This window comes from Ceratotherium simum, chromosome 1 (assembly GCF_057802395.1).
Source record: "Ceratotherium simum simum isolate JZ-2026a chromosome 1, ASM5780239v1, whole genome shotgun sequence".
Taxonomy (NCBI): domain Eukaryota; kingdom Metazoa; phylum Chordata; class Mammalia; order Perissodactyla; family Rhinocerotidae; genus Ceratotherium; species Ceratotherium simum.
Window position 1 is genome coordinate 104,939,215 of NC_141900.1, and position 560,375 is coordinate 105,499,589.

Sequence of the window (560,375 nt, forward strand, 5' to 3'; positions counted from 1 at the left end):
CAGTGAGAATTTGCTCCCAGCTTAAAATTTCTGAGGTCCTGCCGACTCTTAATTTTAAGCTGGGAGAAAATTTTCCCTTGTTTTATTTGATCGTTAAGCTTGCACTATAAAAACATCTCACAGGATAAGATTTCCTCAGGTGAATCAGGGCTTTTCCAAGAGGTGGATTTGGTAAATATTGAACAATAAAGTGTTTGTAGAAACTAGAGGTGCAAGTGACAGATGTGTGTGTCTTGGCAAAGGGAGACCTCAGTCACAATTTCACTCCCTTGTCTCCTTCTGGTGACTCTGTCCTTTGTTTCTTTCCATTGTAATCTTAGACTTTCCTTGATCAAGAACTTAGCTTAACTTTTTTTTTTTTTTTTCATTTTTCCCCTTTTCTACCTCTATGCAATTGCCTAACAAATTCTCAGGTAATAATGGCTACTGAGAATGGAGAGAGAGTAATGCCTACAGGGTTGCAAGGATTAGAAACACTGGGTAAAACCCCATAAGAACCCTAGCATCCCCATTTTGCAAAGAGGGAACTGAGGCAGAGAGATATTAAGTGACTTGCTCTTAAAACCTGGGAAGTATGTGAGCCATGAGTCAAATCCAAGTCTGACGATTCTCAAAGCCCAGCCCCTTTCCTGAGTAGCTGGCTGCCTCCTCACCAAGCTGGGGTGGCATATGTGGGCACATTCATCAGCACCCCTGGCGTTCATTAGAGACAAGAGGAATTCATAACACTGTGTTAGTATCCAGCCTTCGCTTAGCTGGCTAGTCACTCATTCATTTTTTTCTCCAGGAAATACTTGTTGAAGGCTCCTCTGTGCGACGAGCTGGGGCTTCAGAGATGAAGGAACTCAAGGATGTCATGGTCTAGGAGGGAGGTGGACAGACAGCAAACCATTACACTGCAGAGTGAGAACGGCTGTGAGAAAAGTACAGTGTGGTGTTCTGAGCAGACCCATTACCGAACCTAAGGGCTCAGGATGAAACACCAGAAACAACCCGAATGCTAAATAAGAGAATGGCGCATTGTCACAGCCAGATAATGGTATGTTAATCCGTCATTTGAAATAGTGTTTCTGGAGGCATGGAAAAAATGTTCACACTATGACGCTCCCTGAAAAAGGCAGGCTGTGAAACTAAATCTAAGGTCTGCTACCAATGATGTCTTTTATAAACCAAATTCTATCGCAGGTTATCTAATGTGCTGAATATCTTCTGTTCGCCCCTCCAGATCCACTCTCCACCTTTCTCCACCTGTTCTGTGCCCTGGAGGCTGACCTATGTGGGCCTCTTGACCTCTGGCTTCTGGTTGGCTTCCACCAATGGCAGGCGCATGGATGGAGGGAAGAGAGTAAAGTCGGGAATGTGCTCCCCATGTCTCTCCCTGCAAGGCGGTCTCAGCTGGGTGGGTCCCCCCACCACAGCTCTCAGCTTCTGCAGGTTCTAACTGCTGCCCTGCACCTCTCCTGGCCTAGTGAGTAAAGGGGCCTTGCTGTTATCAACTCCAGGGGTCTGCACCATCTTTGGGGCTCCTCACATCCTGCCCACACCGTTGTAAATGGCCCGTGATTAATCTCTCCTCAGATGACTTGAGTTGTGCCAACTGGTTGGTGGGATTCTGGGTCATTTTTGTTGTTCTTTCATGTGTTTTGCTAGTTTCCTATAATAGTCACCTTTTGGGGCATCTGGCCAACTTGTGACTCCTCATTTTCTTTGAGAACCATCTCCCAAATCACAAGGGTGGACCATAGCTGATTGGGCTGGAGTGGAGACCAGAGACCACTGGGCCAGCCAGATGCTCTTTCTCAGAATGCCCAATTCGGACATTGAAAAGAAGATGGTGGATAGACATCCTGGGGACAAAGAAAGAGGGATTAAAGAGAGCAAAAGGACAAGAGATGGCCCTGGACCCTAAAGTCCTTGCAGATCCTGTTTTAGCCCTTTCCTACGACCTGGCATCAAGGCTGTCTTTGAGGTCCTATAGCCTTGTAATAACCCCCCTTGTTAGCATAAATCAGCTTAAATTAGTTTCTGTTGCTTGGAGGCAAATAACCCCTAAAGATTACAATCATGAATTATTTTCACAATTAGAAAATAACTACAAAAGATCTATGTTTATTTTTGATAACTTTTTACTTTGAAGTAATTATAGACTCACAGGAAGTAGCTAATATAGTACAAAGAGTCTCCTGTACTCTTCACCCAGCACCCCCTGGGGTGAATCCTGTGTAGCTGTAGGACCAGAGCAAAACCAGGAAATTTATGTGGCTGTATGATTGTCAACTAGACTACAGACGCTCACTCACCATTTTTATACCTGCATTCATTTGTGTGTGTGTGTGTGTGTGTGTGTGCGCAGTACTACGAAATTTTATCCCAAGAATAGATTCTTGTATCCACCACCATGATCAAGGTACAGAACTGTCCTATCATCAAAAAAGAGCCCCTTAAGCTGCCTTTTTCTATTTGCACCTACCCCCCACTCCATCCCCTAGAAACCACTAATCTCTTCTCTGTGTCAGTATTTTTATTTTGAGAATGTTGTATAATGGAATTATATAATAGGTAACATTTTGAGACTGACTTTTTTACTCAGCATAATGCCCTTGAAGTCCTTCCAACCTGTTGTGTGTACCTTCTTATTGTGGAGTAATATTCCTCTGTGTGAATGTACCAGAGTTTGTTCAGCCATTCACCCATAAGAAGACATCTGGTTGTTTCCAGGATTTTGCTATTATCAATTAAGCTACTAGGAACTTTCACGTACAGGTTTCAGTGTGAACCTAAATTTTATATCTCAGAGATAAATGCCTAAGACTGATTGCTGGGTCATATGGTAAATGCATGTTTAGTTTCATAAGAAACTGCCAAACTATTTTCCAGATCGGCCATTGTGCATTGGCAATTGTTGCAAGCATTTTGTATTCCCACCAGCAATGTGTGAGAGATCCAGATTCTCATTCCTCTGTTTCTCTTTTTTGGCCTTCGTGTGGGTTACTTGAACTTTTTTAGAATTCTGTTTTAATTTATCTCTGGCGTTTTTGAGGACTGAAAGACAGTCAGGCAGTTGGGTGTCAGTCTGGAAAGCAGAAAAGAACATGGATGTCGACATGCACCTTGGAGACCTCGACATCTGGATGGTGTTTAAAATCACGGGAAAGATGAGGCCACCTAAGGAGAGAGAGGAAGGCTCAAAATGGGCCCTGAGTGAACAGAGCGCTCATGTCAGGGAGCCAAGGAGCAGGGAGCCAGCAAAGGAGCCCCAGGGCATAGGAGGAAAACCCCCTCAGTGCTTCTTCTGAGACACACTTAGAACTTTTTCAACCAAATTAAGGTAAAAGCATATACATTCTGTTCTGCCATCAGTTTTATAACTTGTGTATTGAGAATATTCTTCCTTGTCATCAAATATGGTTTTTCAACATAATTTTTAATGATTGTATAGTTTTTCATTGTATGGACATATCATGATTTACGTCTTTTAAAAGCTTCTCCTCGGGGCCGGCCCCGTGGTGTAGCGGTTAAGTGCGCGAGCTCTGCTGCTAGCGGCCCGGGATGTGCACCAATGAACCGCTTGTCAGGCCACATTTTGGCCACGTCCCATATAAAGTGGAGGAAGATGGGCACAGATGTTAGCCCAGGGCCAGTCTTCCTCAGCAAAAAGAGGAGAATTGGCATGGATGTTAGCTCAGGGCTGGTCTTCCTCACAAAAAAAAAAAAAAAAAAAAAAAGCTTCTCCTAGAACCTTGTCCAGGATCAAAATCAAATATTCTGGTCTATATTTTGTGGCAATACCTTCTGCTTTTTGGAACTCATGACTACACTTGCTTCTCCTTCATCCTCTTGCACTTTTGCTGTTTCCCACATTCTTTAAAGCACACCATACATTCCTCAGTGGCTTCTGTGCACTTTCCTCGTCCTGTGCAATATAATTTGTTCAAATCCGACGGTCATGTGGTCTCCTCAAGAAAAGTTAACGTTGGTTGAGCCTAGCCCCGTACTAGATCCATGTTACGTCGTTAATCCTCACAACATCCTCTTGTTTAACCTCGAGAACAACCCATGTGCTTGTTTTCGTCATCTCCCCTTAGAGAGGAGGACACAGTCTCAGAGGGAGGGTGCTCCCGTTACAGCAGCTGGCCAGGGTAAACCCCAGGTCTTCTGACTCACAGTCTAGCATGACGCAGCCTCCCTCCGGCTGGCGTTTGCTCTGCCCTTCATGGTTTGGAGACCATGATCCCTGATAGAATAGAAGCCAAATACAAGTTCAGCAGGTCTGTGTTTTCATCTGTTCTATTTCACCATCTGTCCCACGCAGAGGCCCTCTTTCTTGTTGCTGTTGCTCTGAGCATAACGAAAATCCAGCACCATTTGTGAGCCTTAGTGCAGGGCAGCCGTTATTTATCGTCCCTCTTTATTGTGTCCTACCACCAGTCTAAGAGTCGTTGAGAATGTGAGTTTGAAGTGAGGCTGACCTGAGTTTGAATCTTGAATCTTGGCAAGGTACCAGCTCTTACTAGCTGTGTGAACTTGAGCGACTCCGTCTCTCTGTGCCTCAGTTTCCTCAGGTGACACTACTCCTCCCATTTTCCATGCTGTGTGTAGTCCCTTGCACTCCACATCTGGGCTGGTCCTGTGACTCGCTCTAGGAGTAGAAAGCGGCAGAAGTGATGCTGTCATTCCAGCTCTCGGCCATAAGGAGACCTGGTGGCCTCCTCTTTTGTGCTTTGGGGAGCTCTGAGCCATTGTGGAAGAAGTCTGGCTGCCCGCTAGCAAATCCATGTGGAAAAGCGATGTGGAGAACCATGGAGAAGAGGGAGAGGCCCAGTCACCCCAGAATCCCAGCTTGGCCCAGCCCTCCAGCTGTCCCTGCCAGCAGCTGGAGGCTCCAGGGCAGGCCAGCCCCCAGGGGGAACAGAACGCCCAACTGAGTCTAGTCAACCCATAGAATTACGACAGCGAATTGCACGGCTGTTGTTTTAAGCCACTGGGAGTTGAGATGGTTTGTACATAGCAATAGATCCTCAAAACATTTGTTAAATGTGGGGTGAATGGGGGGGTGAACTAATATAAGTCTAGTGTCCTGGAGCCAGGAGCTTCTTGTAGGCTCTGAGCCACTGCGAAGGTGACCCTCTCTTGTGAGACATGCAGTCTTCTCCGCAGGACCCTGGGGAGATGCGGCCTGCCTGCCTGTGCAGGGGCGCTGAGGGGGAGGGTCTTCGCTGTTCAACCTGTCCCTGTGCTTCACAAAGCATTTCTGTCTCCATCAGCGAGGTTAATTGTTCCTTGTCCTGCAGGTCTGGGCAAGGGAAAGGGTGGACCTGGGACTCCTGATCCAGCTCAGCCAGAGCCACTCAAGGAGAAGTGACAGGAAAAGACTCACTTTGTCTTAGTCCACTTGGGCTGCTGTAACCGAATACCATAGGCTGGGTGGCTTATAAACAACAGATATTTATCTCTCACAGTTCTGTTATAAATAATGGCCATAATAAACTCTTTTAAAACATAATCTTTGTTTAAATTTTAATATTTACTTAGGATAGATTTCTAGAAGTGGTCAAAATATGAAAAGATTTTAAGACTCTAAATATAGTAAAATGCATTTCAGAAACATTTTACTAATTGGCACTCCCACCAGCAGAATATAAAATTATTTAAATGACTGCACAATTTTTAACTATCCTGTTGTTGTTTTTTCTAAACTGATGCAAATCCATCTGGAAACCAGATTACAGTATTATAATATGATATATGATATGATGTAATATATAAATGTATGTGTGTACATAGCTACTCATAAATTTGTATATATACATATGTATATACCCACATATACATATAAATATCTTTCTCCAAATAATCTTAATGATCTGGGCACCAATGTAAATGCAAAAGACTTTTATCATCCCTTCTAAGGATAGTGAAAATGAAACGAATTACTTTTTCCCTTGCTTAGGGAAAGAGAAAAAGAAACTAACATTTGTGAAGCAAATTGTTGACCTGGTAGCCTGTGAGTTCTTAAAAATGCATCAATAAATGGTTCATTACCACCAGTACTTATTTCAATCCTAGAGCAACTGGCACATGATGTAAGTAATATTATCCCAAATTTACAAAGGAAGGAAACTGAGGCTTAATGAGATTAATTAACTTTTCTAAGACCATGTAATTAGTAGGTGGTGGAACCAGAATTCACACCCACTAGGTGCCTGTCTTAGTTGAAAGTCTGTGCTTTCTTTACTGTGAACTATACTGCAGTGAGACAGAGAGAGAGAGAGAGAGAGAGAGAGAGAGAGAGAGAGAGAGACACGCCAGCCTTGGATGGCCAGGTCGTCTTGGTTCTTTCAAAGGACGACTTAGAGAGGGCTGGAGCCTGCTGTTTCCCAAGACTCACTCCTGGTTTCTGACTGCTTCTGTCTTGGGTGGAGACCCCTGACCCCCAGTAGGAAGCCCAACCTCCAAAGGCAGCCAGACACTGTCCCTCATCTCTGTCTGAACGTGTTTTAGAAAACCTCAGTCTTCCTCTTCTGTTTCTCCTTTACTCTCACACGGCTACCACACTCACAACACTTTTGACACCAGATATGGGGGGGGGGGGGTCCCACACCAAGCAATTCTCTGCGACATCAGCTGGGTGTCCTACAAGTTAACTCAATTCCAACACTATCTACCTGGAGATATCATCAGATCCACGGGCTAAGGACTTAGTCCCACAAGACTGCCCTCCACCCCCACTTCAGATGTCAATTGCAAGTCCAGGTTGTCACCTGTGCTTCTGACCAACGGGCTATACATCAGAGATTTCCAGAGCCTGCTCCTTGGGTTTGATTAATTTGCTAGAGCGACTTACAGAACTCAGAGAAAGGTTTTACTTACTAGATTACCAGTTTATTATAAAAGAACATAACTATGGAACAGCTCGATGGAAGAGATGCATATGGCAAGGTAGGTGGGAAGGGGTGAGGAGCTTCCGTCCCTCTCTGGGCTTGCGCCACTCTCTCAGCACCTCCACATATCCACCATCCCAGAAGCTCTCCAAACACCATACTTTTGGGATTTTTATGGAGGCTTCATCGTATAGGCGTGGTTGATCATTAACTCCACTTCTAGCCCCTCTCCCCTCTCTGGAGAACGGGGAATGGGGCTGAAAATGCTAAGCTTCTTATCACTGCTATTGCCCAGGGAATTCCAAGGAATTTAGGAGCCCTGTGTCAGAACTGGAGTCAAAGACCAAATGTTAGGACAAAAGATGCTCCTGGTTCTCTTATCACTTAGGAAATTACAAGGGTTTGAGGAGCTCTGTGCCAGGAACCGGGGGCAGAGACCAATATATGTATTTTCTATTATCTCACAGGGCGTCAGCCTGACATGTGTGGGATAAAAGCCAGCTCTCAGGTCATTGTTATTATATGACTGTGTAATAAAAACCCTTTACTAGTAAATTGGGTGGTTGGCAGCCTTCTGAGAATTCTGGAGGACTATGATTTTTCCCTGTGATACACTTTCCTTTGAGGAGGCCCTTTGTTCTGTGTCCTAGAATCTAGGACCTTGCCTGGAATCAGCATCTGAGTCACTAACGTATGGGTTGCAGGATCTGCCTTCTTCTCTTTCTGAAAATTAAGATATGCTAGGCCTGTAGTTTTTCTCTTTTTCTTTTCTTTTTTTTTCCTCTCTCTCCTCTCTTTTACTCATTCTTCCTCAGGTGTGGCAGGTGATCGTGTGCCCCTGGGAACCTGTGCCTTGGCAGGTCTGGGTGGCAGGAAGGAAGCTGTGACACGTGGCCTCGGCATAGAGACCTTTCTGTTCTTCCCTCACTATCCTCGGGCTGCTTGGTGGTTTCCGTGACCCCCCTTACCTGTGACACTTCAGCTCACCAGGCGGTTTCTTCCTTGGTTTCTGTTGGTCCCAGCTTCTCTTGCTGTTCAGCATGACTATGACTCGTGAGGGGCTGTGTTCAGGGAGGGCAGAACCGACGTGATTGACTCTGAGCCAAACCCTGATCTGAAATTGGGGGAGGGCAAGCTTCAGAGCGCCTCCTCCCCGCTATGGAAGGGCCCATTAAGGAAACTGCACCACAGACCCCACATTACTTTGTAATTCCCATCATGTGGGCCAGGATGACCCACTTATCTAGTTTAGAACCATCCAGAGCCTTTCTACCCTGAACAGAGGCAATTTGACTCTCTGGTATTCTCTGTCTATAGTATTAATTTTTTTCCTCATCTATTTTTTAAATTGTGGTAAAATATATATAACATGAAATTTACCATTTTAATCATTTTTAATTGTACAGTTCAGTAGTGTTAAGTACATTCACATTGTTATGGGAACCATCACTACCAGCCATCTCCAGAACTTTTCATCCTCCCAAACTGAAACTCTGTACTCCTTAAATACAAACTCTCCAGTCTCCCTCCCCCTAGCCCCTGGCACCCACCTTTCTACTTTCTATCTCTGAATTTGATGACTCTAGGTACCTCACATGAGTGGAATCATAGAGTATTTGTCTTTTCGTGAATGGTTTATTTTGTGTAGCATGTCAAGGTTCATCCATGTTGTAGCAGGTGTCAGGATTACCTTCCTTTTGAAGGCTGAATAATATTCCATTTATGTATAGACCACATTTTGCATATCCAGTCATCTGTCAACGGACACTTAACAAACATTTTTTGAGTGCCAATGATTTGGCCGGCACAGTGTTTGCTACTGAAGATAAGATTGCTATTGAGGTAGAATAGGTGGGTCCCTGCCCTCCCAGAGGTGAAGAGGCACTAAATAGTAACGGCCAAAAGTAATGGCAGTTTCTTCCCAGTTCAAGAAGACACCAAAGAATAGACTATTTTTTGTGTGTGTGAGGAAGATCGGCCCTGAGCTAACATCTGCCAATCCTCTTTTTTTTTTTTTTTTTTTTTGCTGAGGAAGACTGGCCCTGTGCTAACATCCATGCCCATCTTCCTCCACTTTATATGGCACGCCCCCACAGCATGGCTGGCCAAGCTGTGCGTGGGTGCATGCCCGGGATCAAACCTGGGAACCCCAGGCAGCCACAGCAGAGCCACGCACTTAACCGCTTGCACCACTGGGCTGGGCCCCTAGACTATTCTTAATTTATGTATCCTCCACAATTTTTAATAAAACCATTGGCACCTGATTAAAAAATGAATAAAATAAGCAGCAGAAATATTAATGGAAAAGCTTGCAAATCACCATTCACAGTTTAAATCTTTGAGGGGGTGCTCCTAATGGCAAATTTAAGTGACAGCTTTAAGACAGCTGTGCTGTTCTACTGTTACATTGTTTCCAACCGCAGTGATAGGAATAGCTATCTCAGTATTTCTGTGTTCCACGGATACCCAGCGAGAGTCCCTGGTTTCCTGTGCTGCTCCAGGGAGCGGACACCAGCGTTCCAGAGGGCGCCATGCGTCCCCCTCGTTTGCCTGCCCTCTGTTGATCTCTTTTCCTCTGGCTGCGGTTTGCTCTTCACTCTGCAAACATCTCATTAAATTGCATTTTTTAAACACTTCAGTTTATCACTGCATCCTGTGATGCGTCTTGACCATGAGTGGTTGCTACGCGTCGAAAGCGCCCCGCCTTAGACGGAGGGCAGACAGGAGCCTCCGACCATCCCTGGTCCAATGGCGCTCCGGCAAAGCTTCCCAAGATGCTGTTCGTCTTTATATACGTTTATATATTTATACATCTGGTTGCTGACCTGTTCTAGATCTCCCTCTTGTGGGCCATCTAGGAAATAAAACACACCAATTATTTTTAACAGATATGATGAAGAATCTTATAGATTATAAGGAATCGATTTCTGTGAATCTTGATCTGAACAGAATCTTTAATTGTTTTTATTACAAAATATTACAAACATAACAAGTATACAGAAAATAATAAAATACCCATGCACCCACACACTAGCTTTAACAAATCTTAACATTTTGCCCCGTATTTACTTCAGATCTTTTAAAAAATAAAATACCTACAGTTGAGAGCCCCTGTGTACCCTCTCTTTCTGCGCACGCCCCCTCCCCAAGATAACCATTATTCTGAATTTGTATTTATCACTCCGTACATATTTTATACTTCTCTACATATATGCAGATCAGTACAATACAAATTCTTGTTTTACATTTTTTAAACTTTATGCGGATGTATCACACTGGATGGATTCTTTTGCAATCCGCTTTTCTCCCTTATTTTTATGCTGTGGACTTTTATCCTTGTGGCTCCGACTCATTCATTTTCCTCTTCTGTATCCTGTTGATTGTACGAATACCACAATCTATTTACCAATTCTCTTATGCTGGGATGCTTAGGTTATTTCGAATTTTCCTCTCGACAAACTACGCTGCACGGGACATTCTTGTGCTTGCCTCCCTGTAGCTGTGTGCGCGTTTCCCCAGCGTATACCCCACCGGCAGATTGCTGAGTCATTGTGTTTGGTTTCCTCCGCTTTTCTGCATATCCCGAATTGCTCACGAAAGGATTCTATTACTTCACATCCCAGCAGCAGCCAGCGCTCTTTATTTTCCTCTCTCTCGTCTGCCTGCCCGTGGGCAGCCGGGTGGAGCGAGCAGTCCCGCCATTAGCTGGGCACCGTGTGATGAGCCTTGGCGTGGATGTCCTCGTTTAATAATGACAGCATCCTTATGAGGAGGCATTAGCATTTCTGTTTCACAGGGAATCAGAGAAGTGCAGGAGTCTGCCCGAGGCCGCAAAGATAACAGGCAGCAGCGCAGCCCTGAACCTGACACAGCGTCGCTGTCTGCCCCCGGAGCCGCGCTGCGAAGGTCCTTAAAGACTCCCACTGCAGGACACCCAGAGGTGGAGGGAAGACACCCCTTCCGCTGAAGCCTTTTAGCCTGGTTGCTGAGAGCTGAGAGAGAAAAGAACAAGAAAGGATATGCCGTTTAATTTTTTAAACTATGAAAATCATCATACGTGCAAAATATATATTTAATGTTAATGTCTAATTAAGGAAAAACTAAAATTAACAGGTGGTAAGAAAGGAGTGAGAAAAACGGAAATTAAAGGCATCTAAGAAGAAAAGACTTCACTGTTAGAAAATAGCATTAGAAAACTTTATTTTTAAAATCAACTATTAGTTTTCCTTTTAATGACTAGGAATCGGCGATCATTTTATGACAGTGCAGGAACCTAAACGTGCTTCACCCTGTGCTCGGAACAGCTGACCTAAATACAGTGCGGTGGGAGAGAAGAGATAGAAACGAGAGAAGGTGGGGTGTGTATCTGACTAGAAACACAAGAAAAACAGAAATAGAGCAGGGCGGGAGAACAGAGGAAAAAGGAAGCGGCTTCTATAGCTGCTCTCTCCTCAGCCCCCAAAGGAGCGACAAATGGCTTCTGCACCCCCAGGGAGCTGTGTGTTGTGCGCGCGGTAGGTTTGACCAAGTCCTCCGGGGCACGTGGCTCTGCACGTTTTCTAAAGAAGCTTCCCTTCTTTATTTTTAAGAGGAGTTAAGTAATCCGCACATCAGCAGAGCCTGACCTATCATCTAATGCTGACATCTACTTGGATTAAAGGAGAAAAACGCTAGGGTGCTTCTGGCTTTTGTTTTTACTAACACAAAAGCACGTAGGCTATATATTAGAGTTGTTAATGTTTGCTTTACTTAAAAAGAAAATGACATCCACAATAGAGCAGTCAAAGCAAACCAGAAGTGAAAGTTGACAAGCGGTACAGGAAGTCGACAGGAAGCAAGTGTGGGTATGGAAGTGAAACCTCTTTTTAAAAAGCTGTGGAGAACACAGTGGGTGAGGGAGGAGGTTTTCCCAGCATGAGTCAAAGGATGTAAATCACCTTATGTACATTTTTTCCCAATTTTTTTTTGTGGTAAAATACACATAACATAAAATTTATCATCTTAACCACATTAAACGTACAGTTCAGGGGTATAAAATACATTCATAATGTTGTGCAACCATCACCATCATCCATCTCCATGACGCTTGTCATCCTGTAAAACTAAACAAGAACTTATTCCACCCCCACCACCCCCCAGCCCCCGGCAACCACCATTCTACTTTCTCTCTCTATGATTTTGACTACTGTAAATATCTCATATAAGTGGAATCATACAGTATTTGTCGTTTTGTGACTGGCTTATTTCACTTAATATGATGTCCTGAGGTTTCATCCATGTTGTAGCATATGTCAGAATGTTCTTCCCTTTTACGGTTGAATAATATTCCATTGTATGGATAGACCACATTTCACTTATCCACTCATCCATCAATGGACACTTGGGTTACTTCCACATTTTAGCTATTATGAATAATGCTGCCTGAAAAGATTATTATTTGGCATGGAAACCAAGCTACCAACATCAAAAGCTCCAAATAAACAGTTTCTCATGAAATCATTAATATTTTGAATAACTAGCTTAGGGCCCTAGAGTGTACGTAATTCTCGTCTTTAAAGCATCTTTGTCTGACAGATGTTCTTGGTATCCCAAAACCCAAGTTTTCTGGGTTTTTCATTAATTGAAGACAAAACTGATCTTTCACGCAAGAGGCCACTGATTAACATCTACCAAAAACAATTTTGGTATTATCCGGGGGAATTGGCCTCATTTGGCCAAATCCGTTCATGGAATTTGAGCCAATGTCTTGAACAATGTCTTTCTGCCTGTTGAAGACATGAGCCACTCTAGGATAGGGACTATAGATTCTTTTTCTTCGTCCCTGATGTAGCCTAGCACAGGTCTCAGTACACAGTGCCTTTAGCTACCAGAAGGCACCTAAAGATGAAAAACAACATCTTCCCCCAGCCCCCAAATATTTACATTTGGCCATTGCTTACAAACTCTTCAGTCTTGTACTAAGTGTTATAACCTGAGTCAAATAAACAAAACACTGGTTTAGAATGGAAGCAGTCAGCAAAAGGTCTATCAAATAAGGTGGTCCATTTACTACCAGATTCTTCCTCCTCCCCAACCCCACACCCCAGCCCTGGGCCCACAATAATTCCCTCCCCCCTACCCCCAACTCTAAGACAATAAGTCATTGATTTCTAATGGGAACCTCTTGAATTACAACCCTCCTTGTGAGTTTCCTAAGACAACTGCCCGATTCCATGGGAAAAGCTTACTACATGGTTATTGGGAGAAATGCTGCTTGTACCCTGAGATAATCAGATCCAAAATGATGGTAGCAATGGATTGTTTGAATGGTTGGGAACCAGAGTGGATGGGGACTGGATTCTTAGGAAGGATTTTTAAGACAAGGAAGAGCATAGGTTGGCAGGTTTGACCAATAGCATCTTGAGGATCTCGAGGTAAGAGCACTGTGTTGGGAAGGTATGTAGGCCTTTCTCAGTGGAGCAAAGAATCAGACAGAATGGAGTTTTTGGATAAATGAGGCCAACCGGGCTGGTTGGAGGGAGCCAGGCAGGACTGAGACTAAGGTCACTTCGTTAACTTCTAATTCCTTTTTTCCCTCCTCCATCCTTTTGTTTCCTTTTTCCCCCAAAAGATAATCACATTTGGCATTACCATTTCCTTTGTCTTAAGTGTTATAATTATTTAAGAATTCATTTCGTGAATGTCTGCTAGCACCTATCACATGTCAGGTACAGTGTCATGGAACACAGAAATGGATGAGATGGGCCCTGCGCTCCGAGAGCTTAGCACTCCCCAAAACACTTGGGATTGTTTGCAATAATTGGCAAATTTTATACTCAAGTGTTTTTGCTTGTTTTCTTTTAACTTGCATTCCCTATTTCTGCATCTCTGCACTTTGTTTTAAGCATTGCTTTTTCCCCTCAGGAGACACAGGACCAGAGAGAAGATGGTATTCCTGGCTCTCAGTTTGAAGTTTTACTGTCTTAACAAAACAATGCCTTCCCATCGTGTCCTTTCCTTTTCCTTCTCCATCTGAGAATAAAGCTCAGGGCTGCTTTGTTTCTCCTTGTAATTGTTTAATGAAAATCGACCAGGATGAAACATGCCTACTAATTTGAGAGAAAATATGTACTGTTTCAGCCTCCTAATTTCCTTTTATCCACAGGGAAAGCTCCAGGCGTTCTGCTCACTCCCAAGGAGTTGACCTTCATTGTTGCACACGCACCTTGCTCTCTCCCCCGTGTCCCTGCCCTCCGTAAGTTTTACCTTCCTCCCTTCAGCTCCTGCCAGCCACGTGCCTGCATCATGACTTTGTTCTATGCCTGTTGTTTTGTTTTGTACATTATCCTTTCCCCTTGTGAATTCATTCTGGAAACTGTACCCCTGACTCTTGGTCCAGTGTTCTTTCCTCAACACCAGGCTGTAGCAACTGAATGCACTTGTTATCTTGTGTCTTCCTCTAATTTCTCATGTGATTATTCTACCTCCCCGGTAACCCTTAAGCAACTCCTGGCTAGCATCCATGTCTTCTATGTCCTTTATATCTACAGAAAAATATGGAACATCTAGCATGTTCTCAGTTTGTACCTGTTTATTGTAACACTATTCACATCTTCTTTATCTTTATCCTTTTCTTTCATGTCTCTTATATTTGGGGTAGGCCAACCCCTGTTCAAGAATATCCAAAATACAATAAAACAACAAAATAAGAGTCTGTTTCTTGCTCACTTAACTACCCAGGGTAAATATTCCAGGTTGCTTGCATGGTCATTCAGGAACCAGGTTGATGGGGCTCTGCCATCTTGAACATGTGGCTTCCAAGGCTGCATTGATTGCCGTCACCCCAGGCAGAGCATTGAGAGATGCTCCTGGGAAGCTTCTGGATCAGGCCTGGAAATGGGGCATATCATTTCTGCCCACATTCCTTTGGAGAGATCATAGTCATGGCCACATCCAACTGCACCAGACTGTGGACGAGGTGCCCAGCTATTACAGGAGAAGAGGAGAATAGATTAGGAGAGACAATAGCATTCTCTTTCACACTCCTCATACTTTTCATTCCATCACTTTATTCCTTGCATTCTACAAAAGTATTATTCTTGAACTCAGTTCTGTTGAGCAGAAGCATCTGAGATGTGTCTGCAATAGAGATGTGTATTAGTTTGCTAGGGCTGCTGTAACAAAGTGGTACAGACTGGGCAGCTTAAACAAAAGAGAGTGATTGTCTCATAGTTCTAGAGGCTGAAGTCTGAGATCAAGGTGTCGGCAGGATTGGTTTCTCCTGAGGCCTGCCTCCTTGGCTTGTAGATGGCCCTCTCTTCCCTGTGTCTTTACATGATCATCCCTCTGTATGTGTTTGTGTCCTAATCTCTTCTTATAATGAAACCAGTCATATTGGATTAGGACCCACCCATAGACCTCATTTTAATTTAATCACCTGTTTAAAGACCACATCTCCAAATATAGTCACATCTGAGGTACTGGGGGTTAGGACTCTGACATATGGATTTTGGGGAGACACAATTCAGCGCCTAAAAAGATGATATCTAGAAGAATGAAATACAACTAGCATCAACAGGAAAAATGCTATTGACTTCTCCTCTTTCTCTCCTCCCTCTAGTCCTTTTACCTACTGACTACCTTGCTGATATTCTCCTCAAAGTTCTCTTTATGATGATAAGGCCCATTTAAATCAGCTTTGAAGGGAGGGCTGAGAAAAGAGCACACAGTCTAATTTACCCTGACCATTCCTCAGAAGGGGTGGCAACTGGTCCTACCCCCAGGGAAGGCGAGGGGCCACACTACACCTTGGATTCTTTAGTGCCCATTCCCAGCGGGTGTAGAAGGGGATGACCTCGACTTCCATTACTCTGCTATTTTCAGGATTCAGGTCAGGATTCCTAGCTGTGTGCCAGAGTTCCAAGAATACAAAGATGAACAAGAGACAGCCTCTTCCCTCCTGGTGCTCACAGGCTGCTAGGAAAGAAAGATCAGCAATTACTATTGGTTTTGCAGTAAATTGGCAGCAATCACTCAAATCCTAATGGCTCAACAAACATTATGTTGGACCTTTTCCAAGTGTCCCCTGAAAAGACTGTCTTTCAGTGTTATTACACAGCCCTCTGTGATTATTCACCAGTTCCCCTTTTGTGGATTTTCTATGAATTATAATGTACCTGAAGACTTCTCCAAATGCTTCACCTACACAGCCACCTAGAGTCAACACTACCCTCCACCCGCAGAGATGAGCCAGCTGAGGCTCAGAGGGGATTACGTCACTCTTTTTCAAATGGAACGGAATCATATAGTGGTTCACTGGCTCTGCAGATGGCTTCTTAGATGAGGAATTTTTTCCTCAAATAAAGTCTTAAGTGGAAGCTGAATATGTAATCAGATAAAGGCAGAAGTGTTCTGGTTGAAGGAGGAATACTTTCTACTCTATGATCCACACCCACTCCCAGGACCCAGAGGCACCCAGGAAAAGTCCCAAGCGACCCAAGGAAGGTTGGAATGTAGCCTCTAGCTGGGTGGCCATGGGCTAAGCAAAAACTATCACATTTTAGAGGTTTCATTTTAATTGGATTTGTTAAGTTTTGAGATGCTTCTTAGACAGTTGGATAAATTAGTTTGGAACCCAGAGGAAAGGTGGGACTTAGAGATATGAATTTGGGTGTCAGTGGCACACAAATGGTATCTTACTGTCTAGGGATCACTGAGGTCATCTGGGAGGAAGTGTAGATAAAACATAATAGAGGATCCAGGACTGAACCCCACAGCACTCTGATCTTAGAGGTTGAGAAAACGAGGAAGATCCAGCAAAGAAGACTCAAAGGAGGGTCTGCTTCAGGCAAGCCAAGTGAAGAGAACGTTCCAAAAAGGAGGAGGTGACCGACTGTGCCAAATCTGCTGAAAGGCCAACAGATGAGGACATAATGGTGACTGTTGGATTTACAGCTGTTCATTGGTCACTGTGATGAAAGCAGACTAGTGAAGTGGTTGGGATGGTGACTGATTAGATTGATTTGAGGAGGGTATAGTCAGAGTATTGCTAGATTGTGCTGGGGTAACAAATCACCCTTGAAATCTCAGGGGCTTAACACAATGAATGTTTATTTGTTGCTTAAATTAAGCCTGCTGTGGGTCTGGTGTCTTGTAATTATGCCTTGTAGTATCTACATTCTCTATCTTGTAGCTACGCCATCTAGCATATTTCAAAGGTCACTCTGCAGGAAAAAAAAAAAGAGAGAAAGAGAGAGAGATCTCTTACTTACTCTTAAATCCCCTACACCAGAACTAGGCCTTTGACCAGAACTAGTGGCACGGCCCTGCTTAACTGCAAAGGGCTGTAAATCTTCCTGTGTGCCCAGGAATGAGAGGAGAACCAGCCCAGGAGACCTCATGTAACTTTTACCACAGGGAGTAATGTATGTGAGAGATGGAGAGCGTGACCATAGAGGCTTCTTCCAAGATTTCCCATGAGGAGGACAGTGGCTGGAAGGGGACAAAGAGTCAAGAAAGGGTATTTTAAAGATGTTCATGGAAAAGATTCAGTAGAGAGGGAGAAACTGATGGTGCAGGAAAAGATTCAGTAGAGAGGGAGAAACTGATGGTGCAGGAAGACGAGATAAATGTAGATCTGAAGTCAGCCCTTGAGAAGGCAAGAGGATAGGATTCTGAGCTTAAGAGGAGGTTTGCCTTCAGTAAGAACAGGGACCTTCCTTCTTTTTATTTTTTTATTTTTATTTTATTTTATTTTGTGAGGAAGATCAGCCCTGTGCTAACATCTGCCAATCCTCCTCTTTTTTTGCTGAGGAAGACTGGCCCTGGGCTAACATCCGTGCCCATCTTCCTCCATTTTATATGGGAGGCCGCCACAGCATGGCTCGCCAAGCAGTGCATCGGTGCACGCCCGGGATCGAACCGACGAACCCCCGGCCTCCGCAGCGGAGCGCGCGCACTTAACCACTTTAGCCACCGGGCCAGCCCCCCTTTCTTCTTTTTAAAAAGAGAAGGCAGGGCCGGCCCCATGGCTTGGCGGTTGGGTGCTCGTGCTCGGCTGCTGGCGGCCCAGGTTCAGATCCTGGGCGCACACCAACGTACCGCTTCTCTGGCCATGCTGAGGCCGCGTCCCACATACAGCAACTGGAAGGATGTGCAGCTATGACATGCAACTATCTACTGGGAAAAAAATAAATAAATAAAATTATTTAAAAAAATAAAATAAAAAGAGAAGGCAGAGAGTGTGCATACAAATGTTGGTGGTTGGTGGAATAGATGGGGGGGAAAGATCAGGTAGTTCTCATCTGAGTGCTTCCATGTTCTCAGCCATCACCAGAAGAGAATGAGGGTGGGAGAGAGGGGAGGTTGGAGATTTGAGAAGACGGGTGAAGGTTGGCTGGCTAATTTCTACCTACTCCTGGCTTGGATGTCATGATTTGAAACAGCCTTCTGTATAGGAGCCCTCTTCTGCCTCACTTTAGACACTCTTGGCCTTGCACAGTCTTGTCTTCGCTGCCGTGGAGTGATCGGTTCTCTGATGGGGTCTGACTGAGTTCATGCTAATGCACACGACAGAGCGCGTCTCTGATCACCTCTCATCCCTCTTGTCTCCTGCCCTGAGGACTCCTCTTAGTGCTATGAATACCCAACTCAGAAGCATGGGGGAGATACAAAGATTCACCTAGTAGAAAACAAGAGCTGGTAGCTAAATACTTTCCCTTTTTCTACTCCTTGGACGAGCCTGACACGTAGTTTATGAGGGTTTATATATTTTCTCCCATTCTGTAGGTTGCCTTTTCACTCTGTTGACTGTGTCCTTTGATGCACAGAAGTTTTTGATTTTGCTGTAGTCTAGTGTATCTGTTTTTTCTTTTGTTACCTGTACTTTGGTGTCATAATCATGAACTCATTGCCAAATCCAATGTTATGAAGCTTTCTCCCTGTTTTCTTCTAAGAGTTTTTATGGTTTTATCTCCTAACATTTAAGTCTTTGATTCCTTCTGAGTGGAAACAGCCCAAATGTTCATCAACTGGTGAATGGATAAACAAAATGTGGTGTTTTCCCACAATAGATTATTATTCGAGTATAAAAAGGAAAGAAGTACTGATACATGCTACCCTATGGGTGAACTTTGAAAACGTTATGCTAAGTGAAAGAAGCCAAAAACAAAAACCACATATTGTATGATCTATTTATGTGAAATGTCCAGCATAGGTAAATCCATAGAGATAGAAAGTAGATTAGTAGTTGATGGAGGCAGGAGAGGAGGGTAAATGGGAATGACTGTTAGGTGTTATGGGTTTCTTTTTAAGCTGATGAAAATATTCTGAAATTAGATAGTGGCGATGGTCGCACAACTTTGTGAATATACTAAAAAACACTGAAGTGTATACTTGAAAAGGGTGAATTTTATGGTATGTGAATTATTTCTTAATAAAAATTAAATAAAAATAGAATAAAATTCTACCTTGTCCATTGTCCTTGAATAAAGTCTATGTACACCTTTCTCAGAAAGATTTGACTATTATAACAAACCAACCACATAATGCTTGCAAAACTCCCATGATAAATCTGTCCAAATATTGCACTAACTTTTTTCTCCTTAATTTTTTGAGTATATAACATACATACAATGAAGTGCACAACCTTTATTGAACAGCCCAATGAATGTTTGTATATGTAGGCTCCCTTCACCCAGATTGAGAGGATATAGAACGTTCTGGCACTGTGAAAGGCTCATCTTGGCCTCTCTCGGTAACAAGCACTCCCATCTCCACCCCCCCGCCCCGAAAGGTAACCACTGCTCTGTAACTCTAGACTAGTTTTGCCTCTTCTTGAGCTTCATAGAAATAGAATTATAAACTCTGGTATCTGGCTTCTATCGCTCAATATTATGTCTGTGAGATTCATCCGTGTTGTTGCGTGTGGCTTTAGCTCAGTCATTTCATTGCCTTTTTGCATTCTATTATATGAATAACCACATTTTATCCATTTTACTATTGATGACATTTGGGTTGTTTCCAGTTGGGGGCCATTATGAATAAATCTTGCTTTTTGGTATTAATATTGTTATAAAAGGACAAAGAAGAATCTTCCCTTCGAGCCTGTCCAAAGGAGATTTGAACCTATGCTTGGAGGTCATTATTGCCCATCGTATCTGCCCCAGGAGAGGTATCAAAAGGCCCCAACCCACCCCTTCCCTCTCACATAATTTGAAGCAGGTGTCTGGTCCTAGCAAAACACTGTCAGCCTCTTCAACACGGGGAGGGACGAATCTGCTCACACATGTTAAGAAAGAAGAAATTTCACAAGCATTTGGCTGAACTCATGTACTAATATCTAAATGCTGAGTAACGTAGAGTAAAAAAATTAAAAGGCAGCCAAATAACCCTTTGGCTCATTTTTAAGTCTCTTGAGGTGTTCTGAAAGCTCCTTCTTTTTCTTAAGTTTATTTCAAACAAGGTGAAATTGAGACCTAGCAAGAAGGCTAGGATTTTGACTTGCCCAATACAAGGCTTTTCCTACTTATTCAGCTGAGGAGGGAGGATTCTAAGACTTTCTCTAAGGACCCTTTGAACTCTGGAAGTCCTAGCTTCCACCTGTTGATTGGAGCATCCAGGAGGGGCGTCTGGGAGCTGGCGACGCCCTGTTTGATGTCACAGGCCTTTGTGAGGCAGCCTGATGCTGCATTTTGATCTCTACCACACGGGCAGGGAAGCCAGGCACAATCAAGTATTTGCTCAGCATCCAGGCACCACAAAGTCAGCCATTCAGGAAAAAATCCACTTTTCAGATCATTTCGCATAGACTCCTGCCTTATTTTGCCTATGACTCAGCTTGGAAAATACGTCAACAACAAAGCAGCCAGCGCAGTTGTCTCAGTGGTAGGGGGGTGAACTCGGTGGGCTGAAAAAGTGGGACAAAGATGTCAGGGGGGCTCTTTCCACTTAGAATCAGTGGAAGCAGCGCATCAAATCACTGAATCTTGAATGGGAGGCTGGCTCTGGGGATCAGGATTAAGAAGATCTGATTTTCTGAAAGGGATTATGGCTATTGGGCTGGGTTATGCCACCCTAGAGGTGGACCGGGCATCATAATGGCTTTAGTTCTTGAAAATCGGGACCAATTTTCATTATAATCACGTTTGTGCTTCTTAAGATTTATACCAAATGAATGTATTCCTTATTCAAAAACACTAAATAGAAAAAAGCCCTTCGTGGCATCAGAAAGTCATAGATCTTACATGGAGATCAGTATCAAGATCGCCCCAGGAAACCAAGAGGTTACAAATACTGATTTTCTCCAGAAAAATCAGTTATGACATTATCTAATGCATGGCCATGTTATCCTGACTCTAAAAACTCACATGTTAAAACAACCTGGATTACCACAAATCCAGATTTAGTTCAGGGTTTGGGATTTCAGTGTGTGCATGTATGCGTGTGTGCGCATGTGTTAGTAATTACTGGCAGCATTCTTCTCTTCTTTCCTGGATTCTTTTAATTAACTCTCAGGGTTTTTTAATGCATTTAAATTTTCATTTGTACATGAAAGTAAATCATCATTGAAATGTGTTTTACAAATTAATTCTAGCATGTGAATTCAACATATTTTAGTGAAGAAAGTAATTGAACATGATCTCCTTCTGAGAATACAGAGTTGAAAGTTGCACCCCTCCTAGATCTATCTCCTCAAGATCTGTCTCTTGGTAAGAGATGTTTTCTGCATTTTGTGGGAGTGTGGGGGTGGGTATGGGGACTGCGGGAAAGATGAGGTGCATATTCCAGAGACCTAGGGGTCCTCTGCTTTAAGAAAATGTAATATAAGAAAACTTATATGGGGCTGGCCCTGTGGCATAGCGGTTAAGTTCGGGCACTCCACTTCGGTGGCCCGGGGTTCACAGGTTCCGATCCCCGGCACGCACTGACACACCACTTGTCAAGCCATGCTGTGGCAGCGTCCCATATAAAGTGGAGGAAGATGGGCACGGATGTTAGCCCAGGGCAAATCTTCCTCAGCAAAAAGAGGAGGATTGGCATCGGATGTTAGCTCAGGGCTAGTCTTCCTCACACACACACAGAAAAAAATAGAAAGAAAACTTATATTAGTGAAATAAGAAAATTGGGGGGAGGGGTATTTTCATAAGTGTTTACACATAAAGAGAATTTTCCCCTAAATTTTCTTTTTTTTAGGAAGATCAGCCCTGAGCTAACATTCATGCTAATCCTCCTCTTTTTGCTGAGGAAGACCGGCTCTGAGCTAACATCTATTACCAATCCTCCTCCTCTTTTTTTTCCCCCCAAAGCCCCAGCAGATAGTTATATGTCATAGTTGCACATTCTTCTAGTTGCTGTATGTGGGACGCGGCCTCAGCATGGCTGGATCCGAACCCGGGCCGCCAGTAGCAGAGCACGCGCACTTAACCGCTAAGCCACGGGGCTGGCCTACCCCTAAACTTTCTTAGTATAGTAGAAACCTTCTAAAGAATATGGATTTATTTTATTTTTCAGTAATAATCTTATCATACAAAGTCATGTGTATATTTTGTGCATTAAATTTGGTTGCCTCCCCTCACCTATTTTCTCCTTTAACTAGCTTCTAATTGCTTCTAGTTTTTGGAGAAAGTTAAAACAGAAGTCTCTCAAAATGTAGACATTTAATAGGAAGATGTGGTGGTGATATAAGTTAAAACAGCTTCATTCTCTTTTCAGCTGCTTTAATCCACCCATTTCCCCTAGTTAGAAGTTATCTTCCTCTTTTATACATTTGACACTTTTTCTTTGCATAATCAAAGATTTCATTTTTAAAGTGTTATTCATTCAATCAGTGAGCCTTTACTGTGCAATCAAGATCTTGGTCAGGGTGTTAAATGCTGTGTCCTGGGAGAATGCCCCATATTCATAAACTCCACCTAATCCAACTTTCTATCCCATCCCCTCCTTGGATCCAGAATCCTCAGGACTCAGCCCATGCCCAGGCCCCCGACTCCCCCTGCGTCGTGAGGCCTGGGTTCTACAGTCCCTTGGGGAACACTTTCTTTCCTCCCTGAGCAGGCTGTGCTGTAATCTGACCCTAGTCATTGATCTGGTGGCCAGGCAGGGACTTGAGGGTGATCCTGAGGGAAGATATGTGTTGCCTTGCAAATGCAGAGGCCTCTGTATCATCCTCAAGCAGAGAAGGAGAGCTAGCCTTTAACAGGGAGGAGTGGGCCATTTCTGTGGGCCCAGAGGGTCCCCATGGATCTCAAGTTTCAGGTGTGCCTCCACCCACACATCTCCATCCCAAGTCTCAGTGTCTCCCTCCTCCCCAGGCTGGAAGACTGGCCAGGGTTGAGAAGTCAACCTTCCCTGGAGCTCATCCACCCTCATGTCAAGCCCTGCACATGATTCCCAGCCTTCTCCACCGTTTGGTTGTAGATGAGAGTCTCTATAGGCTGCCCACTTACTATGATTTTTTGCCTTAAATTGGTGACTCATCACCCTCAGCCTTTCATTGCCTTTCTTAGCATCTAACAAGAGCCATCTGATTCCACGGTACTTATAATGACTCCTCCCTGCCCCCATCTCTCAAAGGCGCCAACCAGAACCTTCCTTTCCACCAGTATTCCCTCCCAGTTCACCACCAGTGAAGTTTTAACAAGTATACTGTCTCAGCATGCCGGGGCTATCAGAATGCTGCCTTTCCACCAGCAATGCGGGCCTCAGGGCCGGCTGCTGAGGGGTGACCCAGCAGCCCCCAAATCCCATTTTAGAGTCTGTTTCTCAGGACCACCCCCACTACCAAGAGTTGTAGGTCGAGTTCCCCAGGAAGCAGACTCTGAGACTGAGATTTGCAGGCAGGCACTTTACTGGCGTGGATTTGGGGACAACCTGCAAGTGAGGGAAACTGGATCAAGCAGAGGAAGAGGGTGGACTGCGAGTGGTTGCAAGAGGGGCCTCTGCCAATCCCATGGGCCGCCCTGGGCCTGATGGGTCTTCAGAGTCGTCCCACATTGAGACAAGGGGGTTGGGCCTATCAACCACTCTGAGTGGGAGTTCCCTCAGGGAAGGAGAACCTTGGGCAAAGCAGCTTGCCTGCACCAAAGGAAATTCTGGAGAAGAGACTCAGCTGTGAGCCTTCAGCAGCCCATACTCCTAGCAGTAGGGGGAAAGGGGGCCCAGTCCTGAGGGGCGACCTGGTGGCACTGCACAGCACCACGCCTTAGACATTGTATCCAGGTGTGTTCAGGTCTCTTTGAGGGGCGAGGAGCTGTTCTGGTGGTTTGATGCCACGGAATTGTTCTGGGTACTGGGTTTTGTCGAGTGGTGCCAGTTTCCTGTGCGAGCAGGAACAGTGAGAGCTAGAACTCGTGTACAAGCTTGTTCCTAGGGAAGGACTAAGGTCAAAACCGTAGAAGGCAGATTCTTTCCCCAGGTCAGAGAAAGGATGAAAACGGGAGACAACACTAAGTGTTCAAATGCCAGGAAGACTCTTGAAAGAATCAGGGCGTGAGGAGGAGGAGGACCCAGGCCAGGAGGGCCTAGACGGAGGATGGAGCTAGACAGCTTGAGGCGCATTTCATTGATTACCTTTTCCATGCGCTGGGGATGTCATGTGATCTAAAGGGACAGGGATGGGAGAGACAAACAGCTGCTCTAGTCCTGTGTTTACCAGTATTGATGCTATTGGATAGGCACAGCTTGTTTTCACTTTTAATCTTTGTTTTAAAAATGTTTATCATAGTAATGCATACATGTAAAAAAAATAAAATCTTCAAAAGAAAGTCAGCAGGCTCCTGCCCAATTCCAGCCCTAACCCCCATTCTAGGAGGTATAACATTCAAGTAGTAAAAAGAGTTCCAAAAAATAATCAGAGAAAAAATCCCTAAAAGCAATGACTTTGACTCTTTAATCTGTTTCTTATGACAATTACCTTCACATTGTAAATCATATTCCTTTTTTTTTTTGCTGAGGAAGATTCACCCTGAGCTAACATCCATTGCCAATCTTCCTCTTTTTGTATGTGAGCTGCCGGCATAGCATGGCCAGTGACAGACGAGTGGTGTAGGTCCGTGCCCCGGAACCAAACCTGGGCCACCAAAGCAGAGAACGCCGAACTTAACCACTAGGCTGCTGGGACTGGCCCTTAAATCTTATTCTTAGACTTCTATTTCTTGTTTTGTTTATTTTATACATCAACTTCATTTTTCTTACATGACTTCCATGTTTTTTTAGCTTTTTTTCCCAATAAATCTACGTGATTTTTTGGTGAATACAGCAATCAGTGTTTAGATCTTTATCACTCTACTCCTTAATTTTTACCATCAGATGTGTCATCTACCTACACTTCTCCATCCCAAATAATCCACCAAATCTGATACTCTTTTGACCCATCTCTTTTTTGGGGTGGAGTTGGAGCCCCCACAGCTCACCAGCCTCTGTTCCAATCTCTCCGTTGCTCTCTAGGCCACTGCACAGCCGTCCTCAGAGACTTCTCTGCTTCTCTCTCGGGTGGGATCCACCATCCAGGGTCCTCGTCTTCTTTATTTACTCTTTGTTTCATTGGCATTTACAATCCACATGTAGTTTCCCAAAAAAGAACACAGGGAGTGTAATTTTTCTGAGTCCTTTACAGATCTGAAAATATCTTTATTCCACTCTCAAGCTTGATTAAATTTTGACTAGGTATAGAATTCTAGATGGAATATCATTTAGCTTAGAATTTTGAAGCCATTTCTCCATAGTCTTTCAGAATCCAGTGTTCCTGTTGAGAAGTTTGATATCATTCTGATTCTTTTCATATATGTCAGCTGTTTTTCCTGTCTCTGGAAGCTTTTAGGATCTTTTTACATTCATTGTGTTGGGCATTCTGTGGGCCCTTTTAGTTCTGGGAAAACGTTTGTATTATTTATTTGATAATTTCCTCTCCTCCCTTTTTCTCTCATTTTTTGGAACTCTTTTTACTAGTTGAATGTTATACCTCCTAGAATGAAATAATCTTTCATTTTTTCTTGTTTTCCCTCTCTCTGTCATTTTGTTGTGCTTCCTAGAATATTCCTTTCACACTATTTTCCAACCTTCTAATGATTTTTAATTTTAACGATCATGTTTTAAGTTTCAACAGCCTCTTTTGTTCTTTAATTGTTCCTTTTTCATAGCCCTCTCTGGTTTTCTGAACGTAGTATCTTCCTAGCACTCTCTGAGCAATCAAAATCAGTGTTTTGATTTTTTGAAAGCTCTCATTTACTTGTTCCCCTTTTCTGGTTCTATTTATATTTTCTTTCTTTCTGGAGGCTTTCCTCAAATGCCTTGGTCAATCCTTGGTGTTTGTATTAGTTAACTGGGGCAGCCATAATAAAATACCATAGACTGGGTGGCTTCAACAACAGAAATTTATTTTCTCACAGGTCTGGAGCCTGGGACTCCAAGATCAAGGTGTTGGCAGGGTTGGTTTCTTCTGAGACCTCGTAGATGGCCCTCTTCTCTCTGTGTCTTCACACGGTCTTCTTTGTGTGTCTGTGTCCTAATCTTCTCTTCTTATAAGGACACCAGTCAGACTGGATTAGGCTCCCACCCATATGACCTCATTTTAACTTAATCACCTCTTTAAAGACACTTTCTCCAAATATAGTCACATTGGGAGTTAGTACTTCAACATATGATTTTGGGGGACACAATTCAGTCCATAACAGCATTCCATTCCAATTGAAAAAAGTGAGACACTAACCCACTGATTGGAATCTGCTGTTTGTCTACCCCAGCCGCAGGTGTGCTGCCTTCAAGGTGCCACTTGGGGAGTCGGCTGCTTCATCGGGCACTCCCACATTTAAGTATGTGGCAGTCTTTTCTCTGGGGCTATCTTCTCGTCATAAAATAATTCTTCCATCTCCTCCCTCAGGGATAGCAACCTGGCTGCCGGGATCCCGTGTGTGAGGCAGGAAAGAGGATTGAGTGAGCCAAACGTTCCACATCCAGGTGACCCTCTGGACTTCAGCCCCAAGCTTCCCTCTCTAGAGGCTGGGCCTCTGCAGTCCCATTTCTCCAGAGAAGAAATTGCCAGGTTCCCATCTTGACTTTTCTGTGCAGGGAGGGGTGAAGAGAGCCGAGTGTTCTGTGTAGCCACTTGTCCTTTCCCAAAGCTCCCTGTGCGTCACCTGACACGCCTGTGCCTCCAAGCCCTGAGCTGCCCCACACTCTGCTAGGTTTCTTTCCATCTCAGAGCCCTCTCACTGCACACTTGGAGTCGTGATGTCCTCTGTCCTTCCAAAGCATTATCACACGTCCCATAGCTGCCAGTCTTCCAAACCTGTGTTGAAATCTCACATGCGTTGATGTTCCCTCTACCACTGTTTCCCCAGGAGGGTTTTTAGTTTTATTTTTATTTACAGTTGAGTCAAGAGGGAAAGGAGACAGACACACGTATTCAATCTACCGTCTTTGAAGGAAGCCTCTCAAGTCTTTCTTTTTCTTCTTTTTTGATAAATTATGAAATATTTCAAACATAAGGGAAATATAGAGAAAAATATCATGAACACTCTGTACACATCATCGAGCTTTATCAAACCTCATTATGTTGCTTCAAAGCTTTTTAAAAAATAAGTGTTGAGGACACAGTAGGAGCTCTTTACTCTCCTCCCCAAAGCCCTTCGCCATGGAGGTCATCACTTTATTATAAAACAGACTTTGTGTGAGATGATTTTGCCCAACTGTAGGCCAAGCATGTTTAAGTCAGGCTAGACTAAGCTAAGATGTTCAGTAGGTTAGGTGTATTAAATGCATTTTCAACTTAGGATATGTTCAATTTATGATGGGTTTATCCAGATGTAACCCCATCATAAGTCAAGGAAGATCTGTATACCATATGTATAAATTCCACTTAACTAGATATTGACAAAATGGTTGTACCATTTCACAGTCCCATTCATGGTGGACCACAGTTCTCATTGCCACTTTCTTTCCAGCATGTGATAGTCTATGTTTTTACATTTTTAACAGGCTGATTGGTGTTAAATCAGATTTTTGAACTAGAGACCTATACCTCACTCCAAGATGGATTGGGCATGTATAAAGGATGAATAAGTCTTCTTTCCCATTATTTCCTTTAGCCGTTTGCTCAGGAGTAGGGGCCAATGACTTTAAATGATATTGTATGTTTTATAAGCATGTTATACATTTTGATGTTAAGTAATCTTATGAATATCAGTTTTGTTTTTGCTGATAGAAAAAAGATACACTTTATCTTATCAAAGTATATGATAAGAAGTGATATCAAAATGATTGTTCTCAAAGCACTGAAAATTGAATTTAAGCCAAATAGATGATCTACAAACCATTAAAATATCTAATATAGCTTCTCTTAAATCCTTCTGATTTAGGAAATTGAAAATGGACCTTCGAAAATCCTAGGTTTACAATGAGAAATGTCATAATTCAATGTTTATTCTATGGATCCTTGACATTTGGGATCTGGACAGCTCTGTTATCTATATATTTTCACCGTAATCATGTGAGCAAACAGCAGAAGAAAATACAAAAGCCTTCACCAATTTGGTCTCTTGAAAAAAAATTGCAACAAGAAATTAACCATGGCCCAAAGCCAATACCAAGACCGCCTGTAAGAGTTGAAAGGCCTACCAAAGAGGAAATTAAAGAACAGAGGCCATTTTTAAAATTAGGTGAGTATTTTGATTTTCTCTGTTAGCCATTTTAAGGGGAAAATATATCATAAATTTAGTATTTAGAAGAATAAGAGGACGTCCTTTTTAGAGCAATTCAATTTTTAAATTATGAAATAATTCGTATATATACAGGCATACCTCAGAGATATTGGGGGTTTGGTTCCAGACTATTGCAATAAAGCACATATTGCAATAAACAGAGTCACCTGAATTTTTGGTTTCCCAGCCATTATTTTCAGCCATTATTTCTTAGAGTACTTTTTCAGTCTCACTCTCTCTCCTGTCGTCTGGGACTCCAACAATATCAATATTAGCTCTTTTGTTGTTAGTGCACAGGTCCCTGCGACTCTCCTCATTTTTTTTCAGTCTATTTTCTCTGTTGTTCAGATTAGGTGGATTCTATTGCTCTGTCATTGCCACTCTACCATTAAGCCCATTCAGCAAGTTTTTTATTTAGACTATGGTATTTTTTAGTTCTATAATTTCCATTTGGCTCTTTTTCTTTCTTTTTTTTCTTTCTTTTTTTTATAACTTCTATTTCTTGGCTGAGATTTTTTTCATTTGTTTCCAAGCATTTTTCTGATGGCTTTTTTAACATCCTAGTCAGATCATTCTGACCTCTGATTCATCTTGGTCTGGGCATCTATTGTCTTTTTTCACTCAATTTGAGATCTCCCTGGTTCTTAGTATGACAAGTGATTTTTTATTGTATTCTGGGCATTTTTGATATTATGAAACTCTGGTCCTATTTAAACTTCTTTTTTAGTAGGCCTTGCCCTGTTAAGATGCAGCACAAGGGCTGGGTAGGTGAGTATGTTTGGCTTCCTGCTGGCCTGCCAACACCACCCCAGCAACCATGGAGCACTGCCTCACTGTGGATGGTGGAGTGAAAGTTCAGCCCCTGACTTTGGTGAAATGGAGCACCAATTTGCATGACATTGTCGCCTATGAGTTTAGCTACCTGATGAGCCTCACTGACACCAGGGTTATGTTACGGGGAAAGCCGAGTGTCAACTATCCTGCCTTGCACAACCTGCTTCTCTCTTGTTGCCACGATGTAGGGGTGGAGGTTCAGCTCTCCACTGGGCCCCATGGATGTGAGGGGCAGGATGGTCATGGAGTAGTAACTAGCCCCACTTTGCACCACCTTGTTAACCCTTGTTGCTGCCAGGTGGGGTTGGAGGCTCAGCATGCCACTGACACGACCCTACCTTGGTGAGAATCTGAGCATCACCTGCTTCCATAGAGTGAGCTTATGGAGGACCAGCTCCCTGCTCAGTTGGCCCACAATGTTGGGTAATCAGAGCACTGCCCTCTTCTACCAGGAAGGAGGATGGAAGGGTAGGCTCTGCTCAGCACCACCAACACCACTGGGTGGGGAGAGGAGCACTGCCCTCTGCTCCCTTCAGGTGTGGTGGAAGACCTGCTCCCTGCCTGCCCCACTGAAGCTGCAGGGGGCAGTGTGGTTATCCCATTGGTGCTTGCCTAGAGTAGGCGCTGCCAAAGGTTTTCTGTGGTTGAGCCTCCCTTTTCCTGGCTCTGTGGTGAGCAGGAACAGGCTTGTCTTGGAGCTTTTTTGTCCATGCCTGTTGATGGTCCCACTGGGAGGCTTCTACAGCACCCTGTCTGGGATTTCTGGGAGGCAACAGGGAAATTGAGAGCTCCTTCCTCAAGTCCTCAGGCTCTGAGGTGATCTGCCTCCTTATTTCCACCTTTCAGAGCCCTCCTATGCTTATCTGTGCATTATGTTCAGGATTTTTTAGGTGTAAGAGAAAGGTCCTAGGGGAAATGAGACTACTGCTTCTTGATGGGAATCTCCTTTATATACAATATAGCCTTTTACATCAATTTTGGAAAACACTCCTTAGGCATTGGAAAAGAAAGTCTATTCTCTCAAAAAGAAAGCACAATATAAATCCACTAGGGAAACTTAACTAATCACATTATTCAAGCTCATTCTAACTTTTTCTCTGATTCAGAGTTGTTCTTAAAATAGTCCATTGCTGTTGATTTGTGGCAGTATATACTGATATTTCTAACCATTTTTCTTTAAGTATTTTGTCGCAGCATTATTTGATGTCTACAATCTCATAACTATTAAATCTTTATTGTGACTTATTCTTTTTTAAAATTAACTAATTAATTTTTTTCAGCACCAGTAGTCTAGTTTTTTTTTTTTTCTTTTTTTTTTTTTTGTGAGGAAGATCAGCCCTGAGCTAACATCCATGCTAATCTTCCTCTTTTTTGCTGAGGAAGACCAGCTCTGAGCTAACGTCCATTGCCAATCCTCCTCCTTTTTTTCCCCCAAAGCCCCAGTAGATAGTTGTATGTCATAGTTGCACATCCTTCTAGTTGCTGTATGTGGGATACGGCCTCAGCATGGCCGGAGAAGCGGTGCGTTGGTGCGCACCGGGGATCCGAACCCCGGCCGCCAGTAGCGGAGCACGCACACTTAACCACGAAGCCACGGGGCCGGCCCAATAGTCTAGTTTTTATCTGTCACCATACACATGTGCCCCTTCCCCCCCAACCTCCTTCTCCTCTGGTGACCACTAACCTATTCTCCTTATCTCTGTGTATGTTTGTTTATCTTCCACATGTGACTGAAATCATATTTGTATTTGTATTGTGACTTATTCTTAATGTGAGTATAAAATGACTCTCTGGATGCTCTTTCCAATGAATTCTATATTTTTTAAAATGATATTTTGACTCCCGTATTCTTTGACCATTCTTTCACTTTTATCCATTTTAATTCGTTCTGTTTATCTTTTATGATTACGTTTTGTTTTCTATTGCCGTCTGAGTTTTTATCTCTTATTATGAAATCTCCCCCAACTTCATTTATTGTTATGACTGATATGTTTGAGTTACCCTCTGTCATCTTGTTTTATTCCCTCTTATGGAATTTTGGAAGAGGGATTTCATCCTCTCACCTTCCCTAAATCCCTCAGTTACAATCATTTCACATGACAGTTGTGACTCATGATGGGACCAAGGAGGCTGAGCACTTCCTTCCCCGGAGAGACTCAGTGACTGAAGACTAGCTCGTTGTTCATACTTTGCTAAGTAATCTGCTTTGATTTGTGTTAATACTTTGATTTTAAGCTTGTCATCTGGGTTCCAAGAAAGTGACTCAGACTCATTATAAAAGGAGTGAATTCAGGATATAGTTGTTCTTACTGTTCTTTATCAAAGTCATGGTAGTAGTCTATATTTATGTAACTCTAATTACCTTTTCTTGTAGGTAAGGATTTTAACTTTTCAGACCCAGAAGTTTTTCATGGATTTTCAAAATATGGATTTAATACCATTATCAGTAAAATCTTGGGCAACGAGAGAGATGTGCCAGATACTAGGAATAAAATGTATGTTCCTTTTAATTATTTTATATTGAGGTATAATTGACATATAACATTATATTAGTTTCAAGTGTACAACAAAGTAATTTTATATTTGTATATATTGTAAAATGATCACCACCGTAAGTCTAGTTAACATTGATCACCATATAGAGTTACAAAAAAGTTTTTTTCTTGTGATGAGAACTTTTAATATCTACTTTCTTAGCAACTTTCAAATATGCAATAGAGTATTACTAACTACAGTCACCACGGTATACATTACATCCCCATGATTTATTTATTTTATCATGGGAAGTTTGTACCTTTTGACCCTGTTCACCCATTTCGCCCACCCCCTACCTCTGGCAAACACCAATCTGTTCTCTGTATCTGTGAGCTTGGTTTAGTTGTTGTTTTTTTTTCAGATTCCACCTGTAGGTGAGATCATACAGTATTTGTCTTTCTCTGTCTGGCTTATTTCACTTAACATAATGCCCTCAAGGTCCATCCATGTTGTTGCAAACGACAAGATTTCCTTCTTTTTTATGACTAAACAATATTTCACTGTATGTATATATATATAACACATTTTCTTTACCCACTCATCCACTGATGGACACTTAGGTTGTTTCCATATCTTGGCTATTGTAAATAATGCTGCAATGAACATGGGGGTGCAGATATCTTTTCAAGTTAGTGTTTTTATTTTCTTCAGATAAATACCCAGGAGTGGAATTGCTGGATCATATGGTAGTTCTATTTTTAATTTTTTGAGGAACTTCCATATTGTTTTCCATAATGGCTGTACCAATTTACATTCCCACCAACGGTGTACAAGGGTTCCCTTTTCTCCACATCCTCACCAACACTTATTTTCTGTCTTTTTGGTGATAGCCATTCTGACTGGTGTGAGGTGATATCTCATTTTGGTTTTGATTTGCATTTCCTTGATGATTAGTGACGTTGAGCATCTTTTCGTGTACCTGTTGACCATCTGTATATCTTCTTTGGAAAAATGTCTCTTCAGATCTTCTGCCCATTTTTTGATTGGATTGTTTGGGGGTTTTTGTTTGTTTGTTTGTTTTGGTATTGAGTTGTATGAGTTCTTTGTATGTTTTAGATATTAACCCCTTATCAGATAGGTGATTTGCAAATATTTTCTCCCATTCAGTAAGTTGCCTTTTAATTTTGTTGATGGTTTCTTTTGCTCTGCAGAACTTTTTAGTTTGATGTAGTCCCACTTATTTATTTTTGCTTTGTTACCTTTGCTTTTGGTGTCAGATCCAAAAAACCATCATCATTTTAACTGCTAGGAATAACTACCACTATCTGGAGTCCAAGCAGATTTTCAGCCATTATTGTAATAATTGTATTATTCCATTACATGGAATTTCCACTTCAGCTTTGCCTTACTTTGAAGTTCACATGATTATTTTCACTAGCTATAGAAATATTTTTTTTTTTTTTTTAAAGATTTTATTTATTTATTTTTCCCCCCAAAGCCCCAGCAGATAGTTGTGTGTCATAGCTGCACATCCTTCTAGTTGCTGTATGTGGGACGCGGCCTCAGCATGGCCAGAGAAGCAGCGCGTCGGCGCGAGCCCGGGATCCGAACCCAGGTCGCCAGCAGCGGAGCGCGCTCACTTAACCACCAAGCCACGGGGCCGGCCCCAGAAATATTTGATACAGATCTTTGAAGAGTAGATTTTTTGTGTTGCTTGGTCTTCTAATTTAATTTTTTATTTCTTAACTTTTCGATTTTGAAATAATTTCAGACATAAAATTGTTGTGAAAATATTTCAAAGAATTTTCATACAGACTTTTTTTAAATTCCCTAAACGTTAATATCTTCCATACCTTCAGAACAAGAACAATGAACAAAATCAGGAAATTAACATTTATACAATACATTAGCCAATCTACCAACATTATTCAAATGTTTATATTGCCCAACTAGGGTCCTTTTTCTGGAAGGATCCAACCCAGGACCACAGGTTGCATGCAGTGTTCCCGTCCCCTTAGTTTCCTTTCATCTGAAACTGTTCCTAAGTCTTTATCTTTCATGACTGTGACACAGTTGAAGAGATCTAACCAGTTATTTTCTAGAATGTTCCTCAATTTGAGTTTGATGTTTCCTCATGACCAAATGCATGTCATGCTTTTTTGGTAGGAATACCACAGAAGTGATGTTGTGTCCTTCTCAGAGCATCATGTTAAGAGGCACATGATGTCCACTCGTCTCATTACTGGTGAAGTTACTGGTGGTGAAGTTGCTTTTGATCACTTAATGAAAACAGCAGCTGTCAGATTTCTGCACTGTAAAATTACTATTTATCCTTTTGTAATTAATAAATGTGCAGATTTCTTTTAAATGTTAGTTACAAAAAACCTGAAAAATATTTAAAAAGCACAAAAGGGGAAAGTAAAAATACCCACAGTCTTACCACCGTTTCTTGTGTCATAATGCATAAAATATAACCTATCTTCCCCTGACCCAATACAGAGACCATCGTTCTCGATATTTTAGTGTATAGCCTTCCAGAATTTGTAGACACATGCACGTATTTATAAACAAACAGTAAACATACAGTATAATCATATACATTTTCTGATTTTTATATTTACTTTTTATCTTGTTCTGCAATATGTGTTTCTTTCACTTAACATATCATGGAGAACTTTTTCACAGCATTTCACATAAAATTTGCCTCATTAATTTTAACAATTGAGAGCAGTTATCCATTGTATAAATGTACAATTTCCCTATAAGAGAAATCCTATTATTTCAAATTTTTCAACTTTTCAAAAATGATGTAATAAACATCCTTGTACACATGTTTTTATGCATTCATGTCAATATTTATGGAGGAAAGATTTCTGGAATGAGATTTCTTAGTCATAGGGTTTGTTACATAGATTTGTTTTTCTTTTCCAGGATTTTTTATAAATGAAATTTGCTTAACATAATTATTTTGAAATTCAGTCATATCGTTGCAAGGAGTTCATTCCATTTTATTGCTGAGTAGTACTCCATTGTATGGATATACTACAATTTGTTTATCCATTCACTGTTGATAGATTGTTTCCAGTTTTTGTTACAAATAAAACTGGTATGAATATTCTTGTAAAGGTTTGTATGGACGGATGCGGGGCCGGCCCCGTGGCTTAGTGGTTAAGTGCGCGCGCTCTGCTGCTGGCGGCCCGGGTTCGGATCCCGGGCGTGCACGGACGCACCGCTTGTCCGGCCATGCTGAGGCCGCGTCCCACATACAGCAACTAGAAGGATCTGCAGCTATGACATACAACTATCTACTGGGGCTTTGGGGGAAAAAATAAATAAATAAACATGTATGGACGGATGCGTTTTTCTTCTTGTGTAGATATTTAAAAGTGGAATGGCTAGATCTTAGGGTGTATGTTTGACTTTTTAAGAAACCCACTTTTCCAAAGAAGTTGTATCATCTTACACTCCCACCAGCAAGGTATGAGATTTCCAGTTGCTCCTCATCTCCGCCAACATGTGGTATGGCCAGTCTTTTTAATTTTAGCCATTCTAATAGGTGTGTAGTGATATCTCATTGTGGTTTAATTTGCATTTTCCTGATGGCTAATGCTGTTGCAGATCTTTTCATGTGTGTATTATCTTCTTTATTGAAGTTCAAATATTTTGCCCATTTTTAAATTGGATTGTTTTCTTATTATTGAGTGTTGAGAATTCTTTATATGTTCCAAATATAAGATCTTTGTCAGATATATGATTGCAAGTATTTTCTCTTAGTCCGTGGCTTGTTTTTTCATTCTCCTAACAGTGGCTTTTGAAAAGCAAAAGTTTTTAATTTTGACAGAGTCCAATTGATTAATTTTACTTTAAAAAATTTTTTATTTTGCTTTCACCTAACCCAAGATCACAAAGATTTCTCCACTGGATTTTCTATATAGATGGCTATGTCATCTGCAAATAAAGGTACTTTTACTTCTTCCTTTCCAATCTGGATGCTTTTCTTTTTCTTAACTTATTGCACTGGCTAAAACCTCCAATTCAGTGTTGAATAGTAGGAGTGGTAAGAATGGACAACCTTGTTGTGTTCTTGATTCTAACATTCAATCTTTCACCAGTATGATGTTATCTATACATTTTTTCATAGATGTTCTTTTTTAGGCTGAGGAAATTCCCTTCTGTTCCTAGTTTGTTGAGAGTTTTTTCATCAGAAATGGATGTTGGATTTTGGCACATCCTTTTCTGTATATATTAGATGATAGTATGGGTTTTCTTCTTTAGTGTGTAAAGATTGTAAATTACATTGCTTGATTTTCTAATGTTAAACCAAACCTCTATTTTGGGGATATCCCCCACTTGGTCATGATGTATTATCCTTTTTAATACTGTTGAATTTGGGGCCAGCCTGGTGGCATAGCAGTTAGGTTTGTATGTTCCCCTTCGGCGGCCTGGGGTTCACTGGTTCAGATCTTGGGCACGGACCTACTCACTGCACATCAAGCCGTGCTGAGGCGGCATCCCACATAGAAGAGCTACAACTCTACAACTATGATACACAACTATGTACTGGGGCTTTGGAGAGAAAAAGAAAAAAAAAGAGGAAGAATGGCAACAGATGTTAGTGCAGGGCCAATCTTCCTCAAAAAAAAATTACATTGCTGAATTTGGTTTGCTGAAATTTTTTTGGAATTCTATATTATTGTTCATGAGGGCTATCAATCTGTATTTTTCTTTAATGTCCTTGTCTGGTTTTGTTATCAGAGTAATGTTGGCCTTGTAGAATGAGTTGGGAATTATTCCTTTAATACTTAATTTTTTGATGTTTGTGGTTGACTTCTGATACATACTTTTGATTGCACTGAGGACATTTCTTTCTATTCTTTCACTTGAACTTTGCTCCCTTATTTTATTAACATTCATGTTCCTTTTCTTTCTTTAAAAACAATTCTTCTCGTGGGTGTGTCACATGAATGCCAGAGGATTCTGGCAGAGCAACAGAAGTGCTCTATTGGTGGGAAAGTCCACTTTTGGCATGTGCACTGACTGGCCAAAGCTGCATCAATTGGGAGTGGGTTAATTTTGTTTTGGGATTTTATTTTAATCAGAAATGATTGCTAAGTTTTATCAAATGATTTCTCAGGACTGAATCAACATGATCATATGGCTTTCCTCCTTCCAATTATTGATAGCTTATGTTGAGCCATCCTTAACGTTCCTGAAATAAACTGACCTTAGTTATCCTATTCTCTTAAAATGCTGCTTTGTTTGATTTGCTAATATTTTAACTGTTTTGATCTGTATAAATGAGATTAGTCTGTATCAATGTTTCTCAAATTGAGATCCATGTATATATTCTCAGAGGTCTACAAATTCTCCAGGAGAATTTTAAAATTTTAAATATTACATAAAATTTTCCCATTTTTATGTAATATTTAAAAATTAATACATGTAGGGCTGGCCCAGTGGCATAGTGGTTAAGTTCGCTCACTCCGCTTTGGCAGCCCGGGGTTCACAGGTTTGGATCCCAGGCATGGACATACACACCGCTTATCAAACCATGCTGTGACAGGTGTCCCAAGTATAAGGTAGAGGATGATGGGCACAGATGTTAGCCCAGGGCCAATCTTCCTCAGCAAAAAGAGGAGGATTGGCAACAGATGTTAGTTCGAGGCTAATCTTCCTCACACACACACACAAAATTAATATATGTATATACAGGATGACAACCTTACTATAGGCACTCAGATTCAGTAGGTAATGAAAAAGAGTAGTGGTAGACTTAATAGATAAAGGATGTCAGACAGAGGCAGACTTAATACATAAATTATGTAAGTTATGCCAAATTACTTTACAGCGTGTTGTACCAATAAAGTTTTTTTTGCAATATTTCAAACACAAAAAAAGTGCTGGGAGAGTTGAGCAGTCACATAATACACAGTAGTACAGTCTGATCAAGTTTAAAGAAACTTTCCTGTAACAGGCAGTACAAAGGTTGTAAGTGGCGATTCATTTCAGCAAAATACAACCTGAAATTAAAATTAGTTTATTAATTGGAATTTAACTGTTTTTAGCTGTATTTCACTATTTTAACTGTTTTATTTATAGCTGTGTAAGAGCTTATAAACACAAAGAGATTCTACCTAATTTTGTTTGTTTGTTTAAGCATATTTAGGAAACATTAAAGTAATTTAAATCAACTCTGGAAGTTGAGATCTTACTTTCTCTTTAAAAGAAGTCTATGCATGACTCAAGTTTAGGAAACCCTGGCTCATGTTTTTCTTTTTTGTGCCTCTGTATCAGATTTTGACATCAATTTATACCAGCTTCACAAAATGAATTTGGATGTTTTCCATTATCTCTATGCTCTAAAATAGTTGAAATAATATAATTATCTATTCTCTATGTTGAAATAGAACTTGTCTGGTAATTATGTCACTGGTCCATTTTCTAGTGGCAGACGTTGAAAAACTTTTAGTTTCTTCTAAGGTTATTTATCGTTCTGCTCCGGCTTGCTACTTCTAGGGTCTATTTAGGACATTGTATTTCAATAAAAATCCATTTCACCTATTTTTCGATTTTATTGGCATAAAGTTACACATCCTAATTTCATAATTCTTTTTATCTTCGCTGGTACCATAGTTTCTTTCTCATTCTTATTGTTGTACATTTTCCCTCTCTTTCTTAAGCTTATTAGGGGTTGGTCTATATTAGTCATCTTTCAAAATATCAACTTTTGGTTATATTTATCAATTTTACTTTTTTGTCTTCTAATTCATCAATTTCTAGCTACCTTTATTGGATCTTTGTTCTTTCTTTTGGTTCTTTTTGTAGTCTTTTTTACCAGTTTTTAAGGTTAAGTAGTTTGATTGTTTTATCTCTTTCTTATATAATAATAATACATTTATAAGTATTCATTTTAATCTGATTAGGATTTTAGCCATATACCTTAGGTTTTAACATGGTGTGTTTTCATCTTTATTAATCTTTAAATAGTTTTCAATTTTTAATTTCCTCTTTGATCCAAGAATTATTTAGAAAAATGGGTTAAGATCAAATTTAAACAAATGAATAATACTTACAAATTTGTTTGTCATCTAGGACCATGTTTTTCTAAAATGCTTGAAAGATTGTCATTTTGTCATTTTAAGTAGTGCCCCTGCCCACTAGACCCTTCCAACTCAAAGTGTGGTCTGAGGGCCAGCAGCACTGGCAGCCCTTGGGAGCTGGTTAGCCACGCTGAATCCCAGGCCCTACCCCAGATATACTGAATCAGAATCCGCATCTAGCAAGAAGCCCAGGGGATATGTATGCACGTTAAAATTTAACATCCTTCTCTTGGTTTAGTAGGGCTGTTGTAACAAAGTACCGTAAACTGGGCGGCTTAAATGACAGAAATGTCAGAAATCAAGGTGTTGGCAGGGTTGGTTCTTCTGAGGGCTATAAGGGAATATCTGTTCTAGGCCTCTTTCCTTGGCTTGTAGATGGCCATCTTCTCCCTGTGAGCATCACCTTCCCTCTGTGAGCATCTGTCCTGGGTCCTAATTTTCATTTTTATAAAGATACCAGTCTTATTGGATTAGGGACACCCTAATGACATCATTACATCTGCAACAACCCCATTTCCAAATAAGGTCACATTCTGAGGCACTGGGGGTTAGGACTTCATCATATGAATTGGGGGGGGCATAATTCAACCCATAATAGTCCTGTTTTATACTATATGGTTGGTAATCTATACAATCAGCAAAGAATAGATCAGCTAACCAACGACAGTCAAACTCAGGCCTTGTCCAAATTATTTTTACCCTGAAAAACGTGCTTATTTAGGTCAGAAAAGTTTTTCTATATAGAAAGACCACAGCAACATTTGTCAATTAATTTTAGAAAAACCCATTCACACCGGGTTTCTCTTAGGGGTCTATAGAGTCCTCACGTGACATGGTTTCAGGCTACTTCACCATCACTGTCTCATTCCTCCAAAGAGGCTTAGGTTATCTATAGTCTTCTTAAAATGATATACCCGGGACTGAATATAATATTAGAGATGTGATCTGAGTAGCACAAGTTCACCCTGGACCAGCATGTCTCTCATTCTTGGTGTTATCCTTCCATTCTCTTTCTCTCTCTCTCCCTCTCTCTCTCTGTCTTTCTCATTGATTTCCTCTTTGATAACTCAGTGATCTTACTGGAATTGAAGGCTTTTAATCATTTTCCTACATGTTTCTATGAAGCCTCATTTTCCCACTTGATGTTTTAGCCCCATGTACAGGATGTGGCACCCACCCCCTTTCCCGTGTCTCAGGTCTTTTCTTGGTTTTCTCATCTCTCGTATTCTCATTCCTTCTAGCAGGATGTCAGCTTCTACTTGGTAGGCACGCCTTCTATATTGTCATCTCGTCTTGCATAAAAACGCTGACCAGGACAAGGCCCTCTTCTTCCTTGGTGACATCAAGCCATGAATACGCTGAAGGGCTGTCCAGGACCCCATTGGACTGCCTACCAGCACCTCCCTTCCCGTGCTTCCTGCCCCATTCCCCTTTCCACGTGGACGCAGTGGGAATAGTGACTTTCTATTTTGACCCCACTCTCTGGCCACAGTTGATTAGCCCAGGGATGGGCACCTGAGCCAGGTTGGGCTAATGAATTCTTTCCTGTGAATTTTTGGGAAAGAGAAAATCTTACCAGTTTCTCCTTGGGTGCTGGACTCTAAGATATGCTGATGTCAGCCACATTTCCCACACTGGGGTAAAGAAGCGGAAAAAAGCCAAGTTGCAGAGAGAGAATAAGAATCATATAATGAGCCTTATACAATACTTACTACCTGCCAGGCAGTGTTCTGAGCATTTTACATGTATTAATTCATTGAATTCTCACAACCTATGAGAGGTTGATGTTATTGTTATCATTATCATTATCCCCAGACATAAAGACAGAGCAGAAATGGAGAAAGTGTCCAGGTGGCTGTCAAGCCTCTAGTTCCAATCGCTCTCAGAGGCTCCGCCGCATGCCTGTCACTAGGTCCTGTGAGACATTTGGGTCCCCTTACAATATACCTCTTTTTCTTATGCTTAAGCTAGTTCCAGTGGATTTGTCATTTACAACCAAAATATTTCAAAATACAACAAAAAATGTAGCAATCCAAACAATACTTAACAGCTAATAACTAATCTTATTAGAATTCAGCTTCTATTTTTCTCTCAATTCTACATACACAAAAAAACATTTTTATCATATCCTTGGAAGAAATCCAATTACACCATATCCACTGCATTTCTTTGTTGCAACAGACTCACAAAATAAGAAAAAGCACACATTTTCTTTGAAGACAGTGCAATCAAGTTAATTTGAACCTTCTAATATGTATAAGTTTGTTAATTCGTTTTTATAATAGAAACCAAAATACAGGTATAATTTGTGTTTATACTACGTTCAAAATAGAACTAATATCAAAACAGAGTCTTAAGAAGAGCAATTATCACTGACATTAAGAAGGAGGGAATGATTTAGAAAATATTAGAACAGCATAAGAAGTTAAAGAAATTTTTGTATCTTAATTTTTGTGTTTTTAAATATACTGTCACATTATTATCATAACCATCAATTAAAGAAATAAAGAAGAAAAACCTGCAAATAAAGATGTTTGAATGAGACCCCAAAACATCGAAGGCTTTTAGATGAATCGTTTTCTTCCTCTTATTTATGCCTGCAGGTGTCTTCAAAAATATTACCCAACCAGTCTGCCTACTGCCAGCATTGTCATTTGCTTCCACAATGAAGAATTTAATGCCTTGTTTCGGACAGTGTCCAGTATCATGAACCTCACTCCACACCATCTCCTTGAAGAAATTATTTTGGTAGATGACATGAGCGAATTTGGTAAGACAGAGCGCTAGTAATCCATCTAATCTACTTCGAAGGCAGTGCTGTCTCTGATGGTGCTCCAGTTATTTTATACAAAGGACGTTTTTCGCTGGGTTTTGAGGCAGGTGCTGTGCTGGGTGCCGTTGGTACGTTGGTGGATGGAAGAACTGGTCCCCGTCCTTATGGTATTGGGCTAATGGGGTGGTTAGTGCTTCCATGAGGTAGATGTAGGGCCACCAACCTGGTCTCTAGACATCATCGATGACGTTCAGGAAGAAGTTACATCTAAACTGAGGTCTGAAGGGTGAGTTGGAGTTATCTAGATGGAGAGGAAGGAAAGGATGTTTTAGGCAGAAGAAGTAACATTGTAAAGGCTCAGAGGCAAGAGAAAACATGATGAGTTTGGAATAGTTCTATATTTTATGTAGTTTATCTATGAGGGGGTGGGGGTGGGCATAAAACCAGAGATATCAAAGGGCAACCACTCATGAAGGGCATTGTTTGAATTTTATCTGGAGAAAATGGGGAACTATTACAGGGCTTAATGCAGGTAAATGACACGATCCAGGTACTTTATGTGAAAGAATTCTAATCAGACCATCCATAGTTAAGTGCTTGTTCCTCCATGCTCACTGGCTTTAAAGAGTCATGAAACTAGTATAAAATCTGATTAACGACACAGCATTTGAAATTAGTTTTCTATTTTACATTTACAAGCCTGTGGCAAGCCAAGAGGACCCAGATTAGTGAAAAGATCTGTGGAGTCTGCAGGTCCCTGTGGGGTCCATTTCCCATGGAAGCAATGGATCAGTATTGCATAGGTTTCCTGCCTAAAAGTTTAACTAATCCACTGTGAATCTGACCCACTGTGGACTGGGAAAGAAAAAGAAGAGAGAAACAGTAGGAAGAGGAATAGGCAAGGGAAGAAAAGAAGACATCCCAGGAGGTTCACCCGTTGGGAAGTGACCCTAGGTGCATCAATTCAAAGGTGGACTGTAACTCAGCTAATGTCAGCTATATTTAGGAATTTCACATGTTAGCCAGGCACTATCATATACGACATTATTTCAACAGGCGCCACCCATATTGGAGGGGTACAGTACTGTTTATTTCTAGTCCTGTGCATGGGAGGAGATGTGGAGAGATGATCAGAGTCCTTGTCTGATCAGTAGCACTGAGCAACACATTGGGCACATGCTGGGCGAGAAGTCCCCAGTGAAGCCATGAGCAGGGAACAGGGTAGGATCTTGTAAGAACAAGGGTCCTGCCATGGAGATGCAGTTCCAGGATGACCATAGGACACCTCCCCTAGCCTTTCAGAACCATGCCATGAGTTCAGAGACATACCTGCTGATCTGCTCATACTTTCTTTAGTCATCAGGGAAATCACTGCTGATGGCCAAGATATGGGTGTGCTGCCAGATCAGACACCTCTGCTTCTTGATCCATGGTCACCTGGTTTGTGGTGATTTTACCCACCCCACCAAGGAACTTTGTCTTGGGCCCACATGGAAGCTCAAATACAGGAAATGCAGGAAGGGGGGTGTTCTGTGTTCTGATGGAACTCAGGATCAACACACTCCAGCTTATAATTCACAATGGTTTCATGTGGGCTCTAGGAGAACATTTTTGATCTGCAGCTAGTCTTTCCCAGCTGACACCAGTAGGCACTGCTGATGGACTCCCTCAGCCTAGGGAGCAGGGGATGGGGGCCCAAGGATCTGGCCCCATTGAGGGACACAAGAGGCATGCTCAGAGCTGACCTGCTGCCATCCACCTTTCTCATAGTCCTGGTCCCTCTTGACTACAAGCCAAATATGACCATCTTCTGAAAAACCCAAGCCCTCCACTTCATGTCAGCGATTGCTGCTGCCAGAACTGCCTTTATTTCCTCCCAGATCTGGCTCACAGAGTTCCCCTGTGTCCTGGATGTTAGAGAGGTGTTTGCAGACATCTGAGCTGAGATCCTGCCCCCACCTTGCAAGTGAAGGTGGGCAGCCTGCAGTCTGCCTCTGAGCAGGACCCTGGTACTCTTTTTAAAGACAAAGAAGGAGATCCCTCCTTCTGCCAAGATTACAATGAACCTGCTTCTGTTGATCCCCAACTTCCTGATCCAGAATCCTAGGACTTAGGAATTTATACTTCTGAGGCATCTGTATCCATCTCACCTGAGCCCAGCCTTCTTTATCATCATCACATTAACCTCCAAATATTGAGTGACTATTAGGTACCAAGCTCAGTGCTGAGTGGGGTATTTCTTCCTCTCACTACAGCACTGCAAGGAGTGTGGTGGATATCCCTTCTCACCAACGAGGAAACTGAGACTCGAGTGGTCTGGTAACTTGCCTAAGAGTTACTGCCAAGTTAGAAGCACAGTTGTTAGTAATAAAGTCAGATTGCTCCAAGGCACCATAACTCATGTTTTTTCTATTAAAATTTTAATAGTGATTTATTAAAATAGAAGTATTTCGCTAGAAACATAGAAGAATATTTACAGTTCATTTCAATGCTGAATCACTTTTCTTTCTCTTTCTTACATAGGATAGAATTTTCTTTCTAAAGTTAGAACATTTGGAGAATAGCATGACTTTTAGGAATCAATCAAAACTGTGATAAATTGTTTTAATTTCTGTAGTTATTGTCCGTAAATAGTCGTGTTGGATTTTTTTCCAGATGATCTGAAAGAAAAACTAGACTATCACCTGGAATTTTTTCGGGGGAAGATTAAATTAATAAGAAACAAAAAGCAAGAGGGACTGATTCGAGCAAGGCTGATTGGAGCATCTCGTGCTTCAGGTATGAACTCAGGACAACGACCCAGTGTCTATGTCACAGAGATCTTCCTGCCCATGCAGAAATAATCGTCATGGAGGCCCTGTATGTCTCCAGAGACAAAAACAGAAGAGTAGAAATATATTTCCGCCATGTGAGTCTTTAATCTTCTTTTGACTCTGAAAGTGTTCTACTTCAAAATGTCAATTTATTATTTCAAATAGAAGATATTCTTTTGCAGGGGCCGTAATGTCAGCCCCTGTCACAAGATGAGTTCCCCCAGATACAAACTCTGAGATGGAGTTGTACATGCAGGGAACCCACTGGGGTGCTCTTGGGAATCATGTCTGTAATGGAGTGAGGAAAGCAGGACGTTACGGGGAGAGTGGAGCTGTGGTGCAGCTGCCTATCCCACAGGAAACTCTGCCGCTAGGATGGGTGGCAGCTCAGGGCCTCCGGGAAACAGAGGCCAAGATGAAATGAGAAGAGAACAAGTTTACTAGGAGAAATGTTTGTGCAAGATAAAGGGGAGAAGGAGAAGTGTGGGCCAGAAGCTTATGACCTGACACCTGTCCAAGGACAGAGAGAAGGAAGGAGATTTGGGTTGAAAGAGCTTCAGTCTACTCTTTGGCTCTCAGAAAGGCTCCCTTGGGCTAGTGGGGAGCCCCAGATCACCCGTTAGAGAAGTCCTGCATTGGGCCCAAATGGTGCAGCTCTAGTCCTCTCCCCTCCCATCTCCCTCTCCCCCTTTTGCCCCGCCCCCCCCAACACACACACTGCTTAGTCATTGGCTGGGAGCCTCTGGGGAGACTGTGGCCTTGGTGTGAATACTGCAGTAGATCCCAAAGGTTTGGAAGCTGTCAGACCCACTCCTCACAGCAAGTTCTCTTAAAGGGAAATCTGAGCTCCCTGAGCCACCAAGAGCAGTGCAGAGAGGTCCCACATCCAGGTAAGAGGACCAGGCATGGATGAGGACACCCCCTGCCCCCTGGGGAAGGGGCATCACCTCCACCCAGGGCAGTTCCTGGGGAGGGACTCAGCTGTGAGCCACCAGCAGTCAGCACTGCTGGGAGATGAGTCCTGAGGGGGATCTGAGCCTTCCAACTATGAAGCTTCCTGGAAACTTGAATGGTCAGAGGGTTGTTTGCAGAATATTAAACTACAACCAAAGGAGATGGGTAATGTTCAAGGGTATTTCATCAGACCACGTTGCAATCTGATAAAACCTCTCTGTTTCTTAGCAGAGGCACCTCCTTACTTAGTAGAAAGCCAAGTAAAAGCAAAATTCAGTTCTCTTTTTCTATGTTGGCCTGATCAATTGAGACATTCTCTTAACTACACAGATAATACATATTCATTGTGCAAAACACAATACAAACCACTAACACAGCATAGTGTGTGTCTTTTCAGACTTTTGTTTTTATGTATTTATATACATGTGTATATGTATGTATATACACACATGTACACACATACATACACATATACATATCTTTAAAGATTTTTAAATGTATGGAATCATACTATCTTATTGTCCTGAGACTTACTCTTTTAATTTAATTTTAATGGTTTGGAACGGAATTTTTTCCATGACGGTACTTAAGACTTACCTCAGGTTTTTTTTTTTAATTTTATTTATTTATTTTTTCCCCCAAAGCCCCAGTAGATAGCTGTATGGCATAGTTGCACGTCCTTCTAGTTGCTGTATGCGGGACGCGGCCTCAGCATGGCCGGAGAAGCAGTGCGTCGGTGCGCGCCCGGGATCCGAACCCGGGCCGCCAGCAGCGGAGCGCACGCACTTAACCGCTAAGCCACGGGCCGGCCCGATAACCTCAGTTTTTAATTGCTGCATAGTATGACATTGCATATGGATTCCATAATGGATTGTGGTAATTTGTTTAGCCATTTTTCAATTGGTGATTTTTATTTTATACTGTTACTCAAAAAAAAAAAAAAAAACCATGCTGCACTGGCAATTTTTGTAATTCTTGGCAAATGTGTGCTTGTCCCTATGGGATAAATTGCTATAAATGGAATTGCTGAGCAAAAGGGAATTCTTATTTTAGATTTTGATGGATACTGCCAAATTGTCCCAAAAACGACTGTACCAATTAACAGTCCCATCACAGGGTGCAAGAAGGCCTTTTCCCTGGAGCCTAGCCAGCACTGGATATTACCAATTATTCTAATGTTTGCCAAAATGGTCAAAAAATTATATCCTTTATTTTCTTGGCATTTCCTTGATTACTAGCATTGTAGAGTATTTTTAAAATATTTTTGTAGGTTGTTGATAGATTTTTCTGTGAATTTTGTCTGTTCACATCCTTTGTCAATTTTTTGATTGGGTTGTTTGTATTGTTGTTATTGATTTCAAAGTGTCCTTTATGATACAAATCCTGTATTATATACACTGAGGATATCATTCCCCACTCTATGGCTTATCTTTCCATCCTCGTTGATGGTATCTTACGTTGAACAAAAGTCTTTAAGTCTTTCAGTTCACCAAAAAATCCATTTTCTCTTGCTGGGCACAGAGCTAGACTGAACTTTCTAGCCTCTCTTTCAGTAGGAATGGCCTTGTGACTACCTTTTAACTGCGGGATTTAAGTGCAAGTAATACATGCCATTTCTCCACCAAGGCTTTTAGGAGGTTGATTTGTCCCCCTCCACACTTTACATCCCCTTCTGGCTGACAAGGGTGGAGATGACTAAGTGACTTTGGAGGCCATGAGGTTGAAGATGGAAGAGCCTCCATCAGCCTGAATGGTTCCGTGGAGAAGAGCTCCCCTCAATCAGAAACACCTGCCTTGGACTACTAAATGAGGAGAAATAAGCTTCTATTGTGTTTGAGCCGTCATACATTTTGGAGTCTTAGTATTATAATAGCAACTAGCTTTAACTTAAATAGTAAGATAATCAGATTTATCAATATTTTTCTTTATGATTTTTGTGTCTTGTTTAAGAAATCCTTCCTTACTCTGAGATCATGATGATAGTCTACCTTTTAAAAAATTTTGCTTTTTACATCTTTAATCAACCTAGAATTGATTGTTTTGGGAATGCTGTAAGGTAAGAATCTAATGTAATTTATGGATAACCAGTTGTCCCCACACCATTCATTGAATAGTCCACTCTGTCTCCATGGATTGCAATGCTACTTCCATCACTTGTATCTATATATTCCTGGGTTTATTTCTGGCATCTCTCTTCTGCTCTATTATTGTATTTGTATATTTCTAGGCTAGTCACACCCTCTCTTGATTAGTATAGCTTGATAAGAAGTTTTTATATCTGGTAGGACAAATATTTCCACTTCATTCTGCAAAATTGTCTTAACTAGGATCATCTTATTAAGTTCCATGAAAAATCTATTGAAATTTTCATTGCAATTGCATTGAGTTTATAGTAAAATGTGGGAGAATTTACATCTTTCTGATGATGTCTTCCCACCCATGGACATTTATTCAGATCTGCTTTCATGTTCTTTCAATAATGTTTTATCATTTTCTCCATAGATGTCATATGAAAAGATTTATTCCTGTTTATCATGATTTTTTTTAAATTGTGATCTTCCTGTTGTATTTTCTAATTATCATTGGTATATAGGAATGAGATACTTTTGTTTATTTGATTTTATAACCAGAAGCCTCCATAAACTCTCTTAATTGTTAATGGTTAGTTGGTAGAGTCTCTTGCATTTTCTATCAACTGAAAATAGACAATTTTTTCCTTCCTCCTCTCTAACGTTGACTAGAAGTGGCGATAGTAGGCATCCTTTCCTTATTCCTAACTTTAATGGGAACAACTATACATTGTCACTTAAATATTATGTTTACCAGTATTAGTTTGCTAGGGCTGCCCCATAACAAAGTACTACAAACTGGGTGGCTTAAAACAAAAGAAATTTATTGTCTCACAGTTCTGGAGGCTAGAAGTTCAAAATCCAGGTGTCAGCAGGGCGGTGCTCTCCCTGGAAGCTATAGGAGAGAATCCTTCCTTGTTTCTTCCTAGCTTCTCATGGTGGCTGTCAATCATCACCTTGCTGCTGCATTACTCCAGTCCCTGTCTCTGTGGTCACATGGCTTTCTCCCTGTGTGTCTGTCTGTGTCCAGAGCAACCTCTCCTTCTAAGGACACCAGTCGTATTGGATTAAGAGCCCACCCTGCACCAGTAAGACCTCATCCTAATTAATTACATCTGCAATGACCCTATTTCCAAATAAAGTCACGTTCTGAGGTACTAGGGCGTAGAACTTGAATATATCTTTTTGAAGGACAAAATTCAACCCTTAATACTACCATAAAGTTTGTGTTTTTTTAAGGAGAAGGAGTAAAGAGTCTTATTAATTTTTTATTTTGAAAATTACCAAACACACAGAACAGTTATATAAACCCTCCCCTAGATTCACTAGATGTTAATATCTTACAATACCTACTCCGTACACACCCATACTCTCTCTCCCTCTCCCCCACCATCCTTACACACACACAGACACACACACACACACACACACACACATTGCATTTAGGTTTATAATTTTCTTTTTTTTCTACTGTTTTCTTATACTTTGTTTTACTAGACACATAGAATGAATTGTATGGTTTTCCTCTTTTCTGAATATCTACATAAAATAGATTATCAGTGTTTGGAAAGTTACATAAAATTGGCCTATAAACTGTCTAGGCACTGGTACCTTTTTGGTTTTCTCTTTAATCCAGGTATTTTTTAAGAAGTCAATTTTAAAGTTTCCAAACATAAGAAATTTTTTAAATTGTCTTTTAATTGTTGACTACTAGCTTAATTGTATTGTGGTTAGAATCTGTGGTCTGTTTTGTTGAGATTTCCTTGTGTCTTAAAGTTGGGCCGATTTTTCAAAACTTCTATGTGTATTTAAAAAGAATGTAAATTTTTTCTGTTTGGTTGTAGGTTCTATATGTATATCATTTTGTTGTTCAAAGATTCTGTATTTTTATTCATCTAATTTGACTTTAATAAATTTCTGATAGAGTTATATTAAAATCTTCAACTAAGATTATAGATTTGTCCATTCATTTCTTCTTGTAATTTTGTCAGTACCCGCTACCTATCAATCTATCTATACTTGCCTGCTGCCCACCTCCACGCCGTGATGCCGGCTCCCTGGGCCAGGCATTGCTCCCAGCTTAGAAGCTGTGGGATCCTGTGGTGCAGGCAGGTGAGGCAGCAGCTGGTGACCCATCATTAACTCATTCATGTATTCACTCATCCAAACAAGGATTTATGTAGTGCCTTCTATGGGCTGGCGGTGCACATTTATTCTTTTTTCATTTTTATCAACTCTGTTGAGATACAATTTACATAAAATAAAGTGTACCCATTGAACACGGACATGGGTTTTCATACAATGTTAATGTGTGCATGCACATTTAGAGTTGTGTTGCGCTCCGAGGAGTTGACATTTGCACTATCATGAAGGGACTCTCTTTATCTCTAGGAGAGCCTTCTGGATCTGTTCCCTCGCTATCACCTCTGACCTCCCCTTCACTCCACCAGAGATGCAGTGACCTTCTCGCTGCTGCTCAAACACACCACGTATACTCCTATCTCAGAGCCTTTGCACATGATGTCTTCCCTCTGGAATGTTCTTCTTCCAGGTATCATGACCTGCACCTCACTTTCTTCAGTTCTCTGTTCGAATGTCAATTTATCAGAGAGGCCTTTCGAAACCACACTATGTAAGAGAGCAAGCCCCTATCCCTCTTGATCATCCTTACTCTCACTGATATTTCATTGTGGTATTTATTGCTGCCCGTCAACTTGTCTATGTTAGTGGTGCTGCCGGGGTGACTACTGAGGTTGCCCAGAAATTGCAGGAGCTGAGACAGAACATTGTGCTGAACTCTGTGCTGTGCCGAGGGAAGGAAGGAAAGTGACTGAGATGGGGAGATAACTCCATTAGGGAGAATTAGAAGGTGGGGGGGTTTGCAAAATGGAGAACAGGTGAGAAAGATAAAGCTATAAGCAGATGGCATGAATCTAAAGGAACGGGGATTTTTTTGCATGGAGCAGACATGTTATGGTTCAGAGGTAGCCATGAGTTAGGAGGAAACACTGATGTTGCCCAGGACCCAAGGACTCATGCAGTTTGAGGAGGAAGAGGAACTTTCTATCAGTAACGATGCTGGGGAAGCAGCATGTTCTAGGGAGAGTCAGGGTTCACATAAGGCAAGAAGGCTGTAGGAGAATTTTGTGGAAAAAAATAGTGTAGGGAAATATACTTCAAATGAGGGCCCTGTGGAAAGGGTAAGAGGGGGGTCCACGGTGGAAGACAATGTTTGGGGGAATAAATACAGTGCAATCTGGGAGGTGAGAACGCAGAAGAGGATCTTTCACTGAATTAGCTCGGATGGTCAGCAAGCGGCCAAGAAGGCAGAGCTAAGGGGCCAATTTTAATTGATGTCCTAAAAGAAAAAGTTTAACGAAATCTAACATGGCATTGAGGACTTGCATTGTTGCTTGACATTCACATGGAATGAGAGACTGTTCTATTGTCTGGTGTGGTAGACAGAATAACGCCCTCTCCCAAGGAGGTAGTCCTACTCCCTGCAACTGTTACTATGTTACCTACGTGGCACCTGCGGTTAAAGTTAAGGGCCTGGAGATGGGAGATTAGCCTGGATTACACAGGTGGCCCACTCTAATCACGTGAGCCCTTAAGACTGGAGGACCTTCCAGGCTGTGGTCAGAGAGGCAGAGAGATGTGTGTGAGGACTCCATCCACTGAGGCTGGCTTTGAAGACAGAGGAAGGGAATCAAGGAATGTGGGCAGCTTCTAGAAACTGGAAGAGGCACAGAAACAAATTCTCCCCTAGAGCCCCCAGAAAGGAATTTAGCCCCGCCGACACCTTGATTTTAGGAAGGAAGACCTGTGTTGGACACCTGACCTACAGAACTGTAAGAGAATACATTTGTGTTGTTTGAAACCACTAAGTTGTGGTAAAGAACACTCACATGTCTAGAAAGAGACCTCTCTGTGGGTGGTTGACCTCGAGTTGGAGGGTGGTAATTATCTGACTTCCTGGCAGTTCACCTGCTTCTGGAACTGCAGCTGCTCAGGCTGACCAGGAAGTTTTGCAGGTGGGAGCAGAGAGGCCGTGGTTTTGGGGAGAGGAGCCCTTGAGCAGAGCTCTCCAAAGGCAGCTGTGCAAAGGGCAGTGGCTGACTCTCCACCACAAACATCAAAGGGAGGAGACACAGGACAGATAGTGCAAGGAGCACTGGATTCTGAGCCAGAGCCTTGGTGTCAGGTTCTGTATGTGCCAATTACTAGCTATGGGATCTTGGGCAAGTCACTTCTCTGAGCCTCGGCTTCCTAATCCATGATATGGGAACAATGATATCTAACTAACGTGGTTGTTGCAATGATTAAATGAGGTAATTACAAATATTCTTTTTTTTAGCAGTAGGAAACAAATGCTTATTACAGAGTGATTAGTACAAGTAAATAAATAATTAAAATATAAACGTTGAATGCATATGCTTCAAAATGATAACAAAATACATAAAATAAAACTAGGAGAAATACAGGGCAAAAAAAATTTTAAATATAGAACATTTTTATTTGGAAAATGTGGAAAGGCTCTTAGCGATTTTAGAACTCATCAGCCTCTTTTCCCAGTTAAAGAAGCTAAACTCCGGAAAGAGCAGGGACTTGTTACAGGTCACATGACTCAGGACTCAGACCCACGATTCTGATTTCCATTGCAGTAGACAGCGTCATCGCACCACCAGGTTATGGGAACGCAGCTAATGAACAAAAACGAGAAAGTCAAATAGTATACTCACTTGACTGCTTTTTACAAAATCCAAATGGCTGTTTAACATTTATAGTGTGAATTAAATGGAAATACTTAGATATTTCACAGAAGTTGATCATACACTTAAGCACAAAAAGATTCTCTGTAAATTCCCCCCAAATAGATTTTGCACACCACATTCTTAAACATCAACACAAAAAAATTAAAAGATATAGCCATAACATAAGGTGTAGGTTAATAAAAATGAAAACATTTTAAGACCTTAAAAATGATTGTTTTAGAAACCAAATCAAGGGTATTTTAATGTTATTTAGAATAAATTAAATATAATGTGTAATGTTTAAATGTAAAAATATATAAACTAACCAAAGAAAAGCAGAAAATAAAATAAGAAGAGAAAGAGACTGAAAATGTTAAGAGTGCAATGATACAGCATTTGTTGTTTTTCAAAAACAGGGCAACAAAACTTGCAAACCACAATCTCCAGAGAAATTGTGCATAGATTGCTACAGAAACGCAGAGAGTAAGTTTCTACACAGGGAAAGACACTTAGAGCACCCAACTTTTCACTTCAGTGAGCGATTGAGTTCTTTTGAACATTCCACAGATATTCTTTGGGAGGGAGTATGGAAAAGATCCTTTATCAGGCAGATTTGACCTCACGGGCCTCCACTCATTTTAGGCCTTAAAGCGAAGTTGGCTTATTCTGGGAAGACCCAGGGTTTTTGGGTAGGACACAGACGAATGTGTAACAGATTATCTCCATAAACAACAAATAGCACAATCCTTTCTATAACTACTGAGGCCCACAGAAGTAGCACAACTGCTCCATTTCCTGGCAATAAACTTGAGATTCCTACAAAATACTCTTGTGAGTGTGGGAATCAGCCAAGAGGGACCTCAGTACCCCTTTGTTCTCATTATAGAATATAAATTTCCCCCATATAATGCTTTAAGATGAGTGAAAAACAATCAAGTTTTATTGAAATGCAGGTGCTAGGTGGCTTGTTCCCACAGGCTTTAGTTAGTTAATTCAGCTAGTTAATTTCAACTAATGCTCAGAAAAACTTGATATTATTTTGCATGTAGTATAATTTTAAATTATTTTGTGATTTATAATATTACATTTGTGATTGTGGGGGAAGAGGGAGAATCCTCTTCTGCCCTTTCCCTTAAGGTTCTTATGGCTGGCCAAATAATTAACGACAGGTTAGCAGGAGAAACTAATACCAAGTTTAATAACATGTATACATGGGAGAAACCAGGGACACTGCGTTTCTCAACACAATAGCAGAAATTTTCGTCCTAAATACCATGTTCAGCTAAAGACAAAGGAGGATCTTGGGGGTAGGAGGTGTCAGTTACAGGAGATTACCACCAAAGCACTGTAAACAAGGGTAAGGTCATTATACAGATTTAAGGCCTCACTTTCCACATTGATATGTTTCTAGAAATGAGGTCATCCCCCCTCTTCCCAATACAGAGAGGGAGATACCTTTACAAATGGAGATTTCCCTTATAAATGTAAATGTTTGTCTGGCAACTCCTCGCAGGGCCATCCAGAGAACGTGGCCAGAGACACAGAACTTCCGATAAGATAGGCTTGTTGGTGCCTTTTCTATTGTAACATTTTACATTATATTACAGATCTTCTATGTCAAATTCTTTAGGCAGTTAGTGGGGGAGGTCAAATGTCCGTCAGAGAAAACAATCAAGGTAAAGAGAGATATTTCAGGGTGGCCAGATCTTGATCTCCCATATGGTCTTTCTGGGTCATTCAAATTGTCAGAGTTTAAAATATTTAAATCTTTAAATGCCATGTCAATGCAAAATAACCAATAACCATTCTATAGATGAGAGAAATAAGGTGAGTTTACTTGAGTCAAGACTGAGGATTATAACCCGAGAAGGCCTTAGAAAGTGTTCCAGAGAAGCATGGTTTTCAGTACAGTCTTATATCTTTTTGGAACAAAAAACATACATTAAACACACCAAGGATACATTTTTATCCAAGTTTCAAAGAGGTATTTAGTTGCAAATTAGCAGGTCAGCATGACCCTGATGTCAGGAAGGGAGCCAATCCAGGTGTTACCAAGAGGGTGTAGGAGGGGAAGTATGCATTCTTATCTTAATGGAGTGCATTCTTTACTTTAAAGCAGATGTACAATGCATGTGTGATAGGCCATAAATCAGGCTTTTCAGTTCAAGCCAAATCAATTTTAAATCCGGATAGTTCAAATAGTTTTGAACCCATATACCTCAATATGTGAAAATCTCTTATCACAAGGGTACATCATATGTGAGAGAGAAGGCACCATCAATCAGCATGGGAGGAAAGATAGTCTTTGTTTTTGTTGTGGTGGTGGTTTAATGGTGCTCAATTAGTTATCTGGGAAAAAATTTAATCTTCATCTCATACCACAACCCAAATAAATTCTAGCTGAATTAATAATTTTATTTTTTTAAATCAAACCATTAAATTATTATAAGAAAATTTTAAAAATAGAAAAAAAACCCCAAAAGATTAATACTTACCTGTTCTATGAATAAAGAAGAAATTTCAAGTCTTAAAACCCATAGATTTAAAAGTTCTCGTCACAAGAAAAAAAATTCTGCAACTATGTGTGGTGATGGACGTTAACTAGACTTATTTTTGTGATCATTTTGCAATATATACAAATATTGAATCATTATGTTGTACACCTGAAACTAATATGTTTTATGTCAATTATACCTCAATAAAGAAAAAAACCCAACAGGAAAGACAGAGCTGACTACAAAGAATGAAAAACTACTGTAAATAAAAAATGATAAAATTAAATAACAACAGACTAGGGAAAATAGTACAACTAAGATAGAAAAAAAATTAATATTCTTAGTATGTATAATATATATACAAAGCCTTTAAAAAACCCCCATGACTCCAATACCTAAATGGGCAAAGGGTATGAACATTTCATTTACAAATGGCTAATCACCTGAAAAAAGTTCAACCTCACCAGTAGTTAAAAAAAAAATGTAACCAGATTAGTTATTTTTTTATTGAGGTGAGAGGTACATAACATGAGATTATAGTAAACAATTCAGAGGCATTTAGTATAGTCACAATGCTGTGCAATCACCACCTCTATCTGGTTCCAGAACATTTTCATCACCCCAAAAGAAAACCCCATGCCCATTAAGCAGTTTCTCCCCATTTCCCCTTCTCCAGCCCCTGGCAACCACTAATCTACATTCTGTCTCTAGATTTACTTATTCTGGATATTTCATGTTAATGGAATCATACCTTTTGCTTCTGCCTCTTTCATTTTTCATGATGTTTTTGAGATTCATCTGCCTTTAGCATGTATCAGCACTTCATTCCTTTTTAGGGCTGAATAATATTCCATTGTATGGATATTGGCAATTTGTTTCTCCATTCATCTGCTGATGGATGTTTGGGCTGTTTCCACCTATTGGCTATTGTAAAGAGTACTGCTAAGAGCATGTGCATACATGTGTTTGTTTGAGCTCTTTTGAATATGTACCTATGAGTGGAATTGCTGGGTCATATAGTAATTCTGTTTAACTTTTTGAGGAGATGCCAAATGGTTTTTCGTAGCAGCTTCACCGTTTACATTCCCACCAGCAATGTACAAGAGTTACAATTTTTCCACATCCTCACCCACACTCGTTATTTTCCGTCTTTTAAATTTGGGTTTTTTTTTTTAATTCTAGCCATCCTAGTAGATATGAAGCAGTACCTCCCTGTAGTTTTAATTTGCATTTCCTTAATGACTAATGATGTTGAGCATCTTTTTATGTGCTTGTTTGGCCATTTGTATATCTTCTTTGGAGAACCAGATGTTATTTTTCACCTATCAAATTAGCAGACATAATTTTTAAATGTTAATGTTATATAACATTATAGCAGCTATTTTAAGTGAAATATGCAAAGTGTTGAACAGTGTGTGTGCTGCCAAGAGTATGAAAAATTATGTAAGTTCAAAATGGGACTCTTGTTAGCTCAGTTTTGATTGAGGCATGAAGACAACAGATGTATATTCCTGAGTAAGTTGTCAGACACACCACCACAAAGAAATTTCAAAATACATATCTGAGAATCAATGAGATAACTCAGCCTCGTTGAGTCAGATTATTAGACTTAGAGAGGATTTTTGGAGAAAGCTGCTCACTGAAGCCTGGTGAGAGGGACTTGATATGAGTTTCCTATATTGGGGATTAGGCATATTCTCAGACACCAATACAACAAAATTAGAAACACCTTGGGGGTGAGGAGAAGTGAACTGATGTTGGCTTCTGCATGGGAATCAAAAGGACAAAAGAAGAGCTGTAGCTAGCTGCAGAACTGAGGACACTTGTTTCTGTGTTAGTAGTCTTGGGGCCTGCTCTGGTTTGTAACCAAGGGCAGGGAAAAGACCATTCCTCCCTTTTTTTTTAAAGGAACAAAATAAAGTTGTTTTTCCTGTCATTCAAGGAACCGGTAGAACAAATACACGTGCACATTCGCTTATCCGTGTAGACACTGTTTTGGATGGATAGATAAGAAACCAGTGATATGAGCTGAGGGATAAAGGTTATATAGTTTTTCATGATTTCAAATTCTGTTATGAATTATATACGAGAATAAGTGTATTTTATAGTAAGATTTGGAGGGTGTATTCTTTCTTTCCAACGTGACGCTTTCTTTTTTTCTTTTTCCCCCGAAAGCCCCAGTAGATCATTGTATGTCATAGATGCACATCCTTCTAGTTGCTTTACGTGGGACGCGGCCATGAGGCCGGAGAAGCGGTGCGTCGGTGGGCGCCTGGGATCCGAACCCGCGCCGCCAGCAGCGGAGCGCGCAAACTTAACCGCTAAGCCACGGGGCCGGCCCAACATGACTCTTTCTTTCCTAAGGATTTTAACAGTTTTGTTGAGATATAATTCACATATCATACAATTCACCCATTTAAAGCATACAATGCAATGTTTTTTTGTATATTCCCAGGGTTGTGCAACCATCGCCACCACCTAATTTTAGAACATTTTTGTCCCACTACAAAGAAACCCCATACCCATTGGCAGTCACTCGCCATTCCCCCTCATCCCATTCCCCCTCCCCTCCATCACTAATTTAATTTCTATATACATAGATTTACCTATTCTTGACATTTCATTTAATGGAATTATACAATATGGGGTCTCTTGTGACTGGTTCCTTTCACCTAACATAATGTTTTCAAGGTTCATCCATGTCGTAGCACGTATCAGTACTTCATTCCTTTTTTACTGCCAAATAACATTCTATTGTGTGCATAGACCAAGTTTTGTTTATTCATCCCTTGATAGATTTGAGTTATTATCACTTTTTTACTATTAGGAATAATGTTGCTATGAACATTCATGTACCAGATTTTGTGTGATACTGAGTTTTATTTCTCTTGGGTGTATGTATACTACCTAGGAGCGGAATTGTTGGGCTATGTGGTAACTCTATATTTAACTTTTGGGGAACTGCCAAATAACTTTTGAAAGTGGCTGCAACGTTTTACATTCCCATCAGCAATGGACAAGGGTTCCAATTTCTCCATAATCTCTTCAACACTTGCTATTGTCTGCCTTTTTGATTATAGCCATCCTAGTGGATGTGAAGTGATATCTCATTGTAATTTTGATTAGCATTTCCCTAATGAGTAACCGTGTTGAGCACATGCTTATCAGCCATTTGTATAAGTTCTTTAAAGAAATATCTATTCAAATCCTTTGCCTATTTTTAAATTATTTGTCTTTTTATTATTGAGACGTAAGAGTTCTTTATATATTCTGGATACAAGTCCTTTATCAGATACGTGATTTGCAAATAATTTTCACCCATTTTGTGGTGTTTTTTTCACTTTCTTGATGGTGTCTGTTTAAGCACAAAAGTTTTTCTTTTTGATGAAGCCCAATTTATCTATTTTTTCTTTTGTCGTTTGTATTGTTGGTGTCATATCTAAGAAACCATCTAAGCCAGGGTCATGAAGTGTATGCCTATGTTTTCTTCCAAGAATTGCATAGTTTTAGCTCTTACCTTTTTAGGTCTAAGATCCATTTTGACTCAATTTTTGTGTTTGGCATGAGGTAGGGGTTCCAACTTCATTCTTTTTCATGTGGATATTCAGCTGTCTCAGGACCATTTATTTATTTATTTGTATTTTTTTGAGGAAGATTAGCCCTGAGCTAACATCCGATGCCAATTCTCCTCTTTTTGCTGAGGAGGATTGGCCCTGGGCTAACATCCGTGCCCATCTTCCTCTACTTTATGTGGGATGCCACCACAGCATAGCTTGACAAGCAGTACATCGGTCCACGCCCGGGATCCAAACCTGCGAACCCTGGGCCACCAACGCGGAGCGTGTGCACTTAACCACTATGCCACTGGGCCAGCCCTTTAGGACCATTTATTGAAAAGACTCTTCTTTTCCCATTGAATTGTCTTGGCACCTTTGTCAAAAATTAATTGACTATAGATGTTTGATTTATTTCTGCACTCTTAATTCTATTCCTTTTGTCTATATGTCTATCCTTATGACCATATCATATTGTTTTGATTATTATAGCTTTGTGGTAAGTTTTGAAATCAGGAAGTCCTTCAACTTCGTTCTTCTTTTTCAAGATTGCTTTAGCTAACTCAGGTCCCTTGCATTTCCATATGAATTTTAGGATCAATTTCTGCAAAAAGAGCCAGCTGGGATTTTGATAAAGATTGCATCGAATCTGTAGATCAATTTGGGGATTATTGCCATTTTAACAATATTAAATTTCTGATCTAAATATGGGATGTTTTTCATACTTTCATATGATTTTATGTTGGCTACAAGAAAAAAAAGCCTAAATTCTGTACCTGAATTTTGAGGTCCCTTCCAATTTGAGCCCATCTAATATACTTTAACAACACATGATCTTTATTTTGGCCTTGCATTTTCCTGTGTTCTCTAAGCAGAGTAGACCTTCATTAAATCTTGAACTCAAGAGCAAAAATAATTTTGCATCTCTGCATCCCAAGCACCAAACTAAATACCTAAGAAGGTATCCTCACAGTAAACATTTGGCCTTAGATCAAGGCCAAGCTAAAATTATATATATAATTTATAATAATATATAAATATATATATATTTTTTTTGGTGAGGAAGATTGTCCCTGAGCTAACATCTGTGCCAACCTTCCTCCATTTTGTATGGGACGCCGCCACAGCACGGCTTGATGAGCAGTGTGTAGGTGCGTGCCCGGGATCCGAACCTGCAAACCCCAGGCCACTGAAGCGAAGCGTGTGAACTTAACCCTTACGCCACTGGGCCGACCCCTAAAATGATATTTTTTAGTTGAAGGCCAGCTCAGTTCCCCTCCTTCTTCAGAATCTTCCCCAAGCCGCTCTCTAACCCACAGTTCACAGCTTCTTCTGAACATCTATGGCACATGAGCGCCTACATTTTTGGTACAAAACAAAGTATGTGTTTCTTGTCTCCCCAATGAAACCGAAACCACCTTAAGAGCCAAACACGTACTCAATGCTCGACAAATACTTGTGTTGAACTTCGCTGTGTGTTGTTGGACGTTTCATCCGTGTGCTCTAACGCTAGTCTGTTCCTGCCTCAGGGGATGTTCTGGTGTTCCTGGATAGCCACTGCGAGGTGAATAAAGTATGGCTGGAGCCCTTGCTGTACGCCATCGCCAAGGACCCCAAAATGGCAGTGTGTCCTCTGATAGATGTCATTGATTACATGACCCTGGAGTACCAGCCCTCTCCTGTAGTAAGGGGAGCTTTCAACTGGCATCTACAATTTAAATGGGATAATGTTTTCTCTTATGAGATGGATGGACCAGAAGGACCCACTAGACCCATCCGGTAAGATTTCTTCTGATTATGGAGATATAGCGTATGTGTGTTGGGAACTGTGAAGAAAAAAAAAAGGAAGCTTTCAGAGATTATTCCTTCGATTTCTTAGGCTTAATGAAGAGAATTTTGTTATCTATCTTGTTTCTAAAAATCTGTAATAATAGAATTTGGTAGGTTTTGAGTTTCTTCAATTGAAAATGAGCATCTCACCCCAGCTCAGAACACCACCATGGTTAGTATCTCTCTGATTCCAGATGTCCATTTTAGAACGTGGTTTTGGTTCTCAGGAGCAAGTTGTATGTTGATCAATGAACAAAATAGCAGCTCTGTGGATAGCCCAGAAAAAGTAGGTATCTTGGCCAAATTCATTTATAAGATACTTATCCAAGTGCTTCCATCTGTAATTTTATGGTTGAGATGAACATGATTTTCCTAGATTATTTAGTCTTGGAAAATGTATTTCTAAATGTGAGAACAGTTTGAATGTTGTGACTCTTAACTGCATTTATGAGGCTATTTCTGAAGAGACTTCCTCCAGGTCAGTCCTCACATTGACTGATAACTTTGACACCAAGCTCACTTCTCTTCTTTTACTGTTACCCTCTTTGTTTCACAAACCAAATGAGTAAACTTTCCAACACTATAGCCTAGCAAGTCCTGGATCTTCGCCTCTATTCTAATTTAGCTAGAGCTGTATGATCTTGTGCAAGTTACTTAAACTCTCTGTGCCTTATTTCCTTATCCGTAGAGTCTGGAGAATAATAATACTTCACAGAGCTGTTATGAGAATTAAATGACTTAATATATATCAAAGCTTAGAACAGTATCTGTCCATAGTAAGTGCTATATAAATGTTAGCTATTTTATCATTGTTAGCTATTATTATTCCTACAGCCATATCCTGCACCTTCATCTTCTAAATTACCAGATATCCGTCTCTTGGGCCACAACGTAGGAGCCTCCTGGCTTTTTCCTGCTCTGCCCCAGCTACACCTACCCTTGGACAGCATCAAGATCTCCAGTTCTTTGATTTCTCCTTTTACACCTCATGGTTTTCTTTCTTCTTCTGTTGTTTAGACTTTCTGATCTATAAATTCCCTTTTCTGCTTTCCAATATCTTCAGCTGCGGCATCCCACTGTACTTCTGCGCCCTACAGCGCAATAGCACCCCGCAAATCTCCACCTCTGGACCAGTTCCACCATCTGCTTTCTTTGTTCCTTTGTTCTACACATTGATGGTCTCCAACCTCATGCTGCTCTGCAATCCCTTTATCTACGCATTCCCTGAAGTGAGTATCCCAAACCTTTATTACTTCCCTTAGTCCTGATACCTGCCCCTGCGCCGACCCCCTACTCTTAGTAAGCAACTTGGCCTCCTAATTCAAGAATGAAATAAAGGCTAGCTAAGAATTGGGAGGAATAACTGGGAAATATTTACTACTTTATGCTAGAACTATAATGTGATATTATGCAGCCATTAAGAACGACCACATATGAACGCTGTATCGCCGTATCCAAATCTCCACTGCCTACTCTAATCCAGTGATTACCCAGCTCCCGGAGAACCATCCTTATGATGACTCACATCACCTCTGTCTATCTGTCTCCCTGGACCAGGTCCTCATTGCCCCAGGCTTAGACTCTACACCATAAGGGACAGTCTGGCCTACAGGCCCCCCTCCCTCATTCCAGTTTCTCTGTTGCTACATTAATTTTCTTAAAATCCTATTTTTCACATGTCACCAATCTTGCTTATTGTCTTTCCATTGCCTTTAGGATAACATGCAGATTCCTTCACGCATCTTCCACTGTGTATGACCCTGATCTTTCCTCTGCTCCAGCCATTACTTGTTAGCTGTTTAGGACTGCCATGTACAGCTGCACAGGCTGTGCACTGCACATTTGCAGGAAGCACTGTTCACAGAGGCTATAGGTGATTAGCATCCCTGGGGTTGTGCATTAAGGCAACCCTCAGCTGGGCCAGTTACCTCTCTCATGGTGATGATAATAATAATATCTACCTCTCTAGATTATTGAGGGGATTAAATGCGCCAATACTTGTAAAGCATATAGCTTAAGGCCTGACAAAGAGGAAGTCATCAGTATAACGGTAGCTGTTGTTAATGTTACAGACTTCAGAATGAAAAAGAACAAAGATATACTTCATTTAAATAAAATGTAATATGTAAAAATCTTCATTTACTCAAAAATAACAAAAAATAAAGCATCAGTATTTTGAGTTCATTTCAAAATAATTTAAAATAAAGTTCCTTTTAATAAGAAGTAGCTGTCGGGGCCGGCCCGGTGGCTTGGCGGTTAAGTGCGCGCGCTCTGCTGCTGGCGGCCCGGGGTTCGGATCCCGGGCACGCACCGACATACCGCTTCTCCGGACACGCTGAGGCGGCGTCCCACGTGCAGCAGCTAGAAGGATGTGCAACTATGACATACAACTATCTGCTGGGGCTTTGGGGGAAAAAATAAATAAATAAATTATTAAAAAAAAAAAAAAAGAAGTAGCTGTCATATTCCATTTACAAAAAAATTAACTAATTTTTGTAATATTTCCATATGTCACATATCAAGTATTTTCTAGGCTCTAACAACAGGGAAATTGCATTCTTAATATTTAAATGCTGAAAAGTAAAAGTTTGGAATTCTAATACACTGTTAGTGTATATACATTTGTACGTGATTTTGCAAACCATTTGGCAATATAAATTAAAAATCTTATAAATGTTCTTATTCTTTAATGCAATAATTTCACTTCTTGGAATTTATCCTTAAGAAGTTAATGAGAAATACGTACAGTCATGTATATTGTATCAATATTTATATCAGGAAGAAAATCAAAACAACAAAAATGTTCAGTATTGAAATGGTTAACAAGGTGTATTTATGTTTTGTGGAATATCATATAGTTAAAGTTTTTGAAGGCTAATTAACTAAAAAGGAAAATTCTCACAATATGTTAAATAAAAACTCAGGCCATAAAAAACTTATGTCAGTATGATACGAAATTGTGTGATTATACATGTGTGTGTATGTGTATATATATATATAGAATATATATTATACATATTATATGTGTTATAATATAATTTTAATATATCAATTATAATGTATAACAATCTATGTAAGAAAAATAGGTTGTTTTAAAGAGTTAAAAGAAAAAATAAATTTTAGATATTAGCCATGGTATTAATTAGCATTCGTATCTGAAAGTACATTTTTTTCCCCACTTTCAATAGTTCTAATGACAAAAAAAAAAAAAAACGTAGGTGTAATGAGTTTTGGAAAACTTAGAACAAGCAAGGAAAATTGTGGCATTGCACGCACCCCATGGTGACTTGCGCTCCCGAAGAGAGGACAAGCAGGGTCACCACTACCAAGGGACATGCTGCTTCCGCTCCACCCAGGGCCTTGTCCAAGGACATATCACAGCCCTTTTCACTTTCTCCCTGCTGTCTCAGAGCTTTGCCCGAGTTACCACCACTACCCAACACTTCTGCCACTGAGAGACACATACACTTCCCAGGGATTTCAAGATTCTTAGGATAAAAGCTTTCTCTCTTGAGAAGAAGGTGTAACTTGAAATCTTTGAGCTGCATATATTTTTGCCCTATTTTCAATGGCACCTATGGCATAACTTTAAGAACTGTTTTGTGAAATTACTTAATGTCTATATTTAACAAGTATTTGTTGAGTACCTATTATGTGCCAGGCAGTGTATTGACGATAGAAGACATGATCTCTGCCTTCAAATGTGTGTATTCTAGTGGGAAGGAAAGCAGGTAAAAATATCATTCCAATATAATGCAATGACAGGGGAGTAAGCATTTTCTACAAGGCTTTCTGGCCTGCCTGTAATCATAGTCTTCTAGTGTACCAGACAGGACGCACACCCTCCAGTGTACCAGACAGGACGCACACCCTCCAGTGTACCAGACAGGACGCACACCCACCAGTGTACCAGACAGGACGCACACCCTCCAGTGTACCAGACAGGACGCACGTCATCCAGTGTACCAGACAGGACGCACACCCTCCAGTGTACCAGACAGGATGCACAACATCCAGTGTACCAGACAGGACGTACATCATCCGGTGTACCAGACAAGATCACTTCTATCAGAATACAGACATGCTGTTATTTCTCGCAATTAAAAAAAGAAAATAACCTTATTTTATCAGCTACCTCTCTTTTCGTTTTCTCTAGACAGCCCTTAGAAAGAGCTGTCTGTGTCACTGTCTCCAGTTCTCTTAAACTCTTAGTTCTTGTCTCGTAAACTCATTGTAATCAGGCTTTGCCCTTTCCTCTCCACCTCCCCACCCCCCGAAACTTGTTAATGGCCTTCACATTGTTAAATCCAATATTCTCCATCCTCATCTCACTTGGTCTATCAGCAGTGTTCCATGCTGCTGACCTCTCCCTTCTCCTTGACATGAGTTCTTCCCTTGGCCTGCAGACCACCACAGTCTCCTGGTCTTCCTCTTACCTCTCTGGTTGCTCCTTCTGATCTCCTTTGCTCATTCCTCCTCTTCTCTCTGACCTCTTACTGTTGAAGTGCCCAAGCCTCAGTCCTTTGTCCCCTCCTCCACTTACCTCACTCCCAGAGTGATTTTCATCTATCTTATATTGATGACTCCCATATTTATGTCTCCAGCCCTGACCTCTCTCAAAGTGCCAGACTCATCTCTCCACCTGCCTTCTGGTATCTCCACTTGCATGCTGAATAGACACCTCAAACATGTCTAGAACTGAATCTTCCCACCAAAAACCTGTTCCGCCCACAGCATTCCCCATCTCAGTGCATAGCAACTCCATACTCCAGGTACTCAGGCCAAAAACGTTGAAGGCAGCCTTGACTCTTCTCTTCTTCCAACATCACACATCTCACCCATAAGCAAATCCGCTGGCTCCGTCTTCAAAATATATCAAGAATTCGACCACATCTCACCACCACCTTCATTGCTATACCATTATCCAAGATTCCATTGTTTTTCTCTGAGACCACTGCAGTAACCTCTGACTGGTGTCCCTACTTCCACCTTTGCCTGTTGATTCACTGATTTATCCTTAACACATCATAGATGCTTAATATATGCTTTTTGGAACAAATGAATGAACAAGTATTATTTTCAAACTACGTAGTTTGGTATTATTGGGCCCTGCTATTGGTGGACAAAAATGCTGTTTTGTAACATTACAGTTTTCCCAGAAGTCAATATTACGATTCACTTAATGCCCTTAGAAAGAAAAATCTCTAAACTCCTCTGCCCAATTCAATTGTCATCTCCATGAAACTCACATTCTAAAGATAATTTTCCCTCTCACCAAGACAACATTTAGAATATATTGCTTACATAACTTGGTGAGCACTAAGTAAAAGTTATTGCCTACTTTTAGGTAGTTATAACTATATTATATTATATCATACCTATATTAAGATAATTTTGGTATTAGTTAATATGATTTTTTAGTTTTTAACTGTTATCGCTAATATTCAATATAATTTTGGCAAAAATCCATAATGACTAAATCTGCGCAATCAATTTAATATCTATGTGTCCTTTTTAGGTCCCCTGCAATGGCTGGCGGAATTTTTGCTATAAATAGGCATTATTTTAATGAGATTGGACAGTACGACAAGGGCATGAATCTCTGGGGAGGAGAAAATTTGGAACTTTCACTGAGGGTAATTCAGACTTTGCTTTTTAAATAATTACCCTTGTACGTAGAGAGTGAAACCTAACTTTAAGTCACATAGTATGCTGTGGCAATTATGCCCTGTTTTCCTACATGAGCATCTGGTACCATTCTGGTGTCACATGCCATAAATGATTTATGGGACTCCTTACAAAAATTGAAAATATTTAATAAAATATTTTATTTTAAGAAAATAGATTTTCTTACCATGTTATTTCTAATGTACATATCAAATTAATGTAATATTTTTAATCTATTTGTGGAATGTCTTTTTTTATTATACTGATTGACTTGGTAGTCATGATGTGGTGGAGATAATATGAAATTTGGGGGTAGAAGACTTGGATGCCACTAAATATATGGGCTGTCTTAGGTCTCAGTTCTCCATCTATAAAGTGAGAGGATTTTGTAGAAGATGTGTAAGTTGTGTCCTAACTCTTAAATCCTGAGATACTTGCTTCACCATGGACGAAACTTGAAAATGTTACAGTGAGTAAAAGAAGCCAGACACAAAAGGCCATATATTTATATGAGTCCATTCATATGAAATGCCCAGACTGAGCAAATCCATAGAAACAGAAAGTAGATTAGTGGTTGCCAGGGGCTAGGGGAAGGAGGGTGACTGCTAATGGGTACCAGGTTTCTTTTGGGGTCATGAAAATGTTCCAGAATTAGATAGTGGTGATGGCTGCACAACCTTGTGGAAATACTGAAAATCACTGAATTGTATGTTTTAAAAGAGTGAATTTCTTGTGGTATGTGAATTATATCTCAATGAAAAAAAATAGATGTAAGGGGCCGGCCTGATGGCCTAGTGGTTAAGTTCGCGTGCTCTGCTCCGGCAGCCCAGGGTTCGCAGGTTCAGATCCCCGGTGCTGACTTATGCATCGCTTATCAAGCCATGCTGTGGTGGCGTCCCACACATAAAGTAGAGGAAGATGGGCACGGGTGTTAGCCTAGGTCCAATATTCCTCAGCAAAAAGTGGAGGATTGGCAACAGATGTTAGTTCAGGTCTAATCTTCCTCACCAAAAAAAAAAAAAAATAGATTTAACTTTAAAGAAATCGTGTGGTATAAGAACACTAGATATCAGCATTAGAATGAGTCCCAGCTCTACCATCGACTTGCTCTATGATCCTCAACAAGTCATTAATTTTTCTAGTCCTCACTTTCTTCACCTGTTAAATAGGAATAAATATAAATACCATTCTCAGAACTTTTTGAAGACTTAATGAAATAATTGGGGTAAAAAACAAAGTATGAAATAGATATTCCTGGAGAAAGTCCAAAGAAAACACTAAGATACTATTCAAGTGTTTATTGTATGTTTATCATAGATAATTATTTGTTTTTGACTAAATTCTAATAGGTTTTTATAATGATCACTTTGAACTGTGCATAAAAATCTGGGCCGTGAGCTCATTATTTTTACCCTTCACATTTTTTCCTTACTTTTCTCTGCCTTGTTTGTCTCTTTTCCAAACAGAGACAACCTGGTGTAGAGAAAGCAGCTTTATCGATGACTAAGTTCATATTCTCTCTGAGCTTTAGTTTCCTTACAAGTAAAATGAAGAAAAACATGATGTCTATTCCAAGGTTGTTGTGAAGATCAGAGGTGATTTATAGGAGCTGACTGATAAGTGACAGCCACTACTCCTCTACTTGAACTGTTGCCGTCTGCTCCTTATGCTCTGTGAAGTCATCTGCAGAGACTGTACTTTTATTTGCATATATTATCTTAGCATGTATTAAAACGTTTACTATATTTGCTTTTTGTGTTTTCTTTTTCCAATTTTTTTTCTGTTTTGGATTTCCTCTCCCTCTTCCTTCCTTTTTTTGGCTGGTCACTTTCTGCATGTTTTAAAAGGTTATGTTAAGCACAGACTTCTTTCATAATGCTTCCGATACTTTATTATGAATGCAGTAATATCTAGAGCCGTATCTTTTTCCTCCAAGCCTCTATTTGGCAGTATCCTGTAAGTTTGCTATTTTCATTGCTTATTTTTTTGTACTCATGTGTTCCCTTCTGATGCAGGAGTTATTACATTGCTCTCTGACATAGGGTATATGAGATTTCCCCCTTTCAGGACCTCATAACTTAATTAGCACATTCTCGTGTCTCAGAATAGGATCAATTTTGTGAATGATACATGCATACTTGAAAGTATATGACTGTATTCCTTTTCCTGGGTTTACATTCTCCGAGGTAGCAAATAACAGCTATCTTATTATTCAAATCTATTAATTATCCTTACTTCAATATTTTCAGCTACTCCATTCCTAATGGCCCTTTCATATCTTTTGAGTACACTTGGGTCTCTCTCTTCATAAACAAACACGTAAATGAATAAACAGCTAGGCAGTCTCTTGACACTGGCAGCCGTCTCTAACCAAGATAAATAGCCCCATCTTTCCTGAGAGAAGATCATCTACACCTGCAGATACTTCTTCGTTTCCCACTTACTCTCCATCCCACTAACTCAGCATCCTGGGGGCCCTCCGCATCCTGTGACATCATTCAGGAACCTGTCACCAGTTTAACACCGATGTCCCTAATGACAGCTTTTGTTGTTCCATATACTTGCGGTTACTGCAGCATTTGACACTGTAGACCAGTCTTTTCCAGAAGTTTTCTTGAATTTTAGGACAGAATCCAAGAAAATCCCGTTCCATTGCTCAATCATGTCCAATTTCCTTCGCAGGAATTTTTCTTCTTCTGCGCTCTCTTAAACACTGTATTCCCAGGATCCAGAACCTTTTGCCAAACCTCTTCTCACCTCACGTTCTCTTCAGGGCTCAGGGCTGACACTCAGCCATTTTGTACCTGTGAAGCCACCCTGGTTGTTAATATAGTGCAATATTTCCTTATCTGGTGGGAAAGAACCTCTACTCTGAGCCAACCAAATAGCTCCCACGTGCAGCCCAAGCACCCCACCCTTCTCCAGGATCTCTGAGCCTTCGCTTGATCCATAAACTAAAGGGAGAGCACCTGGCGGGGCAGGGCCACCAGGACCTGCTGTAGTGCCTCTCTTCTGATCTGCTCAGTCTCTGCCATACCCTTGTTAATATTTTTCATAGCATACCTGCATCAGCTGCCACGGCCTGGTGACAAGACCCAAATCTATAGTTTCCATTTAGGACTCTCTCTGGAGTTCCAGTTAAGTTCAAAGTAGCCATCATTTAAGCAGCACCTCCTGCGTCAGGCTGTGCCACATGCTGGGCATTCAGAAGACGACACAATCCTCATTCGTTCATTCATTCAACAATATTTATTGAGAATTTGTTGTGTGCCAAGCACTGTGCTGGGTTCTAAAATACAGCAGCACGCGACGCAAAAGTAGTTTCTAATGTCACGAAGCTTCCATTCTTTTGAGGTAGAGGTGGGATTATTAGTTATTTAATTTTATTTCTGATTAATGCAATGAAGGAGGAATACAGAGTACTATAAGATCATCTAAAAGGGGAATCTAGCCTTGTCTTGGGGGTGGTTTGTGTCTTAGATGGCTTCCCTGCAGAAGTGGCATTTAAGTTAAGATGTAAAGGATAAAAATGTATTTCATTTATTTAACAAATTCTTATTATGTGTGACATGCACTGCTCTGAAATCTTACAGCTATTAAGTCACTTAATCCTCACAAAAAACCTGTGAGGTAGGTGCCACCGTTACTCCTATTTATAACGGGGAAACTAAGGCATAGAGAGGTTGAGTAACTTGCCCAAATGCACAGAATTCGTAAGTAGTATGCGCCAAACCTATTGCTTCTTGCCTTGTACTATCTACTCAACTTCAAGTCTTGAGACCCCCACCAGCTCAGTTCTACCCTGTTTCTAAGTCACTTCTCTCCGGGGCTGGCAATGTATTGGAAACCTCCAATGCTCTGGATTTGTTTTAGCTGCCCTGTGCTCAGTGGCTTCCATTGCTTGTGGAAAGTGGTGACTTGCTGGGTGCCCACGGAGCTGCAGTTTCACTCCCAACCTCAGAATGGTTCTCATAACCAGGCTTCAGACTGGCACTTCAGTTTCCCTGGCAGAGCAGAAGCTGGCCTTGAACAGTCCGTGACAACCTGCATCGTGGCTAGCCCCATCGCCCCAGGACCTGTGTTCCATCCTGGTGTCCCTGGATATGGGCAAGGTGCACTGCTCCAGGAACCGGGGCCCTGCCATACACTTCCAGGATCACCTGCCTCAAGAAGTCCATTTCTCTGCCTCACCTTCCAGCCTGAATCTCTTAGATATTGATGCCAGCTTGGATTCAGCCCAAGGTTGCTAAACCCCTTTGGATGCTATGATTTGAAAACAAACCACATGCTGGCAATAGAGAAAGGGTAAAGCAAACTCTCCTATGTCTACATAATGGAGGATTAGGCAAGTTCCTCAGGACCCCGCATTCCTGCTTGTGCCTCACTGGGTTACTTTCCTCGGCCCATCTGCTCAGAATTTCTGCTCCTTAGGGTTTTCCCCAAGTCTCTCTTTCTCTTCTCCCTCAACTTTATCAATAACTTTGTCCACTTTATGCTCCCGTGACTAACTTCATGCTGATAACACCAGTTCTAGCTCTTTCCCACCTCCTTCTGAGTCACAAGCTTGTATGTCCAATTGCCTATAGGTTACCTTCATTTGGATGTCCCGTGGGTATGCTAAAACCAACATTTCAAAAACAGAATTATTTTCTACTCTCTCGAACCCATTCTTCCTCCTATGTTCCCTCTATGGGTGGATGACATGCTACCCCCCCAACATACCTACACGCCTCACTCCCCGGCCCCGAGTACCTTCTTGGACTCCACTCTCCCTCTTATGCCCCATGTCACCTCACCATATCTGGTCAGTTCTACCTCTAAAACATCACTTGTCTCTGTCCACCTCCCTCTTTCCCCACCACCGTAGTCCATAGTTACAGCTTAGATGTAATTTCTTTTTTTTTGTTTTTTTTTTTTTGTTTGTTTTTGTTTGTTTTTTTTTTTTTTTTAAAGATTTTATTTATTTTTTGCCCCCAAAGCCCCAGTAGATAGTTGTATGTCACAGCTGCACACCCTTCTAGTTGCTGTATGTGGGACTCGGCCTCAGGATGGACAGAGAAGTGGTGCCTCGATGCGCACCCGGGATCCGAACCCGGGCCGCCAGCATCGCAGCGCGCGCACTTAACCACCAAGCCACAGGGCCGGCCCTAGATGTAATTTCTTAAGGACCACTTTCTTGACCTTGTCCTCCCTCCCCCTACACACACACACACACACCCAAGTCCAGGATCAGTTCTCCTCCTGTGCATGCTTCGCCTATTATAGCACTTATTGTGCTATATTGAGTTGTCTATTGACTGTGTGTGCAGGGCAGGTATGTGGTCACATGATCTGTGTGGTTGCACATAGTACTATGTTTATAAGGACGCTACACTTGGTTTAATGCTCTGCTATTGCCATCTTGAAATTTTTAATAATTTTTGAACCAGAGACTCCATTTTTATTTTGCTCTGGTCCCTGCCAATTGTGTGTTTCCACCTGGCTGTAAGCTCCATGAGGGCAGGGACAAGGTCTGACTTGTTCAAAACTGTCCTCAGCACCTGGTACACTGACCACGTAAAAAGTGGTCAAGCAATATTTGTTGAATGGTTGAACCACTCAGAGTCTGAGGCCTCATGTGTAAATGATCAGAATAATACACACCTTACAGTGTTACTGTGTGTGTGCACTGAGGCGACGTGCGTGAAGCCTCTGATACAGGGTCTGCCACCTCATGCACCCTCGGCCAATGTTTGTTCCCTTCTCTTTATGCTACAGCTGTGCAGAGTTCTAATTTAAAAAGGTGTCTTGCCAGCAGCTTCTCCTAGCTTTCTGCTAAAATGTTTATTGAGACAGGAAAAGATGAGATCCCACTAGAAATTAAAACTAATGGGCGGCCTGAATGGGAGGCACCCCCATAACTGTGAGGCCAATGGAAGGACTGAGAAAATCCTACCCCGGCTTTGTCACATGATGTATCCCTACTTCACCTCACAAATACAGATGACAGAAAAAGAGTAAGACAGTACTTAGTAATGCCCCGATTTCTGCCCACTGACTCAGAAAGTGGACAGCCTTCCAACTCCTATGTGTCAAGGGAGAAGGCCAGTGAGGATAGAACGCCAAGATAAGGCTGAAGAGAGAGGCAGGGGCAGGACTCTGCAGGACCTTGTAAGGATTTAGATTGTATCTTACATGCAATGGAACCACGGATATGTTTTAAGTAGGGCAGTGACAGTGGCTGTGGAGACTAACATAGTGGAGGAAAAGCAGGGAGACCAGGAGTTTCCTGCAATAATCTGGTGACAGTGGATGGAACTAGAGCCATGGCAATGGAGGTGGAAAGAACTCGACAGATTCCAAGCATATTTATAAGTAGAAGGGACAGAACTCGGAGGCTGATAGGATGGATGTTGAGAAAAAGGGGTGTCATGGACTACCCAATTGTCAGTCAGTTAATGCCACGATGATGCTATGTTACAAAGTAGCTCAAAACTGAGTGGCTTAAAACAATAAGCATTTACTTTTTTCTTTCATATGTCTGTGGGTTGGCCAGGATGGCTCTGCCACAGAATTTAGATTGGCTGGGCTGGGCTCTAGTCTCTGAGTTTGGTTCAGGTCTGCTTATCACTCTAAGAGTAGCAGCAACTCAGGGCATATTCTTCTCATGTTGATGGGCAGAAATACAAAAGTCAGGCCAAATCACACAGCATATTTAAAGCTCTGCATGCGTTATGTCTGCTCACATTCCGTTGGTCAAAGCATATCAAATGGACAAGCCCAAAGTCAGTGCATCGGAGAAATATACTCTGCCCCGCGGTGAGGGATGGGGAGTGAGATAATATTTGCTGAACCATATTTCAGTCTATCACACCAAGTTTCTGGAATGAGCAACTAAATGGATGGAGTTCTTAATTACTTAATGAGTAAACTTGCAGTTAAGAGAAAAATTTTCCCTCATGTATCAGTTAGCTTTTGCTGTATGACAAACTACCCCAAAACACAGTGGCTTAAAACAACAAACAATTGTTATTCCTCATAATTCATTGTGTTGCTAAAGTGGTTCTTCTGGTCATAACCAGTGTGGCTGATTTCTACTGGTGTTGCTTATATGTCTGTGTTCATCTGGAGGCTCAGCTGGTGCTGGCTAGCCTAGGATGGCCTCATTTATGTGGACACTGGCCCAGTGATAGCTGGGGCAGTGGGGATGATTTGGCCGTTTGTCTCTCATCATTAGGCAGGCTAGCCCACTTCACTCATGCTGAAGTGGTCACAAGGTTCCCAAGAGTAGCAAGAGAAGGCGAGTTGCCAGCATGCTGCAAACACTTTTCAAGCATCTGTTTGCATCACATTTGTTAATGTCCCATCGGCCAAAGCAAATCATGAGGCCAAGACCAGATGCAAGAGATGGAGAAATAAACTTCACCTCTTGATGAAATGGAGTGCAAAGTTACATTGCAAAGAAGTGTGCATACAGGAAGGAAAAGAATCTGTGGCCACTCTTGCAATCTACCATACTTCACTACAGCACAGATACAGTCTCATTGTACAAAGACACCCTTGAAGCACTTTACAAGTATCAAATTATCTAATGCTCATAACAATCCCACGAGGTGGATTATTCTCACTTTACAGATGAGGAAACTGAGGCACAAATAGGTTGAGTAACTTCAGTTACTTGCCCCAGATCACACAGCTCAGGGAGGATTTGAACCATGCTGACTGGCCCCAGAGTCTGTGTTCTTTACTGCATTATATTCACTCTCAGTGGGATGCTACTGCTAGTACTACTCTACTACTACTACTACTACTACTACTACTACTGCGACTGCTACTGCTGCTACTACTACTGCTACTACTACTAATAATACTAATAGAAACGGAGGGCTGGACAGACTACTTCCAACAGTATGTCTGAGGAAGAAAGCTGACTGTCACCTACCTGGACAATGAGCAGAGTAGAAGCCATGGCCAGATGGATCATATCCCTTTTGAGAACGAATCAGAGGAAAAGAGCGGCCACGAGGGCTCTACAAACACTGGGTTAAATTGCTATAGTTTCCCTCAGTTGGATTTTTGAGAAAGTTTTTTAATAAAATTTTTATCTTTATTCTTCCTTTATCACTTTGCTTACTTGACTTTTGTTTTCTATTCTTTACTCATAACTAGATTTCTTTGTTAATCAAGAAACATTTCAAACATATAAGAATGTACCAAAAATAATAAACACTTCTGTATCTGTTCTAATTATTAAACAGATACTAATAATTTTCCAAATTTCCTTAAGTTCTCACTTTTAAGAAAGAGAACAAGACATTATAGATAGCTAGTATCAGTTAGTGTTTGCTGCATAACAAAGCACCCCCAAACAGTAGCTTAAATGAACAACTATTTAGTTCTCAATTCCAGATGAAAATGAGATCAGGAAAGGATATGTCTGATCGGAAGCATGTGGCAGAGCTGATAAAGGCACCTAATTCTTTGGACTTCTGGTCTAAAAGTTTTTCTACTGTGCCACCCATTTTAGAGAAAGAATTCAATGGATATTTTTCTAGACGTTCTGTGGGGATATTTCCGAGTATTTCTAAAGAACTCTAAAGGTTAGTTGCACCAGTCATTAGGTCTCATGTTATGTCAGATGTTCTGCTTTTCCATTTTCTTTAACATAATCCCTCTGACTGTCTGAGTGATGTATTTCACCATAATACTTCTGAGTATTGTTTTCAGTGAGTCTCAATTTCCTATTATTGTTCCTTAAATGATTAGGTGGATTTCCTAAGAAAATATCTATAAAACTGGGATATATGATCTTGATCAATTAGAACAGTGGTTCTCAAACTTTAGCGTGCATCAGAATCACCTAAAGAGCTGGTTAAAATACAGATTACTGGGCCCCAGCCCCAGAGTTCCTGGTTCAGTAGGTCCAGGTGGGCCCAAGGATTTGCATTTCTAAGTTCTCAAGTGATGCTGATACTGCTGGACTGGAGGCCATGCAAGAATCGCTGAATTAGAGTAAACAAAAAGAGTCATGGCAAGTACACTGTAAGATGTATAAATTGTGTGCATAAGATTTATATTATAAGCACATATATTATATGTGGTATTATTTATAATAATAAAAATTGGAAAATACCAAAGTGTACAAACAATATAAGGCTTTTAAAATAACTTCACATAACATCAAATGAAAAAAAGAAAGTTATCTTAATGTTGTGTATATATGTGTATATATGTACGTACCTGGATTAATATTGACTAACAAAGTGTTAAGAAGTGATTTTTATTTTCTTCTGTGTGCTTTTCTACATTTGCCAGTTTTTCAGTGGTCATATTTTACTTTTGAGTAATAAAAAAGTTATTAAAAGTAAGTGTTATAAAGTGTGTTAAGTACAAAAAAGATGAATAATTGAATTCAGCCATGATCAGCATTTCTCATTACTTACTTACATCCAGCGAGACTTAATCATTTCAGAAAACATTACTCTCAGAATATTGTTTGAGAATATTTTAAGACAAAATATCTTGCCACTCTTCATACACAATCAGCATCAGACATCAGAATTGGTTATGTGTGAGAGAGGCAGAATCACTTCAGAGCATTGAATCACTTCAGAGTATATTCAGAGTGCTGGCTATGGGGTCTGATTTCCTGGGTTTGAACACTGTGCCCTGCCGCTTACCAGCTCTGTGTCACTGGGCAAGCTTCTTAACCAATCTATGTATTAGTTTCTTCATCTATAAGATGGAGATAATCACAATATCTATATGATAGGGTTATTGTGAGGATTAAATGAAATAAGAAACTTAATAAACGTTAGGTCTTGTTATGTTTGTTAAAAAAATTCAGCAGTTGCTGGTTCCTAGCAAACATACATTAATATGTTTTCTGTTTTTCTTACATCTAGATCTGGATGTGTGGAGGCCAGCTCTTTATACTTCCCTGCTCTCGAGTGGGACATATTGATAAGCAACGTGTTGCAAAACAACCTGAAGTTACAAAAGCCATGATATATAACAGTCTCAGAATGGTGCACGTTTGGCTGGATGAATACAAGGTAAAGGATATATCTCTGATTTGGAAAGACGAGTGAGAGTACAGAGCAGGCTTACTCTAAAGCAGCCTTCTACTGCCTTTCCAGATATTAATCTTTGTTCTTTTCTCTGTTTTCCTTAAATTAGCAACACCCCTTCAACCACTCACCAACCCATCCCCAGACCCTATTCTCAATTAGTTAATTCTAAGCTGCTACATTTGCATCTTATTTTTTATTTCAATTTCTAGGAAAATCCACGTTTCTCGGAAGCAAATCAACCAACACAAGAAGTCCTTTTTTCGTTTGTTTTCCCATCCTCACAGGCAACTCTTTAGATTCTCTTCTTCCACTACCAAGCTCCCAAGTGATGTGGCTGCTGCTGGTCTGGGGACCATGCAAGAACCTCCACTACCTCTTTTCTATGCACAGCCAAAGATTTCTATATCAGAGCCATTCGTGCACCTCCCTAAGGTTAAAGCCCCTTGCCAGGACTTAAAAGGCTGCACATGCAGAGAACATGTAGTTGCAGCTCCATTTTAATTTGAAAGTCATTCATCCAGAATCCATGCACAAACTAATAGGGACAGTAACCCCAACAAGACCTCATTTCAGATACATGGGTAGAAATATGTAAGAATCTCTCTGTGATATTATATGTCCTGGTCTTGATTTAATATTTCTTTTATTATTTTAAATTATAAAAGTAATAACACTCAATTTCTTTAGTAATAGAGGCAATGTGAATTAAAACCTTAATGAGATATTTCTACATAGCCACCTAGGTTCACAAAAAAATTTAAAGTCTGATAGGACCAAGGGTTGGCAAGCACGGGAATTCTCACACACTGCTGGTGGGAGTGTTAATTATTGCAGATTCACTTTGTAAAACAGTTTGGCAACATTAAGTAAAATAAAAAATATGAATATCCGCCGATCCAGCAATTCCATTCTAATTATACATTATAGAAATGCATGCTTTTATGCACTAGAACACATGAACAAGAATGTTTATAAACAGCACTGTTTGTGTTAGCCAAAACTGAATACAACCCAAATGCCCATCAAGATTAGAATAGATAAATGTGATATATTTAATCAATATAATTATATACAGTAACAAAAATTAACCAACTGTAGATATACATACAACAGTATAGGTAAATCTTAAAGACATAATGGTGAACAAAAGCAGCCAAACACTATAGAATATATACCGTATTATTCCATTTCTACCAAGTTAAAAATGGGTAAAATTAGACTATATAATCTTTGTATAATTAGATATTAAAGAAAGAAAAGCAAAGAAATGAATACATCATCAGGATAGCATTTAAAACTAAGGGCAAGGGTTTTGATCAGGAAGGGAAGGGCAGGGGGCTTCTGGGATGCTGGTAAGCCTCTATTTCTTGACCTAGTCAGAGTTACTGAGGTAGATTTTTCAACAATTTTTTAACTTGCACATTTAAGTTTTATGTATTTTTTGTATGTTTACTATATTTCCTGATTTTAAAAATATTATTTTAAAAAAGGTAAAACATACTCATTTAAAAAAGTCATACAATACTGAAGAGTATGAAGTCAAAAGTAAGCTTTCTAAGCCCATAATTCCTCAGAAGTAATCATTAAACTAGTGTTTATAGTTTCTTATTAACACACACATACACACAAGTCTATACCCTTTTCTTTTACATAACTAGATTCTCACAATATTTTATTCTGCAATTTTTTTTTGTTAGTATATTTTAAAAACATACTTTCAAAGTCTTTCAAAATCAGAACATATAAATATATCATTCCTTTAAATATTTCCTTTGAGTGGGTCTACTAAAATTGATCCCATAAATAAATAGTCCTCCATTGATAAACATTCTGATCATCTTGGCTTTTAGTGATTCCCTAACACTGCTGAAATGAATATCTTTTACACATACCTTTTTGCGCATTTGTGCAGATATATCTCTGGAATAAATCTCAAGACATGGACTTGCTGGGCCACGAGTTAGTGCATTTTAAATCCTGACGAATAATGTCCAAACTGTTCTTCACTATCATCAAATGTCCATGAAAGTGCCTGTCTCCTCACAGCTTTTCCAACCCTGGCCTTAAACTTTATATTTCTTCTAATCTAATAGGTTAAAAATGGTATCTCATTGTTTAAAATTGCACTTATTAAATTATGAGAGATCTTGAGCTTATTTTTATGTTTGTTGATTTTGTTTTCTGTGAACTCTGGTCACAGTTTAAATGTTGACTTGAACACAGCCAAGACTGAGTAGTTTACTGAATTTCACAGAGGATATAGTGACAGAAAGTTTCATCTAACTTAAAAAGCAAATAACGTTTGGCATTAAATCATGGATTGTATGACACAGCACATTGGGAAATCTAGTGAGTGAGGCTGGACAAGAGAGGGCTTTGGGCCGGGAGATGTTGCCTAAGGTCTTCTCTGCCTTCACTCCAAAATGACAACACCCCTCCCCCAGCTCAGGCCCATCCCCTACACCAATCTGCCCTGGGGAACTAGGAGTTGCAAGACATGATGGCAAAGACCTATAGTGGTCAAGGATCCTTGGGGAGAATCCAACATGGCATGCCATGTTGGATAAGCAAGCTTATCGAACAATTTGGATAAGCAAGCTCCTTCTCTCATTCAACAATATTACTATACTATATGCCGGGCACTGGGAATACACAGATGAAAATACAAGGGTTCTGCTTTCAAGGAGGCTTCCGTCTACCGTCTCTTCTAATGTGAGGCAGACTGATGTCCTTTAGACGCTCATACTTGGTGCTTCCTTAAATCAGAGGGCATAAAAGACTAACCAGGTGTGGTGATAATGACCAAGGCCGACCTGACACTTACTATGTGCCAGCCTTCGTCTCCCAAGGGCTTTGCATGTATTAAAGCGTTCAGTCCTCACAACAACCTCATGAGGGTAGGGACCAAGGTCACATTGTTAATAAGTAGCGGAGCCAGAGGCAGAATTTGAACCCAGGCTGTCTTCCTCCAGAGTCAATTTGCCTTCAGCCACCACACCATCCCCATTTCTCAAACCATGGAAGTTTTGATTGGGACTGGGGTTTTGTTCTTGAGTATCACTGAGAGAACAGGAGAAAGGGGATATACTACAATAGGTGGCTGTGATTCTCGAGCTCCCGAGAAGCAGGGCCCAGCCTTCTTAGATCCCTCTACGACAGCCACCTCTGTTGTGGTCAGTCACAGCACATACTGTGAATATGTGTGGGGAAAATGCCAGGTCCTGTGTGTGTCTCTGCCCTCCCTACAGAGAGGATATCAGAGGTTTTTTTTTTTTTAGTTCCCAATAATGAAAATTATATACTGCTATGTCAGATATCGTGATTTGATTACTAAAATTCATTTGGTTTAATAAAATGACTTTTTATTTCCATTTAGGAGCAGGTTTTTTTACGAAGACCTGGTCTGAAATCTGTTGCCTATGGAAACATTACTGAGCGTGTTGAATTAAGGAAACGATTGGGTTGCAAGTCATTTCAGTGGTATTTGGATAATATCTTCCCGGAATTGGAGACATCTAAGGGCAGCTAATGAAAGGAAAACAAACCATTTTCACTAATAAAGGGTTAAAAAGTCCCTTAGTCCTTCAACATAGAGAAGAATGCAAGTTTGGAACTTCGTGAAATGCAATAAGAAATACAACCAAAGTGGTCTACAACAGGAGTGCCTTTTCTTTCCTCCTTTAATAATAGCTCTTAATACTTTGTTACTTGTCTGCCAGTAAATTTCTGGGGTGGCAAGACCTTGAACATTAGAAATATACGCTGTCACACAGTTAAGACTCTATCATACAGTTGATTGAGGTAAAGTGTATTATCTCCAGTTATTTGCCAAACTCACTTGGTTCTGGTAGACCATAGGCACTGCTCCACTCTTGGGGCCTTTGCCAACTCCATGCCTACTCCAGTCAAATGACATGGCCTGGTCGCCTTTCTCAGAAAGACCTTCACAGAGAGCATTGGTTGGTACATAATAACTTTGACTCAACTGTGTCGAGCTCCTTTCTTGCTGCCAGTGTAGATGCTGGTGCTAACACCTTGCTTGGTTGGGTTCCTGAGTTTCTGATGTCCAGTCCACTTGCCTAGGTGTCCTGGTCCAGCTCTCCAGGCCAGTCTCTTTGTTTGTTCCTATTGGCTCTTCTGTCACTGGGAGACACTCCCTCTTCCCTGCTTCTGATTTTGCCTTTTTCATATTTGTCCCCTCCTATGGCTCTGGCCTACAGCTCTCCTGACACTTCTTGGGCTATGTGCCTTGCTGATAATCTGACTCGAGAACTGTTTAGCTGGGATAGGGGAAGAAGTGGCTGGGTTCTATGTCTATCCCGTGTAAACACACTCCCAGATGTCTCAAGTACTTCTTTCAAGTTAGAGGGATGGCTGTTGCATTTACCCTGGTGAAGATGGCTAAGAAAGTGAAATATGTTTAATTCACAACAAAGAGAATGACAAAATGAGGGAAGGAACACATTGAAAGGAATAAAAAGGAGTGGGGAGACTTAGGATAGGATCACTAAACATAGCCTATGCTGGAGAAAATATAAGCTGGTTTTTACAGCAGGAAACAACGTGACTCATCTATTATGCTCATTCAATCAATAATTGAGTGGTCATCCTGGGCCAGGTATTCTTCTAGGTGCTGGGATGCAGCAGACAATGGAGCAGACAAACATCCCTCCCTTCATGGATCTTGTGTTCTTTGAGAGAATATATACAATGTAAATAAAAAAGAATGAGTTTATAATCTCTTTATACCTATGTATTTAACAAAATACTCTAAAATCTATTACTAGAAAGACATGGGAAAAACCTGTGCTCATATATTACAGATGGCCAGGATAACTTGATTGAGCCTTTAAAAGGTCAACTGGACAGCAGAAAATAAGCGTCACATTATGATTATACTCTTGGCCCATATTTATACCTTACCTGCTTCTAGAAAGTAATAAAAAAAATTATAATAAACCCATGAATCTATTAAAATCAGAGTGAAATACAAAATAGAAATTATGTAGCCAAAAGAAAAAAGAGAATTATAGTAGTACAAATATGGAGCATCTTCTTGAAGTAAACACTTTTTCTAGTTTTGAAATTTGAGTGTATATATATATATATATTTTTTTTTTTTGGTAAGCATAAAGAGGATGTTGTAAACAGCAGTTTTGTCAAAAGAAAAAGACAGAAATGTTCTTTTTCTTAGAGCCATGGGCCTAATATTGTCTTAGTTTTGTAATGTGGTTTAGTTCAGGTACTAGATAACATGGGTAAGTCGTAGAAATTATGTACCATGTTGATTAAACATCTCCTATTGAATATTGTGTCAGTTGACTCTGGAACAGAAAACAAATCAGAATCAACACCCAAGTATTTGGTATGATTGAAAAGAAGTCGATACTTGCCTGTAGGTGGCAATTTTTTGTTTTTGTATGGAAATTTAAAAATCTGATTTGTATTCTGGAGCTAGTTGAGAAGTATCTGCTAACCTGCCCAAAGCTTTTCACAAAACACAGTGTGGGTATGAACAAATGCTCAGATAAGTCTCAAATTAAGCCTGGGAGTTCTGTAACTAAAGCATACTTTTAGAAATTTATCCTAAGACATAATAATAATAGCTAACACTTATTGAGCTCTCATTATCCTTCATATCCTGTGGTAAGTACTCTGCATGGATTATCCCATTTCACCCACACAAGAGATAGGTCCTATTATTACCCCATTTCATAGAGGAGAAAACTAAAGTTAGAATTTGTCTGGAGTTAGGGTTGCCAGATTTAGCAAATAAAAGCACAGGATGCCCCATTAAATTTGAATTTTGGATAAACAATAATATTTTAGTATAAGTATATTCCACATATTCTACAGGATATACTTATACTACACAATTATTCTTTGTTTATCTGAAATTCAAATTTTAGGCCTATATTTCATCTGGCAACTACATCTAAGGGTCAAACTAACATAGTCTACACTATCCTAATCAGTCCAGCCTCAAAGACCCTGGGTTTAACCACAAGGCTACACTGCAAAGAGCATAATATTGTCATTCTTTATAATAGTGAAAAACTGGAGCTAAATCAAAACCTCAACTGCTAGAATTATACCATCGTACATTAATTTGGTGACATGGTATGAACTCACTTAAAATAACAGCTAGAAACAAAGAGATCCATTCCATACCCATCAAAATGGCAAATATTTAAATATCTGACACTATCAAGGGTCAGGAGAAGGTGTATTACTGAACCAGGTTTGTTTTTGCCTGTCACCCGGAAAGCCAAACACCAGAAATGACGAAATTGCAGCAGAGAGAGAGTTTTAATCACAAGGCAGCCAAGTGAGGAACTGGGAGAATGAGTATCAAATTCGCCTCCTCGAAAATGGGAACTCAGGGGTACTTATGGGGTAGGGGGCAAGGTGGTCTGAAGTGTGGACATAGAAGACTGGAGGCGAGGAGAGGTCAAACTTGATGGCTCTTCATAGGATACATGTTCACAAAACTGTGGTATTAGTATGACCTGAGGGTGGAGTTTTTAGCCTCTCGATGTCAAAAGGTCACTTATCAGACATCTGCATGGGCCCAGTTGATGGGTTGGTGGTCTCAACCGGCCTGAACTGGACAAGGGTTTCTAATTCCTGAAATACAGCTCAAACACTCATTACCTTTGTGAGCCAGGCCCCGGGGGAACATTATCTATAGGAACCTATGGGGAGTCAGATAGTATATTGCCTAAACAGCACAGTTAACAATGCACGCGGGCACAACTAAAAGCTATAATCAGTAATTGCAAAAAAGAAAAAAAACTTCAGTTACTAGCTACCTACTTACCAAGGGCTAACTGTTTACCTATTTCAGGTGAAGCAATGGAAGCTCTCACGCACTGACTGTACCCCAAGACACTGATTTCAAACCTTAATTTGTATACTGACAAGAGAGTTTCACATATTGAGATATATGGGGTACCTATTCACGTTCAAAACTGATTCGGCTTGAATTAAAAAGCCTGATTTATGCCCCGTTGCGCATGCATTATACATCTGCTTTGACCATTAAAGAATACACCCTGTTAAGATAAGAATGTATACTTCCTCTCCCATGCCCCATTGGTAACGCCTATGTTAGTCGCTTTCCCAACATCAGGGTCATGTTCACCTGCTAATTTGCAACTAAATACCTCTTGGAAACTCTGAAAATGTGTCCTGGGTATGTTTAACTTATGCTCTTTGTTCTAAAAAGATATGACTGTATTGAAAACCGTGCTTCTCCAGAATGCTTTCTAAGGCCTTCCCAGGTTATAATCCTCACTCTGGCTTAAGTAAAACTCACCTAATTTCTCTTATCTATAGAATGGTTATTGGTTATCTTGCATGGACAATACAAATTGCCTGGAGATGTCAGTAACATGCAGGTTTCCGTTACTAAGCAGGTCTGCCTCGGGGCCTAAGCTTCTGCGTTTCTAACAAGCCCCAGGGACGCTGGTGTGGCTTCCCGTGGCTGTGGCTCCACAGGACTGCTGTACATCTGCACTGTCACCACCCACGTATGCGGTTTCCCACAGCTTCTCTGAAGAGCATATTGCCAAACCTTCACATTTTAACCTACATTTCTTTTATCACAAGTCAGGCTGAACATCTTGTAACATGTTTAAGCGCATTTGCCTTTCAAGAACTTCTTACATGAAGAAAAGACCCGAAGGCTACTCCTGACAAACCCCACGAGCAGACGCCACGCACAGAGCCTCGAGAACTTTAGCCGCGCCAGCAGCGGACTGTGACGTCACCCACGACGGCGGGGGCGGGGCCTGCCGTCACGTGACGCCGGCGGGCACGCGTGCTCGAGCCGAAGCTGTGGTGCGCGCACTGGGCGAGCCTGCGGCCGCCGCCGCCGCCGCCGCCGTGCCCCCTGCTGCGTTTACTCTAATGCGGCTAGGACACGGGCTGTGGCGGGAGGGAAGATGCCACAGCCTGAGTCCCGGAAAGCCGGGATCCTGCGCTGCCGGCGTCGGGGTGAGTAGCGCGCGGCCCGGCGGCGTCTGAGCCCACTCGGCCTCCGTCGTTCCCTCAGCGCCTCAGGCGAGCGGCTCCGGCGCGCGGCCCCGCGAGGGCCCCGAGGGCTAGAGGCTGCGCCCGGGGCCGGCCGCCCTCCGCGGTGTCTGACCGGCAGGCGCGGCGTGCGCCCCGTGGGCGGCGGGGTGCGGAGCGAGCAGTCGCGGCAGACCGCGGCCCCGCCCCGAGGAACCGCCCGAGGGCCGGGGTCAGCCCTGGGGCCGGGGTGCGGGCTGCGCGCGGTGCGTGCGAGTGGCGGAGGCCGCCGTCGTGTCCGGCCCCGCCGCGCTGTCCGCGGGGGAGCCCAGCGCCGTGCGGCTCAGCCTGGAGACGAGAGCAAAGGGTAGTGGCCCGGAAATGATTGCGGAAAATTTCAGACCTGTGAAAAGCTGAGCGAATTGAGTAGTGCGCCTCCGGGACTCAACTCTCAGTGTCCGTCATGTTCAGGCTGTGTTCACGTTTCCCTGAAAGTCGCAATTTTTCTTTTTTATGATTGGATTGTGCGGGGTCAGGAGTTTGGCCGGGTCCGCACGTGGCTTTGGTCGTTGAGCCTTTTAAATTTCCCTTTTCTTTTTCTTTGCAGTATGCTTGTTGAAGGAATCAGGCCGTCTTGCACAGTTTCCCACGTTGTTAAAATACATGCCGTTTGGACAAATTAAAAATATCGAGTCTCCTCCCTCCAGTTCTGGTAGACGCACCCTTGCGGGAGTGTTGAAGTGCTCAGGACGGACTAGCTTTGCTTATTTTCATCTTCAGAGGAGATTTGGTCCATCGTGCCTTTTTACTTTGTGTGATGAAAATGGTTGTTTGGTTTTCCAAATATAAAATGAAATTGTAACTTGGAATGTGCTTTTCGAACGACTGCTACGTACCAGCAAAACTCGGTGCTGCTACTCCTCCCCCAAAGCACAGTGTTCGGCCAGACTTTTCAGACTTTTTTTTTTTTTCTGCACTCAGTTCTTTGCTTTTGCCTAGAAATTCCACATGTTGAGCTCTGCTCTGCCTTCGGAAAAATTGAAAGCAGAAAACTTCGCTCTACCCTCAAGATGTATCAGTTGAGCTTTTCAAGTTAAACGGTGGAAGTTTTCACGGCTTCTGTTGATAATTTCTGTGCTGTTCCTTGCATTTTGGGTTTTATCTTCTAAACTTAAACAAAATTATTGTGATAAAAAAAAGTGTACAATTCAGAGGCGTGAAGTACATTCACAATATTGTGGCACCATCACCACTATTTCCCAAGAATTTCCCAACGTTTCTCATCAGCCCGCACAGAAACTCTGTAACCGTTAAGCAGTAAGTGCCCCTTCCTCCTCCCCCCAGCCCTTTCTGTCTTGTGAATTTGCCTATTCTAGATAACTCGTAGAAGTGGAATTAGACAATACCTGTCCTTTTGTGTCTGGCTTATTTCACTGAATGTTTTCAAGGTTCATCAATGTTGTAGCATGTATCAGACACTATTCCTGTTTGTGGTTGAATAATATTCCGTTGTGTGGCCATATCCCAATTTGTTTATCCGTTCATCTGTGATGGATAGTAGGCAGTTTCCAGCTTTTGGCTACTGTGAATAATGCTGCTATGAACACGCGTTACATGTATCTGTTCAAGTCTCTGTTTTGGATTGTTTGGGGTATATACCTGTTAGCGCCCGAGAAGGGTGGGGGGTCATCTGCCGGCCACAAGATGTGCCAATAGTCAAGAGGCAAGGAGGTAGGAAAGAAAGGACCTGACTACAGCTTGCAGTAAGGGGGAAGATGGCCAGCTAATGTCAGAAAGAACCATCTTACAGAACAAAGGCTACAGGCCAGTTGTATAGGTGCAGGTCTCCGTGTGGGGCAGACATCTGCTCTTAGTTCCTGATAGTCTTCTGTGTTACTGGATATGCATCAGAGACCTGAGCGATGCACTACACCCTGATCTTTCAGTTGTCATTGATGGCTATCAGCATAGACTCTGCCCTGGGGTCACCACATTCTTAAGGAATGCAAAAGAACAAAGTTATCAACTTATAGCAGCTGGGAGGGGCTGTAAAATCCACAGAGCATGTCTGGGTTAGTTAATCAGAGGTCATTCAAAGTTACAATATGGTTTCTGTTGTACAGTACGGCTTCTCTTGCGTCGACCTTGTGTTGAGCCGTGACATGTCTAGGAGTGGAATTGCCGATTCATGTCGTAAGTCTATGTTTAACTTTTTGAGGAACTAACAAACTCTTCTTCACATTTGAAAAACTGCTTTCTTAAAGACTCTCGTGCCTTACTAATTGCTAAATCTTAGGGCCCCCCCTTGACTCCAGCTGGCTTGATCTCTGTGTAAATCTTTGTGACACCTCACGTTGCTGGTCAGTGCACCCTCTTGAGGTTCTCCGGCTTTGTGATCCTTCTCATGTCCTTTATGGGCTCTTCCTTCTCCACACGGTCCTTAAATATGCATGTCCCTAGAGGTTCAGTGCCTGCTCCCTAATCTATTTTGAGCTCTTTGTTACTTAAACCCTCCTCTGCTATTATTTCCATGTAATTTAAACTATAATTTTGATGTCTATTTTTAACTCTGAGGCTTAGATTTGAATTTCAAGTAGTGGGCACCACCGTATCAGTATTCTCTGAATGCACCCTGTCCAAAAGAAAATTCATCTTCTATTAATCCTCCCAAACCTGTTCTCTCCCTGCTCCCAGCCCCTAAGACTTGAAAGCTGGGTGTTGTTTTTATTCCGCCTTTCTCCCTTAGCGTCCTGTGTCCAGCCAAGTTGCCGAGTACAGACAGTCCTGCCTCTGATCCTCCTTTCCACTGACGTCCACAGCTCTACATCAAGCTCTGATTGCCTCTTGGATGTCTTTGATTTCTTTTAATGTTTTCAATGTCTTTGTCTTATGTTTGTCTGTATAAAAGCTTGAATAATAGACTCGTTCTTAGTGAAGCAATTAATAAATTTTATATCAATAGGAACAGCCACCAGCTACTTAATTAACAGAGGTTGGCATTGGGGAATCACTAAGCTAAGATGGAACACTAGCAGAAAGGGAAGAGCTGAGAAAAGAAAACGAAGAACACTAAAAAAAACAACGGTAGGCAGGAATATCTTAAGAGCAAGAGAAAACTGAACAACAGAGGGGAAAAAAGTAACACAAAGGAGTTGAAACCATTTAATGACATATATTAACAGAAGTAAGAACCTATAAATCGGGCCAAGACAGCCTTGACATTCTCCTCAGCTTGACTAAGCTTTAGATAGGTTTCTTCCCGACTACAGGCCCCTGACCTCCCTTTTCTTCGAGAATTTAAACTTGCAATTATAAATACTTTCTCTGTTCCTTTGAGATGTAAATCTTCTCCTAGCTTGTTGCCAGCTTTACAACCCAGCAACGTCTTTCTCAAGGATCTGGGAGCCATGTCTTTGAAATGCGATCATCAAGAAAAATAGTGCCTCTATTGCCCAGCCTCTGTCGGGGGGTAGGAACATAACTTCTGTGTGCGCCAATTAGCAAATATAGTTGTCCTAATCACAATGCCCAACCTCTCCCCTAATGTCCTCCAGTACTTTTTTACTGTTTCACCTCAGTGCTTAAAAACTCTCCCACCTTCTGTTTTAGTGGAGTTGAGTTCAATCTCTCTACCTTATTGCAATAGTCTTGACTCTATCACAATGTCGGATTGCCTCTTAGGCAATCAGTTTTCCTTAGGAAAACTTAAGTTTTCCTAACTGGACTCCCTGGTTCTAGATTTTTTTTTCTCTGTACCAAACCATTTTACACACTGCTCCTAGAGTTTTCTTCTTAAGACATGTTTGCTTAAAGACACTAGTTTTTGCGTGCAGAACAAGTTAATTCTCTTCCTCCGGGTCAGAGCCCCAGCCTGTCCACAAGAAATTAATCCCCTTCCACTAGCCTTATCCAGCCAGCGTGTGTTCATTATAGCCATCCATTCCACTTGCTATTCTATTTGGAAAACTAAAAACAAATACATGTTGCAGTTTCCCAAGGCCTGAGCTTTCTGTTTGAAATATTTCAGTATTTGGCCATTGAAGTCTTAATCTTTAAAGTCAAACTTAAATCTCAGCTTCTATGAGAAATTTTCTTCAAGTTTTTCATACAAAAGTAATTTCTCCTCCATACTTGTTTCTATATAGTTTGTTTATATCTTTATTATAGCACTTTTAGAGTTTGCTTTAGGATATGCCCAAATTTTCACCCGATTTATTATTTCTTTTCTTTTTTTTTGAGGAAGATCAGCCCTGAGCTAACATCCATGCTAATCCCCCTCTTTTTGCTGAGGAAGACTGGCCCTGGGCTAACATCTGTGCCCATCTTCCTCTACTTTATGTGGGACGCCGCCACAGCATGGCCTGACAAGCAGTGCCTCAGTGCGCACCTGAGATCCAAACCCAGGCCGCCAGCAGCGGAGCGTGTGCGCTTAACTGCTACACCACGGGGCTGGCCCCCGATTTATTATTTCTTTAGGGTTTTTGTTCTTAGAGAAAGTGAGATTACTGACTAAAGGGTATAAAGGTTTTTAAGGCTCCTCTGCCATTGTCAAACTGCTTTTTATTTTTATTTATTTATTTTTTTGGTGAGGAAGATCGGCCCTGAGCTAACATCCATGCCCATCTTCTTCTATTTTGTATATGGGATGCTGCCACACCATGGCTTGATGAGCAGTGCGTAGGTCCGTGGCCAGGATTTGAACCTGCGAGTCCCGGGCCATCCAAGTGGAGTGTGCAAACTTAACCACTTTGCCTCCGAGCTGGCCCCTCAAACTGCTTTTTTAAAAGACCCTGCAATTTATAATTTCATCACTGAAAAATATATCATTTAACTACCAGTACTTCAGTGAGTATTAAAAACATTGCTAGAGCCAGCCCCTGTGGCCTAGTGGTTCAAGTTCAGTGCTGACTGCTTTGGCAGCCCCCGGTTCACTTCCCAGTAGAGGAACCACACCACCCATCTGTCAGTCTGTCAGTTGCCGTGTGTGGCGGCAGCTCACATAGAAGAACCAGAATGACGTACAACTACGATATACAACCATGCAGTGGGGGGCTTTGGGGAGGGGGAAAAAAAAGGAAGACTGGCAACAGATGTTAGCTCAGGGCATATCTTTTCCTGCAAAAAAAAAAGTTGCTACTTTGAGAGTTAGAAAACAGTATCTTATTTTCATTTGCAAGTCTTTACCAATTTTTGAAACTGAAGACTTTTCCATATGTATTTCCAGTATTCATCCATGTTTTTCATTTATCAGTAGTTCGAAAAATGCTCTTTATAGGTAGAGTCCCAGCCCTGGCATGACAGAATAGAGCAGGGTTTCTCAAACTTGGCATTGTTGACATTTTGGGTCAGATAATTCTTTGTTGCCAGGGACTGTCCTGTGCATTGTAGGATGTTTAATAGCATCCCTGACCTCTACCCACCAGATGCTAGTAGGATTCCCCCCAGTTATGACAACGAAAAACATTTCCAAACATTGCCAAAAGACCCCAGGGGTTGCCAGATTTTCCCAGACATTGCCAAATATCTCGGCCCCTGGCTAAGAACCACTGGAGTAAAGTATAGAGAGTGAACTTAGAGCTCCAACACTGTAACGTCACTGGCACAATCTACCCTTCTGACTACTTTGCATCTCTACACGCCTTTCAACACACATTTCCATGTGAACATTCTGTTATCTAGACTAAATTGTAAAGTTAACTCCAATGAAACGTGTATTAAATAATGAAGAGGAAGCAGGAGTGAGGAGAAAATAGTGCCTTTGACTCCATGGACAAGAATTAGTTGAGGACTAAATCGTATAAGGACATTATAACCCCTAGAAGCCAACATATATACAGAGCTCAATACTTAATATAAGAGTCGGAGCATTTTTTTGTTGGGTGATATATATGTATCTATACATCGTGTGTGTGTATATTTAAAAGTTTTATTATGGAGAATTTCAGACTCTTAAAAAAACTATTAGTAGTCAATCTTTTTTCATCTATAACCCCACCTATCTTACCTCCTATTGGTTAATTAGAAGCAAATCTCAGATATCATAGGATTAGGTGACATTAGCAGGATAAAACAAGTTCCATTCTGACCTCCAATCTTTTTTTAATAAGCTTTTTATTTTAGACTTACAGAAAATTGCAAAGATAGTACTGAGAGTTCTTACAAATCCCATACTGAGTTTCCCCTGTTATTTCCAACTTACATTAATGTGGTACAGTTATCACAATTAATGAGCTAATATTGATACATTATTATTAAGTAATATCCATACTTACTCAGATTTTCTTAGTTTTTACCTAATGTCCTTTTTCTGTTCTAAGGACAATAGGTAAGAACCAAGGGTCCCATCCAGGATACCACATTGCATGTAGTCATTGTGTCTCCTTAGACTCTTCTTGGCTGTGACCGTTTGTGAGACTTTCCTTGTTTTTGATGACCTTGACAGTTTTGAGGAATATTGGTCAGGTGTTTTGTAGAATGTCTGTCAACTGGGATTTGTCTGATGTTTTTCTCACAATTGGGAATATGGATTTGGAGGAGGAAGACCACAGAGCTGCAGTGTCATTTTCATCACACCATATAAGGGTGTATACTATCATCATGTTGTTAATCTTTTTTTTTTTTTTGAGGAAGACTGGCCCTGAGCTAACATCTGTTGCCAATCTTTCTGTTTTTTTATTTTTTCTCCCCAAAGCACCCAATACATAGTTGTATATCCTAGTTGTAGGTCCTTCTAGTTCTTCTATGTGGGATGCTGCCTCAGCATGGCTTAATGAGCGGTAAGTAGGTCTGCGCCCAGGATCCAAACTGGCGAACCTCGCCAAAGTGAAGCGCTTGAACTTAACCGCTGTGCCACCGGGCCAGCCCCATCATGTTGTTAATCTTGATCACTTGGCTCAGGTAGTGTTTTTCAGGTTTCTCCACTGTGAAGTTACTCTTTTTCTGCTGTACTCTTTGAAAGGAAGTCTCTCTGCACGGCCCACACTTAAGGAGTGGAGGTTATGCTCCACTTTCTTGAGGACAAAGTATCTAAATAAATTATTTGGAACTCTATAGGGAGACATATTTTATTCTACCCTACTTATTATTTATTCAGTGATTTATGTTAGTATGAACTCACGGATATTTATCTTGTACTTTTGGTTGTAGTGCAATACCACTTTATTTTTGTTGCTCAGATTATTCTAGCTATGGCCATTGTGAGCTCTTTCAGTTGGTTCCATCTGTTCCTTTGGCATACCCCCATCATTGTGGGTTTGTATTTCTTTTTCTTTTTTTTTTTTTTTTTGGCACTTCCTTTCTGGCAATACAGGGTGCTCCAGGTTTGTATTGTATATTTCCTGCCCCAGTCCTAGAATCAGTCATTTCTCCAAGGAGCCTTGGTTCCTTTTACTGGAGAATGCTATTAGAAACCAAGATTCGGGGGCTGGCCCGGTGGTGTAGCGGTTAAGTTTGTGTGCTCCAGTTCAGCGGCCCAGGGTTCCCAGGTTCGGATCCTGGGCATGGACCTACGCCCGGCTCATCAAGCCATGCTGAGGCAGTGTCCCACATAGAGCAACTAGAAGGATGTACAACTATTACATACACCTATCTACTGGGGCTTTGGGGAGAAAAAAGGAAAAAAGGAGCAAGATTGGCAACAGATGTTAGCTCAGGGCCAATCTTCCTCAAAAAAAGAGAAAAAACTTAAAAAAACAAACAAACCCACCCAGATTTGGGCACTCGGTGTGCTTGTTGTTACAGGGGTATCATTATTCCAGGACCTCTCAGCTGACAAACAAGGAAATATATGTGTATGTACTAATCCTTGTATATACATATATGTAAATATTTATATGTGTAACCATCTATATCTAAAGCTAACATATTAAGCTAAACGTGTTCATACTGATGTCTTGAACTCTAATTCATTACCACATGGATTATTCTAGCCTTCTGCCCTTGCTTATCTGTAACTTTCTACTCTATGGTGGTCCCATAAGATTAGTGCCACATAGCCTGGGTGGGTAGTAGGCTACACCATCTAGGTTTGTGGAAGTAGACTCCGTGATGTTCGCATGACGAGGAAATCGCCTGAGGATGCGTTTCTCAGAACATATCCCTTTTGTTAAGTGACGCATGACTGTATATATATATAGTGTTTTCAGAATTGTTAACCTGTATTTTTTGGGGAAACAACTTTATTAACCTAGAGTACAGTGCATATGTACAGTTCTATTTGCCTTTAGTCTTACAGACTCCAATCATTTCCAAAGTTGTCAGTGCCTTTTCTGCCTACTCCCTTCAGTGAGGTTGTTTCATACATTTGTAATACAGTTAGTTTTTCTTTATCACATTTTGCATTGCATTCTAGGATCCCTTGAGCTCAGAAGTAATCTTTTCTTAATTTGCATATATTAAGGTTCACTCTTTGTTAGGTAAAGTTTTATGGGTTTTGACAAATGCACAGTGTCATGTATCCTCCTCTGGGATATCATACAGAATAGTTTAACTATCCTAAAAAAAAAATCTCCTGTGCTTCTCCTATTCAACCCTCACCCTCCCCAGCCTTTGAGCCTCTGGCAACCACCAGTCTGTTCATCATCTCTGTAGTTTTGTCACAGCTAGATCTTAGGTTAGCATGAGGGAAGCCATCTCAGGGAAAGGAAGCAGTGTTGTAACTGATCCTGACTCACTAGTCTCTGAGAATGCACTCTAGCTTGCACGTAGCCTGGATGATTAAACACCTCTCACTTTTGCAAAATACATGATCTGCTAGTTCTATGACTCTTGCTTACGTATATCTCCCAGCTGTGATAAGGATAACTGTTCTGTGAGTTCCCCAGGAATATGATGACCTCCAGAGAGAAAAACTCTGTGGTGGTACCTGTCACGAATGACAGAAGAAAGAGATAATAAGGTGGCTTAAAGTTTGTCACACTGGATGATGGACATCCCAAAACCCCCTCCTTCCCTGCCCATTTCCCCTATATAACTGCCTCAAGATTCTGTATGACTTTAAGATGGTTCTTTAGGACACTAGTCTACCATCTTCCGATTGTGCTAGCTAATCGTATAAATTTTCCCTTTTCAACCACTGACTCGTTTGCAGTTGATTGGCACTGGAATGCAGCAGGCAGAAGGGGGCCCTTTTTGCTTGGTTACAGTTTCACCTTTTCCAGAATGTCATATAATTGGAGTCATACAGTATGTAGCCTCTTCAAGCTGACTTTTTAATAAAATGCACTTAAGATTCTTCCGTATCTTTGTGTGGCTTAATAGTTTCTTTCTTTCTTTTTTTTTTTTTTTTGTAGAATAATATTCCCTTGTACAGATGTACCACTGTTGGTTTATCCATTCACCTTTTGAGGGACATCTCGGTTGCTTCTAAGTTTTGGCAATTATGAATAAAGTTGTTATAAATGTGTGCAGGTTTTTGTGGGTGAGTTTTGGTAGTTTCTAGGAATTTGTTTATTTCATTTTAACTTATCATATTTGTAGGTATAGAGTAGTTTGTAGTATTTCTTTATTATCCTTTTAATGTCTATGGGATCAGTAGTGATGTTCCCGCCTTCATTTCTGATATTGGTGGTCTGCCCAGAGGTTTATCAGTTTCATTGATCTTTTTAAAGAACCAGCTTTTGGTTTCATTGATTTTTCTCTTATTTTTCTGTTTTCCATTTCATTGGTTTCTGCTCTAATTTTTAGTATGTATTTTGTTCTGATAGCCTTGGGCTTAAATTGCTCTTTTTTCTCTGGTTTTCTAAAGTAAAAGGTTAGGTTATTGATTTCAGATCTTTCTTCTTTTTTAATATAGGCATTTAATGCTATAAATTTCCCTCTAAGCACTGCTTTTGCTGAATCTCACAAATTTTGATAAGTTGTATTTTTATTTCATTTAGTTAAAAAAAAATGTTTTTTTCTTTTTTGTGAGGAAGATCAGCCCTGAGCTAACATCCATGCCAATCCTCCTCTTTTTGCTGAGGAAGACTGGCCCTGGGCTAACATCTGTGCCCATCTTCCTCCACTTTATTTTATTTTATTATTATTATTTTTTGTGAGGAATATTGGCCCTCAGCTAACATCTGCCAATCCTCCTCTTTTTGCTGAGGAAGACTGGCCCTGGGCTAACATCCATGCCCATCTTCCTCTACTTTATATGGGACGCCGCCACAGCACGGCTCCATGAGCAGTGTGTTGGTGCATGCCCGGGATCCGAACCGGTGAACCCCAGGCCACCACACTGGAGGGCATGCACTTAACCGCTTGTGCCACTGGGCCGGCCCCTCTTCCTCCACTTTATATGGGACACTGCCACAGCATGGCCTGACAAGCGGTGTGTCAGTGTGCACCCGGGATCCGAACCCGGGCTGACAGCAGCAAAGCGCGTGCACTAACCGCTACACCACGGAGCTGGTCCCAGTTCAAAAATATTTTTAAATTTCTCTTAAGACTGTTTAATTTCCACACATCGGGGGATTTTTTAGCTTTCTGTTACTGATTTCTAGTTTAATTCCATTGTGTTTAAGAACATACTTTGTATTTCTATTTGTTTAAATCTGTTAAAGTGTGTTTTATGGCCTAGAATGCGGTCTACATTGGTGAATGTGGGCTAGAAAAGAATGTGTATTCAGGTGTTGGATGGAGTTTTCTGTAAATGTCGATTAGATCAAGTTGATTGATAGCGCTATTCAGGTCATCTCTTTCCATATTGATTTTCTTTTGGCTTGATCCATCAATTACTGACAGTGTTGTTGAAGTCTCTGTAATAGTGGATTTGTCTCTTTCTCTTCATTTTTCTCAGTTTTTGCTTCATGTGTTTCGATACCTTCTTGTTAGGTATCAGAGATAACGTTCAAGATTATGTCTTCTTGGGGGAATTGTCTTTATTGTTATATAATGACCCTCGTTATTCCTGATTATCAAAGTCTGCTTTGTCTCAATATAATTACTCCAGCTTTCTTTTGGTTAGTGTTAGAATGGTATATCTTCCCATCCCTTTACTTTTTTTTTGGTTTCTTTTTTTTTTTTGAGGAAGATTGGCTCTGAGTTAACATCTGTTGCCAATCTTCCTCTTTTTTTTCCTCCCCAAAGCCACCATACATACTTGTGTATCATAGTTGTAGAGTTATAGCTCTTCTATATGAGACACCACCTCAGCATGGCTTGATGAGTGGTGAATAGGTCTGCGCCCAGGATCCGAAGCGGAATGCGTGAACTTCACTGCTACGCCACCAGGCCGGCCCCATGTCTTTCCATCCCTTTACTTTTAACATATCTAAGTCTTTATATTTAAAGTTAGTTGCTTGTAGACAACATACAGTTGGATCATTTTTTGTTTTGTCCACTGTCACAATCTCTCTCTTTTGATTGGTGTATTTAGACCATTCACATTTGAAGTGATTATTGATATAGTTGGATTAATATCTTCCGTGTTTGTAAGTGTTTTGTATTCATTGGTTATCCTTTTGTTTCTTTTTAATCAGGCATTTTATATTTTATAAAATTATAACTTTAATCTCCTCTCTTAGCTTGTATTAGTTTCCTATTGCTACTGTAACAAAATAACACAAACTTAGTGGTGTAAAACAACACAATTTAGTATCTTACAGTTCTGGAGGTCAGAGGTTTGAAATGGGTCTCAGTGGGCTAAACTCAAGGTGTTAGCAGGGCTGCATTACTTTCTGGAGGCTCAAGGGGAGAATCCATTTCCTTACCCCTTTAAGTTTCTAGAAGCCACCCACAATCCTTGACTCATGTCCCTCTTCCTCTGTCTTCAAAGCTAGCAATAGTGGGTCGAGTTCCTCTTACATTGCATCATTCTAATCTCCTCTTTTGCCTCTCTCTTCCACATTTAAAGACCCTGTGATTACATTAGGCCCACCCAGATAATCTCTGTATTTTAAGGTCATATAATTAGCAACGTTAATTCCATCTGCTACCTTAATTCTGGGGGTTGGGACATGGATATTTCTGGGGGAACATTATTCTGCATACCCCATAGCATATCAATTTTTATACCTCTCTTAAAAAACTTTTTCGTGATTGCCCTCGAGTTTACAATATACATTTTAAACTAATCTGAATCTGCCTTAAAGTAACACTGTGTTGCTTGACATATTGTACAGGTACCTTATTTTATTTTATTTTTTTTGTGTGAGGAAGATCAGCCCCGAGCTAACATCCATGCTAATCCTCCTCTTTTTGCTGAGGAAGACTGGCTCACAGCTAACATCTATTGCCAGTCCTCTTCCCCTTTTTCCCCAAAGCCCCAGTAGATAGCCGTTATGTCATAGTTGCACATCCTTCTAGTTGTTGTATGTGGGACGCGGCCTCAGCATGGCCGGAGAAGCGGTGCGTTGGTGCGCGCCTGGAATTCGAACCTGGGCCGCCAGCAGTGGAGTGCATGCACTTAACCGCCATGCCACGGGGCCGGCCCCTGCAGATACCTTATTAATTGAGTAGTCCCAGTTTCTCCCTCCCATCCCTGTGACATTGCTGTCATTCATTCATTCACTTATCAGTATGCTGTGATCACCCAATACATTGTTAGTATTATTACTTTCAACAGATAGTTGTCTTTTAGATCAATTAAGAATAAAAAAAATAAAAGATATTATTTTCATTTAATTTATTTCTTCTGTGATGTTCTTTCATTTATGTAGATCTAGGTTTCTAACCTATATCATTTTCCTTTTGCTTGAATTTCTTTTACTGTTTCTTGCAGGGCAGGTCTGCTGGTGATGAATTCCTCAGTTTTTGTTTGGCTGAGAGAGTCTTGATTTCTCCTTCACATTTGAAGGATAATATCCGTGGATATAGAATTTTAAGGTGGTGGGTTTTTTTCTTTCATACTTTAAATATTTCATTCTGTTCTCTTCTTGCTTGCATGATTTCTGATGAGAAGTCCGTTATAATTCTTACTCGTTTTCCTCTGTAGATAAGGTGTTTTTCCCTCTCTGTGGCTTCTTTTCAAGATTTTCTGTTTGTCTTTGAGTTTCTGACTGTGGTATACCCAGATGAGGGTTTTGGGAGTATTTAATCTGCTTGGTGTTCTCTCATCTCCTAGAGTCTGTCATTAATTTTGGAAAATTCTTGGCCATTATTACTTCAAATATTTCTTCTGCTTCCTTTTTTCTTTCTTTTCCTTCTGATATTCCAATAATGTGTATGTAATACTTTCCGAGATTGTCCCACAATTCTTGGATGTGCTGTTTTTTTCATTCTTTTTCCTCTTTGTATTTCAGTTTGGGAAGTGTCTATTGACTTATATTCAAGCTCACTGATTCTTTCTTCAGCTGTGTGGAGTCTACTGATGAGCCCAAGGCAGGCATTCTTCATTGCTGTTACAAGTGTTCTTGATTTTTAGCATTTCCTTTTGATTCTTAAAGTTTCCATCTCTCTGTTTACAATATCCGTCTATTCTTGCATATTTTCTTTTTTTTTTTCCATTAGAGCTCTTAATATATTATACAGATATTTTAAATTCCTTGTCTGATAATCCCAAAATTTGTGTCATCTGAGTCTGGTTCTAATGATTGCTTTGTTTCTTCAGACTGTCTTTTCTCTTGCCTTTTGGTATGCCTTGTATTTTTATTGTTGTTTTTTGTTTTTTTGTTTTTTTTTTTTAAAGATTTTTTATTTATTTATTTTCCCCCAAAGCCCCAGCAGATAGTTGTCTGTCATAGCTGCACATCCTTCTAGTTGCCGTATGTGGGACGCGGCCCCAGCATGGCCAGAGGAGCGGTGCGTCGGTGCGCACCCGGGATCCGAACCCGGGCCGCCGGCAGCACAGTGCGCGCACTTAACCCCCAAGCCACGGGGCCGGCCCTTTATTGTTGTTTTTGAAAGCCGGACATGTTCTATCAGGTGATAGGAACTAATAGGGATTTGGCTGTGCTGAATGTTTGCTGTAGCTGTAGGTGTCAGAGCCTTCAGATTCTCCTGGTGTCCTTGTTTTTATCTGCCCTCTTGACTTTGGGGTTTTCCAAGTACTCTTCCCCAGAGAGAGTCTGTGTCTTGCAGCTCTTTCAGCTGTAACCCACCTTTATTATATTTGGAGCCCTGTTGGTGTGGTGCTAAAGTGTGGGGAAGTAAGAGTTCTATAATCTGATCAGATCTCAGCCTGTGTCTCAGGGCTATAACCTTCACAAGTGTTCTCCAGTGGTGTAGCTTGTTTTCCCCTGCAACCTACTCCCTTCCCTAGCTGCAGAGTTTCCAATCTATTTCCTGGAAGCCTTGACCTTTGTTGATTATCTTTTCCCCCTTAGGTTTGGCTGGAAGGCTAGAAGGGGCTGGAGTGGGAGGAATGCCTTTTCCCAACCAGGAGAAAGCTCTGACAATATCTTTTCCCCTGGAGCATATGCCTTGGTTATGGAGAAGGCTGTGGGTGTGTTTCACAATGTTTACTTTTCCCCTTCCCTAACAGTCAGGAGGAGCTCTTTCTGCGATCTTCACCTTCACTGTGAGGACCTGGTGGGGTTAGTTTAGGTAAAGCGCACAGAACTGTGCCCCCCACCCCCATCCCTGGCGTTCCTCTCTCTCACACCAGTTCCCACCCAGCCTCCAGCACCGGTTTATGGCTCCACCAGCTTCTGCTCCAGGTAGGCAGATCTCAGCGTGTCTCCAGATTTTCCGTGGCATTTTGCCCTATAACCTCAGTTCTCTAAGGGGTCCAAAGTGTCATTGATTGTCAGTTTGTCCAGCTTTTTCTTGCTGTAAGGATGGGAGTCACGGCTTCTAAGCTCTTTTCATGTTGGAGGTGAAAGCAGAAGTCACCCCCATTCTTTTTAACTTAGATTTTATGACTTATCATCTTGAGTGAACTAGATGCAGAGGTCCAGGACTGCGGTGTTGTATCTAGCTTTGATTATGTAGGCTAAATTTGCTATTTTATGTTTATCAGCTGATTAATAATGATTTCAAGCTACATTGCCTGATAGGTTTTGCTTTCCTCAGAAAAGATTATCACTTTGAAATGTTCTTTTCTTGCAGGTATAAAAATATCTTGCAACTCTTCAGAAAAACTTTTTGTATGCATGCATTATTTTGTACTTTATAGGCAACAAAAACTATAAAAGCTCCATCTTTATTAAATTTTCTGTTTACAAATAAAAAATTAGTACGTGTAAGAATTTGTCGAGTTGTCCTTTTTCTGCTGAAACCTGATTTTATGAGTTTGAGTTCCTCCAGAAGCAAATCTTGAGATAGAAATTCAAATCCAAGTTTATGTGTGAGGCAATCCCAGGACACACCAGTAGGGGAAGGAGTAAGTGAGAGAGGTAGGAAAGTCAGCCAGTAAAGGGTACGTTTCAAGCCAGTTTCCATTGTGGGCAACTAAAACTTAATCATGCTGGGGAACTCTGGGAGCCAGTGTAGAATACAGGTGCCAGAGTTATCCGAAGGGGAAGGGTATGGGGGAGCTGGGTGTTTTTACCAGTCCATTGTTGAGGGCTGCCTCCAGGGAGGTACATTCTCCCACACTTGTGGGCCTGCCCTGAGCGTGGGCAGATGGGCTCTACAGGCCAGAGATACAGGGGCTGGCAGTTGGAAGCCAGACCTGTGCAGGATGGTAAGGCTCAGGAGGATGTGCAAATGACAGTGTCTGCCATACTGATTTCCTGCAGCTTGATTGAACAGAATGAGCTAGGATAGAAATTGACCGTTTGCCAGATGGATTAGGTTTGTCAATTTTCTAAACCTCTTGAGGTGGTAGACTGCATTCAGAAATGAGTTTACTAAAAAAGGCCCAAGATTCTGTCACATTATGATTGGCTGATGGTCTCTTTTTGGCAATAACTAGCCTGTTCACTTTGTAATGCAAAATCAACAGTTTAGAACATAGCCCTGGCCTTGTGCTTCTGGTAATGGCAGGCTGGATAACCTAGTTCAAGCCTGTTGATGCTTCTGAAAAGCATGAGAATTTTCAAGATAGTAAAGAATTACTGGGCTAAGATTTAGGAGATGATAGAAATCTAGAGAGCTGAACATCTTGCTTGGGGCCACTCTTGCCATTCGTATTTGCTATTCTGGAAAAGCAGTTGAGAGGCTGAGCAGTGTAGTTGACAGACTTACAGGGTAGGAGAACAGAAGCTAGAGTCTAGGACTTGCCATAGGTGAGAATCCTGGTGAACCAACCATGGTTAATGTTGAAATCTTGAAAGGCTGCAGCCTGGAATACAAGTGGAGTGGGAGTACACTAGCCTTTGCCTGAACTGGAGCCCTGCTAAGTCATTTAGGGGAGTTTAGCAAATTTCAAATGCTGAATTGCATTAACGTGATCTCACATTGCTGGTGACCCCATGTACCTAACAGAAGCAAATGAAAATCCTCTCTAGAGGAAAATAACATCATCTTAGGCCTCAAGTTATTTCTGAAATGATTTTTCAAATACAGTGTCCAGCACACAATCAAATCAGTGTAACTAGGCATGCCAGAAGACAACCTGAACAAGAACCAACACAGATAACAGACGGTAGAAACAGGCATTTTAGACAGTGGGAAAAGCACAGACCATAAAACATGTTTACTATGTTCATGGAGATAAAAGCTGAACTTAAATATTTCAGCAAGGAACTGGAAATTATATAAAGGGACAGAGCAGATTTGAAAAAGAATCAACTAAATACTAGATCTAAAAAATACAACTGAAATTAAGAATTCAGTGGATTAATAGCAGATTAGAAAAGTAATGAACTGAAAGATCAGAAGACTTCCCTGAATGAAGTATGAGAGAAAAGGGATGGAAAACACTGAAGAGTGTGTAAGAAATATGGAGGATATAGTGAGAAAGTGTAATGTATATTTGATTGGAATCCTAGAAGGAGAGGAAGGAGAATGGAATAGAAGGAATATTTGAAGAAATAATGGCTGAGTATTTTGAAAACTGATGAAAGATAAGAATCCACAAAATAAGAGATCCTAAGCAGGATAAAGTGTTTTTTTTTTTTTTTTTAAGTTTTCTATTTCTAAATAATAGTCTATGGCTCATTTTCTTTAGAGTGAGTTGCTTGCGTCCTGCCTGCCTGCCTGCTTTCCATCCTTCTTCCCACCCTCCCCTCCTTCCTTCCCTTTCTTTCTTTTTTTTTTTGTAAGGAAGATCAGCCCTGAGCTAACATCTGCCAATCCTCCTCTTTTGCTGAGGAAGACTAGCCCTGGGCTAACATCTGGCTGATCTTCCACTTTATTTGGGACGCCACCACAGCATGGCCTGACACGCGGGTGCCGGTGCACGCCCAGATCCAAACCCCAGCCGCAAGCAGCGGAGCGCGCGCACTTAATTGCTATGCCACTGGGCTGGCCCCTCTCCTTCTCTTTCTTTCTGATTTTAGCAGTGGTTTTCAGTATTCTGCTGAGGATGTGTTTTTCTAACATGAAGAATTACACAGTCTTTTATCACATTTCTATAATTTATATATTGGACTTCCAAAGATTTTGATTGGAAAAAATGATGTAACTGCTATTTGAATTGAAATTCATTGAGATAGAAAAATATTAAAGACAAGATAGGCTTTCCAGACCTAATGATTCTATAATACAGGAATTTCGGGCAGAATATTTAGGGGACAAAGCCCCTCACTAGCACCCCTCAGTCATGGTCACAGGTCGTCCCAATTCCGTCTGCCCTGGACAGCTAGGCAGAAAGCCTCTCACAAGTGAGGGGCATACTTAGGAATGGCAGAATGCTTAGGTTGCAAATGAGGACCTTTTAGAGTACAAGGGGGAACTATTAATAATTATGAGCAATAATTATCGAGACCTGGACATGTGGTCATTCTAGGTAACCTCAAGGGGTGGTTACCCATATCATTAACCTTGTGGGAAACAAATTAATGTTAAAAAAAAAATCACTGGATGACTTATATTTTTTAAAGAATGGCAAACAGGAAATCATTGGACTCTTCCTATCCAGGTGGTATAACGAAGTGATTAAGGACGTAGGTTTCACGTCAGATGGCCAGGATTCAAATCTCAGTTTCTCTCCTTCTGGCTGTGTGTCCTTAAAGCAAGTTACTTAATTTCTCTAAGATAAGAGGATAAAAAGATAAGAAGACTTGTTCTTTCTATTTTATACCCTGGACTAGTATTTTGTTCTTTTTTGGTTAGTTTTAATTTGCATATTTGATGTAAGCCACTTTGTCAGCACTCTGTACCCCAAGAGACTCATGACATGTTAGCAGAACACTCAACAGCCATTATTTAAGGGTAATCAACTCCACCAGTATTTCTTTGGGCCCTAGGACCAAGCTGGCTGTAAAAGGCCTTGTTGACCATGGATATATATTTGCTTGTTTATGTTAGCTGTCCTTAAAGCCATTTTAGTTGCTCAGTTCTTTGGATATCTCAGAACACTTATTTCTAGCAACCATTTTTTTTCTTGTTCATTTATTTCATCTTCATCTTATGTACTTTGGGTTTAATCCTTTTTATGGCCAGAAAGGGAACAAGAGATAATAGTTTCATAGTTTTTTGGGTTATAAGTGATTAGTACTGTTCATTTTATGCACCTCTCTCGGGAGTTGCAATCTGGAGGCTGATCAACAGAGCTTTCGCAGTTTTTAAATTTGAATTTCTTTAGGTGGGGGACATGCCCTGCCATTTCCCACCACTCTTATGTTTCCTCTCTCTCTCCTCATTTGTCTACTTGTCTTCTGACTGCATTTGATTTTATGACTCTGTGTTAACATGATATGGGCTGTTCTTGTTGGAACTGAGAAAAAGACAGTTGCAGTCAGGGCTCTTCCTGAGAATGCTTGACAATCTCGAGTGGACACATGGGGACAGAAATTAATGAATTAAAATATGACCGATCATAATAAAGAAGGTTTAATATATATAGTAGAATATATAGCTAGAAAGATCTTGATTGGAATGATCCCATGAAATGAATGTTTGTTGCGCAGGCCCTTATGAGGCTATGGTCACTTTCTCCTTATTGTATTCCGCAGGTCTTAACCAGGGAGAGCTGCTACTTTCTACTTGGGCACTTGATCAGAGAGGATATTAAACAATAATGGTCAGCCTCTACCAGCCCATATTCACTGGTCAACCAGGTGTCCCAAGTTTGGTTATTTTAGGTGCTTTGTCATTTGTCATGTTGTCTGTCCTTTTAGTTTCCTTTAGTGTTTAATTAAATTTGCTTCTTTCTCCCATCAACATTACCAGGTGGTTTTCATCTGCATTTGAGACATAAGATGTAGACACTACGTGTGTTTATGTTCTTCTTGATTTTCTTGTAGAGAGGACATTCATAAATATCTGAGGGATGTCAAAAGATTATTCGCAGGGAGCATATGATGTCTGGAATTTGTTCTGAACCTTTCCTAATTCAATAATCTCCTTATTTGTAATTATGAAATATGTTGGTGACAATGTTTTCTTCTAGTCTTCCGGTAAATAAGGAATGAGAAAGAATAACGTGTATTTTTGTGTTGTCATCACCTGGTAATTTCACAGGGGTATGTAGGAAGGGCACTGTTGTAAATCAGTATTTGTACTCACATGACTGTAGCTGAGTGTGTCTCTTTTATGGAAAAAGCTAATGAAAAAGCTAAAAAAGTTTGCTGTTTGACAGTTTGGAATATAGAGTATACTGATGAGAAAATAGCTGGAAACTACTGAAAGGTAAATACTTAACATTTAAAGAAGGACATTTTAAACTTCATTAAATATTATGAAAATTATTTTGTACTGAAGAAAAATGAAAGCTGTTCTGTTTAGTTAAATAGAATTGTCTTACTAGTCTTTTAGTAAAAAAAGATGGACCTTAAAAGAGGCATATGAGTTGCAGACTAGATAATTGTTCATAGAGGAAAAAGTTTTTTAATTGTGCTTTTAGAATATTTGTTCAGTGTTCAAATTTTGTTCTCAAATTTTTGACAAATTAATAGAATTAAAATATTTCTTCCTTTTGGTATGCTAAAATCCCATTTGCTTCTGAGATTAAAAGTAAAGGCCATCATATTTCTTCATTCAAAGCTTTAAAATATTTAATCATCTCCAAATTTGTTCCTATATTTTTAAATTAGGAAATTTTTTACCTTGATTATTAAAGAAATACATATTCTTTGTAAAAAAATGTTTTAAATAAAAGTAAATAGAAAATTATCCATAATGCCAGTAACCTGAGTCTGTTAAATTTATTTTTTGGTAATTGTCATTAGCATTTATAACATTTTATAGATAGTGTAGAAAGATTAAAAATAAGTAGCAGGATTTACAGCAAAACATTAATAGTGGTGAGATTTCAAGTAGTTTTTAATTTTTAACTTTTTGCTCATCTGTATTTTCTGATTTTTTAGTGTAATAGCAGAGTTTAAAATACTAATCTCTAGCATCTTGCATGGTATCTAGCATATAGCTCCTACTGTGTTCCCAGTATTAGCCTTTTGTTTAGGGCTATTTAATGATTTTCAGAAGAAAAATGTTGGGTTGTTTAGTACATTTAATAAGCTGTGAGTGGAAGACGTATGGAATGATTTATGATTTAAAATATCTATAGAGTGACATTGCATAACAGGTATTGTCTTAGTGAACTTTACATAATTCACTTATGGAGCATAATTTAGTAGCTAGTGTGTACTTTGTTCTTTGTTATTAGGAGATTACCATGAAAAGCATCTCAAAATGGGTCGTCTTAGCACAAACTATTGTGCTCTTGAGAAATACCCCTCAATGTAATCTGGTAATGATGATGGAATTTAAATTGGGTGAGGTTTTGTGAGATTTTAGACCTCTGGGACCTAAGTAATTTGCCACAAAGCATTTTTGATGTAACAACAGTAGATACTAACAGTAGCAATAGTAAGTTTGGTTTTTGAGTCCACTAAAGCTATGTGCTTAAATTGTTATTTGCATATTTTTGTATACACATTTTTCTAGTTTCCTGTGATTGCATAGTAGTACAGAGCTACTTGTTGCCTATAAAGATGAAGTCTAGCTTTTAATCCTGCCCCTCTATTCTATTTTCTCCCTCTCCTAATGGGTATCAACTTTTTTATTTTTTATGGTTTATGGGAGAATGCTAGAAACCAACTCAATATTACGCTTTGTCCTTCCTTTGCTTTATCCTTCCTTTGTTTTATAATACGAGCAGTTGTGTGCGTGTATGTAGATGTATTTATATGGAGCATTCTGTATATACTCTTCTCCATCTAACTTTTTTCACCTGACAACATATCTTAGAGATTAAGCCACAGTAATATATAGAAATATTTCTATAGTGAGTAGCCTGGTGCATACATTGTTTCCTATTTTTACCCTTTGTGGGATAGACTCTGAGGAGTGATATTGCTAGGTCAAATGGTAAATGCATATGTGATTTTACTAGATGTTGCCAGATTGCCCTGCATAGAAGCTATACCACATATAAGAGTTTCTCTATAGCCCCACTATCAGAATATGTTGTCACACTTTTAGATTTTTATAAATCTAACAAGTGGGAAATGGTATCTCAGTGTCATTTTAATTTGCATTTCCCTTATTATGAGCAAGATTGAGCATTTTTTCATATGGTTAAGAACCATTTGTATTTCTCTTTCTGTGAATGGTCTATAGGGCTGTTGGTACTTTTCTTTTCTGTTAGAATCTCTTTATTCGAGACTGGTGAGACCCTGAGGTGATCCCCAATAATTTCCTGTCACCTGATTCCCTTACTTTGTGTTATTCCTTCCCTGTGAGTGGGGGTGGGACCTAGGGCTTGGCTATTTAAAAACTTTTTTAATATATATATATTTTTTTATTGATGTCATAATAGTTTATAACATTGTGAAATTTCAGTTGTACATTGTACATTATTATTTGTCAGTCACCATATATGTGTGCCCCTTTACCCCCACCCCCCAGCCCCCTTCCCCTCTGGTAACCACTAGTCTGTTCTCCCTGTATTTCTTTATCTTCCACATATGAGCGAAATCATAATAGTGTTTGTCTTTCTCTGTCTGGCTTATCTTGCTTAACATAATACCCTCAAGTTCCATCCATGTTGTGGAAAATGGGATGATTTTGTCTTTTTTTATGGCTGAGTAGTATTCCATTGTATATATATACCACATTTTCTTTATCCATTCATCATTCGATGGGCACTTGGGTTGCTTCCACATCTTGGCTATTGTGAATAATGCTGCAGTGAACATAGGGGTGCATAAAAGTCTCTTTGAATTGTTGATTTCAAGTTCTTTGGATAAATACCCAGTAGTGGAATAGCTGGGTCGTATGGTATTTTGATTTTTAATTTTTTGAGAAATCTCCATACTGTTCTTAATAGTGGCTGCACCAGTTTGCATTCCCACCAGCAGTGTATGAAGGTTCCTTTTTCTCCACATCCTCTCCAACATTTGTTGTTTTTTGTCTTGGTACTTATAGCCATTCTAAGAGGTGTAAGGTGATATCTCATTGTAGTTTTGATTTGCAGTTCCCTGATGATTAGTGATGTTGAACATCTTTTCATGTGCCTGTTGGCCATCCGTATATCTTCTTTGGAAAAATTTCTGTTTATATCCTCTGCCCACTTTTTGATCGGGTTGTTTGTTTTTTTGTTGTTGGGTTGTATGAGTTCTTTATGTATTTTGGAGATTAACCCCTTGTCGGATATATGATTTTACAAATATTTTGTCCCAGTCAGTGGGTTGTCTTTTCATTTTGTTCATGGTTTCTTTTGCCTTGCAGAAGCTCTTTAGTCTAAGTCCAATTTGTTTATTTTTTCTTTTGTTTCCCTTGTCTGAGTAGATATGGTATTTGAAAAGATCCTTCTAAGACTGATGTCCAAGAGTGCCTATATTTTCTTCTAAGAGTTTTATGGTTTCACATCTTATCTTCAAGACTTTAATCCGTTTTGAGTTAATTTTTGTGTATGGTGAAAGATAATGGTCTGTTCTTTTGCATGTGGTGTAGGACTTGCTTTTAACTAGTAGAACATGGCAAAGGTGACAGAATGTCAGTTTCTTGATAAGTTTAGATTATATGGCAGAGATGATAGGATGTCACTCCTATGATCATATTACATTATATAAGACTCCATCGTAAGCAGACTGGAGTAGGGGACTCCTCATTGCCGGCTTGAAGAAGTTAGGGGCCATACTGGTGAAGCCCACTTGGCAAGGAACTGCAGGTAACCTCTAGGGTCTGAGGGTGGCCTCCAGAAGACAGCCATTAAAAAGCCAGGTGCCCCCCACCGCCCCATATGGCTATAAGGAAATGAATTCCGCCAACAAATCTAGGTGAGTTTGGAAGCAGTTCTTCCCCAGTCAGGCCTCCAGATGAAAATGCAGCTTGACTGACACTTAGCTTGAAGCCTTGTGAGACCCTGAGCAGAGGCTCCCTTTAAGCTATGCTCAGACTCTTGATTCTCAGAAATTGTGAGATAATGAATGTGTGTTGTTTTAAGCCACTAAGTTTGTGGTAATCTGTAGTACAACAATAGATAACTGATACCAAGATACTACCTTTTTGTCTGTGAGACAAGTTGCAAGTATTTTTTCTATTTTCTCATTTTTTCTATTCTCTCATTTTCTATTTTCTCGTTTCTTTTAGTGTTTTTTGCTATCAAATTTGTTTTGTTTTTATATAATCTAGTTTATCTGTTTTCCGGTATTGCTTCTGAATTTTCAGTCATAGCTAGAAAAGTTGGCCCACTTCCGTATAATAGAGGAATTTACCCTTATTTTCTTCTAGTAATTGTGTGGTTTCACCTTTTATATTTGAATACCGAATTCACATCAGATATATCTAGGTGAGTGGTGTGAGGGATGGACTCTAGTGTATCCTTTTCCATATGGCTAAGCAGTTGTCCCAACACCATTTAGCAGAAAGTCATTCATTTCCTCACTGGCTTGTGATATTATATTTATTTATACAATAGTCCCCCCTTATCTGCAGTTTCACTTTCTGCAGTTTCAGTTATCCTGGGTCAACCGTGGTCCAACAATAACACTACCTTACAATGCCTACGTCATTCCCCTCGCTTCATCTCATCACATAGGCATTGTATCATCTCACATCATCACAAGAAGAAGGGTGAGTACAGTATAATAAGATATTTTGAGAGAGAGAGAAAGACCACATTCACATAACTTTTATTTTATTTTATTTTTATTTTTTTTGTGAGGGAGATCAGCCCTGAGCTAACATCCGTGCTAATCCTCCTCTTTTTGCTGAAGAAGACCGGCTCTGAGCTAACATCTATTGCCAGTCCTCCTCCTTTGTTTTTTCTTTCCCAAAGCCCCAGTAGATAGTTGTATGTCATAGTTGCACATCCTTCTAGTTGCTGTCTGTGGGACGCGGCCTCAGCATGGCCGGAGGAGTGGTGTGTCGGTGCGCGCCCGGGATCTGAACCCTGGCTGCCAGTAGCGGAGCGTGCGCACTTAACCTCTAAGCCACCGGGCCGGCCCTCACATAACTTTTATTACAGTATATTGTTATAATCGTTCTATTTTATTATTAGGTATTGTTGTTAATCTCTTACTCTGCCCAATTTATAAGTTAAACTTTATCATAGGTTTGTAGGTATAGGAAAAAAACATAGTTTATATAGAGTTTGGTACTCTCTGGGGTTTCAAGCATCCACTGGGAGTCTTAGAACATATCCCCCAAGGATAAGGGGGGACTACTGTACTAGATTTCTAAATGTAATTGGGTCTTTCTCTCAAATTTTCTCATCCCATCCCATCAGTTTGTCAGTCTATGCATGTTGTCATGCTGTGCTATTTAGATATAAAAGCCCTGGAGTTTATAAGTTTGTTATCCAGTAGGGCTCACCCCCTCCTTGTTCTTTTTCAGGGTTTGCCTAGCTATTCCCTGCTTGTTCATTCTTTTCCAAGTGAACTTTATGATCAGCTTGTCTAGCTCCAGAAAAAAAAAAATCTGCTAGTATTTTTAACATGATTGTGTAACATTTATAAGTTAACTTAGGGAAAGCTGACATATTTATGATTTGAGGTCTTTCTATTTAAGAGTATAGTACATCTTTCCATTTGTTCAAGTCTTCTTTTGGGGCTTTCAGGAGTGACTCGTGGCTTTCCTTACACGTGTTTAGACATTTCTTGTTAAATTTGTGCTTAGTATTTTAAGATTTTTGCACTGATCTTCATAATGAGTTCTGTTTGGGGGGGGAGGGGAGGTTCAATCTTCATCAGGTTTTGCGATCAATATCATACTCATTTCATAAAACAAATTTGGAAAGTTTTTTTTTATGCTCTGAAATGCGTTAAGTAGCATTAGGATTACTAGATCTTTAAATGACTGGTAGAATTCCTCTGTGAAACTCCCTCTGTGCCTGGTGGTTTGTTTTTGTTGATTTTGGGTTTTTTTGAGGAACTTTTGTGACATTATTTCTTCTGAATATTAGTGATTGGTCTATTTGGATTTCTATTGGGACTGGGATCAGTTGGAGTAAATTGTATTTGCCTTAAAAGTTATTCTTTTCTTCTAGGTTTTCAAATTGATTTGTAGAGAATTGTATGAAGCCATCTCTTAATTTATAAAATTTCCTCTTGCAGTGTTTTCAAATTTATCAGTAAGAAATCATAGACTGAGAAAGGAAGACTTGGGACTTTTGCTACATGCTGAATATTTTGCTTAGTACTGACAACATGTAATGAAACCATCTGTTTAAACCAGTTAGCCATCTTCTCCTTCTTCCTCTCCTCCTTCTTAACAATAAACATTTCTTTCCCAGAATGTGCTCTGCTCACATATTATATTCTTTTGTAGGATTTCACATTGCCCAGAATCTAAACAATGTCCTGTAACTTTTTCTGGAACAGAAATATACTTTTAAAAATTATACAAACAGGGGCCGGCCTGGTGGCGCAGGCGGTTGGGTGCGCGCGCTCCACTGTGGCGGCCCGGGGTTCGCTGGTTCGGATCCCGGGCGCGCACCGACGCACTGCTTTGGCGAGCCATGCTGTGGCGGCGACCCATATAAAGTGGAGGAAGATGGGCACGGATGTTAGCCCATGGCCGTCTTCCTCGGCAAAAAAAGAGGAGGATTGGCAGATGTTAGCACAGGGCTGATCTCCCCACAAAAAAAAAAAAAAAAAATTAAAAGAAAGATTATACAAACAATTATTTGTTAATTGTTAGTACTAGACACTGTGCTAAACATAATGAGTTTGAAAAGATGGAAAGGACCCCTGTCCTCAGGGGATTTGCTTATAGTAAGTATAGCAATGCTTATACTATAGGCAGATTGTTTATTGGGATATTTCCAGTTCTTGGATCTGGAAAGGATTCTTTTTTTTTTCTTTTTTAAAGATTTTATTTATTTATTTTTTCCCCAAAGCCCCAGTAGATAGTTGTATGTCATAGCTGCACATCCTTCTAGTTGCTGTACGTGGAACGTGGCCTCAGCATGGCCGGAGAAGCGGTGCGTCGGTGCGCGCCCGGGATCCGAACCCGGGCCACCAGCAGCGGAGCGTGAGCACTTAACTGCTAAGCCACGGGGCCGGCCCTGGAAAGGATTCTTTTACTGTCACTAACTGTACCTCTCCAAAATATGAGTATTGGCATTTCATTTTCCAATCACAGCATTCAATCTTTCCATGTAACTCTCTTTGGCAACATAACTCCAACAATTATTCAGCCACGCCAGGACCTCTAATCCATTGGCCCATCCACATTTTTTCATCCTGTCTCATTCTTCCACATCCTCACATTTCTCCTTGCCTGGCTTAAATCTACGGTCTGTCATTCTAATCATCACATTGCATATACCTCTCCCTGTTCTTCTCTACCTCCCTGGCAAAACCCTGACCTCAGCTTACAAGGCACCTGTCCCTGAGCAGTTAGCAGACCATGACTAGAGAAAAACATAAAACCATACTGCCTTGTCTCAGTGAAAATTCATGTACACAACTGGTTAGCCTTTTATTCATTTAACTTTTGAAAAATATATTACGTTGAAATCTAACTGCTGACGTTTTGGTTTTATTAACTATTGAAGTTTATGATTGAAAGAATTTGTTCACTAGTTGTTTTGTATTAACTAACCTTAAATATTTCCTTTGACCCTCCTTTTAAAGGCTTTTAGAGGATATTGAAGCCATGGGTAATTGCTTATAGAAGGAATAGCAAGCAGTAAAAACAAAAAGACTTTATTGTGTAGTTGCTGGATTTATTATTTGTTAGCATAGATTAGATTAAAATTTCAGCTTTTGATTTTTGTTTGGATGTTTTAATTTCTTAAGCAATTAAGAAACTGTTATTTTATTAAATTGCTTTGCACTTCATATTTGGGTGTTAACTTCTTGACGTTGTCTAAAAACTGATAGCATCTTTGTTGCTTCTGAGGACTATTGTGGTTAATTATATAAAAGAAATGACCTGATTTTATAAATTTCTTTCATTTTTTGGTACTATAATTTAGTATAATGATTCACTACATAAAAAATGTTCTCTAAAGAATTATCATAATATGGCTTGAGGAAAATAGTCATATTTACTTGATAGGGTTGTTGAGAATTAATTACAGTTCAGGAAACAAGGACTCTTGATGTTGAACTGTTACAGAGAGGTTGAGCCAGGGGTATTCTGTGAAGAATCTGAACAGAGTTGGCCATATCCCATGGGTAAGGTCTTGAGGAGAAAACTTTCATTTTCCCCTTAGGTGCTGGCAGCCAAGAGGGAACCTAAGATTGTGCAATGACAAAATGGAAAGTAGCCTTCTGTTTCTATCACAAAGACCTTTATTTAATTTGTGAAGTTGGACAATGAGAGCCTGTTGTTTTTTGTACAGTGCAGATCGTGTTTGTGTATTAATCATCTCATATAATTCTAAGTATTTCATTTAAATCTAAGTATCCAATAAGCTAGACAGTATTCTTAATTTGGGATACAGTTGATGAAAATAAGGCTAAGAAAATTTGGTAATTTTTCCAAAGTTGCATAGCCAGTTTGTGCAGAATGGGATTAGAACTTAATCTTGTCTTTTCATTATACCATTGGTTCCCAAATCTGGCTGTTTATCAGAGTTAACTAGGAAGCTTATTAAAGCTACAGACTCCTTAACTTTACCTCTGCAAATTCAGGTTTAGCATATTTGGCACAGAGCTCCAGGAATCTGTATTTTTAATAAATACTCCAGGGATTCCTATATTTTGGAACTCTTGCGTCCAATATTATATTTCTGGTAGTGTAATACAGGTAGTGATATGGGCATCCTTATCTTGTTCCTGTTTTTAAAGAAAATAATTTTATCATTTCGCCATTGAGTATCATTTTTGCTGTAAGATTTTCGGAGATTCTCGTTGTCAGGTTCAAGATTTCCACATTCCTAGTTTGCTGAGAATTGAGTGTTGAATTGTGATAAACTCTTTATCTCCACTGATCAATTCATATGTTTTTTTCCTTTAATTTTTTAAGATAGTGGATAATAATAGTAATAGGTTTTCAAATATTGAACCAGCCTTGTATTCCTGAGGTAAAGACAACTTGTTCGTGATGTATTCATTTTTAAAAACATTGTTGGTTTCAGTTTTAATGTTTTCGTTAAGATTTTTGTAATCTCTCTGAGATTGTCTTTAATATTGCTTCCTTATACTGTCCTTGTTTTGGTATCAGGGTGATAATAGCCTCAGAAAATGAGGTGGAGAACGTTTTCTCTTTTTCTGTTCTTTGCAGGTAGTCATACAAGACTAGAATCATTTGTTCCTCAAATGTTTGGTAGAACTCACTTGTAAAACTGTCTAGAAATGTTTTTGCAATGGTTTAATATTCAAAAGGACTATAAAGCCTTCCAAGTTTCCTGATTTTCCAGTCAGTGTTGTGCATTTATATTTTTCTAGGAGTTTATCCATTTTACCTAAATTTATGAACAACACTTTTATTTTTAAGCTACATCTATATTTATGCCCTCTTTTTCATTTTCAGTTTATTTCTGCTTTCTCTCTTTTTTCTCGATTAGTCTTGCCAGTGCTTAGTTAACTTTACTGATCTTTTAAAGAACCAACTTTTTGCTTATGAACAATACTTTTTATTTTTAATCTGCATCTATATTTATGTCCTCTTTTTCATTTTCGGTATTGTGTATTTCTACTTTCTCTCTTTTTTCTTGATTAGTCTTGCCAGTACTTTCTTAATTTTATTGATCTTTTAAAGAATCAGCTTTTGCCTTTTATCATCTTATTTCATCTTTATTTTCTATTACTTCCTGACATCGTTGTTATTGTTTTTGTCTTTCATTTTTGTTGGGTTTATTCAATTATATTTTTCTAAATTCATAGTTTGTGGGCTGTATTTTCTAATATTAGCATCCCAGGCTATAAATTTGGCTTTTGCTGTATCTCACAGGTTTTGAAAAGTAGTATTTTCACTATTTAGTTCTAAATAGTTTCTAATTTCCACTTAGACGTTTTCTAATTTTTCTAGTTATCTTTTTGTCATTGATTGTTTTTTAACTTAGTTGTCTTGTGAGCAGAGCACATGGTCTATATGATGCAAACTCTTTGACCCCACTGCACACACACTGCTTCTTGAGGGCCTTTGCTTTTGCTCTGCCCTCTCGTGGATGGCTCTTCCCCAGATATTTGCAGTGCTCGCTACTTTATTTTGTTCAGGCCTTGACTCGATTATCACTTTCTCAGTGAGGACTTCCCTAGCCATCTACCAAAAATTTCACACACCCTCTTCTACTTCATATCACTCTTCCCTGCTTTGTTTTTTCTCCTTACCACTTATCACTTTCTAATATTATCCAACATCACGTTCCAAACTGGATCCGGAAGGAAGTACAGTCATGTGCCATCTAAAAACCTTTTGGTCAACAACGGACCACATATACAATGGTGGTCCCGTAAGATTAGTGCCATATAGCCTAAGTGTATAGTTAGCTATACCATCTAGGTTTGTGTAAATACTGTAGGGGAGGAAGAAATTTTCCTCTACCCCTCCAGGTTCTTCTGGCTGGTCAACGGATTAAATGGACATGAGACAGATTAACAGGAGAAAAATGAACAAAAGTGTAACAACATGTGTACATGGGAGAAACCCAGGAAAACTGAGTAACTTGATAAAATGGCCAGAGCCCTCACCTTAAATCCTCAGCTAAAGACAAAAGATGTTGGAGTGGGGAGGGTCAGGGACTTCAAGGGGAAGGAAAGCACTTCACAGGTAGGTGAAAAGGAGCAAATGTTTGGAAAACAGGTGACTGACGACACAAAAAAACAGAAGAACAGAGGGGAGCCCAACAAACAGGCTTTTCTAGGTTCCTCCCTGTGTACCACCTAGTTCATGTTAGGCTAACTAAGGTGATAGCTTGCTTCCTGAGATGGGTTTTTTTATCTGAATTCTTTTAGGCAGTTAAAGGGGAGGTAATAAGAAAAACTTTTGAGTCTTTTGTTTCTTAAAAATAATCAGCCTAAAATAATCTTCATGTTAAATAAGACACATTTTGAGGTGGCAAGTTTTGTTCCCCTTCATTGCACTCTGCTGTTCACACAAGGATGCAATCACCCAAAGCATATCTCAGAACATTTTCCCCTTGTAAGCAATGCATGACTGTAAAGCCACTAAGGGATTTGTGGCTGGGCACAGAGACGAAATGTAAGCTGTAAGAGAAGGGAAAGTTGAGTGTCCGGGCTTTGCCTGCAGTGAGATTGAAAAGTAGTGGTAGTGTGGGTAAGAATGACACAGCTGGGAAGTCAGGGTTGTGGTCAGATAGTGAGGTTTTAATTTAAGACTTAAGAGGTCATTAAATCATTTCTGGGTGATGATGAAGTCCAGGGTAGGGGCAGGGTTACTTAAGTAGAATATGGGTGAAAGTTACAGGAGGAACATGAATAAGATTTTGAAGCTAGGGTTTTGAAGGGTTCTGGACATTGCCCAACATGCTGGTGGGATTTAGAATAAAGAAAAAGATGTGAACCTAATGTCCGAGTGTCCACCTGTTGTTCAGAGCTGCTTGATGGAATAGCCCCTGATTAGCATCCTCTGGCTTCCCAGTAATTGGAGAGGGAATTGGCTGGCTTTCTCTCTTGGTCCCTCTTGCATGGTTCCTTTCTGTGTTCAGGGTTAAGGAGGCCAAGATGGAAGTGGGAAGGTCTGGAGTTGTTTGAGGAAAACAATCTAAATAGAAATCTCGTTGTATATATGTTGAAGAGGGGATGGCTCCTTAGATGCTCAGTTCTTTATGGAATTGAGCAGCCTCTACAGTTAGTCTTGAACTTCAGGATTTCATGGCCTTTTGAGAAAGTAGTACTTTTATTTTTGATGTTGTTCGTTTGCTTGGTTTTTGCCTACCCCCAAGGCAAATATTTTAGGAAGTTGTAATGTCTGTTTTAGTTGAAATCTAATGTTTTACCTAAATGTCTCTACTCTGTATTCTTTGCAACATTTTTATTGCAAGTTGCAAATTTGCAACTTTTTTTGTCTGTTCATTTGCTATCGTGGCTCCATTCATTTTGCTTAGAGAACATTTTCTTCCACTTCTGCAGTTTTTTTTGCGTGTGCATGTCTTTAAAAAGTGCTAACAGCTGACATGACAGCACTTTCATTGGTGCCTGACTTTCCCTTTGTGCTGTGGTCATTTCCAGCTGCCCCTCTGGTATTATTGTAGTGGGAGTTTTTGTTTGTTTGGGTGCTGGTGGTGGTTTCTTTTGTTTTTGAAGCTTTTGAATTGATATGCAGTGAAATCAATAATAGGGTTTCTTTCTTTTTTTTTTTTTTAGGAAGATTGGCCCTGAGCTAACGTCTGTTGCCAGTCTTCCTCTTTTTTTTTTTCTTTTTTCTCCCCAAAGTCCCAGTACATAGTTGTGTATCATAGTTGTAGAGTTGTAGCTCTTCAATATGGGACGCTGCCAAAGCATGGCTTGATGAGCGGTGAGTAGGTCTGTGCCTAGGATCCGAACTGCGGAAACCCTGGCCGCCAAAGCGGACCATGAGAACTTAACTGCTACGCCACCGGGCCAGCCCCTAAATAATAGTTCTTGGTTGTCAGACAGTTAAGAAATTGAGCTGTTTACTGTCTTCTAGGCTTATGGCATAACATTGTACAAAACAGCTTAATTTTTGAAGTGGAGTTTACTGATGCTGATTTGCTTTGTCTTAACTTTGAGGGGGTGATAATATTATTTTTTAAATTATTTCACAGTGTAGAAATAAGAAATAATGTAGAAGTATCGCTTTGTACATTTCTTCTGTGTGTACATTACTTATATACGGTTTCTCTGCCTTAATGTTCAGTGAGACTATTTTATATGTGCATTGGGCTCTTTACAAAGATTCTGCAGGAAGTTCTGTGAGGCGTCTGTGAAGACCAAATATTATCAGAAAACATCGGAAAAAATTGCTGTTCAGTGCCACATTGTTTACAGGGCATCATAAGGAGAGGGAAAATAGAATTGTTTGAAGTCTTTCAGTTATAAATTTGAAATGTAACTCTAGATTTGTTGAATCGAGAGTAGGCATCAGGGCAGGTTTAATGTTTGATTGGAAAGTAGAACTATTTTTTCAAGTTACTTATTTTTAATGACAGATTTTAAGATCCTTGAGTTAAAAGAGTTGTAATTTTACAGTTGGAAGGGACCTTACATGTACTGTCACGACACATATATACTTACATTTTCCTCATGAAAAGTTAGAACCTGAAAAAAATTACTAAACTTTCTGAAAGCAATCCAGAACAAAGGTGAAGAATTATCCATTAACATGAGCAAATGAATAAGTCAGCTGTTTTGCAGCTATTGGTTTTCTGAGCATTAACACATTGGCCTGTGGTTTTAATTGTTGAATCCTTTTTTTTTTTTTTTTTGTGAGGAGATCAGCCCTGAGCTAACATCTGATGCCAATCCTCCTCTTTTTTTCTGAGGAAGACTGGCCCTGAGCTAACATCTGTGCCCGTCTTCCTCTACTTTATATGGGACGCCGCCACAGCATGGCTTGACAAGCGGTGCCTCGGTGCGCGCCCAGGATCCGAACTGGCGAACCCCGGGCCGCTGCAGCGGAGCGTGCGCACTTAACTGCTTGCGCCACCCGGCCGGCCCTTATTTTTTTGTTCAATGCTATCCGTATGTCTTCTTACATTTGAATCTTTATTAACGGTATGTATGCATAGGGGTCCTAAGTAAATAGTTCAGAAGTGCTACTTGGTGGTTTGGAAAACAGTAAATATGAACTTGGTGGGTGATTTACAAGTGTCCTAAAGTGTCTAACATATCTCTCCTTCTCTTTTAGGAAATTGAAAATGGCCCTTCAGCTATGCTAAGTCTATAATGGGAAGTGTCACAGTTCGATATTTCTGTTATGGATGCCTTTTTACATCTGCTACCTGGACGGTTTTGCTTTTTGTTTATTTCAACTTCAGTGAAGTGACTCAGCCACTTAGGAATGTGCCCATCAAGGGGTCTGGGCCCCATGGACCATTCCCCAAAAAATTCTATCCCCGTTTCACTCGAGGCCCAAGTCGAGTATTAGAATCACAGTTCAAAGTAAACAAAATTGATGATGTGATAGATAATAAACATATTGAAGATTCAGAAAAAGGCAATGTGAAATTGTCTTCTGAATTGGGTAAGTGTATTTGATTTTTACTAGTAGTATGTCAAAGTATTTAATCATTAGAAGTTTAATTATTCTTTAAATCATGTGTTGCTCAGGGGATTAGAAATGTATCATTTTTTTCCCCGCTGATTTATTTCATTCATGAACTAGCTGAAGTCTTATGATTTTTGCCCTCAGTGGGGAGTTATATTCTAATTTGTCTCATTCTGACTTCAATATTTTATGACCACTTGGGAGAAACTAATAAGGTCCAGAATAGAAAAAAAAAAATGAAAAATTAAGTGGCTGGAAAGAAAATGGAACCTATGGGGGAAGATTTTAATAGCTAGCATTATTTCATAAGGGAAAGAAATGGTTGAAAGGTTACTTGACTATATTTAACATATTTTGAAAGGCAGAGTTAATTAAAACAGAACATAAACCAGGTTTAGAAATAAGCTGAGATTACTTATATTTGATAAGATTTCTACTCATAAGAATTATTAAGGTGCTGGAATATATTAAATATAGGAGTTTGTAAAATTTTAGTATAAAACAAACTTTTTTTTCTTCAAAAATATATTCTGTTCAATTTGGAAGCAAGAATCTACTGTATATGTCTTTGATTACTATAATACTAGAGTCCTGGTTTTAACAAATTTTAAGAGATAAATGAGCCATTTTGGTTCTTTAAAACTTAAAAAAAAGAACTTTGATCTTGTCATAAAAGCATCAAATAATAAGTAATTTAGGAGCAAAAGCGTATAGTAAGAGATTTTGAGGTCAAAAGATCCATAGAATATAAAGAAAGTGTTAAAACAGATTTTTAAAATTTGATCATAGTTTCAAAGAAATAAAATCAGTTTCTAGGACTTAATGATTTTCTAATCCATGCAGTCGAAAGTATTTAAAATTATATGAGGAAATGGAAGCTAATACTTCAATTTTCATAAAATACACCTTCCAATCTTTTTCAAACAGCCATTTAGACATTTAAAAAGCATTAATGGGAAAATTTCTAGTTTTTTAATTTATTCATAATGATTTTGCTAAAACTTTTATAAAGAAATAACATTGAGTTTACCGTTTTGAATGGACTTTGTATTTCCCTTTGAAAGTAGTAATGAGAGAATTATAAATATTTGAAGTGACAAACCCAAATTGCCTAACTGAAAAACTAAATTCTTTATAAAAGATCCTAAAGAATACACAAAAAAATCGATTACAGCTAATAAATGAATTCAGCAAAGTTGCAGGGTACAAGATCAACACTCAAAAAGCCAGTTGCCTGTATACTAGCAGTACTTACCCAGAGCAATCCACAGATTGAATGCAAACCTTATCAAGATCCCAACAGCCTTTGTTGAAAAGATTCTAAAATTAATATGTAATTGCAAGAACAGCCAAAACAATCTTGAAAAAGAACCCAGTTAGGGGACTCACACTTCCCGATTTCAAAACTTCCTACAAATCTACAGTAATCAAAACAATGTGATACTGGCGTAAGGACAGACGTATAGATCAGTGGATAGACCAAGAGTCCACAAATAAACCCTATGACATCTATGGTCAAGTGACATCTGTGGTCAATTGATTTTCAAAAAGGATGTAAGACCATTTAATGGAGAAAGAATAGTCTTTTCAACAAGTGATGCGGGACAACTAGATACCTACATGCAAAAAAATGAAGTTGGACCCTTATATCATTCAAAAAAAATTAACTCAAAATGGTTCAAAGACCTAAATATAAGAGCTAAAATCATGATCATAGGGATAAATCTTCATGTCCTTCGATTTGGCAATGAGTTCTTAGATATGACACTGAAAGTACAAGCAACAAAAGAAAAAATAGATAAACTGGACTTCATTGAAATTAAAAATTTTTGAACATCAAAGAACACTATCAAGAAAGTGAAAAAAGACAACCCACAGAATTGAAAAAAGTGTTTGCAAACCATATCTCTGATGGGTCCATTATCCAGAATATATAAAGAACTCTTACAACTCAACAATAAAGACAAATAGCCCAATTTAAAAATGGACAAAGGATGTGATAGACATTTTTCCAAAGAAGATATGCAAATGGCCAACAATCACTTGAAAAGATGTTCAACATAATTAGTTATTACAGAAATGCAAACGAAACCACAATGAGATACCATTTCGCATTTGCTAGGATGGTTGTGGTTTTTAAAAAATGGAAAGTAACAAGTGTTTGGTGAGGGTGTGGATAAATTGGAACCCTCATACATTGCTGGTGTGATTGTAAAATGGTGCAGCCACTGTGGAAAACAGTTTGGTGGTTCCTCAGTAAGTTAAACATGGAATTACCATATGACCCAGCAATTCCACCCCTGAATATATACGCAAAAGAATTGCAAACAGGTGTTCAAAACAAAAATTTGTACACAGCTGTTCATAGCGCTATTCTCAATAGACAAAGGTGGAGACAACACAAGATGTCCATCAGCTGATGAAAGGACAAACAAAATGTGGGTGTATCTGTACAGTGGAATATTTCAGGCATAGAAAAGAATGAAGTTATGATATATGCTACAACATAAATGAACCTTGAAAACATTGTGATAAGTGAAAGAAGCAGGACACAAAGGTCAAATATTGTGTAATTACATTTATGTGAAATGTCTAGAATAGGGAAGTTCATAGAGACAGAAAGCAGATTAGTGATTACCAGGGCCTTCGGGAGGGAGGAATGGGCAGTGACTGCTTTAATGGGTACAGAGTTTTTTGAGGGGTGGTGAAAATGTTCTGCAACAAGATAGTTTTGATGGTTGTACAACATCGTAAGTGTACTAAAGGTCACTAATGGTAGATTTTATGTTATGTACATTTTACCAAAATCCAAAAAGTGAAAAAAAAAAACCCATTAAATTTCTTAGAAAACTTAATTTAGAAGGAATTAATATAAATCAATGTAGTAATAGTTAAAAGTATGCTCATTTCTGAATAGGGCATTATCCTTAAACAGGGAAAAGAACCTGTTAAAAAGTACATTTTAGAAAGATTATCAACAACAAATTTAAAATTAAAAATAGATTCTCTTGATTTAATCTACAGTTATAAAATTAATTGAAATAGCTCCTCTGGCATGCTAATTAATTGAAATTTGTCTGTAATTTTATTTGAGCAGGGGAGGGAGAAAAAGTAAGCTAAAGTGATCTTTTTTCCCCAGTTTTATTGAGATACAATTGACTTATATAACATTCTATTAGTTTAAGGTGTACAACATAATGATTTCGTATTTGTATATATTGTAAAGTGATTACCACAATAGATTTAGTTAACGTCCATCACCTCACATAGTTACGAATGTTTTTTTCTTGTGATGAGAACTTTTAAGATCTATTCTCTTAGCAACTTTCAGATATACAGTACAGTATTGTTAGCTATAGTCACCATGTTGTACATCACATACCCAGAATTTATTTATTTTTTAACTGGAAGTTTGTACGTTTTGACAAACTTCACCCAATCTGCTGCTTGCTGCCCCTCGTGCTGGCCTCTGGCAACCACAGATCTGCTCTGTTTCTATGAGTTTGCTTTTTTTAGATTCTACATATAAGTGAGATCATACAGTATTATAGTATTTGTTTTTCTCTGTCTGACTTATTTCACTTAGCATAATGCCCTCAAGGTCCATCCATGTTGTGGTTAATGGCAAGATTTCCTTCATTTTTATGGCTGAATAATATTTCACTGTATATGTACCCCACATTTTCTTATTCATCTATCAAATGGACATAAACTAATCTTTATGGAATAATTTTTCAAGAGGTCTATATTAGAAAATAATTCTTTCATTATTCAGTATGAGACAGTCCTCTTTGATATTCGTTGAATCAAGGAATATTTATTGAGAATCTAATTCGTACAAGGCACCGTCCTAGGTTCTGGGTATTAAGCAATTTTTGTTTTATTTCTTTTATGTTTTGAACATAACCAAAGTCTCTGCTCTCATGGATTTTCCATTCTCATGTAAAATGCTAATAGAGCTTTGTTCTTTTGTATTTAAAAAAGGATGTCCACCAGCTTTAAAAGTTCCAGAGAGAAAGCATATTAAGAGGTGGGTTTCCCAAAGTGCAACTGGGGGCTCTAGTCGTCTGTGGTCAAATAAATTGGGGAAACACTTCATTCTGTATTCCATCCCCTTACACCTGGATATCCATAAAACATTATTAAAGGGTCAGAGTTGTCCTGCCATAAAAAAAATACCTTTTCGACTTTTAAAATCCGGTGTTTCCCTGCATTATTTGATTGTGAAATCCTTTTTCTTTTTTTTTTTTTTTTTCTTTTAAAGATTTTATTTATTTATTTTTTCCCCCCAAAGCCCCAGTAGATAGTTCTATGTCATAGCTGCACATCCTTCTAGTTGCTGTATGTGGGATTCGGCCTCAGGATGGACGGAGAAGTGGTGCCTCGGTGCGCGCCCGGGATCCGAACCCGGGCCACCAGCATCGGAGCGCGCGCACTTAACCACCAAGCCACGGGGCCGGCCCAATCCTTTTTCTTTTTAACTTCTATTAATGTCTGGTGGAATTAGTTTTCCATGACCAGACTTTGAGAAATGCAGCTACAAGGGAGTCATTCTGTGAGGAGAGGCTAAAGATTTGATACAGGAAAGAGAAAGCAAAAGGAGACTTTATTGTTCTATGTAAAGGTAAGATTTCTGACAGAATATTAGAGCAAGAATGTTAAGTTATGGTGATTTTGATTACATCTGTGGAGAACTTTCTTGACTGTGAAGCTGATTAAATTCTAGAGCCAGAGATTTTTTATAGAAAGATTTATCAATAGTCTTTTTTAGGGGAGAGGTTCATATAAAAGGTTGCCTATAATTGGGGCCTGTTGAGGTCTTTGTGGATTCTATAATCTATTGCTTTTATGGGAAGAATCGTCATTAAGTCTCTCTGTTCTTAGTCCTAGGTAAGCTTTATCTTGAAAATATTCTTAAGATTATGGCTAGTGAGCAGATGTCATTTATGGTTAAGGTACACTTGCTTACTTGCTTTTTGAGCTAGACTGATAAAAATATGACTTTAAGCTCAATTTACTTTTTGAAACTAGAGACAATCTAGATTTGAGAAACATGGCTATTATCTGGTTATAAGAGATTAAAGTCAGGATTTTCTTAAGATCATAATATCGTAATAGTAATTGTAGTAATCCTTTCCCGGTTTAACGCACTGACTGTAACTTCGCTCTTTTGCAGGTATGATTTTCAATGAACACGATCAGGAGTTGCGAGACTTGGGCTATCAGAAACATGCCTTCAACATGCTTATTAGTAACCGCTTGGGCTACCACAGAGATGTGCCCGATACAAGGAATGCAGCGTATGCTCCTTATTAGTTTCTGCTAATCCTTTTATAACACAGTGCTTTTAGTGCCAGTATAACAGGTCATGAGGATGGTGTTGATATTTTGCAGTTAGGCTTCATTATTCTGGATACTAGAAAACTTGAGACAGATTTCCATTCTTATAATTTTATTTATTTATTTGTTTATTTTTCCCCCAAAGCCCCAGTAGATAGTTGTATGTCATAGTTGCACATCCTTCTAGTTGCTGTATGTGGGACGCGGCCTCAGCATGGCCGGAGAAGTGGTGCGTCGGTGTGCGCCCGGGATCCGAACCTGGGCCGCCAGTAGCGGAGCGCACGCACTTAACCACTAAGCCACGGGGCCGGCCCCAGATTTCCATTCTTACTACCTGAAGCCACATGTTCTGAGACTGTACTGACAAAGTTCTAGAGCTTGCTGCGTCTCTTTTGAAATTTAAAATTGTAGGAAAAAGGAGGGAGGTGCTAACTGCACATAATTAAATAACCTTCTGAGCATAAGTTTGTTTTAAATGTTTATTTATTGGATTCAGGGCAAAAAGGCATTAAAATCAGTGAAGAATTTATTCATCATCTCGCTTTTCTGTTTTCATTATTTTTGTTTATTCAAAGGCTTTTCATTCGTATGCTTGCTCAATCAGTCACTCCCAGACAGATCTTTTTGAGTACCTTCTGTTTGCTAGACACTGTATTAAGCCCTTAAAATAAACAGAATAAGACATAGTCCCTGGGTTCGCAGGGCTTCGAGTCTAGCAGGGGAGGTAGATAAGGAAATGAGTAATTGCAGTAACACAAGAATGAGGGCTGTGATAGGAATTAGTGAAATGGGGCCTCCAAATCAGAGTGGTCAGGAAAGGCTTCACAGAGGATGGTGACTGAGCTGTAATGCAGGGGAAGGTTTTTCCATGTACAGGAGTTCCCCATCTGCGGGGATATGTTCCAAGACCACTAGTGGATGCCTGAAACCGCAGAAAGTACGGAACCCTCTGTATTCTTACGTGTGTTCCTATACGTGCATATTTGAGGAATGACAGCAAAACTAGCATGAATTTCTTTTTCTTTCTTCCCAGTTTCATGGGTAGAAGATTTGTTCTTACTGTAGATCTTAGCAACCTCAGCATACAATTCTTTTTCTTTACTTATTAAGTCAAGAACTTTCACCTTTTCACTTAAAGGAAGCACTTTATGGCTTCTCTTTGGTGTATCTGAATTGCCAGCATCACTACTCTTGCGCTTTACTTTTACTAAGTAAAATAAGGGTTACTCGAACAGAAGCATGATACCACAACAATCGATCTGATAACTGAGACAGTTACTAAGTAACTAATGGTTGGGTGGTAAATACAGTGTGGATACACTGGACAAAGGGATGAGTGGATACGCTGGATGTCCGAGGCGGAGAGCGATTTCATCATGCCACTCAGAATGGTGCTCAATTTAAAACTTAAGAATTGTTTATTTCTGGAATTTTCCATTTAATATTTTCCTACCATGGTTGACCATGTATAACTGAAACTGTAGAAAGTGAAACTGTGGATAAGGGAGAGACTACTGTATAGGGAACAGATTCAGGCATAAAACTACAGTCATGTATTGCTTAATGATGGGTATAGTCTGAGAAATGGGTCAAACGCATTGTCAGGTGATTTCGTTGTCCTGTGAACATCATAGAGTGTACTTACACAAACCTAGATGGTCTAGCCTCCTGTACACCTAGGCCGTATGGTACTAATCTTATGGGACCACTGTCGTGTATACAGTCCATCGTTGACTGAACCGTTGTTAGGTGGCGCCTGACTGTGTATGGTTTGTCAGAGGGACTGAAACAGATCACTTTGGCTGTAGTGGAAGAATGGCAAGAGGCTGGAGGTAGGCAGGACCCAGACATTGGAAGAGTGTATGCCATGCAAGAGAATGTGGAATTCCAGATTTTAGTCTTTAGGTTAGTGTTTTTTTATTGTTGCTTGAAGTCACCTAACCCTTTTTATCAAACAGTGCTTACGTGGAAGCTCTTCCATTATCTTGATATATATCGTAGTTTACTCAAATCTTTTTCTGTTATTGGGCAAAAAATACAATTTTCAAAGAAAGTTTTATATTTCTGTTATTTCCTTTTGAAACCTCATTGAAGAGAAGCTGAACATCAGCTTATGAGTGCTGCATTATAAACTTGCAGTGATTTCAGTAAAAAATAACACGTTTTTATGTAACTTACGTACCGAAAAAAGAAAAAAAATTCAAAAATTTTAAATGTTGACCTAAAAAGAAGCAGAGTAGCAGGTATTGGTGGGGGAAATTATTGACAAATGTAAAACTCTTGAGTGAAAAACCACATTGTTTTCTTAAATCCTTTTTAAACAATTGTTGTTGCCGTAATGTAAAGAAGAGGCTGAACAAGGGGGCAGTTAATGTTTGGTGAACGCTAACACTTGAGCCTTTGAAAATGTTGGAATTTTCTCATATGTGTTTTTACAGATGTAAAGACAAGTCTTACCCGACAGATCTGCCAGTCGCTAGTGTTGTTATCTGTTTCTACAACGAAGCCTTGTCTGCCTTGCTCCGGACCGTACACAGTGTCCTAGACCGCACGCCAGCCCGGCTTCTTCATGAAATCATCCTTGTGGACGATGACAGTGACTTCGGTAAGGAACGTTGTAACTGGTAACGTCAGATCGAGGCTGTTGTTCACTGTAGCATTGACAACATCAGCAGAGCTGACCATTCAATACATAGTGGATAGGAGGACCATAATTATGGGTGCAGTTGTAGTGGAGCCACCCACAAATAAATGCCTGTCCATTGATTATAGGATGATTTTGAAGAAACTGCAATACCTTTGTAACCTGTTTACAAACTGTGCTACCCAAATTTAGTCCTTGAAATTTTTTCCTTGGCTTTTTTAAAAAAAACTTTCTATTGCTAAATAACTGTAGATTCACAGTAAGTTACAAAGAGGTCCTGTGTACCCCTTCACCCAGTTTCCTCCATTGGTTACATCTTACATAATTAATAGTACAATATCAAAACCAGGAATTTGACTTTGGTACGATGTGTGTGTACAGTGCTCTGTCATTTTATTCCTTGAATAGATTCCTGTAGCCACCACTGCAATCAAGATACAGACTACGCCATCATCCCAAAGATCTCCCTAGTGCTACCCCTTTATATTCACACCCACCTCCCTCCCCCAACCACCCCTAATTCCTGCTAGCCCTAATCTCTATGCATTTTGTCGTTTCAAGAATATTATATAAATGGAATCATTCAGTATGTGACCTTTTGAGATTGGCTTTTTTCACTTGGCATAATGCCTTGGCTTATGTTTATCTAGTAAGTCTGTTACACTGACTGTCCTCAGATAAAAGTGGATTGCATTCTGAGAGCTCTTAGATCTCTGAATGCTGCCAGTATTTTATGATTCAGTACATATTTTATATACCTTTCTTTAATTCAACATAGACTCTTCCTAAGAGTGGTTTCATGTACACACAGAAGGATGGAGGAGGGCTTTTTATTTAGGCTCTTCTCAACCTTATGAGATAGGTTGTATCGCCGTTTTATAGAGAAGGAGATATTAAATAATTTCTTCAAGATCCCATAGCTGTTAAGTGGTAGAGTTCAAATTACACCCCTTGTCCACATTGCCCCAAACCTTCTGCTCTTTTCATTACAGCAAGCTGCAGAGATACACTGATAAATTGTATGCCAATCACATATTTTTTCATAACCCTAGTTTTTATTAGGCACTTATTATATCAACAACAGAATTGGTATGCCAGTATACTTAAATATACAAAGTGAGGAAATGTACACTGAGACCATTGGGAGTAAAAATCTCAAACCTTGGTAAATATTGAAACCTCACAAGAGAAAATTTAGAAAGGTTAATATAAAACAAAACTTGGGGCTGGCCCTGTGGCCTAGTGGGTAAGTTCAGCATGTTCCACTTTGGCAGCTGGGTTTTGTTCCCAGGCATGGACCTACACCATTCGTCGGTGGCCATGCTATGGTGGCGACCCACATATAAACTAGGGGAAGACTGGCACAGATGTTAGCTCAGGGTGAATCTCCCTCAGCAAAAAACAAAAACAATAACAAAACTTAATTTCAAAAACGAATGATTAAGAAAACCAAGAACCTGAGTCTTGACCAAGTAGAAGGTTGGTTCAATATTAAATTCTAGAATTTGGGCCGGCCCTGTGGCTTGGTGGTTAAGTGTGCGCGCTGCGATGCTGGTGGCCCGGGTTCGGATCCCGGGTGCGCATCGAGGCACCACTTCTCCGTTCATCCTGAGGCCGAGTCCCACATAAAGCAACAAGAAGGATGTGCAGCTACGACATACAACTACCGACTGGGGCTTTGGGGGGAAAAAATAAAATAAATAAAATCTTTAAATTCTAGAATTTATGGTGTTGAATTTTTTTTTTTTATGTCAACTTGTATTTTGTTTTTCATTTAGTGGATATTTTATCTAAAAGAGAAAATTCCTGATAATTTACAATGGTGTATATACTAACTATGGAAAGAATTACTTCTTATTATCTTATATGATCTTTGCAGTTGTTATGAAATTTAAAGGTAAATGATCTAGAATTATAAAAAATATTTAGTGCCCTTGGAAGGTGCTAAATTAATAAAAGGACATGTTTACTGCTGCTAGTATGTAATTCTTGGTAGGGGCAGTAGAAGTTCTCTCTCAACTATTCTGAAATGGAGTAAGTTAATAAATTACTTTGAAGCAAAAGACATTTACATCTCATTTTCTTTATTTTAAATCTGATTTATATGCAGTCAGTTGAACATTCATTCACTCAAGATATCAATTTCAAATATTCTTTATGCGAAGTGTTGTGTTAGTTGCTATGGAAATGCAAATAAGTCTATAACTAAGGTAACTATTCCTCTTGGCTAGTAGTCCAACTCTTATCCTTCATCTCTTTCCTTTTTCTTCCTTACAGGATAAGCTGCCATCTTTTAAAAGAAAGCAGAAGAAGATTCTATAATTTACTTGATAATTTCTTGTTGCAAGGACCAGATACAACTTTAGAGTAGCTATAAAATGTCTTTTGTACATGTCTCATGTGGTTTGAATAATTATGGGACTCTTTATTTTCAGATGATTTGAAAGGAGAACTAGATGAATATGTCCGAAAATACCTCCCTGGAAACATTAAAGTAATAAGAAATACAAAGCGTGAGGGATTGATTCGAGGGAGAATGATCGGAGCAGCTCATGCAACAGGTATAACTTCCCGTTGGTTTTTCTCGCTGAGTGTTATGTGATGAGGGCTGTGTCCTTGGAGCCTTTCCTGAATCTGCAGAGGTCTGTGAAAAGTGGTGTCTTTTGTTGTTGTTGTTGTTGTTGTGAGGAAGATCAGCCCTGGGCTAACATCTGCCAATCCTCCTCTTTTTGCTGAGGAAGACTGGCCCTGGGCTAACATCCATGCCCATCTTCCTCTACTTTATATGGGACGCTGCCACAGCATGGCCTGACAAGCAGTGCGTAGGTGTGCGCCCGGGATCCGAACCTGGGCCGTCAGTAGTGGAGCACGCGCACTTAACCACTATGCCACGAGGCCGGCCCAAAAGTGGTGTCTTAAATGGGCATTGCCAGTAGGAGAGATTTGGCTTGTCCTGTTTGGGAAAGGCCTTTTCATAACTTTAACCCTGCTCTCCCAAAGTACAGACTCCAAGGAGGTGAAGTCTAAATTTAGTCCTCATTGGTGTATTTTCATAGTGGCCCTTATTGTCACTTATGGCCCCTCAAATGGGCTTATATCTTATTCACTTATATAAGCAGAAGAGTCCAAAATATAACTGAACTTTTGTAATTTTTTTAATACAAAATGTAAAATGTATGTACCCAAATTGAATTATGCCAATAATTCTTAAAGTGCGAATGCATCTACCACTGGTGATATGAATCATGATTTTAGTTGGGTAAATGGACATAAGGTTAAAAATTGACTTACATAACTATAAAGGTATTTTCTTTAAAATTTCCTCAAACCTTCTGATTCCATCAAGGAGAAAGTCTCCATTATTGCTAATATATCTTTAAAACCTTTCCAACATACACTAATCTCCCCCTTTAAAAAGAAAGAATGAGTATCAAATTCAGAGTCTTCTGCTGAAAACTATATCTGGTTAGTCTTCAGTTTTTCCTGGTCAGGGAACCACACCACCTGTTTGTCAGTTGTCACCATCTGTGGAGGCTGCATGTTGCTATGATACTGAAAGCTGTGCCACCGATATTTCAAATACCAAAAGGGTCACCTGTGATGGACAGGTTTCAGCAGAGCTTCCAGACTAAGACAGACTGGGAAGAAGGACTTGGCCACCCCCTTACAAAAAAATTGGCGGTGAAAACCCTATAAAGAGCAGCAGAGCATTGTCTAATATAGCACCAGAAGGATGGTGCAAAAAGACTGGGCAAGGTCCCGTTCTGGGTCCCGTTCTGCTGTGCACAGGGTTGCTAGGAGTCGGAATTGACTCCTTGGCCCTAACAATAGTAGTTTTCAGTTACATTATATCGATTCCATTGTATTTCTTTTTGTGGTTACCTCTATGTAAGGTTGGTGATTGTGATTTTCATTTATGATCTTGTTTTTTTCAATTTTTTTAAAATTTATTTTTCCCCCAAAACCCCAATAGATAGCTGTAGGTCATAGCTGCACATCCCTCCAGCCGCTGCACGTGGGATGCAGCCCCAGCATGGCCGGAGAAGCAGCGCATCGGTGCGCCCGGGACCCGAACCCGGGCCGCCAGTAGCGGAGCGTGCGCACCCAACCGCCAAGCCACGGGGCCGGCCCTCATTTATGATCTTGATAAAAAATTTTCCTTTTAAAATAAATTTAGAACAACAAAATGGACAGTATTGAAATTTCTGGAATGCTTTTGTAAAATGGGATTATTTAGGAATTTCTGATAAATGTGTTCTTATGTTTAAGCCTTTTCCTATTTTAAATATCCATTGCTCCATGTGAAAGAAACATTTAAAATTTCAAATTAATAAAAAAATGTTCTTCAGTAAACTATGAGCAAAGATGGATTGACATATCTCACTATACTGTCTACTGAACATGAATATGCAAAGAAGATCTATTTTAACAATGTGACAAATTTGCAGAAGCCTTGAAAACATATGGAAATTGTAATGCTATTATTCATTACTATGACATATAAGTTTTTCTTTTTTCACAAAACATGTTAATGCAATCAATATGTTTTTTTGTTTTTGTGAGGAAGATCATCCCTGAGCTAACATCCATGCTAATGATCCTTTTTGCTGAGGAAGACCGGCTCTGAGCTAACATCTATTGCCAATCCTCCTCCTTTTTTTTTTTTCTCCCAAAGCCCCAGTAGATAGTTGTATGTCATAGTTGCACATCCTTCTAGTTGCTATATGTGGGACGCGGCCTCAGCATGGCCAGAGAAGCGGTGTGTCGGTGCACACCCGGGATCCAAACGCGGGCCGCCAGTAGCAGAGTGCTCGCACTTAACCGCTAAGCCATGGGCCCGGCCCCAATCAATATGTTTTATCTATAGTTTTTTCTCCTTTTGTACTATAATACTTAATTCATTCTTTAAATTTTCAATTTTATGTTTTTGCTGGCATGATTATATACCAAGTTCAATTTAAAAAAAAATAAAATTAAGTTAAAACAAGTGAATTTGTTTAAAAATATTAGGTATATCATACTACACGTAATCCATGGATATGGCAAAATAAAAATCATGAAGGTAAATTGAGAATTCTAGAACTTTAGGGGGGCATTCTCTAGTAGTGACAACATCTCCTACCTTCCTGTACCCTGCTTTTCTCAAGATAACCAGTCACTGATGTTTAAGGTGGTTGGCACTGCTCGCTACCACCACCTGTCCTATACACCCACTATCCCATTTACTGGATTTAGCTGGGACTTCATTTTAGAATCTTTCTTCTTCCCTCCTTTCTCTTAAACCTACAGTGACCTGAAGCAATTAACAAAAAATGAGAAGGAGCTCCTCTCCATCTAGTCTGCAGTCATATGCAGTCTGAATTCAGGCTTATGATTTTTCTTCTTTAGAATTCTAGTCAAATAAAGACTGACTGACTTGGCTCTATTGACTTACTGAAAGCAACGAGATAAAGAGAAAATTGTGGGGAATGGCAAGATTATGCCATTTGAAACATTGTACTGTTATAATATATTATTACTGAGAGTTTACTTTTTTCAGATAACAATAGCCATTTAGCTTTTTTTTTTTTTTTTTTTGGTAATCTGCCGGTCCTCGTTCAAATATAGTTTAGGATCTTTCAGAAACAAGCCAGTTTTGGGGAAGTCAGTCTCAGGTTCAATGTGACCATGTATAATCTTACTTCATGTAGTTAAACTGGCTTTAATTGGAAAAAGTAACAGTTTTAGAATTAAGAAAAGCTAGAAATTTATTTTCTCTTTAAAGGAACCTTGATTTAATTGACTTTTCTTCACATTGAATAGTGTACAGGTTGAACACTTTGCCCTTCTGCATTAAATGACATCTGGTGAGCTGTCTGCTGTTTACATCCTCATAATGTAGTTTACAGACATTGAATAACATGACTAACTCACTGTCATCATAAAGAGCTTTCTTGTGTGAGGTATTTCTGCTATCATTAATTGAAAAATAGGATGCATCTGGTGCTTTAAGTAATTCAGGTAAAGTCTATATCGATACATTTCATGGATAAACCTTTTTGAATAATAATAATGCTATCTGATGATGAGATTCTGTTTCTCAGCTGCTCAGAATAACCATGAAGTTATCAAAGAAATTTGGAATTATCAAAGAAACCCTTATTCTTGCTACCATTTATCAAGAGGAGTTAAAAATGCAAGATAAAACCTTTATGATTTTTATTTTACTAACTGGAAGAAAAGTGTCTCCCATTGGCTGAGAGCCACTACAGCCAAGCAGGTTAGGGGAATTGGAAAGGAAAGGTGGAAGATGGAAGGAAAGACAGTGAGCGCGTGGCAGTCCAGTGGTAAATCCAGGGGGGAGGGGAGCCGCCTCACTGACGTGACAAGAGGGGTACCTGCTTCTCTCACTCTTGAGAGAATTGCTGTGTTGTAGCAATAATCGATAATTGCAGTCATGTTTCTGAGTCACCAGTGAAAATGGAGTTATGCTCTCTATCCTCTGTTTACTAAGGCAGGGAAATGTATACTAAATTTAGAAATTGTGTGTGTGTGTGAGGAAGATCAGCCCTGAGCTAACATCTGTTGCCAATCCTCCTCTTTTTGCTGAGGAAAATTGGCCCTGGGCTAACATCTGTGCCCATCTTCCTCTACTTTATATGTGGGACGCTGCCACAGCATGGCTTGATAAGCAGTACATAGGTCCGTGCCTGGGATCCGAACCTGAGAACCCCACGCTGCCGAAGCGGAGCATACGAACTTAACCACTGTGCCACCGGGCACAATTTAGAAATATTTTGATTACAATAATTGTAATAAAAATATTAACACACAACTAGCCACTGTCATTGCATCACACTCTGTACTTGGCTATCCAAAGAACTGAATTGTTCCTGTGAGACTTGGAATCTTTTTTTTTTTTTTGTGAGGAAGATCAGCCCTGAGCTAACATCCGTGCCAATCTTCCTCTTTTTTTTTTTTTTTTTTGCTGAGGAAGACTGGCCCTGGGCTAACATCCGTGCCCGTCTTCCTCCACTTTATATGGGACGCTGCCACAGCGTGGCCTGGCAAGCAGTGCATCAGTGGGCGCCCAGGATCCAAACCTGGGCCTTCAGCAGCGGAGCTCGCACACTTAACTGCCACACCATGGGGCCGGCCCCTGGAATCTTTTCACTGAAGAGAATCTGAATTGTCTGTAGATTTTTTCAAGAGTTGTGCAGATTAATTCCTCAATCATAGCAGTACACTTCAGGCTGAATTCATGGCTAAAAGACTTCCCCTGTTTCTGATTGGCAATAAAGTAATGGTTTAATTATTTGGACTAGAAGGGTGGCACTTATATTTCATGCCATGTAAATGCATCATCCAATTACTGGCAGCTGTACCTAAATTGAGTGCTGTTGACACTCTTGGGGCCTATGTTGTTTGCCTCCTCAGGAGAAGTCCTGGTGTTCCTGGACAGCCACTGTGAAGTGAACGTGATGTGGCTGCAGCCCTTGCTGGCTGTCATCCAGGAGGACCGGCAGACGGTAGTGTGCCCGGTGATCGACATCATCAGTGCTGACACGCTTGCCTACAGCTCGTCCCCTGTGGTGCGGGGAGGATTCAACTGGGGGCTACACTTCAAATGGGATCTTGTTCCCCTTTCTGAACTCGGAGGACCAGAAGGAGCTACTGCACCAATCAAGTAAGATTTCTCCTGTGTATTTGAAAAATTCCCACCAGTACTTCTTCAGAAGAGAAAAAAATATTTTAAAGATAGTTTCTTCTTTGCAAGAATCAAAAGCGTTGGCTTAATTTGTTTGTCCATTAAAAATTCTCAAGTGCTTACCGAATTTTATGCACCCTGCCGAGTCCTAAGGAAGGATATATGAATGAGAAACTCCACACCCTCAAAGATTTATAGCTTAGTGAGAAAGGCAGACAAAGTCAGCAGTATCCTGGGATAATCATTGCATGGGATACCATGGGAGTACCCCATGTGCTGTTATTCATGTCAAATACCATGGTTTATTGCATTGGTTATTAACTTATCCTCAGTTGTTTGCTGGTATAAATTTAATATTTTATTTATTTATTTATTTATTGTGAGGAAGATGAGCCCGAGCTAACATCTAATATACATCTGCTCTTATATGTTTTCTCCTTTCTTTTCTTTTAAATTTCTCGTGTAGATTTCAGAGAGGTTTGTTTGTATTTCTACTTTTTAAAGTTCTTGGACCTACTCTTTTTTTTTTTTTTTAACTTTTTTACTGTGAAAAATAGCATACATAAAAAGTACTCATATACATGTATATATGCACACAATTTAATAAATGGTCATAATGTGAACACCTGTGTAACCACCACCCAGGTCAAGAAACAGCACCCAGATGCCCCCTGTACACCCCTTCCTGGTCACAGCCCCTGCCCTTGTCCCTAGAGGTGTCATTACCTTGACCTAGTAATCATTTACTTGCTTTCCTGTAGAGTTTTACCACCTATGTATGCGTCTCTCGACAATATAGTTTAGTTTTGCCTGCTTTTGGACTTCATATAAATGAAGCCATGGGACTCATTATTTTGTTTTGCTTCTTTTACTCAATATTGCTTTAAAAATTCATCTATTTTACAGTATATAGCTATAGTTGATTCATTTTCATTGCTGTATAATATTCTGCTATATTAATATATCATAACTTATCCAGTTTACTGTTGGTGGGCAATTGGGTTGCTTTAAGTTTTTTGGGGAGATTGCTTTAAGTTTTTTGTTTTGTTTTATATTACAGACAGTGCTGTAACCAACATTCTTGTTCATGACTTCTAGTTTACAGGAGTGAAACTGCTGGGTCACAGGGTATGCCTCTCTTTCCCTTTAGTAGATAATGTTTTCCCAACACTTCAGGTGACTAGAATGCGATTGGCTCCTCAGCTGGCCTGTGGGTCCTTTCCAGCTTCCCTTCATCTGAACCAGACATGGAGGGGAGGCTAATAGAGACCTTGGCCAGTTCCAGGTGCCTGATGTGATCTACTGGCAGGGCGGGGTCGTCGTCTGCTCTCTCAGGCTTTGTGTGGGCATCTGTTGCAGTTCTTTTTGAAGTCCATTAAAAAAGCACACCCAGCTCGCAGTTGTCTTCTTGTCTTCACATGCTTGCAGCTCTTCTTCTCACGTCACCTACCAGGGGATTCAGCGTGGGTCAGTACCCACCCTCCCCTCCCCAGCTCTGCAGATGGGAGTTAGGTGCTGAGGCACGTCTCTCAGGAGAGCAGGGCTGCCTCTGGGGACTGTCCATCTGTGTTTCTGGTCTCTATGACCTCACATCCTACAATTGAAAGCAGACAGTAGAGGTGACTCCATTTTTTCCTATCTCCTTTAGGACTGCCCATGTTGTTCTTTTTCAGAAGGTGAGATATGTGTAGTCCAGTAAAGTATTTTTTGTTTTCCTTTGCTAGTGTGAGAAGAACGTACCCCAGACTGTGAGATATATTCTCATTCTTAGCTTCAGTGCAGTTGCCAGTTTTTGCCTATTTCATCATCTTCATGGGTACTTGTTTTTCTTTGTTTATTTTGTTTTATTTCTTTGGTGAGGAAGATTGGCCCAGAGCTAACATCTGTTGCCAATCTTCCTCAGCAAAAAGAGGAAGATTGGCTCTGAGCCAGTGTCTGTGCCTATCCTCCTCCATTTTGTATGCGGGATGCCGCCACAGCGTGGCTTAATGAATGGTGCATTGGTCCATGCCCAAGATTCCAGTCTGCGAACCCCAGGCCATTGAAGCAGAGCACTCAGCACGTGAACCCAACCACTATGCCACCTGGCCCATCCCTCATTGTTTAATTTTTAGCAAATCAAATAGTATGGAAGAACTGAGGTTGAAAAGTAGCTGATTCCACCCCTTTCCTCCCTATTCTCAGTCCTCCCCGGAGGCAGATTCTTTTAATCATTTTTATTTTTGGTCCTCCATTTCTTACTTCTTCCTTAACTCTAGATGATACGCGTAGAGCTCTTTTCAGTTTCAAACCAACTTTAGGCCCTCTCTATGGGAGAAATGAAGAGTTAGCTCATTTACATCACTCCCTTGTACTCTATCGCCTGGTGTTGTGGTATGGTTTGTTTTAGTTATTGTATTGGTTCCTTTTGATACTTGAAGTCTGTTTCCTGTTCTACTGACTTTTGAGAACATTTGACACCCCTCCTTGTACAGTGAGGACATTAGCACCCCTTTCTCCTTCCACTTTTTTCCTACTTTTTCTGCTCTTCTGTGAGCTGTTTCACTTTTACAGTATGGCTGCTAACTCCTTGAGTTGAATGTTTAGATTTTTAAAATTTTCAGCCTTTTTTCTTTTCTAATACTTGTATTTAAGATGATAAATTTTCTTCTAACCACAGCTTTAGCTGCATCCCACAAATTATGATATTTTATATCATCATTTATTTCAAAATGTTTTCATTATGATGTCTTCTCTGATGCGTAGGTTATTTAGCAGTGCATTTATTATTTTCCAGACATGGAGATTTTATAGTTGTTGTTTATTCCTAGGTTAAGTACACTGTGGTCAGAAAACATTCTGTGTGATTTTAATTCTGTGGGAATTGGTGAGATTTGCTTTATGGGCTAGCATATGATGGATTTTTATAAATATTCTTTGTGTGCCTAGAAAATTTGTATTTTCTGCTGTTGTCGAAGATGAGGTTCTGTATCTGTTTGGTCAAGTTTATTGCAGTATTTGAGTACTCCATATTTTATTAATTTTTAATTCACATGTTCTATCAGTTTTTGAAAATGGTATATTAGTTTCCCACTACAATTGTGTATTTGTCTGTTTGTCCTTATAGTTCTTTTTTTTTTTTTTTTTTTTGGTGAGGAGATCAGCCCTGTGCTAACATCTGCCAATCCTCCTCTTTTTTTTTTTTTTTCCTGGGGAAGACTGGCCCTGGGCTAACATCCATGCCCATCTTCCTCCACTTTATATGGGACGCCACCATAGCATGGCCTGACAAACGGTGCGTCGGTGCACGCCTGGGATCCAAACTGGCGAACCCCGGGCCGCTGCAGCGGAGCGCGTGCACTTAACCGCTTGCACCACCGGGCTGGCCCCACCTTGTAGTTCTTTATATGTTTTCTTCATCTGTTTTGAGGCTGTGGTAATAGATGCATGAAAGGTTAGAATTATTAAATCTTCTGGTGAATGAAACCATTTATCTTTATGAATTGTCTCTCTTTTATTCTATACGTTTAGAATTGTGAGACTTGCTTTATAGTCTGACATTAATATGGCTGTTCCGGCTCTGTTTTGATTAGTATTTGCATTGTGTAACTTCTCTTCCCTTTTGCCGTCAATCTTTCTAGGGTCTTATATTTAGACATGTCCCTTGTAAGTAGCATGGAGTTGGCTTTTGTTTTATTATGTTTTGTTTTTAAACCAGTGTGAAAAACATTGTCTTAATTAGGGCATTTAGTTGATTACATTCAATAATATTACTTATATTTTGTGTTTATGATTACTGTAGTACTATTTGCTTTTATCTGTTTTATATTCTTTTTTCTCTTCTCTTGCCTTCTTTTGGTTTGAGTTCCAATTTATTATTATTCTGTTCCCAATTGCCGCCCCATCACTAGATGTTAAACATTCTTACATACCGTTCTTTCAGTGGTTACCCTAGAGAACACAGCATTCATCCTTGACTTATCAAAGGGTAATATAAATTGGTACTTTCTCCAAAATGCAAGGATCTCAGAATGTTCCTACTCCAGTTATCCCCCCATAAGTTGTATTGTTGAACTATATATGTGTGTGTGTGTGCATGTATTTTTTAACCCTACAAGACATTTTTCATTGATGTCATAATAGTTTATAACATTGTGAAATTTCAGTTGTACGTCATTATTTGTCAGTCACCGTATATGTTTACCCCTTATGCCCACCCCCCAACCCCCTTCCCCTCTGGTAACCACTAATCTGTTCTCTTTGTCCCTGTATTTGTTTATCTTCCACATATGAGTGAAATCATAATGGTGTTTGTCCTTCTCTGTTTGGTTTATCTCACTTAACATAATACCCTCAAGTTCCATCCATGTTGTGGAAAATGGGATGATTTTGTCTTTTTTTATGGCTGAGTAGTATTCCATTGTGTATATATATATATATATACACTGCATCTTCTTTATCCATCATTCAATGGGCACTTGGGTTGCTTCCATATCTTGGGTATTGTGAATAATGCTGCAGTGAACATAGGGGTGCATAAAAGTCTCTTTGAATTGTTGATTTCAAGTTCTTTGGATAAATACCCAGTAGTGGAATAGCTGGGTCGTATGGTATTTTGATTTTTAATTTTTTGAGAAATCTCCATACTAGTGGCTGCACCGTTTGCATTCCCACCAGCAGTGTATGAGGGTTCCCTTTTCTCCACATCCTCTCCAACATTTGTTGTTTCTTGTCTTATTACTTATAGCCATTCTAAGAGGTGTAAGGTGATATCTCATTGTAGTTTTGATTTGCAGTTCCCTGATGATTAGTGATGTTGAACATCTTTTCATGTGCCTGTTGGCCATCCGTATATCTTCTTTGGAAAAATGTCTGTTCACATCCTCTGCCCACTTTTTGATCGGGTTGTTTGTTTTTTTGTTGTTGAGTTGTATGAGTTCTTTATGTATTTTGGAGATTAACCCCTTGTTGGATATATGATTTGCAAATATTTTGTCCCAGTCAGTGGGTTGTCTTTTCATTTTGTTCATGGTTTCCTTTGCCTTGCAGAAGCTCTTTAGTCTGATGAAGTCCCATTTGTTTATTTTTTCTTTTGTTTCCCTTGTCTGAGTAGATGTGGTATTCGAAAAGATCCTTCTAAGACGGATGTCAAAGAGTGTACTGCCTATATTTTCTTCTAGGAGTCCATACAAGACATTTTTTATGTAACGAGTATTCGTTTAGGTTTACCCACTTATTTCCCCTTTTACATTACTCTTTATTCTTTCTGCATCTACAAACTTCCATCTGGGGTTATTTTCATTCTGACTAAAAAACACATTTAGTATTTCTTTTGGTTGGACTTTCTGGTGATTTCTCTTGCCTTTTTCTGAAAATGTTTTTATTTCACCATTATTGTGAAGGATAATTTTACTCGATGTCCAGTTCTAGAGTGGCAGATACATTTTTCAGGACTTTGAAGGTATCATTCAAGAATGCTCTGGATTCCACTTTCTCTGGTGAGAAGTCAGCAAGTTTTATTTTTGTTTCGTTTCAAGGGAATCTCTTTCATTGGCTGCTTAAAATTTTTTTCTGTTTTTATTTGTCAGAAGTGTTTTTCAGATATGCATGAATTTGGTTTCTTTTTCTTTCTTTCTTTTTCTTTTTTTTTTTTTTTGCTGAGGAAGATTCGCCCTGAGCTAACGTCTGTTGCCAATCTTCCTCTTTTTGCTTGAGGAAGATTAGCCCTGAGCTAACACCCATGCCATTCTTCCTCTGTTTTGTATGTGGGTCGCTGCCACAGCATGGCCGCTGACGAGTGGTATAGGTCCGCGCCCAGGAACTGAACCCGGGCCACCGAAGTGGAGCACGCTGAGCTTAACCACTAGGCCATGGGACCAGCCCCATGGTTTCTTTTTTGATAGTATCTAATTATCTGCCAAATTGTCAATTTTATCTTTAATGCTTGAACATATTGAACAGTTATTTTAAAGTCTCTGCCTACTCACTTCATTATTTGAAACCCCTGTACATCTGTTTCTGTTGTAGATTGTTTCTCTTGTTTTTCTTTCATGTGATTTATCTTCCTGATTGCCTGGTTATTTATTTGTTTGTTTGCTTATTTATTTTTGTTTAGCACCAGACATTGTATATGAAAAATTATAGAAATACATTCCTACCTGGCGTGATGTTTTCTCCCTGCAGAGAGACTTTTGCTTCACTTTTGGCAGGCAGCTTGGGACGCTGGAATTCATGATCACCTAATCCAGTTACAGGAAGTGAGATGACTGGAAGCTGGGCTTGAGTCTCTGAGGGCCAGTCTACTTCAGACTCGCTCACCAACACAGGGTTCCTCAACCTTCTCAGTATTGACATTTGGGGCCAGATAATTCTTTGTTGTGGGGGCTCTCTTGTGCATTTTAGGATATTTAGCAGTATACCTGGCCTCGACCCATAAGAAGCCAGTAGCACCCCCCCCACCCAGTTGTGACAGCTGAAAATATGTTCAGACATTAATGAAATGTTTGCTTAAAGACAAAATCATCCTATTTGAGAGCCACTGGTCTAACACATTTGAGTCCAATTTAAAGTGTGAAGTTTGTCTGGTCTCCCATTGGCAGGCCCTGGAGTCCATTTTTTATCCCAGTGGCTCTGTGATACTGTCAAAAGGAATTAAATAATTCATTTCAGGTAAATTTCTGTCAACAATGGTTATAATAAATAAGTACTTTGGATACTTAGAAAAAGTAGCCTTCATTTGCCAGGTATCTAGCATATCATTACCCATCTAGAAAATTCAGTTATGTGGCCCACTTCATCCCCTGATATTAGATAAAATATATTTCATAATAGTTAATCTAGTTTTTATTAGTAATGTTGCAGAGCATCACTGAATTGTTTAAAACAAAAACAGTAGATAAGATAATTAACTCTATAGATTCAGTGCAGTAATTATTTTCCTTTTCTAGGTCACCTACAATGGCTGGAGGATTGTTTGCTATGAACAGACACTATTTCAGTGAACTTGGGCAGTATGACAGTGGCATGGATATCTGGGGAGGAGAAAATTTAGAAATATCATTTCGGGTAATTTTATTTTTTTGCATGCTTAATTATTAACTGTGTGTAGTGGAATATAATTTTCATCCATGATCCCATATTTTTTGCAAATTCTCTTTGATTATATTTATTAACAAATTGTCCTTAATGCTACTTTACCATAATTTATGATATGGATAATATCCATTCAAAATGTCAAAAGCATATAAGAAGCTTTATCTTCATTTTATAAGAATTTAAAAGGGATAGTTATAATGAATGGTTGGGTATAAATTTAGAATTCTTAATGTGCATTTAACGTAGAGTTTTATTCTTTCTCTGTCAGTTTATTAACCTTATTTGATAACCCTGGATATATGTAGTTGGGGTGATCACATTTCCCTGATTGCCCAAGAGCATCCTGGTTCACACCTGTTCTCCTGGAGAAATTATTAATAGCTCCCCATTTCACTTTCAGAAGTAGCCCAGTTATATGATAAATTATATCATCACCCCATGTAGAGCTTGCTGAATCCTTTATATATACAGGCACCTCCAACCTGAGGAAGAAATTTGCCTTTCATAATCTCTCCTCTTTTCCAATTGCTAAGATTGGAAAGATGACAGAATGGGTGGGGTCTGTGGCTCAGGGAGCTGTGGTGGTGGTAAGACAGTCTTTGGGAAAGGCAGAAAGAGGGCGAGGGAAAGAACTCAGACTGCTCCTTCCTAGCAGAGGTCCCCATTCCCTGCCTCCCATTTCCTGGTCTAGACAGCAGAATCCCCATTCAGATAATACCACAATACCTTGTTACGTATGTTATTTTGTATTTTTGCAAATATATTAACCACAGTGTTTTTAAAAGGTAGTTTTTCCTACATAATCTTTATAACTTTAACATTGAAAGGAATAATAGATATCATTAGTTCAGTCTTATTTTGTAGGTAAGGTAAGTGAATCCCATGGTAATTGGAATAACTGTATAACGTAACTCAGATAGTCAAGGGCAAAATTTAGACCAGAACAAAGATCTTTTGAATCTTCATCTAGAGTTATTCTGTATGTTTTATAAAAAACTTTTTTCTTAAAAAAAAAGTATGTATACATTTTATAAGAAAGTACCCATAAAACTGAAATTAGAGGACCAGTTAGTAAGCGTTCCTTGTCCCTAAGTCTTGAAGATCAAGTTCCTTGATCTGTTAAAACAACAATGTATGGTAAGTGATTTTAGACACATGGTAGTAAAAGAATATTACATTGTTTTAGAATTTAGTTTCTTTTTAATCATAAAGATAATTTTTTAAATGTACCCTTTGACTCTCTTCTATTGAATAGTTATATCTAATAGGATAAAACATCTTGTGAAGTTTCACGAACACCTGCTTAATGAAGATAAGTTGCATGAAAATTCATACATTGATTTCACAGTACTGTGAGGCAACTATTAATACATATTTTGCTTCTGGCCAGATTTGGATGTGTGGAGGTAAACTGTTCATCATCCCTTGCTCTAGAGTTGGACATATTTTCCGAAAAAGGCGACCATATGGTTCTCCTGAAGGCCAAGACACCATGACACACAACTCCTTGAGGCTGGCATATGTCTGGCTGGATGAATACAAGGTGAAATTCAATTTCTTACTGAGAAGGGTGAACAATAGGCTGGTCAGTCCTTTGGGGATGGGGCTTTGGTTGCTTTTCACTCTTGCATATCTCTGTTTGGGTGACCTTCACTTTAGGGCCATCTCTTCCTAGGTTTCTTTTCTCTCTCTTCACCCAGTATTTCACTCATTTTTTGTTCTGACTCTTTCATTTTATTATTATCATTATTTTTTTTGAGGAAGATTGGCCCTGAGCTAACATCTGTTGCCAATGTTCTTCTTTTTCTTGTTTCTCCCCAAAGCACCAGTACACAGTTATATGTCCTAGTTGTAGGTCCTTCTAGTTCTTCTACGTGGGTCGCCGCCTCAGCATGGCTTGATGAGTGGTGAGTAGGTACATGCCGAGGATCCAAACCAGCGAACCCCGGGCTGCCACAACGGAATGCATGAACTTACCCACCGTGCCACTGTGCCAGCTCCCTTTTCTGACTCTCTTAATTTTCCAAATGACCACTCTGTAAGAGCTGATACAGCCAACATCAGAAGAAATTGTTTCTCTCTAGTTTTTTTACTCCTTCACGTCCCTCTCCTCTGACTCCCACAGAACCTGGCTCCCTTGCTCACTGGGCTTCGCTGTGACCCAAGCCCACTGCTTCCCCTGTTAGACTCTGCACATGTCATATTCCTTCCTGCCTTCTCTTCTGTCATACACGACTTTCAGTGATGTTTTCTTTGTAACAGCTTTGAGATACAATTCACAAATCATTTTTAGAACATTCTGTCACCCTAAAAAGAAACTGTGTATTCTTCAGCCGTCACTCCCCCAATCTTCCCCAGCCCAAGACAACCACTAATCTACCTCCTGACTTTATAGAGTTGCCTATTCTGGACATTTCATACAAATGGAACCATATAATATGTGGTCTTTTGTGACCGTCTTCTTTCTAAATTTAGCATGATGTTTTCAGGTTCACCCATATTATACCATGTATCAGTACTTCTTTCTTTTTTATTGCCAAATAACATTCCATTGTGTGACTATACCATATTTTATCCATTCATGAGTTGATGGACATTTGGGTTGTTTCCACTTTTTAATAGTTACAAAAAATGCTGCTGTGGACATTTGTGTACAATTAGTTTTTTTAAACAAGCCTTTATCGAGCACCTATTATATACCAGGCTCTGTGTTAGGTTTAGGGGGATACAAAGATGAATGAGGGAGCGCACAGTAATTTTTAACACTATAAGGTAAATGTAAGTGGAGGTACGTACCGTGTGCTCTGGGATAATGAGCACTAACTGTGCTTGGGGAGTTAAGTGGGGACTCTATCACACTTCTTCTACAACATTGTTTATGTCCTCCCTTCTCCCTGTACTGGACTGTGAGCTCCTTGAGGAGCTAATCCTGTGAGATTAGCTCCTTCAACTCCATGCTTATCATCTTTGAATCATCACTGTCTAACAGCAGATCTCAAAATGTGGTCCACAAACCCATGGAAGTCCTGGCTAGCCTTTCAGGAGGTCTGCCAGGTCAAAGCTGTTTTCACAGTCAGATCAGCACTGTATTTGCCGTTTTCACTGTGTTGACATTGCACCGAGGGTGCAAAAGCAATAGAGTAAAATGACTGGTGCCTTAGCATAAATCACAGCATTGACACTAAATGGCATTCTTCACTGCCAGTCCATTCAGAAAAAAAAGAAAAAGCCAGTTTCATCTAAGAATGTCATTGATGAAGTAGTAAAAATGATTGTATTAAATCTCAACATCTCTTAGTATTCTGTGTGAGTGTGCATATCAAGTGTACACAGAAAGCACTTTTGCTGTATCCTGAAGTACAGAGAGTGTTTGAAGGAAAAACATCTGTGCAGTTGTTTGAGTTGAGAGTTGAAGTAATCACTTTTCTCTGTGGAACACTCTTCATGTAAAAGAATGTCTCACAAACCATGGTTATTTGTATTTGGGTGTTAGGCAGACATTTTCTCAAAAATGAACCAACTGAGCCTCTCACTTCAAGGAGAACAACTGATTGTACTTGTTGCAAATTCAAACTTTCAAGTGAAAATTAGAATTTTGGAAAGCTTGTATCCACCACCATAAGCTTGATAGCTTCCTAGTACATAAAAACTTTTCTGATGAGCTCAGTAGTGTTATTTATGAATATGATTTTTTGGATATTGTATAGTGAAATTTGTCGGTATTTGAAAGAACTTCACAGCCCAGTGGACCAGTATTTTCCAAATGACTAATGCATGATGTTGTAAAAATCTTGCATAGGTAAAAGATCCATTCAAAGAGCAAGGTAGACCAGAAGTTTTTTTTGTTTGTTTGTTTTTGTTTTTTTTTTTTTTGTGAGGAAGATCAGCCCTGAGCTAACATCCATGCCAATCCTCCTCTTTTTTGCTGAGGAAAACCGGCTCTGAGCTAATGTCTATTGCCAATCCTCCTCCTCTTTTTTTTTTTCCCCTTTTTCTCCCCTAAGCCCTAGTAGATAGTTGTATGTCACAGTTGCACATCCTTCTAGTTGCTGTATGTGGGACACGGCCTCAGCATGGCTGGAGAAGCGGTGTGTCGGTGCGCGCCCAGGATCCGAACCCAGGCCGCCAGTAGCAGAGCGTGCACACTTAACCACTAAGCCATGGAGCTGGCCCAAGACCAGAAGATTTTAATACAACAATTCAGAAAGCTCAGTGATATGATTTCATATTCCACATTGGAACTAACCTTTAAAAGCTACTGAGTTTGGTGCAGTATCAAAAAAGAAGAGCCGTAATTTTCTGAAACAGCTATTAAAATAGTCCTTCCATTTTAAACTACATATTCTCATGAAGTTGTATTTTTTAAAATGTATTTAACCAAACAACACATAGTAACAGATTGAATGCAGAGACGACATTCAAGGTGACTTCCTTTCAGCCAGCATTGAAAAGATTTGCGAATGTGAAAGCTGTGTCACTATTCTCACTAGATTTTTTGTTTTTGTTCAAAACATGTTCTTTATATTAATAGGTAATAAGTTTATTGTTTTTAATGAATTAACAAATGTTCAGTTTTAACGTCTACATGGTAAATGTCAGTAGATACAGCTCACACAAACAGAACCTCCTTGGAGTCTTCAATAATTTTTAAGAATATAGAGTCCTGACACCAAAGAGTTTGAGAACTGCTAATCTCATATGTAGCCTGTTTGATTCTAAGATGTACATTTTCACATGTTTTGCCATTTCGGAAATTGGGGTGTATCTTACAATTTAAGATGTCTTATTGTTAATGATGTATTAGGTAATTGTGTGAAACTTTACATTGACATTTTCTGGCAACATCAAGAAAACACTGGTGTAAAAAATATTTTTGCTCATGATCCATTTTTTCAGTTGTTCTTTAAACCTCAGATATAATTGATAATCTTTATTTTAAACAAAAAATCCATTCTCTTGTTTTTCATTTTTCTTTTTTAAATTTAGGAGCAGTATTTTTCCTTAAGACCTGATCTGAGGACCAAAAGCTATGGAAATATCAGTGAGCGTGTTGAATTGAGGAAAAAGTTGGGTTGTAAATCATTTAAATGGTATTTGGATAATATTTACCCAGAGATGCAGATTTCTGGGCCCAATGCCAAACCCCAGCAGCCTATTTTTATCAATAGAGGGCCAAAACGTCCCAAAGTCCTTCAACGTGGAAGGGTAAGAAAGTAATCTTACTAAAGTGTGTCATTAAGAGTTGTGTGGTACAATAAGTGACACTGTAGACTTAAAATATTTAATGATAGACTTTAACTTGTTTTCCATTATATTCATTTTATGGGAATTTACTCAGGTGTAACGCCTTAGAAATTTTAACATCTTTATCTTCACTATTAATATTAAGATCCTTTACCTGCCAGTGTTAAAGAGAGCATGACTTCTCTAAGTTATATGCTAGATTCCAAGAGGATAGATGTAAATGTGAATATACAAATAAAGGCAATATAAGTGAGTGTAAAATTCACTGGGCAGAGACCAGTCCAAAAAAGAAAACAGAAGGAGAAGTGGGGCAGCTGTGTGCTGTTTGGCTACAGCTCTGGGAACTGACTCCAGACAGGAAGTGAAAGATGGTTAGGGTCTAAGTGGTGGCATGAAGTGAGATTTCACACTCGATGTTCCGAGCAATCATCTGAGCTTAGCAGAAAAGCCATTGATCAACCACATTCTTTAGATGTTCCTTTTTGTTTCTTATAGAATTTCTTCAGTTTTGTAATCACACTTAAATTTTAGGGGTCTAGTCATAAAGTCATAACTTTTTCCTGAATTGTTTCTTAGAATTTGCTTTCCGAAAGTGTAGATGTTATAATTGTTGCCCAGTTTTCCCTTCTTTTGTGTTACAAAGAAGGCACTCCTTTCAAAGTTCTTTCCCAATGCCAACGATTCTTCAGTGGTTAGAATGGAGCCTAGAGCTTTCCCCTTCTTGTTCTCTCTACTTTATAAGGTATAAAAAAATCATTAATATATTTATTATTGTTTTCTCTTTAAGTGAAAATAGGCACCAGTCTAGGTGCACATAGTTGAAATCCTTTACCATTAGTATTCTTGCCTTGCTCATCTAATCTCATTTAATACTTAAACTAATCCTTTTACCCAGACTAGACACCCTTTGCTTCTTTTATGTATCTGACCTTTGGAATTCCTATGGCATTTATCATCTGTATTTCTCTCCAGTTTAGGATGTATATTACATTTAATTATGTACTGTCTGGTTTATACCTTTTGTTCTTATTTCCTCAGTTTCATTTTAAGGTTCTTTAGTGCAGAGGTGATATTTTAATTTCCTTCTTCCCCTATAGTAGATTAGTAAACTTGTAGGTAGTATTAAGTAGAATTTCTACTTGACACTGCTTGCATATATTGTTAAAATTGCCTATAACCTTGAAATCCCTATTGTGATGCTCCTGTGTACTGAAGCTAGAGTTTAAGAATAAAAAAATGCTTATCTTTTTGTGACCTTGGAATTCATACCTCTGGAATAATATTTTCATATTTTATCCAAAACCTTTTCTGGCATTCTAAGGCATCTTCTGACATTGGTCTCTCTTTGCTTGCTGGGTTGTCAAGAGCAATTTCTTCTTTTACAGCTCTATCACCTCCAGACCAACAAGTGTCTGGTGGCCCAGAGCCGCCCAAGTCAGAAGGGAGGCCTAGTAGTGCTTAAGGCGTGTGACTATGGTGACCCAAATCAGGTGAGTGATGCCTCTGGGCACAGCCAGTCCTTGGAACGTGTCCTTCAGTGAAGGGGAGCTGCCAGCAGTCGCTCCTGAGGAGGGAGGAGTAAACATCAAGATTTTAATGTGACTTTTCTTTATTATATGGTTTAAGTTGGGAATGATTTTAGAGATCATCTAATACAACTGTTTTTGTCTCCTTTGTATATTATTCCTACCTCTGCTTATTATGTTTGTCATAGTAGCAATTATATAGAATGAATTTGAATTATATGGAATGAATTTGAATTATATAGAATGAATTGAAAGCTATATGAATTTGTTAGAAATGGCAAAGAAAGTGTACCTTCTTTGTGGATAAGAACGTAAATCTGCATTAGATGAATCAGAATATCTTTGGTAGAGTTTTCTCTGAAATCGTATTTTCCTAACTGACTTTTAGGAGTTCATCAGAGGAAACCACAACAAAATTTAAGTTCATTTCATTCACATAATTTAATCTGTTTGTACGTGTCTTTTCAATGATATTAAATGGACTTAAAAATAAGCGAAACTTACTTTGGTTTGGAACTGTAATTCAAACTGATTTATATCTGATAAAACAGCATAACCTAACAGCAATCTAATCTCCTAGCTGTAGTGCCTCAAGACTGCAGTGCTCAAAACAGGTCCTAAGTAAGTAATTTTCATTTCCACTTGAGTGGTGGGATGCTGTCATCCAAGAATGAAAAGAACACTTGGGCTTTTGGGATAGAGTCTCTCCTTTGAAATTTCATAGAACACATTTCTAGGAAAGTTTATGCACACTTTCTAAGATGTTATACCTACTGGAAAACATGATTTTTTTGTGCCATGTCTGGGGATGAGAGGCGTTAGTGTTGTAGACACTGAAGTGTTAAATTGTAGTGACGTTTCGGTGGTTTAGATCACAGTGGCATGAGATTGTTGAAGTTCGTTCCAGAAAATGTAAGAAGTTTGAGGAGATGGAGTTAAACTCTCGTATCTGTATTATGTTGTGACTAAACAGAGTCCCAGTGGCTAATACCGTAGCTACTAGCCACATGTGGCTATTCAAATTTTAATTAATTAAATGAAATAAAATTAACAGTTAATTTCCTCAGTCATGCTAGCCACATTTCCAGTGCTTGATAGCTACATGTGGACTGTGGCTCCCATGTTGGACAACATAGATTATAAAACATTAGCATCATCGCAGAAAGTTCTATTATAGCACCAGTGGAGAGTCTCGTCATGTTAATGGAGACAGCACACACACATTTTGGGCCTGTAGGTAGAAGTAGCAGTGAGTAAAATAATTCACAGAATAGAAGAAAATGTATTCCTTTTGGATTTGGTGATGGTACATGTTGGAGAATAAGTTCTTCATTGCATTTGACCACTTCAGCCGACTTCAGCTCTTTGTTCCTGAAAATAATCTGAGAGACCGTAAAGAAGACTATGCTGTAAGATCATTTGCACATCTAACGAAAGTCCTGCTTCTGGGCTGTCAAGATGAAATCATAATCTCTGTCCAAATGTTGTTATGATCTGGGGTTAGAGTCTAATATTCCACAGGATAATGTGATGTGACAGCCCCCGCACGCCATCACTGCCCAACATGAGGGAAATATGAACGTGAGAGCCTCGTGTGTTCTGTCGACAGAAGGCAAACTGGCAGGTTCATTGGGCTCCTCCAGTTCTTATGCAGTCTAGGGATTAAGAGCATTGTATAATTGTGAAATCCGAGAATTGGAAATGATCTGCAATCATGTGCTCAATTAAATTCAGTCAGTTACGTTAAATTCAATTAACAAAATTCAGCCACTGCTTAGGTTTCTTCCTGGAATTGTACCTTGCCTTTTCCTGCCTTCATTCCACTTTCAGATAACTAAGCTGATACTGCCTCCCTGTAACTCTAGTACGTGAGTCTGTTCCCACTTTATGAGACCATACAGAATAAATCCATTCTTCTTCCACAAATACATGAAGTGGTGTGCAGTCTGAATTTCAAAAATCTAAAGCAAAATTTGGGGTTTTGATCTTTTATTTTCTTCCTTAGATCTGGATTTATAATGAAGAGCATGAATTGGTTTTAAATAATCTCCTTTGCCTGGATATGTCAGAAACTCGCTCATCAGACCCACCACGTCTCATGAAGTGCCATGGGTCCGGAGGATCCCAGCAGTGGACCTTTGGGGTGAGGAACTTACATAGTGATGATGGGAGGATGTGAAGACACCAGCAAGGCTGAGTGAGGGAACGTGGCAGATGGACTCATTCTGCCTTGTAGAAGGGAGTTCTGAGTTGGTAGTATCCCTTAAGTAAGTAATCTTAAATGTGCCAAATCTCTTCTGGATTTCTGTGTCTTCTTTACCATATTCTGGCAGTAAGTTTTTTAAGTTAAAGCAAATAACTGGTGGAATTTTTTTCTTGCTACCTCTTTGTTTCAGAAGAATAATCGGCTATACCAGGTGTCAGTTGGACAGTGCCTGAGAGCGGTTGATCCACTGAGTCACAAAGGCTATGTTGCTATGGCAATCTGTGATGGCTCTTCCTCACAACAATGGCATTTGGAAGGTTAAAGTGGACGCCATGGCTGGAATGGTGACTCATCACACTTGTCCTCCTGTGGAGATGCCTGGGAAGATTAGCAGAGGTGAGATATCAGACAGCTCAAGATTGGAGCACCGAGTAACGATTAGGAGGTGAAGAAGTATGTTTCACCAAGGGATTAAGGTCATTTCTGAGCTGCTGTTAAGGAATTTCTTGCTTATGGTAGGAAACCAGAATTCAATTTTAACTCTTTATATAGAGTCAGGTTTGTACAGAAGGATGAAACCCAGGAAATTGAAATGTCTAATAATGTCAAATTTATTTATGCATCTTTTTAATCTCCTTTAATAATGGAATGGCATTTATCTGATCAGGAACTTGTCATGATTTCCTTTCTTAGAAGACTACATAGGAGACAGTTAATTTTTTTTTACTTCTATTATCATGTTCTAAATAGATAATTTTAAACAAACTGGTTGAATCCACGTTACTTTTAACTTCAGAAGGCATCATTTATAAGATTATATTTAAGAGGCAGTTAACTATTATAAATTATTTTGATGAATTATGGTACGATCTACATTTAAAATAAAAGATCCTTTTGATTGTTTACCTAGGATTTTTTTGTCTGCTCTTTTATCTTGTATTCGGTCCTCTGGTCTGAGTTGTCCTATGTATGTGATACATGGTAAGACATATACTTGGATTTGGCTGATGAACCAATAAGCTAGGTAGCAGCCCTAAACTTAAGGAAGTTTCACAGTTTCTTAGCTTAAACTATGTGAGTTTGAAGCTGAAGGTATGTGAATTTGGATACTTTACATTAAACTTGCCTGTGGACCATCCAAGTAGAGTTGTTAATTAGGCAGTTGGATATAGAGATCAGGATCTCAGAAGATATATTTCAGCTAGAGATATAAATTTAGGAATCGTCTGTATTTATTGTAAATGCCCAAATATAATGTGAGTTTTTCACCAAAATTACATCTCAGAGGAGACACAATCTCATGATATAGGGTACTTTCTCAGTTATTTTACCTTGAACCACAAAGCAGTTTAAGCATCATATAAAAAACATGTTGAAGAATAATATATCCTATATCCTAAGCATTTCATCTATCATTCAACTTTGGGGCCGGCCCCGTGGCGCAGCGGTTAAGTGTGCGCACTCCGCTGCTGGTGGCCTGGGTTCAGATCCCAGGCGTGCACCAACACACCACTTGTCAGGCCATGCTGTGGCGGTGTGCCACATAAACTGGAGGAAGATAGGCACGGATGTTAGCTCAGGGCCAGTCTTCCTTGGCAAAAAAAGAGGAGGATTGGCGTGGATGTTAGCTCAGGGCTGATCTTCCTCACATACATACATAAATAAATACATACATACATACATACACACATACATACTCATTCAACTTCAAAGACCAGATGGTACATATAGAAAACAAAAAGCAGCAATATGGTAGATTTAATCCCAACAAAATCAATAATCACATTAAATGTAATTTGATTAAATGTAAATGGATCTAAATGCTCTAGTTAGAAGGCAGAGATTGTTAGACTGGATAAAAATGCAAGACCCAACTGTATCCTGCCTACAAGAAATTTGCTTTAAATATGAAGACACAAATAAGTTAAAAATAAAAAGATGGGAAAATATATGCATGTTGAATACTAATTTAAACACATCTAGAGTAGTTATATTAATATTAGACAAAGGAGATTTCAGAGCAAAGAATATTACTGGGGATAAAGAGAGTTGTTTCATAATGATAAAGGGGACAATTCATTAAGAGGAAATAATCCCAAACATTTATATACCTAGTAACAGAACTTCAAAGTACATGCCATCAAAATTGTTCTGTCAGAACTGCCAAGAGACATTATCTACAATTATAAGTAGGGATTTTAACATACCTCTCAATAATTGATAAAACAAGTACAGTCATGCGTCACTTAATGATGGGGATACGTTCTGAGAAATGCATTGTTAGGCGACTTTGTCATTGTGCGAACATCATAGAGTGTACTTACACAAACCTAGGTGGTATAGCGTACTACACACCTAGGCTCTGTGGTACTAATCTTATGGGACCACTGTCATATATGCAGTCTGTTGTTGACTGACATGTTGTTCTGTGGCACATGACTGTAGACAGAAAATCAAAATCAGTAGGTTATGGAAAACTTGAACAATACTGTCAACCAACTGGATATAATTAATATTTATGGAACACTCCCCCCAACAAGAACAGAATACACATTCTTTTCAGGTACACATGAAATGTACCAGGATAGATCATATTCCAAGATATTAAACAAGTCTCTAAATTTTTTTTTTTTTAAAGATTTATTTATTTATTTTCCCCCCAAAGCCCCAGTAGATAGTTGTATGTCATAGTTGCACAGCCTTCTAGTTGCCGTATGTGGGATGCAGCCTCAGCATGGCCGGAGAAGCGGTGCGCCGGTGTGCGCCCGGGATCCGAACCCGGGCCGCCAGCATCAGAGAGCACGCACTTAACCGCTAAGCCACAGGGCCGGCCCAACAAGTCTCTAAATTTATACAAATTTAGCTTATGCAAATTATATTAGAAATCAGTAGCAATGATAACAGTGGTAGAAATCAATAATAAAAATATACCTGGAAAATCTTCAGATATTTGAAAATTTACCAATAACACACTTCGCAATACCCTGTGGGTTGGGTCAAAGAACAAATCAAAGCCTATTTTGAACTGACTGAAAATGAAAACACAACATATCAGAGATTGTAGGATACAGCTAACTCAGTACTTGGAAATTTTATAGCACTAAGCACCTATATTAGAAAAAAATAAAAGTTTAAAATCAGTGACTTAAGCTTCCACCTTAAGAAAATATAAAAAGAAGAACAAGTTAGAAGGGCAAAGAAGCAGAAGAAATATTAAATATCAGAACAAATGAATGAAATAGAAAACAAAAATAGAGAAAATTGATGAAACCAAAAGCTGGATTAAGAATATCAATAAAACTGATAAACCTCTAGTCAAAAACAAAAAAAGACAGAAATTATTAACATCAAGAATGAAAATGGCAAGTTCACTAGAGATTCTACAGGTATTAAAAAGGATAAGAAGGGGGCCAGCCCCGTGGCTTAGCGGTTAGGTGCACGCACTCCGCTGCTGGCGGCCCGGGTTCAGATCTCGGGCGCGCACCGACGCACTGCTTGTCTGGCCATGCTGAGGCCACGTCCCACATACAGCAACTAGAAGGATGTGCAACTATGACATACAACTATCTACTGGGGCTTTGGGGAGAAAAAAGGAGGAGGATTGGCAATAGATGTTAGCTCAGAGCCGGTCTTAGGAAAAAGAGGAGGATTAGCATGGATGTTAGCTCAGGGCTGATCTTCCTCACAAAAAAAAAAAAATTGAAAATAATGGTATTGTAACTGCAGTTAACAATAGCATCAAACATATGAAAAGTATAAGACTTGTACAATGAAAAGTACAATACACTGCTAAGAGAAATTAAAGAAAACCTAAATAAGTGGAGAACTATCCTATATTCATGACTAGAAAACTCAATATAGGGGCCAGCCCAGTGGCTCAAGCAGTTAAGTGCGCGCACGCTCTGCTTCGGCACCCGGGTTCGGATCCTGGGTGTGCACCAATGCACCGCTTGTGACACCATGCTGTGGCGGCGTCCCATATAAAGTAGAGGAAGATGGGCACGGATGTTAGCCCAGGGCCAGTCTTCCTCAGCAAAAAGAGGAGGATCAGCATCAGATGTTAGCTCAGGGCTGATCTTCCTCACAAAAAAAAAAAAAACCTCAATATTGTTAGGATGTTGATTCTTCAGAGTTTGATCTACAGGTGTAATGGTATCCTCCATCAAAATCCCAGTAGGCTTTTTGTAGAAGTTGACAATCTAATTTTCAAATTTACATGGAAGTGCGTAGGACTAAGAGTGGCCAAAATAATTTTGAAAAGAATGAAGTGGGAGGACTTGCGCCAATTCAAGACTGACTGTGGTATTGGCTTATGGGTAATGAATTGATCGGTGGAACAAAAATAGACCCACATGTGTATGGGCAATTGATTTTCAGCCAAGGAACCAGTACAATTCACCAGGGAAAGAGAAATATAACAAATGAGTGGTGGAAGAAGTTTATATCCCTGTGGACAAAAATGCAATCTGACCACTGCCTTATCCATACACAGAAAGTATTTCAAGATGGGTCAGATCTAGACAGAAAAACAAACTATAAAGATTTAGAGGAAAATGAAAGAGAATATCTTCATGACTTTAGGATAGGCAAAGATTTCTTAACTCATTAAAAGAACTAGTCATAAAAGTTTAATGAATTGGACTTAATCAAAGTTAAAGGCTTCTGCTCAAGACACCATTGAGAAAATGAAAAAGTAAGCCACAGACTTGCATCCAGAGTGTATAAACACTGCTTAAAGTTTAATAATAATAAGACAACGCAATTTTCAAAATGGACAAAATACTCAAATAGACCTTTCACCAAAGATGTATAAATGGGTCAGCATTATGAAAAGAGGTGTTCAGTGTCACAGTCATCAGGGAAGTGCAGATTAAAGCGACAGTCAGGTACCACTTTATACTCATTAAAATGGCTAAGATCAAAAAGATGGACATGAGGGACTGGGAGGAAACAGCAGAGAAGGTTGTTGCAGCATCACTTCTGGATCTCCCCAGTCAATACCCATTACAGTGAGAGCAGCCAGACAGCCAAACCCAAGGGGAGCATTTTCAAAGTAGGTGACAAGGTAGCCTCACACTCTCCAAATTCAGTGGGCAGGGGAAACTCATAGTCTTAAGACCTGTGGGTTACTGACACGCGTGTGGCAGAAAGCAAAAGGAAGCACAACAGAGCATCTGTGATCCAAGAATAAGAGAACCCAAAATGGCAACAGGTATTAACTGGAAATGAGGTGGGTGAGTCTGAGACCAGCAACTGAGCCTGGGAGGATTTCCCCACCTGGGAGGAGTGGATGGGCGTGAGGGGCCGAAGCATCAGTTCCTCTGAACTCTTGAAACTTACTGCCAGGGCTTCTTTCTAGCTCAGGGCCCCAGGCTGAGGAGAAACTTCTGGGAATGGAGTACAACTTGAGTAGGACAGGGATCCTAGAGAAAAAGGACAGATGAAACTTGGCCAGTGGAGGAGGGAAGCAAAGCCAGGCAGTCTCCGCAGCAGGCTACCGTGTTGAAGATCACACGAACCGGAGAGGAGGGAGCTCTGCGGGTTAGAAAGGCTGGATACGCCTCCTTCGAGTTCAGGAAAACTAACTTCTCATCACATGGGCAGTGGAAGAGGATCAAGGTCGAATCCCATACAGTTACTATGAAAAACCCAGTTGGGTCCATCTCCCGTGTAAGGAACAACCCAGTTCCTCCCTGCTGTGTCTGTCCCTCCTGTGTGTCTCCTTGACTACTCTCGCAGAACACTTCACTTCCGACACTTCTGGTCCCCAAGTGTGGGGGCGGTTTTCCCCACACCGAGCAATTCTCTGTGACACCAGCTGGGTGTCCTACAGCTCAATTCAATTCTGACACTGTCTCCCGGGAGATAGCATCAGATTGCACAGGTTAAGGGCTCAGCCCCACAAGACTGCTACCACCCCACATTAGATGCCAGTCGCAAGTCCAGGTTGCCACCTGTGCTTCGGACCAACCAGCTATAAATTGGAGGTTCCCAGGACCCCCTCCTCGGGTTCGATTAGTTTGCTAGAGCGGCTCATGGGACTCAGACAAACAGTTCCCTTATGCTTACTGGTTTATTATAAAAGGATATGACAGAGGATACAGATGCACATCCAGACGGAAGAGATGAGTAGACCAAGGTATGTGGAAAGTGGCCTGGAGCCTCCATGCCCTGCTGGGCATGACACTCTCCCAGCACCTCCACGTGTCCGCCAAGCCGGGCCTAGTCCTGTCGGGTTTTCATGGAGGCTTCATGACGTAGGCCTGACTGATTAAATCACTGGCATTGGCAAGTGATTCAACCTCCAGCCCCTTTCCCCTCCCTGGAGGTCAGGGGGTGGGACTGAGAGTTCCAACCCTCTAATCACAAGGTTGGCTCTCCTGGCAACCAGCCCCCATCCTTAGATGGGGTCTAAGTCACTACATGAACATAACAAAAGATACCTTTATGGCTCTCTTCACTTAGGAAATTCCAAGCGTTTAGGAGCTCCGTGCCAGAAATGGGGACAAGACCAAATATATATTACTTATTACAGGACGAAGACCAAACGTATATTTCTTATTATAAATCACAATATCACTTTACCCCCTGGTCCTCAAACATGGATCCGTAATAGCAAAACAACCATAAAAGTCAAAAGATGCTTGCACATTACTAGAATCTGATTCAGTCATTAATAACTATCTGGTCCATCATCGTATCGTATATAATGTCTCCCAGGGCGAGGCCACTCAGGTTTGCAGGCTTCTGTTCCATCTGATCAGGTTCCAAAAGCAGGAGTGGCCCCAGCAATATACGGCTTCCGTCCCTTCAGGCATCTGGTATAATCGAGCTAAGAGACAGTATCATCTCTTGCTCTGAGCCTCTTTTGAGGTGTTAATGTAATATTGGATTTCCCTCATTATATAACCATTATTCATTCCTTTACCCTCAGCTACTATTTTTCCTTCTTTCCATTTATAACCAAACTTTTTCACCTTTGGAAGGGTCATTAGCTCGGTCACTGTGCTGGTCTGCACTGCACGCAGCAATACTAGTCTAGTAAGTCCATCCCCCTCTGCATTCCCATTCACACAGGGTAAGGTTACACAGGTGCAGAGCTAGTGGGCTATCTTTAGCACCAGGCAATATAGCCGCATTCACTGTTAGCCCCACTTTTGCTAGATGGGGTTGAAGGTACATCCTGCCTTGGCAGGCCCTTAGAAATTCTGACGTAAAAGTTAAAAAGATAGTTTCTTGTTTAGAAATCATCCCTGTTTACAGCCCTTGTACTTGCAGCCCTGGTCCTGTGACCACTGCATCAAATAGGGGAAAAAAAAATTGAGGTGATGTGAGGAAGAAAGAATGAAAGTACCCCAGAAAGATATGCTCACAGAACTGATCAAAACCATAACATGCTTGTTCAAAACAAACCAAAAGACAGTAAGTAACATGAAATGATAATATAAAGCAGAATTTGAAAACAGAAATGTGACAGAACTCGAACTGAAGCAAAAATGTGAAATTTAAAAAGTAATTTTAGAAATGAAGAATAAAGAGGAACACAGGAGGGCCGGCCCCGTGGCTTAGCGGTTAAGTGCGTGCGCTCCGAGGCTGGCAGCCCGGGTTCGGATCCCGGGCGCACACCGACGCACTGCTTCTCCGGCCATGCTGGGGCCGTGTCCCACATGCAGCAACTGGAAGGATGTGCAGCTATGACAGACAACTATCTACTGGGGCTTTGGGGGAAAAATAAATAAATAAAAATTATTGAAAAAAAAAGAGGAACACAGGGGCAAAGAAACATGATGAATAATGCTTTTAAAGAAAATAGACAAGAGGGAAAAATGTTTAAGTCAAAAAGAAAAGAGGAAAATTCTGCTTCTGGCCAAAAGGGAGTAAGAGGATCTGGGCTTGTCCTCCTGGGGTAAACTAGGAAAGTAGAAAAAAATACATGAAACAACTCTTTTCAGACATGGGATATGGGATCACAGGGACTGCAGGACGGTATCCTGAGAAACAAGGTGGCCCAGACTCATCCCAGCTCTCTGCCCCGAGACAGTTTCCAGACTACTGTGCAGGGAGGGGACCCAACAAGAGCCTGGTGGTCTTGCTGAGTTGAGATGGAGGACAGAGGTAGAATGTGCAGCACAGAATGTGGGGCGGAGGGGGCTACACAGAGTAAGGGCCCAGAAATGTGCATGGGGCCTCCATTTGAGTCTGGCTGTGTACCAGTCTGTCCACAGGTAAAGTTGTGACTCCGTGAGACTGGGCCGAGAACAAGTTCCAAGGACAGAACAAGTACTGGGAAGCTATAAACTGAGCAACTCCCAGAGATCACACAGGCAAGGAATCATTTAAGCTACCACTAGCCAAGTGAAGGCTCCTCACTGAAAACCCAGGGCATCCAGTGTGTTCCCCCAAAGGGCCATAACCTCAGAGGTGGGGCTAAATTAGACTCATCCTAAAAATGCTCTGAGAACAAGCTTCAAAAGGAGGAAACTGATTTTCAGGTAACTTAACTGCTGCCAGAATAAAGTCTAACACTCTAAAAGAATACAGCACAATCCACCACTCAACATAAAAGCACAAATTCTGGAATCCAATAAAAATTACTAGACATGGAAAAGGCAGGAAATGTGACCTGTTACCAGGAGAAAAAGATCAATCAATTAATTAATTAAACAGGCACAGAGATGAAAAAGATGATAGAATTAGGAGACAACAGTATTAAAAAGAGCTGTTATAACTATGTTCGATGTGCTAAAAATTTTAAAGGAAAACGAGCATAATGAGGAATGAAACTGTCAAATCAAAACTGTCAAGTCACAGCAAACAAGGCAAACCTGAGTCACTGTCACATATCAGGAGACTAAGGAGACATGACGACCAAATGCAATGTGGTATTCTGGAATCAATCCTGGAACAGAAAAGGGACGTTATCAAAAGATTGATAAGCCACGGGTGAGGGCCAGCCCCGTGGCTTAGCGGTTAAGTGTGTGCGCTCTGCTGCTGGCGGCCCGGGTTCGGATCCCGGGTGCGCACCGACGCAGCGCTTCTCCGGCCATGCTGAGGCCGCGTCCCACATACAGCAACTAGAAGGATGTGTAGCTATGACATACAACTATCTACTGGGGCTTTGGGGGAAAAAATAAATAAATAAAAAAAAAAATTATAAAAAAAAAAAAAAGAACGGGTGAATCGGAACAACATCTACTTGAGTTAGTAGTGATGTAACAATGTCAATTTCTTAGTGTTGACAAATGTCCTGTAGTTATGCAAGATGTTAACGTTAGGGCAGATGGGGTGAGGGGTATTTGGGAACTCTGTATTATCATCTTTGCAACTTTTCTATAAATCTAAAATTATCCCCAAATAAGTCTATTTTCAAGTCCAGTAAATTTCTCTAATGCAGTTTACTTAATGTACATATCTGAAAGTGTTCATCACAGCATTATTCATGAGAAAAAAATTGTAAACTACCTAAACATCTTTTAGAGTTGTTTTTCTTTGTTCTCTCGACCTCTTTTGTTTTTAAGGATAAATATGTATATTTTAATCACAAAACATTAATCAAGTATTTTTACACAGTACTGTATTAATTTACACCGTGAAAGGTAATCTATTAATTTGCTTCAAGAATTGAGAGTCTTTCCTTCCTCTGTCCGTTGGGGTCCCATCAGGAAACAGAAGGCACGCTTCTCTGGGATTTTGAAGGGACTTCCTGAGGGATGAGCGATGGTGGGGGCAGTCACCACTCAGCCTGAGGGCAAGAGGAAGAAACCTCCCCTGAGCCTGGGGGGAGATGGCGCCATGGGAGGCGCTGTAGTCCTGACAGGAGGCGCTCTCTCTCACACCAGCCAGCAGCCCTCCTGCCTCCTGCAGTGCTGCCCACTGGCTGAGCCCAAGCAGAAGCCAAGAGCCCGAAGCCCGGAGCCTCAGCCTCTGGACACGGCAGGGCGGGGAGGACTGCAGGGAGGGAAAGGTGACTGACTAACGGGCACACCTCCTTTTCTTTCTCTTTCTGTGCTGGAGAGACAGCTGGAAGATACAGTCCCTGCCCTCAAAGAGGAATTTTAGTGGGTGAGATTGTCAAGTAAAACGAAAGTTAAAAATGTACTTGTTGCTCACTCAGTGGGGCAAGAGGGCGGGAAGGACTTCCTGGGCAGTCAAGGAAGTCCGTGAGGGGAGGATTCCGGGCAGAAGGCACAGCCCACCGAGAGGCACCAGGCCTGCTCGTGCACGTCCAGTCAGGGAACAGCACATAGTTTTGTGCCAAAGGTGAAGGGTGTTCCCGGACCAGGACGGCAAGATGAGGCTGGGGCAGGAGTTTTAGAGCATGTCGGGTCTCTGGCTGGGCACCTGGGTGGAGGAACTGCCCCTGGGAGTTAGGAAATATTGGGGGAGCAGCTTTGTGGAAGAAGATAAAGATTGCGTCTTGGAAGTGTAGCTTTATGGTAATATGAGCAAGCTGTTGTAGTAATAACGAGTAGGCTGCTGTTTGTACCTGGGTTTGGAGCTAAGAGGGAAAGTTGTCACCATATTGGCTAAGTTGTAGGTTTGGATGAGGTCAGCTTAGAGAGCACAGAGGGTAAGAGCTGAGGATGGAAGCTTGCAGAGCGCTGACGTTTAAAAGGCAAAAGGAGATGAAGCTCTGGCTGGCAGCAATGGGAATGTTGTGAGCTGGGCGGGTGGATGTTTGGGGTGGTAGGAAATCGTGTATAAATGGCTCTGGGGCAAGAGGGTGAGTCTGTGCCGTGTGTGCATGACTCTGCTTTATGAAGCAGAGTAAGGAACACTGCCATCAAAGAACAGGAAGTGAAGTACTTTTTACACTGCAGTGGTTGGAATAAGAACTGGGTTAAAAGACTTTCTGGGGCCCCAGAAAGCAGTCTTCAAATACGAAAACCCTACTCTGCAGGAATAGCGAGAACTTGAGAAACCAGACTGGGAGCAATCTGTAAGGGGGCCCGCGAGAGGCCTGCTGGGAAAGGAGGGGTCCGGCCCGCAGCAGAGAAACGATGAAGGGTCCTTTTCAGAACAGCTGAATCTGACTTTGGAGATCTCTGCAATAGCAGCGTGGGGAATGAAACAGAACCCTGGGAAACGGGGGTGGAGCTGGCCAGTGAGACCTCACCCACCCCTGAAAGGCTTGAGTGGAACCCGCCACGGGAACTGAAGATTCCTGAAGAACTAACGAATGGCTCTTGATGACGGGGACTTGATTATGGGGAGGAGCAGCTATTCTGTCTTCCTACCAAGTAGACTGTGGGTTCCATTTTAGATTATGAAAAGTTTTAAGACACCTTCCGGAACTACAGATGAGGAGTGCGCTGTTCATGAGCTCAGGGCAGGAATGAGACAGTGCTTCCTGTGATGCTGGGCGTCCTGGCCAGCAGGAGGCTGAAGCCTGGCGCAGTGCTCCAGTCTGCGGAGCGCATCTGCCAGCGGGAGCGACGCTGGTCTACTCACGTCTCCACGAGAACCACCTTGCCTCGTTGCTTATTAGTCACCCGGTTTCCTTAGGTATTTGGCAAAGAGTTCTTCAGCTTTGCTAGAAAACGATGCGGTGGCTCCCCTCGCGCACTGTTAGAAGCCTGTGGGAGAGGCTGACAGCCGCCAGTCACCTTGGGAGCACGTTTGTTAAGAAATGCTCACCTCCTTCTTTGTAATAATGTACTTACAGAGTGCTAGGGCGTAACGGAAATGAAGTTGTTTCTTTTCTATTTATTTGAACAGAAAATAAAAGAAATGTAGCACTTCTCATTTCAGAGTTGTTGCCGGTGTTTGTGATGATGGACGGGGAGGAAACAGACCATGGGAGAAACTGCCTGCTTACGAGGCTGCTTGAACGTGGGTGACCGTTTTCGACACCGTACTTTTATAACACAATATGACAAGATGCTCGTGTTCTTAGTGCAGAGGGATTAGTTCAGTCTCTGTAACTTGGCTCTTTTCTTCTCATAGTGTTTGAAGTAAACAGGCCACTCTTCGGAATGTCTGTCTATATTGCTTTTGGGCATTTAAAAAGTTGAACTTGGGTGTTTTTTTTAGGGTGTTGGTATCTGAGCCTAATACATGTTTTCACATCGTAGAAGCCAAGGACTACCGCATAGCGGGGGCTTCCTGAAGAGTGATCCCTTAGAAGTTGTTTTTCAGAGTGATAATACGTACCTTTCTAAATTTAAAACAAGGTCGAGTCCTTTTAGGGAAAAGATTAAGCCCGAGAGATGGGAAGAAAACCAGCAAAGAGTGGACGTCCACAAAACAAGGGTTAGAGCGAGTTTCAAAGTGACAGATAATGGTCAACAGTCACCTGTGACAAGAAAACTCTACTGGCCAGAAAAACACCTGCTGCATCAGGAACCCCACGCCCAGGCGAAGGGTGTTTCTACTTGGGGACTGAAAGGGGAGGGAGCGCACAGCCAGATGACAGTAGGCTACCGAGGATGGACAGGAGAGGCCAGGGACGACGGGGACCGTCAGGAAGCAGGAGGGGGCTGGAGGGCGGGGGCAGGGGGCACGCGGGGAGATTGTATTTCAAACAGCTGAGCGAGTCTATCTGCAGGACATGGGCCCATCGTCATGGCCATTGCCTCAGTCAGGCCACCACCAGCTCTTTGGACTAGTGCACGGCCTGCTCAGCCTTCCTCCCGCCCCGCAGCCCCACCATCGACCCTCCTCAGCAGCAGCACAAGTGTCTCTCGTTGGGTCAGGTCACAGCACAGGTCCTCCAGTGGCTTCCCACTGCACTCAGGTCATCCGAACCCAAGATGTGCTCCAGCCACGCGCGCCTTAGTGTTTCCCACACATCAGCCCCTCTCAAACCTCAGGACTCTTGCAAGTGCTAGGAAGGCCTTGCCTTCGTCCCTCCGTGGCTGTCTCCTCTTCATTCCTCAGGGCTTAGCTTAAACGTCACCTCCCCAGGGATGCCTCTCCTGACTCCCAGCCCACCTCATTAGATTTCCATCTAAAAAATTGCCTGCTTGTCTGTCTCACCTCCAGAATACAAGTCAGCGATGCCAGAGGGCCACAGCTGTCTCGTTTGTCATGTCTCGGTAACTTGCAAAGGGAACCCCCTGCCACTGATTTTTGGTGTCACAGGTACCTCGCCCTATGCTGGTTCCCCCTCCAGATTCATGACCTCCCACAGTTCCTCTGCCCATGCCCCTCTCCCCGTGAGACCACGCGCAGACCAGGAGATCTGACGGCTGGGACGGCCGTTCTTGCCTCTCCTGGCCTTGCTGTGGGATGAGGAGTTGGCACCCGCTCCAGCAGAGAGCAGGTCCCAGGCTCTATGATGACTCGAAGACGTTTCCTTCCTTGTGTGTCTGATCCTTGGAGATCAAGTACAAGGTCAAAGAAAAGGCTGCACTGAGCAACAGCTTTGAACCCGGCACAGACCGTGAACATGCTCCAGCCTCAGCCAGACAAACCATTCCCCAAACAGGAAATGTTTTAGAATAGTATTTAAAATTCTTTTGGTCAGATGGCAGGTGCTCTGAGAATTTCTGTATTATTTTAGGGTGTTGATGAAGCACAAACTAAAAATCTAATTAAAAGCACAAATTAGAAATTGACGGGGATTTTGAGCAATTTTAATTCTTAGCAACCCCCTTAAATATGTTAAAACATTGAATATGATACAAATAATCTCTCTTTCACACAGAATAAGTCTAGGAGAGCTGCCTCAAAAAAAAAAAATCAGGAGACTAAATTTAACAATTAAACAAAAATAGACTTGAAACAAGGGAATAAGGCACTGTGAATATTTTTTAATTTGGACTTGTTAAACACCCTAAAAAGAAACCCAAGTTCCCTTCTTCATTCAACTGCAGGGAAGAGAGAGTCTCTATTTGGAATGAGTTATAAACTTACATCTAAATTTCTTACTTGAAAGAGAACCAAGTTGATTACATCAACAGGCCAGTCACTCTGAAAGGCGGGCCCGACCCTGGGACTCACTGGCGACCGCTGGTTCCAGGGCTCCCATCGGAGCACGAGAGGGGCTCACAGAGACGCAGGCAGCTTTTATAGATGTAAAATATTTTATTTGTAAATGGTGATCTTCTAAATCTGTGTCCACAAATTCCAAAACCCATAACACTCTGTATACTTCAAAAAATTCAATTTTTGCCAACATTAGATACTATTATACAGAACAGAAAACAAAACAAAAACCCGGTAGGACAAATACTGGTAGGATGTCAGAATATCATACAAGAGAAGAAAAATATTCAAGAAACAAATTTCATACAGCTATTTATCAAGAGAAAAATATATACAATTGATTTATTCTGTAAGATAAAAATACATCATGCCATATACATTACAAGTTCAGAACTGCGTCACTGAATATACCGACAGTTTACAGCCCACTGGAATTGTGCACACGAGAACTTCATTTTATACTCAGCCTGTGAAGAGTCAGTACCAGAATTTTAAGTACAAAATAAAGAGCTAACCTGGTTCAAAATGCCGATTAAGTTTCTACAAGCAAACACAAAACAGTGTGTTTTTTTAATTAAAGAAATGTAAACAAACAGTTCATACAAACACATTTTAAAATTACATCTTCCAAAACCCTATTGCCACAGTCCTGCAGCTGCATAATCACATCTCTCTTTTTGTTAATTTTTAAAATTTCTGTGTTAAATAGAAGGCTAGAGAGTTAGATTTGAGTTCCTGCTACATGATCCTAGTATGTTTACATGATTCTTTGTGGTCTGAAACAAAGCTCTAATCAAAACTACTTTTGCTGAAGAAAAATTCAGCCTCCATTTGGGTATGTTTTTAAGCAGTTATTCACAGTTATCACAAATTGTAAGCACAAAAAACCTGACTGAAGAAGTAGGGATGCAACAATATAATATGAAAAAATTAGTTTAAATTACCAAAACAGCTATAAAAGTTGTAGTCAGCCTACACTGTTCTATCAGAAGTAAGGTGTATAAAACAATTAGGTACTAATAGACCATAGTTTCCAAAAAAGCCCAAACACTCTAGGTTGACGTTTTGGTTATTCCATAATTATAATGGCATATTTAATACACGGAGTCATACTGTCACATCCCTAAGAACGTTTTATCAGCACCAAGCTGCTGCAGCGCCGGGAGCATTTGGTCAATAACTATTTTCATACTGTATTTTCTTCTCAAAATATTTACATATTTGTACAAAGTGACAGGGTTTGTTAGTTCTGCAGGTAACAGCAGCAGCTTGGCTTTCTTCTAACTTTTATTTAAAAATAGCTTCATTCACTTATTCAATAATAAATACAAAAAGTTTCTCTTATTTTACAGAAATCAAAAACTACAATAAACTGACTCATGGAATCAAGTATTTAAATGTATTTTAGTGCAAGTTATTATCCCTTAGCTCTATCCCTAAGGAAGTCATCTCAGTACATTCCTTGTTCAGTGGTGTCTACTTTTATTTTAAAAAACTTTTAAATAGAGGGCCTGCCCCTTTTTCAGATAAGGCCGTGGCCAGCACTTTGGACATCTCCCTTTCGCTGGTGATTTCAGTCTTACATTCATAGGAAGGCCCCTGCCCTGGGGCAGGGCAGCCATCGGCTCTTTGCCCCAGTAAAAGTTTCTCCTTAGTGAGACTAAACAAAACAAAACAAAACAAAACCCACCCACAAAAAGAAAAAAAAAAAGAAAGAAAAAGAACACAAAAGTGCTGGACCATTCTGTAATTCTGGTCAACCTCAGCAAGTCCAGGAAAGCCGCTCTAGCCAGCTTTCTCCTGGTGCTTCTTTAACCTAAAGGACTGAGGAAATCAGAAATCCCAGAAGCTAGTTTTCAAAGTCATAAAACAGAAAACAAAAATATCTTTCTGTCTGCAAAATTCAAATGGTGTGTTGAATCGCTTCTTCCTAGGGACAAGCCGCCCGCTGAGACAGCAAGGAATGCATTTCAGTTCATCCACTTCCGGCAGTTCACAGCTCCACAGTGACACGGGATCTTGTGCTGGTCGTCTTCAAAGTCAAACTTATAGTCATAGCAAAGCTGCCCACAGCAAAGACACAGTGTAAGAAAGGCCGGAAGGGGAAAGAAAGGAAGGGGTCTCCTGCCTCCGTCTGCCTAGTATTCAAAAGCCCAGCAAACAAAAGAGATGCAAATTAAAGGAAGACCTGATTTGTTGAGGTTCTGTAGGACCCTAGCGGGAGATGGGGAAACCTCGCAAAGGAGTGGAGAGACTAGCACGGCTGTGCTTCACCCGGGGATCGCAGAGGGACAGATGAAATGGGGAGGCAGTGTTTTTAGGCTGAGCCAGATCTAAGAAAGGTGCATTTCTCCAACTTCTCCCAGTGCGGCCCCGCAGATGGATAGGGCGTCGGCAGGCCCGCTGCTCTGGGTGGGTGAGGGCCCCCTGCAAGGCCTCCTCCCCACTACTTGCTGAATGGGGCATGCAAGTCTGACAGAGACGAACTGCCCTTCTTTTTCCTCCTCCATCTTTCCTCACTTCAAGGAATATTTACAAGATGTCTCTCTATTTAGGGGTTACCCAATTATTATCAATATCTCAGACCAACCCTGCTGTCAAGAGGGTGGGAGTCTGCACGATTTCCATGGGACCAGCCTCACCTCAACCCCAAGAAATCTGACCCTGCCAAATGAGGGGAGGACCAGTCCTCTGCAAGGTCCTTCCAATTCAAATATCCTAGGACACGATTCGGAAAGACTTCCTTTCTACACTCATGTGGAATACACCAATACTTATTGAGTAGCTGCTTCTCTTAGTAATGATACTACTACCTTTTATTAGATAGTCACTGAATTCTTAGAGGTGCTTTGTGAGGAAATTATGTTCTCCACTTTACATAAAATGAAGCAGAGGTTTGCAGAGGTTAAGCGACCTATTCCACAACACTCAAGCAGGTAGCAGGCAGAAGGGCCTGGAACTCAGCGGGGTCTCCATCTGTCCCGGGGCCAGGATACCCCGCCGTGATCACTGGCATCATGCTGGGGTCCTCACATCTTTCTCTTATGTACTCATCAGGTTACTTCGAGATGTGCAAAATGGGCCTTGGGTCAATTCTTGATGCAAAAAAAGGAATTCCAGAAAGACCAAAAAATACAGGTATAATCCCACTCGTCTGTTCATGAAGAGGTGGGGGCTCCAACAAAGTGCCGACACCCAGGCTCCAGCCCCTACCAGGGGAGTGTGCTACAGAAACCCACCCGGCCGCCCGCAGGGTGTGCAGTGAATGCCAGCTCCACGTTTGGGCACCTGCACCCCTCGGATTGTGTGCCGACCACATCACAAAAAACAAAGTCGAGAATCAAAAATGAGGCAACCAAGACTAATGCTAATCCTAACAGGCATCATCTGTGAGACCAAAGAAACAAATGTCACGTTCAGCGTTTGAAAAAAAAAAAAAAAAATAGCCAAACTGAAAATCTGTTGATGTGAAAAACATGTAAGCTTGTACTGACCGTAGGCGAGCGTGCAAGCAATCTGCCACACGGCATGGCCAGGTTTGCTGCCCAGGCCTTACGGTGACCTCACGTGAGCCCCGGTGTTCCTGGAGACCACAGGGCACAACCCCATGATCCTCTTCCACATTAGTTCAGTGACAGGCCTACTCTTCAAAGAGAGGGATCCTGCCCAACTGTGACCAGGATGAGCGGGGGGAAAGGAGGAGCCTAAGACAGGAAATGACGCCACAGGAGGGACGCAGGGACGCGGACTCTGTAACAGAGGAGGGCTGGGGAGACCTGGTATGTAACACTTTTGATGCTGTCACGAGGAAGAAGAGTGTCAGAAGGAGAAATACGACAGGATGGCAGAATCTGACCAACCATGGGAGTTTTTCTGGCAATGAACTGGAAAACAACTGAGCAAGTCATGGGTACAAAGGAGTGAACTACACACAGGGATACAAACACCACAGACACGATCCCACATTCTCACCTCTTCTCCTTTCTGGATTCTCCGATTGGAGCTGATGATAATTTTGTGTCCTCTCTCAAAAGTCACCACTTCAGCCACACAATTAGGTGCACATGAATGGTTGATGTATCTGCAAGCCGTCATTTCAGAAAACTGTTTATTGTAAAACTGGAAGAAGCTTTAAAAACCTTTAGTTCATAAGGAATACTTTTTCCTAATTACATTTCTATTTGTCCATTAATAGAACAATAACAAATATACAGTTTTAACTAAAAATTCTCTTCAAAACTTATGTGCCCTGAATTTTTAATCACTAAAAGACTATCGAGCACACTGCCCAATTGAGCGAAAAAGATCCTCCCTGACCAGATTCCTTGTGTCTCACCTTGCAGGCCCTCCTGTGAGCGTGGCGTCAATCACGTGGTCGTTATCCATGCGGAACATGTACACGCCGCGGTTCTGGAAGAGAAACAACGCCTCTCCTCATCCACATGCACACCAGGAAGGCTGAGTTGGAAGTGACCCGAGGGAAACACACCCTGACCACACAAGCCGTGGACGTTACATTAACCAGTCATGACCTTTACATGGTCTGAAGGGAAATCAATGAATTGGTGGGTAGAGCCAGGCTCATTAATCTACAGTTATATCTACATAAATAATAACACTGATTGAAAAAGGTAAGACTGATGGAAAAAACCAGAGGAAAATACAAGACCATCCAGATATGGCTTTTGTTCAAAAGTGAACCTAGCAGGACAGTCAGCTTTGGCCCTGCCTTTCAGGGCATCTGGATGACACAGGGACAGAGAGAGGACGGCTGTGGCACTTACCTGAGACTCATAAAGTTTCTCTTTTCTGTTTGCTACCTCATTTCGAATGATAGTCCCAATATATTCAATGACCATGGTGTGCTTCTCGATGTCTCTAGCAGCATACAGCCCCAGTCCCTGCAAAAAAAATGTGTCTATATACCACAAAAAGCACTTCAATTCCTTGGACCACAAATCTGCCTTCTCTTTCATACAAAGATAGTACCCTTGGGTCATATCAAAAGCCACAATGAAGATTTCACCTGAACGCAAATGATCTTTTTTTCTGCTGAGGAAGATTCACCCTGAGCTAACCTCTGCTGCCAATCTTCCTCTTTTTTAGCCCTGAGCTAATATCTGTGCCAATGTTCCACCACTTTGTACATGGGTCGCCCCCTCGGCATGGATGACGAGTGGTGTAGGTCCGCGCCCAGGATCTGAACCCCCAAACCCAGGCCGCAGAAGCAGAACACGCAGAACTCAACGACTATGCCATGGGGCTGGCCCTCAAGTGATCTTTTTAATTGAATATGCTATCCTCTGAAACTTGAAGACTAGACAATCTTACTACTGAAAGCTGTGCCATCACTACCTTGTTTTTGTGTTTTTTTTTACACTAAATTCTTAGGGCATATTTACAAAGTAATACTGTTGACTGGCTGGCCACATTTTCTATCAGGATACCTTCCATGTAATATCATGCTGAGATCCCACCAACTAAGCAGGGTAATGACTTCTGGTATTTATTTTATCCATTATTTCTAAAAGGACTGGACATTAATAAGCCAGAAGTAAGGCTTACTATAAGGGATTATTAATAATACTACACACAGGTTACAGATTTGGCTATGAGTTCCTGTAAGCCAGGGCAAAAAGAAAAAACAGGGAAAGTCACTTTGCTCTAATTATCAGGTAAGTTGGAAAGAAATGAAGTTCTTGGGAAAGGCAATATTTTTCCCTAATTCTTTTTTTTTTTTTTTTTTTATAATTTTATTTATTTATTTTTTCCCCCAAAGCCCCAGTAGATAGTTGTATGTCACAGCTGCACATCCTTCTAGTTGCTGTATGTGGGACGCGGCCTCAGCATGGCCGGAGAAGCAGTGCGTCGGTGAGCGCCCAGGATCCAAACCCGGGCCGCCAGCAGCGGAGCACACGCACTTAACCGCTAAGCCACGGGGCCGGCCCCCTAACATAAAATTCTGAGGTTGCTAAATAAATGTATAGGAATCTGAGTCGGCTAAAACACTGAAGCATCTCTCATTCGGCAGCTTGTACCGTCTATGCTAGTAGCCTAATAGATCACACACTATACGTACCAAACTTTTTTGCATTATGAATTCTGGAAAGGGCCGGCCGCATAGCTTGGCGGTTAAGTGCGCGCGCTCCGCTGCTGGCAGCCCGGGTTCAGATCCTGGGCGCGCACCGACGCACCGCTTCTCCGGCCATGCTGAGGCCACGTCCCACATACAGCAACTAGAAGGATGTGCAGCTATGACATACAACTATCTACTGGGGCTTTGGGGAAAAAATAAATAAATAAAATTAAAAAATAAAAATAAATAAATAAATAAAATTCTGGAAAAATAACGTACTGAAAAAAATATGGATAATTTCCATGAATATTTGAGTTTCTGCATTCTCAACCAAAACTGACAAGAAGGCAGCAGTGGAGAAGGAAGGAAGAAGATCATGTGCTGCCTGGGGAATCCCCCCAGGTCCACTCCTCCTCAACCACCAACCTGGAGCACACAGTACAGAGGGCCTACCGATGTTAGAGATTTTGCATGTGGACTGAATTGTCTTCTGACGAATAACATTTATGCAGTTTATCTGTTCAATTCCAGATATGACTCAGAGGTGAACCAGAACCCCAAAACAGAATATGTATGGAGCTGAGTATAATTGGTATAAGAGATAAGAAGACCAGTGGTAACCAACAGAGAACCCAAAGAAATCATGCACACGTGGAAATTCAATGTACAGTCATAGGGTGGTGTTAAAATTCAGTTTAATGTGGATGGGTTATTTACTAAATGGTGCTTCAACAACTGGTTATTCAATGGAAGAAAAAATTGTCTTTAACAGAAAAAATAAAATCTCTGAAAGAAAAAAAAAAATCTAAGAGACTACATATACAATCTAGTCTTAACCAAGACAAGAAGCTATAGAAAATTAGATATGTTTGACTATATAAAAATTAAAACTTTTGTAAGAAAAAAGATACCATACTTCCTGGTAGGCAAAGGATGTTTTGTAGGGGAAAATATCAAATAGTGCAAGTTCTTACAAAATGAAAAATGGGCAAAGGATATGAATATGCAATTCACAGAAGAGCAAATCCAAATGGCAAACGTGAAAAGTTGTTCATTCATCGGTAGTTAGAAATTGCAGTTAAGATAGTATCAGTCTACAATTACCAGGCTGGTGAAAAGACAAAAGGGTGGTAACACTTACTACAGATGGGAACCAAGGAAACAAGAGATGTGCATCGCAGCCTTTTTAGAAAACTGACAATGTCTACTCAAATGAAAAGTGCAAATACTTTTGTACAGAAATCTTACTTTTGGAAATATACCCCAGAGGAGTGAAGCTATCAATACATGGGGATATTTGTACAAGATATTGATGGCAACACTGTTTGTTTTGGGAAAAATTATAAACAAAATAAATGCTCATCAGTGGTGTAATGGTTTAATTAATTATAAGTTATCAACATCATAGAACATCACACAGCCATTAGAGAATGAAATAGAGCCACCTTAGTTGATGTAGTGGACTCTGAGTACTAGCAGAGAAGTGTATGTGACATGATTCCACTTTTATCCATATACACAGATGTGTATGTATTGTTAAGACAGTAGCACAGAAAAAATATAGGATACAGACTAGATGGTCAGCATGGTTAGCTGGGAGGTGGGTGAAAGGGAGGCGGACAGAATGAAGGAAGAAAAAGATGCTCAAACAACGAAAACTCACAAAAATGCTTCAGGTTAAAGATGACAGACTGAACACAGGTAGTGAAGAAACTATGAAAATGATAGTAAGGGAATAAAACCAACACTGGAGAATAGGAACGGTAAAGAGTCAAGGAGCTCTTTGGAAACCCTTAACATGGAAAAGTAACAGATGTAGCAAAGAAGACAGACACACCGCCAGGAGCAGAGAGCACTCATTTCCCCAGGAACCTGAGAGAGGCCCCAGTCTCAAGGCAACAGCAGAAAGAAAAGAAAAGATATTGTATTCGTACTGTGAAAACAAGATATCAAATTAAAGGATCAAGACCAGAAAGGGCTCTTAGCTGATTTTTTTTAAACACAAAAGAGAGATCAGCAGATAAAGTAGAAGTGTCAGAACGAGGAAGAAGAAACCAAAAACAGGCGGAGGAAAGAGGGAGGACTGCTGGGAGACAGAAATCTTCTCTGGCCGTGTGTTAGAACCATCTGGGCTCCCCTCAGGGGAAGGAGTCAGTGAGGTTTGCCCCCAGGCCTGTCTCAGCAAGTCCCCAGGAGGTGCTGATGCTGCTAGTCTGGGGTCCACACTGAGAGATCCTGGCTCGCAGGGGGGCACCCAGAGAGAAAGAGAGAATTCATACATTCACGAATTGCCAAAGAATTCATACAAAAGCCACGTCGCTCCAGGTTGAAATGGCTCAAGTGAGGAAGGTAATAAACAAAAATGACCCTAACCCAGGCACATTTTTGTAAAATGCCCAAATATAAAAAATAAAGAGAAGACCCTAAAATCTTGCAGAGAGCAGGGAAAAGGTTCCAAGGAAGGAACAAGAATCTGAATGAGTACAATGGAATGTAGATGGATGTATATTTTGAAGGGATGGCACTGGCTCTGAGTGAGATTGGATGGAAGGAGACAGGCAGGTCTGCAATGGTGTAGACAAGTGAGATGATAGATTAAATCAGGAGTGGCAGAGCCTGAGAGTGGATCTCAGACAACTTTTCAAAGGAGAGGGGGTAAAACAAAGGCAACAGAACGTGAAGACGCCTTGGATCTGGGCGTATTGAGGCCAGGGTGCACTAGTAGGTGGTGAGAGCACTCTGTAACCTGAGGAGCCTGAAGAATCATCAGGCTGAGGGACTGAAGTGTAGCCAAGTGAGAGCTTTATAAGTCCATTCTGGGACATCCAAGGGGAGACGCTGAACAGGCATTTGGTTCTGCGGGTCTGAGCTCAGGAAGACTGGACTCTGGATGTAAATTTAAATGCCTAGCCTATAGATGGCTTTATCTATAAGGTATTCCACTGTCTATCCACCAGAAAATATATATGGATTTCATGAAAAGAAGGCTTCCAAAAGGTACCTTTCAAAATTGAAGCACCTTTTGAAAATATTTTCATCTGTATTTTTCACTTCATAAGTGCTTGAAATAGCTCTAGTGAGCTCTCCACAAATCCAGTGTGTGCAAAATACAGTGCCATCTGCTTCCACAAGCTCTCATCAAGATGCAGAGACTGGACTCCAAGGGTGGTCTCTCCAGTCGTGGAAGTAAAGCACCCATGCTCTAGGACTACACATTGAATTGCTAGTGTTATAAGCAAACACGATCTGATATGATTTTGAAAATGTGATTCTATTCCTGCGGCCATGTGAAATCTTTTTTCACATACTGGATGTCAGTATCTTCTGCTTGTTCGATCCCATCTTGTCTCTCCTCTTCCTGAAAGGAAAGGATTTCCTCACCTGAATCCGAGACCGGGCTAGATACACATTGGATTTCCATTCAGTCTTCATTTTCCGGTACTGTGACGACTTGGAGTGGACGAACTGCTTACTGTAAGGTGCGTTCAGTTCTCCAGTGACTGTGCTCTGAAAGGACTTTGAGGTGCTGGTGCTATTCAAGGTGTGAGGCCTGCAGACAATGGCATATCAACAGAAAAATATAAAAGGAAAACTGAAGATATCTCTGAATAATGCCCAAAGCCAGGCTGATTCAAATTCTTACTGACAGGAACATACATGGAAAGCTGCCTAGCAGAGCCACACGGCAAATTCTCTGATGTGGTCAGGCACAGACAAGACCAGAGACAACAGGGTTTGTAAGCAGCAGACAAATCAAGCACAGAAACCACGAATACGCCTAGAAACCCTGGGCTGTACTATGTGAAGTTAAAACAAAATACCTTAACACAAACCTCTTGACATGGGCACTCATTTTAGGTTCAGAACGGGCACAACCTGTGGGGTTAACGGCAAGAGGAAGTTCCATGAGAGGATTTCGGCCATATCGAAAGGTGTAGTTTTCACACGCCTCAACCCCAGGTAGCTGGAAAGAAGCGAAATGGACAAAACGTTAACTCATTTGCTCAAGACCACAGGCAACCTGAGCTGGCCAAGGGTGGTCCAACTGGAATTATATGGAGATAACTTGTCAACATTCTCAAAATGTTGGTAACAAAATGGTCTTCACATAACCAGCCTGCACTCAGATCTATCTAAGTATGAATATAGAAATTCAGTTTCAAAACAGAACTCAGTCAACTCTGGCAAATGCTCCTTGAAGAAAAAGATAAACCCACAGAACTCCATACCAACCAATGTACATGCCTGTGGGATCTTAAAATCAGATTCTTCCAACATTCCCAAACACGAAGAGTGTAGTAATTCACAACTTAGTTCTTTCATCTAGGTTAACACCAACTTTTATATCTTTGTTTGGAATTTTAAAATTAAGTATAGTTAAAAATCATTAAATCATTTATATGGTTTATTCTCTTGATCATTTCTCACTTGCTTCCATTTGACTATGATGTGATGATGTTATCACTCTCCAAGTCCTGGGAGTACAGGTGGTAACTTAAGGTTTACTTGTAAAATTATCTGTATGCTAAAAGTCTTTTCTAGAATATGTTTCTTGTGAACATATTTTTCTATAGACATAAAAGATACATATCATTTAGGCAGGGCTCTACCAAAGGAAGCAACTGGGCATATTACTCAGTGGCTTTTGGGGTGTCCTCTGCGTCTCCAAAGAGAACGCATCAATGATTTTTCATTCTTGAAAATAATGTCTTTGGGCCGGCCCCGTGGCTTAGCGGTTAAGTGCGCGCGCTCCGCTACTGGCGGCCCGGGTTCGGATCCTGGGCGCGCACTGATGCACCGCTTTTCTGGCCATGCTGAGGCCGTGTCCCACATACAGCAACTAGAAGGATGTGCAACTATGACATACGACTATCTACTGGGGCTTTGGGGGAAAAAAATAAATAAATAAAATTATAAAAAAAAAGAAAATAATGTCTTATAATCATGCAATTTTCTAAAAGTATTGTGTGTAGACTCCCTGGCAAATGTGCTTGTAATCATGTAAGATCACAAAGAGATGTCGAGAAGACATGAGTCTACTGTAACCCAAGTGCCCTCTGGTGACTAGCCCCAGGATGAGGGCAGGAGAGCAGCCAGAAACGCCCCACGTCAGGGAATGGCACGCTGACGTTTGGGAGTGCAGGATGGCTTGTGGGAGCACAGGTGAGAGGAGGACCCTCACCCACCCAGCACAACCAGAAGACAAAACGGTGTGGGGTCTTCACCCTTTAAGAGAACCTGAAGTTTGCGGACCACCTCCCTGAGTAAACATTAACATTTACTGAGTCCCCCAATGAATCACAAGCGCCTCGTTTTCTTTAAGAGAGAGAGAAGTTAATCCACAGGCCAAGTCACTACCCCAAAGTATCATGACTGGTATGGTACAAGTTGACGTGTGTTACAGCGGTCACACTGAGAAACACCACGTGCAACAGGAAAGCAGCCCACGTTGAATCCCGCTCTGGCACTCACTGATTCAGCTATCCGTGCCACCGCAGAGACAGTTAAGCCAAACAGGTCTTCTCCTTTCAAATAAGCTGGAAAAAGCTGGAGCATTTCAGATTTTTTTCTCACACATGCCACAGGTTCCAAAATTTTATCCCAAACACCTGCACACGAGCAAAAAAAATATTTTTTTATGACAAACTTGCTCTTAGCTTAATAGAGAGGAAAACAGGATGCAGTATAAAAACAGGAGCAAAATGAAGACACCACTCACAGAGACTTACCCGTTTCCAATAAAGCCTTGTGGGCCATGACCTGACAGGCCTGGCACTACCTGCCTATCAGACGGCAGCAGTTTACTTTAAAGACTTTATGAAATTTTGGGGAAAAGAATATGTTACACTAAGGAAATTAAACAGTAAAAGTGAAAAAGAAAGTTTAATATAACTGAAATTAATGCAAGCAGTTACTTCGTTTTCATATTGGCCATATAAAATATTAGATTTTCAAATGATTAGTCCAATTAGTAATTTCTGTAGACATATTCCTTTACTCTCAGATTTATATTAAAATATGAAATTGATTTTTCCATTCGAATTACCTTTAGAGCATTTTCATATATTTTTTAAGAAACTGCTAAGCTTTGAAAAAGCAGTCCCCCGGTATTTTCTGCATCAATAAAAATGACAATCTAGGCTTAGCTCTAGAGGTCAAAATTAAGTGTCTAATTTCTCCTCTAAATTTGTTTAATATCTGATGCTCCTGAGAGAAGACAATGTATACAATATGCTCCAAAGATGGTTCCTGCCTTCTAACTGACATCAAGAGGAGGGTCCCCAGTGCAAACAACAGGCAACCTTTATCTACAAGTTGTTTTAGTTATTTTAACAACTCTATGTTCGAATACATATTCTGATTTAGAGTAAGTCTACCAAGTGTTTGGAAAACTGAACAGCAAAGAGAGCAAGGTACAATAATACATGAAGATATGCATTTGTAAATGAAAAATCCACATCTGTTGTTATAAAATATGAAACAAACATGAGAAAAAACATGGAAATACTGACATAACACATTCATTAGCCTCACATTAGAGTAACTAGCTCTGCAGAGCATGCCAACGGTGCATCTTACCTTTAGGTGAGGTGTCACTTAAGACCAGATCTTCATGGCCTTGCTCCACAACTCTGATCACGAACACCGGGCGCCCGTCCTTCTCCTCAATGGAGCACAGGTAGCGACAGCGCCTGTTGGCATAGCGTGTGCTCCAGTACAGTCGGCTGGCTTCATAGCCAACAGGAAAGAGCGCTTTAGGAGAGTGGAACGCTTGCATCTGTTGTGGCAGCAGCTGGCCAATCGTGTGGAAGATGAGGCTTCCAACACGAAAGGTGTGGTCACGCTCTCCTCGCTGCACGATGCTAGCGATCTGTCGCACCTCATCCCGCTGAACGTAAACCCGCCTGAAGACTGCAAAGTAACTTAATTCCTGCTCATGAATGCCCTTGGGTTTGTGCAGGGGACAAAGCATAGTTTTATCCTTAAAAAACATGCATTGTGCTTTAATGGCGCAAGTAAAGTGATAAATGTTGGTGCACCGAAATCTGTGACATCCACTGGTGGCACCCATTTTATGACAGAAGACACATTTCATCTGCAGGCCTCTCCTTAGTGCCAGTTCCACATTTATTAAGGCACCAGCCTGGGTCTCATAGACTTCCGTGGACCACAGAGCACAATTCAAGTGGACCCACAGATCTAAGTCAAGGTTGAGCAGCCTTGCTGGTCCATCTGTCAATCCATCACCTTCCTCATGACAAAAGCAACACTTGCGATAGTCTTTGGGCACGGGATCAGGTTTAAGGGAAGTGCCTAACTTCTTCAGAAATTCATCTATTTCATCCTCACAGGGTGGTTTGAATGTCCCTTTGGGGATTACAATGTGAATGCTCCATTTCTTCCATTTCATTCCTCTCCACTTTTTATTTATCGGCCTACAATCTTCAAACCCACCATGGACAGTTCTTAGCCGAGGCTTTAACTTGACTGTCACCTTAAGCTCATCTGGCTTTGCCTCTACCTGGGCTGCTTCAAAAGCAGGAGGGAAAGTGATGGGAGGTGATGCTGGGGGAGAAGCTTTCTCCTGGAGCTGCGGGAGACAATGCACATCTAAAGTGGAGATGTTGTTACTGTACTGATGAAATGCTTTGGAAGGTGTCTCTTTTATAGGTGACTGGGGCAATGAAGGAACAGATTCCTGTGCAACAAAAAGAAACATAAAAGTAATTCATAAGCCCTAAAAGCAATTCTTATTAAAACAAGAAGCCAAGCAATAGGGTTTCAACAGGGTATGTGACTCTGAGGGGTAGGAAAAGGGTCTCTAAGTAAGTGGTGAGGATTCACACACAGCAGAAGTCCATGCTGAATGGCCAAGTTGTTTAAGTATCGATAGAGGGCTGATGAAAGCAGGACACTGTGGGTGGATCCTTCCCAGGCCTTTTCTGCAAAGCCATAATTCCAGAGAATATTCTGCTCTTAAACCTTCTTGGACACCCCTCTTTGTAACCCTAATGAAGCCAGAAAAATCAATGCTGCACAGGAGCTGGCTTATTTAATTTGTACAATGGAACAGTGTTTTTTGTTAAACCAAATAAGAACTTTGGAACATAATCTTCTATGAGTTTATCCCCACTCTCTGAAATTTGTCTGTTAATCTTAGGCTCAATTAATCGGCATAAACGTGAAAGAAGGGGAAGAAGTCTCCTGACAACAAGCAGATCATATTCCATTTTCTCTGAGACTGCCCCTCCTGACCCAGCTGCCCAAAGAGCTGCGCTGAGGGAGAAGCTCCAGTAGTTTCTATTTAGGTACCGAGTATCGTGAACTAGTCAACACCAAACCCACAGGTTCCCCTCTTCTCATGCACCCCCATCCTACAAGGTACCTGAAAAAAAACCACGCCTCATATAAAACCCGGAAGCAGGCAGGAACTGAACACCGACTTACACTCTCTGGTGAAAGAACAGTTCCTCCTCTCACATAGGTTGACATACTCTAATTCGCAGTCTAAACTTATCTGGCATATAGCTTGGATTTCATTATTCTGGGGACCACTGCCTGTTAAAAAATAAGACTCTCCAGAACATTCTTCCAAGAAAGACCCAGGAGAGCAATGATCTGGAGGGAGGAATGACTGGCAGTATCTCTGAGAGGAAAAAACTTCCTTCAATGCAAACAATTAAAAATATATCATCCACATCAACTAATACTTAGACACATTTAAGTCACATAAAATCAGGTAAACTAGAGCTTTTCCACCAGAGCATGAGCAAAATACTTTCTCCCCAAAATACATTTATAGACTTAAATTGTGTTTGTGAACAGCTTTTCCCATTGGATTAAGATCAATGAAAGCAATATTTTATGGTTGTGCTAAACTAAGATATTTGTACTTAAATAAGTAAAATTAAAGATTTTACTATTAGTGTTTTATTCAATCCTGAACTTTTAAGATATAATTCAAGTCTACCTGCTCTTGTCAAATAAGTTGAACTTATTTGAAATGGCAACGTGGATGGAAGATTTTTATAACTGCTCTTACTCAACCTGAGTAGCATCTGCTTAGATTCCCCATACAGAGAGCTCTGTGAAGGCAAGGGACACACCTGTTTGCTTCACTAATGTATCCCTAGAACACAGAAGTCACTCATTATATATGGTTGATTAACTAAGATTGTCCTAATTTTACCTTGCTTTCTGAGTTTTTTGCTTGTGCAGTTGATGAATAAAGAATAAAGCAGTTATTACTACAGAAGACAATGTCCCTCTCCATTCTATTGGAGCTTTCTCGAGAATCCTGAAAAGCAAAGAAAAATGCGTGGGGATCTCCACAAGTCAAAATTTAATAAAAACAAGATCTATACATTGTTGGTTTTTATGTTATGTTAAAAGTGAAAGTAGCTCTCTATCTTAAAAGTAAAAAGGTAACTATGTGCCAATATTTACCATATAATAATTTAGCCACACAGAAATAAATTTACAAAAATTAACTTTACTACCCATATTTCACTCTATTTAAAAAACAGCGGTTCTCATAATATTCAATTTAGCAGTCTGCTGTAGCTCTTTGGTTTTATGCTCAAGCACATCAAGTATATGCTGATGTTACTCTCAGGAATGTGTCCCATGGAGCCGCCCTGAACGGACTCTCTTCCTGATGTCGGAGCAGAGCACTGCCCAGGGGAGGCAGGCGGTGCGCTCAGAGAAGGATATTAAAGTACCTTGTTCACAAAGGTGAGATCTCTGAAAGATTTCCGCACACCACTTCCAAGAATAACCACTTTGCAGTGACAACACCACTGTGGTCTGAGTGCAGCGCTGTCTGCGACCCCGTGACTAGGATCCCTATATCCAGACAGACCTAAAGGCAAAAGACCTTTGTTAGTGATTAAAACTGACTAAGAACACAAGGTGGCACATGGTGTAAAACTGTGCTGTATCAACTTATTATAACGTGGTTCATTTAACTTACCTTGTATTATTCTTTATTAATTAATAAAAACTTTATCTGCTAAGCAATGGTTATGGGGCATCGATTACACGTACGGCAGTGGGGTACAAATTACACGCCTATTCTCAAACAGCCGGGAGAACAATGTCAGTATATAAGGAGTACAGAAGAAAACCAAAGCACCGCCATATGTTAACATTCACACTAAGTGCAAAGTGAGATGGGGGGAAAGAGATATTACTTTTGCTTGAAGGTTAAGACAACACAAAAATGTTTTGTGAAAGATGAAAAGGTATGGGTTCAAGAGTCTTAAATAAGTATGATTTCGAAAGTCAAAGAGGGATGAGGAGAGTTCCAGAGCCAAGATAAAAAACGTAAGCCAGGACTCAGGATTAGAAAGTCTGAGGCATAGTCAGGGAGCATCACTCATGTAGGGTGTGAAGGCAGAAAGGGAGAAGCAGGAAAAAAACGAGTGTTTCAGAAGCAGCTAGAGGCTAAGAGTTCAAAATCCAACACAGGCAACTCTCAAGAAGCATTCAAAGCTGAGAACTGAGAAGCTGCTAGGGTCTAAGAACAGGGTAAGGACAGAAACAAGTGCGAGAGAGAGAGATGGGAGGAAGTGGGACAAGGATGAGACAGACCAGTGAGACAGGAGGGAAGCCACATGAGTAGGTCTGAGCAACCGGCCCTCTCTCTGAGCCGGGAAGGCCCGACCACATCCAGGGGAGGAGAACGGCCCTGCGGAGTTGGGGCAAAGGCAAAACAAGGGGAAAGTAAAGATGGAAGGCAGAGAAGAAAAGGAAAGGAGAACAAGTAAAGATGCTGGCCTCATGTGCACACTGTGAAGCAGGCAGTAAGCAGGAGGGGAGGTCTAGGGGATGCAGAAGAACAAAAGCTGCCCAAGGGTAAGAAGTCCCAGGCTGCTTCTAGCAGCCTGCGCAGAGAGTGGGCACTCAAATACTTCCTGGTTGACAACATGATATAACACACATCCCAAAGCAGAGAAATCACACCACAGAAGACAGAGCACTCACAGAAGGTTAATTTACCAAGGGCTACACACCAACGTGTGACCTGTTATCTGTTAAAAATTAAAGTTAGATTTTAAACAGAGCAAGCTTAACTTTTGAATCAAGAATAAATTTGCGGTTAACAAAACGTAAACTAGCTCACCATTGCTTGTTGGAGGAAATGGTACATTAGGCTGCTTCAGCCGGTAAGAGCTTGCTAATCTGGGAGGGTTTGCAGATCCTGGTGGAGGCCCACGAAGAAATAAATGCTGTCGATACTCCACACCTGGGTTTACTCGGTGGCTATTGACCAAACCCATGGATGGAACATCTGGAGCATTACTAACCTCATAGCTGTTAGGAATTCGGACATGTAGAAGGTCGGAAAATGCAGCCACAACACTGCTAATGTTCTAAAACAGAAGTGCAAACACTGTTACCCACCCAGAAGGCAACAGGGAACCACTGAAGAAAACTTCACACTTAGGGCAGACATCATTTGCATGATACGTACATTGCATGCAAATCCAACAACTTTTACTTAGACTTCAGAGAGCCTCTGGGAAAGAACTTGTTTTAATGGACCAATATCCAAATAAAGCTTTCATAAACAGATATCTTCATAAAAGGATTCTAATTAACATTAAATATTTGAGAGAGCATTAAAATATTTTAGATATCTTAATATCTGACAGGTGTAGAGGACACAACCACAAGGAATGAGCTAAACCTTATCAGTTTTTACAGCTGGTCAGAAAGCTTGCTTCCAGTGGATTCTATGTGGCTCTGGGCAGAAGTCTGAAATCGTCCACGAAAACACACAAGTGTCACACTCCTGCTATGTTCTGTTCATGACCAAAATGTCACCACTGGACTATTAGTTTGGTTGCCAATGAAATGTCTTCACAGAATTAAGAATTAAAAAAAAGAAAAACCTCAGACTCGTGTTTGATGTCAGCAGCTGCCACCTGAACATTGACATTGCTTCTGTAAAACTTCTATTGTTGATAAAGTTCTTTTTCACTGCTTAATTTTCTACGTGCAAACAGTTACCAAAAAGTTTCTCTCTGAAGAGTTCTCTGAAGTACACAGCCTTTAATACAAAAATGAGAACTCTAACTTCCCTTTGCCCTTTTTGCCTTGAGGTAGGCCGAGATAACTTAATGCTTATTTATGGTACTCAAAAGCAGCCTACATGTCTGAAATGACTATTAACCCTACCCCTAACTTCAGTCTTTTACCCTCAATGACCCTGCACGTTTCATCGTTAGGCCACCTGATACAACTTTAAACTGGGGACGTGTTCTATCACATAAAAAAGCCATTTCCTGTTTACCTCAGCAGCGGTAGGATGCAGGGTGATGGCTACAGATATAAGACCCGATCTGGGACCATTTGGGGATGAACCAAAGGGTGATGTGAAAAATAAAGTGCCTGGCTCGGTTTTGATGTCATTCCTTCTAGATTCTGAACCTTAAAAAGGAAGACAATAAAAAAGAGGAGGAGGAAGGATTAAGTGAGTGTTAATGGCTTTTCAAAATCAAAATATTAACATGAGCAAATCGGCATATGTGAAGAGAAACAACGTGGCCATCTTCTCTACCTTTCCCAGTACTGCTGGGAAGAATTGGAATGATGGGAGACGGCACAGGCTCTGGAGGCTCCTCTTTGACCAATGACAAATCTGGATATCTTCTCACTTCCATCCCAACCACACTCTCAGGAGATGATGAGGGAACAAAACTGTCAGGAGTATCCCGATCAGCACCGTGATCCTGTATCCTGAGAGAAGAACAGACACAGCCCATCAACATGTGCAAATCCACCACTGGGGTCTCCTGCACCAACCCAGCCCTATCCACGAGTGTGACTGGAAGGCACCTTTGGACAATGGCAATAACATAAGCCAATGAATCAGTTCAGAGCCAAACAGGAAATTTCTTGGGAAAAAAATAATATATTTAACTATAAAGTCATTTAAATGGTATGTTTCCTTCTGACTAAAGCTTCAGCAAAAATGTTTTAAGACCTGCCAAAGAAGGAAGATGTTCAGATTACAACCTAGCATAGAAAGGATGAATACCCACACCTTTGCAAAGTTCCAGATCACTGAGATGACGGGAACACTCCTGTGGCTGGAAAAGGAAGGAGCAGTCCACGCACAGACCCAAGTCACACCTGCAAGAACTCACTGTGTCGCTGACGGCACAGGCTCCTGTGGCTGCTGTTTACAGTGGCAGGACGCAAGAAAACCTGGTCACTGTGGCTTCATAGGCCTTTATTTTTCTTAACTGATACAGCAAGGGGAAAAAAATAAGAGACTGGTCTAGTCCAAGAAGCTAGAGATTACCAAGGAGACTGGGGTTGGAGGGCAAGTGTGGTCTCAGCCTAACCAGGGTAGAAGGCCCTGTGAACCTGGTGTCTCCCACTCCCCTGCTGAGAGGAGATGCTGTCATGCTGAAGGAGAACGTGAGAAGCAGCATCATTACGAGACCCAAGAAAGGCTTCCAGACAGTCGCTGTGAAATCCAGGAGTGGAGCAGATCCCTGCCCTAGGGCACCAAACACACATACCTAGGAGGCTGCCTCCCACACCTGCCCCTGATTCACAAATTTGGCAATTTTAGCAGAAAGGTACAGGAGAAAAAAAGAAGACCTAGATTCTAAGTCTGGACAAGTGACTTCTCCTCTTTGGTCCATAGTTTTCTTATTTTTTTTTTTGTGAGGAGGATCAGGCCTGAGCTAACATCTGTGCTAATCCTCCTCCTTTTGCTGAGGAAGACTGGTCCTGAGCTAACATCTATTGCCAATCCTCCTCCTTCCCCCCCCCCCCAAAGCCCCAGTAGATAGTTGTATGTCATAGTTGCACATCCTTCTAGTTGCTGCATGTGGGACACGGCCTCAGCATGGCAGGAGAAGCGGTGCGTCGGTGCGCACCCGGGATCCGAACCCAGGCCACCAGTAGTGGAGCGCGCGCACTTAACCACTGAGCCACGGGGCCGGCCCGCATAGTTTTCTTATTAATAAAGTAAGCAACTTAGTCTAAATGATGTCTCATCAGGACCGGCCCCGTGGCTTAGCGGTTAAGTGCACGCACTCCGCTGCTGGTGGCCTGGGTTCAGATCCCGGGTGCGCACCGACGCACTGCTTCTCTAGCCATGCTGAGGCCGTGTCCCACATACGGGAACTAGAAGGATGTGCAGCTATGACATACAACTATCTACTGGGGCTTTGGGGGGAAAATAAATAAATAAATAAAATCTTAAAAAAAAATAAAATAAAATAAATGATGTCTCATCAAATACAGGATAGTTATCAGATTTTCCAAGGAAGAGAGAGTATTTGAGGAAGTCCGTTAAGAACCGCTGCTGGATCTGACTACTTGATTATTTACGAAAGGAACTGATTCTCCCCAATCAGAATCTTGGGGCTAAAGATCTGATACAAAGAAGTTACAAAACTCTGGACAAGACAGTCCTTAAATTGTCTTCTACAAAAGCCTTCTCTGATACCTGTGACTACTGCACTTTCATGTCAGGCATCTGCAAACGTCAATAAACCCAATAAATCACATGAATTAGCTTACAAAGGACAATGATCTTTGAAATGTTTTGCATGGAGACTCCCAGGCAAATGTCCATTCAATTATTATCACGGCTTGAACTTCCTATACCATTTAAGATTTTAAAAATGCACAAATTAATTATATTTAATAGTAAGAATGTTTTACAGGGGCTGGCCCGTGGTGCAAGCGGTTAAGTGCGCGCGCTCCGCTGCGGCAGCCCGGGGTTTGCCGGTTCAGATCCCGGGCGCGCACCAACACATCGCTTGTCAAGCCGTGCTGTGGCAGCGTCCCATATAAAGTGGAGGAAGATGGGCATGGATGTTAGCCCAGGGCCAGTCTTCCTCAGCAAAAAGAGGAGAATTGGCAGATGTTAGCTCAGGGCTGATCTTCCTCACACACACGCAAAAAAGAATGTTTTATAAACTTTAAATTCTGAAGAAAATTATTCACCCAATTTTACCCCTTAAATATTTTTACATGCTATTCCTACAGACATTATGCTAAATACATATGTATATACATACTTAAAAAAATGAGATAACTAAAAAATATTTGAGAAAAAAGGAACATCTACCTTAATTCTTCCTGATTATTATGAGGTGGTGTTGGAAGTGAAGCTGGAACATCGACTGTCTTTGGGCCTTGAGCAATAGCTCTGGCTAACAAGTCATCCTGTGGTCTGAAGGGCAACTGAAATGGTTTAGGTCCTAGACTTTTGGTAACTGGAAAAGCAAAAATACAAAACCATAAATACATGTAGTCAAAACAGATAAATAGGCAGAACTTTACAATGTGACTGCCACGTCACCACACACAGCTGGCAAAGGCATGTTCCTCAAAGGTGTCAAATCTGGAGGCGTAACATCATACCTTCATGGCTCACTAATACTCCAGCTTTTCCAGCAAGTTCTTCAGTTGTCGCAAAGCCATTTGCCATCTTCTGACAAGCCATAGGAGGTGGTGTAGGAGGAAGAGAGGCAGGGGGTGTTGGAGGATTACTTAAATTATTCTGCTGCAGGAGACCAAAAAATTTTAAATTATATGCTACTGAACAAACATGCCATGACCTTGCTACAACTTAGTTCTGTGAATTTTTAACACACAGAAGCAAGGCTACAGAAACATAATCAAGATGCATCTTCATTCCTAAACGCACACCAAGAAGAAAAATAACGTACGAGGCCAGGAGGCTTTTTAGTGTAGCAAATACTCATGATTATATGGACATATTATCCACTTGCTTATTTTGCCCAGTTTGAGTACTCAGCTTTGAAATTAAGAAGCAAATTTACATTATGCCTGACTCTATTCTACACAACTCTTCAAGTTTCATTGTTATAGCTGTGAAGGCTAGCTTTAAGATTCAACCAATAAACTGTATAAAGCTCTCAAAAATTCCTTTACTAAATTCTCATTAAGATATGCCCCAGTTCTATAAAAAACTTGAGAATTTGTGGTTCTAATCCTATAATTGCAACTCACATCCTAGACATTAGAATTTGGATGGTCCAAAATCTCTACAAGAAGCAAAAGTTACACCAATACTACTAAAATAACTGAATCATTAACAAATGTAGTTCCCTTCCAAACATTTCTCCCTGCTTAACATTTGTCATCAATTTGTCATTTACTGACTAATTAGTCTCTCAGGGATCATTGGAATCTACCAGTACCACCATGCAAATCAAGTGCAAAGTAAAATTACACATGTTGCAAAGATCTAGGATTTCATGAAGATGATGAAGTTGTGTTGGAGAACAGCTTGCAGCAGAAGAGAAGGCATTTACAAGACTTGGGACAGGTTCTAACTAAAGAGAAAAGCCAACAACGATAGTCAACGGAGCATCACAAGAGAATGATCTCAATATTAAAGTCAGAAGAGAAGCCCTCAGGAAAACTGACGATCCTCTCAAATATTTTTGTAAAAAAGATCATTTTACCTAAGTCAGATGTGAAGTAAAGAATGTTAAAAAAAAAATACCAAAAAACATCAAACTAAATCAAGTTTATCATTTTAGAAGCCTAGGAATTAATGCATAGTCGCAATTAGTACCTAAATTATTAGACAGAATACATTTTTAAATTTTTTCATTTCATTTCTGGGTATATTCCTAACTACATTTTTTATTCTCACAATTTACTATGAATTTGGATTCATTTTAAGAGTTAATAAAGGTTACAGGGAAATAAATATTTTCTCTACCATGGAAATAGACAATGAATGTTTTTCATAATTTGTCTTCTTATCTATAGAAAAATTTCAAATGCTCATGTTAGAAACACTTCACCTGGTAAAATTTTAACCTTTTCATTGAACTAAAGTTTAAATGAAACTTGGAGGATTAGATGGAAAAACAAGACAAGCTCTACCAATTTCGATATGGTATCCAAAGAGGAAGCAAGGTAATACCTTGGCAAAGAAACATACCTTGTAGATCAACTGAGAATAGTAATCCGAAACCCCTTCAAGGGTAGCACTGCCAAAAGTTCCTAGAAGTCGATTCCCACTATTAAATTGGCCACTGCCATAAGGAAGAAAGTGCGCAAAGTTCACTCCAATGATTGGTTCCATTAGAGGGAGCAGAGAGAGCTGCTATTAAAAAACACATTTGAGAGTAATGTACATGATAAACAAAACAGAGAGTTTCTCAACTTTTCTAAGACCCAGGGCAACTTAGTCAAATAAGGCTTGAAAAAAGTAAGACTTAAAAATCAGGTATCAAAATGCTGGAATAAGTGAGAGAGACTACAGAATCTTTGAGATATACTTAAAAATGAGCTTTATTCTTATCTGTCTTAAAGGGATGCTGCCAGGCATCTAAGAAGAAAAACACACTCCTTATCTCTGCTCAGCAAGAATCAGGGCGCGAATTGAGGCTAGGTACCACGGATGGCACTTGGTGGCTGTCCCCTCCCTTCCGTAGCAACCATGAAGGTGTGAAGGTCACTATGCAGAGGGACCAGCAGCTGCACTGCTTTGCATCCAGACTCAAGCAACGCAGAGTTTTTCTTGGTGCTGAGGCTGCTCCTTTTGAACATAAGTAAATCTTGATCATCACCTACCAATCCATCTATTTTACTGTAATTTTTGGATGCCAATAGGATAAGGTGCAATTTTGCTTGCACATGGGAAATCTATTAGGTTCCTTGTTGAGATGTCTTTTATCCCTGTAACTCTCTACTTTAATTAGGAAATGATCGCAATAAAGAGAAAGCTTCAGTTTAACAGGGCTGAAAAGGCACCTGATGTCTCGCTTCCTGGTATTTGTAAAGGGGCTGCTGTGAAGGACTCACCTGTTTCAGGTGTGTGAAGGTGTCCGTGGTAGAGTACATAGCTTGCTTCTCTTCTTCATCCTTTTTCCTTTTCTTTGAGCGAGGCGCTGCCTTCTCCCCAGTCCTCTGAGTCCGCTTGTTTCGCTGTTTCTTGGTTTCACTTCCTCCATCTGTTTTTGGCAAGTGGTTGTTGCCACATCCAAAACCACCTTGCATTTGAGCCCCCAAAGCTTGCTAATGTAATTAGAAAGGTTAAGAAATAAGTGAACTATTCACATGTTTGATTTTCAGTTCATGCAAATCCAGTTCCATCCTATGACACATTCCTAACATGGGTACTAAAAGTTAAGGAGAAAAGATGGCAGCATCAAAAGGTCTGCTTTCTGAAAATATCTTTTTCAAAAATTATTCTCAACTATGGAAATCAGTAACCTGCAAAGCCTGAGCAAAGAGCAGAGCTCTTAAGTGTGACTATTTTCCTTTTCAGAGGAAGCACTGCTCCTCAGGCCTGAGCACACTGGTGCCGGCGGCAGCCCAGATCCCTTACTCCTGCTTGTTGGGAGCTGTGGAGGAAGGGGTTGCTCTTAGCCAGGTGGCTGTGGGGGCCTCTGCATAGTGGTCTGGGTGAGTAATTTCGGGTCCCCGTTAGGAGTGGGTGAAATTCAGGTCTGCAGAAATGACGGACAGGCACCTGAAAAGCTTCACAGCTGATGCGTTTTAGTTGAGAGGACCAGCTAGCCTCAGAAATCAATAAAAAAACAATTTTGGTCTTTCAAATTAGCTTACAATCAGACATTTACCTGAATAATAACTGCTTATATACTCGAAGTCAATGAAAGAGGACCTACATGATAGCAAGTAAACCTTTACTTTTGTCTTTCTTTACTTTATGGTTAAGAAGTAAGAATATACCAGTCCTTGAAGAGGTTTTTAAGGGTAGTGCTATCAATACCTAAAAATATGGGAATATTGTTTAGGGGCCATTAGTTCTAAACTTGATAGCTCCACTTTGCTATGGGCAACTTTAGCTGAACTTATTTTAATGTATTCTGCATTGAATCTTGGAGAGTTTGAAGATTATAGTTTCCAGATATATTCTAAATGGCTTAGAGCATGGACAACAAAATTTTTCTGTAAAGGGCCAAACAGTAAATATTATAGCTTTGTAGGCCATATAGTGCCTGTCGTAACTACTCAACTCTTTGCTCTGGTACTCCAAAAGCAGCCATGGACAATTTGTAAATGAATGAGCTTGGCTGTGTTCCCATAAAACTTTCTAAATTCATGGACACTGAACCTTGAATTTTGTTAATTTTCACATATTGTAAAATATTAGTTTTCTTTAGATTTTTTTTTCAACCATTTAAAAATTAAGAACCATTCTTAGCTGATACAAAGAAGGGAAGAGGTGGAAGCAGGCTCAAACTGCCCATCCTGGAGCTACATCAGTGGTTCTCAAAGGGCAATAAGTCCCCAAAGCAGCATAAGGAGTAACACCTGGGACTGGTCAGAAATGCAAATTCTCTGGTCCCACTCCAGACCTACTGAATCAGAAACTCTGGGAGTGAGGCCCAGCACTCTGTGTCTTCACAAGCCCTCCTGGTGATTCTGAGAACTGCAGGCTGAGAGCTCCGCTTCTCCATATGCACATGTATACGAATCACCTGGGACCTTGTTAAAACACACACTCTGACTGGTAGGGCTGTGCTGGGGCATGTGATTCTGCACGCCTTAAAAAGCTCCCAGGTGAGGTCCATGCTGCTGATCCCCAAGGACTGCCCTTTGAGTAGCAAGGGCCTGAGAATCTCTTATTGGCATATAAGAGACTTACAATGCAATCGCTCATTAAGTATGTATGGGCCAGGCACTGTAGGTGCTCTACAGACATTATCTCTAATCCTCGCCATCACCCTAAAAGGCAGATATTACTACACTTCAAAGAATACTTTTAATTACAGAAGAGCACAAAAGATTAAAAATCATCTGGAAAGTCTGCCTGAGATAAAAAGTCAACATTTTAAAGTATCTGTTTTTAATCTTTTATCTATGCCTACATATATTTTGTTAAAAACACAATGGACCATACCTTGTACTCTTTTATTTTGGTGGCTGCTTTTTAAACTTGACTTATGGTTGTTCCCCATGACATTAAACATTCTTATATAGCATAAATTTTAAATGCTGGAAAAACATCTGTGTATCATTCAGACATAGATCTACAGAAATAATAATTTAATCAACAACTGCTGTAGTAGATTTACGTTGTTTTCTTTCTCTCATTTTTTCTCTCAGGACACTAGCTATTCAGGCAGTTACATCTTTGCACACATTAGAATTTCACATTCCTATGCCAGGTTCCTAAATATGTCATTTCTAGGTCAAAGGTATGCACCTTTTATAAAAATACTTTTTTATAAAAATATTACAAGCACAATGTGTATTTTAACTCCTTTAATCCTTGTGGCAACCCTACATGATAGGAAATATTATTAATCCTGTTTTACAGATGAGGAAACCGAGGCACAGAAAGGCTGACCTGCCCAGGCCACACTGTTGGTCAGTGAGGCAACACGGATTTAACTCAGGCTGAGTGGTTCGACCTCTCACAGTTTCCAAGAAGGCTTTACCACTGCACTACAACTAGGAGGGTGTTCTCCTAATTGCAATTTATCTATGAGAAAACAGACTCAGCATGGAGAAAAAGTGGGTCAATCCAACTATTGCCACAATTATTTTGCCTTGAGTATGACTAGAAAGTAAATAAACTTCATCATTTGTAAAACAGGGATAATAAATGTACCTGCCATATGATTAAACGGTATCTTAGGGGCAAATGCTCAGCACAGCATAACACCTGGAATGTGGTAAGGAGACATTACCCCTAGTTATCAAGTGCCTCTACCCTATGTTGTCATCCCAAACGGATATGAGAACATGTGCCGGAGTCCAAACTTATATATATATACACATACACAAGTGATTTCATCCCTTTTTCTATCGTAACACCCTCTCTCCATTTTTTTAACTATATAATCACCAGTATTAGGACTTCAATTCAATACACTGAGTACTTACCATGTGCTAAGTACGGCATTAGGTACTCAGGATACAAAAGTGCTCCAGATGCAGCCTCTGCCCTTTAAGGAGCTATTTATGGTAAGTGGCACTACAGTAACTGCTATATGAACACATGGGTACCAACACATATTTGAGATTAGTTGAGCTGAGAAAGGTATCTGGAGATGATTCCAGAACCGAGTTTTAAAAGATAAGATATTGACCAGATGTAAAAAAGAAGGGAGAGCAGAGCAGGCTGAAACAGCAGCACATGGCTATATATGGAAGGGTGAAATCAGAAAGACACTCGGGGGATTGCAAGTAGTTCTGTATTCCTAGGGGCATAGAATGCAATGGAGAAAGTGACTAGAGATGGGGCATATTCGCTGGTGACAAATATGACTAAGTATTACCACTAAAATTTTTAAAAATGACATAACTCTACTGGGTAAACACTCAACCTCTACTGAATGGTCATACAGACAAGAGAAAACAAAGAGTAAGCCAACACTTGCAAAAAGAACGGCTTCATTAACAATCTTATATATGCAAATTTGGACAACTAAATATACTACCTCGCCCCCATTCAATTAAAAAATGAAGATTATAAAATCCAATGTGAGAAGCACTGTAGGGAAAGCTTTATGAATATACTAGTAATGACACCGCAGCTTTTGAAAGATAAAGAAGCAAGAGTAATGAAGCAGACCAACTCCTATGATCCAGGAACCCCAATCTGGGAAATATCGCAAGGAAGTTCACTGAAATGCAGAGGAGGAAATCTTGTAAAGGTATATTTAAAAGGAAACTCTTTTTTATTTTTTTTGGTGCAGAAGATCAGCCCTGAGCTAACATCTGCCAATCCTCCTCTTTTTGCTAAGGAAGACTGGCCCTAGGCTAACATCCGTGCCCATCTTCCTCTACTTTATATGGGACGCCGCCACAGCATGGCCTAACAAGCAGTGCGTCGGTGTGCGCCCAGGATCCGAACCCGGGCCGCCAGCAGCAGAGCGCGAGCACTTAACCGCTACACCACGGGGCCGGCCCCAAAAGGAAACTCTTCATACAAAGGAAAAGACAAAATCATACCCAATGTTTTATAACTTAAAAAGGGCAGAATATTGATACATGGAAAACTACAAAGATAGAAGAGTATCTACATGTAACATTGAGTTTGTATAAGTATTAATACATTGCAACACAATGGATTCCCAATATGGGTTGTCCCTGAGGGTCCCCAAGCATATTAACAGGGGTGCAGGAGCTATTTTCTGTATTTCAAAGAGGTTAATGGAAACTGCACACTTATTTGCAATAAAGATACATAGACATTTACTTCTTTGCTTTGGTTAGATTGACTCAATGTGGCAATAATCAGCTGACAGGCACATGTTACATACGAAATGCATTACTACGTCTTTGATTTTGGGAAAATATAGTAAATGATTATGTAATATAATGTATGGGTATAAGTCAAAACACGGGGTACATGGAGGTAGAAACAACAAAATAAAAAATGGTCCTTTAGAGTAAAAAGGCACAAAATAGTGTTGAAATTAATACAGTGGTTGGTACTAATCTGCTATAACTGTAATTTAAAACAAAAGGAAAAGCAAGTTGTAGGTTTCATGAGTCACACTTACCAATCCTTCAGCTGGGTTCTGCCTCTCAACTAGTTTGTTATCCTTTATACAGTCATCTTCTGAACAAAAACCACCTTCAGGTTTTTGATTCAAAAGGGAAGATGACTTTTTATTTTTCAGCAGATGCTTCAGAAGTTCATTGCCTGAATCTCCTTTGGTAGCAGGGGCCCCAGCAGAACGGGGAGGACTCTGCCCTGAGGAGACAGGACCAGCCACGGCTTTCTCGGCAGCCTTCCCGGTTTGTTCCTCCCATTTAGGCGCTTCTTGGCCTGGGCACTGCTCCAGCTCAGCTGTCTCCAGTTTTATCTCTTCAGTTGTGGCAGGCGTTTCCATGGAGAGCTTATCCACCTCCAAATGTGCACAAGTCTGTTGATTTGGAGTTCCTTGTGAGAAATCACTATTGGGCACTTTGTTTTCTAATTCTGTACACAGCTGGCCTGCTGCCATGTTAGCTGTTGATGAGTCAACTGGTCCCACTGACTTGGGTTCTGCTTGGTGAGGAAGCTCGCTGGGTGTGTTCACTGTAGGAGTGGAGGTAGTTTCTGAGATACTCGGAGTCAGTGGAGCAGTTGTATCTGAATGGGGAGTTGATGGTGCCTTGGTGGATTCTGCATCATCATCTTTCTTCTTCTTTCTTGTTCTTTTCTTTTTCCCTTTTTCTTCTGGGATTATATCAGAATACAACTGAATGAGAGACTGGGTTGATCCTGGATAACTTTGTCCATGGGTTACAGCAGGGTCCTGGCCACATGGGAGACTGCTATTAGCTACTGGAGGTGCTGCAGGTAAAGCAGGTGTAAAAGGAGGCCTCACTGGGGACTGCTGGAAGCTGGTCCCAGAAAGACCTCCATGTACCTGCTTAACAGAATGGAAATTTGGACTTCCACCAGGAATTGATGGTGAATCAGGAACAAATGAAGGAGGTCCTATCTGCCTTCGCTCATTGGTTTGCATGAAAGTTTGGGTGGGGGGTGAATTAACAGATCCTTGTTGTATATTCTGTTGCTGTAAAACCTGCCCCATTTGCTGTTGGTGTTGTGGAGACTGCTGAAGGGGTCTTGGAGGTTGCATAAAATCACAAGGCAGGTCAGAACTGTAGAATGGAACCTGGGACACAGACGTCCTACTGCTTAGCTCTGAGCCCATCATGCCATGTTGCTCCATTTCCATCCTCTGCTGCAAAGCTCTTTGTCTGTCTACTTCTTGCATGAGTTGGATTCGTTGTCTTTCCTGCTGTTCTCGTAAACGTTCCTTACGTTCCCGTTCTTGAAAACTTTCACTAAAAGGATTATTGTCATCAAATTCCACCCGTGGTGGTGGTCCACTCGGTGGATTTGCATTTGACACTGTCCCTGGGGTGGACGTGCAAGTTTTTATTGGTAACTGGGCAACTGGAGGCTGAATCCTAGGAGGATTGAGGGAGACATGAGCAGGAGCCCTGGAAGGTTGCCATCCAGGTAAACTGGGCATTCTAGCAGGGCTGGCGTGGCCGGCAATGACCGCTGTGTGCTGCTGGTGCTGTAGCTGCTGTGGCACCATGGGGAAGCTGGGCTGGCTCATGGCGGGTGGGGTGGCACCTGGAACTAGGGGCTGTTGTGGCTGGACACCCGGCATGACAGAAGGCGGGGCCAGTGCACACTGCTGCTGCTGCTGCTGCTGCTTGATCCGATAATCTTCAATCAGCTCTGCATGCTCTTTCTGTTGTTTACGGATCTGGAATAACGAAATTAAATCTTACTCGTCTATATATATACTACAAGTATCAAACTAAAACACTTACTGATGATTATGGTGGGGGTTAGAGAAGGCAGTTAGATCTTGTAGAGGCAAAAATATTTTGCTAAGGCAATAGCAAAAATTACAAAAAATTAGATTGATAAACATTAACTAAAGACTGCCAATCTTTTTAACAACAGAATTTTTCTGAAGTCATCTGTAAAACTTCTTCACATACGAAATACCAAAAACAAATTCAAAATACATTTTTCTGAAATAAATTTTAAGAAAAATCTTACTGTGAACATCAAACTACACATCAAAAAATAAGATAAAAGAATAACCAAAGGCTACACAGGATGCCTTAGAAGTTACATTAATATATAAGGTTAGAATGTGAGATTTAACTCGAACTTTAACCATTTAAACACGTTAAGATTTCATTTCTTAAATATACAAAATTGACAACATGTTAAAACAAGATGAACTACTAGCATATATACCACACCCTCCCCTCCAGGTTAAACAGATTAGACTCTTTGAATTTCATGGGTAACATACCAAATTATAATTTCTGAAATATATACAAGCTCTAAGGTAATATTTTAAATAGTTCCTAATAAGCTCCTAATATAATGACTGACTTATGTCAGTTAATTCATTCCAAAAACCTTTGTGCCCCAATGTGCCAGATGCTACAAACCAATCTCAGTAAAAATGCAACCCTTGTCTTGAGGATGTACCACCTCACGTGGGGATCTGCGGAGGAAGGGATGCATTATAATGTACATATCCTTCAAAATCGTTCTATTTTTGGATATATATTATACTAGTATACTGAACCCAGTAGTTCTAATAGTTTTTCAGTTTATCTTCTTCAGTTTCCTAGGCAGACTAGCATATTCTCTGCACATAATGGTTTTGGCCTGTTCTCCAGTAGCTGTATAACTGCTATCTTATTTTCTTGTCTTTCCTGACCAGTTGACTGGTTAGCACTGAGGAATTACCATTGGAGTGATGAAGCAGAATGAATATACATAAAGCACCTAGAACAGTTATCTGGAATATAGAAGGTGGTCATCCATACCTTTCCTATGACATTTTAAAATACTTTAAAAAATGTTATCATCAATTGCTTAATGAGATTACAATGGATTGTTGGCAACCATATAGTAACAGATAATGTGTCCAATTTTCCAAGTACAGCATTAGCTTTTAAATAGGATCTGATCCACAGATATGCAAAAACTAGGCCCTCATCATAAAGAATTTATAGAAATACACCAGAAGGCAATAACAGTGCTAAAAATACTTTACAAGAAATACCTATTCTTAAAAGAATATTTACTTGCAATAAACATGGATCCAGAGAGTAAATTTAAAGAGAAAAGAAACCTCATTCTGGAATAGTCCTAGTTTTAAACAATAGGAATTATAATCACTTTATTGTTGGTACATTATTGTGGAAGCTTCAGCTTGGAGATAAGACATGAGTCCAGATCCCTAATCAAACAATCAGCTATGAGCAAACATGTTACCCACCTCTACACTGACTCACCAGATTCGTCATGTGTAAAATGGTGATAATACTGACTTCTTCAGAAGGTTGTAGAGAAGGTTACATCAGACAATGTACGTGAATGTGTTTTCCAGCGTGTTCATTATACAGACAGCACTCTGATTTTTAGTGAGTTGATCTACTCTGAACTCCTCCCTTTCTACTATCAACATTTGGATTACTTTTCAATTTTATTTTAAATATTAAAATTGACAATTAAAAGCAAAATTGACTTTTGTTGGTGTACAATTCTCTGATCTTTAACACAGAGATTAGCGTAGCCATCACCACAATCAAGATACAGCAAAGTTTTATCACCCCAGAAAATGCCCTCATGCTACCCCTTTGTAGTCAAACCCTCCTCCCTCCACCCCTAAGCCCTGGCAACCACTAAACCTATTGTGCATCTTTATAATTTTGCCCTTTCAAGAATGTTACATAAATGAAATCAGTATATAACCTTTTGGGATTAGCTTCTTTTACTCAGCATAACGCTTTTGAGATCCATCCAATTTGCCGTGTGTATCAACGATTCATTCTTTTTTATTGCTGTGTAGTACTCCATTGTATGGATGAACAGGCATATTTCGTTTTATCGTGCTTCGGTTTACTGTGCTTCGCAGATACTGCATTTTTTACAAACTGAAAGTTTCTGGCAACCCTGCGTCGAGCAAGTCTATTGGCGCCATTCTTCCAACATATGCTCACTTCGTGTCTCTGTCACATTTTGGTAAGGTGTGCACATTGTGTTTTTAGACATAATGCTATTGCACACTTAACAGACTACAGTATAGTGTAAACATAACTTTTATATGCACTGGGAAACCAAAAAAATTCGTGTGGCTCACTTTATTGCAATATTTGCTTTATTGTGGCGGTCTGGAACCAAACCTGCAACATCTCGGAGGTGTGTCTGTACCACACTTTGTCCAACCACTCACCACTGAAGGATACTGGCGTGTTTCCAGTTTTTGTGACTAGGAATAGAGCTGCTATACATATTGGTGTATAGGTTTTAATTCACTTGGGTAAATACCTAGGAGTGTGCTGTTAACCCATTTTGAACACTATTATTTATTTATTTTCCTCCCCAAAGCTCCAGTGCATGGTTGTGTATCTTAGTTAGTGTCCTTCTAGTTCTTCTATGTGAGTGGCCACCACAGCATGGTAACTGACAGACAGGTGGTGTGGTTCCGTGACTGGGAAACGAACCCGGGCGGCTGAAGCGGTGAAAGTGCTGAACTCTAACAACTAGGCCATCAGGGCTGGCTCAAAATAGCTCCAACTACTATTGTTTTATTTTAAATAAAAATTTAAAATTTTACTTCTTTTTAAGTATAATTGTTATTTCAGTATGAGCATTTTGAGAAACACCTGGTTTATAAGGAAGATAACAGCAAAATGATTTACTTTTTCAGGAATGAGTCCTTTACATAAGATATACCAATTTTTTTTTTTAATATTTTAATTATTTTTGTGTGTGTGTGAGAAAAGACCAGCCCTGAGCTAACTAACAATCCCCCACTTTTTGCTAAGGAAGACTGGCCCTGGGCTAACAGCCGTGCCCATCTTCCTCTACTTTATATGGGACACCACCACAACATGGCTTGACAAGTGGTGCATCGGTGCCCACCCTGGATCCAAACCTGCAAACCCCGGGCTGCCGCAGCAGAGCATGCGCACTTAACTGCTACGCCACCGGGCCGGCCCCTTTACCAATGTATTTTAAGACCAAAATACTGAGAAGAAATAATAATAAACACATACCATGAAAAAGAACCACCAGAATGACTCAAATGCTATTTCTGAAATTCCACTAGAAAACAGGGAACCAAAGGATACAGTAAAGAAAAGGTCAATTTCAAGTTAAAAACTACTTCTCGGGCCCTGGCTCTTGTTCCCACCTCAACCCAGGATCTGCCGGGAGCTCTGTCCTCAGGAAAGCTGAAGACTCCGCAGACTGATTTCTCAGTGCAGCGAAAGTTACTGAATTTCCCCAAGCTATATCAGCTACACCAGAGTTTCACACCCGAGTGTAAAAACAGTTCTTCTAAGTCAGGATTATGAGAATTAATCTATCCAGCAGCACTTACGGAGTACGTGCTGTGCGACTATCACTCTAGGGAAGGGACTGGGGCTGTTATGTCTTCAGTTAGTAAGAGGTCTCAGGACTGTCACTTTTGTCTGCCATTTAACACCAATCAAAATAGTCTATCATTAATGAATGACAGACCAAAACATTGTACTCATAACAACTACTTCTGGTTTGCAAACCTATGTGTTACCTGCTCTAGCTGTTTCTGAACCATGCTTTGCTGCTCAGTAACGTGCTTGAGCTGTTCCGCATCCTCCTCCGGAAACTCACGCCCAGCTTTCTTCGCAGTACGCTGTTTAGCTGAAAGGGCCTTCTTAGATTTTCTGTGTGCGCCAATTTGTTCTTCAAGGTATTTCTGTTGCATCTGAAGAAGCTGCTGGGTGTCCTGAAGCCATTCTTCATACTGCTTACGTTGTGCATCATCTGAGGAAAAAATTAAAAATTCATCTGTGTTAATTTTCTAAAGAGTCTAACAATATAAAAGTTACACAAATCCACTTTATAAGGAAACACAGTTTCACAAGACCTTGTAATAAATATTTTGAAAACACAATACTAACTATTAGACCAGAATGTAACTATAAAATAGGAGACTTTGGGAAAATATTTATTTAAGAAAACCAAAGAATGCATGTTCTTAGGACATGGGTTAACTTCATAGTTAAAAATACTATATATCCAATCTTTGAAAAGCAGAAGACTGTTATCTAATGGAATGCTTTTATCTACTGAACTATCAAATTCTCTAAAACACAAGCCAAACTACATATTAAATTATATGTGTGTTTTATTAATTCAACTTTACAGATTTTGAAGAGACAAAGTAAGACATCCTTATTCAAAGTCCAGAGCATGGATTAGGTATCATTTCCCATGCTAATTTTCCTAAGTTTATAAGGTTTTCCCTATTTCTTAATAGTAAAAAAGAATGTCCTAAACTGAGAAGGAAGGAACATAGAATGTTTTAGAAAGAACCAACATGAAGTCTATGTTTTATAAAGGAAATCCGCAAGTTAAAAACACTGGTAATTTTTGTAAATTTTGTAATTTATCCTTATATAAATAATCAAAGGCAGGGAATAATTAACCAAGTAAAATCTTTTCTACTTTTATGACTGTCATTAATATCTCCCCAAATAGTTATATCTCTTCATCTTGTACCAATATTCCTTCTTTATTCTTTAAGGGCACTTTACTTCACTGATGCCAAGCCCCCCAAAAAAAAGTCATCTTATGGTAGTGAAATTCAGAATATACCTTTTTGACTCACTATAAGACAAAGAAATGAATAAATACAATTCCAAGGATATTAGCTGAAAAATTACATCAATGATAACAGAATATTGTCATACAATAAGAATCCAACCAAAGCCAATGGGCACAATAAAGCCAGAAAAAGCCCGTTGGTTATAGTCGTTCACTTGTTTTTAATGCAAATAGGTATTCAAATTATAATAATAATTAATACAGGGGTAATTTCAAAAGGTCAGACTTTGGGTTTGTTCTTAAACCCAGAAGTTCCAGTACATGTATGAACTTGAAATCTAGTCTACTAAATTTGAAGGGCATTTTTCAAGAACAGGCTTTTTCACAAGATTTCAGAAGTTCTGCTTCTGGTAGAATGAGACCTACCGCAAGGAAAGCCTTTCTGGTTTCTGGAACCAGGAGAGCAGAGGTGAGCAAAATGAAAAATAATGGTGAAAAAAAAGTTAGCTAAACAGTCTGAAGATTTCAGAAAGGTTCAGTTTGGGGAGAACTTTAAATACTATCCTGAACCACCTTGGGACCCCTGAAGATAGCTAGAAAGGATTCAGTGGCGTCCTGCATCCTCGACCTTCACACCATGCTGCTAACCCAACTTATTTCTAAGCATATTCCCTTTGTTGTTCCCATTTAGTGTCCTTGTCATTTAGGTAGACAGTCAAAAGAGCAAGAAGCGGTTTAATTCTACAGATTGTAAAGTGCCCGATCTGTATACAAAAACAGCAACAACAATATTGAAGAGACTGGAGAAGATGATTTTTCTGTATTAAAATATTTATTTCTAACTATAATTCTTCATGCACAGAGAAAAAAGCAACGAAAATACATGCCTTGAGGAAAAGACGCCTAGCAGGGCAGTGATGTTTCATAAAAGATGAGGGCACTTAAGACTTAAAATAACACACCTAAACTAACTCCAAGTTTTTAGAAGAAGACAAATATACTGCAAACAAGCAATCCCCAGAGAATATGTAACTTATTAGATTTATACTTACTGACAAAGCCTGGACCAAAATTTGGAGGATTAGGCCTAGAAATCTGATGTGTTATACTGCCATCCTAAAATAAGTAAAATTTACAAATAGGTTTATTCCACATTTCAGTTAACGGGGAAAAAACTTAAAAAAGAAAAAGAAATGGAAGGGAAAAAAAAATCCTTAAATTTCTTAAGACATCTTTAAAGCTTTGCTTTTTATTTAAAGTAGACTAAATTTAGTGGTGACAACCTAATTTCTGAAAATTTACAAGTATCTCTGAACTGTTATATTTTCTAGATTTCAGTTGAAAAGCAATTATGTTTGAGGTAAGGGATTATTCATCAGAAATATAATAGTAGGGCAAATCAAATACTGTTAGTATTTAGCTACAGATGCACATAAAATCCCACTTTTTGATGAAATCTACCTGGTTTCTTCTGCAATTAAAGATATAAATATGGGTGCCAGATTTACTAAATTCCACCTCACAATATAGTTATAGATAAACAAGAACCAATGTGTTTAACATGCATAAACACTAAAACAAATATACACTAATTAAAAATATTAGTCTTATTTTCTAATTAAATGTCTTGTTTCTTCCCAGGTGACTGAATAAATAGTTGTTAATCTCATAATTCCGGGGTAACAATCTGATCAATAAAATTAACTTTGAAAAAAACATTTACTCAGTTGTTACAAGTTCTGTTAGACATAAGATATATACAAGGCAACAACTGCAGGTGATACTGGCAGCCAGAATGTACTACATGTCGTCCTTACAATATAGGTGGGGCGACATCTGACAGATGAGAACACAGAGGTTACAGAACTTGCCCGAAGTTGCACAGCAAATTCCTATTGGAGCTGAGCTCTCTTTACTCAGCCATGAAGCCTATGCTCTTTCCACGTATCAGATGATGCCTCTCTTCTTTTAATAATGAAAAATAATCAGCACAATAAATCTAAGGCACAACTGGCAGGGCAAAAAAGAAAACTCTAAAAGGACATATAGTAGGGAGCTTTCTCTCTCTATTTTTTTAGGCAGATATTTGAGAAAAAAATCATTGAAGAAACCCCTACACGAAATGAGCAGTTCTACTTTCCTGGACATTGCTTGACATCAAATATTTAAATATTTACACTTAAAGCTGATTACTACGATGGCAAATATTCAAAAAACTAAATTATTCCAAGGAATAAATAGTAGAACCTGACTATATCTAAAAAGAACGATTATAATCATTATTTTCTACTCTTTATAGCAGTCTTACATTTAAAATGTAATAGATTAATTCCAAAATGCAGGAGAAAATGTCTTTGCAGAGTTAAAAGTAAATAAAAGCAAAACCAAACCCTAAGCATTTGGTTTCCCTCCAAGTGACTGTCTACCCTTAAATATATAGGGCCTATCCAGAAGTTACCGTCAATTCTTTAACCTTAATTTGTCTTTCCCTTAAAAAGTAATAAAATGTCTTTATTTCTGCTGAGCTGATAATATATTCTGGCAGTGTCCTAAGGCTTGTACTACTTTCTAGAAGTGGTCTCATTATAGAGACTAAGGCTGGTGAGAAACATAGGAAAACGTGCATTCTAGAGTGACTAATTACAAGCAGCAATACCTGAGTAATTGCCTGTGGTAGGAGATTCTGGCCTTCACCAGTTTGTGTTCCAGTCACCGACTGGCCCATAAAAGGGAACCTGTAAAAAGGAAGTACTAAGTATCAAATGATGAGCATTTAGAAACTAAAACTATTTTAAGTGGTTAACAATTTTCTCTTCCAAGGAAGAAAGAATAATTAACAGCAATGTCTTCCTCATCAAAAACGTTTACTAAAGTTCTATTTTTTGTGTACCAACCACGTTTAATCCTCACTACAACTGTACGAAGCCAGCCCCGGTGATCTAGTGGTTAAGATTCAGCACTCTCACCACCATGGCCCGGGTTCGTTTCTCCGTCAGGGAACCACACCACCGAGCTGCCAGGTGTCATACTATGGTGGCTGCATGTTACTGTGGTGCTGAAAGCTATGCCACTGGTATTTTAAATACCAGCAGGGTCACCATGGACAAGTTTCAGTGGAGCTTGCAGACTAAGACAGATTAGGAAGAAGAACCTGGCCACCCACTTGCAAAAAACCTAGCCATGAAACCCTATGAATGGCAGCTGAGCATTGTCTAATATAGTGCTGGAAGGTGAGAGGATGGCACACAAGACTGGGCATGGATCTGCTCTGCTGTGCACAGGGTCGCTAAGAGCCAGAATCGACTCGACAGCACTAACAACTATATGAGGTGTGGACTCTTACTACTCTCATGTTACTTATGATGAAAGGAAGATTCAGAGAGATAAGTAACCTTTCCTTACAATGACTACTGAGACTGCGACAAGCAGCCAGCTAGGCTACTCCAGACGTTTTACCCTCTGCTAAATGCCTGAGTACACCTTAAAATAAATTCAAGTCTTTTGGATTAAAAAATATAGTGAAGACACAGTTTTACTAAATAAATTCTAAGAAAATTATTTCTTGTTCCAATCTTTACTTAAAAATAATTGGCAGATGGGCTGGCCCGGTGGCGCAGTGGTTAAGTTCGTGCACTCTGCTTCATCGGCCTGGGGTTTGTGGGTTTGGATCCCAGGTGCAGACCTACACATCGCTCATCAACCCATGCTGTGGCAGCATCCCACATACAAAATAGAGGAAGACTGGCACAGATGTTAGCTCAGGGACAATCTTCCTCACCAAAAAAATAAATAAACAAAAAATTGGTAGCCTAGATATTTTGTGTTCTAAAACAAAAGATGTATCTCAATTAAGAAGTTTCATACATTTTTGTACATTTCTATATCTAATGTTAAAGCAAATCAAAATTGGTCTCTGACCAAGAAAAAGTCTATATGGTTAAAAATATTTAGCAAAATGTTCCTTATTCTAATTAAAGCTATAAAAACTTCACAGAAACATTACTTCTTTAATGAAAACACTTCCTCTAGAGTTACCAAATGCTTCAACATAATAAGATATACACACAGCACAACTTCCAAATTATATATCAAATATTGTATACTAGTATTTACATACTATTAGAATTTAGAACATATGCCTTTTAATTTTTTTACTCAGGTTTTTGATTCATCTATCCCCCCGCCCTCATACAGCCCTGGTCTGGAATGAGCTCTTAATCTGAATATCATTCACATCTATCATCCCCATTGAACATAACACACTACTTTAAGGAGGGACCATCACTTCCACTTCTGCAAAGCGCTCAGTAAAACAGCAAACAATGAGCTTAGGTGACTAAGATATCACTGTTCTCTAACTGGTAGAGGTACGGTGCTGAAAGAGCAGGGTTTCTAATTCTGAGGCCCATATTTTAAACTAAGTGCTAAAAGAAATTCAGCATTTCCTTCTATTTTGACTATAGGCAACAAACTTCAATATTATTGGCAGTGCCATGACTTTGTCACTGATAGACTCACATTATTTTCATAACAAAAGTTGTAGCACATACCAATAGGTCACTTCATCATTACTTTCAAATTTAAACCTACTGCTAAATTTGTTAAATGCATTAAGAAGCACATAGACCACAATTTTAAAATTTAAATAATTATATTTCAAATATAATTGATTTGCTTTGTAATACTATAGTTTTGGTTTTGCACACAAAATGTTGTGAGAAGGAATTCAAAGGCTTCACTGGAATGTCAAAAAGGTTCATAACATAAAAAAAGTTAAGAACCCTTATGATAGAGAAATAGTGTTAACAGATGCTGTTCAAAAATGAAAATCGTTAGAAACTACTGTTCTCTCCTTTGATCGCAACAATGCTCCTTAACCATTTCCAAAGTATCTAAACAACTGAAAAGAGCTATACCTTTATGGATTCCCAATTTAGCTGAAGTATCATGTTTATCTTTTTTTTTAAATAATTTTATTTATTTATTTATTTTCCCCCCAAAGCTCCAGTAGATAGTTGTATGTCATAGTTGCACATCCTTCTAGTTGCTGTGTGTGGGACGCAGCCTCAGTACGGCCGGAGAAGCGGTGCGTCGGTGCACGCCCGGGATCCGAACCCAGGCCGCCAGCAGCGGTGCGCGCGCACTTAACCGCTAAGCCACGGGGCCTGCCCTCATGTTTATCTTAAATTCATGTAGATTTTATATTCAATTCTATAATCACTCACATTCCTTCTTATAAAAAAAGTTTTTCAACAAGATAATTAGGCTAAATTGAGGCTTTATGCCTACCCTATTGACAAGAGGTTCTCAAACAGCAGTACACATAAGAAGCATTCATGGTACTCGCCAAAAATACAGACACACAAGCACCATCTCCAGATATTCTGATTCAGTAGGTATGCGATTGAGTAAATGAACCTGTGTTTTTCTTTTGAAACTACCACATAATTCTGAATGACCATAATCCTGTGGTTATTTAATACGCTTTACAGGGCATAAATACTCTAATTTCAGAAGTTCAGATAGTCAAACACAACTCTTATAGTCTTCTTTCATGCATAATTTCCATTTTTCTGCTAACAGTGAAAAAGCTTACGAATTCTCTAACTGCTAACTTTCAAATGTCCTCTTATCTACTCCAAACGACTTTTTTCTGATTCAAATTCAGTTTGGGGACATTTTATTTTAGAGCTGAATTCACAGTTGCCTTAATACTCAGTATCTTCACTGAAATGTCCCACTTTTTTCTCTGCATTGTTCCTTTGATGGAAAAAGATGATTCACAAGCTTAAATAAACCATCTTCTTTTCTTGATACAGAACAGTTTAATTTTTATTTTCCTGCTTATCTTCTCATCTTCGTCTATTGAGGATGAAAGATCTCCGTCCTAAGCAGCTTTTAGTTAGCATTAACTATTCTAAAGGTATTTAAACGAACGTACACTTAAATACTCTGGATTCCTGATTTAATCAAGTCAATCTTCCAAACCTTCTAATGTTTTATTATGTTTACCCTGAAACTAATGGAAATTAAATCCTTACATTGGTATATATTTTACATTTGATTCTATCCAGCTGACATCACAACCAATTTAAGTATTTATTGTTCATTCCTAGAATATAGGTTTTTGAGTTACTAAATGCCCTTTCTAGGAACTAGCAATAATTTCGTGCACTTCTTGATGTACAGTAAGAATGAGAAACATCTTCACCTACCTGTTCATAACCATTGGTGGCATGCCCATATTGTTTTGTGCCATTACTTTATTTATGCCTTTAAGGGCCACCATTTTGGCTTTCATTATAGGATCTGTAATTGCATCAAAATCTAAAGAAAAAATATATTTTAAAGTTACTTATTTCATAGTACTTGGTTCAAGTTACAGTAAAAGGAAATGTAACTATCACAAACATTATATAATTCATAGACTCTTAATTCCTTATTAATTAATAATCACTATTATAGGTTTCTATCCTAGGTAAGGAACTATGAGATGGTAAGAACCTTATCCTGAATTTAATCCTATCGCAGTGATCCATAATTGAAGTATGCTTTAACACCTTAGTCCTGCAAGAATCAAAACAAGAAGCTTGTCAAATTTAAGAGAGATTATAGCAATCTAAAGCAATGCCATTCCTTTTCATCCAAACGTTTACAATGCTAATCAGAATTGCTTCTTTAGTAATGTAAAACCATGAATGAGAATTTGCAATTATTTCCAAAACTAAGGAATGCCACTAAATTAGTTATCACTCTTTAAGAGAAAAATATATCACTTTCTCGAGGGTATATTCTTGCAATAAGGATAGGCTACCGAGAAAAGGCATCTTGGCATATAAATGAAAAAGAAATGGGCCAATATGATGAAATTGGTAACGTATATGGAACAGAATGTCAACTTTATTGTTCAGACGAAAGCATTCCTTAGACATGTGTCCTCTGATTGCTAATTCTTGCTCTTAGGGGCGCTCAGGTATTTTTACCACATTGCTGTTTGGTGGTTTTTGTTTTTCCAAATTAGTAAGCTATTGGAAATAAGTTAAAGAGCTTTATATGACAAAAAACTGCCAAGCATTTATCATACACAAAAGGACAGTAAAAAGTTTACTTCTAACAGAATTTCTTTAAATTCACCATTCAATGACTCTGAAAATACATAGTAGTAATGGTTAAAAGGAAGGAATTAAAAAGAAGACTCTTGTTTCTATTAAATGATACCAGAAGTAACAGAATTCAGAAAGTCTGAAACTTGAGCTTTGAACCTCTTGATTTGCCTGGAAGGAATCTAAAACTCTGTTTTTCATTTTAAAGCCGAAGGAGGAACAGAAATATGACCCTCAGTGCTCTAGTCCACTGGTAATTTTAATACTGAAATCTTATAACCCTACCGCATACCACCCTAATGCCCACAGTAATTATTATTGAAACTCAAGGGAATTCCTACCGATATTGGGAAAGAACGGCTCTGACCGCTGACGAATCATGGCTTGCATCTGTCTCTGCTGCTGTTGTTCTTGCCTCTCTTGATCCAAAAGATCCTGCAGAAGTAGAGGCTGTTCTTCTAGAAGGAGGGGCCTCTCTCTGTTCTGATGGGCTAATGTTTGAGGAATCATTAGCTGCTGGGGTCCAGACATGGTGCCAGACTGACTGGTTAGAGGCACAGTTTGATTTGTAGGTTTTCCTGTCCCAAAACTGTGATTAACCGTTGACTGACCCTGAATGAATCCAGGATTTACCTGCACACCCTGAGGAAAAGTATGATTTACCCTAGAGACTGCTGTCATGTTAGAATTCATGGTATTATCCAAAACATGACCAGGTGGTGTCATTAAAGGAGGAGGCAAATTTGACACACGACTGGATGGTGAGGCTGGCAAAGATGGTGGTGGAGACCCCAATGGCCTAATGTCTGAATTATCAGGTTTTTCATTAGCAAGTAAACTTGAGAGAACTGGAGTTGATCCACTGATGCCACAAGAATTTATTACATCTTCAGCAGGCAGTTCAGTGGGTCCACAAACACCATTTGTGTCAGAGCCAGCAGTTTCTCGATTAGTTCTTGTCTCAAGTAGATCTGTATCACAAGACTGCAATGAAGGCTTTTCTCCATCATTTACATCTGTGTGAGCAGACGCCTGTGAGCAGGGGGTGTCAACATTATCCTTACCCTCATCACTTTTCTCACTTTCACATTTGGTTTCCCCTTTAGAATTTGGAGACAGTACTTCTGTTTTTATCTCACTGGTACCAGCGGATTTTTTCCAAGGAGAGTGTTTATCAGAAGGAACCACAGCTTTGTCTTCTTGCTCCTTTTTTTTTGGTTCAGTAGATACACACTGATTATCTAACTTATCATCAAGTGGAACATTAAGATCTAGTTCCTCATTAAACATACTTTTCTTATCCCCTAGGTCAAGTTCTGGATCTGTATATGCAATGATATCAAATTCTCCTGACCTTAAAAGGTCATCCAGATTGGGATCATTAGTTTCCAAGTTACCTAAAGTATCCAATTCATCTCCCTTGCCATCCTCTGTATCTAGATTTAAATTTTCAAGATCTTCGTCATCCAAGTCTTTGACTTCAACTCCTTCAAGGTCTTTAACATCTAGTTCTTTTACAGATGGGTCATCAGAATCAAGTTTTTCTTCGAGACCATCAGAAGACTGGGTGGTTATCTGTAAATTATCAGATGTTGTTTCAGCTGGTGTGGATGTTGACAAAGTGGCCTCTGAAAATTCACCACCTAAGGGATGACTCAAAGACCTCATGACCATAGAAGATGAACGGACAGGATGACCTTGCTCTTGCTGAGATGGTGGCACTTGTTCCAAATTTGGATGCACAGGTAGCGGATTAGGTAGACCTTGGGAAGGGCGTCTCATGGGGTCTGTGTGTCTAGGGCCTGGAAAGTCTGGCCGAGGAACGAAGTTTCCATGTCTTGGATGAGAAGGTGCCTCCATAACGTTGCCAGGAGAAGCACTGAAGGGCAGCCGTGGCCTTCCATCAGGGGCCCTATGCCTCAACTCTATAAATGCTTGGCCCAGTATGTTATGCTGCTGAACTGGCAGACTCTGTGGTGAAAAATGCTGAGGGAGTCCAACTGGATTACTCATTTGTGAGTTATTTAAAGGCGTGGGCATATCTACAGATATTGATCTTCTCAGCTGTGGAGGAACTCCAGATCCTTGTATTTGTTGAGGAGGCACAAGGAAGCGTTCTTGACCTGACAGAGTACCATGACTACCTCCTGGAAATCCAAATCTAAAAGAAAAAAAAAGCAAATAGTTAATATTATTTTGTTGAATTTAGAGTTAGGTTGAAAAAAAGGAAAAGTTTGAGATTAAACATATAAAAAATTAATTTTGCCAAATACAATGACTTAGCAAAAACAAAATTATCACCATTAGAAAGCATTTATAAAGTATCAATATGCAACTAAATTTTTGCTAAGTACCCTATAGTGAACACCATGTCTGAGCTCTAAAGACATATGATCTAACAGATAACATACACAGAGACAAAGGAAGAGCCACCAAGCAGATGGAAGCAATTATTTAGAAATAAGCATAATACTATTGGAGTTGAATAACAGTCCATTTCTTTCTTCTATATTTAGCAGGGCTTTATGGAGGAAGCTGATTTGGGGGGATGCTTGAATTAAGGTAGGAGGTCTAACTGTCCCAGAGAGACTGACAGGCCTCTGCAGTACACGAGAAGACAAAGACACAGGCATGACGACTGGGTGGACCAACCTATTTGCTTGAAAGTAATGAGGACAGGAGGTAGTAAGAGGTAAAAAATGATAGGCATCATCTGTTAAGATTTAGTAAAGGAATAAATTATAGGACTATTTTATTATTTATATTGTACCTTATTTTAAAAAGAATTAATTTACAAATAAATATAAAACAACAACAGGCATAAATAACTAAGGAGGAAGATAAGAGGAAAACAAGGGTAAGACTGTAAAATGGAGGTAGGTATTAGACTAAAAAAATATATCTGAGAAAACTAAAAACATCATAGAGAACTATTTCCTTATTACAATAACTAAGCATACATTTGGCCTTGACCTTTCTATAGCCACTTCAAAAACGGAAACCACTAACTTTACAAACCTACCACATCACCAAAAGTTCCTAAAAGAAAACCACCTTTCCATTTGGAAACCTCCACAAATATTTACAACGTAAATTAAAATCGAAAATTTGGGGAGAGGACAATTCTCACTCATCACGTCACAGGAGGCTTTGACTGAATGTGGTAGTTACATGTCAGAGATGTGGCTGGTATGACAAACGACATCATTGTGGCTGTAATGTAATGCTAATACAGTCAATACTTACTAACAAAGGGAATATTTTTAGAGTTCTTAGAGGAAAAAACAAATCCATGACCTCTCATTAGCGGAAAATAACACTGATTATGTCTCAAAGGGAACAATAAGTAAAAAGCAGTAACAACTTCTTGATTAAGAGTAGCTTCATTTGCCTATTCCCTTCTTCTAACAACAATTTAAATCTGGCTTGAAATTAAAAGCATTACCTAAATCCATGAGGTCTCATCCCCATACCAGTAACATCAGGAGGATAGGGTCCACGTGGATCTTTTGGGAAAACAGCATATCTAGGTCCTAGAGGAGGGACAACAGGCGACCTGATACTCCCAGGATAGGGGGGTGGAGGCCTAGTAAAAGCCTGGCTGATACTCTCCGGCTGCCAGTGTTGCAGGGGCCCTGGATGAGGCACTGCAGCTGGATCCTGTGATCCTTTCTCCTGCCGACCTGCCATCTTTTTCTGCTGTTGCTGCTGGAGAATGATTTCACGTAACTTCTGCCGCTGAACGGAAAGAAACAAAAATCACTGGGATTCCTGAAAACTAATGGCTTTCTGAATCCTAATGCTTCCAGTATGTGCCTATGGTAATGTTTAAAATATCCTGATGTTTCAGGGGCCAGCCCCAGTGGCCTAGTGGTTAAGTTTGGCACACCCTGCTTTGGTGGCCCGGGTTTGGTTCCCAGGAACAGACCTACACCACTCATCAGTGGCCATGCTGTGGCAGCGGCCCACATACAAAATAGAGGAAGAGTGACAACAGATGTTAGCTCAGGATGAATCTTCCTCAAACAAAAAGAGGAAGATTGGCGAGAGATGTTAGCTCAGGACCAATCTTCCTCAAGAAAAAAAAAACAAATCTTAATGTTTCAAAGTTTGATAAAACACTAGTTGCACTTAACTATTCAATAGGTTATAAAAAATAAATTGAAGATATAAAGAATAGATATAAAGAAAGATATATAAAAAAATACAAAAGAATATAAAGAAAGACATAAAAGAATAAATTGCCAGATGATAATCACAAAACTGAAAGCTTTCATATTTAAGAATTCCCCTACAAACTCATGAAGATTGAAATTAGGTACAGAATAAATTCATTTCAATTGGTGTTAATTTTTTTTTAATTTATATTTTATTTTTTTTTGTGAGGAAGATCAGCCCTGAGCTAACATCCATGCCAATCTTCCTCTTTTTGCTGAGGAAGACTGGCCCTGAGCTAACATCCGTGCCCATCTTCCTCCACTTTATGTGGGACACTGCCACAGCATGGCCGGAGAAGCGGTGCATTGGTGCGCGCCTGGGATCCGAACCCGGGCCGCCAGCAGCGGAGCGCGCGCACTCAACTGTTACGCCACGGGGCCAGCCCCTCAATTGGTGTTAATTTTATCAATTTCATTTTCCTTCTTTATAGTATGACAAATTCTACAGAATAAAAAGATAAACTTTAACATGGATGTAGAAAGTACTCAGTTTCATGAAATAAATAGCTTTCTCAAATAATACATTTAAAATATCTGAGAACATACAACGTGTTTACCTGTCTCAATTTCTCTGTATCTGCTTGAGATATATTTACAGTATTCTGTGTATCAGTGACCCCTGAAGTTGGTACAGGTCCAGGATGTTGGGCGACACTAGAAAACTGTTGGCTTTGAGAATTCATTGGAGAGTCTGAAGGTGCGCTAAAGTTCCCCTCTGATCCGGGCCTTGGCTGATCAGCAACATCATGAGCGACTTGACTTGTTCCAAAAGAGTCAGACTGAGATCTTGGAATCATTGGAGGCTGATCATAAGCATCACAAGTAGCAGACGGGGAAACGCGGCTAAATGTGTCTGAAAGACCAGGTCCAGGTGGCCTAGGTGTTTGGGAACATGCATCAGGTGGTCTTATCAATGAGCCAGGTAAAGCTGCTCCTCGATTTTGTGCTGCCTGCAGGAAAGGATCTTGATGTGGCATGAGGACTGGTCTTGTCACTGAGGACCTAGTAAAACTCTCTGAAATCCCTGGCCTGGGTGTTGCTGGTGGCTGAGAGTAAGGAACAGAAATTCCAGGTCTTGGTGTTCCAGGAGGATGAGCATACGGATCAGAATGTTTCTGATTAGTTGCAGATGTAATGAACAAGTCTGCTTGTGTAGATGGCCTTGGGGTTGGTGGCTGCTGACTATAAGGATCAATCGTGGTGGGCCGGGGAGTTCCAGGAGGTTGAGAATAAGGGTCTGGATTGGAGCGAGATGTTCCCGAGGGTTGGGAATAAGAATCTACAACAGGTCGTGGAGTTCCTGGGGGCTGGGAATACGGGTCCTGAGATGCTGGCCTTGATATGGTTCCAGGCTGGGAAAAAGCCCTTGAAGGATGGGCAAAAGATTCATTCATTGCTGGATGTGGGGTTAGGGGAGGCTGACTGTATGCATCACTTGACTGGTTATGAGAAAAGTTATCTACAGGTCTTGGAGTCAAAGCAGGCCTTTCATAAGGGTCAACAGACAATCGCCTTGGTGCCTGTGACACTGATCCATAAGGATCCTGGGAGGATGGAGGGGGCTGCATTGGAGTCTTAAAAGGTCCAGGACCACTATCAAGAGGTGCAGGTGTCAACAAGGGTCGTGCATATGGGTCAGGTATCCGTTGTCTTTGAAACATATCTGCCCTAGGAGATGGTTTTGTAAAGTGATCACTGGTTCCAGCTGCTAGAGGACCTTTTGCAGTTTGTTCCGAAACTACAGGAGACCGGGGTAGGCCCAAGGGTTTGGGAAATTGTTCTGGCATCACAGGCCTAGGTGTGTCTGGAGGCTTTGCATAGGGGTCACTATTTGTTGTGGAGGAAGAACATAAATCTCTGACTGGGGATGGCCTATTTGCTGTTGTCTCACTCACTTGAGTGGGCCTAGATACTGATGATAAAGGTGCACAGTTTTCCACTAGTGCAGCAGAATTTCTTCTGGAAAAACTATGCCCCGCAGGAGGTGGTCTTGGGGTACCAACCATTTTCGCATACGGATCCACTGGAGATGGTGGGCGGGAGTTAGAAGACCCAGGTGAAAACATCTGTGGTGAAGGCGGCTGAGAAGTCTGAGACTGCGACAGACTCTCCTGAATGGAAATCCGGGATGGGGCTGGAGGAGGGGGTGGAGCCTGTGGTTTTACAAACACATCATCTGAAGATGCAGAAGTAGGGGTGCTGGGTAGTTGCTTTGTAAACAGATCTTTATGGAATGACTGTGCAGGAGACATATTTCCATTGCCAGGCTGAGGGGTCAAGGGGCTCTGTATCCCGCTACTTGGTGTATCTGAGCCAGACTGTGCCAGGAGAGGTTGAGAAGCAAATTGCTGCTGCTGCTGCTGCTGCTGCTCATTCTTAACCTGTTCAAGTTTCTGTGTGGCTTCAATTTTAGCTTGCTGCTTACTTTTCTGACGCATTTGCTGTTGAAATAGGAAAGAAAAAGCAATCATACAGTTAAGCAAAAATAGAACTGTCATGGGGGTAAAAAAGCAACAGAAAATTAATTTGTTTGATGTTATCAGCTACCAAGGTGCTCCCATATTAGATTACAAATCCCTGAAGAGGAGAGATTATTATTCATCATAGTATACCCCATTTATGCCTCAGGCAGTATATTGTTTACAATATTTCAATAAACTTCCCAAATCAACTTAAATATATTTTACTGAGAAAAAAAGTCTCTTTTTAATCAAATTTTTATATTCTAATAAGAACTATATTCTGAAATGACAAATAGCCCTCTTCTCAAAAAGCAAAAACGCAATTTAAAAAAGCAGATTATTAAAAAAAAAAATACCTGTCTAAATTTCCATTCCTGTTCATGTTCCGATTCTCTTTGCTTTAATGGATCTTTAAAAAGATCTGAATCAATACGAGAGCTGGGATCGATGCTGTCTTGTTGTTGCTGCCTTTTCATGGAATCATTTGACATCTGTACTTTATTAATACGTAAAGCAGCTCTGTTATCTCTGGCTTTTTGCTTTGAAAAAAGGAGAAGAAAATTATTTCCCAGTATATTTTAACATGTTTTAAGAAATAAAACTATGGTGAACTTTACAATATAAAAGTAAGAAAAAGTCAGGTTCAATAGTTGAAAATACTTGAACTACTATCCTTTAGAACTTACAGCCTCGTGTGTGAAAACATGTGGACACTACCTCATCTTCTCCCCCCCCCCCTTTTTTTTTGTGAGGAAGATCAGCCCTGAGCTAACATCCATGCCAATCCTCCTCTTTTTGCTGAGGAAGACCGGCTCTGAGCTAACATCTATTGCCAATCCTCCTCCTTTTTCTCCCCAAAGCCCCAATAGATATTTGTATGTCATAGTTGCACATGCTTTTGTTGCTGTATGTGGGACACCGCCTCAGCATGGCCAGAGAAGGGGTGCGTCGGTGCACACCCGGGATCCAAAACCCGGCCGCCAGTAGCGGAGTGTGCGTACTTAACCGCTAAGCCACGGGGCCGGCCCTTAACTTCTCCCTTTTATAATGCATGTTACCTCAGTTGAGGACATGCTTCCACCTCTCTATTTGAATCAGGCTAGAGAACCCAGTATAATCTAGTATTGTCAATCCTAATTTTCTTAAGACCCTTCAAAAATGAAAAATTATCTCAATTTACAGAAAAGGAAAATATCAAATCAATCCTCCAAATCTAAAATCTGGAATTTGAAGCTTAACATCTAAGGAAATCATTGAGAAATACTAAAAATATCCTGCCATTACCTTATTATAGTCAGGGTAAAACAAAACAAGCCATTATCAACACATCAAAAAAACCCTTTTGTTTTATCCAAGCAATCATTATCACCGACAATATGTGTTGACAATCAAATTGGAAAAGAACTGTATATATTGTTTCAAAACAATAATGTAGATTTACTATGCTTTAAAATGAAAGCAAGTATTTGGATCCAGCTGACAATTTTGGCTCTTTGGGAGAAAACAATTCACCATCTCAACTATGAATCTTATAAAATACTCTAATAATTCCTCATAAAGTTCACGTTTCAAAAGCTCCTTACAGGTGTTTAGATACGTCTCTTTCAAGATATACGAAGATTATCTAACTAAACCTAATACAAAAAGAGCTTAACGTGGAACAAAGGCTTAACGTGAGGCACACTAATGCAGCCTCAAAATTTAGTACTCTTTCAAAGAGATAAAACAATTTTAAAGTGAAATGAATTAAACATACTCCTAAAATAACTGATTTCAATCTTCAGTATCCTGGTTCTCTTACTAGTTTATAAAAATGTCACATGCTATATGAAGACATTATGAGGTAGGAAATCACTATATAAACAAAGCTGTTTATTAGTTGTACAAGTATTAACATAGTTCTCTGCAACAGAAAATCTTTTTATTAACCTAAGATAATAGAAATAAGGTTCAGGTTTTGTGTTTAAGACAGAAGACGCAGGAGTTTTTTTAAAATACCACATATGGTGCTCTTTCCTGTGAGCTTGCTTTTCTCCACAACTTAGCAATTTGCTTCACTCTAGTAGTCCAGTCTGCAACAAAAGAACATAGTATACACATTGACAGAGCCATGGCAGTGACGTGTCCTAATAAAAAGGCTGATGAACTGCTGACTATTAAACTTATTCTGGTCATGTTTTCGTAAATGAGTAGTCTTGTATTAAGCTTTTGTACAGTACAAAGTTCCTGGCACACAGTATGCCAAACAAATATTTGCTGAATGAAGTGCAGCCTTATCAACAATCTCACTTGCAGAGTTGGGAAGTTTTTACATCAAATGGGCTAAGGAGCCAAGACAAATTTAAGCCCAAATAACAAATTCCCTCGACCATGTAAGATGCTATCAGAAGCAAAGCTACAAGTTTTGTAAAACATCTATACTCGAGAGAAGTCTATCAATTTGACCAAAAGAAAGTAATCATAATTATAAATAAGTATCTCACCAGCATTGTGCACAACAAAGACACGGAAAAGTAATGATTTTAAGCCATTTCTATGAAATTCACAATGTCAGGACAGTATACAAAACGAAGCTTGAGTAAGATCAACAGCTAGTGATAAATGCAGAAACAATTTAGTCCATATTAAAAAAGCTAGCTAGCTTCAAAAAAGCCATTGAAAATGGAAATCAATTGACAGACCAACAGCCTTAACATGGTATCTTATGAGGTTCTAGAATCATATAGTAAAATTATTAAACAAAATTAATTTTAAAAAAACCCACAGTTCTCCAAGCACGATTTATAGTGACACTAAGTGACTTAATATACCAGATACACTCATCTATAAACAGTAAATAAAAGTGAGGTAAAAAGTACTTGAAGAACGTGTATACTGCTTTAACAGACATCCCTGCACTAAGCCACTAAAGGCACTAAGCCATCCCTGCACTGAGGATAAGCCAACATGGCTTATCCTTATATGTTGGATACCTTATGTTGGATAAGGTAGCATTTATTTCTATACATAATGAAAAAAGTTCTATAATGAGGCTGACCCCAAAAAGGTACTATAAGATAGGGTTCATCCATGAGAAAATCAACTTTTAGGTTCCCCTCTAGTAATTTAAAAGAGCTATGTGTTGAGAGCTGAGAAACTATTACAAGACAGAATTTGAATGACCTTTTCAATCCTGGTTTGTCTTGCAACGTGAACTCAAGATAATAAACCAGCACTTGCTTACAAATATTTTACAAATGACATTTCATTAATCCAAATGTTTCATCCTCTGGTTAATCAAAATTTTCAAAAATGGTACCATTGTACCATCTGCTTTTTCACATAAGCTGGACAGTTGGGGACAGAGGGAAATAATATCGAGTTAGTTTCGATGGGAACGATATTTAGAATTGAGTCTGATATAGCCTAACTTAATACTTCTGAGTAAATGATAAGTTTCTGTTCTAGGAACTTTTTTGTAGAATTACACACATAACATAACACTGACTTCCATATATTTATTGACTGCTAGGAGGTGGAAAACAGGTCATTTCATTAACTAAAATTAATTTTGGGAAATATGCAAATGAGTAGAGGGCCTAGGACTAAGAAAATGCAAGATGTTTCTACATATCTAGGGAGTTTTCAAATTATGCATAGTCATACTAGATGAAAATTAGTGATGATACACAAGCTCCTATCTTGTAGTAAAAAAACAGTCATGACACATGCAAGAAAGTTGGTAACATAATAGGAGGAGCAATAATATACCCATGACTTACCAGGGAATTCTTCCTTTAGGTTGGGGAAATTGATATTTGTGTAGAGAACTGGTGCTACAGTTGCCATTTCACCCAGAGCCTCCTCTTTCTCCCACTTCAGTGTACTTCTCTGGGCATTTGACATTGTATCATTTTCTCCTTCCACAGTGGGAGCTGATGATGTCCAAGAGCTGTTAGGATCACTTGCCATTGGATTAAAAGCTGGATTTTTTTCCCTGGCAAATAATAAACAACTTTACTTCGTAAACATAAATTAATTTTCTAAATACTATGGTCAAATACAATTTCATTAAAACCTATTACTACAAACTAGCTAAAATGTTTGGTGATTTTTAGCAAAGATCATAATACATGCAACATAGCACTAATATCATACACAATGACTTAGACAAATTAACATTTATATAACAAAAATTAGTGTAATTTAAGTTTCCATAGAAAGTGAAGGCTTTTAAATACCTGGCATCAGCGTAAGGGGATTGTGGTACAGCCGAGAAAGTTCCCAACCCACTTCCAGGAGGCAAAGAATTATGTGGGAGATGAGAACTGGGGCCAATAAGCCCATTCATGAGGGGCATCCGTGAAAACACATCTTAAAAGAAGAAAACAACAATTCAGGTTGCATATTTTCATAAATAACAAAAAAGCAGCTAAAATATTTCTAAATAAAAATTTATAATGCCTAAGTATGATTATTTTTTCAATATTATATTGTAAAACATTGCTTAAAGAATAACTTTTGGTTCCAGAATTTTGAAATATGGTCTTTATAATTCTGTTTACTTCATCATGGCGTACTGGAAACAGCATGTGTTTTGGAGTCTGACAGGCCTGAGCTTCAATCTTAATTCTGCTACTTGTTAGAAGCAGGACCAATTACTATTTTACAAAATGAAGGTATTCTGTAATGTGACTGACATACTCTATGTACAGTTATCAGCATAGTGTCTGGGATGCAGTAACAATTCATTACATATTAGCTTTACGAAAAGAATCTCAGTAAATGCTAGTAAGTTTTATCAAATATTTTCTCTTTTTCATTCAAAATTTACAAATAGGTGTTCCGTATATTTTACTCTTATTCCTGGTAATACAAAAAACCACCTATGATTCTTAAGTTGGCACCTTCTATAAAACAGTTCAGAACGAACAAGCAATATTTCATCTACCATTATCAATTAGATGATTACTGTTAAAAATATATACATTCTGTTTTTGGCCTAATTTTCACTACTTGCAGTTTTAGCCCCAAATACATTTTAGCTCTCATTCCAGCTTATTCACAAGCTTCAAATACCTGATCATCTTCTTTCTACAGAGTGACTAGGCAAACCATAATCAGACTACCCTGTGTTTCCCCACAACTCTCCTCAAGCATAACTCCAATTCCTATTGTGATCTTCTACTCTTCTAAACCATGTGGACAAAAGCCAACTGTCCTTAGCTGAGCAGCTTCCCAGCAAATAAACTTTTTTGTGTACCTTCAAAAACCCCTCCCAATTTAGAGACATACTCTAAAGTAATAAATACATGGCCTCTGTTACTTGTTTTAACACTCAGAACACCACTACGAAATCCACATCGTCAATGAATTATGCAAAAGGAAACACAGTATGCAGTTGGCTAATACTTGGCACACTTGGTATAAGTGTAGAGAACTCCAAACCTGATCCCTCTGCCAAACTGCTAGGAAAAAGAATCCCTAGGAGCAGTGTCTCGCCCACACAATGTTTTACGTTGCATAATGTCCTCTCACCTAAACCAGATCCTCTGACTGGTACAACTCTGAAGTGCACAGAGCTCCAATTCCTACGTGAGGACATGGAGATTGATGGCTGGTAGGTTTTCAGGATTTTGTCTCAAGGACTTCCTAGAGCCATCTGACTCCAGGTTAGGGCTTATCCTACTAAATGGCAGAGCAGGGTCCACTGGATCAGGATTCCACAACAACAAGTGTCTCAGGACATTAAGTTCACTTCAAGGATTAGAATGAGGAGCAAGATTTCTGCTTTTACTCCAAGTAGAAAGCTACTTCTATTGTCGACTTCAGCGACAGTAGGTTCCATTAAGGAATATGAGATTTTATTGAAAAATATCAAACGTCTTTCATGTAACTAGAATAAACAAAAGCTTCTTTACTGGTAATGAGAATGTGATCCATCCCGTAGCCGTCAGCAGAGTACTGTAACCATAATATGACCATACTAAAACCTTTCATAATAATAATAGCTATTTACTTATTAAGCACTTTACCACATGCCAAGCACTGTTCTAAAAGCTTTACATGTATGAACTCTGATGCTCACAACAACCCCATGAAATGGGTTACTACACGTAGCTCCATTTAAGTAAAAAGACCCAGGGAAGTTCAATAGCTTGTTCAAAGCATTTTTTCCTTTAATTAAGAGTTGGGGGGCTGGCCCCGTGGCATAGTGGTTAAGTGCATGCGCTCCGCTGCTGGCGGCCCGGGTTCGGATCCTGGTGCGCCCCAACGCACGGCCTGTCAGGCCACGCTGTGGCGGCAATCCCACATGAAGTGGAGGAAGATGGACACAGATGTTAGCCCAGGGCCAGTCTTCCTCCGCAAAAAGAGGAGGACTGGCATGGATGTTAGCCCAGGGCGAATCTTCCTCAGCAAAAAAAAGAGGAGGATTGGCATGGATGTTAGCTCAGGGCTGATCTTCCTCACCAAAAAAAAAAAAAAAAAAAAGTGTTGGTCTTTTCTTTTTCTCCCTCTCTTACAAGTCTACTATACCTACTCAACTTGGTCATGCTGGTTTATAAAATAATCTTTTTCAAGGCATGAATCATGGTAAGAATTGAAAAGTTACTTCACTTAACTTTCATGTAAAGTGATTTCAAGTTACTCTATCTCAATCTTCTTGAAATTTCCCTTCTCTGCCTTCTGACCTTCTGTGTTATTATCAACACATTACACTCTGCCACCTTTCCTTACCACTCCTATTGAAGTTACTCTATTGAGGATTACCAATAATCTTATAGTGCAACGAAACAACATCTTTCAAGTACTCATCCTCCTTAACTTTATGACCCATCTCCAATGATCATCGTGTCTAAGAGCCTATACTTCTCGCTCAGTGTCTCACTGGATTTTTCACTTTCACCTAACCCTTAAAAATGAGAAAGAAAAGGAACATATAATTACACACCTAATATAAATCAGATGAGTTAAGCATATAACTCACTACACTTAATTAAAGAGCTCTGTGAGATTCTGTACCCTACGGGCAGTATACTCTCTTAAGCAATCTCACCTTCCCACAACTTCAATTAGTACACTACACTCCTAATTCCTAAATTTTCATCTATAGCCTTGAACAACTGCAACTGCCTGTAAGTCAGAACAACGCATATGTCTCATTCTAAAAAACTAAAAATGGTCTAAAACTAAATTCATTATGCCTCCATCATGCTCTATCACACAAACAGAGTCTCCTTTGCTCCATGTTTTTTGTTTACAGTATGATGAGTTATCCTCTAGGCAAGCATGGCTGATATACAGTCTAATTCAGTTTATTTCCCTCTTTTTCCTCACACCTTACATCCATTCAGTAGCACAATCCTACTTATTCTAACATCATTGTCTTTCATATCCATTAGCATTGCAGATATATTTACATGGAACACAAATTTTCACTTAGTCCCAACCAGAGTAAATTTATTAATACAACTCTTCTTGTCTCAAATTCATTTCCAATACAGTCATGCCACTGCATAACGATGTTTCCGTCAATGATGGACCACATATACGACAGCGGTCCCAAAAGATGAGTACCGTATAGCCTAAGTGTGTAGTAGGCTATAACATCTAGGTTTGTGTAAGTACACTCTATAATGTTCGCACAACAACGAAATCACCTAACAACACACTTCCCAAAATGTATCCTCATCATCAAGCGACTCATGACTGTATTGACACCAGAGCTACCTTGGCAACACATGTAACTCATCAGGTCATTTCACCAGTGTGAGGTCTTCAATGACTCTCAGAAGCTGGGAGAAAAAAAGGCCAAGTGTCACTCCCTATTTCCATAGCCATCTAATACAATCTATGTGCTCCAACGTGCATTTTCTAGTGGTACCTTCTTAAACACTGCCCATTTACTTCTCCTGTGCCCCAAAAAACGTTAAAGTTGCCATTCTTGAATATCTATGTCATTCTATATGTGACATGATCATGATTCATCCTTAAATTAGAATTATTCTTCTAAACATGAATGTTGAAATCTTAGTGACTGTTAAGGCTCTACTTAAATTATGCTCTACTATAATATAAATGAGCTGTAAACCTGGAAGTCTACAATACTAGGATTATAAACTCCTGTGGATAGGCAGCCTTACTCATCTACATGTAAGCATCTGGCCAAAAAAAAAAGCCATCCCCTCAAAAAACTAAAAAATGAGGCTGTAACATGCAAAAGAATGAAAGTAGACCACTATCTTACACCATATACAAAAATTAACTCAAAATGGATTAAGGACTTGAATGTAAGACTTTAAACCAAAAAACTCCTAGAAGAAAATATAGTCAATACACTCTGACATTGGTCTTCGCAGCATCTTTTCAAACACCATGTCTAGTTAGGCAAAGGAAACAAAAGAAAAAAAAACAAATAGGACTACACCAGACTAAAAAGCTTCTGCGTGGCAAAGGAAACCATGAACAAAACGAAAAGACAACTCACCAACTAGGAGAAAATATTTGCAAATTATATATCTGACAAGGGGTTAATTCCCAAAATATATAAAGCACTCATACAATCCAACAGCAAAAAAAAAACCAACCCGTTCAAAAAATGGGCAGAGGATATGTACATACATTTTTCTAAAGAAGACGTATAGATGGCCAACAGGCACATGAAAAGATGTTCAACATCACTAATTATTAGGGAAATGCAAATCAAAACTATGGTGAGATATCACCTCACGCCTGTTAGAATGGCTATAATTAACAAGACAAGAAATAACAAAGTGCTGGAGAAGATGTGGAAAAAAGGAAACCCTCATACACTGCTGGTGGGAATGCAAACTGGTACAGCCACTATGGAAAACAGTATGGAGATTTCTCTAAAAATTAAAAATCAAAATACCATACGATCCAGCTATTCCACTACTGAGTATTTATCCAAAGAACCTGAAATCAACAATTCAAAGAGATTTATGCATCCCTATGTTCATTACAGCATTATTCACAACAGTCAAGATGTGGAAGCAACACAAGGGCCAGTCAACTGATGAATGGATAAAGAAGATGAGGTATATGTATACAATGGACTACTACTCAGCCATATAAAAAGACAAAATCGTGCCATTTGCAACAACATGGGTGGACCTTGTTACGTTAAGCGAAATAAGCTAGACAGAGAAAGGCAAACACTGTATGATTTCACTTATGTGGAAGATAAACATGGATAAGGAGAACAAATTTGTGGTTACGAGGGGAAGGGGGTGGGAGGAGGGCGAAAGGGGTAAAGGGGCCCATATGTACGGTGACAGGTGAAAATTAGACTATGGGGGGCCAGTCTGTTGGCACAGTGGTTAAGTTTATACACTCTGCTTTGGCGGCCCAGGGTTCGTGGGTTCAGATCCTGGGCGCAGACCTACATACGGCTCATCAACCCATGCTGTGGCGGCATCCCACATACAAAATAGAGGTGCTAACAGATGTTAGCTCAGTGACAATCTTCCTCAAGCAAAAAGAGGAGGGTTGGCAAAAGATGTTTGCTCAGGGCCAATATTCCCCCCCACACACAAAAAATTAGACTACAGGTAGTGAGCACAATGCGGTCTATACAGAAATTGGTAAAGAATAATGCACACCTGAAATACACAATGTTGTAAACCATTATGATCTCAATAATTGAAAGAAAAATAAAATTAAATTAAAAAATAAATTAAAAAATGAGGTTGCAGGGGCCGGTCCCGTGGCTTAGCGGTTAAGTGCACGCGCTCCGCTACTGGTGGCCCGGGTTCGGATCCCGGGCGCGCGCTGACGCACCACTTCTCCAGCCATGCTGAGGCCACGTTCCACATACAGCAACTAGAAGGATGTGCAACTATGACATACAACTATCTATTGGGGCTTTGGGGGGGAAAAAAAAAGGAGAAGGATTGGCAATAGATGTTAGCTCAGAGCCAGTCTTCCTCAGCAAAAAGACGAGGATTAGCACGGATGTTAGCTCAGGGCTGATCTTCCTCACAAAAAATAAATAAATTAATTAATTTTTTAAAAAATGAGGCTGCAGAGTGAAATGATTTAAATGATTGTGAAACCTTTTATAAAGGAATACATCTTTAACTGATTTGATTTCTAAAATACATACTTTCAGTTTCAGAAAACATGGAGATAGATCTTTTTTTATATGTTGAGAAGAGAAATATTGAAGAATTCTTAAGCATTAAGAAAGCATATGGTAATAATTAAGGCAAGAAGTACTGATGACGTGTCTGTTTTATCCAAATGTAAATCACACATTTAGTCTAGCAAAAATCAAGGTAAATTTATGTTTAGAGGCTAAACCAGTAGAAACTAAAATATTTTAATTATGTGCCTTATGGAATTTTTGATGTATACACAAAATTGGTAGTAAAGATAACATTAAATGACTGTGCATTTCAGCACTTATACAAAAACAGTGTAAGAGTTTATAAAGTATCATTAAATTATTCAATTCAGTATATAATCATGAAGCAGAGATAATAGAATATAGAGAAATGACCCCACGTTCAAATTATCAAAAATACACAACACCACAGGCCTCCAAACTCCTTTCTATAGGAGATTTCCCTACCTGCAGCACTATCTCCTTATCAACTCCCACAAATTTTAATTCTAGGCTATCCAATTTCAGCTCTCCAGAAAGAGGGAGAAATTAAAGCCTTAAACTTACTTTATCCAGCAACTAGTTACAAGTAGGTAGAAGAAAACTGATTAAACAAAATAGGCAAATTTCCATAAAATTAGAAATTTCATAGCTGATAGTGGTAGAAAGGTCACTGATTTACTCTGAAAGTACATACTAAGCACATATTCTGTGGCAGGGTACAGGGTGATGAAGACAGATATCACCCAGCCTTCAAGGAGCTCACTATCTAAAGGGAAAACCATAATTACCCAAACAGGTATTTATACATAAGTGCACCACATGCCACATATGAAAAGCATGGGGTAGGTGTGAGATGGTGATTTGCTAACCACTGAGGAAATGCCAGCGAACCTGAGACCAGATCAATGAGTCCAGGCAGCCAGGAGAGGGGAGGAGTTCTCCAAACATGTGTGCAGGAGGGACTGGGTACAAGTGACTGGACTGACTGGGAAGGGAGCAAGGGCAGGCACTGTTACGTTCTCCCCACTGCCAATACAGTGAGCAAAACAATTCTGGTCACAAAGTGGATCACCGATTTCCAGAGAATTTCAGGGAAGTAGGTGTCTGACTGAGATAAATTCAGAGATTAGTATTTTTCCATTGTCATAAAAGAGGATTTTCTCCTATCAGTTTGTATACGTTGTTACTAAGGCACAGGGCTGAATTCGCTTTAGTGAACACTCACTCACTCACATACACAGACCCACACAGTGCAGAACCATACTCATGAAACTGTTCTAGAGGTGACATACCCTGATTGTGTATGGGCAACAGCTGTGGTGCAGGAGGAGGGGGAGGCTGTGGTAATGGAGTTGGCTGAGTGGTCGCAGGACTGAGCACAGCAGTAAACAAGTCTTCAACGTCCTTTCCTCCAAGCTCTGAGATAAAATTATTACGATAAGATTAAAAGTCTATTAGAGCCATAGTATAGGGAATGCCATTTTCATAAACTAAAAAATCAGAACACAAATACCTGGAATTTTATATAACTTTCCAAGAATTGCTCCTAGAATAAAATAAAGAAATACAAATATTAACTACTTCCATTTCAATCTACTGATACAAAATAGCATTTGACACAGAAATTATCAGAACAGAACAGAAGTTAAATTATAAATAAGCATGCAGAAATCTTTAAAATCATATTTACTCAGGTCTTTTAGAAAGCCTAGATGTAGGGCAAATATTTTACCATCTGTGACCATTTTGTCTAGTTCTGGACTGAGGATTCCGTCTAGTTGCTCTTCACTTAATGGTCGTGAACTCTGATTGACACTTGGCTGAGGCAAAGAGGAAGGATCATCAGCGACAGGACCAATATCTATTCCAGCTAGAGGAGCAAGGTAAATACATTAAAAAGTGAATTCTGAAATACTCATGCAAAATGCACAACACTATTTACCTGCATTAATATATAACCATATCATTAAAATAGAGCAATACAGCACAAGTCTGTAATTCTGAATTAATCAGGATTCTTATAACAATCTGGATAGTCAATCAGTAAAAACTAGGCACAATGTATTTGTAAATTTAGGTGCCACTTAAAGTTATATTCCGATTAATAAATACATTTCCTGAGGAACAAAAGACCACATCTGGTTCTAATTCCCACAAAAAATAAGCATCATATTACTAAGATAGGAATCTATGAGAAGATTCAATATACAATATTCAATATATGAATAATTGCTTTAACTTGGAAAACTGGTTTCAAATGTGTAGTTCAACTATCATATGCAGTATGTGAAACAGGAGGGATAAGTTTCACATAAATTAATAAAAGGCTCTAAAATTCTCAATGTTTAGCAAACATTATCCTTTTGTGACTAATTTCTACTACAGATCATATTTTTAAAATATTCTGTAGCCAGAAAACAAGATAGAGATTATAACATAACATGCTTCATTTCATAAAAATTGGTTTTTAAGCAAGAGTCACATTTAAAAGCGCTCTATCATCTACTTTCTTTATCATGCTTTTTCAATATTACTACTATTAAAAAGTAAAATTTAGTCTGCTCTTATTTGATTTTATATTAGGAACTAACTCTATAACATTTGGGTAATATTATAAATTACATAGTAACAAGAATAAAACCAGTCATTAAAAAAAAAAGCACTACTGAGAAAGTCATCCAAAGCACAGTACAGCTGTACCACGCTTTAGCTGCACACACAAACGGAAGAACGAAGTACGGGTTAGGGACAAATTAGCACTAGAACAAATATGCATGCACCTACAGGCTGTTTCAGCTGAAATCACTATAAAAAAGAAGACTACTTCTAGCCAGCCATCATCCATGGCTCAGTTTCTTACCAAATGGAAAAGGTGAGCTCTCAACCTGGAAAGTGCATAAATCAAGACCTACAAGACCCAAACCAAATAAAATGGATGATCACCACAGGGCGGGAAGTGGGGGCAAGGCACACAGAAGAAGAGACAAGATACAGCAAGGCCGTAAGGCAACAAGCCTTAAATCTGATGCATTAGAAAGACAACAGAAATTAACTCATTTGCTATTTCCCGTCCTAAAACAGGAAAGCTGAGATAGATCAAATAAAATGATGAGTTCTTTGACAACGCCAAAAAAATATTTTTTTCACTTTCAGAGAAAAGACTAAACTTGTTCCACACACATACACCTCTCACTCATATCATAAAACATAGACACTGGGCAAATAGTATATATTGTGTATACCAGTATATACCTGAATTATCAACTGATTTTGCAAGGTCATCTGAAATTATTCCAAGAATGTCATCATCTGTGTTTAAGACTTCGGAGATATCAGCTAAAGGGTCATCAGCAGTACCTAAATACAGTAAGTATATTTTTTAAGTCTCAGTATTTTCCTAGACATCAAATTCTAAAACATTCTCACTCATTCAACCATTTACTAAATATATAGAGGATAGCAGATGCTGAGATAAGTGCTAGAATCATAAAAAGTTAAGATTATTACTTCTGAAGTAAGGGATTTTTCATAGAAAAGGCACTCCAATGTTTTGAGTAACAAAACATTAAAAATTAAGACTATTTTTGTTCTGTGATTAATGTATATTAACAATTAAAATTTAAAATTAAGATCTACAGGTAATAAAAATGAAATAGAATGCTTTAAGAAACAAAGCAAAAAAAATTCATTAAGAAAGTAGCATCTCTAAAAATTACATCTAGAAAATAAAACACAGAAGATAAATAAAATATAAAAGAAATCCATTATTTAGAAATTCGTTGTAAAGTATAAACCAGATACCATCTAGTTAGATGCCTACTTCCAGCTTTGCTCTTAATGCTGATTACTTATTCACTTATTTATTCAAAAAACACTTGAGTATCCACAGAACCATGTCTCTGGATCACGTTAACAGGCATTATTCCAGCCCCTGGGAATACAGAAGTGACTGAAACAAAGTGTATGCCCTCACAGAGCTTCCTTTCTCAGAGGGAGTTAGACAGTAAATAAACGACATCAGTATAAGTGCTATAAAGATAGAAAATAAGGAAAAAGGACTAAGATGTGGGGATGATGTATTTGATAAAGTGGTCAGGGAAGACCTTCTAAAGGATATGACGAGCATAATCTAAATGAACTAAGGGAGTAATATTCACAAAGATGAGAACACTCCAGGAAAGGGAAAAGCAGAAGCAGAGACTGGAGCAGGAAGGGTTCTGCCAACACGAAGGCCAGTGTGGCTATAGTAATAAGGGAAAGAATGGTCGGAAATAAAAAAGGCAGCTAAGCAAGAGTATGTATGGTCTTATGACTCACAGTGAAGACTGAGCTTTATTCTCAAGTATAAAGTAGAACGGGAAGTTGTTGGAAGGTTGATGGCTATGAGGATATGATTGATATTTTAAAGGAAACACATGGGCTGCCATGTGTAGACCAGACTGGGGGTGTCAATGGGAGTAGGGAGTGTTGGCAAGACTGGAAGCCTGGAGATCAGTCCGCAGGCTACTGCTGCAGTCCAAGTGAGAGCTGACGACAGCTTGCACTAGAGCGGTAGGGAGCACTGAGATAAGAAATGGTTGGCTTTGGGATATATTTTGAAGGGAGAGACAAATTTGGGAATGTATTTAGAGGTGGAATGTGAGATAATGAAAAGTCAAGGAGGACTCTAAGGGTTTGTGGCCTTGTAATCAAGCAGAAAAATATTTAGGCTAGCTTTAATAATTATATTAGTCATTTAAGTTAAGGAACATCTGAATTTTTTAATCCATTTAAACTGTATTTTTACTTAAAAAAAAAGGGAGGGGGGAAATAAAATTTATAATTCAGATCTTAGATCAAAAACCTCTGTGAAACACAAATAGTCTTGTCCCATTAAATGTATACTTCTCAAATAGAATTCATACATACTTAAGAATATTATAATATTTCAAATTGAAAGGTAAATTTTATATGCCCAAATATTCATAAGATTTTTGAGAAATAAAATTATTTCAATTAATGTATTCTCTAGACAACAGTACACTTGAAAGAAAAAAATTCTGAATAGTTCTCAGCAGTCATCTAGTGTGTGTGTGTTTTAAATGAATGGAATTCTACTACATGAATTATAAATAACATTTTTTTAAAAGACCATGTTTAAAAAGTTCACCTCTACCTGAAGAAAGAGATTTTATATCTTATCAACAAATCACTAAAATTGATGCAATGGACTATACTGAATGAAACGTAAAAAAACAAAAGCCATTACTTGTAAATTTCCCACTATAAAGGCAAAAGAGAGGTTCAACTGCAAAGAACATTACATTTAATCTAGGTTTTGAAACAGGTGTTATTCTAGTCTTCCACCTCTTCGCTTTATCATTTTCCCCCCACAAAGCCCCCCAGTAGATAGTTGTACACCATAGCTGTACATCCTTCTAGTTGCTGCATGTGGGACACGGCCCCAGCATGGCCGGAGAAGCGGTGCATTGGTGCACACCTGGGATCCGAACCCAGCCGCCAGCAGCGGAGCGCACTCACCCAACCGCCAAGCCACGGGGCCGGCCCTTGGCTTTATCATTAAACCATTCTCTCTTCAGCAGTTTTATGGAAAAAACAACTTCAAATAAAGGAAACAGGAAGAAAAATAATGTAATCAATGTCTTCCCTGTCACAGTATGTTTTCTCTCCAACTTCTCTTTCTTATAAAAACTCAAGTGCAAATAACTTCTATTTAAGGCTTTAAACAGCTAGTCAAAAGTTTTATAATAAGATATCCTTCACAGTAAGATATCCTTTGAAAGACCCTCAGGTCTTTCACTATACATTATTTTAGTAACATATTGACATGGTAAGAGCAGGTAAATACTTGAAACAGCAGAATTAAAGTAAAAGTAAAATGATCTGCTAAGATTAAACAAACAAAAAGCATGGCCTTCAGTACACTGCTTTAATTTCCTCACTGCCAACAGGAAGACTGGACATGTACACGTACAAGAAGGGGATAAGATTGCTTCTAATTATTTCAAGAAGTTAAAATCAAAAACAAATGCCTGGGGGCCAGTTCGCTGGTTCGGATCCCGGGCGCGCACCGACGCACTGCTTGGCAAGCCATGCTGTGGCGGCGTCCCATATAAAGTGGAGGAAGATGGGCACAGATGTTAGCCCAGGGCCAGTCTTCCTCAGCAAAAAAAAAAAAAAAAAAAAAAAAAAAAAAAAGGAGGATTGGCGGATGTTAGCACAGGGCTGATCTCCTCACAAAAAAAAAAAACCAAAAAAACAAATGCCTGTATTTCAATCCAGGATAATGCCAAGTTAATGAGGCTGTAACTATTTAATATATCAAGTCAACTTTCAGTGGAAGGTTGTCTTAAGATTTTTCTAAATTGAGTGTTCAAAATCAAGTGAGCAACAAATGTAACTGATGGCAAAAAGGAAGCTTGTCAGAAGAACAATAATTTATAATTGACAGTAAGATAAAAATCTAGAAGTGGGGGAAAAACTCTGATCACAACTCTTACATATTGAACGAGTTCAACTCCTGGAATCTTGCTGATGTTAATATTACTTCATAAACATGTTAAGTTCTCTTACCTTTCTCTGACTCTAAGTAGTCCCCATATTCACTGCATCTAGGGCAGTGGTTCTCAATCAGGGGCAGTTTTGCAGGGGACATTTGGCAATATCTGGAGACATTTTTGATCATCATGACGTCATGAGGACAAGAGATGCTGCTAAATATCCTACAGTGCACTAGATGGCCTCCCTCCTCCAACAAAGATTTATCTGGCCCCCATCGTCAGTAGTGAGAAACCCGAATCTAAGGCAATATATTTCACTTTATTAACATTGTCAGCCAGTTCTCAACTACAGCAATCTTTTTTTCCTCCTTTGAATTTCTTTGGGCTATGCAACTAACAAAAATCTATCTTACTTAAGCTGAAGATTACTACGGCCAAACTACACTCCTTTACATTACCCTCAGCAAATTGTAAACTGAACATTTTCCTTCGCAACTCTTGATTTTGGCGGTAGTTACACAGATAAATTCATTTGCCAAATCTTATAGACCTGTCGACTTAAAATAGTTGCATTTACTGAATGCAAGTTAGGCTTCAATAAAGTTGATTTTAAAAACGTATATAAGGCCAAACTAAAGCATTTCAAAGGTTTAATTAAAACGAAGATGAAAGTCATACGATAAAGCATTTGTGAATTATTCTACATACCGTGAGTTCCAGGTTTTGCTGGAGTTGAGGATGAACTAAGTAACGGATCTAAGGAGGGATCCAAGAAATTTGTGTTCATGTTCGTTTTATATGAAAGCTGAGCTGTATCTTCTGATAGATTATCTAAACTTAGCCTGTTTTGTCTGCTTGTATCTAGAAGATCTTTTCCAAAGAAAGCTTCCTGAAGAGATAAAGATAAGCACAAAAGAAAAAGACTGACTTAGTTATAAAACTCTAAAATGACAACAGATAATTTTGTCATTGTTTCTAACAAGAAGGCAGAAATAACAGAAAAGCTTGGTATTTAACAATATAGAAAAGGAATATAGAAATACATAACACAGAAATAGCCTGTCAATTATTTGATTCCCCTTATTTTAAAAGACTTTTTTGTAGTTTTACTAGAGATAAATAAACTATGCAAATAAAAACCATACAATTCTGTCAAATGTGTTTCCAGCAACTGCAGTATAATAATTTAATAATTTCAGGGGATTAGGCTACAATTAAATTTAAAAATGATAAATTTACAATATTATTGGCACCTTAATTCATATTAAAAGAAAAACTGAAGCTTCATGAGTATTACTAATATTTATAGATTACTTGCAGATGATAGCACAAGGATTTGATCCACAGCCTTAATATGTACATACCTCAGGTAGATTTAGTAATCTCATATCAATTCACATAACCACATTAAAGACTTAACACACTATAAATCTGAAAGAGGGTTTTTATAGTCATTTTAACTATATTGTGTGTACAAAATTTATTGCTGTTAAAGGCTTTTGGCATTTTATTCATTTACCCATATTAACATTTCTCCATTTCAATATAGTTTCTCTACTCTAGAGACCAATGTTTCAAGCTGGGTTCCTTACAATGTGAGGATTTCTCCAAACCTTCTCTAGGATCAATAAAGGGGACAAAAGGAAGCTCTTGGGACCCCCTTCACTTACTTGAACCCAACAACTCTGCTTTAGTGTATTTTCTATAATGTGGTCTCCCTGGAAAAGGGATCCTTTGTAGAGGACAATTTTGCAATAACTATCAACATTTAACACACTCTTGCCAAAGATACATACACAAAAAAGGCTCACTGCCACATTTTTTATAATACCAACAAGTAAAAATAGCCTCGATGTCTGTCAAAAGGCATATGACTAAATAAATGATAGATACCCATACTATGAAATACAATACAGCAATTTTTAAAAAAGATATAGAGCTATGCTGTCAAAGAAAAGCTCTGAAATACAGTATTAAAAGAAAGCAAGTTCGGGGCCGGCCCAGTGGCGCAAGCGGTTAAGTGTCCATGCTCCGCTGCGGCGGCCCGGGGTTCGCAGGTTCAGATGTTGGGCGCGCACCAATGCACCATACATCAAGCCATGCTGTGGCGGCGTCCCATATAAAGTGGAGGAAGATGGGCACGGATGTTAGCCCAGGGCCAATCTTTCTTAGCAAAAAGAGGAAGATTGGCATTGGATGTTAGCTCAGGGCTGGTCTTCCTCACAAAAAAAAAAAAAAGCAAGCAAGTTGATTGATATGTCAACAAATAAAATACAAACCAAGACTATTATGACTATGCAAAAATAAATTATAAAAAATGCTCTGAAAGCATAAACACCAAACTGTTAACAATGCAACTTCTGAAAAGGGATATGGAGGAGGTATGTGAAGTCTGGTAGAGGTGATGATATATTTGCTTTGAAATTTTCACAGTTTTCAAATGAACAAGTTGATTCACTATGAAAAAGAAATTTGAAAACCCACAAAGCTGGTTTTTATGCCAGAAATCCTTTCATCAAGAAAAATGTTGAATAGCAAAAGATCTTAGAAGTTGAGAGATCATTTATTTAACGCCAAAGGCATTTTTACTTTTTAGTAAAGACTTCTTACTTTACAAAGACTTTTACTTTACAAAGACTTTTTACTCAAAATTAGCATTAGCAAAAATTTTTTCATTAAATGACTCATGATGACTTGAGTGGCATTTATCAAAAACTATAAAGTTCTTACTAATTTGGTGGCTTTTCATTTCCTATAGTTAACATAAAGGAGTGGCTCCACATGGTTTCTAACTTGATAATCTTGTCAGTGATTCCAAGGACCAACTGGAGACTTTGGATCTACTCCAGGGATTCCTAAGGTCACAAAGCACCACTAGCTCTTAGTAGACTGCATAAAATATTTTGACTGGGTAGATTATACAATTATTTATAGGTTATCTTGAGACTGCTGTGATGAATAAAGAATAACTGGAAAAAATTGTTATTTAATTCCTAGTGGGTTTTCATCACTACGTATTTTCCCCAGTCAATGGGGGAAAAATACAACTGCTCTCACAAGATGTCCAAGGCGTACCACTACCAAGGCTTCCTTCACACCCAAAAAGAAAAGTTAGGTATTACTAATGTATACCAGAGGAATTACACCTGTACACCAGAGGAAACAATCTAGCCCAACAGATTAAGATCATAGCAGTAATAAGGAAATCAATCAGATCCACTACTTTCAAAGGCTCTTGTGCCAAAGTATGAAATGGTCAGTTTTCATACTCTTATAAACTGCTAAAGAAAGCTTCCTAAATATAGATTACATTTTACAGAAGGATCGATGCAAGGAGGAGGAGGAAGGGCACCTCACCCACTCAATAATCCCAGGAAAAGGACTATTAAGAAGGAAGGTGAAGGGAACAGGAAACAACAAAAAGGATGCAATTAAAGGTAATAATCCAAACAATAAATGGGTCTATTTTCCGATCAATACAATTACTGTTATATATTTAAAAAAGCTACAAAACCAGAATGAATGGGAAGGGAGTAAGGGGAAAATAAAACATTTCTTAAAGATAGATAACATGTAAGGCAGAGTTAAACACTTCACGTACATAATGCTTGTTTCATCTCTCAACATTTCTGTGGAGTAGGTATTATCACAATTTTACAGGTAAGAGACCTGGGTGTTTAACATAAAGATGTTAAACAGCACAAGATCACATAGCTAAGCGCTAGCAGAGCAGTATTTAAACCCAGGACTCTGACTTCAAAGGCAGAACTCTCTAAAATGGACACTGTCCTTAAGATGTTAGCTGTCTAAAAAAATTTACACTCATAAATATTACTATATTCTTAAGTTACTATATTTAAAAGTCTTATTAAATACAAAAGACTTTTTACTGAAATTAGCATTTGATTTTTATAGTTCTAATTACTAAAAAAGAAAACTGAGGAAGCTGTATGTTAATTAAAAGGAAATGTATTTTAAAACCAATTAAACTTGTAATAGCTAACTGGAAAATTTAGGTACAAAAATAAGTACAATTCAAGGAACGAAGAGGTATTCATGTAGGACACAGTTCTGTGGGAGGGACAGATGAGAAAAACACTCACAGAAACTGAAATTAGGATGAAGACTCAATGATAGTCCTAGTCCAATTCAGTTTTTACATATAAAGATATAGAAGTCCAGGAAGGATGAATACCATGCTCAAGAACCTAGAATCAGCTAGTGGCAGAGCCAGATGTGTAATCTCAGTCCTATTCTAATACAGGGCTCTCTCCAATGTATCACATGGCCTTGAACTCTTCTGTGACAATGTCTACAAGATGAATTAGAAGGATTTCTATTTTCACATAGTCTACATCTATCAAACATAATTTCTTCATATTGAGGGATATCTATCTAATGTATATTTTAGAAAACAAAAAATTCTGCTTATATCTTTGGTTCACTAGGCCTCTAAAAGCGGTAAATGATTATTAAAGCTATAACTTTGGCTGCTAAAAGCTCGTTTTTATTCAATGAACAGAATTACTGTAACTTGTGCTGGCAAAGGGACCCGCCCACAGGACTTGGGTTTCAGGAGTACTGGTTTGTAAGAACGAGCTTTTCCCAGCCTAAAGTGTCCTTGTATGTCTTATAGATTATTTAGAAGTGAAAAACTAGAATAAAAAACAACTTTGTGAACTGTATCAAAGCACAAAAAGGGTAAATGTTAATTTTTATGGGGGCCCTGGAAGGTAAAAATGCCATTTATGATGACTAATTAAAAACAAAACAAAAAATTTAAAAAAACAACAAATCTATTTTTCAAAACTCAATATGTTACACTTCTTTCATTAACAAACTACATGATATGATGTAAAGCAAAACGTTACTTGTAAATAGGCAGGGAAAGTTTCTTCAAGCTTATTTTTCCTTTTTCGGTATCTCTTCTTTATTTTTTCAGTGTTTTCAGTAACAGAAACAGATTCATCAACTAGAGTATCTGGTAACTGCTCACTCCAGCCTGAAACAATAGTCACATTTATAAATATGTGGCATTTAAAATTTTCAGACAAATCCACCCAAAGTAATTTTATTGCTTACCAACATATAGACAGTTCCATATACATAAGCTTTTTCTTTTTTCTTCCAGTTTTGAGATATAATTGACATACAACACTATATATGTTTAAGGTGTACAGCATGAGTTGACAAACAAGCTTTTTCACAAAAAGATCTCTAAGTAAGTTTATTTGTAAATTTTTAAGTATCATAAAAATTTCATTTCATGTATATTTACTATCAGCATATGTTTCTTATTGACTCCTAATGAGTATTTCCTACTCACAAAGCAGAAACTTGTTTTTTTTAACAACATTTTGTTATAGATTAAAAAAATGAAAATACCCAACACTCTTACTTATGGGTAAATAGCTACTTACACGCTACATTAAAGGGAATTTAGCAGGTACAACCTTTTCGTAGAGTTTATTAAGACTACTCAACAAGTCTTTTTAAAAATGTGTGTCCTTAGGGGCCGGCCCGTGGCGTAGTGGTTAAGTGTGCGCGTTCCGCTGCTGGCGGCCTGGGTTCGGATCCCGGGCGCGCACCAACGCACCGCTTGTCAGGCCATGCTATGGTGGTGTCCCATATAAAGTAGAGGAAGATGGGCACAGATGTTAGCCCAGGGCCAGTCTTCCTCAGCAAAAAGAGGAGGATTGGCATGGGTGTTAGCTCAGAGCTGATTTTCCCCACCAAAAAAAAAAAAAAAAAAAAAGTGTGTCCTTCAATCCAGCAATTCCAAGTTTGGGGATTTATTGCAGATTAGGTATTTGTAGTACATACATATGGTGATAATAATATGACTATCCTCGAATATGCTCATAAATATGAGATGAACGCTCAACCTTAAAATCAATCAGAGAAACGGAAATAAAACAAAATTCTGGACTATGAAATTAGCAAAGAAACAAGTACACTACCTAAAGCAGGTAAGTGAGCAATCAAATGATACTCTCTAATACTTCTGAGAGCAAATGGCACATCCCTTCTGAAAATCAAGGTGGGCACTTCTGTTACCAGACTACACAGGTGGACTCACTCTTCTGAGAACAACTAATAGCGGATAAACATTTTTTAACAATCTTTTTATTTATTTATTTTATTTTATTATTATTTTTTTAAGATTTTATTTATTCATTTTTCCCCCCAAAGCCCCAGTAGATAGTTGTATGTCGTAGGTTCACATCCTTCTAGTTGCTGTACGTGGGACTCGGCCTCGGGTTGGACGGAGAAGTGGTGCCTTGGGGCGTGCCCGGGATCCGAACCCGGGCCGCCAGCATCAGAGCGCGCGCACCTAACCGCTAAGCCACGGAGCCGGCCCTTAACAATCTTTTTAAATGGACCAGTAATCTAGCCAGAAAATAAAGAACGCTCAAAGACCAAAAACTAAGGCAAAACAGAAATAAGCAAAGAAATAAATAAAGCTCTCTGAAATTTTGCTAAAATCCAGTGCCCTTGAAGTCCAGTTTTCAGAGCTTTATGAGCGATGGGGAATAGAAGACAAAGCTTAGGCCTCTCCCCTAGAGGGAGAGGTTAACCAGCGCCACTGTGTATAAAGGTGGAACCCTGAAGGACTCCACGCTGACGGCTGGTTTAACAAGAAAGACACCTGCCATTCCCCTCCATACATCCACACATCACTCGCCTATCCCTCCCCCTTTCCACCACCAACAGCAAAGAAAACTGCAGGGCAGAAATGCAAAACGTGAAAATCGTCACTGAGAGTTCATAAACTCAATACAGCCCTAATGAGTAAGAAATCTGAATTTATATAACATAGGTGGACCAAAAAACTTCAAGCTAAGAATTCAGCTTAAAGAAGTCCTGGGGTAGTAGCACCTCATTTTCCTGGCAGTAACAAATGCAAATATTCTCTGGAAGAACACACCTTCAATTCAGTCCTCAAAAAGTTGAGAGAACATTCTAAAGAATATGAGCTCACAATAAAAAAAATTTTTTTAAATATATATGTATCTATCTCATACAATAGGAGACAGGGCCAGGAGATAGAGTAAAATCAGAAGTGCAAAGGGTTTAGATAGTCTATATTCTAAATCAATTTAGATACATGAAAAATTAAAGATGACTGAAACTAGGAGTAAGCTGTCAAAAGAAACTACAATGTGTTAAAATATCAAAAAGGCAGTTTACAAAAGGAAAAAATGTATAATAAATTAAAAACTCAACAGATGACTTTGGATGATATAGATGAAGGAACAAAATACTGAACTAGAAGACAGAACTAAAATTATTTAGAGGACAGAATAGACAGAAAAGGAATACAAAAAATAGTTTCATTAAACATATCACATTTCTTAATTAAGGCTTATTATAGCCACATTAAGTCACGTTAGAAACTTCTTTAAAACCATTATGGTGCTTCTTTTTAAAAATGTGCCACCACTTCTAATTTTTATTAATTCACAGATCAAAATTCCATCCCACAGTAAAAGAGGAACTGTATTTAGAGCTGAAAACATCTCATTTTTCTTCACATCCTATATACAGCATTTAAAATACATAAAGCATACAGATCTTGACTATACTGACCACAAAGTCTTCATTAGAACCAATTCTTAAGCAATGGCTTATGCAATGATTTTACTTTCTTTGAAGCTCTGAGGAGGACAGAATATTAATTGAAATATGTATTTCTACATCTTTCTACAATCAAAATACAATTTTGTCAAAAACTGTTGGAGAACCCTGTCACTTTCAACTAAATAGTCTCAAAGTTTCCAATTTTATGCAAAGTAGCTAAGGCAGGCAAACAAAGGCCTTTTGTGACCAGAAAGAACCAGAAAAAACCTAAGTGATTCAGTCCCTAAACTGTTTAAAATATATTTAACACAGGAAAAAAAGTAACTTGTTAAAAAAAAAAATCAAAGGAATATAATCTATTGGATTTACATTATTTCCTTATCAAACTTAATTTCCATATTACAGGTATGAACTCTATAGGCACTCAAATCCTTTGACCAATAAGAAGCAAAAAGGTTGTAACTGTAGCATTACTCAGGATAGTTCTTTTCAAAGGAGATAACAAGATAAACGGGTTAAATCCAATAGTCAGTACATACCATCATCTCTGCTGGGTAACTGCTCAGAAACAGAGCCTGAGGAATCTTTTCTGATCACAGATCTTTTGGTTTTTCCTTGCCCAGTTCGACTTCTTTGCCGTACCATAAATCCACCAATACCTATCCAAAAAAAAACTGGGTAACCTCGTAAAAAACTAATTTACCCTATATTTCCACAGTAAGTAGGGCGAGATTGCTTAAATAGTGAGGCATTTCCCAAATTCAATATGGGCTAATTTAAACCAATAACCTCATTTTCATGCAAAATATACGAGTTTGGAAATAAACAAATTTATTACCAATTCAACAATTCTTTTTCAATAAGGCAAATAAAATTTGACAAGCAAGACACTTTTTCTCTCCACTCCTGAGGCAGAGAGAAAATAAAAGAATGTTGAATCAGTCATAGTATTAACTGGACTACAAATTTTAGGAGACACAAGAATCCTGTCATGTCACTTTCATGTTGTACATTCAATGGCACTCCCGTGTAAACAGTGAAATAAGTTTTAAAAAACATAAAAATATTAGAAAGTGAACGCTGAAAATTAAAAGAATTACAGAACTACACATCATGGGAAAACATATAAATGGCTTTGAAAGTCCAAGTACAAATAAACGGCAATCTAGTAAAGCATTTAATAAAATGGACAACATGTTGGAAAAGGTATTAAATAATGATTTCCTGGGAAATATTCAAATATTCAACCTAAGGAATCTGTCACCTAAAAAGCATATTCAGATAGTTCAGTTAATTTATTCATATAAGTTTTAGAGAATTGTTAAGAAGCTATATTCCATTCTGAGTATTTATTTATAATTGAAGTCCTTGACATTATATTTTTCTTAAATTAACTGAGTTTTGATTATATCAAAACGTTAGCTCAGGCACTATACCTGGTCTGTATGGTTTCCTTTTTCTCTTTTTGACACCCTCTGCTCCTTCTACTACTTTAGTTTCATCATCCACAGCTTCCCGTTCAGGACTAGATTCTGATTTTCCATCACAATCCATAAGTTCTCCTTCTGGAAAAAAGTAAATGTACAGATAAAACCAGAAAAACTTATCAAATACATAATTCCTATGTAATAGGAAATACAAAGCCAAGTGGCTGCTGAGCCATTCTAATCATGCATCCCAGTTGGTAGGGAAAGTATAGAAAGAGATGGAAAAGGCCCCAGAATGGTTATAGATCTCACGCTACTTAACGGATTGTTTTCAGTGAATGGAAGATAAGAATCAGGAAAGGGGAACATGAGAGAGGAAAGGGGAAAAGAGAGAGAGAGAGAGAGAGAGAGAGAAGGAGAGAGAGAAGGAGAGAGAGAAGGAGAGGGAGGGAGAGGGAGGGAGAGAGGGAGGGAGAGAGAGAGGGAGGGAGAGATAATCCATTATAGATTAGATAGATGACATAATCCATTATGTCATCAGGTCCAGGCTCCTAAAGCTGTCTCTCTAGCCTAGAACTCTCTTCTGAGCGCCAACTATAGCTGTAATTGGATATTACCTAGTTACTGAAAACTCTATACCTAAAATTGAACTAATTTAAGATAAACCTTGGGGCCGGCCCCACGGCACAGGCAGTTAAGTGCACGCGCTCCGCTGTGGGGGCCCGGGATTCGCCGGTTTGGATCCCGGGCGCACACCGATGCACCACTTGGCAAGCCATGCTGTGACGGCATCCCATATAAAGTGGAGGAAGATGGGTATGGATGTTAGCCCAGGGCTAGTCTTCCTCAGCAAAAAGAGGAGGATTGGCAGATGTTAGCTCAGGGCCAATCTTCCTCACACACAAAAAAAGATAAACCTTCTCCCTTTCCAGGTGTTACCTATCATCATTAAAAGACATGGAAATTACCCTGGAAAAGCCAGAATCCTGGGGGACAGCCTTGACAATTCCTAATCTCTTTTCTCCCACAATCACGACTCTTCACTATCTCTCAAAAGCATTTTATTTCTGTCTACTACCATCTTTTTTTTTTTTCTTTTTTTTCCCCAAAGCCCCAGTAGATAGTTGTACATCATAGTTGCACATCCTTCTAGTTGCTGTATGTGGGACGTCGCCTCAGCATGGCGGGAGAAGCGGTGCGTTGGTGTGCGACCGGGATCCGAACCCGGGCCACCAGTAGCGGAACGCGCGCACTTAACCGCCAAGCCACGGGGCCGGCCCTGTCTACTACCATCTTGTTCCAATCTTGACTTACTGCAATCCCCTCCTCCTATCTAGCTTCCCTGCTGCTAAGCCTGCCCTCCTCTCAAATCAGTTCTTTAAATTGCAGCCTAAATGATCTTTCTATAATATGTATCAATTTTCTGCCTAAAATCCTTTAATGTCTTCCCAGTGGCCTCAAAATGAAGTTCAAATTTTAAGCCCAATTATAACAACCTCTTGTAAACTCTCTGGCTTCATCTCACTCCACCCACCACGAGCCATATTCAGTGCCTTGAACACATCAAGTTCCTTCTTCCACTACCTCCCCAACCTCTGCCTGCCATCTACTCATCTTTCAGGATTTATTCTAACCATCACTTTCTCAGAGAATTCCTGATATTTAGACAAGGTTACATTCCACAGTTATTTGCTCCTGTACATTAGTATTATGCTTCATTTTAATTGGTTCGTTTAAAGTCTGTTTCCTTGATAGACTATATTTTCCTTGAAAACAGGTATTAAGACTCTGATTAACAGGTGCATCCTTAGCATGCTACCTAACAGGTATTCAATAAATATTTCACTGAATGAAGTAAACAATGAAATTAACCAATGTATACAAAAGCTCAGTTCTTAGAGAAAAACGCAATTTTAACACTATGGTAATCAAACCTTTCTAAGTTGTACATGCTTTACACTGTGCTATAGGAAAAAAAAGTTATCAAATACATTTATTTGTTAAGTCTTTTCTTCACTATTCTAAGTATTATATACAACATATTTCTGTAATACCACAGTCTATTTGTTTTTGATGATATTAGGTCAATGTTTGAGACCAATTCCATAACAATCTGATAACTACTCTCTATAGCTAAGACTAAGCCACAAAAACAAATATTTACTGAAACTTAGCAAGCACCAAAGATGATCAAATACCACTGTTTAGCTTAAAACAAACTCAGTGAAAAATAAATGAGAGGGAATTTTGGGTTAAGATGGTAGACTAAATTCATGTATCTAATTTCACTCTCCCAAAATTCTATTAAAAACACAGTGAAGCAATCTAGTTTTAAAAGATAAACCAACAAAGACAGAGAAAACAGGAAAGGAGGAAAGCCACAATTTTGGAAGGAGAAAGTAGAAAGATGAATAGCTGACTTGGCAAATGAAAATTCTCAGTTGAGAGCGGAAGGACCAAGAAAAAAAAATCCAGTTTATAACACAATCCTCAAAAGGCCGAGGAACTGGCAGAACTAGGTCCCTTTGGAAATAGGTTGAGGAAGCTAAAACAAAGAGAGACCTTCACTTCTATTAACCACAGAAGTCACACTCCCTAGGGTCTTCGTCCCGACTTCCCACACGGGGGGCTGCTGCTCTAACTCAGAGGACTCAGGACTCGTGGACGACCTCACACATGGGGGCTGCTGCTCTAACTCGGAGGACTCAGGACTCCTGGACAACCTCACACACTGGGGGCTGCTGCTCTAACTTGGAGGACTCAAGACTCCTCGACAACCTTGAACTGAACACTGGGGAAATGGACTGAAAACAGGATCACGTGACCACAGGCAGCCTAAATGCTGACCCTCTCACTCCCCTAGGGCCTTTCCACCCTGAGCTTCCAGAAAGCCAGCAGCTAAGTCTCTACTCTTGAAGCAGGAGACTTGAAAAGATTCTTCTGGTAAACCTGACCAGTCCAGGGGAAATGTCTAAAGATACTGACACTAGAGGATCCCCCAAATAGTGAACAGAGATCACAAAACCTTAGTCAACAAAGACCACCCACATACTTGAAGCTTTCCATCAAGTTTTTAGTCCTTCATTCTTCATTTTAAGAAAAAACGATTACTGCGCCGGCCCCGTGGCTTAGTGGTTAAGTGTGCGCGCTCCGCTACTGGCGGCCCGGGTCCGGATCCCGGGCGCGCACCAATGCACCGCTTCTCCGGCCATGCTGAGGCCGCGTCCCACGTACAGCAACTAGAAGGATATGCAGCTATGACATACAACTATCTACTGGGGCTTTGGGGGAAAAATAAATAAATAAAATTATTAAAAAAAAAATACAATCATCAATTTATTTATCCAATCATCACTGTTAGTTCCTCACTTTTAACCATGCATGGACAATCAAGTATTATCTGATGAAAAGTCTATAATATGAAAAATAGAGATCTGAAACCCCAAAAAGCAACTTGGCGTTAACAGACTATGTAGGAAGAGAAAACTCAAAAAATTAAAATCCTCTGAGAGGTAAGATAAAACACTCTTGAGGCAAGAACATGCTCAAGGATGCTACAAAAAGGAAAATTCAAAGGGAGGAAAGAAAGTTCTTGGAAATTAATATATAATATTTGAAAAGCAAAACAAAACTGAAAAGCAGTAGAGGGGTAGGAAGACAAAATAAGGAAATTTACTTTAGAGTAAAGCAAAAAGACATGAGCTAGAAAGGAGAGAAAAGACAGGGAGAACCAACTGAGTAGGTTTCATATCTGAACAGCAGGAGTCTAGAAAAAGAAGAGGGGAAACTGAGGGGAAGAATCATCAATGATGGATTTAAAGAACATTTGCTGGCACTGAAGGATTGCTGGCACTGAAGGAAATGAGAGGGCAGACTGAAAGGGACCACACAGCGCCTGACAAAATAAAGAAAAAATATCCAAAATAGATTAAAATAGACATATCTCCATAAAATTTCAGAACACTGAGGACAAAAAATTTCCTAAAATCCTAACAGCTTCCAGACAAAACATATGTCACATACAAAGAATCAAGTTCTCTGTATACTACAAACTAAAAGATAATGGATCAACGACTTCAAAATGCTGAAGGAAAATTTAATTCCAACCCGGAAAAGATCAATCAGGTAGGAGGATAAAATAAAAACATTTTCAGAAGTATACAAGCCCTAAAATTTACCTTCCATACGTGCTCTCTCAGGAAACAACAGAAGATATGTTCCACCACAATGAGGGAGAAACAAGAAAGAGAAATATATGAAATCATAGGAAACACATGCCAACACAAGAGAGAAGAGATGTTGATCTTCAGAATGATGGTGAAGAAGGAATTCCAAAATTAATCACCTTGAATGATTTGTGGCCTAAGACAGCACTAGATCTGGTACATAAGACCCCCTTTCCCTCCAAACACAGCACACAGGGGCAGTGAAAGCCAATGGAGCCACATTTATTGATGAGACTGGTAGTGATACCAGTGAGCCTACATGTGGAGATAAATAGTATAAAGTGGCTCAAACATGACTAGTGTCACTGAAATCTAAGGTCTCTTTTAACCAATATCTTAACAATGGCATTCTGATTCCCACAGACTGCAATGAAGGAAAACACTCCATATTTCCCAAATGTGAGAAATTCTCCCATAAATACATACTGGTCTATAGATAACCTCTGGAAGGTCATAAGAAAAGAGTGACTCTTGCTGGGAAGGGGAACTAGATGGCTGGGAGTGATACTAACTTCACTGTTTACACTTTGAACCCTTTGCATTTTTTATATCATGCACAAACATTACCTACTGAAAAACCTCCCCTACCTACCAAAAATAGTTACAAATGCACACACCCTTTGATTTAGCAAGGAATGCATCTTGCAGGGCCACCATTATAAATACCAGGTTATTCACTGTAGATAGTAAAAGACTGAAAAAAAATCGAAGGTCTATCAATAGGGGAACTGTACAAAGGAATATGAAAAATGAGGCCGTGAAAAGTGAAAAACAGTATAAAGGCAAAGAAAAGAACAGTAAGACAAAAGCAATGAAAAAATATACCCATTTGCTTGTATCTGAATAAAACACCTCTGGAAAGATATACAAGAATGGATGCCTCTCAAGAAGTGAACCGGCATGAGGACAGGGGAGAGGGGAACACTTTTCACTGTTTACCCTTATTCCTTTCCAATTTTAAATGATGTGAATGTATTACTTGTCCAAAAATCAAATTTAAAAAGTTGAGGGAATTAGCACTAACATTACAGGAGGTAATAACCTATCCACCTGGCTGCTTCCACGTGGCTTACCTTCCCCCCATCCCTATTGTAAGTAATACCGTTCTGGCTCCACTCTATCTGCCCAGCCCCTCTGCCTGCCAGAGACTAAGTGTTCTCCTACGCCACACCTCCTGTGCTGGGGCGGCAACAGAGAGGGAAAGGACTGTGCTCCCACTCGGGAGACACACAGAGTGTTTCTGTTTTCTTCAGGTTTGGGATTTTTTGTACTAACAGGATATATCCAGATCCCAGTAGGTGAATTAGAAGAAGTCTGATTTTATTGCACAAAGAATCTGTTTCTGATATGCTAAGGTGATTGTTTATGACTTATTTTCCTAAAGAAATATTTATCAGAAGAGTTAAAAATCAACAAAAAAAACATGGGTATTGTTGCAATATTTCAGGAGTCTCACAAGTTCATTTGGACTTTGTAGACTCCTGTGGAATCTAACATTGTGTATGTATTATGTGTATAACATAATATATAATATTACTTCTATGGGGATTTACCTTCTGACAGCCTCAATTGGGAAACAGCACAGCTGAAAAAATATCTACCATTTCTCATACTGCTGTTCTAAAGAACAACAGTCACAAGGAAAACCTCAGGTCTTTTTGTTGTTTTATTTTGTATTAAAGGGTTCTATAATCTTATACTAGGGGAATTAATGTGTACTATCAAGAAACTTTTCCAATTTTGTGAAACGCAGCATTTCCCAGATTTAAGTGACTATGGAACCATTTTTCAGACATTTTCTAATCTCTTCAGAAACTAGAATTCTTCACTGTACTCTGGCTGATGCTAATCTGATCAATTCCTCCTAGATATACAGACTACTTCTTCACAAGCCCCACACAAAACTTCAAAATCAGATTTTCTGTTCAACAGTATTTAAACATCAGTTATGCATGAGCATCAGAAAGCTTTTCTTCCAACCACACAGACCCAAAACCACACTACTACAAAAGAAACGTGAGATAAATTGATAAAATTTCAGGAATACACAAAAGATGGATCCATTCTAAGCCATGATTATCTCTCACTTGGACTACTGCAATAGCCTCCTAACTGATCTACCTGCCACAACTCTTGGGCCTAACAGTCTATTCACATCACAGCAGAGTGTTCCTTTTAAAATATAAATAAGACTATGCCATTCGTCTCTTCAGAAACCTCCAATGACTTCCCATTCCAGTCACAGTAAATGCAAATTCCTTAAGCATCACATTATGGTCCTGCGTGATCTATCAAGTCACCCCTCCTCTCCTTACATCTCTCGTCTCATCTCCTTCCATTATCCCCTTGCTCACTCTGCTGGACATGTTGTCTTCACAACATTCCTCAAACATGCAAGGCACACTCCCACCTAGGGCCTCTGGATTTCTCACTGTCTGAGATGCTCTTCCCTCAGATATCAAGTGGCTCTCTCACTGAACTCTAAATTGAAAGTCTGCTCAGATGCTACTCTCAGTTCATCTGATCCCTCACAGCAGTATGCACTCCCAACTCCTCTTACTCTAGCTCTATTTTTTCCATAGCACTTGCCCAACACATTATAATTAACCTACTATGTTTTAATTATATTTTATTATTTTCATGTTATTTTTATTATATTTTACTATAATATTCTATTTTAATAGTCTATTCTTCTAACATTAAAATGTAAGTTCCATGAGCAGAGAATTTTATCTGCTTTGTTCACTGAAATGACTTCCAACGTCTGGCACACACTAGGCATTCAATAAATACTGCTGAATGACAAGATGTGATGGAACAAAAATAATTATTACCTTATTTCTGAATCAGCTGAAAAGAAATAACTGCCTTAAAAATAAAAAAGCCTATGGTGATCTTCTTCAGAGATAAGCAAAAATATAACACATCAAATTGAATACTACTAAAACTATTTTGTCATCTCAAGAGTTCAGCTACAAAACCCTTGATATTTATTCTGATCAAGAAAATGTCTACAAATGGTTTATGATGAACATTTGTGAATATAAATTTATACTTAAAGATTAATGATGGTTTTTCCATTTCTAAAATGCATGATCTGAGTTCTATTTTAACTTAACCATGGCAGCCAAGCTTACAGCATCTGAGAAGATTTATTATGCTATCTAGCAAACTAGAGTTAAGCCCTCTGAATTTTCCCATCTGTGATCCTCAAAGATATGGGGCTCCTGGAGATTTCTGTAACACAAGCCTGTTCTAAAAGGATATATGAAAGGAAGACAACCTGAAAAGATAAGGTCCAAGAAGACCACTCGCTTAGAAAGGACAAGTGTCACATCAAGGGTTATCTCTACGTCAATAGAATTTACCTCAGATAAATCACACATTATTTAAAAGCTATTTGAAATGCTTTAATTCTTGCAAACATTTTCTATGGAAAATAAATTAGTATTACCTCGACTATCATCCATTTCACCATCCCTTGAATGCTCTGATTGGATGTCTGGAGGGGTCTGAAGGACAGCCACACTATTCTGATTTATAATCTTCAATTTCAACTTTGGTTTTGACCGTTTTCTTCTTGGAACTGTAACTGTGAGGCTCTGTAACTGAGTCATCCCTGATTCGGTCAAACACACACCATCCTGGGTGTAGGTCTTGGGTGGATCTAAAATTACAATATCCCAAGGATACAAATTACAACTCTCACTTTAAATTTGATTGATAAGTTGATTATTGTTCCAAAATACCCATGTTATGGGAATGTAACTTCTATAAAGCAATTATCTCTGAAATGCACAAATAATTAACTTAACAGTACTCAGTCAAAACTAAGAATAACTGGCCAAACTTCCTTGGCAGAAAGGTGGCAAGTTTTGAAAAAATGGTCTTCCTGGCATTTATATTTTCACCTAGTGATACGAAGATTTAGAAAGAAAGCGCCGAAGCTAAAAGCAATGCTTCAATTACTCGACTACGAGCCTTTTCCTGGAGTATCCTTTCAGAATAAAAGGTGAGGATCAACTTATATGATAAACAAGAATACTCCAGAGGCCCATCTGGAAATTAAATATCAACATAATCACTTACAGGGAGAGGTAGTAAATAAATAGAAATCCTGCAAATTTTTAAATGTACAAAATTGCTGTTCATTAGAACAATTTCTGTACTATCCTAACGTTTCTGTATCAGAGGATAACAAATAGAAGCAGGCAAAAGAATGATAGTTAATCTAATTAATATGATTAATAAGAGTATCACTGGGGCTGGCCCAGTGGCATAGTGGTTAAGTTCACACGCTCCACTTCGGTAGCCTTGGGTTCAAGGATTCAGATCCCAGGTGTGGACCTACACACTACTCATCAAGCCATGCTGTGGCGGCAGCCCACATACAAAACAGAGGAAGACAGGGACAGATGTTAGCTCAGGGCCAATCTTCCTCACCAAAATAAATAAATAAGACTATCATTATTAATCACCATTCCAGGCTTATGTGTTACAGAAAAAATAGGAAGAGACTGAATTAATTCTAAAGGAATGTTTGCTAACTAGGCCTTCTTTCCTGCTAACTGATAATTAAGCACAGTAATATATCAACGAAACCAAAGCAAGTATGGAGTTAATGGTTATTTTAAGAGCGGTTATTTTCATTGCCAATTTGCTGAGATTCATAGGAATACTGTCTCACTAAAACTGCATAAGGTGAACATTTTATATATCAATTATAGAAATGATTACCAACATTAGGGAATTTAGACTGAACACCTATATGATTAAGGCAGGTTTCATGTAACATGTGGCAAGTCAGTTATATAAAAAATTAAGCATTTACATGCTTTTTCTAAAGAACAGTCAAATAAAGCATTTTCAATTTTACCTAGCTCTTTCACTTTTGTGACAATCTGTGCTACAAGTGAAGATTCACAGCAGTCTGAGGAAGGCACTAAAATGAAAAAAAAAATTCATGTAATTTTTTGAGAAAAGGTAAAGTGTATTTAAAAACTTACATACGATTAAAATTTCTATTTATGTACCCATTTTACTGAAATAAATGCTTAAACACTAGAGTTGAAACAACAAGGAGAAGTGGTGAAGGAAATACACATAAGGGAGGAAAAACTGGTCAAGATAAAGAACTGGATTTCTACATATTGCTAATAACTAAGATTATGAGTCTTGAAAGCAAAATTACATTATATATAAAATATATGCTTAATTTACTTTCTTTATGTAGGTAAATTGCTTTAGTATATTAAGTTGGGATAATAAGAGTTAATTTCTAAAAATAACTTATTTTTCAGAAAATATTTGTCCAAATAATAGTTTCACTAAAAGAAAAAAACATCAGAGTTAAGCCCACTCACTGGTTACGGTCAGCAAGGCCCCGTGAGTGTAGAAGACAGACTCTGTTTAAATTGTTTTCTTACCATTTGACGTAGGCATATAGGGTCTGCACATGCTACAATCAAAACCAATGTCTGCTACATTTTCCACTTCCTCTTCAGTATTTAAGTTTTGACAAACTGCATGCATCCATCTAAAAAGACCATATTTGTACATTTAAAAAAAAAAAAAGAAAGAAATATCCTGAGTATGGTTTCCTTTTACAGACTACAACAGAGCTGACAGTCTCCCAATCAGAGCCCTAATCCTCGCATGCTCCTCCTATCTGGGCCCTTTCACCCTTTCTCCTAGCCAGTCCTGTTCACCCACACAAGGTTTTACAGCTGAGAAGGAAAGGAAAAGGAATGAGAACAAGTACTAGGAAGGAAGCAAAAGCACATTACATGAGGAAGATGGGATAATCATGTTACGATCACATACTGAATATTTCAGAGACAGCAAGGAAGCCAGTCAAGGCAAGCAGAAAGGAATTCAGAAGAGTGCAAACAGTGTGGGAGGGACGTGCTCCATGTAATGCGTCTACTGTGGAGCAGACACAGCTCATGTGAGGGATGGCGAATGGTAAGTGGGAAATAAAAGGAGTTATCCTGCCTTAGAACAAAGAACTGGTAGGCAGAGTCCTGAGAATCCGGTACTACTGATGAAATACTACTACCCTACTAATATTACATGTGTACTGTGCTGAACTGTGACAAGAGCACAATAATATACCACTGAAATGAAAGAAAACAGTCTTGATTTTGAAGCTGCACATATACTACTTGGGGAGAGCAGGAGCTGGCATCTGATACCTGGATATTCAGTATCTAGAGCTTGAAGAAAAAGTGGTTGAAGGAACACAGAATGTGTGAGATCCTTTGTAGAATCTAATTAAAAGATTCAGAAATTTTCCATAGAAAAACACATATACACAGGCAATAATTCTGCATCTAATTTCAAGGGATTCATAAAACCTCAAAAAGCCCCAAGTTAAAAATCTTTAGTCTGGAATTGAGAATTCAAAACAGAAAATTTCCATAAATTTCTAGCTGACTAAAAATCTGGAAAGCAAAAAGTCTTGTTTCTTAAATTTAAGATGGAAGAAAGCCATTTTCCAATTTCCTTTTGCTACATTTAAGAGAGAAAAGTTTGCAAAAGATGAAAAAAACAGCACAATACCTATCACATTGTCTACATTGCAGAATAAGATCTTCTTCTCTATAGTTTCGATAGCAGACCGGGCAGGAAGATAAGCTTGCACAGGGAGCACACTGTGTGTAATTGTTTTGCCATTCACATCTTAGACCTGCAGATGTTGCTCCACAGTGTCTGCACCAAACACACCTGAAATCCAATACCCCCCACAAGTCTCAATTTTATTTACTTAGTTATTTAGTTACTGTAATTCAAGAAGCTACACATGAACAGAACAGGGGAAAATTATTTAACGCATACTTGAAAATTTTTCTGATTAGTGATATCCATCATAGTAAACATGTATTATGCAATTAAGCAGATGTGGCTAATTTTTAAAAACTAAAATAATGTGGGGAAGTTCTGAACTTGAAAGACTAACAAGGGAAACGTAAATCCTAGAGTACCATTTGCACTTCCAGCCTCCTTTGGGAACTGTCTGCAATGGAGGGTCTAGGCAGTAGGTGTGATAACTTATGTCACAATCATCACACAGCAGGAGTCTTCCTGGGTCAGTCGCCTTCCCACAGGCCTCACACACAGTGCACTCAAGACACCTCCAACCTTTGCTAAGAACCACTTTAGTGATCTGTAAAAGAAACAACCAATCCATGTGATTTATACATTAACCTACACCTCATTTTGCATGATCAAATATACCATATAAATGAATATGGCGTTTTTGTACCTAGTAGCAGAAGAGAGGCAAGCAACCAACACTTACTGAGCACCAACAGTGGCCCAATACTGGAGTGGGCACATCCATATACTTTTAGGAGTCCACTTATTAGACAGAATAATGGAAAGTGGTACATATTTTAATGCCTTTTTTAAGTCCACATAACTACCCTGTGCTATAAATTTTATGTGCACTTTACAGACGTAGTGACTGGATTTTAAAGAAATCAAGTAAACTGCCCCATTATTGTTAACATAGGATTTGAAAATGTACTGACATAGTTTCCACCTACGACATTTTATGAATCATGCTTCTGAAACTTGTGCACACTGCATAGGGACTTGTTTATTAAAATTAATATAAAAATGCAAAAAAATTAAAGTAAAATAGGAGTTCCCAAGGATATTTTATGGTCTTGGAGGATTTTAGGCTACGAAACTAGAACTTTTGAAGTTCACATTTACTCCCTGTTTATTCTCCTCTGCCTCAAGAGTCTAAGTTAGTAGGAAAGTTTAAGAATCGCTATACTTCTGATTAAATTCCTCAAAGCAGACACAAAATGTAATATTAAGAATTTGGAACCAACTTAAAGATCTCAAAAGACTAGGGACTACAGATAGAAAGGACCACAAAGTGTCTGTGTTAGAATGAAACAGTAAGCAATCATGATACAGAACAAAAATTCAGACCATGAGGAATAAGAAAGTCTAAAAGTCTAAAAGAGAGGAAAATAAAAGAGTTAAGTCAAGGAACAACTATCAAAATGGCTTCAAACCTTCAACTCTGCATGCTCAAGTAGAGTAACAGTTTCCAGTTCTACAGGAAAATATTTGTCAAGGTACCATTCTTAGCCTAGCTAAGCAAGCAGTTAAATGTGAAAGTAGAACACCTTTTAGACATAGAAGGACTCAAAATTCAGCTCCCAAATACCCCTTTCTAATGAAGTTACCTGGAGATATGAGGAACAAAATGAGGGTGTATACCAAGAAAAAGGAAGACATGGGATCCAGGAAACAATGAACCCAACAAAAGACATCAGCCCAGACAAGTTTAAGGATGAGAGCTGAGCAACAGACCTAGAAGCTACTGGCACAGACTAGAAGAGGGAAAGGAGAGTGCAGGAAGGGGTAGGATGCTTCCCAGAAACCAGGTACTTGCCAAAATAATCTGACATGATCGTGCTTCTACAATAGGTAAAAACAAATAACAACAAAACCTAATGGAGAATCATGAATCACTGTTTCCTTCTTGCTATTAAAAACTCCATGAAAAACAAAAACAAGTCGTAGTACACTATTCAGACCTCCAGTGAACATTTACTGAGTCATAACCACTACTACTTATTAACTAAATGTAGTAAAACAAATGTATTGGGAGGATGCTGGGAGAAGGCAGGGGGCATTATTTTGAGAGCTAACTCAGCATTTATTTATTCACAGCAGAAAGTCAACAAAATCTAACATAGATAAAGCAGTAGCACTAGCACATTATTTAGAGCTATAGAGTTAACTACAAGAAGCAGGACCTAAAAGGATCAAAAGTGGCTGGCTGTAGGGAAGAGGACTCAGATATAGAGGCAGAGTAAGACAAGACAGGGGTCAGTCAGTCATATAAAGCTTTTATAGCCATTTGATTTTTAAGCATGTACATATATTACTTTGATTAGCCTACTGATTCTTTTAAATTAGCCTTAGATTATCAAGTTATATTATTCACCCAAATGGAAGAGAGCCTAGGGTAGGAAGAGCAGGGTGGCTTAGAGCAATAGCCAGCAAACTTCTTCTGTAAAGGGTCAGATAGTAAATATTCTAGACTTTGCAGGGCATTTGGTCTGTTGAATTACACAACTGTGCCATTGTAGTATTACACTCACTGTAGATATGTAAACAAAAGAGCATGGCAGCGTTCCAACAAGAGTTCATTTACAAAAACAGGCAATAGGCTAGACAGATTTGGCCTGTGTGCTGTAGTTTACCAATCCTTGGCTTAGAAGAAAAGTAAAATGAAGATAAAGTGGGAGACAGATCCAAGGTGTTTAGTGATAGAAATTTTTTTTAATATATCTCCACTCCTACTAAGTTTTCCTATTTCACAGATACCTATCCTGTGGTTCTTTACAGCCCAAATCTCAAGTTACTCAGTTTATATACACTCTTAAACACACTACACTCTGGTCACTATGCCTGTCACCATTGAAACTGCTCAAGTCAGTCAGTCGAGACCCCCTTACCCCCAAATCTAATTGACATGTTAGTGTTTGTGTTACGTGACTTCTCTGCAGTACTTCAACATTTGAACAATTTTTCCCTCTTTGAAATTCCCTCTTAGTATATATTTCAGGGCTCTACTATCAACTCTTTTTTCTCTACTAAACTGCTTTAGTCTTTATTTTCAAGAGCTCTTTCAAGTAAGGTATTACTCAGGGTTCTATCCACGGTACCAAGTCTAAAGTTCTAATAAAATCTATAATGAAAATCTGCTTCAACCATGATGGAGTAACTGGGATGAGATCTTTTCCCATCATAAAATACTAGAAAACTGAGCAAAATGTATGAAACACTTGTTTTCAGATATTGTACAACAGGCAGCACAGGACTGTGGTTTCTGAGAGGAGGGAAACAAGTGAGGTGAGTCCTGTGATATTCGGCCTGCAGATATTTTCCAGAATGCTGCCCAGGGAGGGAGAACCCCAGCAGAGCACAGTGGTCTCCCTGAGGTCAGGACACGTGGTGGAGTTCAGGGAGGCTGAGGTAGCTGGAATCTGCAGGACAGAGGACTAGAAAGGGTGCGGCAGTAAAGACTAAGAGCTCCAGAAATCTACAAAGGACTTCCCTGAAGTCTTTGGCTGAACACCAAGTGGCACATCTAGGAGGCCAAACAAAGACCCACAACCCGGGCAAAGAAGAGCTACTGGGAATTCGTAAATTGAACACTTATCAGAGCTCACACAATGCTGGAAGACATTTGAATCTCAACCAGTCAGGCTGAAAAGGCACTGGTGAAGGAGGGCGGGGCCGGGGGGATTCAGTAGAGATCTCATAAAGGCCGGGCCTCAAGTATAGGATTAAACTAGTGCTACAACAATGTGGTCTGGGGAGCCCCAGCAGGTTTTCGAGGTTAAAACTATTTTCATAATAATACTAAGATGTTATTGGTCTTTTTCACTTAAATTCACTCACAGTGATGTTTTGCAAAGGCTACCTGATATATAAAACATCATTACATTGACATCATACAAGCTGTGTTTACATATTTCTGTTTTAAAATATCCTCAGTTTTAATTTCTAAAATGGTAAATATTTAATAATTATTATCCTCATAAACAAAAACTCTACGGGATCCTCAATAATGTTTCAGAGTGTTTAGGTTTAAGAATAAAAAGTCAGAGAATAGCCACCTCAGAGTGAAGCCTCCAGAAAGCTTAAAAAGAAGCTTCAAAAGGTTCAAATTATCCACAAATAACTATCTGCCAAACAAAAACTCAATACTTTCTAAAGGAACAACATCTAGACTCCCAAGAATATACTATCACAATGCACAACGTCCACACTCAAAAATTAGCAGATTAAAAAAAAAAAGAAATGGCAGGAAAACCTATTCTAATGAGGAGAAAGACTGATTAGTATGAGAAATGTCAGAGACGATAGACTTAGCAGACAATTATAAATATACATAAGGACTTGAAAGGAAAAAACATAATGAAGAAAAAATTTAAAACTAAATTTAAATTTAAAGTTAAAACAAGACAACTATAAACAATAAAATGAAACTGAGACTAAAAAAGACAACTATCTGAATTAAAAATCCACTGGGTAGGCTTAAAAATAGCTTAGATACTTCATAATAATAGCGAGTTGGGGAATGTAATGGAAACTATACAAACTGAAGCCCAGAGAGAAAAACAACTGAAAAAAAAAAAAAAATCAACGCAGTGATCAGGGGACAACATCATGTAATTTTGCTCACACACGACCGAGATGGGGTGGGGGGTGGGGGCAGAAAAACATTTCAATAATGGCTAAAACTGCTCCAAAATTGATTAAAAGTATCAACCCACAGATGCAAAAAGCCGAACAGAAAATGTCCTTTTTTATAGGGTCAAGGTTGAGAAGAGTGAATGTGGGGAGAGACCAGGGTGGGCTAATGAATTTTTTCCTAAGTACTCTAGTTGTTCTCAACTTTTATAATCAATAGAAAGAATGCATCAACTAAACCTTGTGCCTTAGCAAATAATAGTATAAAGTATCCTTTAAATTAAATGCATACATTTTTATGTTTTACTTTCTCAAGACAGAAGCAGGATAATTACTCCAATTTAAGACGACAGATTCATAGGAGTTAATTTCTTGAGGTAACACACAAAAGGCAATATTTAAAGTCCTTAAATATGGTCATATATGTATAATAATCCTCACAAACAATACTTGATTAATTATAAGAACTGGAAGCAGCATGTACTACTCAAATCAAATCAAAATTCAATACATTCTTGCTAACTCATTTAAACAAATGTATTTACCTTAATACTGACACAGTATGGATGGTAACACTGACCACACTGAGAACAGGCAAGTAATCTTCCCTCTGCTCCTTGGCCAAAACTGCCACAAACTACACACATATCCTGAAATTAAGAATACATGAATATATTTTAAATTGGAGACTAAGATAAGAATATACTCATTTTATAATTCTTAAAAAATACCTTCTTGGCTAATAAAGCTCTAGAGCTAACTATTAGATGACTTCTGTGCATACGGGATAAAGTAGAAATGAACAAGGAATTCAAAAGTGGAAGATAATAATTTAGTTCAAACCTGATGCAAAGTGAACTTGTCACTGCTAGAAAACAACACAACGGTATTGTGCATAGAGTTTTCTTCTTCATCCTTATTTGATGAAAGATCTGCAGCAGACACCTATAAAAAGGAAAATACACAAAATGTGAAGTTATATTTTTCACTTGTATTATACGTCCTAACTGGAAAGCTTGAGAAGATTCATATTCCAAATACAACTTTTGCCAGGGTCTAAGACTAACGATTCCAAATTAGATTATTATTGCCAAGATACTCCCATAAAAATGTATAAGTCATGACATTTTTTATTCACCTAACTGTTTCTTCATAGCTACAAGTCCCACAGGTCAGGAAGCAATGAGAAAATATAAACCTGCCTTTAGTAAAACTTGATTACCCAGAAATTCTAGTCAAGAAACTGTGTGTGTGTGTGGGTATATATGCGTAGATATGCATACATATACATACATTTACACGTATCAATCACTCTATTTAGTGACTCTTAAAACTTGCTAGGGCAAATTGAGATATGCTATAAGTATAAAATACACACCAGATTTCAAAGACTTAGTACCAAACAAAAAAGAATGTGAATACAGCTCATAAATAACCATGTATCTTTTATACATTACACGTTAAAATGGTAATATTTTGGATATATTGAATCAAAAGACATACTACATTAAAATTAAATTTCACCTGTTCCTCTTTCCCTTTTTTAATGTAGCTACCAGGAAGTTTTAGATTGGATATGTGATTCACATTTTATTTCTTTTAGACAGCACTGCTTTAGAATATTATTATTTTGAATAACTTATCAAAATTTCAGTATTAGCCAAAGGATTATCAACCATAGATGTTCATTTCTGGACGTGGTTAAATCTGACCAAATCACCTAAGTACGCACTGGTTTATTAATAATTATTTCCAGAGTGCTTATCATGAAAAAAGCTCTGAATTAGATGCTAAAAAAGAAAACAAGGAGGCCAACGCCAAAATTATAAAATACGATCCTCTTCCCTTAAAAAGCTTACAATCTAGCCTGGAAGAACAAAGACGAAACATAACAGGTTACGGTCAAAATATAAAGTAAAATAATTATTGTTTTTGAGGAATGACTGAAATGATAACTAAACAGAAGCAATATATTAAAGGAATAATATTTTTCAATATAAATAAGTTCAATGCAGTTTTAGTGGACAGTACTACTGTTTCATGATAAGTCAACAATGAGAATAATTTACAGTAATAAAAAGCCTAAAGACTACAAGAGAAAACTGTAAGCAACCTAAATAGTCATCACTAGGGAACAACTAAAACTACGGCAAATCCAAACTTTGGAAAATTATGCAGCATGTAGAAAATAGCAAGGTAGAAATTTCTATGAATTTCCATGCAAAATATCACCAAGCTACATTGTTGAGAGGAAAAATAAGCTGGGGAATAATGTCTGAGGTAGAGCAGTATGGTATAAAAACATACAAAGCAACTATATGTAGTCTACTGACATATTTATAATAAGTTGAATCATAAGAAATTGCTGTTTTGCAGGTTAAAAATGGTTGAATGTTGGCAATTTCATATGGATCAACCTAATATGTAAAGACACCAAACTGTTAAAAGGGAGAAAATCAGGACTGAAGGGGTAGTGGTGGTAGAGAAAATTTTGATCCACCTATGTTTTAATTTTTTTATTAGAAGAAATGTATTCATATATTATATGTGTATCTCAAAATTAGCTTTTTAAGATTTTAGAAAGTCAAACAAGATGATTCATAAAAGCAAAATGGTCATTCCATCAGGAATAATTAAGTACCTGATATCAAAACCAAAGACATTGTAAGAAAATAAGACTATAGCCCAATGTCCCTCATAAATACAGACATAAAAAGTCTAAAATTTTTAGCAAATTGAATCCAACAATATGTAAAAAAGATAAAACATCATCACCAAGTAGAGTTTATCCCAGGAATGCAAGAATCCTTTTGCATACAAAAAAGCTCATCAATCTAAAAATTCACCATATCAACGAACAAGCCATATGATCACCTCTATAAATACAGAAAAAGCATTTGACAAAATCCAGTGTCTACTCCTGATTAAAAGAAAAAAAATCTCAGCAAATTATGAATAGAAAGGAGCTTCCTCAAACTGATTTAGGATGTCTATTAAAAAAACAAAACTCAACTAAGTTAACACCATACTTAATGACGAAAGACTAAATGCTTTCTCTCCAAGATCAAAACAAGTTATTTGACCTCATCACTTCCAGCCAACACTGTACTGAAGGTTACAGCAATGCAATACAGAATAAAAGTGAAAGCCTCCAGATTGAAAAGAAAGCATAAAACTTTATTTGCAGACAAGATGATCATATACGTAGAAAATCCAATGGATTCTACAAATAAGAAACTAGAAGTAATAAGGGAGTTTAGTAAGGTTGTAGGATACAAAATCAATACACAAAAATGAATAGTATTTTATTTATTTATTTATTTATTTATTTATTTATTTATTTATTTATTTATTTATTTATTTATTTTTCTGTGAGGAAGATCAGCCCTGAGCTAACATCCATGCTAATCCTCCTCTTTTTTTTTGCTGAGGAAGACCGGCTCTGAGCTAATACCTATTGCCAGTCCTCCTCCTTTTTTTTTTTTTCCCCAAAGCCCCAGTAGATAGTTGTATGTCATAGTTGCACATCCTTCTAGTTGCTGTATGTGGGACGCGGCCTCAGCATGGCCGGAGAAGCGGTGTGTCAGTACACGCCCGGGATCCGAACCAGGGCCGCCAGTAGCGGAGTGCTCACACTTAACCACTAAGCCACGGGGCCAGGCGAGTAGTATTTTAGATACTAGCAACCAACAACCACAATCTGAAATTAAGACAACACTACCATTTACAATAGCAAAAAAATATAGAAGACTTAGAGATAAATCTGAGAAACTGCGTGAAAGACCTGTATGTTGAAAATTAAAGAACATCACTGAGAGAAATTAAAGACCTAAGGAATGGAGAGATACACAATGTTCACTGGTTGAAAGATTCAGTATGGTTAAAATGTCAATTTTCCCCAAATTAATCTATAGTTTGAATGCAAACCCAATTAAGATCCTAGCAGGCTTATTTGTAGAAACTGACAAGCTAATTCTAAAATTCATATAGAAATATGAAGGATTTAGAATAGCCAAATTAACTTTGAAAAAGTAGAAAATTAGAAGACTAATAGTGTCTGATTTCAAGGGTAGTTATAAAGTAGAAGTAATCAAGATAGTGCAGTATTGGCCTAGATGGAAAAATAGATCAATGGTATAGCACAGACATTCCAAAATTAGATCCACAAATATACAGATAACTAATTTTCAAGAATGATTCAAGGGCAATTCAGAGAAATGGTGCTAAAGCAACTGGATATTCAGTATGGAAAAAACTAAACTTCGATCCATATTCATACCATACATAAAAATTAACTCAAACTGGATCACAGATCTAAATGTAAAACCTAAAACCATATAACTTCCAGAAGAAAAGACAGAATATATTTGTGACCCTGGGTTACAGAAATATTTCTCAGACACCAAAAGTACAATAAACCAGACTTCATCAAAATTAAAATACCTGCTCTTTGAAAGACATAGTTAAGAAAATAAAAAGAAAAACCAAAAAAATCCAAGAAAATATTTGCAAATTATATAAATGATAAATAACTTGTGTCCAGAATACATAAAGAAATGTTAAAACTCAGTAAGTTAAAAAACTACTCAATTTTTTAAAATGTACTAAATGAGCAACTTTATCAAAGAAGATATACAGAGAGTAAATAAGCACCTGAGAAGCTGATCAACATCATCAGTCATCAGAGAAATGCAAATGAGACACTGTTAATGTACCTGTTACAACGGCTGAAATTAAGAAGACTGACCATACCAAGCGTAGGTGAGTGCGTGGGGGAAACAAGAACCTCACATACTCTTGCAAACATAAAACGTCACATCCAACTTGAAAAAGTCTTTTCTTAAAAAGCTAAGCATATACCTACCATATATCCAGCCACTCCACTCCTAGATATTTACCCATGAGAAAAGAAAGCATATATCCATATACAGACTTAAACATAAAAGTTCACAGCATCTTTGTTTCTAATAGCCACAAAATGGAAGTAACCATAATGTCCTTGAACAGGTGAAGAGATATACAAAGTGTGGCACATCCATAATACGGAATACTCTTCAGCAACAAAAAGGAATGAACTATTAACATATGCAATAGCATGGATTAATCTCTAAATAATTATGTTGAATGAAATCAGACCAAAAAGAGTACCTTCTGTATGATTCCACTTATATAAACTCTAGAAAATGCAAACTAATCAACAGTGATAGAAATCAGATTAGTCAGTGCCTGGGGCTGAGGACTGGTGGCAAGGAGGAAAGCAGAGGGATTTCAGAGAGCCATGAAGAAACTTTGTGGGATGGTGCAAAGGCTTGCAGAGCAGAAGCCCAGTCTGAGGGAGAGCCCACTGTGCTGTAGCAGCCGGCCCTCAAGGACGCAGAGCAGCGAACCGGCACAACTACAAGCATGACGGGGTGGCAACAGAAACTTTGGGGGATGAATATGTTCACTGTCTTATTGTGGTGTGGTTCTCAAGGGTGCGTATGTCAAAACCTACAAAACTGTACACTTCAGATATTCGTACCTTGTATCAATGATACCTCAATGTCAATTCTGTGGGGGGGATTGGTTTTTTTAAAAAAGGACCAGAATCCAAGTTTCTTTACTCTTTTAGTATTAAAATTGAACAAACCCACCTGTCTCCTGAACTTTAAATGACAACTAGAACTTGAAAAGCAGGATTTTGGTAAAATAGTAAAGTTACTCCATAAAATATCTGCCATTATTTGCCAAATACAGCTTTTTCAATACACATTCAAATAAAGCCTCTTAACATGCCAATGAGCAAATATTTATCAATCTTAAATTAAAATATGTCAAAGATAATCATAAAACCTTCAATGTTTTTAGAGTCCACACTAATGTGCAACCTTTCTAGTTTCTTCTTTAGCCATTACAACACAGAGAGCAACCACAATCAAAAACTTAAGGGGTCGGCCTGGTGGAGTAGCTGTTAAGTTCACGCACTTCACGGAGTTCACAGGTTCACATCCTGGGCATGGACTGACGCACCGCTTGTCAGGCCACGCTGTGGCAGCATCCCATATAAAGTAGAGGAAGATGGGCATGGATGTTAGCCCAGGGCCAGTCTTCCTCAGCAAAAAAGAGGAGGATTGGCAACGGATGTTAGCTCAGGGCTGGTCCTCCTCACAAAAAACAAAACAAAACAAAACCTTAAAATGCCAACATAATTAAAATTTTTAAATAAACTCAAGAATATACCAGGAGTTTATTTGCTTTTTTCCCTTTTAATAAAAAAGCAAATATATTACATATTGAATTTTGGTGAAAGATTGGAATAGAAAGATCAAGGTCAAAGAGGAAGGCAAGAAAAGAGGATGAGAAAGTAGAAAATATAAAAGAAAATCTGATCAAAGGTTTAAAACAAATGCAAAGTAGAGATAGGATAAAACAAAAATTTTAGCCTATTTATGTGACTCTTAGGATCTAACTAATTTGCTAGAAATGAGATATCTCCATCAGTCGACACACGAAGGATTATAGCAGAGGGAAAGGAAGTGAGCCTTACCCCAGGTAAGACAACTGCCCCAATTCCACTTTTCAGTTTTGACCTGCCTCTGCCGCCTCGTCCTGACAGTCCTGCACCACGAGGTCTCCGCTTTCCTGGAAATCCCGATCCACGGCCCTACACAACAGATAGGGAAAAGTCAGCATTCTGAAAACATCCAAAAGAGTTTTAAAATCCAAATGTGAGATAAAACATCTTATTAAATGTTACACAAATACTTGTTTCTCTCTTTTATTCTGATCAGATTATAAATATTAAGAGACCAGGCTTATTATTTGTATATTTCAATATGTATTCTGCGACTTAAAAATATAAATAGAAAATGCCTCTAAGCTCAGAATCAAACTGCACGTCTGTCACTGTGAATGCCTTGCATCAGCAAACCTTGGTATTATTTTCCCATTTCCTAATCCTACATTCTGACGGCTACAACAGCCACAGCCCCATCCAGGTATCTCCATGTGCAACAACAGAGCAAGTGTAAGGAAGGACTCTTGCTAACTGGTCTCTCAATAATTACAGTAATAGCTAGCATGCACTGAGCACTTACTATGTACTGCTCTCAGCACTTTTTACTCTCAACAATCTCATAAGGTCAGTACTATTTTATTATCCCCATTTTAGAGATAAGTGCTCAAAAGGGATAAGAAAGAGTTAAGTAACTTGTTCAAAATCATAGAGCTAGCAAGTCTGGTTCCAGTGTCCATATGCTTAACCATTACTCTGAATGGCTACATTGCATGAAAGCTAACTTGAGGGAGTGTACAACAGTATTTTTCCTGTCACTAAAATTGTCAGTTTCCTTTACTATTCAATAGCTATCTATATGAACTGAACATGTGTACCTCGTTCTACCATAATATTTAGAGGACAATTTATTTAAAGATTATAGGAAAGCTGATGTGGTTTAAATCATTCAGATAATAATTACTTGAAATGGGAATAATTTATCTGAATCTTTACCTAACACAAGAAAAAATTCCATGGGAAAACATGTTAACTTCCCTGATATTTTAACAAATAAGTACTAAGGTTATTTGTTGTTGTTTTTCTCTTGTTTATAATCAGACTAATGTATGTATTACTACCTGAAAAAACCTGGCATCTACACATACTTACATTATGTATATTTAAAACTATTAAAATAGGAAAAAAATTTCCTAACAAGTTAAATGTATGTTGTATCTTCAGTTGACGTCACTTATCATAGTTTGAAATGCTGAGCTCATTACCTATGGTTATGGTAGCAGAACGGTTTCCCAGTCAATAATTTATGATTATATTGTGCGCATGAAATAGATACACATGAACAAAAGGGAGGGGGGACCTTTTTTTCCCTTCGGTTTTAATAAATAACAGCCAACTTCCAGTTTTCAAATGACCCTCCTTGTCCTCTTAAACTGCTCTCCTTTAGATCTCTTCAGCTTCTTTGAACAAGGGAAAAGGTAGGGTTGAACTGGATAGTTTCTGTTGTTTTTTTAATAGGTAGAAAAGACTTTTTAAAAGTTAAGTCAATGACTAAATCAAGACTATAACGATCTCTCAATTTATTTTCCCCCAACATCCAATGACACAGATATGAATAAGTAAAAATCAATGGTATTTGCTTCAAAATTGTCAAACAAGCCATCTTTCATACTCTTAAAACAAATGTTTATACTTTTAACACCTTGCATGATACATCAGAGTGAGTTGAAAATAGTTCTTCCAATGGTGATAGAAAATAAGAAAGTGGAGGGGCTGGGTCAGTGGCGTAGTGGTTAAGCTCGCGCACTCAGCTTCGGCGGCGCGGGGTTCGCAGGTTCGGATCCCGGGCGCAGACCTATGCACCACTTATCAAGCCATGCTATGGCAGGCGTCCCACATATAAAGTGGAGGAAGATGGGCAAGGATGTTAGCCCAGGGCCAATCTTCCTCAGGAAAAAGAGGATTGGCAACAGATGTTAGCTGAGGGCCAGTCTTCCTCACACAAAAAAAAAAAAGAAGAAAAAAGAAAAAGAAAAGAAAATAAGAAAGTGGAATCTAGAACTCCTTTGAAATCCTTGATTAGTCTAAACAGCCTTACTCCAGAATTATATTAAATATAGAAGGTGAAGAAAAACTGTTTTCTCTAGTCAGTAAAATATTTTAACTTTTCAGATGATTAACACTTTTTCGAATTAATTTTTTTACCCTTCAAAATGCAACAGACTACTTAACTTCAAAGACTAGCTGAGACATCCACCAACGACATGGAAAACAGGCCCTAATGCTTTGAAGTTATTAACAGACAGTGAAATCTGCTGCAATTCTGGTATTTCTTCTCCATCAGTACATAACAGATTAGTGTAGTTTTCTTTTATTCTTTTCTAAGCAACAAAATTTTATGATATCATAAATGAGCAAGTCCTTAATTACTTCACAGTCTGTGTGACAAGGATTCCCCCCATAGTAATACTGGTAATTACAACATAAAAGGAAGCAATTATAAAAAAGGTATCAAAAAAATTTATACTTGAAGTCAGTCATGTAAAATTGCAATTAAATTTCCTCCTAATCCAGATTTTTAAGTGCAAGCATGCTGCTTATTAAAAATTTTTAGATTAAAAAAGTGGCTGTGGAAGCTGAACTATTTATCTAGAAAAGAAAGGTTTAATTCTTAATTTCTACTCGGACAAAACCAACCAGAAATAAATGATATATGAATGTAAATGCAATTTTATTTACCACTTTGATGCTCCAAATGGCACTGCCAGGAAGCTGCCTGGGTTTAAAAATTTCCCGACCTTCTGAAATGTCTGGGGACCAGGAAGGTGGGCTCACTGTATTATGGGTACTCCAAGCCCCCTAGGATATGGCAGGTGAGAAAATAGATGTATAAAACTCAGCAACGTAAAAGGTCCAAGCCAGCAACCAAGGAATTTTAGAACAGCAAAAACAAATGTAGACGTATGGAAATTTAGGACAAATTGCTTCAAGGTATGGAAAATAAGTTTATCACTTACGGTGACTTTATACTCAAACGTTCACAGCTACAATTTACATTAAATATTTTATTCTGGTTGAAACATTGGTACAATGAAACATATTAAAAATTAAGGTTTATATGACATCAACATTGGCTCAAAAACTGCAATTATAGCACCAAGATATAAATAAAAGTCAATCAAACTCTAAGAATTAACACTATAAGAAACTATTTGGGAATTATTTTCTTCTAACAATTATCACTTTATTGGAAAGCAGAAGCGGTTAACTTTAAAAAATGTTATGCTATAAACAACCATACATACCAGTAGCCCAAAAATGCAATCAGAAACATGAGCAATCAATAGATGTGTTCACTTTAAATTGTGGAAAGTTAGTTTGTAACCTTAAGATGTAAAACCATTATAATCCTAGCATTTAATTACTCTTCCTTCAGTGACCATCAGTTGTTGAGTTTTGGGTTTCATTTTTATTTAGGAGACTATTATACTAAATCTCTCCCTTAACCAGATTACATCCCAGGGACTAATTTGAAAAGTGAAAAAATGTTAAAGCAAATTGTCCTAAATTTGCAAATCAAAACGCCTAAAGTACCTGTTTATTTACACAAGAAATAGTATTTATTAAAATAGTTAAAATAAAACGAAGACATTTCACTTCCAAATAACCACATTCAGCAATAACGTGAACTAGTCTGATGAAGATGCTAAGCAGCATAAAGAAAAATGTTTACTCCACAAAGATAACATTTTAAAGAAAAACACAAAACAAATGTCAAACAATAACGAACCTATTTTGAATTAGGTAATTCAACAATGCATGCTATAATTTTACCAATTAAATGACCAAAACTTAAGACAAGAAACACAGTACTTACCAGGTTTTGAGAATATTATCAAACTAACAAGTAACAGCCTATTAATCACATAAAAATGCCACTGGGAATTTAAATAATCAGCCAGAAATAAGAGCTTGACTACCCTTTGGGGAGGACATAGTTAATGGAATAACAGTATTTTAAGAAACACTACACCAAGGTGAGACTGGTATCACTTCTAATTAACCTACCCTCAAATTCAGCTAATGGCTGTGGTGATTTCACTGACAACAGCGTTACCACACTTTCCCACTATCAGATCAACCTGCATCTACACCTATGTCTTTCCTACTGCGTCCAGGGTCTTTGGGAACCTCAGGGTCTTTGATCTCAGCTTGGATCTAAAAGAACCTACACAGATCATTCAGAAGACGTTAGCTCCCCCTGTCTAGTGCTACATGGTTTACATCACGGTTACACTTGAATTTACACTTACTACACTTGTACTTATTTGTTGCCATTGGACTATAAGCCTGATGAGAAATGACCAGAAGTCATTTCTCTACTCTCATTTTACTCTAACTCTCAACATCTACATACAGCTCTGCTGGATTCGGTGCAGCACACCTGTGAATGTTTCTCTGCCCTCCCTTGCTGACCTTGCCCAGCCTCCCACACAAGTTCTTCCTCCAGCTGACCTCTAAAGCCCCAGTGTTTCCCAGGGCTAAAGCCTGGACAACTCTGCTCCTCTGTGTCGTCTCATCCTAAATGGTATTATCTATAATGATGCTGTAAACACCATTTTGGATGGTGTTGTCTCCCAAATTCACATTTCTGGTTCTAAGGTATTCTGAGAGCTCCAAGTTAGCATGATTTTCAACTTCCTTCTTAGCATTTCCATTCTGTCACACAAAACCTCTCAAGTTTACCAGGTCTAAAATCTCTCCCTTAACCCAGTTCCATCTCATAATCTTCCCCATCTTTAGAAACAGATTCCAGTCCTTGCGTCAGAAAACTGGGAGTCATTGGATCTGTTCTTTTCCCTCATCACTCTCCTCTGCCCCTTCAGTCCTCTCCCCCACCATTCCTTCAATCCAAACCATCAGAAAATTCAGTACATTTTATCTTCAAGTTTTGTCCCTGATCGTTCTACTTCTCTGCACTCCCACGCCAGTGGACCAGCCTTGGCTACTACCGTCACCTCTCACCTAGCCTGTTCTAACAGTCTACTGCTCTTTACGCTTCTTCCTCGCCTGCATCTCCTCGAGCATTTTTCCACATAGCAGCCAGAGGGACTCTTCAAAAATGTAAATCTGATCAAGCAAGTCACTACCCTGTTCTAAACCCCTCAACAGCTCCTCAGTGCACTAAACATACAAACCTGTCCCACCACCTCTCTCCAGCTTCATCGTCTCACTCTCTCACTGCCGGTGTGCCCTAGCCACCCTGCCTTCCTTGCTATCCTTCAAATATGTCAAGCTTTTCACCAATGGGGCCCCACAGACTCAGAACGGCTCTAACTCTCCCATGGCTGGCTTCTTCCAATTCTTCAGGTACGGTCTTAAATATTTCCCCATCAGAAAGGCCTTTCCTCAGTCCTCTAAGTAAACCATCATCTCCCTTAACACACTTTTAGCAACTTCTCATTGATCACAATTTGGAGTCTTACGTTTCATTGTTTATAATTATTTAGTGGTAGAGAGTGGGGGCAAGAGATCTCTAAATGTAGTTCTCTCAATATTTCCACTGGTTTTTCTCTGAGGATATTTGGCTAGTGTACATCTTAAATTCCTTTTGGTAGGTCATTTTAATGTTGTCAGTAGACAGTTCTTAAAACATACCATAAAAAGTCATACTCTAAATAAAATGTTACTTATTGTAATTTAAAAGTTGGCTTTGTTGCCAAAATTATATCGCATTTCAAAAAGCATTCACACTTCATATAGCATGGGTGAACAAAATGAACGGCTCTATAGATTAAGAATGTTTGGATGCCATTTCTGGAATAACTAGAAAACTACTATGAAGAACTTATATACTAAAAGCTTGGGTAATTACATTATGAATTTCAATAAGTCTATCATCATAAGACATTGGAAGATGGTGTGCAATTTTATAGGAACTCAAGAAAAATTGATTATACTTAGATATTTTGACAAAGAAGAAATTACTTAATATATTCTTTACACCTTAAAACTAAAATACAGCTATAATTATCAACTTTAGTTATAAATTATCCTTCAGATCTCAGCTTGGATCAAAAAGAACCCACACATCACTGAGAAGACGTTAGCTCGCCCTGTCTAGTGCTACATGGTTTACATCGTTACACTTGAATTTACACTTACTACACTTGTACTTATTTGTTGCCATTGGACTATAAGCCTGATGAGAAGAGACCATGCTCTTTTTACTCACTGCTATGTTAAGCATTCTGTTCAGCACATATTGAACATCTATTTTTTTCTACTGAGCATTTATTATCTTTTCTGCATGCACGTATGCATAAATGCACCAATAAACACTGTTCTAAGATATGAAAATACACTAATTCCCCCACCAGTTGTGGCCTAGAATCTTGGACTTCCTCACCTATAAAAAAAACTTACCAAGCTATCCAATACACTGTTACTCTTAAACTATCTAAAAACTGAATTAAAAGCAAAAGGCTGCAAAATGTAGGCACCAGGAGACTTGAAATTGTAAAGAGAGCTAAAGAGAACCAACTTGCTATCAAATCCTATATGTAGGAACTTTTAAAAAACACTACTTGGCAGAGATTGAATTAGGTTCCAACAATAATTACTGAACCCAAAAACTATTTAAAGATAGTATTAAGCTTCTTTCTGCTTTGAGGCCAATTTCTCACATAAATTTGTCAACCTAGTAAATTATACAGCTGTTACAAGGACTGTAGGATAGGCAAATGGAAACAATCACGGCAGGTGGAGGACAGGCTATTGTGGGCAACCTTCTATTAGAAGTCAAATCCTGTTGCTGGCTGTTAAATACGATAATTGTCACAATTAGAGCCCAAGAGTATCCTAATCTACTGAACCAGTTTTAAGAGTGGCCAGAGAAGGTTTGATGTCTCCTGGGCAAACGTCACACCTCCAAGTCCTAAGTCAACCTCAGGTCCACCCTCTCCCAACACACTGTGCAAAACCAGGATGCTATTAAAAGATGAGTCTGATTTAGAGAAAGTGAAAACAATGAAGAGAGAGCAGAAAGGAGGACAACTAGTGAGAGAAACAGAAAACACAAGAGTTTATAATTTGTCTTTTTGGTACATATATTAACTCATGTACGTTACAGCTACTGCAGGAAACAACTCACTTTTAGGACTTACGGAATTCTTTTCACATAAATAAGTCTCCTATACAAAACTGAGTTCAACATCAAATAGAACAAGAAATTCAGTCCTGATAGTGACTTGATAAGATACTATAGAAGTACAGAAATAGCTGTTACCAGATTTAGCCTTCAGTAATTTAAGATCATGAATTTGGCTGATGCTGTAATGGTTTTGGTAATGGCTTCAGAAATATAATGAGAGGCACAAGGAAACTAAGAGGAAAGTCTGAGGCCTCTAATCTGATGTATTTGTAGCTTGACACCCAAAGGGCTAGACATTTTTTAGGTTTAAAACTAGTTTCTCAATGGTTTAGAGCAATGTTTCTTAGACTTTAGCCTGCATGGGGATCTTCTTAAAATATACATTTTCACTCAAGTTAAGTGGAGCCTGAGATTCTACCTAACAAACTCGCAGGTGATGCTGGTATTCCTGCAGGTCTGCAGGTCATACTTTGAGTAGCAAGGGTTTAGTCTTCATTTCTCCTAGAAAACACGCCTAGGCCTGCAAGGCTGAGGTGAGCTTTCCCTCTTGCCTCCTCTGCTTTCCCGCAGTACCTGTGGTGTCTTTTACTGCAGTACATACCACACGTAGTATTAGTAAGAGGCTGCTTAGATCTAAAAATCTGTGCAACCATTATGTGGCTTTGAACGTAAGAAACCTACTATAGATGGTATTTACTGTGACCAGTGTTTGACTTGCTCAAGGCCTGCAGTTATTTTTATCGGCCCATTTTAGCACAAATACTTATTAGTCAATCTGTTTGGTTTTAGGACCACCACTCCAGAGCTACATTTAATACACGATACTTATGTCCTTCTCAAGTCTCTGTTTTCACAGAATAGTATCTGCATTATTCTGCAATTCAAGAAAGAAAACAAGGCAGCACTACCATTTGCTATGTGTCAGGCGCTTTACAGGCGTTATTGTTAAATTCTTACAACAACCATATGATATAATTTGATAGAGGAAGAAATCAAGACAGTTCACAAGGTAACTTGCTTAGTGTCACACAGACAATAAAGGAAGAACAAGGGTTTGAATCCAAGCAATTGCACTATGGAAATGTTCATGCTGAATTTATATTAATCAGTCTTTTCTAGTATCAATTCACTAGAGTATAAATAGATATAAATAATACAAAATACTTCTTAAAAGTCATTTTTTTAAAAGGCAGCATAGTATTTAGACTAGAATGCATGTGGAAAAATCACTGTTGGCGTCTACATTGCATCTTTTATTCCTCATAAAGAATAGAGAATATGTATCTATTTACTAATGAAACCTTCTTCAATAGGTTCTAAGATAAAGCTTCAGATATGTAGGTTTTACCTTGTAGGTATCCAAGAATGGACAATGACAACTACCTGCATGATTTCTTTCCCTTCAATGAATATCACTGTGTATACACTACATAAAGCAACATTTCAAAATTCAAACTTATTTCAATTAAAAGCTGGATGTGAAATAATTTATCAAGAACTGAATCTCCTTAAACAATATGATTTACTGATCTGCCTTTTTTATCCTAAAAACAAAAACCAAAAAACGTCAACAGTGCTTCTTGCTTAACAGATTTGCATTTATAAGCCAGAAATGGTGTCTACTATTTAAAAAAGAAAAAAGAAAGAGATTGCTTATTTATAACTAATTGTTAACAAAACTACAATCCTCTACAGCTCACCACTCTGGAGGCTTGTTTTTCTCTCACAGGAATAGATTATGAAATTAATAGGTTAATTTGAAACACTTCATTTAAAATGCTATTGCAGAGCTGGCCCCGGGGCTTAGCGGTTAAGCGCGCGCACTCCGCTGCTGGAGGCCCGGATTCGGATCCCGGGCGTGCACCGACGCACCACTTCTCCAGCCATGCTGAGGCCGTGTCCCACATACAGCAACTAGAAGGATGTGCAGCTATGACATACAACTATCTACTGGGGCTTTGGGGGTATAAATAAATAAATAAAATTATAAAAAATAATAAAATAAAATGCTATTGCAGTACACAAATGTTATAAAATTCTATGGTTCATAATAAAATTACTTAAATTGATGAAAAATAAGAAATTTAGTTCACAATGTAATGGGAAAGTAGTTATGATCTAATGAAGTACTACCTTTGGAAACCTACTATATTGAAGAAATTTCACCTTCTCTATGAGAACCTCTCAATGGCTATCAGTCTTAGAATTTACAGTGAGTCCTAAGCTTTCTAAATAAAGACATGTGCCCCATAACAACGTTTCAGTCAATGATGGACTGCATATATGATGGTGGTCCCATAAGTTTAGTATCATATAGCCTAGGTGTGTAGTAGGTTATACTATCTAGGTTTGCGTAAGTACATTCTATGATGTTCACATAACAATGAAATCACCTGATGACACATTTCTCAGACTACATCCCCTTCATTAAGCAACGCATGACTGTATACGATGTTAGCAACAAAAAATGGTGTAAAGGTAAAATCAAAAATGAAGAAAAAATCCTTAGAATTTGAAAGTTATCAAAATACTGTTAAGAGTACTTGTTTACTTTATGAAATTTTCTTGAAATATTTAATAATATTTCATGAAAACATTTCTAAGAAAACATATTTCACAGAAAGTTTAATAAAAACTCTTCCAATAATATCATGAAAGCATTTAGTACATGAGCGTCTCAAGTAGATCATAGTTGGGTGATTACATTACATCTTTTCCCATAAAATGAGATGACACCAATAGGGTAAATAATAGAAGATGAGCTAAGATTACTATTATCTCAGAATTTCCAAATTAAAATGGATAAATAGAACTGTGGATGAGAGAAATGGAATAGAAACCAAAAAACACATATGATTTGATATGATAAAAAAATTTTCCATCCTATTTTCCACTGTTTTTTAAGAGCATTTCTTATAGTAGTATATTTAATGCACAAAAATAACAAAACAATGAGTAACACATTTCTCTAACCCTGGACTCTACTTCCAGGGTTAAGGTAAAAGAAGACTGTCAGAGGCTGTGTTTTAATTGGTGTAGGGTGGGGTCATTGCATTGTAAGTTTTAAAACCTCTCAAGGTGATTATATTATGTTGTAAGGTCAATAACCACTTTTCTAAACCCAACGTCCAACGTGGGCATATCTATAAAAATAATGAAAAATAAAACACTAAAATATATATAAATGCATAACTTCAATAAAGGATGAGAGAAAAAACAACGGGTCTCATTGGGACAATTTGTATGAAACCATGTCCAATTTGCTGCCTGTCACTGCTCCCACCAATTTCCTTCTCCTACTACCAATCATGTCTATATTTTTCCTCCTTATCTTTGTGAAATCCTGTGTCTGAAATGAGCAAGAAAACAAAAAAGAATCTTTTTCCATCCAAAACCATCAGAAAAAAACTAACATTCTATTCCTGGAGTTAGCAACGTTTTGAAGCATACATTAGAGATATATTTGAAACATTTCATAAGAAAACAGCATATTTCTTGCTAAATAACACCTAAAATCTTCCATATAAAAGGCACAATATAAAACACCAAACTTCAATTAGTGACCTCTTCTAAAAGGAAAATAATCCTATACAAATTGCCATTTGATGACGGACTTCCAATACTTGAGATACAGATTCCACTTTGTGTCCTGATGTCACAGATGCAGGATAGTGATATATATTTACATAAATCTATATCCATCCATACCCCAATATCACTACACACAAAACTCATGTATGTACATATCTGCATGTGTACATGTACTCATATATGTGTGCATATATGCACATATGTGCATATATGCATACATATGAGTGTGTGTGTATATATATGTACGGATTGTATATTGATTAATATACACTGAAAATACACGGTGTGATTTGTTACTGCAACAAATGGTTTCATTATCATCTGTTTTAAAGCGTCCTATGAGCAACTGGAGGAGGTAGAATATTTCTACTTCAGTCTTTAAAAACAGTAAAAGCACAGCAACATTCTTAGTTTATCAATTTCAAATTCATTTGATATTTCTTTTAATTTCATGAATAACTCTGGAACTGAAGTTTTCCTATTTTCAAAAATGCTTTGCCTTGCACTGTCCAATAAGGTTAGCCACTAGTCATATGAGGCTACTGACCACCTCTAACGTAGTTAGCCTGAAACCAGATTTTGAACACTTAGCGTGAAGTGAATGTCAAATGTCATTAATAATTCTTATGAATATTAAAGACTAAAATATTTTGAATATATTGGGTTAAATAAAACATTAAAATTTATTTCACCTCTTTCTTATTTTTTAAGTGGGACTACTAGAAAATTTAAAATTAGATATATGAGGGCTTACATTATATTCTGTTGGAGAGCACCAGCCTACCCTTGGACTGGCTAATTCACATCTCCAGATAATACTCAATAATCCAATCACTAATTGTCATAAACTTTAAAGCTTTCAGATTTTCTCTGTTTCTAATTAAAGTATTCATTTAATTTTTATGGGAATTCTTAGGAAAGCTCATGTAATATTAGAAAATGGTTAGGATAAACACAAAGATTTGACCACTATGAATCAGAATTTAACCAGTGAAATGCACAGTTCCTTGGTTAGGAAGGTATTCACTACACTGGTAAAGACTACAGAACTGATGACATTCAACAAAATATGGAAATGCCAGTGATGTTAATCAAAAAACAGCTGGAAATCAAAGAATCTTGCTTACATCACAGTCACTGCCATGAAAATCCATTTCATTTTATAGTCAGTCCCTACTGCCAAGAATATGCAAAATAAACACTAAAGGAAAACAAAAATATAACACAGAAATGCCTGAAATCAAAGAAACTACTATAATAGAATAATGAACTTCAGGATTTCAAATATCAGTATATACACACTCTTGTTTATGTACAAACTATTCCTTGGAGTTATGATCCCAGTACCTCAGCAATGATAAAAAAAATGCAAGAGCTACCTTGTTCTATCCAATTCATACTCTCCACAAAAAAATGGGAGTATATTAGCAAGCTATGAATCACCAAGTGAAGGCTGTTTGCTACACAACACCCAGCTAATGGGGAGGAAAAACATGGCCTACAAACTGCTTATGAGATTAGCAGCAAATTATGAAATAGTAATGAAATGGTGGCAGCTAAACAGAAAACAGAATACTACTAGAATTGGGAACTGAAGGGATCACAGCAGAAGCAATAGCAAATGTTAGGACATGACTCACATAAAATGCATGAACCTGGAAGAAAAAAAATACACACTTTCATACACATACACAAACACACACACTCAGACACACACACACTATTCTGGAACATAAGTCAACAGAAAAATAATCCTAAATGTTGCCAGTTGGAACAGAAGTCTCTAAATTAGGGGAGAAGCAGTATAATTTAAAAGGAACATTTATGATGCAATATCCTTAAAGAAGATAAATATCTGAAACAAAATTAAATTTGAAATTCAAATTTCCATTGCTAAAGGAAGAAAAATCCTTCTAGTAGAATAGAAAATAAATATCAAGGGAAATACTTAGAGAAAGGCATAAGGTGTTTTAGTTTACTGCAAATGTCTTTGCCATAGAGAAACAGTTAAGTCCCATGTGGCAACTATTCTGCCTTTGGTGTGACTTGCCGCCTTTAGAGAATAAAATATATCTGGATTATATTTAGAGGGGACTAATTTTCACATTAAAATAAAATTCAATTTTATTTTTCTACTGATCTTATAATTCCAAAATTAGACGATCAAGATATTCCTTGATCCTTATTCCTATAAAAAGTCAAACCTTAATCACTGAGAGCAATTTAAATTATGAGACTTAAAATTCCAAATTACTATTGTGACTAAACACTTCTGCACGGTTTGATATCTTATCATTTTATAAAAACTTCAGAAAGTAGGAATTTTGTAGGAAAAAATAATTCTGAGGTACTGTGTCTTCACTTTGCCTTATAGTTTCACTTAAATCTCACTTAAAAAGAACTGGAACTTACCCTTAAAGGGTAGAATCCACACTACTTGAAACAATCATAGAAAGAGCTCCCTTCACTTCCTGAAGACCAACAATACAATTCTAAGATTTTGCCATGAAATCACTGAAATAAGTCCTAACTTGCAAAAAAAAACCCCACACAAAAGTTAGTGATTAGTAGAAAAATTAAAATGAGAAATCCCCTAGCATGAAAAACTCTTAGTAAATTTTAATGCTTAAGCAGTTAAAAATATATACAATGAATAATATCAATAAACAAATATATTAGAGGGGAAAAATAAATGTTAGTGTATACTCAAAACTTTAATTTTTTTTTTAGAGGCTCTACTGTTATTGTGGCACAGAACTAAAAACTTTTTTAAGTGTTTTCTATTAGAAACTATAATCAAACTACAAAATGCAACTACAGGTTGCATTTGTACGTCCCAACTAGGCTAACATTCCAAATAAGATCACTTTGAGTTTAATAAATTAGTCTTCATTAACAGCTTTTCTTTTAAAAAAATGGCCAAAACTCATAAGTCAACATTACATCTAAGTTCTACCTGAAGATAGATTAAAATTATCCTCCAAACCAAAGCTACACATACACTTTCTTACTTTATATAATTGCTCCAACATCTTTTCTGTCAACATCATTAAAATCACCCTACCTGTTTGGATCGAGGTCTACCAGGAGAAAATTTTCTTTTGGTAATAGCTGGTTTACCCATGCCAATTTTTGGAGTGACTGAGATGTAAGTTGTGGGCATGATGCTTCCAAGAGAAGCATGGAGAGTTGAAGGGTAACTTGGCAGCATGTCATGGGAAGGCAACTCTGAAGAAAGTGGAGAGGAAGACACATTTGCCTTGCTTAAGTCTGCTGATGATGAAAATGATGACTCTGTCTCAGATGATAATTTTATAGATTTCTCTTCTTGGCATAAACTATCTTTCACACAACTCTCAATTGCAGGAGTCATTTCAAAGTCCATAAATGCAGCGGAAGATTCCAAGTTTTCTTTCTGTTCCATTTTTTCTTGTACCCTTTCTATAGCCAACTGTTCCCTGGAACATAAAGAAGTACTTTCCTCACATGGGGACACTAAGGTTTCCGGTGGAACAGTGATGGATTCAGTGATTAATTTTGGTGGCCTTGATTCTTCTGTGGATGCCATCATTTTAGGTTCACCCAACAACTGCAGCTCCTCTTGCTGCACAACAATCTGGTGTGCAAGGACTTCAACATTTTCTGTCACTTCCATTTTGTTTTTATTTTGATCTTCATCACAAATATGCATCACTTTAGAAGACATTTCCATTTTTTCACTATCAACTTCATGAGAAATCTTATTTTCCAATTCAGGATTCGTTTTATCTTGGGATGAGTCTACAAAATTTGGAATATTTGTTATGTTAATCTACATATGAATTTTAAAATCTCTAACTATGAGTAGGTATAAGACACTAATGTCTTATATGTGTATAACTTTGTGGCTTAAAAATAATAGGCTTGGGCAAAAAAAGGAGAAGGGTAGTGGTTCCCAAAATAAACTTTTAGTTAAACCGTTACTTAAACCAGAAGGTATTCATCAAGAAAAGCAATTATTAAGTTAATAAACACCAAAATACACCAGGGTTTATGGATTAGACCAGATCAGACCAGAAAAACCTACAAAAACATCACCTTAATAGATCCCCAGAGTTTAAGGTAATTTCTGGTAAGAATATTAAATCAGAATTAATTTCTAATATAATTCTATTATACATATATGATATTTTACAATTTGAGCACTTACACAAGGATTTAAAATTTTGTAGGTGAAGTTATACTCATTTCATAGCTAGGAAAATGAGGCTCAGTGATGTTAAGCGAGGAGTCCAAGTTAAAAAGCGAAGACTAGTCTAGAATATAAAGATATTTTGCAATATCTTTGCAAGACACCCCAGATGTAAACAAACCTTCTGTAGACTCAAATGAGTAATGACCACAGACAGAAAAGACTTATTTTGCTTAGCTGTACCTACTAACATACTCAATACGTTTTTTGGATACAATCTTTTTTTCTTCCTCATCATCTATAAGCCAAGAGACTAATCTTAGCAAGTCAATAAACATTATTAAATATCAGAAATATATATAATCATTGACTAGTAAATTTCAAATCAAGGATAAAGTTAACCTTTAACCCAGTCTTACTTACGACTAAGTTAGAGGTCCAACTGACATGAGCCCTAACTGGCTCTATAAAGTAAGACCACAGAAGATAATCTATAAATTAAGACCACAGAAGATAAAAGCACTTATTTCAAATACCACCAACATAATTTCTAAGTTACATTAATAGAGACACTAATTTCCTCATTTGCTATTTACCATAGTGACTGAAATTTATTTACATTCAGATATCAAAATGAAATCTCACTTCTCATTCCTGCTTTATTGAAAGAACACAGTTGGATAAAAGAAAAAAAGTCAAATAACAGATCTGTGTCACAAATGTGAATTTGATCACACTAAATATTTTTAAACACAAAAATGCTTCAAAAATACTTAATATAAAAAAGGGACAAAACCAGATTTTTATAACAGAAAATTAAATACACGTTAAGTGAAGAGTGAACACTTAACGGTTTAAAACCGAAAGTACCATCATTTGAGTGACTCAAGTGAAACAAACATATCCTAATACTCTATGAAGCCTAAATGTGCTAAAAGAAGACCAATTACCTCAAGTCTCACTGGCAAGTAGGAACATGTGTAATACACCTATAGACCACAAGTCTATTGTGTCTATTCTATGCTGGGCAAGAAGTATTAAGATAAAAATGTAAACATACTTTACATCCCAAGCAGTTCAATTATGCTCAGCTACTATGTAGTCTTATACAATGATTTTTAACTTGCCTAATAATGAACATTTGACTTAGCAACTCTTTATAGAGACTGTAACCTCCCTTAGAAATCCATTGCCAATTCTTTTCAAGAAAAAGATGACTTTAAAAGATTTCACTACTGTAATGTAAATAGCAATAGCAAACAATTCTTTGGGATAATTTGAAAAGTTAACAGACAGTGACTCAAATTTTGCATAGCAATTATAAGAGCATAATGTTGTAACTCAAATTAAGACAATATGAACACACTGCTTACCAGAAATGAGAAGACCACGTGTGTCAAGACTCTCCGGTGGATTACTCTTCTGCTGCTTTCCAGTGTGTATCTGAACTGCTGTGAATAACACATTCATGGAATCGCTAGCAAGGAATCAAAATTTCTCTAACACTGCTCTCTCAACAGTAATTTGAGTAAGTAAGATCTTTATCCTACTGCCAAATGCCAATTTCCAATAAAAGCACAAAACATACTGTTGCTATTTATTAGTAAGTAGGATATGAAGATTAAATTAGGAATCGGATTATGCACTATGATAAGATTATTATAGATAGCTTTGTCTTATTTTTCTTCACATTACACCTTTATGAAGTATACTGCTTTTTTCTTTTTTTTTTTTTGCTGAGGAAGATTGGCCCTGAGCTAACGTCTGTTGCCAATCTTCCTCTTTTTTATTTTTTTCCAAAGATTTTATTTATTTTATTTTTTCCCCCCAAAGCCCCAGTAGATAGTTGTATGTCATAGCTGCACATCCTTCTAGTTGCTGTATGTGGGACTCGGCCTCAGGATGGACGGAGAAGTGGTGCCTCGATGCGCACCCGGGATCCGAACCCGGGCCACCAGCATTGCAGCACGCGCACTTAACCACCAAGCCACAGGGCCGGCCCTGCCAATCTTCCTCTTTTTGCTGAGGAAAATTGGCCCTGAGCTATCATCTGCACCCATCCTCCTCCACTTTGCATGTGGGACGTCACCACAGCATGGCTTGACAAGCAGCGTGTAGGTCTGCGCCCAGGATCCAAACCCACCAACCCCGGGCTGCGGAGAGCGTGAACCCAACCACTACGCCACTGGGCCAGCCTCTGAAGTATACTTTTTAATGAGAGTTGTTAAATATAAACAATCTCAAAAAAACTCAGGTCTGTTCTATATATACTCAATCTATATAACACAATTTCACATAAAATCCCAGAGACTGTCAGATGAGCCCAAGAATAAATTTAATAAGTAGTTTTTCCCCAACTTATTCTCTCATTAATTCCAGATTCTCAAATACAGTAAGAGCTATTATCAATACTGCAAAAAGCTTAGTTGAAATATCACTGAAATAACTAAAATAACCCTCAAGAGGACTGCAGAGATGGTTAAAACAAATTTTTCATTATCTCGCGCAACATCTCACAATCAGCAACAGCTCTACTTGGTAATTACAAGTATAACAAAAGAGAAAATAATCAATTGCTTTTTAATGAAAATGTGATCCCTAACGAAGTATATATTTATGATTAAGTCTAGATTACAGTGGAACTGCAAATATACACATGCCCTTCCCCTATTAATTTTTGCCTAAGTGTATTTTACCAAAATGTTCCTCTCTAAACAATTTCCTAAGTGACTATATCTTGGCTAATTTTTATTTAGGGGTACTAAAGTTTTTGTAGATGTTCACCTATTCACTGTATATACACATTTTCTTCAGAAAATAGACTATATCCATTATCAAAAACATTCTTACCATCTGGAACAATTCCAGGAGTGGACTCCTGACGATCGACATCTTTATTAGCTGCTTGCTCCAGAAATACTACATGGTCTTCAAGTCCTTCAACTTCCATTTCATTGTTATAATCTTAACAGAAAATTATTTATTCTTTAGCTCAGAATGAGTATTTCTGTTTTTGTTAACCAAGTCAACAATTATTATTTTGCTATAGTGAGGGTAAATTGTCATCAAAAATGCCATAAATTCTTCACATTTTTCTATTTTGAACCAAATATACATTTACATTTTAAAAAACATGAAAAGTATAATGAATTAAAAGGTAACTGGCATTTTTATTATTTTAAAAGGATACTCCACTACTGTATACTGATGGTATCTTAGAAAGAAAAATATTAGTAATTAAGATGTGTCTACTTAAACTCCTTGCAGATGATAAAATAAGATTTGTATAGAAGTTGTCATTCATACTGATGAAAATAAAAAACAATCTGGTAAGTAGGTCTGTTTTCTTTACCATCTAAGAATCTTGTTGTTATGTTTATAACCAACAGTACACTACTAAAAATACCTAAACAAAACTTTGGGCTCAAGAGGTGAGAATTAACATTTAAGAAAGATATTATAAAACTAAAACTTGTTTGGAGTGACATAACTGAGATTATTAAGTGCAAACTATTAAATGCATGTGCCCAAACACTGAGTAACTTCCACTGTGGCTCAAAGAACGCAACTGGAGTAAAGCACACTAGTCCTGGAATTCAAATATCAGGAGAATGGTTGTAAAGAAGCTAAATGAGATGTTAGCCATCAGATTCAGAGATGACAAGATCACATGTATATTTAAAAGTCAAGAAATTAAGAATAAGATGGGATCTGATCCACAGGATTTCCTCATTATTGCTAAAGTAATATATCGGTGACTGGTTGGCACAACATCATAAAAAAAAATCTCAGGTTACCTGTAGTGACGTCAGCCATCTCCACTTCTTCACCTGGCTGTAATGGATCCATTCCAGCTGCCAAGTGTTTACAATACATGCAGATATACTCTTCTTTGAACTGAGAATCCAGTTCATGATCTGTTGGTTTGTCACATTCTAAGTGAACCCATCTGCAGTGATAAATATATTTAAACAAAATTTTCTAACTTAAAGTCAAGTTAATATCTAGGGAAAAGAGAGGTAATTGCTGAAAAACTGGATATAGGAATGGTTAAGAGTTATATATATATATATATAGAAGAGACGTTAAGGGTTGGCAATTGGTGGAGGTTCTAGAAAAGGAATCGGCATTTTCTGATGTCATTAGAGGTGTTGACATATTTTTACACTATTTCCTTTTTAGTATTCCCTCTTACTGCTCATTTCTGGTCTTATTATCTTTTGCCCACTCACTTTCTTATGCCTTTCAGATTAATAAAAATGTAATTTAATTCCATCTATAAAAGTACTCAGTACTAAAAGGATTACAGGAGTGATGAAAGGTTAGAGCTCAAAGATAAATGGTAGAGCAAATGACCACATGGATAGAAGAAGTGATGAAACACTTAAATGGAATAAGTGTATCTTCTTACCTTTTGCACATATTACAATGAAGCATGTCTTTCTGCAATTCTGGATGGTAGCACTTCCCACAGAAAGGACATAAGTTATCCTGCTGTTGGTAACAACTGTCACATACCAGGCAATTGTGGTGCCACTGAGAACTAGACCGTGTGCCACACTCTACACATATTCTGCAATTCTAAACACCAGGAAAAATGAAACAAAAACAGTTTGGTATGCATTTGTATAGCAATTTCGGTGTAAACCTCTTTGAAATCAATGAAACATTCGCAGATCATACATTAGGCTTTAATTTTCATGACACTAATTTAGGGTATATGTTTTTGAAAAAGCAGTTTGTTTTAACATCTGATGAGACATCACTCAATTTGCACTAAAATCTGCAAGAAAATGTAAATAGGGGACAGCGACATCCAAGAAAACAGAAATAAGGAAGGAAGAAAACTGAGAACATAGCAACCTAAACTTCAAAAAAGAAACCTATTCCAAAATCAGGAAGTAGCTTGTGTGGAACAAGTCTACTCAACCCCTACTGCAGGAAGCAAAATGGTGCTAGTAGGGTATTCAATTTGCTTATGGGTAGCTTAGGAATTAAAAACAAGAATTTGCACTGAAGAAATATCATGACCCTCTCCCAATGACTTGGTGTCTGAAACTGTGAAAATAATCACTCCACGTCAACATCCAATTATAGCTTGTCATATTTTCAGAACAGAGAATGGCACTATCCACGTCAAAAATATCCACTATCCACATATGTTTATGAAGTGCAAGACCTGCCAGAGGCCAGCCAAAACCCTCTTCTATGCCTGTGAGCTAGCCTGCCCTAAAATCCTGAGCACAAGGCCAATCAACTGTGGGGCCCTCATTATCCAGCCCAACTTTCCAAACTAATATACCAACAAAAAGGACTGTATCTTTTTCAGCTGCTGAGTTGATATGAAAGATCTGCTCATAGAAAAAGAGAAACTAGCATGAACCGTAGATCTGCTGAAGTTTTACAGATTTAAAACAGATGCACTCATAAATACTGATGAAAAAATCCTGAATAAAATATTATTAGCCAATAGACTCCAACAGCAAATTAAGAAAATAATAAATCATGTCCAAGTGGCAATTATACAAGAAATGCAAGGGTGGTTAAATATTAGAAAATCTATTAATAAAATTTAACATATTACTAGGTTTGAGGAGAAAAAATATTATTTCAATAGCTGCTCTAAATGCCTTTGGGAAAAATCAAAACCCATTCCTAATCAAAATCCTTGAGAAAATAAAAATGGATGGGTATTTCCATAATGTGATATATATACACACACATCTCATTTCTAAAGCCAGCATATTATTTAACTGAGGAACCCTAGAGGCATTCCCACTAAGGTCAGGAACAAAGCAAGGAGGCCTGCTATCTCCACTACTATTTAAAACGGTTCTGAAGCCAATGTAAACACTGAAATAAATGAAAACAGAGGCAGAAGTATAGGAAAAGAAGAAACAAAACTCTATTTGTAGATGACAAGACAGTATACTTGGAAAATCCTGAAGAATCATAAATTCAATAAAAGAATTTAACAAAGTAGCAGGATATGAATTTAGCAATGAAAAGTCAATAGAATTCACATATATAAATAATAACCAGTTAGAAGATACAATGAATGCAAAAATCCAATTTATAACAGCAACAAAATAGATAAAATATTTAAGAATAAACTTAAGAAATGTCCAAAATCTATACAAAGAAAATTACAAAACACTCCTAGCAGACAAATTATAAAACACTCCTAGAAGACATTAAACTAGAAATGAACAAATGCAAAGCATATCTTGTTCTTATTTAGGATATCTTATCATCATTAAGATGTCATTTCTCCCTAAATCAATTAATAAATTTAAAGCAATCCCAATAAAAATCCCAATGAGGTTTTACATGGAGCTAGATAAGTTGACCCTAGAGTTCATAGGGAAAAATAAACACGCAAGAACAGCTAAAAAAAATGTGAAATGGAAAAGCTCTGAAGGGGGATCAACACTATCAGCTACTGCAACACCTCTGTAATTAAAACAGTATGGTATTGGTTCATGAATAGAAAGACAGATAAATGGAACAGACAAGAAATTCCAGAAATAAACCCAACCAAATCTCAAATTCTAGTCTGGAATCTCAAGTCATTGGGGCAAAGACAGTCTTTTTAGCGAATGGTTTTTGGACAACTAGGTAGCCAATCGGAAAAAAACACTTCACACCATACACAAGCATTAACTCCAAATGGATTATAGAGCTAAATGTAAAAAATAAAACGATGTAAAACCTATAAGAAAATATGAAGTCCTCTATAACTCAGCGTAGGGAAAGGCTTTCTATTTTTAACTCAAAAATCCAGCAGCAATAGAAGATTGATAGATCTGACTACATAAAAATAAACTTTTGCGTGGCAAAAAATAACACAGGCTAAGTCAAAATGCAAATGACAAACTGGAAGAAAATATTTACACCATATAACAGAGATAGAGGGGTTATATCCCCAATATATAAACACTTAAATTGGGGAATAAGGGCCGGCCCCGTGGCTTGGCGGTTAAGTGCGCGCGCTCTGCTGCTGGCGGCCCGGGGTTCGGATCCCGGGCGCGCACCGACGCACCGCTTCTCCGGCCATGCTGAGGCCGCGTCCCACATACATCAACTAGAAGGATGTGCAGCTATGACATACAACTATCTACTGGGGCTTTGGGGGGGAAATAAATAAATAAATAAAATCTTAAAAAAAAAAAAAGAATTTAAAAAAAAAACTGGGGAATAAAAAGTCAAAATCTTCAAGAATAAGAGGCAAAACGTATGAATAGACAACTCACAAAAAGAAGTAAAAATGATCCTTCAACATTTGAAAAAATCAACTTCACTTAGAAATGAAAATTAAACTACACTGAAACACCACTTTTCACCCATAAGACAGGCAAAAATTCAAAAGCTGAACATGACCCTCTGTCGTCAAGGATGCAGGAAAAGAAGTTCTCTCATACATTACTGGTGGCAATGAGAACTGCCACAAGCCCCAAGAAAGGGAACCGGACAATATCTAGAAAACTACATATGCATTTGCCCCTGAGCCAGTAATCCCACTTCTAGGAATTTATCCCAGAGACTCACTCTCAACAATTCAAAAACCCATATGCACAAAGTTACTGACTACAGAATCATGTGTAATGTAAAATATTGGAAGTACCTAAATATCCAAGAATATGACATTGGTTGAATCAACTATGGTACAGATACACAATGGAGCAGCTGTTTAAGAAAAAGAAAAAGGAATGAGGAAGATCTCTATGAAGTGATGTTCAGATTTTATTAAGTGAAAAAAGCAACATGCAAAACAAAAAGAACATATATAATATGCTACTCAGTGTAGGAAAGGGAAAAATAACATAAATACATCTGCTTATCATTACAAAAAAATTCAAGAAGGATAAACCAGAAAATAAGTTAGTTACCTACTAGAGGAGAGGGGGTAGAAGTCATATAGGAGGAAATGATAATTCTCTTGAGTAGGAGTTTTTATATAACTTTGACTTTTAAAAGCATGTTAACGTCCTATATATTTTTAAAATTAAATCAATAAAATCTGTTACTGAGAACAAATTGAAGTAGGTTTGTTTCATTGGATTGAGCAAATGAGTAAATGTGTTGGTGTTGTTGGACCCAAGATTCTTACTATAGAAGAATGGATATGCAAGAATGGGAGAAGGAAAAGAACTCAGAGAAATTGGAATTGGAGGTATCGGTGTAAATTCATATTTATAAATTAGGTATATGTGTGAATATACGTATATTTATATGTGTATGTATGTGTGTATTTCTACATATGTATATGCAAGTGTAAATATACGCATACATTTCCTGCTTCATCTGCCAAAAGGGTAAAGAAGCGAACACTCCCACGGCAATGAACACACCTAGTGCCCATTCTCCGCTAAAGGAACTTGACCCATATTTACAGAAAAGAAGACTGATTCCAGGGCTGGGGCAGGGGAGATACAAGATGAGCTTGGAACATCTTATGATGCCAAAATGTAATGAAGTGCTCAAATAAACGATGAGGTGATGTCAAGGGCACAGAAGTCAGCTTGAAGAGGCTACCAAAGGCAAATATGGGACCATTTGAGCACAAAATGAATTAGGTACAGTAATGAATTATAAGTTATTGAAAATAATAGGATTTCATGAGTCAATACTGCAATAGATAGATAAATAATTTTACCATGTGAAAGAAGGGAGTGTTCTTGCTTACAACAGAACGTGAAGGGCTGACTGGTAAATGTGAAGGGAGTGCCAGAGTTAGAAAAACATCATTTTACAACCAACAGGTAAAAACTGCATCAGGCAATGATTCCTAAAATCTTGGAGGCAATTTTGAAGAGGAGCAAGATATTCGCGTGGTCTTAAAGTGTCTCCTCACATACTGCCTTACTAGATACAAGGGAGAAAAAGAAAAGAGTGGAGAAATTTGACGGCAGCTTGACCAGATTATCAGAATCACGTCACCCATGAGGGAGAGATGAACATCAGCTGTGACACCCTGAGAAAGGCACATCATCACCTATTCAGTATTCTGGCCAAAAACACATAACTCTATACAATCATGAGGAAATATCAAAGACAAAATTAAGAAAGTTCTATTTGGGGGAAAAAACCCAGAAATGTGGGGAAGAACTCTATTCTCTATTCTTGAAAAATGTCAATATCAAAAAGACAAAGAAACACTTAGAAAATTTTCCAGATTACAGGAGTCAAAAGAGACATGACAACTAAATGGAACACCTAACACTAGATCTTGGAATCTACATGGAGGAGGATGCTATATGGGACATCAGATCAAGTGACAAAATTGAAATATGGATGGTAGATGAGACGAAAATATTACATTGATGTAAACGTATGAAGTTGATAACAGTGTTGTGATTATGTAACAATATCCCAATTATTAGGAAATACACAGTGAAGCATTTAGGAGTAAGGGGGGCACAGTGCATGTAACTTACGCTCGAATGGTTCAGGGCAAGAAAAAAGAAATATATTGGAGTGGAGGGGAGGAAGGAGAAAGGGAATGCACAATGATACCGAAATCTTAACAACAGGTGAATCTAGGTAAAAGGCATATGGGTGTTATTTTTACTTTTCCAATTTTTAAAGTTTGAAATTATTTCTAAATAAAGTTTTTAAAAGTATACCAACAGACAAGCATTCTTGAGAGAGAAACAAGGAAAAAAACCTAGCTGACAATGACTGTTCCTGAACAGGTACCCTTACTTCAGTGTGAGCAGCCTCACTAGACTGACATCCCCCCAAGGGCACACCTATTTGCCCCTGCATCTCCAGCCTCCACCACAGTGTTTGACACATAGTAGGCCTTCAAATGTTAAACAAATGAAAGAACTAAGACTAAAGACTACAGAGATCTATGAAACAATTGAATAGTCAAGAAAGAAGATCATTCTTCAAACTGCTCAGAGGATAAGCCTTCCTATGGAAAACTCCACGATATTTGGGTACTTATTTCAGGCATCACACTGGGCACTTTATAGGCATCATCTCACTAATCCAAAACCCCAGTGAAGTAGGAACTATTAACATTCTCTACATAAGGAAAATTGGCTTAGGGAAGTTAATAATTTGCCAAAGATCCTGTATTTAGTAACTGAAAAAGCTGAGATTTTACTCCGCAGCCTAATCTTAACCGCATTCTAATACTGCCATAGAACAGAATTATTTAAACAACAACACTATTCAATCATATTCTCACCAATATTATAAATGACATGGTCACTGTGAAAGAGAACAGCAGATTCTATAGAGAGTAAATTCATAAGAGAGCAGGACAAAGGGATGTCAGAGAACAACCTGGAGAAATAAACCCGGAATTCTGAAGATGTTTTCCAAGACAATGAAAAACATAACAAAGAAGACAATGAATTAAGAGTAAGACACAAAATTATCTAGATGTTATTAAAGAGAATGTAAAGAAGGTAATTATTTACATTTAAAAAAAGGTAAAGTTACACCAACACTTCTCTGGACCTTTCCATGAGCCCAAATGGAGACTGAGGGCAATTACCGTGTTCTAGACAACACTAATCAGTGAATGTAGAAGCACGATCAGATACACCCTGGAAGCAAATCCAAAGAACTGACAAAAATGAAGATCCCAAAGTTTTCAAGCAGAAAAAGTGATTATAAATAAGTAAACTTTAAAAAAAAGAAAAAAAAAAACATTTTTTTCTTCTGTGGTACCACAAGCTGGGAAAACTCTGAAAAAAAAAAAAGTTTCCAGAGCATGAAAAAGTCGGAACGCAAAACTATACCAAACCAAGTCCTTGTGGTAGTCTGAAGGCAACAGTCTCTTTCAGATATGTAGAATTTCAGATAATTTACAAGAGTCTCAAAGATTGGGGGTGAAATGAGATTGGAATTTACAGAGGAAATATATTTTTTGCAAAGAATAAGTGACAAGGTTTATGGTCTGGGTTAACTTAATCAAGACAGAGAGGAGAGAGGAAGGAAAAGGAAAATTTCTCATTTATTTACTTGCAATGGGAAGTGGGAGAAGAAAAATTTATATTTTCAATACTTAAAACATTCGTAAGACTCTGCATTGCAAATCATTGCAGATAATAAAAGGAACAGAAAAACAAAAAGGAAATCAAAAGAACAAGTTTCTCTTAAAACAGCCAAGCATTTCAATTACAACCATTAATTTAAATAGTTAACTCTATTAAGCCTTTCAAAAGGCTTAAATTTAAAATGACACAGAAAGACCCCAAATAAAAACACGTGAAAAGATCACTTTCAATTGGTAAACTAAAACCCCTTGTAGCCACATTGTCAGGCAAAGCAAAATATCTGGCTAAAAAAAAGCATTACACAGGACAAAGAGAGTAGTTTGACATTGATAAAAGGCACAATATATCAACACTAGCCTGACCTACTCCCTACACTGTAGTGGTCAATTTTTATCTACCTTCTAATACACTGTGGAATGAACTTGTCAAAATATAAGGAAAAAGGACTTTATCTAACTAAATAAACACAAATACTACACCTTAAAAAGTCACTATTTCAGGTATCAAAATATTTTTTAAAAAGAAATCTACAGTGATTAAGTTATCTGAGTAAATGCAATTAAAGTAGAAATTGCCCTGCTTAAGCACGACCTAAAAAAGAAAGATAAAGTTACTAGGTCAGACGTATATAAAGTTACAAATACAGCAAATTTGGGTGCAGCCAAACCTATAATCAAAGGTAAATTTATAGTCTTTAAGATATCCTTGGGCCGGCCCCGTGGCTTAGCGGTTGAGTGCGTGCGCTCTGATGCAGGCAGCCCGGGTTCGGATCCCACGCGCGCACAGACGCACTGCTTCTCCGGCCATGCTGAGGCCGCGTCCCACATACAGCAACTAGAAGAATGTGCAACTATGACATACAACTATCTACTGGGGCTTTGGGGGAAAAATAAATAAATAAAATTATAAAAAAAAAAAAAAAAAAGATATCCTTTTTTCCCTAGGAAAATAAAGAAAACGAATTACAAATTCAACTTCCTACTTTAAAAAAGTAAAAAGGCAAGTAAGGGGCACAGTAGTGGAGATAAAAGTAGTATAAACATACAAATCTGTCCGACAGCAGGCTTTTCCCTTGCCAGTAATCAAGCCCAGAGAGAACACGCGAAACCACCTCGTCCCGCAGACTGGAAGGAACCGGAACCGGGGAGAGGCCGGCCGCAGCGCCGACCCTCCTCAGCCCCAGGCCCCTCCTTCCGGGCGGCCACACCTGAGGGCAGTTACGCGGAGGCTCTCCGGCCGGGGGAGAAGGCCCCTCCCCTCGCGGCCCGACCCTCGGAACTCACCGCCCACTGCCCTAGAACCGGGTGCGGAGCCTCACCGGGGGCGGGGGCGGGGGCGGGAGTGGGGCGCAGGTGCGCGGCCCCCTCTGCGTCTCCTCCCATCCCCTTACCCGCACTCCATCCCTGGGGACCTGCCGGCGCGATCGCACCCCTTTCCAAGACCTTCCCTAGAAGGCAAACGACCCCCCGCCCCGCCCCCGGCCAGCGCCTGCCTCCCGCAGGCCGCCACGCCTCTCCAGCTCCGGGAAGACGCCTCGGGCTGGAGCTTCCTTGCCGCGTGGGAACCCCCCAGGCCGGGATGCCTCCGCCAGGAGGCAGTTCCGCGCCTCGGATTCCAGAGACCATCTCTGGCACCCCACACCACCCACCCCTCCGGAGGGCCGACCCAGAAGAAGCCGAGAACACGACACACCGGGCAGCAAACAGAAGGGCCAGGGCAGAGGTACCAGCGGCGCGTTTCTGTGCCAATGGGAATGTGAGGATGCAGATGGGTTCTTGGAGGGTTATGTGTTTTCTGAGAACTTGAAATTTTTCATAGAAATGCTAACCTAAAAACATTAACATAAAATTTAACTAGCCTTCAAAGGTACCCAATGCAGATTGTTAATACCTGCATTTCGCGTTTGTGTTTATTATTATGTTAGTCCCAAGTGCTGTCAAAGACGTGGGAAAGATGCAAGATTTTACACAGTAACACCATGGTAAGGAGGAGGAGATGACACAGGGGTATGCACCAGTCAGCAGCTGCACCCGCAGAGCAGCACAGGACTCATCTCCACACACATCAGCTGACAACGGTTCAACTGCAGACAGCACACCAGACACCTAGTCAGGAGTTCCTATTTTAGAAATAATTGGATTGATACCCCATTTATTACAGATTTCAGTTGTGCCACAATGGTGCACCTGTGTACAAAAAGCCTTCTAGAGTTAGAGTGACACTTCATTACATCCAATGGTCGAGGACTGCTTGTTGACACTCTGAGGTCTGATTACTTGGAACTAGTAAACATGGTCGTGGCATTATCAATACTATTTTTATAGGAATACTTATACAAAAGGCATTCTCTGTATCAACTTTATTAAAGCCAACAAAAAGCTTACACACTGAACTGGACCTGAGAAAATATCTATTAAACCCAGTCTTGGCAATTTAGTTTCAAAGGAAAATTATTTGTTAGATTAAATTAATATTTATACATTCTATTTAGTTTTATTTTTTAAAAGCCAGTGTAATTACTGTAGATAAAAGAAGTTTATGCCTAGCTTCATGTCTGTTCTATAAAATTAAGATTATAATAAAAAAATAACCTAGGGGGTGTGTAGAGATGGCTTATGGATCTAGCGTCTTCAGTTTCTTAGGATCTACATCCTAATATGAAATGAAAATTAGATCAATAAATATTTCTTAGTCTAGGGAGAAAAGCCCTGTTACTCAAGTAAGTATAGCATGATACCATAATATATTGGATAAAACATTACATTATAAGACAGGAAATCTGGGTTTTAGTCTCTATTCTGCATCTACAAATAATTAAATATGGACAATTTACTTAACCACTAGGCCCTCACCAGCTCTCAATCTAGAATTTATTAGTTTACCTATGTAGATTTCAAAAGAATCGAACTATTTTTATGATTGATTCATTCTAGAGAACATTCAAAGAAAGGTCATAGTAAATATTGTTTGTAAATATCTTCCAAATGGGAAAAAAAATTAGTTTTATTCAGTCATTTGAGAATTAAAGATAAACTTGAATTATTCTTACCTTCTACTTTCATTTTAAGATTTAAGTATTTTGTGCTTCCATGGACAAATAATTCTAAAATTTGTTCTTGTTTACCTGGTACTTACTATACTGACTCTGGCCAGTAGGTAGAGTTGCCAGCCAACCTACAGGGTTTAGAGACACAGACAACAGAGCCTCAAGAATCTTAAAGATGCCAGCATGGAACACCGCAGGGTCATCAAGATGCAAATACCAAAATAAATGGAAGAAGGGAGAATCACTGACTAAAAGAATATCCAGAAAAAATTTAAAATAACTGCAAATACATCTTAAAAGTGTCCCAAACAAAAAGACTAATATCTTAAGCAATGAAAAAGAAGTGGAAAAATGTCTATAGATCACATCTAACTCTCAAAACCAAGAGAAACTTTAAACAGTATCTAAAAATTAAATATCGAAGTCAATAATCACTTACCAAAACTACCACAAGGGAGGTACAATATACATAATACATATGCACATACAATATGAATACAAATATTTAATACAAATGTAAACATAAGTACATACACACATTAGTATATGTACATATAAAATCACTATAAAATCACCTAAAAGCCAGTCAATCAAAATGTAATGTATTTTGTCTCTGGATTTTAAATTAATGGATTTAAAAATATATCTCTGTGTTTCAGTATCCTCATATGGGAATACTACCTAGTTCAGAGAGTTTCTGGGAAGATTAAAGGTAAATCATTTAAAACAATTTCTAAGCCATAAAGCACTATACACATACTAGTTAACAGTTTCACAGCAGCATTTTTTATAACAGCTTAAAACTGTGAACAACCCAAAAGTTCACCAACAAGTGATTCAATAAGCAAACTGTGGTATCTCCACTACTTGGCAATAAAAAGGTATGCACAACGATATGGATGAATCTCAAAATAATTATGTTGAGTTTAAAAAGCCAGACCAAAAAAAAAATAGTATATACTATATGACATCATTTATATAAAATTCTAGAAAATGCAAACTAATCTATGGTGAGAGAAAGCAGACTGTCTGGAAGACAGGAGGGGAGGGGCAGTGAACAGTTGGAAAGGAGAGATTCCCAAGGGGCACCAGGCAACTTTTAGGGGCAATGAATATCTTCATTATTTTGAAAGTGATGAATGGTTTCATGAGTGTATACATGTGTCAAATTAAATTATAGACTTTAAATATGTGCAGTTTATTGTATATCAATTACACATCAATAAAGCTGGTTTTTAAAAAGTTGATGGTAATGTGTAGATTTGAATAGGTATCCGATTTGTCTGCTCTATATAAAAAACATACAGATGATGATATTTTTCTTAAAAAAACAAACAACTTACTTTGCATTTCCAGCCATTGGTTGGTACTGATTTCATAACTGGTTGAAGACAAAAAGTATGATACCCTTTGTCACACGTATCACACACTAGCATCTTGCTATCTTCTCCCGATTGTCTAAAAAATAAGATAGCATTAATGATGCCTTATCTTTAAACTTATGTTTGTAACATAAGTAATCATGAAAAGAATCAGTTCTGGGAACTGCCCAGTTCATAAATACCTCAGTGTCTGTTTTGTCTATGCACCGATAATGATAGAGGTAATCCCCTAGAGGATGAGACAGACATCAAAAGGTCCCTAAAGGATTATCCTTACTGAATGCTCACCTATGGTGAACCTGCTTTAGTCATTTTAGGATTCCTGCAAAGACGGAGGGGTTAAGGCAAGATGAATGACTCTGATCTTTACTTTTTAAACATCTCATAACCCATCCTTTCTTGGGGAAGGTGCTATCACTGATAGGTGAAGCTACATGAAAAGGAACAAATCTTGGCACAGTGAACTGGAAAGACGTCGTCATATAATAAAAAGAGGATCAAATTTGGCATCAGACCTATATTTGTATTCTGACTGCTGTTTTTCTAGCTATGTGACTCCAGACTAACTTAGACTTGAGTCCTCTTAGTTTCAGGTATAAAATGTGAATTATAATCAAAGCTTACTGTGAGAATTAAATATAATTCTAGTTGAAGAGCTTAGCATATCCATTAAGCAATAAGTGCTAAATAAATAGGTATAAGAATAATAATCTTGTCAATTATTAAAAATTGTAGTCAAAAACCTAAAATCTTTCCCTGAACGCTCTTCTGTCTGAATGATTGGGCCCCTGCCCTACAGCATGCTCTCTGCCTTGACTGTTGGCTATTAATCACGCTCAGATACTAAGAATTTAATTCAAGAGGAGGGGAAAAGAAACACTGGGGAATGCAAGAAGAGCTAAGAGAGGAACTGCTGAATAAAACCTGGGGATAAACAGAAGTAAAAAGGAAGATAGGTTAGTTGGCCTCCAGTTATTTCTTACTCAGTTTAACAAATTTTACATGTAAAATTGTATATTTTATCTCTTTAGCTACATGGAAAGATCTTGGAGGAAAAACACTCTTCAAGTTCTCTTATTCCTTCCCAAGAAACTAGGCACAGATACAGGGTATCAAATAAATGTTTACTGGTATTTTCTTTAATTACCAAAATATAAGAGCATGTGGTCCTACTTATTCCACATAATTCTAAGATAGTGATGATGATTGTTATCAAATTAAATTACAAATAAAACAGACTGATCATGGCTGTGCTGGGCATAATTTCTCCTGGTTACAAAAGTCCTCGGCTTGTAAACAATTTGAAGACTGCTGTAGATGCAGGTAATATCCCCAAATTATCATGCTAATTAATAACATGAGAAAAAAAAAAAAATCACAGAAAAGACTGGAGAAATGACCAAAGGATGGAATACACAAATAGGAAAAGATCACCCCATTACAAATGTTTAAATGCCATACAGTACTTCGTTTCAGTATTATGGTGACAAGGATCTACCAAAGGTCACTGTTTTTCAGACAGACATAAAGGTTTTTTTTAAAACAGTATTCTTAGGATTAATTGTTCTTCCTGGAATGGAAATTCAAACATATCACCAATTCTTTGGCTCACTATAATAATTACTTTCCATAGTTAGAGGTTTATTTTCCTATTAAATCTCCTCCCCGGTCTCCCTCAAAAAAAGCTGCTTTATTTTTCTGTTTGTTTATTTTAAATTGTTAATATCATTCATTTAAAAATTGTTGGCAGGGCCGGCCCTGTGGCTTAGCGGTTGAGTGCGTGCGCTCCGCTGCTGGCGGCCTGGGTTCGGGTCCCCGGCGTGCACCGACGCACCGCTTCTCCGGCCATGCTGAGGCCGCGTCCCACATACAGCAACTAGAAGGATGTGCAGCTATGACATACAACTATCTACTGGGGCTTTGGGGGGAACATAAATAAATAAAATTATAAAAAAAAAATTATTAAAAATTGTTGGCAAATTTAAATTAGCTTTTTAGGCAACCAGAGGAATTTAAATTATTAAAATTAATTTTTGTTTAGACTTGTTTCAAAGTAATATAAATGTTAATAAATATCTAGCAATTTTTTTTAATTGAAGTCAGTGTGAATGAATATAGCTGCATTATGAACCTTTATCATATTACACAAACCTTTAGCACCTAATAACAGGGTCTCTCAAACTGAATACACACCTTTGAGTTGAAATTAAAACTTACTTGCAGTTCTGGCACACTTTGCACTCAGGACATTGCCAACCTGCACGTTTTAATGGAGTAACCGCTATATCCAGGCACATTCCATGATAGTGCTGACCACAAGTAGTACAAAAGAACTGATCTAAGAGGTCTCCCGGGCTGTCGCACACTGCACAGTTTGCATCTTCCTTTGCTATAATTAACAGTAAAACAATGAAATTGTTGTATAAGAATTTAATATTTTTCTGACTTTACAGTTTAAAAATCACTTGAAGGGAATTTGCATGATAAATCTTTCAGACACTTGAAGTTATCCACATTGAATTGATATCCAATCAGAATAAGGTCTCAATAAAAACACTGTAATATATTTAATCTAAATTTAATCACATTAAATGTAATCATATAGTTTTGCAATTATTTATGCCTACATCTACTTGAGACCATAAGCAGTTCTTATTTAATTTTGTATCTCTAATACCAATGATAATTCTGGGCACCTAGTTAATGCTCAGTATATGGTTGCTGAAAAGAACCAAACAGGAAAATAACAACTGAGAGACGCTTTGCAGTGCAAAAATAAACATTTTATGTGGATGTTAAATATGTTTTGAAATTAACAAAATCAGGTAATTCAAGAGACAAAATTAAGAAATGTTAATATCAATTAGATTAAGATGCTTCTTTAGCATAAACAGACTAATTTTTATCCATATCAAATAAGAGTTTTTTAATACTGGAAAATACTGCATGAGAGAGAATGTTAAAGATGGAAGCTACATATTCATAGACAAATACAATACTTCATATACTAATTCTATATTCATCTATATTAATTGCCAGTCCTAAAAAAGCATTAAAATCTATATAATTATGGACATCATCTATCCCTAAATGTGGATCAAGAGAAATGGCACTTCTTTTACCATCTAAAAATTAAATAAATAAGAATAAACTGCCTTGCCAAGTACACAAATTCAAGCATATTACAATATAACAAGGAAAATAACGTATTCTAAAGTCATACCAATTTGATGATATAAATAAATATGCCTATATCTGACACTTATGTTCTCAACTAAATGGTTTGATTAGCTGATTATCTTAGGACTGTTTTAAATTGTATATATGAATTTTTCTTCTGTTGTTTTTTGAAGCTTTCGTCAGTCCTCTCTGGCTATAAGCCCTTTCTACCTTCTTACTTTCCCAGTCAAGCATCTTGAAACAAGAGTAATAATCTATTCCTTTTCCTTATACCAGGAAGCAAACCTGTTTTGTGGGCCATAAAAGTCTCTGGCATACAGACTTTTTGTTTTTATTTTAGAGTGCTTTTAAAATGGTAAAAACCATTCAGAGCTCGAGGGCAGTACACAGACAGGCCCTGGGATATATTTGTATACTGTAAACTGGACCCCTGGTGGCTCCACAGCCACCATTCATCTGAAGCTACTTTAAGGAGGCTATCAATAACCTATGAAATCCAGTGGTTACTTTTTAGGTCTTACCTTATTTGCACTTTACAGCATTTACATTACTATCCACTCCCACATTAAAATTTCCCTTCCCTTGGCTTCTATGATGACAGCTTTCTCCTGATTTCTCCTCAGGTTCCCCATGCCTCCATCTCATCCTCCTGTGTTAGCTTTTGTACCTCCACAATCCCTCTAAATGCTGGAGTCTCTTGGGATTTCATTCTGTTCCTTTATTCTAATTCCCCATGGTCTCTCTTTGTGATCCCATGTCATAATATACCACCATGATTCCCAAATCTGTATCACCAGCCCCAAACTTCCATCCTAACCCCAAAACATTACTTTCAAGTCTTAGTGGACCTCAATACCCAGATGTCCTAAAAGTACTCAAACTAAACACCTCTAAAATAGAACTTTTTTTGTAATCTATGCAGAAATAGAAGTATAATGATATACACCTGAAATTTATACAATGTTATAAACCAATGTTACTGCAATAAACAAAAAATTTTAATAAATAAATAAATAAAATAGAACTTTTTAAAAAACTAAACCTCTCCCTTTTTTCTCAACCGCTGGGTAAAGGCAGAAACTTCAGTATCACTGCTGACTCTTAACTCTTCCCTGAGCCAACCGGACACGAATTGTTATTGAGTAAATTTGCTTTACATCCTTCATCCTTCCATTTGTGCAGTTCAGTCCATCACACTTTGTCTTGGTAACTGCAGTATCTTCTGAATGGAATCCCTGCTTATGGTTCTGACCTCCTCCCTAAATCATCTTCTACATATCCAGAGCAATTTTTCAAAATGCCTGTGTGCATGGATACATTCTGTTCCCTCTGCTTGAAATTTTGTTCCTTTGTTGTGCCTCTAGCCCATTCCAAAGAAGTCTTCAAAACTGCTCAAACATATTCCCTGAATATCTAATGTTGCCACACCTAAATACCCATTTAGTTGTTGAATATTCCTTTCTCCATATGTTATATAATCAATTAATTATAACACAATACAGTAAACCCTTGAAGGATAGGGACCTTGTCTTTTTCAACTTTGTATCTTCAATTGCCTAGCACAAATCAAGTCTTATTAAACATACTTTAAATAAAGGACTTACTTCTAAAATCACTTTAAAATGGCTCCTTAACTGATAGGCATTTTAAATAAATCACTAATTGAAAAATAGATATGTCATATATTAGTTCATTTTTGACAGTAACAACATAATAGGGGGAATTATTTTTCTTAATACTAAAAGAGTACGAATATTTACTCATTCAAGCTATGTAAATTTAAAAACTAATCTTGGTTTTTCGAAACTTATAGAAATTGAGGCAAATACTGAACTCTGATTATGAGATACTCCATTCATCTTTCTACTGTAACTTGCCAGAACACCATCTAAAATGCTTCTGTGAAATTTTCTAGAGTTTGCTACTCTGACACTTCAACTTAACATGGAAGCTACCAGCCACATGTGGCTTTTGAACAATGGAAACATTAGTCCAAATTGAGATGTGCTGTATGTATAAAATGCAGCCCAAATTCCAAAGGCTTACTAGGCAAAAAATAATGTCAAATATCCCCAAATTTTTTATTGACTACATGTTGAAATATTAATATTTTGGATATATTGGGTTAAATATTTTTTAAATTAATTTCAAAATTTTTTACCATGACTACTAGAAAAATTAAAATTCCTTATATTGCTCACATCATATTTCTATTGCATAGCACTGTTTTATAAAATACAGCAAAGGCCATTCTACAACAAGATAACTGTGTGTATCACTAGGGGAGAGATCACTTTTTATTCTATGACAGTTTCCAGCAATTCCTTAATGACAATACTGTCACATTGTTTGATTATTATGGATCACTAGTAATAAATTAGGCAAAGAAAAACATCCACATGATACATTTGGTCCAAAAACATTTAGCATGCATTATGTAAAAATAATAATAGAAAAAAGTACTACATAAAGAAACGAGGTTGGTTCCAACCATTTCCCCAATCAGGGAGAAGATACATGTAGAAATACAAAAAGCCTTTTGCAGGTCACGCATAAGATGATGCTATTACTGGACAGCTTAAGTGTCATGTCAGATATAAGTATATGTACATATACATACATATACGTCTGCAAGCCATAGACATTCAGTTTGAAGCAATAATCAAACAATCAAGTGAAGTTTTTCTTTAAGCAGTTGGAAAAGCAAGAGAGATTGAGTGAAAGACTAAAGCCAAAGGTAATCTAAGAGGACAGGAGTAAAATCTAGGTCAATCGGGCTCCAAATTCATGGTCTTTACTAGTAATCAATATTGACTCCCACTGGAAGGGCGAAGAAGGTGAAGAATGTCTGAGTATGTACAAAAGGAGAAAGGAAAGTGCCAGCAGTGGCATAGAATAAAGAAACTAAATGATGTAGGGGGAGCAAGAAAAGAGTGGGAGAAACAGAAAAATAAGCTTTGGACAAGGTCACTTCCTAAGTGACAGCTGTGACAGAAGAGACGGAGGAAAAGACAAAAACAGTGAGCTTAAATTAGAAGGGAGCTTATCATAGATCCTTACACTTGGTCAAGTTGGAAGGTGAGACTACTGCTTAAGAAAGTCTAGACAGCACATAAGAATAAAAGCGCTGGTGAAGAGCAACCAAAGTCAGGTTGCTGCCAGACAACATCAATTTAAGAAGGACTAAACCAGCACAGCTTTGTAACTTCCATCAACATCACAGCACCTATCATCTGTGTTTTCATCAATGGCAGGACACTGTGCTGGGTGATTTGCCTATCAAATGGAATCTCTAGAAAGAAAAAGAAAGCCATGGATGTTGTCCAGAGAGGCTGGCCCATATAGTAGGCAAGTAGGTAAGAAAGGCCAGGGGGCCGACAGAATTTAGGGTAACAGAAAAGTGGCAGGACCTGGCGTCAAGAGATACAAAGACAACCAAGAAAATGGGGTTGAAGTTAAAAGCTTAAATGAAGTAAAAGGAGTCAAAGTTGAGTGATGAAAGTAAATACATTGGGGGAGGGGGAGTGGATTAAGAGATATAGCATTCCCATGTTAAACCCTGCAAAGGCTTCTCACTGCAGGCAGAATAAAATCCAAACCCCTTCCCTCGCTTACAAGGCCTACACAACCTAGTCTTGGTTCACCTTGATACTGTCTCTACTATCCACCTACTAGACATTATGTTCCAGGCACAATGACTGGCTATCTGTCCCATAATCATGCCAAGCTCATTCCTCAAGGCCTGTGCAGTAGTTGTTCACTCTGCCTGGAATGTTCTTTCCTCTGATCTTGCACGGCTGACACCTTGCCATGCAGCTTCCCCTGAGAGGCAAAATACTACTTAGAAACTATATCTGGCTATGTCTCCTAGATGGACATTTAGTGTAAAATTTCCAGACAAGGTTAGTGTATACTTGCATCAACATGAAAATGATGTTGGAGCCATGACCACCAACTATCTATGACAGAACACCCTAAAACTGTTTTCTAACAAAAATCTTGGCCCATGGGGCCGGCCCAGTGGCGCAAGCAGTTAAGTGCGTGTGCTCCACTGCGGTGCCCAGGGTTTGCCGGTTCAGATCCCGGGCGTGCAACGATCCACCAATTGGCAAGCCATGCTGTGGCGGTGCCCCATATAAAGTAGAGAAAGATGGACATGGATGTTAGCCCAGGGCCAGTCTTCCTCAGCAAAAAGAGGAGGATTGGCAGACGTTAGCTCAGGGCCGGTATTCCTCACAAAAAAAAAAAAAACTCTTGGCCTTGCTCACAGACACTCTCTTTGCTGGGATTTCTTTCTAATGAGGTCCGTGTTTTTGTTATATTTTTCAACTTTCATAAAAAGATGTCAATCTTACTCTAACTCAGCTAGCTATCACAGCATATTGCTCTACACTTAGCCAGCAGCATAAAGTATTATATTCAATATATACATATAACTTGAGACTTAGGTAAGAGCTAAAACAACTACCTTTTTATAAAGAAATTAATATACAGTCATGCACTGCACAATGACGTTTTAGTCAATGACGGACCACATGTATGATGGTGGTCTCGTAAGATTAGTACCATAGAGCCCAGGCGTGTAGTAGGCTGTACCATCTAAGTTTGTGTAAGTACACTCTATGATGTTCGCACAACGACAAAATCGCCTAACGACGCATTGCTCAGAACATATCCCAGTTGTTAAGCGACACATGACTGTATACAAGGTACAATGCTACCTGATTTTCAGTGTCATTTAAGCTTCATAATAACAGTCATTTAAGATATCCCTATTTTTAAAACATATAAAGTTACGTGCCTTGTGCTATGACTCACAATAGGACAGATAGAAATATTTATGAAAGATTTTATGAAGACCATTGCATAGTCTTGTATATTGTTATAATATATTCTATCTGCAATATTCTCTATATCCTTGGATTAAGACAGATGGTCAGAAAGCTGTGTATTTAGACTGCATTGTTTAAGATCCCCAAGGAATAGAATTTACTCAATTGGGCTTTGGTTTTATACCACTGGCTCATTTTGAGGGCTGTTATAAGAGACTGCACTGTGGGATTTGTTTTTTATACTGCAAGGCAGCTACTTTAAGACAATTTTTCACTGCAGTATATAGTGTATTTTATAGTCTCAGTATCAAGTGAATTCTTGTTATATTACTACAAATCAGGCAACTGTTCATATTTCCTTCTTTGTGTTGACTGCTGGAAAGCTCTGGAGCCAAATTTGTGGCTTAGGTCTAGGAAGTATGCATTTATTTTGGGTATCAGTCTCACGATTACCTTCACTTTATTCTATCTTTATTTTCCCAAGGCCAAATTTTCTTGCTTATTTTTGGTTTTATTTTACCCTGTTCATGTATTTTTATGAGTCTCCATAAGTCTATTTTGAAACAAGGCACAGTACCAATAATTTCAGTGTATCTGTTAGCTTTATGTGGCCAGCATGAACCTTTCACTATATGCATGATAAATGATATCAAATCATGTCACCTCAGTTCCTATACTTCATTATTTCACAAAATGACTCATGATCTCTAACATATAAATGAAGTATACACTATTAGAACATAGTCTGAAGTAGCAAGTAGCACTGCAACTAAGTAAAAACATTTCTAACATTAGAAACACAGTCATAGAAAAGTCGGCATGTTGTTTACTGAGGTCTAAAGCACAACTAAGTACAAAAGGCTGCATAAAATTTAGATTCTTAAACACATATACACTTGTTTTATTTGACTGGCAAAGTATATCATACCACCCAGAATATAACCACTCTCATGACTGACACGGTAGTTTGTGGACTTGGTGCAATAACTTACTAAACGAGGTCTTAAAATAACACCCATAACAGTTGCTATGCATGAATGTTCTTTTCTTCCCAGATTTAATAGTGTGTAATCCAAAACATTTTTAAAATTTTAAATCCCTTATTAGCCTAAATACAATTTGACATGCAGTTTGCCTTACCTATAATTTGCATCTGTATGATAATTAAGGGCAATATGATTATATATGTAAACACAAAATAATGTTAACTGAAGATGAAATTATGGTACTGAACAAAGATAAAATAATGATTATGAAATCCAACTGTATTTGAGATTACTTTAGTTTATGCCTGAGGTAGCTACACTTATGCTTCACAGAGCTGGAAAAGATAGAAAAAAGCCTTTATCAACATTGGTAAGAAAGAGGTAAAAGCTAACAATTAGGTAACTAAGAGGTGACTGAATAAAGCATCACTGAGATTTCACAATGAGATTGGAAACTCAATTTAATAGAGAAAAAGATCCCAAAGTATACATGCTCACTGGAAATCCATATACAGAAATGCGTCACTTAAAGATGGGGATATGTTCTGAGAAAAGATGGGGATACGTTCTGAGAAATGTGTCGTTAGGCGATGTCATCTTGTGGGGACATCACAAAGTGTAGTTACACACACCTAGATGGTCTAGCCTACCACACACCCAGGCTGTGTGATACCCATCTTAGGGGACCACCGTCGTATACGTGGTCCGTTGCTGACTGAAACAATGTGGCACATGACTGCAGTAAGAAAAAGGTAAGATCTCTATTTAACGATAAACATAGGAAAGAGTTATAATTTTCTGTATAACATAAATTTCAACATTTAAACGTTTTCACCTAATTTTAAAATACTGTTTGGAAAAGAAAGAAAAAAAGCACAACTGAGGATTATAGATAACCAAGATAGGTGAATCCAGAAGAAGCACTAACAGATTTCTATTATGACTACCAGGGCTATACAATCTCCAAGAATTTCAAAAGCATATGGTAATCCTATTAATGTACATCCTGAAATAAATCTGAGTGAATCTCTTCTAATTCTCCAACTGGGTGTTTTTTTAGTGTAAAAGATACTGAATATTAACTTTTTAAATGACCTACTTTATAGTACATATTAAAATATTATATACTCAATATTTCTATATTTCTACAGTAGTTTAAAATTTTTTAAATTAGAATAAAAAACATGCAAACTATCCTTGAACTTTTGAGGAAATAACTTTTTGGATTTAACTTCAATGATATTGTTGATAACAGATTCCCATCAAGGAACTCTGGCAAAGATCACAGAGATTACCAAGATTATGTAATATTACCTTTTAAGTAGAATAACATTTACGGAATTTATAACATTTGTAATTTTAGGTAAATTCGCTGATAAATATTTAAAAACACATCTGTATAAACTTACATCTCTCAGGAGCTTGGTCAATGTGTTCTGGACAAAGAAGGAAGCAGTGACTGGAATCCTGGAAGGTGCCGGCTCCAGCAGCACAAGGATAATGGTACATCTGGGTACATTTCTCTTCACAGCATTTGATAGTGGCTCCAAGGTGCTTACAAAATGCACATCGCTGAAAGGGGCAAAGGGGAAAGAAATCTCTTTATAAAACCCGGAAAAGGAACATTCACATGCGGGGCTAGGCAGCTATAAAAAAGTCTTTACACATTACTAGTACAACAATTTGAACCTGCAGAATACCAGATAAAGGATCGGTTAAAAATAATAAAACCGGGCCGGCCGTGGCTTAGTGGTTAAGTGCACGCGCTCTGCTGCTGGCGGCCTGGGTTCGGATCCCGGGCGCACACCGACGCACCGCTTCTCCGGCCATGCTGAGGCCGCGTCCCACATACAGCAACTAGAAGGATGTGCAGCTATGACATACAACTATCTACTGGGGCTTTGGGGGGAAAAATAAATAAATAAAATTATTTAAACAAATAAATAAATAAATAAAAAATAGTAATAATAAAAGGTAAGGTACCCAGTTCAGTGCTTGGTGTAATACAGATTACTCCTTCCATTCAAGTTTAGCAAGTTAGCATTTCACTTTTTTTCTATTAACTTTGTCAAAAACATACAATTAATTTTTTTAAATTAGTAATATTGTTTAAAAAGCAGGTTTCTAGTTGAGGGTTAACAGTGTTTAAATCCCACCAATAAACAGCTAATATGAATATATATTATTTACAAAATCTCTTACTATTTATCACCCTGCCTAAAATCAATATGAAGTAAACTAGTCAATCATAGCATAAATTAATGAGGGACACCTATATGGTTAAAGGAACACACACAAATCTACACATTTCACCGTAGCAAACAGTTTCAACTTTCTCTTTTTTTTTCTTTGCAGGGGAAGATTTGCCCTGAGCTAATATCTGTTGCCAATCTTCCTCCTTTTTCTTCCTTTTTTCATCCCCAAAGCCCCAGTACATAGCTATGTACAGTTTTAAACTCTTCTGGTTCTCTGTCCTCTGGTTCACCACTGACAGATGAGTGGTGTGGTTCCACAGCCGGGAAACAAACCCGGGCTGACAAAGCGGTGAGAGCACCGAACTTTAACCACTAGGCCATCAGGGCTGGCTCTCAAGTTTCTTAATAAAAGCTGGGAATGTGTAGAAAAATGAAGTCATCCAGGTATCTCCTTTTTCCCCCCATTTCAATCTGCCTCTGCTACTCTCTTAACAAGTGGTACAAGCAAAGAAATAGCTCCAAACGAACCACAGGGGAAGTCAAGGACAACTGAATGTATGAGATGTCAGTACGAATTCTCTACAATGCTGCATTTACTTACCCAGCTTTCCCTAAGGATGATTAATGAACTCATCCTTATCCTCCGAAGCCCATTTTGGGTATCATTTTCTTTGTGGAGCCTTTCTGGGTGGCCTGCATCACACAGGATAAAATCTGTCTCTCTATAGAAGATGCCTAGCTGTCTACCTTGCATATACTTCTATTTTAGCATTTATGCCATTGCATGGTAATTATTTATTTCTTTTTTTCATTCTAGTCCAAGATCCTTGAGTAGGCACCAGACTGAACTATCTTTGTATCCAGAGCACCAAGAATGCTGCTTGACATAGAAAGACCCTAATAAACAGGTGTTCGTATTTATATTTACTAAATGGACTTTACCTTTGGCAATCTCATTTGAACGTGTGGCTCAGGAATAGCATAGCTGAAACAACTGAAGCCAAATGGGACAATCTGTGGTCAATGGAGCCTCATGTAACAGGAAGAGTTGCTAACGTTGCTGTGAATATCTTCACGTGCTAATATACTGATTCTATATTCTACTAGTCAATCACAGAATACAACAGTTTTTAAATTATAATTGATTTCAACATTTCACGTATAAATTTACAAAATATGTCACATGCCATCAAACTCTTCCTCATAACCACCAGTCCATTATACTGAACCAATATCAGGAAGCCTAGTGTCTCTTGGCGTGTCTTCTACACATTTTGAGTGCAGTAAGCAGACCACTATAGCTTCTAAGTAACTTGTAAACACTAGTTATATTTGTGGCATTTTAATTTTATATGACGTCCACAAAACCACAGACTAACACACATTTCAGTTCTCCTTTTGTACTCAAGGGTGTTACTGCATTAAAAAGACAGAAAAAAAGAAATAAAGCCTTATTTCTCTTCATTGATAAGTGTAATAACCATCTTTTTCCAAACTGGATACATTTTTATGTTATAAACTCCCAAGTATCTAAATATGTTTTGTATGTTAACAGAACCCAGAATTTACACATGTGTAACATGTAGGTACTCTTGAGTATCCTTTTGTCATACTGGAAAGGCCAAGAAAATGTTGAGGGAAGAAAGTACATTTATATGTCCAATCAATCACTAAAAAGTTTTTATATTAACTCGTTAGCATAACAAAATAATTTCTGCTAAACTGTTAAAATATAGAATCTTTTATTTTTACAGCATATGGCAAGTTGTACAGAAGCACTAAAAATAATTTTGGCAAATAAAATATAACGACTTTTATTTAAGTGCATAATAAGGAAACAAAATAATTTAAATTGATCCTTTTCCCAATGTCTCTATCATTTTAGAAACCTCAACACGTTCTCTTAATCACATTTGCAATGGAAAATATTACATGACATTAGCTCAATTACTATGAGAAGTCCAGGAATGTATCCAATGGACCAATTTACAATAAAATACAGATATATCAGGGAATGAAAGAAGGAAAATAAAATACTAACTGCATTTATTCCATCAGACCAATTTACAATAAAATACAGATATATCAGGGAATAAACAAAGGAAAATAAAATACTAACTGCATTTAAGTGAATGCTTCACACCCATCTGTTATAATTACTTAGCTAATGAAAGACATTTGGCATTGAAAGAAAATGTATATTTTATATATAAGCTGGAATACATCTTTTTGAACCAAATAAAAAGCATTTGTAAAACTGTAGAAAATATCAAAGAATAAATTTCCACAGGGAACTTCTGTAACATCAGCACTCTCATACACCACACATTAGAAATCGGGGCGAGAAAGGTAAGATAAATAGCACTTAAAATGGTTTACCAACTAAACAATTTATTTGAATCAATATTTAAAACTCCTAAATAGCATTTTTTCTACTTTTTTTAATCATTAAAGAAAGAGAAGGAAAGGAAGAAAAAAAGTGCTTTAATATCTTTTGACATTAGTCCAAGAACACATTAAAAAAAAAAAACTCTCAATGAGAATTCATATTGTCAACTGTAAGAATGGGTCTGAGGGCCGGCCCCAAGGCTTAGCGGGTAAGTGCGCGCTCTCCGCTACTGGCGGCCTGGGTTCAGATCCCAGGCACGCACTGACGCACTGCTTCTCTGGCTATGCTGAGGCCGTGTCCCACATACAGCAACTAGAAGGATGTGCAACTATGACATACAACTATCTACTGGGGCTTTGGGGAAGGAAAAAAAAAAGGAGGAGGATTGGCAATAGATGTTATTAGCTCAGAGCCGGTCTTCCTCAGCAAAAAGAGGAGGATTAGCATGGATGTTAGCTCAGGGCTGATCTTCCTCACAAAACAAAACAAAAAAAGAATGAGTCTGAGGGAACTTCTAAAATTTTATTTCATTAGACTGAAATAAGAAAGGATCTCTCAAAATGAATCTATATCACAAAGCAAAACAGAATCAACAAAATTTCAGAGACTGAGGTAACAGATGAGTTATGAAATAGTAACAAGAAATCTGAGGATATTCCAAACCTCATTCAATTAATTATCAAGTATTTATTCTGTATTAACTATGGCAATGGGCTAAGTGCTCTAAGAAATATCAAATATTATTAAATTTTCCACACACCAAACTATTTTGAATCTTTACCAAAAATTTCTTCTTACTAGTCAACTGGGATTCTCCCAGAATGTAGTAATAAAGAATGAAGACAGAAAGTAAAAGAAAAAAGTAAAATGACATAGGAAATTGATCTAGAAGGTCCAATGTCTGTTTAACAAAAGTACCAGGAGAGAAAATAGAAGAAAGATTACAATCAGAGAAATTATTCTAGAAGAAAATTTATGAAAATATTTAGTAATAAGAGCTACCATCTATTCAGCATAATCTCCACTTAGATGAAGAAGCTGAAAGAGTCTTTATCTCTCTTCCTTTATCTCTGTATAACAACAAAAGCACCTACTCTTAATGTGTGTCACATTGCCTCCCTACACAGAAAATACCGGCTTCAGATTAAGATGTCTTACAGCTAGAAACATTGGCAAGATAACAAGGCAAGAAACATTTTTAAGATAAGGATAAAGGAAAAATTCTAGGAGCCTCACAAAAAAGAAAGCAGGTCATTTGCAAAGAAAGGAGAATTACTTCTCATTAGCAATATCAAACTCAAAAACAAAAAAGAGCAGTATCAGGTATTTCCTAGGCCATCTTCAAAAAAGCAGGTATGTCCTCAACCTAACACATTAATAATTATAAATTCACAATATAAGGATAAACTCCCAAATCTATCCACTAGAAGCATTTAAAAATCCTTTTAACAGATTTTTTAAAAACGAAAGAAAAAAACGTATTATTTTTTGAAATGATTAAATAAGAAACATGTCAAAATCTTTGAAATGTAGGCAAATTTGGTTCAAAAGAAAAAAATATAGCATGAAAAATGCAAACCTCAAGACCAAACAATAAAAATAAATGAAGCTAGATTTAAAAGCTGAAGCCAGTAACAAACAGCAAATAATGTGTGAGAGTAGCCATCTAAGGAAGTAAACCCAACCTAACATAAGTGTTCAGGAAGATGTTATTAATGAGACTCAGGTGTTTAAGTCTCTATCAAAAGAACTAGTGTACACTTTAGACAGACATGCCTAAAATAGAATTGATTGAAATAAAAATCAATCTATCAAACTATTTTGTATATGAATTGGCCTGAAGTAACGAATATCTTGATCAGTGATTGGTTGTTGTTGGTCTGGCCCAGTTAATTATTCTGGCTTGTATACTATTTTTGTGTGTGTGAGGAAGATCAGCCCTGAGCTAACATCCATGCTAATCCTCCTCTTTTTGCTGAGGTAGACCAGCTCTGCGCTAACATCTATTGCCAATCCTCCTGTTTTTTTTTTTTTTTTTTTTTTACCCCCCAAAGCCCCATAGATAGTTGTATGTCATAGTTACACATCCTTCTAGTTGCTGTATGTGGGACGCAGCCTCAGCATGGCCAGAAGTGGTGCGTCGGTGCGCGCCCGGGATCCGAACCCAGGCCGCCAGTAGCAGAGCGCGCACACGTTTAACCACTATAGCTTGTGTACTATTAAACATACATTTCTGACTGAAACCTCTGCTAAAAAAATAACATTACAAAATCAAAATGGACATTGCTAAGATGTTTCTCCTGCCAGTATCTCTCCTTTCTGACCCAGTCTCCTCACTGCTGTCACAGTCATCGTTCTAAGGGAATCCCCGACACCTGTGGATCAGGTCCAAACTCCTCAAGACGGCATTTGTGGTAGGCAGACTTCTGAAATGCCTGCCCCTAACCAAAATGTCTCATCATAATAATCCAGAGACTGTGAATATGATGAAATATCATGCCAGAGACTATGCCACATAACATGGCAAAGGGATTCTGCAGATGCGATTAAGGCTGCTGATCAACTAATTTTGAATTACTCAAAGGGAGATTAGTCTAATCTAATCACACAATTCCTTTAAAAGCAGAGAGTTTTCTCCAGCTGGTAGAAAAAAGGAAAATCAGAGAAATTCAAAGCAAGTGAAGGATTCAATACATCATTGCTGTCTTTGAAGATAAAAGGAGCCACATACGAGGACCAGGGGGTGGCCTCTAGGGGCTGAGAAAGGACAGCAGCCAATAAAGAAACGGGGACCTCAGTCTAACCACTGCACAGAACTGAATTCTGCCCTCACCTAGTAAGCTTAGAAGAGGGTGCTTCCTCAGGGCCTCTAGATAAGCACTGAGCTTAGCAGACATCTTAATCTGAGCCTTGTGAGACCCTAAACAAAAAGCACAGTTGAGCCTGTCCAAACTTCTCACCTACAGAAGTATGATCTAATAAATGGGTGCTGTTTTAGGCCAATAAATTTACGGGAATTTGTTATACAGCAATAGCTAACAAATAGAGCATGTCAAGGCCCTCTGTGGTTTGGTCTCTGCCAAATCACTATTATATTTTTAAGAATTTTTTTACATTATACTTACATTACACAACGTCTTCCTTACTCAACACTATGAAGTAAACAGGGTAAATATTTTAAACTCAATCTTAGAAAGGAAGGAGCAAAATTTCAGAGAGACTTTCCTAAGACAAGCATTCCTGAGCCAAGCTTTCTAAGCCCACAAATGTGCCCTCTACCTATTCAGTCAAATTGTAAATGCTCCAGTTGATAGTAACATACATAACTCAGAAGCTCTAAACAACCAGCCACCTAACAGCCACATAACTATAAATAAAAACATGAATAAATCTAACCACATAAAACTTTTAAACTTTTATATGGTGAAAACACACACACATCTCAGAAAAATCAAATGCCAAAAAAAATTTTTTTTAGGGGCCAGCCCCGTGGCTTAGCGGTTAAGAGTGCGCGCTCCACTACTGGCAGTCTGGGTTCGGATCCCGGGCGCGCACTGATGCACTGCTTGTCCGGCCATGCTGGGGCCGCGTCCCACATACAGCAACTAGGAGGATGTGCAACTATGACATACAACTATCTACTGGAGCCTTGGGGAGAAAAGGGGAAAAAAGGAGGAGGATTGGCATGGATGTTAGCTCAGGGCTGATCTTCCTCACAAAAAAAAAAAAAAAAAAATTTAAATAACCTGCAATTTGAATTACAAATGTCTAGTATCCTGGATATATAAAAGTAAAGCTTATAAATTATAAAAATGAGTATGACAAAAATAGACAATGACACTTTATAGAAGCATATAATTTAGGGAAGACATAAAGGCCAATTATACTTAATATATAGGATTTAGTGAGCACTTTTATTTTCCAGCAACTAGGCCAAGTACTTTACAAGAACTACCTTATTCACGTCTAACCACCACCACTTTCGGTAGCTACCATTACTTCTCATTTTATAAATGAAGCACAGAGAAGTTAAACTCCTTGCCCACATTCACAAAACAAGGAAGTGAAAGGGGAATTGAACTCGAGGAGTTCATAACTAGTTAGATACAGGTAACTTATGCAAATTCCATTAATTGACTATAAGAACATACTGAGTATTCTGTCTTGTTTAACATAATCACTCTCACTTAGGTTATAAGAAGACAGCCACTTTTGGATTAGAATTTCGTAATATATTAATCCTCAGTGCCTACCAAAAGAAATATACTGAAATATTCATAAAATACAATAATAGTCCCAAATTGAAAAGCCCCCAAATGTCCAACGATAAAATGGATAAATTATGGTACTCTCACGACAAAATACTATACAAAAATGAGAACAAATGAATGACAATTACAAGTAATGACAACTACAAGCAACAGTTGGGATGAATCTCACAAACATAATGGTGTGTGAAAAAAGACAGACAGAAAACAGTACTTACTGTATGAGTCCAATTATATAGAGTACAAAAACAGGCAAAACCAATCACGGTGTTAGCAGTGATAACAGTGCTTGCCTCTGGGGAGACAGAAGTCACCAAAAGGAGGCAGGAAAGGGATTTCTGGGGTGCTATTATTTGTTTCCTGATCTGACTTCAGTGTTCTTAGAAATGTACACCTATAATAAGTGCATTTTGCTGTATATGCATTATACTTCAGCAAGAAGTTTTTTAGAAAATTAAGAGAATTTTAGGTAAAGACCAAACTTTTAGAGGAAAATATTTGCCCTTTTCTTTCTCACAGGAAATTCTATATAAATACTAGTACTCTACATGATGTGTTGCTACAGGTGGATTAAGATTTCTTATTCTTCTCAAGTAACTTGTAGTATATTATACTAAGATATTAACTAGGAGAATCATACAGATGAATGCACTGTAAATCTAATTCCAAGATATTTGTCCCCAGCCAAAAAAAAGAAAAAGGATACACGCAACTACCACATGAACTACCCATTATTTGGTTATTCCTAAAAGCACAAAATGAAGTAGTAAACATTATGAATCACGCGTTATAACAAGAAGACTGTTTGAAAATTAGGGTTTTTAAAAATGAAACATTTTAATTTAAACATGTTTGTTTAACACGATACTAAAGTTAGTAAGATAACATTGCATATTAGAGAAAAGAGTTAAAACTTCAAAAAGAGAGAAGGAATTTAAAAGCTTTCATATGAGGACAAGTAAACACAGACATAGTAAGATCAAATTTCATTAGATGCATTTAAATCACGTCCTTTAAGAACATAAGAACAGATACATTTGCATGGTTTTTGATCCAAAACCTTGATGTCAATTGGCAGTGTTAGGCTACACTTAAAACTAAAAGAAGGGTGCCCATCTTCTTAAAAGATTCCAACAATAATACAAGAACTTCTATTCTTACGAACAGTACACTGATAGAATGAGGTTATCCAAACAGAAGTTATATATATGAAAAGCTAATAAATATATCCACACATGGAGTCAATACAGATAAACCAGATTCTGGATGAATGAAACTCTTGTATATGACTCTGAAAATCAAACTGTGGTTTCCATCTGTCTCATAGAGAGAAATGACAGAGCAGACTTCCATTACTCTCCACAGACAAAATGTTACTTACCAAGTCAGAACAATTAGTAAAAATGATTATCACAGAGGTACAATCAGTAAAAATAATTAATATTAATACCATAAATTAAAATACTTGTAGCAGCTGAATTATGTATCAAGAGTATTTACATAATCACAGCAAATAACTTAAATAACTCAAAGTATCATGTACACCACTAGTGGGCTCAAAAAATGATGACAAAATACAATGAAAATATTAAATCTCATTATTGATCTACTAGCTTTGAATGTTTAACACTAGTATAGTTATTTTCTATTTCTTTTAAATTAATGCATAAACAATTTTTCTTCTTTTAATAACTTTTTCAGTTAGAGGAAAAATTAATTAAAATTAAAAGATACAATTATAGATTGGGTAGGGGAATAAAAAAATATGTTATAAAGAGCTATTGACTTATATTGAAAAATAACAATACAAACTCATGATTTTGAAAAAAGTATCTTGGGCTGGCCCCGTGGCTTAGCGGTTAAGTGTACGCGCTCCGCTACTGGCGGCCCGGGTTCGGATCCCGGGGTCACACCAACGCATTGCTTCTCCAGCCATGCTGAGGCCATGTCCCACATACAGCAACTAGAAGGATGTGCAACTATGACATACAACTATCTACTGGGGCTTTGGGGAAGGAAAAAAAAAAAAAAGGAGGAGGATTGGCAATAGAGGTTAGCTCAGGGCTGATCTTCCTCACAAAAAAAAGAAAGAAAAAAGTATCTTTTCTATGTGTGGTTTATTTTTGACCATGAGTCAAAATAATTCAAGAGAATGATAGTCTTTTAGGATAATGCTGGAACAACTTAATATCAACATGGAAAACAAAGAAACTTGAACCTTATCTCATATTCTCATATCATACATGTAACTTAACTATAAAATGGATAATCTAAAAGTAACATTGGAATATGCAAAGATTTTTTTATATAAGGTATAAGGAGCATAACCCATAAAAGAAAAAATTTACAAAATGACAAACTTTATCAAAATTAAACCCTCTGCTCTTCAAAAAACACTAAGCAAATGAAAACAAGACACGGACTAGGCAAAAATATTTACAAATCACATCTCTAATAAATGACTTCTATGAAGAATATACAAAAAAACTCTCACAACTCAATAGTAAGGAGAAGACAAACAAATCAATCGGAAAAAAGGGGTCGGTAGCGGCAAAGGATTTGAACAGACACTTCACTGAAGATACGCAATGGCAAATAAGTACACGAAGATGTTCCATTTCACTACTCATCAGGAAACACAAAGCAAGTCCACAATGAAATACCACTAAATACCAACCAGAAAGGCTGAAATTTAGAAACACTGACAATATCCAGTGCTAGCAACTATGCAGAACAATTGGAACTCTCACACCTTACTGGGGGAAACGGAAAAGTACACAGGCACTTGTGAAGAAACTGTGAAACTCTTTTCTGAAGTTAAACATATACTTTCCAACAAATCAGCAATTCCAGTCCTCATTATTTACACAAGAAAAATGAAGAGATACATCACGCTGCATAAACATTCATAGCAGCTTTACAAATAATAGCCAAAAACCAGAGGAAATATCTCAGCTGGTGAATGGATGAATATCAAAACCATTATGATAAGTACAGACAGAAAAGATGACATACTGTATGATTCCACTTATATATCACTCAAAAGGCAAAACTACAGGGAGAGGAACAGATCAGTGATTGCCAGGAGCCAGAGCGGCGGGAGGGGACAGACCTCAAAGGGTCATGAGAGAACTTTTTGGGGTGAAGGAAATATTCTCTATCTTGACCATGATGATAGTTACACACGTGACTACGTATTTCTGAAAACACGTTTAACTGTACCCTTAAAAGTGGTGAATCATATTGTATGTAAAATATACCTTAATAAAAGAATAACTCACACAGAAAAAAACAAATTTATTTATTTATTGGGTAATGGCAGACAGGCTAGTATCAGAATAACTCTCTTGAAAATAAAATTTGTAAAATCTGAATAAAATATAAAACCTACTACTTGAAGTCACTTATGAATAACGAAAAGCAGGCTGGAATGGAAGGACATTGAACCCTTGAAAGAAAAGATCACTTGCTTAGATTGGTGTTTAAACAGATTTCAACTAAGGACATTTCCTAGTGTGCACGGCATGGGGAGAGTGGTACTTCTAGACCTCAGACAAAAAGCTTCAGCCTGGGGCTGCCCCGGTGGCACAGCGGTTAAGTTCCCATACTCTGCTTCTGCAGCCCAGGGTTCACTGGTTTGGATCCTGGGCAGGGACCTACGCACCGCTCATCAAGCCATGCTGAGGGGGCGTCCCACATAGAGCAACTAGAAGGATGCACAATTATGACATACAACTATCTACTGGGGCTTTGGGGAGGAAAAAAAGGAAAAAAGGAGGAAGACTGGCAACAGATGCTAGCTCAGGGCCAATCTTCCTCAAAAAATAAATAAATAAATAAATAAAATAAAATAAAATAAAAAGCTTCAGCCTTACTGGTGTGAGAAGACAGATTAAGTTCAACAATACTAGAAAGGATGGAATCTGAGGGGAAAGCCACCGAGAAGGGAGCTCCTAAACCTGAATCAACTCTCAAATCTTTGTTACACCCCCAATACGTACATTCCCAGACTCTAAGCAGCTCAGGGAAAGCAACAGCTGAACTGCTAAAAGAACTGAGCAGAGATTTCTGATGTTGCCAACAGCTGGAATGATGTACTCTGGAGTGTAAGTCCAGCCATAATAAAAGCTCCCAGAAAAAAGAAACTTGACATTGAACAAAACAAGATAATAGAATCTAGTATCTAAAGCCTGTCATCTAAAATTTTCAGTATTCAATAAAAATTCCTAGACATGTGGAAAAAAGTAGGAAAATGGGACTCACAATGAAGAAAAATAATATTCAATAGAAAATGACAAGATAAAGTCTTTAAGCAGGAGGAGAGTAATAGAAGAGACATGAAAATTACAAAGTAAAACCCAATGGAAATTCTACAAGTAGGAATTATAGAAATTTAAACTAAAAATTTCAGCGGATGGGCTTACCAAGAGCTTAGACGTGACAGAAGAAATGGACAGTGACCCTGAAAATAAATGAATTGTTTATCCATTCTGAGGAACTAAAATTATTGAAAAATAAATTAACAGAGCCTCAGAAACCTATGTGACAATAACAAATACACTAACATGTATGTAATCGGCATTGCAGAGGAAGAAGAGAGAGAAAATGGGACATAAAAAGAATAAGAAATAAAGGTCAAACTTTTCACAAATTTGGTGAAAAAAATCAACTTAGAGTTTTTTTTTTTTTATAATTTTTTAAATTATTATTTATTCATTTTTTCCCCCAAAGCCCCAGTAGATAGTTATATGTCATAGCTGCACATCCTTCTAGTTGCTGTATGTGGGACGCGGCCTCAGCGTGGCTGGACAAGCGGTGCGTTGGTGCGCGCCCGGGATCCGAACCCGGCCGCCAGCAGCGGAGCGCACGCACTTAACCGCTAAGCCACGGGGCCGGCCCTCAACTTAGAGTTTTAAGAAGTTCAGCAAACTCCAAGCAGAAAGAATATCACACCTAGGCACATCACAGTCAGACTGCTGAAAACCAAAGATAAAGAGAAAATCCTGAAAGCACCCAGAGAATATCAAAACATTATATACACAGGAATAATGATACTATTGACACCTGACTTCCCATCAGGAACAACGGAAGACAGGAAACAATGCAAGAACATCCTTTAAGTGCTGAAAGAAGAAAAATACGTCAACCCAGAATTTTAAACTCAGAAAAGAAAAATAGTCTTCAAAAATAAATGCAGACTTCCACTTCCAGACAAAGTAAAGGAGATTCACTTTTCCCTGTATTTTACACTAAGTACAGCTAAAACCCACACAAGACAAACACAAGAAGACACTAAAAGGTAGAGAGAAGGCAGCAGACCAACATGGGCCTCAGGTGCTAAAGAATGAAAAAAAGCACCAATTCCCTAGCTTTGCTTTCTAATTCATATAGATAAGAAGAGGTGCTGAAGAAGCCAACAACCCAGAAACACTAACAGGTACACACATCAAAAGAAGCCTAAGAAATGCCTGCCGTCTCTAACCAAAAGAGCAGGAAAGTGGCAGGCTAGCAAGACAGAAAACTGTTAGACGATAACCAACATATGCAAGCCAAACACCACAGAAGAAGTCCAAGCCACACACTCATCAGCAAAGGCCAAAGGGAGAACCTAGATATCCCCTGCCCCTCACACACAGGGCAGCATCACAGAGGCCAGGACATTCATACCCACTGGACAGGACGAAGGCCTCCTCCCTCCACAGTGTCACTGGAGAAAAAGTGGGGAGCCTGAATTCAACATCCACCCAATGATAATGAGGTGTCCCTACGCCTATCCCTCCCCATGGGGTGGTGGCAGGGGATGCCTACTAAACAATCAGAACTTAAGCCACTGCCCAGAGGTAACACGCCACCCCCACTCCCACCGCAGGGTCAGTGGGGCCAAGTGAAGAGCAGGAACCTTCTGAGCCAGGGTAACACCTGCGAGGCATAGAGGAGAGTCTGCATTTCACCAGCAGCATTCACCAGAGGCTCCTCCTCAACAATGTCAATGGAAGCCGATTATGGAAGTGGAGCCTATACACACATCTGGGAGTAACAAAGAGGTACCATCCCTTTTGTTTTTTACCCCAAAAGCGCAGCTTCAGACAAGACCTGATAAAAAAGGGGGGAGGGTAAATAAAATACAGACTTTCATAACATAATAATCAAAATGTAAAGGATTCAATCAAAAAATAACTTATACTATAACAAGAACCAGGAAAATCTCAATGGGAACGAGAGAAGACAATACACATGAACACTCAGAAGACAGATGTAAGAATTATCTACCAAATATTTTCAAGTATACATTATAAAATGGCTTCAACAATAAATTATGAACAAGCTTGAAGCAAATGAAAAAAATAATACAGAGTTTCAGCAAAGAAACAAAGTCTTGGCAAAGAAATAAAAGATATCATGAAGAAACAAATGGAAAGTTTAGAAGTGACAAATACACTAACTAAAGCACTAACTGAAAAGGCTTAACAATGGAATGAAGAAATTACTCAGCCTGAACAAGTGAGAAAATAGACTGATAATGATTTGAAATGACATCTTCATCACAAAGTAACCTTTTATTATGTATTTGGTCTACATCTGGACTTAGTGTTCTGTTCCAGCAATCTGATTATTCAGGAACCTAATGCCACAGTTCTAATTGTAGTTTTCCTGATATGTTTTTAACATCCGTAAGGGCTACTCTCTCTTCATTTTTCTTTAAGGATAGTTCCAGCTGTTTTTATTCTTTTTTTCCTATTGAAATTTAAATCTTACAAAAATTGCATTAAGTTTATACATTAAGTTAGGCGATATTAGCATCTTCCTATACAAGGACATGGCATGCTTTTATTCTTTTTGCTTCTTTATTGTGAAACATATCACACACATATAAGAGTGTATTTTTACAATTTAAAGAATTCTCAAGAGAACATCTATGTACCAACACAAAGGATAAGACAAGAATCCTGCCAGTGAAACCATTCTTATGATTATTCCTGTCCTCTCTCCATAGGTAACTACTATCATGGGTTTTGTGGTAATTAATCTTTTGCTTGTCTTCAGATTTCTTACTAGCTACATATATATCTCTAAACAATATAATTTAGTTTTGTTTGAGGTTCATTTAAATAGAAACATACTACAGGAATTCTTTTGTGACTTAGCTTCAATTCAACATACATTCATGGGAATCAACCATTTGATTTCTGTAGCTGTAGTCCATGCATTTTCATTGCTATACAGTATTCCTTTTGATGAATACATCACAATCTAGTTACCTAAAAATTTGCATTGCTTCCAGTTTGTAGCTATCATTTAAAAAAAAAAAAAAAAAAAAGCTACCCCATACATTCTTCTACATGTATCCTGACACACATGTGCAAGTATTTTTCTAAGAAGTTCTCAGAGTGATCCACAGGCCTCTGAGGCGTGTTGGTCCCTGAGACCTTTTCAAGGGGTCCATGAGGCCAAAGGTTTGTTCATAATAAGACATTATTTACCATTTTCACTGTGTTGATATTTGCACATGCTGCAAAAGAAATAGTGGGTAAAATTGCTGGTGCCTTTGCAGTAATCAAGGCAGTGGCAGCAAGCTGTACTAGCAGTTATTACGTTCTCAACTAGCTCTACAACTGCAGTAAAAATAACGCTAGTTTCATTTAAAAATATCACTGATAAAGCAGTAAAATTATTGATTTTTAAAATCTCAATCCCTGAATACACCTTTTAAAGATCTGTGCAACAAAAGAAGCATGAAGTAACTCTGCTGCACCAAAGTATGAAGGTTTTCTTGAGGAAAGGCACTTCTGTGACCATTTGATTTGTAAACTGAAATAAATGCTTTTTCAGAGAATCCCATTTTTACACGGCAGAAAAAGGGACAAACAACGATTATTCAGGCTTGATTATCTGACAGACATTTCTTCAAAAATTAACAGTGAGCCCGTCACCTCAAGGAAAACAACTGATAGCATTTGTGGCCAATGACAAAATTTAGAAAACTTATATCTACCACATTGAGTTTGATTGCTTCCCAAAACTTCAAGACTTTTCTGATGAGATCAGGGTCATAAAACCAAATGCGACTTTTGTTATTAAAATGTGTCAATATTTAGAATATCTAGAATATTTAATGAACCAATATTTCCCAAAAGATCAATTAATAACGTTATAAAATCACACATGGGTAAAAGATCCATTGAAACTGTAAGATAATGGATTATAATATTAAAGAGTAAAGAAAAGTTCATTGATAAGGTTTCAGATTCCACATTGGACCAAACCTTTAAGAAACTACTACTTATCAAGTTTTGGTGTAGTATCAAACAGGAATATTCATAATTATATGAAATGGCAATTAAAATTTTCCCTTTTCCTAATATGTATGTTTTTATAGCTGGATTTTCTTTTCTTTTTTTTTTGTGAGGGAGATCAGCCCTGAGCTAACATCCGTGCTAATCCTCCTCTTTTTTTGCTGAGGAAGACCGGCTCTGAGCTAACATCTATTGCCAATCCTCCTCCTTTTTTTCCCCAAAGCCCCCCAGTAGATAGCTGTTTGTCATAGTTGCACATCCTTCTAGTTGTTGTATGTGGGACGCGGCCTCAGCATGGCCGGAGAAGCAGTGCGTCGGTGCACGCGCGGCATCTGAACCCGGGCCGCCAGTAGCGGAGCACGTGCACTTAACCCCTAAGCCACCGGGCTGGCCCCTGGATTTTCTTTATATGCTTCAAGCAAAAGAGCATACTTCAACACAATGCAGAAGCAGATATGAGAATTCAGCTGTCTTCTATTAAGCTAGACATTAATCTTTCAAAGTAAGAGTGTAAAGGCGTCCTAAGACTAAAAAGTTTGAAAACATTATGTCATAAAGGTACATAAATAGGAGTGAAACTGTTGGGTCAAAGAATAGATGTCTCTTCAACTTTACTAGATAATTACAATCTGTTTTCCCAAATGACTGTTCCAATTTTCACTCTCTCTCACCAGCAGAGTGTATGAGTTTCCAGTGATCCAAATCCACACCAACACTTAACTACATTCAGGCGTAATTTTTGCTGATCTGATAGGTATGTAATGCTATCTCTGTGCAGTTTCAATTTGCATTTCCTGATTACTAACGGCACTGTGTACCTTTTCATATGCTTGGATTATTGCTTTTGTAAATTGCCTGTTTAAGACCTCTGCTCATTTCTCTATTGGGTTGTCTTTGCTTTTCTTATTGTAGTTATTTTATATACTCTAGAAATGATTCCTTTCTTGGCCATATTTGTTGCTATTATCTTCTTCCTCTCTAGGGCTTGTGTTTTCACTCTTACGGTATCTTTTATTAACAGAAGTTATCTTTCTAATGTAGTTGAATTCTTCAATATTTTCCTTTATAGTCAGTGTTTTCTGTGTCTTAAGAATTCCTTTACAAATATATTCTCCTATATTATCTTTTCAAAATTCTATAATCTTATGTGGAAATAAATGCAAAGGGCCAATAAGGACTCGATGACATTTTCCTATTATTGTTCTTTCTCTTGATTTTCAGTGATTTGCTCTTATCTTCTAGTAGGTCTGGTAATTTCGGACTTATTGCTGAAATTTGTTTTTGAAAGACTGCAGAGATATTTTGAGGCACCAGATGATGTTATTTTCCACCAGAGAAGATTTATTTTTTTCTTCAGACAGGCACTTAGGCTAGAGAAGATAACTTTAATTCAATCTGTACATGAACTGATTTAAAGCTGGGTTTCAAGTCTTTGTGAAGACAGATTTTTTTTTTTTTCAGTTTTCCCTTATTCTGAGGGTGTAGCCCAGCAATCAGCAAACTTTTAACGAAAAGGGCCAGATAGTAAATATGTTAGGCTTTCTGGGACGTGAGGCGAATTCAAGGATATTATGTAAGTACTTATGTACCAAGAGAAAAAACAAATTTCCACAAATTTTTAATAACTACTGTTGCTATTCAAGATATAATAATCAAGTATGATTTTTCTGTAACACAGGCTACTAACAAAAAGAATGGAATTTGGAGGGAGGATATTATTTCACTTAACCAGAGTTCAAAGCTACTCTTCCCTACCATCAACATAGATTGTAAATGTTCATCTGTTCATTCTGACATACAATGAAATTTTACATATCCATCTTTGAAAAAAATCTTTTCACACAGAGGTACTGCCAAATACTGATATCAATTCACAAGCATATAATTTTATCTGCACATATTCATCTTTGAAAGGCATTTATAAATTAGAGTCTTCTCTTGATCTTTGCTTTTAGCATGTCATTATATTGCAGAACAATCACTTTCAATGAAAGATAGGCTAAAGCTCCTCAGTTACACAGTTAAATGGATTTGAAATATGGAAATTTCCTTTGTACTTGCCTTGAGGTCCAAAAACTGCAACTGTAACTATAGTATGAGCCTGGGTAATACTTCTGTACCAAATTTATGTGGGAATGGAGATCTTGCTTTTCATTTAAAATTTTGATAACATGAAAAGAGTATATAAACAGCCTGACATTACTTGTGATTCAAACAACACTAGTTGTAGAAAAGACTTTACCACAGTGTAAGTTTCACACAAAAGCAGTGCTTCGCCTTGTAATTTTAGGTTGAATTCACTAGGAAATATTATCAAGTCTGCAGTAAAAGTTAACTTCCTAGTCCATTAAGTATTTGATTTAGAGGTTGAGGGTAATCTTCTTATTCAGAAAAATTTTAATCTCAGCCCTAAATTTGAAAAATTACAATAAAACTTTACCACTGCTAAGTCATCAAACTGCTGCATGATGGGGCAATTCGGTATATTCAGCTTCGACTTCTAACCAAAATTCTTAGAATTGAGATGGTGACATCCATAACAGTGAATGAAACTCACCATTACACTATTAGTTTAATAACCCATGGCAGATTTAAATATCTTCTGCAAAATACCTGCTGATAAAGGAATACAATGAATAAGCACAGGCTTTTAAACACCATCATATTTTAACAAGTTTTGTAAATTTGTCCAACTAAAGCCTTTTTCTGCTCCATACTTATTTTTACCACTATAAGTTGTAACATATCTTAGCAGATCTCACTTCAGGTTGTACTGAATTAGTGTTTTCGACTTCTTTGATAATATGTTCTCTGTAGTTGTTTCATGCAGACTATTCAGAAAAACTAATTCTTCAGTAACTTCATACTCAGCACTAACACCTAGAGTAAACAACGGAGCAGTAACATCTATTGACTCATCAAGAGCCTAGGAAAACCACTAGAAATCATTCGTAAACAACGGAGCAGTAACATCTATTGACTCATCAAGAGCCTAGGAAAACCACTAGAAATCATTCGCTTTGTTTTTAAAATGACTATTGATATTGCTCACAATGTCCTCAACTTTTAAAACAACTATTCTTGCTGAAAGGCTAATAATCTTCGACAAGTTTATTTCCTGTGCACACACTTCTTCAACTGTTGTAGCCAAACATGATTTAATTAACTCACCACTGATAAATGGTTTTCCTTGCTTCATTAATAAATCAGCCACTCACAAATTTACTTTAGTTGTAACCTCATTTTCATTTTTCACTTTCATATATAATTTTTGCTGTGAAGAGACAGTCCATTTTAATTTACTATTTTTTCTGATCATTACTTTCCTGTGAGTTGGGAATAGTGCGATGAGTACTCAGTCTGGTAATGTTGACACGCATTGTTTTCTTTTAGCATAGCTATATTGTCCCAGCATAATAAATATAATGCTTTGCCAACTAATGTGGTAACAATGGAATCCACTCCACCATGCCTTAAAAGCACTACAGATGAAGTCCACTTTCCTCTTCTTTTCTTGTCTTAACATGATAGGTGTGCACCAGTAATAAAAGGAATAAATAAGATGCCAGGACAATATATGTGGCAATCAAACACCGATGAATTATAATGTGTCACTGTGATTTGTAGCATGCCCACAGCAATGCAAAGCATATGTGGTCTCTGCAGCAACAACTTAACTCTGTCACGTTGGTGTAGTAGAAGCCATAGATAATATGCAAATGAGCGGGCGTGGCTTTGTTCCAATAAAACTTTATTTATGGACACTAAAATTTAAATTTCATATGATTTTCATGTGTTATGACATATATTCTTTTAATTTTTTTAACCAATTACAACTGTAAAAACCATCCTGGCTTGTTGGGCCATATAAACACAGGTGGTGGACTGGATTTGACCCACAGGCCATAATTTGCTAACCTCTGATGTAGCCTTTAGGGGTCCCAAATGAAAGTCTCTAGTACTAATGGCCCCTAAATCCTGTTTTTGTCTTCCCACCTCTATAGGCTACCAGAAACTCTTCTCAGCTTTCCAGCCTCTCAGCTGGTCTTTTATCAGTTGGACAAATGCCTCAAGGGGAAAAGGATTTAAGTTAAGGTCAGGCTGATCTCTCACATAACCCTTCCTTCTGGACTCTCACTCCCTGAAGTCCTCACCTCTCTGACCATTCTCTAATACCTGTAAGAATTTCTTGGAAAAAATATTTTATCCAGCTTTTCTAGTTCTTCTCAGAGGAGAGCTAATCTAACACAAGTTTCTCTGCTATGGGTGGAAGGAGAAGTAATACCTGCCCTACCAGATATTGAGTTATATTTTATCATAAAACTATAGCACTGGGTGTGCTATTGTCACTGGGATATATAAATATACAAATGAACTAAAATAAAGAGCTTAGAAACAATCCACACATATATTGAACATTTGTTAGATGACAGAATAATATTTCAAATGAGTGGACAAAAGAAAAGAGGTTTCAATAAAGGATATAGTAACAAATGGCTCTCCATATGTGAGAAGATGAAACTGGACTCCTATATCACACAATACATAAAAATCAAAACTATTTAAATTTTAGGGCAAAACTATAGAAATGAACTTTCGTTCATTCGTCCCACGTGAACAAGGATACATTAGAAACTACTAAAAGTGTTTTAGCTTTTTAAATAAATACATTATCATGATTCAAAATTCAAAACTTTCTAAAGGGTATACAATGAAAAGTTACCTTATATAGAGCAACACAGGACAAATTACCCAGAGGCAAAGAATTTTACCAGTTTCCTATGTGCCTTCAAAAGGTATTTTATGCATATGTAAGTTCATGTTATTCTCCGCCCCCACCCCCATGCTTTACATCAAAGGGATTCTTCACAATATCAAAGAATACCACTCAACTCATCACAAAGGTAAGTTTATTTCTTTAAATCAAACTTAATTAAAACTAAAATGAAAGATTAAAAACAAATTATGACTTTTACTGAGAAAAACACTAAGGCCAAAGACATCTTCACTGAATAGGCCTTCCAAATTTAACCGTATTTTACCAAATAGGCATATCAAACTCTTAATTTTCCAAAACAGAAATTTCCATTTTCCTCTTAGCTTCTACCCAACTTAATCTCTAATAAAAATTTAAGAACCAAATTGGCAGGGTGAAAGAAAACAAACATCAATTTTTGGGTATCAGTGTACCTAACAGCATTCCAAGGTCAAATCTTGGATTTTCTTGCTGTATCCAGACTTTGTATTTAGCATTCTGATGGAATAATCCATAATAGATCTCTGATGCCTTCCTTATAGCCTTGCATTTTAGAGTGAAGTGATAATATAATTTCTGACTACACAAAATGAAGAAACTGAGTATAGACAGGTAGCAGGACTTGGTGAATATGTCACAACATTAGCTAACGATGTCAGACACAGAATAAATCAAAACTCCTAATTCTCCCCCATTAAATATGTAATTATGTTTTACTTAGAAAATCTTACAGTACAAAAACACATCCGAAGTCATTGGCCATACCTTCTTAAATTTATTAATCCAGACTCAGTAATTCCTAGTACACTTCCTATAACTTTTATTCTATGTCGCATTCATCTCTTTACTGGACTTCTTCCTCTGAACATTGACTACAGGGTCAATCTTGCATCTTCTTTTCTCCTCTTGTTTAATGTTCTCCATTGGCAGTATGATTTGCTGTCATTGCTGGTTAGGAAATTGTCTATGATTCCAACCCTAACACTAGTCCCATAGACATTTCATGGGGTTTAAGGCTCACTACAGCCAAAACAAAACTCCTAATCCTCCCACATACTCAGGCTTGAAACTACAGACGTCTGCAACTCCATCTAATTCATAGAGTCCAATACTACTCATTCTATCCCAGCAACATTCTATCTTTATATATCCCACATAATACCTAAACTCAGAAACTTACATTCATTGACCTTTAATTGTAGCAGTAATCCTAAACATTTTTGTCTTTAAGTAAACCTCTTCCAATTTAACTACAAAAGGCTAGACGAGTTCACATCTGTTAACGCTGCTCTTCTTATTGAGAAACTTCACTAATGAAATTCCTCAGCTTAGCATACAAAGCTAAGGACCTTTTCCATTCCTATTTCCGCTCTTCCCCACCCTCCTCATTCTCCAGTCATTCCCATATATGTGCCATTTTTCCAAAATCCACATACTCTCATACTTTAAAACTTTATTCAAGATAACACTTTGTCTAGACTTTCTACGTCAACCTATGGAAACTTACCCATCCTCCAAGCACCATCTTAAATCTTTCCTACTTTTTAAATATTTTCAGGTTCCTGTAGTCAAAATGTGTTTGCAATAATAGACATCATTAGTTAACTATAAAACATCCAACCCATCTGCTTCCTTCCTCAGGATCTCAGTTTTGTTCAGATATCCACCCCTCCTCTAAGCAGCAATGTGCTTCAGAAGGGGTAGGTACCGTCCCTGGCCCCAGAGGAGAATCATAGTCTAATCAAATGGTGGCTGTCTCAACACTTTTATTGGTTATTGGTTTAAGGCATGAACATAGGAAGTAATTCTACTTAATGAGATGCTGGGAGAAATCTGCTAGGGTAGAGGAAAGCATATAGAAAGAATTTTCCTTAACTAAAAGAATAATAAAGAAAAGTTTCTTTTTTCTTCTATTTCTGAACGTTATCATGAGGGTATGACGCTTAGGGCTCCTGCCCACCATCTTTTGACTATGCGAAGAACTGGACCAAGGAAGAGACCAGTATACTGTGGATGTACAATAAAGAAAGTAAGAACCTGGCAATTTGGCATCATGAAGCCACTTAACTACCCATCATTCTAATTCCTGATTTCCTACTGTAAAAAATATCCAGCACCCAACAAGGTAAAATTCACAATGTCTGGCCTCCAAATAAAGATGACCAGGCATACAAAGAAGCAGGAAACCACAATCCAAATTGAAAATAATCAATCAACCAAAACTGACCCAGAACTGACACAGATATTAAAATTAGCAGATAAGGACATTAAAACAGTTATTATAAGTATATTCAATATGTTCAAAAAGCTAAGTAGAGACATGCAAGAGACCCAAATCACACTTCATAAAATAAAAACAATATCTGAGATGAAAATTACACTGGATATGATTAATAGCAGATTAGAAATTGCAGAAGAAAAGATTAGTGAGGGCCGGCCCCGTGGCTTAGCGGTTAAGTGCGTGCGCTCCGCTGCTGGCGGCCCGGGTTCGGATCCCGGGCGCGCACCGACACACTGCTTCTCCCGCCATGCTGAGGCCGCGTCCCACATACAGCAACTAGAAGGATGTGCAACTACGACATACAACTATCTGCTGGGGCTTTGGGGGAAAAAATAAATGAAATAAAATTATAAAAAAAAAAAAAAAAGAAAAGATTAGTGAACTTGAAGACATAAAAACAGAAACTAAAACTAAGCACAGAGGAAAAAAAATCTAAAAAAATGAAAAAAAGCATTAGTGAGGAGTGAGACAACTTCAAATGGCCTAATATTTAGGTAAGTAGAGTCCCCAAAAGAAACGAAAGAGAGGAGGAACAGAAAAAATATTTGAAGAAACAACTGCCAAAAACTTTCTAACCATAATGAGAACTATAAACTCACAGATCCAAGAAACTCAAGAAACCCCAAGCATGAGAAACATACAAAAAATTACACCAAAGCATAACATAATCAAATTGTCCCAAATCAGTGATACAATATTAAAAGTATCCAGATAAAAAGACATGTTATGCACAGAGGAACAAAGATAAGGACGACACCAGATTGTTCATCAGAAACAATGCAAACAAGAAGATTGCAGCACAACATCTTTAAAGAACGGGAGGGAAAAAAGCCAACTAGTATTCTATACCTGGCAAAAATATGTTTCAAAAATGAAGGCGAAATAAGGGTACTTAAGAAATACAAATGCTGGAAGAATTCATCACCTGCAGACCAGCACTGCAAAAAATGTTAAAGGACGTCCTTCAGGCAGAAACAAAATGATACCAGGTGAAAATACGGATCTACACAAAGGAATAAAGAGCACCAGAAGTGGTAACTACATGGATAAATATATTTAATTTTTTTTCTTATTACTTAAGTCTCCCTAAAAGATATCTGACCTCTTAATCAAAAATAACAATAATATCTTACAGACTTTATAACATATGAAAAAGTCAGATGCATGACAGCAATAAAACAAAGTCCAGGAGGATAAAAATGGAAGGAAACGGAAGTATACTTTTATTACACAAGAAACTATATAATATCACTTGAAGGTAGACTATGATAAGTGAAAGATGTATACTATAAATCCTAAAGCAACTAATAAAATAACAAAACAAAAAGTTATAGGTAATAATCCAAAAAAGGAGATGAAAAGACATCATAAAAAATGCTCAATCCAAAAGAATGCAGGAAAAAAGAAACAAATAAAGAGACAAATGGAAAAAAACAGGAAGACAATCACATTCAATGTCCATGGACTAAACACCCCAAGTAAAAAGCAGAGATTGTCAGATTAGATTTAAAAAACCAAAACCAGTGCCTGAAAGAAATGCACATTAAATATAAAGACATAAATAGGTTAAAATATAAGGATGAAATAATATATACCATGCTTATACTAGTCAAAAAACAGCTGGACTGGATATATTAATATCAGACAAAGTAGTCTTCAGAATTAAATGCAGGATTTTTCTGTTACACACAGTCAAAAGTATCCTAATCAATACCTTTCCTCTGATCAAAGTTACAAAGTTCTTTTACATAACCACTACGGCACTTACCACAGCCTCTCTATGATGGGGAATAATTCAACACTGTATACTAAAAAGCACCTACTATAGTCCTGTAGACAGAAATATGTTGAAATTGAAACACAATCCAATTTTAGTACTGTGCAAAAAGGGGTTAATATAGCAGGTCTGCTACTATCCTTAGAGAGGCCTGCTTATACAGCTGGCATCTGGGAACTTGGATTTCTGGAGGGTTCCCACAGTTCCCTAAGTGATAAAAGTAGTTTCCTGTACCTAGACTATCTGCAAACAATGTGGCTTTCCTTCTGGCATGTGCTAGGCAGAGGGTGCCTATGTGACAGCCCCCAGTAAAGACCTTGAGCTTCTCAGGGCAGGAGCATCGCACACACGTTGCTGCATTTCCATTGCTGGGGGAGGAGGGTGCTCTGTGTGACCCCTCGTGGGATGGAAAGTGCCAGGAAGCCTGCACATGGATTCTTCCAGACCTTGTCAGTGTCTTTTTCCATTGAGTCCTATGAGTCCCTCTAGTAAGTCTCCATGTGGAGTTAGTCTTGTGAACCCCCAGCACAAATATAGAATTCAGACCTGTGAATGTTTGCTCCTTCCTCTTAAAAAACTAAAGAGGAAAATGAACAAAATATACTTTGATAATTTTTTAAAATTTACATTGCAAAGCACTAGGATGGTATAAAAAAATAAAACAGTACCAGACAACATTATCGATAAAATAGGTACCTGCAAATCACACCTTACATAGAGATGCAGACCAAAATATTTTAAATTATCTTATATAAATCTACTTTCAACTGGTTAGAGGAGGGGTGTGGAGAGAGACTTTTACTGTATACTGATTTTAACTTTTTTTTACCAAAATTACATTTACATTACATTGCTTACCTACATTCTTAACGTGTACTACAATTTTATTACAGAAAAGCTATTTATGTTGTTCTCTTTTGCAGTCTACAAAAAGAACCCAAAATACAAAAAACTTACAATCTTCCCACAGAATTCAGTTGGTTTTACATAGACACCTGGCACAAAATCAGTACAATACAATGGAATTTCAATATGGAGTTGTGGCAGGAGATGAGGGTGGAGAGAGCATAAGAAATTATCAATTCTGAGTAGGGAGACAATATGAGTAATATTTTAATGTTCTACTTATAGAGTAAGGCACTGAACATTTGATTCAGAACTAGTTAAAAGAACAGAAATACAAGTTGGAGGTTTACAGGTTCTTTCTTTTGGGGGGCAATGAGCGGAGAGCAGGAAAGAGGGGCTTTAGGGAAATAAATGATCAAACATCTGTAGCATGCAGAATTAAACTATTCCCTTGGTAATATTCAAATTATCCAGACTTCCAAGATGTTGATGGCACCCCCAGGGCTCCAAAGAGGAAATTAAAAGAAAAACACCGTTACCTTGCCTGAAACACAGGTTCATGGGTTAGCACACTCTTCCACCTAGCAAAAGATCAAGCTCCCCCTGGAAAAACTGAAAAACAATCTGAAGGAAATTCCAGAAAAACTAAATTGCTCAATAAAGAATGCCATTTAACAATTAACGAAATTACAGTAAACATATTAATTTTATAATAGGAATAATACTATTAATTAAACTAGGATTTCTCAATCTCAGCATCATTGACATTTTGAGCTGGGTAATTCCTTGTTGTGGGAGGCCGTCCTGTGCATTGTAGGGTGTTTAGCGGCAGCCACTAGGTGCCAGTAGCACATTTGTCTCCATTCAAGCTAATGCACTTCACATTCTCCTTCACTGGCAAATTCCATTCATGCACACATTTATCCCATAAATGACTTTCTTATGTTCCAGATACTTTGTTAAGCAATAGAGATAAAATAATAAACCAAAACAGATATTATCCATGCCCTCATGGTGCTTACAGCCCTAGTTGGGGGGACCAAAATTAATAAAAGACTCACACAGTGTAAACTTACAAATGTTGCTAAGTGACATAAAGGAGGGATACATATTCAAATGAGAATGTATAATACAGATGCATGCTCCAATATTTCTTATTGAAAGATGTGCACAATCAAAAAGTTTAGAGAATACTACAACCCCTCCATAAGAGCCTTGTACTTTGTTCTCTTCCTCCTCAGACTGAAAGGCCTGATTCTTACTTCACTTTATTTCAATATCTGCCACAGGTTTTGGGTTCTTTTTTTAAGGATTCTCACAAAAATAAGGAGATCTAAACAGAAGTACTACATTATTTCCACAACCATTTTTCAATCCCAACCAAAATTATCAAAATTTAGCTAGTAAATTTTCACCTTCCGTAATCAAAAAGTACTCATTTTTGAACAAATGAGTTTAAAACATACCAAAACTCTTTAGAATATTTTAAACAGATCAGGAAATTCTGTATCCACAATTTTTTGGCAAAAAATGTGAGAATATTTTGTTGTTTGTTTGTTACCAACTTTCATTGTTTCTGGCAATAAAACATCAATAGAAATAGTTCCAACCAGCTGTTTTCAAAATGCTCAGCCCCCTGCACAGGTTTCTTTGAAAAGTCATTACGTTCCCATTATTGAAACGTCACCTTTATCTTAAAGAGGCAGATGAAATGTTTATTTTCTTTAAAAACAAAGGTAGATATCATGATACATTCAGCAACATGTCATCAAAATAAAGGTCAACAAATTTCGAACATCTCTCTTTTGGTAAAATACAAATGTATTCTAAGTTCAACAGCACTTTTACACACTTTGCCCCTAGGGACCTTTTGAGGTATCACAGATTTTCATTGTCACTGTCTGTCTCCCCCACACCCGTTCGCTTATGTAGAATTGTGAAGATTAACTCTTAAGATTTTTTTAGGCAATTACGAATTTATAAACTTGTATAAAATTAACCACATTGGTGACCTCCTTTAACACTTCAGCACTTCAGACTTCCTTCTTGTAACTAGGCATGATTCCATGAATGAGCTTTGGTTCTATTCATTTAGGCTACAAATATTTATTGAGGAATGACCAAAACAGAAAAAGATCCTTGTAGGAATGGCACTATTATTCTAGTGAGGGGAGATAAACAAGGTTATTAAGTAAATATACACTATGCTAGATGGTGATAAGTGCAAAGGAAGAAACAATACAGCAGGGATATTATGGGAGGAGGAGGCACTTGACATTTTCAATAGGGAGCCCAGCAAAGCCCTCACTGATAAGCTAACTCTTGAACAAATACCTAAAGGAAATGAGGGAGCACGCCATGCATATATCTAAGAAGAGTATTCACCAGAGAGGGAGCAGGAACTGCAAAGGCCCTGAGGTGGACATACGTCTAGTGTACTTGAGGAAGACCAAGGAGGTCAGTGTGGCTGAAGGAAGCAAATGAGGGGAAGAGTTATAGCGGGTGATATCTTAGAAGTACTCGTGCTGGGTGGTGAAGATCATGGAGAGCCTTACAGGTTAGTAAGAACTGGTTTCTCTTCTCTGAAAGAAATGGGAAGTCACTGAAGAGTGTTAGGTAGAGGAGTGGTGTGACTCGACATACGCCACTTATTTATATCAATACAGACTCGTGTACTTATTTTATTCTACGGATTAAAACCCAATACCATCATTATTTTTTATGGTTGCTCAAATTGGTGCAGCTCTTAGGAACTCCTTCAGGTTGGCTCCTGTGCCTTTAATAAGTCCACATCTTTTGGAGCACTTCCTTACTTTCTGGCACCTCATCTCATATTTTCCATGCACCATGAACTACTCTCAAGGAGCCCTGGTTCCTTTTATTGGAGAACAGTGGTTAGAAACCAAGATCTGGGCACTAGGTATGCACACTGCTACTGGCGGTCATCGCTTCCAGGCCTTCACAGCAGACAGAGCTAGGAAATATATGTACTCATACTAACTCGTGCATATACACATCTGTATTTCTGTATCTGTCTCTATAAATATTAAAAACGATAAGTTTATACTGCTATCTCTGATTCCATTCCAACACCACAAAACTCATTTTAGCCTTTTTTTTATTGGTAGCTCCTTTCTCCAATGTGAAAAACCTAGTTCTCATTAACTACCATATATTTATTTGTTCACTTATAGTATAAACATAAAGTAGTTTCAGAATTGCTAACCCGTACCCCTGTGAGAAACACATGTACTCACTAGATTACACATGCATGTGCAGTTCTTTTGTCTTTAGCTTCATGGGTACCCAGTCAAGATACTATCTTCCTGTTACTTAGGTTAGCTCTCTTCTTCCCTATCCCCTTCAGTGTGAAATTTTGCTATTCCTTTTTGGGTTCCTCCATATTCTAGATGGTTGTAATTGCTTATTTAGAGGGTATGTGAAACATTCTTATGGTTCTAAGAGTCAGAGCTATACAAAAAGACATATATGAGAAGTGTCTGTCACTCTTCATCCCCGCTATACCAATCCCATTCCTGTCTTCATCCGACCACTTTCCCACTCACTCTCCATAGGTAACCGATCTCTTTAGTTTCTAGTTTATCCTTCCTGTATTTCTCTTCTACAAATTAGCATGTGCATGTATATTTTCTTCTATCTCATTCTTTCTTACACAAAGGGTTGAACACCATAAATGGTCTTTTGCACTTTTTTTTTCACTTACAAGTATATATTGAAACCACTTCACATCAGGTTGTAGAGACATTCCTTGATGTATTTTACAGCTGCACAGGATTCCACTGTATGAACCATACCATAGTTTATTCAACCATTCTACTATGTGTAGTCATTTAGGTTGTTTCCAGTATTTTGCAAATTAAACAATGCTGCAATTATTAACTTGGAATAGCACAAGTATTTTGTATTATAGGAGGCATATTTTCAGGATAGATTCCCAGGAAGGTCAAAAGATAAGTGCATATGTAGTTTGTTAGGTATCGCCAAATTTCCCCCCAGAAGATTTATACCAATTTGCATTCCCACTAGCAAAGTATAAGAGTACCTATTTCCCCACAGCCTTATCAACAAATGTGTTGTTATATGTTTGAATTTTTGTCAGTGAAACAAACTCTTCTTTTCTTAGGGGCAAACAAACAAAAATAGTTCTAGTTAACTGATCTGTCCTGTGCCTATTTGATAACGGAGAAAAACAAAAAACAGTAGAAGTCGCAATAAAACACTGACACTACTGTAAGTTTTGATTGATTGAATCTAGTGGAGAAGTAAAGGTTTGATAACACTGCCATTAGTTTCCTTCTAATCTCATCTCTCCATCTACTCCAACAGTTGTGCGTCACTTAATGACAGGGCTATGTTCTGAGAGATGCGTCATCAGATGATTCTGTCCTTGTGCGAACATCATAGAGTGCACTGAAGGGAAACAAAATCTGCTACCCCAAAATGCGTCTCTTTAACATGAGGATTATTTTAGGCTGATTATTTGTAAAAACAAAAGACTCAGAAAGTTTTTCTTATTACCTCCCCCTTAACTGCCTAAAATAATTCAGATAAAAAAACCTGTCTCAGGAAGCGAGCTATCACCTTAGCATAATACGATCTACCTGGTAGACAGGGAGGAACCTAGAAGAGCCTGTTTGTTGGCTCCCCTCTGTGTTCTTCTGTTTCTACTCGGCCAAACACTTGTTTTTCAAATGTCTGATCCTTTTCATCTATCTGTGAATTGCCTTCCTTTCCTTTGAAGTCTCTGACCCTCCCCACCCCAACATTTTCTTATGTCTTTACCTGAGGATGGTATTTAAGTGAGAGCTTTAGTCATTTTGGCAAGTTACTCAGTTTTCCTCGGTTTCTCCCATGAATACACGCTATTAAACTTTTGTTTGTTTTTCTCCTGTTAATCTGTCTCATGTCCATTTAATTCTTAGACCAGCCAGAAGAACCTAGAAGGACAGAGGAAAATATCTTCCTCCCTTACAGTACTTACACAAACCTAGATGGTATAGCCTACTACACACTTAGGCTATATGGTACTAATCTTACGGGACCACCATCGTGTATGTGGTCCGTTGCTGACTGAAACGTCACTATGCAGTGCATGACTGTACTCCATCTGCGTTCCATCTGCTTGGGCCCACTCACTACTAACCCCTAGATAAAGTAAAGGAATGCATGTCTCCCATGGCCCTTGACTCCTCTGTCAGGGGTAGGGTATAGCCTTAATCTCTAAATTCCATTTCAATATTAATCAATAAGTATTCAAAGAAAAAAAATGATATCTTCTGTCCAAAAAGGATAGGATGAGGCAAGCTTTCTTTTAAGTAACCTCTTAGCGAACAAAGCTAGGAAATATATGTATACATACTAACTCACGCATATACATACATCAAGTTTTCTGAATTTGTATAAATATTAAAAACCATGAGTTTATATTGAGTCCTCTGATTCCAATCCAACACCACGAAGTTTATTTTAGCCTTTGTTCATTTCCTTTCCTATAATACTTTTCACTGCCACAAAATAATCCAAAGCTACTCCGGAATTAGTTCATGAAGAAATAGCTCTCATTGATCTACCACAGTCTTGATCTGGCCACCTAAGTATATTCAGACTGTAGAATTTACTATTATGCATCATATTGCTCAAAATTTGGTAACATAATCATTTAAATGTAATGCTGCATTTCCAAAACAAGCAGTCTAACTTGACTAATCTTGAGGTGAGAGTTACTCATTCATGTAAATTAGATCATTTTGATAATTTGAGTAAAGCTAATGTTATAATAATTGAATAATTACTTGAATCTAAGTCCTTGTCCCAACTATATTTTTGAAAGTTTTACCTATATTCGATCTATTAAAGCCCACAGTTTCTACGGTCAAAAATTCCATTTTTAATATTCCTTTGGAAGGGCTGTTTCATTTCTCCTGAATACACCTGTCAAAAACCAAAGTGGGGGTGGGCAGCCCCATGGCTTAGTGGTTAAGTGCAAGCACTCCGCTACTGGCAGCCCGGGTTCGGATCCCAGGCGCGCACCGAGGTACCGCTTGTCCGGCCATGCTGAGGCAGCGTCCCATATTCAGCAACTAAGAAGGATGTGCAACTATGACATATAACAACTATCTACTGGGGCTTTGGGGAGAAAAAGGGAAAAAAAAGGGAAAAAAAAGGAGGAGGATTGGCAATAGATGTTAGCTCAGGACCGGTCTTCCTCAGCAAAAAGAGGAGGATTGGCATGGATGTTAGCTCAGGGCTGATCTTCCTCACACACATACATACATACATAAATAAAAAACCAAAGGGAATTTGTAAGCAGCAAAGCAATTTCACTTCAGAGAGTTTGTTGCCTTTATAGATGGAAGGTAAATGTTGCATTTATTTCTGTGCTCGTTTCAAAATTACATGAAAATCACAGTAAAAGCTTTGAAAGACAGGAGACTGTGTACATGATATTACTTTGGGATAGTGCCAAAAAGACAAACTGAACTGCCAACTTGATTGAAAAGAAATATTTTAATCAATTTTTAAAACATCAAACAAAGCTAGTCTACATTGTGGACTAAAGATCTCGTCAAATCTGTCTCTCATTTTAAACCTTCATCAAATAGTTTCGTCTTAAAGAATAACAACATGGACATAAGTATAATTAGTAATTTTCATTCCTAAAAATTTTAATTTCTGATTTAAATGTAAAATATTTTTAAAGATTTACATTTACTGCACAACTTAACATTATATTCTAGTGGTCTGTACAAACTATTCTTGGATATAAATTAGTAATTTCCTATTTGAAGAGTTTTTACTTTATAGTAATCATTTAATAAATAATTCTTGCAAGTGAACCTTTATGTTAACTAGAGTAAATTTATAAAGCTGTGGTTTAATCTTTCTTCTACTTACTTCTGTGCTCCCTGAGACAACAGCTTTGTCCACGTTCACTAATAATGGTTCTTCCATCTGGCATACTCCCAGTGACCACTCCACACAACGGTGATGAGCCCAACAAGTGCCTAAAATGGTTCAAGTGAAAAGGAGCAAATGAATAAACATTAAATACATTAACACTAATAAGTAAAGACATAAAACCCCCAAATCAACTCTAATGTGTAAATACACAATGGTATCCCATATCTGTGGCACCACTACAGCAGCCCTTCTCAAAAGGTGGTCCAGTCTCTGGACCACAGCATCGGTATTATCTGGGAACTTGTTAGAAATGCAAAACCTCAGATCACAACCAAGACATACTGAATCAAAAACTCTTGCAGTGGTGTCCAGAAATCTATGTTTTAACAAGCCCTCCAGGTGATTCTGATGCAGATAAAAGTTTGAATTAGTGATTATTTCTTCAACAAAAAAAATTAGTTTTTAGTCATTTTATTTAAATATTACTATAAGATATTTTATTTGGTATCTTTACATAAAATAGAAAGAACATTATTTAATACTTTGTTCATAAGCAAGAGAATGTATGGCAAATAAGGTACATATACACCCTCTATTCTGCTCCATCCCACACCAAAAGCCCACATCAATCGTTAATAACAGCTCAGTCCTTAAATTCTCTATCACATAGCACTGAACCACTATCAATCAACATGCAGTTCAACTGCAGAATGAAATTTACTCAAAATCCCAACAGCACCGTATCAGGAGTATGGGTTACTAAACTGTTACAACAGAATACCCACATGGCTAAGATCTATTGCCCTTTACCCCTACATTAAACAGACCCAGACTGCCATGTTCCCCAAATTCTCAGAGATTCCTTTAAAATTTTCTTTCCTCAATTGTCAGATCTCCATGGCATTGCTATCTACGCAAGAGTAAATGCAAATATTTATAAAAGCATCCAGCCCAGTATTGGCCCTGTGCAGCTAGTAAATAAATTAGGTAAACATAATTAGACAATTTATTTAACCTAAGCAGGCATACCTAACAATGACATCTTTTACAGTGTGATTGTAATTATTTCTAAATGAAAAGTATTTATTCTAAATGAAAAGTATTTACTATTTACTTCAGAATTCACTAAAATTAAAATGCTTACAGAATCAAGAGGTAGTTATCACCGAAGACCAATTCATACCTGTAGGATCAAATAAGGCCTGGACATCAATGGCATCTGGAAGGCCTACCAGACTGAGTTCATCCCATAATTTACCAGCCTGATCATCTGAAGCAGTCTGAGTGCTGACGCTTACACAAGATACTATATTCTGCTGAAGAGATCGTTCTCTGGAAAAATAAAATAAAATAAAATAGATATGAGAGTGATAACAAGTAGAAAATGGTTTTGTTTTATCACAACTCAAATATAATGAATTGTCAAATCAATTTTAATTTATTAGGCATAAATGTCTTAAAACAACTTTTAGAATACATCTGTTATCATTCATAGTACAATATAACAGTGGATTGCTATATTTTATCATGTAAAACTTTAAAAAGTCTTCAAATCCATAAGGAAGTGTTAAAAATTACAGTTGCAAATTTATTTTGCCATTCTATATATTTTTTAAAAAACTGACACTCTAATATTCTAACAGGAACCATATTTTAATCACAAAAAATGAATATTCCCTTTAGCCTTAGTTAAATGCTTACAAAACATAAATCAATCAAATCAGAAATTTTCATTTGCTTTATTGTGAGGACTACCACAATAGATCTGGCCATTAATTTTACGTAAAGAAAGGTTATTTCCCAGGGGAAATGAAAACCCACTACAAAGCGTGAAGAGGGAGGGAGTGGGAGTGGGAGTGGGACGTGTCAGCTGGAGCTTTCTTATGGTCCTCTCGACAAATCTCGACAGCTGGTCTGTGGCATGACGATGCAAGAATTCTCTACCAAGACTTTACCTCACAAATCAGAAGCAAAAAGCAAAAACAAAATAGCTACTAGTGGCTTGGGGAATAAGGAAGATAGTGTAACAGCAAAATCTACAATTTAAAAATGAACACTGAATAAGGTATACAACGTACGGAAGATTTCAGACTTTCAAGGCCCTCTACTTCAGATATTAATTGAGATCATTAAGTAACCAATGACTACTATTGTGTTTAAACATTCAATATGGGAAATCAGATGACTGGCACTTAAACTTTAATCTTCTCCTGATATCATAGTATTTAACCTGATCATAATTCTGGATTAAATCACTATTGAATATAGATCATAACTCACTGCACTTCTGTATGCTGGATATTTATCATGATTCCTATTAAGAGAAAATCAGCACAATGACCAGGGTACTAAACTTTTTTATACCTGGAATCATTGAAAGAAAAAAAGTATTAACATATTTCAATAAGTACATTTAAATATCAAACCATATAAAAATAACCAGTATTTTTAAAGTTCAGCATTAGAAATGCATAGACTCACTTTTTCAAAAAGTTTGGCATGCTATGCTAACTTTAAATTCGCATTTTTATAAATGCCCACAGTAAAATGAGAACAAACTCCTTCCTATAAATATAATCTCCATTCCTATGAATATATTCTTCATTACTAATCATTGTCATTTTATTGGGAGGGAAAAAAAGACTAAGAGTTCATCTATAAAGACTAATGTATTGTTTTAACATATTTTCTTTACACCAGTATTTGATGGGGGGAATGGGTATAAAAACCAATGGAGGGGCTGGCCCAGTGGTGTAGCGGTTGGGTTCGCATGCTCTGCTTCAGCGGCCAGGGATTTGTGGGTTCAGATCCCAGGTGCGGACCTGCACACTACTCATCAGGCCATGCTGTGGCAGTGTCCCACATACAAAATAGAGGAAGACAGGCACAGATGTTAGCTCAGCGACAATCTTCCTCAAGCAAAAAGAGGAAGATTAGCAACAGATGTTAGCTGAGGGCCAATCTTCCCCACCAAAATAAAAAAAAACCAATGGAATGATTAACCAGTTTTTTACTAACCAGTTCCTAACCAGCAGCTTAATCAAATATCACCTTCAAGTTTTACAACCAGTTTTTATGTATATGCCATATCAGTAAGATGCTGGTGTCAACTCTTAGGATGACAGTAGCCCAGCTTAGGAAAGAACATCAGGAGAAGTCAGCAGAAATATATCCCCCCAAAATTTTAAGTCTAAAACAAAAGGAAAGAGAAAAAGAATCCTTGATTATATATTCTTATATTTAGTGCACCAAGAGAGGAAAACTATTTTAAAAATCTCCTTTTCAAATTAAAAAAATTTTTAACTGGTTTAATTTAAACCAGCTGTTTATCTGGTTTATAATTCATTAGTAACATACTTTATAAATATTTAAAATCATTACCAAGCTAAATTAATTGTCTACCCCTAAATGATTTCCAAATTTTATAAATGTGCTTTATTCCTAAGGTCCACCAACTGGCTTGTTATCATTACTTAGTAACTTGGTAAACAATAAGTGTATATAAAGACTTCCATTAAACCAAGCCTAGTTTTACATAATTATCTTAGCTTATAAAAGTTTTCACTAAAAATTCACTTAATTTATAAAGTAAGTAAATAAATGAAGCTCAACTGTATTTCCCAGAACAAGTGTTCATATAATTGCCTTTATTCAAGGCAGCACATGAGGATATAAGATCTAACCCCGTGTAGGCCATTAAATTTGCTAATTACTGATAGACATTATAAGTTTGCTGGACTTTTGATATATTTTATTAGGATGTGAGCACTCAATCGATCACAAAAGGTAAAGCTCTTATATTTAATCTGGCTATGGCCTTTAAAACATTACCACTCTCTAAACACAGTACTTCTAAACTTCCTTAAGCTGTTCCACCTTAAATTCTTTCAAAAGATTCTCTTTCTTATTATTGTTTCATTTCCTACTTCAGGTCTTCAAGGCACTGGCAGCAGCCCAAAAGAAGGAGCCAATCAAATAAGTACAACACAACAATGCCTTAGTACTTAAATTTGGATAAAAGCCACATAAGCACTTGGATGATTACATCATCATCCTCAAGGAGCAGAGCTGGTTAGCTTTCCAAGCTACATTTTTTACACTTCTCTCATCGACTACAGAAACTACTCCCTCAACTACCAGAGCCGGTCCACATATCAGGATGGCCTTTAAACAAAACTCTACAACATATAAAAAAAATTTAACTCCAAAAGAAAACATATTAGATAAGAGTTTTGGGTAATAATAATGTCCATGAATATAGACACACGTATATAGTTATACAAATATCTTAGTAAATTCTTATTTCATTAAAAAAAGAGCATCTTCTTTAATCTTAGAAAAGGCATTCTCAGAATACAATTACTTAGAAAGAAAGTTAACATTGTATTATAATAAGAGTTTACAGCACAGCTCAACATTTTCTGAACCACAAAAATAAATAAATAAATGACACATAAAGAATACGAGTAGTGAAAACCACTTTGCTATTGCTATTCTGTTATGTTATACTCTTACAAACAATTAAAAACTTAGAGGAAGAAAAGAAAGACTTCATTAATCGTTTTATCTTCTTTCCATTAATAGTAAATTGCATGAACTCCGTCTAGGTTTATGTTATGTTGTTTAAAGTTTTCTTCTAAAAGTTAACTTTTGTGATTTTGTTTATACACTTATACGATAAACTTTTTCTAAAATAAGAAATCTTGAGAAAAAGTGTGTTTGTTGGGTTAATGGTGAGTCATACAGCATCCATACGAACCTATGAATGTTGAAAACATGAGAAAATCTTCATTAACAACTCCTTATATATTCATGAACATTGTGGTGAAAATAAATTATATCAAGTCTTATTCCATTCCAACCATTTAATTTCAAAATTGCTTACTTTCTCTGTCCTCTTTGTTTTCGTGGTGCTGAGTTTGGTATCTTCTCACAGGTTCCGTCGCTGTGGTCATCAATGTCCTTCCTGTTAGAAGGTTGGTTTTTCCATGGCAAGATAAATCCAGGCGTTACTCTAAATTGTTTCAAGTCTCCTTGTCCTAAGGAACTTTTTTCACCACAGTAACAAAAAGCACAGAGCTGTTCACTGGTAGAAATGAAACGTAAGGAAGACAGAAAAGGAGAAAGCAGTTTTATTTAACTATTTTAAGTGACAGACAACTACAGATATTTCTGCTTTAAAATTAAATACTATGTCTTTAGTGCAAGCTAAGCTTTTATATATGTCTATACCATAAGAATAACTAAGTTTAATAACAATTATACATTTGAAACTCTACTTTTCCACAGTATGATTTGTAAAGTAGTAAACATACCAAACTAAAAAGATTCTAGTTTGTACTTAGAAAAACAATTTTCTTTTAAATCTGATTCAAGGGGCTGGCCCGGTGGCGTAATGGTTAAGTTCGTGCGCTCTGCTTCAGCAGTCCAGGGTTCACAGGTTTGGATCCCAGGCACGGACCTACACACCACTCATCAAGCCATGCTGTGGTGGCATCCCACATACAAAATAGAATAAGACCGGCACAGATGTTAGCTCAGTGACAATCTTCCTCAAACAAAAAGAGGAAGACTGGCAACAGGTATTAGTTTAGGGCCGACCTTGCTCACCAAAAAAAAAAAAAAAATCTGATTCAAAAAACTGAAGTATTAAAAAAGAATAAAGAAAGTAAAGCTAAGGCTGGGGAAGAAGGCAGAGTTTAATGAACACTCAATTACATACCAGCTCTGTAAAACAAGTGGTGACAAAGTTCTATTTAACCAGTGGATGGAATGTTCTTTATGCATGATATATATACCAAACACACACATACACACATGGAAAGATATAAAAATATAAATTTAAGTGGTTACTGGGTTAAGCAGTTAGTGACTAACGGAGTTAGTGAAAGGGTTTAATAGGGGTAGGAAAAGGATGAATGGGTGGAGCATAGGGGATTTTTAGAGCAGTGAAACTATTTCGTATGATACACCGTAATGGCAGATACATGACATCATGTATTTATCAAAACTCATAGCAGTATATAACACAAATAATGAACCATAATATAAACTACGGACTTCAGTTAATAATAATGTATCAATACTGGTTTATCAGATGTCACAAATGTACCACACTAATGCACAACGCTAGTAATAGGGGAAATTGAGGGGTGGGGGGGATGGAAACTCTCTGTACCATCTACTCAATTTTTCTATAAACCTAAAATTGTTCTAAACAGTAAAATCTATTAATTAAAAAAAAAACATTTAAAAAATTAAAGGACAAAAAACAATATACACTTATAGAATATATGCCTAATAAGGAACCCTTATAAAGTACAGAATTTAAAGAACTACTCCTCTTGGATATATTTTCTCTTCATAATACATTCATGGCTGCTATACCCAAATCTTTCTTCTCAGGCATTAAAGTTTCCACCATTACCTCTGTAGTATCTACTCCATGAACTTTCATAATGTCTTACATTAACAGGTGATAGAAATAATCTATAATCTTTTTAGGTGATTTTTTTTAACTTAAATTCATGTTGAGCCTCTCAACTAATGCCCTATTGTTTATGAAAGTTACCTATTTAAGTTTTTCCGATATTACCTATTTCAATTTCATAATAAACTGTTGCCCACTGATACTGAGACATACACAAACACACAATTAAATGTGGTCTACTTCAAGAAAAATAAGGCCAAACAGGAAAAAATTTTTTTTTCTTGCCTAAAAGATACTACCACCAGTATCCTTTGCCAGTATCTTATTAATTTTATAATTTTCTTATTTATAATTTTCTCTAAGCTATTAAGTTTACATTTCTTTCAGCATATCCCATTTCTGGTTTGTTTCCCCTAGAAACATTATCTTTGAGGAGCAACAATCAGACTAACATCACGATCAGAAAATGAAGCAATACTTTTAAAGTATTGACAGAAAATATCTTACCTTCAATTTCATATCCAAAACCATCACTCAAATGTGAAGGTGTAGTAAAATTATTCCAGGCTTATAAGACCTCAGAATTTTTGCCACACAACAGACCCACAGTGAAAATATTTTTAGACAAGTACTCAAACTATTAAAGAATTAGGAAAGGCTGCAAGAGATACAGGAAGTAAGGATAGTCAAACATCTCAGAGTAAATTATATTGTTAACTTTAAAAGGGGGAGGGAAGAGAAATTTCTGGCTTCTGCTTTGGATGTAGAGAGCTACAAAGAGCAGTGTTCCCACCTTCACAACAGAAACTTGCCAATCTACAAATTCACTCTTCTTGAACCCATCAAATTGCAGAAGTTGCAGGGCAATCAATTCACCTGCAACTGAATGAAAGGCACTTCCAAAAGAGACGAGACACAAGCACTTGCTTAACCTGGAAAAGAGGCCACTGGACGTCATACAAGCAGGACAAGAAGAATTCAGGGAAAATTGTTAACAAATTGCTAAAGGCCAAGCGTGAGACAGTGTGAGAATACAGACCATCCGTGACCCACTGACACAAAGGGAATCCTAACCCACTCACAGGCTTCTCTCCGTGTACCTCCCCGGGTGCTCGTGCACCACACACGGGGCATAATAAAGAGCCCTGAGGATGTGCCAGTCACGGTACCAGCCTGGAGAGGGAACAGCAGTGATATGGGGAAGACACAAAGACTCATCCTGATCTTTCTCCCTCATTTTCCATGGGGAACAAAAGCCTTAGGCAAGTAGGAGAAAGACAGCAAAACACCACCCTGCAATGGTAAAGACCAACTATGGATGAGGACTAGAATGGAGGGGGGGGGGGGGGGTGGAGTGACCTTTAACCCTGGAGGAGGAACAAGACTATGCCCTAGACCCAGATCATTACAGGTCTCCCATAGCTGGGGCAATGGTGGGATCACTGAGAACACCAACCCCAAGACCCAGGGACACAGTGCCTACTAAGAGAAAAGCTGAATCAGAGCAAGAAATGTCCTGCCCGTCCACTCTCCCTCAGGAACTCTCATACACGGCTATGGGAACGTAAAACAGTACAGCCACACTGGAACACACTCTGGCATTTTCCTTTAAAATTCTCTCTCTCCTAGGTATTTACTCAAGTGAAATAAAAACCCTATGCTTACAGCAAAACTTGTGAGTGAATTTTCATACCAATTTTATTCATAATTGTTAAAAACTGGAAACTACTCTAAAATCCCTTAACTAGGAAATGAATAAACAAACTGTGGTAGGTACCTCCATAATGTAGAATCCTAATCAGCAATAAAAAGGAAACAACTACTGATATATGCAATAACATAGACGAATCTCAAATGCATTATGCTAAGTAAAGAAGGCCAGAATCACAAGGATACGAACTTTATGATTCCATTTATACGATGCTATTGCAAAGGTAAAACTTTGCAACAGGGACAGAAAATAGGTAAGTGGTTGCCAAAGGCAGAAGTTGGGGTCAGAGGTGACAACAAACAGGCATCAGGAATTTCTTTAGTATGATGGAACTGTTCTTTATCTTGTGGTGGGAGTGGTTAAATGACTATGTACAATTGTCAAAACTCACTAAATGGGTGAATTTTACTGTATGTAGATTAAACCTCAATTTTTTTAAATGTGAAAAAAAAAGGGGGCCAAGACAAAGAAAACAGAAATAAGAAGGATATATTTAAAACTACTAGAAAATGAAATGCTAGACGACAGATGCAAAGAGATAAGAAAGGATGACAAAGCGCTAAGACTAAGAAATCGATCAGACCTATAAGTTTGAAATTCTTTCAAAATTAAATTCAACAGGGTAAAGAAACACGAGGTCTGAATCTTAAGTTAGGTAAACAATCTTAGAAACAAAATATAATGTATAATCAATAGAAAAAAATATCAATCCAATAGAAAGCAGAAAAACGTACTGCCTTCACAGAGCTCACAAGATAGCAAGGGAGACAATAATCAAATGAGCTGTTGGGAAATAATAAGTGCTACAAAGAAAAATAAAGCAGGATGAGGGGGTAAAATGTGGTAGGGACTGCTGTTTTACTTCTTTTTCATCCTACTCTTTTATTTTGAAAAATTTCAAACCTTCCCTCACATAGGAGGGGAGGGGTAGAGAACAGTATAAGAATACATGTATACCCTAACCCAGATTCAAATCATGTGCTCCCTTCCTAAACTGACTGAAACTAAGTTGAGACAACATGACACTTTGTTATAAGCAGGGTCCTTAGGGAAGGTGTCTCTGGGGGAGGTAAGCCACATGAGAGAGAGTCCAGCAAGCTCTAAGGCCCTCAGACAGAAACACAATCAGTGTGTGTCATCAGAGGCAAGGAGCAGGCAAATGTGATGGCAGCACAGGAAGTAACAAGAGAAGGCAGAGAGGCAGCCCGGGTCAGATCACAACCTGTAAAACATGGTGTGGATGTGAAATTTCAAATATCATTTAAATATTTAATTTAAATATAATAGACAGTCATTAAAGAGAGTTGGGGGGAAACCTGATTTACATTTTAGAATGATCATTTTTGCAACTGTGCTAAGAACAATCTGGACTGAGGAAGTAAAGAGAAGAAATAGAGAGAGCAGTTAAAAGGTGACTAAGGTTAACAAGGGCTTGAACCAAGATGGTAGGCAAGTTAAGAGGTAAGTACTTGTTTACAGTATTTTCTAAAGTTGATCTGTGGACTTTAGGATATAAGATATGAGAAAAGATAGAAATCAAGGATTAACTCAAAAGTTTTTGGCCTAAGCAACTGCGTGAATATTGGTATTATGTACTGAAATGGAGAAATCCTGGGGAGTTTTGGGGCAGGGGTGGGTCAGAATCAAGAGTGGTTTTGGATGTGTTACAGAGGTGAGGTGTCTAGTACACTTCCAAATGGAGATGTCAAGCAGAGAGTCTGGAGTTCAGAGAAAGGTCAGCCCTGGAACTATAAATGTGGGGTTCATGAGCACACAGACAGGATTTAGCTATCTGATTGAATGAGAGTTCCCAGGGAGTGAGTAGAGATAAAAGCACACAGGCTGAGGACTTTGACCTGAGGACTCCAACATTATAAACGTGGGGAGTCTCGCAGAAGCCAGCAAAAGATAAAATGAGGAGGGGAGGTGTGCCAAAGCAAAAGAAAGAAAACATTTCAAGAAGATGCGAATATTCAACTGATGGATGATTTCATAGTTTTATTCATGTCTTTCAAATAAGGTCTAAAAAAATACAAGAATTCAAAGCTGAATTATACACGGATTATAAGGTCCTGTATTTCTTTTTTTAAAAGAATGAAGAGAGGGTAAGAGGCAAGTGTATAAACTTAAATTTACAGGTAAATATCAAAAATCAATCCGTATGCTAAAAGTTCAGAGTTATTTCTCCTACTAGGAATAGCATACTGGGAATGTTCTGTGCTGGTCTGAGGAGAGTAGAGGAACATGCTAGGCTATCGCTCTGTTCTATATCACCTAAGCCCACACACATACTCTACCCCAACTACACACAGAGGTATCAGCCTCAAATTTAAAGCTACAAAATAATAAAATTCCATCCAGATTGACATCCTAAGCTCGTACTCTGGATTTTCTCTATGGTCAACTCACTACCCTTCCTCCTGAGGCTAATCTCCAATCCAGCTGTGTTCACTCTCTAACCTGATTTTGGCTTCTACACCAACAGAGACCAGGGAGCTTGCAGATTCCTCAGACACAGAACGCTGAAGGACTGGGATTGGCTGTTTGCTGTTGTCCACTTCTCCTTCAGCATCCTCTTCTGCAGATTGTTCTTTGATTTCTGCTTAATAATAAACAAGAGAATATAAAAAGTCATTTTTATGTTTATATCAATCTTTGGTGAATTTATCTACAAAGCATATATCATAAAGGAAAAAGAAACAACAAATGACAATACTTCACCAATACAGGACAAGTACGTACATAATTAATGGCACTGTTTATATTTATTCTGTATTGTAAAATGACAATCAAAATAGTGTAAAATGTGGCATACTTTTCCCCAAATTACAACTGACTCAGAAAAGTTTCATCTTAGTAATAACTGTTAAGAACCTTATCTTCAGGATTATAGCAGTTAGTCTACAGAACAAATGTATTTCAATGTGACTCATTAAAAAAAAGTTTCCTCATAATTTATCAATTGAAATTTTCATTAATTTAAAACAATCATTACACCCTCTAATTATCAGCCATTCTAAAAGCTAAATAATTGAAAAGAACACACCTTGACTCCCTTGCCTTTTTCAATTGTCCTCAAGACTCCAACCCCAAACGTCTCACACATACTTTCTTAGGAGGCAACCTCACTGCTGAGAGGATTTTCAAACACCATCACCCCTAATATTATTCTTCTCTTTAAATAAAAATGACATAGTCACTCTGTCTCTCATACTGTATTACTAGACATTAATGGACATTATCCTTCCACCATGCTCCTGATGCAATCCCATGCTCTTGACTTGATTCTTTTTTTCTAACTCGAAATTTACTCAGACCTTTCTGCACCACCCCCAAACCAAAAACAAAATAAAAAAAACAGTTTATAGTCCTTCAAGCTCCTCCTCTCTGTCTTTCTTTCCTTTTACCACCAAACTTCATGAAATAGGACTTTGGAGTGACTGCACTCCATGACCTTCCCCCTCAACTAACCCTTCCTAATGCACATCATCCTCCCACCACAGCACTGTTCTCTCCACCACCGCTGACAGCAACAGAACTAACAATCCAGGGGCCACCTGCAGGCCTTCAAACATTCTAGAAATTCATCTAGCACCAAAAACTACGTACTCGTTAGTGAAATGCTCTTCTCCCTTTTGTAAGCTGGGAGATATAACAGATTACTATAGGCTTTGAAGTCATCAAGACCGGTCTCAAGTACCCGTTCTACCAACTACTAACTATACAACTTTATGTAAAAGTCATCTCTCTCAGCCTCGATTTACTCGCCTGTAAAATTAGAAAACTAGCATATATCTCATGAGGTTGTTAACAAAGATTAAATGGTCTAATATCTGTGTCTTCAGCTGTGCCTTTTAGACTTCTAAAGGTGGGTACAGCCCTCTCTCTGTCCTTCTGTGCTCTTATTTGAAGAACTTAATTATTATCGAGGTTTCAACAATCTTCTGGACTTAATGATTTTCAAATCAACATCTCTAGCCCTAACTCCTCTCTTGAGTTCTAGACCATATTTTAACCGCATACTAGACATATCTAACGGCTTGAACACCGACTTTCACACCAAATTTGATCTCATCTCTCAGATTAGCACTTCAATCTGACTTCTCTATTTTCGTGACTATCAAAAGTCTGCTAGATTCAAAATGAACTCTAGAGAACTATTTTGACAAATGAATAATTCTGAGAACTATTAATCATTTAATTAGAAAAACTACAAATAATTATAAATCCTGTCAAATCATAAAATTAATGATAAGATGAGGCAAACCGATGGTCTTGGTTTTCCTATTTAAAATAAGATATTTCTTTTTTAAGAAAAAGTTGAAATAGAAAAGTTGACCATAAATTAAGTGCTTGTGGAGCCTATCAATCATGGTGTCTGTCCTGTCTACTCCTAGCCATAAAAAACTGATATAGAGTACCTAGAATCAAATCTACAAATATAAAATACATTTGTATCAAAGAAGGATTATAAAAAGATTTACAAATTTTACTATATAAAAATATTAAATTTCTATATATATGACAAAAGATCCCATGAACAAAATGAAAAAATATGTCACAGACTGAAAGAAAACATTTGTCTTCCCAAAAAGGTATTCAAATCCAGAATACACAAAGAACTCCATAAACAAGGCACAGAACCCTGTAGAAAAACGGACAAAAGACAAAATCCACACTTTCTTTTATATTATTCAAGTTTTAGTAGGAAACATAACTGCTCAGCTATAGATTTTATTTGCCAACCTTCTTTGCAGCTAAGCATGGCAAGTTCTCACCAATAGAATATGACCAAAGCAACTTCTACATCACCTAAAAGGAAGAATTTGCTCTGGACTAAATTATGTTCCCTCTTCCAATGGACTGGAACACTGACACATTAGCAACCCAGCTGCAATGCTGCAGGTAAGAACAACACTCTAGGGGAGGCCAGAGAAACAACATGGAAGGAACTCGGGTCCATAAACAACCATAAGGAACAAAGACGCCCCATCAGCCTGGACCTCTCATTCTCAGAAATAATATATGAAAGAAAAATAAATTTGTTTTATTTAAGTCACTGCTGTATTTTGGGGTCTCTGTTACAGTAGTTTAACCCGTGCCCTAAATAATACAGAAACTAGTACCAAGAGTGAGGAACTACCATGACAAAAAACTTAAAACAGGTGGATTGGTGATCAGGCAACGAGAACAGTGATACTGGAGTTTAGAAATCAACTGACCCTTTTTATGCTGTATAGAAATGTTTGGTAGAACTGTGACCTGCAATAACTTGGAAAGCAGACCAGGTACCTACAGAGAGCCTCTAGCTCTAGGGAAAGCATCCGGAAAGAACCAGAGTTATTTTGTGTTGCCTGCCCTCTAAGTGCTTTTACAACCAAAGATAGACAGCAATACAGTTCGGCTAGAGAGATTCCCTCTGCCTACTGTATTCAAAGTACTATAAAATGACCATATACAAAAACACCTTTAAGGAAGCATTTCATTTCTACCCAGAGATGTCCAGAGCACAGGTGGGATATGTTCTTTTTGTACCATTCTTATTACTAGGTAACAAGAAAGGGTAAGAGTCAAGAGAAGAGATGACAAGAACTTTAAAGGAAGAATAAGAGTGCCTCAGAAGCTTACAAACAATGAGCCAAATGGACCAAGGTCACAGGCCATTACATGCCCCTGGGAACATTCTCCTTCTAAGAGCCAGCTCCGTTTAGCCTCCACCCCAAACTGTGTTCCCTCCAGAGGGAACAACCTGTCTGCTCCCTCTTATTATGTTGCCATGCCCACTTAGGGCCACTTCTCTTCTTCTGGCAAATTGTAGCACAATCCCAACCACTCCCTTATCTTTGTCCCCTCAAAAAGAAAATAGATAACACTTTCAACAGTTTTAGGGGCTTTTTAATTGCTTATAACTAAGGGGAAATAAATAGGAAGGCAGTCTGTCTCTGTCTCTCTCTCAAATTAAACCTAGAAGGAAATGGGAAGGTTAAACATGAATGCTAACAGTAAGTTTTCAGGTGTACAACCTTTCGAAATTACGTTCCCTGCATTTCAGAGGGGAAAAAATAGATTCAGACTACAGGAAATTTTTTTTTAAGAAATGGAATCAGGAAAATGCCATATCCACAAAGAGGAGAATAGTAAGGCAGGCTTACTGGAAGGTGAGGGGATGGAGCACAAAGACCAGGCAGGGTTCTGCTCTGTTATACACAGGGTCACTAGGAGTCGTTCGTTATCAACTCCACGGCACTAAGAACAAAGGCTTTAAGAGTTCATCCTGTTCTCTCCTTTCTCCTCTAGCTATTATTACTACTGGCTCTGCCCATGATCCTAACCTGGATCTGCTAAAGAAACAGTAGGGATTGGTGGGTTTTGGTTTTATTTTTGGCTTCGATTTTGTTGTTTTGGTCATTTGCTCTTTAAGGAATAAGGAGGAATCTTATGACTGCTTCCCAGGGAACAGTTCCACAAAATAGGTATACCTAAATATGTGAAACTATATATAATAACAGAACCTATCTTTTTTAACTGTCATTCTTCATTTAGCAGAATAAGTTAGATATTACTATCCATCAAAGTCAAGGAAGGACAATTAAGCCAGTGTTTATGACTCTCTCTTCTCCTAGCCCAAGTCTTCAAAAGATTGCCAAGTTTGGCAGCAGAATGTGAAATGGACTGCTCTGGTTGAAAACAACATCCAAATACCCAAACCAGAGATGTCAACCAGAGAGGCTCTGAATGAAACGACTGAACCCAGTGACAACTGCAGGAATAGTTCTAATGCCAGTACTTGGTTATCTGCAGTTTACTTCTAAGAATACACTCTTGAACACCATCCTGTGCTTGTACCTAAAGCAAGAAAGCTAGCCATTCAACAACAAAAAAGTCCAGGCTCAGCTACTCTGCCATTTAGCAGAGTTTTGGCCTTTTATTAGGTTCTAGTCATTCAAATGCCTACAGTCCAAAACTGTGGAAATTGGAGCAGGCAGACTTTTTACATTTTAAAAATTTCAGTGTTATATTTTTCTTTGATATAAAATCCCCAGTGTATCTTTCCCCTTACTTTGAACCTGACCTAAAATACAGGCAATGCTGCTTGGTCACTAAATGCTCTAAAGCCAGAAAGGCGGAGTCCGCTCCAACCCTGGGGATGATTGGGGCGTGGGGTGGGGGGTGGGGGTGCTGGAGAGAGATTTCATCTGTATCACCTACCTGTGTTTAATCTCGAACCACTAGGTGGCACAGGTGCGGTATTAACTATACTAAAGAACCTCATCATGTGTAAGGAAGTTCCTAAGAGAACTTGGATAGCCTATGCACTTCATTCAATGGTACCGCCTATGTGCTAGGCAAATCTTCAGGGATACAAAGGTAAATGGGATATGGCAGTAAATTAGCTCTAACCTTGCCCTTACACAATGCATTCTACCTCCCATAACATAACTCTTACTTAATCCTAAATAGTTGATTCTATGATACGAAAAAGTTTAAAATTAACAGCAAAGCCTGTTTTGCTGTGTTAGTTAAAAACAAAGGCTTGTAATCAAACGGTCCAGAATGTGCATCCTAGCTCGGTCATGTGCTAGCAGCGTGACCTTGGCAAGTTACTTGACCTCATCTCAATCTCAGTTTGCTAATCATTTAAAAGATAGCATATATCACCTAGTATAAAGCTGCCTTTGGGATCAAAAAAGATAACAGATGTAAAGCACTTAACTCAAAGCTTTAAGTATATAGCAAGTGTAGGTATGTGGCTGCTATTCTGATTATCTACATTCACAGACTATATTCTAACCATGTATTTACTTTCCCACCTAGTTGGATATCACCCACTAGATAGCGAACTCTTGGTGTCACATCACACATTATTAAATTGTATCGTGGGAAGTAATAGGAATAAAGAGAACATTTATTTAGCACCTCCTGGCTCTGTGCTAGGGAGTTAATCAATCATTATTTTAGAATGATTTTTCACCAAACACAATTTTGAGTACCTACTACGTACAATACATTCTATTCCAGTGGTAGCACAAAAATAGTCAGGATCCCTATCCTTAATGGATCTAGTCAGGAGACTGCAAATGATGACAACAGGATACAATAAGTGTCATGATGAAGGTACAAGTTCTGATGGGAGTTAAGGGAAGAAGTGGGGAGTACAGCTTAGAAAGGCTTCAGAAAGGTATTAAAAGTCCAGCTAAAACTAAAAGGACACACAGAAGTGTGCCTAATAGTTCTCTCACTTACTTCTCCTCTTTTAAAAAAGAATAATATCTGACAAATTATCCTCTTTGAAAGATAAAGAAACTAAAGTCTGAAAGTTAAACAACAAGCTTAAGATCACACAGCTAACAGGAAGCAAAGCTGGGATGCAAAATAATATGAAAAGAATATTTAAAAAGGAATATTCATGGCTAACTTTCAGTAAGTAAGTGTTTACTATGACATGGCCAATGTTGTAAGTGGCTAACATGCATTAACTCAAACTTCACAACAACTTTATGAAAATGGCTGCCAGACCTGGGATTTTATACAAGCTTGTAAGTTAGTCTGTTACTGTTTCATAGATGCTAGCAGAAGATACAAGACTCCTGGATCAAACACAAAGGACTGTATTACTGTATTACTCACTGCACACCAAGTAGCACAAGCATAAGGTTATTGCTGCCAGTTCCCGTTTGGCCCCCAAGTCTCATGGGGCATCACCATGGGCCCAAGAGAATGCCTGAACTCACAGTGAATTGCATTACAAGGAAGGAACAAAGAGCGAGGGGAACCCACTGCTTTTGTAGTAAGCATTAAACAAGCCTCCTGCTGGTCCCAGAGGGAGACACTGCCTCATTCTTGAAGGCTGCTCACTGCAAACACAACCCTGCGAAATGGCCCAGATAAGGAGCAAAGGCCTTCCATTCTTGTCTTACCCAATAAGATGTGTAGGGTGCAAGAGATCCACAGAAGAGTATGTCCCAAAAGTAGCTACTATCATCATCTCCATTTTACACATGAGGAAACTAAGAGGTTGAGGAACTTTGCTCAAGAACACAATTAGCAGAGGAACCTGGATTCAAACACAGGCAGTCTGGCTCTAGAGCCTAAACTGCTAACCACTTACTTGAAGAGTGTGAAGAGTGTGAGTGGAAGTGAAGAAACTAAAGAAAACAAAATAACTGCAGAACTGAAAACAAGAGGAACCACATGAAGCAACAACAACAATTCTGAAAACAACGTTGGTGATGTGGAGGATGGACTAGAGAAAAACACACAGAAGAATCTAAAACAGTGGAAGTAATGAAAGAAGATTAGTCAAGGAAGACGAATAACACATACAACAAATATGCATAATTACAACAAATATGCATAATTACTATTACTTAACAAAGAAAATAGACTGAATAGAAAAAAATATTCAAAGAATCTACGGAAGGAAACATTCTTGAAACAAATAAAGATCGAATCTGCAGATCAAAGCAGCTCAATGAGCTGCCTACCTACCTGTCCCAGCCCTTAACAGAGACAGCAGATAAAAGGTAAAGAAGCAGACGGAGGATCTCCACAATATAATCTATAAGCATGACCTATGTAGTAAACATCATGGTTGCCTCTTGGCATCCATTCTATGCCTCTGCCATTGAAGCCATCACGCTATTCCTATTCCTATCTCTAGGAGTGAGCTCTGACTATTGTACTGGGGTTCCAAAGACTGGTTTACTTTTGGAACAACTGGGTCAGCGACAGACATATGATCTAAACTAGTCCTAGAATTCTGTTTAGCTGCTAGAGACATGCTCCCTCTGCTTGGATATGGACAAGAAATCAGGTAGCACCCAAGACTGCAGGCAAGCATCTTCCATCAAAGGGAGTCAGCCACAGGATAAAGCTGACTCAAAAATATATATATACATATAGATGCAACAAACTAGGCACTTTGTGACAACAGTGACCCTGAATCAAGCCAACACAAACCCATCTCACCTCTGAACATGACAATACATGACCCACAGATTTCCTTCTTTCTTGGGATTTGAGTTATTTTACTTTTAATAACAATATCCTAACTGCTAAGAGTGCAGATTTCAGATCAAAAGAAAGCAGGAGAAGCTATATTAATTTCAGACACAGCAGACTTCATAGCAAGTAAAGTTATCAGGGATAAAGAGAGATATTACATAATGATAAAGGAATCAATTCTCCAAGAACAATCCTTAACACGTATGCGCCTAACAACAGAGTGTCAAAATATGAGGCAAACATTAATAGAACTACCAGAACAAATTTATGAATTCACTATTACATATGGGGATGTTAACATTCATCTATCAGAAATAAATAGACCCAGCAGGCAGATAATCAGTAAGGACATAGTTGAACTCAACACCACCATTAATCAACTGAATATGGACATCTATAGACTACTTCGTCAAACAACAGTTCACATGGAATATTCACCAATAGACCACATTCTGGGCCAGAAAACAAATTTGAAATAACAGAAATCATACAATATCTGCTCTCAGACCACAGTGGAATTAAATTAGAAATTCAAAAACAGAAAGATAGCTGGAAACCCCAAAACATTTGGAGGTTAGACAACATACTTCTAAATAACACATGGATCAAATAAGAAATTTCAAGAGAAAATTTTAAATATTTTGAACTAAATGATAATGAAAACAACTTATCAAAATTTGTGGGATGCAGTGAAAGCAGTGCTTTGAGGGAAATTTATAGCATTGAATGCATATATTAGAAAAGAAGAAAGATCTAAAATCAATCAGCTAAGTTTCCACCTTAGGAAACTAGAAAAAAGAGGAGCAAATTAAATCCAAAGTAAGCAGAAGAAAAGAAATAATAAAAATTAGAGAAGAAATCAATAAACAGAAAATCAGTAGATAAAAATCAACTGAACCAAAAGTTGGCTCTTTGAATCAATAAGCCTCTAGCCAAGTTAACTAACAAAAAAAGAGAGACAACACAAATTACTAATATCAGAAATTAAAGAAGGGACATCACTACAGGTCCTGTGAACATTAAAAGGATAATAAAGGAATACTATGAACAACTCTCTGCCCACAAATTTGATGACCTAGATGAAATGGACCAATTCCTCGAAAGACACAATTTGCCAACACTCACCACAAGATGAAAGAGACAATCTGAATAGGCCTATATCTGTTAAAGAAACTGAATCAATAATTAACAAGCTTCTAAAACAGAAAGCAGCAGCCCTTTTGGCTTCACTGGTGAATTCTACCTAACACTTAAGGAACATATTATACCAATTCTCTACAATCTCTTCTGGAAGACAGCAACAGAAGGTATACTTCCTAACTCATTCTATGAGGCCAGTATTATCCTAATATAAAAACGGACAAAGACATTACAAGAAAAACAAAAAATCCCACAAAACTATAGACCAATATCTCTCATAAACATGGATGTGAAAATCCTCAACAACATATTAGCAAACAAAATCCAAAAATGTATAAAAAGAATTATATACCAAGAACAAGTGAGATTTATCCCAGGTATGCAAGGTTGGTTCAACATCTGAAAATCAATTAATGTAATCCATCACATCAATAGGCTAAAAAAGAAAAATCACATAATCATATCAATAGATGCAGAAAAAGCATCTGACAAAATCCAACATACATTCATGATAAAAGAACTCTCAGTAAACTTAGGATAGAGGGGAACTTCCTCAACTTGATAAAGAGCTGCTGCAAAAAACCTACAGCCAACATCATATTTAATGGTGAGAAACTAGAAGCTTTCCCACTAAGATCAGGAACAAGGCAAAGATGTTCCCCTCTTACCACTCCTTTTTCAACATCATACTGGAAGTTCTAGCTATTGCAATAAGACCAGAAAAGGAAATAGAAGGCATCCTGATTGGGAAGGAAAAAACAAAACTATCTTTGTTCACAGATCTCATGATTATCTATGTAGAAATCTGAAAGAATCGACAAAAAAAATTCCTGGAACTAATAAGCATTTACAGCAAGGCTGCAGGATACAAGGTTAATATACAAAAGCCAATCACTTTCCTATACACCAGCAAAGAACAAGTAGAATTTGAAATTAAAAAAAAAAAAAAAATACCATTGCATTAGCACCCCCTAAAATGAAATACTTAGGTATAATCTAACAAACCATGTATAAGATCTATATGATGAAAACTACAAAACTGATGAAAGAAATCAAAGAATAACTAAATAAATAGAGAGATATTCCACATTAATGGATTGGAAGACTCCATATTGTCAAGATATCAGTTCTTCCTAATTTGATCTATAGATTCAATGCAATCCTAATCAAAATCCCAGCAAGTTATTTTGTGGATATCGACAAACATACTTTAAAATTTATATGGAGAAGCAAAAGACCCAGAATAGCCAACACGATATAGAAAGAGAAGAACAAAGTTGGAGAACTGACACTATCCAACTTCAAGACTTACTATAAGCTACAGTAATCAAGATTGTACAGGCATACCTCAGAGATATTGTGGGTTCAGTTCCAGACCACTGCAATAAAGTGAATATCACAATAAAGTGAACAAGTCACACAAATTTTTTGGTTTCCCTGTGCATATGAAACTTACATTTACACTATACTGTAGTCTATAAGTGTGCAATAGAATTAAGTCTAAAAAAACAATGTACATACCTTAATTAAAAAATATTACTAAAAAATGCTGTTGGAAAAATGGCACTGAGAGACATGTTCAACACAGGGTTGCCACAAACCTTCAATTTGTAAAAAATGCAGTATCTGCAAAGCACAATAAAGTGAAGCCCAGGGCCAGCCCCGTGGCTTAGCGGTTAAGTGCGCGCGCTCCGCTGCTGGCGGCCCGGGTTCGGATGCCGGCCGCGCACCGACGCACTGCTTCTCCGGGCATGCTGAGGCCGCGTCCCACATACAGCAACTAGAAGGATGTGCAGCTATGACACACAACTATCTACTGGGGCTTAGGGGGAAAAAAATAAATAAATAAAATTATTAAAAAAAAAAAGTGAAGCACAATAAAACAAGGTATGCCTGTATAGTATTGGCAAAAGAATAGATAAATAGATCAACGGAACAGAAAACAGAGCCCAGAAATAGACTCAATAAATACAGTTAACTTATCTTTGAGAAAACAGCAAAGGCAATACAATGGAGAAAAGACAGTCTTTCCAACAAATAGTGCTAGAACAACTGGACATGCACACATACACAAAAAATCAATCTAGACACATAAGTAACCAACATAACTAATTTTCAACAGAAACTATATGAAATGCATCCCTACAGCCTAGATTTTTATCTCAAATACTATTCTCCCCTAAAAAGAACTAGGAATCCTTAGAGAATAGTTGATTTTATACCCTGAGGCAGAGAGAATTAAAAATGGGCCTGAAAAATACTGCTGCCAAAGAGCAGTGAGCTTTGAAATATTTTGAGATGATGTTAAAAAGGACCCAGAAGCTTACTACTCTTCAGGTAAGAAAAAATTAAATGTGAGAATTTTAATTTTGTGGTGATAGTCCAAGAACAGTAGTAGCTTAGAAAATACAAAAAGGAAAAAATAAGAATGTAACACTGCTTCAATTAGTGAATTGATGCTTACTCTGTGCTTGGAAGTATTCTAGGCACTAGGAATGAATGAATGAACAAGACAAATCCCTGACCTCATGAAGCTTACATTCTAGTGCAGAAGGCACACAAATATGCAACACAATGTCGTATCTGTTAAATACTAGGAAGGGAAGTAAAGCAGGGGAAGAGGATAGAGTGACAAGTGTTGCATTTAGGGCAGGTTAGTCAGGAAAGGCCTCTCTGAGGAGAGAGCAATGGAGTAGAGACTTGACTGAAGTAAGGGGAATAAGTTATATGAATATCTGCAAGAAAGGTCTTCCAAGCAAAGAAGACAAAAAAGTGCAAATGCCTGAGAAAGGAACACAGTTGGTGTACTCAATAGCAAGGAGACCATATGGCTGGAGCCCAGTGAGCAAGCGGAAGAGTAGAAGATGTGGCTGGAAAGGTACCCAAGGTCAGATTAGTAGAGTCAAGGTATGAACTTCAGATTTTAAGTATCACCGGAGGCTTTGGATGGTTGACAGAAGGGAAGTAAAAGACTCTTAGTTTGGGTGTGAAAAGATCACGCTGGCTATTATATGGAGAACAAGACTAGAATATAGAATAGGGCGAGAGTAAAAGCAGGGAAACCAGTTAGGAAGCTCTTGCAGCAGTCCACCCAAGGAGTGGTGGTGGCAAGTTCTGGAGTGACAGCAATGGAGGAGATGAAAAGTGTTTGAAATCAGAATATATTGTGAAGGTAAAGCCCAAAGGATTTTCCAATGGGCTCCATATTTTAAGCCTGAACAATACGTGATATCATTTACTGAGGTGAGAACAATGGAAGAGGAGAAAGTTTCAGGATAATAATAAACAGTTCCATAGAGAACACATTATGTTTGAGATCCTCTATAGACATCTCAGAGGAGATGTTATAAAGGAAGCTGAAGATATAGGTTATGTTCAAAGCAAGCAAAGAGCTGGTAATATAAATTTTTAGAGTCACCAGCACATAGATAATATTGAAAGCAATTAAACTGAATGAGACTACCTAATGTGTGAGAAGATGAGCAAAAGAGAATGAAGAGAGACCAGTGAGGTGGGGAAAAAACCAAGAGAATGTGATGTCCTAAAAGTCAAGTAAAAAAAGAGTTTCACTCCTGAAAGTGGTGGGCTGTGTGAAATGATACTGGACAGATAAGGCGGACAAAGAGTAACAGCTGCTTTTGACAATATGAGATCATGGGTCACATGACAAGAACAATTTCAGTAGAGTGGGAGGAAGAAAGCCTAATTGGAGCAGGTTCATGATAAAATGGTCAAAAATAAGTAGCAACCATAAGTATGGACAATTCTTTCAAGGATTTTTGCTATAAAGATGAGCACAGAAGCAATACAGTAGATGAAAGGGGATGTCTGATCAAGAGAAGTTATGTGTGTTTCAGAAGGGCGATGCTGCAGCACGTTCAAATGCTAATGGAAATGATTCACTGAGAGAGGAAATTCATGATGTGGAAAACCGAAGGCGTAAAGTCCATAATACAGTCATGCGTCACTTAACAACAGGGATACATTCTGAGAAACGCGCTGTCAGGCAATTTTGTCATTGTGCGAATATCATAGCGTGTACTTACACAAACCTAGATGGTACAGCCTACTATATATACCTGGGCTCTATGGTACTAATCTTACGGGACCACCACCGTATACGTGGTCCATCATTCACCAAGATGTCGTCATGCTGCACATGACTGTAGATGCAAGGGGACAGAATCCAGGACACAAGCAGAAGGGTTGGCGTTAGACAACCACAGAGACTTTTCATCCCATTTTAACAGTAGGGAAGGGAGAATATATGGGCAGAGGAAGACATGCAAGCAGGCACGAAGATCTGATGGTGGGTGAATGTGGAATTTCTTTCCTGATTGCTTCTATTTTTTCATTTTTCACTGAAATAAGCAAGATCATCAAACTAAAGAATGAAAAATGGGAGGTGTCTGAAGTTTGAAGGGAGAAGAGAAGGTGGTGAAAGAATCATTGATAATGAGAGAAGGAATTTCTAAGTAAAAGGAGAATGAGTGGAGGGAAGCAATCATGATCCACTTGAGATTTGAGGTATAAATTTAAAATGAAACCAGTCAGCAAGTTTATGTTTTTCTCCAGCCATTTTCAGCTGCTAAAATGCAGACTTTAGGTTTTGATATGAAAACAAAACAGTGAGAGGCTGGCAAAGGAAGTTTAGGGTGTATAAGAGAATGACTGCAATGATGGGTCATAGAATCTGAACTAGAAAAGGAGGGTAACAAACCCCATCAGTAAGATCATTGAATTGGAGGACTCAAGGTGGTTGAAGAATTATTGTGGCATGGATATTAGGAGAAAGTGAGTTGGGAAAAGAAAAGGTAGTAGTCAGAGGGTAGGATAGTTAAAACTGAGATTCGGGAAGTGAAATAGCAATTGTCGTAGTAAGTGATACAATGACAAAGGCTAAATTCTGACCATAAGAATGAATGGCTGAGGTAGGCTGGAAAATAGGATTTTTGAAGAAATCAAGGAGCCAAGAGGTCTGGGTATTGAATAGATTATCAAAACTGACAATAGGAGAAGCAGGGGAAAATAGAAAGGCAGGTGTTAAATCTTCAGAGAATGAGGGAGAGCACTCAGGAAGACTGCTGGTAAGTGCAACAAAAAGGGACCTGTGGTACAGTCTGAGAACACTGGTTGAAAGGAACTTGGAAATAATCATTAAGTTGAAAAAGGTCACTTAAAACTTCAAAAGCTTTTCACCAGGAAGTAACAATATACAGTTCAGAAAAAACTAAATTAAGGAAGAACATCACATGAAGAAGAACTAGTGGGGAACTTACATATAAATTCAAGTTGTAACTAATGTGGTAACGAATGTGCACCAAAGGGTGAAACATAGAATTGTGAACTTCCAAGCTTCACTCTTGTCAATCTACCTAACTAGACCCTACTGGAAAGAGAGATGAGAAATGTAGGAATTTGAAGGCTTTCTAATAATTATAGCTGCATAATAGCAATACACTAGACAACCACAAGTATATTATGGAAAATTATATTTTAAAAGACATAGCAATTTCCAACTTTTCTCAAAAAACTATACGACATTCTCTAAGCATGAAGGAGATGGCATTCAACTTCAGAGAAAAATCCTATCACTACGTCTAAACTCTATCCAACAGCTATTTAAAAACACTGCCAATGAGAGACCGTCTCACATAGATATCCTCTGAATATAATACGAAACCTAGTTCCTTTGACAACACATTAAATCTCTAATTTGGTGAAAATTTTGGAAACTACTTTGACCCACCTAATCTATCTTCCTTTTGCAGGTGCACAATACACATTAGCTTATTTAAGGCACCTAAAAGTCCAGCAGACCAGAAAGTATTTGGTCTGGTTTAACCCAGCATTTCACAATACTATTCGCTAATGGAACATATTTTTTACCCACACACATGCTAACACAACAAGCTTTAAACAAATACTAGATGGTTCTTAAGCCAGAAATATACCATGAGCTATCATACTAATGGCCTGGAATTATGCTTATTCCAGTTTTAATTTTGCTTTAATAAAACATTTCTCTTCAGATATTAAACAATTTCTACTACATCAGAGCTTTAGGGAAAAAAGAGAACTCCATTTTTTCACTTTGTCATTACTTATCAAACTATTTCAGCAGATGGAAATTTTAGAACTCAGTATATAGACAAATGCTAATTGTGCAAATTATTCCATACATTTAAATATTTTTAAAAGTTTTGATACCTGTTTCCACAATATGTTCTGTTTCTGTTGTCTCCAGCCCATCCATGCTGTCCTCATCTTCAACTGTAGTTTTTCCTCTACTTCGAGGCCTACAAAGAAATAAATACATATGTTTAAATGTTAAATTTTAAGGCTTAGAATTATATTCAACATAAAGCACAAGCTGAAGGTATACAAAACAAAATAATTTAGGCAATTTTTCCTACATTTTAACATATCAAATAGTAAATATCACACTTTATAATCATTTTTCCCTCAAATACAGTCCTTCCTTATGCCTAATGTGAGGACAGGTCCACATTAATATATGTGTTATCACAAACCACTTCTTTAAGTACTCTTCATTGGAGCTGGCCCAGTAGCATAGTGGCTAAGTGAGCACACTCCGAGCCTGGGATTCACAGGTTTGGATCCCGGGTGTGGACCTAAGCACCGCTCATCAAGCCATGCTATGGCAGCAACCCACATACAAAATAGAGCAAGATGGGCACAAATGTTACCTCAGGGCCAATCTTCCTGACCAAAAAAAAAAAAAAAACAGAAAAAGTACTCTTCATTTTAGGCTTTGTGTCTTTTAGCTGACCTTGAGATGATTCCCTCTGTCTACAGTAAAGGTTTTTATCATCTAATCAGGTCTTTTCAAAGTTCACACATCAGGTTATACGTCTATATCTAACGCAATTGAGGAGCGATCCCCAGACATACGTATTTTTAAGATGCTTTCATAGGTGAAAGTGATGCACACCCCTGCAAACCACTCAAAAAAAAATTCTAAATATTAAGCATGATCTAATTGCATCCACTTTACAAGTGTAATGAAATTAAATTTATAGACACTTCAATAAAGTAAAATAAACATAGGAATCACAGAAAGGTGCGATTCTTTAACCCAATGCAATTTGAAAAAAAGAAACTAATGCCTTTAAGTTTTTGAAGCCTCATAAATAAGGGATAGAAATGAGTCAAAAAAATTAAAAACATATAAAATAATAAAAGAAAGCAAGACATTATATATAAAAAACTTAGAAATTGAAAAAGCAGTATTCAGATAATTTCAGAGCTTTAAATTATTTCATCACTTGAAAAGACACAAATGAACTCAGTATTGAGTTGAAAAACAATGAAAGAATAGAAAAAAATAAGAAATAAAGGCTTAATAATACAAAAAATAAAGCAAAAAGCTGTTTTAAACACCAGAAAATCCACTTAGATCTTATTTTTAAAAGGATATAAATCAATCAAAACCAATCAAAACCAATAAAGGAGACAAAACACGAGAATTTTTTAAAGTTAAAGTGATCAAAGTCCAAATGGTTTTATAAGTGAACTACTGCAAACTGTCAAAAAGTCATCTGTACCCCCCCCCAAAATTAAAAAGGAACATTTAAACCAAAATTTTTAACAAATACATCCAAAAACTGTGGATGGAAGAAAATCTAAATAAAACACTACTAAATATAATCAGAATGCAAGTATGATTTCATATTAGAAATGTCAATATAACATACCAGATCAAACAGTCAAAACAGCATCATTTCAAACTTCATGAGGGGAGGGGGGAAAGGAGGCAGAACTAAATAAGCAACTACAAAGACGTGATGGGAAAGGGTGATTAGGACTAAGCGTTCTATGGTTGATTTTATTGTTCATGGAAAAAGAGGGAGAATAATTATCTTCAGAATTTTTAAGTCAAGTAGTTATGTTTAAATTTAAAAGAAAACTTTAAAATAATCAAAGGAAAAGAAGGGATGAGAAAAGTCTGACAAATCCAACAGCAGGTAGAAAAAGAGAGAAAAAATACATGGTAAATAGAAAATAAAATAAAAGGATAAAAAATAAATACAAATATGAGTTTTTACAGTAAATATAAATGGCTTAAACTTTGCTGTCATTATTTAATGATAAAAAGATTAATTCACCAGGATAACATAACTCAACACAACTTCAAATTATATAAAGCAAACATTTAGAGAACAAACAGAGATTGACAGATTCACAATCATTATGGGACATTTTAACATCTCACTCTCAGAAACTGATAGATGAAATATAGTTAAAAGCATTTTAAGCAAGTATTTGGACAACATATTTAACAAGCATCATCAGATGACTCCATCAATCCTTCTTGTGTCTGGCTCTGTTAAAATACAGGATTCAGAGGTAAACAAAACAAAACCCCTGCCTTCACCAAACTACATTCTAATGAGAAGAAATATTTGTTACTCTTGTAAACAAATAAAACACACATAACATCAAGAAAATACTAAGGAAAAAAATAAAGCAAAGAATGTAGGACTAGCTACCATTTTAAATAGTAGATTTATAAAATAAACTTTATAAAATAAAATTTCATATGAGTAAGAGACACTTCAGTAGAGATGTGAAGTGGGAACCAAACCATGCAGATACGAGGGAGAAGAGCACGGCAGCAGACAAACAGCAAGTGCAAAGGTCTGGAGATAAGAGGGTGAGAAGGACAGCAAGGGTACACCGCGGCTGGAACAGAGTGGGGGCTGTAAGGAGATATGAGGTCTAAGAACTTCTTTTAAAAAAGGACCAGTTTGTTTAGAAACCTGTAGAGCAACAGAAGGACTATGTACAGGGAGACTGGAAATAAATTCTTGAAGTAATCCTAACATGACTGCTACAATGGGATAGAGAATGAGAAACTGATTCAAGAGATATTACGGAGGTAGAATTTACTTTTTTGTGTGTGTGTGTGAGGAAGATCAGCCCTGAGCTAACATCCATGCTAATCCTCCTAATTTTGCTGAGGAAGACCGGCTCTGAGCTAACATCTATTGCCAATCCTCCTCCTTTTTTTTGTTTGTCCCCCAAAGCCCCAGTAGATAGTTGTATGTCATAGTTGCACAGCCTTCTAGTTGCTGTATGTGGGACGCAGCCTCAGCATGGCTGGAGAAGCGGTGTGTCGGTGCGCACCTGGGATCCGAATCTGGGCTTCCAGTAGCGGAGCGCAAGCAGCTAACCGCTAAGCCATGGGGCCGGCCCAGAATTTACGTTTAATCTTTCTTTCATGATTCTTCATATTATGAACACTCATTGTTAAACTAACTGGATGGCTTAGCTGGCTTTGTCAATTAAACTTCCAAATCAACATCTACTCTAAGTTTCTCTCTCTACTGTCCTGACCACCGACAAGTTATTATTTTTTGGCATGACTGGCTTTATTTCAAACTTGTTTTATCTAATTTATATATATATCAATATCAGTATCTCAATATATTGGTTGTCAGTATTATGGTACTTATTCCTTAAAAGGAAATTTTTAATTCTGGCTTTGCTTTTTTTTTTCCTTCTTATTTCTCCTATTCTTGGTTTTCGTAAGATAATAAGACATGCTTTTTACATCCACCAATCCATCAGAATTCTTTTGCTTCTGGTCAATGGACCAACTTATCAACATTATGTCATTTCCAACATTTCATTCACCTCTTTTTACTGCTGCTCACTGGCTTCTGGGATGTGATTATTCTGACCAATCAAACGATAAATTTGTTTTTTCTGAATGCAAAAGATAATGGTCATACTTGTCAAACCAGTATCAGTTGCCAATTTCCATATTTAAATGGAATAATGGATGCATACATTTTATGTTTACATATTGCATTCAGATGTTCCTAGTTTTGGTTTTTAATAGAACTTTGAAGTCTAATTACAAATGACAACATAAAGATTATTTACTTTAATCTTTCCTTGCTTTTTCTTCTTTTTTCTCTTTCTCGTTTGTATCTCTTAACCCTTTCATTTTAGTTTTCTTTTATTCACTTCGTTGCAAAGAAATCTAAAGTAAAATAGTACCAGTAACTTTATTGGAGAAAATTTTCCACCAAAAATTGAAGGTTCCATATTAATCTTATAAGTTAAAACTAATTTGAGTTCCTAAAGTAAGATAGGAGACTTCTACTTAAAGCCACATGGGAGTAAGAAGGTTCAAAATTACCCTCGAGCCGTAAACAACTAGAAAACCAGACAAAATATAAGAAACAACCATTATCAGACATTGGACAAAAAGGCAGGCACAGGACTGTAATCTCTGAACAAAAGGAAACAAACAAGGTGAACCCTACCATCACAAAGGCTTTCTGCATGGAGTTAACTTACAAACTGTAGCACAGAGAGGGGAACTCAGAGACTGGCAATTGTGCTGAAATGAGGAGACAGAAATTATCAGTTCAAGAGGCCAAAGGAAGCTAGAAATTCTGGGACAGAACACAAGAGGAAGGAACTATGCAGGAAAGAGCTTCAGAAATTTGCATAAGGCTACCCTTGAGTTTTTATCTGAATACTAATCCATATAATTGTGGTGTAAAACCCATAAGGCTGAACAAGAACAACAGTCAAGGAAAGAACAATTAGAGAAGCGTTGCAACACTCTTGTTAAAGCATTACAACACTTGTTAAAGCATTACAACAAAATATAGCTATCAGCAACAACAACAAAAACAATCACATGTGGCATCCAATAAAAATTTACAAGGTATACAAAGAAGCAGGAAAATGTGAGTCATAACCAGAAAATAAATCAAGGAATAGAAACAGAAAAAAGAGAGATGAGAGAAGGGACAACCATGGCTATTAAACCAACTATTATCAATATTCCTCATATGCTCAAGAATGCAACAGGAAATGAATATGAGGAGAGAAAGTGAAGACAGTAAGAAAATAAACAAAATGAAATTCATAGAGGTAACATTAAAAGATGACATCAGGGGCTGGCTGGGTGGTGCAAGCGGTTAAGTGCGGGCGCTCCACTGCGGCAGCCCAGGGTTCGCCGGTTCGGATCCAGGGCACACACCAACGCACCACTTGTCAGGCCATGCTGTGGCGGCGTCCCATATAAAGTGGAAGAAGATGGGCACGGATGTTAGCCCAAGGCCAGTCTTCCTTAGCAAAAAAAAAAAAAAAAAGGAGGATTGGCAGATGTTAGCTCAGGGCCGATCTTCTTCACAAAAATAAAAACAAAAAAAATGACATCAAATGAAAATTTCACTTTCAAAGATTAATGTCTGATTAGAAATGGCAAAAGAAACAGTGACTGACCTTAAAGACATAGCAAAAATACCTATGCAAAACAATAGACCAAGTGAAAAAACACAAATACAGCTGCAGTGCCCTATGGGACATGAGCAACCAGTCTAACACTTGTGAGGTTGGAGTTAGAGAGAAGGGAACGAAAAAAATATTTAGTGAAATGCTAGCTGTAAATCTTTTTGGGGGGGGGGGCGGGGTGAGCAAGATTAGCTCTGAGCTAACATCTGTTGCCAATCCTCCTCTTTTTGCTGAGGAAGACTGGCCCTGGGCTAAGACCCATGCCCATTATCCTCTACTTTATACGTGGGACGCCTGCCACAGCATGGCTTGATTAATGGAACATAGGTCCATGCCCAGAATCCAAAACTTCAAACACTGGGATGCCGAAGCAGAGCCTGCGAACTTAACCATTAGGCCACCGGGATGGCCCCAACAGCTGTAAATCTTGCAAACTGTATAATTATAAACCAAAGATGAAAGAAGCACAACAAAAGGCCAAACACACACACATACACACACACACACACACACACACACACGTCAACAAGGCACTTTATAGTCAATTTGCTGAAAAAGTAAAGAAAAATCTTAAAAGCAGCCAAAGAGAAGACATATTACTTACAGAGTAACAAAAACTAAGAAACACTACAAGCTTCTCATCTGAAACTATGTAAGCCAGAGGAGAGGGAAATAACATATCCAAAGCACTTGGAGGAAAATTAAAGAAAAAAAATGTGTAAACCGTGAACAAAACATGCAGCAAAAAGCATCCTTCAAAAATAATAATAATCTAAAAACTTTTTTGAACCAACAAATGCTGAACAAATTCTTTACCAACAAACCTTCATTTCAAGATACGTTAAGAAAATTCTTCAGAAAAAAGGAAAACGATATTCAACAAAAATCTGGATAAAAATTCCTGCATGCAAAGGAATAAAGAGTGATGGAAATGGTAAACATGTAAGTAAATGTAAAAGACATTTTTTTCTCCTATTTAATCTCTTTAAAACTTAACCCAGGGCCAGCCCTGTGGCTTAGCGGTTAGGTGCTCGCGCTCCGCTGCTGGCGGCCGGGGTTCGGATCCCCGGTGCGCACAGACGCACCGCTTCTCCAGCCATGCTGAGGCCACGTCCCACATACAGCAACTAGAAAGATGTGCAGCTATGACAGACAACTATCTACTGGGGCTTTGGGGGAAAAATAAATAAATAAAATCTTAAAAAAAAAAAAAAAAAACTTAACCCACTGTTTAAAGCAAAAATAATAATTTACTGTGGAGTTCATAATATATATAAAATTAAAATGTATGGCAACAATACTTCAAAACACAGGAGAGTAAAAGTTAAAGTATACATCTAAAGTGATAAAATGTTACTTGAAGATAGACTCTGACAGTTAAAAATGTATAATGTAGGTGACGTCAGCATCATGGAGGAGTGAGCTTCCCCCCACTGAACTCTCTCCCACCAAGACACAACAAAAAGGATATTCATATTGCAACAGAAGCTATTCACACAACACAGAGGACGTCTGAGGCACCCAGGCAGCCGTACACCTGAAGACTGAGGTGCTGGAATCCCCAGAGTAAGTGGAAGGAGGTAACAGGAGCTCCCTTCCTTCCCCAAGGACTGCAACCATGAGACTGAGACCACACGGCTCTCAAAAGGAGGGGGAGGGGAGGCTCGCCGAATGAAAACTAGGGTTCTCCAAGACCCTTCACAGCCTGCGGGGATCCCGCTACGGAGGGAGCAGAACTGTAGCGAGGGTAGTTTCAACAAACTAGGCCCTTCAGGAGAGCAGACAATGACAGGGAATCGAGAAGCCTCTGGGATGGGGAGGCAAAAGTAAGTGCCCCTCCACCACCCGGCCCACCCAACCGGCACTTCAGCACAGTGGCGCTTCAGCTCAGCCCCGTCCCCAGAGGCAGCAGCCCCCAGGCACCCAGGCACGACCAGCACTGGGGCGAGCCTGCGGCCCTGCACCAGAGGCAGCAGCAGCTCAGGCCCCACCACACCACAGCCCCAGCTGCTCCGGCTGGACCAAGCCATGACCACAGCTTCCTGGCTCCACCATGCCACAGCTCCAGCTCCTTCAGCTTGAGCCCCCCACCCCAGCTCCAGCAGCTGCAGCTTGGCCTGTGCTCAGGCTCCAGCTGACTTGCTGCCAGCAACTTCAGCCCACCCCACTCCAGTTCCAGCTTTTTCAGCCCTGCGGCGCTCCAGCTACTGCTTCTTCAGCCCAGCGGCACTTCAGATGCAGCTGCTTCAACCCACCTGCACCCAAGTTCCAGCTGCTTTGGCCTAGCTGTGCTGCAGCTCCAGCTGTTCCCACGCTTCCCCCGAGCGGCCTCCACTCAGCCATGCCTCAGATGAGCCAGGTGCCAAAAAAAGTGCCCAAGGATTGAGGAAGGCCAGAATACACAGCCCTTGACCCCCACCCAGCAGCAGCAAGAGGAAACTGTGACCATATATATTCACTATGAAGAAAAGTAAGCCAACACCTACAGGCACTATACAAAAATATATTAAATCTCCAGACCAAAAGTAAAAACGATAAGTACTCAGAAGTCAATGTGGAAAGCACAGAAATGTAAAACCTTAATGACAGATAATTCAAAATAGCCATCATAAAAAAGTTTAATAAAATACAAGAAAACAGAAACAGACAATTCAATGAAATCAGGAGTTTCTTCACAAAAGAGATTGAAACTATAAAAAAAAACAGATGAGAAATCTTACAGATGAAAAACACAATAGAGGATATAAAGACAAATCTAGAAGGCTTAAGCATCAGAGCTAACAATATGGAGGAAAGAATTAGCAATACAGAGGACAGCAATGCAGAATGTTCCAGATAGAGGAGGAAAGAGAACTAATACTAAAAAGAAGTGAAGAAACTCTCTGAGAAATATTCGACTCAATTAGGACATCGAACATAAGGATTATAGGTATTCAAGAGGGACTAGAGAGGCGAAACGGAGCAGAGAACCAGTTCAAAGAAATAATAGCTGAGAACTTCTCAAACCTGGGGAAGAAACTGGAAATACTAGTGAATAAAATAAATATATATACACAAAAAGACCCTCTCCAAGGCGTACAGGAGTAAAGCTGGCAAAAGTCAACTACAGAAAAAATATTAAGGGCAGCTAGACAAAAAAAATAACATACAAAGTATTTCCTATCAGGCTCTCAGCCGATTTCTCGACAGAAAATTTACAGGCTAAGAGAGAGTGGAACGATATATTCAAAATTCTGAAGGACAAAAACTTGCAGCCAAGAAAACTCTATCCAGTGAAAATATCCTTCAGATATGATGGAGAAATAATAAGTATCCCAGATAAACAAAAGATGACGGAGTTCATTGCCACAAGATCCCGACTGCAAGAAGTGCCCAAGAAGGCCCTCATGCATGAGAAAAAAGAGAGAAGGGGGATTCAAAGTTTTAAAGGAGGAAAATAGGTCCACAAAACCAGAAAAATTGCAGTCCTCTATCAAAATAGATTAGCAAACTCTTAATGATAAAATCAAAGATCAAGGGAAGGTAAGCACCAAGCATAAACATAAGCTCATCATGTTAAACACGAACTCATAACACAAGAAGGAATAAGATGTGACAACAATAACTTAGAAGAGGAAGAGGAAGGAATCGAATCAACTTAGTCTAAAGGAATAAGAGGCCATCCAAAAATGGGCTATCACATCCACTAGATTTTTTATACAAACCTCATGGTAACCACTAATCAAATAATCAGAACAGAATCACACACGATAAAGAAAAGGAAAACTAAGAGAACCCCCATACAGAACTACCAAACTGAACTGGGAGTCCGAAACACACGGGATGAGAAACAAAAGAAATGCAAGAGAACCGGAAAAAGAGCAATAAAATAACAACAAGCCCCAATATATCAATAATTACCTTAAATGTAAATGGACTGAACTCTCCCATCAAAAGACACAGAGCAGTGGGATAGATGAAAAAACAAGACCCGAGAATATGCTGCTTCCAGGAAACACATCTCAGCTCTAAAGACAAACAGACTCAGAGTGAAAGGATGGAAGACAATACTCCAAGCTAATGGCAAACAAAAGAAAGCAGGTGTTGCCATACTTATATCAGACAAAGTTGACTTCAAGATAAAACAGGTAATGAGAGACAAAGAGGGGCAATATATAATGATAAAACGGACACTCCACCAAGAAGACATCACTTTAAAATATATATGCACCCAATACAGAAGCACTAAGGTACATAAAGTAACTATTAACAAACCTAAAAGGAGATATTAACAACAACACAATAATAGTAGGAGATCTTAACACCCCACTCTCATCAATGGACAGATCATCCAGACAGAAAATCAATAAGGAAATAATGGACTTTAACAAACAACTTGAGGGGCCGGCCCCGTGGCTTAGCGGTTAAGTGCGCGCACTCCGCTACTGGCGGCCCGGGTTCGGACCCCAGGCGTGCAAAGACGCACCGCTTCTCCAGCCATGCTGAGGCCGTGTCCCACATACAGCAACTAGAAGGATGTGCAACTATGACATACAACTATCTACGGGGGCTTTGGGAAAAAAAAAAGGAGGAGGATTGGCAATAGATGTTAGCTCAGAGCTGGTGTTCTTCAGCAAAAAGAGGAGGATTAGCATGGATGTTAGCTCAGGGCTGATCTTCCTCACCAAAAAAAAAAAAAAAATTGATGAGATGGACTTAATAGATATTTATAGAGCACTCCATCCAAACACAGCAGATTACACATTCTTCTCAAGCGCGCATGGAACATTCTCAAGAATGGTCCACATGTTGGGAAACACAGCATGCTTATATAAATTTAAGAAGATTGAAATGATAACAAGCATCTTTTCTGACCATAATGCCATGAAGCTAGAAATCAACTACAAGGAAAAAAACGGGAAAGTGACAAAGCTGTGGAGACTCAACAACATGCTACTAAACAACAAAGGGATCGTTGATGAAATGAAAGGAGAAATCAAAGCATATCTGGAGACAAATGAAAATGAAAATACACTGTACCAAGTCATATGGGATGCAGCAAAAGTGGTCCTGAGAGGGAAACTCATAGCAATACAGGCCCACCTTGACAAACAAGAAACAGCCCAAATAAGCAACCTCAAACTACATCTAACAGAATTAGAAAAAGAAGAACAAACAAAGCCTAAAGTCAGCAGAAGGAAGGAAATAATAAAAATCAGAGCAGAAATAAATGAAATTGAAATAAAAAAAAAACAGTAGAAAGGATCAATGAATGAAACAAAGAGCTGGTTCTTTGAGAAGATAAAAAACCTGACAAACCCTTAGCCAGACTCACCAAGAAAAAAAGAGAGAAGGCTCAAATAAATAAAATTAGAAATGAAAAAGGGGAAATTACAATAGATACCACAGAAATACAGAAGATTATAAGAGAATACTATGAAAAACTATATGCCAACAAATTGGACAATCTAGAAGAAATGGATAAATTCTTAGACTCATACAACCTACCAAAACTGAATCAAAAAGAAATAGAGAACCTGAATAGACCAATCACAAGTAAAGAGATTGAAACAGTAATCAAAAACCTCCCCAAAAATAAAAGTCCAGGACCAGATGGCTTCTCTGGAGAATTCTACCAAACATTCAAATAAGACTTAATACATATCATTCTCAAACTATTCCAAAAAATAGAGGAAGATGGAACACTTCCCAACACATTCTACGAGACCAACATCACCCTGATACCAAAGCCAGACAAAGACAATACTAAGGAAAATGGCAGACGAATATCCCTGATGAACATAGATGCACAAATCCTCAACGAAATACTGGCAAACTGAATACAGCAATACATTAAAAAGATCATACACCATGATCAAGTGGGATTTATACCAGGGACACAGGGACGATTCAACATCGGCAAATCAATCAATGTGATACACCACATTGACAAAATGAGAAATAAAAACCATATGATCATCTCAGTAGATACAGAGAAGGCATTTGACAAGATCCAACATCCATTTATAATAAAAACTCTCAACAAAATGGGTATAGAAGGAAAGTATCTTAACACAATAAAGGCCATATATGACAAACCCAGAGCCAACATCATACTTAATAGGGAAAAACTGAAAGCTGTCTCTCTGAAAACAGGGACACAACAAGGGTGCCCACTCTCTACTGGAGGTTCTGGCCAGAGCAATCAGGCAAGAAAAAGAAATAAAAGGAATCCAAATAGGCAACGAAGAAGTGAAACTCTCGCTGTTTGCAGATGGCATCATCTTATATATAGAAAACCCTAAAGAATCCACTGGAAAACTGTTAGAAATAATCAACAACTACAGCAAAGTGGCAGGGTACAAAATCCACTTAACAGAAATCAGTTGCATTTCTACATACCAACAACAAACTAACAGAAAGAGAACTCAAGAAGACAATCCCATTTACAATTGCAACAAAAAGAATAAAATATCTACAAGTTAATTTAACCAACGAAGTGAAAGACCTATACAATAAAAAATTTTAAGACCTTATTGAGTGAAATCAATGATGACATAAAGAAATGGAACAATATTCCATGGACTTGGATTGGAAGAATAAACATAGTTAAAATGTCCATACTACCTAAAGCAATCTACAGATTCAATGCAATCCCAAGGACATTCTTCACAGAAATAGAACCAAGAATACTAACATTTGTATGGGGCAACAAAAAACCCCAAACAGCTAAAGCAATCCTGAGAAGAAAGAATAAATCTGGAGGCACCCAATCCCTGACTTCAAAACATACTACAAAGCGATAGTAATTAAAACAGCATGATACTGGTACAAAAACAGACACACAGATCAATAGAACAGAACTGAAAGTCCAGAAATAAAATCTCATATCTACGGGCAGCTAATCTTTGACAAAGGAGCTAAGGACATACAGTGGAGAAAGGAAAGTCTATTCAATAAATGGTGCTGGGAAAACTGGACAGCCACTTGCAAAAGAATGAAAGTAGACCATCTTCTTTCGCCATACACAAAAATTAACTCAAAATGGATCAAAGACCAGAAGGTGAGACCTGAAACTATAAAACTCCTGGAGGAAAATGTAGGTAGTACACTAATTGCCATCAGCCATAAAGGGATCTCTTTGAATTCCATGTCTACTCAGACAAGGGAAACAAAAGAAAAAATACACAAGTGAGATTTCATCAGATTAAATAGCTTTTACAAGGCAAATGAAACCAGGATCAAAATGAATAGCAAACCCAATAGCTGGGAAAAAATATTTGCAAACCATATATCTGACAAGGGATTAATCTCCATAATATATAAAGAACTCACACAACTGAATAACAAAAAAGCAAACAACTCAATAAAAAAATGGGCAGAGGAAATGAACAGACACTTCTCCAAAGAAGATACACAGATGGCCAATTAGGCACATGAAAAGATGCTTAACATCACTAATCATCAGGGAAATGCAAATCAAAACCACACTAAGATATCATCTTACACCAGTTAGAATGACTATAATCACCAAGACAAAAAACAACAAATGCTGCAGAGGCTGTGAAGAAACAGGAACCCTAATCCACTGCTGGTGGGAATGCAAACTGATGCAGCCTCCATGGAAAACAGTATGGATATTCCTCAAAAAATTAAAAATAGAAATATCTTATGATCCAGCTATCCCACTACTGGGTATCTACCCAACGAACCTGAAATCAACAATCCAAAGAGGTTTATGCACTCCTGTGTTCATCGCAGCATTATTCACTGTAGCCAAGACATGCAAGCAACCCAAGTGCTGCTTGACTGATGATTGGATAAAGAAGATGTGGTGTGTATAACCATGGAATACTACTCAGCCATAAAAAAAGACAAAATCATCCCATTTGCAACAACACAGATGGACCTGGAGGGTATTATGTTAAGTGAAATAAGCCAGGAAGAGAAAGACAAACAGTGCATGATTTCACTCATATGTGTAAGATAAACTAACATCCGGACAGATAGAACTGTTTGGTGGTTACCAGGGGCTGAGGGGCTGGGGGATGGGCACAAGAGGTGGAGGGATGCACTTACATGGTGACTGACAAACAGTAATGTACAACAAAAATTTCACAATAAAAAAAAAATCACAGATAGACATAAAAAATAAAACAAAATGTAGAATGTAAACCCTACAGAGCAACTCCTTCATAAACACACACACACACACACACACACACACACACACGTGTAGCTTATTAATCAAATGGAGATAAAACAGAATCCTAAAAAAGTATTCAAGTAACCCAGCAAAAGGCAGAAAATAAAACAGAACAAAGGGAAAAAAATGGGACAGAGATGGAACAAAAGCAAAACAAAGAGCAACAAGACAGATTCAAACCCATCCTCATCAATACTTATGTTAAGTGTAAATGGTCTAAGCACTACAACTAAAAAGCAGAGATCGGGGCCAGCCCGGTAGTGTAGTGGTTAAATTCATGCACTCCGCTTTGGCAGCCTGGGGTTCACAGGTTTGGATCCCAGGTGCAGACCTACATACCGCTCATCAAGCCATGCTGTGGCGGCATCCCACATACAAAAAATAGAGGAAGACTGGCATAGATGTTAGCTCAGGGGGAAAAAAAACAGAGATTAACAGATTAAATTTAAAAAGCAAGGGGCCAGCCCAGTGGCTTAGCGGTTAAGTGCACGTGCTCCAGTACTGGCAGCCCAGGTTCAGATCCCAGGCGCGCACTGATGCACCGCTTGTCCGGCCATGCTGAGGCCGCGTCCCACACACAGCAACTAGAAGGATGTGCAACTATGACATACAACTCTCTACTGGGACTTTAGGGAGAAAAAGGAGGAGGATTGGCTACAGATGTTAGCTTAGGGCCAGTCTTCCTCAGCAAAAAGAGGAGGATTAGCATGGATGTTAGCTCAGGGCTGATCTTCCTCACAAAAAAAAAAAAAGAACTTAAAAAATGGGTAAATCAAACCCATAATAAGTAGAGGGAGACAAATAATAAAGAGCAGAAATCAGTGATATAAAATAACAATAATAGGGGGCCAGCCCGGTGGCATAGTGGTTAAGTTTGTGCACTCCACTTCAGTGACCCAGGGTTCTCGGGTTCAGATCGTGGGTGCAGACCTACACACCGCATACATATCAAGCCATGCTGTGGCAAGTGTCCCACATATATAGTTGAGAGATGGGCACGGATGTTAGCCCAGGGCCAACCTTCCTCAGAAAAAGAGGAGGATTGGCAATGGATGTTAGCTCAGGGCTAATCTTCCTCACCAAAAAAAAAAAACAACAACAACAACAACAAAAAACAACACAATAACAATAGAGAATGTTTTAGTCAATGAAACCAAAAGATGGTTCTTCTAAAAAATTAATAAAATAGATGAATCTCAAGCAAAAATGATGAAAAAAGAGAAAAAAAACACTACCAATAGAAACATTCAAAGAAGGGTCATCGCTAGAGAGACTATATAAATTAAAAGGACAATGAAAAAATATTACAAGTAATTTTATGTCAATAAATCAACAACTTAGATGAAATGGACAAAATCCTTGGAGGTCAAAAATTACCAAAAATGACTCAAGACTAGAAATAGAAAATGTGAATAACTCAAAGTCTATTTAAAAAATTGAACTTGGAAGTATAAACCTTCCCGAAGAAAATTCCAATCCCAGATGGCTTTATTGATGAATTCTATCAAACTTCTAAGAAATAATATTAATCCTGCATTATCTTCAGGAAATAATGAAGGAACACTTCTGAACTCATTCTATGAGGTCAACATCACACTGATAGCAAAATCAAAGACATTATATAAAACCAATATCCATGATAAACATTGACCTGTTCCATAGAATTAAAAAAGAAACACTCCTCCGCCCATTTTTTGCAGATATTACAACTGTCATTCAAAATCAAAACAAGGATAATCCAAGAAAAAAAAATACAGCCTGTTTTTTCACTTTAAAAACACACATAAAGGGCCAGCCCCATGGCTTAGCAGTTAAGTGCGCGCGCTCCACTGCTTGCGGCCTGGGTTCGGATCCCGGGCGCGCACCGACGCACCACTTCTCCAGCCACGCTGAGGCTGCGTCCCACATACAGCAACTAGATGGATGTGCAGCTAGGACATACAACTATCTACTGGGGCTTTGGGGGGAAAAATAAATAAATAAAATCTTTAAAAAAAAAAAAAAAAAACACATAAAAATCTCAAACAAAAGATTACCAGGGGGCTCCAGTTCTGGAAAAGATGGAGGAATATATGCTAAACTTTTTCTCCCACTGAATGCAAATATAAATGTGGTAATAAAGCATGAAAGAACTATTTGAGTTTCCTTAAAAATATGTAACAGCAGGTTGATCAGGAACAGACACCAAAATTCAAAGCACTGCAAAATTGTCACTAAGTGTACTATTTTACCTCTCCAGTATCTCCCAGCCTGAACTCAACACAGTCTGAAACCCAAGAGTCCTGAAAGAGAGAGCTCCCCTGAGCTGACCCGCAACCTCCGCATGGGTAGACCTGATCTAGACCATGATCCCAATTAGTATAACCAAGACTTTGATAACTGAGCTAACAGACCTCTGGCCAGGTCCCCACTTAATCTCACACATAGTACAGATACAAACAGTACTGCAAAGGCTTTCAAAACTAAACTGACCCTACCATAGCCCACAGAAGACTGGTTGAAACCTATAGCCTGTACCTACCTAGGCCAAGTGCCTGCTAAATCAGAAATACCAACATTCTCTATAAGATGTTTTTAAAACCCACAGTCTCATTACATAATATTCAAAATGTTCAGGAAACAAATCCAAAATTATTGGTACACAAAGAACTATAAAAATAACAAAACCCTATGAAAAAATACAATGAACAAAGAGCCAATGACAAAATAACACAGAGGTTGGAATTATCTGATGAGCACATTAAGGCAACTATTATAAAATGTTCAAATGAGCAATTTTGAACATTTATAAAACAAATTTTAAAATAGAAAGTGTTACCAAATAAATAGAAGATACAGAGAAGAACCAAGTGGAAATTTTAGAAATAAAAATTACAAAAATAAAAATAAAAATCTCACTAGAAACAAATAATAGATGGCAAGCCTAAATCAAAACAAATGAATAATTACATTAAACATATGTGTTCTAAACACTCCAATTAAAATACAGCGATTGTCAGAATCAAGTAAAAAAACCATGACCCATGGGCCGGCCCCGTGGCTTAGCGGTTAAGCGCACGCGCTCCGCGACTGGCGGCCCGGGTTCGGATCCCGGGCGCGCACCGACGCACCGCTTCTCCAACCATGCTGAGGCCGTGTCCCACATACAGCAACTAGAAGGATGTGCAACTATGACATACAGCTATCTACTGGGGCTTTGGGGGAAAAATAAATAAATAAAATTAAAAAAAAAAAAAAAAACCATGACCCAACTATATGCTGCCCACATGAAACTCAATTCAAATATAATGACATATTTAAGGAAACAGATATATCATGCAACACTAATCAAAATTAAGCTGCAACGGCTATGCTAATATCATATAAAGCAGACTTCAAAACAAAAAAAAAAATTACCAGGGATAAAGAGGGATATGACATATTGATAAGGTCAATTCACCAACAACACATAATTCTAATTCTAAATGTATATGGACCTAACAAGAGAACTCAAAATACCTGAAGTCAAAGAAACACTTAAAGCACATTAGTCTCGCTGAATACTCTTAACTGTCCCATTGAAGCAGGTATTATTGTTCCGATTTTACAGACAAGCAAGTTGAAATTCATAAAGGTTAAATAAGTTACTCAAAGTCACTTAATTGGCTGGAGCTAAAACCGCAATGAGGACAACATACTGGGGAGAAGATCCATGAACTTCCCCTGTTGAGATCTGTAAAACTACTGGTTCCTCCTAAATTTCAATTAAAAAAACATTTGTTGGAAGTGGGGGAGCTAGCTCTCTGGAACAGTATGTATATTTGCTACCAAAAACCGCAATTTTAGTCAGTACCTCACTACTCAGCCTCTCACATATCAAAGTGGGCAAGAGAAAAATCCTATAAGCTCAGAGTTCATCTCTCCTCTAAGCATCTCAGGATTTCACTCCACTGGCCTGGGACACATTAACCTACATACTCTCAAAAAACAAAAGGTTGAAAGCAGGAAATCAAACAGAAATATTTGTACACCCATGTTTATAGCAGCAGTATTCACAACAGACAAAAGGTGGAAGCAACTCAAGTGTCCACTGACAGATGAATGGAAAAATGAAATGTGGTATATACATACAACAGAATATTATGCAGCCTTAAAAAGGAAGGATTCTGACACGTTACAACATGGATGAACCTTGAAGATGTTATGCTAAGTGAAATAACCCAGTCACAAAAAGACAAATACTACACGATCCCACTTAAATGAGGTGACCACAGTAGTGAAATTCATAGAGGCAGAAAATACAACCGTGGTTGCCAGGGGCTGAGGGGAGGGGAGAAATGGAGAGTTATTGTTTAATGGGAATCAAGTTTCAGTTAGGGGAAGATAAAAAAGTTCTGGAGATGGAAGGTAGTGATGGCTATACAACAATGAGAATGCAGTTATGCCACTGAACTGTACACTTAAAAATGGTACAATAAGGGCCGGCCCCGTGGCCGAGTGGTTGAAATTCACGCACTCTGCTTCGGCAGCCCCAGGTGTGTGGGTTCGGATCCTGGGCACAGACTTACACCACCTGTCAGCCAGGCTGTGGTGGCGTCCCACATACAAAATAGAGGAAGACTGGCACAGATGTTAGCTCAGGGCTAATCTTCCTCAAGCAAAAAAAGAAGAAGATTGGCAACAGATGTTAGCTCAGGGCGAGTCTTCCTCAGCCAAAGAAATGTTAAAATAGTAAGTTTTATGCTATATGTATTTTACCACAGTTTTTTTTAAATCACTGAAACCAAAATCTGATTCTTCGAAAAGATCAATAAAATTGATAAACTTTTAGCAAAACTGATAAAAAAAGAGAAGACGCAAATTACAAATATCAGGAATGAAAAAGGGAATTGCACTATAGACCCAATAGACATTAAAAGGACAATAAAAGAATATTATAAACAACTCCACACACATAAGTTTGACATCTTCAGATGAAATGGACCAATTAATTACTCAAAGATAACAAACTACCAAAACTCATCCAAGATGAAACAGTAACTGAAGAGCCCTATAACTATTAAGGAAATTGAATTCATAGTATAAAATCTTTTGAAATAGCAATCTCCAGGACCAGATGGTTTCACTGGCTAATCCTACCCAACATTCTAAGATGACAGAACACCAATTCTACAGAATCTCTTCCAGAACACAGAAGAGGAGGGAACACTTCCCCATTCGTTTTACAAAGTCAGCATTACCCTGAAACCAAAACCAGACAGTACAAAGAAACAAAACAGAGCAATACCCCAAATCAACAGTGACACAGAAATGCTCAAGAATCCATTAGCAATTCAAATTCCAGAGCATAAAAAGAACAATACACCACAACCATATGGGGTTATCCCAGGAATGTGATGCTTGTTCAACATCCAAAAAATCAATCAACGTAATCAACCATTCTAACAACCTAAATCACAGGTCAGCAAACTATGGCCCACAGGCCAAATCCCGCCCTGCACCTACTTTTGTCACTAGTTTACTGGAATACAGCCACGTACACTTATTTACATATTGTCTACATATGCTACACGCTACAACAGCAGATATAAGTACTTACAAGAGAGACCACATAGCCTGCAAAGCCTAAAATACTTACTATCTGACCCCATCACAAAAAAATGTGCCAACTTCTGGTCTAGAGAAGAGAAACCACATGATCATATCAATAGATGCAGGAAAAAAGCATTTGACAAAATATAGCATCTACTTGTGATAAAAACTCTCAGCAAAATAGGAATAGAGGAGAACTTCCTCAATCTGATAAAGGGCATCTACAAAAAATCTACATCTAAAATCATACTTGATGGTGAAAGACTGAATGTCTTCACCTAAGATGGGGAACAAGGCAAGAATATCCACTTTCACAACTTTTATTTTCAGTCAGAACATTTTAGACAGTGTAAATAAGGCAAGAAAAGAAAAGAAAGGCATACAAATTGGGAAGGAAGAAATAACATTGTTCTTATTCTCAAACAACATAATTGTTTATTACATAGAAAATCAAAAAAAAATCTACAAAAAAAGCTCCTATTTCTAATAAGTAAGTTTAACAAGGCCCTAGGATACAAGGTCTGTATTAAAAAACCAAGCATATTTGTAAATGTTAGCAACGTACAATTGAAAACAGAAATAAAAAAACAATTCCATTTACAATAGTTACAACAAAAATGAAACATCTGGGGCTGGCCCAGTGGCACAGTGGTTATGTTCACGTGCTCCGCTTCGGCAGCCCAGGGTTCACAGGTTCGGATTCCGGGCACGGACCTAGACACCGCTCATCAAGCCATGCTGTGGTGGCATCCCATATACAAAATAGAGGAAGATGGGCAAAGATGTTAGCTCAGGGCTAATCCTCCTCAGCAAAAAGAGGAAGACTGGCAATAGATGTCAGCTCAGAGCCAATCCTCCTCACCAAAAAAAAAAAAAAGAAGAAGAAACATCTAATTATAAATCTAACAAAACTGATACAGAATGTGTGTTGAAAACTATAAACCACTGATGAAGAAAATCAAAGAAGTCCTAAATAAGTGGAGAGACATGCCATGTTCTTAGATTGGAATACTCAACATAGTAAAGATGTTGATTTTTCCCCAAAAGCATCTGTAGATTTAATATAATACCTATCAAATCCCAGGAGGATATTTTAATATATAGACAAACTGATTCTAAAATGTACATAAGGGGCCAGCCCTGTGGTGTAGCGGTTAAGTCCTCGAGCTCCGCTTCAGCAACCCGGGGTTCACTGGTTTGGATCCTGGGCGGGGACCTACTCACTGCTCATCAAGCCATGCTGAGGTGGCATCCCACACAGAAGAACCAGAGGACCTACAACTAGGATATACAACTATGTACCAGGGCTTTCGGGAGAAAAAAGAAAAACAGGAAGAACGGCAATAGATGTTAGCTCAGGGCCAATCTTCCTCAAAAAATAAAAATAAGGAAAGAAAGAAAGAAAAAGAAAATGTACATAAAAAGCAAATGGAACTAGAATAGCTAAAACAATTTTGAAAAACTTAAAGGAATCTCACTATCTGATTATAAAATCTACTATAAAGCAATAGTATTCAAGACAGCATGATACTGGTGAAGGTACAAACAAGAGAATAGAGTCTTTTGATAACAGTGTAAAAGAAATTTAATAGAAGAATAAGACTGGACTTTTCAACAAAAGGTGCTGGAAAAATTAAACATTCATATGCCCACACAAAAAAATGAACCTTAACCTAAAACCTCACATCTTATATAAAAATTAACTCAAAATGGATCATAAATGTAAGTGGAAAACATAATACTATAAAACTTTTAGAAGAAAACATGAGAAATCATCACGCCCTGGGGTTAGGCAAACAGTTCTTACATATGATACCAGAAGCAATCCATATGAACCAAACACAATCCATAAAAGAAAAAACTAGGGGCCTGCCTGGTGGCGCAAGCAGTTGAGTGTGCGTGCTCCCTTGTGGCGGCCTGGGGTTCGCCAGTTCGAATCCCAGGCGCGCACCAACGCACCGCTTGTTAAGCCATGCTGTAGCGGCGTCCCATATAAAGTGGAGGAAGATGGGCACAGATGTTAGCCCAGGGCCAGTCGTCCTCAGCAAAAAAGAGGAGGATTGGCATCGCATGTTAGCTCAGGGCTGGTCTTTCTCACAAAAAAAAAAAAAAATAGAAAGAAAAAAATAATAAATTGGACTGCATCCAAATTTAAAACTTTTATTCAGTGAAAAGCACCATTAAAAGAATGAAAACACAAGCTACAGATTAGGAGAAAGTATTTTCAAATCACATAACCAACTTGCATCCAGAATATATAAAGAATTCACAAAAAACAATAAAAACAACAGTATTTAGGGGTCGGCCTGGTGGTGCAAGTGGTTAAGTGCATGCACTCTGCTGCAGCGGCCCAGGGTTCGCCGGTTCAGATCCCAGGTGCAGCTTGGCAAGCCATGCTGTGGCGGCGTCCCATATAAAGTGGAGGAAGATGGGCACGGATGTTAGCCCAGGGCCAGTCTTCCTCAGCAAAAAAAAGAGGAGGATTGGCAGATGTTAGCACAGGGCTGATCTCCTCACCAAAAAAAAAAAAAAAAAACAGTATTTAAAAATGGGCAAAGCACTTGAACAGACACTTCATCAAAGAGGATATAAAGATGACAAATAAGCACATGCAAAGACAGTCATAAGTCATTAGGAAAATGATCATTAAAACCATAATGAGGGCCGGCCCTGTGGCTTAGCGGTTAAGTGCGCGCGCTCCGCTGCTGGCGGCCTGGGTTCGGATCCCGGGCGCGCACCGACGCACTGCTTCTCCGGCCATGCTGAGGCTACGTCCCACATACAGCAACTAGAAGGATGTACAACTATGACATACAACTATCTACTGGGGCTTTGTGGGGAAAAAATAAATAAATAAATAAAAACCATAATGAGACACCATTACATATCTATTAGAATGGCTAAAATGAAAAATACTGACAATACCAAGTGTTGACAAGAATAAAGAGCAACTAGAATTCTCATACATTGCTGACAGGAACAATATGACCATTTCTTACAAAGCTAAACATACATATATACTTACCAAATGACCTAGTAATCCCAATCCTGGGTATTTACCCCAGAAAACTGCAAATTTATGTTCACACAAATACCTGTAAAAAATGTTTGTATCATTTATTCATAATTACTAAAAATGGGTGAATGGATAAACAAACTGTGGTACAGCCATACAATGGAATACTACTCAGCAATAAAAACACAAAAACTAACGATAGATGCAACAACTTAGATGATCTTAAAGACACTACATGAGTTAAAGATGCCAGTCTCAAGAGGGTACCCACTGCATCATTCTATCTATACGACATTCTCAAAAAGATAAAACTATAATGATGGAGAACAAATCAGCGGTTGCCAGTTTTAGGGGCATGGTAGGGTCTGATTATAAGAGGAGAACACAGGGTCACTAATGAACAGGGTAGCCATACACACAATTGGGTTTGCCTGGACAGTTCCAGTTTAGGCCTGTCATCCTGGCATAATGATTTACTGTGTTCCTGCCACATTCAAAAGTGTCTTGGTCTGGCCAATAAACTACCTAATTACTCCACCAAGGACTACAACTTGCCAATTCCAATGGGTAATTCTCAATCTCTCAGATGCCCAAGAGACAAGTGATCATTTTCTCCTTGGCTTCTTGAACATAACTCTCTTGATTCTTCCACCACACTGGCTGCTGCTTCTCACTTTCTTTGCCGGTTCCTCCTCGTCTTTATTGACTTCTAAATGGTAGTGTCCAGGCCTTGGTCATTAGACCGCTTCTCTAATACACAAGAGGCTCATTCCCTGGGTAATCTCACCTAGTCTCTTTATGTACCTGCTTGTTAACTCCCAAATTCCTCCATTCTCTACCTCTCCAATGAATTACAACTCATATTTAATTGTCTACTCAACATCTCCACTTGGAGTCAAACAAGTATCTCAAAGTTAACATGTCAAAAACCAAATCTGATCCCACACCGTACCCTCTGGGGAAATTTGCTTTTTCCAGTGTTTCCCGCCTCAGTAAATAGTGGCACCAATCACCAGAGTAGCTCAGTTCCACAACTTTAGGTTCCTCTCTCTTATACCTCATACATCATATCAGTAAATCCTGTCAGCTCTACCTTCAAAATACATTCCAAATACGAAAACTTCTCACTAGTTACACTAACAGCCTAAAGTCACCATCATTTTTTCTGTTGCTGCTACAATTATGAATTATACAACTAACCTTTACTGAGCAGTTAGTACATAAGAGGTACCATTCTATTCCTATCTCTGTTCTACAGATGAATAAAAGGAAGCTCAGGGAAGATAATGAACACGCCCAAATTTAATAGGTCTAGCTTCACAGCCAAGATTCTTAACAATTGGCTGTTTTGCTGTCAGTGGCCTCCCTGTTTCCACTCTAACTTACCTACAATGCTCTCCAGACAATTCTGAATGATCCTTTTTTTTTTTTTTTTTGTGAGGACGATCAGCTCTGAGCTAACATCCATGCCAATCCTCCTCTTTTTGCTGAGGAAGACCAGCTCTGAGCTAACATCTATTGCCAATCCTCCTCCTTTTTCTTTTTTTTCCCCAAAGCCCCAGTAGATAGTTGTATGTCATAGCTGCACATCCTTCTAGTTGCTGTATGTGGGACGCCGCCTCAGCATGGCCCAACAAGTGGTGCATCGGTGCGCACCCGGGATCCAAACCCAGGCCGCCAGCAGCGGAGCACGCGCACTTAACCACTAAGCCACGGGGCCGGCCCCCCGAATGATGTTTTTAAACCTTCAATCAAATCAGGTGGCTCTCTTCATCTCAATCCTCCAATGGTTTCTCTTCACACCTAGAATAAATGCAAAGTCTTTACGTCCTACAAGGCCCTAGATGCTGTGGCTCTCCTGGTCACCCTGATCTCAAATGCCAACATTCTCTTCCACACACTGCCGTTCTGCTACACTGACCACCATGCTCTTTCAGGAACACATCTAAGACACCCCACTTCAAGGCCTGCGTATTTATGGATTCCTCTGCCTAGAGCACTCTCCTCCCAGACATTCACATGCTTCTCCTCCTTAATTCAGGTTTCTGATGAACTGTCACATCCTCAGAGAAGACTTTTCTTACCAGCAAATCCACAAACTAGGACCTGTCACTCGCTGTCCATTTCCCTGCTTCATTCTTGTTCATATCTGACATAAATTATATTTATTTGTTGTTTTATTAATCTGTCTCAAACTAGAATGTAATCTCCATGAGGGCTGGAACTTTGTTCTATTCACTACTGCATTCCCAATACCTAACAGCACTAGACATAACACAGGCACTCAATACATGCTTTGTTGAATGAATACAATAGTTCTATAACTCAGGAGAAAAAATATGGATTTAATAACTAGAATTGAGATAACTACCTAACCATTCTGAAGATAAGCAAGTTATTGTTTTGCCTCCCACTGAAGAGAAAAACAAAATTTCATATGGAGTCAAATTTTAAAAGAAAGCCACGTAACATAATACTGAATGTTGTGTCATTAAGGTAAATAAAAAGAAATAAGTTTTAACACCACAAGGGAGACAAAACGGTCATCGTTAGCAGATAACATCACCAATATCTACTCAGAAAATATAAGTTAATCAACTAGAAAGCTAAAAGAGTTCCATAAGATTGTCAGATCAACATAGTAACATATAAACATCAATAATTTTCCTACACATCATGCTGAACAAACAGCAGCAATAATCAATTTAAATGTAATGAAAAGAAATACAACAACAATCAAGTTACTAGGAATAACTTTAATGAGAAATATATAATTTTACTATGGACATAAAGGAAGAACGAAGTAAACTGAGAGACAAGCCTAACAGAAAAAGGGATAAGGAAACAAACAATTCATAGACAAAATGAATCAACCTATAAAATATGACAGTGTTCAACCTCACCAAGTAATTGGAGAAATCAAACATTGACATGGAAAATGAAAAACACTGATAATGTTCAGTGACAGTAGGAATACAGGACAAAGGCTCACACATAACAATTAGCAAGGATGTAAATGGTACAGCACATACTGTAAGGCAATTCAGCAATATCTATCAAAATATAAAATATGCACACCATTTGATCTATCAATTTCATGTCTACAAATCTATCCTACCTCGTGTGCATAAATACATAAGTAATATAGATATATATGACATTGTTCACTATAGCATAAAAAACGTAAAAGCCAATCATCAAAGGGAATATTTAAATAAAGTATGCTCTATCCATTCAATGATTTTCAGTCTCTAAATAGTCACTAAAAACAATGAGGTAGATCTATTGTACTAATATAAAAAAATCTCTAAGACATGTTTTCATGAGAAAAAGTACATTACAGAATATATTTGATTCCATGAGTGTTTCATAAGTGTACACAAATGTATAAATATGCATATATGTTTTATAAGTGTGTATATTTGTTTTGTGGTTTCCTCCAGAGTTATGAAAGAAAATTGAGGGCCAAGGAAGAGCCTTTCATTTTTTACTCCTCATGAGTTTTTTATAAAGAGCACATATTCATCTATAATTTAATAAACGGGAGAGGGGTTAAAAAGATGATGTTTTTCCTTGGGAACCACTGGGAGGGTGTTTTATCTTTTATGCTTCAGTAATTCAGGGGTTATTTCTTATCCTACTCTATACAGCAAACTTTCCAAAATCAGACAGTTAATGCATGTAATGATACTTCTTAGGAGTCATACGCAAAAATAAAGAAATCGTTTACAGTGTCTGGGGTTTGTTTATAATGACAGTTAGAAATGCCTCTGTGATTAGAGCCTATGACCTAATTTTCAACCTCTGATACTTCTAATCATTACTGAGTCCATATAATGCCAGAAATTACCTGGAAACTGAAAATTTGTACCAACTATCATTTGGATTATAACATGCCAAAAAAATCCTTGTGACTGTTTTGTTCAATAATTTGACTTATGGGGCCACCCGGTGGCGCAGTGGTTAAGTGCGTGCACTGCGCTGCTGGGGGCCCAGGGGTTCGCAGGTTCGGACCCCGGGCACACACCGACGCACCGCTTGTCAAGTCATGATGTGGCAGCGTCCCATGTAAAGTAGAGGAAGATGGCACATATGTTATGTTAGCCCAGGGCCAGTCTTCCTCAAGAAAAAAGGGGAGGATTGGCATCAGATGTTAGCTCAGGGCTAGTCCTCCTCACACAAAAAAAAATAATTTGACTTATATCTACATAAATGAATATATACATATACATACACACACAATAAAAATCAAGTCACAGCATTACTGTTCTATACCATTCAGAGTATAATTTGACCCTTAAGCCACCTCAAATATGCATAAATAATTTTTCTTAAAAATATTACTAATACAGTAATATTTTTAAAAGAGAAAAAACAAATTCTCATTAGAAAAACAAAGAACATGACAAGCAATTGAAAAAGAGAATGAAATGGTCTTTAAACATGAGACGTTCAACCTCACTAACAATTTTAGAAATGGAAATTAAAGCAAGGAGGTATCATTTTACATATCAAATTAGCAGAGTGATAACATGCTCACCTGAGCACATTACAGGAAAAGAGACACTAGTAGGAGTGTAAATTGGACAACCATACCAAAAATATCATAAATATAGAGCAGAGAATACAGCTCTTATTTAGTCTCGTGTCAAAAAGGTTTTGAAGAAAAATCCAAATTATAATTATAAAGACTAAAACATGATGCAAGTAATTGTGAAGGCAAATTTATGTAGTAATAAGGACATTATAGCCAAAGCAAAGAAGGTAAAAATCAAGCAAAGAAAAATCAAGAGTAATTTAATATTCCCATTAAATAGCCAGTGATCATCACAGCAGCTCAAAATGGGCATAGTCAATTAAACTGGCACCACCCCTCCTACATAATAAGTGTGAAATCTTCATAGTCAGGTGTTCTGATAGCCGACAGTTACAGTAGTGTCTACATGTGTGACTGTTTAGCTAAGTTCAAAGACTAGAACATTTGGAGTGAGGGGGAAGTATGTATCATAATTACCATAAATAAAAACAAAACCTTTTAAGAAATACCTAAAGATATTACTTTTTTATTGTTGTTTTGTTAACACTTTGCAATCAAAGAGTTGACAGGAATACGTACAGAATTTTCCAATGATGGATAGTAGCGAAGTTTGAACATTTGTTAAGAATAACAGTTCAAAAACAGAAAAAAACACTAGGAAGAGATCTATACAAAGATCAATTTTTCAGAAGGTCCGAAGAAGGTTCAGAATTAAAAATAATGACAAACTTTAAAACTAACATCCATTTTGTTTACCTAAAATTTCCTTTTAAATAAATCTTCTTAGGGGGAGGGGTCTGTGGGAACTGCACATTCTATACAATTCCATAAACCTAAAACTGCCCTAAAGAATTAAGTCTACTAAAAAAAAAATGTATTGAGCCATTAAAGAAAAATTTTGTATTCTAGTAAACTACTTTCAAGAGGATAAAGAAAAGTACTAAAATTATTGTGGAGAAGAGAAATTAATTTACAAAAGATTAAGAATCAAAACTGCACTAGGGGTGACATCAGCATCATGGCAGAGTGAGCTCTCCCCTTAGACTCTCCCCCCCTAAGATAAAACAAAAAGGACATTTATATACCAACAGAAGACATTCACACAACACAAAAGACGTCTGAGAGACCCACACAGCCTTATACCTGAAGGTAGAGGTGCTGGAACCCCTGGAGGAAGTAGAAGGAGCATTATTCACTACAGTCAAGAAGCAGAAGCAACCCAAGTGTCCCTCGACTGATGACTGAATAAAGAAGATGTGGTATGTAGACACACACACACACACACACACACACACAATGGAATACTACTCAGCCATAAAAAAAAAAAGACAAAATCATCCCATTTGCAACAACATGGATGGACCCTGAGGGTATTATGTTAAGTGAAATAAGCCAGACAGAAAAAGACAAACACTGTATGATTTCACTCATATGTGGAAGATTAACACACGGACAGAGAGAACAGTTTGGTGGTTACCAGGGCAAAGGGGGGTTCGGGGTGGGCACAAGCAGTGACAGGACACATTTATATCGTGACTGACCAACAATAATGTACAACTAAAATTTCACAATGCTATAAACTATTATGACATCAATAAAAAAACTGCACTAAATTTCTCAATAGAAATATTGCAAGTAGAAATTCAAAATAAAAACAAACACGGAAGGGGCAAAAAGAATTTGACAAATAATAAGTATAAAATGAGATGGTATAAAGAAATCCAAACATACATTAATAACTATAAAACATGTAAAGGAACTCAAGTCTCCAGTAGAAAGACAAAATACCAGACTAAGTTTATAAACGACACACAGTTTTAAGCTATGAAGAGACATCTAAACATAAAGAAAAAAGAACAGTTGAAATAAAGTCAGAGAAAAAGACTGAAAAGGTGTTCAATCTCACAGATAATCAGAAAAATGAAATCTAAAACAATATTATTTCTCACTTATTGTATTGGAAATTTTTTAAATCTGATAATACCAACAGCTGGTAAGAAACTAAAGCAACAGAGTCTTTCAGACTCTAATTGATAGGAGTGTGAATTGATATAATTATTTTGAAAAACACTCAACACTACCCAGTAAAGCTGACCTATGTATATATGTACCTTAGATGCACTGGCACGGCTTTTAACCATGACTGAGAGTAAGAAATATATTTTAAATTGTGACCAAGTACATACACAAAATACTACACAGAAGTAAAGGTATCTTTCAAAGAGGTGGGCAAATTTTCAGAAAAACAAAACTGAGAGATTTTTGTACCACCACAAGACACCAACCAATTACCTTCTAAAGTTTCAAGAAGAAAAACTTTCCCAGAAGGAAAATCTGAGATGTAAGAAGGAATGGTAAAGAAAGAAAAGCGTGAACTTGTCACTCTTTCTAAACAAACACTGGCCGCGGAAAGAAGACTAATAATAATGTCTGATTTATGAGGTTATACAGAGGACAAAGACGCTGGACAACAAGAGCACGCAGGTCAGAAGGCAGGGTGATCAGAGGTAAAGCATTTTAAGATCGTTACTGTTCAGGAGTAAGGTGACTGATTCCTGTTACATTTTAGATGAATATTTATGCTAATTATTTCTAGAAGAGACACAAAAACAATACACATAGAATGTATAACTACCAAAGGGGAAGATCGAAAATGAGATGGAATATGGAAAAAAAAACTCAGTCCAGAAGTAGAATGAATAAACTAGTTATTCACATAAAAGAAAAAAGCAAGTTGGAGAAGTCTGTATACAGTATATACAACATATGATTCCATTACGATAAAGTTTAAAAGCAGGCAAATCTAAACATACATTATATAGGAATACAAACATATATGGTTTTTAAAAACTATAAAGAGAACCAAGAAAATGTTAAACACAAACTTCAGAGTGATTACTCTGGAAGGGAAGGAGGGGTGTGAGCACGGAGAGGCATTTAGGGGACTTCAAAGAATACTGGGTAATATTCTATTTCCTAAACTATAAGGTAAGTTACATAAATGCTTGCTATTCTTTAAGCTATATAAAATTACATGTAGAAGAAAGGAATATGAAATTTCACAATTTAAAACTTAACTTAAAAAGGAATCTCCTTCCACTCCAAATATCCCAGATTCTTCCAATCCTTAATTACAGACTTCTAAAATGTCCTTGACTACACGTCTCCTCCTCTTTTCCCAGGGCCTATTCAACTTAGTACTATTAATTAAGTCCTACCTTGACATCTCTTTTACAGATGCCTTTCATTATTATCTAAACTGTGATTTGTTAATGAACTATTCAAGCAATGTGTTTTGTTTTTCTTTTCTTTTTACTTTTTGTTTCCCATCTAGACTGTAAGCTCCCTAAGGCAGACATACTTCTTTTGAGCTTCTCACCCTGCCTAAAACCTGCCAGAACCTTTTTTTGTTCAAAGTAGATATTTAGATATTCATTCATTTTCACACTCAATTCTAGATTTACATCAGCATATACCTGGATATTTACTTCCCTGTCTCATGTTCCTTAACCAGTTAATATGAAACAATAACCATGAACCATGCAGCCCAATCAACAAACTCAAGTTCCAATATTTTCTTCACTCTGAAACAAATATTTTCTTCAGTAAATTAAGTCAGAAGTCTTGGGTTTTTTGGGAACTGCATCTTAATTTTCGTGTGTTCTATTTTCAACTTCAGTGAAATACAGATACAAACTCACTGATCTCCTTTAAAAACTTACAAGGAATCAAATAAAATGAAATATATAAAAGTTGTTCAGTTTCTCCCTCATCGAAGAAACCCCTCCTGAACTCTTCCTTTCATAGCCTAGCTACCAGAAAGAATCCAACACACTGTCTTCCTTCACTTTCTCATCTCCTACTCACTCCTCAATCCAAGGCCCTCACACCACCAATGAACCTTCTTTCAAGGCCACTCTTTGAGCAGTTTCTAAACTCCATCTTCCCATTCTTCCAGTTGAACCAGTTTTCCCAAACCATTTTGCAGATGTAAAAAAAAAAAAAAAAAACCTATTTACAAACTGAAATATATATTGATAATTTGAAATCTAGAACTTGTTTCAAAATAACCAGGGAGGGGCGGGGAGACATAGGGAGGTGAGAAGAGGGGAGGGGAATAACAGGCACAGATGAAACACGACTGATTAATTACAAGGGGATAACTGTTAAAACCAGGTGACGGGAACATGGAGGGGTTCAATATAAAATCTACTTGATCACAGTTGCATGGCTAAAAGTGCATCTAAAGTAGTATCATAAAATCTTGATATTAGCAGGACCTGTTCAACTTGTTACCCAATGGATGAATTCCTCCTATAATATCCCAAATAAGACATCCAGCCTCTATTTCAATCTATACACAGTATATAACAACAACCCCCAGATGCAGATACAAGCATGAATAAGAGACATTCATCAAACTTTAGGAATGTGTACATGGGAAATAATAGAATGTCCCAAGTGCAGAGAAAGCAGACAATTAGGTTAGCTGGGAGAGGGGAGACTACTTCATGATTAGTAAAGACTTCACAAAGGATGGGTAGGATTTCAGACTGGAAAATTGGAAAGGAATGAAAGTGGGGAAAGCCAGGGGAGGAAAGTAATTCAGGTAGCAAGAATGGCTTGAGTAGGCAGAAGTGAGGGTAAAATTCAGCCATACTCAGAGGAGTACAAATAAGTGTTGACAGGTAAGGTGGACACAGGATATAGAAAGGACTTGAATGACAAGCTAAGAAGTTTGAACAAAATTCAGCAGACAGGCTCTGAAAGTTTTACAGCAAAAAAGCATCTGAACCAAGGATATAATAGAAAAAATAACCTCATCAATTTAACAATCCAGATTAGAAAATGAGACCTGAAAGAACTGTTCAATGGACATCTCACTCTGTGGTAAAGCAGCTTGAACAGTCACAAAGTTTTGTTTGGGTTTTAATTCAAAGCCAAAATCCAATTATTCATTTATTCAACAAATATTTGAGTGCTGGGTATGTGCTAGTCACTGTTGTAGGCATGCCAATAATTTTTATTTAGTAGTCCTGGTTTTGTACTGTAGAGCAGTGTCTCCCCCAGGACAATTAGCAATGTCTGAAGACATCTGTAGGTAGAGTTCAGGGATGCTGCTCAACATCCCTCAACGCACAGCACAGACCCCCACAGTGAGGAATTAGCCAGCCCAAAATGTCAACAGTGCCAAGGATGAGAAACCCTGCTCTAAAGCAGCACATTCTATTCTCTCTTCCTAAGTAACTGTTTAATATACGTTACTTCCATTTTCTCCTACTTGTGTTCTACAATAGAGACCTTAAAATATCTTAAGAAATGCACAACACCATTTTAATAATTTGGCAAGGGGAATTAAACATACCATGAATCTTGAGATTTGGTTTAAAATTTTTTTATAGGCTAAATTTTACAATAACATTTAGAAATAAAATTGTCTTTCTCTCCTGACATTTATTGTTCTTAAAAACTCAGGCTAAAATCTTCAAGTAATGTCTGATTATTCCTTTTCCTTTTGTGTCCCTGCAGCAATCAATCACCACATCCTGCCACTTCTTTCCATGTGATGTCTCACATCTCAATGTATCCCTTTCTACTCCCAGTGCTGACATCTGAAATATTTACTCACTGTTTTCTCTGGAGCTCTCAGGATGTCTGTGTCTGTCTCCCTCCCTTCCAAGCTATCCTACTCACTAACACTGCACTTTTCACCTGCTCAAAATTCCATAAGATTGCCTAGAACATACCAAGTAAGAACCCAGTATGGAAGCTTGGCGTTCAAGGCCTGTTTTCAATAACTGGCCACAATCCACCTTTCCAATTCCTCTTCCCACTACACCCCTTCAGGAATATCCTTTCTCAGAAAAATGAGTTATTCTGGGGCACACAAGCAACTTTTCCAGGTCAGAGAAATCAAAAGCCACTCAGGCCTCATTCAGGCAAAAGATATGCTTTCAACTCAGAAGAGCAAGAGGGATCAACTTATAGGGAATCCTGATCTACCCACAGTTCTTTTTTAAGCAAGACAACCCCTCAGCTCACGCCACTGTCCTTACTAACATTTGCCTTTCCACCTCTCTGAACTCATCTTACCCTTCAAATCTACCATCTTTTCAAACAATTCTCACAACATCATACAGTCATCTCTACCACCACCATCTGGCCCACTGCACCCCAACCTACCCCATACCTGTGGCTCTCAGGCCATTTTACTTATTGGCAATGAACGTGTCATTTCCTTTTTACTAGTTATCTTTTATACTCAGACAGTTAAAATTATGATTGATTTGGGGGCCAGCCCAGTAGTGTAGCGGTCAAATTCGCATGCTCTGCTTCAGCAGCCCAGGGTTCACGGGTTCAGATCCTGGGAACAGACATACACACCGCTCATCAAGCCATGCTGTAGCGGTGACCCACACACAAAATAGAGGAAGATTGTTAGCTCAGGGACAATCTTCCTCACCAAAAAAAGAATTATGATTGATTCACTTGTAAGCAGAATGGGGGGCAGGAAGGGTATTTATATTCCCAAAGCAATCTTGAATGCTCTTTTATTATTTTTTGTTTTTTATAATTTTATTTATTTTTTTCCCCCAAAGCCCCAGTAGATAGTTGTATGTCATAGCTGTACATCCTTCTAGTTGCTGTATGTGGGACGCGGCCTCAGTGTGGCCAGAGAAGTGGTGCGTCGGTGCGCACCCGGGATCCGAACCCCGGCTGCCAGCAGCATAGCGCGCGCACCTAACCGCTAAGCCACGGGGCCGGCCCAAATTTTATTTATTTATTTTTCCCCCAAAGCCCCAGTAGATAGTTGTATGTCATAGCTGCACATCCTTCTAGTTGCTGTGTGTGGGACGCAGCCTCAGCATGGCCAGACAAGCGGTGCGTCAGTGCGCGCCCGGGATCCGAACCCAGGCTGCCAGTAGCGGAGAGCGCGCACTTAACCGCTAAGCCACGGGGCGGGCCCCTTCAATGCTCTTTTAAAGACCTTTTTTTTTTTTTTTTTTGCAAGGAAGATCAGCCCTGAGCTAACATCCATGCTAATCCTCCTCTTTTTGCCGAGGAAGACTGGCCCTGGGCTAACATCTGTGCCCATCTTCCTCTACTTTATATGGGATGCCGCCACAGCATGGCTTGACGAGCGATGCGTCAGTGCGTGCCAGGGATCCAAACCTGGGAACCCTGGGCCACCGAAGCAGAGCGCGTGCACTTAACCACTGTGCCACCAGGCCTGCCCCTAAAGACTTTTTTTTAAATCACAATTCCCAGAATTGGCAAGGGAAGAGATAAACAAGTATATTCATATATTACTGGTAAAGTACAAATTGGTACAATTATGTTATAGTGATATTTGTCAATATTAAAAGTCTTCAAAAATCTATATAACCTTTGGCCCAGGAATTCCACTTGGGAATTTATCATGAGTAAACCATAAAGTACACAAAGATTTAACTATACGGATAATCATCTGCACATTGCTTCTAACTCTCAAAGACTGGAAAAAACTACCTTGTCCAACAAGAAAAGATTTCAAATGAATCGTTTATTTAAGCCACATAATACTTTGCAGCTACTAAAATCTCACAGTACTGTGGTTACTGACGTGGAAATCTTTTTATGACTATACTCCTTAAGCGAAAAAAATATAAACAACATGATCCCGTGTACCTTATTTCATATATTTTATATAGTACGAATTTTCTATTTTTCCTAAATTTTTTCTGCACATGTATATACGCATACATAAATTGTGTGTATGTGTGTGTGTATGTGTAAAAAATATATACCACTAAGTGTTTGTAAACTTTAAGACGGTGGGACAAAACATGTTTATTTTCTTTTATTGATGAATATTTATAATTTAGCGGTATTAATTTTTTCTGATATAATAAACATTTTTAAGGCCTATTTATAGTTGAAGGTCAATCTTACAAAACCTAAGAAACCTTGGTTTACTGTATCTGTGTAACATTTTCAGTAGGAATGCTAAAACATCTCCTTACAGTTCAGTGATCAAATTGTCATCAGCTACACTGGGGGTTCTCATTTTGATAGAGGCAGGATGGCTACTGGATCAAAAACCCTAGGAAAGACTCTGCTGATATAAGACTAAGAGGAAAGAAAGGAGGCCAAGAAACCCAGGGAGAGCAGGGATTATGTGACACATGCTATGGGGACTGGTTTGTGTGTGTCAGAGAACTGAGCATGAACTCAGATGAGAAGGGTGTCATCAAACCAGAAAGGCAGTATAGTGGAATGCTATGGGAATGAGCTCCAGGGGCCGAATGCTTAGTTTCCATGTCATCTCTGCCTCCTACTACAAGTATAATCTTGAGTAAGTCACTCTTCCCCTGCGAGTTTGCTCATCTGTATAATGGGGATAATGGCACGCTGAGAACAGCCAGGCACCACAGTGAAGTGCTCGTTAGTCATCTACAGTTATCATCTTCACTGCTCCTATGACTATGATATGAAGGGCTGTGCTGCTAGGACACAGCAGTGACTTCTCAACCATCAATCACTTTTTTAGACAGCCTCCTTTCTAGCCCTGCCAGCTGCCTAAGCTCTGAAAAGAACAAGGGCCAGGACTCTAGAAGGAGGCCTGAGGCTGTTTGTGTGTTGGGGGGGGGGGGGGGGCAGGGGGGTGTAACACCAAGAAAGAAAATCAAATCTGTGTAAGCAGTTCAGGAAAAGGGTACCATGAGTCACTCTCCACAGTGCTGCCACAGCAATCTTCATAAAACATGTTGCTTATGTCATTCACCTAGATAAAACCTTTCAATCTCTCTCCATGGCCTTCGGAGTTAAATCAAAACTATTCCTTAAACTGACTTAAAACCCATACTACCTCTGCAGCCTCATCTTTTGACTCTCTTACACCAAGCACACTCGGCTTCTAGCCATAACAAACTCACTCCTCAGTCTTCGCGTGTGCTGCTCCATCTGTCTGGAAAGTAACCTCTACCTCCTCCAGTAGAAACAAACTGCCATTCAACCTTCAGCACAAGATCAACTCCAGACCCCTTTCCTGACCTTCAAGCTAAGTAGCTCTGCTATGTGCTCCCCACTATGTGCACAACGCTATGTCTGCCACGCTGCACTGTTCCACCACCAGCCCGTGACTCCGCGGAGGGATCTTGCCTTTATCTGTGAATCTCCATATACTTTCCTGCACAGTGACTGAAAACATAAGAAAATAAGAATAAGAAAAACTTAGTAACCAGTCGGGAAAGGCCCGTGAACCAACTAATTACATTGCAAACTGGTAGAGAAAGAGAAAGAATCAAACATTTAATATGTTACACTGGGGAACCAAATAATAGGTGAGGAGCATTCTTCTCCTTATAAAAAGTATCCCAGCTAACAAAATGAAGGAATAACAGAATTAGAACATCATCATTTCACAACCCCTAATGAATCAATGGATCCAGGCACTGGTCATCAGCAGCTGCTGGTATCACAAAAAACAACCAGACAGGACGTGCCTCCTGATGAAAGGACACACCACACATAAGACGCAGCATGAAAAGAAAACTGAACCTGAATCAGATCAGGTCTCTAGTTCCAACTACTTATGTGGAAATACAGAGAACAGAGAAACACATGAAACCTCAGGGAGACAATCAGCAACATCCAGACTGTGGGAAACTCCATGGGACAAATGACCTGCTTCTTCAACAAATAAACCACAAGAAAAAAAGGGGGAGAGTAACCTATAGATTAAGAGAGACTTAATCACCATGTGTAGGCCTTGTTCAGATCCTGATTCAAACAAACAGTTTGTTTTTAAAAAATTGAGGCACCTGCTTAATCTGAACACTTAATATTTGATGATACTATTAATTTAACTGTTAATTATTTTTAGGTATGATGGTGGTACTAGGCCCTTTTTTTTGTCTATTTTTTAGAGATACATTCTCAAATATTTATAAATGAAATTACATTATGACTGAAATTTGTTTCAAAATAACACAAGAGAGGAGAAGTGGGTAACAGTATAAATGAAGCAAGGTTGGCCATGTGCTGATAACTGTTGAGGCTAGGTGATGAGTACTCAGGGGTTCATTATACTATTCTCTACACATATGTACACGGGCAAATTTTCTACAATAGAAAGTTAAAAAAAAAAAAGGTGGAAAGGGAAAAGGAGTGACCATAAGTCTACTGAATATCAGGGCAAGTGGAGGGAAGGAAAAAAGATCACAGGTGGAGGTGGCAATATCTTGAAAGAAATTATTTTAGCACAAAGAAGACCTTTGCTGAACTAAAAACACCAAGAGAAGAAAGATTCAGGACACAGCAGAGCGCAGGGGGTTAAGTGAGGCCATGTGTGCAGAAGACTTTCAGCAAGTTGTTAAAAGCACAGACCCCACATTCGGTGGCCTGGGGGGTTCACTGGTTCGGATCCCAGGCGCGGACCTATGCACAGCTTATCAAGCCATGCTGTGGCGGGCGTCCCACATATAAAGCAGAGGAGGGTGGGCACGGAGGTTAGCCCAGGCCCAGGCTTCCTCGCAAAAAGAGGAAGATTGGCGATAGATGTTAGCTTAGGGCTGGTCTTCCTCACCAAAAAAAAAACGCACAGACTCCGCAGTGAACACTGCCTGAGCTCAAATCCTGGCTCTGTGACTCACTCTGTGCCTTAGTTTCCTCAGGTGTTAAAAAAGAAAAAAAGTGGGGACACCGCGGTGGCACAGTGGTTAAGTTCACACGTTCCGCTTCTGCAGCACAGAGTTTGCTGGTTCAGATCCTGGGCATGGACCTACTCACTGCTCATCAAGCCATGCTGAGGTAGTGTCCCACATAGAACTAGACGGAACTACAACTAGGATATACAACTATGTACTGCGGGCTTTGGGGAGAAAAAAAGAAAGAAAGGAAGACTGGCAACAGATATTAGCTCAGGGCCAATCTTCCTCAAAAAAAAAAAAAAAAGAAAGAAAGAAAGAGGGCCGGCACCGTGGCTTAGTGGTTAAGAGTGCGCGCGCTCTGCTACTGGCGGCCCGGGTTCAGATCCCAGGTGCGCATGGATGCTCCGCTTCTCCAGCCGTGCTGAGGCCGTGTCCCACATACAGCAATTAGAAGGATGTGCAACTATGACATACAACTATCTACTGGGGCTTTGGGGAAAAAAAAAAGGAGGAGGATTGACAATAGATGTTAGCTCAGAGCAGGTCTTCCTCAGCAAAAAGAGGAGGATTAGCATGGATGTTAGCTCAGGGCTGATCTTCCTCACAAAAAAAAAAAGAAAGGATAATAATAACCTTTATTTCTGAGGAATTCTGAGAATTAAATGAGTTAATACAGTTATAATATACAGTTTTCCTAAAACAGTGCTTTATAGAAGTTCTGAATAATGCTAACTGTTCTCCTTCCTCCTCATCACCCTCCCCATTTTACAGATGAAAACACAGACCCCAGAGGTGAAGTGACTTACTTAACAACAACTTCAGAACCATCTTCTGGGGAGTACTTACGACTGACTGGCTGGCTAGTGACCAAACGCATTTCCCTTTCCTCCAGGGGATGCAGCCAGGCTACATTTTCCAACCTCCCTTCCATGTGTCTCAGTTCCAGACAATGAAATGTGGGCAAAAGTGACAGATACCTCTTCACTACTCCCAGGCCTCACCCCAAAACCTCCCACGCAATCCTGCCCCCTGCCACCGCTCCTCAATCTACCAGGTGGATATGAATGCCCAGTGCAATCTTGGAAGTCATGTGTTGAAGACAGCAGAGAACAGATTATCTCAAGCCTCAACAGAGTAAACTGTTAATGTCTTAAGCCGCACAGATTTCAGGGTTTATCTGTTAAAGCAGCTGACACAACTTCAACTAACACAGTACTTTTTATGGACCCATCACAAGGATCATTAGTCCTCATTTTACAGAGGGGAAAACTGAAGCATGGAGAGGGTCATGGTCACAGAATTATGAAGTGGTGCATTCAGGATTTGAACCACCACTGGCTTAATACAGAATGTGCTCTTAAGTGTCTTCTAAGATCTTAAGACCAGTAAGTGGAACCAGGATTTCTAATTTATAGTAGATACATTTAATATAGAATTTTAAGTATTCCTAAAAATATCACTTTAATCTCTCAGAAGAATAAATACAGAATAGTGTTACCTTCAAACAGAAAGATATGAATAGGCCCCCAAAAGTTTAAGTGGGGTCTTACAATAGAAAAGAAACATCAGAATAAGATATTTTTAAATACCATATTAAAAAAAAAATACTGGGGCTGGCCCCGTGGCAGAACGGTTACGTGTGTGCACTCCACTTCAGCGGCCCGGAGTTCGCGGGTTTGCATCCTGGGCGCGCACCGACACACTGCTTGTCACACCATGCTGTGGCGGCGTCCCATATAAAGTAAAGGAAGATGGGCACAGATGTTAGCTCAGGGCCAGTCTTCCTCGGCAAAAAAGAGGAGGATCAACATCGGCTGTTAGCTCAAGGCTGATCTACCTCACAAAAAAAAAATTCTATGTACATTAAAGAGACCATACTTCCTTGCCCTCACAAACTGCCATTTAGTACAAGTTTTAATTTTTTTTGTGAGGAAGATCAGCCCTGAGCTAACATCCATGCTAATCCTCCTCTTTTTGCTGAGGAAGACCGGCTCTGAGCTAACATCTATTGCCAATCCTCCTCCTTTTTTTCCCCAAAGCCCCAGTAGATAGTTGTATGTCATAGTTGCACATCCTTCTAGTTGCTGTATGTGGGACGCGGCCTCGGCATGGCTGGAGAAGCGGTGCATCGGTGCGCGCCGGGATCCGAACCCGGGCCGCCAGTAGCGGAGCGTGCGCACTTAACCGCTAAGCCACGGGGCCAGCCCACAAGTTTTAATTTTTTAATCCAACTTTTCCTCTTTGATCTTACCTGAGCCATCCCTATTTATTGACAATTATATAACATAATTTTATAATACTAGTAATTTTTAAAAATAGAATTCAATAAATGGAAAAATCACTTTATTTCAATCATCACTGAACTGCATCTACATTATTAATCAAGATGTACCTATGAACAGATGTACAAGATATACTGTTAAGCAAAAGAAGCAAGTTATGGAACAGTGTTTATAGTATAATTCCACTTGTTTTCAAAAAACATACATACCTACGTCTATATGGTTTTTTTCTATGCACATACATCTTATCTACAAACCAAAAGTATCAGGAAAAAAATATAAGAAAGTTTCCCCACCTGTAGGCAGTAGAACTGAGCCTGTGATTGACACCTTTTATTAGAGTTTGAATTTATGATGAGCATGTATACTTTTAGAATAAGAAATACTTTAAAATAAAGATATATCTATGATTTACAGTCAAGTGATCCAACTCCCCAAATCCCAGATTACCATGATATATAGTAAAGCATCTAGGTTGGGAAAAAAAAATGTAGCCCAATCTCACTCATATATATGGATATATATGTGTTTATACATCCATAAGTAAATCTATTTAACACATACACACAAATAAGCATGTTCTAATCAGGGGATTTTGATAATATTTAATCAAGCACATTCCTTTTTGTAAAATTTAGTTCTAACCTGAAGAATACCTGGGATTTTATCAGGAAAAAACAACATATTAGAATACATATTAAGACAGATCTCATTTTGGGTTCAAACTTTATAATGTTTTGGGGACTATTTTAGTCTTTAGGCTCTCTTCAAATGTTTCAGACTTTCCAACAGAAAAGAGCAATTCAAAATTAAATATCATTTGTCAAGGACCTCACTGTGTCCTAAGCACTATTCTAGATTCATTAATATAAGATTATAGCACATTCATCAAAACAGCATCTGTCAAGAACCCAGAGTTAGTTGTTATTGTAATTAAAGTATATTAAGATAAATGTTCCTTAACCTAGAATTTTATACAATTGTATGATAGTGAACTGTATCATAGTGAAACAGGAAACAAATTTTTATTACCCACATTAATAGAATTGGGGGAAAATTATGGTAAAGATAATGCAAAATAGCAAGCATTCAAAATAAATTACATTTGGCTTTAAAATACTTTTAAAATTCACCAAGCATGAGAAACTTTCTGATAGTTTGAAAATTCAAACTAAAAAATATGTCTAAAAATAAAGCCATACTATGAAAAGATGATGATTAGGAAAAGGTATAAATTATAATATGGTCCTGACCCTGCTCCCTGCTCAAGTAACTGAACTGATGCGCGAACTTCAACTGAGCTTCCCTATATGAAATCAGTTTACCTGTGTGACCTTCCTTGAGTTAGACGGGTTAAGGCTTCCTGTGTGAACTGAAAAAAGTAAGTAAGTTAGTTTGAATTTGAACCCCATGAAATTGCCAATATGTGACCATTTTATCCTTAAAAAAAGGCAATTTCATATGGCTCAACCTAACCCAGTTTCTTTTATTCTACTACTTATTTGAAAAAAGAAAAAATTTTACTTGCTTCCATTCTACCTCCATCCTGCTCCCCGCGCCCCAAAAACACAGTTAATCTAGGATTGGGAGTTTTAAACTTTGAGGTTATATTATTATAAGTTAGTAGGAAAAGCATCTGCCTGGTTATTAGAATTGGGTGCCATCACTCAAAACTAAGTTTCACTGAAAAGAAGTAATAAACTCTGATGTGAGTTTTAATTCAAATGAGAAGTAAACTCATAGGAAATAACAAAGATGAGAAAGTAAAACTAAGCCAAAATATAAGAAATACGGAAGACTACTCCTGATTTATTTAAATAAGTCTCGTAAAGAGGTTCATATCTTAAAATGAGTGATTTCTATTTTCACTATTAGATTTTAATTGGAATTAATGATCTCCTATACCTAATCATCAAGTTAATACACATCATACACTAAAAGTGATGAATAAATATCAATAGCAGAGGAAAATACTGACTGAGAAAACAAACCATCCAAGCCAGAATACTGAGCAACCATTAAAAAGGATGAGGGAGTTGAGTTCTATGGATCCAGAAGGATGTCTAGAATACATCAAAGTGAAAAACACAAGCTGTAGATTAATGTACAGAATGTTTATATTTTTTGTTTTAGAAACAGTATATATTCAAATATGTGCATTTATTTCTTACATATGGACAAAAAAACACTGGCAGAACAGACACCAAACTAATAACAATGACCACCTGAAAGAAGAGGGAGGCCGGACTAGAGAGCAAAAATGGAGAAAAGTCTAGAATTGCATGGGGCAATACAAGAGCCACTAGCTACATGTGGCTACTTAAATTTAACTTAATTAAAATTAAGTACTATTAAAAGTTCAGTTCCTCAGTTCCACTAGCTCCATTTTCAGTGGCTACCACCTTGAAAAGCACAGATACAGAACATTTCCACCACTACAGCAAGTTCTTTGGACAGCACTGCTCTAAAATATAGCAGAGAAACCCGATGAAGCCTGACATAAATTTTGAAAGAAGGCAGAACACTGAAGAAAATCTACCCCTCCACCATCCCTGAAAACTGGAAATACAACAAAAAGCAGAAATTGTATACAAAGAAACTCAAGGAAAAACAAGGGGTGCAGCTTCAGGTGATATCTATATGGACTAGGTTGAACTTCTTTTTACTACTACATTTAAAATAAAAAGTATTATTATTTAACAAACCAATCTGGTATTTGGCAGACAGAGGGGAATCCCACTGCAAGCGTTTTACAACCATCTACTTAAAAGCATGCAATGACATTTCTCATCATTTTCTCATCAGAAAAGATTATCCTCAATGATCTCTCCTTGGTAACAATGGTATTCTTATACTTTAAAACAAAAATTACAGAAGTTTTAATTTATAATTCAGATTTATGAATCTAGACAGAATTTCATCTGAATTGGCTTACAATTTTTAAAATTACTAAAAACTTGTAATCACAGAGACGTTAAGTCCTTAATAGGTTAAAACAATTCTAATGGGCCTGCTTAAACAATTCCATTAGAAAACTTTCTATACAACTTTAGTTGATGCAGGAAATTCATGAAATTTCACTTCAGAAATTCATTTCTAAAACTACCATATTGGGTCGAATAGTGTACTCAAAATTCATATCCAACTGGAACCTGAGAAATAATGCCCTCATTTGAAAATAAGGTCTTTGCAGATGTAATCAACTTAAAATAAGGTCATGCAGGAGTAGGATAAGCCCTAAATTCAGTATGACTGGTGTCCTTATAAGAAGGAAATTTGGACACAGAGACACAGATATTCAGGGCCAAGTCCGTGTCACAATGGAGACGGAGATTGGAGCGATGCAGCGGTAAGCAAAGGAACACCAAGGATTGCCAGCAACCACCAGAAGCCAGGAGAGAGACACAGAACAGATTCTCCACCAGAGCCTCCAAAAGAATCCAACCCTGCCAACACCTTGATTTCAAATTTTTAGCCTCCAGAATTGTGAAACAATAAATTTCTATTGTTTTAAGCCACCCAGTTTCTGGTATTCTGTTGCAGTGGCCCTAGGAAACTAATACAACTACCTTCTTCCCCAGTGCAACAGGCTGACTCAGAGTGCTAGAACCCTTTCCCCATCACCAGAAAAGTGTCTCAATGCTATGTAACAAATTCATTAATTCAGCATTTCAGATTCATTAACTCAGCCTTTCCTATATAAGTGTTAATTGCAGATGAAACAAAAAACCTGGTTCCTGATACCAGAATATCTTTGTCCCTCAGAATATCTTCCAACTCACACTCAAGAGATTATCCAAGAAAATCATTTAGTAGAGGAGGAAAAAACAAAGAATAAAAGCCGACCAAAATATTCACAGTAGCACCATTTTAAAATCAAAGGACTGCGACATGGAGGATTCCATCTTTACAGGTGCTTACATACTTACCAACCACATATGCTCTGAATCTCAAGTCAACCCTTTATCCAAAATGCCCTCCCTTTTTTATCTTCAACCTCTCCCCACCACCACCACTCCTGCCACTGTCCCCTCTGATAAATCTATAAATAAGTCACAGCCTTATCTACCTCTAAATGTCCATAACTCCTGAACCCTGCTTCCTTCCTCTCTAGACACCACATACTTGACCTTCAGAGCCAAGCATCTTTAGAAAGTCTAACCAGTCATTTATGCCCACACTTTCTCTTATCTCTAACGCACCACCGAATCTACTGCAATCTGGTTAACAAACCCACTATTCCACTGATATCAGATAGATTGTCAAACCTACCAGACACTCTATAAGTTGCCTTTACCTTCCCCCACACTTACCTCTAGAACTGATGTTGTATATGACATATGCTTCCGCTAGAAATCTCTACCTCCTGGCTTCTCTGGCTGTTCTTCTAAGCCTCCTTCACAGTGTTTCCTTCTGACTACCCGTGAAAATATTAATGCTCCCTGGAGTAAAGTTCCCAATGTCTCTCTTCACTAGACACATTCTCCTTCCCTCAACTGCCACCTTTATCCTGACTCTCGGCTCTCTAGTCCACACCCACTATCCACAAATCCAAACACCCAGTGACCATCTTCACCTGAATGTGATGATACAGGCACTTTAAATTCAAACAATCCAAAACTGAGTCTGTCATCATCTGGCTTCTACCCAAATTTGTTCCATCCGCCTAGAAACTTCAATCATTTCATTTTTCTCCTCTTCCTAAATAAATCCTATTAATCCTACTTTTGAAACCTTTCTTCAATCTGTTGTCTCTTCATTATCCCTCAAACTGTCTTATTTCAGGAACTCATTCCTCTCTCACCTGCCAACACTCAACTACTTCCAATCTCCCTCTGTTTATCCTTCCCACTAATGCCAGAGAGAGATCTTGAAAATGCAAATATGATGCCACTCCCCTCCCTTCATCCTTCAATGGTTACATACTCCAAGCCTCAGAGACAGAAATATAACTTCTTAATATAGCATAAAAGACCCTTCGTGATGCAACTTATGCCAACCAGTTTAGCCTCTCTGCTGTCACTCCTCTACATGTTGTACTTTTATCATATTTAACCTTTTATCATCTCCTTCAAAATTCTTTGCCTTTACATGTGCTATTCCCTCTGCCTAAAATACCTACTGGACAGTCCTCACAAGCTTCATTACCTCTTCCAGAAACACATCATGTAAGCCTCAGGGGACAACGAGCTCCTCCTCCTTTTCAGTACTCAGAAGTGTGTCCATATCTCCACACTTGCCTCTTCAGCCAACTTTAGGATTTATAGGCAGGGATCTCATCTTCTTATTCTGCATACTTCCAATGCCTAGCAGAGTACCTGACATAGTAGTAGGTGCTCAGTAAGTACCGAATGAACAAATCAAATTCACAGATTGACACATACAAAGTTTTAGTGCATCAAGGACTTAAGACAAAAAGGACACTAGTCAACTTTATATTGAAGAGGCTTTAATATATTGGTATTTACATACACACACATACACTATATACACACACATCCATAAATATATCATCATGTCTGGCTCTATATAACAAGTTCATTTCCCCAACCTAGCACAATCCTATAGTGATTCTTTGCTGCTATGTATACTGCTCACATTGAGTTTAATTTAATTACTCCTAATCATATAAATTCATATGCCCACAAATATATAGACAGGAAATTTTTCTGAAAACATAAATTAAAAGTTATTAGTGGTTGCAAGGAAAGGGCGGTTTTATGGGCTGAACTGTGTTCCCTCAAAATTCATATGTTGAAGCCTTAACCCCCAGTACCTCAGACTGTGACTGTATTGGGAGATAGGGCCTTTAAACAGGTAATTAAGTTAAAATCGGGTTGTTAGCATGGGCCCTAATCCAATATGACTTGTGTCCTTATAACAAGAGGAGATTAGGACACAGGCAACACAGAGAGATGACCATTGAGGACACAGTAAGAAGGCAGCCATCTGCAAGCCAGGAGAGAGGGCTCAGAAGATATTCAACCTGCCAACACCTTGATCTTGGACTTCTAATCCCCAGAATTGTGAGAAAATAAGTTTCTGTCATTTAAGCCACCCAGTCTGTGGTATTTTGCTATGACGCCCAAGCTGACTAATAGAGGGGGCTTCTATAGTATTTAAATTTCCTAGTCATATACACGGAATTTTATTTAAGCCAGCTGGGGTTACGTGAACAGTGGGATTATGGCTATCTTCATTTTATTCTTTATGTTGGTCTGTATTTAAAAACCTAAAAAAATGCTATTAAATTAACCTATATAGTTGAATATCCTAGACATCAGAGTTTACCGTAATCTGGCCACAAAAAACACATTGATCTTACTATTTATCATTTGAAACAAAATAATATACTACATTAAAATAAGATATTTTTAATTTTTCCACAAAGGAACTGGCAGAGGTAGAAACTAGAGAAGAATACTGTTGTTAAACACTTTCTGGAGATTAGAGAACTAACAGTTACAAAGTACAGAACCTTCTCATAGAGTGGTAAAAAGTCATTATGGCAACTAGGTACCCCATATCAGACCCCTGTGAGTTAGGCATCTTATATACATTATCATTTAATTCTCATAACAACTCAGCACAGCAGAGATTAATTCTCCCATTTTTCAAATAAAGAATCCCATGTTCAGAGAGATTAAGTAACTGGCCAAGGTCATACCGTTAGGAAGTAGAGGTGCTGAGACTGAAACCCAAGTCCATGTGTCTTAAAATCCCATGTCGCTTGATACTAAGAGCCCTTGAATGCTTAACAAACATTTATTAAACACCTGCTATATGCACTTTGCTGAATGTATGCGAGAGAGCCATGACCCAAGAAACAGTCACTATTCTCAAGGACTTCGAGTCTCCTCCTAAACATTCTGCTGCACGTATGTTTTTCCTATCTCCGTAACTAGATTTTAGAGCTCCTCAAAAGAGCTGTAGTATAAAGGGAAAAACAAAGAGCCTGAGTGAAAAACCTGGAAAAATTCTGCTTCTTCACTTACATAAATTAAAAAATTGGATTTCTCATTAATAAAAGGGCTGTGGATTAAGCACTATATGTGAAATTCCTAGGAAGAGTGCCTGCCACAGTGGATACTAAATAAATGTTAATAAAGCATGAATAATCACTTACAACCTTCAGAGAGTTAAGCAGACCCAGAACTCGAACTTTTTATTTCATCAATGCTCTGATTTCTCCAATGGCCTCTTCAGGATTCAAAGATTCCACTCACCACTCACTCTATCCCATTCTTCTACATTACATACTACTTAACTCTCAAAGCAAAAAAATGAACATTGTGAAGCTTCTTTACAACATGGTCTTTTAGAGTACTGGTCTCCAAAGTGGAGTGCACACAAGACACTTACATGTCCTAATCATAGGCCTGAAAACACTAGAATTTAAGATTAATAATAATAAGGAATATGAAATTTAGCTCTCCTAAAAATTTAGCAATCCACACTTATTGTAAGGCTTGATTGTGACACATGTATACAATTTATTTCAAAAAGAAAAATAAAAAGGCTACAAATGCTGAGGCCATGGATTTCAAATTCTTACTAACGGGGGAGTGATTCAAATATAAGTTTGGAGACTACCACTTTAGAGCCACAATTATATCATTAGTTATGGTTAAATTCCATGTGGGAACAATGACATACAGTATATTGTATTATTAACAGTGAACACGAGGGCCGGCCCCATGGCTTAGCAGTTAAGTGCGTGCGCTCTGCTGCTGGTGGCCCGGGTTCGGATCCCAGGCGCGCAGCGACGCACCGCTTCTCCGGCCATGCTGAGGCGGCGTCCCACATACAGCAACTAGAAGGATGTGCAGCTATGACATACAACTATCTACTGGGGCTTTGGGGGAAAAATAAATAAATAAAATCCTTAAAAAAAAAAAAAAAAAAACAGTGAACACGTTACAAATAGGCCTAGCAATTTCCCACTTCTGTGCCACCCATCCTTAAGTTGTTCCTTCTGTCTGGGCATCCAGTAACATGTAACTCCTACCCTTCTCAGCAAATATCCATTCACCTCACCCTGTCGTCTTTCCAGATCCACATAATGACAGGTGGTTAGTAACCACTCTATAAATCTAAAGCTATGAGTTTATAGGCCAAATTATAATACAAGGCTAATATAAGGAAAAATGTAGTACCTTTCTCTTGCTCTAAGACATAAATTCATTATGAATAAAACAATCTTATTTATCATTATACTCCCCTCTGCACCTCCTGGAAAAACATTCCCCTTGGCAAACTTTGGTCAAAAGGAATACATTGCATACAATGCATACTGAACTGATTTTCTTCTTAAATCTATACTTAAACCTTTCAAAAAAACGTGTTCTGCACAGAAAGGACATAAGTGAATGTGTATTTATTTTGAGCCCTCTAACTCTAGATACCCTACAACTACTTTAACAGTGTTGTAACTCTATTCACATCATGGTACAGAAACCAAACCAGGACTTCTTTAGAGAATACCCTGTTTTTAAGTACAGAACTTAGAAACCATTCTAATATCCTATGAAAAGCAGATTAAAGTGAACACTTTGAAAGAAGAGAACGAAATACATTTTTACTTGCCTCCACTGAATTCTCTCTTGGCTATGCCTAGATAAGTTACCAAGCAAAAACTGTAAATGTATATCACCTATCTGTGCCCCCACAATCCTATCTGTCTTCAACAGGACTGAGACCTGGAGAGGCCTCAGAGCACACGTATAACTGTAGAAATGATCCAAACTCATACACTCACAATTTCTTCTTTAACAATGAAGTGTGTAGTTAGAGGGGGAAAAATATAGCTTTTTAAAATATACCTTCCATAACACCTCACAGCTGCTTCACAATGACCCTACCTCCCCACTTGTAACTCACCTAGTTAGTTACTAGTAACCAACCCTTAGTCAAAGGTAAAAATGAAGGGCTATGGAACTGTTCATCATTTCCCCGTAAGTGTCCTAAAGGCACTATGCTTAGCATTCCCCATGCATTATCTGGTTGAAAGCTCAGGGTTTAATTAACTTGACTAAAGTCACATCAGAACCACCAAATTGTACAACTCCAGGAAGCAGCATCTGCATTGTATTTTATGTGAATGCCATCCCCAGCACAACATGAATGGAGCTGTGCAAATGAAGTGGTCTGGATCCCACAGCTAATAAACAGTAGAGTTGAAGCTCAAAAACTCTGCTATGTCTGAAGAGAAAGAACACACTCAAAATCTTAAAGCTACACTGCCTCCCATCTTGAAATAGAAGGACGAACAACAGGTCATACAGTAAAACAAAAATCTCTTGTTATATAATAACACAGTTATTAGCCTTGTTGGTGAAGGAAGAAAGGGAGGAGGGAGGAAGGGAAGTCAAGTCAAGAGATAATGACTATTGAAGAAAGAAGCGAGAAGAAACTGTGAAAAGAAAATCTTACTGAAGAATTGGCCTCAGGTGAAAATGTATATCTTTAGCGATAGGAGGCAGTACCACAGAGAGATCTAAGGGGTACAGAGGAATCAGGGTATTTTCGTTTTTCCCACCCACCCCACTGCTGCCCTTATAAGACCACAGTGATAGTTTTATAAAGAATGACTAGCCAGCATTCGGGTTAAAATGACACTTGCATCCAGAGTAGGAAAAACTATAAATTATGCATTGAACTCTGCATTCACCTGTCCCTACTTGTAACCTTGAAAGGATTCACTTATTTCAAAATTAGAAAATTGATCTCAGAGTAAAAAACTTCATTAAAACATATGGCTTGGAAATATTTAGAACCTATTATAACAAGAGTTTATTTTCTTACCATGCAAAGAGTATTTACAAATCACTTAGGGAAAAAAAAAGAGGCTCACCAACCTAACAGAAAAGACAATACACAAAATACAATGACATATAGAAGTCACTATTTATCACTCAACCAACAGCCACACCCCCTCACATCTTGTTCTTGCTCTCAGAGGCCACCTCCCATTATAAGGCCTGAAAGAAACAAATTTTTGCTTTCCTGGCACCACGTGTACCTACAACATGAGTACATGACCAACCACAGCTAATAGGATCTGAGGAAAAATCTGCTGAGGCCTTCCAGGAAAAGTGTTTTGTTCCAAATAAGAGATGCACATGAACTAATATACTTTGTCTTCACTGGCCGTGGTCATACAGACTATTGGATAAGCGAACTATGACTCCTCTCTTTTTCTCACACCCCACATCCAACTCCTCAACAAATCCTTTCAGCTCTACCTTCAAACATGCAGAATCTCTTCTCTGACTCCTATCTTTTTCCAAATCCTCTCTCTCTTGGCTGCCTGCAATATTCTCATAACCACCTACGCCTATTTCAGCCTTTATCCCCTTCATTCTAGACTCAACACAGCAGCCAGCATGATGAGCCTTTTAGAGTCTCAGTCAGATAAGGTCAGCCCTCTGCTCAAAAGCCCCCAAAGGTATCTCATCTCACACAGAATAAAAGCCAACAAGATCTCACAATGGTCCACAAGGCCCTGGATGATCTGACTCCCTGCTACTCTCTCCCTGCACCACTGAGCTGGGCCACACTGGCTCTCCTTTAGTTCTTTGAACGTGCCAGCACACTCTTGCCTTGGGGTCCTGTGCACTCACTATCCCCTCTGCCTGCAATGCTCCTACCCCACACATCTGCCCTTGCACTCTTACCACCATTAAGACTCTACTCAAACGTCATCTCACTGAGGCCTTCCGTGACACCCCAGTTAAAATAACCAACTCAGCCCTGCCCATCCCCTTCGCTGCTCTGTTTTTCTCCGAAACACTTAACATCTTCTGACATACTATACATTTTACCTACCTGTTTGTCTCCTCCCTCACCCCCACCAAAACATAAGCTCCCTGAGGGCAATAAACATAGTCTGTTTTGCTCAGTGCTATTATTTGCCTTACTTACAGAATACTGCCTGGTACATTGTAGGTGCTGAGTAATTACTTAAGTGAATTAACCTAGCAACCATCAACAACAAGCTGAAGAGAAAAGAGCAGGAAAAGGGAAAGGGTCCTTGATGATTTCACTGAGCTAGTGAATTACATCTGGACTTCCATGCAACCTCAAGTTTTACTCAACACTTCTGCCATTTTATTTTATATTTTTAATAATTTTATTTATTTATTTATTTCTCCCAAAGCCCCAGTAGATAGTTGTCTGTCATAGCTGCACATCCTTCTAGTTGCTGTATGTGGGATGCGGCCTCAGCATCACTTCTGCCATTTTAAATTAAGGTTTTTGTTATTTAAAGCCAAAAGGTACCTGATACAGGACATAGGCAGGCAGTTTGCAAAAAAAGAAATTAGTGGTAAATATACTCAATTTAACTCAATCATAAGACATGCAAATTAAAATAACGACAAAATAACGTCATGCAGCAAAAACATAAAAGTTTGGGGCTGGCCCCACGGTTTATCGGTTAAGTGCGCGCGCTCCACTACTGGCAGCCCAGGTTCGGGTCCCGGGCGCGCACCGACGCACCGCTTCTCCGGCCACGCTGAGGCCGCGTCCCACATACAGCAACTAGAAGGATGTGCAACTATGACATACAGCTATGTACCTTGGCTTTGGGGAAAAAAACAGAGGAGGATTGGCAATAGATGTTAGCTCAGAGCAGGTCTTCCTCAGCAAAAAGAGGAGGATTAGCATGGATGTTAGCTCAGGGCTGATCTTCCTCACAAAAATAAAAAATAATAAAATAAAAGCTTATTTGGGATATACTCGTATATCCCATTCAACATGACTCACTAAAACACTTATAGTATTTAGTATTTTTAAAATTTTATACATAAACATACATAACTCAAAAGAATGCAATATTCCATTGCCTGTATTTTTTTCCCCATGCTTTAAGCACTAGCCAGGACTGCCCACTCTTGGCCAATAATGTAAAAACAACAGTCAATTCTGATGAAGTACTTCCTCTACACCTGGCCACGTGCTATCCACTTTTACATGCATCATTTATTGCCTGCAACGACCCTACAAAATAGGTACTATTGTCCTCCCATTTTAAAGTTGATGAAGCTGAGCTACAAAAAAGATCAATGATTAGCCCCAAACCAAGGAGCTACTAAGTTCTGAGGCTAGATTTGAACTTAGGCAGTTTGACCACCAGAACCCAACACTCTACAAACACTATGGCTGAGAAGCAGAGCATTCTCCCAAACTGAATGTGCTCTGCAACACGTTTATTCCTCCAGTGCCTTTTTTTTTCTGCCATTTATTTTGTGTTTGGGTTCTGACCCATAAAAACTAACAAAAGGTATTCAAGTGACAGTGCCAAACTTACCAGAAAGAAACACTTTGACAGAAAAAGATAAAAATGAAAAGACAATCAAAGATTGGTAGAAGTCCTTTGTCTCAGTTTTCTCAACTGAAAAAAATGGAGATAATAACAGTATTTACTTTTCAGATTGTTGTGAGGATTAAATAAATTAATACAGCACATGTGAAGCACCTAGGATAGTGCCTGGCATACACTAAACAATCAATAGTTTTTATTTTCATAATTATTATCATAAATATGTTGAAGGACTTCATAAATGTCACGGAAGATGGGACTGACCAATAGCTATATGACTGGTAGCTGGAAGAAACTATGGCGAGAAATGTGTTATGACTTCAGGGATACTGAAAAGGACAAGTTCTGATTTTCATTCTGGAAACAGCATGCTTAAATGATTTAGGTAAGAAAAAATTCTATTAGACCTACCATTCCCGTTTTCAGAAATGTATGCCCTGTCCCCATCTTCTCCCCCCAGCACATGTTATTGGTGAGGATGCCAAGGAAAAGACATGCTCTGTTGTGGCAGTCTAAGTAAATACCTCATTTTAGAGGCCAACTGGTCAGTATCTATCAAAATTTGAAACATATGTACTCTTTGATAAAAGAACTCTACATCTAGGAATTTACCTTTTAGAATATGCCCCCAAGTATTAATATACAAGCACAAGGATGTTTGCTACAAAGATAATAATAAAATTGAAAATCAACAAAATGACCATCAATAAGGGAATGGTTAAATAAATTAAGGTACCTCCAATCTAGTTTAAAACCTGTTTCTCCACTAGGCTCTCTAATCGAAGTAAACGACGCTACTGACCACTCAAGCTGCTGAAGGCAAAAATCTAGAAGACAACTTTAATTCTTCTTTTTCTCATACCCCTCTCATCAAACCCTTTAGCAGATCTTATCACAGTGGCTTTCAAAACACACATGAAACCTAACCACCTGTCACAAGCCTATTCTGAGCCGTATCTGCCAAAGACTGCTTCAACAGCCTTATTGGTCCCCCAGGTTAAAATCCTCCAATGGCTTCCACTGCATTGAGAATAAAACCCCTGCTCCTCACCATGCCACGTGGGGCACTATACAATCAGGCCCCTGCTCACCTCTCAGACATGATCTCCTAAGCTCTCCTCATTGTGCATTAAGAATAGCCTTTTTGGGGCCTGCCCCGTGGCGTAGCGGTTAAGTGCGCGCGCTCCACTGCTGGCGGCCCAGGTTCGGATCCCCAGCGTGCACCGACACAACGCTTGTCAGGCCATGCTGTGGCAGCGTCCCATACAAAGTGGAGGAAGATCGGCATGGATGTTAGCTCAGGGTCAGTCTTCCTCAGCAAAAAGAGGAGGATTGGCATGGATGTTAGTTCAGGGCTGATCTTCCTCACAAAAAAAAAAAAAAAAGCCTTTTATTCTGGGAGGCAGGAGCGTCCCTTGAGTATGACATACTCATTCTTGTTTTGGAGCCTTCACAATGAAGCATGTTCTTCCTAAATTTTCTCATAACTGCCTCCTCATCATTCAGGTCTATTTCAATGTCATCACTTCAGAGAGACCTTCCTGACTACCCTACTACATGCACTGTTGTCTCTCAGAATCATTAGCAGATACTCTCAATACCATTACCATAGTTTGTTTTCTTTACAGCATTTCTCATTATCTGAAATTAATTACAAGGAATGCATTTATTTTATATCTCTCACCATGGAAATACTGGTCCAGTGAAGGCAAGGGCTTGTCTCTCTTGTTCACCACCAAATCTCCAAAATCTAGAACACTCCTTGGCATAAGCAAACTCTTGATTCATATCAGCTGGATGAATATTATCTAGTTTTTGAAAAGAATGAGATTGATGTATATATGCTAAAACAGAAGAATGTCCAAGATAGACTATTGACAAAAGCAAACCACAAAACAATACATACAAAATGATCCCATCTGTGATAAGCACATTATATACAAATAGAAAAAGTACATGCGGGGCCAGCCCCGTGGTGCAAGCAGTTAAGTGCGCACGCTCCACTGCGGCCGCCCGCGGTTCGCCGGTTCGGATCCTGGACACGCACCGCCTGTCAAGCCATGCTGTGGTGGCGTCCCATGTAAAGTGGAGGAAGATGGGCACGGATGTTAGCCCAGGGCCAGTCTTCCTCAGCAAAAAGAGGAAGATTGGCAGATGTTAGTTCAGGGCCGATCTTCCTCACAAAAAAAACAAAAAGAAAAAGTATATGCATAGAAAAGTCAAGGATACAAAATAAAGAGTTAACTAATTATCTATGAAATAGGCTGAAGAAGATGGAGAAGAGGGCCTTTAAGTTTGCTCTCCTGAGCTATTTGAATATTTTTACCAGCATGTATTACATTCATAACTTTTTTGTGACACTTTCCTAATCCTCCACCTGGTATAAAAGGCCAAACACACCCAGTGGGTACTCTCTTTTCCAAACACCTACAACACCTCATACACAACTTACAGCTCCTATCATATTTCCACAACCTGACACACTCTGAAACACTGGATAAGTAAACACCTGAGTGTGGGCAGGCAGGTGGCGTAAACACCTGAGTGTGGGCAGGCAGGTGGCGTAAACACCTGAGTGTGGGCAGGCAGGTGGCGCAGTGGTTAAGCTCGTGGGCTCAGCTTCCACAGCCCGGGGTTCGCAGCCCGGAACCTGGGACGGACCGACACACCACTCATTAAACTATGCTGTGGCAGCGTCCCACATAACAACAACAAAAAAAAAATAGAGGAAGATTGGCAAAGATATTATCTCAGCCACAGTCTTCCTCAAGCAAAAAGAGGAAGACTGGCAACAGATGTTAGCTCAAGGCCAATCTTCCTCACCAAAAATAAAAAATAAAAATAAAATAAAATACACACCTGAATATTTATTAGTTTTTGGTCTAGTCCAGTTTAAGGTTCAAACAGCAGATCAAACATACACATTTATGTCCCTCCAATAAAAGATTTTTTTAATAGTAGTAAAAAGAATTTTTTTAAGAAAAAGAAAAATTATTATTTAAAAAATGAAATAAAACAGAGAGACCTTTTCCAAACAAAAGAACTCATGGGCTGGGGAGAGGGAACTAGTCAACCCAGTGTGGGGGCTGGGAATTTGGGGTAAAATGATAGACTCCTAATGCCAGAACACAAACGAATAATTACCAGCTTCACCTTAAGCCACTAATTCCCACCCAGAGCTCCCTGTGAGTCCTTCTACTAGTTCTTAAATCAGAGTGACACCAAGGATCAGCAGATGTTTGATAAAAAGCATACAACATAAATGAAGCCAAGATCAACAACAAAACACCCTAGAGCAAACAGATAAGGGGGAGGGTGATGACTTTAAGGAAAACTCTTATTAACATTTTCAGAGAGATTTAAGAAGATTATGAATTCATAAAATGAGAATAGGATGATCGGTGGGTGGGGACGGGAAGAATTCTTGAAAATTTAAAATATGATTGCCCGAGTAAAATTAAAGAGCTGGAGAATAGAGTAGAGGAAATGCCCAGAAGAACAGAAGAAAAAGTCAAAAGGATGGGGTGGGGGAGTGAGAGGCGGGGGTAGTTCAGGAAGTCCAATAACCAACTAAAAGAAGTTACAGAAAGAGAGAACAAAGAGAGAATTACAGCAATAATAACAGGGTTCCCAAGAACAAAAAAACATGAATCTTTAATAGTAACGGGAAAGCTCCACCTAGACATCTTTGAGAAACGTCAATTTAAAAAGGATAAAAAGGAGACTCTAAAGAGCTGCTATGGGGGAAGACAAAACACATCACCCACAAAGGAATAAGAATCACACTGTACCAGACTTCTCCTCAACAACAATGGACACTAGAAGACACTGGAGCAACGCCTTCAAAGCTCTGGGGGGAAATAATTTTCAACTTAGTTGGGCTTGAATAAAATAATACCAGTCAACTATAAGGGCTAATGAAGACTTTTTCAGATATACCAGGATTCAAAAATCTATGTCCCCCACATTCTTTCCTAGAAATTTATGTGAAGGATGTACTGCATTAAAACAAGGAAGTAACTCAAGAAAGAATAAAGATCCAGCAACAGCAGAACCCAAATGCAAAAGCAGCGAAGCCAAGTGCAGCACCAAGTGCAGCACCAAGAGCAGTACGCAACCAGTCTAGAGAACACCCAGTCCCAACCTAACAAAGAGGACTGGCGAAGCCTCTCCTCGGGGGAACGTATCCACGTACACAAAATAACAGTGACAAAAACCAACCACACGGAAAGTTGATAACATGGAAAAAGAAAGTGACCTACAAGGCAAGAAAAAAGGCAACTACAGACTCAAAAACCAAGAAACAATACAGGGAATGTAATCATATTCTCCTCGCCTCTGCTGTGAACAATATTTATATCATCAAAATAACGTACAAACTATTCATTGACTTTCAACTACTAAAACCAAGTCATACACCATAGAGTATGAATGTTCTCAACCTTGACAATGCCAAAATAGAAATGACAGACATAAGGGCATAAAGGGGAAAAGAGAGGTGAAAAGAAAAGTAGAAGTGCTAATATCCTCGATTTTACTACTGGGGAAATCAAGAGACAATAGTCCATATCAACATGAAGAAAAGGTCTATTACATTACATAAATTGCAAGACAGAGAAACTAAAAGGATACATCTATTGGGGGAGTAACTATAAGGGAGCCAAATCGTCCTTTATCAGAGCAGAAATCAATCTAAAATTGATAAATCATAAAATAAGCTTATTATTTAGTCACAATACCACACAAATAACAATTTAAAAGTTTCCTCTGCAAAGTGGCACTAAAGAGTGAGGAAGGATTACTGATCTTTATTATAAGCATTCTGGGCTATCTGACTTCTTTCAACGATGTGCATATATTTATTACTCTGTAAAATTTTTAAATGGACTTAAGGAAAAAAATCTCAAACAATACTGATCTTCTCATGAAAAACACAATGAATAACACACCCTGCCTAAATTGTTCCCCATAATATAATGGATAAAATTTTCTCTTTTTTCTAATATTCCTAAATACCAGGTTAAATAATTTCTGAGGCTTCACAACCATCTTTAGAGGTATTTACAGACAACTAAATAAGTCAAGTTACAGGATTTATACTACCATCATCAAAATTATTGGACCATCACTCCACATATTACAGCAAAATATAACTACAAATTTAATTCACAGTACTTAACCAAGCCAAAACATCCATATTCATCCATGGTTTCTCAATTTTAATACTTATTTTACAATATGGAAATGTATCTTTAACAGCTTTTTTTAGATTGCTTTGGGTTTTACTGGTGTTAGTGACATATACAACAGCATTTTGAATACAACGGACCTAAATTTACTTCAGTTTTTATTCCATCTTTTCCTTTGTACTTTGTACAAGAAACTTTTGGGTAATATAAAGTTTATTTCATTATTTTTTTCATTATTTTTTAATCTGTCAGAACCTGAAAGGGGAAAGCTATTTCTTAAAGTTTATATATAACACAAGATGCAAAAAGGAACAAGATATCATTTATTACTACTCAAAACAGACAATTTAGTTAAAACAAAGAATGCTTATGCAAAACTACAAAGTAATAGGTTGGGAGCAAGACCAAATATAGAAATAAAACCAAATTCTAGGAGAAACATACTCAATTTTAACCTATGATAAGATTCAAGTGAGATATCAAAACTGGTTATAGGAAAATCTTAAGCCATTAGTTTTCCCAGATAAAAGGGGGTTTTTGTTCTTGTTTTTGTTTTCTGTTGTTAGAGGTGGTGGCTTTCTTTTTGTAGGGAGAAGGCAGTTGAAGGGGAATGCTACAGCATTATGGTTTATGGTGTTTACCATTTTAACAATATTCTACTCAAGAAACAGAGCTTTTTTTTTTTAATAAAATATCTAAAACCAAACTGGGATTTATTTCTTCAAAATACAAACTACATTGTGAGGCAGCTTCCATATGATGACAACATTTTTTTTTTTCAACATTACGGAGTGTCACCAATATCATCAGTTAAACAACATAAATGAGTGCAACTGTTCGTAGGAAAAACAATTTCGGTTCCACGTCACCATCAAGAGCCAAGTGTCTATGATAGCCACAAGATGAATGCATCATACATCATATTTCAGTCACATCACAGACCCACTTTTCCATTATCCATGAAATATAACAAAAAGCTAAGAAACATTAAAAAATAATTTACCAAACTCCTTTCAAATCAAAATACAGGAAGCTACCGCATAATTTAACACCTAAGAGAAATTACATTTTTGTTGTCATTAAAATGCAGGAAAGAAAAAAATGGTTCAGTGTCCTTTAATAAAGTATTAGGTAGTTTAGAAATGACACAACTATTCATATTAGTCTTTTATTTCACATTTTGAATAGGTCTAGAAGTTAAAAACGTGCACAAAAAAACTATAAAACCAGAACAATAATGATTTTATGACAAATAACGACACTGTACATTGGAAGCAGCAATTGTTTATTCTGAAATATACACTATCGAATAGTTAAAATTCAAATTTATCTTGTTAGAATACATTGTTTCCAAATCAACAGTCCTTACAGCAAATAAAACATATACTTCCGTATTATTTAATGTTACTTTTAGAAAAGTGGCCAAGCAGGATTTTGTGCCTTAGTTAAAAAATATATATATATATTTCTACTTATAAATTAAGCACTGCTGCTTCAACATATAATAAAAATTATTCTAGAAGAGACAGTTTATCATACTTAGCATATACTACAAGGTTTCGTAATAAGAAAGATGTAACGCCTCCTGAGGTTAAATATATTAAATATTATATAACACAAATAGTATAAATATTATATCTAAATATTAAATAGAATAGGTAAGTCTAAATATGAGTTTAATTGTGAACATAAGGAGATTAACTATACCCTATACTATCATAGTTTTACTTAACAAAAAGAGACCATGTATTTATCAAACTGTTTTTCTCTCAACTTGAAACAAGTTGTCTAGAACACATTAGCTACATAACAGTTTTTTTTGTTTTTTCCCCCAAAGCCCCAGTAGATAGTTGTATGTCATAGTTGCACATCCTTCTAGTTGCTGTATGTGGGACACGGCCTCAGCACGGCCAGAGAAGCGGTGGGTCGGTGCGCGCCCCGGATCCAAACCCGGGTTGCCAGTATCGGAGCTTGTACACTTAACCACTCAGCCACGGGCCGGCCCTACATAACAGTTTTGAGCTTTAAGTTTCTTCTGATCTAATTAAATTCTAGCAGATTACCAGAAGAGACATGTTTAAATGCTGGCTAAGGGACCACAGATTTTACTTCTCATTTTTTTCTTTTCTAATTATAACTGAAATTAAGCATACACAAAGAAATATGTTGAAAATTCACAAACCTGTAATGGAATACTTCAAAGTGTTTTTTCAGAGAGTTTTAAATTAAATAAATATTTCAAAATATGTTAAATTCGTACTACTATTTAAATATTTTATGAGGACCAGCCCGGTGGCTTAGCAGTTAAGTGCGCGCGCTCTGCTGCTGGCGGGCCGGTTCAGATCCCGGGCGCGCACTGACGCACCACTTCTCCGGCCATGTTGAGGTGGTATCCCACAGACAGCAACTAGAAGGATGTGCAGCTATGATGTACAACTATCTACTGGGGCTTTGGGGGAAAAAAATAAATAAATAAAAATTAAAAAAAAATAAAATATTTTATGAAAGTATATCTACTAAGTACACAATTTATACAGAATTGGAATCAAAATGCTGTATTATTCTAGAATTAGCTAATACAACTACTTAAGAAAGTAAATGAAAAATCTTGAGAACTAAAGACAAGGGGTTAAAGGTACTACTTTATTCTCATTACTCTTCTATCAATCAACTTCCAAATCTAGAATATAACTTTTATGATCATTTGTTCTTTTCTTATTTACAAACCTAGATTTGATTCCACGATAAAAACACACACTTCAATATCTAGTGTCACCACATTTAATGCTTTATTACAGTTAAATACATAATAGAGAAATACAATACTTCTGTTAGTCTTGTCTTTGTTTATTTTTAACAGTAACAATCCAAGCCAAGTCACCCTCCGGAACCAGATGCAAAAATATGATCCTCTGAAAACAAACAAAAACTTTTTACCCTTAGGGCCTTCGAGGTTCTAGCTCTTTTTGTTGTCATTTTACATTTTTGTACCTAAATCGCCTTACAGAAACTGCTACCAGTGTCGGATCAGCCATATTACCCCGCCAGATCCAAGGCCACTCGCTAAGAACGCTGCAGCGTCCCCTCCACGCAGGCAGCGCCCCGGCTCCCATCCCAGCGCTGCCCACCCAGCGCTGCCCACCGCAGCACCGGACACGACAGAACCGCCGAGCCGTAAGGTTCTGTCTCGCAACTTCTCCTAACCGAGAATCTCCCGCCACACACACACACACACACTCACTCTCTCTCTCTCTCTCACACTCACACTCACACTCGGGGATCCTACAAGAAAGAGGAGGGGGAAGGTAGGTGGAGGAAAAAGCACGGCCAGAGAAAGGAGATCCGTGTGTAGCAGGCGCCTCAAAAAGCTGGGATGGATTTTTCCAAAGCCCAGACCGGGAACTTGCTACAGAGCGCAGACACAGAAAGCCCCCAAGGTTAACTCTTTGCTAACCGTTTACAGGAACTTTCCCCTCTATTGCTTAATTTCAAATAAACCGAAGTCCATTTTATTATTTTATATTATTTAATGAAATTTTGTTAGGAGCCGAGACTATAAAACAGAGAAACAAACATTTTGCATCATTTTTCACCACAACGTTAAAACCTTATGTTATCCCTATCGGTCAACTCCCAAATCCTTTCTAATCTAGTATCTCTGGAGTGAGGAGGTCAAAACTGAAATGTTAACTACCTAAAATGGTCTTCAATGCCTACCAAAAATGTCCTACTCCGGTCGCACTCTCCCAAACCAGGGCTTTTTCCATTTAACAAAGGGATTTTTCATGAAACAAGTCTACTAAAGATGCTATGACCATTTCTGCCAAACTTTTCTTCCTCCTTTTATTTATAGAAGTTTATCATGGGGCTTTTTTAAATGTAAGTTTTTTTAACCACCTTTTCCAAACCTCAAAACAAGCACCTATAATTATGGACAATTACCCTGCTGCTCAATAAACAAACAATTCTACTTTTCCTCCTCAAACTTTATAATCCTCTATGAAGCTGGCCAAGTGTTTTCTACTCCTGGCACTTAACAAATAAAAAGAAACATTATGTAACTGTCGTCTACTTCTGTTGTTCTAATAAACTAGTTTAAATGATGATTTAACAGTGCTCTTGGTTACCAAAGAATCCCTATTTTTAAATTAATAAATATTTTAAAGATTCTCAATAAGGGTTGGGGGGAGGGGGGAGAAGGGCAGGGTAAATGGGAGTCAAGTTCTTGCCCTTGATTCGAGAGGCCAGGTCAAGAAATTTCTGTTTTCAGATCTCGTATCCTGTAAAATCTTACCAACTGAGAAGTTTGATTTATAGATCATCATCTTACGTGCAATATTCTCCAAACCTAAAATGTTATAGTAGTCACACTAAAATTCAGAACAATAAAATTAAAGGAGTTAAGATTTAAGACATAACCAAGAAAGCAGCCCTTCTACCAAAATAATTACTGCATGATTGATGTTTGTATGCAGACCAACAGACTAGGGACAAACCCAGGCTTTTTGGTCAAAAGAAAACAACTGAAAAATACAAGTCTCTTCTTTTATTATAACAAAGTTAAACAATGTCATTCCAAAGAATCATCCATAATGAACTGTGAAATTATTTTAAATGGTTTTAGAAGACATAATGCTAAATAGTTTCCAGTTTTTATTTCCACTGTAATGTAGTACTTAGTTTCAAATATGAATAAAATACTATACAAGTTTTAATTCCAAGATTTTTATTCTAATTAAATTAAAGTTACAAAAGTCTTTTGGAAAATGTATATGAAACACAAAGATTTGCCAATGGTGAAAACTACTCAATAAGATTTAATAAAAATACTGTATTTGGAGAAATCATTTCTATTATCATCAATTAATAGACTTCCTTCACTTAATCAATTTTGGTTTTGTGCCCTTCCACCAAAGCACAAAGATGTGTACAACGGTTTAATCTGTATAACAGAATCTTGTCGGCAGCAGCAAGATTCATCAAGTACTATTGGCTTTAATTAACTTATCACTTCCCCTCACCCACACTCCATGGTTCCTCTTACTTCCCCCACAACTTCCCCTAAAATCCTAAATATCACCTACAAAAGAAACTACAGACGCTACAGGCACAGGGCAGTCAAGTACTGTGGAAGCATGGGGGCTGCTCTTGAGCAGCTGCCAACGTAAATATTAAAGGAGAAAAAGCACTAAGGGTTAAAAGAAATATAGCAGATGTGACAGTAAATAAAGAAAAAGAACCACTCTGCATTTATGTAACATGGTTATCTGTGACTCTCAAAATGTTTAACCATTTTTCATTGCTATGAAATAACTTCTCAATATTTTCATCAATAAAAGAGAAGATTCATTATTAGTCTTAGGTTATTGGGGAAAAAAACAGGAACAATACCAGAATTAAAACTTAAAGAACTTTCTCCTCCCAGTATTATGCCCTACTAATGAGACACAGAATGAGACTGAACAAAAAAGGACATTAAATCTAAGGTTTTGACTTTCCAAAAAAATCAAAAATCCTAATGCATTGTTATCCTAATCTACAAATATTTTTCTTTATTCTCTCCTTCTGCTAAGAATTGAATTAAACCTTAATGCACTAAAAAAAATAAGAGAACCTAACAACAGAAAAGATAATTTTTTATACAGGCAAAGGAGGCAAAATAGAGCAATTAATCTTAAAATAAACGTTATTTAAAGAGATTAAATTAATGATATGAAAAACATTAAGAACACTCCCCCCTCCAATAAACTATGGACAAACATGATTGAGCAATTCACAAGAAATACAAGTACTAGTAAAATTCAAGAATGTTCAATAGTCCAACTAATCAAGTAAATAAAAATTTAAAACTGAAGTATTGTTTTTCAATTATTAAACTAAGAAGTAAGATAAAGGTTTTAATACATCATGCACGACAAAGGTTCAGTGTAACTGGTCCTAACACATACTGCTGTTGACCTAATTAGATACAGCTCTTTTGGGGAGCATTTTAAAATTTTAATAAAACTAGGAGTTCTTATTTAGTAGGAACTTACTGAGTAACAGGCATTGTTCTAAAGGCTTTCTGACTATGCACCTTCTCTAATTTTCCCAATAAGCCTACGATCGGGATTGTATCATCAACCCCATTCTACAGACGAGTAAACAAACACAGAGAGATTAATAGCTTAGACAAAGTCCAACAACCAGAAAGTGATAGAGCCCGAATCTGAGACCCAGCAACTGGACTTTAGAGCCCACTCACCTCTAAATATTTGTATCAAGAATCATAAAATGCTTCTTTCTTTCAACCTAGTGATCTTGCCTATGGAAATCCGTCCTATAAAAATAAACCAAAATATGAAAAGGACTTTATCTACAAAAATGTCTGCCAGAGCAATTTACATGGCTATATAATAATAAGCAAAACAATAATAATAATATTAAGAGAAGTGGAGGAACAGGGGTGATTGGGGGATGTTTACATCAGTTTACTCAATGGAAAATTAAGCACCTTTCAAAAATGTTATGAAGATTAACAACATGGAAATTTTCTTTTACATGTTAATGGGAAAAGTAAACTACAAAATTCTATATATACCATCAGTAATACAATGAAAACAAAATATGCACATGAAAAAAAAGAAAAGGGATCAAAATAATAATGTCTATGTTAGAGTGGTATAAAAAAGGGGTGAATTATTTTTTTCTCCATGTTCCACATTTTCTGTAATAAAAATATAATTTTAAATAAAGTTTAAGTTTTTTTGCAATAACAGATTTGTATAATTAGAAATCCACAGGTTACATAATGATAGCAGAAGAAATTCAGGCTCAAACTCAAAAAGACAACAATGTTCTGACATGTTTTAGTAAGTAGAAGGATAATCTAGTAATATTTCAAAAATTTCAGAAAAGAATTATATCATAATATAATCCCAGTCATGTTAATTTTAGACTAAACAAATTCTATTTTAACCAAAACTCAGATTAATGCCAACCTATCACTATTATCCCAAAGACCTTGAAAGAAAAGGCCTACATTTGACAGTAGCCTCTTAATAACACCAATAAATAAACATTACCATGAACTGGATTAGGATTCAAAAATACTGAGACTGGAAAGTATAATGAGATCTCATAAATAGATATTTGATATGGAATATTGGCAATAAGGAGAGCCTAAAAATAATTTTTTAAAACTTAAAAGGTTCATAAGTTTTTGACCCAGCATCATTTTCCAGTAGCAGCACTGGCAAGCAGCAAAGATCTCAGCACACTTGCTACACCACTGCAATGCTTCCACTGCTCAGCTACTTCTAATGGAACAGTTCTCCCTGCCACAGGAAGAATGAACCAAAAGAATAAAGGGGCTAAAAAAGAAGGGTTAATTGGAGGAGTAAAGGGTCACTAAAGAGGCTAATAAGTGGCCTGACGGTAAAGACAAAGGAAAAATAAAAGCCGAGAAATGAGGCTAGCCACGGAAAGGGAGAATAATTACTGATATAAATTAGTTACTTTGAGGGGAAAAAAAATCTCTCTTTTTTTTTTTTTTGTATAAAACTGCATCTTCTTTATTTTGCATACTTTAATTCCAGAACAAAATAAAACCCACCACAATACACAACATCCAAACCTGATGTCAAATGTGGGAAGGGTTAGGGCCCTTGTATCCTGCCTTAGACAGAAAGACAGGAGAGGAAAAAAAAAACCACTAGACATCAGCAGAGGGAACCAGGTGGGCCAGGGCCACTTGGCGCCGCTGGGGGAGCCATAGGGACACGATACAGAGCACACAACGTCTGCAAGTAGAAACGCCTAATCTACTTCTTCCATGCGAGAGGCATCCTCATCACCCTCAAGGGGAGGGATCTCATCAGGGACAGCAGCACTGGGTTCCTCTGCTGTTACTTCATCTTCATCAATACCTAGGCCTAGTTTGATCATGCGGTAGATGCGATTGGAGTGGGTCTGGGGATCCTCAAGTGAGAAGCCAGAAGAGAGCAGTGCAGTTTCAAATAGCAGCACCACCAGGTCCTTGACAGCCTTGTTGATTTATTCCCAACCTTCATCACTCTTAAAAAAAACCAAACCCAACAAAAATGTAAGAATATCAAAAACTCTGCACTCTTGTTTACTGGGGATACAATGTTGCGAATCCAATGGCACCATCTTCAAGAAGCCTGTAGTCGGGTCTACCATCTCCCTCAGCTGTGTCCTGGCTTACCTGCAAAAACTTGAATCTTAGAGGAAGTTTCTCAGTCTCAATACTGCAACATAAGGTTTGTCACAAGTACCTTCTTATTAACTGTATTTGAAGTACTGAAGTTTGTGAAAATTTACTTAAAAATAAATTTAGGGCAGTTTAAGGTTATCCCTGTAACAACCTCCCTCCCACTCACTCGTCTTTCACCATGCTTTCTTGGGTACAATCCTAATATAAACTCTGAAATGCACATTACCCACAGTCTACTGAAATCTGATAATACTCATAAGGGAGTAGCTTCCCTTGAACTTCATCTGTCAAGTTGTCTACAAGAAGAAAGCACTGATGCTGTGTTTACTTCCTAAACTGTCCCCTTCAAGAACTCAGCTTTGAGGAGAAAAAAGTCTCCATCCCCTTCTGCATCCAAGACAGTTTCCTTCAGAGGGCACTTTATTTTTAGAGGAAAGGTTCTTATTCTGGGGGCTATGAACTCCTAACAAAGCTTTTGGACAAGCTTCAGGAAGTCACTGAACTCTTTCCTTTAAATTATATAAAATCTGTATGTCTATATTCATGTATGCATTCCTCTGTGGCAAGTGAGGATATATCCAAAGGGATCTGTAACCCCAAAAAAGATTAAGAACCACCCAAGATTTACCTGAACTCATTATGATGATCTGACTCAGACCAGGTAGGCAGTTTTCCTCTCTTAATCCTCCTGCTTAATTCCTGCCTATTTAATGCTAATAAAAGTTACAAACTGGGCCAGCCCCGTGGCTTAGTGGTTAAGTGTGCGCGCTCTGCTGCTGGCGGCCCGGGGTTCGGAACCCCGGGCGCGCACCGACGCACCGCTTCTCTGGCCATGCTGAGGCTGCGTCCCACATACAGCAACTAGAAGGTTGTGCAGCTATGACATACAACTATCTACTGGGGCTTTGGGGGGAAAAAATAAATAAATAAAATCTTTAAAAAAAAAAAAACCTTACAAACTGATAAAGTGCTTACTGTATGTCAGACACCATTCTAAGTGCTCTACACACATTAATTGATTTAATTCTCAAAACAATCCCATGAAGTAGGTACTATTATTATCCCACTTAGCAGAGGAAGCAACTGAAGCACCCAGAAGTTAAGTCATTTGCCAAAAGTCACACAGCTGTTCTGTTTAAAAATGTAAAACTTCCCAAAATGAAATATGGCTATTTGCTTGCGTACACATTTCCTACTTCTCTTAGCTAATGTCGTTCTGTTTAACCCTCACCTGAGTCAGATAAAGAATTTAGTGATTTTGTTGTCAAAGACTCTCTGCAGGCTGCCCATTGCACAAATGAATCACTCAACTCGAGAAGGACCTTAAGTGCCACAGTGTTGAAAGAAGAACTTGAAAGACATTGTCCCAGGAGAAAACTTGGTTTGGGATTTTTAAGGTAAGCACCTGATTAGTTAAAATGTAACTAATTTGGATGTAGAAAATCCTGAAGAACCTACAACAAAATACTAAACCTAGTGAGTTTAGCAAGAAAACAGAGTATAAGACCCATATATAAAAACCCATTATACTTCAGGAATTGAAGTCTCTCTCTCTCCCCTAATGCAAAACCGCATTGTTGTAGCCCCCTCGAATAAAGTCTTCCTTATCATCTTAAAAAAAAAAAAAAATTGTATTTCTGTATACTACCAACCATTTATAAATGAAATTAAGAAAACAATTCCATTTACAACAGCATCAAAAAGAATTAAATACTTAAGAATAAATTTAACAAAAAAAGAAAAGCATAAGACCTATACAATGAAAACTGTAAAATATTGCTGAAAGAAGTTAAAAGACCAAAATGAAGAGATACATCATTTCATGTATTGGAAGAGTAAGGTATCAATTCTCTCAAACTTGATCTACAGATTCAATATAATCCCTACAAAAATCCCAACTGATTTTTTGTAGAAACTGGCAAGCTGACCATAAAATTTATATGGAAATACAAAAGACCTATATCAGGCAAAACAATTCTGGAAAAGATCAAAGTTGGTGGAATTATACCACCTGATCTCAAACCTTACAATAAAGCTGTAGTAATCAAGACAGTGTAGTACTAGCATAAGATAGACATGCAGATCAATGGAACAGAAGAAAGTCCAAAAATACAGCAACACATTTATGATCAAGTGATTTTCAACAAAGGAGCCATGACAATTCAATGAGGAAAAGATAGTCTCTTCAACAAATGGTGCTGGAACAATTGTACATCCATATACAAAATAATTAACTTAGACCTTACCTCACACCATACACAAAAATTAACTCAACGTGTATCACTGACCTTAACTGTAAAACCTAATACTACAAAACCTTCTAGAAGTAAACACAGGAGATCTCTGCGATCTTGGGTTAGGCAAAGAGCTCTCAGATATGACTCCAAAAGCACGATCCATAACGGAAAAAAAATGATACATGGGACTTCATCAAAATTAGAAACCTTAGCATTTCAAAAGACACCACTAAAAAAATGAAAAGAATAAGCCAAAAACTGGGAGAAAAAAGCTGCAAATCATATAAGTCATAGAGGATTTGTATCAAAAATACATAAAGAAGGCAAAACTTGGGCCGGCCCCGTGGCTTGGTGGTTAAGTGCGCGCACTCCGATGCTGGCGGCCCGGGTTCGGATCCTGGGCGCGCACCAAGGCACCACTTCTCCGTCCAACCTGAGGCTGAGTCCCACATACAGCAACTAGAGGGATGTGCAGCTATGACATACGACTATCTACTGGGGCTTTGGGGGAAAAAATAAATAAATAAAATCTTTAAAAAAAAAAGAAGGCAAAACTACGGAGACAGTAAAAAAAAAAAAAAGCAGGGGTTATATGGAAGGGAGGGAAGAACAGGAGAAGCAAAGAGGATTTTTAGGGCAATAAAACTACTCTGTATTCTATAATGGTGGTTACATGACATCATACATTTGTCAAAACCCATGTTTTGACGTACAACAAACCCATACAACACCAAGAGTGAACTCTAATGTACACTATGGGCTCTGGGTGATAATTATGTGTCAAGGCAGATTCATCAACTGTAACAAATGTACCACTCTGGTGGGTGAGGTTGATAATGAGGGAAGCTGGGGGCAGGGGGGTGCGGCAACAAAACGTTTGTGAGAAATCTCTATACCTTCCTCTCAGTTTTGCTGTAAACCTAAAACTGCTCTAAAAATGTAAAGTCTAGGGGGCCGGGCCAGGCCAGTGGTGCAGTTGTTAAGTTTGTGCACTCCACTTCAGCACCGGGGGTTCGCAGGTTCGGATCCCAGCCCGGACCTACACACCGCTCATCAAGCCATGCTGTGGAGGCATCCCATATACAAAACAGAGGAAGACGGGCACAGATGTTAGCTCAGCACTGATCTTCCTCACCAAAATTAAACAAACAAATAAATAAAGTCTAATATGTACATACATACATAAACAACTCTTACCACTCAAAAATAAGACAAAAAAAAAAACCAAAATGGGGAAAATATTTGAATTGATACTTCATCAAAGAAGATATAGAAATGGTAAACAAGCATTTTAAAAGATGCTCAACATGATAAATCATTAGGGAAATGCAAATTAAAATCACAATCAGATATCACTATACACCCACTAGAATGGCTAAAATCAAAAAGATACAATTTCAAGAATAAGCAAAGATGTGAATCTTCATACAATTCTAATGAGAATGTAAAATGGTACAGGCACCTTGGAAAAGTTTGGAAGTTTCTCAAAAAGTTAAACATACACTAACCATATAACAAAGCAATTTCTATTCCTAGGTATCTACCCAGATAAATTAAAACATTTGTCCAGGGGCCGGCCCGCTGGCGCAAGCGGTTAAGTGCGCGCGCTCCGCTGCGGCGGCCCGGGGTTCGCTGGTTCGGATCCCGGGCGCGCACCGACGCACTGCTTGGCAAGCCATGCTGTGGTGGCGTCCCATATAAAGTGGAGGAAGATGGGCACAGATGTTAGCCCAGGGCCGTCTTCCTCAGCAAAAAAAAAAAAAAAAAAGAGGAGGATTGGCAGATGTTAGCACAGGGCTGACCTCCTCACCAAAAAAAAAAAAAAAAAAACTTGTCCAAAGAATGTAAGCAAATGTTCATAGCAGCATTATTCATAGTGGACAAAAAACTGGAAACAATTCATATGTCCATCAACTGATCAATCAATAAAGTCCGGTACATCCATACAATGGAATACTAATCATCAACATCAACAAACTGTTGATACATGCAACAACATGGACGGAGCTCAAAGACATTCTTGCAGCAAAGGTCTATGATTTGGTTGTTAGCTAATGGAACCTAGGATAAATAGCAGTTACTGGCAAAAAGACTACCGTCTCCTGATCTTAAAGTGTAATCTCAGGTGTCCAATTTGCCAGTTGGCAGTTAATTTCCTAATCCATAAATTGAAGACACTGGAATAGATGACTGTGAGGTTCTTTCTAGTTCTGGGGTTTGATAATTTGAAAATCAAAGTTAGGCAAGTATTATTTCTTGATGAAAAAGAGTATGGTAAATCAGTTTGGGTTCTCATTCTGGTCCCTGTAACATGACAAATGGGGTATATACTCCCCTCCACACCATCTTTCCCGGTGTTGCCCAGGTGATTTTTCTAACTCATATATAATGTTACTCTTCTGCTTAAAATCTTCAATGGCTCCCTAATGCCTACAGCAAAAATTCAAAATTCCCAATTTATTTTCCCTTCCCCATTTTCTCACATACTGGACTGGAGTTTCTTTATTCTTTTTTTGGCTCTTGAGCATTTTGTTATTTTTTTCAGCTTTATTGAGGTATAACTGACAAATAAAATTGTAAGATATTTAAAGCGTACATCATGATGATTTGATATACATATACATTGTGAAAGGATTCCTCCCATCTAGTTAATACATCCATCACCTCACATTTTTTTTTTTTGGTAAGAACATTTAAGTTCTACTTCTTAGCAAATTTCAATTATGTAATACAGTGTTATTAACTATAGTCACCATGTTTTACATTAGATCCTCAGACCTTATTCATCCTATAGCTGAAAGTTGGACTAGAGTTTCTTAAAAAGCAAAGAACAGAGTCAGACACACCTGGATTCAAATTCTGACTCAATCACTTACCAACTATGTGATCTTCCTGAAACTCAGCTCCTTCATCTGTAAAACAGAAACTAAAGATTCTACTGCACAGGTTGTTAAGTATTAAATGAGATAACTTCTGGTACACACTAGGAGTGCCTAACCCATAAAGGCCATGTACTAGTTCCTCACCTTCGCCATTCTCTTTAGGGAAGTTTGTTTTCATTCTTCAAGACTCAACTTAGATGTTTTGTTTTTTTCAATTCCTCTGTTTTAGTTCTTCCTTCTCTAAGCTTCCTCAGTACTTGGAGCAATCCTCCATTGCAGCATTCATCATTTTGCATTATAGTTTGCACCGAATTGGTAGAAACTGAGGGTAGGGACTGTGTCTTATTTTGGTTTCTCCAGTGTACAGGGCATAGTAGATGCTTAGCAACACCTCCTTGGGTGGTTACTAATGGGTTACAAATGGGCAAAGTAACCCTGATTGAAAATAAAACATATGCTCTAATAACCTACTTTGAAAAAAAAAGATTTTGTCACCTATAATCTCACTAACATTACAGACCAATTTTAATATTTGATTCCTTCCCTCCTTCATGTGGGTGAAAGGAAGAAAGCATGAAGTACAGTAGAGAAAGAATCAAGAGCCCAAGCTCTATGCCTCCTATATTATTTCTACCTCTGGAAAATGTCTGTTATATCTAATAGTATTATTAAACACATCCCCTAAATTAATATGTTGTAGTACAACAGTCCACCAGATGGTCATATACAATTATAGGTAACAAAACATACTCCAAAGTCACATATGAATTTTGAGGCTAAAATAAATGTTACCCTGTGTGGTTTTTTTTAAATGCAACATACAAACTTTATTTAACAAAAGTAACAGGTAAAGTCAAACAGGCACTTATATTAAGAGAAACACTGGGGCCGGCCCTGTGGCTTGGTGGTTAAGTGCGCGCGCTGCAATGCTGGTGGCCCGGGTTCGGATCCCGAGTGCGCATCGAGGCACCACTTCTCCCTCCATCCTGAGGCCGAGTCCCACATACAGCAACTAGAAGGATGTGCAGCTATGACATACAGCTATCTACTGGGGCTTTGGGGGGAAAAAATAAAATAAATAAAATCTTTAAGAGAAACACTGACTAGAAGAAATTTAAACACCTTACAGTAAGTAACCTACTTGCAGTTGCATTTAACTGAGCTCCGCTGCTGTGAAGAATACAGCTCATGCACAGGTACGGATGAACAATTTGTACATTTTTCAAGTATTCAGTGAATACTACTTTATGTACACGTATATATTAAATGTGAAAAAGATTTAATTGACGATGCCCAGATATACTTCATTTTTGCTGATCTTTTGTAAGAGGCCGTCTAAAGAGAAGAATATGTGGTTCTGGCTCATGCATCATGTAATGAACCCAGCCTAGACCCTGCTGGACACCAAGTCTCCTCCACTCTCCTTCAGACATCAGATGGGTTTTGAGTACTTGTTTGGAAAGTTCTCTGGGTAACATTACATGCCGGTACTGGCAGTGCTCGTCAAAGTACTTGTGCGAGCAGTAGATCTGCTGGTGGGCCATCCCGCGGTGGGGCGCGCTGCGGGGTGGGACACGGAGCGCCAACAGTGGGGCAGCGGGCCGCATGTGTGCGTCCAGCCAAGGCAACGGCTCGACTGCTATGAACTGACCGCAGGCCCAACGAGTCCGGTTTACGTGGTGTTTATTAGTGCTCTTCACCAAATATTTCATTTCCAGTTCTCTCTGACCCCTTGAAGTAAGGTGCCCCGACGAGACTTTCCCAGCCAATGAAACGTACACAGAACTGACTCTCCACTTCTGGAGAGTCTTTAGGAGCCAGAGCAGAATCTACCATGCTCTCTTTTTCCTGCCTTGGCAATTGTGGAAGGACAGGGATTGTCTCCCTCGGCCTGGGTGTAGATGTTGTGGAGTAAAGCTCCCAAGCCAGCCCACGATGAACGTGTAGATGAGCAAGAAATAAACCTCTGTTGACTAAAGCCACTAAGAATTAAGGTTGTTTGTTACCCTAGCATATTCTAGATATTCTAACATACACCTAAAAAGGAGTTTAGTATTTCTCTACACCATCCCCATCTCCAGTTTTCAGAATGTTCTGCACAAAGTTAGGACTCAGGGTTTATTAGCAAACTTTTTAAATACAGAATGAATTTTCAATTTTTGTGTGTGAGGAAGATTAGCCCTGAGCTAACAACATCTGTTGCCAATCCTCCTCTTTTTGCTGAGGAAGATTGGCCCTGGGCTAACATCCATGCCCATCTTCCTCTACATTATATGAGATGCTGCCACAGCATGGCTTGACGAGCAGTGCGGCAGTGCGCGCCCGGGATCCGAACCTGCGAACCCCAGGCCACCAAAGTGGAGCGCACACACTTAACCACTACGCCACCGGGCCGCCCCTCAAATATTTTTCAGGAGAAAAAAAAAAGACAGTGCAAAGGTTAGCAGAATAATCAAATATTTTCAATGAAAAAAAATTTAAAAATGAAGTAACTGCACATAAAAAAGGCTAAGGTGTACAGGGTAGTACATTAATGACAGCATGCTATTACTCCCAACGTAAATACTTCTACTATTTTTTCACCCTGCTGAGACCAAAAACTAGGGACTCAGGGTTCAACAGAGCATTGCAAGCAGTCACTACCAATGAACTGGGGCTGGCCCTCAGTATGAAACCTATCTGCCACCCCAAGTGATTCAGTGTCATCCTTCCCACACAAGAAAACCTAGGCCTATGAAGAGAAACCAGTTGCTCAAATTGGCAGAGACCACTGGCTGCTTCTGCAACATCCACTCCTACCCTTAGTAACAACACTACAAATCTATTCTAGGCAGCAATGTACTCAGCTAAAGGATTATATTCCCAGCCTCCTTTGCAGCTACATGTGGCCATACGACTAGGTTCCAGCCAATTACACATAAGCTGAAACATACTCATTAGAAGACTGTTTTCAAGGGAGGGATTGTGCCCTTGGTCTACTACTCCTCCATTCTACTTCACAGAATGCGGATAGAGCTCTAGCAGCCATCATGGAATCTGAGGGTGAAGGCCATATCCTAGAAAGGTCTGAACAGTGAGATAAAAGGAGCCAAGTCCCAGATGATTTTGCAATGCAGAGGCACCACAGCCCCAGAGCCTGCCTTCCAGACTCTGATGGGAGAGAAATAAACACTCCTATTCAAGTCACTATGATCTGGGGGGTTTCTATCACATTAAACCTAATCCAGGCCCAAAAATAGAACCCAGGTATTCTGACACAGAGTCCATGACACTCCAAATATATATGAGATCTCTGTTAATGCCATTTAAATTCCCCAATACTAAAAATCAATCTCTATTTGAAAATACCTTAGCGAAATGAAAGGCAGAGGGTAGGGGGCAGCCTCATTTAACCATCTCAATGAAAGAAGTTAGAAAACAGTAACAATTTTTATCATTTGTATCTCAAATATTTTTTGTTCTTAAGAGTCCTTACTTAACTCACAAAACTGCTTCCATTCTACACTGCTGTGTAACAAACCACCACAAATTCTAACAGATTAAGACAATAACCATTTTACTTATTCATAATTTTGCAACCTATGCTGGGCTCAGCTGGCTGACCTCTGCTAGTCCTACTGGTAGTCACTTTTGTAGCTGCATTCAGCAGGCAGGTTGGCTAGGGCTGAACTCAGCTGGGACACTGGGATAGCTGGGCATCTCTCTTTCCATGTAGTCTCAGAATCCCTCCTTCTCCACAAGGTCTCTCCAGCAGGGTATGACCTAGCTTCTTGCATGGCGACTCAGGGCTCCCAAGCATGCAAAACTGGAAACTTTCCAGGCCTAAAACTTAGGCCCCAAACTAGCACAGTGTCATTTTTGCTGCATTTAACTGGTTGAGGTGAGTCACAAGGCTAGCCAAGATACAAGGGGAGGTGACCATACAATACCATGAATACCAGGAGACATGGTTCATTGGGGGTCACCAATATAATAGACTATCTACTCCTCTTTTAATTACAGTACAGGTTAACACCTTGATGTATGACCTCTAGCATGCTATAGTCTCTCTGGGGCTGAGCTGTCCGCAGAATGAGGGATTAGACTAAATTTCTCGGAATTCTCATCCTGTTTTAATATTCTATCACTCTATAAGTACATAAGTCCAATATGAAAAAAACTTGGCCATACTAACCAATGCTTCAACCCTGGCAGAACAATTCAATGATGTGAGCTTTAAGGTAAGGAACATAGTTATTCTTTAAGATACTTCATATTGTTAGTTTATATGCAATTGGGTGCTTACTCCAAACATGTGGTACATGTCATTAGGGCCCCAAAGATCAGGAAATGGAGGACCTTTTTTTGCTGGGCTCCACTAAAAGATGGAATTAAGAACAAAACCACACACACTTCACTATGACCATCAACTATGCTGCTTCTAATGTAAATGGATTACACTGAGGCATAAAGACTAAAAGTGACAGCATAAAAGACATAAGAAATTATTTTAAAATCACCTAATAATAAGTCTCATTTAGGGAGACCTACTAATAAAACTGTGGTCAGCAGAGTTGTAATATAAAAAGATCACTATGACAATATTCACAAGTTTGGGTAATGAAATTTTTTTAAATGATTTTATAATAACATTACTACATATACAGCTTCTAGGGAATTGCTTTGGTTGTTTTTCATGTGTTACTCATAACAAGAAACATTCTATAGAGATTTCTGATGACCTAGCTTTTTTATCTTTCTTCTTTTTCTGTTTATTAGGAACATCTTTACAGAAAAGAAATCTTCATCACTCTCTCCCCCCCAATAACTACTACATTATTTTATACCATGGCATTTTTAGAGTGAGTCTGGCATCTCATTACATGTCTGTCACTAACAAGTTCTACAATATCAGGCAAATGCTTGATTGACAATAACTGATGACAGCGGCAATAACAATAATAGCAAATTCTTATAATAGCACTTAGTTTGTGCCAGACAATGTTTTAAATTCTACACATATATAAATTCACAACAATCCTAAACTAGGTGTGCTATTATGCCCACTTTGCAGACAAGGCAACAAGGCACAAAAAAATTAAGCAATTTCCAAGTTTAAACAGTTAATAAGTAGTAGAATCTGGATTTGAATTCAGGTAATCTCGACTCCAGAATCTGTGATGTCCCCAGAAATTGGTTTTCTCATTTGTAAAACAAGATTATGGTTTCAAATTATTGGCTTTTTAAAACTTGCATAGATGTACATCTGAAAGTACATACTCCCCAGATGTATTCTTTTGTTTTTTGTGAGGAAGACCAGCCCTGAGCTAATATCTGATGCCAATCCTCCTCTTTTTGCTGAGGAAGACTGGCCCTGGGCTAACATCCGTGCCCATCTTCCTCTACTTTATATGGGACGCCGCCACAGCATGGCTCGACAAGCAGTGCATTGGTGCGCGCCGGGATCCGAACCGGCAAACCCCGGGCCGCCGCAGCAGAGCGCGCACACTTAACCGCTTGCGCCGCCAGGCCAGCCCCAGAAGTATTCTTCATTATGCATCCTTCCAAATCATTTTCCATGCACAAAATACACACATTGTCTGGGTTTGCATGCTTTTTACAAAAGAGAGTTAGTACTAAACTTACTGCTTTGCAACTCTTGGAAAATTTTTCCTCAAGTCAATAAATGCATCAGAGGCATTCTCCCACTTGGGTACCCACTGGTCTACCTCTCTGTCCTGATAAAACTATATGGTTGTCCACTGATGGATACTTTGCTGTTGCCAATTTTTCTCTACTAGTTTTCTACTTTTCTCTGCTGCCGTGAGCATCTTTTCACGTATATACTTGCCCATTTGTACTGGGAATATATTCTGATTTCACTTGTTATTTTGATGGGCTTTCTTGGTCTCTTTTTCCCCCATTCCCTAAGGGTAAGTAAGCATCCTAACCCTTGCACTATTTTCCACACACTCTCCATATTCTCAGTGATTTCAGGTAAATCACATCTTTAATCACATATCCTAATCTAGCTCCTAAACCCCAATCCTACACCCCCAAACACTCCCAGACATTTCTATCTTCTAGACATCTATGCCAGAAACTCCAAAATTCCTCCTCTGCACTGACTGAAATCTCTCTTCCTTTCCATCCACACCACCAAAGCTCCCCTCTGCCTTGATCACCTCTGACCTCCACTATTGCAAAAGCCTATTATCTCTGCCTCCAGGTAACTCCTCCCTTTATATTATTACCAGGGTGGTTTTCCTAAAATAGCCACCATCAAGTCCCCTATTTTCAACTGTATAAAATGCTACACAGAATACAAATTCAGGAATTCAATAACATTCCTGTCCTCAGGAAAACTGCAAATATCTCCTTTTAAAACTTTATTTTTAATTTAAAAAATAAAATAACCTGGGCATAAAGCAGAAGTTGAAGACCTGCAGCCCACTGGTGTCCAAAGATTAAACCTAGCCCACAATGTGTAGTCCCAAATAGATCTTAATTGATTGAAAATACTTAAAAATCCAGAGATTTCACATAAAAATCCAAGTCCGTAGCCTCCGTTGAAAAACCAGAGTATCTGGAAACAACATCTCACAGTGTCACAGGGGAACCATCAGCCACAACTGTCTATCAGTTGCACCTAAGCAAAGCAGAAGGACGCCTAGGAATCTCCAGGCTGTTTTTACTCACCATTTTCTCCCAATCCAAGGCCTTAGGTGTTAGCTGTCATTCAAGATCTTATAAGCTGCTGTAACTCATTTAAATTATCTACCTGGTTCCTGTAAACAGTTTATAACCTCTGGACTATAAAGCCAAAACTCATTAGCCTAGCATTCAAGGACCATCACAGCTTGGCCCCAACCCACACATTAAGCCTCTGTTTTAGTCACACTCCACCAAGAAAACACCTTTTACACTTCTCTCCTCAATAATTTTATTCATATTGCTACCTCAGAACACTCTTTCACTTTCTTCTCACTCTACTTGGCCAAATCCTATCGATCCTTCAAGGTTTAATTCAAGTACTACTTCCTCCAAACCTCTGTGGACCCCTCTTGGCCACAGCGAACCTTCTCCCAGAGTTGACTGTCCACTCCAGCATATATTTAGCACTTACATGCTCTTGGAATAACACGTGCCAAATGAAAGATCTAAAAAATTACAGAACAGTATATTTCTCAGACTTCTTAAACAGTTTCCGCGTTTGTGCATCATATGTGGTTACTGGTATCACAAAATTAACAGCAGAAGTAAAGTCAAACAATTTCCCTATCTTTTACAGGAGGCTTTTTCTAGAGAAAGTGCAAAAAGAGCTGTGTCATTCCTGCTTCTCTTAACTTGTGTGTGTTTTTTTTTTTTTGTGAGGAAGATCAGCCCTGAGCTAACATCCACGCCAATCCTCCTCTTTTTGCTGAAGAAGACCGGCCCTGAGCCAACATCTATTGCCAATCCTCCTCCTTTTTCTTCCCCAAAGCTCCAGTAGATAGCTGTACGTCACAGCTGCACATCCTTCCAGCTGCCGTATGTGGGACTCAGCCTCAGCATGGCCAGAGAATCGGTGTGTCAGTGCGCGCCCGGGATCCGAACCCGGGCCGCCAGCAGCGGAGCGCTCGCACCCAACCGCTAAGCCAAGTTAAGGACCGGCCCCTTAACTTGTGTTCTTAAATCCTTTAAATTCTGCAAATAGAGAGAATGACACTTCCAATTACAAATTCAAGATTGGTCTTTCTACTAAATGTTCACACTAACCACAAGCATACATTTATACGGAGACCATCACAAAAAAAAAGAAGAAACCATTCTTATTTCACTCCATAACTTTTGCAACTTATGTTGCCAAGAACTTCTGAAAATAGCTACTGCAGCACAAATATGATACAGAAAATTTTAAAAGAGACGAGGAAGGGATTAATCAGCTTGTTAAAATTAAAAGATGAACCAAAATAAAGAAAAAAAGGGAAACACATACACACACACAATGACTGTAAAGTTTATTCTATAGCAACTAAAACTTATCTTCAGTCCAAACGTCTCATAGATTAAAAACTACGTCAAATCATATGAAGGGTAACACACACCTCCCCACCAGGCAAGAGCACAGAGAGAGCATCTAATGTTCTCTATAACTCAAAACTGACCACTTGCGTTTTGGCAGGTCAGTGAGGTTTTATGGAAGCCCCTCCGTCATAACTGTAAGTGGCTAAAGGATACACAACTGGACAATCACTATCTGCCCAGGGGTAATCTGATACAGGCCTAAGGAATAATGTGCAGTTTTGCAAAAAGGCTGGAGGAGAGGGGGAGGAGGTCAAGCAGCATGCCTAGCCACCCTGCAAGCTGACTACAGGTCTGGCATGGTAGAACTAACTGAGCTAACATAAAAATATATTAAATCACTATTTTCATAATATGAAAATAAACTGATGCTTTTAAATTTACATGGAAACCCATGTTCATCAAGTTTACATATTAGTAACCAAAACACTGAATATAAAATTGTACATAAGACTAAAAACATCACATTCTCAAAGCCTAGAAATTTCATGAATAAAACCAACATGACAGCAGCTAACTACAATGAGATCAGATTAGAGAACCACCACCTAACAGATTAGAGAGGCTGCCATTCCTGGACCAGCTTTTCAAGTAAATTAAAACATTTCAGTGCCCATTAAGTGCCCAAGACCAGTAACTACAGAAAATTTCCATTTATCTAATTTCTTGAAAAATAAGAAAAACAATTACTATCATAAAAATTACAAATTTGCATTATCTCAAAAAGCATGAATAATAATAATATCTCATCTGTAAACTGTTTTCCAAAACTGCATATATTATAATGCAATACAGTTTTTTAATCACTTACTTCAAGCTCACAGCTATGAAAATGAGAAATTCTGTTGGTGGAGGGGCCTTACAAAAATAGAAAAGCAACAGTCACCCGCAGCATAGCCATTTTTTGGTGATCCCTTGTATGACATCACTGGTTGTGCCTGATTTTTCTACAACAATAATGCTCAAGGTGGCTTTCTAGTAACACTAATTGCCCTCTGAAAAGAAAGTGGTTCAGAACATAAAGAGCTTATTCAAAAAGGGTGAAGGACAGTGCCTCAGAAATCTTATCCCCACCACCCACCGCTTCTGCACCACCTCCATCCCACCCTTAACATCAACTTTGTTGACTTGGTAAGAAATACAGTAGAATGTTTCCTTGGCTTCCCAACTTAGGAATATGAATATATATTCTAAGAAAGAAAAAATAAAATCAAAGCTTCAAGAAGAGGTTCCTTAACATCAATAGTAAAATAACTAGACATCTAGTACATGCCTACTCCAAGACAGAAGCTTCTTCACCAATGGGAAGACCTGTACCTCCCATAAAGATGATGACCTGCTCCAAATAATTAGACAGTCCTACTGTTAAGGAGAACTGTTAGACAAATGTAAATTTTACTGTTCCACTCCACATTCGTACAACAGGAAATCCCTATTTATATACCTGCTTTTCAAACTCTACCTCTAAGATTAACAGCTTCAGTTCAAAATTCTTGATCTTAGGTAGGAAACATAATTTTAAAATAATAATAGTTAATGTAAAACCAGTAACTACATAACCTATGCTTTTTAAATATGCTAAAATGTAAAAATTATCTAAATAACACTATAAAACAAGAAAATGCTTATTTACCTAATTATTAAAAATTTAAAAATTCAAACCAAGTGTAATTAGCAGTGCATGGTTACCTTTTTTTTTTTTAACCCAAAGACAAATATACAAATCCACTTTTAAAAAATAGTTTCATAAGGCATCTTCCCTAGGGTAAAACAACCCACTTAGTGACCATCTAAATGACAATGACAATTTAAAAACTTTTATCTCCACTGCACTTCACAAAGAATATTAATTTTCATTTCTTAGATAACTATTTGCAACTCCACATAATTTTAGCATTTACAAACCTAATTTACATTTGTTACACATCAGTTTCACTTTCAGGGTCTACACTACCCAACTAACTAAGGGGTCTTTTCTGCATGTATCCTAATATTGTGTACAGATACACAACTGAAAACCCTTCTCTTTGCTTTCCATTTGACATATTAGTTTCCATTTACATGTTTCTAAAACAATTGGAGATTCCATTCCCTTCAAAATATACACATGATTTTAAAGAATTCACTAAACAGTTTGGAACGATCTAAGTCACCACTAGACTTAATTTCCTATAAGGAATGCTGTACCAGTTTTCAAATCTAAAAGAGAAAACACTCAAGATTTAGAATTGTTCTAAACATTTTCCAAAGTGTTAATGTTTTTATACCGTTAGATTACCGTCATTCTGCAGAAACTTTTTACTTTCTGCAAGGGCTACCTTCTTCTTCATTCATAATATGATAAACATTAAAATAATAAAGTGGTATTACCCTAAATCAGCCCTTCTTCCGGTGCACCCCGGAGTTGCACTAATACAAATGAGCTCATTTCAATCTCAGGGGAAGTGGGGGGGGGGGGTGAGGGGCGTTGACAACATAGCTAGGTCTACTCTTTCTAGAGTAGGAATTTAAAATATGATAATCTCAAATCAACGTTCAGAAAAAAACAAGAAATGCTTTCCAAATAGTGAAAATGGGAAGCAACCAAGTTAAAACCCTAATGTGGCTTAATATGTGTCGCTTTAAAGAATACAAAAAAGTGGCAAAAAAGTTTAAAGTTGCTTAAAACTCCACCTTCCTTCTCCCAATTTCAGTTAATACAGAAATAATAATGGCATTTTACACCAGACGTTACACTACAACGCAAGGGGCCTAATAGACCCTAACTCTGTCTCACAAAGGAGCTAATGTAATAATGTTTACATCCTGTACTTGTTTCCCTCACTGTTTGTCACAGCTAGGTAAGAGCTGGCAATAAAACATGGAGGCAAGTTGAAGGCCTGAATCATTTTCATAGCAAAAGGACCGCAAAGCAGGAGAGACTACATGCAGCCAAGGGTTTCGCGGGGTTCCCACACCCCGCTCTCTCTGCCTCGGTTAACACCACATTTTTACTATATATCACCAAACGCAACAACATCATTACTAAATGAGCGCACCCCAACAACAACAAACACACCCGGACTGTCCATAAATTGGCTGCTTTCCTCCGCGTGCGCCGCACCGTTCCACTACCGACAGCTCAACGAGACGAGCACATAATGAAATGAGTAAGCAATCCACGCCATTCTACAACTTGGCGAGACACTCACAGGTCCTCCACAGCACCGTCGGGAGCCGCAGGAGCCGGGCGACTCACTGACACCGCCGCGGGCTTCTTCATCTCCAGGCAAAGTCGCCGCATAACCATTTTGTAGGAGGACGGCTCTAGTCATCGAGCGACCTCGGCACACCGCCCTAATGTGTGCTCGGACGCAAACGAAACCTCCTCCTGCCGCAGCCACGGCGCGGGTGGCCGCTTCCACGCCGGCTCGGGCCGCTCCCGCCTGCACTCGCCCCGGGCCAACGTGCTCTCACGGCCGGCCTGCGCCTCCCAAACTTCCCGCCCTCCCACCCCCGGCGGCGCGGTGCCCCGGAGGTGGGCTTCTGGGTGCGGGGCAGTGCGGCCCGGGGTGGGGGGAGGAGAAGTCCAACGACTTCCTAATGTCCCCTTCAGGGATGAAGGGGAGGTCGGGCAGCAGGAAAAGTTACCGGAGCCACTCGCCGACAAAGAGGACCGGCGCTCGCTCCGCCGGGTCCCCCCGCCCCCGGCCGGAGCCCCCCCGGCCGCCGCGTTTGACAGCTCGGCGAGGGTCCCGCGCCCGGGACTCCCTGGCTGTGCTGCGGGCTGGCTTTTTAAAGACCCAGCCAGGCGCAGGGCTCGACGAGAAATCGCTCCGAACACAGAGGCCCCGGCGCCGGGGCCCAACTTAAAAGTAAAGTGTGGCGGCGGCGCGGCCGTCGAGCGGCGGGCGGAGTGCGGGGCGGGCGGAGTGCGGGGCGGGCGGCGCGGGGCCGGGGCCGGGGCCGGGGCCGGGGCCGGGGCGGGCGGGCGCCGGGCCGGAGACGCGCGGCGGCGGCCCCACCCCACCGCGGGGGCGGCCGGGGGCGCGCGGGGCCGGGGGCGGCGGCGGCGGGCGCGCCGGTGACAGCTCCGGGCCGGCGCCGCGGCTGGCTCCCGGCCTGGCTCGCTCACACTCAACTTACTTCTTTCTGGCTCTCTGGAAAGGGGAAGCGCCATCTTTGCGAGGCCGGCCCCGAGGTCTTTTGTCTGCGGCTGCGGGGCTCGGGGCCGGGGCTCCGGGCTCCTCGGGGGGTGGTGGCGGCGGGTGCGGCTGCTCCGCGCTCTTGTCCTCCTCCGACGACATCCTAGTCACCAGGAAAGACACATGGATCCCGGTCCTCCTCCGGGGGGGCTCCTCCCGCCGCCGCCGCCGCCGCGGCCGCCGCCGCCGCTGCTGCTCGGGTTCCTCCTCCCCGGCTCAGCCTCTCGCATTTCCCGCAGCCCCGGGAGCAGCAGCAGGTACCGGGAGAGGCGGCAACATGGAGCGAGCAGGACACGCACTCACACACATAGGCGCGGGCGCGCGCACCTCGGCGCGCAGGGGCCGGGCGGGGGGCGGCGGGCGGGGCGCGCGGAGGGAGGGGCCGGCCGGCCGGGGCGGGGAGGTGCGGGCGGCGGCGGGCGGGGCGCGGGCGGGGGCCGGGCGCGGTGCGGGCCGCGCCGGGCGGTGCGGGCGGGGAGGGCGGGTCCTGAGGGGCGGCGGGCGCCGGCCCGCGTCCCCGTGCGCCCCTCCCCCGCCCGCCCGGCCGCCCGCGGCGGGGAAGAGAAAAGGGCCGCGGCGCGGGGAGCGCAGGGCCCGCGGGGCCGGCGCGGGGCGGACGGACGGACGGGCGGGCGGGGGTCGCGTCTCCGCCGGCTGCCCTCCCCAGCGCGGGCCGCGTCAGGCGGGGCGGCGGCGGCGGCGAAGTTTTGACAGCTGCTCCAGTTGTTGTTGTGGGTTCCGGGCTGCGCGAGCGCCGGCCCCTCCGCCCGCGCCCGCCCTCTGGGCAGGGGAGGAGGAAGTTTTGCGAGTGTGCGTGTACCACACACAGACGCGCGCACACACGACCGTGGCCAGCGCGCGGGGGCCGCGCCGGGTCTCCCCCGGGCGCCCGGCACCACAGACCTCCCAAACTCGCCGGCGTCTAGCCCACACACGGCCGCTCGACGCCCCCTCCCCCACCCGCGCGCCGCCGCTGCCACTCACGGGTCTCGCTCCGCGCATGCGCCGCCCGCGGACGCTCGCCGCCGCTGACCTCACCGCCCCGCCCCCGCCCCCTCCTCCTCCTTCTCCTCCTCCTCCTCCTCCTCCTCCTCCTCTGACGCGGCGGCCGGGCAGCGGCGACTCCGGCTCCGGCTCCGGCTCCGGCTCCGGCTCCGGCGAGCGCCAAGCTGCGGACGAGGAGTCCGGGATCGGGGTCCAGGCAGTAGGCGGAGGGCGAGGGAGGAAGAGGAGGGCCGCGTCCTCGCTCCGGACGCGCTCGGTCTCCCGGGACGCGCGGGCGGGGTGGAGCGCAGGCTGCCCCCGGGCCCGCCGCCGGCGGGTGCCCCACGCCCACCCCGAGTGTGGAGCCGGCGCCCAGAGGACCTCAGCACGCTGCGTGCAGGGCTCTTTCGATTTCGTGCGTGTCTGTGGAGAAAAAGAAATGGAGTGCAACTTCGTTATAATCCAATTCCAGCGATAGTTTCGTTATTACAACGTCATTTAAAAAATGATCCAGAAAGGGCTTACCAAGCTGTCAGACAAAAAGAACCAAGACATTTTGAGGAATAAAATGCTGAAAGGCATAATAAACCAGTAAAAACCCCAACACTTGATTTTAACGTTCAGTGTGTTGTGATGAAGAGTCAAAAATTGAAGTACTTATAAGCCATCTCTTATACTACGTAAAAATGGTAAGAGAAAAATGGGGTTAGAATTAGAAATCTGAAATATGCACTTTCTCAAGAAGAACAGTGACAGATGTGGAATTCTAGATTCCTTATTCTAATAGACAATGTGCTCTCCTTTCCATTCACTATTGATTAGTGTATGGGAATGAAAAAATTATAGATTTGGATTGGGGAAAAATATTAAGACTTCTCAACTGCTTGCAAAAGGATTAGGATAAACTATCATCTAATAAGCATACACTCTAGGCCGGACACACTAGGCACCTTCTGATTATGATTTTTTTCCATCTTCACAACACAGTTTTAGTATAAAGTGAAAAAAATATGCTGGTTATCCAGCTATGTTGTTCGCCTTCCTTTCCTTCCAATAACCAGAATACACACTTTGCATTGTGTTTCCTATTTGGGCAAAATATACACAGTTTGATTTCCAGAGCCTATTCTGACTAAAAGCATAGTTTTTTGAAATGAGGACTATAATAAGACAGTCATTTGAATTCCTTCAGGGTTTAACCCCTGCTGGCTTTTTCAAATTTACAGCCACGGGAATTTTCACACTGGGGAGAAACTGGCTTGGTAAATACAAACAATAAATTTAAAGTGCCTAACTATTATACACAGAAATACAATATACACATGACTAGTGATAAACTTATGCAGTGGTATATTTAAAGTTTATTATTACCCTTTCTTTTTCATTTTTTTCTGCACATTACACTTTAAATAAAGTACACTTTCAAAAATTGCATTATTGATCCAAATGTTTATCTGTGTTCAATACTGAAATTAGATCAGTCATTTCCAACTGTGAGCTTCCCATGCACAAAATTATGTATCAGGATAATTTCCTTCAGTCTACTTCTTTAGCACTTGGGAGAATTTAAGTGTCAGTATGTGCAATTTGCAAGTCACTCCTGCTGGAGAGAGGTTTTAAAAGGAAATGACTGGGGACTGAGAACAGAAAAGTGGGTAGAATGAATGGAAGGGTAGAAATAGAGCTTTGTGGAGTGATGCTTCCGGAAAGATAAAAGATGATAAAGGTGACTACCCCTGGCCTTAAATCTCCATTCCTTTGGCTACTGAGAGCAGACAAGTAATGGGATCTGTTTTAAAAGGATCGATAGGCTCATCGGCATGAAGTTATCATAGGCAGAGCAGATCAAATATAACCCAGGATGCAGAGGAAATAGTCAAGGAATACTTATTCAACATAAATAAATGTTTTCACATCTCCGTTATCCAAATCTCACAGCTCTGAGTCCACAATGGCAAAAATCCAGGAAGCAGGTAGCTGAATTTCCTCAAAATTATAAAATCAGAAAGGCATGAGCATCTGGAAGGACCAAATGCAAAAAAAGGAAAAAGTTAGAATGTCTACTTTATAAGAAGTACACACGTGGGGCCTGCCCGGTGGTGTAGCCGTTAAGTGCGCTCACTCCACTATGGTGGCCCAGGGGTCTGATCTGGCGCGCACCATCGCACTGCTCATCAAGCCATGCTGTGGCAGTGTCCCATATAAAGTGGAGAAGATGGGCACAGATGTTAGCCCAGTGCCGGTCTTCCTCAGCAAAAAAAGAGGCTTGGTGACAGATGTTAGCTCAGGCTGATCTTCTTCACCAAAAAAAAATAATAAGAACACATGTTAAATAGGCATTTTTAAAATATGGTAGATGTGCACCAAAGTGTTAACAGCAATCATCTCTGAAGGGCTGGAATACAAGGGACTTTCACTTTCTATATTACATTTTCCTGTAATATTTGAATCAGAGCACATGTAATATAATCAGAAATATATATTAAATATTTAAAATGTGGGTAGGAGGTGAGGGTTCTTATCTGCAACAAAGAAAAAGCAGCATCTCATGAAACTGTAAGCAAAGGAGAGTCTCAAAGAGTCTAGCAAACAAGTGACAGTGAATAAAAACTCAAAGTACAGTACCCATTCTTACTAACTGCAGGCCTAGAATGTCATTGATAGAGTCTTTATTTAGAAGGCCTCTCTATTGCTTTGTTTTAGTGAATGTAAAAATATTTAAAAGGCTCTCCCATAGGTTCACTACTAAATTTTGTCCCTGTCTTTTTGTTTTCCCATAAAGTCTTAAATTCCTTAGAGTTTTTTAGGAACCAAACTTCTATAGTTGCAGAAGGAACACTGAAAATGTAAATTCTAGATCTTATAATTTTTGTGTTCATATTTTTACTATTAAAGTTACACTTTAAAAAGTTGCCATCATAGGCTATCATTTTTCATCCTTTATTTTTCAGTAGAAAAAATGTTTTAAAAGAATTTCTAGGGCCGGCCCCGTGGCTTAGAGGTTAGGTGCGTGCGCTCCGGTGCTGGCGGCCCGGGTTCGGATCCCAGGCGCACACCGACGCACCGCTTCTCCGGCCATGCTGAGGCCGTGTCCCACATACAGCAACTAGAGGGATGTGCAGCTATGACATACAACTATCTACTGGGCTTTGGGGGAAAAAATAAATAAATAAAATTATTTAAAAGAATTTCTATCACTTAAAATTAGTTCATATTTAGTCCATAGTGTGTTTTTAGCTATAAAAATTCATATTGCTTTATTTATTTCAGTAGTGTATACCATGTACCTGTGTGACAGAAAGATTAAAGGAAGAAACTAAGAAGGAAATAAACAGAACAATCACCTTCAAAAATAATTTGTGTAAAAGAGCCTGAGGCATCAGTAGATGTTCTGCTGCACATTTTATATAGATATGATCTTGCCCTGTAGGGGTCTATACTTTGAGCCTGGCACTACTTAACAAGATAAATACAAAAAGGGCAAGCAGGCAACTGAAAAATACACATGGAAAAACGTACAAATAGAAAGATTAAATATTTACATCCATTGTGTACAAGACCATAGTTTTAAAAGAAGTGCATCTGGGGGTTTAGGTGGAAGGGTAGGGGTGAGAGGAGTCCGCCAGCTATGTCTATTTAGAAGAGGCATAGAAAACATTCTGCCAGAAGTGTTATAAACTCCTAAAAATTCTCTTCCTCCCTCCCTCTATCTCTCTCTCATTCACACACACACACACTTTCTTAGGTTCCTCTCCTTTATTCACATACAAGACTACTGTATTAGATTCTTAGGGCTGCCGCAACAAACTACCACAAACTGGGTGGCTTAAAACAACAGAAATTTTTTCTCTCACAGTTCTGGTAGCTAGAAGTCCAAAATCAAGGTGTTAGCAGTGCTGCTTCCTTGTGGTAGGCTCTGAGAAAGAGTCCAGGGCCGTCCCCGTGGCTTGGTGGTTAAGTGAGCGTGCTCCATTGCTGGCGACCCTGGTTTGGATCCCGGGCGCGCACCGACGCGCTGCTTCTCTGGCCATGCTGAGGCCGCGTCCCACATACAGCAACTAGAAGGATGTGCAGCTATGACACACAACTATCTACTGGGGCTTTGGGGGGAAAAAATAAATAAATAAAAAATCTTTAAAAAAAAAAAATCTTTAAAAAAAAAAAAAAAAGAGTCCATTCTAGGCCTCTCTCAGCTTCTAGTGGTTGCCCACATTCCTTAGCGTTCCTTGGCTTGTAGATGCATCACTTCAATCTCTGCCTCTGTCATCACATGGCCGTCTTCACTGTGTGTCTGTGTCTCACATGATGTTCTCTGTGTGTGTGTGTCTCTTCTCTTCTGGTGAGGACATCAGTCATATTGGATTAAGGATCCACCCTACTCCAGTATGACCTCATCTTAATTAATTACATCTGCAACAATCCCATTTCCAAATAAGGTCACATTCTGAGGTTCCAGGAAGGCTGTGAATGTTGGGGGGACAATATTCAACCCAACATAACTACCCAACAGCCTATCTTGATACCTAGCCATTTTAGCAGATCAAAATGTATACTGTTAGAAAATTTTACATAATGGGTTCACTGCATGCAAACTCTTCTTGGCACAAAAATTTATTTACAGTTATTTCACATCTAATCAATTTATCCGAAGGATAAATAAAATCAAAGGGAATTTAACAATGACAATGTCCACACAGTAAAAAGTGAAACTGAGATTTAGTAGTTCCTTGGATAGTTTGATCTATGTAAGGGTAGATCAAAAAATTCCAGTCTTGGGCCAGCCCCGTGACTTAGCGGTTAAGTGCGTGTGCTCCGCTACTGGTGGCCCGGGTTCGGAGCCCGGGCGAGCACCGACGCACCGCTTCTCCCGCCATGCTGATGCCGCGTCCCACATACAGCAACTAGAAGGATGTGCAGCTATGACATACAACTATCTACTGGGGCTTTGGGGAAAAAAAGGAGGAAGATTGGCAATAGATGTTAGCTCAGAGCCAGTCTTCCTCAGCAAAAAGAGGAGGATTGGCATGGATGTTAGCTCAGGGCTGATCTTCCTCACACACACACACAAAAATTTCAGTCTGAAATGTACTATTTGGGGCCTGTTTTATGAGACTGATATCTTTAAGGGTCCAAGACAATGATCAGATCCTCACTTTCTCCTCTACTGTGTGGTTAAACAGGTGAGGATTTCACAACTTAAAATTATATACTTTTACAAGGGAAATAGAACTTATAGTCCCATCCATCACCCTTCAGGTTGAAGTCTAAATTCCTGGGCATGGCTCACCAGGTCCTGGAGAGCCCCCGCCACTCTCTGGCCAAAATGCTCATCTCCTTCCCTCACCCTCCCTTTCCTCCTCCCCAGGAGCTCCAGCCTTCAGAACTCCCATTAGTGGACTACCAACTTCACCAGGCTGTCCCAGTCCCCCTTTCCCTTTTCACCTGGCCATTTCCTACTTGTTTTTCTCTTCAGCTCTCGCTTTAGACTTCACTTCCATCCCTGGCCACCGCCTCCCTGGGACGATGGTCCTGTGTCCCCCTGGATGCTTCTACAGTACCTGTGTTTTCCCCATCACAGCTCTCATGGCCTGTAATGAATTGCCCGATTGGTTGTCTTTATCCCACCCTAAGCTCAGTGGAGACAGTGACAGTTATCTGCCTTATTCACCCTTTATCCCTGTTATTCAGCAGCAGCTCAATAAATAGTCGTAGAATAAGTGAAATAAATGGAAAATGTATGTCAGATGTAAGAAAAAGAACTAAGATGATCCTTTACAGGAGTGTTTATTTTTTAAAAGAAACTGTATCTTTATAGGCATTGTATACAATGTATACTTTGCTACATTTTATGTTGGTCGTTACATTTTCCATTTCTGTAAAGACACAGGCAAGTCATCTTTGCCCCCTATAACCAACATTTGTTATGTAACACTGTTCTTGGTGTTATAGGCTTTCAGAAGCCTGGGCGTAGGTGGAAGATCACACCTGTTTTTAATGGAGTCTCTAAAATCAAAAGAGGTCAAAATAGTTGTCCACAGTCTTCAGACAAAATAATATGTCCTTAGAAATGTCTCAGCCAAGATAATGTTGAGGGGAAATGATTACAGAATCCACTTATGTAAAACTGTGTAAATCTACAATTATCTATATATGCATAGATGTGTAAAGTAATAATGTTCATCAACATATAAACAATGATTATCTCTGGGCTGGGATTCCAAATGACATTTACTTTCTTTGTATTTTTCTTTTTAACTTTTATAATAAATAAATAATATAATAATAAATAAATAGCTATCATTTTTACAAAAGCAATCAAGTTGTTCAAAGAAAAATCATTTTCTCCAAAATTATCTCCTTTTTAGCCTTAATTATATTTAACTTTCACTGTGATATTTTTTTCCTTTTCTTTCTCGCTATCATCTTGTCTGTGGAAATATTAAAACAATGCCCACCATACTATCATGACTCCTGACTGGTATAATCGGTTTGACAGCTCTACTTTTTTCCTTAGGAACATCTGCCATTACACTAAGTAAAAAAGGGTTTTTCCAAATGAAAATGAATGGTATTGCTCTGTCTTTCCCCTAATCTTAATAGATGTAGTCATCTCTTCCAGCCGGTGCTCTGACTAACAGCTATCGGAAGTTATGTTCATTTGGTACAGGTCTCTTTCCCTCACTAGTCTCTATGTTCTTGTCATCTTTGTATCCCCATCACATTGAACCTAGTGGGTGCTCAATAAATATTTGTTAAACTGAAAAAGAAGCAATCATTACTCCAATACGCTGCATATGAGGAAAGGAGGGAGCAAGGAAGGGAGGGAAGGAGGAAGAATGGAAGGAAGGAACTTAAATTCTAAGGGTTGAAGGGAAGGGAGGGAGGGCTCCAACTCCATTCCCTTTGGTTTTCCACCTTCCGGGCCACTAGGAGGCTGATCACTTTCACTCCTCTGCATCCATTTCTATTAGTCTGTCTGTAAGTTGTCGGCATCTTTCCCTCTCCTGTCTTGACCTACCTTTGCCAGCTCAGTGACATCATTGTCATTGGCAGAAGTTGTTGCACACTGTGCAGCCTCGCATGCCTGCAACCTGAAAGACAAACAGACCAACAGACACTTTAGGGAACCTGATGAACAGCACAAACGGATAAGGTAGCCCAAGAAGCAAAAGTAGGCAGATAACAAAACATGGCTAGTATTACAGTACCGCACAAGAAAGGGAGACAAAATAAAGCACAGACATCACCCCTCTGTTTCCCATTCAAAAACAAACAACAGAGGAGCCACAGCTTCATGGGGAATTTGAAGTGGGCAGGTAGTTTCTCCTGATTTCCTCTTCATTGTTTCCAAAGTTTAAAGGAAACTCTGGGGCCTGGCACACACGTGTGTCCCCTCATCTGCTGGACAATGACGCCTGAATTCTGCCTGCCCAGGGCGTCGCCTACTCTCACCACCCTTCTGTGACCTCATTCCCTGCCCCGGTTCCATGTGCCACTCTGTGACTTCATCAAGATAAGATGTTTCAGTTACAATCTCCCGAGGCCCCAGGAGCCCTGTTCCTTTACAGACCAATTCGGGGTGGGTTTAGGGCTGAGCTCTCAGTACAGCATCCTTGCCCCCAGCCCAGAGCGCCTGCTTCTCCTGATACCAACTGATGGCCATTTGGCTCCTTCCACTGGCCCCTTGAGTAGCTTCAAAGTGTCCGGGTGCCCCTGCTGCTGTTTCCAGAGCGCCCCTGCAGCCCGGGTGGCGCCACCTCTCCGCGGGCAATGGGCAGCAAAGCCCCTTGTGCGCCGGGGCTGCCCGAGCGGCTGGGGCCCGGCCCAGGGCGGCGCCCGAGGACTCCGGGAGCCGAGGAGAAGCACCTGCTGAGCAGCGTGGCCGCGGCGCAGGCCCTGGCCAGAGTCATCCGGCCCTGCTACGGCCCCCACGGGCGGCAGAAGCTGCTGGTGACCGCCCGAGGAGACACCGTGGTCACGGGGTACGCCGCCGCCATCCTCCGCGCCCTGGAGCTGGAGCACCCGGCCGCCCGGCTCCTGCGGGAAGCCGCGCTAGCGCAGGCGGAGCACAGCGGCGACGGCGCAGCCTTCGTGGTCCTCCTGGCCGGAGCCCTGCTGGAGCTGGCCGAGCGGCTGCTGCGGGCCGGCCTGCCGCGCTCGCAGCTCCGGGAGGCCTATGCCGCCGCGAGCGCCGAGACCCTGGCCCTGCTGCCCGCCCTGGCCATCCGCTCTCTGGGGCCGCTGGAGGACCCGTTTTGGGCCCTTCATTCGGTGATGGATACCCACGCTCCGGCCCAGACGCACTACTTGACCAAGCTGGTGGCCCACGCCTGCTGGGCGACCAGGGAGCTGGACGGCAGCTTCCAGCCCGAGCGCGTGGGGGTGTGCACGCTGCCGGGAGGAAGGCTGGAGGACTCGTGCCTGCTCCCGGGGCTGGCCGTGTCCGGGAAGGCCTGCGGGCAAGTGACCACGGTGCTGAGAGGCGCCAGGGTGGCTCTCTTTGCTTGCGACTTCGGTCCTGCCAGTCCAAATGCTCCGGCAACTGCCCGGCTCTCTAGTCCTGATGACCTAACCAAGTTTAGGAAAGGCAGCGAGCAACTGAGAGAGAAGCAGGTGGCCCAGCTGGCGAGAGCGCGTGTTAACGTGGCGGTGGTGTGGGGGGAAGTCGATGAGAAGACCCTAACACAGGCTGATAAGTGCGGCATCATGGTGATTCAAGCCACATCCCGGCGGGAGATGACTTACCTGAGTGAGGTCCTGGGCACACCTTTGATGCCTTACCTGCTTCCCCCCCTGGAGCCAGGGAAGTGCCAGAGGGTGTACGTGCAGCAGCTGGGGGCAGGTTTGGCGGTGGTTTTTGAATGGGAAAGTCCAGGCAACCCTGCCCTCACCTTGGTCCTCAGGGCGGCCACGACTGAGGGGCTGCGGGGTGCGGAGCAGGCTGCCTATCATGGCATTGATGCCTATGCCCAGTTGTGTCAGGATCCCAGACTGCTTCCAGGAGCTGGGGCCACGGAGATGGCTCTGGCGAAAATACTCTCAGATAAAGGGACCAAATTGGAAGGGCCTAATGGTCCTGCATTCCTAGCATTTGCCCAGGCCCTGAGGTCTCTTCCTGAGACCTTGGCAGAGAACGCAGGCTTAGCTGTCTCAGAATTGATGGCAGAAGTGCATGGAGCTCACCAAGCTGGGAACGTCCTAACAGGAGTAGGAGCTGAAGGGATAATTAATGTGGCTCAGGAAGAGGTGTGGGACACCCTAATGGCCAAAGCCCAAGGGCTCCGAGCCGTGGCTGATGTGGCACTACAGCTTGTGACCATAGATGAAATTGTTGTGGCCAAGAAAAGTCCCACAATTCAGCAGGACTCGAATCCAGATCCTAAGAAGGCAAAGGAACACCCATCTCCTGTGAAAAAAAAAGTCCTTGGAACAAATAAGTAGCAACATCCTCAGTAAAATAGGGATTGCCTCGGAGTGCACAATCACCCCAAAAATGAATGTTTGCTTTAGGGATTCCCTCCATGTTTGTTACTATTAGAGTCCGTTCCTTTCAATAAAAACAACATAAAGGACCATACGATCAAAGTCCTTTTCATTGATTTACTTCCTTTCAGATTCTTGGCTTTTGTCATTTCCTGTTTCTCTCCACCAGATTCTGTTCCTTTCCTCCAGTAAGAGCAGGATTCAATTCTATTAAAGATTTTTAAATTGAGTACCTGCACTTTGGGGATGCAAAAAACAGTGCAGGAATCTCTTCCCAACTATCTCAGTATTCCCTGCCTGCTGTTCTAATATATGTGAATTTCTTTCTAAATGTCACTTTACAATCTGAGAACACTTCATTTTCAGCTTGCAGGAGTGGCTGCTCATTCCTGTTGTGATTATTTGGAAAAAGAAGGGAATATTATTTTAAGGCAAAAAAAAAAAAGGGAAGGAAAATGAGCTGGCAGCAGGCAGAAATATAATTTTTTTAAAAAAGCATCTTTGGCATAGATAACAAAAGAAAAGAACACACACCTTAAAACTTCACTAAGGTTGTTGTGTAGGTGAGGAGAGCTGGGGCACACCTGGCACCAGGATATCCCAGGCGGGGCTATGATTATGACTGGAGACTCCTGGGCATGAACAAGGGCGGTTGAGCAGAGCTGGGAGCAGAGCAGCACACCTTACCTGAAGCCTTTTCCACTTTAACTATCCAAGTTACTTTGCCTCTGGGAAAAGAGCAGAACCTAGAGGCAGGATCTAGGAGATGGGGAGCTGCAATCTCTGAGAATCAAAACAAAAATCTTAAACATTTGGAGAGAGAACCAGACTCGAGGAACAAATGTCTTATAGTGGGCAAAGCAGCTGCAACAAAGCAAAACAAATTTGCAAAGATTCTTATGAAACTCAAAAGAAGTGAATCCTGAAAAGCTGTTAGTGAACAAAGGATGGCAAATGGAAATGTATAGAACTATACTCATGATTACTAATTTAAGATCTATAAAACATCCTGGAAGTGTCTTTCCTTGTTTTGTCCTCATTGTTATATTTTAGTGAATATAACTAAATGCTTTCATATTTCTCTTCTGCCCTCAAGTTCCCTGTTGTTCTCATAGAGTCTCAAATTTCACAACAATAGTAATGATGATAGAAATAGTCAACTTTTTAAACTAGTTCAAAAGCACTTTATATAAATTTTATTTAACCATCAAAACAAACAAACTTATGAGAAAAAAGCTTGATTATCTCTCAGTTGCAGGAGACACAATTGAGCTTCAGAAAAACTAATTGGCCAAAGCTACATAGTAAATAGAAGAGAAAAACCCACATTCTCTTATTTGTTGTTTTATTGCCCCATTATAAATTCCTCTGTTGTGATGTGTTCGGAGATATGATTACAAAGAAAGTATGTCTTAAAATGGCCCTTTGAAAATTTACAATTAGTGGGTTTTTTTGTTTTTGTTTTTGTTTTTTGTGAGGAAGATCAGCCCTGAGCTAACATCCATGCCAATCCTCCTGTTTTTTTTCACTGAGGAAGACTGGCCCTGGGCTAACATCGATGCCCATCTTCCTCCACTTTATGTGGGACGCTGCCACAGCATGGCCTGACAAGTGGTGCACCGGTGCGCCCCCAGGATCCAAACCGGGCCGCCAGCAGCAGAGCATGCGCACTTAACCGCTATGCCACAGGGCGGGCCCCACAATTAGTGTTTTTTAAATTAGACAAAAAGCCATGTTTATTTTGTAAAAAAAAAAAATAAAGATGGCTCCTGCTCACAGAGAACATTTTAGTTATAGATTTATAGGCCAAACAATGTAACATAGTATATTTTAAATGTCCTAAGTCTGATACAGAAGGGATTTTTTGGTAATTTATTTGGGGAAGAATCATATTGTAACATTTTGTTACCATCTCCTTTTCCCCTAGACAGGCAGATACACAAAACTGTATATATGTAAATGCAAATTAAAATTATTAAGGACAGTCTTACAAGGGACAAAGAAATGTATGGTAGACACAATTTTAACTGGCCTATGCTGAGAGCTTGAAAGGTAGGAACAGCTGACCCAGAAATGAAACTTGAAGACACAGAGAATTCAGGCATCTTAGGGGACTTGCTGGGGAGGTCCTGGAGCTTGACTCTGAATTGCCTTGCTTCCCATCTGTCCCAAGGCTGGTTGGTCAGCTCTTCAATTCTGTGAACTGCCAAGTATCCGTCAAATAAATCGCCCTGAGTGAGCAGAGCTGTAATCTAAGGAGCATTAGCTGCTCCAGAAGGAAGGAAATGTCATACATTAGTTAAGGTGACTACCATGGGCAGCTAGCTGACAGGGCTTAGGGAAGAGGACCAGAATGGAGAGGTCATTTTAAGCTGAAAGTGTTTGGGTATTGAGTTCCTTTTAGCAACAGTTGAGGATGATCTCCTTTCCTGCAGCCTGCCTCTAAGCTCTTGCTACTGAAAGTGTGATCCATGAGCCAGCAACACCAGCATCATTCAGGAGCTTGTTAGAAATGCAGAATCTCAGGGTACCCGCCTCCTGCCGCCCAGACCTACCATGTCAGAATTTGCACTTTAACAAGATCCCCAGGTGCTCGGGTGCATATTAAGGTTTGAGAAGCACTGATCTAAGAAATAATCCCAATTAGCTATATCTTGATTATGCTTAGAAATCAAGTATCCTCTTTAGTATCATTTTTAAGCACTCTGTTTAAGTGTCAAAATATATGACTCGGACATCAAGTTGTTTCTTTTCTCCTACTGACTATGGAGAAGTTGACCAGAATTTGACATCAATTTTACTAGATCCAGATCCTGCTTCCCAGTTTATAGGATCGAAGTCTCCTAGTAAGCAGAATTTCACGTTCTCCAAATGCCCACGAAGTTGGCTACATGTATCTCTTCCAAGATGTGTTCCAGAAGCAGCTGAATGCTGATTGTCAGAAATGACAATTTCTAGAGCACATTCTCTATGAAACTTGCAGCTGGTGGACTTGTCTGTTTTTCCATCCCAAATCTCTTCCAGTTTAGCGACACTGTTTTATGGGGCTCTGATCTGGCAGACAGAGAACAAAGAAATAAGATCTAGTGAAAATAGGGAAGGAAAATGAGAATTTCTGAGTCTTGGGGAATGAAGGAGATGAGTGCTGGCTTGGGTGTTGGAGCCCAGGGCTGAGTCATGAGGACCGTTCATCCATTTTGGCACTGGAGAGCACAGACCCAAGACTGGGACCTGCAAAAATACTAGAGTCCTAAAGGAAAGAAAGTCATTGATTCCAAACTGTGAAAAGAAGATTCAAGCAATAGGAAAGAGTTGTCGGTAGTTTGTTCCACTCCTTTGTCTGTATGGACCTCTTCCCAAGAGTCCTTTCTGAAGCGAGCCCCTTATGACAGGAGCTTCACTTTCTAGGCTTTCAAGTCTGAGGTCCCTTTACTGCAGAGGCTAAGGGATAGAGAGAGCTAAGATTCAAGAGAGAAAACAGAAAACTCCAAAACTAGGACATCTGAATCGGAGGAAAAGAGAATATCGAGGCTCAGGGACTCAACAAATTCATTTGTGTGTAAGCAAAACTAGTTTTAAGAAGACTTGCTCGTAATCCTGCAGCTAGATTGACAGAAATCGCACACGGCCGCACCCCCAGACCACTCCCATTTCTGCTTGTGCCTTTCTGGAACAGTGATCAACTGTGGATGTTACTTCACCATGAATGTGAGGGGCATAACATTGTTAAGTAATAACTGATGAGCTATTTCTCATTATGATTGATTGAAAACTTCCCCTCGTACTCAGTGATGTTGTTAAGGTAACTACTCCAGGCAAAGTTGTCCCTGTAGCGCAAAAAGGCCAAAACCTGCAGTAGACACAGAGCTCTCAGAATCTCTGTGATTCCAAAAGTAGCCGAGCCAACTTTTCTCCCAAAACATGCCCCTCCCCACCACACACCCTAAAGATCCCCCTTCCTAACTGGGGAGGGAGAGGAAGGTTAGGTAGAGTGATGCTGGCAGGAACTGTGAGAGAGGCTCTGCTCACCTCCCAGGGGGTTCTAAGGAGTGAGATGGGGAAAGGACAATAGAATCTCCAGGAAAGTTTGGGGGCCTGAGAACATGGGAGATTCTCTGCTTCCAATCTGGAATCGTGGAGCTCCCTGTGCCAACAGGATGGAGCAGAAATGGTTGTGGGGGAGAGGCAGGGAAGAAAGGGCTGAGGAATCTTCTGTGGTGCCTGAGTGCCTGGTCTGGGAGAGCAATGAGGTTTCCCTGTGCCCTGAGAAGGAGATCAAGAGTTGACTTGGTCGAGGTCTGGACTGATCAAGAAAAACCATGAAGGGTTGCCTCTGGCAACCACTAATCTGTTCTCTGAATCTATGGGTTTGTTGCCCCACCCCGCCCCCGCCACATATAAATGAGACCATACAGTGTTTGTCTTTCTCTGTCTGACTTCAAGTTCCATCTATGTTGTTGCAAATGGCAGAATTTCCTTCTTTTTATGGCTGAATAATATTTCACTGCATACATATACCACATCTTTATCCACTCATTGGTCGATGGACACTTAGGTTGTTTCCATATCTTGGCTATTGTAAATAATGCTGCAATGAACACAGGGGTGCAGATATCTTTTCAAGATAGTGATTTAGTTTTCTTTGGATAAATATCCAGAAGTAGAATTGCTGGATCATATGGTAGCTCTATTTTTAATTTTTTGAGAAACTGTTTTCCATAGTGGCTACGCCAATTTACATTCCCACCAACAGTACACAAGGGTTTCCTTTTCTCCACACCCTTGCCAACATTTATTTCCTGTCTTTTTGATAATAGCCATCCTAACAGGTGTGGGGTGATATCTCATTGTGGTTTTGATTTGCATTTCCCTGATGATTGGTGATACTGAGCACCTTTTCATGTACCTGTTGGCCATTTGTATGTCTTTTTTAGAAAAATATCTATTCAGATCCTCTGCCCACTTTTCACTTGGATTGTTGGGGTTTTTTTTTGCTATTGAGTTGTAAGAGTTCTTTATTGAAATTTAAAGTCTTTATTCAGATGTTCAGCATCACACCACAAAGGTACAATCTATAGAGATTTGTGTGTGTGTGTGCGTGTGTGTGTGTGTGTGTGTGTGTGTGTGAGGAAGATCAGCCCTGAGCATCCATGCCAATCCTCCTCTTTTTGCTGAGGAAGACCGGCCCTGGGCTAACATCTGTGCCCATCTTCCTCCACTTTATATGGGACGCCACCATAGCATGGCCTGACAAGCGGTGCATCGGTGCGCGCCCAGGATCCAAACCTAGGCCGCCAGCAGTGGAGCACGTGCACCTAACCGCTACACCACGGGGGTGGCCCCCAATCTATAGAGATTGATGTGTTGAAGCTGCAGTCAGAAGTTAAGCTTTCCTATTTCTGTGTAAATTTTTATTTTGCCATATGCTATGCTATGCCCTATTTTACGCTATGATAGGCACTATGGAATACAGAATGACAACATCATTAATGATTTAAAATATAGAAATATTAATACAATAAATATTTATTCAGAGAAAATATTCCTATTTGCCTTTTTATTACATTTTACTTCATTTTCTATTATATTACAAATTCATTAGGTATAATTGCTTTTCTCCTCCATCCCACATTTTATTTTCTGGTGTTGTTTTTCCATTGGTTTATTTCAAACCCCTAATCGTATATTTCTCACCCATTTCTTTATTTCTTTGCCCATCGTTTCTACTTTTCCATCAATTTCTATTGGTTCTCATTACAATGAGTAATTAGTCGTCTTTGCCTTTTATTTCACCTATGGCTTCTTCAAATGCCTGTTCAACCTTATTCTTGGATAAGTTTATTTTTTTCTAACAGTTTCAGAACAATAATTCCCTCTGTTCTTCCAAAGATCTGGATTTCCTTTTCATAAATTAGATTTCTCTTCTTTCATTTTTTTTCACTCTCTACTGATGTCTTCAGCTTTTTACCTTCAGAAGTTTTCCCTCTTCTTTTATCTACTGACCCCTCATAAATTCTTATTTTGGACTTATCCAAATAATGGGCTTCTAGAACTTCTGATAGTTAAAAATTTCTCTCCTTCTGCATAGTAGACAGTGGAGAGTTCTGGAAGTAAATGTAACTATATTTTGAGTCCTAGTGGGGTGCAGTTGGATTTATTACTACAATTTGCACATTTATATTAAAGTGCCAACCCAGTGTTAAGAACTACCCAGATACCAGAATTCAACTTGGTCAACGGGCAAGGAACCTCGATCAGGCAAACTTGCCTGGCATGGGACTGTGAAAAGACCCCACTTAGACCTCCTGCTGCAGAGGATGTAACTGACTGAGCGCCTTGGCTACCGTCCTCGGAAGCCACTACCATATTCTTCGCTCTTCGCAAGGGAAGTTGGGCTTCAGCACTCGGGTTGCCCGATGAAAACCATCCCAGGGCTGCCCCAGTCAGAGACCTTCCTCCCCACTCTGCACCCCCCACCCCTTCCCAGGGCTCAGATCTCCCTGCCTCCTCCAACTCTCTCCCCCTTCTTCCCTCATAGATATTTCCTCCTATAAATCTGTTGCATGACCATCCTGTCTTGGCATCAATTTTGCAGAGGACCTGAACTAACACAGGATGGTGAGACATACATATGTCTCTGAAACAGGCTGCCTCTTCCTCTCACTAGATTTGCCCTTCCCCTGAGTGACTCTCCTCTTCTCAAAAGTCACTCAGAGAGATAACTTCAATTTATCACTAACTACCACACCCCACCTCCCACCCTGAGAGCCACTCCCTGCGCCGCTCCCTATGGTATAGCCAGGGCCACACCTGAACTGTAGCCTACACCTTCCCCATCTCATCTAACACACACACACACTTTGCTCTTTCTCAAGCATTATTATTCATTTCTAGGAGCCAAGTAAGCTTATCTTTTGAATGTACTCTCCCTTTCTCCTCTCAATAAGGCATTATTATTACATTAGTAATAATAAAAATAAAATGCCTTGCATAACAATAGCATTTTTGTTACTTTCCAAGCCCTCTGTAGAAACATTACCTCATTTGATCCACATAATAACTGTGAGTGTAGACGACACCAGTATTACTAGCCCCACTTAACAGAGGAAGAAACTGAGAGCCAGACTAGTCTCTATGGGTGTCAGTTTCCAAGTCTGTCCAATGAAGGCTTGAACTCTATGACCTCTAAGTTCTCTTCCACTTCTAAAATTACTATGATTTCCATAATTTGTCTGAAATCACAGAGGTAGTGGTCAGTAGATTAGAGACCTGAGAGGAATGCCTTTGGTGCCAGGCTAATCCTCCCACACTGTGTTATCTTTGCTGACAAGACCAATGGCTGACATTTAGTAGCCGTCCCTATTTGCCATGCACTGTGCTAATTACTTACAGGGGCACTGCTGAATACCTACTGAGCATCCATCCTCCCCTTCCCCCCGTCTAAAAGCATTTAGACTTCAGTTCCACACACACTTATCAGGAGCTGACCCACCCCTGCTCTAAGGATATGCTCTGCTTGGTTTAACCTGATCAACACTTTCCCTTCTTCTGACCACAGTCACTGGTCTAGGGTGGGCCCAGGCCCAAATGGTCCAACCAGGGTGAACTGGAGGATTCTGGCCTGGAACGCAGGACCAGAAGTGCATTCTCTCCTCCTGGACATAAATTAGCTTTAATGCTCCTGGCAGCCTCGTTGTGGCCCCAAGGGGAAGCCACAGGATTCTTGTTGAGCTGATAGTTTTTAGCAGCTAAAATCTATGAGATGTCTATATGCCTAAAACTACGAACAAACAATATAGGCAAAGACAGATGAGGTAATTGAGACCCAGAGAGTTCCTAGATTTGGCTAGGCTCACACTGCCTATTGGGGTGGTTAGGATTAGATTTCAGCTTTCCAGCAACTGACCCAGGGTTCTCTTGGCCTCAGCAGTAGAGAATGCAACCCTGGGCAGGGATTCCTGAAAAAGATCAGCGGTCTAGCTGGGGAAGAGAACCCCAGAAGCATGTCCAAGGAGGAGGAAGAGGAAACTGGAAGGGGCTTCCTTCTGTTCTGCTTTCCTGCCTAAGGTAGAACCGGTAACAGGGCCCCAGGTACATGTGATGGTAACAATGAGTCAAGATTCCTTCCCTTCCTGCACCCCACCCTCTGCCAAGCAAAGAGCCTTTGAGACTAGAGGAAGAAGGCTAGAGGAAGAAGGTGCTGCCTGCCAAGGATCTGCACACCTGGGGTCAAGGCGAGGGCAAGGCAGTGATGACGGGCTGTGACCAGCCAGAGAAGAAGTGGGCAAAAGGGTGGCCTTGGGGCAACAGGCCTTGTTTCTCACTCTCCTTGTCAAAGAATAGCCAGAAATAAAGCACACAAATCAAAGAAACACAAAATATTTACCAAGAGGATAGCTATTTTTCCAACTCTCTTACTTTTATAGAGTCTATAAAATTTTGGCAGAATCAGCCATGAAGGACAGTTTGGTGAGTCCATTTGATCACAGCTATTGTACCATTCACTTATTCATCGAGGCTTTATTGAGTACCTACCTAGAGATACAGCTCTGAAAAAGCACAGAAAGGCCCCTGTCTCCAGGAGCTCACATCTTAATGGGGGAGGGGTGGGGGAAGGGAACAGACCATAACAAGTAAAAAACACGATGATTTCAGACTGTGCACCCGCTCTGAAGGAAATCACAGGATGATATGATAGAAAGTACTTGGTCAGGAGGGAGGGGTCCTACTTTAGATACAGGGCCGTGAGAAATGCCTCCCTGGGGTGACATGAGAGCTAAGCCATGTGAGAAGTCTGAAGAAAAGCCAATTCAGACAGGTCAGGAAACAACAGCTGGTGCCAAGGCTCTGTGGCAAAAAGCACTTGGTGGAGGGGTCTGCCCGGTGGCACAGCAGTTACGTGCATGCACTCAGCTTCGGCAGCCTGACAGTTCACAGGTTCGGACCCTGGGGCCAACCGGGGCACTGCTTATCAGGCCATGCTGTGGTGGCGTCCCCTATAACGTAGAGGAAGATGGGCACGGATGTTAGCCCAGGGCCAATCTTCCTCAGCAAAAAAGAGGAGGATTGGCATCGGATGTTAGCTCAGAGCTGACCTTCCTCACACACAAAAAAAGTGCTTGGCAGAAAGGTGGTGGGTGTGCCTGGAGTGTAGGGAGGGGAAGCTGGAGAGGCAGCTGGAATCTTGTAAGGCAGGGCTTGGAGGCCATGACCGGGGCTCTGTAAGGACCCTGCATTAGGTAGGAAGGCAGCTAGAAATACCAGTCTGCCATTCTTCCCCACACATCAATGAGCCCTGATGGGTTCTCCTGTTGGACCTCTGGAGTCTGACCTGGGCTGAAGTTTGAGATCTCCCACTTTAATGACCCTGGGAAAACTTGAGTTTCCTTGTTTGAATAATCAAGGGTTGTCTCGTGTTTGAAGCCAAAAGACTTGTGTGGGGATTAGCACTAAACCTCAGCCTTACCAGTTGACTTATCCTTATAGTCAAAACAGCCATTTACAAAAGTAGCACAAATTAAAAAAAAAAAAATTAAAACTGTTAGAATAAGGATACTTCGTAAACAACTGACTCCCCGGCCCGCCCTGTGGCTTAGCGGTTAAGCGCGCATGCTCTGCTACTGGTGGCCTGGGTCCCCATCCTGGGCTCACACCAACGCACTGCTTGTCCCGCCATGCTGAGGCCGCATCCCACATACAGCAACTAGAACGATGTGCAACTATGACATACAACTATCTACTGGGGCTTTGGGGAAAAAAAAAAGGAGGAGGATTGGCAATAGAGGGTAGCTCAGAGCCGGTCTTCCTCAGCAAAAAGAGGAGGATTAGCATGGATATTAGCTCAGGGCTGATCTTCCTCACAAAAAATAAATAAATAAATAAAATAAACTCCCCAGGAAAAACTGATTATGTTGCTAGGACAATCAACTTTGTCATTACAGTCTCACTTGGTCCTGTAAGAACTCAATCTTGATCTTAGGTCTCGGTTGACCTGGGTGTCCCAGTTCCCTTTCCATTTCACAAACCCAGCGCAATAGCCACCTTAACAGACAGATATTCATCGTGTCTATCCCTGCCCTCTCCCTGTCCAGCGGAGAGATCTGCTCCCTCCGCTGAGTTCAGGGAGACAGGGTGGGAGGGGAGCCCGGGGGGAGAGAGAGCAGTGAGGACCTCCACCGGGAGGACACCCGGAGAAGGCATTCGTGCCTCTTATATCAAGAAAGAAAGGGAAACGCGAAGCCGCGCAAAGAGGAGGAAAGAGGCAGCAGGCGAGCGCGTAGGCTGCGCCGGGCGCGGAGCCCCAAGGGAAGGCGGAGCCGGGTGCCGCGGGTGCGGGCTCAGGCTCCCAGAGCGGCGGAACCAGGACAGAGAGAGACAGTAAGTACCGGGAGGGGAAAAGAGGCGGAGGAAGGAGCGAGGCTCGGCGGTAAGGAGGCCGGGGACCGCGGACGCCCGCGGGAGCCGCGAGCAGAGAACCCAGTCGCACTCGGCTCCCCGGAGGGCCCGCGGAGGGGCGGGGCGCGGGCGTTGAGCCAATGGGAGGGCGAGCCGGGGCGGGGCGGGGCGCCGGGAGCAAGGCCAATGGGAGGGCGAGCCGGGGCGGGGCGTGGCGCCGGGTGGCGAGAAGGCCAATGGGAGGGGACAGGCGAGGGGGCGGGACGCCGGGCGGCTCAAGGCCAATGGGAGGCCGAGCCAGAGGCGGAGGTGGGGTGCCAGGCGGCGGGAAGGCCAATAGGCGGCTGAGCCAGGGAGCGCGGGCGGCCGGCCGGGCCGGCGCCGGGGGAGACGGACCCGGAAGGTGGTGGGGGCGGGGAGCCGGGCTGACAACCTGTCAAATCCACTTCGGGATGAACTAGGTCACGCGGCTCTCGGAGCCAGGGCGCCCCCGCCCCGCGAGGCCTGGCGGGTGGCCCGCGGGCCCGGCCTGGCTTCCTCTTCCTGCCAGCGGTGGGGGCGGGGCGGGCGGCCGGGACACCTGCTTCCCCGCCCTGCGGCCCTGGGGCCCCGCGCCGCCCCGCTACCGCAGTCGCTCTGCCGCGGCTCCCAGGCGCTCGGCCGCACGGTCTCTCCCTGACAACCGGGCCCACTGCAGCTTTGCAGTTGAAAATGTGGCCCGCCCGAGTGGTCCCTCAAAATAGAGAACTCCCCACCCCCTCGGCGTCCTCACATCGCTGATTCCTGAGGGACAGCGGACCCGTCCCCGCCACCCGCGTCCGCGGAAGCCGGCCGACCGGCGCACTACTTGGCGCGGAAGGACCGCGGGCGGCGGAGGGATCCGTGTGCCGGCCAGAGAGCTGTCGGAGCCCGCGGCGGCGGGAGCGGGCCCGCGGGGAGTGGTGGCGGTCGGCGGCCCGGGTCCCCGACGAGGTGCGCGGGGTACAGCCTGGGGTCCGCCCCGCGCCCATTCACCCCCGTGACCAGTTTCCCCCGGGAGAGGGGCGCGGCCTCCCTCACCGGGCGGCGGCCACGAGCCACGAGCCCTGCCTTGTGGAGGGCTGGGGACGACGCTTTGTGTCTCGGTGGTGCGACGGCTGAGAGGGCGGGGGAAGCTCTTCCCCGGCCGTCCAGGCCCTTTTCGTCATCCGGAGACTTCTCCCGACTTCGGCTCGGACACGTAGTTCTCTGTTTCCAGGGGAATGAAATGCAATAAAAGCCTCAATTAGAAGTCAGCATTAACCCAAGTCCCGGGGATTGGAGAATTGCTCCAACATCATCTGGTGGGATTTCTGCCCTTTACTTCTCAGTGTGGATCCATAATACAGCTGTATCCGTCTTTTTAAGGTCTTTAAATTGGATGTTGATGCACAATCTCTAATTAAGCAATACTTATGTTAATATATTGATTCTGTTCATTGTTTCTGGATGCACATTTGCTTAGGACTTTTGCATTGAATGGACAGTAAATGTGAAGCTTTAGTTTTTACTACTTGGCCATTCACATTATGTTAATTTCCCCCCAGAACAAGGTGACGTATTGTTTTAAGTAACAATGACCAAGTCCTCTACTCTTCCCCCAAATTGTATACAATCTAAGGGAAAGTGTATATTAAAAACGCTGCAATTTGAATGCTAAATTTAAATTTTTGACAAAGTAATTATTTGAAGAGTTTCTTTGCAGTATTACAGGGAATGGAACAAATAAACATTTCATTTTCATTCAAATAACATTTCTTTAAACAAATATTTCTTGAATACAGTATATGCAGGCATTGTGCTCAAACATTTGCATGTGTTTATATGCAAAGCATTGTGCTCATTTTTATTACTTTACCAAATGCATATTTCATCAGTAAAAGAATTTTATTTCGGTTTGAAGTCCAGCCTTTAATTAAATGAATTTTAGTACCACATTGGGAAGAAAACAATATATCATCTGTGTCCAGAATGTACAGATGTAAATTTTTCACATTTACAAGAAACATGGCCATCAAGAAAGTAAACTCTGGATAAAGTAAAAAAAAAAAAAGGTAAAATGGTCCTTTATTTATTTTTTTTAATAATTTTATTTATTTTTTTCCCCCAAAGCCCCAGTAGATAGTTGTATGTCATAGCTGCACTTCCTTCTAGTTGCTGTATGTGGGACGTGGCCTCAGCATGGCCAGAGAAGCAGTGTGTAGGTGCGTGCCCAGGATCCGAACCCGGGCTGCCAGCAGCAGAGCACGCGCACTTAACCGCTAAGCCATGGGGCCGGCCCTAAAAGGTCCTCTACATTCAACGTAAACATGGACCTACTTATTAATTAGCAGTAGCATCATAATACTTGAGGAACCACCATATTTATTACTCTATAATGTAGTATTATCAATAAAAGGGGTTGAGATAGACGTCCAACCTTTTTTATAAAAATTACTATCTAGGGCTGGCCCCATGGCTTAGCGGTTAAGTGCGCGTGCTCCGCTGCTGGCGGCCCGGGTTCGGATCCCGGGCGCGCACCGACACACCGCTTCTCTGGCCATGCTGAGGTGGCGTCCCACATACAGCAACTAGAAGGACGTGCAGCTATGACATACAACTATCTACTGGGGCTTTGGGGGAAAAAATAAATAAATAAATAAAATTATTTAAAAAAAATTAATATCTAAAAGAACAACAACAGACCTTTTATATGTTTCATTATAGCCAATTCCTTACTGCCAGCTAATCCAAAGAGAACAGTAGTTCTCTGTTTTGACCAATTGGCCCCCCAGCAGTGTTAGAAACTCTTACTGGGGATATAAAAAAAGTAATATCTCCTATTTCTAAAGTTTTGTTATCAATTCCCACTGAAAGGGTTTTTATTTTTGTCATCCTTTTAATGTTAATTACTACTCACTGAGAAGATGATAAAACCATAAGTGTTTTTCTTCAACAAACAAACCACAAGATTGTGAATAACAGAAAGTCAACACTCAAAACATGAGAACGCATTGTACATCCTCACACAAAAATTGCATGCTATGGGCTGGCCCGGTGGCATAGTGGTTAAGTTTGCCCGTTCTGCTTCAGCAGCCCAGGGTTCTCAGATTTGAACCCTGGGCACAGACCGATGTGCTGCTCATCAAGCTGTGCTGTGGCAGCATCCCATGTACAAAATAGAGGAAGATGGGCATAGATGTTAGCTCAGAGCCAATCTTTCTCAGCTTAAAAACAAAAAAATTGCAAGCTGGAATTTAGCCACTAGATATCTTATATTACATTAATAAGTAAAACTAGAGATTTTTTAATTTAAACAAAGTATGATACTAAAACAATCATCTTGCTACTTTTGGGTATATTTTCCCTCTTTTAACAAAGGATAGAAAATAGCATTTCTTAAAATGAGTGTTTTGATATGATGTGTCATCTTTTTTTAACTCCTAATTTCATAAGAAAGCTAACTCCTTCCATTTCTCTCCTCAAATATGAAAATTAGAAACATTTTGCCTTAATTATTTCTTCTGTTGTGTCCCTTGCTAGCAAATTCCTTTGGAATAGATTTGGGGAATTAATTACCTTTGAAATGGACTTAACTGTTTTGCCTAAATACTTCATGTATAATTCCCTCCAGTACAGATCCTACCAAAATGTCTTGGCACAGTTTTATTTCTCGGTCAGTAGTGCATTTCCTGGACTAGAGGAAGGAGCAGGCAACCTCTTGAGTTCTTTTGGGCAGGAGGGCGGTGGCTTTACCCAGGGTAAATATGTCTTCCTGGCAGCTCGGCCTGGGCTATGTGGCATGGCAGCTTGAACCAAAAGAGGTAAAAGATTCCGTGAAGGGCAATTAAGTGTGCCTTGAGTCAGAGGTCTACAGATGTGTTTTGTTTGCCTCTCACAATGTTTAGAAATTTTAAAATTAGTTTCCAAGATTTAAAAAATGGGAGACTTCAGATAGAAATTCAGAATTGTAGCTTCTCTTGAAAATTAAACAGATATGGCTCATTTCTTGCCTAAACGCTGCTGTAGCTGACTAGCTGCCGCCCCCTGTAGACAGGGTGCACGCTCTATACATGGGCTCAATGCAATCATTTACTTTAGCCACTTGGCCACTGGAGGAATCTGTGTTTAGAATACCTGCTCTAGGTTATATAAAATTGTGAAAGACTTCATCACTGAGAGAAGTTAGACCTAGGAAGAAGAGATGATCTTAGGTTTTTGTTCTAAGTAAATATGATGAGCTCAGAAATGGAAAGTTATTGGAATTATATATGGCAACTGGATGTATCCCATTATTTCTCTCATCAGTCCCTGGCACAGGGAAAGGTCAGGTTGTATCAAAGTGAAAACTTTAATAAAAAATGGAAATACTGTTTTCGTGCTGTACTTTCCACTTAGAAAGTCATTGCCTTGTTTCCAATGAATAAAGCTGGAAATCTTGGCTAATAGAACCTAGGAATAGTAGTCCACTGTGAAAGACGCGCAAGAAGCGAGGATTCCCCAAAGGGCTACAGAGGAACAATGGTAATGATGATGGCAGCAATAACTATGTGCTGGACGTTGTTCCAAGTGCTTTATCTGAACTGAAGCATTGTTATATTTTACTTTCCTGTCTGCTACCTTGCCTTCCTTCTTGCAGCTGCCTTGGACCCTCTAAAACCGAAGCGTGAGGTGAGTGCTGTAATTTGCTGTACCTTAGGATGGTGCTAACATTTGGCCATTACTGGTCCTAAAAGTGCCCAGATGTTTGTTCTTTCCTGCCTTCCCCAAGCTTGTCCTCTCTTGGGGCTCTTCCCGTCGTGGTCTGTGTGTCCTTTCCTATTGGCATCAGACTTCTCACCTCAGCAAGAAATGTTCCCTTCCTAGGGCAGAGAAGAGAGAAAATCAGCCAAGACTGAGGCAACAAATGTGGTAGGAAGAAAAAGAGAGATGAAAGAGAGAGATAAACAAGATAAATTGCACTAAGGACAGATAAATGGAGATAGACACAGAAACGGCCACTGCCCACCCTCCCCTCCTCCATCAACACCATCATCAAAATCAGCAACAAGCCCAAGGAGAAGAGCAGCCCCCTAGAAAAGCTTCCCAGTTGGTGTCCAGGTGGGTTAGGTATTGATGATTGTTGGGAGTGTGAAGTAGACCAACTCTGCAGAGTTACATTCAGGTCGAGTCCAGATACGTCAATGGGGGAAAGTTAAAATAAAATGTGTACTCTCATATAATAGAATGTTGAGGAAAGTTTTAATAAGATGGCCCAATACCATATTAGATGAAGAAAAAGCAAAAACTAAAATTACGTATACAGCCAGCCCTGATGGCCTAGCAGTTAAAGTTCGGGGTGCTCCTCTTTGGCAGCCAGGGTTCGGTTCCTGGGCGTGGAACCACACCACTTGTCTGTCAGAAGCCATGCTGTGGCAGCAGCTCACACAGAAGAACTAGAAGAATTTACAACTATACACAATTATGTACTGGAGCCTTGTGGAGGGAAAAAGGAGGAAGATTGGCAACAGATGTTAGCTTACGGTGAATCTTCCCCTGCAAAAAAAAAAAAACTACATATAAAAACATATTTAGCAGTTAAAATATTGTTTTAGATTTTTTATTAAAGTATTATATAAAGATATTTAAAAGGCTGGAAGAAAATATGCAAAACAGTAGTGGTTCTGGATTTCCAAAAATTTTCTGGTGATCATAAAGTTCTGATATAATAAAAAGAAGATAAAATAATTAAGAACCAGGGGGAAAACGAGAAATCCAGCTGAGAATGTACTTATTGAGTTTTAGTTTCTTGAAAGAAACTAAATATACTGCAGCTACAGATGTTACCATCTCCAGATTTCAAAAATGTTTTCCAATGATCTCAAGGGGACTGGGCAGGAGAGGACAGATGGCTGAGCAGAACCTACTCCCAGTGCTAGAAAAGTAACTCAAAGTACGCGTCGTACTGATGCCACACCTGTGATGTCAGCTTTGAACAGAGAAGGATGGCATATAGTATTTTCCCCTACTGCAGCTCTGAAAGCCTGTCGGTCCCCCACTTCCTTTTTTTTTTTTTTTAAAGATTTTATTTATTTATTTTTTCCCCCCAAAGGCCCAGTAGATAGTTGTGTGTCATAGTTGCACATCCTTCTAGTTGCTGTATGTGGGACGTGGCCTCAGCATGGCCGGAGAAGCAGCGCGTCGGTGCGTGCCCGGGATCCGAACCCGGGTCGCCAGCAGCGGAGCACGCTCACTTAACCACCAAGCCACGGGGCCGGCCCCTCCCCCACTTCCTTTGAGGAGCATAAGTAGAGGATCCATAGCATCTAAGAAGGTGTATTAGTTTCCTGGGGCTTCCATAACCAAGAACTGCAGAATGAGTGGCTTAAACAACAGACATTTATTTTCTCACAATTCTGAAGGCTAGAAATCTGTGATCAAGGCATCTGCAGAATGAGGCCGTTCTCCTTGGCTTGTGGATGGTTGCCTTCCTGATGTGTCCTCACATGTTCTTTCCTCCGTGTGTCTCTCTGGCCTCATCTCTTCGTATAAGGACATCAGTCGTATTAGATTAGGACCCACGCTAGTGACCTCACTTTAACTTAAGTACTTCTTTAAAGACCTCCTCTTCATATATAGTTGCATTCTGAGGTACTGGAGGTTAGGACTTCAACATGAATTTTGGGGGACACAATGCAGCCCATAATAGAAGGTGAGGGCTGGTGGAGAAGGTGGCTCTTTGAGTGTGGCAATATTTATCACACTTGTGTGATTGTCCTTGAATCAGAAGGATGGATATTAGGTTGCTGAGGTACTGGTAAGAGAAGTGATGTGACTAGAAAGATGAACAGCTTTCCAGAGGAAAGAAGGAAAGGTTTGGTTAGTAAAACTGTAGTTAGCTGTGTTTTCAGAAACTTTCCTCCAGTTGGCTCTATGTAAATTTTGTAGGATTGAAAATTTTAAGGCCTACCTCTAGATAGGATTTTCCAGCAGTGTCATGAAAACTTACTTAAAAGACTATTAGAACCGAGGAAGGTAAGATAATAGCAGATCTGTTGAATATCTTTTTTTTTTTTAATTTATTTTCCCCCCCCCAAAGCCCCAGTAGATAGTTGTATGTCATAGTTGCACATCCTTCTAGTTGCTGTCTGTGGGACACCGCCTCAGCATGGTCGGAGAAGCAGTGTGTCGGTTCGCACCCAGGATCCGAACCCGGGCCGCCAGCAGCGGAGCTCGCGCACTTAACTGCTAAGCCACGGGGCCGGCGTGTTGAATATCTTAAATGAGCTTTTTTATACTTCTTAAAATTTAAGATATATGAATTATACCATGCCTTCCTGGGGGATCTACTAGAAGGTAAATTTATACCACCAGCCAACAATTGCATGTAATGAAGGAGTATCTACATGCCTGAATGCAAAGAAACAATACGCATCCTAGGACATTTCTTGCATTGCCTCTATTGAAAGATGAAGTAGGATCTTGGGAAGGTAAAATAAAAATGAGGAGAGCCGGTCTGGCAGCGTAGTGGTTAGGTTCACATGTGCCACTTCGGTGGTGCTGGTTCCGATCCTGGGCGCGGCCCTACTCACCACTCATCAAGCCATGCTAAGGCGGCGTCCCACATAGAAGAACTAGAAGGACCTATAGCTGGGATAGATGACTATGTACTGAGCTTTGGGGAGAAAAAAGAAAAAGAGGAAGATTGGCAACAGATGTTAGCTCAGGACCAATCTTCCTCAAAAAAAAAAAAAGGACACATATTGCAATAGCAAACAAGGACAACAAAACAAGTTCCAACCTACCTTGGCTTGTTTTGCAGGAAGAGAATTTTGAATTTGAGCCAAAGAATTCTCTGTTTCATTTTGTAGCAGGCTCTGGTCCCTTTCGGAAAAGGTGAGGGTACATATAATGAATAAATAATACCACCATATTTTGCGTCAGTAGAAAAAACCTGCATGTGCAAGCAACAATCTCTTCCTTGTTTCAATATTAAATTGCTTAGTTGGACTAAAGCAAACTTGTAAAAGTAAAAAAACTTCTTGGCATCCATATCAGTTAGTAGAAATGCAAAGGAAATCAATCAGCATGAGCAAATGACACTGGGTCAACTCCGACTTTCTCTCCTACTGTACTTCTTTTTATTTAGGCTTCGTGGGAATTACATTTTGGGGAAGTCCTGAGGCATGGAAAGTTTAAATGCTGCTATGGACTGAATTATGTCCCCCCGCAAATTCATAGCTTGAAGGCCTAACCTCCAATGTGACTGTATCTGGAGATGGGGCCTTTGGGAGGTAACTAAGGTTAAATGAGGTCGTAGGGTGGAGCCCTGGTCTGATAGGATTAGTGTCCTTATAAGATCAGACACCACCATGTGAGGACACAGTAAGAAGGCAGCCTTCCGAAAGCCAGGAAGTGAGCTGTCACCAGAAACCAAATCTCTTGGCACCTGGATCTTGGATTTCCCAGACTCCACAAATGTGAGAAAACAAATGTCTGTTGTTTAAGCTGCCGAGTCTATGGTACAGCAGCCCAAGCTGACTGATACAAATGACCTGTCTAAATGCCTGACTGTCTCCTTGTCATCCTCCAGGTCTTCATCTTGATTTACCTCTTCATTACCTTCTTTCTTGAAGAAATGACACCCAATCCACCCTGGCTAAAATAAGCCCCTCTCTTTCTGTGTCAGAGCACTTTCAGAGGAGCATTTGTCCCAGTCTGTACTTATTCTGTTTATTCGTTTACTTGTTGATTTTCACTTGCACTAGGAGAAAGGATCCATGGAACAGGACGCCCCTCTTTCTCACCCTCTGTCATACCCCACTGCCAAGCAGAAGCCTGGCACACACGGGGCAGAACAAGTAAGTGCGGTTTTACTACAGCTGTGCCCATTTTGGTGAGCAAAAGGGCCTGAGGACTTTCTTAGTTTCCCAGTCACAGTTTAGTTTTCCACACACAGGAGGACATTTGTCAAGTGAGGACAGTAGCAAATATTTCTAACGTAGGTTAGGCGATTAACCTATTAATTCAATAAGTCGAGGCTGTCTTGAACTGGTTCTCTATTTCAAAACAGGCTCAGCCTGAATAGGAAAGAGAATCTGCTCAAAGGCTGGTCACAGTTCCACTTGTTAATAGATGACGATGGTGGACAAGCAGAGCGTACGGCAATTTACTAAGTGTTCATTGTGAAAAGCGTTCGGAGCTTGGATCCAGGAAATTTGTTCTCCAATTTGGATTTTGCTGTGGCTAGTTGTGTGAGCTTGGGCTAATCACTACCACTTTCCACACCTCGGTTTTCTCTGTTAGGTGAGACCACACCAGTACCGGCTCTACATGCTTCTCAGGGCTGACGTGGGGATGGGGATGCTGAAACAAGATAATAGAGTTTTAAAAGCTTATAACAAATTTAATCCAGACGGATTAAAAGTCTGTAAACATGAGCCATCAGTGAAATCTTAATCTTGTTATCTGGGTCCCAGAGAAAGGGCACAAATGTCCCTTTGGATGACAGAAATGGATCAGATACTGTTGTCCTTCATGGTGTTTTTCACTGCTGCATCCAGGTCAATCTTTGGCAAAACTGACTTGTCTTTTTTCAGCCATGACGGGCTTCACTCATAATCATTGCTATGACCCCAAGGTGCTCCTTCGCCCCCTGGGAGGGTGACGAGGTGGCAAGTAGTCTTCCTTCTCTGTGGCTGAAGATGGCACGCTCCCTTCAGAACCAATCCCTTCAGAAACTCCCTGGCAGAAAATTAATAAATGTGGTTGCCCATAAAGAAATCACTGTAAAAGTGAGGACAGCATGAGTGTGAGGCCAGATCTGGCACACCATCCAACACAGCCCTAACAGGAAAGTTAGCAGAGAAGGGGAGGGGTGGGGCTCTTCTCAGTGAAGGGTTAGTGAACTGACTGTATGGCCATTAGACAACTTACAGGCCAATGTTTTCTCAAAAAGAAGTGAATTCTGATCTCTGTGATCAAGCCCAAGAACTTGTTGGATTTCTTTTCACTGCGCTTCTGAGAAGTTAATTAGTTCCAGTTGAGTCCTAGCCTTTCCTGGCCAATGTACCTGGCGATCTCCACAGTCAATTCCACACCTATAGCAAATAGGATTTTTTCTAACGGATGGTGTAATGTTTTGGGAAAGCCAACCCAGGATGGAGGCCAAAGTGGTCCAAGTTGAGGACTTAATTATATAAGTGTATAACTCACCACTTTCTATTTTCTACTTTTCCTAACATACAAATGGGAGAGAAGTAAATTAAGGAAGGACTTAAACATTAAAATGGTCTACTTTCTTGAGTCCCTACTTGTAGATAGTCCTCAGGTTCTAGCATTGGCCCGTCTTTGTCTCTGTCTGTCTCCCATGATAATTTTGTAACTTACTTACTATTTGCCAAATACCCAATCTACCTGCAAACAAGATTCAAAGCAGCCGTTTTCAATTATTACCTCTACACAGTGAATTCTTAAATCTACATTTCTAATTTCACCTTCTCAACGGCTCCTAGTCTGTATTTCCAACATTTACTGGGCACTTCCGCCTGGAAGTGACACCAACACTTTGGACTCACTGGGCCTGGAAGGACTTTCTGTTTCCTCCCAAACCAACATTTCCTGCATTCTCTGTTTCTGCTCATGACTGGAATTCTGACACTTCTGGTCACTCAGGCCTTCAGTAGGTGGGTCTCATGAGCTGCACACTGGAATGGCATGGGGGGACATCTTATAAAACATGCACGGGCCTCCCCCCCGACCAATTACATCAGAATATCTAGGAGTGAGATCCACCTCAGCATTTTTTAAAGCTCCCCAGGTGCCTCAAACATGCAGCCAAGGTTGAGAACAACTTATCCAGGCCTTGAGGCCATTCCTGACTCTGCCCTTTGCAACCAAGCAGTTGCAAGTGCAGGCTATGACTTACCCTAAAGGATCACAGGGATCCTCCTCCTCCTTTCCAGTCCTAGTATTCTCCCTTTAGCTTAAGCATCAGGAAAGCACCTCTCGGCCTCTTGTTTTCTCTGCTTCTATTCATGCTAGACAGATTCTCCCAATGCGTGGTTCTGGTCATATTAGCCCTCATTTCAGAACACTTCCAGCTGCCAAGTGCCGTAATCACACAGTTGTGTCTGCCCGTGATAAGGCTCCCGCTCTTCACCAAGCTTATACCTTCTTCTCTTTAAAGAACCTTTGTGACAACCAGAGCAAACTGCTTGCCCTGCCTATACGTGCCCCCAAATTTCCGGCCCCTGTGCCTTTGCTCACGCAGTTGCTGCTCCCAGAAACACCCTTCCTTCCGTTCTCCACATGTCTACATCCTATAGATTCATCAAGAGCCTTCCCTGATCTTTCCAGCCAGGAGTAATTTCTTTCTCCTCAGAATTTTCGAACTTATATTTGCTGTCGGGGGCCCACTGCAGGGAGAACAATTTGCAAATTAATGAGTTATTTTTCTGCTTTTACTTTAATAGTCAAAGCTAATTACTTGCTTTACTAGGACAATGGTGCTGAAAATTGTGTATATATAAGGATCACCTGGGGAACTTGTTTAAAATGCATATTCCTAGGCCTACTTCCAGAGATTCTCAAAGTTGGAGAACTAACGCTCTAGCAGAAACATACACCAACCTGCAAATGTTTTTCAGATGGTGTTCCTGTGGACCATACTTTGAGAAATATTGAGGGAGGAAGTTCTTTCTAATTTCATGTCAGTTTGATCCACGAATACATTGACTTTTTGGAATTTCATAATGTAAATCCAAGTATAGTAGCCTATAGTAGCATATTGTTATCATTCCTGAAAACTGTGTAAAGTTTTTCTTACACCGTGGGTTGAAAAATCACATGACTATAAGGACAGGCAGGTTGAGTAAATGAGTGCAACAGGCCAAACTCATCCTCAGTGTTGGGGGTCACAGAAAGTGGTAGGAACTACAATGGACTACAGAGGGTCCCTGCTATTCACCTCTGGGTAATTATTTCCATTTCAGAATGTGGAACAAGTAATGCCTGACCTTTCAATTTTCCCATCAAGCTGGAAATCCAGACTTTTATGTGGTATTTTCAGACTATGTTGTTAAAACACTGTGAGGTTTGATACAGTCCATGGAGCCTTTGTAACTCTGACTTAAACCAACAATTTAATAATTGAAGTATAAATAGAAGAACACATTTGTTCTTTTTTCCTTTGCTGTAGAAATGACATGCAACATTATCTCATTTATAAATTAACAAATACAATCCACAAAAGTGAAGAGAGAAGCTCATTTCAGGATTTCATAAATCACTAATCTTTTTAGAGATGGGTCTACCCTCTCAATTTACAGAAGTAAAAACTGAGATCCCAAAAAGTTAAGTGAGTTATATGACTTTAAAAAATATGAACCTAAATGAGCACTGTGTTGGGAGGCAGTGCAGTGTTGTCCATGGTAAGGATTTGGAAATCAGAGGGACATGGCTTCTTCCCTTTCAGGCTGTGTGACCATGGGAAAATTGCTTAAACTTATTTAAATTTACTTTTCTGATCTGTAAAATGAGATAATATATCTATATTGTTATGGACTGAATGTTTGAGTCCCCCCAAAATTCATATATTGAAATCCTTACCCCTAATGTGACAGTATTAGGAGGTGGGGGCTTTGGGAGGTGACTCGGTCGTGAGGGTGGAGGCTTCATGAATGGGATTCATGCCCTTATTAAAGGGGCCCAGAGAGTTCCCTCACTGTCCTTCCTCCGTGTAAGGATACGACTAGAAGACTACCATCCACAACCAAGGAGAGGGCCCTCACGAGAACTCGACCATGTCGGCACCCTGATCTCAGACTTCCAGCTTCCAGAACTGTCTAAGCCACCCAGGCTATAGGTTATAGCAGCCCGAATTGACGAAGATATATGTTAATTGGGTTCTTGTGAAAACTGAATAATATGCTGTATGTAAGATTCCTGGCACCACTAAATATTAGCTATTACTGTTATTGAATTCAAAATTAACCTCATAAAACTCTCACGTAAGATTTTCCCCATTGGCTTTATCTACCTCAGCCCTTATGCAATGATTTTTATTAAGCCAACTTTTTTTACATTATTATTTTTTTATTGATGTTTTAATAGATTATAACATTGTGAAATTTGGGGTTGTACATTCTTGTTTGTCCATCACCATATATATGTCTCCCTTCACCCCTTGTGCCCCACCCCCCACCCCCATTGCCCCTGGTAACCACAGTAGTTTTCTCCGTCCATGTGTTGGTTTATATTCCACATATGAGTGAGATCATACAGTGTTTGTCTTTCTCTTTCTGTAAGCCAACTTTTTTTAAATAAGCTGAGCTTCAACTAATTTATAGATTAAATTGGTCAAGTATTGGAACTTTGCTGAGGTAGTTTCCTTATCTGCTGAAGTTGCCCTATTTGATCTTTAAGATCCTGTTTAGTTCTATAATTTTATTTTTATGATTTAATTCATATATTTAATTAATTAATTAATTTATTTATTAGTGAGGAGATCAGCCCTGTGCTAACATCTGCCAATCCTCCTCTTTTTTTTTTTTTTGCTGAGGAAGACTGGCCCTGGGCTAACATCTGTGCCCATCTTCCTCCACTTTATATGGGATGCCGCCACAGCATGGCTTGCCAAGCAGTGCGTTGGTGCACGCCTGGGATCCGAACCAGTGAACCCCGGGCTGCCGCAGTGGAGCGCGCGCACTTAACTGCTTGCGTCACTGGGCCAGCCCTAATTCATATGTTTTAAAAATAAATGTTTAAACCGTGAATCACAGTTTTTATGTGTCTGAATATGTCTTACCTACCAATTTACAGGTTGAAAAAATATATATATATACACATTTATTCACATTTTCAATACTTAGAGAGATGATTAGATACAGTTTCTCTCTCTATTAAATACCAACTACTGTATTTTAAATTATAAATTTTGCCCTTTATTTCATTTTACTATTTAAGTTATACTTTTATGCTGTGTTGGAAATGGGCAAGAATTGACAAGTACAGAATTTTCCAACCTCTAATTGTATTCTCATGAAAATGACTGAATTGTGAACAGTTGTTTCGCATTAATACAAAATTCTCAGAGTAAACATTTTCATTCCCCACCGCTGTCCCACCTTTATTCCGATGTGCCGTGCTCTGGCACAGTGGTTCTCAATGTGTGCTCAGGGGACCTGAGGGATCCTGGGCACCGTTTAAGAGGGTCTGGGAGATCCTCCCTTTTCCAACTATGTATCTGTGTGAGGCCAGATTTTCTTGCTATAATTCAACCCAAAACGTCATATTGCCATAGATTGAATGCAGATAGGAGAATCCAGCTGTCTTCTATTAAACCAGATAGCAAAGAGATTTAACAAAACTGTAAAACAATGCCACTCTTCTCAATGTTTTTTGTTTTGGAAAATATGATTATTTTTCATACAGTGCGTTATTCAAATTAACATGCAATGGATTTATTATTATTCCTTTAAAATGAATTAATAAACAAATGTTTTTAAATTTTCTCAATTTTAATTTCTAATATTGATAAATATAACCTACATAAACAAATCTCGTTGGGGACTCTTAGTCATTTTTAAGAGCGTAAAAGTGTTCTGAAACCAAAAAACTTGAAAACTTTACGTTGAGAACTTTCTGCTGCAGCAGAAACATATACTATGTTGCAAATGGTTTTCATATTAGATGGAAAGAAGTCAAAATTGTCAAATGAAGAGTTCCCCTCCAGCTTAAACATCATCCTAGTGCGGTGTAGTGTACAGTTGATCTAGGCCAGTGGTTCTCAAACTTGAGCATGCACCAGAACCACCTGGAGGACTTGTTCCGCCCAACTTTCCAATTCAATAGATTTCAGGGGGACTGAATTTGCCTTTCTAACAAGTTCCCAGGTGGTACTGATGCTGCTGGTCCAGAGCCCACACTTTGAGAACCACTGGTCTAAGTTACTGCTTCTAGGATTTTTTTCCAAACCATTTTGCCAACTCCATTAAGTAAACTAATTTTTATCTGAAACATTAGTCAGAAACAAAAATTTGGCAGACATTTTAGTAGGAAACTAAATCATTCACAGAGCCTTGATGATGGGGGCTATAAATGGAGTGATAAAAGAAGGGGGACTTTCTGTCCATTCAGATGGATCGAAGTTATCCATGTGAGCAGTGGGTGAAAGGTGATGTGACCAAGTCACCCTCACATCCAATGAGAATTTCCTCTTGGGAGATTTGTGTTTCTGCAACAATCTTTTCATTTGAATTTTTAAAATACTGTTGATCAGTTTTTAAAATACAAAAACATAGTTGTACTGTGTTGAACAGTGCTCCTCTGCCCCCAACCCCAATTCATGTTCTTCCCAGAACCTCAGAATGTGACCTTATTTGCAGGCAGGGTCATTGCAGATGTAATTAGTCAAACTAAGATGAGGTCATACTGGAATAGGGTAGGCCCTTAATCCAATTTGACTGGCATCCCTGTAAGAAGAGAAGAGACACAGAGACAGACACACACAAAGAGGAGAAGGCCATGTGAAGACAAACACAGAGGGAAGACAGCCACATGATGACAGAGCGGAGATTGGAATTATGAAGCTGCAAGCCAAGGAACAGCAAGGATTGCTGGCAACCACCAGAAGCCAGGAGAGAGGCGTGGAACAGATTCTCTCTTTCAGCCCCCTAGAAGGAACCAACCCTGCTGACACCTTGATTTTGGGCTTCTGGCCTTCTGAACTGTGAGAAAATTAATTCCTGTTGTTTTAAACAGCAGCTTTTGCAAACCAATACACATATCAAGAGGACAATTAAAGGAGACTCATGCATCAGACACTTGTGCACGACCTCCAATCCTTCTGACCCGTCTGCTTCTTGTTCAAGCTCCTGCTGCCACCACCAGGTCCGTGAGGGCGCTGGTCAACTTCATGCCCTGACCACGCGCCTCCCAGCTTCTGTCCTAGGGGCTCCTTATTGATGCTGCCAAGTGGGCTTGCTCAGCACGAAACGCGTGCACAGTCCTGAGGGTGAAGCAGTTAATGTCTCTCCGGACAAACCTGTGAGCACTGGGATACTGGACTCGATGAACAAATGCCATGGGAAGATTATCCTGAAATGTAGGGTATGTAGCTTTCCAGAGAATGTTCTGTGAGACTGAACAATCCCTCACTCTTAGCGGTCGGTGTGATAATACCCACTGACATCAGCTCCGCTCCTTCCCTACCTCCTTCCTCTGTCCCTCACTCCCACTCTCCTGGGATTGCATTCCCTGCTAATACCTTGGCTTCAGGCTCTGCAGGGTAGGACAGGTCTTAAACAGATAGTCCTGCTGACATGCAATAACATAATAATAAAAATTAAAATAGTAACACAAACATGGTAAGAAAATTTAAGTATTTCATAAATGTTAAAAAAAAAAGTAGCCACATTTTGTTTATCCTTTCTAAAAGGATATATATATACTCCTGTTTGCTTACATAAATTGGATCATACTACACTTTTTTTTCGTTTAAAATATATCTTGGAGAACTTTCCATGTCAGCACCTCCAGAGCTACCCCTTTTTCATTTTTGCAAAGTGCTCCAATGTATGCGACACCAAATTTTATTTAACTAGTCCCCCAAATGATGGACATTTGAGCTGTTTCCAAAATGTTGCCATTACAAAAAATACTGCCGTGACCGTCCTTGTAAATGATCTTGGTGTACCTTTGCAAGTATATAACAGAGTAAACTCACAGCAGTAGAATTTCTGGGCCCACCCCAACCAGAAGCCAGAGGGCAAGTGAACCTGTTGATGCAGTCCAGACAAGCCATCCTCGTGGGGCCCTGAGCAGCAGAGGACAGACCGTGGACCTGAAGAGGCAAACAGAAAACATCTAGTATAGTTAGGAACACGTTTGGCTGAAAGCAACAGAAAACCAGACCAACATGTCTTTTTTGTTTTTTTTTGTGTGTGAGGAAGATCAGCCCTGAGCTAACATCCATGCTAATCCTCCCCTTTTTGCTGAGGAAGACCGCCTCTGAGTTAACATCTATTGCCAATCCTCCTCCTTTTTTTTTTTTAATTTATTTTTCCCCCAAAGCCCCAGTAGGTAGTTGTATGTCATAGTTGCACATCCTTCTAGTTGCTGTATGTGGGACTCGGCCTCAGCATGGCCGGAGAAGCGGTGCGTCGGTGCGCGTCCAGGATGGAACCCAGGCCGCCGGTAGCGGAGCACGCGCACTTAACCGCTAGGCCACGGGGCCGGCCCAAGACCAACATGTCTTAAACAGAGAGAGAATGAAAGATTCTGGAGGTGAGCAGTCCAGGCCTGGTGCAGGTCGAGCAGGATGTCACAAGTTCCAAACTGCTCCTACCTCCTGCTCTGTCATCCTTAGTACTGGGCTTTTGTCTTCAGGTCTGTGTTCTGGGCTGCTGGACCTTGAGGTAAGGTGTCCTTGTTTCAAGGCAGAGAAAGGGTGAAGGGTAGAGACCAGGGGCAAAGGCTGCAGGTGCAGGCAAGCATCTGTCTCTTTTCAATTCAGATAAGCATTTGGCGAGCCCTCTTTGTGCCTCAAAGTCCGGAAATGTCCCTCTCTCCCAAGAATTTGGAAAGGTCAATTACCCTCCACCCTCTCCAGGATAGATCCCTCACTGAAAAATGCATCTCCTAGCTGGGAACCCCATTCTGTAATACTTCACTAATTTTCTAAAGAACAATCAACTCTATTCTGTAGGCATAGGGTTCTGAACCTCAGAATCTTTTGGAGAGTAGTGGGTAGCAGGCTATTGGTCTCTCTAATGGAGCGCTTACTTCATTTCCAGGATGATTATGGTGATGTTGATGCTTCCCTGGAGATGCTGGTTTCCTCTGCTGCTCTAATCAGTGGCTCTTTTAAATAAGCCCTAGTTACTTCAACTGCTCGATCTTCATGCCAATATTCTCTGCATGAATGGCGTCAATTTGACGGTGGCCTCTGTGGCTGACTCATCAAAGGTGGGAGCTGTGGAGGATTCAGTTGCCTTTTCAATCTTCCCCAGAGGCTCTGATGTGGTTACAATCCAGACTAGCATGGGAAGTCACCACTGAAAACAAAGGTCAGGCCTCCTGCATCAGTTCATCAGAGAAGGCAGGGAGGTGCGTGCAGTGTGGCCAAGTGAGTCCCTTCTAAATAGCTTTCCCAGAGACCTTCCTTTCCTTACTGTCTGTGGGTAGAACACTGGCATAGTGACAAGGCCAACCCAGCGGCTGGGGATCTGAGCAGATGAGCATTTCTGCTTTCCCACCTCTGGAGGAGAGGAAGGCAAGCAGTAGGGACACCAGGGAACCCATCCACAGCGTCTGCTACAATTAAAAAACAAATAAATGTGATTTCCTGTCCCTAAAGGATAAACACTAATAGCATTTTCTTGTGATTCTTTCTAGGGAAAAACCCGAAAACTTTAAGGTATATATTATTATATATGAATTTCTATGATGTTTAAAAAATTGTAACAAGAGAGAGATCATGCTAAACATGCTGTTTTGCATTTTGCACTATTCATCTAATAATATATCTGTAAGCATTTCCAAATTAGCATGTACAGATCTACTTCATTGAATAGATGTACCTTACATAAATTACCTAGGCAGTGCCATATTGATGGATACTTTGCTGGTGTCCAGGGTTTTATTGTTACGGTGAACACCTTGGTGGAATTTTGATAACTGTTACCCAACTGATCTTCACTAAGGTTGCACAGAGTTGTAGTCCCACCAACACACTATCGCCAGTGCTAGCTATTGTCAAGAGCTGACATTTCTGCCAGGTGAGCGTAAACATGTCAGTTCCTTGTCCGTCTTCAGCGTGGTTGGAGTGAAGCATTTTCTAGTTCTCATCCTTTTGCATCTCCCCCTGTACACCGATGCTAGAATGAAGCTCCGTGACAACAGGGATGCCTGCATTCTTTTGTTCACTGCTTCATCCCAGAGCCTAGAAAAGTGCGTGGCACAGAGTAGGCACTCAGGAAATATTTGTTAGGTAAATGAATGGAAACTTCCCCCACACATCCTTTGTCCATATTCTATTGAAGTTTGCTCTTTTGCCTGATGATATACCTATAAGCACCCATATCCATTCATAATTAAATGACTAGAAAATTTCTAGTATTTACCTCCCAAACTTCTGAACTCCTGAGTAGTCAACTACCAGACAAGTGTAAACTGTAAATAACAGACGATTCAACTCGAAAGGGCTTAAACAATAACGGGATTTAGAATCTCATCACAAGAAGTCCCAAGCTGGGGTGACTCAAAAATGTCACCAAGAACCTGGGGGCTGCCATCACTCTTTTCTGCCATTCTCAGTATATCGCCTGGCTGCCTCCAATCATGGCATCTTCATACACCAAGATCCAGAGGAAAAGAAAGGATTATTCTTTCTTGTGTCTCTTTTAAGAGGTAAGAAACTTTCCCCAGAAGCACCTTCAGCAGACTTAGCTCTCACATTTCATAGAATTGAGTCACACGCCTTTTCTTAATCCAATCACTGAGAATAGGAATGTAATTATCCTGATTTGCTTAGGCTAATTAGGATTTAACTTTTAGGAGGTAAATGGGGCCAGAATTTAGTGAAATACATAGCCAGAAGACAAGAATGGAGACCTGAACCCAGTGAAGTTATATTAACAACAAAAAAAGGATGGCTGCTGGGTAGGAAACCTGTGGTTCTTCTGCAGTCCCTTATCCAAGCCAATTACTGCATTGTAGGGATTTTTAATGTCTCCTGGAATGTGTACTTCTTTCCATCACCACAACTGCCTATTCTGGTTATATTTGAAGCATAACAAACTACCTCAAAACTTGGTAGCTTAAAAGAAACACCAAAAGTGTTCAATTGTCCCCTTCAAATTCATATGTTGAAGTCCTAGCCCCCAGTTCCTCAGAATGTGACCTTATTTGGAAATACGGTCTTAATAGATGTAATCAAGTTAAACTAAGGTCATTAGGGTGGGCCCTGATCCAAAATGACTAGTATCCTATTAAAAAGGGGAATCTGGACACAGAGACATGCATAGAGGGAAGATGATACGAAGAGATGGAGAAGACGGCCATCTGTAAGTCAAGGAGAGAGGCCTGGAACAGATTCTCTCTCACAGCCCTCAGAAGGAACGAACTCTGCTGACATCTTGGTTTCAGACTCCTAGTCTCCAGAACTGTAAGGCAATAAATTTCTGTTGTTTAAGCCGCCCGATTTGTGGTAGTTAGTGATGGCAGCCCTTGGGAACTAATGCAATTATTACCTCTCATGGCCCGTGGGTGGTCTGGGCTCAGCAGGGCGGTCCTTGCTCAGTATCACTCATGCAGCTGTAGTCAGAGAGCAGCCTGGGCTACAGTCATCTGGAAGCTTGACAGGGTTGGTCTAAGATGGCACACTCACATGGCTGTGGGCTGGGAGCTCAGCTGTTGGTGGGCGTCGCTACACATGCCTCTCCATGGGACTTGGGTTTCTCACAGTATGGCAGCTGAGTTCCAAGAGCAAGGATTCCAAAAGACAGGAATTGGAAGCTGCCAGGCCAGTGAAAGTTTTGGCCCATTAATGGCAGTGTCCCTTCCATCATACTGTATTAGTCAAAGCAATCCCACTGCCCACCCAGGTTCAAGGAGGTGGAAAAAGAAACAGACAAGTGAACAGCACAGAAGAACATGTAGGATGGGAGATACTACTGACCTCATCTTTGGAAAATATAATCTGCCACACTCTGGAGTCCTAGCTACTGCCCCTTTCCTTGACTACTATGAGGCTCCCCCATTGATTCTTCCAATCTCTTCTAAATGCAAATGTGATCATTTCCTCTCTACTTTAAAGAGTTCAATGGCTCCCCATTGTGTTTAGGATAAAAATAAAATTTTTAACACAGACTCTGTGTCGATCAGGTTCCTGGTGGGAAAGCATGGTGCACTCAAAGCGAGCAATTTGAGGCGAGTTTAAGAAATGTGCTATTTAGAAAGCCATCAGCAAGATTTAATAATATTACCCTTCAATTGTGTGACATTTTATGTATTACAAACATTTTTATATTCAAACATTATTTCTTTTGAGTCTCAGGACAGCTCAGTGATCTAGTCAGGAACTCCTACCCCAATTTTAAAGTTGAAGAAACCAAGGCTCAGAGAGGTTACTGTCTGACTTGTCTAAGATCATCTTGTTAGTAAGTAAATAAGTCAGGAATTAAAAGTAATCTTGTGGATCCTCCACTACAACTTGGAAGTCCTTTAAACACACTCCTATCCTTTGGCTTTCCTTCCTAGTATTTTTCTTTCCCCTTTTTGAACATGACAAAAAGGGAACCGGATGATGGAGACCACTGGCAAACACAGCATGTTCTCTGAACCCTTTGCCTTGGCCCCTGCTCAATGCTACTACCATTTCATCACTAACTAAAGGCTATGGGGCAGATGTCCCTGGGCTGTCATTTGTTGCTGCTGCTCTTGTTTGACGTTTATTTGAGTGATTATAATGGGGTTGATACTATTCAGAACATCCACTGACAAATCGCGGCTTCTATCTTATTGCAGCAGTATTGGTCAACCCAAAGTGTCAGCTAATCCTACAATTATGTAGCATTGGCTTATAAAGTATTCTTGTAAATACACAAGAATTTGGGTCTGTCTAAACTTCAAATAAGATAATGAACTCATATGTGGAGGGTTCACACAGGAGGACTTCGAGTACTGTTGAATTTTCCCAAATTGACCCCTCTGCTCAGCTCCTCCCTGCTACCCTCTCCATGCTGGGGAAAGCTATCAATTCTCATACCAATGCAAGGTAACACTCTATTTCTCTCACAGGAAAATTACTTTCTTTCAGGTGTCCCTGGGGCTGAAAAAGGTAATTAAGAATTTTTTCAAGAGAAGGAAATCTCAAACTTCTCTCCTCTCTATCTTCCTCTGGGCTGCTGCTATCCTATAAAAATAAGAATTCAACAGAGATGATAATACCTTAAATTTTTTTTTAAAGAATTACTAGGTGAAGCTTTCCTTACTTTTTTCAAATATATATTCTTTGCCATAATGCCTATTCAGTTTTCAGAAAATTGATGGGTAATATTGTCAAATTGGGATAGTAAGAAAGGTTTTCCAGGGGCTGGCCCGGTGGCGTAGCGGTTAAGAGCATGCACTCTGCTTCGGCGGCCTGAGGTTCGCAGGTTCGGATCCCGGGCGCGCACCAACACACCACTTGTCAAGCCATGCTGTGGCGGCATCCCATATAAAGTGGAGGCCAATGGGCGCAGATGTTAGCCCAGGGCCAGTCTTCCTCAGCAAAGAGAGGAGGATTGGCATCAGATGTTAGCTCAGGGCTAATCTTCCTCACACACAAAAAAAACGTTTTCCCAAGTTCTAGATTATAAACCACCCCTCTGTAACAGGAATGGGTGAAGAAAGAGGAGGTTCAAGACCTTTTACTTTTACTTCGTACCTGAAAATTACCTTAATTTTTATGCAATAAGCATGTCTTGCTTTTGTAATTAAGATTTTTTAATTAAAAAAGAAAAATTTCCCCATTGCTCAATAACTGAGAAAAATAATCTTAACTTCAAAGTGCTAGCTATTATATTATATTATTTTAGTAGAGACTTTTTTTGTGTGTGTGAGGAAGCTTGGCCCTGAGCTAACATCTGTGCCAGTCTTCCTCTATTTTGTATGTGGGTTGCCACAGCAGCATGGCTTGATGAGTGGTTTTAGTCCGTGCCCAGGATCTGAACCTGTGAACCCAGGCTGCCAAAGCGGAGTGTGCAAACTTAACCATTGCCACACCAGGCTGGCCCAAGTAGAGATTTTTTTGAAATAAATCCTATTCCTAGCTGATATTTTACAATCAAGAATCAGTTCTTAAAGCAGGTACAGATCCTAAATAAAGCAGAATCTCTTTCTTCTTGGAATAGGTTAACACTTTCTAGATTCTACAGCTATGAATTACCAGACAATATTTTGAAATATTAACTGGAGGGCTGGCCCCGTGGCTTAGCGGTTAAGTGCGCGCACTCTGCTGCTGGCGGCCAGGGTTCGGATCCCGGGCGCGCACCATCGCACCGCTTCTCTGGCCATGCTGGGGCCGCGTCCCACATACAGCAACTAGAAGGTTGTGCAACTATGACATACAACTATCTACTGGGGCTTTGGGGGAAAATAAATAAATAAATAAATAAAAATTTAAAAAAAAAAAAAGAAATATTAACTGGAATCTCCTCCACAGTTTATTGTACTCCTTGTCCTTACCCCCATTAGGGGAATATCTACCAATAAATTTGCAGTAGTCTAAAGGAGAAAAACCTCAGGATTATCTCAAAAGCTTCAGAAAAGGTATGTGAAAAAATTAAACACCCATTCATGATAAAAAATTATTAGAAAATTAGGAATAGAAAGAAACTTTCTTAACCTGGTACCAAAAATCTATAGCAGATATCATAGGCGATAAAGAAACTTTAGATGCATTCCTTTAAGAAAGGGAACTTGACAAGGATCTGAGCTGTCCATCATCTCCAACACTGGGCATAGTATTGGAGGCCTTGGCCAACGTAACAACAGAGGAGCTGGATATAATGATATAAGAATAGGAAGAGGAATATCAAATCTGTCACTATTTGAGATGATGTAATCATCTCTATTAAAAAGCCAACAAAATCAACAAGCTATTGGAACTAATGAGACATTCAGCAATGATGCCATGTTCAAATTGACTTATGAAAATAATTAGCATCTGTATCAATCTAGGTCTACGTAGGAGACAGAAACCACACAGTAGGGGCCAGCCCCGTGGCTTGCTGGTTGGGTGTGCACGCTCTGCTACTGGTGGCCCAGGTTTGGATCCTGGGCGTGCACCAACGCACCGCTTTTCCAGCCATGCTGAGGCAGCATCCCACATATAGCAACTAGAAGGATGTGCAACTATGACATACAACTATCTACGGGGGCTTTGGGGAAAAAGGGGAAAAAAGGAGGAGGATTGGCAATAGATGTTAGCTCAGGGCTGGTCTTCCTCAGCAAAAAGAGGAGGATTGGCATGGATGTTAGCTCAGGGCTAATCTTCCTCACAAACAAACAAACAAAAAAGAAACCACACACTAACTTAAGTAGGGAAAATTAATGTAAGGGATTATTAAGCTATGATGGGAGAGTAAACTGTAAAGATGGAAAGAGAGCTCTAAAGGGTACCCTAAAAGACCAACTTGAAAGGGGGCTTCAGACCTCATTGAAGAAGGTGCAGTTGTAGCCCACTGGATGGTGGAGAAGTTCTTGGGTACCTGGGCCGGAGCTGGTCACAGTCTCCAGACAAGCAGTAGAAACCCTGGGGGGCACAGGTGAGCCAATGCTGGTGTGCAAGTGCACAGGTGGGCACAAGGGGTGCATGCCCATGCACAGAGAATCAGGGTGCTGCTGTAAGTACGAAGCCTGGAGTGCCTGGTGTCTTGTCAGGAGGGCTCTGGGAAACAATCTCCAGGAGGCAGGCAGGCTGAGGCTGGTGGGCAGATGTCCAGAGAGGGGGCAGATGTGCAGAGAGCCTGCTGTGAGTACTGTTGGAAACGGGAGCTGGAGAATTTGGAGGTCTCCCTAAATTGAGAAGATAGAGGTGGAAGTCCAGAGAAGCCAAGACAGAACTTAAACACAGAGCACTGGAGAGAAGATTGCTGCACAGAGCAAGACCTCCAGGGATCTGCAGAAGGTCCCCCTCAGCTGACCAGTGCATGCAGGTGAGACAGCCACCCAAGGCCAGGGAAAGAACTACCTGAAAGGAACAGGCAGAAGAATCAAGCCCACATAGGGCTGGAAATAGTTGGTATTCCCACCAGCCAGTGAGAAAAACATTGTAATATAGGGGGCACTGTGTAGAGAACCCAGAGATTGCTTCAGTAGTGGAGAAAAATCAGCCTGAGGCTAAAGGCTGCTCCGGTCCTCTCAGATAAAGCCTCAGAAAGATCAAACTGTTGCAAAATAACTTACCTGTGTCCCAGAACAAAGCTCAAGAATATTTTTTTAAAAATATAAGAATATCCAGCACCAAGAGGGTAAAATCCACAATGTTTAGCATGTCATAAAGAATTATCAGACATGCAAAGAACAGGATAAAATGGCCAACAGTGAGGGACAATTACCAGTAATGATGACACAGATGTAGACAAGCACATTAAAACAGTTACTGTAGCATGTTGTTTACATTCCAGAAGGTTGAGAAAAACCAAAGCATAGGGAGAGACATGAAAGAAATAAAAAATACTGAAGTTGAATGCAGAGAGATGAGAACTACAATATCTGAGAAGAAAAACACACTGGATGGGGTAAATATATTAGATGCTACAGAAGAAAACATTAGTGAACTTGAAGATATCTATAGAAACTATCCAAAATGAAGAGAATACAAAGAGAAAAAAGCGTTAAAAAAATGAACAGAACATCAGTAAGTGGGACAACTTTGAATGGCCTTGGAGTGGAATTGGAGTCTCTCAAGGGGAGGGGAGACAGGAGGGAACAAAAATATTTGAAGAAATAATGGCCAAATTTTTTCTGAATTTGATGAAAACTGTAATCCCACAGACCCAAGAAGCTCAATGAACCCCAAGCAAAGGAAACGAAAAAACTACACTAAGTGCAAACCATAATACACATACACAAAACTAGTGTTAAAGAGAAAATCTTGAAAACTGCTAGAAATAATGATATGGTATGTTCAAAGCAACAAAAACAATGACAGCTGACTTCTTGTGAAAATTTTGTTACATGAGACAATGAGTTGTGCTCACTTGTTTTTCAACTGAGTTTTCCATTTCTAAGAGCAGAAAGCATCCTAACTCATGTAAGAGTATTTTATATATCCCCGGTATATAATCTGGTAAGTTATGTAGAATACATATTTTATTTATTTTACCTTCTTTGTCCCTTGTCCCTACTGCATAGGAGGAAAGAAATGGTACATTTTCTGTCAATCATTTCAGAGAAATTCTGACTTATGGAAATTAGGCAATGATCCTTTTAAGGGCAACAGAAATACATGTAGTGATGATAATAATCATTAGTGTTTTGTGACTGTCTTTGTATAACACTGTAGCTGGTATTTTACAGATGTAATCTAAATGAGTTCTACCCAATTTCTGTCTTCCTTTTCTTTCTAGCAACAGAATCCCTGATTTTTTGCTGAGCACATGGCTGTGAAAACTACAACGCTCAGCTGCTCTCACAGCTAGTGTGCGCAGCTTCTGGAAACTGGCGTTTCTTCTCCTTTCTTCTAGCCAATATTCAGAGGAGAAGGCAGGAGCTGAAGCAGCCAGCTTGGACCATTGAGGCCAACTTGGTAATGCTCAGCAGAGAACCTGGAAGAACGAGTCTGCGTCCCAAACACCATGGAGCATTGCACCTGCCTTGAGCCTCCACCTGAAATTTTACCTGAGAGAGAAGCGAACCTCTATGGACTTAAGCCACGGTCTGGGGCATTCGCTATCACTTGCGGCTGAAGCCAACCCTCACCACTACAAGCGGCTGTCACTATCTCTATTTTCCAGAGACATTACGCAATTTCCTAATATGTGGCAAAGCTTGGATTTGAACCAGGTCTGTCTTTCTCTAAAACCCTTGTTATTTTCAGTAAATTACTCTTCTTACCATTAATATTTAGAAAAATGGCATCTGGACTATTAAAGGATTTGCAAAGGTTACTAAATCAAAATGTCAATAGCCACTAAGAGCTTCAACTGAAGCTCTCAGATAAATAAATATTTAAAAACATCTAAAGACTTGGGGCTTTTAAAGGAACTATTTACATTGGAACAGTGACATAACTGAATTCTTAAAAAATCAGAAAATGTAGGAGAAAGTATCCTAAGGGACTAATATTTTAATTTCAGAAGTATTTTGGTCCTTTGTGACCTAATATTTTACACATACACAGTTTAGTGAGAGGGGTTAGAAAAAAAAATAACATTTACTTCCATGGCTTACAACACCAGTTTTACAACGGAAGTAAAAAATTGTATTCTCATAGCACAATTTATTGTTACCATTTCTTTTTTTTTTTTTTAATTTTTTTTTGTAAGGAAGATCAGCCCTGAGGTAACATCCATGCCAATCCTCCTCTTTTTGCTGAGGAAGACCAGCCCTGGGCTAACATCTGTGCCTATCTTCTGACGCCGCCACAGCGTGGCCTGACAAGTGGTGCATCGGTGGCACCGGGATCCGAAGCCGGGTGCCAGCAGTGGAGCGCATGCACTTAACCCCTATGCCACGGGGCTGGCCCCAACAGTAAACCTCCAGTGCCTGGACAGGGGCTTGAACCCTGGACCCTCAGATTAAAAGTCTGATGCTGTACCAACTGAGCTACCCAGGCTCTTCTTGTTACCATTTCTAATAAGAAGACTTAGGCTGAATGGTGGTCAAGGCCAACAAGCAGCAATCGCCAATGAGCTTCCTCTTGGGCACCAGCTCTGACACCAGACAAGTGTCGGCTGTCTGGGGTGCTGGGTTGAGGAGGATTCTGGAGAGTTCTCAGGAAAGTGCTGTGACAGGTGCAGGCTATAGAAATGGCTGCACACGCACCTCTTGTTCGACATTCCTGCCATGTGGTACCTGCTGGTCAGAAATGTAAACCTTTACCTCTGTTTTTCAATCCACAGGATTATGTTCCTGCTTGAAATATGCATATATATATTTTTTATTGCTAAGGACAAGGTGATGAACCAGTTATCAAAATAATTTGGTTTATAGTGTTCATATGTAACAAAAACGGGGAAGAATTCAGGTCTTAATTTTCCTTCTGAAGACTCCTGTGTACACGTAAAAATATTAAATAAATTTATATGCTTTTCTCCTGTTAATGTGTCTTAATGTCAGTTTAATTTTTAGGCCAGCCCCAGAACCTAGGAGGGTAGAAGGAAGTTCTTCCATCTCTACAGTTTAATACTTTAGATATTAAGGAACATTTAATTTATCCATGTAGAAACTCTATTACTTTAGAGCTATGTTTAATGTATAACCATAATAATAAAATACTAGGACATCCCAGCGGGTCGATCTGTGGGATTTTTATCCTCTGCTGTCCAGAGCTCTGACCTGCTCTGAGACACAAGACAGAGGTTAGGGGCCGGCCTGGTGGTGTAGTGGTTAAGTTCGTGTGTTCCACTTCAGGCCCCAGGTTCGCATATTCGGATCCTGGGCTCGGACCTACTCACGGCTCATCAAGCCATGCTGAGGCGGCGTTCCACATAGAAAAGCTACAACTCTACAACTATGATATACAACTATGTACTGGGGCTTTGGGGAGAAAAAAAGAAAAAAGAGGAAGATTAGCAACAGATGTTAGCTCAGGGCCAATCTTCCTAAAAAAACACACAAACAAAAAAGACAGGAGTTAAATAGCTCCACGGAGGGTCCAACACTCTGCCTTTTATGACAGGTTTTATGAGCTGTAAAGTTTACAAATTTACTTATTATATGTCAGAAGAGGCATGTCACCAGTCTCCCTGAATCCCTCCCACGAACACTCTCATTTTGGTTTTTGTGCCTGTCTTCCTTAGTCCTTCTGCATGAGATTGCTCTCTTCCGCACCCGTCATCTAACCGTGTTCTCAAGTCTCAGCGTTCCCCTCCACGAAGCTCTGGATTTCTCTAGGCCTTTCCGACATGCGACTCCGTGAGGAACATCCGTATTCTAACAACTGTGAGAGCTAACTTTTACTGCGCTCCTATTAGGTACCAGGCACTGTCCTCAGCAGGACGGCCTACATAATTTGTAGGGCCCAGTGCAAAATGAAAACATGCGGCCCCATGTTCAAAAAGCAAAGTGCTGTTAAAGGTACTAAAATATTAAGTATTTTCCTTTCTTCTGTGGTCTGTCTCTGGACCCGAAGGGTGTTTTTTATTTTCTATTTAATGTCACTCTCCCTGGGGGCACACGGATACTCCTGGGGGAGTGCCTGGGGGCCCTGTCCTGCCGGTCAGCGTTCACAGCCACACCCACCAGCTGCTGCATCCCCCTCGACAGCCTCCGGACCAGCGCACCACGCCCTGGCCGCGGCCGCGGAAGCTGCCGCCCAATCCCGGGCAGACAGGTGACCCCCGCAGGGCATTGCAGCCTCCGCACCTGGACACGCCTGGGGGGGGGGCTCTGCCAGCGCTGGGCGGGGCGGACGCTGCCGGGTCCTGACCCGAGACGCCGCGGGCCACACGCCCGACCCCGACTCTCCCGCGCCCACACCCGGCGGCCGGGGGCGGAGCGCGGCCACGGTCGCGGGGCGGGGTGGGGCGGGGCGGGGCGGGGCGGGGCGGCCAGTGGGCGAGGGCGGGGGAGCGGGCAGCCGGGAACCTGCCCGGGGGAGGCAGGAGGCGGGACCAGGCGTGAGTGCAGCCAGCATGCCCGGGAGCACGTTCCAGTGTCCCGGGGGCCTTCACTTACAAAAGAGAAGTTCAGAAGATAAAATTAAGAATTGCAAGACGATGACCAGAGAACATTCATTCCCAAGTGTGGGACCCTTGACCACGGGGCCCTGTCACTGCCCTCACTGCCTGCCCCTGCAGCCAGCCTTTTGTGGGATTTACTTCTTTCCTCTTCACAACAAGCCTGTAAAGCTAGGTGTTATTATTGTTTCCATTTTACAGATGAGGAAGTTGAGGCACAGAGGGAGTAAGTATTGTGCCGGACAGAGATTGTGGAGCAGGTGGAGGGGGTTCTAACCCAGGCCATCTGACTCCGAGCCCACATTCTGGACGTTATCCACGCCACCGCTCTGAAAAGGATGTGTGCGCAGCAGGTATAAGTTAAGAACAGACAGCCAAACATTTATGGTTCATTCAGGTCCAGCTGGCATTACAGCCCTGTCCTCGCTGTAGTTTCTTTCTTTTTCTTTTTTTTCCAACCTAAAACTGTTTTGTTAATCCTCTCCCAAAGCAGAAGTAGCAACATTAGGACAATGCGAGGCATCAGTTAGGAGATTAAGTGCCTATGGAGTTAACTGAAACTCCTAAGGCTGGTTGGAAGCATGCCCCTCTGCTGGTTGCCTTCCATAATTAGCTCAAGAAGCACACTTTGTTCCTCCTGTGGGTTTTATGGCTTGGCACGAAGTGAAGATCCTGGTCAATTGTGTTAAGGAAGGACTTCAGGAGCAGGTGCGAGTGTCAGCCAGGACTCTGAGGAATCTTCTAGAACATTACAGTAGTTCTTTTCAGTGCCCACACTTCCTAGCTTGCTTCTCGTTTGTTTCATTGAAAGTGGGTAGGATCTTTGAAGATTTTATTTATTTTATTTTTTCCCCCCAAAGCCCCAGTAGATAGTTGTATGTCATAGCTGCACATCCTTCTAGTCGCTGTACGTGGGACTCGGCCTCAGGATGGACGGAGAAGTGGTGCCTCGATGCGCACCCGGGATCCGAACCCGGGCCACCAGCATCGCAGTGCGCGCACTCAACCACCAAGCCACAGGGCCGGCCCAGGATCTTTGAAAATACAGTCTCAAAACAATTACTGACTCCCCTTATCCACCTGTATTTCCATTTCGTCGTAGTTATGGTTGAGACGCAGTTAGAAAGCTGCCTCAACGATTTAGACATAGCCAGTGGTTTGCTGGTAATTGTTTAATGAACAGCTCTCTGAAATATAATTTTTAAAAGGCTGATTTTTAGTGTTTGATGATTTCCATGGTGCAGACGCTACACTCTGACTGATTTCAGGCTACCAGGGTGATGTCTGCCTGCTTGCGCACATTTTAACGGTCTGCTCTTGCAGGCTGTGAGAGCCAGCACACCTCCAGCTCCAGCATACTGTGGACATAGCCTTTCGTTCAGGCATCCTAAAGTGCTTTGACTGTCCTAATTGTCACAACGATTGGGGAACAAGGAAAAGGAGCTACGGTATAGTATTATTTTGTGGTGGAATTAACTAAGATTCCAACACAGAATATTTGGCTGCAAGTCCCCAGCAAAGACCCAGACTTTAGAGAAGAGGGATGTGGACAGTGTCCAGCTGCACTTGTGCTGGATGAATCCGGCTTGGGGATGGCTGAGGTTTGCCGCCCTGGAGGGCCACAGTCTTTAGGAAGGAAAGACCGTGAGAACAAGAGGCAGTAGTAACTGGATGGCTAAATGGTGTGATTTGAAAGGTGTGGGGAAAGTCCCAGAGCAAGGATAGGGCCTGGGACCTCCGAGGGTGCTCAGGGTACGTAACTGTGGGGAGGATGGCAAAAAAGAACCAAGGGACTTAAATTATTTAATTTAGTTGTAGAAAAAGTATAATAATGAAAGAACCTATTTCTCTCTACTTTGTATTAAAATTCCGTTTGACTGCTAACTGAATTTCTCTCGAATGTTTCTCCCATTGCCCCTCCCCCAACATCATTACTGCTGTCGTCATCCTCACTAGTATTTATTGTGTGTATCCTCAGAGTACCAGAGTTTAGTTTAATCAGGCTCGGCCTTACTAACTTGTAGAAGGAGTTCCCATTAGGCGACATCTCTGCCAATCTCTCCTCACCGAGTCTGGGATGGGTGAGAGGGACCCATTTGATGAAAGTTCTATTATGCCTTTGGATAGATTCTTCGCAAGCATGTATCTCTCTGTGGGGATAACCTCATAGGGTAGCTCCATTCCTTTTTCTGAATGGGCTAGCGTGGAGGACAGGGCAAAGTCTCATAAACCTTCTGATGTCAAGGAGGGTAGCAACATTACAAATGAAAAGATAGAAAAAGTACGAAAATATATATAAAAAAGGAAAATGTACATAAATAAAAACTTCATTAAATAACATTCACTGATTTTAAATGTGTATGATGTTCTTGTTGCTACTTACAAATAGAAAGATGAAAGATGGTTTGGTGGGAGTAATTGTTTGGGGGAAAAAATCAATTTAACGGCACTTTGCTTTCAATTTCTGCTGCCAAGAGAGCTCATGCTGTATCTTCTAATTCAAACATAAGTGTCTCCAGAAACCTTTGGATCCTATACTACAAAGCCCCATCTGTTTTACCCTCTCCAAATTAGCATTTTAGCTTAATTCACTTATGAATTTTCTGACATTTGCTTGATTTCCCCACTCTTGTTATCTAAAATCACAACTGGCATCTTTTAGATTTGGATTCAACTTAGCAAATAATTTTTAGCTTTTTAAAATCCTTTTTAGTAGTAAGCAGGGTGTAAATAAAGAAAATGTAAAACATAATGATGCAAATATATATGTACAAGGATGTGTATTTGAGCATTGTTTGCCATAGCAACAACTGGAAACACATGTCTAGGAATTGACGGGTGGTGAAAGCAACCATTGCTCAAAGGAGTCAAATATCTATTGACCAATCCATCAATCCATCGATCAATACATCCTGATATGGAAGGCTGATTGTAATATATTAAGTGGAAAAAAGCAAGTTGAAAAATCAGTATACAGACAGTTTTATGTATAGAAAAAAGCAAAGCTATATACATGTGAGGGCACAGAAAGCAGATTGCAAGTCAATCCAAGTGAGGAGTGTCATGATCTTGGGGGGTTGGGGACTGGGCAGAGCATGGAGGTAGCACAGGGGACAGTCACAATTTTTTCCCACAGGTTTGTGTTGTGTTCTTCCACAATAAGAATGTGTGCATTCATGTTATCTTGTAATTAAAAAGTCCAAACCAAAGCAAAAATTCTTGAATTATTAAGCATATATAATAAAATAGCAAATGATACAAGTAAGGGTCATCAGAAATTTTGAAGATTTCCTTTCTATTCCTGTTTTGAGTAATTTCATCTCTATACTCAAGGCGAAATAAAAAGGAGAGAAATTTAAAACACATGTAAGATAAAATTATTAGAGTCGCAGATAACAACCAGTGTATGTATAATTGTCTGTCTAGTAGTGTAAACAGATTACAATTTTAGGTAGGATACAGGACAGAGGCAAATATATTTGCATGTGTAAAATTTTGTTTTGGGGGAGGACATTTTCCTAATAATAATGATAAAATTGCTATTACTGTATGGCAAGCAATGTCTTAAATAATTTTACTTTTGTTAACTTGAGTAATCTTAATGACAACCCAGTTAGGAAGATTCTGTAGTTATTCCCTTTTACAGATGAGAAAGGGAAGCAGAGAGAGGTGAAGGAACATGGCCAAGGTTGCACAGCTTGTAAGTGGCAGAGCTGGGATCCAAACCCAGGCAGAATGAAGCCAGAGGTTATACCTAACCACTTCCCTAAAATCCTAAAGCCAAATAAATACAAGCATTTGTGAGGCAAGTGCATCCATGGGCTGGAGAGCGAGCGTTGCTCCCAGGAGCTGGTCCAGCAGCACCACCCTTCCTCTGAGCTCCCCGTACCCACCCAGGCTGCCCTTGGCAATTTCTCCCCATCTACGCAGCCAACTTTTTCTTTGGATGCTTATTTTCTGGTATTTTTGTGTTACTGCACTTAGTTGAGGAGGCTAATGTGCCTTGGGAAGCAGTTACAGAAAGAAGACACCAGAGAAGTTGGGGTACTCTGAGTTGGGGCGATGGTTAGGCACAAGGAATAGGAAATAGGTCACAGCAAGAGACTGTGCTGCTGGAGGTGCGGGGACTAAACTAGGATTTATTCGCTGCTCAGCGGCCAGGACAGGAGCATTCCTCAGGCTTTCTCCTGCGCTGCCTGTTGAACTAGCTATAGGGTGGAGGCTGGTCTGAATCACTTTTGCAGTTAAAAAGGAAGGAGGAGTCAGAGCCCAGACTCCAGGGATTTATAAACTCTGGTAATGTGAGAAGGGCATCCACAGATGAACACAAAAGAGAAACAAATATTTAGCTGAAGATTTGGGCTTTGGATCACATGCAGGTGCCAGCTGAGTCGTGTGACTGCGGGTAGGTGACTTAATCTCTGAGAGCCTCTGTTTTCTCAGCTTTAATACGGAGGAAGTGCACCCATGCCCTGGGGCTGTGGTCAGGGTTAGAGGAGACAATGTATGCAGAAGAGTGCGGCTCTGGGCTCCCTGTCAGCCTGGCGGGGACGCTCGGGGCTCACTTCCTGCCTGATGGCTCCTTCCTGCCTCTGTCCACAGGCGTCAGACCTGCATGTGACCTGGAGACTCTCCCTGCCGACTCCCGACCCCTCTCCCCTTCATCTTTCACGGACGTTCCCCCAGGAAGTCTCTCAGACTTCAAACTCCACCTTGGCATGTGCTTCCGAGGGCATGTGCTTCCCAGAAGTCTGGCGCTGGCCCAGGGGCTAGAGAAGTAGCAACACGCTCCCCACAGTGAGAAACAGGGTGTTGAGGAAAGAGGTCGAGACGGAGGGAAGATGCAGGCCACTCTAGTGACGGGTCAGCCCGCGTGAGATGGTGGGGAGTCAGCTCCACGTGGCGCACCGTCTCTGTCTCCGGGAGACGAAGTTCCCAAGCAGGAAGTAAACTCTGAGGCCGAAGGTGGCGCTGACAGGGAAAAAGAAAGCTGGGGACTGATGTCACCTGGGATCTGTTACCCTCAAAGGGACCCCAGAATCTGCGTCACTCGAGACCGGGCACAGGGCGTAGATCCTTTTGGATGTACACAGCCCCCTTCTTTGTCTACATCTTTTAGTCTCATTCTCTCCTCAGAATTTTCCAGTCTTATTTCAAGAGTTTACTCGCCCAGCCAGTGAGCTAGAAGCTGTGAGGCGCCGCCCAGATTCCCTTCTCTGGGCCAGTGCGCCCACCCCAGCCGCTGTGAGGAAGGTGGTTGCCAGCAGTTTACCGCTGCCCCTTCCTCCGGGATGTTGTCCTTGGCTCAGGGGAGCCAGCCGGCTGGGGTGTTTGCTGTCCCACACCCCCAACCCAAGGGTGACCCACAGCCAGTGACCACTGACTGACGTGGAGGTAGGAGGGCTGCTCTTGTCTCAAGACTGTACTTCCAGAAACCACATCTCTGCCCAGCTCATTCTCCTTCCTGCCCTGCCTCACTGTCTCCCTTAGGGTCTCCCTGAAGCACACTCCCTCCACAAAACGCGCCACCTGAGTCCCTGCCTCAGGCTCCGCGTGAAGGGAGCAGTGTCTACAGGGACACTCAGGGTGGGATTCTTGGGTTGGCTCACTCATCCAGCCGTGAGGACCTGACCTAAAACTGTCAGTGTATCCCAAAGTGTGACCCATGGAAGCAACTAGAATACTTGCTTAAAATGCAGAGTCCTGGGCCCAACTCTGGTTCCACTGAACCAGAATCAGCTGGTGGGCCAAGAAAATTTGCATTATTGATAGGCTTCCAACTGTACTCAAATATACTCAAGTTTGCACACCACGGAAGTTTGCTGTCTTCTTCATTCCTTCCATCACTCCTTCCATTGTCACTTAGCACGTTCTTCTTCCTTCCTTCTATTACCATTGCCCTAAACTAAGTGAAGACTCTTGCACCTCTCTGTTTGCACAGCCCCTGCTGCCCCTTGCCCAGGGCTGACTGTCAGATGGGATGTTCTCCCTCCATGGGACCACCTCAATTCCTCTCCTTCACCTTGCAAAGGACTAAACGCCTATACTGTGCCCTGGACACTTTCTTATATTCTTCTTTACATCGTTGGGAACCCGTCTTCCCATGACATTTCCCCTGATCTGTACTGCAATCTGTTTGAGGACCCTGATTGTGGCTTAAACTTCTTTGTATCCCCCCATTCAACATTATGCAAGCATTTAATAGTTTCACTCATCCATTCATTCAGTCAATAAATAGTTATTGACTATTATGTGCCAGACACAGTATTAGACTCTGGTGATACAAAGATAAATAGACTGTTCTTGTCTTGGTGGAACACACAATCCAATTGATTAAATGCTTTCAAGGGTGAATTTATTGTAAAGGTATCTCTAAAGACAGCATAAAAAGGCTTTCATTCGTTTATTCACTCAATAAATATGTGTTAAGCATTGATTATGTACCAGGCGCCATGCTAGGTACAGGGAATATGAATGTAAACAAAATAGAAATCGGATCTGTCCTCCAGAAGCTTATGGTTTAGTGGAGGAGACATACCAATTATATGATTATACAAATGTATAATTACAAAATATGTTAAGTGCTCTTAAGAAAACATGCAGGGTGTTAAAGCACCTGGCCATATTGAAGGTTAGGTAAAGATTTAATCAGGCAACTTAGGGAGAAGAGATGAGAAAACTTTCAAGGCACAGGAAACAGCATGTGCAAAGGCCCTGTAGTGAAAGGGAGCTTGGCTTCTGGGAACTGAAAGAAGGCAGCAGAGTGAGCAGCAGAGAGTGATGGGGAGACGTGAAGGGTGGCGTGAGATTAGATGTGGGGTAAGCAGGAATCAGCTCTGCAGAGCCTTGAAGGCCGCATGAAAGATTTTGCTCTTCATTCAAAGAACAATCAGAAGCCAGTGAAAGGAGTCAGTCAATGTGAACTTAGCAAATGACAGGGCTCTCTGTGTGGAATGCAGCAACGATGCATGATCTGGCCCCTGCTTAGCCTTGGCCTCACCCCTGAAGCCCTTTTCCACGGGGACCTCTGCCCAGGCTGGTCCCTCTGCCTGGGGTGCTCTTTCCCTACCCTGTGTGGGCAGGTTCACAGGGCGGAGCTGGAAAGCATCTCCTCCTCGCCGTCTGCTCAGCCACACTCTCCTCCACACACACTCTCCTCCGTGATGCCCCTCTCGATCTGTCTTAGCCCTGGGATTCTTTCCTTCCTGTGCTTATTGCAACTTGCAACAATGTTATTTATTTGACTTGTTTTTGTTTCTGATCTTCCTCAGATAAGCGTTGGGAGGGAAAGACCACGACTGCCTGGACTCTCCCTGCCTGATACAGCGTCCATGCAGGGTGGCTGCTGATAGGCTCTGTGGGGAGACCGGGCCGTGGGGTCAGAGTGGTGCCCAGTGGGGCCCAGCGGGGGGACTCGGCGATGACTGCTGCGGTTGAGTGTGCAAGAGACCAGGGGAGAGCGGGACTCACTAGCAGTCCTCAAGCTTTTTGGTCTCCGGACGCCTCTCACTCTTAACAGCTGTTGACAACCGTAATGACTTGTCTGCCTGGGTTATGGCTCTCAGGATTCGCCATTCTAGAGACTAAAGCTGAGAAAATTTAAAAATCTTTATTAATTGATTTTAAATAAGCAATAATAAGCCCATAATATAGTAAGTTATTTTTTATGGAAAATAACTGTGTTTTCGCAAACAAAACAAAATTTAGTGAGACGAGTGCCGTTGTTTTACATTTTTATGAATCTCTGTAATGTCTAGCTGATCGGCAGCCAGCTGGATCAGCTTCTGCATGTCCTCTGTTGCGGCATCTCCTGCCAGGTAGCCTCTGGAAGTCTCTGCTGTACACTCATGAGAGAGTGAGAATCAAACAGGCAAATAACATCTTAGTATGAAAATAACTTTGGGGGCCGCCTGGTGGCGCAGCAGTTAAGTGCGTGGGCTCCGCTGTGGCGGCCCGGGGTTCACAGGTTCGGATTCCTGGCGCTCACAGACGCACCGCTTGTCAAGCCACGCAGTGGCGGCGTCCCATATAAAGGAGAGGAGGATGGGCATGGATGTTAGCCCAGGGCCAGTCTTCCTCAGCAAAAAGAGGAGGATTGGCAACAGATGTCAGCTCAGGGCTGGTCTTCCTCACAAAAAAAAAAAAGAAAAGAAAATAGTTTTGGCCTGTGGACGCCCTAAAAGGATCTCAGGAACATCTCCTTGCCCCCAAGGGACTGGACCAGGCTTTGAGAACTGCTGGATTAAGGAGATATTTAGGAGGCAAGATTGACAGGCCTGAGTTGTGTTATTATCATTGCTAATGGTTCCTGCGTGTTTGTGATATGCCGGGCACGTGTGTGACCTTCACAACAGCTCTATGTGGCAGGCACTGTTAGTGTCCCATTTCACACAGGAGAAACTGATGACTTGAGGATGTTAATCAATACAAATTTTGCATTTACGTACATATTTGTCTGTGTATACTTTTTTTTACGATGAAATTGGACATTTTTATTTTTAAGAAAGTGACCAAAACAGCTAATGACAGATTTTAGAGTTTTTGGATGGTGAGGCTAAGCCCGACTCCAAACCATGAGCCTCCCACATGACAGTACCCTCTGTTACCATCTATAATTCCATTACTTTTGAAATCGAACTTTGATTTAAATGTACTTTTGAGCCATTTCATTTTTAAGAGCCCATTTGGGGATCTTAAAAATTAATTAAATCTTCTGTCTTCGAAGTTTAATTCTTCCACTTTTGGCATATTATCTATGGCTGTAAGAAAAATTGCCAATCACTTGGGTAATTTGCACCTAAAATAAAGGTGCCGAGAAGTTGAAATTAGAAGCAGCGAGAATAGTAGTTCCTTGGTTCCTCCTGCTAAGGTTTTGGACCAGAATTCACAGATCCTTCCTCTGCTCTCACAGCTTCCTTTTTCAGGCGCTGGGTTCAGTGCTTGCTTATTTTCACCATGTCACATTTCAGCTCCTTCTGTTCCGTCTCTCCTTTCCTGTCTGCTGCCTAACCGCTCTGCCTCTGCTCCTTCCTCTTCCCCGTATGGATCCCACTTTGCATCTCCCTGGTCTACACCTCCCCAGATTCTTACGCAGAGTGGCAACCATTTTTCCAGAGATGTCCCATGTCCCGAAATTCCCCTGAAACTGATCAAGCCCAGATCCCGTGTCAGGTACTATAGTAAGCATTTTATATGGGTTATCTCGTTTTGTGCTCACAAGAAACCTCTGAGATTGGTCTTACCCACTTTACAGAAGGGAAAATGAATTTGAGAGTGCTAAGTAACTTGCCCAGAGAGCCATGGCCAGCACAACCCGAGAGCATAGAGGCATTACTGGAACCCAGGTCTATCTGACTTGAAAGATTTGTTCTAAGTCACTGAGCACTCTTTTACCTCTGTGCCTTTTTAAATGCCATGTCCTCTGCCTGCTTTTCTTAAACTTCAATTCAAGTACTCAATTCAATTCAAGAAAACCTCCCTCGCCTGTTTGCCTCAGGAGCCCCTCTCTCTGCTCAGGGCACCCCGGGCAAACCCCGCATGCTACATTTGGTTCTTGTTTGCTTTCTCCCTGGGGTAAAGACTCTGCTTTTCATCTCTGAGTCTCCACCTCTAGCACTAGTCCCTGGCAAACAAGAGGTGCCTCCTATTAATAATTGATATTCTTTTTTTTTTTTGCTAAATTAATTAACAAATGAATGAAGTCCATTTGTAGTCTGGAACCTGGACTAAACATAGTGATTAAGTGTTGTTGAAGTAGTGTGCTTTCGAGGTACACTCTAGGTTAACAGATTAGTGGGTGGACCATGGTGCTTTCCACAGTTTTACTACAGTGTTTCTTTGGGAAAATACCATCCAAATTTAAGGAATGGGCTTAGACCATCACTCTACCAATTTATGGACTGCCCTTGAAGCTGCCTACTTCTTATTGTCTATTTAGAATTTACCTCAAGGATAACTGGCTGTCTCCCTGTACATTTTTTGTCATTCATTCATTCATCCTGCTCATTGTTAAGGGCTTACTACTTGCCAGCCACTATTCTAGGCACCAGGGCCCCTGGTGGACAACAGGGTCCCTGAAATCAGAGGTTCAGTGTAATGCAGACGAGCAGTTACAGCCGTGAGGGAAGAGAAACACGACAAGGTGCTGAGCTCAGAGCGGGGACAATTAATTCTGCTCAAAGAGGTTAGAGGAGGCTTCCAACAAGAAGTGGTACTTACCCTGAGTCTTGTTGAAGGCCCTGCTTTCTCAAGCTGCCTGGTAAACACCACTGTCACTCTATCTTGAATAGGGATGTTTAAGGATGTTTATGAATTTTAAAAAGTTTATAGTAACAAGTGTCTATTGAGGGGCCTGGGATTACATTTTAAGAAAAATGGCCACCCCAGTGTAGACTATTGCCCTGATGGTATTGATCAGTTGTCTAGTTGGTCCTAAATGGCAGGCACACACCTGTCTGCAACATCTTAAAAGAAAGAGGATGAAGTCCATTCAGGTGGCTGTGTTGTGAACATTTCATCACGCCGATCGTGTGTGGTCATGATGATGCTAGCCTCTGCTCAAATAAATAAATAAAGGTTTCTGGCAACCAGTGTACTCTGAGGGCCCCTCGGCTAAAGTAGTTTAAAATATGGGTAAAGGAATTCATGCTGCATTTGACAAACCCTGAGTCCTACTCTAAAACCTGATCTAAATAAGAAGTTTTCATGGGGTTCTAGAGCTCTGCTCCTGGAGGGCAGAGATGAGTGCCTGCCTGACACATGGGAAGTGCTCAGCAGGTCGGTTTCTCAATGCTTTGATGCCTGACACCTGCATGTCACTGCTTTCATACCTGAGATTACACACCTAGATGGAAGGATTTCACCTGGAGAGGTGTGTATGGGGAGGAAGGGCCCTGCCGTGCCCATTAAGTCTGGAAATATCCTTGATTGTCTCCTGGGCCCTGAGTGATGGTGGGAATGAGTGTATGGACAGGGGATGCTCCAGCTGTCCCACACGTTTTGGCTGAGGCTCTGTAATTACTGTGACCTGTGAGCTGTCTGGGATCAAGACCAGAGCAGCCCACTCTTGGCTTGTCTTCTGAAGGAGGGCCAAGTAGTGAGGTGGAAAAGCATAAGACCTTTCTGGTGGACTCCAGAAATCTGGGTTTATATCTTTACTGGGTATAGTTATCTATTGCTGCACAACAAACTACCCCAAACTCACAGCAGCTCAGAACTACTTTCAAAGACCCTCTCCTCGACCAAACCTCAGCCAGGATCCTCTGAGCCCTCTTCTCGATGAGGCCTCAATCTTGGCCTATGAGAACTGCAAAATCTTGGCACAACTTTTTGTCCACCCCTCACACTAAGTGACTTGGACAAACACTAACCTGGTTTCTAACAGCTCAGGGCCGTGTCCCTGGCGTGACCCAGCCCCCTTGAGTTCCTGCCTGGGAAAGCTCAGGCTGCCAACAGAGTTTTCCATTTGAGATTTAACCTCACCAATACCTCCCTTGCCTAACGATTCTCATTAAACAGCCTCCCTACCTGCTTTTTGTAATTTTCCACTTCTCTGACTCTGCTCAAGCCCTCGGTGGTTCCTCTTCCCTCCTCTCCCATTCTTCCCATAAAACACCCCATCTCTCTGGACAGATCAGAGTGAGCTCAGCTTATGCTGAAGTCTCTCTCCCCTGCTGCAGTAGTCTGAAGAAAATCTGTCTTGCCACCTTTGGCAAATGTCCAGCTCTGTTTCCCACTTACACTATAATAAACACTTACTAACTCACACAGTTCCAGTGGCCCAGGAATTCAGGAGAGCCTCAGCTGGGAATTTCTGGTACAAGGCCTCTCAAGATGTAGACTGGGGCTGCACTCACCTGAAGGCTTGACTGGAGCTGGAGGGTGTTCCAAGGTGGCTCCCTTACAGGGCTGACAAGTTGGTGCTGGCTGCTGGCGGGAGGCCTCAGCTTTCACCATGTGGACCTCACCCAGGGCTGCTTGAGTGTCCTTGTGACATGGCAGCTGGCTCCAACACAGTGAAGAGAGAGAAGATGGGAACCGCAACGTCTTTTATGACCTAGCCCTGGAAGTCACACAGTCACTTCTGCAGTATCCCATTGGTTTCACAGGCCAGCCCTATTCACTGGGAGAGGGGATTCCAAGGCTGTGGATCCCGGGAGGCAGAAATCATTGGGGGCCATCTTGGAGGCTGGCTGCCATAACTCTGCTAGTAATCCGTGTCATGACCTAGGGGAGGTCACTGAACTCTCCGGGCTAGAACAACAAGGGGAGGGCTAGGCTTGATCTATGAGGTCCCTCCTAACCCTGATTTTATCTTCTATTAAATGAGAGAGTTGGTTAGTGAATGAAAGAGTTAATGTGCCTACAGAAGCATTTCTCACAGAGAGTAACTCATCTGCCAGGGTCTGGCCCAATTCCTAGATTCTGGGGGCTTGTTTTGGGGGGTGGGGGTCGCAGCAGCTGTCTGGGTTTCCCATCATTTCTCCTCTCACTTCCGAGGTCAGGGAGGTGGGAGGGGACGTGAACAGGTGGCTCCTGACTAGGCTGGCTTGGATCAGTCTTGATACAAAGACACTAAGGATTTGGAAAGGAAAGCATAAGTGGGGGAAATTGGCAGGCTTCCCTTGGAAGGAGCTGGTCCTAGTTTTGCTCCTTTTAGGAGTTTTGCACCTGATTAATGATTCTGTTCAAGATCTGCTGGAACCTTTCTCCATTCAGCAGTGCCAGCTCTTTCCTCCTCTCTTAACACTTTTTTTGGCTTAGTCTCAGTCTCCTCCACCCCCAACTTGTTCTTGGGGCAAACCATTGGTCCAGCGGTCTTCCTCTGGAAGGGCAGGAGAGGCTGAATGGCAGCCCCGTGGACTCCTCCTGAGTTAAGGGGCTGAGAAGCCATTACAAGTGAGGGGAGCTCAAGTTCAAATCCCCCTGGGCCCTTGACTCTGAGCTGCTCTTGACTTTCTCAGCAAGTTTCCTTCTGAGCAAACGTTGTCACTTTCAGAGAACAGTTCCTGGTTCTATTCTGCCTTCCCCAGAAATGACAGGAGGAAGACAGGGAGCAGGCACCCAGACCAGGAAGATGAGAAGGAGTTGCTGTTATTCACGATGTGAAAAGAAATCCCGCAGCTGCCACCCCCTTTCTTCTGTCCTCTTCCCCATTCCTTGCACAGTCTTATACAGGAAGGCAAAGCCTTGACATCAGGTCTCGTAATGGACCGTTACAGCGACGGAGTCTAAGTTTCTTTCGTATTCTCCCCCTTCCCACAAGAACAGGTTTTTAACACTCGTTGACTGGTCGTTTGGCAAATCGCTCTTCCTGTAGACAGCTGTCAAGACGATTGGACTTTGGTTAATCCGGGCGGTAAGGACGCAATAAAAAGATGTGGGATCTGTTCCCACCCTGTGCTCCAGCCCTGGCCCAGCCCTCCTTCTCACTCGACTTTCCTCTCTGCTCTGCCTGTCCCCGACTCTCCTTGCCCTCCTCCCACGCTGCTCTTTGTTCAGCAGGGATCCGAGGAGCCCCCCCCACCACCTCCGAGAAAGCAGACGGTTGTAGGCTTGGCTGAGTCGGGGTGCCAAGTCCTAGGCGGCCCGAGGAGCCAGCACAATGCTCCTTTATGCCTCGCTGCGTGCCCTCCTTCCTGGCCCTGGCTGCCAGTGGGCTGTTTTCCCTTAGTCTTTCTTCAGTATTTCTTTTCCAGTTGACTTAGTCATTACGGGACATGGGCGGGGGAGGAAGGACTCCGGAGGCCGGGCCTGGCGTTGGAGCCTGAGTGGAAGTGGGGCTCCCTGGCCCTGCAGTGACATCACCAGGAGGTCATTGGTCACATTCCAGGGGCCCACCTTCCTGGGCTTGCTTCCGTGGTCACGGTTAGACGCTGGGCCTGTGTCCTGGTAGCTGGCTTCCTGGTAGGGGGGGTTCTAGCTGCCCCCAGCCTAGAACATTTCTCAAAACAGTAGTGATTTGGAGGGGGGTGTGTGTGTGTGTGAGTGAGGCCCTAATTGCTCAGCCCTAGCCTAGGCACAAAGTAGACTGACACACTTGGAAAAGAAAACTGCTGCAATTAAAGGCAAAGGATTGATGTGGGAGTGGATGAAGGCAGAGCTGCCAAGATCAGGGCCTTGGGGAGGAGGGGGCGGCTTTTAGTCTGTGGATGAAATCACGAGCAGCTAGGTGTACCCCCTGGGCCCTAACCAGCTCCATTAGTCCAGCCTGGAAGTGGGGACTGGGAGGCCCCCTTCCCACTCACAGATTTGAGTCCTCCTTCAGTCACATGTTCAAGGGGCTACTGGAACTTCCAAGAGCTACGTAACATGGCATTGACATTAAACATCTGCTTTACGTTTTTTAAATTTCAAATTAAACTCTTTAAATTTATCATGAGACAACTGGAGTTTCGTTTTTGAGGTCCTGGGTTTCGTGGGGAAAATATAAAAGTTAATATGGAGAACAAAGGTCAGTCCTGGCAAGGAAGACAGAATTCCCCGGCCTCCGGCTTTCCTCGTTTCCATAACCTCAGACAAGTGCATATCTGCCGGATATGTTGCTGAGGACGAGGAGTAGACAACCGTCATAGTTTGCAGTTGACACAATGGAACAGGGCAGAGGGGAACCGGGGGCAGATTTTCAGGTGTGGTACTGTTAAGGAAAGCTCACTCAGAGCGTCGGACAGAACCAACGACAACGCGATTGGAGAGGTGGCTCCGAGCCAGGTGTAGAAGACACTGCTCCTCAGACCCTGGGCTGCTCCAGGCTGGGTGGGTGGTAAGCACCTGCTCCAGGCCGCATACTAGACTATTGAAATGTATCTCTGCCAGCCTTTAGGTAGATGCTGCGCCCACTCTCCCCACCCCGCTCCCCCACCAAAATCTGCTCCTACCCACTCTAGGCCCCTCCTGGAGCTTCCTAAAATCTAGCTGCTAAAGGGTTAGGACCAGCATAGCTGGCATCCAGGACCCTGTTTCAGCGTTACAGCTAGTATCCGTTGTCAAACATTTCGAATATTACCCCTGGTTATACTGATGACTATAATATGTGTTGGCAGAGATATTTGGAAGGAGCTTTGCTGTGGCAATGCTTGAAGTTCTGATTCATTGAAACTGAGAGTTCTGGTACATGGGGGGGCCCATGGCATTAAACTCGTTCCTAGACATCAAAATTTGATTTATTAACATTGGCAACAGTTACAGGCCATCTTGCCAACAAAGTTTCTGAAATTGAAATCGCATGAAACTTTCCTAGTTCCTGCTAGTGCCACATACGCCCTTTCCTTTCGAAAGCAGCAAATTCACTTAAAAATAATTAAGAAAAGATTGATGGGATTTTGGAATTATAATGAAGAATATGATCTCATTAGTAAGTCATGAGTCGGGGCCAGGCACTGTCAGATGTGTGCACTTCTGCATAATTGGAAGAAGCCGATGCAAGGGGAGCTAATAACGGCATGGATTAAAGAATTAAAATGGTTTCCCTTTATACTTCTCCGCTGTGCTGAAATTCTCCCTTTTGCAAAGATTCAGAAAGATCTCTTTCTAAAGAACCCTATCAAATGTAACTGAGTTGGTGAAAAAGAAAATGGCGGTAACAGAATTGAAAGGACTAAGTAGAAGGTATCTTTCCACTGAATCTATCATCAAGTATCATTTAGGTCACTAGTCCATGACGAGAAATGTTCTCATTCTCTTATTTTCAAGTTCACATCTGAGGTGAGCATATTTTGAAAAGAGCCAGTAGATTCATATTGTAAATTTCATGTACTCTCTGATTTGTACCACAGAATAAACAGAACAATTACCTTTCAGAAGAGAGACACAAGCTTTGAAAAGGCTACAATGAGCTTAGAGACAAACAAGATGGCGGTCTCATTTCTGCCACTTCCAGCTGGGTGACCCTGGACCGATGAATCAGTCTAAGCCTTGATTTACTCATCTGTAAAATGGGAATAGGAAAACCAACCTCTCAGGTTTATTGTGAGAATAAAATGAAATAACATTTACAGAGCGGGTATTCATTAAACATTATTTATTTTTTCTCTTTTCATTAGAACCTTACTTTGTTGACATTTCAAAGTTAACAATTTCCCTTTCTTCAATTCAAAGGAACAAACATTCACTGAGAGTCTGCAAAGTGCAGCATGTCGTGGAGGAGTACAGCAATGAGTGGGACAGTCTTTGAAGGGACTTATAATCTTGTTGCAGGCGGGATGAAGGAGATGGACAGGTGTGCACCACTTATACACAAAACAGAATGGGTTAGATGCTGCAGAAGTCCAAGAACACTGGAAGTTGCCAAAAGAGGATGGTTGCATGAGGGTGTACGAGGAGCTGATGCTCAGCTGGTATGCACTATTATGCCCATTGTTAAATACTGAAATCCTTTTGCCCTGAGCCCCTCACTGTCCTCCCCCTACCCCACCTGCCTTGTCTCCCTCCCCTGGAAACCACAGACCACCCCCAATCCAGCAACAAAGGGTTAACATCCATCATGGCAGAGACCTAGAGGCTGTTCTCTGTCAACAGCTAGTTTTTGTTCTGATTGGATGGTGCCTATGGTGTGGCAGTGGTGAAATATTTCAGTATCACCCTTGGATGTGTGCGAGGGATAAGGGGCTTCATAAGCTTGCTGGTGTAAGAAGGGAACCCGACAAGAAGAGTGGGGTTTTGACAAGTAAAAATCAGGAGAGGGCATTCCAGGTAGGAGCAACAGCATGAATGAAAGCAGAGAAGAAACAAAATAAGACATTGATTTGGGGAACAGTGAGGTGGAACTGGTGACATGGTAGAAGACAAGGATGAAAATATTATCAGCAGATTGAGGAAGACCTTGACCTTTAAGTGAGAAGGCAACTTTAGTTGAGAGGCACTGAAGATTTTGAGCAGGGAAATGATGGAAGATTAACTTTGAATTAGTATATAAGAAATAATACGGAGGCAGACAAAGCAGTTGGTAGAGTCTGTGGTCCAGGAAAGAGATCATAGGAGCCTGAATTAGGATACTGTTAATGGAAACAGAAAGGAAAAGTGGGATATAAGAAATATCCTGGAAGGAGATACTACAGAACCTATCAACTGACTAAAGATATGGTCCCTCACAAGCTCCTTGGAGAGATAGAATCCGACCCCAGAATCTGACCCTCCAGACATTATTCCAAAAGAGTTTGAACATGCTAGGAACCTGACATTAGGCCAGATAACGACACTGTGCTTCACATCCCTGTCATCCTCACCACCGCGCAAAATGTAAGCCTCCGCTTAACTGTATTCTCATTCTCCTACTGTGAGGGCCTCCCTCCCTGACCTGTGTTTGCATCATGACCCCTCCTCGCTTTCCATGGAGCCTTCTAGCTAACGCTTACTGAACATCTCCCATGTGCCAGGCACTGCGGAGGGTGCTTTGTATATATTGTCTCATGGAAAACTCTTTACCTCCTGGTTTAACGAAAGGCTCCCTGCAGAGCTGTGGTGAGTGGGGTGGTTTGTTTATGCAAACCCCATACAACAAGGACTCGAGATCAGTATTCTCGCAGTTCCTGGTTACCCACCACTGTTTCCAAATCATTAAACCTCTACCCTAGTATAAAACTCTTCATGCTCTAAGGTTTACCATTTGGCTGTATTACTTTTTACCCCTCCTCCATGCCATCTACTCAAATCCCGGTCACATTTATGTATTCATTGAAGGCTTTGGCACAGGTTTAATAGTCTATCCTGTCATCCCGAGTGACTTCAGTGCCCGTCTGAATAATCCTTATAAAACTCTAGCCCGAGGTTCCTTTACCTCCAACTCCCGTAGTCTTCCCCTCCTGTCTCTTTCAGCCACCTGTTCTAAAGGTACACCTAAACGTTGCCATCCCTGGAACAAAGCATCCTTATCAGAGATACCAGTATCGAACTCTAACTTCTTATCTTTCCAGGTCCCTCAGACCACAAGCGCCACCTCCAGTACAATGTGGATTATGAGTGGTGACAGTGGGCATCTTTCCTCATTCCTAATTTCCAAGGGAAATCTTGCAACATTTCTCTATTAAGTATATTTGCATAGGTTAATTTTATCAAATATTTCAATGCATCTATTAAAATGATTTTTCTCCTTTATTTTGTTAGTGTGCTAAATTATATTGTCTTTTAGTGAACAAATTTTACATTCATGGTATACACTCAAATTGGTTATGATGTGTTTGCTTTTTACACATTTTCAGAATCAGTTTGGCAGGGCCGGCCCCATGGCTTAGCAGTTAAGTGCGTGTGCTCCGATGCTGGCGGCCCGGGTTCAGATCCCGGGCGCGCACCGACGCACTGCTTCTCTGGCCATGCTGAGGCTGCGTCCCACATACAGCAACTAGAAGAATGTGCAACTATGACATACAACTATCTACTGGGGCTTTGCGGGAAAAAAATAAATAAAAAAAAAACAACTATAAAAAAAAAAAAGAATCAGTTTGGCAACATTTTATTTGGCATTTTTGCATCTATGTTTATGAATGATATTGGCCTGTAAGTTTTTATTTTATTTTTTTCATGTAATGTCCTTGATAGGTTTTGCAACAAGGTTATGATAGCCTCATACAATGAGTTAGGAATATCCTCTCTTTTTCACTTATCTGGGAGAGTTTGTGTGAGATTGGTTTTCTTTCTTTCTTACATGTTGACAGAGTTCACAGGAAAAGCCAGTTGGGCTTGCGGTCTTCTTTGGGAAGGGATCTGAGCCCGGGCTGCCAGCAGTGGAGTGTGTGCACCCAACAGCTACACCACGGGGCCAGCCCTGGGAAGGTTTTAAATTACAGATTTAACTTCTTTTATAGTTATAGGACTATTCAGGTTTTCTATTTCTTTTTGTGTCAGTTTTTTCATCAAAATTTTCAAATCTTTGACAAAGTTATTTATAGTATACTCTTATTATCTCTTAAATGTCTGCAAGATCTGTAGTGATGTCTCTTTTTCCATTCTAAATATACTTTCTGGTTCCTCTTTTCATCTTGAGTGTCTCATCAGAGATCTATCAACTTAAATTCTTTTAAAGAATCAAATAAATGAATGCTCCTAAGTTTTAGCTTTTCACTTTGAATTTTTATCTATCTTTTATTTCTGGCTCTTTAGTTACCATATAAGTGTATCCCTCCACCCCTTGTGCCCACCCTCTACCCCCCTAGCCCCTGGTAACCACCAAACAGTTGTATCTGTCCATGTGTTGGTTTACCTTCTACATATGAGTGAAATCATGCTCTGTTTGTCTTTCTCTTTCTGGCTTATTTCACTTAACATAATACCCTCTAGGTCCATCCATGTTGTTGCAAATGGGATGATTTTGTCTTTTTTTATGGCTGAGTAGTATTCCATGGTATATACTTACCACATCAGCTTTATCCAATCATCAGTAGAGGGACACTTGGGTTGCTTCCATGTCTTGGCTATAGTGAATAATGCTGCGATGAACATAGGGGTGCGTAAGCCTCTTTGGATTGTTGATTTCAGGTTCGTTGGGTAGATATCCAGTAGTGGGGTAGCTGGATCATAAGGCATTTCTATTTTTTTTTCCATACTGTTTTCCATAGAGGCTATACCAGTTTGCATTCCCACCAGCAGTGGATTAGGGTTCCCATTTCTCCACAGCCTCTCCAGCATTTGTTGTTTTTTGTCTTGGTGATTATAGCCATTCTAATGGGTGTAAGATGATATCTTAGTGTGGTTTTGATTTGCATTTCCCTGATGATTAGTGATGTTGAGCATCTTTTCATGTGCCTATTGGCCATCTGTATACCTTCTTTGGAGAAGTGTCTGTTCATTTCCTCTGCCCATTTTTTGATTGGGTTGTTTGTTTTTTTTGTTATTCAGTTGTGTGAGTTCTTTATATATTATGGAGATTAATCCCTTGTCAGAAATATGGTTTGCAAATATTTTTTCCCAGCTGGTGGGTTCCCTATTCATTTTGATCTTGGTTTCATTTGCCTTGTAGAAGCTCTTTAATCTGACTAAGTCCCACTTGTTTATTTTTTCTTTTGTTTCCCTTGTCTGAGTAGACATGGAATTCAAAAAGATCCCTTTATGGCTGATGATGAGTAGTGTACTACCTATATTTTCCTCCAGGAGTTTTATAGTTTCAGGTCTCACTTTCAGGTCTTTGATCCATTTTGAGTTAATTTTTGTGTATGGCAAAAGAAGATGGTCTACTTTCATTCTCTTGCAAGTGGCTGTCCAGTTTTCCCAGCACCATTTATTGAGGAGACTTTTCTTTCTCCACTGTATGTCCTTAGCTCCTTTGTCAAAGATTAGCTGCCCATAGATATGAAGTTTCATTTCTGGACTTTCAATTCTGTTCTATTGATCTGTGTGTCTGTTTTTGTACCAGTACCATGCTGTTTTTTTTTAAAGATTTTATTTATTCATTTTTTCCCCCCAAAGCCCCAGTAGATAGTTGTATGTCATAGGTTCACATCCTTCTAGTTGCTGTACGCGGGACTCGGCCTCGGGTTGGACGGAGATGTGGTGCCTCGGGGCGCGCCTGGGATCCGAACCCGGGCCGCCAGCATCAGAGCGCGCGCACTCAACCGCTAAGCCACGGAGCCGGCCCCCATGCTGTTTTAATTACTATCACTTTGTAGTATGTTTTGAAGTCAGGGCTTGTGATGCCTCCAGCCTTGTTCTTCCTTTTCAGGGTTGCTTTAGCTATACGGGGTCTTTTCTTGCCCCATATGAATATGAGTATTCTTTGTTCTATTTCTGTGAAGAATGTCCTTGGGATTCTGATTGGGATTGCATTGAATCTGTAGACTGCCTTAGGTAGTATGGACATTTTAACTATGTTTATTTTTCCAATCCAAGTCCATGGAATATTTTTCCATTTCTTTATGTCATCATTGATTTCACTCAATAATGTCTTATAGTTTGTATTGTATAGGTCTTTCACTTCCTTGGTTAAATTAACTCCTAGATATTTTACTCTTTTTGTTGCAATTGTAAATGGGATTGTCTTCTTGAGTTCTCTTTCTGTTAGTTCGTTGTTGGTATATGGAAATGCAACTGATTTCTGTAAGTGGATTTTGTACCCTGCCACTTGGCTGTAGTTGTTGATTATTTCTAATAGTTTTCCAATGGATTCTTTAGGGTTTTCTATATATAAGATCGTGTCATCTGCAAACAGCGAGAGTTTCACTTCTTCGTTGCCTAATTGGATTCCTTTTATTCCTTTTTCTTGCCTAATTGCTCTGGCCAGAACCTCCCGTACTGTGTTGAATAAGAGTGGCGAGAGTGGGCACCCTTGTCGTGTGCCTGTTTTCAGAGAGATGGCTTTCAGTTTTTCCCCATTGAGTATGATGTTGGCTGTGGGTTTGTCATATATGGCTTTTATTATGTTAAGGTACTTGCCTTCTATACCCATTTTTGTTGAGAGTTTTTATCATAAATGGATGTTGGATCTTGTCAAAAGCCTTCTCTGGGCCGGTACCGTGGCTTGGCGGTTGAGTGCGCACATTCCGCTGCTGGCGGCCCGGGTTCAGATCCCGGGCACACGCCAGCGCACCGCTTCTCCGGCCATGCTGGGGCAGTGTCCCGCATGCAGCAACTAGAAGGATGTGCAACTATGGCATATGACTGTCTACTGGGGCTTTGGGGAAAAATAAATAAATAAAATTATAAAAAAAAAAAAAACCTTCTCTGCATCTATTGAGATGATCATATGGTTTTTATTCCTTGTTTTGTTAATGTGGTGTATCATATTGATTGATTTGTGGATGTTGAACCATCCCTGTGTCCCTGGTATAAATCTCACTTGATCATGGAGTATGATCTTTTTAATGTGTTGCTGTATTCGGTTTTGCCAATATTTCATTGAGGATTTTTGCATCTATGTTCATCAGAGATATTGGTTATTGGTCTGTAGTTTTCCTTCTTAGAATTGTCTTTGCCTGGCTTTGGTATCAGGGTGATGTTGGCCTCATAGAATGTGTTGGGAAGAGTTCCATCTTCCTCTACTTTTTAGAATAGTTTGAGAAGGATTAGTATTAAGTCTTCTTTGAACGTTTGGTAAAATTCTCCAGAGAAGCCATCTAGTCCTGGACTTTTATTTTTTGGGAGGTTTTTGATTACTGTTTCAATCTCTTGACTTGTGATTGGTCTATTCAGGATCTCTATTTCTTCTTGATTCAGTTTTGGGAGGTTGTATGAGTCTAGGAATTTAACCATTTCTTCTAGATTATCGAATTCATTGGCATATATTTTTCATAGTATTCTCTTATAATCTTTTGTATTTCTGTGGTATCTGTTGTAATTTCTCCTTTTTCATTTCTAATTTTATTTATTTGAGCCTTCTCTCTTTTTTTCTTGGTGATTCTGGCCAAGAGTTTGTCAGTTTTTTTTGTCTTCTCAAAGAACCAGCTCTTTGTTTCATTGATCCTTTCTACTGTTTTTTTTATTTCAATTTCATTTATTTCTGCTCTGATTTTTATTATTTCCTTCCTTCTGCTGACTTTAGGCTTTGTTTGTTCTTCTTTTTCTAATTCTCTTAGATGTAGTTTGAGGTTGCTTATTTGGGCTTTTTCTTGTTTGTTAAGGTGGGCCTGTATTGCTATGAGTTTCCCTCTCAGGACCACTTTTGCTGCATCCCATATGACTTGGTACAGTGTATTTTCATTTTCATTTGTCTCCAGATATGCTTTGATTTCTCCTTTAATTTCATCAATGATCCATTGGTTGTTTAGTACCATGTTGTTGAGTCTCCACAGCTTTGTCACTTTCTCGGTTTCTTTGTGAGTGGTTTCTAACTTCATGGCATTATGGTCTGAAAAGATGCTTGTTATCATTTCAATCTTCTTATATTTGTATAAGTATGCCTTGTTTCCCAACATATGGTCTATTCTTGAGAATGTTCCACATGTGCTTGAGAAGAATGTGTAATCTGTTGTGTTTGGATGGAGTGCTCTGTATATGTCTATTAAGTCCATCTCATCTAGTTTTTCATTTAGGTCCATTATTTCCTTATTTATTTTCTGTCTGGATGATCTATCCATTGATGAGAGTGGGGTGTTAAGATCCCCTACTATTATTGTGTTATCGTTAATATCTCCTTTTAGGTTTCTCAATGGTCACTTTATGTACCTTGGTGCCTCCTGTATTGGGTGCATATATATTTAAAAGTGATATGTCTTCTTGGTGGAGTGTCCGTTTTATCATTATATATTGCCCTTCTTTGTCTCTCATTACCTGTTTTATCTTGAAGTCAACTTTGTCTGATATAAGTATGGCAACACCTGCTTTCTTTTGTTTGCCATTAGCTTGGAGTATTGTCTTCCATCCTTTCACTCTGAGTCTGTTTGTCTTTAGAGCTGAGATGTGTTTCCTGGAGGCAGCATATTGTTGGGTCTTGTTTTTTAATCCATCCCACCACTCTGTATCTTTTGATGGGAGAGTTCAGTCCATTTACATTTAGGTTAATTATTGGTATATGGGAGCTTGTTATTGTTATTTTATCGCTCTTTTTCAGGTTCTTTTGCATTTCTTTTGTTTCTCATCCCATGTGTTTCAGACTACCAATTCAGTTTGGTAGTTCTTTATCGTGTGTGATTCTGTTCTGATTATTTGGTTAGTGGTTACCATGAGGGTTGTACAAAAAAATCTCGTGGATGTGATAGCCCACTTTTTGATGGTCTCTTATATTGTTGTCACATCTTATTTCTTCTTGTGTTGTGGATTAGTGTTTAACATGATGAGGTTAACTGGAGTGTGCTGAGCCAAAGAAGGAGGAGCTGGAGCACCGCTGGGCCAAAGAAGCTGGAACTGGAGTGTGCTGGGCCAAAGAAGCAGGAGCTGGAGCATCTCTGGGCCAAAGAAGCTGGAACTGGAGTGCGTTGGGCCAAAGTGGCTGGTGCCAAGTCAGCTGGAGCCTGAGCACAGGCCAAGACAAAGCAGCTGGAGCCAGGGGGATGGGGGGCAGTCCAGCTGAAGGAGCTGGGCCCGTGGCACGGTGGAGCTGGGGAAGCTGGGGCCGTGGCTTGGTCCAGCTAGAGCAGCTGGGGCTGTGGCGTGGTGGGCCGTGAGCTGCTGCTGCCTCTGGTGGGGGAGCAGGCTTGCCCTGCTGCTGGTTGGGCCCGGGCACCTGGGGGCTGCTGCCAGTAGGGGTGGGACTCAGTCACACTGCCCCTGCTGGTGGGTCCCTGGCGCCTGGGGGCTACTGCCTCTGGGGGCGCTGCTGAGCTGAAGCGCTAGTCGGGTGGGCCAGGTGGGGGAGGGGCGCTTACTCAGAGGTTTCTTGCCTCGCTGTCGCTCTCTGCTCTCCTAAGGGTCTAGCTTGTTGAAACTACCCTTGCAACAGTTCTGTTCCCTCTGTAGGGGGATCCCCTCGGGCTGTGAGGGGTCTTGGAGTGCGCTGGTTTTTACCCAGTGAGCCTCCTCTCCCCCTCGTCTGAGAGCCGCGTGGTCTCAGTCTCTGGGTCGCAGTCCTTCCGGAAGGAAGGGAGCTCCTCTTAACTCCTTCCACTTACTCTGGGGATTCCAGCACCTCAGTCCGCAGGTGTACGGGTGCCTGGGTGCCTCAGACGTCCCCTGTGTTGTGTGAATAGCTTCTGTTGGAATATGAATGTCCTTTTTGTTGTGTCTTAGAGGGGGAGAGTTCAATGGGGGAAGCTCACTCTGCCACCATGCTGATGTCCTGTTTCTGGCTCTTGACTCATTTTCACCTTACATTTCCCTGAGCCTGCTCTGTTTACTACTATACCTAAGTTTGAACCTCTAGGTCCTCCTTGCTGTGGGGCTGCCCGTTCCAAATGATCTCATCAGATGCCTCACCTCTGGTCTGTGAAACGTTGAGAGTCTGCCCTACTTTTTTTTTTTTTTAATTTTTAATTTAATTTAATTTAATTAATTAATTTATTTTTAATAATTTTATTTGTTTATTTTTTTCCCCCAAAGCCCCAGTAGATAGTTGTATGTCATAGCTGCACATCCTTCTAGTTGCTGTATGTGGGATGCGGCCTCAGCATGGCCAGAGAAGCAGTGTGTTGGTACACACCCGGGATCCGAACCCAGGCTGCCAGCAGCAGAGTGCGCGCACTTAACCACTAAGCCACAGGGCCGGCCCTGCCCTACTTTTCAATCCACGTACTTTCTATATCTAGATGCTACTGTGTTCCTGCCTTTGATCACAGTCCCGAGCCTGGCCAAGACTTTGGATAGTTTCTGTCATGGCAGGAAGACTTTAGGAAGCATCTAGGTGGGCCTGGGATGGGCTTAAGAATCAAAGTTTCTTTGGAGTTATTGCTTCTCTTCTGTTTCTGCCTTTAGCCTGCTTTCTTGATGCTTGATGATGGCCTGTTTTCTTGTTTGTTTGTTTTGCTCATATATGCCAATTCATCCTTCTGTATCTGCCACCTTGCTCCTATGACTTTATGGATTTTGAGCCATCACTGCCTCAACCCAACTTCAGCCCTGGCTCTCTTTTGGCCACATCCTCCTAAGTGTTACTTGGGTTTGACCCCCTTCTGTAATCTCCTACCTTGAGGCGTATCTAGCCTTCCTGCTGCTCATCTTGGTTCCTTGCCTAAGTTTGTGATTCAGAGCAGCACTTTATTGTTCCCATTTTGGAGATAAAGAAACTGAGGGATGATGACATTAAGTAATTTGCCTAAGGTCACACAGCTAGTTAGTGCCACAACTAGGCAATCTTGCTCCAGAACCTGGGTCTTCACCATGACTCCATGGCCTATTCTGACAGTTTTTCTCTCTCTTCCAATAATGACTTTCCTCTGTCTTAATTGAGAAGAGCTTCTGATTCACCTAGACACACTCAGGAGTCCTTTGTTTCCTGGAAGAGCCCAGGAAATGCTAGGACTTCTCTTTTTTGTTTTCATAGCACTTCCTTTCTTCCTCTCTCCCTTACGGTGCTTACCCTGTTACATTGTAATGATTTGTTTACCGGTCTGTCTCATCTCTTGATGTGACCTCTGTGAGGGCAGGGTTCATGTCCTGTTCATCTTGGTATTCCCAGAAGATAGCCAGTTCCTGGCATGTAGTAGACTTAATAAATGTGCTCTAGTCCTGTTTAATCAATAGTAATCCAAAGAATCTGAAAGATAAGCAGCCTCTATTGGCGTAAACTCAATGCCAAATATCTGTTGATTTTTTGCTTTAATAATGGGTGATGGATTGGTTTAGCTGATCCTTGATTGGCTCAAACAATTAGAAAACAGTCATATATAGAGGTAGCCTGAGTAGACCCTCAGTGAAATTGCAAAGTTGGTGACATCTATCTTTTGTTTTTGAAATGTGTCTTAGAAGCTTCCTATCTTGCTTTCTGTCCCCTCTCACAAATCCAGGCACCCTGCACACCCTTTCACACTTTAGTCACTTCTCAAAAGGTCTTTTTCTCAGCTTGCCTTCAAGGTTGGAAAACCTATGACAAACGGGTTTAACTTTAAGGTTGAAAGAGCATTTAAGCGTCTAGTCTGTAATGTGTCCTAGAAGGAGTTGGGAGTTTTGAATGCTTCCTTTCTCAATTTGGCAAAATAAGGGCATGGACGAGGTAATCACTAGGATTATAGTAGCCACTATTTATTGAGCTAGACACTGTGTTAATCAACTTACACGCATTGTTGTATTTGCAGTCTTCACAACATTTCTATGAGATAGATATTATATCACTTCCATTCACAGGTTAGGAAATAAAGGCTGTCATGAGATGGCTATAGCTCCACATCTAACAAATGGCAGAGGTGGAGTACAAACTCCTAACTGTCTGGCTGAACACTTGTTCTCTTAACCACTACTGTAAACCTCTGTGGCCAAACCTTAACCCAAGTTATTGAAATCTTACTGTAGAATATAGTAACTGAGGAAAATAAGTAAGGAAATATTGTTGGACATAAGGGCCAATTTGTCACTTCTAAAATTACATCACCTGATCTCTTATTTATTTGGATTTGGCAATTATGAAGGTAAGAAAATTGGAATGGATAGGTGAGAAAGAGTCCCTCAGGCCTTCTGTAGAGCGGTTCAATACTCCAGTGACCAAACCAATTATCCCTCTTCAGTTTTTACCAGGAAAAGTCCAGACGTTTGTCAAGGATCATTCATCCTTCTGCCAGCAAAACAAACCTCCCACCATTCCGTGGAGAATAAGTCAGTTCCAGAAGGGAATAGATATAAGTTCTTCTGAGCTTTCGAAGAATTTAATCAGGAGCCAAAAAAAAAACAGGTTTCTATAATATGTAAGAAATACTGAAGGGAAAAATTCCTGGATAATCTGATTGTTAAAGTGATGGTACCAAAGTTAAAAATCCCTCAGACATTTGAACATTTCTGTTCTTGGAGCTAATAGTATTAAACACATATCTGTAATATAGTTGTTGGTATTTTCATTATAGGTTAACAGTGGTGCCTACATGCAGCATTGGCTTGCTTTAAGAAGCTGCTTTACGGTAAGTAGAGTAGTGTCAGTATATAGTTTAAAACAACCCAACCTGGTTGGATTAGTGCCACAGCATTAGGTATTATTTTACGGAGAGTAGTCATAAAGTACCTTCATGACTAACTCAGTCCGTGACTTTGGGCAAACCACTCAATTCTCTATGGATCTCAGTTCCTTCAACTATAGAATAAGAGCTGGAAGAGATGACTTCTAAGAATTTCTTAGACGAAATTCTCTCAGCTGGGAGTCTCTAATATTAAGGGTGATATTTATCCATTAATTTATTCATCCCCTAAGCATCGATTAATTAAATTATTAATTCCTTTAAGCATTTATTTATTAAGAGTGTGTAGTAGCTACCAGGCACTCTGCTCTATGCTAGGAACAGACAAGTAAGGATGAAAAGACACAATCTCTTCCCTCAAGGAGCTGACACACTGGTGGAACTGAGCCTATACCAAACCAGGGCTGACTAGGGGGCACGTAGACCTGTGAATGTGATGTGAAGGAGTAGTAAGAGGCCACCTATCCCGGAGTATATCTCTTGAATTTTTTTTTTTTTTTTTGGTGAGGAAGATGAGCCCAAGTTAACATCTGTTGCCAATCCTCCTCTTTTTGCTGAGGAAGATTGGCCCTGAGCTAACATCCATGCCCATCTTCCTCTACTTTGTATGTGGGATGCCGCCACAGCATGGCTTGCTAGGCGGTGCATGGGTCCACACCTGGGATCCGAAACGCCAGGCCGCTGAAGCAGAGCAGGCATACTTAACCACTATGCCACTGGGCTGGCCCTCTGAATTTTTAATTTAATATTCCTATACTACTTAGTGCTTTGGTTTAAAGCATCTTCTCCCAATGTGCATTCTTTGGAAGGTTCATTTAGTCATTCGACAGCTGTTTACGGAGTGCCTGGGTACCTGGCTAAGTATTGCCTTCACAAAGGTTTCACCATCAAGTATTGAGAAATATTGGATTGAACAAAGCCAAGGTTTCTTACACTCGTTAATACGTTAATATGACTCATGCCTTGCAGAACTTCTCGCCATGGAGAACTTATTTTGGGGGAAGAGCTCATAGCACCAGTGTTGTGCAGTTCACGTTTCGGGTTAGAGGATCAAAGGTCCCTTTAAAATGTAAGCTCTGGGGGGCAGAGTGTGGGAAATAAAATGGAAAGCTATTCATGCATGTACCATTCAACACCTGAACTAGAATTAGAATATCATAGTTCCATCAAAATATTCTTCCCAGAAACTTGATTTAAGGTAACCTCTTTCTTGAGATGGCATCGATTTCAACATAGAATTAGAACACTAGATTAACTAAAGTTGATTTTTAAGGCCTTGGAAAAATGGGGCTGGAGCTCACCCTAAACATCAGTGCCATCTGATTTATTAGAAATAAGGCTGTTATTTCTGTGTGGGTGATGTCTCTGTTCCGGGTCTGCTGGAAGAGAATGGGCCAAAATATACTAATTGGATGAAGTGGAAATTACAGGAATTTGGAAATGGAGCTGATGAAAATGCAACCAGTGCTAATCAAAGTCTAATTATTCTCAAATGGCAAGACGGCCACCTGGGGGTGTGAGTGACGTAGACAGGCCAGCAGAGGAGAAGCTGCAGGGCCGGGGCCAGGCCCATGCCACTGGCTGAGGGTGGATTTTTCCAAGAGATTGTTTTCTGGGAGTGTTTCGGATTAGCCAGGAATGTTTTGGGTTTGTATCCTCTCGTTTACCAGATGAAGGGCTGCCCTGGGGGCCCCAGGGCTCCGGGCCACAGCGATGACTGTGGTTAGGAGATGATGGTTTACATTTGCATGGCTCTCCCTGGAGGACTCCAGCTCCAGGAGCAGTGCTGTTTGCTTCCTCCCTTCCTGACTACGTTCTAATGCTACATCATCAGCTTAGAATGAAGGAAAAAGAAATTTACAGAAGGGCCTTGATAATGTGACTGTGAAAGGGAGGGAGGGACGGCCCTGCCAGGACCTCTGGACAGTGGTGGGGAGGCACTTTTCACCATCTCCTCCCCAACAGGCTCCTTTTCAATTTTGGACCCAATTCCCTCATCGACTGCCTCACTCGTGGGTTCCAATCCAATCACCCCATTTCTTATACAGTAGGGAGAGCTCTGTCCAAAGCTCTTCCTAGGACTTGATGGAAGGTAATCCATTCCTTGAGATGGTATGCATTTTCAGGAGTTCTAAATAACGTAAGAAATAGCAAACCACAGCTATCCCCACGTAGGCCCTGGAAGTCAAGGTGGGTTATGGTGTAACAGGACCCCACCTAGAATTCACAATAGTGAGGTGTTAGGAGTGACTCATATTTACTCTCAGGTTATCCTAATTCAAGATAGGTACAGAATACCATCTAGGTTCTGGGATTTCTATCCACATGTACATAGAATGTAACTATGTACACCTATAGAGAATGTAACTACTCCAACTAATCTTTCTGAATATTTCTGCAAATAAATTACTTGGCTTGTTATGTGGCCGTTTTTTTTTTCAGGCAAATACTGAAATCATTGACTTTCAACAATAGTAGGAAGAGAGCTCTTTGGAATAACAAGGGGAAAACTTTGACTTATGGAGACAAGAGTTTGGGATAATGTGGCCACATACAAACGGCTAAAAGCAAAGCCAGTGCTCCCCTCTTCCATCTTGGAAGATGGGAGGCATCCCGCTGCCTCAGGAGTTCCTGGGGAATCTGGTAGTCTGGTGGAAGGAAGAGGGAGAGACTAGACAAGGGGGTTACAGCTTCTGATCAGGCAATTGAAGAGCCAGGAATATTACAGCATAGATTGAATTTAAGGGAAAATAAATCTTAAATTACGAGGAGACATCGTGTTCATTTAACCCAGGCTTCCACCCCCTCAGTAATCTCTGCTGGTGTTCAGCCCCGCTTGAACGTGTCTATGCAGACGGAATCACAGCCTCCCAGGCAGCTCTCGTCGGTGGTTAAAAGGTTTCTTCTTAGATTAGGCCCAAACCTACCTCCTGGTAACTTTTACCCTTTCAGATAACAAAAACAGCTGTATATTCCTTTCCTTCTACACCGTTGCCTTTCCAGTGGTTGAAGACAGTCACTAGTCCCTGTAAAAATCTCTCCTGAGATGAAGGGAAGTCAGGAAGAAAAGAGCGCCTCACTGAGTCCACTTAGGGTGGGGCCCCCCCCAACCCCCCAACAATGAGGAGAACCATTCCAGCTGTAAGTCTGGAGGTAACTTTCCTGACCAAACCCTTTCAGAGACACAAATATTACACTAATAGTGATAACATTTTAAGGACCTTCTTCCCTAATCTCGTCAGGCCTCTCTAGTAAAGATTTTATTATGAAAAATCCTAAAAAAGGAAGACAAGGGATAAATATTGGCAAAGATTATGGTAAAGGTACACTATCCTTAATAAAGTCTCTTATACATCTCTCTTTTTAATGGGCAAATGATAGCTAACACTTATGAAGTGCTTATGGGCGACAGTGCTTTGCAAGTATGAATTCATTGAATTTGCACAATGACTCTGTGAGTTGCAAGTGATCCCCATTTTACAGACGCGGAAACTGAGGGGCAGTTACTTGTTTGAGATCGAACAGCCGACGAGTGAGACAGAAGTGGGACCAGCTGGTCCCTAAACACTGTGCTGCCTCTTGTGAACAGTGACAGAGCGAGAGAAGAGGAGCCAACAGGGGAGAGAGAAAGCTCACCAGCAGTTAGGAGCATCGGCAGGAGGCACCGAGATGCTATTTTCAACCTCCAACCTAAAAAATCCAGTATTTGTGAAGTCGCAGAGAAATAGGCACTTTTCTATGTTCTGGTGGTTTGCAGCCATTCTGAAGGAGTGGTTAGCACCTGGCACCAAAAATTGTGCGTGTTTCTAGATTCAGAAGTGCTATTTATGAGAACTTATCCTGAGGAAATACATAAGAATGCACACAAAGGTTTAGTTACGAAGACATTCAGAGTTGTTACGGTAGAGTCGCTGTGACATAGAAAAGTTAGAAAAAAATACAAATTGTCGGCACTAGGAGATTGACTAAAGGAAGCAGGACACACTCATAGAGTGAAATACCTACCAGGCAGTCAATCAAAAAATGCACGAAAGAATTTTTAATACATGGCAATGTGTTTATGATATAAGTGAAAAAGAAACCCCAGGTTTCAATATAAGAATAAACCACTATTTTCTCCTTTTTGATAAATAAGAATTGCATATGTATGCAGTGAGAAATGAGCAAAAAGATATATACCAAGTTGTAGCTGATGATTCTCTCTTAAGTAATGGAGTAATGGTGATTTTAATTTTCTTCTTTGAGTCTATTGTATTTACATTTCTTTCTAAATTCAACCCATAAAAATCGAGTAATAGGAAAATAAGTTATTTTTAATTCAAAATAGAAGCAGAAAACTCTACAATGAATAATCTATTGGGACTCTGCTCTCCCCCGTGGTACCTTGTTGTCATTATCCACAGGGGTCCTCTGAAAAAATGATGATTATAGTTTCGTCTCACCATTAAAACAAACTCCCATCAGAATACAGTAATTTTCTTGGAAAGGAGAGAGTTGTTGGTGAAGGAATCACAAGTAGAAATTAGTTTTCATTTTCCTTGAACATGTCCATGAGAATTTCATACCCGAGGATGGAATCCCTTGAGAAGAATAAGGATGTGCTTAATTTCTGTCTCATCCAACATTTCTACAGAGGTTAAGACATTTACTTTGAAGTTTACATCTCTGTAGCCCAGGACAGCCCCCTTCATGGGGACTGAGGGTCTCCAGCCAAATTCTGTTTTGAAATGAGACGTTTTCTTCCTTTATCAGATGTCCCCTAAACTGTCAAGTCTTTCAGTTAATAAAGTTGCTGATGTTTGAGTCTCGGCTCCAAGATCCTGTTTGAGATGTAAAGATGTGAATGGCTCTTTAAGACACACATAAGGGTCAGGGTGCGTCTTGTGCAGTTGAGCAGGGCTGGTGGCAGTTTTCTTTTTTTTTTCTTTTTTTTGTGAGGAAGATCAGCCCTGAGCTAACATCCACGCCAATCCTCCTCTTTTTGCTGAGGAAGACCAGCTCTGAGCTAACATCTATTGCCAATCCTCCTCCTTTTTTTTCCTTTTTTTCCCCAAAGCCCCAGTAGATAGTTGCATGTCATAGTTGCACATCCTTCTAGTTGCTGTATGTGGGACGCGGCCTCAGCACGGCCTGACAAGCGGTGCGTCGGTGCGCGCCGGGGATCCGAACCCCGGGCCGTCAGTAGCAGAGTGTGCACACTTAACTGCTAAGCCACGGGACCGGCCCCAATGATACATGCTTTTTAAGCCACTAAATTTGGGGGTGGTTTGTTATGCAGCAGCAGATAACCAGAATAAAGGAGATGGAGGAAGAATAAGCATGACTCCTTTTTTTTAAGGAGGCTTCCTGGGGTAACCCCACAATACTTCTACTTTCTTCTCATTAGCCAAAACTCAGTCCACGTCCACACCCAGCCGTAAAGGAGGCTGAGAATTGTAGTCTTTCAGCTGAGCAGAAATGTGCCCTATTAAGACATTTGGGGTTCTGAGGCACTAAAAGAAGGAGAGAAAGAATTTGGGGAGGCAAGTAGCAGTCGAACACACAGCTTTTCTTTCTTTTTTTTTTTTTTAAAGATTTTATTTATTTATTTTTTCCCCCAAAGCCCCAGCGGATAGTTGTATGTCATAGCTGCACATCCTTCTAGTTGCTGTATGTGGGACACGGCCTCAGCATGGCCAGAGAAGCGGTGCGTCGGTGCTCGCCCGGGATCCGAACCCGGGCCGCCAGCAGCGGAGTGCGTGCACTTAACCGCTAAGCCACCAGGCCGGCCCAGCTTTTCTATATTTAAAAGATTTTTCAAGTGTTCAAATTTATCTTCATCCACATCACTCTCAGCAGATGAGAATATTGAGGTTATCTCATGTGTGGGCTCTCCAAATTCTCTTCGTCTCAGGCTTTTTATATCTCCACTCTTTCTTTCTCTTTTCCAAGGCAAACTCCCTTACCTGTGTTCTTGGTCCTATTTCCCCGCACTCTCTGGTACTTTCTCCATTGATTATCCCTCTCTCATTCTCTGTCTCGTATGCTCTAAGATGTGAAGGGGGCAGTGATAGAGAAAACAGTGGGGGACCTACCTAATAGGGTGGTTGAGGAAGGCCTTCAAAAAGTGGTAACATTTAAGCCAAGACCTAGAGTATAAGGAGGGTCCATCGTGTGAAGCGCTGCACTGGCCAGTGTGGAAGTGGAGGCAGGGAAAAGTGTTCATGTAGAGTGAATAGTATGTTTGAAGGAAAAGACTTAGGATTTGGGGGGACATGAAAGAAGAGGCGTGTATGGAATGTTGTGTGCAGGTGGGAGTGGGGAGAGGCTCTGTATGAAGGAAGAGAGGCAAACAGTGGCCAAATCACTCGGGGCTTTGAGAAAACTAAAGGAGGTTGGATTTCACTTGAAAGGTGATGGGACCTAGTGGAGATATGGTGAGGAATAAAATGGACACTGTTCCTCATTCCCGTTGAGCTTACATTCTAGGAGACTCCTAGAATCCTACAAGTTAGAAAGGGTCACACTTGGCGCTTTGAGGAATATGGTCTTTGAGCTCTTCGAGGAAGGTTTTCGAGCTCCTGGAGGAATATGGATGTGTTCTTGGGAGTTTGAAGGAGCTCTGTGAGAATTTTATAATTTTTTATTTTTGTCTTGAAAAACAACATGACATTTTGTAAGTTATCTGATGAGCACCTTATAACTGAGTGTTACTGCACAGTATTAGGGCTAGTGCGTGTGTACGCTCCTGGATATCTTCTATTTGCCCTCCTCCCTCCCTGGTATCCATTCTGCACCCTCTCCATTCCGCTCCCTGACTGGGGGAGCTGACCTGCACGGACTGTAGAAACAAGCTCCCTTGCCTTTGGCGTCTGGTTTGGTTCAGCTAATGGGAAGCCCAGGCAGGAGAGGAGAGGGAGAGGAGGGGGTCAGGTTACCTGCTGCTCTCTCCCTTCAAGGTTGTCCCTGGCCACCTGTGCCCCAAGGGAGACGAAGGGTGACATCTCCTCTCAAGATGACTTCTCTACCTGACTCCCTCCTTCTGTTCTGGTAACCTGCCCCCGTCCCCGCCTCCTTTGAGCCCAGCAGTTCCTCTGCTGTTACTGGCCCCCAGCTACTGTACCACCCTTGAGGTCCCCACACACCCGCCCACACCTTTAAACAGCTTCTTTGTAAGTATGCCCTCCTCAGCTTACCCAGGCTGAGCGTGCCCTCCGCCTTCTGACGGGATCCTGACTGCTACAGGCACCAGGTAGGGGGACTTACTTTTCCAGGCTAATTAAGAGACAGACAGACTGAATTTGAGAATGATTCACCCACAGCCAGTGAAGGCTCAACATCAGTGGACCTCGTGCCTTGCCCTGTTCATGTAAAGACACCGAGTAGTGTGAAAAGAGAAAAGCAGAGGAACAACTGGCCTCTCACAGCGGTGGCCGCGACATGCCAGGCAGTGGCCAACTGTACTATATGCTTGTATGAAGAGTCATTTTGTTTCAGCAAAACCATACCAACTGTTACATTCAATTAAAGCTGTTATTCTGACTTTTATTTGCTTTGTACTTGTGTTTGTATATTTTTTCAATTTTTTTTTTTTTGGTTTTAGTGTGGCATAAGATTTATAATCCTAAGAGTTTATGCCTAGGTTTATGTTTACCATTTTTAAATAATACTATGATAAAATAATATGTTCACATTGGTGATTTGTGAGAATTTTTTTCCTTTAAAATGGATTCATACGTTACTCAGTTTGAAAACACAGACCTAGTCCAACATTTCATCCACTGCAGGAGTGCTTCTGGCCCACAAGGGGCTTGACACCTATTTGCCAAAAAGGTTTGACATTAAACTGAAATTTAAAATTTTTAATTATTGGTCCTCGTTTTATCCTCTACAATGACACTCGTGAAGAGTCTAAGCCCTCCTCCGTGCAATAGTTTTCCATTCCCTGATAGCCCATGATAGCTTTCCCACCTCTCCATCTGTGCCTTTAAAAAGGTTACCCCTCCACCAAGGCTCGAACCAAACACATGCTCCTCCGTGAAGAAGTTCTTGGTGTCCTTTCCTAAGCAAAGCTGAGCTCCCCCTCCTGTGAACTTCCAAAGCGCATCACAGCCCGCTGTGCATTCTGGTCATTGGTATACATCTTTCTTCCTCCTATTAATTTTTGCTTTTGAAAGCAGGTTGTGTGTTTCATTCATTTGTATTCTCCTTAGCCCTTACCACAGTGTCTTACAATTATAGATGTTTCATAAATATTGAGTGAATAAATCAGTGAAAGATATGAGGATATATTATACATACATACATATATATATACAATAACACTGAAAAATAGGAAAGTTCTGCATAATTGTAGAATACACACTTGCCTGGTGTTTTGAATATTTGTATCCTCTGAATCAGGAACGTAGTCCAGGCTGCTCTCCAGCAGCCGCATTAAATACTATCTCTTCATCTGCAGCCTCGAGCTTCTGCTGTGCCAAGGGTTCTGGCTGGACATGCTTTCTGTTTGTATAACATACCATCCCCTTGGGCCCCTGCCCCTTGTACCACTTCTTCTACTAATGGAGTCTGACATAATCAATCTCTTTTTACTGAGTATCAATTGTCAGAGTGGCATTGTTCTTATGATCATGGGGGAAGTTTGATGAAACAGTTCAAACACAGAATATGCCCTACAGGAATTTACATTGTATAGAGAAAAAGAAGGTGTATCCATGCCAAATCAAATGAAAATATGTAGATATAAGTAAACTCATCTACACTTAGAATGCATGTGAAAACATTTAAAAATCATACCCAGGAACAACGTGACTACAGTTTGCAATACTGTGTTGTATATTTGAAATTTGCTAAGAAAGTAAATCTTAAGTGTTGTCACCAGACACAGACACAATAGAAAGAAAATGGTAACTGAGGGGATGGATATGTTAATTAGCTTGATTGTGGTGAATATTTCACAAAGTATGTATCAAATCATCACTACTGTACATCTGAAATTTATACAATTTTTAATTGTCAATTATACCTCAATAAAGCCAGGGCAAAAGTGTACCCACAAGAAAAAGGGATATTCTATCAAGGAAACTGAATGTGTAAAACTCAAAAATGTGAAGAGAATAGATAGAGAGTCATTGATTATTCATTTAACAAAAGATTTTTTGAATATCTAGCTTCCTGAGTATGTTTGAATTATCCCAGATTTTTAAAGCTGGCAGGACCTTAAAGGTTATCTACTTTAACACTTGCATTTTACAAATGAAGAAATAGAGGGCATCTGTGTTTTTCGCTCGTATTCCAGGACTCTTGAACCCTGTGGGAGAAAAAATCACAGAGCAAAGCAGACGGATGTCACTGGCGAGTTGAGGGCCAACTCCAGGTGGGCTCCCAGCGCTCCTGGGTGATTTACTAACCTTTTAATTTTCCTTTGCTCACTGCCCACCTTGCTCCCCTTCAGATGATATCCAAGCCCTTTGCGTCTCCTTTCCTTTTCTACCCCTTTCCCCAAACTCATTCTTCAAAGCTGACCTGTCTTCACTCAGCAAATATTTATAAAGCACCTATGCTGTCCCAGATACGGGTCCAGATGCAGTGGTTAGAGCAACGCATTAGGCTAAGGTTTCTGATCTTAAGAAGCTTCTATTCTTGTTGGAGGCTGGGGGGAAGCCAGACAACAAATAGGCAAACAAACACATTTTAAAATGTTGATGGTGAAAGATAATAAAAAAGAGTGATGTGATAGAGTGATGGTGGCTATTTTACATCAGGTCGTCTTACGAGGCCTCTAGGAGGAGGTGATGTTTACTCTGAGTTCTGAATGAACAAAAGGTCCACTTCTTCAAAGTTCAGCGAGGAGCATTCTAGGCAGAGCGGTGAGGGGGAATAGCAAGAACTCAGTCTGGAAAAGCAGGCAGGTGCGAGGCCATGCTCAGCTTTTTAATCTGCGGTATGAAGTTTAGATCTTATTCCCAGTGGGGCTGGGAGCCATCGGAATATTTTAAGCAGGGTTGTGACAAACTTTGACTTATACTTAAGAGGTAACTTGCTGCTGTGTGACCGATGGACTGTAGAAAGGGAAGAGAGGAAGCAGGGAGAGCAGTTACGGTGCCATTGCGATAGCCCAGGGAGATGTGAGAAGAGATGGAGAGAAGCGGATTGACTTGGAATTTGTCTTAAAAGTTGCACTAATAGGGCTTGTAGATGGATTAAAGATGGGGAAGAGAGAAAGTTAGGAAACATGGATAAGTAGGGGAAGAGCAGGTTATTAGGGAGGTGGGAAATGAAGAATTCTGCCTTGCCCAGGCTATGTTTGAACAGTTTATTAGGCACTCCTACGGAGATATCCAGAAGCTGTTAGGTGTACGAGTCTGGAGTAGTGAGGGGCAATTAGGGATGGAGCTGGACTGATGGCCATCAGCATCTGGATTGCTTTAGTGCCCTGGCAACAGGTGGCAATCCCACAGGAAGTGACTGCACGGCAATGTGGAACGGAGTGGGGGAGTTCACCTTTGGTGGGAGTGGGGCGGATTATTTCATCCAACAGGAGGAAAGAATAAATTTCTAAAGAGCTGGGGTTTTTGAAGACGGTGGGAGGAGAAATGGTTGGAAGAGGTAATGGGAAGCAAGGAGGGCACCTATCCCTCCTTCACAGAAGAGGGTGACTTCTCATTAATCCTTCCACTATTAACTCATCTACATTAATTGTTCTTACACCATCTCCGATGAAGAGGCTCTTCCCACGGCTAATGCCTAGACTTGAGTTCATAGTCTCACTCCCTACCACCTCCTCAATGACTTTCCTCAATCATTATTCCTCTTCTCTTACATCTTCAAAATCCACCTTCCCATAAGCCTGTAAATACGTTCAAATTTCTCCTTACTTAAAAAGTCCTCCTTTGACCCTGTCTTCTCCCTCTAGCCTTCTCACCCTGTCTCTTTTTCCCTTCATTGCCAAGATTCTGAAGTGTCCCTCCCTTGTTTTCTCCATTTTCACCTTTCATTTCCTACTTAATCCACTAAAATTTGGTTTTACTCCCCAAAATGCACTACAACTATTCTTGTTAAGGATGTCAATGCCTTGTAGTTGCCAAATGTAATGCATATTTTCAGCCTGTATCCTATTTGTTTTCTCTGCAGCACTGACAATGTTGGTCATTCCCTCCCTGAACTCCCTCTTTCCTTGAATTCTTCAGTATCACTTTCCTGGTCCTCAAGCCTTTCTGCCTTCTCTTCCTTGAATCATCCACTGAACATTGGTGTCACCCAAGTTTCTCTCCTGTGTCCTCTTCTCTTGTCACTCTACACATTCTCCCTGGTTGACTGACTCCACATTGAGGACTTCAGTTACAGTATGTGTATGGATGATTCCCAAGTTCCAATCTCTGGCTCAGATCCTTGTTTCCAACAGCCAGTTAGACATTCACAGATGGATATCTGTATTTATAGGCACCTCAAACTCAAACTTAATATGTCAAAAACTGAACTTGTATCTCATCACTGCTTTTTCTTCTATATAATTTTTCTCAGAGAACAGCGTCACCATTTACCTTTTGGGATAAGTCTGAAACCTGACATTTATCATACAATCCCCCTCACTCCTGCCTTCCCAACCAGGCTTCCAGTCTTGTCATTTCTACAGTTTTTGAGTCTGCTCCCTTCTCTCCGTCCCACTGGCATGGCCTTCATTCAGACCACCATCAATTTTATCTAGGCTATTGCCACAACTTCCTATTTCAGGACTTTATGCCTATCTTGAGTTCATCATCAACACCAACTGAACAATTTTTCAAAAACACATATATGATCATTCCCTCCTCAGCTTAAACTTCTGTGATGAAAAAACCCCAAACTCTATGATGGACTTTCTGTTTCAAGAAGTTGGAGTGAACACACACTGAAATCTCTCCTTTCTGCTTCATATACATAGAAATAATGGAAAAGATAAAAATCAGTAAGTATGTAGTCACTCTTGAGGAGAAAGGGAATACTTTCTGATCCCTAAAAGAAGGAAAGGAGACAGGAGGCCATAGCAATAGGTTGAGGTGGTGACGGGAAACTCCCCCCACCCCCTTCCCACAGAGGGAAGCTGCTGAGGTTACAGCAAGAAGTGCCCACCCAGGACAAGCTGGGGGAGGGAGAACTGCTGCTGCACAAGACAAGCCCCCCACTCCACATCACTAAACTTTTGAGGAACACCAACACTACTAAAGAGAAACAATAAGCACTACACATAGAAGATCTTGAACCCCAGGGAAGAGTTAACACAATAGGAAGAGGACTCTAGAACAAGTATATTTAATGTTGTCAGTATGTGAAAGGTTGGAATCACATCCAAGAAACAAAAACAATAAGTTACCAAAAAAACTATTATTAAAAAGAGAACTGGGGCCAGCCTCGTGGTGTAGTGGTTACGTTCAGCGTGCTCCGCTTCAGTAACCCAGGTTCGTGAGTTCAGATCCTAGGCATGGACATACACCACTTGTCAGCCATGCTGTGGTGGCGACCCACAAACAAAATAGAGGAAGATTGGCACAGATGTTAGCTCAGGGCAAATCTTCCTCAAGCAAAAAAACAGGAAGATTGGCAACAGACGTTAGCTCAAGGCAAATCTTCCTCAACAGAAACAAAACAAAACAACACAACACACACATACACACACAAAAGAGAACCAATTAAAAAATCTTTAATATAAAAAACAAATTTTTATATTAAATATATTTTAAAATATTAAAAAATATTTAATATAAAAATACAAATAAAAAATTTATATTTTTGGGCCGGCCCCGTGGCTTAGTGGTTAAGTGCGCGCACTCCGCTACTGGCAGCCCGGGTTCGGATCCTGGGCGCGCACCAACGCACCGCTTCTCTGGCCACGCTGAGGCTGCGTTCCACATACAGCAACCAGAAGGATGTGCAACTATGACACACAACTATCTACTGGGGCTTTGGGGAAAAAAAAAAAAGGAGGAGGATTGGCAATAGATGTTAGCTCAGAGCCGGTCTTCCTCAGCAAAAAGAGGAGGATTAGCATGGATGTTAGCTCAAGGCTGATCTTCCTCACAAAAAAAAAAAAAAAAAAAAATTGTATTTTTAACATAAAAAATACAAATACAAAAAGTCAGTAGATATGCTAAATAAAAGATTGAGAAGGGCTGAAGAGTGAATTAGTGACCTAGGAGATTTTATTGAAGTATTCTCTTGGACTACAGTATAAAATAAAAAACACTATTATATGGAAGGTAAGAATCATGGAGGAAAGATACAGAAGTTCTAACATTCCTTTAATAGGAATTCCAGAAGGAGAGAAGGGAGGGGTGGGAATTAAAGACATAAAGACCACAGAATGTCCCAGAACATACAGTTCTCATATTAAAGAGCCCATTGAGTCTTGAAAAGAATAAAAACAGACAAAAAACTCCACATCTAGACATGTAGTAGTTAAGAATAAAGAGAAAAGTCCTAACGCTATCAGAAAAAGACAGACAGATCACCTACCAAGGAACTGACTGACAACTTATCAGCCACCTGGCCTGTGGGAAGATAACGGAGGGATATCATCAAAGTGCTGAGGAAATCATCTTTGATCTTAGAATTTTATTCTCAGTCACTCCTATTCAGTATTAGGAGAAAAATAAAGACATTTTTGGACCTGCCAAGGCTAAGATGCTTTATGACCTACAAACTCTCTCTGAAAGAAAGAATGAGTAGAAGACATTCTTCAAGAAGAAGAGAAATGGGCCGGCCCCGTGGCTTAGCGGTTAAGTGCGTGCTCTCCGCTGCCGGCGGCCCGGGTTCGGATCCCGGGTGCGCACCGAGGCACCACTCCTCCAGCCATGCTGAGGCCGCATCCCACATACAGCAACTAGAAGGATGTGCAGCTATGACAGACAACTATGTACTGGGGCTTTGGGGGAAAAATAAATAAATAAAATCTTTAAAAAAAAAAAAAAAAAAAAAAAAAAGAAGAAGAGAAATGAATCTTGGAAGAGATAATGGGCTACAAGAAACCAGTGTGTGCAAATTGTTTTGAGGTTCTAGAATTATAATCTGTTACTAGAAGGAAACTGGGGCTTAGAGAGGAAGAGTAGCTCACTTAGAGTCAAGCTTCTAACCACTTATTTGTAGAGCTTTGTTCCCCAGTATCCAGCATTGGGCTGGACACAAAACAAGTGCTTAATGGTTGCTTGCTGCAAGAATGAATAAATGGATTGATGAATGGTCCTGTCAGTATGTGGCCTTTCCAGAATATTAGTATTTTCATAGAGTGAGATTTATCACCTCCAGGAATCCACTGAGGTCACTACAGTCGTGAGATGGGATATGGGCAGCCAGGGAGGGTTTTGCTGCCTGACTATTCTAGAGCCAAGTTTGGATTGTGCTCCTTTCAAGGGCTTCTGGGAAAAACGCCTCTGTCTGGCAGCTCTGCCCTTAGGTCTGAGGCCAAGAACCTCTGAACAATAACCTGCTGCTGAGTGAGAGGAGGAGAGGACAGCCACATGTCTGGAGAGCACACACTTCCTGTTTGCGGAGTGCCAGTTGGGGCATTCTTTCTCTGTATTCCAGATCAGGTCTAGATTCTTGACAAAACAAACAGACTAATCCTTCGTGCAAGCCTCACTTCTTGCCTCGTGAAAATAAAAGTGTAATGAATCATAAGTCTGCTGCAGTATCTCCTCACTTCATTTAGTTCTGACACACCGAACCTGAGCCTTCACGGAGAAATAACCACCTGGAGCCTAGAGAGGCTGCACTTAAACACCATTTATTTCAGGCGGAGAGAAGCTTTGCAATGCCAGGCACAGACTAAGCAGTCACTCACTCACATTCTTCCAATGTTGGGGTGGAATAAGCCAAGGGGAGGGCAAACTCCACTCATTATTTCCCAGGAAGAGATCACTGTAATCTTTTAGAAAGAGTGGAGAGAAATCTTGAATATCCCAACTAATTTCTAAAACAATTAATGAGTTTCCAAAAAAGTTCAAAATCAAGGGAAGGCAAATAGAAGATCTGGTCCGACTTGGTCACTAACTGCCAGTGTGAATGGGCCATGTCATCCACCTTTCTGGAGAAGACTCCATTTTCTTTTTTTTTTTTTTTGGCTGGGGAAGATTGGCCCTGGGCTAACATCCGTGCCCATCTTCCTCTATTTTATATGGGACGCCGCCACAGCACGGCTTGACAAGCAGTGCATCGGTGCGCGCCTGGGATCTGAACCTGCAAACCCTGGGCCACCAAAGTGGAGCATGCGCACTTAACTGCTGCGTCACTGGGCCGGCCCCAATTGACTCATTTTTAAGTACACAAGTGATACCTGAATACACTCCTGCAAGAATTCTACAGTTCCACTGCTACTTTCAAACCACATTCCTACTTCAACTGAACTATCTGCCCTCTCGTTTCCTACACAGCCGCCAGTCAACAAATATTTATCTACTGCCTATCATGTGCCAAACAGTGTTAGATCATGAACAAAGCAAGGAACTTACATTCCATGGGGAGAAGACAGACAATAAACAGGTAACAAACAAATACATATATAGAATAATTTTAGGTACAATAACTACTAGGGGGAAGATTTGACTGGTGAGAGGGAAGCAATCACGTTGGAGATCCAGGGGAAGAATATTCTAAGCAGGAGGATCAGCAATCGCCAAAGTTCTGGGACAAGAAAGAGCTTGGTGTGTCCAAGGGATGGAAAGAAGGCCAATCTGGTCGGAGTGTAGCCAGTGAGGGAGGGTGTACGGAGGGGAGCCTGTGGGGTAAATGAGCCCAGATCACAAAGGCTTTGGAATTTCATTCTAAGTAAGGACTTTGGGTTTTATTCTAAGTACAATGGCAGCCACTAGATGGTTTTAAGGAGGGGAGTGATATAACCTGACTTATATTTTAGAAAAATCATTTGTCTGGTGTGCAGGGGGTGGACTGGAAAGACCATGGCAGGAACCTAAAGTTCACGGTTGCTTGGGCTAGTGATAGTATTGAGGAAGGAAAGAAGGATCTGATCTGGGATGCCCAGTACAAAAAGGCTGTTGAGTGCTTCTAAAGAAAATTACAAGATTATTTTCAATCTCCAACAAATTCTCAGTAAATGCCAGCACTTTTTTTCTTCTCTCTGCTAAGGACACTCTCAACACATTCTTCCTTCAAGCATTCTATCCCGCCTCTTGCCTCTTCCCTGCAGGTGACCTCGCAGCTTCTAGAGAAAACAGATGAATCCACCCTGTGTGAGCTCTCTCCACTTCCTGCCCCACAAGTTGTCCACATTTTAATTCTACATGTTCAGGCTCAGAAGAAGCGGTTCTGGGAAGCTCGTCTCTTCTCCCTCACTCTGGTCCCATCCTGTTGGTGTCCTCAGAGCCGTTGCCTCCTCAACTAGACCTTCTCCTGTGTAGGTTCCACCTCTTTTACTCTACTGGTTCCTTCCCCTCATCTTAGGAACTTGTCCAAGTTTCTCTCAAAGCAAAACACCAACAACCACTTCCTGAGGGACTGTGTCCCTTTGCAGTGCGCTCTCTCATTTCCCATATAGCCAAGTCTCTTGAAAGGAATCCATGCTCGCTGTCTTCAATGCTCTCCGCTTCACTCACTCCTTGGCTGGCTTTTCCTCAAGCCATTCTTGCTAATGATCATCAGCGACCATCTAATAACTAGCCCCACAGGACTTTGCTCTGCTCTTATCTTATTTCAACTCTCTGACTAGTTAGCCACACTCTCCCTTTTGAAAAAGGCTTCTCTCTTACTGCTGTGACCCTAAGCACCTCTGGTTTCCCTTGAGCCCATCAGTCTGTCTGCTTCATGGCAGATTTTCTCTCAGGCTCTACTTCCTTCACTTTCACTGTGTTCCCAGAGTTCTGAGCTTGGGTCTTTAATATTCTTAGTCCTAGGGATCTCGCGAGGAATGTTCTCTGCAACCAAGACTTCAGCTACCACTATTTCTGATGACTCAGAACTCTCGGTCTCCATCTCAGATCTCTCCCGCCCTCTCCCACCCCCCACTTCCCCTCCTTAAACATCAACTGCTTAGTAGACTTCCTGACCTAGAACACCCAAAGACACCCCAACACGGTCCCAAACTCAATTAATTATCTTTCTTTCAAAATCTTCTCCTCTTCCAATTCGGTCTATAATAGTCATGCTGGTCTCCTCCATTAAGTCCACATCCGATGGGCCACTAAGTCCTGCTGTTCTACCTCCTGACCCGTCCCTCCTCTTCTTTCCCATGGCTACTCTTTTATTCAGGCCTTCCTATTCTTTACCTGGACTATTATGGTAGCTGCCTCATTGATTTCATTGTCTACAACTGATTATCCCCCCAATTCATCCTCTATCAGCCACCAGAGTAATCTTTTAAACAGTAAAATGCCATGCCATCTCACTCTTAAAATCCTTCCATGTCTCCACACCTATAGAACAATTTCTTAGCTGGAATGTTAGATTCTTCATGTGGCTATTCTTACCTTTTTAACTTCATCTCATACCATTCTCCTCCAAGTACCTATGCCTGCCACCTATTGGGAATTCTCTGAAAAATGCCATACTTCTCAGGACTGGCTATTGAATTTGCAAGTGCAAAATGAAAACACAGGGCCCTTGTTAAAAAATTGTTAAGAAGGTCAAGGCAGTGACAGCCAGGCCTTAAATTGCGCACAGGACCCTTCTGAGCCTGGGGTTCTGTGGGACTGCACAGCCTGCACATCTGTGAAGCCACTGCGCTTCTTCATCATGTCTGTGCTTTTTGTAAACTATTTGCTCTGCTTGAGATGAGCTTTCCGCCATTGCCCACCTGGCAAACTTCTAGTTATACTTCTAGACCAGCATAGGTGGTTCTTTTGAGGTGATCATTAATCCTTTTTTTTTTTTTGTGAGGAGATCAGCCCTGTGCTAACATCTGCCAATCCTCCTCTTTTTTTGCTGAGGAAGACTGGCCCTGGGCTAACATCTGTGCCCATCTTCCTCCACTTTATATGGGACGCCGCCACAGCATGGCTTGCCAAGCAGTGCATCAGTGCATGCCCGGGATCCGAACCGGCGAACCCTGGGCTGCCACAGCGGAGCATGCACACTTAACCGCTTGCACCACTGGGCCAGCCCTCATTAATCCTTTTAAGAATAGTTGAAAACTATGGACCCTCTGCCCCTCCAGAACTACATACGCATACAACATAAAGTTAGGAATACAATTTCAGAGGCTTCATATCCTCTCTGAGCCTGTAACCTGAACTCCGTGGAGGCCCATGAACGCAAGATTCAAACCTTATTTGAGATTCAGTTCAAATGTTAGCTTCTCTACTGAGACTTCCTAGCTCCTGCAAGCACTCCTTCCTCTGTAGGCCTCGTCCATCCCTCTGCTGCTGTAATAACCATTATAAGTGACAGATGAGAGTTACCCACCATATATTAGACATGGTTCAGAACTTACCGTAACTCGACCAATTAGGTATTTCATTTCCACTTTCACAGATGAGGAACCTGAGGCTCAAAGTGTTTAACTACCAGAGCTTTAAAAAAGGAGGGAGTGGGAAGGACATCTGGCTTCTGGTCTGTATTTACAAAGACCGGCTCTAGTGCCCCTCTGTCTTTTATCCTTCTGCTGTAGTTATGCATCTTTGCCTTTACTGACTGAGCCCTGAGAAGGAGCAAAGATTGTATTCTGCATTCTTGCATTCGCTGAGCCTTTCCAGTAGATAGTTTCTACTAAATAATGATTGTTGAATGAATGAATGCTTGATGCCATCCCACAGCTTCTTTTTGTAGTCACAGCCCAGTTAATGCCTGGCATCCACCAAGCATTGTTTGAGAAAGCCAGCACCTTACTACACAGAAGAAGCCACATCCCCATCTCTGGGATTCTCTTTACTTGAGCCAGCACAGAGTGACTGCCCACAGTTAGCTGCAAGTCAAACTGCGTGAACCGAACTATGGGGTTACCAGGCCCAAGCAGTTCTCTTCCCTAAACAGAGAGTCTTCTACTTGTCCATGGGCCTGACAGCTCTTCCATTTGTCCTTCAGGCATTTCTGATAAGATGTTGGTGGTTTTCCTTTTTTTTTTTTTTTTTTGTGAGGAAGATCAGCCCTGAGCTAACATCCATGCTAATCCTCCTCTTTTTTTTGCTGAGGAAGACCGGCTCTGAGCTAACATCTATTGCCAATACTCCTCCTTCTCCCCCCACCAAAGCCCCAGTAGATAGTTGTATGTCATAGCTGCACATCCTTCTAGTTGCTGCATGTGGGACGCGGCCTCAGCATGGCCAGAGAAGCGGTGCGTCGGTGCACGCCCGGGATCCCGAACCCGGGCCGCCGGTAGCGGAGCGAGTGCACTTAACCGCTAAGCCACCGGGCCGGCCCCTTGATGGTTTTCTAACAAGTTTTAAAAACAAAACTAAACAAAAAAATGCAAATTTCAATCACTTTGGGTGAATATTTACCCAATAAACATTACTGTACTGTTTACTAAACGTCTGAATATTTACATTGAAATGATTTAATGATATTTGGATTCTTAGCTGATGTTTCCCCCAACTTTCTCTGAATGCCTGGTGCTAGCATTGGTGTAAACCAGTCTACAGCTGGAATTAGAAATGGTTACCTTTTTCAGCTTTGGAAACAGTCCCTGAGCTGCTGATTGGAATATGCGACGTGTAATTGACGTAGCTGACTCTGGTATATCCATCCATTGTTCTGAGATTCAGGAAGAGAATGGACATTCAACCCCCAAATGTTTGTGAAACTAATGATTTCACCCTTCTCCCCCAGACTTGAAAACCTGAACCCCTGTTGGAGTTTTCCTAGCCAGCACAATTGCACAAGCTTCCTCCTGGAGCTCCCGGGAGCCTGGGGGCCCAGCTGGCGTCCAGGCCTGACCCCTGCTTCTGGACCCCGCACTTCAGGTCTGCTGGTTTTCAGCCAATGCAGAGGGCTGCTCTGCCTGCTGTTTGAGTCTTTTCCAGGACAAACTCGGAGTCGGGGAGGACTGAGCTGTGGTTCACAGTAACCAGGAAAGGACCAATACAAATCTGTGCTTCCTTCTAATAGAGAGCTGGTATGAAAAAAGGAGATTCTAGGTGGGTGTGTTTTGGGAACTTTTTTGTTATTATTATTAGCAATATCAAGAGACTTTTCTAAGGTTTTGCGTAATATCACAAGTGACACGGTAGCAATCATAAGCAGCTCTCCTCTGTTTGAGGGTGTACCATGTTCCAAGTACTGTGCTCAGGTCTTTAACACTTATTCTCACAATAAGCCTGGGAGAGAGGTTTTAGGTTTTATTATCCATATTTATGAAGGAGGAAACAGAAGCACTAGGTTAAGTAATTAATTCAAGGTCACATGATTAGCAAGGGGAGCAGCCTGGTTTTGAACCCGGCTTTATTTGGTTTCAAAGCCCATCCTCATCATTGTTATGATATATTGTCCCTTTACAGCAGAAAGAATACGGCCCTCGAGGGGGGGCAGTGGCCTCCAGATTCACGCTCCTGCCTCTAATTTCTCCCCCTCCCCACTTAATCTGTTCTATAGACTGAGGCAGGTTAATTTTTCCTAAAATATTGCTTTACTCCCTTCACTGCCTACTCAAAACACTCCCGGTTGCCGACAGGAGCAGGATGATGTTCAAACCCCCTCTGATACTGGAGATTTTCTGTCACTCGTCCTTGTTTCACGCAGTGTCCCCTCTGCAGCTTCTACTGCCTGCAGCAACGAGGAGAGGAGGGATGTCAACTGTGAATGACCCTGCATAAAACCTTCTGACTATTTTCTACCTTCATTAAAATGAAGCATTAAAGGAAGCATTTTAAAGAAAGAGAATATCAATGACATTTTCCACATCTTAAATTACTAATGGTGGCTAATGTACAACTACATTCTCTTTACCATCTGTTGCTTGCTAAAAACTTTAGTATTTCTTTCCAAGGGAATTTTAATGAAGGGCTTGTAAAAAGAAGACAACTTTTTCCCTCCAGATATGTACACCAAATTCTTTCCTATCCAATTGTTCACTGTTGCTTTGCATGTAAGATGTGTCAGGAGAACCTCACGATTTGAGTGAATTTCCTTTAAGTCCTGCTTGTGTTGCACAAAGGTAAGGGGAAGTAAGTGGATGCCTTCGCATTTGCTACATTGGGGCTCATCAGTTTCCTGTTACTAAACTCTCTTCCCAATAATCTATTAATTAGCCTCTGCGTTTACTAAAAGTCATTTTTATAAAGCTATGGAAAATTATGTTGAAAATAAATGCTGGGGCATATTTCAGGGTTTGGAGTTGGGGAGTTGTTACCTCTTACATTTTTAAATTTTGCCTGAGTTTCAGCTGAAGGGAAGAGAACACGATATGTTTTCCCAGACAGGACTGGACTCAAACCGTCACTCTTTCATCTCCCGCAGGCACCGTGCTGAGACAGGCCCGGCCAGGCCAGCACCAACGAGGAAAGCAGCCAGTCTCGTTCTTGCTGTAGAGGGGCATTCCTGCATCAGCGAGGAGGCCAAATCCTAGGTTTCTTTCTCACTCCGGATTCTATGATGCTGGTCCTTGTCAGCCACTGGGCAAAGGACCAAGGCAAAAGGGACCATGGTCATGTCACTTACTTAGGCCTCAGTTTCCTCATCTGTAAAATGAGGGTTAGCCCAGGGTATCTGAGATCTAAAAGCATACGGCCATAGAAAAACGCTGCATGGATGCTGACAACAGTGACCTCTGGACGTGGGTAGTTTTACTCTTTCCATCAGGTCTCCTCCCTTTAGATATCTTCCAGATTGCCTATAATTTATACAGTGAAACAACAGAGCCGCAGTAAACACTGTTCAAATGGGAAGAAAGGGAATATTGAGGCACTCTACCCCGGACACAGCTGTGCTGTCGCTCAGTCTTGGCTTTGTCCCCTCCCTGCAAACGGGAGGGTTGTAGGTTTTGCATCGTTCGAAAAATAAAGTGCACGTGGAGTCCTATCTTTCTTTATTACTCAGAGCAGCTTTCACCATCCTAGAAAGCGTGGCCTGTGCAAAGTCTCTAACGCTGCTCCTGGAGCCTAGGCTGCTTTCCCTTATGAACCAGCTCTGTGACCTGGGGCTAGTCAACCTCTGGGCCTCATTTCCCTCCTCTGTAAAAACCAAACCAAACCAAACCAAGGGTCACTCTATCAGAGGATCTAAAATTCAGTGGTTCCACGATTCACGTGAGGCCAAATAGAAAAACAGTCTAAGACACCAAAGCACCACCTTGACCCCAAGGACCCTCCTTGGCCCCACAGCTGCCCTGGAGGGTTCAGATCCCGGCTCCCCGGGTCGGCTCTCGGGGTTGACAGCTTAGTGAGGGCTGCCCTGGGCAAGTTCATCCTGCTCCAGACAATAGGGAGAGGCAATCGCTGCCCCACTGACTTGCAAGCCCAGGGTGAGCCCTTTTCTGCAACCACAGAGAACCCCATAAATGTTTAATTCTGGTCACAATAACCTGAAACAGACTCTGAGCTTCTCCCTGTACCACTCCCACTCAAGCAAAACGGGAAAAAAAGTACTTATGTTCAGCTGCAATTTACTCAGCAGAGTGATTAATCAATTAATTCTTCCATTCTCTGAGCTCTTCAGCAGCGGTTCTGAGTGTTTACCACGCGCTTCCTTGTACTGGAGCGGGAAGGCCTGCCATGAAATGAGCCCGAGAGATGGACAGATACGCAGTTACCATGGCCCTGGGCCAGCCTCAGGACTGGGCAGTCATCCGGAGGTCCTGCCTCTCTCACCCCCAAACATCTGCGAATCCATACTGTTCCTAAGCTTCTGTCCCCTGCTCAACAACTGATCTTGCCCCCTCGGACCCACTTTCTTTCCCTCCATCACCAGTCGCACAGCCGCCAGTCCGTCTTCCTCGCGTGAATTTTCTACACAGCCAACACAGTGATAATTTTAAAGTAAAAATCTGTCTAAAGCTTTTCCTTGCTTAAAATTCTTAAGGTTTCCCCTGCCCTGAAGGAAAAAGGGCTTAACACGGCGTAGAACGTCCTCGTGTGCGGGTCTTCACCAGCCTCACTCCTGCCGCTTCCTGCTTCAAACATCCCCCAGTAACAAATGGTTAGCCATTCCCCAGCACCTAAACGCTGTTTCTGCTCTTCATCACTTCCCTTAGGCCCTTCCCCCAACTGCCCCGCTCCAACACAGATGGAACCACTGCCACCTCAAACAATAAGAAGGCCTGGCTAAGGCGTCTTCATCCTCTAAGATACCCGGACCTTCACAAATCTTCCCTGAGCTCCTACCTAGCTCTGCCCACTTACTCCTCCCATTGTATCACAATTCCTTGCTGATTTTTGTGTCTTCTCCAGTGACTATAAGCCTGGGGAACTCCCCTTGTTTATATTTGTAACTCCAGTGCCTAGTGTAGGGTTTGAATTAAAGTGAGCCCTCCATATGTATTGGTTGACTGAATTAACTTGGGATGTGTAATTACATGTCTGTGGTTATAATGGCTTTTGGTTTGGAGAGAAGGCGAAGTCCACACCTCTGTATCAAGAAGATAAGCAGAGAAACTGAGATTTTTAGAGCAGAAAGTAGGTCAAAAAAACCACACCAGTCCATCCTCTCCCTTCCATCTCACCAGGTTTTATTACGTCAGATAAGAAGATGCCTGTTTGCCTTTTAAGAGCTTGCAACTCTCTAAAAATGATGTCTGTTATTATTATAGGCCCGGGCCAGGTTGTCCTTAACTTCTCTGGAATCTGGGTTAGAAAAGCTATCTCAATCTTTCTTGTGTTTCTTGTTCTTCATTTAGATATAGAGCTGGAGATGTCCTTTCCATTGATGCCCACTCCATAGATTGTTAGGATCAGATAAAAGAAAGTGTTCGGAGTGTTTAGCATGTCTGGCCTGCACTAAGTGCTTAGTAAATTTTAGTTTTTATTATTGCTATTGTCATTAATCCTCTGTGACAGCAATTTGTTCTGACTCTATAGCCGCAGGCCCTCTAGGACCAGTTCAACTGACCCCATCTCTTATCAACAGAGTGATTAAGAACTGTCTTTCAGAAGAACTGCAAAGTCATGTAGCAAGGGCATGCACAAAAGAAGAAATCGCGACCTGAAACGACCTCGGAAAGAGATTCTCCTCCCCACAGAACCCAAGGACTGGGACATGATCAGAACTTGAAAGTCGGGCTCTTATCAGAAGCGAGGGGTCCCTCATTCAGGAAGATCCAGTGTTCATGTTCCTCTCCCACCTCATCAAAAATGTTTAGAACCCCATCATAAATGGGGTGCCAACCTGTTCTCCTTAATCTCTTAAATTTTGCCCCAAATCCTGAATCAGGGAGACAGATCTGAGGGCACACTCCCCCTGTCTCCCTGCAGATGGATCTCGCAGAATAAAAGCTGATTTCTCCCGCCAAAGGCTGATGTCATAATTAATTGGCTTGTTTATGCACATCAGGCAGAGAACCCCAATTGTGTGCAGTAACAACTCTTTTCCAGGATAGTGCTGCTCTGGGCTTGGGGATTTGTGCTTTTGTAGGGAGGGAGAGACCCTGGTCATCTCGGGGACTTGAAGCCTGTTTGCCATGGGAGCCAGTTTGCCTGATCCCCAAAGTTCTCTGTCCCTGGGTGGAGCTAATAGAGGAATCGCTGTCTAAAAGACTTCATGATGCAACTTTACCTGCTTAAGGGACTCGGCTAGCTGCTAATAATATGGAAGCATTTCTTTGACACCCTAACCCTGCTCTTTTGGTGACCTCATTTTCACTGTCTTAAGTAACTAGACCTTCCCTCTTCATTTTTACTCCATTTGGATATCGAAATCTATCCTTGTTGACTTCTTTAAAACCTCAGCTTAGCCACTTGGATATATGTTTTGTGTGTTTTTTCTGTTCATGAATGTTACAGACAAATGGAAGGGTGATTAGGCTGCTCTTTGCCTAACTTCCCAAATTATGCATGGGTGGGGGAGGGGGTCAGGGAAGGAAGACGAACTGTAACTTGAAGTGGGGGTAGATTGTGTGGCTATCATGTGGTTTCCCAATCTTTTCATGGGAGGGAAACATGGCTAACACGTACATGAAAAAGGACAAAACTTAAAGAGAGCAAGTCAGTCTGACAGGTATATGTAGAAAGGAGGTAGGGCTAGTACCACCCTTTTATCTTGGTGACTGTGCAAATATTATGGGCTGATTTTATATCAAAGAGGCTCAAGTTTAAAAAACAAATTCCAGCTGAGCTCATTCTTCTGCCTTGCCAACTGGTACCATTAGCCACCTCCCAACTTCCAAAGGCATGGAAGTCTAGAAAGTCTCCCAAGCTTGGCACCTGGGCCTCCTCCTCATTCCCCACCCAGCACTTCTCGTCAACAATCTCCATTTGGACAACGGTGGCAGCTGCCTTGGAGAACTCCTGAAATTAAGGTGCAGTCCCACTGTTGACCAAAAAACAGTCCTCCTCTGTCAGGGAAGATTCTTCTCTACAGACGAGTGCTTACAAGAGTTACTGCCCCAGCAGCAAGAGCAGCCAAATATACCCAGGAGACCAAGGTGGGAGCCACATTTGTGCTCAGGCCATCCCTACTCAGAAGCTGAAGTACGTGCTGTTCTGGATGATGACTCCAAGAACACTCCATGCTTTGGGGGACGGCAACATGAATCCAGTCTCAAAGACAAGGAAATGAAGATGGCGTTGGGATTTGGGACTAGAGCTATCCATTTACATTCAGGTTAACTGAAAGCAAGCTTCCCAAACTGCACCATGGACTGGAATGGCAACCTAAATTGCATGAAAAAGCAATAAAGCATTCCAACGATAGATTTTATTTAAAAATAGCTTTATTGAGGTATAATTGGCATACAGTAAACTGCACATACTTAAAGGTACAATTTGATAAATGTTGACATATGTATACACTCATGAAACTGTCAACACAGTCAAGATAATGAACATATTCATCCCCCCCAAAAGTTTTTTCATGCCCTTTTATAACCCATCCCTCCTGCCTCTCCCCACCCCTCACCCAGTACCACACTCCTAGTCATGTCCCAAGATAACCACTGATCTGTTCCTATAGATTCATGTGTATTTTCTGGAAATTTATATAAATTGAATCATACAGTATGGATTCTCTTACATCTGGCTTCATTTAACATAGTTCATTTAACATAGTTATTTTGAGAATCATCCATGCTGTTGCCTGGAATTCATTGTGCAAACGTACTAGTTTATCTATCACCTATTGAAGGACATTTGGGTTATTTCTAACTTTTGAAGAGGGCAGCTATGGATATTGTGTACAAGTCTTTGTACGGGCATATGCTTTCATTTCTTTTGGGTCAATGAGTAGGAGTGGAATGGCTGGCACATACGGTCAGTGTGTGTTTAACTTTTAAAAAAACCACCAAACTGATATCCAAACTGATTTGTGCCATTTTACATTCCCACTAGCAGTTCTAGTTCTTCTGTACCCTCACCAGCACTTGGTATAGTCAGTCTTTTTAAATTTTAGCCTTCTAATCAGGGTGCAGTGGTATCTCATTGTGGTTTTACTTTGCACTTCCCTAATGGCCAATGATTTGAACATCATTTCATGTGCTTATTTGTCATCTATATATCTTCTTTGGTGAAGTGTCTGTTCAACTTTTGCCTAATTTTTTAAATTGGGTAGTTTATTATTGAGTTTTGAGAGAGATATATATATATGTATTTTTCTAGACATAAGTTCTTTTTCAGATATATGATTTGCAAATATCTTCTGCCAGCCTGTGGTTTTTCTTTTCATTCTCTTCATATGTCTTTTGAAGGGTAGAAATTACTCAACTTGATGAAGTCCAATTTATAAAAATTTTTTTCACTTATAGATTGTATTTTGGTTTTCCATCTAAGAAATCTTCAATTAAGTCAAGGTCAATAGGTTTTCTCTTGTGTTTTCTTTTAGAAGTTTTATAGTTTTAGGTTTTACATTTAGAGTTAATTTTTGTGCATGGTGTGAGGTAAGGGTCTAAATTATTGTTTTTTGCATGTGGATATCCAATTGTTCCAGCACCATTTGTTGAAAAGAATATCTTTTCTCTAAATTGCCTTTGCATGTTTGTTGAGAATCAATTGATGTCATTGATGTCTATATATATGTATGGGTCTATTTCTGGACTTTTATTCTGTTCTATTGATCTGTTTGTCTATTTTTACACCAACATCACATTATCTTGATTAGTGTAGCTTTATGATAAGTCTTGAAGTCAGGTAATGCAATTCCTCAAATTTCTTCTTTGAAGTTGTTTCAGCTATTCTAGGTCCTTTACATTTCCATGTGAATTTTAAAATCAGCTTGTCATTTTCTACAAAAAAGCCTGCTGGGATTTTGATTGGGATTGTGTTAACTCGAACAATACTGAGTCTTCCAATTGATGAACAAATTTATTTCTACATTTATTTAGGTCTTCTTTAATTTCTCTCAGCATTGTTTTTTTAGTTTTCAGTGTGCAGATCTTACACATCTTTTTTCAGATGTACCCTAAGTGTTCCATATGTTTTGAGGCTATTGTAAATGTTATTATTTTTCAAATTTCAAATTCCAACTGTTTATTGATTGGACATAGAAATACAATTGATTTTTGTATACTGATAGTGTCTCCTACAATCTTGCTAAATTCTTATTATTTCTATCAGCTTTTTTGTAGATTCCATCAAATTTTCTACATAGAAGATCATGTCATCTATGAATAGAGATAGTTTTATTTTTCCTTTCCTTTCGTGCTTCCTTTATTTCATTTATTTATTTTGTGGGCCTTATTGCCCTGGTTGGAACATCCAGCACACTGTTGGAACAGAAGTGATTCGAGAGTAGAAGTCCTTGCTTTGTCCTGATCTTAGAGGGACAGCATTCCGTCTCTCACCGTCAAGTATGATGTTAGTTGTATGTTTTTCATAGATGCCCTTTTTCAGATTGAAGAGGTACCCTTCTATTCCTAGTTTGCTAAGAGTTTTTATTAGGAATGGATGATGCAGTTTGTCAAATGCTTTTTCTGCATCTATTGAGATGATATTTTTTCTTGAGCCTATTAATATAGTGAATTACATTGATCGATTCTCGAATGTTTAAACCAATCTGGTATTCATGGGATAAAGTCCACTTGGTCATGGGCCGGCCCCGTGGCTTAGTGGTTGGGTGCACGTGCTCTGCTGCTGGCGGCCCGGGGTCGGATCCCGGGCGTGCACCGATGCACCGCTTCTCCGGCCATGCTGAGGCCGCGTCCCACATGCAGCAACTAGAAGGATGTGCAGCTATGACATACAACTATCTACTGGGGCTTTGGGGGGAAAAAAATAAATAAAAAATCTTAAAGTCCACTTGGTCATGATGTATTATCCTTTTTATATATTGGTATATTTGATTAGTTAAGAATTTTTGCATCTATATTCATGAGGAATATTGGTCAATAGTTTTTCTTCTGTGATATGTTTGTCTGGTTTTGGTAACAGAGTAACGCTGGCCTCATTGAGTGAGCTGGGAAGTGTTCCTTCCTTTTTGATTCTCTGGAAGAGTTTGTGTATTACTTATACCTTCAATATTTGGGAGTATTCAAGTGCGAATTCTTATAAGTGTAGGGAAAAATTGTGAAAGACTGAAATGGACCCAAAAGATTACTGGGTGTATCCTATCTACCTCATGCTTCTAGGCTATCTCAGCCTTTGTCTTTGAGCTGTTTTCAACTCTGTAAATTGTAGAAAACTGATAATAATGCAAATGATTCTTGTCTATAGAAATGCAAGTTAAGGGTCAGGCCTGGTGGGTAGCGGTTAAGTTCATGCGTGCGTGCGTTCTGCTTCACTTGTTCGGATTCTGGGTGAGGACATACCACTCATCAAGCCATGAGAGGTGGCGTCTCATATAGAAGAGCTACAACTCTACAACCATGATACACAACTATGTTCTGGGGCTTTGGGGAGAAAAAAGAAAAAAGAGTAAGATTGACAACAGATGTTAGCTTAGGGCCAATGTTCCTTAAAAAAAAAAAAAGAAAGAAAGAAATGCAAGTTAATTGTGTCTGGTGGAATGCAATTTATTATTGCCCTGAGGACAGACCTATTTTGCATATACTGTAAAATCATTTTACATCATTGCCTGTTCATTGAATTATCTTTGAATCAGTCGTAACATCTTACTGGTTCCCTCATTAGTTAATGAGTTAAATAAAATCTTTGACATATGTTCATTTTATACTCACACAAGAATAATAATTTTACCTTTAAAGTTATCTTTTAACACAGGAATGATGAGAACTCATGGTACAGGCTTTGTTTAATCCAAGTGTTTTCAGGTTGGTTAGTGGCTAACGATATACAAAGTCATTTACTATAAATGGTGAAGATGATGATATCTAGAGAAAAGTTATTTTAAGATAAAAGACAGGATTGGAATTTGTCTCCTCATCTCTAAAAAGAGGTGTTGGAATAGATAATTTCTAAGGTCCCTTCCTATTCTAACCATCCAACTCCAACTTGGTGATTTCATGATGAACTTATTTCAATTTTCAGAGTTCAGTTTCATTATCTGTTAAAATGGGATACGGATACTTTCTGTACCCATCTCAGATAATCAAATAAGATAAAACATTTGAAATGTTGAAAGTGCAATATAAATCTAAGGGGTTATTATCTGTGCCTCATGAAAAGCAAAGATAAATCATCCTAAGACTCATTCCCTCATTTCGGCCAATAGTTTAAAATATGAAATCTTTGTAATCTTCCAGGAAACCTGAATGTGCTGATTTGAATTTAACTTTATTTTTTCTTCACTGAAGAAGAGTCATCATCTTGAAATTAATTTCATCATGAGTTTTAAGTAATCTAGAATGATGTTAAATTCTAAAACCAGAGACTCTGAAATAGATCAGATGCCTCTGGGGCTGCTCTCAAACGCAGGGGCAGCTGCATGGATAGTGCTAAGACGGGGCCATTCTCTGGGGCCGGCCCAGTGGCTTAGCGGTTGGGTGCGCACGCTCCGCTGCTGGCGGCCCAGGTTCGGATCCCGGGAACGCGCCAACGCACTGCTTCTCCAGCCATGCTGTGGTGGCGTCCCACATACAGCAACTAGAAGGGTGTGCAACTATGACATACAACTATCTACTGGGGCTTTGGGGGGAAAAAAAAAGGAGGAGGATTGGCCATAGATGTTAGCTTAGAGCTGGTCTTCCTCAGCAAAAAGAGGAGGATTAGCACAGATGTTAGCTCAGGGCTGATCTTCCTCACACACACCAAAAAAAAAAAAAAGATGGGGCCATTCTCATTTTTACTGTGTTATTACTCAGAAAGGTTTATAGAATTCTTCAAAGAGTTGCAAGTCTCATATTTCCTCATAGCCAGTGCTGCCCGTGAGCCAGGGTACTCTTCTGTAAATGATCTTCCCACACTTCCCAGCCACTTCCTTATTCAAGTTCATTTTCCAATCACATCCTGAAGGAGTCTCAGTGCATCCAGCTAGGATGAGCTACCCAGAATCATGCAGGAGCTCAAGGGAGATGGACCACGCACTTTTCTCTAGTGTAATAGAACCGAATTTATGGTCTAGTCTATGTTCCTAATAGCTGAGGTCATATATATAGTCTCTTAATCTGTTTTCTTAGCCTTAAAATGAAATTAGATTGGATGATATTAAGTTCTCTTCCAATCTAAAGTTTAAAAAAATTTTTTATGATGTGAGAGAAAAATAGGAAGTATGTCATATATTTTCATGTGTCCATCTATTCATCCATTCATCCATCCATTTCCTCTACAAGTGTCTTGTGTGCAGAGCACCATGCAAGCCACGAAAAAAATGTCTAAGATGTCGCTCTGCTTTCAAGGAGGTTATGGAAATCCTTCTCCCACTAGGGTTAGGCGGAGGGAGTTGGGGAGAGAACGCCTTGAAGAGGTCTTTACTAGCCAGTGCTAGAGGAACTGCTAATCAATCAATTAATCAATCAATTAATTAACTAACAATCAGCAAATGGCATCCAGTGGGAAAGTGTGGCTTAGCTTCCACATGCTCATTATTGGCCCCTTTCTGGAGCTGAGACAGTGAGGGCAAACCACTGCAGGATCCCAGATGAGCTGGCACACAGGCCTTGCAAGGAGGCTGTGATTCTCATTTGTACTAGCACACTTGCCAGTTTTTATCTAGTGAGATTAATTATAACACTTAGAAGTGCAAGCTAGAGCCAAAGAATATTCCCACTTGTGTCCCTGTACTGAAATAGCCCGGGGCAGTTCTAGGGTCTGCTGCTTTGACTGGTATGTGGAGGTGGAGTTTTCCACCGCCTTTCAGGTAAAGGCTCCTCAGTGGCCTGCTCAATGGCTCTGGATAGTCACCAAACTGATCTTTGCCCTTTAATTTCCCTTGCCTCTGTGTGTTCTTGCATTTATCTGTCTCATCTCTTTTATGCCTCCCAGAAAATGTAATGTTATCTTGATGCATTTGTCACACACCTATAGCTGGAATTCTAGCCATGACGTCTCTAGAAAAATTGCTGGCTCAACGTTCCAAGTTGTTCCTCCATCATTAACATGACCTGTGATTCTCTATTAACTGAGGGGAAAAAAGTATTTATTTCCCCTTAGCCTGCAATCCCATCACTAAATGCTCTGTCAAGGTGATGTTAACGATGAACCAGTCTATTTTCTTACACCTTTGCACAATGCATTTCCCAAGGGTTCCTATCTAGTAATTATTGTTGATCCCATGTTTGCTTTGGACAAATTGCACAGTTCCAGGGGCAGTGAGGTGCAAATAGTGGCTTGATGTTTCTTCCCTTCACAGTTACAGCATCATGGATTTACACTGAGAGTACACAATATTAGAACTTTGATATGTGGAGATGATCTCATTAAGATTTCTCATGAACTCTCTCAGACAGCGAGGTCAAGTACCCGCCTTCCAGTGCACTGCTGGTGAGAAGCAGGACCTCGAGGCACTTCCCACCAGCCTGCTGTCTTCTAAAGGACAATACGACCTGGGCATAACCAGAGCCCCACAGTGCTGACGTGTGCTATTCCAGTTCTGTCCTGGTAGTGGACAGTTATATTTGGGACATCCCATCACTCTTGGAATGTTTTCCTATAGTTGATAAATTCCTACACTGTGAAATCTGCCTCTCCTACCCAGAGTCAAAACTCAAATTTCTAGCCTCTCTGTGAGGAAAAATGGAGCTATTTCCTCTGCTGCACCCACCAGATGCACCTGTGCGAGGCTTTGACTTGACAGTGACCAGTTGATAAAATAGGCTCTGTGTGGGGATTCTGCTTTGCTGATGCTGGTGGCAGCGTGACATCCAGCTTCTGGGGGCAGCAGTGGTGGCGAGAGTGAGGCCCGGATGCGGAAGTGGCATCCATGTTGGAAGCAGTTATGCCGGGGGAAGTCGAGTTTCCATCATTTGGTTCTCAGGAGAGGCCCTGGCTGTGGGGTGGCTTTGAGAGTTGCTTTAGGAATTTCAGCCTCAAATCCATTCCTCTGGCCCTCGCAATGAGTCTGTGAATTACCTAATGTCTCTAGTAAATCCTGTCCGGCTTATGCCTTTCTGCTTAAATTAGCCATGGTGGATTCTGTTTTATTTTTTGATTTTGTTAATTAAAACCCTGACTCTTACAGTATTGGTACCAGAAGTGGTGCCAGGCAACAGATCTTTGAAAAAATGGGACTCTAAGGTTTGTTAACTGATCTGTGTGGGCCTGAGACAGTGAGAACGCATTTAGTGTTAAAGGGTGAGGCTCTGGCAGCCCACAGCATTAGTGGCAAAACTGTTCATCCAGTGATCACTTTGTGGTTCACTGGAATGACATCCATTGAAGGCAAGGCTTTGGGGGAATGAATGGTCACACCAGGGAACAATATGATAGGAGCAAGACGGTCAAACCCTGTGAGGTTGTACAGTTGGTTTTAAATACACTGGAAATAAAAGAGAAAGAGATTATAAACTCAAAGCCTTAAATTTTGGCTTAAGGCATTTTCAGAGAACTAGGGAATTTCTGATGATTCTGAGTGAGAATCTCCAATAACTGCAGCTCGGAGCTGCCAGGACTCTGCAGCCTTGGCTCTCGTCCTATCATTCACAACCTTTCATGGGCCGAGCACAAGCACTGTTATTGCATGAGTGTTAGGACTCTGATCAGGAAAGAGAGGATCCTGTGTCTTGGAATGGGGCCATGTGGGGAGATTTGGATAACTCAGAGTATGCTGAACCCTCTAGCCCACTGAGTACCCCTTCCCAGAAGCTGCACTTCTCCTCTGCCTGATGGAGATGGAAGACCCTGTAATAGACTGACACGAGACAGTCACGTGCAAAAAGAAGCTAGTTCTCCTCAAGCTAAACCCTCACTCCCAATATTGCCTCTAAACCAGTAAATACATTCAGATTCCAGCCCGGCCCTAACTGAGTTGGTTTATATTATCTTTCATAGAGTCAAATAAGAGGTCCGTATAATAAGGCAGAAGTGATCCCAAGATAAACCATCTGCACACCCAGATAGTTGCTGGACACTGACTATGGATGTCCTGTTTGATTCTCAGCACTGTGGAGATCTCAGGAGGAGCAGATAAAAATAGTACCTGGTCCTCCACCACAGAGAGGATTGGACCCCTCAGATATGACCCCTCAGAATGAACTGCCATTGGTATTTCTTCATTGAGTTTCTAATCACATGCTTTGTCCACTGTACTAATGATTTATCTATTGTCTCCTTAATTAGTAGGTGGAGTCTTTAGGTACCATGCATATTGTAGTCTAAGTGTCAGATAATCCTTCTAAATTAGCTTAAGAAAAGAGGGAACTCATTGACTCCCATAATTGGAAGCCCAGGAGTAGCTCTAACTCAGACAAGTGGGTCCAGGGACCCAAACAATTACGTCCACACTTTTCTCCATTCGCCTCTCACCTCTGCCTGTCTGTGTGCCTGGACTGATCCTTCAGGAGTTAGGTTTCATTACGCAGCCACATTAATGGCCACAGGAAACTTCAAATTCACATCCGTCAGGGTTTCTAAACCCAAAGGTAAGGTCCATTCTCCTCTAGCTCCAAAGCCATAAAGACTCTAATTAGCTGACTTGGTTCACGTGTTCTAGGAGTGATGGGGCCAGAGAATGGGGGTCCTGACCAACCCAAAACAACAAATGCCTATTACAGATACCAACATTTTTAGCATGTATGTGACCTTTCTAAGCCTCACGAGTTTCCCCACTCATAAAATGGAATAATAGTAATAATAATACCTATCAATTGTAATCAGACAATTCATGTAAAATGATTAGCATAATTCCTGGCAGATAACAACCCCTATATTAATGTTGGCTCTTATTATTATTTTTATCATTATATGCTTTTCCTCAATGGCCATTTTTTAATTTTTATTTATTTATTTTTTTTGTGAGGAAGATCAGCCCTGAGCCAATCCTCCTCTTTTTTGCTGAGGAAGACTGGCCCTGGGCTAACATCCATGCCCGTCTTCCTCCACTTTATATGGGACGCCGCCACAGCATGGCTTAAGAAGCAGTGCGTCGGTGAGCACCCCGGATGCGAACCCGCGAACCCTGGGCCTCCGCAGCGGAGCGAGCACACACAACTGCTTGTGCCATGGGGCCGGCCCCCCTCAATGGCCATTTTTTAATTTTATTTCTGGTATCTCCCATTGAACAGAAGCTTAAATTTTTTTCTATAGCCAAATCTAAAAATCTTTTCTTTGTGGCTTCTAGGTGGTGTCTTGAAGGAGAGGAGCCTTCCCCACACACCCAAATTACAAAAATATCCTCCTACATTGCCTTCTGGTATTTTTGTAGTGTTTTTTTTTTTTGGTGAGGAAGACCAGCTCTGAGCTAACATCTGATGCCAATCCTCCTCTTTTTGCTGAGGAAGACTGGCCCTGGGCTAACTTCCGTGCCCCATCTTCCTCTACTTTATATGGGACGCCGCCACAGCATGGCTCGACAAGCAGTGCGTCAGTGCACACCCGGGATCCGAACCTGCGAACCCCGGGCCGCCAAAGCAGAGCAGGCACACTTAACCACTGTGCCACCGGGCAGGCCTGTAGTTTTATTTTTAATGTTTAAATCTTTACTTCATGAAACTAATATAATGTTATATGTCAATCATACCTCAACAAAAAAAGAGGAGGGAAAAAAATCTTTACTTCACCTTCTTTTCTCCACTAATTTGCAGTTTAATCTTTATCAGATGCTAAGTTCCTACCATGAACTGACTTGCTTCTAATTTATTGTTTGATTCTTTATTTCTTTCTACACTAGTTTTATTTATTGTAGTTTTATAGTAAATTTTGATGTTTCAGAGTTTCCCCCGCCATCATTCTTCTTTTTAAAAATATATTTTTGGCTGTTCTCCCACACTCTACTGTTTGAAATAAACTTGGGAATCAACATATAAATTAAATTAAAAATTAAAAATTAATTTTCAAGGGCTGGCCCAGTGGTGTAGTGGTTGAGTTTGTGAGCTCCACTTCTGGGGCACGGGGTTTGCTGGTTTGGATCCTGGGCACGCACTGACGCACCTCTCGTCAAGCCACGCTGTGGCGGCGTCCCACATAGAGCAACTAGAAGGATTACAACTATGACATGCAACTATCTGCCGGGGCTTTGGGGAGAAAAAAGGAAAAAAAGGAGGAAGATTGGCAACAGATGTTAGCTTGGGGCCAATCTTCCTCAAAAAAAAAAATTAATTTTCAAATGTATTGATACAAAGTTGCAACAGATTTCTTTTCCTTATTTACTTGATCTTTTAGTTGTTTTCAAGAACTTAATGTCTCTATGTGTCATTGCCTTGTCAAATTCTAGTAAATCTAACAGTTTTTGCTTTATGATTCTAAAGCTATGCTGCTCAATTCACAAACAATCCTTATTATTATATCTTCTTAATGAATAGCTTTTATTAACATAAATATCTATTTTAGTCCCATTATTGGTTTTTGCCTTGACTATTGCAAGTTCTGCTTTCTTTATTTTTCCTTGTCACTATCCATCCTTGTGAAATTTCAACCCTCCTGTGAAATTTTGTTTTGGATGTACTTCTTATAAAAAGCATATAATTTTTAAAAATGCAATCTAAGATTCTTTGTGTCTTAATAGAATTCAGTCTATTTAATTTTTTACTTAGTCTATTTAAATTTTTAATGATCCTTGACATGGCTAGTCTGATTTTTAATATCTTCATGTTTTCTATTTAGATGCACATCTTGTAAAAAGCTGATAATTTTTTGAATGCAATTTGAGATTCTTTGTATTTTAATAGAATTTAATCAATTAAAATTTTTAATGATCCTTGATATGGCTGGTCTAATTTTTAATATCTTCATGTTTTCTATTTATCTTGCTTTTTATACTTTTGCTTTTTTCTTCCTGCCTTTTGCTGCATTGATCTAATTTTCTTTATTCCCTTGACCCTTCACTTCAGTAATTCCACTTCATTTTGTTATATATTGACTATATTGGTTTAGCTTGTGTTTTGTAGTGAAACAGAAAAACACTCTGTACCAATAAGTACTTAACAAATTCTTTTGATCAAAATGATGACTACAATGGTATTAACATCAACAAAATGGTCTAAATCTTCTCAATCACCTTCACTTCTCTGGCATCATCTACAGGTAGAATTAAAAACTCAGATCATAATTCTAAAGTTCCCCAAATTGACTTTCTCCTTTGATTCTCTCACTGCCCACTCACCTGCACTCTGCTGCCTTGCCTGTCCCACACACTGCCCACGGTATTCCATATTTAGATGCTGTTCTTTGAAAGGAAATTCTCTTATCATCCATCTTATCACCTAGGTCATTCCATGGCTGACACAGTTTCTAGTCACTGAGATTTAAAAGAGGAAAGCATAAGCAGTTTCAAAAATTCATTCATTCAACTAATATTGAATTTTTGAGCACACGATATGGCCAGATACTGTTCTAGGTAGTGTAGGTACAACAGTGAACAAGATGGAGGGGGGAGCAGTACATAGATAATGACAAATACGTAAGCAGTTATATAATATGTCAGATGGTGACAAATGCTATGAGGAAAACTAAAGAAGAGAGAGGCCATAGGCGATGACGGAGTTGCTATTTTAGATCAGGTGGTGAGGGGAGGCATCTCTGAGTGGTTATGTTTCAGCAGAGCCCTAAACACAGTGAGAGAGAGTTTTGCAAATATCTGGGGAAAGAACACTCTATGGAGAGGAAGCAGCAAGTGTAGAGGCCCTCCCTCCAGTGGGAGGTGAGCTGGCATGCCCCAGCAACAGCAGGGACCGGGTGGGCAAAAGGGAGCATGGTGGGAGGCCAATCAGTGAGGAGTCAGGGCTGGGGCATGGAAGGTCTCGGAGGAGGGGAAGGATTTGGGGATTTTATTTTAACGGATCAGAAGTCATTGGAGAGTTTTGTCCTGGGCAGTGACATTATCCGACTCATGTTTTAGAAGGATAAGTCTGGCTGCTGTGTAGAGAATAGATTGCCAGGGGCACGAGTGGACACAGGAGCCGTTAGGAAGCATAGAGCTATAGCAAAGATGAGAGGCAGTGGTGGCTTAGACGGGTGGTAGCGGGGAGAAGATGAGAAGTGGTGTGATACAGCAGATTTTTTTAATGTTGCACTGATGATTTTGATGTAGAATGTGAGAGAAAAGGAAATATCAGTCAGAGGTGACTCCAGAGTTTTTGACCTGAGTAAAATGATGACGTCATTTACTCAAAAAAAACATGTAAGAAAAAGCTGGCTGCACGAAAACCAAGTTATTATAATTATGGTATGCATTTGCCCAAAGAGAATGATGAAAAGAAAAATCCAGAAAGGAAGCAGGAAGTATTATGCATCTTCTGTTAGGTACACAACTAGCAAAAGCACGCTCACTCAGGTAAATGAGGAGAAGACTGGAGAACCTGCCCCAGCTACCCCTTAATACTTCCTGAGAGCTGACCAGCAAAAGGAGATACCAGTCCTCAGGTCTAAGTTTGTGGTTTATCCTATGGCCTCTTTTAAAGATCAGTTTTAGATCCTTCGAATCATTGCCTAAACAATGCCGCATTATTTTTTCGGTTCTAAGAGTCACCACTGAGTAATCAAGACATTTCATGGAGGTCAGTCCCTTCACAGATAATTCACATGCGCTATCCAGGGCCTTGGAGCGGCTACCAAGACTCTCAGATACCCTCCCATGGATGTAGAAGTGGCACCATTCACACTCCCTGGTCATTCATGATATTCAGTCTAGGCTCTTACTTGCCCTACTTTTTGGCGGTTTATCAGAAATAAACATCCCCAAAATATCCTATTGATGTCAAATCTGACAAAATTATAGATATAGTAGCTTTGGCACCCTGTCATTTTCCAAAGACAATAAATCACTTACAATTCCATGGTCTAAATAAAATGGATGTTACATCACTGCATAAAAAATAAATTTATCTTATTAATTCTTTTGGGTTTAACATATCAAGACATGCAAGTGGAGTACATTTTAAATGAATTATAATTTAAGTTATTCGCACTGAAAAATACATTCTTGTTACACACAGTCTTTGCCCATGCACAAGCTATAAGGTCTTTACTGTGGGATTAGCAGTGAAGCTCTTTGGGGTAAGGCAGCGGGACCCACTGTGACGGAACCAAATGGTTTCCAAAGGCTGATGGGCAGGTTGGCAGTGTACAGCAGTGCAAACTGCCCTAGTTAAGGGTTTATATAAATGAATAGGAAAAACACTAAAACTCAGTAGAAAAATAAGCCCAATGTATAAACAGATAATTCTCAGAAAGTACACAAATAACTTAACAAATCATTAAAAATGGTCAGCTTAACTGGTAGTCCAGAAACGCAAATTAAAACAATAGGAAAATCATTTTTTGCCAATTAAGATAATAATGTTGGGGAGAGTGAAATTAAATTTTCAAGCACTGTGGTAGAAGGGAAATTCAGTGCAAACACTGTGAAAAGCACTTTGGAAATCCATGTCAAGATCCTTAAAATCCATATCCTTTGATCTGGAAATTCCCCTTCTAGGAATCTATCTCAAGGAAAGTCTTTTAAATTATAGAAAATCGTATATAAAAATGATCATTAAGTTATTATTTTTAATAGCAAATATAAGTGAAAACAACCTTACTATTTAAAAGTAAGAAATTAGATAAATAAGTTACAATCCATCCATATAATCAAGTTTTATGCAGCCATTTAAAATGATGTCTTTTAGCCATTTTGTTTCTGACAGTTCCCCAAGTTTCTGCCATCTGCCATGTGCCTATGATACATTCTCTAAACGTACCTAGTAAATTTAGCCTACCTCCTATTTGGGACATTTAGGTTATTTCCAAGTTTTTTCCATTTTAAACAACATCCAAGCAAGAATTCATTGAACATTCAATGTACGCTACAGACCAAGAAACACCCTGAAAGCCAGCTCCAAAAGCCGAGCAGGGATCCCATGCAGAGCTGCTGGGTCTGTGAGCCAGTGCCACGAGCTTGGTGAGAGCCTCAGCCTCCAGAGCTCCTTCCAGACTTGGAAGAAATGCTCATGGTCACTCTCACGATCACAACTCTCAGGACTTCACGTTTGTGCCAAAACGTTCGTGTTTACCTTCCCTAACTTCTCTACAGGCGAATCTAGAAGCCGCACAGGGACAAACCTACTCGCTCATGGGAACAGAAATCCCTCTGAGGTGTTTGCGGGTGGCTGTGCCACAGGAGACAAGCAGCAAACACAGAATTTTTGACTAGGAATTAAGGAATGCCCAAGTATAGCTGAAGACACAAGGAAAACAGACAGGCCAATGTGATTACCTGATGTGGGCCCTGGGCAAGATACTATACGTAATCTTCTTTAAATATGGAGTTAGAAAAGATGAAAAATCATTAATGGTATATTGTTTCTGAAATATTAAGGAACTGAGAAGAGATTTCCCCCGTCTTGGCTCCTGTGAGCACCGTGGACGTGCGGGGGTTTAAGTGTGCCGAGGAGGGAAGGGTGTTGGTCATTAACTGGCTCCTTCTTGCAGAGTCTTGGACTGTCCTCCCACGTGGCTTGCCGCCGAGCCAGTAATGAAGCTGACAGCTCCTCGAGGCACGGTTTTTCTTCCTTAATGCATGGCTTCTTTAGAACAGAATCAATTACAGAGCTTTATTTTATTCCATCTCTACAAATTGGCTGTGGGGTGATGCTTCTTTGGTGTTGGAAAAAAAAAGTCTCTGGATGAGAGATTGATGTAGAGCAGAGAAAGGAATGTCACCACTGATATACGGCACAGATTGGGACCTTTGACAATTCAGCGCAAGTTTATTGAAAATATACTCTGTGCTTAGCATTGTGGAGGATTCAAAATAAGTAGAAAACATTCTTGCTCTCAAAAAGCTTTCAGTCTAGTTTGGGAGAGAAGATAGGGGACAGGGAAGCAAGGGTGGCCATCGATAGAGAGGTTCACCGATAGAGAGGGTGAGAATGAAGATGGAGGACAAGGAGGAGATAGCTGACAGAGCTTGTTCTGGAAGTGGAGATATCAAAAGCATATTTTGGACACTTGTTCTTTTGGGACAGGAAGGAGGAAGTTTAAGATGAGTGCAGAGGTATTTACATCACTAGGATGTGATACCGACCTGAATTTAATACAAGTTTGTTTTGTCTCGTTAAACATAATGTATTGGACTAGAAGCAATGACAACCTACTAGCAAGGAATACTCATAATGCCCAGTTCTACTAAAAGAAGCCAGGGCTCCTTGGAAAACTGTTATTCCAGCATGGAGAGAAAAATTTCAAAGACTAAAAGAGATAAGTCAAAAGGGCATAGAACAAGTTTGAAAAGGCACCATTGATTAAATCTGGGATAATTTTAGCATTAAAAAAGTAGGACTGCAATGAATTGAAACACGTCAAACATATAAAAATCCATGAGTTCATAACAATACTCAAAAATTTTTTTCATAGTTACATTATGAGGTGGCTTAGGGAGTCAACTCATTAATCTGATATAAATAAAGGGAAAGAGTCAAGTATTTATCCTGCCTTTCCAAACTTGAGGCGGAAATTTTCTACAGAAGAAACACGGCTAATACATGCCAAAGGAGTGAAAACATTAGATCACCACCATTGAGTAACCCCTAATGAAATAATCATTCTAGGCAATGATCATCAGTGTCTGCTAAAACTACCAGGTGAGATCTTAACGGGGAACTTTATAATGGGTGGATCCCCAAGTTGACAATATTTGAACTCATTGATTAACATTCGCAAATCAATCAACGTGATACACCACATTAATAAAATGAAGAAGAAAAATCACATGATCATCTCAATAGATGCAGAGAAAGCATTTGACAAGATACAGCATCCATTTATGATAAAAACTCTGAATAAAATGGGTATAGAAGGAAAGTACCTCAACATAATAAAGACCATATATGAGAAACCCACAGCTAATATCATCCTCAATGGTGAAAAACTGAAAGCTATCCCTCTAAGAACAGGAACCAGACAAGGATGCCCACTGTCACCACTCCTATTTAACATAGTATTGGAAGTCCTAGCCAGAGCAATCAGGCAAGAGAAAGAAATAAAAGGGATCCAAATTGGAAAGGAAGAAGTGAAACTGTCACTATTTGCAGATGACATGATTTTATATATAGAAAACCCTAAAGAATCCACCAGAAAACTTTTAGAAGTAATAAACGAATATGGTAAAGTTGCAGGATACAAAATCAACATACAAAAATCAGTTGCATTTCTGTACACTAACAACGAAGTAGCAGAAAGAGAAATTAAGAATACCATCCCATTTACAACTGCAACAAAAATAATAAAATACCTAGGAATAAACTTAACCAAAGAGGTGAAAGATCTGTACACCGAAAACTATAAAACATTTCTGAAAGAAATTGAAGAAGACACAAAGAAATGGAAAGATATTCCGTGCTCTTGGATTGGAAGAATTAACATAGTTAAGATGTCCATACTTCCTAAAGCCATCTATAGATTCAATGCAATCCCTATCAAAGTTCCAACAACATTTTTCACAGAAATAGAACAAAGAATCCTAAAATTTATATGGAACAACAAAAGATCCCGAATAGCTAAAGGAATCCTGAGAAAAAAGAACAAAGCTGGAGGTATCACACTCCCTGATTTCAAAATATACTACAAAGCTATAGTAACCAAAACAGCATGGTACTGGCACAAAAACAGACACACAGATCAATGGAATAGAATCGAAAGCCCAGAAATAAACCCACACATCTATGG

The 560,375-nt window shown here is 39.8% G+C and overlaps 4 protein-coding genes, 1 long non-coding RNA gene, 1 other non-coding gene and 1 pseudogene across 24 annotated transcripts in view; 4 read left to right on the forward strand and 3 right to left on the reverse strand.

Annotated features, from left to right (window-relative positions):
* The window catches only part of LOC147918337 (uncharacterized), a 10,772-nt gene extending 9,110 nt beyond the window's left edge, over positions 1–1,662 (forward strand). Inside the window, exons 2-3 of the long non-coding RNA XR_015553475.1 lie at positions 788–1,039; positions 1,226–1,662. This is a non-coding gene — a long non-coding RNA (uncharacterized LOC147918337). The remainder of the gene's footprint in view (positions 1–787; positions 1,040–1,225) is intronic.
* A 26,563-nt stretch (positions 1,663–28,225) lies between these two features.
* GALNTL5 (polypeptide N-acetylgalactosaminyltransferase like 5) lies at positions 28,226–79,687 on the forward strand. Its single transcript, XM_004430771.3, has 8 exons — positions 28,226–28,513; positions 31,764–31,884; positions 41,568–41,734; positions 44,393–44,515; positions 59,906–60,155; positions 65,725–65,842; positions 75,758–75,907; positions 79,302–79,687. Exons 1-8 carry the CDS (start codon positions 28,252–28,254, stop codon positions 79,452–79,454), a joined length of 1,344 nt encoding a protein of 447 aa, XP_004430828.2. The 5' UTR covers positions 28,226–28,251; the 3' UTR covers positions 79,455–79,687.
* A 4,073-nt stretch (positions 79,688–83,760) lies between these two features.
* GALNT11 (polypeptide N-acetylgalactosaminyltransferase 11) lies at positions 83,761–150,069 on the forward strand. 7 transcript variants are annotated; one of them, XM_087433346.1, is made up of 13 exons: positions 83,797–83,923; positions 84,546–85,255; positions 117,077–117,412; positions 122,613–122,736; positions 125,215–125,381; positions 127,856–127,981; positions 132,837–133,086; positions 140,034–140,151; positions 141,572–141,724; positions 145,168–145,386; positions 146,811–146,915; positions 148,957–149,094; positions 149,348–150,069. In XM_087433346.1, exons 3-13 carry the CDS (start codon positions 117,115–117,117, stop codon positions 149,477–149,479), a joined length of 1,830 nt encoding a protein of 609 aa, XP_087289472.1. In that variant the 5' UTR covers positions 83,797–83,923; positions 84,546–85,255; positions 117,077–117,114; the 3' UTR covers positions 149,480–150,069. The 7 variants fall into 7 exon arrangements, with proteins under 7 accessions (XP_004430648.1, XP_087289483.1, XP_087289492.1 ...); XM_004430591.3 differs by lacking the exon at positions 84,546–85,255 and having other exon boundaries at positions 83,761–83,923; XM_087433357.1 differs by lacking the exon at positions 84,546–85,255 and having other exon boundaries at positions 83,761–83,923; positions 149,351–150,069.
* Positions 150,070–163,165: 13,096 nt separating this feature from the next.
* Positions 163,166–440,863, reverse strand: KMT2C (lysine methyltransferase 2C). 13 transcript variants are annotated; one of them, XM_087433425.1, is made up of 61 exons: positions 421,209–421,283; positions 411,460–411,583; positions 358,162–358,250; positions 343,267–343,408; positions 337,551–337,751; positions 333,849–333,997; positions 332,660–332,769; positions 300,348–300,510; positions 292,158–292,329; positions 289,902–290,016; positions 278,909–279,078; positions 278,295–278,446; positions 277,348–277,461; positions 275,871–275,948; positions 273,391–274,106; positions 262,322–262,441; positions 259,616–259,732; positions 253,933–254,034; positions 253,635–253,739; positions 248,844–249,025; positions 248,422–248,586; positions 247,287–247,396; positions 246,737–246,802; positions 245,315–245,527; positions 237,644–237,772; positions 236,747–236,866; positions 233,498–233,628; positions 229,335–229,515; positions 225,379–225,483; positions 223,859–223,996; positions 223,640–223,672; positions 223,419–223,544; positions 216,239–216,371; positions 215,780–215,994; positions 214,017–214,090; positions 212,375–212,557; positions 210,114–211,997; positions 208,785–209,077; positions 205,681–207,500; positions 204,452–204,563; positions 200,893–200,971; positions 199,289–199,352; positions 197,221–197,453; positions 191,662–193,374; positions 186,983–187,195; positions 186,117–186,281; positions 184,559–184,700; positions 184,263–184,410; positions 181,728–181,906; positions 181,461–181,597; positions 180,288–180,537; positions 178,885–179,024; positions 178,353–178,460; positions 175,742–176,861; positions 174,635–174,771; positions 172,984–173,126; positions 172,544–172,712; positions 167,871–167,987; positions 167,423–167,496; positions 167,059–167,167; positions 163,166–165,149 (listed from the first exon to the last, which is right to left on the reverse strand). In XM_087433425.1, the coding sequence occupies exons 2-61, from the start codon at positions 411,561–411,563 to the stop codon at positions 165,057–165,059; spliced, it is 14,865 nt and encodes a 4,954-aa protein (XP_087289551.1). In that variant the 5' UTR covers positions 411,564–411,583; positions 421,209–421,283; the 3' UTR covers positions 163,166–165,056. The 13 variants fall into 13 exon arrangements, with proteins under 13 accessions (XP_087289551.1, XP_087289582.1, XP_087289532.1 ...); XM_087433456.1 differs by lacking the exon at positions 421,209–421,283 and adding an exon at positions 409,764–409,847 and having other exon boundaries at positions 411,460–411,527; XM_087433406.1 differs by lacking the exons at positions 411,460–411,583; positions 421,209–421,283 and adding an exon at positions 440,467–440,863 and having other exon boundaries at positions 275,871–275,945.
* Positions 422,514–437,865, reverse strand: LOC147918338 (cyclin-dependent kinases regulatory subunit 2 pseudogene; annotated as a pseudogene).
* An 8,400-nt stretch (positions 440,864–449,263) lies between the features above and the next one.
* CCT8L2 (chaperonin containing TCP1 subunit 8 like 2) lies at positions 449,264–450,946 on the forward strand. The gene is given in 2 exon segments (XM_004430769.3): positions 449,264–450,924; positions 450,927–450,946. Coding segments are annotated over 2 exon segments (1,665 nt in total). The 5' UTR covers positions 449,264–449,279.
* Positions 450,947–488,615: 37,669 nt separating this feature from the next.
* Positions 488,616–488,688, reverse strand: TRNAK-UUU (transfer RNA lysine (anticodon UUU)). Its single transcript has one exon. It is a non-coding gene; the product is annotated as a tRNA-Lys (tRNA).
* Between the last annotated feature and the right edge of the window lie 71,687 nt (positions 488,689–560,375).

Bases quoted from the DNA above. Each gene is read 5' to 3' on its own strand.
- GALNTL5 (XM_004430771.3), top strand. From the start codon at position 28,252: ATGAGAAATGTCATAATTCAATGTTTATTCTATGGATCCTTGACATTT. The intron at 44,516-59,905 runs GTATGAACTCAG...TTCCTGCCTCAG, and splicing joins TGGAGCATCTCGTGCTTCAG to GGGATGTTCTGGTGTTCCTG. The intron at 75,908-79,301 runs GTAAAGGATATA...ATTTCCATTTAG, and splicing joins TTTGGCTGGATGAATACAAG to GAGCAGGTTTTTTTACGAAG.
- GALNT11 (XM_004430591.3), top strand. From the start codon at position 117,115: ATGGGAAGTGTCACAGTTCGATATTTCTGTTATGGATGCCTTTTTACA. The intron at 140,152-141,571 runs GTAATTTTATTT...GCTTCTGGCCAG, and splicing joins ATTTAGAAATATCATTTCGG to ATTTGGATGTGTGGAGGTAA. The intron at 141,725-145,167 runs GTGAAATTCAAT...TTTTAAATTTAG, and splicing joins TCTGGCTGGATGAATACAAG to GAGCAGTATTTTTCCTTAAG.
- KMT2C (XM_087433384.1), bottom strand. From the start codon at position 440,627: ATGTCGTCGGAGGAGGACAAGAGCGCGGAGCAGCCGCACCCGCCGCCA. The intron at 209,078-210,113 runs GTAAACACGTTG...CTTTCCGTTCAG, and splicing joins ATACAGAGAAATTGAGACAG to CGGCAGAAGTTACGTGAAAT. The intron at 172,713-172,983 runs GTATTTTGTTTT...CATTGTCTGCAG, and splicing joins GTCAAGAGGTTTGTGTTAAG to GCCTCACACCTTGAATAGCA.